The sequence below is a fragment of the Podarcis vaucheri genome (assembly GCF_965113315.1).
Source record: "Podarcis vaucheri genome assembly, chromosome: Z".
In the NCBI taxonomy this organism is placed as follows: domain Eukaryota; kingdom Metazoa; phylum Chordata; class Lepidosauria; order Squamata; family Lacertidae; genus Podarcis; species Podarcis vaucheri.
This window is the reverse complement of record NC_138758.1, coordinates 23,915,256-24,366,020: the sequence shown is the minus strand read 5'-3', so window position 1 is coordinate 24,366,020 and position 450,765 is coordinate 23,915,256. Positions and strand designations below refer to the sequence as shown.

Here is a 450,765-nt window from a genome sequence, read left to right as displayed (position 1 = left end):
GATGATTATCACTACCCGAAGGAGTCTCAAAGCAGCTAACATTCTCCTTTCCCTTCCTCCCCCACAACAAACACTCTGTGGGGTGAGTGGGGATGAGAGACTTCAGAGAAGTGTGACTGGCCCAAGGTCACCCAGCAGCTGCATGTGGAGGAGCGGGGACGCGAACCCGGTTCACCTGATTATGAGACTAGTGCTCTTAACAACTACACCACACTGGCCATGGAGGACCAAGGACCACAACAGACCTTGGAGGGTCAAGCACCATGACTTATATAAAATATGCAGTGAAAATGAAATGCTTTGCAATTTTATAAGGGTTGCAACCGCTCTTAACCACTACACCACACTGGCTCTCTGACAGGATGTGAATCACTGACAGGATGTGATTAGAGATGTTTTATTGTTTTATTGTTGTATTAGATGCTTACTATTGTATTAGATGTTGTATTAGATGTTTAGAAGAGTTGTTAAGATAAATTGGAAAAACACACAGAAAGAAATGAATGTGTGTAACTGAAAAATGCAAAAATGAAATTTAAAAAAAAAACAAAAAAATGCACATTACATTCTAGTAAGTACAGTCACATGTTGACACCAACTCTATCCCAGGCCTTGCCAAGGTACCATTATTTTGGCTTTTAAGAGCTGATAGCCTTCTTCCAAACCCAGTAAACTTGTCTAGCTTGATTGGTTACTTGCTACCTAAGAATTCTTTGAATTCACAGCTGAGTTGTTGGTGCAAGGTGGTGATGCTGAATTTGATTTCTTGCATGGTACAGCAATTTTAAAATACAATGCTAAAACCAAAATAATAGGGTGGCACCTGAAAATATATATCACACGTGTCAAAGGCCAGAATAAAGAAGTGCATCTTCAGCATATTATAGAAGCTAATACAATGAGAAGTATAAGCACAATTTTGCTGAGAATTATGCACATCTGTGCTCAGATAAGAAAATTCTACCTTTGCCCTACTTGAGCCTTCCACAACCTCGTGCCCTATGGATATTGTTCAACTACACTTCTCACCATCAGGGATGCTGGAGCTGATGGAGCCTAGCAACATTAGAAGGGTCTGAAGTTGGGGACGGGGGAGCTGTCCTACTTTCTTCCTCATTCTCCTCAGCACAAACCTATATTCTTATAGAGAGACCAGGAGCTGCAAGGGCTAGAAGCAGGAACCTTTACTTTTGATTGTGGCTGCTTCCATGTGGTCTACTGTAACAGAGGTCACCAACCTTTTTGGGCGGGTGGGCACATTAGAGATTTTAAAGAAGTGCTGTAGGTGCCAGACACAAAGTGGCTGACATGGGGCATGACATAATGGCTTCTAAGTAGGAGAGGCTGAACAAACAAGAACAGAGCTGGAAGGTTGTGTATGGGGTTTTCTGAGGGGATATTTGCTAAGACGAGCACAATAGGAGGTACTGGCAGGGACATTTGCGTCTGTGGGTGCATGTTGGTTAACACTATTGCAACTTCCACAAGTAAACAAGTCCTGGACATTGTCATTTTGCAACAACTAGCTTTTAAGCACCACTATGTTCTGATACACGGGTGACACTGTGAGTTAAACCACAGAGCCTAGGACTTGCTGATCAGAAGGTTGGCGATTCGAATCACAGCAACAGGGTGAGCTCCTGTTGCTCAGTCCCTGCTCCCGCCAACCTAGAAGTTCAAAAGCATGTCAAAGTGCAAGTAGATAAATAGGTAGCACTCTGGCAGGAAGGTAAACGGCGTTTCTGTGTGCTGCTCTGGTTCGCCAGAAACAGCTTAGTCATGCTGGCCACATGACTCGGAAGCTGTACGCCGGCTCCCTCGGCCTATAGAGCGAGATGAGCGCCACAACCCCAGAGTCGGTCACGACTGGACCTAATGGTCAGGGGTCCCTTTACCCTTTACCTTTATGTTCTGATACAGTTTTGTTTGATTTCCAAATCATTGCAACCAATATGGTCATTAATAAGAAGGTTGTAGCTGCAGAAATGTAGAAAAATGGTGATAAGCAAGAACACAGTAGCAAAACTGAGGAGGCTGAACAACACATTTTTCCACATCTGATGAAGATGGCTCAGCATGACGGGGCCCAACATGTTGTAATACAGATACAGCAACACGGTACAGATATAGGTGCATGGTGGTGTTTAACATCAAAGTCCTAACAGACCAATGGGCTTAGCTTAGAACAGGGATAAAAATATGCTTTATTCCTTTTCATCATCTCTTGATCAAGCTGAACTGTGTAGAATTTTGGTGAAAACTCACAACTGGAAATGAGCAAGATTGGAATCAAGCATGTAACAGTAAATACACAGTTTGAAAGCTGCCTGGCACTATTTGAAGAGACCAATGCCCTATCAGAAAAAGACACTGACTGCACTGAAAGGGATTTAGTAGGAATATGCACAATGCACAATAGTGAACTTTTTTTAGAAAGGTGAACATGTCACTTGCTGATCTGTCACCAACCTCCAGCTCCATCTCAGTGATAGGACACATCCAAAAAGCATGTCTTGCTATCAGATATTTACTCATATTCTTGGATTATGACTGCACAATTTTCAATATGCCAGACTGCAGCTGGAAGGATACTTTGCCTCCATTTAATTGCCTTATCCTTTTCTAAGAATGATGACACTTTTCACACTTGCATAACCTGTGCAGATGCAAAATATGCCACCCAGGAAGTGTAAATACAATCCATTCTTGGTGATTTGATGTACTTTATCCAAGTGTGAAAGATCTGACTCTATATAGTTCAAATGTTGTTTCTGATTTCAGTGGTTTTAGAGAAGTATTCATTTGCTTCATTTCAGTCTGAGAATTCCGCATCCCTGTTTTAGTGAGTCAAAGCCTCCCCTCCTTTTTTTTTAAAGGACAGTGTTTCTAATGATTTGATTACTGGCATGGGGGGGAAAGGCAGATCTAATCCAAACCATGGAAATGATAAGAGTACATCACACTATAAAGTGAAGTAGCCAGCCTGTCAGTCAAAATTCCCAAGAGCCCCAGAACATTCTAAAATGCAGCATGGGACTAAGGCTTTATGCAATAATGAATGGCGAGGGCATCAGTAATAACTGCCTCAGGAGTCAAGGAGTTGTGACCAATAATGAGAGAGGCAGAGATTATGCAAGTCTGTTGGGATTCAGATATTGTGCAGATAAATACTTAGACAGATAAACAGAATACTTCTGGATCTCCATAAATGCATGATTTAAAATAAAAATAAAAAAACAACATTCCTGTTTTCCCCTAGCAGCATTATAAGGTATGTGTTCAAACTCCCATAGAACCCTATGGTTGCCATGAACAAAACTGCCAGGCAGGACATGTATTTAAATGGTCACTGGATTATGTATTCCCATCACAGTCCTTCTGGGATAAAGGAAATATTGTAACCACCACAATAAGAAAAGGCATTTATAGAGCAAGTCTCTGGCCAATTTTAATAAATGAACATAAAGTGGTAGGGTATAACTGAAGTTCCTGAAATTCTGCATCCAAGTATCATCAGGTAAGGTGAGTTTATTATTTCATATGCAAAGGAGAGAGAGAGAGAGAGAGAGAGAGAGAGAGAGAGAGAGAGAGAAGTGACCTGAAATTTTCTACCTTATTCGCAGTCAGCAATATTTGGGGTACCATTTTGTTGAATATTCTTGAATGAAAAGAGAAATATTCCAACATTTGATTTGGGGGCCGGAATGCAGTTAAGCAGTGATACATTTTCTAACCCCCAACCAACCAAGCAACCTAAAAGTTTTTCATTTCTCATTTTACTGCTGCTGCAAAAAAAAATAAAAAATTGGAACACCTGTGATGGCAGCCTGCCTGCCATTTTGCATGTAGCCACCCGCTAACTATACCCTAGACTTTGGGGGCATTGTGAAGTGCAGGGAGAGAACCCAATGGCAGAGAATATCCTGAGAACATTTAGCAAAACATTCTTTCTCTTGGAGAGAGCAAAGAGGTTGTTCTCATGTATTATCTTTTAAGAAATTTCTTCTGAGAAACTTTGGCTCAACAATATTTGTAGGTGAGCAAGGGGGGAGGAGATGGCAGTTGTGGTTGTTGCACTGGGGCAAATGATGCTCTGCCCCACCAATCTGTTTCTGTCATCAACCAATTCCTGTCTCCCTCCTTCTCTATTTACAACCAATCAGGAGGTGGCTCTTCCTGCTTTTGGCTGTGGCACCAGCTACCACTGAGAGGGAAAGAGTTTATGGTTCTGCCTTTTTCAGGAGCTTTTGCCACACATCTTTTCTGTGCATATCCTGTATGCACACTCCCTCCTCTGGGCCTCCTGTTAAAATGCACATGCACACACACACACACCGTAAGCAAAGCTCAAATGTCTCATGGTGTCTGCACATGCAATTCTATCTTGTCACAGATTGCTATTCAGTCAGGTCGACTGTGGCAATCACTCAAACAACATGGGACAATAGTGTCTGGATAAAGGATACAGTTTTATTAGCAGTATCTAGGAATGCTGTAAGTTGAGCATGTCTCTGCTATTAGGTTTGCAACCTAAACGACATGACACAAAGGGAAAAGGATAAGGAAGAAGGAAGGGGGGAAGCAAACTTGATCCCTGGTTCATAGCTACACCATTCTTATAAGTGTTTATTTCTGACAGAGAAGGGAGAATCTGTTATACTCAGTTTGTGCTTGCAGGCTTCCCATAGGGAAGTTGCTGGACTAGATCGGCCATTGGCCTGATCCAGCAGGGCATCTTTTCTGTTCTTCAGCTCCCTACACCTGCTGCTTCTTTGGTTGTTGGAAGGAAGAGTGTATGTGGTGTAAGAACGTAAGAAGGCATTGTTTCCCATTCTAGCCCTGTGTTTCCATTCTGCAACAGTTCATCTTCCACTAAAAGCTATGTTATTCATCTCATTGCCCCTTGTGACAAAATTATGTAACTGATGCAACTTAATTCATTGCATAAACTACAGTCATTATGTTATGTCATCCTGTTCATTTCAGTGCAAAGGAAACTCATTGAAATTAGGCAAGTGGGGGGAAGAATGTGATCAATTACATATAATTTGCAGCAACAACACTGAATACCAATTGTATTTGCTGGAACGGTTTCTGATCTAGACCTGGGATTAATAAGTGAACATGAGAGATTATCACTCCTGTTTCTGTTTTTATTGGAATTCTCCAACATTCCTAGTATGGTGGCAAAGAAGCTCAGCAACATGAAAGTGGAAGTGGTGACAGTACATCTAATGTCTACTTACTAATTCATAGAATTGCAATGCAGGAATATGCAGCTGTCCCATACAGAGATTGAATTTGAAACCTTGGTGTTATTAGCACCATACTCTAACCAACAGAGCTATCCAGCTTTCCCATTCTGCATTGGAAAACAAGCACAGACATAAGTTAGTATACTTTCCAGAGAAGGGGCTGTTAGGGCTTTTTAAAATTCATGTCTGCTGTGTAAACCTGTAGTATTTTGCCCTAAGTTCCACCTTTAGCAGAGGTAAGAGGTCAATAGTGCATATTAAAAGCAAGTCCTATTAAGTTCAATGTCCTTACTCCAAGCTAAATATGCATAGGATTTCAGCTTTAATTCTTTATTGAACACCGTAGGCTATTAAGACTGCAACCCTATCCACCCTTCTCTGAGAGAAAGTCCACTGAAATCAGTGCAACTTAATACATTTGTATGCATACCATGAAAAAGCTCAAATGAGCACAGTTGAGATTTCCAAGTATAGTTTAGCTCATAAGATTCTTGTTCTAGCCAAAGGCCATGACAAACTTATATTAAGCAATAGTATTAATAAAATACAACAAACTCCAATCCAGCTTGATTTCTGGTTAAAACTCCAAATCACCATAACAATTTATATTCATTTTATCTAACTACCTTTTCCTGATTTTTTGGGGAGGGAGGAGGTGGCAGCACATAGGTCACTCTGTGTGTTATGAAGCTGTTATTGTCACTAAAAAGAAACGAAGTCATTTCTACCAAGGTGTGGCTGCTCACGTGTGTGAACAAAGGATTCAAAAAGTGATATCTTGGGTCCCTATATAAGGGGCAGGCTGACAGATAATGGGTCTTCAACCTGAGGTTGACCACAAATACAAAGACAGGTACAGTCATACCTTGGGTTACAGACGCTTCAGACGTTTTTAGGGGCTACGGACTGCCGAAACCCAAAAGTACTGGAACGGGTTACTTCTGGGTTCCGGCGGGTTACTTCGTGTTTTGCGCAGAAGTGCCAAATCACAACCTGCACGTGCACAGACATGCTGCTGCGGGTTGTAAATGCTGTGGGTTGCAAACTTGCATCCAACACGGATCACGTTCGCAACCCGAGCATCCACTGTACAGGGTTTTTTGTAGCAGCCATTGAAGAGTGCAGTGGACATCACTTAGAAATGCAGCTCAATAAATAATAATAATTTATTATTCGGACCCCGCCCATCTGTCTGGGCTTCCCCAGCCACTCTGGGTGGCTTCCAACAAAGTTTAAAAATACATTAAAATGTCACACATTAAAAACTTCCCTGAATAGGGCTGCCTTCAGATGTCTTCTAAATGTCAGATAGCTGTTTATCTCTTTGACATCTGATGGGAGGGCGTTCCACAGGGCGGGCGCCACTACCGAAAAGGCCCTCTGAGAGTTTGGTCGGTTAACTAGCTCTAAAATGATCTGTTCTCAAGAGTGGATACCAAGGGGAAAATATGGTGTTTCTAATTATTTGCAGGTTCCTTCTGGATTCTATCTAGAAGAGCCTGAGTTGACACATATTCAAGGTTAAGCAGAGCTCAGTTTTGGAAAACAATAATAGTAAAAAACATCTTGACAAGCTGCTTTCCAGCGTTGGTTATCACCCAGTTCCATATAGCACAGCTCAGGAAAGCACTCAATAGGCATAGTAGTAATTTTTAAAATACACTTAAATGGAGCACAGTTTGTTCTTGCCTTAATTGTTGGATACCTGGATTCTGTACAAAGAAGCATTGCTGAAATTCCTGGTGGCAGAGAGAATAGCTTCCAAAGAAAATATTCTGCAGTTTCCAAAACTTTAAAGGAGTTCAAATCAGAGCTCCAGATTTCAATGCAATAGAGCATTTGAGTAAGCATTTTGCTATCAAATATATTTAGGGCAGGTTCAATCAGCTGACCTGCCTTATTGTAACAGAACTTTATCAATGCTTCTCTTGCTATACCTAGGACTGTGTTTTCCAAAAATCATAATCTTCAGTGTTTCCACATGCACTGAACATCTCCAAGAGATTTTTGAGGCCCAATCAGAAAAGAGAGAGGAGCACCTGCATATATAAAATTTCAGATCTTTTTGTTCCAAATTACTGGAGAGGGGGAGTTTGCATTGGCTAAATATGGCACCAAATTATTGATATAAAAGTTAAAAAGAGTGGGAGACAGACTGCAACCTTGCTTCACTCCTCACGACATTTTAAAAGCATCAGTCATTACCACCATTTAAACCTACTCTGATCCTCATTTCTGTATAGCTGTATAGTTCTTGAATCAATAGCAGAAATCTGCAATCGATGTTGCCAATGTGAAATTTCTCCCACAGTCTGTTTCAATTAATAGAGCCGAATGCAGCAGGAAGATCAATAAAAGCTACATAAAGATTATTCTTAATATTCTTAGTATATTTCTTCAAATTTTGGTTCAAAGTAAAACATTGATCAATGATACTGTATCCTCCTCTGAATTCCACTTATTGTTAACTTTGCAACCTGTTTAATATTTTTTTTAAGGAGATACCATTTGAGGAGATGTTGAACAAGCTAAATGACCTATAGTTTTGTGGATCATTCCTATTCACTTTCTTATAAATCAGGAAAATGATACTCATTTTCCATTAGGAGAGCATTTTGCCTGTGTTGTTTATGGTGGTAAATAAGCCATCCAGGATACCCTGCCCCCCATTCTATGTGTTCCTTGCAGAGCTCAGATGGAAGTATATATTCTCAAGGATCTTTATTTGATTTCAACCTGGAAATAAGGGCCTTTATCTCATTATTGGACACTGGCTGCTATCCAGGTAGCTTTGAAAAATCCTTACACACTGCTTGTATGTGTAATTGCCCAGACTGACCACCAAATATATTGGAGAAATAACCCAATCAGAGGCAAGTATTAAGGCAAGAGATTCCTTCCTGACTTCCATTCCAACCAGTAAATCATTGCAGCATATCCTGTTTCAGTTATATTTTGCAAAACATTCTCAAAGTTGGTTTAACTTCATTTCTCCATATCTCCCCCCCTCTCCCTCCCCCCCCCCAATGTTTTCCATGATGGGAAGATTGTAGAACAGTTTCCTTTGGATTACGCTTGGTTGGTAATTACTGTGACTAGCTGTAGACTCTACGCTAATTCAAAGACTAAGCTGCATGACTTTTTATACTTTAAATTAAAAACCTTGCCTAATTAGGGATCTCATTAAGAAACATATCGGGAGAGATTCAGGTAATGTGTTTGCTCAACAGTTGCTTGAACAGTTCTCCAGTTTAATTTCAGCAAGATTGATAGTTGTGTTTATTTCTTGTGAAAGAAATTGGATTATATAACTTGAACTTCCAATCTCTCTGGTAAATAGCATGAGCATTATATCTGAATAACAAACTAAAGAAATCCAAGGAACTGAATTTCTAAAAGATATGGCCAAGTGAAACTCCTTTATCCATTAGCATTGTGCCTGCTCTCCATAGTTAATTGGCTTAGTTAAAACATGCTGTTTAAAAAATCCAGCTAGTTCATGAGCTGGAGCTAAAAGACAGGAAGAGCATGACTTAAAATCAAAACTTCTTCAGAAATGCTGAGTTGAATGCAATGCTTCCAATCCCCAACTCCAACAGTTATACTAGAAGGATACCATACCATGGCCAATGTTACAATGACACCAAACAATCAAAGAGAATATCGTCACATTCTCCCTGCCTCTCCCAACACAAGATGTCATTCAGGGTGACCAAGGTGGTTTCTGTGGCAAATCCACACCTGACTCCTGACTGAAACAGATGAAGAAAATCAGTTTTATTCAAGAGTGTTTGGATATTTTCAGCCACCACCTGCCTGAAGACCTTACCTAGAAAGGGGATATTTGCTATCCGTCTAGGCTTGTCAAGATATTCTGGGTTCAAGGTAAGTTCTTTCAGTAGTCTTAATACTGCCTCAACCTCTTACAAAGTAGCATTCATCACTTCCCTGGACCAACCAGCTATCTCCTCCCTACCAGCCTTTATGAGCCAACAGGGGCACAGCTACCATGCAGAGGTGGCTGTACAAACCTGGCCAAACATCTTTGAGTTGCATCAACTGATACCTATGCAATAAAGCCGGGCAAGACTGCACTCCAGACACCTTAGTTAATTAATCTGGTTCAATAACAGAATCCAAGTTGTAATGGAAGTAAACCATTTATCCTCAAAATGCCTAGCAGACGTCACACAACATTTACTGAAACATTTACAGAAAGTTGAGTCCAGTTCCAATCATGCTGAAACTTGCAAATGCCAAACATATTTGAGAACAACATCTTACTCTGTCCATGGAATACCGGGTTTGCACCCCTATCCATCTTACCTGTTAGCCCATCTATTTAAAAAATGATGATCATAGAATTGGAACTAACTTGAACTGTGCATAGTATTCACAATGTAACTACATTAGATTTATAAAATGGCATTGCAATAACTCACTTTTATTGAATTTAACCATAGGTCATTACAAAGTCATTATGATAACTCACAGAGTTATTGATATCTCATCCCTAATAGAATCTAACACTGAATTTACTGTTTACTGTTTATTCTCATGAGTTGATGTTTTCAGTTTTCACTGAGCTGTCCACAGGGCCAGCCCAACTATGAAACCGCTGAGTGGGGCTATCTGGAGGTTCGGAGTACATTGTCAGCAATATGGTGATGACAAACGGCTCAACTTCTCCTTTACATCTGTGTGTGTTGCAATGGATGTTATAGGCCATTATTTTGTTAGTGGGCGTTTCCATAGACTAGATGGATGGGAGGTTGCCTGCTCTTGATGAGACTACACTCTCTCTGAAGGAGTGGGTATGCAGCATGGGGGTCCTTTGCTGTCGCTTGAGGCTCAGGTGGCCTTGGTGACACAGTGCCTTCCATCTGCTTTGGCTGGTGGCCCAGCTGTGTCCCTATCTGGACAGGAATGGCCTAGTCTCTGTTGTCTATGCTCTGGTAACCTCTAGGTTAGGTCACTGCAATGTATTATAAGTAGTATTGCCTCTGAGGATAATTCAGATACTTCAGCTCATGCCAAATTCAGCAGCCACGTTACTCACCGGGGCAAGATTGTTTGAGCATATTACACCAATCCTGGTCTGATAGCACTGGCTGCCAATTACAGTAGTTCCCATACCTAACTCAAAGTGCTGGTTTTGACCTATAAAGCCTTAAATGTCTCAGGACTGCAATACCTCAATAACTGCCTCTCCCTTTATGAACCAACCCGGACCCTGCTATCATTATTTGAGGTCCTTCTTTGCATGCCTTCTCTATGAGAGGTCTGGGGGGGGGGAGGGCTGCAAGCATTTTCTGCGGTACTTCTCCATTTGTGGAATGCTTTCCCCAGAGAGGCTCACCTGGCACCCTCATTACATATCTTTTGACGCCCAACAAAAAACATGTTTCCTTTCCCAGGCCTTTGACTATTTAAACAATCTGCAACCTTTAAAACTGTGGGGGGTATTGTTTTTGTTTGTTACTACATCATGCGTGTTTGTGCTTTTATATTGTAAACCAACCATCCTCCGATGAAGGGCGGCATAGAAATTTAATAAATAAATAATGAAACAAAAATATTAGGCACAGTGAAGCAACTTCCTAAGGGCAAAGAAGCAGGGAGCAGTAACAAGGTTTTTGAGCTATATGCTGCCACTCTAGTTGGCTTCTGTATGTGGAATTGAGGTGGACTGGCATAATCTTAGGACCCTCGTACCTACGGGACCGCCTCTCCCGGTATGCTCCACGGAGAGCCTCAAGGTCCATAAATAGCAACACCCTAGAGGTCCCGGGCCCTAAGGAAGTTAGATTGGCTTCAACCAGAGCCAGGGCCTTTTCAACTCTGGCTCCGGCCTGGTGGAACGCTCTGCCTCATGAAACCAGGGCCCTGCAGGATCTGATTTCTTTCCGCAGGGCCTGTAAGACAGAGTTGTTCTGCCTGGCCTTTGGCTTGGAGCCAATTTGATTCCCTGCCCCTCTTTCTTTTTTCTTTTACCTTTCTCCTCCTGTGATGAGGCTGCATTTTAATATTTTAATGTTTCAATATTTTAATGTAGTATTTTAATTTTGTTTTTAAGTTGTATTCATTCAACTTGTTTTTATTATTGCTTGTTAGCCGCCCTGAGCCCGGGTATAAATAAAGATGATGATGATGATGATTATTATTATTATTATCTTCTTACTCTCTCTTTGTTTCCGGCAGCAAAATGTCTTGGGCAAGCTCTGGCTGATCATCACAAACCTGAGATCTCTTTCACAGCCAACTTACATACCTTCAGGGAGGAGCTGTAGCTCAATGGTAGAACATATGCCTTGCAGGCGGAAAGTTCTCAATTCAATCCCCGGTATCTACTGGTAGGGCTGGGAATATTCCATCTGACACCTGGGAGAGCACAGTAAACCAGTGTAGGCAAAGCTAAGCTAGATGGACCAATGGTTTGACACAGTATGAGGCAGCTTCCTGATAATAAAAGAAAAGGTGGGACTTGTTGCTCAGTAGCAGAGCATCTACTTCACCAGCAGAAAATCTCAGGTTCAATCCCTGTCATCTCCCGGAATTCTTACTCCTGTCTGAAATCCTAGAGATCTGCAGTCAGTCAGCAGGGACAAAACTGAGCAAGATGAAGGAATGGTCCAACTCAGCATAGGCAGCTTCCCTATATAAGCTGGGATGAGCCTACTTTACACTTACTGTTACTGAAACTCATGTGATCCACTGCTAAAGAAGCTTTAAAAAGCCCCCTGCCCATGGGTGGGGGGAGAGAAACCTGAAACCATCTTCCTTGCAAAATCTTAATGATATTTTCAGAGTTTTTCTTGGCACATTTCATAATCCGAGATGTCATTGTCCTGGATAATTTAGGTTTTTGTTTTCTTTTTCTTTTTCGTTACCTTCACTAGTTCCCTATTCATCCTTTGGAAAGGGATTTTGTAAAAAACAACCCAAAAAACTTTTTTGAATTTTTGAAGCCTATTATATGTATTGGATTGCCCTTATCTAAATGTTGGTTGGCACTTCCAAAGAATTTTCAAAGGTTAATGAAGCAAGAGTTTCCTCTGCTTTGCTGAAGGTATGGTGATGGTGGAGGAGTCCCCCACAGGCAGTCTTTATATTTAATTATTCTGATCTCAATAAAGCTTTCCAATATACCTGAGGTGGCAGTTAGGCTGGCAGATCTGAAATTTCCTGAATTTCCCCCTCTGGGTCCCTTTTAAAAAACTTATTTTTACATTGACTTCCTTTCTGTTCTCTGATTAGAAGACGGGTGCAGGTGTTAGAAGCCTATGCATTTTTATTTGAAAGAGCAACAGTTTCACATTTGAGTTGTTTAAGAATTTTTGTGTGAACGTTAAGATAAGCATAATAAAAATATACATTCTGTTTCATTACATATAAAAAAATTTCTACAACATTACTAGTCTACTAAAATTTTATAGGCTACAAGCAGGAAGTAGGGCTGCATCCAATAACAGTTTTCTGCACTGTCTCATAACCAAAGAAAGGAATAAGAGGAAAGAACAAAGAAAGAAAGAGACAAGCGATTGAGAGGGAAAGGAAAACCTCTCTCTTGCAAACCAAGTATCTTGATGAAACACCATTACATCCCTGATTACATCTCCCTCTCCCCCACCACTGATGAAGGTCTTGAATAAGAAGAAACACAATACCCCAGGCAGAACAATAAAGTTGTCCACTGGAAAGCACATGCTCCTCAAAGAAGAAAACTCTCCAAAAATCAAGAATCACAATAAAGGAAGAAACAAGAATCAAGTAACTGAACAAAGGCCCTAATTCACAAACTAAGTGTGCTTGTCACTTATCAAAGTGCTTTGCACATTTCCCCATTGCATGCATTTGCACTTCACTGACAAAGGCACACTGCAGAGTGGCAATTCATATGCCAATTGCTTGCCAATATGTCACTGTATTTTCCCTGAAGGCAACAGAGTTTGCAGGGTTTTTTTTAAAAAAAAAAGTTGCAAGACACATAATTTTACACTCCCCACCCCACCCTCAGTCTCCTTCTTGCCTATGTACCAAGCAAATTGGAGTCAGGTTCCCAGAATCCCTTTCACACATAGGCTGGCTAAATGCACGGTGGACTGCAGTAGAGGTTGGTCCGTTAGGATGAATGGGAGACTGCACCACCAACCTTAAGTCTGCCCTCCTCAACCATCCCCCATCTGCCTGCTTTCTTACACTCAACCAGTCCAGGGGAGCGGGTGCACAGGCTTTCAACTTCCTCCCCCTAAGTCTGAGTGTTGCTCTTGTAGGACTCAGCAGTAGGAAAATAAAATTAGCTGACAATGCCTGCCATTAACTCTGGCTCCACCTACTGTTTGCTTACCTGCCTTCCACCTAACCAGTCCCAATGAGCACCACCCACAAGTGGTGGACTGTGCCTCCTGTCCCAGCCAACACCTGCACATTCAGCACGGATGTCTGATACAGAGAGGCCTTGTACTCACAACTGTATGTTTATAGGCTTCCATGCAATCAGGAACCTAACATGACTCCCTGCTCATAGGGGCCTGAACACAAAGTCTCTCCTTTTCAGACATATTTGCTGAGTGTGGCAGATATCTGGAGCAGTGTTGTGGGCTGCTCCAATACTAGATCCCCTAGAGAAAGCAGCATGGCAAGAAGCTGATCAAGGGTTGTGGTAAAGACCACAGACAGCTCTGAGTGAGCAACTTACCACAGCAAAAGATGATGAAGAAGAAGAGTTTGGATTTGATATCCTGCTTTATCACTACCCTAAGGAGTCTCAAAGTGGCTAACATTCTCCTTTCCCTTCCTCCCCCACAACAAACACTCTGTGAGGTGAGTGGGGCTGAGAGACTTCAAAGAAGTGTGACTGGCCCAAGGTCACCCAGCAGCTGCATGTGGAGGAACAGGGAATTGAACCCGGTTCCCCAGATTACGAGACTACCACTCTTAACCACTACACCACACTGGCTCTGGTGTGGTAGAAAAGTGATGCCTCTTAAGCTTCTGACTCCACACTACTCGTCTAGGCTCCACCCATTGCAGAGATATTCAAAGCCATAAAGAGCTAACCCATGAGTCAAGCACTCATCCATTCCATAACATCCCTTCTGGTGCATTCCCTGTGCCCAGTAGTGGTCCGTGGAGTGGCGGAGACAGGGCACCACAGTTCTCTCACCTTCCAAACACAGTGTGTCATTGTTGCTTTCTAGAAAGATCAGGGAAGGGCAAGCCATGGGGAGCTCAGTGCTGCGTAGGCACACGATGGCAAGAGCAGCAGATTAGCTCCACCATGCCATACTGTATAATGCCGAGCTCCCTCCATCTCAACCTGGGCCCTGTACCCCTGGCGTCTGGTAAGCACCAACAACAGACTGTATTTGGAAGTTGGAAGAGCAACGGCACCCTGCCTCTGCCATCCTGCTGGGTGCTACTACTTGTGTGATTGTACCAGTGGCATGTGGTTGGAGGCATGTGGTTTCCCAGGTTCAAGAGAAGGTCTAATTAAGGGTCTGAGCTCTGGCCTTACTTACAGGCCATTGTGGTCCAGGAGGTTCCAGCCTCATGTAGTATCCTATTCTCCAGCATTGGGCTCCAAGCCGTGAACTTGATCTGTCTGGTGCTTCTGCAGCCTCCGACTCTGTGTCTGGGTTGAATTGAAGGGTTGAATCCAGGCAGGCAGGACTGGTGGTTCATGTGACATTGCAGCAGAGGCCAGATAGTACGGATCCCACTCCATCCATGTGTTTAGACCAAAATGTGGAGGAGAATCTATGAACAAGGCTCTGCTTCGTAGAAAAGATGTCAAAACAAGCTGCAAATTCACTCAGATTAAAATCCTAAACCAAGCCACTGTTTGGTGGGGCTTAACAGAGTGATGAGACCAATGTAATATCCACAAAGAGAACTGGCAGGTTACTGCACCAGCCTGGAACCTGCATGGCGATTGGACCCGAATGAGGTCCAGTGCTCCCACATGACAACAGATCACAGGTCAGGTCAGCTCCCTCTCTTTCCCTGGAATGCCTCTTTTTAGGGTTTTTCACTGACCAGTGGCGTAGCATGGGGGGTGCAGGGGGGGGCCGGCCACACCGGGCGCAACATCCACGGGTTAGGGGGCGCAAATTACTTGCCTTGCCCCGGGTGCTGACAACCCACGCTACGCCACTGTCACTGACTACTACCCATCAGTGATAATTCCTCCTTCCCTACATTCGGATGGCCAAGCTCCACGCCACAGGGTTGGAGACCAATGGGGTTGGAGGCAGGGATGCCTCTGCTTAATTCGCCACTGAGCACAAAGGGGATTTGGATGCTTATGTTAATTATTAAGAAGCAAACAAATGACCCTTATCAACACCATTTCCTGCTAATGATTTTTAAAACATCTCCAGAATGTCAGTCGCCAACACCCCTTTTAAACAATTGCCTAGTAACTCCAAAGGAAATTTTGCCACTGACTTCAATCTAGTTAATTTTTTAAAATCTTTTGAGTGATTCAATGCCAGATCTTTGAGTCTCATTAAAAATTGTGGCTGCCACTTTTCTCAGAAGATGAAAGACTTTGTGGCAAAAGGAAAAACAATTGATGATGTACAGAGGGAAAGATTTTGAAATACGTTGAAAGAGGGGGAAGTATAAAATAACTCAACCCCCCCAATAATGGAACATTTATTTGTTTTTAATGTCTCTAATCTAAATCATGCAGAGTCAATATAAACAGAAACAGATAGTATTTTAAAATGTGCACACATTTTATTTCATCTACAATGTGCTATGAGTCAACACAACAAACTATAGTCAAACATTTTAGGACACTCTGCTTATAGCTTCTGATGCTGAGATGTTTACAGAAATGTAAAATGAGCATTAAATATTGTTCATGGTGGAGGTGGGAGGCAGGATAAACTGGAAGATTTGCCAGTTCTTTAGTTTACTGAAGCACTGCAAAGCCACCTTTGCTTCCTGTTTTCAAAGTGATTTTTTCCAAACTTTATTTTTAAATTACAATTGTGAGAAAACATTTTCAGCCTGAAGGCCACATTCGTGTATTGACAACAGGGGGGAGGGGGGCCCATGCCAGTGTTGGGCAATGCCAGAGACAAAACTGGGTGGAAGAAACAAGAAAAATTTACCTTTGTACTGTAGACTAGATTCTTCACACACCCACAGACCCCTCTCTATCCTCCATCTAGGGGAGCAAGAGGCATCAGAATAAATGACACATTTCAGCCAAGCATAAACACACAAGGAATGTGCATAGTACAGCCAGGAGGTGGTCTGCCCTGGGGAGGTGCTGGGAAACAGAGAGACAAGGAGGGTCATCTTTGCTCCCCCATCCCTTCCATAGACTTACTTGGACACTCAAGGAACACATAAAGGCATGTGCACTGGCCCTTCCTCAACACCCTCACTGAACATTCACTGCCTCAACTTTCTGAAGAATACACTTAGTTGTCCACTTCATACTTTCACCATCCAACTCAGAGAGACCTGGAAATGGAACAATGGTGGAGCACCAGAGATGGTGGTGCTTGGCAGCTCTCTCTTCTGTGCACTGGAGGCTGGTCCACTGCAGTGAATGGGGAGCAGCCCCATCAGCTTCTCTCTGCTTTCAGCCAGTCCCCACCTGCCTGCCTTCTTACTTGTTGTTGTTTAGTCGTTTAGTCATGTCCAACTCTTCGTGACCCCCTGGACCAGAGCATGCCAGGCACTTCTGTCTTCCACTGCCTCCCGCAGTTTGGTCAAACTCATGCTGGTAGCTTCAAGAACACTGTCCAACCATCTCGTCCTCTGTCGTCCCCTTCTCCTTGTGCCCTCCATCTTTCCCAACATCAGGGTCTTTTCCAGGGAGTCTTCTCTTCTCATGAGATGGCCAAGTATTGGAGCCTCAGCTTCACAATCTGTCCTTCCAGTGAGCACTCAGAGCTGATTTCCTTAAGAATGGATAGGTTTGATCTTCTTGCAGTCCATGGGACTCTCAAGAGTTTCCTCCAGCACCATAATTCAAAAGCATTAATTCTTCGGCAATCAGCCTTCTTTATGGTCCAACTCTCACTTCCATACATCACTGCTGGGAAAACCATAGCTTTTACTATATGGACCTTTGTTGGCAAGGTGATGTCTCTAATTTTTAAGATGCTGTCTGCCTTCTTACTTGCATCCGGTCAATTGGGTCGCGTTGGCTGTAAGCTTCCTCCACCATAGTCTCAGTCTTGCCTTGTAGAACTCAGCAAGGAGGAGCAGGTGGAGGAGGACCAGCTCTGCCTGTCAGTGTCTGTGGTTGTGCCTGTCGTTACCTCTGACTCCACTTCTTGCTGGCCTCTTGCCTTTCAGCCCATCAATCCCAATGGACACAAGCCACCTTTTCCTCTTCTATGATTGTTTGCATGTGAATAATCAGAGTACAGTGGTACTTTGGTTTACGAACTTAATCCGTTCCGGAAGTCTGTTCTTAAACCAAAGCATTCTTAAACCAAGGCATGCTTTCCCATAGCAGCGGAGGACTCAATTTACAAATGGAACACACTCAATAGGAAGCGAAACATGTTCTTATTCCAAGGCAAAGTTCACAAACCAAAACACCTACTTCCGGCTTTGCAGCGTTCTTAATCCAAGTTGTCCATAAACTAAGCTGTTCTTAAACCAAGCTACCACTGTACTCAAATAAGGGTATTGAGGTACCCTTACCAGAGAACTATGACTAGATGCATGCATCCTTGCTAGTAGATCCAGATTTGTGTGAAATGTGTGCAATATAAGTGATGTTCACTTACTACATTCAATAGGTGTACAATCTGTGCACACAAATAACTGAGTATATACTGTCATAAAGTTATTCACATGTTGACTAGATTATCCTTGGGGTCCCTTCCAACTCTATGATTATGTGTTCAACAAAGGCATAATTTATGTGCACGATAGCTGAGCAGTACAAACCAATAAGTGTACACCCCTTCACATAAACACATGAAGAGATGGCTTGCACTTTAGGAAAGGTCTGTAGGTTAGCTCAGTAGTATAGCATCTGCTTTGCATGCAGAAGGTCACATGTTCAATCTCTTACATCTTCAGCTAGAAGAGACTCCATATAAAACATGGATGCCTACTGCCAGTTGTTGCAGACAGTACTGAGCGAGCTGGACCAATGGTCCAACTCAGCAGAAGGCAACTTTCCTGTGTTTACTGTAACATGTGAACAAGCCTATAATGTTTTCTGTGCGTGACAAGCTTAGTTAACTATACATTTCTTGCTTTTCCCATTGGGGGAAAAAATCCTCTTTTCCTGTAAATAAATAAATAAAAACACACAGAAACACTGGAGAATGGCAGTGTAATAAAGCTTAATTTCAATAACAAGGTTCAGCAACTCATTAGCTGTATCCCTTTCAATCCTCTAACAATAGAAAGAGGATAGTTATTACATGCATTCAGCCTCTAACAAGAAATAGAATAATGTGCGTCCTTTTCAGAAGCAAGACTTTTTGCAAATAATTTTAAATACAGTACTACGGTAATTTGGAAAACATCAGCTGATTGTGGATTATAGAATTTTATTTTAATCAGAATTGTCCTGTGTGTATGGATATTTTGTGTAGAGGACACTTAAAGTGTTTGTGTGTGTCGAAGGTAACATTTGGGATTGGGATTTTTTTCCAAGTGGTGAACTGTTTCTCTGTGAGCATTAATTGGTGTCTTCATTAAGGAGACTTCTGGTGCAGCGCTGGCTCTGTGTGGATCACCCTGGCTTTGAGGTGTTTGTTGTTTTGTTTTGTTTTGTTTTGTTTTGTTTTGTCAAATAGGTGTCTAAACTTTATGAAAAAAAATATATTTAGAAATAAAGTAATCTTGCGCTAGCAATAGTACCAGGTTGAAGAAGGATGTTTCAGTAGTTAAAGGCCCAGGTAGAGAAATATCATAGTGTTATTATGCTAATGCAGAAAATGACCAGGCAGGCCTGGAAAAGACAGGAGAATTTATGTGGGGCGGGGGGCACTGGATTCCCAATCCATGTTTCACTCTGCTTCTTTAAAACAAAATTATTTAAGTGTGACTAGTTGCAGTATACTGTGCATTTATGCAGATCTTCAAATGCATTCCTGATGGCAAGCAATGTGGTGGACATATGGAGCATACTTTCAAATGCACATTACAATCTATCATTGGATTTGTGTCTGCTTAATACCCACAATTCTTGATCTAGCAAATGCATGCTGTGCTGCATTGGGGTCACCATCCAGGCACAAGCAGAAGGTGCCAGGCTAGCTTGGGTTAACCGCAAAGTGTGCAGAAGTAACAACAACAACAACACCACCAACAAAACACTTAAGGGGAAAAGCCCTAAGAGTGGGAAACACTCAAACAGCCTAGTAAGAACTGGATATTCTCAGTGTGCACAGGATGCTGGTTAAAAGTTGGAGTGTTTGGAAGCAAGGGACAGCATATGCAATGGAGTACCTTGGAAAGGGTCATGGCCAATGGCTAGTAAATCTGTTCTACAGAAATGTGTCAATAATGTCCTGTAGTAGCAGGTTCCATAAATCAGTAATGCCCTGTATGAATAAGTCTTCTTCCTTCTCCATCCTGAGCCTGCTGAAACTATGTCAACCTGCGACTATCTCTGGGGAATGTAGCAAGTACACAAAAGTAGAGTCCACAGCAACACACTTCCTCTTCTATTTTTTGAGTGAGCATATTGAGGATTAGGCTGCCAGAGACAATTATAAAATTAATTAAGTCCTCACTACCCAACCACATAAAGGAAATGCAGCACCCCAGCAGGATTTCATCTTCTATGTTTGGTGCACTTAATTCATTTCCCCAGAGGCTCTTACAGTTTAAGGTGGTGTTATGCATCCTACAGTAATTGCTTGTATACAAAGTGCTGTGGATATATATCTATATATATATATAGTGTGTGTGTGTATGTGTGTGTGTGGGTGGGTGGGTGTGTGTAAAAACAAATTAGATATATGTCAGAAACCTATAAATAATGAATTAAATATTGGTGTGCTCATAAATATTGCAGAAAAGAGCAATAGATTGCAAGAGAACACTTCCCTTATGAGTTTTTACCCGAACCACAAGGGCGTCTTGATGCTGAGGAGACTGAATTATACATTTCTGGGTATACAATTAGTCCAACCGTCAAATTTTTAAAATTTATCTTTGGAATACAGCGTTCCAAAATTGAATGAGGAATAGCCCTTGAAAGTGTGGCATTAGTATTGCTCCTATTTATTTATTAACTTTCTTATACAGTTTCTTTCTCTTGCTCTCTCCCCCCCCCCAAAAAAAAAAAATATGTTTAATTGCTTTGTAACTTGCACTAGCAGCTCTGCCAAGGAGGGTTTATGCAATACTCAAATGCCAATGCTTTAGCTTCCGTGCATCCTCTACAAGAAGGGTAGCCAATATGGTGCCTGCCTCTGATACTGGCTGACAAAAAAATGACCTTAAACAAAGCTTATTTTCAAATGCAAGAGATTTCTACAACCAGAGAGCAGCCACAGAAAAGGCCCTGTCATATACCTCAACCAATCTTGTATCAGCCTGTGTTGGGACATAGAAAAGTCTTGTCCACCAGATCTTAGGGTGTGGGCCAGATAGTAAAGAAGAAAGTTGTCTCTCTGGCAGCCAAGCCATTTAGGGCTTCCTGGGCCTAATCAGCACATTGAGTATGTTCTCGTCTTAATGCTTCCAGGTGCCATAAGAAAGCTGCAGAGATAGTGCAGGATAGTGCGCACCCCAGAAATGATCTCTTTCAGCTTCTGCCTTCTGGAAGAAGGTACAGGGTTATAAAGACTAGGACTAGCCGCCTGAGAAACAGTTTCTATCCAAATGCGATTTTGGTTTTAAACGCAGTGTAAGGTAGTCTCTAAGGGACGCGGGTGGCACTGTGGGTTAAACCACAGAGCCTAGGACTTGCTGATCAGAAGGTTGGTGGTTCGAATCCCCCACGATGGGGTGAGCTCCCATTGCTTGGTCCCTGCTCCTGCCAACCTAGCAGTTCGAAAGCACATCAAAGTGCAAGTAGATAAATAGGTACTGCTCTGGCGGGAAGGTAAACGGCGTTTCTGTGTGCTGCTCTGGTTCGCTAGAAGCGGCTTAGTCATGCTGGCCACATGACCCAGAAGCTGTACGCCGGCTCCCTCGGCCAATAAAGTGAGATGAGCGTCGCAACACCAGAGTCGGTCACGACTGGACCTAATGGTCAGGGCTCCCTTTACCTTTTTATATATGGATGAAGGGAAAGGGAAACTCTTCCACCAGTTCTCTCCTTACTTCTCTCACGGAATGGCTTAACAGTTAGTTTGCAGCTTTCCTAGGGACCCTGGTTCAATGAAATTGTAGACAAAGACATCATGAGGTAACTCCTCCCACTGTGCTTTGTTTCAGATGAGGAGATCTTGGCAGCCAGGGAGCCTACAGAGAAATGTTCACTGGAAAACCTCAATATTCTTTCTAAGCCTTTGATTCAATCATTCAAAACAAAAAACTAACCTCCACCACCTCCCCTTGCCCCCAAGCTAAGCTGGGGAGGAGTAAGATCAAGACACTGCTGCTACTTTCATGTCTTTGAGCCTGTATGAACACCCTTGCTCCTCATAATAACCTAGATGTGTTCAGCATCCTAAAATGCTTTGGTTTGGGCTATCTGTTACATGCTCGAACTACACTCTGTGCCTTGTAGATGTTTTCTTTGTTTCTAGGATTTTCCTTATTTTTTTATATAGGGTCCTTATGCTATCTGGATCTTAGGTACCTTCATTCCCTCAACTGACAAGAATCTCCACTATGTGACACAGGAAATCCATAACTGGGTATTGTTACATTACCCCCCCCCCATTCCTTCAAAGCAGCAAATTGAGATCAATTTAAATGAGGATTAGCACCCACCCATCCCTCTCTCAGACACACACGTGGTTGGCCAGGTCAAGCATTGGGTGAGGGTCCCAGTATATCAAAAGGGCCTCCACAACCCTTGCCATGCTGCCACCCTTACAGGGGCCATGGAAACATCTCAACTCTCAGTAGGCGGCTTTCCCACTTCTGAAAGGAAGCAAAGTTCAACTCCTGCTACCCAAACTGCCCTGCTCTGGTCTGCAGTTGCATAAAACCACTGGGACTATAGATCTGTAAAATGGTATCCATCTATTGTTCTACCATGACCTGTTGTCCTACCAGAACCTATCTGTTCTTCCATGGCAGCTGGTAATGCAGAACCATGGTGCCTTTGATTCCAGAGACAGCATAGAGCATTCATGACTCAAAGCAATAGGTAGCTTTTGTCCTGTGTGAAACTTGGTGCCATTATCTCTAAGCAAAGGACAGGGAGGATCCAGCTTAATCCAGAAGGCCAGGGGTGGAGACTACAAGGGATCTTGGTCAGGGCCCCCAATACCAAACCTGAGCTCCCAAACTAGAAACATATAGCGTTGTTATGAAAGAAGTGGACTACTATTTTTTTAAAGAATCAGAATTCTGAATGTGGTTTGTTTGGAGATTATGGGGCTAACTTGTTAAACCCTGCTGTTCCGTGAATCAAAGCAGGAGAAAGAAAAAGTACAGTGGTACCTCGGGTTAAATACTTAATTTGTTCCAGAGGTCCGTACTTAACCTGAAACTGTTCTTAACCTGAAGCACCACTTTAGCTAATGGGGCCTCCTGCTGCTGCTGCCGCGCCACCGGAGCACGATTTCTGTTCTTATCCTGAAGCAAAGTTCTTAACCTGAAGCAATATTTCTGGGTTAGCGGAGTCTGTAACCTGAAGTGTATGTAACCTGAAGCGTATGTAACCCGAGGTACCACTGTATTGAGAAAGGTGCAGGTGGAGAACCAGATGAAAGAAAGGCAGATCAGGATGGATCTCATGAAAGTATGATATGCTCGTCTGGAGAATGACGAAAGGAGGGCTGCAAATCTAACATATGTCTGTATCTTAGGGGGTGTCTAGTTAGGAAAAGCTAGCTGCAGTTAAACCAGGTTGCTTTTCCATACTTCTGCTCTTTGAGCAATTGCTTTCTGTGCATGTAACTAAAAGAACAATCTTTTAAAGCCTTTTAGTAAACCTCTAATCTTAATTCACAAAACTCTATTAATTAAAACCATACTATGTCTAAGAGCCAGTTTCCACACTACCTTTAATCATCTAGAGAGAACCTAATGGAAGTTTAAGGCTGTTTGGTGAAAGGCAGAAAATAAAACCTTTCACCTGGTGGCAGCTAACTAGAAGGGAAGGCGAACAAGAGAGGGACATCCTGTGTAGTCCAAGTCTTCCTTCCCCTTGTGTTCCAGGACCCAAGACAGTTATCAGTGGCGGACTTTGGGCTCTCAGATTTAAATGGAGCCTTGTGTGACACTAAAATTTGGTGCCTCCTGCCTCTCATGTTCTGCTCTACAGCATTGTTGTGCTGCCCCCTGCAGCATGCTGCCTGGTGCCTCCAAACCGGTCACACTACCCAAATATTGCCTCTGCAGTTAACCTGTCCCCAGGAAAATGAAAAGTGCCTTGTCAAGTTGCTTCCAGTGAATGTACCTTTAAGATTCCTTCTTCCCTAGAACTGAAGGGTGGTGACTGAAATGGCTCAGAAAAGGGCTTTGGTGTTGAATTAAAACTGAACAAGTCGCAAACTCCTATTGAGACATTCCTTGTACAAGACGATCTGAAGTGCCATATCACATCTTGCAGGGCTTGAGCATTCAGTGACTGCGTGCTCTCTCCCCCCCCCTTTTTTTTAGCTGTGACCTCTTTGATGGCTGAGGGCAAATGTGATATGTTCCTCTGCCTACTTCTATTTATTGCTTTGAGAAGAGGAGCTATAGCTCAGTGGCAGCGAGAGAGTACATGCCTTGCATGCAGAGGGTCATAGGTTCCACCCCTCACAATACCCAGCTATACAATTCTCCCAGAGTTGCGGAGGGTTTTATTATTATTATTATTATTTGGATGAGAGGTGTGTTGGTATTCAGAATGGAATCCACTTGGCCAAGTGGATTAACTTAGTATAAGCAATTTCATACATATCTCTGTGCTGTTCTTTACTTATTTCCTTTCAGGCAGACAAGCATCATTTATGTACCACAGCTTCAACAGATTAATATACCCAGGACAGCTAATACAGCAGTACGAAACAAAAGGTCCAGTTTAAAATAAGGGGCTGATATCCAGTGTTACTCATAAGGCACATCCAGACTGTCAGTATTTTGTGGGAGGGGTTCAAACACATACTTGGAAATTAAGATTAAAAAATTCCTTCCAGTAGCACCTTAAAGACCAACTAAGTTAGTTCTTGGTATGAGCTTTCGTGTGCATGCACACTTCTTCAGATGTAATTGGAAATTAAGGTTAGCACAATTAGAGTGGATCTGAGTGCCCTGTCACCCTAGCAAAGCAAATCCGTTTAAAATAAATAAACTGACTTCTTGCAGTTAGGAATGAAATGAAGAAATGCATTGAAATGTGTGGAGTAAACAAATGTTTAATAGGAAGGTGTGTAAACACACTACCACTAATTAAGGACGAAGGTTTGTTGCCATATAACCGTCCCATAAAGAATGAATGCTCAATTAAAACTGGTAACATGTAAGCTTTGTGCAAGCAAATCTGGAGGAATTCTCAAAAAATAAGTTGCCTGAACTCATATGCAAAGTAGACTGACTGAAATCAATGGATCTACTCATGAGCAAGACTAGCATTGGATAAAGCCCATTATTAAAATTGATAAAGCATACAAACTAACGCAAGAAATGAAAAAAGATGTAAAAGCGGGACAGCCAATTTAAATAGATGGTGAAAGTGCTTTAAGTTAAACAAAGAACACCTACATTAGACCTTTTTTAATAATAAAAAAGGCCTCGAAAATGTGTGGAGGGAGAGTGGGGCAGGTCCTGTGGCACAAATCATCACACTGGTGGGATATGCTACTAAGCTGTCCTTTGGACCCTGTCTGTGATCTTCAGGCAAGGCCTTTGTGGGAGGGCATTCCCAGGGTGAAGAGTCACTACAGAACAAGTTCTCTCTGTCCCCATTCATCTCTCATCCCATTTCAGACAGCAGGGGTGCCCAGGGAAAGGCCTCAGATGACTGCCTCAGCGGTCAGGCATATTGATTTGGGAAAAGGGGGGTCCAACAAAAGGCATACCCATAGTAAGGATGGAGGAGGGATTTGATTCCATTTGCCTTTTAATGCAAACTTCCCCAATTCATATCTTTTGAAACAGTATGCAAACCAAAAACATAGCCATCCTTCAAAATTTGTACAGCTCTGAATTTTGCAATGCCTTTCTTCAGCCAAGTAATGTGTACAAAAATGTATAAACTAGGGTAAAATGTGCACAAAATGCATCTATTAGTGAAAATAACACACATGAGCATTATATATTAGGGAAAACTGCTTTCCTAAAATGTATAGATTTTTGAGAAGTGCATACAAAAATGTGTTGTATTAGAAGTTCATATTAAAATCCTGGTGAATTTTCACGATGACTTAAAAAGGATGATTAATGAGGAAATGTGGGGAACTGAACTTAGAAATGGAAAAATGAGAAACTGAAGGAAACCAAAATTGGCAGACTTATCCATCTTTAGTCGTATTCAATATGTTGGGAGACAGGACAGGCAGAAGGGAGACATTTTCTGCATTCTCACTAATGACCTGCTAATTGCCTCAGATGAACTGAAATAGGGAGATGTGCTTTCCTACAGATGAGGAATTTTGTGGCCTTGACTGCACCAAAACTTGACGGAGCACAGGTATTTAACAACCTGCTATAACTTGCCTTTCCTCATATAAATTGCCTGGACATTGCGTTCATCACCTGAGACCCTTCTTCCTGTGCCTCCTCCAGGTGTGGTCTGGAGGGTGGCAATATGAAAATGGGACTTTTCTGTAGTCCTCAAATCTAAACGATGCCAAGGGCGCAAAAGAGCTGATTATAAAGGAAAGAGTTTTCTCTCTGTGTTATTCTGTAGAACAGATTCTATTTAATGTTCTGTTTCCTAGAAGCTAATGCCGCTGAGAGGCATTGTTTGACATAGCAAAACCACAGAGAATGTTTAAGCACTGCAGAGAGCAAAAGGTTCTTTGCTGATCGAGTGTTCTAGATTTGAAATGCTTTTTCACTTCCTAGCAGAGAAGTACACTCCACTATCATTGTTTGTGTGATCCTATACATAGAGAAGACTCCCTGGAAAAGACCCTGATGTTGGGGAATATGGAGGGGACAAGGAGAAGGGGACGACAGAGGACGAGATGGTTGGACAGTGTTCTCGAAGCTACCAGCATGAGTTTGACCAAACTGCGGGAGGCAGTGGAAGACAGGAGTGCCTGGCGTGCTCTGGTCCATGGGGTCACGAAGAGTCGGACACGACTAAGCGACTAAACAACAACAACATACATAGTGGTGGCTGGTGCCCATTAGGAAGGTAGAGAGGCCAACAGTAAAGCCAATGGCAAGCTGAGCCAACTAATTCTAGTTTTGCTCCCACTCTCCTTCCTGTTGACTGAGGGGCAACACTGAGATGAAGGAGGAGGAGGAAGCTGTCAGCCCGGAGCACTCCCTGGAATGGATATAAGAGGGTAGGCAGGTGGGGCTGACTGAAGGCAGGCCACCATTGGTAGGGTAGAAACCCATTTGCCCTAAGAGACCAGCCTCCACTGCTTGTACATATCTACTTAGAATGCAGGTGGCGCTGTGGTCTAAACCATGGAGCCTCTTGGGCTTGACAACCAGAAGGTTGGCAGTTCGAATCCCTGCGATAGAGTGAGCTCCTGTTGCTCTGTTCCAGCTCCTGCCAACCTAGTAATTCAAAAGCATGCCCAGGCAAGTAGATAAATAGGTACCGCTGCGGCAGGAAGGTAAATGGCATTTCCATGCGCTCTGGTTTCCGTTGTGGTGTTCCGTTGCACCAGAAGCAGTTTAGTCATGCTGGCCACATGACCCACAAAGCTGTCTGTGGACAAACGCTGGCTGCCTTGGCCTGAAAGTGAGATGAGTGCCGCAACCCCATAGTCACCTTTGACTGGACTTAACCGTCCAGGGGTCCTTTACCTTTACTTAGAAGTAAGCTCTACTGAGTTCGGTGGGACAACACAAATGCAGCTGGTCACACATAATTGTCAACACAAATTGTGAAATGTGAAAGTTTTTTTAAAAAGATATGTCTGAAAGTTGACATCCTCTAGATCAGGGATGGGGGAAGAGAGTGCCCACCAGATGTTGATTGGCTGCACCTCCCATTGCTCAGCTTCATAGAAGATGGAGCAAACTTGTTTTCTCCTGCTCCAGAAGGTAGGACTCTAACCATTGGACTCAAGTCACAAGAAAGGAGATTCCGACTAAACATTAGGAAGACGTTTCTGACAGCAAGAGTTGTTCAACAGTAGAATGGATTCCCTCAGAAGGCTGTGGACTATCCCTCCTTGGAGGCTTTTGTGCAGAGGTTAGATGGCCATTTGTCATGGGTGCTTTAGTTGAGATTCTTCCATTGTAGGAGGTTGCACTAGATGACCCTTGGGATCCCTGCCAATTCTACAATTATATAATCCCTGACCATTGGCCATGCTGGCTGGGGCTGAATGCCTTAGAATTCAACAACAGATGGAGGGCCATTGGTTCCTTCCAGTGGATATATACCTACCTATCTGGGAGTAAGTCCCATTGAACTCAATAGGACTTACTTCTGAGTATGAATTTGTAAGGTTGCAATTATTTATTTATTTATTTCTGTCCCATCCTTCATCACTCAAGGTTACGTAAAATACAACAAAATACCTGCACTACAAATAGGCAATGTTAATGTTGCTGCTAGTTTCTTTATTGTGTTGTGTGTATTTTCGGCTAATTAACTTCAAACTGTTTTAATATGGATTTTGCTGTTGCTTTGGATTATCAACTGCCTTGAAGGCCTTGTAGGTCAAAAGACAGGGTATAAATGCTTAAAGTCTGACATTTCTCTCTCTCTCTCTCTCTCTCTCACACACACACACACAGAGAGAGAGAGAGAGAGAGAGAGAGAGAGGCATATAGGTAGGGGGAAATCTGTCAATTTTAGTTTCTCTCAGTTGCACATTTTTTTCTATTCTTAAATTCAGTTCCCCACATTTTTACATTTATTTTTACATTTTTTAAGTCCTTCTAAAAATCACCAGCATTTTAGTGTGCTTTTCTCGTAATATATGCATATTTTTGTGTGCCATGTTCCATAATGCACACATTTTTTGCTGAACAATTTCCCCTAATATATACATTTGTTTGTACACTATTTATTTATTACATTCATATCCCACCTATATCTTCCAAGGATCTTAGGGTGGTGTACACAGTTCTTCTCCCCCAAATTTCATCCTCACAACAACCCTGTGAGGTAGATTAGGCTAAGAGATGGTGTCTGGCCCAAGGTCACTCAGTGAACTTCATAGCTCAGTGAGGATTCAAACCCCGGTCTCCCAGGTCTTAGTCCAATGCTCTAACCATTATGCAACACTATACATATTGCAATACGTACTTTACTCTATTATGTGCATTTTTGTACACATTACTTGTCTGGAGAACTGTGCTGCAAAATATGGAGGTGCAAATTTCAAAGAATGGCTGTATTTCATATTGTGTGTGCTTTTGAAAGCATATATTAACTAGGTTTGCCTTTAAATGCAAATTGAATTGAATTTCCCATCCTATCCCTCCCTATAAGCCATAGGTTCTTTAGTTACATCAACCTTTTGTTGTTTTTTTTAAAAAGCCCCCACATTCTATGCTGTTAGTGTGTGTGTGTGAGAGAGAGAGAGTGTGTATGTGTGTGCATGCATCTTCCTATATACATAACAATGTAAGGCTGTTGTCACGCAGCACCCATGGGAGAATTTGCAGTGCCGCATCACAGTCTTGGATTTGTAAAAAATCAAAGCCGTTTCAAGGAGCAAAAGAGAAGGCATGTTTTGAAATTGTGGTTTTAAACAACAGCAGAAGTTTGAATAAACCAGGGAAAGAGGGATTCAGAGGAACTGTGATGATATGAGGGGCTTGAAGGAGCTGTGAGCAGATGAAAGGGTTGGGTGGGGTGTAAAGGGAGGTGGCAGAGGTTGGTACAGAATGGTGGCAGCATGGCAGGGTTGGCGAGCAACACCAAGTAGGGAGCTCCTGGTATATATTTAGATTGATTTATTTTAACACATTTGTATCCCATCCACAGACTCAGCAGATAATGTAATCTATCTAAGCTAGTTTGTAATATTCCATCAAGATTTATTAGGACCTAGAAACAGAATTCACAGTAAAACCATACAGATTATTGTTGGCTTCATTCCCAGTGGATCTCACTGTGTTCAAAGGGACAAAGCCAGTGGGCAGGAATTTGGGACACTCTTGAGCCATGCTTTTCATTCCAGACACTGCGAATATCCAAGTCTGATTTAATCCTCAGCCCAGTTGCAGCCCTGACTGTGCAATCCTACACTATGCATGTCTACTCAGAAGCAACGCTTTTTGAACCCAACACTACTTTCTCTCAGGTATCTGTGTATAAGAACTTACAACACAGTTCATAGTTAATCATCTATGCAAACTTAAATCTTTCTTTTTCTTGACCACAATTTCCCATTGAGATTTGACCCTACCTTGCAAAAGGATCATGTGCCAGGCCAGAACTCTTTTCAAGTCTCACAAAACCTACAACACTGGCAAATACCACTCCAGCTGATGACACAGGAATGTAAGAACATATGACAACAATGCTGTTGCTGGGGGAAAGTAGCAGAATGGCACTATACCACTGCAGTGACTAACAGTCGAAGGAGGACTCTTGTATTGCTGCCTGATTCCTTCTGTGAAAAACAAAAACAGCTTCATCATACACTATACAACACTCCTATCTTTTTGTTTTTGTTTTTAGAGACAAGCATATAAGTCTACACAAACCAAAACGCATGCATTTTGCAACTACAGTAAATCGTGCTGGCCACGTTTTATCATAACCATTACTTCCTCCAGTTAGGTTTTTGAAAAATGCTCAGTTTTTCAGAGGACTAGGAAGAATAGGATGAGGAGGAGATGTAGGTAAAACACAAGTTTGGGAGTCAGTGCCACCTACTAAAGTATATTATATTATCTACTACATATTTTGGAAATTCTCTGTTCTCTGTGCATGAATCTATTGCTAGCATACTTTGCCGCTTGGGTGAATTAGTTTGGAATAATCACTTAATGTTTCTGGAGTTCAAAGGCTTTATTCATGCAGGAACTATTTACAGGTTATGTGGTGATGAAAGAGAGAATAGCAGGCATCTTGTCTCAAGAGGTGGGAGAGAACATGAAAATGGCTCAGCTTTTAGGGGCGGAGTTAACTTAGACAAAGCAAAGACTACACACAAGTGCTGACTAGATTGCTAGACAAATAGTGCCCTCATGTGGTTTAAAGTAATGCACGCATAAACTAGAAATTGAGAAGATGGAAATGTATTCGTTTTTCTCTCACAGGTATCATAACCAAATTTTGCAAGATGATTCCTGTGATAAAGAAGCAGATTTTCATCTTTTGTTTTATTATACTTGGTTGCCATTTTGAATCAAGATGGTGGAGTGAAACTTTGAAAACAGCACTGTTCATTTGGACATCCCTTAATATAATGTAGCCAAATTTTGAATGATTGATCCTGAGATCAAGAAGCAGGTTTTTATTTATGTTTGGATACAGCTGGACATATTGAACCAAGATGGTGGATAAAATCTTTTAAAACTAAACTGATTTTAACCACTAATTTCAAAACTGCTGATTTTTGTTGTTCTTTCTTAGGCTGCTAGTATGATTATAATTTCAGGTGTTGCTGCATCCCTTCCTCTTTGGCACATGCTAGATAGAGGGCAGAACGACAATAAAAATATTAGGGGAACCAGATTTTCCAGACTTTTGTTAAAACTGAGATGAGGGGTTGGAAGGCAAAGGAAGGAAGAAACACTAAAAAACTTTGATTTTTGGAATGACAGATATTGAATGTCTCCTTGTATACTCATTTGCTAATAAAACACACCCATGAATGACCTAATGATAATGTTCTTTATAAATAAAATGATTGTTCAATTGGAACAATGATGCAGGCTTAAGAAATCTAAAAGGAAAGCAACAAATGATAAAAGGAGAAAGTGAAATAAGATTTTGTTGTGAAAGGCCTAACCAAGTTTACTTCCATACTTCCACCTATTCCTCATACTGAGTTGGCTGGAACCAGATAAATGTGATTCCTAGCAGCTGCAGGTGAACCCTAATGTGAACTCCTCCTGGTATACTCATCCTTAGATCTTTGGCTCCAGTGGCGATTGGTGCCCTTGGCTGATGGGATGCAAGGCAGAAGGCCAATTGTAGGTGGAGCTAGAACCAGTGACAGCTGGAGCCCTAATGGACCAGCCTCCAGAGTTTGCCAGCTTCCCATTTTTCCGCTCATTTGCTCACAAAAGATTTCTGCAAGTGTAGGAAAGGGGCCAAGGGCATTGTTGCCTTGCACCCCACCCATAGGTCTCTCCATTTATTCCTTCTTCCTCCGCCCCATTTCCAATGGTTGATCTAATCCCCAGTTAAATGGATCGGGTAAGGACGCAGTGGGAAGGTCGCTTTTCTGCATGAGGGGCACCTGGAGAGTCAGATTCAGCAGCCTGGACCCAGTGCATGGTCCGGGTTGTGGCTCTGATACGGCAGCCGTATCTCCCCAAGCCAATTGAATGCGAGGCTCAGATTTCCTCGCTCATCCTTCTCTTCCTGCGGTCGTTCTCAAGGATCCTCGGGGTCTGCCGCCGGCAGTCTTCACCTGTTGCTTTTCTCCCCAATAATCTGCGTGTTTCGCTGCACCCTCTTAGCTGACACCGCCCGTCTCCTCCCCTCCCTTCTCCTCCCTAGCGCCCCCCCGCCGCCGCCGCCGCGGAGCGTCGCTTGCCTCTTTCTTCCCGGATTCCCAGCTTAGCGGCATTTCTCCCCCTTTGCGCATTCTGTGGCCCCCACCCACCCATCTCCCAGTCTTTCGCAACCCATGAATATGGGTGTTTTCTGGGGAGAAGCAAGGAGACGGTGAAGACGGATCTGAGCAATGTGTGTGTGACAGAGAGAGTCTGGAAAATATTCCCACTTCCACCTCCCTTTTCGCCGCTTCTCATCGAATCCCCTTTCTCCCATTTTGCGCTCTGTTCCCCATCCGAAGTAAGGATCGTCTCTGGGGAAAGCCTCCCCTTCACTTCCCGGTTAGAATTGGGCTCCTCTGCCCACTTCCCTAAATCCCTCCCTCCCGCCTTCTTTCTCTGCTTTCCTCCCAGTGCACCTGCACAAGAGTCTGGCAGCAGGTGAAGGCAGAGGCTTCGGCATCGGCAGCGCGCATGTCCTTCCTCCTCTCCCGGGCATGCTCATTAGCAGCAGAGGAGGCAAACCGCTCAGAAGGGATCGGGTTCTCTGCTGCCAGTCTGCCCGGCGCAGAGCGGCTGGGTGTGCAAAGGCGAGAGAGCGAGAGCAGTGACAAGGCAGCAGACGCGGCTGGGGAAGCTTCGCGTTTCCGAAGCAGCCTGTCTGCCTTTGCGGACAAGCCGGGGTCTCCTCTCTCTGCTTTTGGCGCTGAGTCGCCCCTGCGAGGAGGACTGGGAAGGGGAGGAGGGATGATGATGCGGGCAATCAGCAGCAGCTGCATCCTCGGCTATGTGGATTTATATTCGCCTTCAGCGTAGCTGCCGCGCCGGGGAGAGGCACGACGAGGGCAGCAGCGTCGGCAGCCGGGCGCGATGGCTGGCCACCGGAGCCGCGCGGGGTGGAGGCGGCGCTGCTGCAGGAGCAGCAGCAGCAACTGAAACTTCCACTGGGCAAGCAGGTAAGTTTGGCTCGAGGGGGAGGAGGAGGAAGAAAAAGAAGAGGAGGAGGAGGGTTGGCTGGCTGGCTGGCTGGCTGGCTTGCGCGATGGAAGAGCTTGTGCGCGCGCCCTTGGAGATGCGATGGTCCCTTTCCCTCTCCTCTACCTCGACTCCGCTCTAACTGGACTTGACATGTCCGTGCGTGTGTGTCTGTGTGTGCGCGCGTGGGTCTGATGTTGCAGGAGGAGAACAACGGGAAGTCACAATCAATAAGGCTGCAATCCTGAGCTCACTTACTAGGTAGTATAACATGCTCAATTGGACGCGGTGGGGCTTGCTTTCGGCATGAATTATGCGCAGGATATGCTGTGTGTAAGTCAGCCGAGATCTCTTAAGGACACTCCGACACTTCTGCTGCTGGGATCGCGACACGCACGCGCGCACCCCATGCACACAACCGTAGCGCAAACCCGCAGGAACCTTGCACACATCTTCCAACCACCCTTGAATTGTAGGTGGAATCCCCGCTTGAAATGAATAACCGAATGTTGTACACCAGGTGGTGTAGATTGGATTCACAGTCCCTTTACTCGGACCTGGCACATGTGGATTGATGGGTGCTGTGGGTCAAGTCAAGGTGCAACAGTGTGTATTGGGGTGGTGGTGGTGGGGGAGAGTGATAATAATCCATCAAATAGTCCATGTAAGAGAATCTCACATTCATGAACATATGCTTAGTGTGATGTGCTGCATTTTTTTTAGACCCATGTGTCCAGCTTTATGTGCAGGAACAGCAACTTTTGCCTGTCGACTGGTGTGCAACTTTGGTATTGTCTGTGTTCTAACATTTGCACTTCACATTGTGGGTTTTTTTATGTGCTGCAGATTCTAAATGTGTCCAATTGCACACATATACACTGGAAAGATACGGTAATAGACTGAAGTGTATTTGATTGTCATGTTTATAATTAATTGTGCACTGTAAATTGCAGTGTGTGAGAGACGTACAGCTCTTTAAACAGATCGGTAGGCTATATACTGTATATACAACCAGAAATTATGTAGTATGTGTTTTAGCTATCTCCTAACATTTATTTTGCCTATAGGGGGTCCCCTTTGCTCACAGTTGTTGTATTATTGTCCTTTTATTACTGTAACTGTAGGTGCTATGTGTGTTCCTTTTAATTAATGTGTTTTTCTCTGGGATCTCACGTCAGAAAGATATTCCCTCTCAGGCCCAGATAGGAGTTCAGCTTTTTCATGTTATACGAGTATAATGATATTCAGCACTTGCATTTCTCTATCATCTCCCCCCTCCCAAAAAAAAAATCAATTTAAATTCTCTGTATTGCTTACAACAACCTTGTGAGGCAGTTCTTTGCTTTCATCTCCTTGTCGTGGATGAAGTGATGGGATGGTGGATTGCCTAATGAGTTCATGGGTGGAGATTTGAACTCTGGGCTTCTGGCTTTGCACTCTCATAACTGCTACACAGTGTTGGCTCTAAAGCAGACATACTGGCTTTATTTGTCTTTATTAAAAGTGTGTCACAACACAACCAAGAGCTTTTAACATCTTTAAAGTCAGCAGAAATTCAATTATTTACTGACTGGAAATTCTAACTTAGCTAATGGGAAGGAATTTGTGGATGTGCTTTACGGATGTGCTTTACTAACAGTTAAGTGAAGACAGTCTTTAAGGGGGAAAAGAGTGTTGCTTCAAGGTGTGGCAATGTATTTCTCTCCAAGTTCCAGGGTCTTTGTGAAATCCAGGTTAGGGTGAATGAGAAGGCAGCTCCTAGTGACCTCTCCTTGCCTTCATTTTCTCCTTCACCTTTCCCCAGCTGCTTTCCAGTCTTCCTGGTGATATGCTTAGCAGTTTCCTCACTCCTGGCACCTCTGGTCATTTTCACTTAACACTTGCAATCCATCAATCAACGCAGGTGCTCTCATACACTCTTAGTTTCCTGCAATTGCTTCTGCTGGGCATTGGGAAAAAAACCGTTGGGTTCATTATTTGGAAATGAATGATGATAGTAGCCGTTGTGTGTGTAGGAGGGAGAGCTTGCAGTTGTATTTTGTCTACGGTGGAGTGGAGCTCAAGAAAGCTTCAGCAGCTCTAATCAGCACCAGTAGAAGCATGTGGTTTTGATGGTGGAGTCTTTTTAATCAGACTTTCCCTTCCCCACCCCCAGAGGAAGGGGGCTTACTTCTGGGCAGATCAATATAGGACTGCACTAAATGATCATTTTATATCCTATGGTTGCAGTTTACAAATACTCAGAAATCTATCTTGGTTGTATGGAGCCCTTCTCTGCAGCTTAATTGTTGAGATGGATGACCTGTAGTGTAAATTTGTTAAGTCTTCAAGGTGCCATGAGACTCTTTGTTATAGTGTCAAAAATAAATCCAGCTGCCGACATTGCCCTGAAGACACATCAAATATGCCTGTTTTGACTCTGGGTGCATTTGCGGAAACAACGGCAAGTGTGCTTATGTGTTTGCATTTCTCTGTCTATTAATTACTTGAACTAAACAACACAGCACAGAATTGATTTCATATGTGCACCCACATCCCTAGCTGTGGCAAACAGAACAGCGTAGGAATATGAAGTACTGAGGAATATTAACAGTGAGCAAGCTAGCTACTGAATGAGGAGGAAAAGTAAATATTTTTTATTATTAGAATTTATTTTTCCATCTTTCTCCCACATGCTGTGCATCCTTTCTGAGATGCAATTCTATGCTCTGATTGTTTTCGAGTGAAGGGAAAGTATCTTGCCAGGTGAACTATGTGATGTTTTATATGCCCATCTTCTAAATACAATATACTAAATTAAAGGAGTGTCTTCAGCTTTGTAGACTAAGGTCCCATATATATATTAAGATGTACAGGATGTGTTTATAAAGCACATGACAGAAGCATTAAACAGTAGGTTTCTCCTACATGTGCTTATGATACATGGATTTAAAAACATATTTGATGGTCTTGCTCCTTCCCCTGATAGATATTAAACTGTAACTGGTAGCAGAAGTTTTGGGTTGCCCTCAAGTAATTTTTATACCTATTGAAATTAATGTACCTAAGTTAACCACATTCATTAATTTAAATGGGTTTACTCTGAGTAGGACTAGCATTGCATACAACCCTTTGCAGTCCTCTCCCCACTTTCCTGAGAGTAAGCTTCACTTAATACAGTGGGACTTATTTCTGGGTAGACCTGCATAGGATTGTGCAGTTAATGACTTGCACTACATTAAGAAGGTTGCAGTCCTCACTTCACTTACCTGGGAGTAAGCTTCATTGAGTTCAGTAGGAATGAACTCTGAGTACACACTCTTAGGATTATGCAGCATGTCCCATTGTTCAGTGGAGTTACTCTCGGAAAAATGGGAAGAGGATTCCAGCCTTTTTATTTCATACCTGCCTGCAATGTATTAAAATTGGTAAGCATAGAAAAAACCAGTAGCCTTGAACTTCATAGTAATACTTTTAGCAGTGTTTATGGCATTATTTTGTACTGCTTAGAGCAATCAGTGTAATGAGTGTAAAACTCAGGATTCCACACTCCACAGGACACTTACCTGGAAATTTTAAAAGTAGCATTAATTTTCATTGGGACAGGGAGCAAAATTCCAGCCCTTGCCCACATTCTTTGATGAGTTGTCTCAATGCACTGGATAATAAGGTTAAAAGCAAACAAACACTACCTGAACATTTCTAGGGAAATTCTCTCCCAAAGACACACAAATCTTCACAAGCGTAAAGATTTTCCAGCATCATCCATTGCCAGTATGCAGCCTGTTTGCTTTTATATCACATTATTAATTTCTTTCCCCCACCCATTCTGCACAGATACTTTGCTTCCTCCAAACCCACCTGCAATTATCATTCTCTTGCAATCCAGCTAGTAATTAGTAGAATAGATGGCTTAGATATGCAGATGATAAAAGATATTGTGTTCTTGTGTTGAGGCAGTGTTTGGTATAATAGTGATACAGTTAGCTGTGAAGCGGTACTATAAAGCCTTCTAGCACATCCGAAGGGGGGGAATCTTTTTTGGAAATGGATTTTAATTGAGGGGAAATGACTTGACTGTCCCTCTGAAGTGGAAAATGAGGACAAAATGTTTTGAGGGTTGATGATATCCCCCCACCCCCGGTTGTTGTTGCCAGCAAGGAGGTGCATAATGAAGATGAATTTCCGTCTTGTAATACATCTGCAATCTGGTTTCAGGGTTAGTGCTGTAGAAGGATTCTCTGCTCATGCTTCATACTTCTTCCTGCCTGCCTGCTCCTGTGCATGCCTGTAAAATGTTACTGGTGCATTCTTGCAAAGATCCTGTTTGTCGCCACCTTTCTGTGGTCTGTCATTTTACTACAGGGGTCGGGAGCATTTTTTCAGCCTGAGGATTGCATTTTTTCATGGGCAAGCTTACTTGGGTGGGGCGGAGCTCATGCAAATGATGGGTGGGGCCAGAGGCAAAAATGGGTGGGGCAGTTGTCACAACTCTTACCTTTTGTGCAAAAGTAAGAGGTCTTTTTAAAATCTGCTTTTATTTATTGCATTTATATCCCTGATTCTTCTTCAAGAAGCTGAAGGTAGCATACATGGTTCTCCCCAATATCCTTTAATCCTTACAACAACCCTGTGAGGCAAGTTAAGCCAACAGGCAGTGACTGGCCCAACGACACTCAGTGAGCTTCATGGTTAAGTCAGGATTTGAACCCTGGTCTCCCAAGTCCTAGTCTGATGCTCTAACCACTACACCACATTCACTCTTTTACATCCACACACCCACACCCCTCCATCCAGGTAAATATGACCACAGTTCATGGGATACTTCCTAGCCAGGAAAAAGAAGTTTGTAGAGTATTTCCTGGAAGAGGTGTTGTGGCCTCAGGAGAGTTCCAGGGGCCAGTTAGAAAGGTCTCGAGGGCCACATTAATCTCTCTGGGTCTCAGGTTCCCAACCCCTGCTTTAGACAGGAGTGTCAGAGGGCCAGATAGATGTGATGTTATTTATTTCTTTAGTCTTTGTGTGCTGTTGTGTGTGATTGTTAAACAAATATGAAAGGGGAGAGTAGAAGCATATTGGGAGCATGGCATGGCAATGTGTAACCTTTCCCCCACCCCACCCCACCCCATGGTCCTGGTCTGTATCATCACCACCCCCTGCCTGTTACTAGAATAGGATGAAAGCTCCCACTTCTGCCAATGAGAGCATTTCTCTGATTGCAAAGAGCAGACATAGAGGGTTTGGATCAGAATTAGGTACAGGCAAAGAGCTGCCTCAACTCAAATTGTCACTGTTCCAATCTGGTGTCTTTTCCCAACCTGCAATCTGTTGTTGTTGTTGTTGTTGTTGTTGTGTTTGTTTGATTAAAAAAATAAATAATAAAACATGCAGGGACTAAAGGCATGAATAATATTTTGTCTAATTTGGTCCTTATTCTGCAATCTTCCTTGCCATTTAGTCTCTGGGAATATGTGGGGATCAGTGGAATGGTTTGAGATGTTTTCCATTTGTTTCAGTGTTGTGCATAGTAGTCTTGCTTACAGTGTTTTTCACCATTGCACTGCTTTTCATTGACCTGTGTTCTGCACTGTGTGGGTTTAATGAACATGAGATGGAAGTCCTTCATTCAAATTTGAGGTCATCCATGCACTCATCATGGACGCGGATGGCGCCGTGGGTTAAACCACAGAGCCTAGGGCTTGCCGATCATAAGGTTGGCGGTTCAAATCCCCACGACGGGGTGAACTCCCGTTGTGTGCTCCCTGCTCCTGCCAACCTAGCAGTTCAAAAGCACATCAGAGTGCAAGTAGATAAATAGGTACCACTCCAGCAGGAAGGTAAACGGCGTTTCCATGCGCTGCTCTGGTTCGCCAGAAGCTAGTTAGTCATGCTGGCCACATGACCCGGAAGCTGTACGCTGGCTCCCTCAGCCAATAAAGCGAGATGAGCGGCGCAACCCCAGAGTCGGCCATGACTGGACCTAATGGTCGGGGATCCCTTTACCTTTACCTATGCACTCATCACAGAATTTAAGGCAAACCATGTATTTGTAAAGGAACTTTGGTCTACCATGAAATCTTGCTTGTAGAGTATATCAGGAAAGAGTACCTTGTGAGGTAGGTTAGTACATAAGAACAGCCTGCTGGATCAGGTCCAGGCCCATCTAGTCCAGCATCCTGTTTTCACAGTGGTCCACCAGATACCTGCAGAATCCAAGCACAAGAGCACTATTCCCTCCTGTATATTCCAGCAACTTATATTCAGAAGTTTTACTGCCTCCAATCACAGAAACAGAGCAGAGCCAACATGACTAGCAGCCATCCACAGCCTTCTCTACCATGAATTTGTCTAGTCTGCTATTATAGCCATCTAAGTTGGTGGCTATTACTTCATCCTGTGGAAGTGAGATCCATTCACAATGTGAATAAATCTTGGGCTGAGATAACAGCTGCTCCAAGGTCATCCCTTGGTGGAATGGGGATTTAAACCTCATTTGTGAATATATAAGTTGGAAGCCACATTGGGAGGGTTTGATGCTGAAAGGCAGCATACAAACATTTGAACTCAAACCTGGTCTGAAACTTGAAGCAATGCAGCACACTAGGTGTCACCTATGTGAATCTGAGCAGGTAAGGAAGACCCTGCTGATATATTAGGTGATGTTATTAGAATGTTTGGTGTTTATTAGAATGCCAGAGAGAACTGGGTTCAACATCTACTCAGGCTGTGGAGTTCACTAGGTTATCTAACAACATATACTCCCATTTCCAGCTTCCTGCACTTCAGTTAAAGCCCATGGGGAAATTTCATGAAGTAACTCCTCCCATTGAGCTTTTTCAGATCAGGAAGTGTGGGCAAATGGGGAGACTGCTGAGTGCTAGAGAAATGATCATTGGGAAGGAAAACACCCAACCCAGTGAACGCAACCCATCTACCTCACCATCACCCCATCTGCACTATAATGCAGTATTATACTACTTTGATATTCATGGCTACCCTCAAAGAACTCTGGGAACTGTAGTTAGTTAAGGGTGCTGAGAGTTGTTAGGAGATACCCTATTCCCCTTGCAGAGCTACCATTCCCAGAATTCTCTGAGAAGAATTGTAGCTCTTTGAGGGGAAAAGAGGTCTCTGTAACAACCCTCAGCATCCTTAACCAACTAGAACCCCCAGGATTCATTGAGGGAAGCAATGACTGTTTAAAGTGAGTTTTAAATGCATGGTGCAGATTTGGCCAAGTGATAAGGTCGCTCAGGCTTGCACAATAATTATAAAGCACCCTGCGGTGGAAAAAACAGAAGCTTCTTTTGTGGGGAAAGAAACCTTTTGATAAACTGTAGGGCATTTTTCACACAGCATTAGTCTGAAGCGGCAGGTGCATGTCTCTCTCTCTCTCTCTCTCTCTCTCTCTCTCTCCAAAATGTGGGTTGTGGAATTTACCTCTAAACGGCTAGGCAAAACTAGAACTAGCTAGAATTCAGCATACATGTAGACCAGTTCAGGCATTTGTGAGGAAAGGAGACTGTGTTCGGGTTGCTTTCAGACAACCTGTTCATTGAGTAAGTTTGCACGAAGTTTGCTAGGAAGTTAGATGGAAATGGCTATTAAGTGTTCGCTCCAATCTGTTTGCTGGGAGGTTATCTGATGTTGCATAGAGTGGTTGTAGTTTCACATCATTTTCCATATTGCTAAGTTTCATGGGGAGGGGGCAGATTTATTGTGCAAGAGCGTCAAAGCAACTTTGTGAAACTTTCACTTGTGAGTATGTGATTGAATTTCTGCTGAAAATGGTGAAAACCTGGATGTGTTCTTTCTACTTGCACCCCTTTCTGTTTGTTCAATGATAACTTTCTGCAGCAGGTAAGACCTTTGTACACTTAGAAGCTCCTGTTGAGAAAATCCTGGAAAATCAAGGTTCCAGGGTTCCACTGTGATTCCAAGAGCAGTCACAAAATCATTCAGTTTGTTTCAATGTATCTCTGTTGTGCCCTTCAGCCAAAAGCAGTTCCTGGGGCAGTTTACAAGAACAGAATACAATAAAAATTGGTGCCATAAAAAGAAACAAGAAAATGAAATTGTAGTGAAAAGCAGGAGAAGGGGGAGTTTAAGCCCCAGAATTTAAAAAGCCTGAACAGTATGATAACATCAACAACATCGTCAACAACTACAGTACCTGCTAGCCCTGAAAAGATAGCAAAGAAGGTGGAGGGAGTTCCATAAATGAAACACCACCACTAAAAAGACACTCTGCCCTGTTTCCACCCACCTGATTAGCCTCTGCATAGAAAGCTATTCATAGGTTGCAATGCTGGACTGTGAAGATGGTGTGTTACCTACTCAGGTGTAGGATTATGAGAGTAGGATAATTCAGTAGCACTCGGAGCATGTATGCAGAAAACTTCAGTATTTTTATTGTCTGTGCACATGCATGCCCATACAGACCACGCTACATAGAAAATACTTCCAGGAAGCTGCCTTAGAATTTTTAGCAGTGCCAGGCAGCAGCAGCAGAAAACTGGGGAGCAACAATGGGGGAAGGCTGTGGGGAAACGCTGTTGCTCAATGGTGGAGCCACCTTCCTTGCTTACAGAAGGTCCCAGGTCAAATCCCTGGCATCTTCAAGTATGGTTGGGAGAGACTCCTGACTGAAATCCTGGAGAGCTGCTGCCAGCTGCTGCCAGTCAATGCAAATTATACTGAACTAGAGGGAATAGTCAGACTGTTGATCCATGTTCCCTGTGTTCCTGCTTTGGGCTTCTTGTAAGTGTCTGGTTGGCCACCGCGGGAAGCAAGATTTGATTCAATAGTCTTTGGTCTGGTCCAGCATGGCTGCTCTTGTGTTCCTACAGACACTCCAAGTGTCCCTATTTTCCAGAGACATCCCTGATTTAGAGAAGCCATCTTGGTTTCTGATTTGATCCCAGAATGTCCCATTTTTCCTTAGGATGTCCCTATTTTCATTGGAGAAATGTTGGAGGGTATGGAGTTATCTGACCCCCGAGCCACCTAGAGTGTCTGGAGCAACCCAGTAAGATGTGTGGGGTATAAATAGCATTATTATGGAATGGAAGATCCCTATTTTCATCAGAGAAATGTTGCAGGGTATGTTCCTATGTTCTTCAGTTGAGCTCTTATTGGTTTAAGCAGGAGTGGTAAGCACCTGCTTAAAAGCTTCCCACTGAAATCAATGAGGCTTCCATGTGCTTTACTCTTTGTGGATTCTATCTAACATAGGTGGTGGGGAGAGGGGAGATATTTGTTTCAGACTCTCTAATTAGAACATATTTCTCATGGAAGCATTTCAGTGTTAAAGCAGATCAAGCAGTGCTGAGTGATTTGTATGCTTGCTCTCCTCCAATTTAAATAGTGAATTACAAAATGTCAACCTTTCTAATGCTTCTTTGCAAACAGTACATACACCGCAGGGTTGTTTGTCTATAAATTTTCATAAAGTATCTTTTGAATAATACATTTTTGAAACTGTTAACCTTATCATCAAAGTCTGAGGAGGAGGAAGAAAATATGTCAGGCCCAAGGTCCTCATCCCGCAAGATTGATCCTTGCATGGAAGCTGGCTGTTGTGTGCAGTTTTGTTTTCTGGTTTAAAGCCTACATAAAGGGAATCCATGTCTGGTGAGCAGTTGCCTCTTGAACTAATAACCAGTGCAGTTAATTTGCACTATCAAAAGATTATTGGCTTTGTTAGGTGACCTGATTCTCATGCTCACCAGCATTTGTGTGCGGTACCAGAGTAAGCTCAAGATGCCTGCTTATATTACCTATTTCCAGGGGGTCCTATAAACTGTGCCATCTTTGGGCAGCTGGCTACCCCAGAAGGATGACCCCAAAGGACACCTTCTCCATTTGTTCTCTGAGAGTTGTGAATATAAAAATGATGGTCACGCCCTTGCCCCACCTCTGAAGGGCAAATGTCCTTTGGGTTACCCTTCTGGGGTAGCAGAAGCAGAGTTGCCCTTCAGAGGTGGGACAAGGGCGTGACCATCATTTTTATATTCACAACTATCATAGTAGGGTTTTTAGATGGTTTATACACTCTAGTAAGGGTAGGGGCTAGAGGAAGCTAGTAGCTGAGTATTAACTGGCCCTCTGTAAGGAGCCTTTTATACAGCTGCCCAAGACACTAGTTATTCTAACAGCATTAAGTGGATCATGGCATTATTGGATCTTGTGTGCCCATGTTGTGTAGTGCTTAGTGTCAACTGTGCTTGTCTCATGTACCCACTCAGCCATAAAGGTCATTGGGTCAGTTTCTTACTCTCATCTTCAGCTACCTTGCAGGATTTGTGGGGAGGAGAACCATGCACTCTGGTTTTTGTTCCTTATGGGTAAAGGCAGACCATAAATGTGCTAAATAACTTGTTTTGTAATTTAATTGTAAGCTACTTTGGCTCCTGGCTGGAATCTTGGATATAAATATAATATTAGTTGAGATAATATTACTCCTTCTTTAAAGTAGGCTGTAGCCAACAAAGTCCTACTCTGTAAAGTTAATGGACCTAAGTTGGTCTTGTCCCTTCAGTGGGTCTACTCTGAGTTGGATACAGCACAGAATGCTTAAATTCAATAGTTAAAATTAAAAACCCAAGTGGGACCTTGGACAATAGATTGTCACAGCATAATCACATGCTCCTGCTCAGAATGTTAGTCATACACTTTTCCAGGCTACCCCATTCCATTTCCTATCTACCTCAATTCTTTCCCAGTTTCTTCCTGTCCAAACAGGCACTTGGCATTCTACAACTACTGAGCATGCATGGTCCTCAACAAGTTGCTTTGAGTCATTCCTCCTTATGGTTCTACCCCCCCAATATATATGTATGTATATATGTGTGTGTGTGTCTGTGTGTATACACATTCATACTTGTGCAGTATTGTGTTTCTTCCAAGCCTGCTAATACCTCCTTCTTGTGTATGAATGGTGGCGTTTTCACTTCGGAAGGACTGGCACTTGGAGAACTGAGTTTGCTATTAGTATATGTGAAATTCTATTTCAGGCATACGTTCCCTTTCTTCCTCTGCCTGTTTAAGTAAACAGACTTTAGGTCGGGGTGTCAGAAACCTCCCGACGCATTGATTTTAGACTAGAACCTTACCAAAAATACAAAAATGAAGGTGCAAAGCCATCTTTGTCTCTGTCTACTGCTGTCTTACTCCTTGTTTCCATGTGAACGGTGAGTGGAATGTGGCAAACTGGATAGAAATTTCAAATTAGGGATGACTTAAAAATCTTTTTTACCCTATTTCTTTCTTGTCAGGCCCCTGTTACCATGGGAACTGGTTCAGAAAGGCAGCGGGTAGTCAGCGGTTGAGTGAGAAGTGTTACCCGCCACACTTGGATTCTAGCTGCCTGTTGAGCAAGATTTCAAGCTTACCGAAAAGCACAGCCTATAAGATAAAAAAGGGGAAAAAAGATGGTCTTTTTAAAGGCAGAGAGGACCCCTCTAGTTGGGCTACCCACATTCCATGCCAAAGAAAATCTGAATCCTTCGCTGAGAAGTGTGTGAATTAAGCAAATCTTCATGTTCTCTATATCCTTGCAACAATTTCAGTCCACTAATCTTGAACTGGGCAGGACTTAGGATGCCTTGTGTCATCTGAAAGGGGTTGGTGTTGTTTTATTTATTTATTAAAGTATACGCCACTTTTCCTTGATAATCTCAGGTTGGATTACAACAATTTCTGTGTAAAACAATACAATACAATACAATACAATACAATACAACACAATACAACCAGGATGTGGGTGTGTGCAAATTAAAAGCCTTGCAATAGTGGCAAATGCTATAGAAGCTCACTCTGATCCTTTATTGGGGACCTCTTCTCAAACACTCGCAAAATCCCGACTGAGTTGCCCCACCCTATTACCCGTGCAAAAGGCTGGTTTGGGTGCTTTCTGAGAATTCACAGGGCATTGACTACATATATTCAAGCCTACCTCTGTATCTTAAGCACTAAAAATAAATCTTTATAGAAAGAAGCTTGCCAGGTTGCTCATTTTCCTGTGTCCAAACATAATGCCAAATGGTTACACTCCTGAATAGCCACAAGCTTTGGACTTCGACGCTCCTTCCTCCCTTCCCTCCACACATGTTGGGAGTAGATGAATAATAGGTGAAACCTATGCCCTTGCCAAGCTCGGTCCTAATTGCAAATATTTTTTTGCAGCTAACCAGGAACCAAAGCTTCTAATCCTTTCCCCCTTTATTTAAGTACCCTTCACCATATGGTCCCATGGCTTCACCTTCAAAAACATAGTGAAAGAGATAAGTCTTTACCTTTCTCCTCAAAGAGTGTAATGCGAAGGTGAGACTCAACCTTGTGGGAAAAGAATGTCTGAACACTACTGGTAAGTTTCTATGGACTGCTAAACTCAGAAAGCAGTCCCATGGGGCTGAGGGGAGTTGTAGCCCAAATCCTGTAAAAGAGACCAGATTTGGAGAAGGCTGATTTAGAGACTACTGAAGGTTTATGACAGTTAAGCCTTATAATATGATGATAATTTCTTCTTCTCTTATTAAGAAATTTCCATAGCATTCTTCTCTCTTGTTTTCTCTTCATGACTGTCCTGATTTCTCTCTGAATGGCATCTGTTTTAATTTGTATGTGGTATGTAATATAGCAATAGGTGCAGAGTAGATAATAATATTTATTATTATTAAATAAGAATAACCTGGCACCTGCAAGGGTGAAACTTATTTTTTAATCATTTCTTATGAAAAGTTTTCAACATAAAATTCAATAAAAATCCCACTAACCTAGAAAAGAAAAAAGAGAAAGAAGGAAAAATAAGGAAATGAAGGAAATAAGGAAGAAGAGAAAGAAAACAACAAAAATGAGATTGCAAATCCCTCTGTCGAAATTATATATTAACCGTTATTCCACACATAGAAGAGTAAATCCTCCCAGCTCTCACCTGAGAACTGCCCCCTCTTCACCCAGCCTCCCACCCTGGAAAATCAAGGCTGAAGTGTCTGTTAAGCTATGCCTGCTGTGTGCCCCATCTGCAAATGTTAAAATTGCAGCACTTTCACTCCATATTGCAATGTGTTTTGTGTTTTGTGAAGTTCATAGAAGCAATGAAATCTTGAGTGCACCCATTGGCTGAGAATGGTGTAATGCCTTAGAATGTCCCATGAATATTCTTTAGTGATAGAGAATTAAAGAAGGCTACATGGAATGTTCAAGGACATTCTCTCCTCTGAGTGAAGTGATAGAGCAGTTGAGTTGGAACTGAAAACAGCACCATGCTAGGAGAATCTGTGCTGGCAAGATAGGATTGCTGAGAGAGAGAAAAGAACCCAGGAGCTGAGCTAAAAAGCTCAGGGTGGTAAACCTTCCTCAAACAGCCAAGTGGGGTAGGTTGGTGATGAGCCCAAGTGAGCATTTGTGTCTCCCCAGTCTAAAACTGCCACAACAGGAAAAAGAAGGTGCTGGGATCAGTGGCAGACTGAGATACAGTGGTGCCTCGCAAGACGAAATTAATCCGTTCCGCGAGTCTCTTCGTCTAGCGGTTTTTTCGTCTTGCGAAGCAACCCTATTAGCGGATTAGCGCTATTAGCGGTTTAGCGGCTATTAAAGGCTTAGCGGCTTAGCGGCTAAAAGGCTATTAGCGGCTTAGCGGCTTAGAAAAAGGGGGGGGAGTGAAAAAAATCACAAGACTCGCAAGACTTTTTCGTTTTGTGAAGCAAGCCCATAGGGAAATTCATCTTGCGAAGCGCATCAAAAAACGGAAAACCCTTTCGTCTAGCGGGTTTTTCGTCTTGTGAGGCATTCGTATTGCGGGGCACCACTGTACAGGAGTCAGAGCAAATAGAAGCCTAAGGAAATGAGAGGTAAATATGATGGATAGATTATGCCAACTGATGGGTCCTGATTTTTATTTACACAACTCAAGGCATAATGTAGCATACAGTCAGAGGCCCTGGTGGCCTCAACTGGGATCCGAGTGCTGTGGGAGGAAAGTCCCAGGACCTTGCACAATTTACATGTTCACTGAGAACCCAATTCATTGTGCAAAATTGGACATGTTTGGAAGCACAGGACGAAGGACTGCACAGGTAAGGCTGGGGACTAACCTACAAAGCCAGAGATCTCCTTTTTCTCTGAAGACTACAGTTTCTTCATGACTGGCAGAGAGGTAAGTGGTGCAGCTTTTTTTTTTTAATTGTTGCATCTCTATGCTCAGGGGGAAAGCTGTGACCAAACTCATGCCTCTAATGCAATGATATTTTTAAAGCATCAGATTCTGCTATATGAGGTCCTGCTCAGGTAAGATTGTGTCCTCCCTAGCTTTTCCCTTGGACCACGGATAGCAGTTTGATATTCAGAAATTAAAGGGGGAAAGCTCTTCTTAAATGGAAAAATGCTATACGCTTAGTTTGTTAAAATTATACACACCCAGGGAGCTCAACAGTGACAGGCATAGTAGTCCCCACCCCACCCCACCCCACCCCACATATACCTTTTCTTCACAACTCTAACCTAAATAGACTAGGTTAAGAGTTAGTGACAAGCCTCAGGTTATCCAGTGAATTTGATGGCTGAGTTTGGACTTGATTCAGTTTGCATTTAAGTAGGAACCTACCTCAATAGAGGGAAACCTTTGGCCCTACAAATGTTGCTGAGCTACAGCTCCCAACATATCTGGCCATTGGCCATATTTGCTAGGGCAGATGGGAGTTGTAATTCAGCAATATCTAGACAGCCAAAGGTTCCCCACGTACCCAATTAACACTTTTGAAACAACATGTCGTCTTCTTTGGCGATCACTCGTCGCCGAGTAAGATTGTCTTCCATAAGCATAGTTATAACAGTGAGTCCGTAAGTGACTGTGGAGGCCAATTCTGGATCCACACGTCCTTCCACAGTGGGGACACCAGTTTCTGGGCGGGAGTTGATCAGGGTGAGGGTTTACCAAGCATGCCTTACTCTTAGCACCTTTCTCCCTTTCGTCCTGAGTTGGAGCATCTTCAAAGTCCATGACACCTTTGGTAAAGGCTCATTCCAGTTGTTTTGTTGAAACAATATGTAACCTAAACATAGCCACCCTTCAAAATTTGCACTTCTCCAAATTCTGCAATGCAGTCCTTTTTTAAGCTTTCTGCATTGCACTCTTCCCGCTGTGGTTTCCAGCAACTGGTATTCAGAAGCATTGCTGCCTCTGACCATGGAGGGAGAGCATAGCCTCCATCATGGCTAGTAGCCATTGACTGACTTATCTTCCATGAATGTGTCTATTTCTCTTTAAAAAGTCATCTAAGTTGAGAGCCATCATTGAAATCCCTCCTTAAAGCTTTTTAAGCAGAGAGTTGGGTGGCCATCTGTCATGGATGCATTAGCTGAGATTCCAGCATTGCAGGGGGTTGGAATAGATGATCCTCAGGGTCCCTTCCAACTCTACAATTCTAAGATTCTTCAGCCTAATATAAAAACACACATGTTAGGGCAAAGTATGCATAAAAATGAACATATTAAGTGAAAATAACATACAGAAGGCATTATGATAGGAAAATCAATTTGTAAGGATGTGTAACATGGGTAAAATGGCATACAGACATGTCTATATTAGGAAAATTTTACACTAAAATGGCCTGATCAAGCAGAGCTGCATACAAATTCTTAGGCATTAATGTCTCCCTTCAGTATTTCACAGGTGAACTGGGGATGCAATTGTACCACTCCTATCCTTGTACCAAGTATTTTTTTGGGAACTCCTGACACTCATTTTGTGGTAAGCTCACTGCCACCCACTCTGTGTACTTGTATTCATTTGCTCTGCGACAGCCTAGCCAGTCCTCCACTGATCTGAAAACCAACTGTGTTTCTGTTTGTTTGTTTGTTTGTTTGTTTGTTTGTTTGTTCCTTGTTGGTTTGGTTAGAGATATATCAGAAACGGCAAAACTACCCTACTGTGTTACTGACAGTTCAAAACAGCAGCTGTAGTGTGTGGACTTGACCAGATACAACTCACCCCAGTAAAGATAAGCAGAAACTTAAGGTCCAGTGGCCTGGGTGAATCATAGTGCCATGCAATTACAACTTAGTCATAAACATTACAGGAAATATTGTGCATAGCACATAATACACTCATCGCCCAACATCTGGTGAATGTCACGCTGGCTGTCCCTTCCCTTCCTTGTCACAACAGTAGGAGCAAAAGAGCGCATTGATCTACCAAGGACCAGTGAGCAGAAGGAGGAAAGATGTGGTGAACATGCAGGCAGTCAACACCTGGCCTGTCCCATTCAGTCACCCATTGAATGGCATGAGAGACCTACATAGTCTGGCACCGGGCTTGGTTTCGCCTTCCTGACAATTGGTGGCAATTGCTAATGAAATTAGAGTAGGTCCTTGCAGTTGAGGCAAGCTTCTAATTTCACAAGTGAAGCAATATCAACAACAACTTGCAAAAAGAAAAGGTAGGTAAAGCTTTCTTTCTGGCATTTGCAGCTTGAACTGTGGCTTAGAATTTAGGGGAAGATGTTTCCTCCCTCTCTCCTAATGTGGGTGGGGTAGGAGTCATCCAGTGATGTGACTGGCAAGACATTTGGGAAAGTCAATAAGAACACACTTTTTATTCTATGTACTTGGTTTGAAATGATTCACAAGCTGCTTTGTATTGTACATATTTGTGTGTTGATTGCTTTTATATATATGACTATGTATAAACTTCTTAAAGAGTTATATTAAGTAGTGTATAAATAAAATTGTAGATTATACACCATGAAAATACACAAAACAATTTAAGAAGCAAACAATACATACAAATATCAGTGCTGATAAAATCAGTAAAACTTTGAAACAAATATAAGTAACTAAATTATATGTCTGTGCGGAAAGTATTTTGTAAAAAGTAATAAATAAATGCAATTAATAATTCACTTTACGCAATGCATAATTAATTTGCTGCCACAAGATACAGTTGGGGGCCACTAGCATGTATAGCTTTAAAAGATTATTAGATAACTTCATGGGGGGATAAGGCTAGCAGTAGCTACTAGGCGTGATAGCTAAATGTTTCCAACAGGATCAGAGGCAGTTAATTATGGTGTGGAGAAGCCTGTCTCATGAGACTCATGGTCAATCCAGCCAGATGGATATTGGAAGATACGGGAAAGAAAAAATGATGTAGTACATTCCACAGTGCATAGCTGGCATTCATTCCCACAGGATGCTGCAATGGCCATGAACCTGAATGACTATAAAAGGGGGCTGGACAAATTCTCATGGAGAATAAGGCTGTTGATAGCTACTAGCCAGGATGCATAGGCTTAGATGGCTGTGGTTTGTCTCTGAATTCCAGTTGCTGAGGAACACAAGTCCTGCTTAGGGGATTCCCATGAGCATCTGGGAACTTGAGGTGGAGCATGACCCAATGTTCTCCCTCCACTGTCAGAGGCCATTTGCTTCTGAAAACCTGCTTGTGAGCTTTCCATAGGTTGACCATGGTGTGAAAAGGCTCTTCCCGAATAGTGCCCTGTGCATACTGATCTAAACATAGTGGAACGTACTGATTTAAAATGCATAGAGTTTCACTGTAAGATTTCATTAATCAGATAACCCCAGTGCGAACATTTTCACACTATTATTGACAATGGTGAAAGCCTTGTATTCTGACAAACACCTCAGAATATGATTGTGAATGTGTGTGTGTGTGTATGTATGTGTGTGTGGGGGGGGTGATTTAGTGATAGATGGCTTCTCTTCCTCAAGGGAAAAAAAACAATTTTGCCCCGCTTCTACCATTTTTCTTTTCAGCATATAATATCAATAACTAAAATGTCAGAAAGTTTCTGGTGCTCATTATTTCTTTCCATCTGTGGCCAACAGACAAATTCCTTTTATTAATGTATGCCCTGCTACCTTATTCTGTTTGGGTTTGGATAGCTCCTTGTTTTGCTTTGTTTTTGGTATTAAAAATACACCTTATTACAAAACAACATAAAATATGTGGTTTGGTGGTAACCTGTCTGTTTTGTAAGGTAAGAGGACAAAAACTCCTATGCATAGGGTTTGCTGGTCCAAATGACATTGAAATATAACTCTCATCTGCCCCTGCCAGCATAACCAATGATGGTGGAATGGGATGGTAGAAGATGTCCAGGAAAAACCTCTGGATCAGAGTGTCCCAAACTTGAGTCTCTACCTGTTTTTGGACTACAATTCACATCATCCCTGACCACTGGTTCCCATTAGCTAGGGATGATGGGAGTTGTAGTCCCAGGTGGAGACCCAAGTTTGGGAAACTCTGATCTGGAGGGTCACGGGTTATCCCCCCTCCTTTATTTTAATAATGTATTTACCATTTGCTACAATTGTTTTAAAGCTGTGTTCAATAGGGGTACAGCATAATAGTTGTTAAAATTAACCATAAAACAGGGTGGGGGTGTCACAAAATGCCTGTTGAATTAAGAGCAAGCTTTACCAAGTTCTGGAACACTTGGAACATACTATGTCGGCTACAACTCCCATCATCCCTCACCATTGACCATGTGGTCTGAGTTTGATGGGAGTTGGAGTCCAACAACAACTGGAAGGTGCCACATTGACTAGCCCTCTGCTCAATGGGGGATGGGGCATGTCTGATCTCAGCCAAAAGGGAGTTCCACTGAATTGAACCCACAACACTGAGCACACAATTCCTAGTCGATATAAGCCACATGTCTGGGCCAAGGGAAACTCCTCCAAAGACCTTGTGATCAGGCAGGAGTATAAGGCATCAGGTGGCCCTATAAAGTATCCTGGACACAACTTGTTGAGTGTCTTGCAAATTAATACAAGAATTTGGCCTGGCGCTGGAGTTAGATCAGTACTTGGGATGGGTAAGAAAGCAGAGGGGTACCATTTCTTCTTAAGCAGACCTTAAACCTTCCCACTTCTTTTCAAAGGACAGCAGCCCCACTCCCTTATCCCTTATTTAGACTGCTTGAGAGCAGAAGGAAGTGGAAAGTTCCTTCCCTCATGCATGCTAAGGGTAGATCTTTAAGTTGCAAGAGTGTCAGGACACAGCCCCCTAACCCCAAAGGGGTACACTGGCACTCTCACCCTTAGGCCAGAAATGTTTGAATTTAAAATGGCAGGCAGCTGGACTCTTGACTGCCAGTGCAGGTGCGTATTTCCACATGCATCTCCACCTATTGCTGTGGTACCTATGGGGCATATTTGCTGTCATTTGTAGTCTCCCTGGGCTCTGTTGGGACCCAGACCTATGCCCCATGGTTGGACATCATTGCACCACTATGGTGTTCTCAAATTATTCAGGCAGTGCTGCAAGTGTGCCCCTCTTTTCAGTTGCTGAAGGATGTGCTCCTTTTGTTGAAAGAATCCTGTTATGTTTAACTCTTCGGGGTGGGAAGCAATTTTGCGAATTATTTTATAGTGATTGGTTTCCATTTCAGTGAGATAAAGTGTCTCTTAAGTAGCAAACAGAAGGAAGGAATAGCCTTTTAATATGTCTTATATTTGACTTGACATATATATGAGAGCACCTGACTTAGCGAATTGAATTTTGGAACTACAGAGCAGATATAAGTTGTACTGAAGAGCTCTTACCAGTTTCTGTCAGGCTTTTCTGGAGTGCTAGCCGTGAGAAATTGCAGTCTGTATGTTGATGTTAACCTCTCCCCTGCAAAGCGCTACGAGATATTCGGGCAATCGCTGGAACATGAGAAACTAATCACATTTTTGTTCACACTCCCTCTTCCCCTCTCGAGTGCAGCATCCCATTTTGTTTACTGTTTACACAAACCATAACTTGCCATGATGTTCAAATCGAAACATCATGGTTAGCATGTGAATTGGAAACACCACTTCAAACCATATTTTCTGATTCTGTTCTGGAGGGCAGGTGTTAACCATAGTGGTCCAACCTGAGCACAGCATCAAATTATGGTTGGTACTAAGCACAGATGGGGTGGGAAGCTGAGATGGAATAGAGAATGCTTGAGTCCAGTGCTGAATTTGCAATCCTCCTGTGCTTTGGTTGATTGCCTGAACTGAATGTTTACTTGCTACCTCATTTGAAAAAGTGCAATGTTGAAACAGTCTTCAGCTAAAAAGAAGTCAAAACAGTTGTCACACACACATTTGGTTTTCTGTTTGGTTGTTTCTTTAGAAAAAAATAAAAATACTGAGGCATTTCAAATTTATGTTTTGTTTTTAGAAGAGTTTGGATTTGATATCCTGCCTTTCACTGCCCTTCAGGAGTCTCAAAGCGGCTAACGTTCTCCTTTCCCTTCCTCCCCCACAACAAACACTCTGTGAGGTGAGTTGGGCTGAGAGACTTCAAAGAAGTGTGACTGGCCCAAGGTCAGCCAGCAGCTGCATGTGGAGGAGTGGGGACGCGAACCCGGTTCACCACTGCTCTTAACCACTACAGCACGCTGGCTCTTTATTAACTTCATTCTGTTTTATAAATACCGTTAGCTGTTCTGGATTCTTTGAGAGAGAGCAGGGTACAAGAGGAGGAGGATGCAATTTTCACACAAAAAACAACAACAAGGAAAAATGTAACCAACAGGTTTTCCAAGTCATTGCTGGCTTTTCCTAATACTCTTACCATTGAAAGTAGCAGACTAAAAAGAGGTAGACAAATCTGTCTTTATATAAGTGTTTGGGTGTGGAAAATGTGCCTGTACATATTTTTGCTGCCTTTGGTGGAACAGCAAATCATGTTCCACTCCAAGTCAAAGTAAATACTACCCTAGCATTTTGGTACCCAAAGCAGCAGATTCCCCAAATGCGCCTCCTTGAGCCCACTGTAAAAATACAGTAAGGAAATTAAGTAAGAAAAAACTTGCTGTCCTTCTGTGACACTCTGAATCTACTGCCTGAGGTATCAGTCTACTGAAAAGGCTGTCTCTGAGAAAGTGAGACCTCTGAAGAAAGTCAATTTGCGACACTCTCTCATCCATTACTGTTTTATTATTATGTATTGCTACTTTTGAACAAAATTCAACTTCTGGTGAAAGATGGTGTTAAGATGTGTTTGTTTGCTACTCCACAGTTACTTGCAGCTAACAGTGTTTTGGCTTAAAGTGCCCTTTGAGCAAGACCTTTTCTGGGTACTACTGTGAAAAGTGGGAAAGTGGCTTTGCTTAGGTGTTCACTGCAAATTATGGTATAGTTAATGGCTGATATTGGCTTAACATTCATTAATTCTATTTCTCCTAGTCTTGGGTCTTTCTGTCAGGAGAAATGCATGTTTCCTGTCCTTTGTTGGCATCCTGTCTTGAGAGACAGCAGACAAGTGCACCATCAGGGGTAAAGTCAAACCATTTGAGAGTTACAGCACGTGTTGTGGCTGTAGAGACCAATACAGAAGAAACATGCTTTATTGCAGTAACAGTTGTCATTGTTATTACTACTATTATTATTATTATTATAGTAGTTCACATCATAAAAAGACAAGTTAACAACACAAAATGCATAATTAAAACAAGAGGAAAAATAAAACAATACTATCTCCCACAAACACCTTTAAAAGGATGTGGGATGTTTACCAGCCAAAGGCCTAGTTTAGGATGAGAGAGATAAGTTTCTAATAAATTGAAATTGAAATTTTCTTATTGGAAATAAATGAGTTTCCAATAAATCCAGCACATTTATCTCAGTTTCTTTCTTCTTCTCTTTGAGCCCTGCTGTACAGAACATACATTTTGGGACACAGCAAAACTTGTGGGCATTATTCCTTCTGAGGGTTAATGACTTGAAGCACTTCTTCTCCCCCCCCCCATGTGCCCCCTTTTCCCAGCCAGCTTGAAATCTTGGATAATTATATTACAATTACAATTGGATTGCATTACAGTTTTTTAATGCCGGAATATTTGTTCCTTTTCCTCTTGGAATATAGAATGAGTGTTAATGCATAAGTAATGGAATGTTGACATGTTACAGTGACAAGCCAGTTGATTAAAAGCTGCAGTATAAGAATAGCTAGCTTCAGCCCCAGTCAAGGGAAGCAGCAGGAGGCCACCTTGTGTAGGTTCACTAGCTAGATGACTTTTGTTTTTTTGGGGGAAAACACCAATCTTTTTAATACCAGATAATAAGTTCACACACTTTGCTTAAGATTGCTCTGTGGGCCACTGACACTTACTCTCAGGTAACTAGTGCAGAGAATTGCAGCTTGAGTGCAGGAACTTGGAGGCCCTTATTCAAATCTCAGCCCACCCACTGAGTTGAGCATCAGCAGACCATTATATGTGGGTCTGCAACGTAGGGGTGATACTAAAAAATACAGGTTTCGCAAGAATGCCGAGGATTACAGAAATGTATGTGAGGATTATGGGTATAATTGTTGTGAATTAGTGCTTTGCTTTCCTCTGGTTTTTCAGTGTTTCTTCCATTTTTCTGCCTCATTCTCAAGGCACTTTAGATTATTGTTCAGTGACATGTTTTGAGCTTACAATTCCAAGGTGGCCAAGGGTGGCTTACAAAAATCAATACTAAGATTATCCCTGTCCTCAGTCTAAAAAGGCATGGCATATGAGGAAAAGGGTGGGGGTGGGGAAGCAAAGCTTAAACACAATTTATTAGAAGACAACAGTCCTTGTTGTATATGTATATATGTTCAGGTGTTCACCTGGAGGCACAAGGATTAAACCATGCAAATCCCCACATGCAACTTCCTCCAAGTATGTGGACTCTTCAGCGCTTGATATGGGGCTTAATATGGTAGCTTGATTTGGTTGCTGAGTTTCCAGAATACACAGAAAAAAACCCAAAGCTGCTTTGCTTGTGCAGTATGAAGAAAGATTGCAGCGTTTGGGACTTTTTAGTTTAGAGAAAATGTGAGATAGGAGTTTATAAAATTATGAGTGGCAAGGAAAAAGTGCACAGGGAACAGTTTTTCTCCTTTCAAAACACCAGACCTGGAAGAATTATGGACAGATAAACGAAACAACTTCTTCATGCAGCACATAGTTGAATTATGACACTCGCTCTCGCAGAAATCATAAAACCATAGAATTGTAGAGTTGGAAGGGACCCAAGGCTCATCTAGTCCAACCCCCTGCAATGCAGGAATCTCAGCTAATGTATCCATGACAGATGGCCATCCAACTCTCTGCTTAAAAAGCTTTAAGGAGACATTTCAGTGGTGGGTCCCAACTTGGAAGACTTTAAAAGAGAAATAGACACATTCATGGAGGATGTCCGCCAATGGCTACTAGCCATGATGGAGGTTATGCTCTCCCTCCATGCTCAGAGGCAGCAATGCTGGAACCACAGGGGGAAGAGTGCTCTTGTTCTCAGGTTCTGCTTTTGGGCTTCCCATAGTCATCTGCTTGGCCACTGTGAAAATAGGATGAGGAACTAGATGGGCCATTGGCCTGATCCAGCAGTCTCTTCTTATGTTCCTTTGTTAGATAGCAAGAGTTGTGACGGCCACTGATTTGCCAATGCAAGGATTTATTCTACTGACTTGCTCTGCATGATCCCAGTGAAGTTATGCCTGTGCCAGCAGTAGTGGGTTCACTCACAGCTGTTGTGCTGGGGACAGTCAAGAAGCATATGAGCAGGGTCACAACATCCATAGGCAACCATCCTTTCCGTATGCTTCGCAGTGTGACAAGCTGTAATGTGTAGCTTCCCCCCACCTCTCTCCCTGGAAAGACACAGTTAAACATTTGCTTCTCATTAGCTAACAGTCCAGCTGAGCAAAACAAATTCTCTTGTCGTTTTAGTAGCTGATTGGGGCAAACATGCCAGTGGTGTTAACTTGAGCATTTTATAGGTGAGAACTCCAGCAAATGTTTGATTCGGGCTTTTTGTTGTTTTCTAGATTTAAGAAGGCAAAGACCATGAACAACTAAGTGGAGCACTGCAGGATAGATGGACTGCAGGCAGGGATAGGATGATTTCCCTCATTTTCACACTTAAGTTTAGTTCTTCGCATTTATGCAGCAGTTTTCAATTAAACAAGAAGCACATTTGTGAAAATTCATCAGTGTTTTTGCAAATTCTTCCTAATACAGTAGACCCTCCAAATAAGAACTTAGTTCCGGGGGTCTGTACATACTTCAAAAAGTCCACATCTAGAGGCGCTGCTTCTGTGCACACATGCAGCACGATAAAGTGCTTCTGTGCATGCATGCGGTGTGCAGAGCACTTCAGCGCATGCGCAAAGCAAAACCCGGAAGTATACACTTCCAGGGTTGTCGTGTTCATAACCTGAAAGTTATGTTACCCGAAGGTAATGTAACCTGAGGGTCCACTGTACATGGATTTGTACACAATTTTGCCTAATATACACATTTTTGCAAAACAATTTCTCCTAAGATTCATTTCCCCCTAATTTAATATATTTTTAATATATTTTTTCACTAATATGCATATTTACACATTTTTACATTAGTATATACATTTTTGTACATAATGCTTAGCTCGAAAAGTGTGAATTTCAAAAGATGGCTGTATTTTGGTTCTCATATTGTTTCAAAAGTGCAAATTACATAGGTTTGCTTTTAAATGCAAACCAAATCCAATTTCTCCCCATCCCTAATTACGACCATTGTTCTTTGAAGGTGTGATAACTCACTTCTTGAGGCTCACCATATTGAAAGCTTTAATTAGAAATTATTGAGTGTTGGCTGTTTAATGGAATATATCAGGCTTCCCTACCCTAGCTTTCACTCATAGGTGGTGGGGTCTACTTCTGGGAGCAGGGTAACATTTTATTTCCTCATTCCTCATTATAAAATTGCAAAGCATTTCAATTTTCATTGCATATATTATAGGTCATGGTGCTTGATCCTCCATGGTCTGTTGTGGTCCTTGGTCCTCCATGGACAGTGTGGTGTAGTGGTTAAGAGCGCTAGACTTGTAATCTGGGGATTCGCATCTCCGCTCCTCCACATGCAGCTGCTGGGTGACCTTGGGCGAGTCGCATTTCTTTGAAGTCTCTCATCCCCACTCACCTCACAGAGTGTTTGTTGTGGGGGAGGAAGGGAAAGGAGAATGTTAGCCGCTTTGAGACTTCTTAGGGTAGTGATAAAGTAGGATATCAAATCCAAACTCCTCCTCTTCCTCTTCTTCTTTTCTTCTTCTTCTTGTAGGGCTGCCTCTGAAGGCAGTTCAATTGCACCCTGTGTTTTGTGTTCTCATTTTGTATTTTTATGTTGTAAAATGCTCTGTCATCTTTGGATGACAAATTTAGGCGGTGGACCCTTCACCTGTTGCTGTTGAAGATTTGACTTTGTAGTAGGAGATTCAGGGTTGTTTTATAGGATACTGCTTCCCACAGACTGATGGATAGACCCACCTTAACCCTGTGGAACAGCAGGTGTGGTGAGGGACATGGGTACATTTCCTGTGGGTGTTAAAAAAATAGGCTTGTCTCAACCCTTTATGCTAAATGTCTAGTTCTCTATTTGTGTTATTTCCTATCTCCACTTCTTCAAAGCTGGGATTTTCTTAGTTTCAGCACTGATGAACTGAGGAATTAAGAGACCATTACAAGGTCACAAACAGACCTCACAGGCAAGATCCAGGGGAAGGAAGTACAAACCCAAATCACTTCTAAGTTAGAAGCTTTTGCTCTGTGCACATTTATAAAGGTTATTTCCATAAAAAATGTGACCTCCATTTAAGGGTGGCTTCAATTTCTCTCTCTCTCCTCCCCTCTTTCCGAGAAGCTGAAACTAGGAAGTACTATTACTGCTTTGTCTGCAGTTTAAAGCAGAAGGTGTTCTTCTAATCATTATCCTGGAAGCTGAGATCCCATTCTACAGCTTGAGCTGAAACACACAGCTGGTTAATTAATGGGAAACCCAAACTCTTTCAGCTCCCCATTAAATACCACCTTTATGAAAAGACAAGTCTCCCCGCTCCCCATCCTCACTGCTGAAAATGTAGCTGGCTGTTTTAATCATTTCTTGCTGCTCCTTCATTCTCCGTAGCAGATGAGGCGTCTGCGACGAGGGGGAGAAAACCTGGTAATGAGCAGAATGTATAAAATAAAACACTGGTACGGCTTTGTAGGCAGACTGGCTAAGTACAGTTGCAACAAAATAGCTTGTTCAAATGGATTGATCTTTCGCATTGTCTACTGGAAGGATTGTGCTGCCGCTTGTCATCACAAGTGTAAATGATCTCATCTGCACAGTTAGTTTCACAGTGTCACTTTATAGTGTGTGTGGCTGGAGGGATGAGACGAAAAGTGAATGCGGTTTCCACACACACCCTCCCTTGTTCTCATGCTGCCAAAGTCAGATCCATATTTTTCTGCAGGGGGGTGTCTTGCCCCCTGCCATCAGCAAACATCAGTGGCTTAGTGGTTTTAATTTTCTCTCTCTTGTGCACCTCTTGCGGTCTAATAGACTGGTTAACACTATTTGATTAGCTTCCTACAAAGATTAGGTTCAAGGTTTTTGTATTAGTTTATGAGACCCTGAGCTTTGAGTCAGGCAGCACACAGTGTGTGGGATGGGCTAGATCAATTCTCATTGATGCACTAGTCTTCTCCTTGCAGGGAGCTGATTGCCTAGGGGAGCTTTCCACAATGGCATCTGGCACTGAAGTGGTTTAGTCTGTTATGCTGCCTCATTTTCTTTCAATAAGTGGGTCAGACCCCAAGATCTGAAATCTTGATCTGGACTCACTGTGTGGTCTCGAGGAAGCTGTATGTTCTCATCCTTAGCTTCCCCTCCCCCAAAGAAAGCAGTAAATGGGGTGTTGTGTATTCTTTGGAAGTAAACATTATGAAGATTGTGGAGCACTGTAAATTTTAGTGTTGTAGAAACGTTAAGCTGTAGCATCTCCAAGGATCGGGTCATTATTAAAATAATTACTCAAAGTGTTCTTGTCTGTTGAGAGCTCGTGTGTTTGATGGGGCATGGATAGTATGAACAAGCACTAAAATTATCTTGTGCCAATAAATAAGGAGATTTTAGAAAACATTTTAAGTACCTTAACGTGTTCAAAATTTCCCACACATGGCTCACAATATTCTGAAATAAATAAATTACAAGAGCTTTGAACATTTTTTAAAACTCTGTAAAAGAAAAATAATGGAGTTGTCTTCTTTGGCAATCACTCGTGGGTTTGAATTTACACAACATCTTAACAAGCTCATCAAAAAAATCTAGGAGAGAGAGGAGATCCCAACAGACTTTAGGGATGCCAAAATTATCAACCCTTTTTAAAAAGGTGATAGAACGGACTGCAGAAACTATTGACACATCTCTTTATTAGCTGTGGCCGGCAAAACTCTTGCAAGGATCTTAGCAAACTGTCTCCTAACTATATCCGAAGTTACCGTTCCTGAATCCCAAAATGGAGTTGTAGAGGAAGTGCTAAAATTTAAGATCAGCATTGAATTATACCCTTAAGATTTAATTATGTTAACAGATTTTAATATTCAATTATTAAATTGTTGTAACTCACCCTGGGAACATGGTGAAGGGTTGGTAAGAACTCCTCCTCCTCCTCTTCCTTTCTATCATCATTGCCTTAGGGAGACCCAATAATTTTTATCCAACTCCTAAAGCATTTGGGAAATTATTATTCTTAGCTTTTATTCAAAGATCCCAGGGCAGTTCATCCCAGAACAATAAAAAATGATAATACAATGTACATAAGAAAACAAACCAATAACCTCCACTCCCACAAGAACATTTAAAAATCCATTGAATGTTAGTCAGCCAAACACCTGGTTGAAAAGAAACTTTTTCACCTGGTGCATAAAGATATGTAATGAAGGCATCTCTGGAGAAAGCATTCCACAAATGGGGAGCAGCTGCAGAAAAGGCCCATTCTCATGTTGCCACCCTCCAGACCTCTCATGCAGGAAGAACACAAAGAAGGGCCTCAGATGACGAGTGCAGGGTCCAGGTTAGTTCCTATGGGGAGAAGCAGTCCTTGAAGTATTGTGGTTATGAGCTATTTAAGACTTTATAGGTCAAAAACAGCACTTTGAATTCGTCCTGGAAACTAATGGGCAGCCAGTGCAGCCAGGCCAGGATTGGTGTTGTACGATCATACCATCTTGCCGCAGTGAGCAACTTGACCGCTGAATTCTTCACCAGTTGAAGTTTCCGAATGGTCTTACAGAGGCAGTCCTACATATAACATGTCCCAGTAATCTAACCTAGAGGTTACCAGAGCATAGACAACAGAAGTCAGGCTATCCCTGTCCAGAAAGGGGCGCAGCTGACCACCAACTGAAGCTGATGGGAGGGAGGGTTTCTTGAGCAGTGGCACATCCACTGCCATGCATGCAGATGTGAAGGAGAAGTAGAGCTGTGTGTTACCAGTGTATTGCTGACAATGTACTCCAAAAACCCCACTCCGGACAACCCAACTTAGCAGTAGATGTTAAATAGCTGCATGAAATTGAAACCAGAGGAATTCCACACTGAAGGCTCCCCACGTCTCACCATCCCAATAGGACTGGAACCACCACAAAGTGGGTATTTAGGTAGTCCTACAATGAAGGGGCAACTTATGAAAATACCTTGTTCCTTACAGCCACTATTTCAACTTCACTGGTCCAAAATAGTAGGAATATAGGAAGCTGCCTTATACAGAGTCAGACCATCTACCTCAGCATATTCTAAACAGTCAATTTCCTGGATTTTAGGCTGGGGCATCTCCCAGTTCTAACTGGAGATGCCAGGGATTGAACCTGGGACCTTTAGCTTGCAAGGCAGATGCTCTACCACAGAGCTGTGGCCCACTATACTACTCCATTGTATCCATGGAGAACTTACAACCTATATGGAAGCATCAAATTTTGTTCTCTTAGCAAATCTGTTGAGGTAGGATATGCCAGGGAAATTGAGACTTTTTAAGGTCACTCAGCAAGCCCTGTGATTAGTCAGTGAGTCTCCCACCCCTGTACCAAAGTGACCCTTCATGGGCCAGTAAATGAAAAGAAAGGAACAGGTTGATCAGCATGTGTGATCATTTTATTTTTTTATATAAAAAAATGTATTTTGGCTCATTAGTGACTAAAAGGCATTCTTAGCACCACTTCAAAAAGTAGCTTTAGAGATTTGATGTCCTAGAATCCTTTCCTAGTTGGTTTGGATAGCTCTCAGGCAGATTGATTTCTGATTTTATGACACAGAAGACCACAAGAGCAGCTCTCACCTTCATCTAATAGTCTTATTTGGCTCTGCTAAAATCACTGGAAATTGCTTCTAAGTAAGACACTTAAGGTCAGTGTGCTAGATGATTTAAAGGATGCTTTGGATAATGCAGTAAATTATTGGTCTCCCAAAGGTATTTGTGGTAGGGCCAAGCTGAAAAAGTGCACGAGGCTTTCCTATGAGGAAAAAAAATAATAATTCTGTGGCAAAAAGGTGCATTTGACTATTTCTCAGTATTTGTTCCCAAAGGTGTGTGGTCCTCAAAGTGAGGGCAATTGTGTGCACATATGATTCTGAATGCTAAGAATGGAAAATGCAAATTTGTTGATCTGTGAAATATTGCCCTCTCTCACAATTGTTGCATCATATTGCCCATGTTCAGTTGTTGTGTAGCCAATCAGATTACCTATGCAGTCTTGGTAAGTCACCATGTTCATTATTGTCTGGGATCGCTATCCACTAAGATGACTGTCAGGTTTTGTTTTACTTTTCGAACGGTGGTGCAGCAAGTCAGAAAATGAAACCCAGTGATCAAGGTAAGTCAGGTAGGTTATACTTTCACCACAAAACTAAAATTATTGGACTTCTGAGCCCCATTCAGATCTTCTTTGTGCTGGGGATGGATGGATCACTCACTCCATTCACGATTTTGCACATGTACATTCCTAGATTCTGTCTTGTTTCTGCATTCATTTGTGCGGGTATCTTAATAAAAAGTATCAGTGAAAACTCTAAAATAAAGTGTGTATTATATGCATACATATTTTCTCAATATCAGTGTTTAAATACGTATGCGTTTTATGGCACATTTTGGTATGCCTTTTAAGGCAAGAACTGTATGGCAAATCACACAGTATTGTGAAATCCAAGGAGAAATATGCTACAAGATGCGGATCAGGAGGTGAATTCCTCAAGCTTACCTGGGTAATGCATTAAAATGCATGGAGGCAAAGCAAGTGGAATTGTGCTTATGACTCTGCCTCCTCATTTGCATTCAGTGTGATGTCTGCAAAGGGACTCATAGATTCATACAGGTGCAGATAATCCATATGATCAGCTTTCTTATGTAATCGGGGTCCAGCTTGCATGAAGCAACTGTACATGTATAGCTGTATTTGTTTGTTTGTTTGTTTGACTATCCTTTATCTGAAGATTTCAGGGTGATTCACAACATAAAAATACAAAACAAGAACACCAAATACATAATAAAAATAATTCCAAATAAAACCAAAAGCTCTCCCTTCCATAAACACATTCAAAAGTCCATAGAATAGCCTGGTTATAGAGAAACATTTTTGCCTGGTGCCTAAAGATATGTAATAAATGTACCAGCCAAGCCTCCCTAGGGAGAGCATTCCACAAGCGGGGGGGGGGGCACAGTAGAAAAGGCCCATTCTTGTGTTGCTGCCCTCCCAACCTCTCATGGAGGGTGCTCATGAAGAAGGGCCTTAGATGATCATCGAAGGTCTAGGTCTGAGATTCTGGCACAGCAGCTAAGCCAAGGTTTGTCTTAACCACAATCCCAGGTTTGGATGATGTGTTGTTCTCCTCCATAACCATGAGTTGTAGCCAAAGATTGTTCTTGGCTACAGATCATGGCTAAGGAGAAGAGCTTAACCACAACCCCAGGTTTGGATGATGTGCTAAGAGAAACCTTGGCTTAGCTGCTGTGCCAAAATAAAAAGACTGGGGAGGAGCCAAGGCCATTGCAATCTCCATCCTCGGAACGAGAACATTTCTTACTAAGCCATTGTTTGGCTTAGCATTGTGTGCGAAGATGGCTGCTATTGATTTACACAGATGATGATGGTGTAAGAGAGCTTCATGTGTTTGTATAGGATTCTTAATATTAAACAAGATGCTGCAAACTTAGTTGCTAGGTTTGTCCTCCATTTGCCTGTCAAAATTGAAAATATATTGCATAATGACTAGGATGTAAGTGCTTCCATTTTCAATAGACTTGCATGGCACTTAAATAGATAACAACCCATTAGTAGGTAGATTTGTTGTGTATTAAGCTACCTAGACATCTAGTTATGAGGGGCAGATACATACATGCATGCATACATATATAATTTCATTTGTATGTCACCTTTCCACCATTCAAACCATGCTCAAGGCAAAATAAAAAAATACATAAATACAACATAACAAAAGTAGTCATAAACAATAAATCAACGTTAAAAATATACGACCAAACTGAACAATTTTCACATAAATCACGGCAGGATTTAATACAAAGTTACAAAACAACAACAACAACAAGACCCCAAGCCAAAGGGTCTGTTGAGCAGCCTCACCTTTTGTAGCTGGAGTCAGTCAAGGCCCCACCCTCCCAGGCCAGGTGGAAAAAGGCCTGCAGGACAGGGAGCAGGTGTTCTGAAACTCACAGCCAAGATGGGAGGTGATTCTTGGTGCTGAAATATTAAATAAGAAAACAACCACATTACTTTGAGGTGTATTAAGTAATAAAAGCCCCCAACATTTTATGCAGCCCTCTTTACCATATTTGTTTTTCTTGCCTGCAATGTGTATCAAAATTTAAATTCACAGTTAATTGGATTTCTTTTGCTTTTAGTGCATGCAACACGTTAGATTATCTTTATCAATATGCAGGAGGCATACAGCTTTGTGAATTGCAACTTCAGAGGCATCAGTTCTGTTTTTATGAGCCTAATTTTTTTATTCTTTTGTATGCCATGCTGAAAACATCTCCCCATGTGCTAAAACATAAGCTCATGATACTATTTATCTGCTTCCCTTCCAGAAGGATTCACTCAGCAGGTGCTGCAGGATACACTCTTGTATCGTTCAGAACAGAACATCTGCTACCTCACCTTATTTGTTTTTGTTTTTTAAAAACCACAGGGCATTAATCCACTTTCGTACTCTGAGCCATCTAAGTCTATGCCATAGGCTTCCAATGTGGAGCCCATGGAAAACACATGTGCCTACAGAGGCATTTCTTAATGCCCACAGCAGTGGTGGAGCTTCATGCTCCGACACCGGGAGGTGGAGAGCAGGCGGGGTGGGGCTGGTGCACATCCTGGGGGAGTGGCACGCCGCCTGCAGGGGTGTGATGCCCAATGTGGGCGGGGAGGCAGCCGCGATGGCACCCCACAGGATTGCATTGCTGGGGGGCGGTGCACTCCCCCCTCCCCTCCCCTCCTCACACCACCTCCACCAGTGGCCCACAGGGTCCCTCCCATCTCCCCACTGAAATTCAGCTTGAAAGAAGCCTTTTTTAACCAAAAGATGACTTTCTTCAAGCCTGATCACTGCATGGGGGCAATTTCAGGCAGGTCTGGGGAAGGGAGAGTTGTGGCATATGTGTGGTGCCCCAAACAATTGTTCTGGTTTGCAAATCTGCAGCCCCTGTTTTTCTACTTCCTTCCATTATGTTGATTTCAGTCTTTTTTCTTAGGTCTTGACCTCCTCTGGTAAGCAAGTATTTTTACACACCTTTGACACCTCAGGCCTACCTCTAGGTTTGAGGGAGTCCAGGGCAAGGTGCCTTTTGTGTGCCTCTGTGTGTTTATGTGACCCTGTCACTGGTGTTCCCCTGCCTGTAAGCTTGGCAGACAGCATGTGATGCATGTGGCAAATAGCCCAGCAACAACAATAAGAGATCTGCAGTAGTGCTGTTGGAAGTATTTGATGCCCCTGATACATGTATGTCTCAGGAAGCACTGATGATGTTTGGTTAAAAAGTCGCCTGCCACCTTAGGGTTGCAGTTGGCATACCAGCCTAACTAGAGAGACCAGACCTTGCCTCAGTAATCTTTGCATTGGCACATCCAGCACAAACTACTTTGGTGTGCTTTATGTGGGGCTGCCTTCAAGGCAGTTCAGAAACTTCAACGGGTTCAGGACATTGCTATCTGGTTTCTTGAGGGCTCTGGGTATTCAGAGCATGTGACATCAGTTCTGCCATATTTGTTGCCACTGCATTTCTGGGGTCAGATCAGAATGCTGCCACCCAGCGTGGGGCAGGTACAAGTGTAGCAACAGCCACACAAAACATTGAGGAGTTTTAAGCGAGTCCCTGATTGTTTCTTTTGCTAGCAGGTCTTCCTGTCATTACTGATCAGAGGAGGCTCACTTTTTCCATTTGAAGGAAGAATTTTGGACCCAAGGCACTTCCTTCAAAGTGACTCCCTGTAACCATTGAGCAAAAGTAAGTTTTTGTGAGCCCCTTTGAAGGTGTACTCCAAGGTTGCACCTGCCCTATGCATTTAAAGCAGTATCATGTTATTTTAAACAGTTATGACTCCCCCCCCCACTAGGAAACCTGGATACTGCAGTTTGCTAAGAATACTGCTAGTTTTTAGGACGCCCCTCTTTGTGGGGACACACAGCTACAATATTCAGAGTGGTTTAACAGTCAATCCCTCTTCCCAATGAACTCCAGGAATTGTATCACTGTCAGGGGAATAGGGGCCTCATAACAACTTTCAGCACCCTTAGCAAACTATAGTTTCCTGGGTTGTTTTGGGAGGATCAATGTTTAATGTGATATAATACTGTGATATAATACTGTTTTAAAGTTATAGTGCAGATGGAGCCTAAGTACTGCTGTTGCAATGAAGGAGCATCTTCAAAGGTTGCTGTAACCATGGATCAGCTGATCCGTGCTTACAGCAACCTGCTTCGATCTTTGACAGATGTCAATTATATGGCATCATTTTATTGACAGGTGGACGACAAATTGGCCAGTGATGTAGTGGAATCAAGGCTCAGATCCATTGATTGGATCCAGTTCCCCACTCGTGCCTTACCCAAGGTTGCCAGCTTTGCTCCACTTATCAAATTCCCATTAAAAGGAGAAATAGAGAAGAAGCAACCAAAAGACCCAGCAGCCCTGCTTTGTGTGCCTGACCAAGAAATACAGCAAAGCTTCTCTACATCTTCCTTTCCACCCCTACTAAAGAGCAGTCATCAAAGCAGCACTGCAAACGCTGTGCAGGGGCTCTGATCACGGTGCTACAGACACTGCTTATAAATTTTACGTTCTCCTTCATCTTTTGAAGCTAAACGCTCTTTAAGTTCAGGAGAGTGAAGAACAGTCCCCTTCAGCATTTCTCCTTAGGAAAAATAAGCATGAAGCTGTCCTCCAGTTCTGGCTTTCATGGCTTGGCAGTGGAGCTGTCCAGCAGCACCAGCAGTCAGAGGGCCCAATGCTGGGAAGAAGGGGAGCTGTCCAGACAATTTTTAGGAGCAGTTTGTGAATCTATTTGCATCAATTACTGAGGGTTTAATTAAGTCTGGCTGCCCAGTGTTGTCTGGTATTATACCTTAGTTTGGGGTTGCTGCTATCATTGAGGACACAGTGCTGATAGTGTGTATGGGGCATAGTAAGTCTGCTGGTTCCCTAGTTGGAGTATTGTTTTAAAACACTGTATTTGGTATCTTTCTTTGCTTATTTTTTCTTCTCAATTTCGTGGCCTGAACATTTGACCTACCTGGGCAGAACATAGATGGCTTTCAAGGGAGAAATAAGCACATTCATGGAGGATGGGGCCATAAATGTTCACTAGTCATATGACTATGTACTACTTCCACTGAATGAGTCTGTATACTTCTGTATACTGGTTGTCAAGAACTGCAAATGGGCATTAGGTTGACCTTTGGTTTCATCCAGCAGGGCTCTTATGCTGCTATGTTAGAAAGGCTATGAAGCAGACTTTAGTCCTCTAATACACAAAATGCCCAACCCAGTTCCATACCTGTGGATTACTCATTGCTTCAAGATGACAGAATAGGCCAACCAAGAATAAAATTCACGTTTGGTCTTGGAAATTTCCTCTTTAGTAGAACATGGAGAAAATCTTCCCCAGTTCCCCGCCTGTGTTATGATGCAGCCCATAATTGAATGATAGTTCAGCAGTGGGTCAAAGATGTGTGGCCTCTTTCTGACTTCTTAAATGCTTATAAGCTTTATTCTGGAGTTGAATACACCGTGCCCAAGTTTAGACTTAGGTATTCTAGCTCTCTGGGTGAATTCAGACATGGGGAATATTGTGTTAGCTTTCCTGATTATGATGCCAGTTCTTCTGCACCATTTTCTAATACGCCTTTCACACTGCAGTACCTGTTGTGTTATGGACTTGTGCCTTATTGACCAATAATACTGGCATGTCATGCTAAATTATGTCATGTCAGGCCAGTGGGTGTGATGTGACACATCAGCAAACAACACTGGACAGCATCATTAGTCCCTCACTCTTTCTGCATATACCTAATTCATCCACCCATGAAAAGAGCCGGATAGGACTGTATGCTGGTAACCCCCCCCCCAAAAAAAGTAACAACACATCACATTATTCCTTTGATTTTCCATAGGAAAGGGGGTTGCAAATTGTTTCTGTCTCTCACTCTCTCCCTCACTACAGAAGTAGTGAGTAGGGAGGGCTGGAGAAGGTTGTAGAGAACGGCTTACCCCTTTGCTCTGTCTTCTGAGAGTGGAAGAAGAAGAAGAGGTGGACACACCAGACACCATCTGATAGCATTATTGTAAGCTAGATCAGATGCATATTAGATACACTACCACTTTATCAATCAACTCTGTAACCATGAAGTGCTGCTCTTTGGGTGTCTGTTTCTTTCCCCCACCCCATCTTCTATTAAAAAAAACCCCAAACAGGATTAGCTAGGATAGCATTAATACTGAAATGCAAATCCACAGCAAATCAACAGCCTTATATATTTACTAGGAAATTATTCATATGGCGCTATGACAACACTATAATAGTCACCATTATACTTCATCGCCACTTAAAAATTTGTAGCATGGAACTGAAAATTGGAACACACTGAATAGTTTGTTTCCTTTGGAAATACTATTAAGGTCTCATATCTATCGCTCATGCTGCCTTAATTTTCATCTGTGCCCTTATTGCTAGCCTAATCACCTTAACTCTCTGTTTCTTCATATAAATGACTACCTGTACTATACTGTACTGTACCCCTCTTTAGACTGCTGGATGTCTATGCATAGCACATTAGGCTCTCTGTTAAGTTATAACTTGCTTTTGTTTTAATGTGGAGTTACATTTATTGATTTATTTTTATTTACAGCATTTATTGCCTGCACTTTAACCAAGAAGGCTCTCAGAACAGTTTACAGAAATCGGAGGCCCTGTCCGCAGGCTCACAATATGAAAAGACACAAGAAAAAGGAATGGGGAGGGAGGGAGGGAGGGAACGTAAGCTCAAGCACAAGTTATTCAAATTGCAGCAGATGCTAGTAACTGTTTTGACAGTGTCCAGGCAAGTAGGACAGGGCAGCTCCTGCCACTCATACAGCTGACTTGATGGCAGTTCGGATTAACACAGGATGGGGCTTGATGGCATCACCTTTTCCCCTTGCTGATGTCAGTGGTGGTTCCAGTGAGTTCTGGCTGGAAAAAAAGCCCTAGTTAAACATATCTGGGAATCATGACTCTATGATGGGAATAGCTACTCTTAGTACCTTGAATGAACTCCAGCTCTCAGGATTCTTTGGAGGGAAGCCATGACTGCATGAAGCAGTATGATACTGCTTTAAATGAATATTGCAAATAGTGCCTTAAATTCACATTTCTGCAGCAATTTGATTTCCTCAAATATTTTTAATTTTTTGTGCAAATTTGACCCAATAAACACATTTTTCTGCAGTTTAGTGTATGCAGTTTTCCAAGCAGTGTTTCTTAATACAATACATTTTAATGTTATTCTTTACCAATATATTCATTTTATGCATGCTTCCTCCCTATGTATGCATTTTTGTGAAAAATAAAATAAAACCAGTTAAGTGTGAATTTTGAAGTGTGGCTGTGTTTCAGTTTGAATATTGTTTCAGGAAGTGCAAATTTGATAGACTCAGCTTTAAGTGCAAACTGAATCAAATTTCTTCCCCATCCAAGTTTCAGCCATTTTGAGCTACAAATTATCTGTCACGGTTTTTCCCCCTTGAAGTTCACACCCACACTCAAACACACTTCTGCATACCATTGGGATCTTCCAAGCATACAGAGACATCCCTCTTCTGGGGTGTAGTTGCTTTGTTTATGTAACTTGTCATTTTTCTGCAAATTTGGGGAATAAGAAGGAATGGTTGGCTCCTCTAAAGCTCAAGGTAGCTAAGTGAAATGTGAAGCATGTGCCACTTGGAGGAAGCTGTTCCTCTAGTGGTGTTAGGTAAAGGTAAAGGGATACCTGACAGTTAAGTCCAGTTGCGAATGACTCGGGTTGTGGCGCTCATCTCACTTTAGTGGCCGAGGGAGCCTGTGTTTGTCCGCTCCGCAGACAGTTTTTCCAGGTCATGTGGCCAGCATGACTAAGCCGCTTCTGGCGAAACCAGAGCAGCACACAGAAGCACTGTTTACCTTCCCACCAGAGCAGTACCTATTTGTCTACTTGCACTTTTTGGTGTGCTTTCAAACTGCTAGGTTGGCAGGAGCTGGGACTGAGCAATGGCAGCTCACCCCGTCACAGGAATTCAAACCAGCAACCTTTTGACTGGCAAGCCCAAGGCCCAGTGGTTTCGACCACAGTGCTACCTGCATCCCTCTTGTGGTGTTACTTCCACTAAAATGCTGATCTATTAAGGGTGTGTGTATGGCATTTCCCTTTCAAAATCCATTCCCCAAGACCCTTTTATTATCAGTCCACAGAAGGTGCTGCAAAAAATGTTGCAGGGTATTTTCGCTACCTAATCACTGTGTTTCTGTTCAGGCCATACCTTCCTCCAATAGGCAATGTCACTTCCCCTTACCAATTTTGATAGTTTCTTTAGCAATTGACATTCAACTGTGATTTCTGAGACACTCGATCCTTGTTTGTTTTTTTCTTGGTGGGGAGGTTTGTCCCTCATGTTTTTATTTGTTGTACTTCTGCAAACCTCAGGACTGCTCTGGACATGCTAAAACTTCCCTTTTGCTTCTCAATGGCCCTACATTTTCTTGTGTTTCAGTCAGCACTGACCACCTGCATTTGCCATTAGATGGAATGATAAAAAGAGGTTAACATTTTGTTTTAAAAGCACTGTGCAAAAGATTCAGAATTCAGTGCCACAAGCAAGCTTATGCTGAGCTCATTTCCAAGCTGTTGTCCATGTGCTGACCGTATCTTGGTTCTTTATATGCATGAACATAACTTTAACCTTGGTCGAGGTGCAGTGCTCATCCATTTTGGAACATGAGCCTTTCATAGTTCTGTATGTTTGTCTGCTTTAATTTTTCATATCTCTGAGATCAATCTGTACCCCCATCCCACATATTAAGTTTCCACTTAGCATATCTCATGATAGGACACCAGTAAAACTTTGTAGAGCAACTTTAATGCTGGAATTGGATTTGACAGCAAGATCGATAATTAGCATGGTCAGCTCAGCAGTAATTCTGAATAAGCCATGCATTTATCCAATAGTCCTTGTAAATCTTCATTGATCAATGACGCACTTAAATGTTATTGAAGGGATTAAGATGACATCACTGAACTCTTTTGCAAATGGGTGATTCATTGCTATACAAAGTGTTGCAAGAAGTGTTTCCTGACTGACTCTTAATTAGTACCAGTTATATAAACAACATGTTTAATTTAAACAAGCCTACTTTGCAATTTGTGTCACCTACTGGCTGCTGCTGCTGCTGCTGCTGCTGTCTTCCACCCAGTTCTACTGAGTTATTCCTCCTATCCACATTTCTAACTATCCTGCTTAGTTTCATCCATTTTGATACATCAAATGTTGTTTGCGATAATTCTAGCCCAAACTGGACATTGTGGGTGGTATTCAATTTTACTCAGACCAGATCTGCTGAAGATAATCAGTAAGTTAAGTCCATTCATTTCATTAGGTGTTATGAGTAATACTTAGTTGAATACAGTGGTACCTCAGGTTACATACCTTCAGGTTACAGACTCCGCTAACCCAGAAATAGTACCTCGGGTTAAGAACTTTGCTTCAGGATGAGAACAGAAATCGTGCCGCAGCGGCGCAGCAGCAGCAGGAGGCCCCATTAGCTAAAGTGGTGCTTCAGGTTAAGAACAGTTTCAGGTTAAGAACAGATCTCCAGAACGAATTAAGTACATAACCAGAGGTACCACTGTACTACCCATTAAGTCCGCACCTGCACTATGCATTTAAAGCAGTATCATATCAGTATCATTCTTTTCCCAGAGAATCCTTTTGACTGTATTTGCTAAAGGTGGTGAGAGTTGTTAGGAGATCCCTATTTCCCCTCAGAGAGTGACAATTCCACTTCCTGGGGAACTCTGGGAATTACAAATACAGTGGAAATTGTAGCTCACTCCCCTTACAACTCTCCTGCAGTTCCCAGGATTATTTGGGTGATGCTATGATTGTTTCAGGTGGTAGGACAGGATAGTTTTTTAAATGTATAGTGCAGATGGGTCCTACAACTCTAATATCGAGTCACTTGTTTTCAGGTAAATTCCTCTGAAAGTAGTGAAATTTGCTGCCAGGTAAATGATCCTAGATGCAGTGCAATCACTGTGTTTCTTTCTAACCTCCTCACTGGGTATTCACCAGTATTCCCGCCCCCCAGAAAAATAGGTGCCGGTACTCACCATGAAGTTGTTACAGTAAGTGCCACACTTTTTAACAACAACAAAAGAGGTGTTGGTAATGCGTACCCTTGAGTACCCCCTGAAAAGAAGGCATTGGTTTTAACAAGGATAAAAATGGAAAGGGAGAAAACCATTGGCACACCCTTTTGGTTGGAAGCCACCCAGAGTGGCTGGGGAAACCCAGCCTGATGGGCAAGGTATAAATAATAAATTATGATGATGATGATGATGATGATGAATTATTAAGTGCAATGGAAAAGTGGCTGAATATAGGTGTGAGAAAGAAATATTGTAATTATTTATTCAGAGGGTTTTGTTTGTAAACCGAGAGATTAATGCCGTTGTGTTTACTAAGTTTTTGACCTGTGCTGGAAGGGTGGTGCTTTTTGGTCCCCCTGCCCATCTTTTCCAGAACAAACAATAAAAGCAGATTAAAGCTTAGTCCTTCTCACCGGTGACATAATTTTTAACTGTTGGAACGGAATGTTCATGGGGACTTTCTAGACTAGGAAGCTGGGTTGTTGTTGTTTGTTTGGAATGGGGTATAGTATGGTTGGTATTGAGAAGAGACCTAGAATAGGCCATGTAGACATGCACAAAGAAGGAACGTGTAACAGACATCCTTTTTACTAAACTGGCAGTAATATTTGCTATATTTATTTATTCCATTTCTATCCCACCTTTTTCCCAAGGAGAATGAGATGGTGTACATTGTTCTCTTCCCCCCTCATTTAATCCCCACAAGAACCCTGTGAGTTGGGTTAGGCTGACAGGCAGTGACAGGCCCAAGGTTACCCAATGAACTTCAGGGTCACGTGGGGATTTGAACCCTGGTCTCCCAGGCCCTTGGCCTACAACACACTGCTACCTTCCACATCTTACCAAAAAAATCCTAGTCACTTGAGCATTTGGTTTGTCCTTATGCCTGAAGAGACTTTTCCCCCCTTCTGTTTAGGTGCCACAACTGAATGCAAAAGTGAATTCATGCATTTGCTTTGTTCTACTTGTTAAGCAAGGCAGAGCAAGATCTACTGATCACTCAGAGGGTCAAACACTCCTTTGACCTTCAATTAATTCCTCTGTGTGCAACTTGAAGCAAATTAAGGAAGTGTTGGAGAATTGATGAATGGCTGTTTGTTGTCATGACCTGAGTTGGGAGTTCATGAAGGCTGAAATCTTCTGCACTCTTGGGAGTGAGTCCATGGAAATCAATGGGACTTTGGAATGAAAATAGAAATCAGCCTCAGCCATACCTTTATGAATTGATTCATGATGCCTTTTACACCTTTTTTTAATCAACACAATTTAATTGTTGATTTTATGCTATTCAGCGCCATATTTGTTTCTAAATTTCAGCAGTATAGATATGTTTTGTACATTTTGTTTTGGCAAGACAATTAGTGTAATTAATGTTTGGAAAACATAATAAAGTATTTATTTATTTTTAAATGGGGGATTTTATAGAATACATAAGGCAAATGTAGACATTTCAGGATGTTTTTATCCACTTACCTGGGAGTGAACCTGATTACATTCTGCAGACTGGCCAATTAGTCTGTGGGGGGAGGGGAGGGTCTCTTTGGCCCTGAATATGGCCACCGAATAACCATAACAAGGTATTCACATTAGCCTAGACATTAACACCTTTGCACAGGCCATTTCTACCCAGGGTTAGTGGGTGGTACATTCCACACTAGACTTCAAAAAGGGTGAACTGTATGAGGTCGTCCTCTTAAGTACTTAAAGGGTGGGCCTGGTCAGCTCCTTCCTCTGCATCCTGACTGACCCAGACAGCAGGCCCCCTCCCTGTCAGGCAACTATGGGGAGATATGGGAGGCGCCAAGCATTTCTCTGCAGCTGTGTGGGACAGTGATGATCCCAAGACACCAGTGCCATGCAGCAAACATTTCCTGCCTCCTGTATGTTTTTTAGCTCTGGTTCTGTCTGTGTTTATATTTCTCTTTGTGTGTATAGATATACAAACCTTCCAAGTATTTTTCCAGGGAGAGTTCTGGATTTACAGAAGCCGTCCCAGTTTCTGATTTGATCACGGAATGTCCTGCTTTTCCTTAAGGTAAAGATAAAGGGACCCCTGACCATTAGGTACAGTCATGACCGACTCTGGGGTTGCGGCGCTCATCTCGCTTTATTGACTGAGGGAGCCGGTGTACAGCTTCCGGGTCATGTGGCTAGCATGACTAAGCCGCTTCTGGCAAACCAGCGCAGCGCACGGAAACGCCGTTTACCTTCCTGCCGGAGCGGTACCTATTGATCTACTTGCACTTTGACGTGCTTTCGAACTGCTAGATTGGCAGGAGCAGGGATCAAGCAATGGGAGCTCACCCCGTTGTGGGGATTTGAATTGCCAACCTTCTGATCAGCAAGTCCTAGGATCTGTGGTTTAACCCACAGCACCACCCGCGTCCCTTAGGACATCTCTATTTTCATCGGAGAAAAGTTGGACGGTATGGAATTATCCAATCCATACCCTCCAAGGCAGTCCTGTACGGGGAAGCTTTTTGATGTTTAATTATGCTTTTATAAATGTTGGAAGCTACCCAGAGTGGCTGGGGCAACCCAGTCAGATGGGCAGTGTAAAAATAGTAAAATGATGCTGCTGATGATGGAAAAGGACGTCCCTATTTTCATTGGATAAATATTGGAGGGTATGGATGTATACACGTACAGTGGTGCCTCGCAAGACGAAATTAATCCGTTCCGCGAGTCTCTTCGTCTTGCGGTTTTTTCGTCTTGCGAAGCATGGCTATTAGCGGCTTAGCGGCTATTAACGGCTTAGTGGCTTAAGAAAAAGGAAACAAACTCGCAAGAACTCGCAAGATGTTTCGTCTTGCGAAGCAAGCCCATAGGGAAATTCGTCTTGCGGAATGACTCAAAAAACGGAAAACTCTTTCGTCTTGCGCGTTTTTCGTCTTGCGAGGTACCACTGTATAAAAGAGACAAAGAAACTCAGGACCAAGGGCCAAAAGGGCAAGTAAGGAATGTCACTCCCAAGCTGAAAACCTTTCCCTACCTTGGGTAAGAGAAAAGTTTAGATGTATGCCAATTCATGCATGCATGTGAAAGTAGAAAGAGTGCATTCATTGCAGATTTGTGCAGACATCTGTAATTGTGTGTTTTGCACAATAGACATAAGGTGGTAACCTATACAATGCCACATATCATGACTGTTGTAGGTGCTTGCTGTGTATACTAGCTCATCTCTCCCACCCCCAATTTACTTTCATTCCCTGCTGCTGCTTGCCGATACTAATGACAGCCATTTTTCTTTTGGGAAGCAGGCTCCACCAGGGAAGCTTCAATCTGCCAAACAGACATGTGCTGTAATACTTGCTGTTAGTTAAATGACTGGTTAAAATAGGAATTTAGGACTGCAGAATAGATTTTCATCAAGCAGAAGGCAATGTCCTTGAGTTTTTGATATGACCTGAGCTGCAGAAGGAGGAAATTTTACTGTGCGTTGCAGTGAATGTCTACTTAGGTGTACATCCCATTTGAGTTTCATAGTGTGCACAAGGTGTTTAGGACTGCAGTCACCAGTTATATTTTTAAGTTGTAAACTCTATGATCAAAACTGATGAATGACTTAATGCATTTGGGGTTTTTTACCACTTGATTGCAAGAGAACCGCTAAACTTTTTACAAACATATAAAATGGAACATTAAATTGGTTAAAAACAAGTATTTAAAAATATTGAAAATCAACAATAACTAAAAGGAAAACAAAACATAGGTAATTTCTACATTTCAGGCTAGGCTTGCCTAAACAGAAATGTTTTAAGCAGGCGCCAAAAGGAGAGCAGTGAAGGCATTTCCTGGGATCATTGGGCAGATAGTTCCAAACTGTAGGTGCTACTACACAAAAGACTTATTTCTTTTAAGTAGCAAACTAATATTATTCAACATCTGCAGTAAAACCAGTTTCGCAAATGATAGCGCAATATTGCAGTCGATTGAGACAATTTACAGTCTGAATAGGATGGGTCCTAAACAGGTGTGAGTAAAAGGCAAAGATAAACATAATATAATGTGTGAAGGGGAAATGAAATTGAGTGCCCTCGAAGACGGCATGACTGGCAGCTCAACAGGAGCATTCCACACTGCAACATTTTCTTGCAATTACCAGTAACATTGCACATTCATTGTTTGCATTGAATATCATTTGTTTATTCAGTTCCAGAAGGACCTGCAACTGTATTTCTCAAACTGTGGGCTGGCACCCACTGGTGGGCCCTTTCAGGAGGGCCACAGTCTGCCCAGGGCTTCCTCAGCTGGCCAACCCACCCCTTACCTGCCCCATAGCCTTTTGGATTGAACATGCCACCCCCCCCCCCAGCTAGTCCTTCCATACAGACCCAGAGGTTTTGGCGGGGGGAGGAGGTTTGTCTCCTATGAGCATAAAGGGCAAGAGCAGGTGCTGAAGAAAATTAGAAAGTGAGACAGAAGGTGTATTAGAAATAATAAATAAATAGTATTTAAAACAAACTGGGAATAGAAAGGAAGTGGATGTGAGAGGAAAGTTGTTATAGGAGGAATAAGTGTATGTAAAAGGGCAAGGGAGGAGGGAAGAGGAGAGAGTGAAAGGAAAATGGGAGAAGAAAGTACATTAAATTATTTTTAAAGGGGGGGGGAGGATTTTTTGGACTGGGAAGGGGAAAATGTAAAAGAAAAAGCTTTCTTCACTTAAGATTCTCTGCATCCACAAACTCTGCGTAAAATGGAGAGGCAGAGTCACAATATTGCCAGAGTAGATACATCTACTTAGCTTGAGGAAAGCTGAGCTATGGAACTCCCTGCTGCAAGGAAAATACTGTGTCAAAGAATTCAGCAAATTCCAAAGATGGATTAGATGTTTCACTAAAGCGATGTCAGTAACTTCCATCTGATCATTATACCAAACCCTTCCTCCATCTGCCACCATCACATGGGCTTCTGCAATGTTAAACTGCCTTTAAGTTGTCCCTGGGGGCCAGAAGCTTGAGAATGGCTTACACTGGAAAGGTCTCTGCTCCACTCCCCCAGTTTATAATCCATTTTCCTGACATGTTTCTCTCCTTCATCCCACAATGCTGTCTTCATGCTGAGTTGCAACTGCTGTGGTGAACTAATGGTAATAATAATAATAAGCCGGAGGGTGACTGATCCAAATAGAGGGAGGTAATTCTTATTAGTATTTGGTGCGCTATTCCACTGATTTATTCTGATTCTTCATGGAAATCTAAAGAGGATTCGGAAAGTGAGGGTGCTCATATGTCTTTCTGCTGGGCTTGTGTGCTTTTGGTGCAGTGGATTATGATGTTGTGGAAGTACTCAAGCTGAAATTTAGTGTCTGTAGTATTAATAGGAAATGATAATGGAAGTGTGGGGTGGGAAAATGTGCATATATATAGATATAGATATATATGAGAGAATTCTGGGTCAGTGGCTGTTCATAAGCCTGTGTTGATTCCTCTAGTTGGAAGCAAATCTATGCTAGCAAATTGTTAGAATTAAGGAGATTAAAGTTGTGTGTTATGTGGTCATGCCTGCAGCTTTGCTGTGGATCTAAACTACTGCTAAATTGCAGTAGCTCTACAAGAATAGATTAATGCCCCCTGGTGAAGCATACTCATCTGCTCTGCTAAAATGCTTGTGTTGAACAGGATGCTTTTGGCTATCACAGAACCTTGTTTTGCTTCCTCCCATCCTACTCACAATCTCTCCTGTAAGTTAGTGCCAGCTAAGCCAATCTCCTTTGGACTCTCTTCCACTGTATAAAATCAAATTCACTGGTGCTTTCTTTAGCCTTGCCTTTAAGAATAACAAAGATCTCTGGGTTGTATCAAAAAAAGTCTTACCATTGATTCACCCAGATGATAATCACCAAACTAATCACATTCCTGAAATGCGTTGGAGAAACTGGAAACTGACTACTTTTCAAGACACTTTTCTGCTTATCGTCACATCCACACCATGAATACAAAGCACTCTTACACCACTTTAATGTCATGGAGAATCTTAGGTGCTGTAGGTCTGTGAGGTCGGCACCCTGAGCAGACTACACTTCCCACAGTTCTTTGGGGGAAGCCATGACGTGAAGTGATATAAGAACTTTTGGGGGGCTCCCATCATTCCTGGCTGTGCTTGCTTGGGTTAATAGGATTTGGAGTCCAACAACATCTGCAGAGCATCCACTTGGCGAAGATTGCTGTGGTGCCTTTGCTCATTCTAGTTTATTAGAGCAATCAGTCAATTATTATATAGTCACAGACCCTCTAAACCCATCGGGACAGGGCTGGCTCCTAAGTGTAGCCACAGAGACTTTTAACAAAGCTTGTCGTAAGGCCCTATCTTCCAAAATGGCATCATTGCTAGACCCAGCTAAACGTTCCAGCATAGGAAGCTGCAAGCATACAGGCACCCTGCTATTGAAGAATCCCCCCACCAGAGGGCAGTGTCTATGCTTTTTAACTGTATGGACAGAGGGAACCAAGCTCACATTTGTGACTTGTACAGTTGCTTCAGGCGGGGTGGGGTTGGGGAGTAAGGGCTCTTCCACACTTCGGCTTCTCCTGTGCCTAGAATGCCCAGCTCCAAACAGTTTCCCACTTAATCCATACTTTCGAGGCTAGGGTTCAAGCAGTTTCCCACTTGCCCGGCATTGGGGGTGGTGGTGGGGAATCAGTGATCTGTGGGAAACCGGAATTGCCATTTGCTCCGATTAAATGCTAAAGAGCTGTTTTCGCTGGGGGAAGGCAGTGGGACAAAAGGATAAGTGCTTAGCTGAGAGAAAGGAAGGAATTTGTGTCATCTTCTGACATGGACACTAGAGAGGGGGAAGACATTTCTCCCTTTAACTCTTTACAGATTGCACACTTGTGCTTATATGACTTCTAGAGGATTCTAAACTCCTCTGTAGTGGAACAAGACCTTACAAGCTTAATTGTGCAGAGTTACAGGAATATTTCCTGACATCCTGTTGGTAAGGGTGACCCCCCCCCCCCAGTTTCAGTTTTTCTCAGTTTCTCATTTCTCCCAAGTTCTGTTCAGTTCTCCATATTTCCCAATACTTTGTTTTGCTTTTTTTTTTAAAAAAAAGACCCCATAAAAATTCACCAGCATTTTAGGGCGAATTTCTCCCAATATGTGTCCCATTTTGTCTAATTAATTTCACATTATTTCCACAAACATATGCATTGTAATATACACTTTACCTTAGTTTATGCATTGTTATTATTTTTACACATTTCTTTGTGGAAGAACTATATTGCAAAATTTTGCAGAATATCTGTGTCCAATCCCAAACTATTGGGAAACTAGGTTCTTATTTTGGGGCCCGGGGGACAGAAAGACAGCACATGACTCCAAACTCTTGCCATCTCATTGAAAAGCTATAAAGTTGTGCTATTATTGTTGTTTTTGTTTTTAATGGAGGGGAAATAAATGCACGTTCACATTGTATTGTCAGAATCCTCATGGAAGCAGTTTTGCTTTTTGCACCACTTTGCTTATAACAGTTGAGCTGCATCTGATGAATGTTAGAGAGTATATTGCTCAAAACATATGTCCCATAGATTTCAATGTGGGATTGGCTGCCAACATAGATAAAGTCTGCTTTGACAGATGCGTTAACAGTCTGAAATCTGAGAGAACATCAGAATCAAACTTGCTGAATTGAATTAGGAATGTGTGGCTTTTAACATACTCTAGCCACTCTCATTTAAACACAAACCATCTGCTGTTTACAGATGTACCACTTCCAGTGGTAATATTCTGAGGATTCTCTCTCTTTTATTTATTTATTTATTTATATATATATATACCCTTTATTTTTCAGTTTCTGAGAATACTTACAGCACACAATCCCCATATAACGCCCCCCCACCAAGACCTGCCATTCCAAAAAGTGGGTGCTCATCCAGAGATGCCAATACTGCAGCTCATATATTGCTATTTTGCTATCTTTATGAAGCTTTGAGTAAAGAATTAATCTCCCCGTTATCATTATCATTCATCCAGGGAGTTTGGCTTATTATTACGCAACCTTTCTGCTTTTGGACCAAATTAAGCTGGGGGCAGCAAAAATACTACAACATTTCTGGTGGCTGTCATTTACAACATTACTGAGTTTTAATTTATATCATCAAAAAAAAATATTAAATGCATTTTGGCAATTTTTATTCGCTTGGTTGTGTGTACACTGTACTTGGTACACAAATACCAATGACCGGTGGCTGAGACAACTACATACCTTCGTCATCATCACCAAGCATGCTCAGTGGGCTATTTAGAGGCTGGTAGGACATGCTGGCAGAGCAGATTTGGTAGGTGGGAGGTGTGTGGTTAATTCCCCCCCCCCCGTGTGCAGCTTCTCCTGACACACACACACACACACACACACACACACACACCACAATTTCTCCCAGCTGAATACATTAATAGTTCTGAAGTCTAGCAAGGGAAATATGTGATAGCTATTGGGGCTTTTGTAGTGGAGAATTAGCAGAGATGTGAGAGGCTGAACACCTCTCTCTCTCTTTTTACACACTGATTGTGCCCAGCTTTGTTTCTTAGCCCCATGAATTCCTGCTTTAATCTAGTTCCCCTCTCAGGAATCTGTATATCAAACAAATCAAGCTGAGAAATAATGGCTTGCCTAAGATCTCTTAGTGAGTTTGTGGCCGAGGCAAAATTAGGATCGGGATTTTATTCTATTTTTTTGTTGGCTTGCACACTGTGTTTTAAACTGTCTGGGATACAGCAACTGTAGGAGAGATACTATGATAATTGCTCAGTTTCGGACTCTACCTTCCAACAATTGCAGGCAGCATGGCCAGTGGTCCACCAACGTATGGCTGCTGCTGGTGGTGGACACAACATCCTCATCTCTGCTTTTGGTTATATAAATTTCTCTAACACATTGATGGCTGTTATTGTATGCCTCTTAGTTTGACTCCATGCTATGCTCTACCTTAATCTACCGCTGACTTTAAAGTGATGGGCTGTCGGCTCCCTCAAGACCACTGCTTGCCTCATTAACACCACTGGAACAAATTATCACTTCACAGCCCAGAAATTTTGTGTAGCAGTTGAGGTGATTGATGTAACAAGGCTGAGAAATAATGATGAAATGCACGTTCCAGTAGAGGGGATATTCAAAGGCAATTAAGTGTGACACTGAAGGAGGCTGGCATGAATGAAATATATAATATATATATTTTCAAATAAAGTATAATCTACCTTACTTTTTATTACTCTTAATTAACGTTTGTGTGCAGTAATAATCTTTGGTAACTAAGAGGGAAATCGGTTAAGTGAAAAGCAGTTAACTGTGGAGGAAAGTGGAAACAGGAACACAATAAACTCCTTTATAGCAAGTCAGCTCATCGGTCCATCTAGCGTAGAATCATCCATACCAGACGGACAACTTGGTCCCCTCCAGCCATTTTGAACTAAAATTTTCACTAGTCCCAGCCTATACGGCCAAGGTATCAGGATTGGGGTGTGTGTGCTGGTTTATGCTGACCAGCAAGGACTTTCCAGAGCTTCAGGAGATGTTAGTGATTGAACCTGGGACTTTCTGCATGGAAAGCTCTACCACTTAAGTATGGCCAACCTTTATAACCAGGTTCAGACTATTGGTCCACCTAGCTCAGTATTGCCTACACTGACTTTCAGTGGCTCAACAGGGTTTAAGCAGTCGACTGTCCCAGCCCTACCCTGGAGATAGAATGGATTGAACCTGGGACCTCTTTTGCATGTAGTGAATGCTCCTTAGCATGGAGCTGTGGTCCTTCTCTGACACTGCTTTATTGGGCTGTACTTAATGCAAGTGTGGATAGACTTTGGCTCTCCAGATATGACTACAGCTCTCATATATGCTGGTCTATGACCGTAATAAAGTGGTGTGGTGTTGCTACAACTCCCATCAGCCCCAGCAAGCATGACCAATGGCCCGGGATGATGGGAGTTGTGGTTCAATAACATCTGGTAAAAGAGAGGTTCCCCACATCTGATTTAGAGCAACACTTGATGTCCAGGCTTATGTTATAGGATGAAAACTATGGCAAGCTTGGAGTTTGACCAGGTTGGTCATTTATTTGAGAGGCATGCTATTGCCTTGCAACCCTGTCTAATCCCTGCATCTAGCAGAGGAGACTCGGCTGGGGACTGCAAGTACAAGAGCAAACCAGTTGGCTAGGACATGGCACCAAACCTTCAGCTAGGTAGTCCTCTATTTTATCCCCCATCCCCACGTATATGAAGCTGGCATCAAATCTGCATACACTTCAGTGCCTACGAAAAACTTTATCTTATTTATGCAAACCTTTCCTGATTAAGGCTTACCTGTATCTCTACCTCTTCACATATGGAGCTATATCCCATGCTAGTCCTATGCAGTGTAGCCCTATTGAAATGAATGGGCATGAATAACTTAGGCTAATTAATTTTAGTGGGTCTACTTGGAGTAGGACTTGGATACTGCTTATTGTTTCTGGTGTTATGCACCTATATATGTTCTGATTAGTGATCTGTACTTTAAACTTACTCTGTGTTATTTGTGCTTTTATGTATTCATTTTTATTGTACACTGCTATAAGTATGCCAGTTTGAAGTAGCATATAAATAATTTAAATGTCTTCAGGGTTTTCTGTCAAGAGTTACAGCTCATGCCATATGTGTCTGATGTTGCAACCGTTCTCTTGCAAAGCCCACATTTTCTTAAAATGAGACTGGGATTAGACAAGAAGATGTTTAATCACTCTGCAGCACATTGTGCCACATTATGCTCCATAACGGAAAGGGATGAGGGTCAGAGATGGAGCACATGCATTGAATGTGATGAAGGCCCCAATCCTTGGCATCTTCAGGTAGGGATGGGAAAAGCACCACCATGAAACACTGGACAGCTGCTGCCAGTAAGTGTAGCCCAGGAGGGGAAATCTTTTTCAGCCCCAAGGGCCATTTTCCTTCATGAGCAACCTTCAGGAGAGGGGGCCTTGCCCCTGTTCAACAAGGCCAAGGCCCAAAGTAGGCAGAGCAAGAGTTACAAACCCATCTCAATCCTCAACCAAAAAGCAAGAGGTATTACCAGAATTCAAGGACACATGCCATCTAAGCAAAACAACAACAACCAAGAAGGGTGTGAAACAGGGCAAATAGGGAGAGTCCTAAGCCTAGATTGAGTGGAATGTAGGAATGTGATCAGCTCCAAAGCCTGAAGTTAGAATCATAGAATTGTAGAGTTGGAAGGGACCCTCAGGGTCATCTGGTCCAACCCCCTGCAATGCAGGAATCTCAACTAGATCCTAAATGACAGGTGGCCATCCAACCTCTGCTTAAAAACCTCCAAGGAAGGAGAGTCCGCCACCTTCCAAGGGAGTCTGTTCCACTGTCGAAATGCTCTTACTGTCAGAAAATTCTTCCTGATGTTTAATTGGAAACTCTTTTCTTGTAACTCAGAACTATTGGCTCAGCTCCTACCCTCCAGGGCAGAAGAAAACAAGTTTGCTCCATCTTCCATGTGACAGCCCTTTTGGTATTTGAAGATGACTGTCGTATATATGGTTTCTCTCCTTTGTCAGTCTGTGAATGTTCTGTAAGGTCTCCATTTTTTTATACTACATACATTGAAATAGTTTCTCCCTTAGGTGTGTCCTTTGTTGTATTCTAAGTTCAAATGGCTTGTCTTCTATTGAGGTCGTTTATGTGAAATAAGGTTGGAATCCTGACTTGAAATACTTCCCACACTCCATACATATAGATGGTTCCCCCCATACCCCGTGTAAGCTGGATGATGATTTTTAATGTTTCCATTATGAAGGAAGCACTTTCCATACTCCATACATTTAAATGGTTTACCCCTTGTGTGAGTTTGTTGATGCATTCTAAGTCTTCTACTATGCCTAAAGCGCATTCCGCGTTCCATGCATTTAAATTGTTTCTTTGTTATTCCAGATGAAAGTGCAGATGGCTCTCTGCAATTCTGACCTTCGTATCCATCATCTGCTCTATTCCATTTTCTCCTTCCTCTGTGTTCTGTAACATCTTCCTGACACATCCCAGACAACTGAACACAGAATCCTGTTTCATTTCCTTCCTGAGGCTGATCTTGACAGATCTCTCTGAGGGCCATGGGAGGGAATGCTCAGAGGTTGTGGAGAGGAATGCAGGAGACAGCCTGACCAAATCTACTGTCCATCTTTCTCCTTCCATCCTCATAAGGTTTGCAGGATTAGCCTCTTTCATCCTTCCTGAGGACCTTTTAAAGTTTTAAACTATTTTGCTGATCTCAGAAGTTAAAACAAGCTGCAGGGTCTCACATTAAAAACAACTCCCTTTCCTTCTGTCTTTTCTCCCTGCCTTCCTTTCCTCTTCCTACCCAGAATTTCTGCATTGATCCTTCCACCATCCCATCTACGCCTGGGCTTCTCACCCCTTGTGTACACATTTTTGAGGCAGAAGGTCCGGTTCAACCTCCAACCCCACCCACCCCATTCCTTCATTCATATGTGGATATAACATGAAAAATGAGCCAATAAAAGTATAGTGGATTTTGCATATGAAATTGGGGAATTGACTGCACGATATGAACCCAAGCAACACTACACTGTCTTAACTGAAACTAGTCTTGTGAAGAACTATCTTTAATTAAAATATAATTCGTGTGGAATCTTTTTTCTTAACTGCCCCCCCCAATATTGCTAGCTGTAATTTAAGTTTAACTTAGAATGAAATAACTTTTTACCAAAAACACACCCTCGCCAGAATTGCACATAACTTTATATAGGATTAATTATTAAAATATACTGTGTTTAGAATAACCATGGAGCTCATCTTATATATCAGCTTTATTGCTTATTACATGTCTCAAGACTGTATGAGGTACATGTAACTGTTATTAAACTGAGAATTTGACTCCCAGTTATTGAGAGTGCTTAATTTAGGGAAGCTGCCCTTTCTTTCATAGCATTGTGATTGGTAGATGACAATTTCTATTGAGTTATAGCAAACTAAGTTCTACTTCAGAGCAGACCCATTGAAATTGATAAACCTAAATTAATCATGCCCATTAACTTCAGTGGGTGTACTCTGAATATGACGAGCAATGGATACAACCCATAATCCACAGTCCCTGCAAGGCAGGGCCCCATTTGAAGTGGATTTTAAAAAATTGAATGATGTATTTTAAAATCATTTTTCACTTAGATTGTATTTATTTTAAACTGCAAATATCCAGGAACTGCAAATATCCACGATTTGGTTATGAACTAATCTGATTGTAATGCAAGTACCTACAAAAGATATTCATTAAGATATTCTATTATTACTATAAATCAAGTTATCTAAAAGCCTATACAAACTGTCCTCTGATTCATAGCAATAATAGGGAAGGAAGAATCATGAACACAGAGTGTGCTCCTGGGTTTTTCCTTTACTGATCTGTGTTGACCTTTCTCTCTCCTGATGGTGTGTGACATCAGGCACAGTAAAAATGGGCTTCAGAGGAAGGATATTTTCAGCCATTCCTTCCACATTCAATCACCTGATGCCACATGGCCTCAGGTACTTGTCAAAATGGCCCCACAGAGGATTTGGTCACACCAGATCCACTTCCCCACTTCTGAACTACAGTGTAAATAATACTCTGAGTCACTGTCAGGGCCTGACTCCTGCCTTATGTTCCTGCTGGTCCAGTAGGAATACAAAGGAGGAATCAAGCCCTCATGAGGTTGCAGCAAGGGAGAGGAAGAGGTGCTGAAACCACAGCATTCACTTAGTGGCTATTGATGTTCTGGCCAGGTCCCACTGATTTTTGAAGAGGTTATGCCCCAGCTAGAGCATAGTGAGTCTCGAAGCATATGCTCTGGGGGCTTTCGAGCCCTGCTCCCCCCAGTCTGCTGCCAGGACACATACTCCCATTTGCCTCCCCTTGATCTGGACCTGCCCTAATGCGTTGCATGTTTGCTTCTTTATTATGTTTATTTATCTTGCAAAATACTTCAACTCTGATTAAAAATTAGTCTTCTGCATCTGTATTGAAATTCCCCTCCAACAACAACCATGGAACATAAAAGGCAGGTCACAAGGCCATGATATTTTGCTGGAACTGCATAACCCAACATGTACAGTTTGCTGACATTACTTCTTGAGTTGGAGGCAATATGCCTTTGAATTCAGAGAGTTCTGTTGTGCTCAAGTTCTGCTTGCAGGCTTCCAATAGATGTCTGAATGGTCACTGTGAGAACAGGATGCTTGACTAGATGGGCCTTTGGTCTGACCCAGCAGGACTCCTTCTAGGCTCTTCATGGTCATAACATCCCTGTGAGGTCTTGAGATGAGAAAATGTGATGGGCCGGAATTCAACCAATGAGCGTAACTGCTTGAGGTGGGATTTGAGTTCAGGACTCCACCATTTAATTCAACACTCCATGGATTTGTTGGCTGTGCAGAGATAAAGGAATAGTTCAATATTTGCCTCAAGATTCTGAGCTTCATGTATGTGATCCAATGACTTTGTGGATATAATCCAAAGTTCCTGAATCATAGAATTGTAGAGTTGAAAGGGCCCCTGAGAGGCATCTTGTCCAACTCCTCCAATGCAGGAATCTCAACTAAAGCATCCATGACAGATGGTCATCCAACCTCTGCTCAGTAACCTCCAGTGAAGGAGAGTCTACCACCTTCTACTGTCCAAACAGCTCTTATTGTCAGAAAGTTCTTCCTGATGTTTAGTCAGAATCTCCTTTCTTGTAACTTGAATCTACTGGTTCAAGTCTGGAGCAGAAGAAAACAAGCTTGTTCCATCTTCCATGTGACAGTCCTTTAGATATTTGAAAATGACTATCATATCTCCTGTCATCCAGGCTAATCCTATCCAACTCCCTCAAGGAAACAATGATAAACTCTCCCATCTACTACTGTTTTGTGAGCATTCTTTTAATATACAGTTTATGAGGGTGAGAGACTGCGTGATTAACTGTAGTCTGAAACACAAGTTCTGGCCTCTTTTAATTTTGGTAGAACCTAAGCCATCTGTTGTTTTTGAAGCACAGAGATTTAGTAATCAACTACAACAGTAAGAAGGAACTTATCTGGAGAGGTTATTAATTAAGAAACTTGGATGGGGTTCAGCATCTTCTAGCCTTAAGGTCAAGCCACCCAAACAAGTCTGTTGGACAATTAGTTTCAAAGTCGGGCTTAATCTACTCAGATGCTTGGTTCTTTGCACTGAACTTTTATTCTAGCATACATTAAGGAATTTATATAACGGCTCTGTTATTGGCTGTTGCTTTTTGCCTTTTTAATAAGGCGCCAGTAAATGAAATCTACTTAGGGAAAACAAAAATGCAGAAATTATTTATATTTTTTCAAACTTCACATTTCCCCCAAGCCTGCTGATCTCTCCCTCTTGTGTGCAGGTGTTGCTGCTTTGGCAGTGGTACCCGCAACCTGAAAACAGAGGGAATAATGCATGTTGACAGCTGCAGCAGATCCCATGCTGTAAGCTGGATCCCCTGAGGTGTACTTCAGAGCAATCTGTCCTAAAATATTGAAAGATGAAAGCTCCAGTACTTTGCACATTCTACTCCCAAGTAAACCCCAGTGGACGTAGTGGGGCATTCTTCTGGGTAAACATCTGTAGGATCAGGCAGCAGGTTTCCTCTGTATAATTCTATGGAAGTCAATAAGCATTCAAAACATTCTGAGGGCGGAATAGAGTTCAAGCATTTTGGAACTCTTGGAGTTCACTCAATCCAAAAGTTAAATAACCCCACTTTGCAATATTTGCTATTGTGATCTTATCCACTACTGGAACGCACTCTGCCAAGTCAATTAAAATGTGAACCACGAAGGTTGAGGTGCTCTTGGCATCTCTCTCTCTCTCTCTCTCTCTCTCTCTCTCTCTCTCTGTCTGTCTCTCTCGCAATTAGTGGGACTTGCCATTCTTAGGCATAATATGTGGCAAAGTGCAGATGAGCTTCACTAAAATCTTGCTGGAGGCTGAGCTAAGCAGAGCTGCACAGAGCAAAATTCTGGTGTGAGGAATGACCTCTTAGAAGTTTTTCCTGTGTGGCTTCTATGCCAAATTGTTATATCCATTGTCATACTCAGAGTAAACCTGTTGAAATTAAAGCACATTTAACATTTGTCTGTTAATTTCAGTGGACTACTCTGAGTTTATTTCATTATGAATCACTTCCCATGAAGCACCCCAAAGCTATTTACAATATAATAACATATATAAAACTGTTGCATGGATAAAAACAGCTGAAACAATTGTACATATAAAAACAATCTTTAAAAAAACACACCAAAATTTACAATTTAAGACAGCTGGTGGAAGAAGGAATGTAATTTATTGGTAGAATATTTGCTTTGTTCGCAGAAGGTCCCCTCTTCAACATTCAGCTTATCCAGGTGGGGAGCTGCTGCCAGTTAATTAGACAATAACTAAACAGACGAACAATCTGCCAGTATACTGCAATTTCCAATCCTTACTGGCAAAGCAGTGTTTGAAATCCGGGACAGTAGCTGCTAGTCCATGCACACATTACTGAACTAGATGGACCAAGGCATCTGGGTAAAATATAAATTTCCCAAGGTACAGTGGTACCTTGAGTTAAGAGCTTAATTCGTTCCGGAGGTCTGTTCTTAAACTGGAACTGTTCTTAACCTGAAGCACCACTTTAGCTAATGGGGCCTCCCACTGCTGCTGCGCCGCCGCAGTGTGATTTCTGTTCTCATCCTGAAGCAAGGTTCTTAACCTGAAACACTATTTCTGGGTTAGCGGAGTCTGTGACCTGAAGCGTCTCTAACCTGAAGCATCTGTAACCCGAGGTACCACTGTATATGGGTAATAGTCAGATCTAGCATAAGCCTTGAAAAGTCCATAGAGATGAAAGAGTAAGTTGGGAGAGAGTGTCACTCTTCCAACTTCCTATTTTAGCTCAATGTGTTTTTCAAGGGAAAAATGGGAACCACCACCCTAATGGGCTGGGTGGGTGGGGGGCACTCAGAGGCTTCACAGGCACATGGGATTATCTCTAGAGCACTACCATTACCAATACCATATCTGCAACTTGCACTGTGTAATCTGAAAGGCCTTCCTTGCTAGTAGTTAGCAACCCATGTCAGAGTGGAGCAATGGCTCAAATTTAATCTCTGGTAGACTGCCTGTTTTTCACCTGGTTCTGTCAGAGTGCAGAACAAATATGCAGTGTATTTTTAAAACTGAATAATTTCAGCCAAAAAAGCAAGAGCCTACCACCACTACTGCTTCTATCAGTGACTGTTAGCTGTTAGCTTCTTTGCTCCTGAAGCTGAATGTCGGAATATTCAGGACAGATAAAATCAAATACTTGTTCACGTGGCACATAATTAAACTCTGGAACTCACTCCCACTGGAGTCAGTTATGGGCACCAACCTGGATGGCTTTAAAAGAGGATTAGACAAATGTATGGAGGAAGAGACCTACTGTTGCCTACTAGCCACAATGGCTATATTCTACCTCCACTGTCAGAGGCAGTATCCTTCATAATGCCTCCTGCTGGAAGCTTCACGAGGAGAGAGTTTCCTACAGGTATCTCGTTGGCCACTGTGAGAACAGGATGCTAGACTAGATGGGCCATTGGCCTGATCCAGCAAGCTCTTCTTATGTTCCCTTGTCCTGATAGTTCATGTGTGGCATAATAGCTGTCGTATCTAAAAGTGCAGAAAAAGAGATGGTCCTAATGCTGAACATGTTTTGTGTCAGGTATAATTTTCTTTACCTACAAGATGGCAGGAAGCATTGGCCTTATTCTGGTTTGGCTTCAATCAACATTACATAACCAGTTATCTCTAATTATATGTGATTTTAGTAATTTTAAAAGTCCATCTCTTTTTGGAAGCATTATCAAAACCAGTAACTGGAGAAAGCATTTTAGCACATTCACAGATTGCCCCACAAAATTTTCAAATCCCAGCCCACTCCCCAAAGAAACCACACATCCTGTTGTACTGTGAATAAGGTGGTGAATAAATAGGAGATTTTGGCTCAGCTCTAGTTTGGAAATTATAAGCTCTCTCAGTTTTTTTGGATTCTGTTTTTTCACAGTTGAGCAATGCTAGCATCACTGAACAATGGAAGTAATTTATAGGGTGTCCAAAGTGGGTGGGTTTTTATATATTTATTTATTTTCTCAACTGTGAAATATCTGAGAGCTGAAACTTGCAAATTCACGCTGGCTGTAATGCAAACAAGGAGGCTTATGCTATAAAACCAAATATAGCAATGCATCTGCAATGAGGAGAGAGGTATTGGGGGGGGGGGAGGAAAGTAATTTGCAAGCTAATTTATGAGCTTGAAAACAAATTTCATCATGCTCCAAGGATAACAAATACCTGTTTCGCCCCTGCATGTAATTACTGAAGCCTAGCCACGTGGAAATGGAGCAGAATGCGTTTCTGCGTTCTGTATTGTTAACCTATCATTATTTGTTTCCATAAATATTGTTATAAGGTCCTACTATTTCAGCAACCCCATTAATGGGCCTTTTTTCTTCTTCTTTTAATGGCAGCAGTGACTCATATCATTAAAGTTCCTCACCATTCCTCCCAGTGTTACGAGGGTGTTCCTGGGTTCAATGAGAATCAGAATTGATAGTTTATTCAGAACTCTGGTCATATTTAATACCAGAATTCATTAACCTTTCCAGAGAGGGGGATGTATTTCTGAGATGATATAGTGATAAGGTTGCTTTGTCAGCTTGAGTTTTGCAGACACAATGAGTTGCTTCCTAAAAGGAGTATATGGTACTTGGAGCATATGTGCACTGGATCAAGCTATGCTCAGCCCCCCCCCCCCCGTTCTACTGCACAAGCAAGTGCCAATTCTCCAAAATCCATAAGCATCCCCTCGCCATAATTTTTTCTTTCAAAAGAAGAATGTAAATTAGGAGGGAGGGAATGAAGGGAAAAATATGAGAGAGGAGAGGAATTATTATTATCTTTTTAAGGTGATGAAAGAAGTGTCATAAGAATTCACAAGTTATGGTTCTGCAGAGAAGCCTACCATCCCACTGGAATTGCATGCTTCCACATTCTCTAGTGAGGGCAGAATGGAAACGTTTTGTTCAAGGTTTTACTATTAACAGTGCTTTTTTTCTTTTAAAAAATGTTTATTGGTACTCTCATTTTGACTCAAGAAAATGACCATTTTATAGTTCAAATCAGGGAAAATAAATACAGTAAATGCAATAAAACTGACCAATCACCGTGCTATATTCCAACTGCTACTTCACACATTAAACGCTCGCTTTCGTCTGAGACTCAGGAAACACCGTGATAGGAAATGAGGCTGCTATTGGGGGTAGCAATGGAACTGACAATTCACCGTGCTAGAGAATAAACTCTCTCTCTCTCTCTCTGTCTCTCTCTCTATATGTTTCTTCTCCCGTTAGATTCACAAAAAGTTTAGGGGTATGCATACCCCAGAAAAAAAGCACTGACTATAGAAAGATGTTAATGGTTTGGGATCTGTTTACTTGCCCCAGGCATGCCTATTTGACTGCTTTGATCTGTGGAACATGTACCTTTACAAATGCCAGATAATTTTCATTCTGCATTTGTGAAGGAGTCTGTCTCTTGTTGGGCTCTGGAACTCCCTGCCTATTGACATTAGGCAGGCACTCTCACCATACAATTTTAAACATGAATAAAAACTTAAAATAAAAATCAGTAAGCCTATCCATATATATGGTTTAGTTACCTACATTTGTTTGAAGAATTTTACTGATTTTTCCTCGCTGAGTTTTAATGATCATTATTTTTTAATGGTTTTTAAAAAGAGTTTTGTCGTGTTTATCTACAATTTTATCATGTACACCACTGAGAGAGCTTTTTTATTAAGTGGTTTATAAATCTTTCTAATCTGATTCCATTTTCTGATTAAATATGGTTTGTTGTGTCAATCAGACCCAACAAGTTTTGGTTAATCTTAACTAAACAAACTGTATGTCAAACCATGGTTTATGAACTGACTTGCTGCAACTAACTGTAGATAAGATGGATCACAATTCAGAGTTTGGACAGCATGGCGACACAGTTTAATGAAAAATAGATCCAAAAGCTTTTAGTCTCCTTCTTGCAGCTGCATAGGGGTTTATGAGAAGGAGTTTGAGGGAGGCACTTGCTTCTGCATGAATATGCATAGGATTGCACTATGAAGTCTGTGATAGTGCAGAAGTCTTTCTGATTGTCTATGATCAGCCTTGGTCACTTCTGTCCAGGAATTATCCTTTTATGCCATCCAGGTAGACTGGATTGTTTCATCCTTTCCAGAGAAGCAAGAAAGGAATTGAAAAACTTTAAGAGATGGAGACTTTTTCTTCTGAATTATTCTGTGGCAGTTGTTAGGGATTTTGTGTTTGGAAAATCTCACCTCCCCCCCCCCTTGCACAAATGCAGTAATCACATAAACTGTTTTTGTGTGTGTTTCTGTTGAAAGCTAATGTCTTTGCAAAAGCAACCTGACCCTCAACCATGAAATTGATGATGGGATGTTGCTGAATTCATTAAACCCTGTGACACTGTGTCACAGGATAGCCACCTTTGCTGGAAATTGGCCATTAAGTGGTCTTCTTCTTCCTCCTTGCTCCCTCCCTCCCTCCCTCCCCCCTCTCTTGCACCCAAAGTAGCATAAGTATTTTTTAAAAGAATAAAGTAGCATGGGTTTGGGGGGGGGGCTTCCTTGTCCTTTAAAATGTCCACCAGCAAATGAACGAATAAATGAATGTCTCCTAACAAATTTCAGCACCCTGTAACAAACTATAGTTTCCAAGATTCTTCAGGGCGAAGCCATGACTGCTTACAGTGCTATGATACTGCTTTAAATGTTTAGTGCAGATGAGTGCCCAGTAACCTGACTTGACTCTGACTGGCAGTGGATGTCCAATATTTCAGACAGAGTGAAGACTTTCCCATCACTTGCTTCCTCACCTGCTTGAGATGCTGAGGACTGAACCTAGAGCTTTCTTCATGCAAATAATGTGCCAGCCTTTGAAAACCTGATGCTTTCCAGATGTTTTTGACTACAGCTCCCATATGCTTTACCACTAAGCTATAGCCCCTCCAGGAATATATAGCAGTATGAACTATGTTAATGTGTGTTAATTGTTATTCTCCTTCCCATTTTCTTAACACTGGTAACAGTGGACTTAAAAACTGATGGAACTGAAAGCTGTTATTTTCTTTGTTTCTAAGCTGCCCTGAATGGCTGTAGGAGCAATGCAAAAATGTTTTAAATTAAATAACCCTGGCTTCCCCATCTTTTCAAGCACAGCATTGTGCTTCTTGAGCTGAAATAGGTAAAGTGTTACTATCTTGATTTTAAAGTTCTTGTTTTGTATAAATGAATGCCAATTATTAAACTCCATTCATGCCCATTATTTTCTATAATGCCTTCCTTTTTCACTTTCCTTAAAAAATCCATTAACTTTCTGCTCTGAAGGAATCTGAAAAGGAAATATTACATATTATTAAACAATAAGTAAAAGTGTTAAATAATGGATTTCATTGTCAGCTTTGATAGGACAGAGGTGAATATTAAAGCCCACTGTTCTGCTGGGTTGATCAGGGTTATAATCCCTCATTGTCACCCCATTTTGTTATTGTACTTTTCCTGCAAACATGCTTTTAAGAGTGAATTAATTTTTAGAAATTCCTGTACCATCTGTTGTCCAATGAAAGTGGCTCCCAGGGGCTCTTCCGGTTCAAAGAAACTTAGGCTGCACACAGATCATACATCTAAATCACTTGGCTTCCCCCAAAGAATCCTGGGAACAGTAGTTTACCCCTCACAGAGCTGCAATTCCTAGCACCTTTAATAAACCACATTTCCCAGGATTCTTTGGGGGAAACCATGTTCTGTAATTGTGTGGTGTGTACATAGCCTCATACTCCATGAGTGGAAGGATAAAGCGTGTTCTCCCTCATGGAGAGCATGTGTTGTGGTAGGGGCTGACAAGACACCTCACTGTTGCTGGGCAAAAGAGTTTGGCCATCTTTAAGCAGGGGCGGGCTGTTACTGGGGAGATTTATATGTTGCCATTTATTGATTGACAGCCCTGTTTATTAAATACACTGCACGCAGTGACGAGCTTCCTCTTTTGCTGCGTGCTTCGGTTCACCTGCCCTCCCTCCCTAATATTAGGCTGTTTGCTTGACCTTGCTATGCCTGTCATGGGGTCGTCTGCTTTGGGGCAGGGGCCTGGTAGGAATTTTTGCTGATTGGCTGGTGCCATTTGGTTTTTGCCTACTGCGTAGCAAATCGTCACAACTTGTAAGGTTGCAGTTAGGCATTGGTTTGGGAATTGGTTGGTGGAGGGGTATGGATTTGGCTGTGCCTGCCCCTCCAAAATGCTGCTGCTGCTGCTGAAGGGTTTTACCGTTAAAGGAACCCAGGGGCTCCCCCATGCTTTTGTCTGAACCCCCTGGCAAGGGGCTAGGGCCACGCAAGCCCCTGGGAGCATGCTGGGGAGAGGTGAGGCATGGTTCCCAGTCCCGTTTCTCTCCCCAGGTGACTTACCCTTTCTGACTTCGCGGGGGGTACGAATGTCAGAGCTGTCCCCGTGCGGGGTCAGTTAGTCACAACCAATGCCTAAGCAACCACTCACATTGCTGTATTTTTAATAAAGTTGTGGCCAAAATTATGCCAAAAACCTTAAACAAAAATCAAGTGTCATTGTGTTCTTATTTGGGGTGTCTTGGGGACCTCGACTCGCAAATGCCCACCATCTATTACTCATTGGTCTGAAGACCTTCCCACCATTTGCATATTTGAGCATAAATACAGAACAACAATGTCATCTGAATACCTATTTGGACATAGGAGTATCAATGTAATATTCACATAAGTGTTTAAATTGAGTTTGTTAGATTATTCTCCGCTTTTCTTTGTGGGTTTGGTGGGTTATTCTTAATGGGAACTCAGAGTATGTGTGTTTGGTCTTTTCCCCTCTCTTTTTCTTGCAGTATATTTGCAATTAAAAGAAAAAGATCTAAGAGAGAGAGAGAGAGATCCCTGTTCCAATTTCTCATCCTCTTCTGATATCCCTCTTGCATTCTGCACAAAGCTCCCCATACCCATTCTTTTAGCCTAGGGTTCTCTCCAGCTATACCCAAGGATCAATGTGTAGCTTCTAGCAACTGTACTTCAGGCAGCTGTCCAAGAAAACCAAAGCCATCAGCCAGCATTCTGTTACTTCAGGCAATGTGTGTAGGAAAGACAAATTCAGGCCAAAATATCCCACGTATCGCCAGCATCATGGTGCTTTTGATTTTTCTACCTCAATTTTTCAACCCCATTTCTCATTTAAGTCCTGACTGAACAGCTTGGTTCTTAGGACTATTGTTTTTTGTTTTTGTTTTTTTTTTTTACTGTTTATAAACAAATGGCATATCATTAATTTAAAGCATTTATCTTCATAGGCCTGGCTCTCTGCAGGTGACCTTATGATTTACCAACAGTAAACTGCAATTGCAATACTCGTAGAACAAATAAAAGGAATTGTGTGCCATATTTCCCAGTTCATATTGATCTCAAGGCCGTCAGCAGATTGATTTTTACAACAGTGACAGGATAAAACAAGTGTCAGGGGAAGGGAAGGCTGGACCTTACATTGCCATTAAAGAAAAGAACACCCACCCTTATTATTGTCCTTGGGTCGTCATCCCAGTTTTCTAATTTGAAAAGGCTGGACTGCAATTGATCTGCCCTTACTTCAGCATAGAAACTAATGATCTATCATCATTCCCCACTAAAAGGAAGCTGCTGGAGACATTTAGAGATCTATTCATTGCCCCCCAAGCAGTGATAAGGGACACTTTATTTATTTGGTGGAGATAACTTCCATTTCATAGGTTCACAATGACTGGTTGCTGATAGCAAATCAGGCAAGCTTGGCAGGTTCAAAGCGTTTGCCTTTGTTTACTAAAAAAAAAAAGGTAAAACAAACATGCCAAATTATATTACTTTCCAGGGCAGCAAGAAACCTGTGGCCCTCCAGATGTGGCCAACCATGCTGGCTGTGTTTGATGCAGAGGGCTATAGATTCCTCCCATCCCTGCTCAAGGGCATCAGAAAAAAACTCCAGTGCAAATTACCATAAGAACGTAAGAAGGGGCTGTTGAATCAGGGCAACAGCCCATGTAGCCCAGCATCCTGTTCTCCCTGTGGGCAGCCAGATGCCTGTGGGAAACCTCCAAGCAGAACATGTGCACAACAGCTCTCTGCACACCTGCAGTTCCTACCACTTGGTATTCAGAGTCATATGGCTTCCAACTCTGAAGGGGGAAAACAGCCATTGTCGCTAGCAGCCATTGACAGACTTATCTTCCATGAATTTGTCTAATCCTCTTTTAAAGCCATTCAAGCTGCTGGCCATCACTGCTTCCTGTGGAGCCAGTTTCATCGTTTAACTATATGCTGTGGGAAGAAATACTTTCTTTCATCTATCCACAATCTTACAACAACCATGATTTGCATAGGAATAAATTCTGATTAATATCCCCCCCCAAAAAAAAACCCCACACACCCTGCCTACACATTTAGTGGGTGGAAGGGTGCGCTGATGCCAGGATGCTGGCTTAGTGGGGATATTTGGGCAGAGGGAGATCTCTGCCTAATCTGCCTCTACCACCCAAAGGGTGTTAGGGGTTTGCACTGATCTGTTTAAGACTTGTCATTTTGTATTCTATTATCATTTGACCTTGGCTCAAATACAGACCTACATAATAATAATGAAAAAAAGTATTTACTTCTACAAGTGGTCATGATTACCACCAACTTGGATAACTTTAAAGGGGAATTAGACCAATTCACAGAGGATAAGCCTATGTTCTACTTCCACTGTTGGAGGCAATATGCCTCTGAATAGCAGTTGCTGGGGATCAAAAGTTAGGAGAGTGCTGCAGCACTCAGGTCTTATTTGCTGACTTCCTGTGGGCATCTGGTTGTCCATTGTAAGAATAGGATGCTGGACTAGGTGGGCTATTAGCCTGGTTCAGCAGCTTTTTCTTACGCTCTTTCTCTGCACTTATCCAAAATATATCCTACCTCTGGCAAAAGATTTGTAAATCTTAGAGCTTATCCATACTTTTTGTCCCGCTGCTTTCCCCTATCAAAAACCACTCTTTAGAGCTCAGTTGGAGCAAACAGCAATTCAGATTTTCTCCTGATTGATGTTTGCTCCAATTTAGTAGTAAAGAGGGGGTTTTCCTTGGGAAAGCATGGATCAAGTGGGAAACTGCTCAGACACGTGCTTCCTTGGCACAGGACAAGTAGAAGTGTGGATGAGCTCTTAGTTGAATAATGGGCATTTGTTTATTTCTTATTATCCATAGGCTGCCTTGGAGGGTTGTTTAGTCGTTTAGTCGTGTCCGACTCTTCGTGACCCCATGGACCAGAGCACGCCAGGCACTTCTGTCCTCCACTGCCTCCTGCAGTTTGATCAAACTCATGCTGGTAGCTTCAAGAACACCATCCAACCATCTCATCCTCTGTTGTCCCCTTCTCCTTGTGCCCTCCATCTTTCCCAGCATCAGGGTCTTTTCCAAGGAGTCTTCTCTTCTCATGAGGTGGCCAAAGTATTGGAGCCTCACCTTCACGATCTGTCCTTCCAGTGAGCACTCAGGGCTGATTTCCTTAAGAATGGATCGGTTTGATCTTCTTGCAGTCCATGGGACTCTCAAGAGTCTCCTCCAGCACCATAATTCAAAAGCATCAATTCTTCGGCGATCAGCCTTCTTTATGGTCCAGCTCTCACTTCCATACATCACTACAGGGAAAACCATGGCTTTTACTATACGGACCTTTGTTGGCAAGGTGATGTCTCTACTTTTTAAGATGCTGTCTAGGTTTGTCATTGCTTTTCTCCCAAGAAGCAGGTGTCTTTTAATTTCGTGACTGCTGTCACCATCTGCAGTGATCATGCAGCCCAAGAAAGTAAAATCTATTACTGCCTCCATTTCTTCCCCTTCTATTTGCCAGGAGGTGATGGGACCAGTGGCCATGATCTTCGTTTTTTTGATGTTGAGCTTCAGACCATATTTTGCGCTCTCCTCTTTCACCCTCAGTAAAAGGTTCTTTAATTCCTCCTCACTTTCTGCCATCAAGGTTGTGTCATCTGCATATCTGAGGTTGTTGATATTTCTTACGACAATCTTAATTCTGGCTTCGGATTCATCCAGCCCAGCCTTTCGCATGATGAATTCTGCATATAAGTTAAATAAGCGGGGAGACAATATACAGCCTTGTCGTACTCCTTTCCCAATTTTGAACCAATCAGTTGTTCCATATCCAGTTCTAACTGTAGCTTCTTGTCCCACATAGAGATTTCGCAGGAGACAGATGAGGTGATCAGGCACTCCCATTTCTTTAAGAACTTGCCATAGTTTGCTGTGGTCGACACAGTCAAAGGCTTTTGCATAGTCAATGAAGCAGAAGTAATGTCTTTCTGGAACATTCTAGCTTTCTCCATAATCCAGCGCATGTTTGCAATTTGGTCTCTGGTTCCTCTGCCTCTTCTAAATCCAGCTTGCACTTCTGGGAGTTCTCGGTCCACATACTGCTTGAACCTTCCTTGTACAATTTTAAGCATAACCTTGCTAGCGTGTGAAATGAGTGCAATTGTGCGGTAGTTGGAGCATTCTTTGGCACTTCCCTTCTTTGGAATTGGGATGTAGACTGATCTTCTCCAATCCTCTGGCCACTGCTGAGTTTTCCAAACTTGCTGGCATATTGAGTGTAGCACCTTAACAGCATCATCTTTTAAAATTTTAAATAATTCAGCTGGAATACCATCACTTCCACTGGCCATGTTATTTGCAGTGCTTTCTAAGGCCCATTTGACTTCACTCTCCAGGATGTCTGGCTCAAGGTCAGCAACCACACTACCTGGGGTGTACGAGACATCCATATCTTTCTGGTAAAATTCCTCTGTGTATTCTTGCCACCTCTTCTTGATGTCTTCTGCTTCTGTTAGGTCCTTACCACTTTTGTCCTTTATTATGGTAATCTTTGTACGAAATGTTCCTTTCATATTTCCGATTTTTTTGAACAGATCCATGCTTCTTCCCATTCTGTTGTTTTCCTCTATTTCTTTGCATTGCTCGTTTAAGAAGGCCTTCTTGTCTCTCCTTCCTATTCTTTGGAAATCTGCATTCAATTTCCTGTATCTTTCACTATCTACCTCGCATTTTGCTTGCCTTCTCTCCCCTGCTATTTGTAAGGCCTTGTTGGACAGCCACTTTGCTTTCTTGCATTTCCTTTTCATTGGGATGGTTTTAGTTGCTGTCTCCTGTATAATGTTGTGAGCCTCCATCCATAGTTCTTCAGGCACTCTGTCCAGCAAATCTAAATCCTTAAACCTGTTCCTCACTTCCACTGTGTATTCATAAGGGATTTGGTTTAGATTGTATCTTACCAGCCCAGTGGTTTTTCCTACTTTCTTCAGTTTAAGCTTGAATTTTGCTATAAGAAGCTGATGATCTGAGCCACAGTCAGCTCCAGGTCTTGTTTTTGCTGACTGTATAGAGCTTCTCCATCTTTGACTGCAGAGAATATAATCAATCTGATTTCGATGTTGCCCATCTGGTGATGTCCATGTGTAGAGCCGTCTCTTGTGTTGTTGGAAAAGCGTGTTTGTGATGACCAGCTTGTTCTCTTGACGGAACTCTATTAGCCTTTGCCCTGCTTTGTTTGGATCTCCAAGGCCAAACTTGCCAGTTGTTCCTTTTATCTCTTGATTCCCTACTTTAGCATTCCAATCCCCTATAATGAGAAGAACATCCTTCTTTGGTGTCACTTCTATAAGGTCTTGTAAGTCTTCATAGAATTGGTCAATTTCAGTTTCTTCAGCACCAGTACTTGGTGCATAAACTTGGATTACTGTGATGTTAAAAGGTCTGCCTTGGATTCGTATCGAGATCATTCTATCAATTTTGAGATTGCATCCCAGTACAGCTTTCGCCACTCTTTTGTTGACTATGAGGGCCACTCCATTTCTTTTACGGGTTTCTTGCCCACAGTAGTAGATATGATAGTCATCCGAACTGAATTCGCCCATTCCCATCCATTTTAGTTCACTGATGCCCAGGATGTCAATATTTATTCTTGCCATCTCATTTTTGACCACATCCAACTTACCAAGGTTCATGGTTCTTACATTCCAGGTTCCTATGCAATATTTTTCTTTACAGCATTGGACTTTCCTTTCGCTTCCATGCATATCCACAACTGAGCGTCCTTTCGGCTTTGGCCCAGCCGCTTCATCAGCTCTGGATCTACTTGTACTTGTCCTCCGCTCTTCCCCAGTAGCATGTTGGACACCTTCCGACCTGAGGGGCTCATCTTCCAGCGTCATAACTTTTATATGCCTGTTGTCTTTGTCCATGGAGTTTTCTTGGCAGGGATACTGGAGTGGCTTGCCGGTTCCTCCTCCAGGTGAATCACGTTTGGTCAAAACTCTCCACTATGACCTGTTCATCTTGGGTGCCCTGCTCGGCATAGTTCATAGCTTCTCTGAGTTATTCAAGTCCCTTCGCCATGGCAAGGCAGTGATCCATGAAGGGGCCTAGGAGGGTTAACCCTCCCCATTTGGCTCTCAACACTTTCATATTACATATGTAATGCATATTATCAAACAATAAAATATAAATCTATAAAGCACAAAAATGGGGTGGCCAGCCTGTGATCCTCTGGATATTGTTGGACTCCAATAATCAAGGATGGTGGGAGTTGTCTGCATATTGTAGCACCAGCAGTCTGAGCAATATCACCAGGAATAGGAGGCATAAAGAATTCAAGCAGGAGCAGTCAAATGAAGAGCACTAAACTATCAATTAAGCCAGTCTTCTGGGCCCTTTTAAAAATCATCAGCACAGGGGCAATATCTACCTAGGGAGGCAGTTCCATAAACATGGATTTAAGGAATGCTTAATGCATCTACATTGTAATTTAGGACATAAATCTTAATGAATATTTACATCTGTCTTAAATTGCAGGGGATTTTTAAATGGTGATTCTTTGGTAAGTGTACAGTTTGCTATTGTCTCTCATTGCATAGCACATCTTTACTATCTCTCCCTCTTTCTCCTCCACCCCTTTGCCAAAATCAATTTACTAGCATGGTCAAGGAGATCTGTGTATCCTGTCCGCCAGCCCTATGTGGGTGATTTGTCAGACTTTAAACACAGGATATTATTTGCTCCCTCCCTTTTGACCTTGTATTTCTGATGAGAAGCAGAAAAGGTAATGTGCAATTTCTTTGTAGAAATGAGACCTGGTACATGACAGCACCTGCTGGGTAGTAGAGCCAAGGTGGCCTTTTCCCAGTGAGTAGTGCTCAAGTTCTGAACAGGAATTCCTAGAGTGTTGCCCTATTCACTTGTTCACAAATGAGCATACTGGGGATAGGGAGGGAGAGGGAGAGAGATTCGGAACCACCTCCAGATGTCCTATCTATTGTACAGTCATGATCATTTGTGCTCATGATTTCATTAGGCGAGTCACAGATTATCACACTTTTAATACACTTTACACTTGCAAAAGTTATGGGGTTGTCGTCGCAGAATGGTTCTCCCTTGTCTAAACCAGGTGCAGCACTGTTCCTTATTCCAACAATGGTTACACTTCTTCACTTCCACTCAGTGCATATCCAATAACTTCCCACAGATCTCCTATAAATTTTTATACCTCAAAAGTTCTGATTTGTTTTTGTCCTGTTTTTGTTGAGCTATAGCCCCTTCAAATAGCAATGATGTGATAGCGTTGCAGAACAGACTAAAGCAGAATAAATCTACCACATATGCATTATTCCTTTGCCAAGATAATGTTGCAGTCTGGAAGGACCCACATGCACCAACCTCTTTCTCCAATGTCTTTGGGCATGATGGGTTCACCCTTGGAACCCCTGACTTTCCCACATTCCACAGGAAGGTCTGAAGGGGGCTTCTGGAGATGTCTAGCTTAGAAACCCTTTACCTGTTTCAGTCCTGAAAGTTTGGCGGTGGATCAAGGGCTCAAGGCATGAACACCCCACCTCTCGTGCCCCGTCTGAGGACCCGAAAGGGGCTTTTGTTTATATGTACTGTATGTATTTGATCAAGTTCTCAGTTTTGCATTTGCAAACATTTAATCTTTAATCTAGTGCAAAAAATATTGAAACTTCGTAATAATACAAATAGAACAAACAAAATAATTATATTGTATTACAAGCCATATAAAATATCACATCCAGATGAAAAAAGGAAGGAAAGAAAAACAAAGAAAGATCATATGAGAGAAAAAAGAACTAAAAGGACCAAAGGATATTCTCTCCGCCCTCCAAAAGAACACAAAAACATGAACAAGTCTTATATATCCACTTCACACATTGAAAAATGCATGCACAATAGACAAGAAATGAAAATCAATAACAAAGAACAGTGAATGCTGGTGATAATCAAATGCACATTCTCGTAAGGAGGAATAAATTTGAATTGCGTGACCAGGCGGTGACCGCCCCAGCCCCCAGGGAACACCAGAAATGACTCATGACGTGTTACAGAATTAAAATTTGGCCACAACTTTTTTAAACTCTCAAATGTAGGAAGACCTTGGCTTAGGCCTTGGGCGTGTATACCTCCCAGCCCCCCAGCAGAGGGAACTGGGGCTCATTAGGATAAATGGGATATGGGGGTGCTCTGTGAGACGTATGTGTACACAAGCAGCTTACCCCATATCCCCGCACGCAGGATAGTTCACTGACAACCTTTCAGTGTATGGCCAGTGGCACCCATATTACAACCCCTTTAAGGGGGGACCCTGGAATCGCTGCCACAGGGGAGGGGATGAGTCACCAATTCATGCCCCCGCCCCCCAATTTTAGGGAAGACTAAAGGATTCCTCCCAAGGCTTTAAACTGCCAAAGTTGTGACAAATTGCTATGGGGAAGACAAAACCTGCCAATGCAGGAAAATTTCTTCCTGGCTCTTCAACAGCAACCAGTCAAAAGACTGTGGCAGCATCCACTAAACAGGAAGAAAAAGGTTAACCCGTAAACAAGAAACATTAAACAAAGGGAGGGTTGGGTGGGTGAAGCTCCTGAGTGACTGCCTGGCTGCTGCCTGCTCCTCCCCCTATTTATGCGACTGGCCCCACCTCCCAGCATAGTAACTTGACTACTGAGGCTGGGCGTGAGCCTTCAAAGAACAGCACAGAGAGGCAGACCCAGCCCACACAAACTGGTAAGTTCCCTGAGGTCCAAAGCCCCTCGCTCGATCCCACAAAGTACACCCACAGTGTAAAGTGTGAATGCTCGTTATCAAAAAAATATCCAGGATAACAAACCTCCCCCCAAAAGGAAATGAATAGAAATTGTCAATCTATCATTTGAGGTGAAGGAAAACAAATCTTCCTCTTCCTTCAGACCATTATTGATCAACTTTATACTGTATTCCTTTATCGTTGTGACCTGTGACCCTGGAATTTCTTTCCATTGAAGGGTGGCGTATATTTTTTTGCGAATTAATACAGGCAACCCACCCATTTACGTGTGTTCAATATGTGTGTGACTGTGCATACACGCACTGCATTGAACCAGGAAGTGACCTGAAAACATCACAAAATGGGTGGGACAGGATGGGACACAGTGCCTCAGAATTTAACCCCAATGCAAATGGGGTAAAGTAAAGGTAAAGGTACCCCTGCCCGAACGGGCCAGTCTTGACAGACTCTGGGGTTTGTGCGCCCATCTCACATCTATTGGCCGGGGGCCAGCGCTGTCCAAAGACACTTCCGGGTCACGTGGCCAGCGTGACAACACTGCTCTGGTGAGCCAGAGCCGCACACGGAACGCCGTTTACCTTCCCGCTGGTAAGCGGTACCTATTTATCTACTTGCCCCCGGGGGTGCTTTCGAACTGCTAGGTGGGCAGGCGCTGGGACCGAGGAGCGGGAGCGCACCCCGCCGCGGGGATTCGAACCGCCGACCTTTCGATCGGCAAGCCCTAGGCGCTGAGGCTTTAGCCCACAGCGCCACCCACGTCCCTGCAAATGGGGTAGTTGCCTGTAAATCATTCAGGATTATTATTTCTGGCTTGACTGAGCTCTCAAGTGCATAAATATGGGCACATCTGGAATATTTAACTTGATATTTTAAAGCTCTGGAAAGTCCAAAACTTCAATAATGGAAGTTTAAGAGCCATGAATTTTTATGTCAGAGCTTATCAGTCCTGAACTGAATTTCAGATTCTATCCTGCAGCTCTGCAAGGAGAAAGTTAATGATGGCTGCTTCCTTTAGATTTCCTTTGAATACCTTATGCACAGACTTTTATTTTATTTTAGCAAACTGCATCAGATTGGCAGTTGATTAATCGATTAGATATGTTTTGCCCTGTTCTATTGACATAGTTCTTCATTCCCCCCCCCCCAATGCTTATCTGATGTGCTGTGGCACAACAAACGAAAAACGCCAGCCTCCCTAGAGAATCCCACATGTTGATAGGAAAGAAAGTGATCCTTTCCAGTTCTTTATTACCTAATAAGATACATTTTAGGCTCCTCTGCTGGATATAAGTAAAGTGACAGTATCTTTATTACCAATTAAACTTTCAGTGCTCACGCAGTCTGGCATAGGAGTGCACAAGCAGCCATTGGCTTAAATCCTGCTGTGATTGCTAGAAAGTGAGGGCCTCATAGCTATGGAATGGAATATTAACAAAAGATGCTACAGTTCAGAGAGTACAAAAACAAGGAAAGGGGGGGGGGATGAAGAAACCTTCCCCATTGGTGAGGTTTAGAACCTGGAAAGCCAATATAGTCAGTCTGATGGCTTAATATATTTCTGTGGTGAATATACAGAGTGAGTAGGAAAAATGCAACACATTTGCAATACGGAAAGACGGTGGTCAAAAAGCTGCAAATTTAGCTAAACACGTTGTCCAAAAAGGATCATTTGGTGATGCTTGTCTTGGTCCCATGAGGGTTAACTGTCAGGAACCCCAGATATGACTGAAGTCGTAGCACTCCTGACACTCCGTGCTGCTGGACCATCTATGCAGGGGTGGCTGACCAGTTGCCTTCCAGATATTGTTGCATTAAAATCCCCATCAGGCCAACCCAGCATAACAATAAGCAATAGAAGTTGCAATCTAAAAATACCTGGTGGTCCGCAGGTTCCTTGCCTCTGTGTTAATGCCTAGTGGAACCTATAATCTGGAGGCAAAATGCAGTAGCCTCTCTAGCAGTACAGACTTCTTAAACTTGTCGGTCAGTTTGTGTTGTGGGCTGGTCCAAAAAATCTTCCTGCCCAAAGAGGCACCCCCAAGTTTTGGATCTGCATGTGCACTTTAAATGGTTGTCATCACCAAAGGTCCAGTTGGAAAAGCTAGCCTTAAAAATAAGTCTGCAGCAGTTAGTAGGTCACAAAAAGATTTACCAGCCAGCTTGAACCCCTCCCTACACTACTTAAAAAAACAACAACAACCACACACACACACGAGACACTTTCTCTCTTTCTACAGCTATTGTGGGGTTACAGGATCATCTTTAAAAATGAAACATGAAATTGGGGAAAGACACCTGTCATTTTCTTTTAACTTTAACAGGAGTATTTGTCCTGACCCCCCCCCCCCACTTTCCAAAGGATGAAAAAGACCATGGACAAAAATTAAAATTATGCTCAATTTAACAAATGTGGGAGTGTTGCCTAATTTATATTCTAAAGATGTAATACAAATTTCTTTGCTCATAAAGGGGATAAATCAAAATATGACAGGTCTTTATTTTATCTACTTTTATTCTCCAGAGAACTCAAGGTAGCATACATGATTCATCCACTCCTCATTTAATCCCCAGAACTACCCTGTAAAGTAGGTCAGGCGGGGAGGCAGTGACTGGCCAAAGGTCATCCAGTGACCTTCATGGCTGAGTTCGGATTTGAACACCCAGGTTCTTGCCCAACACTCTAGCCATTACAATATACACCCTCACACACACCTAATTATATGCAAAGTTCAGATGAAGTGGGCTTGTTTGTCATGCCCCAGGTCTGTACACCAAGTACAAAGAGGGTACACCAAGTACAATAGATTCCCTCTGGCCTTCATGTTAACATGCTTTACAATGCTGAGATGAGGAGATCCCTCTGTGGAATCTAGCTTCTATATGTGGATCATGAACAGTGAGATTGGGCTGTAAATCTAATTTCAAAAAAAAGAAAGAAAAGAGTTTCATGCCACATATGAAAAGAAACTTTATTTTATCCCTTCCAGCACCCTAAAGAAATGACAGTTCCCAGAATTCCTTAATGGGAAAGCCATGACTGTTAAAATAGTGCTTTAATTGCAGTGTGGATGTGGCAAGAGTTGTCCTTTGGATTTAATCTGAATTTTGAGAAAACTGTAGTACCCAAATGCATTGAAAAGTATGCACCTTAGGATAAAATAGTTATGGAAATGAGTACACTGAGATACAATATGTAATTTATATATGCATTTTGTGATAAAATATGTATTAGTGAAAATTCATATTTAAATAAACACCTAAAAACTTCACAGATTACTGTGAAAATGGACACATGAATGAGCCCATGTGAGACAGACACCAGAAATAAACTGATGTATCATCCTTTCTTTAGAGTACAGATGATGATTCTTGGAGGTGTGACATCTGCCAGGATAACAGCTCTTGTTTGTTCGCTTTTTAATTATTATTATCTCGTTTTTTGAAGGGGAGAAATGTATAAAGCGTCTTGTTGCTAGACAGCTCTTTATTGGCTGTGCATTTGAAGTGGCTCAGGAGAACTGTTTTATCAAAGAGCTGACAGTCATTTACACCCAATAAATTAAGCTTGATAAATGGATCTACCTGTTTCTGTCCAGAGCCCAAAATAAACTTGGGGATTTGCTTAATGGACTTGTTGTTTGTTGGGCTGTTTCTGCCAATGAACACTGTGTTCATCAATGAGCTGCAGTTGTTTTTCTAGTTATTATGCCAACATATTGAAAGACATGCTGCAAATTACATACAGATTCTTGTGACAGAGAGCCTATCTTGTTTAGAAAAACGGAAAGAGGAGTCAGGAAAGTAGGAGTTTGAGCAGGGAATGAGCAAGGTGGGGTGCTTAAACCTTTTGCTATCTTCTTCAAATAACCCTGCTGAGTTGTTTTGCCCTTCCCAATGTTAGAACACAGGGAACAATATATTATTCTGGCGTGGGCATGTTGGGGTGGAGAGGGGGCAAAGTCCTGTTGCAGGTTTGGACCTCATTCCACGCATGCAGCAACTTAGTGGAATCCCATCCTTAGTCAACCTCCTTCTTCTGAAGGTGCACTCAACAGAAATGAGCAGCTTTTCCTCAGTTTTCTTCTTCTAAGATTGGGTTGCTATGATGGAGCAGTGTGGAGAAGCTACAATCTCCACAAATCTAATAAATTCAGTAAGGGTATCTGTATTTCTACTGTTGCAGTGACAACTAACAGGCTTGAGAGACTAACCAAATAGTTATGGTGTCTTCATGGACTAGAGTGCATTTCACTGCAGGCATGAGGAGCAGGACTGTAGTCCAGGGATATTGAAACTACAGTGGTGCCTCGCAAGACGAAATTAATTCGTTCCACAAGTTTTTTCTTCTTGCGAGTTTTTCGTCTTGCGAAGCACGGTTTCCCATAGGAATGCATTGAAAATCAATCAATGCATTCCTATGGAGACCGTCTGGGGACAGAGGGGAAGCGGCGCGCGCCTTCCCCTCTGTCCCCGGACCTGTTTAAAGCAAGGGAAGGGGCAGCGGGGAGAATCGCTTCTCCCCGTTGCCGCCCCTTGGTTCAAAAGGGGTCCGGGGAGAGAGGGGAAGGCGTGCGCACCTTCCCCTCTGTCCCCCGAGATTGCGGGGCTGGCAACGGGGAGAAGCGATCTTCTCCCCGCCGCCCCTTGCTTCAAAAGAGGTCCGGGGACAGCAGGGAAGACGCGCTGCGCTTCCCCGCTATCCCCGGAGCTTGCGGGGCAAGCTTCGTTTTGCGAAGCAAGCCCATAGGGAAATGCGTCTTGCGAAGTGGCTAAGAAAATGAAAAACTCCTTCGTCTAGCGAGTTTTTCATCTTCCGAGGCGTTCGTCTTGCGGGGCACCACTGTATGGTTCTTTCACAAGAGTAAGATTATAGGAACCTGTCATGCCACTGGCCCATCTATGTTGGTATGTCTATGTTGTCTACACTGAATGGAGTCTTTCCCACTCCTACCTAGAGATGGAAAGGATTGAAGTTGGTACTACCTTCATTCAAAGCATAGGCATTACCACTGAGCTATGGGCAATGATCTTGCAATGATCCAAACCAAGAATGTGGTCACAGAAAGGCGAGAGTGATTGAAAAGCAGATCGAAGCAGATGCTGGAGCAGCTGTTGCTGCAACAAAGGCTCTTGATCCCCCATCAAACCTCCTGTTATACCTAACTGGATTAATTAGGCCTAGCTTATTTTTCAAAAAGAAGTGCATGGAAACTTTGCAACATGAAGAGCTCTTCAGTCGTGCAGGATGACTCAGCAGGTTTCATACCTCACGGGTTTCAAAATTAACTAGGCAGCTCATGTAACAGCTTAAGTTCAGAAATCTCATCCAGTTTCAGGCTTGGTAATTAAAATTTCCCCAAAAAATAAAACATTCAAGCTTCCATTGTTCTGAATTTGAAGCTTCACCACAAATAGCACATGTATCAGAGGGGAGAAGTAGAAATTTGGGCATGCAATCTCCTATTTCTCTCACTCTGTTGCCCAAATTTGATTATGCTGTCTTCCGCATTCCCCTTCAATAATGTGGTGAACCTGCCACTCCTTGGCAATGACGGCTGCTTGTGCAGAGGATACACTTTTGCTCTTTCTCCTCTTCGCGGAGGGGAGATTTGCACAAAGGGTATCTCTGCATTGTGCTCAGTATGTTATTGTGCATTGTGGCAATGATGTTGTAATGTAATATTGTATTTTAATTTTGCAATCCACCCCATTACTTCAGGGTGAAGGGCGAGTAATTAACAACAGCAGCTATAGGTGTCAGTGGCGTAGCGTGGGTTGTCAGCACCCGGGGCAAGGCAAGTAATTTGCGCACCCTAACCCTAACCCCCAGATGTTGCGCCCGGTGCGGCTGCCCCCCCCTGCACCCCCGCTACGCCACTGATAGGTGTTCATCTGCTTATGTTAGAATAGGCTGCTTTCGCCACTCATGTATCAACTGCAGCAAAGACGAGAAGTATGGCGGGCACAGAGAGAGAGGCAGAGAGAAAGAATCAAAATCAGAAGGAAAACCTTTTCCCATGATCTGTACTGCTGGGGAAATGTTAACATTCATTGGAACTGACCTGCCAAAACAGCTAAAAATAATAATTATTGAAGATATTTATAAACAGATATTTTATTATATGCATTTTGAAGCAGCATACATAAAATAATCTATAGGGAATGAGACAATAAAGCGAAGTCACCCATGGAGGTTCATGGTCATGTGGAGAGTTGAACTTTAATCTCCTAGATCTTAGTCTAATGATCTAACTACTACACCACACCAGCTCTCTCTTGTTCTTTTAATGTTTAATCTACAATTTGTTTTCAGAGTAGCTTTAATTTTATTTTAGTTTTATTATTTTTTTAAAGTTAACTTTTTAAAAGGTAGCTTTTAAGAGTTTGTTTTAAGTTTGTTTAAAGCCGAAGTTTTAATTAAGACTTCGGCTAAGACTTGAGTCTGCTGTTTAACAACCCTTGCAACACAGTAATGTGTGTTTGCAAAGGATGACATTGACATGACACTGGAAAATAATGATCGCTGTGGCCATTACACTGAAATCATTGTTTTGGGTGTTCATGAAAGTAAACCTTTCATCTGGTGGTTTGCCTGAAGTGGAACTTCAATGCACGGATCATTCATTAGTGGTATTTTAAAATGCAGATTGGTGTTCTGAGTTTTGTTAACTTAAAATGCTGTCGAGAGTTAATGAGAATAAAGGATGCCCCAGGGTCTTAAACAGAATCCCTTTTCTAGCACCATTTTGGGCAATTCATACACAGAATTATAGGGTGCTACCTTTTACCAACTCAGACCATTGGTTCATTTAGCACCTTATTGCCTGCAATGATTGACAGTGGTTCTCTAGGTTTTCAGACAGGTCTTTCCCAGCTCTACCTGGAGGCGATGAGGGTTGAAACTAGGACCTTCTGCATTCAGTGCACGCATCCTACCATCGACCTATAGCCCTTCCCTGAAATGGCTTTATCCATTGTGCAAATGGCTGTGTCTAGTATTTTGCCTCATGGCTGAGACCTGGATTTAGCTTTTCTGATGAAAAATATGCCAGAGCTGAAGTTTGACAAAGTCATCTTGCTACCTTCAGTGCTGCAGAGAGCAAGTAGTACATGTATGAGGTGGAAAATGCTCTGTGGTCAAGTCACTGGTTTTGGGACTGGATGAGTTTCTCCTTTGTCCAGAAGCTCCACAACACATGGTGGAGTGTGAGAGTTGGCACCAGAGTGGCTTTTAAGTCAAAATTCTCAGTTGAAAATTCCATACATTAGGATTGCATTATCTCCTGCAACGTATGTATGGGATAACTTATAACCCATACAGGGTGGGGGGTGGGGATGTGCAGACCAATGTGCGCACAAAATGAACAAATGCACATTATGTATTTGAAATCCTTCGCCTACATTAGCAGTCATCTCTTTTTACTGCCATGATGTGAAGGCAAATGATTATCTTTCTGGATATGAAGATCTTGGAGGACCTGAACATCTGAAATCTTGACCTTTTGTAACTCTGTGAAGGGAATAGGGTTTGCATAACAACTCTCAGGATCTTTAACAAATAACAATTCCCAGGGTTATTTGGCGGAAACTATGACTGTTTAAATGTAGATGGCAGATGGAATCAAACTGAAAAGAGACCTGTAGTAGTAGTTGTTATTATTATTATTACTCATTCTTTGCTTACTTACTTACTTATTTAATAAAATTTATGGACCATCCTTCATCTGAGGATCACAGGGCAGTTTACAAAATAAAAACACAAATATGCTTAATGTAGTAGCAAAAACAAACAAAAACACACAGAGACAGTTTAAAAGGCCATCAATTGCTTAATTACTCAAAGGGCCAGGAGAAGAGGAATGTGTTTGCCTGGTGCCTAAAGATATGTAACAAAGCCGCCAGGAACGCCTCCCTGGAGCGAGCATTCCACAAATGGGGAGCCACCGCAGAATAGGCCTGTTGTTGTGTTGCTGCCCCTTGGACCTCCTCTCACAGAGAAGGCACATGAAGAAGGGCCTCACATGGTCATTGCAGGGTCCCGGTCGATTCCTATGGGGAGAGGCAGTCCAGAGCTGTTTAAGGATTTATAGGTCAAAACCAGCACTTTGAATTGGCTCCTGAAACCAATTGGCAGCTGGTGCAGTTGGCCCAGGATAGGCATTATATGCTCAAATTGTCTTTTCTAAGTGAGTAGCCTGGCCGCTGAATTTGGCAGCAGCTGAAGTTTCTGAACATTCTTCATAGGCAGCCCCTATGTATAATGCATTGCAGTAATCTAACCTAAGTTAACCAACAGTTTGACCAAGCTGCGGGAGGCAGTGGAAGACAGGAGTGCCTGGCATGCTCGGGTCCATGGGGTCAGGAAGAGTCGGTCACGACTAAATGACTAAACAACAACAACTTAGGTTACCGAAGCATAGACTACAGAAGAAGAGAGGCTATGCCTATCCAGATAAGGGTGCAGCTGGGCCACCAGCATATCCTCCAACATTTTTCCGATGAAAATATGTTGTTGTTACTTATTTCCTTGGCACGGGGTCACATAACTCCATACCCTCCAAAATTTCTCCAGTGGAAATAGGGACATCCTAAGGAAAAGCGGGAGATTCCAGGATAAAATCAGAAACTGGGACTGTCCCTTGAAAATAGGGACACTTGGAGAGTCTGCAACAGCCAAAGCTGATAGAAGGCACTCTGTGCCGCTGAGGCCAGCTGAGCCTTGAGTGACAGCAGTGCATTCAGAAGGGTCTATTCTAAGCATCGGAATCCAACCCTATGAAACTGAAATTAATAAACTGCTCTGTAGTGCCCCATAAAGGAAAGCTTCTCTCTTAAACATAAGCTGCATCCACACAGCAGTTTATTCTGTTTTCCCCATTTTTCTGTGGCTGTTAATTTCCATATTGTATCCGAGACTTTCATGTAACATATGAAGTGGAATATAGTGGACATTCAGTTCTCATTTCCATGTTAATTGGCTCCAGAAATAATCTCTTTGAAACCCTATTAACCCAAAAAACCATAGGAATAAAGTGATGAAATTTGGGGCCGTATCCCAGCATACAGTTATTTCTTGCCATTTTCATGGGTGAATCATGGAGGACCAGGCGCGCACATGTGCAAGAAGGATAGAGGAGCGGCGTTGTTGTCCAGTGATGTTCACTATTGTTCCACACCATGGCCACAGGCATGAATAAAATTTAGTATAACATAGCTGTTCTGTCAATCAAAAAGCCTCAGTTCCACAGTACAACAGATACTGCTGTATAAAGAGAATGTTAGAAAATGGGACAGAAGTGTTAGGATTATAACCAGGAAAACTAACACAATTTCCCCTGTATCTGAATGCTCCCATAGTTTCTTCAGTCCCTTTTCACCACTGTTCAGCTGTGTTACAGAAACCTACTCCCTCCAATTACATGGGCGAACCTGTCAAAAGATTAATCAGTTATCCATGAGAAGGTATCATGCAGCCTGGCATATCCTATGCATGTGTTTCCTGATGGGTGATATCCAGCATAGCCAGGAACAATATTTGATGCTACTACTTGATATCATTTTATGCTAGATCATTTTCAGTTTCTGTCTTTCAGTTGCAGTTTTTTTTCCCTATCGGATCAGAATGCACAGTTGGTATTTCCCTTTGAATCGCTGGCAGGAAAAGTCCAAAGGGAAGATGAATGCAGTCTGGTGACTAACTAAAAGGAGAGATTTGCGTTTGAAACCCTTTCTCATTGTACTATGCAGTCTCTGAAGATGCATAGCTGTCCTTCATAAATGAAATGCAGTGCAGAAAAACATAGGTTTGCACATCAATCCTCAACTGCACCTACTTCTATGGCATTGGCAGATGCTACTGATTTCCATGTTTTGATAAAATATCTCTAAGCTGCCCTTGATTTGAAAGTCTCACAAATACAGTGGTACCTCAGGTTAAGAACTTAATTCATTTCAGAGGTCCGTTCTTAACCTGAAACTGTTCTTAACCTGAAGCACCACTCTAGCTAATGGGGCCTCCTGCTGCCGCTGCACCGCCGCTGCACAATTTCTGTTCTCATCCTGAAGCAAAGTTCTTAACCCGAGGTACTATTTCTGGGTCAGCAGAGTCTGTAACCTGAAGCGTCTGTAACCTGAAGCATCTGTAACCTGAGGTACCACTGTACACTAATAAACACATACAAAAATTACAATACTATAAAAACAACATTTTCAAAAAATTCAGTAAATGAATTAGTAATTAGCAACATGATTTAGAGTAACAGAAACAAGAAGGAATAAATTTAAAAAATCAAAAAATTGTCCTTCGAGACCAACTAAATTTCTTCTGGGTATAAGCTTTCGTGTGCATGCACACTTCTTCAGATACATGAAAGCTTATACCCAGAACAAACCTTGTTGGTCTCTAAGATGCTACTAGACAATTTATTTATTTATTTCGACTACCAACACGGCTACCTACCTGAATCTAGAAACAAGAAGGAAATGGGTAATTAGGAAAACCTAAAAGCCTTAAGCAAGAGGGCTTCTTTGGCCTGGCATTTAAAAGCCAATAAGGAGGGAGGCAGACAAACTTCCCCAGGGAGGGAAATCCATAGGTTTGGTACCACCATGGAGAAGTCCCTGCTGTGGGTTGCCACACATCCTGTTTCAGATGATATTAGCATGTAAAGCAGATGCTCAGAGGAACTTATATTTGCATGGGTTTGTAAGGGAACAGTTGGAGCTTCAGATGATATTACTATTACTGTTATTATTATTATACAACTTTTTCACTATTTGTTTGTTTGTTAGCTTGTTAGCTTCTTAATACAAAAGAAAGCAGTCTCAAAGGATTAAATTACACAGGATAGTCCTCTGTCTGAAGGGACATCAGGTCCAGATCTGGTTCAGTACTGAGCTGGATAGACTAGTAGTATATGGCTGAGGATAATGCAGTTTCCTGTGCCCCTGTGCAGGATTTAAAAGCTTGTGTGGGGACTCCATGGATTTAAAAAAAGGCTCCTCACTGCCGACTTTTGCTTTCCATGAGTTTGAAAGTTGAAGGAGCAGAGCCAGAGCTAGCATATCCATCCCTGCTGCCCTCTCCACCAACCCCACATGTTTACTTTCCCATTATGGAATGCCTGAAGAGGGCTTCACTCCCTTACCATACTGAAGGAATGGCCACCATTCTTAAGCTTTCAAGCCACACACTGTCTCCACAATGGGCAGACTCATTTCAGTGGTTAGACCCATTGTCCTATAAATCTCTGTGCTGTAGAGTTGTCCCAGGTGCTATTCGTGTAACCAAAGTGCCTTGACGTGTTTTCTGTGAATAGAGTTGGCTTTTGCAAGAGAAAACCTTCCCTCCAGATACATTTTCTTTAGGAGCCCCAGCTAAATCAATTTAAATTGCCCCACCCCCAAAAGAAATTCTAGGTCTTTCCTTGCTTTGCTGAAAAACTGGCTTCCTTTGTGGTTACAGATGTAATTTTTCCATTGCTGGATGGTGATGATGTTAGGTGGTCAAAAGGTAAGGATCTTCTTTGTATTATAAGGCAGTCAGAGAGGAAAAACATAGGCATCCAAAATGCTTTGTTGGAAGATCGCCTGAGGTTGCACAGGATTATCCTACATATTAGAAAACCTTTGCACCAAATTCATGTGTTAGTTTGGATTGGTTTTACTCACATATTCTTAAGTGCAAACAACATTTAGCTATGCTTGATGGGATTTAATTTTCTACTCCTAGTTGTAATGTGGTTCCACTGCAATATAAACTCTGGTGTAACAGCGTCAGCAGTTTATGGTACCCCCATGACCATGCTTGCCTGTCATTTATCAGGGTTTGATGGCAAAGCATCCACACTGCTTGTTCGTTCTGTTAATCGTATGTTTGCACTGAAGCAGAACTGATGAGGCAAAATGCTTTTACTAATATTTAGTCTAGGATGGTGTTAACCAAGAAGAAACTTTCCTATACAGAATACATTATCAGTACTGGACTACACATGGCTCTAATCAAATAACCTGTTTTAAAGCAATCTTCAGGGCCAGTTCTACCATTAGGCAGAGTGGGGCGATTGCCTCAGCCAGAATATGCTGTGAGGTAGTGGTGCCCCTCAGTTCTCCCCCTGAGCTTCTCTAGTCCAGGGACCAAATGCAGCTGTCAAATCCTCTTTCTCTTACCCTTGGGACTCCCCCCCCATGTCACCCCCCCTTTAGCCTCCTTTATAATTTCATTCTTGCTTTATAATTGTAACAACTTTATTTGTTTTTATAACTGTATATTGCATCATCGTTATGGTGAAGAGTGGGTAAAAAACAACAACTTATAAACTGTTGTGCTCCTCAGTAATACAATATACAACTGTAAAAACATATAAAACAATTACAGTTATAAAACTAGGTCTCAGTCCCAGGAAGTAAAAACTTTTTAGCAAAATGCTTCCCCCAACAAGCAGGGTTCAAGGCATAGCATAGTCTCAACAAATGTCAAGCATGGAGAATCATTCTAGGTCCAAAAAACAATGCAGAAGCAAGGTCAATAGCACAGAGTGTTCAGACAAGGTACAGCACAGCAATTGGGATGAAGGAGCCAAAGACCTGTGCTGTTTCCAGCAACTATAAGGCTCTCGTGGGAGACCTTGTTCACCTTGGTGTCCTAGAACATACCCTAACCCCAACTGCTGGTGGTAATTGAGTTCCAGATACTGCTTACTCATGAGCCACACACCAGCTCTGGATTCATACACATGTTATGTTTTTGCTTTTTTTCACCTTGGCCTTTTTGGTGTGGGGATTCTCAAGGACTGAGGTGGCTCCTCCTCTGACAAGGTAAAAAGGTAAAGGAATCCTGGACAGTTAAGTCCAGTCAAAGGCGACTATGGGGTTGCAGCGCTCATCTCGTTTTCAGGCCAAGGGAGCTGGCGTTTGTCCACAGACAGCTTTCTGGGTCATGCGGCCAGCATGACTAAACCACTTCTGGAAACACCATGACAGAACACCATGACAGAAACCAGAGCGCATGGAAACGCCGTTTACCTTCCCGCTGCAGCAGTACCTATTTATCTACTTGCACTGGTGTGCTTTCGAACTGCTACATTGGCAGGAGCTGGGACAGAGCAACAGGAGCTCACTCCGTCGTGGGGATTCAAACCGCTGACCTTCTGATCAGCAAGCCCAATAGGCTCAGTGGTTTAGACCACAGCACCACTCACATCCCTTCAGGTACCACTGCAGCGGGAAGGTAAACAGTGTTTCCATGCACTCTAGCACTCGTTAGTGTTCTGTGCACCAGAGTATTTTAGTCATGCTGGTCACATGACCCAGAAAGCTTTCAGGCTCCTTCAGCCTGAAAGCAGAGATGAGCACCGCAGCCCCTAGTTAAATCTGACTGGACCATGTTTAATTATACTGCCCTTCAAACATCCATACATCCAGGGGTCCTTTACCTTTCTACCTTTACCTCCTCTGACAGCACCAAGGGTTCTTCAGCAGGTCCTTGACCTATGGAGTGTCTGGTTCATCCTCTGATGACTCAGCACTGGGCACCAGGCAAGAACTAGGCAGGATGTACATAAATACAACAGGTAGACTGACATAAGTTAAAGATGCTGATGAATCTATTCTTCCTATATAAAAATTGTGAGCTTATTAAGTGTGGATTCATAAGTAGTAGTCAAAATAACAACATCCAAGCACTTGGAAGTATCAGCAGGCTCAGAAAAACAAACAAAACCCTGTAATGCAGGAATCTCAACTAAAGCATCCAAGACAGATGGCCATCCAACCTCTGCTTAAAAACCTCCAAGGAAGGAGAGTCCACCACCTTCTGAGGGTGTTACCATCAACAACTCCTACCATCAAAAAGTTATTATTGGTGTTTAGTCAAACTCTCCTTTCTTGTAACTTGAAGCCGTTGGTTTGGGTATTACCCTCCTAGGCAGAAGAAAACAAGCTTCCTCCATCTTCCATGTATATTTGAAAATGGCTATCATATCTCCTTCCAGTCTCCTTTTCTCCAGGCTAAAAATACCCAGCTCCTTCATCTGTTCCTCATAAGGCTTGGTTTCCAGACCCGTTGGTTGTCCTCCTGTCTTTCCTTAGCCCCCACTTGCTTGCCTCTTTACAGGGGATGGCAATCTCTGTCAGCTTCCTCCTTCTTAGTCATGGTGTTGCTCAGCAGGGAAGAAGATAGAGTTGCTTTTGCCTCTCATTCATTCTGGTCCCATCTACTGTTGGTCTCCCCACCTCCCATCCTACCAGGCCCAACAAGCACCAGCCACCAATGGCTCCCACTTGTGTTACCTAATGCACTCCCTAAAAAGGGAAAGTAATACATGAAGGTCAGGCAGAAAGTCCTTCATTTGCTACGTCGATTCTTTTAACACACTGAAATGAGCATAATCTTGGAGAAAAAAGAATGTTGAAATGTTCTTTTTCTTGCTGCAGATGTTTAATTATACTGCCTGTCAAACATTCATACGCACCCGCTGCAGGCATTGAAGGGTGGGGAGGTTTATTGTGAGGAGGAAAATCTTAATATTTTAACTAACCCTTGAAAAGCTGCTTGGAGGTCCTTGCTAATTCCTTTCATAGATATGCTCCTTTCCTGCAAAATTATAAGTTTAGTGTCTTGCAAAGGAATATTAATAGAAATGTTTTATGTCATTTTGTGCGTTTATGGATTAAGCTTGCCGAGCAATGGTGAAACTCTGCAGTTGTCCAGGGCATGAGAATTTAATCAGGTTAAGCTGTTTCTGCCTATTTAACTTGGGAAATGTGGGAAATGGGGAGCATGATGCATGCAGTAAGCCTTGCAATATCGCTGCCCCTGATTCATTACTCCTCTCTATTCCTCTGTAGTTTTTAGAGTCTTATGGTTCGGGGGGGGGGTTGATGTTGGCAGACCTTCAGGTATTGCCACAGCTTTTTACGTGGAGAATTCAGACACACAGGAAGCTAATTTATACAGAGTTGTACTGTTGGTCTGTTCTGCTCAGTGTAGTCCACTCCAACTAAAAGCTGCTTGCTAGGCTTCCAGACTTTCCCAGTTTCTGGAGATGCTGGGGACTGAACCTTGCACCCTCTACGTGGAAAGCATGTGCTCAGACACTGAGCTGTGGTTCATCCTTTTTAACTGGGGTGGAGAATTTGTGGTTTTCTAGACCCCATTCAACTCCAACTCCCATCAGCCCCAGGCAGCATTCCCAAAGATTAGAGATGATGGGAGCTGAAGTCCAAAAAAAAAGCTGATAGGGCACCCACCCCCTATTCCTCCTTGAAACATGTAGACTGTTAGTGACTGTTAAAGGGAGAGAGGGGTAGGGGGTTGAAGTATATTTTCTTTTTCTGTCAATTATTTTGCCCTGACTGGCCACTGGAATTCTTCTTGAAAACTTGCAGACTCCCTCTGTTATTCTTATAGGTATGAGGAGTGGGGGTTATAGCTCTCCCTACCTTTTGGAAATTGTGTTTCCATTTCAGCTATACCCAGTCACACCCAGCAGCAAAACCAGGGGACTGTAGCTGTCTAATTCCCAGCTACTGAATCACAGCACTGCACCTCTAAGAAGTGATTAATTAAAATCCACCATCTTCAGTCCTAAATGGCTCATGGCGCATTTGGAGATGCAAGTTTATAATCTTGCTTTTGGCAGGCTTCTATCCTTTCTGTTATTCAGAGCCATTGTTCCATAAAATTAAGATTTCAGGTTAATGTTCATACATACACTTACAGCAATTTATCCTCAGTTTTTCTTAAGGTTTCTAGAGAGACGTTACTAGCACATGCTTAGTGCAAGATGTACCTTGCCTTTTGTAGAGCCCTGACATTCATTGGGAAAGGTGAGTGGTTTAAAACCATTGGTTCCTCTGTGAGATAGGCAAGCATTATTATTATTATTCTCATTTCATGGGTTGGAAAATCATGGCCAGAGAAGTTCAGCAATTCTTTTTTTCCCTTCCCTTCCTTCACCCTCAAGGTGGAGCTGGAAGTAGCTCAGTTTGTTGTTTTCCTGTGCTCAAGGTTGCATTTTCCTGTATGGTCTGCCCAGGTCTACAGGAGGGACCCTCTGGACTCTTCTACTATCTACTTGAAGTCTGGCTGCCAAGGCTCAACAGAGGGCCTTTTCCATTATGGTGCGCATCTTGTTATTTTATTTATTTATTCAGTTTATATCCTGCCCTTCTCCTCAATGGAGCCCTATGGCAACGAGACAAGCACCAATTACACTGGGCAACAATTTTTTACTTTTTGAATGTTGTCTAGATTTCTACAACTGATTTAGGGTATTTTTGCACTGCTGAATCAGGAAATGGCATCCGTTTCTCTCCATCAAGTCAGGTTTACTGTAAACTGAATGGTGGGCATTGATAAAGGTAAGTACATGTAAATTGCATGTTGCTTCACCATTTTTCAAACTTCAGGGCTTGAACTTCTGTTTCTTGGAACTCCTGGAATGCTCAGTGGCAGGGAGGTCTCTCTTCAGAGTCCAACAGTAGTCAGCCATCATGAATGCGTCCCAGCGACCCTGATACCTGGTCTCCATCTCTTTCATGTCCTGATGGAATCTCTCCCCTTGCTCATCACTCATTGAACCCAGTTTCTCAGGAAACCAGTCCATATGTGAAAATAGGTAGTGCATCTTGACGCTCATGTTGCAGCCCAGGTTTCCGAAAGCAGTCAGCATGTGGTTGACAAGTTCTACGTAGTTTTTGGCTTTATTATTGCCAAGAAAGTTCTTCACTACCAGAACAAATGCCTTCCACGCTTCCAGTTCCACTTCATTCATTGAGTTTCCGAACTCTGGATCTCTGATGAGCTGACGGATCTGAGGACCGTCAAAGATGCCAGTTTTCAACTTCTCCATGGTCAATCCTGGAAAAGCCTGCCACAAGTAAGTGAAGCAGTCACCATCCTTGTCCAGAGCCTTGGTGAACTGCTTGATTAAGCTGAGCTTGATGTGCAGCGGTGGGAAGAGTATTCTGTCTCTGTCCACCAGAGGGTCGTTGATGACGTTGCTTTCTTTGCAAGGCACCAATTCCTCCCGCACAGGCCAGTCTTTCTTCGTGTAATGCTGAGCACGGTCCCTACTATCCCACATGCACAGAAAACATGGGTACTTGGTGAAGCCAGACTGTTGTCCCAACAAAAAGTTCACCATCTTCAGTTCAACACAAATAAACCACTTATGCTGATCATAACCAATTTTCTCCAGCACATACTTCACTGCTTCATAGTTCTCCTTCAGTGTACTCGAGTGAGCCAGGGGTATAGAGGCAAACTGGTTGCCGTTGTGTAGCAGAACACATTTCAGTGATCGCTTGCTGCTGTCAATGAACAGTCTCCAATCTTTGGGTTCATGCTGTGGCACTCAAAGCTTGAGCAGAAGTTGCACAATATCTGCACAGTACACCAAGTCCTTCTCTTCTGAGAAAAAACGGAGGTACTATTGATGCCTGTTGCGGAAGAAGCTGATGCGAGCACTGTCAGAAAGGAGGTTTTTTCCCTTCAATCTGGATGCCAACAGTTCGGCAGAGTCCTTTGACAAGCTGAGGTCGCGAACTAGATCATTCAACTCCTTTTGGGAAAATGGATGTGGAGCATCATCTTCAAGAACCACTTCTTCTTCTTCTTCATGTCCTTCAACATGGGAGGCATCTTCGTCACTAATGTCAGGAAGTTCTCCAAAGATAGGCACTGGAATTTCATCACAATGAGCTACAGGACGACATGCTGATTGACGATCAGGATACTTCGTGGGGCAGCTGCCCCATTAACTTAGTTATGATCCCCCAACATTATGCTTTGCTGCACCAATTTATGGAAGATTTTGAGGTTTTATGACTTCAAACTGACCCCTTTTCGACATGATCACCCAGAACTATCGGACCTGAATACTTCTTGTCATTAAAATAATCATTTCCAATCAAAACAATTATTCGACATGGCATTTTACCCCCACCAACTTCTTCTAAAATGCTCCACACAAGCATACATGTGAACAAAAACGTAAAAAAAATGACATGTGGCCATAGCTCAAAAACTTGACCTGATTGAGCAAAACCAATGTGATTTTTGGATTCAGTGCATCAGATTTGTCCTAAATCAACTGAAAAAACGCAGACAACAAATTTGTTGTTGACCAGTGTTATAGAAGGGCTTTCGCAAGTAGCTACATTGTAATCCTACCCATGTCTACTGAGATGTTAGTCGTATTGAATTCAATGGGTCTTACTCTTGTGTAAATGGGATTAGGATTGCAGCTTTAAAATACCTGTCTGTTTCTCCTGGAATTTCCTAACTGTTTCTATTGAGATTTTCTTTTGGTCTTTGGTTGTGGCTGTTGTGGTTACTAATGTTATATGACTCTCCTAATACTAATACTAGATGCTGTTTTAACTATTTTGTTGTTGATGATGATGGTGATGATTTTAATTGCATTCTGTTTGTTGTGAATAGAAATGGGGTGGGGGACATGATTAAGTTTGCATCTAAAGGTGCAAATGCAATGCATTATTAGTTGAATATCATTTATGAGGATGAAATTAATTATAGAAAAGTGAAAGCCACACCACAGTCAATACAGAGTTCCACAACTGAAAAGTAAATACTGTAACACATCTTTTTTTCTGCCTGCCTTGCCATATGCTACCATATGGATCAAAAAGGGTAGCACTTCATCAGACTAATTTATTTCGTGTGAATCATTTTCATTCTGTTCATTTTGCTTTCTAGAGACTTTGTTCTGGAGGGGCAGGGGAGAATGAACAATATTTTAAATGACCCAGCAGCTAAAATTAAACACGATCTTGCTTAATTTTAGATGATTGTTTTATATTAAAATAGGTACATTTATTTCAAAATAAAGAAGTCTCACCTTCTTTCAAGAGGAAACTTCTGCAGATACGGGTGTGTTATCCGTCCGTTGCTTTGTGAACCCAAACACCCTCCTTGGACACTATGTTAGATCTATATTACATCCCCAAGTGTTAGATTTTGTCTTTTGTATAAGTGGTGTAGTCAAAGGATTCCTAGCATGTCTTTTTAGCTATAGATCTCCTCCCCTTATTGTGCATTCATTAATGTACCTCATGACAGGAATACATTATTCTTTAGAAAAGAGCAGGAGAGCTTTAAGGGTTGTCTTTTCAGTTAGTAGAAATTGAAATATTGTGGGTTTAGTTCAGAAAGTTGTATCTCTTATTTTAAAGTAGGTGACCTACTTCAACCACATATTGTATTTTACTTCCTCCATTCCTAGGCTCCCAAATTAGGAACATATAGGTGCTTGTGAAGGTGTATTGCCTGAGTATTGTCAGTTTTTCTTCTGTGAAATGGTTACTTCGTAGTCCTCGTGGCGGTTTCCAAATGTGACCTTGGGCCCAAAACAGTTTGGGACCCCTGCTCTAAGGTGCAACATATCTTATGTTTCATTTCAGAAGTTTGAGGAGTGGGTGGGTGTGCAGCTCAGTAGTTTTTCTATGTGTGTGTTCTAGAAGAAAAGTAATCTGGAACCAACAGAAGTACAGCCATTTGTCACTGTACAGAAGTTTATGTCGGAGAGTTCCCTGTTCATAAATGCACTGGAAGTGAGAATGTGTTCAGTTCAGGTCCACTCCTCCCCTCTGAGAAAAGAAACACGTGCATTTGATTTTCCATGTGTGTCATGTAGGAATTAAATGGTACATCACAAATAAAAAAGCAACTGGTGCATTTCGCTTTGACTTCCCACAAGGTTCAAGATTAGAATTCAATTGCTTCATCAATATATCTTCAGACATGCTAATAACTCCTATTTGTAAGGAGCTGCTGGTTCCTATACTATGGATTTCTCCTGAGGCACAGTTTCGACGGTAGAAGAGCTTATTAGGTCAATTTACAATGGAACCTTACCTCTGAAGAATGTTTGGCTGGAGCTGATAAACTCTATAGATATTTGAAGCTATTTTTTTCTTTCAAGGGCTGCATTCTTTTGGGGGGGGTGGTTGATCTGTTGGGTGCCACATTTTGGTGGTGGGCAGGACCACCCTTTCCCTTCCTGAAAGTAAGTAGAATAATTGATGGCTGCCTAAGCCATATAAATCAGTATCCACATATTCATAGATGGCACCATATACTGGTACAAATTTCTAGAATAACTTCTAGACTCTTATTGTGTGGGCAGAGTTTTTGTTTGCTTGTTTGTTTGTTTGCATCTATGATAGTAATGACCCACTGTTTTCTAAATGTTGGACTGACATTTATAGGGAGAACTCTGATAGATGTAAAAGTGATATTGTAATGACCTTATCTCAAACTTTCTTTGTCAAATATCTGGGATGGCTATGGGTGTAATTCAGACTTGAAATGCCTAATAACATTATAGCATGGGTGCTGATCTTGACAGGACAGTGGTGGAAAACATTGCAATGATCTTGCAACCAAAATTAACACTTTGGTACAATAATATGTGCCCAGTAGCAATTTCAGAGAAGATTACCCACAATTTAAATGTCTCGGGTAGGTCAGAAGACCCAGAATGTGTGTTTTGCTATATGGCGACTTTATTTCTTACACTTTTGGAATTGGTGTACAAAATTCACTACTGGCAGTGATGAGAGGAAGCTAGTTTTCTTGATGAACACTTCCTCTGAATATCCTATGTATGATGTGAAACTTAGTTTTATATTCCACTACTGTAATTATTATATATATATATTTTAAAAAGTTTATTTATATTTTAAAAAATAGTGAGATAAAATGCTTGTATCAACCCACTCAGTATAATTCAGTGGTTCCATCTCAAGGTTTATTCTGACTACAATTTCTTACAACTTGTTGTTTAATTCCTTGCAACAATTAACTGGCTAAAACCTTTCAAAACAAGGGATCATTAGGAGAATGTTTATGCTCCCTTTGAGAACATTTTAAGTTTCCCTTAACTAAATCTGCTAGACAAATCAATTGCTGTTGTGTGTGTGTGGGGGGGATTGAACAACTACCATGCTTGAATGAAGAGAGTTACATTGAACATTTTTTTCTCTTCCAGGACTGTTTCGGTAAGGAGCCTCAATACATTGTTTTTACGATTTTGGCCTACTTAATCAGAGATGGAGCAAATGGATTGTAAACCCTACCAGCCACTGTCGAAAGCTAAGCATGAAATGGATCTAGCTTACACAAGCTCATCTGATGAAAGTGAGGATGGAAGAAAGGCAAGACAGTCTTATGAGTCCAGAGAAACGCTTAATGAATATGGCCAAGAACTCAGAATGAATTACAACAGCCACAGCAGAAAAAGAAAAGCTGTTGATGAACCCACTCAAGGTATTTTTTAAAAAATCAGTTTTTATTAAAAGGAATACTCTTAATAACTTTTTAATCATATGGTAATCAGCCACTTAAATTGCTTGCTATCCCTACATCATATGGAATCTTTTTCCTGTGTATTCTTCTGTTCCATATCTTTTTTGTGGAGGAAGAGCTGGATAGCTGTGAGCTATCATTACAGCAATTGCCAGCAACTTCTGACTTATACAATTTTGCTTATGGTTTTGCTTATGGTTGGGCTATGCCTTTCTTAGGACCAACCAACATGTCACAAAAAGAAAAGCTTGTTACACAAAGCAGAGCCGTAGTGGAGGTGATGGGGGAATTAAAAAAAAATAATAATAATTGGATGTTGTAGCTGTAAGACAGTGGTGCTTGGTGCACGTTTTCCCAGGGGAAAGTGGCAGGACAAGTGGAAGTGTGGGTGAGCCCTTGGTTTGGTGTGTTGTGTTAGGTAGAGGGTCAAACAAGAACACAGAGTTCTTGGTATTGTCCATTAATGAGTCTTGTCCTGCTGGCCTTAGAATGAAGGACAGATTGACTTTTCAGGGGTCCAAGAATCCTTCTGTGTCAGCAGAGCAGCACTGGGCAAACTGTTGTCCTCAAAATGTTGTTGGATTCCAGCTCCCATCAGCCCTAACCAGCATTACCACTGGAGCCCAACAACTTCCAGAGTGCCACAGGTTCCTCACTCTTGCTGTAGAGAGTGGTGCTTTATCCACCAATTGCAACCTGCCCTTAATTGCCAGATTTTGTGGCAGCTGCTGAGAAGATGAAAGACTTGAGACAAAGTGGAAGTCTGGAAATGAGCTGCTAACAAACTACTTCTTTACATCTGTTAATAACGTTAAAACATTTTGCATTTGATAGGTGGATTTGCTACACATGCCAAGCCAACTCTAAAATTGTAAACTTTCATTGATATAAACATTTCTATACCACATGACAGTCATTTCAAAGCAGGGCGCAAAAGGGTGTACCGAATACAAGATTGTGGAAGACCATTCTTTAATGCCTACTGAAATTTTAAGAAGTCTTTACCAAGTGTTGCTGGGGTGGGCCTGGGGAAGTGGTCTGATCTCAGTAAGGAGAGTGTTCCATAGAATTGGGTCTTCGATACTGAGCACACAGTTGCAGGAAACTAACAAAAAACACATGAATGAAACTTCTGCAACCAGATTGGAATGCCAAAACATCTATGAGCATGTAACTCTTGGTGCATGGTCTTGAAAAAAAGGGTGTGGGGTTGCTATATCTATCCATCTCACTTTTTTAGTCTGCTTTCAGGTGGGAGGGGTGGGAAGGATATAGGGACTCATCTTACTTCATGAAGCTGGGAAGTGAGGAGAGTGCTGTTGTCCTTCTTGTGGGAATTCCATGGGTATCTCTGGTTGGTAACAGAGGAGTGGACCAGATGGGCCACTGGCCTGATCCAGCAGGCATTTCTTTTGATCTGAAGAAGTGGAGCTACAGAAGTGAGAAGCTCTCTGTATTTATTGCTCCTCAAATGTCACATCCAGGGAAAGGTATGAGGAGAAAACTTGAAAGCAGGACACATAAAAAGATAAGCCTCCTCTACTCCATCTGTTCCCTTCTCACCACCGAATCAAAGTATGTGTTTGCCAATACAAAAGACTTTGTATGCATGTACGGTAGATATATAGATACAGATACATAGATACACACACATAAATCTGCAGTTCTCCAAGCATTTAATATTTGTATGCTTGTGGTATGTTTTTCTTCACTAAAACAAATTGCTTCAGGAATGTTGTCTTTTTCTTGGAAAAGATTTTTTCATCTATTGTTTCCAAAAAGGAACTTTTTGAAACACTCTCCTTTAGGGAGGATTGTTGTTGTTGTTTTCTTTTGCTTGGCTCACTTTTACCTTCCTTGCTTGTCAGAAGCCTAAAAAATAAAATAAAAAATCAACGCCAAATACAGAATCGATCTATGGGGAGGACGTTATTTAAGTTAACATTCTGCATGAGTGTTGCAGAAAATCAAATGCTGGAGCATTCATTTCATGATAGATTGTAGCTCTGAAGGAAGTTGTACTAGAGAGCTATCAGTGTCGAACAAGCCAGAATTGAGTGGGAAAAGATAGAAAAGGAGAGAGAATTGTAAATATTTGGGTAAGAATGTACCAAGGTGTAAGCTGTAATCCTTACCCCAGTTACTTGGGAGTAAGCCCATGGCAGGACTTAGTTCTGAGTAGATATGGTTAGGATTAACCAGATATGGTTAAGTCCAGAAAGCACAGTGAGCAAATGAAGTCTTGTAACCCTTCTTAGAAGGCTGCAGGCCATTTTATGTTGCATTAAGCTTTTCAGAAGTCTGAATAAACATCTGCAGAGATTCAGTCCTGAATTTCTCCAGCCTATCTTGGTTCCAAGGATCAGAAAATAAATATATTTGTATATGAACTGAATCTCCCAAAGTCTGTTCTGTGCTATTGGGAAAAACAAAATATTTAAGATAAGAAGCTATGTTTTAAAGTGAGGGGTATTTGGCAAAGCAAAGCTTACCTAACACAGACAGATTTGAAAGGAGAGTGATTCCTTAAAAAAAGAAAAAGAAAAAGTGTGTGTATCCATTTGCCTCGGAGGCTGAATTTTCATGCCTATTTTTGCCTTGGTATTTTTTGCCACGGTGTGCATGTCTGATTTTCTCAATTGCTTCTGAATGCATCCCAATATTTTTGAAATATTTTCACAGTTTTAACACTAATGAAAGCTAAAGTCCTGCAGGGTGTGCTGAATGGAAATCTGAGGTGACATTATGTTCAGAAGTATCATATTCATTCCATGAATATGAAAGGTAAAAGCTAAGCTTCAGGGTCTGTTAGCCTGGGGCCTGGCAGTCTACTTGACAGGCTGCAACTGAGAGTCATATGAGCCACAGAGCAAAAATATGTGGACATGTATGGGCTGAAGATCAGGCACTGAATCCTATAAACAAGAACCAGAGGCAGAGATATCATCAAAACAAGCTAGGTTGGGCAGATGAGAACCAAAGACAGGGACATAGACTAAGAAAGGCTAGAGGCCAGATGCAAGATAGCCTGTGCTGTACCTCCATCTGAAAAGTATTTCACTGGATCATGGTGGGTGCAAAAGGGAGCATGTGTACCAGGTGGCTGGTTAGGGGGTGGCAAAACAGCATCCTGTGTAGGTGAGAGAAAAGAAAGAAGTGTCACTGCCATAGCACACACTTACTGACTACATTCCAGCCAGGTCCCACTTATTAGAAGAGGTGGGTGAATAGCCACCCACCTATTCTAATAAGATGAATCTGGCTGGAACACGTAAGGAGTCACCAAGCCTGTGCCTTGGCTGCTGTGCACCTCTCTTTTCTCTTTGGGCCAGCAGGAATGTAAAGGAGCCAGGCCTTGATGACCACATGTTGTGGCTGGCTACAGCCCACACATACCTTACAGGAAGAGGTGAGTGACTATAGAAAGGCTGGTCTGCTTGGCCACCCCAGGAAGAGGAAGGTGAGGAGGTGCAAAAGAGGCCCCACTGCCACCACAAGCGAGCAGGAAAGAAGGAGCACAGCAGGCAGGTGAACTGGCAAGGTAAGTGCCAGCCTGGAACAGGGGTCTCGTGAGAGTTGCTAGGACCAGCATTTATGTAAATTGTCCCTTGTTTTTCAATGCCCCTCCCAAAGGGAAGCAGGGTGGGCTCCCCTTCGCTCCTTGGTCAGCCCTTCCTTGTGTTGCTACTGTGGCCACCACTGAGACAAGTCAACCTGCACATGCTTCCTTCTCTCAACCGTGGTGGTGATAGGAGGCAGCAGTGCAGCTTTTGCCCTCTACAGGAAAATGTGTAGATCCAGCACTGGTCCTCATTGAAGAACACATTTTGGGGCAAGAATTATATAGACACTCATAATCCTCTATTGTGGTTCCTCTTGTCTTGTGGCCTTGGGCTGAAATAAAGAGCTGTAGTTCTAGATCTGCTCACCTACTTGAGTCGCACTCTCCTGCAGCCAGAGATCTGGGCAATAATTCCCCAGTCTGAGAACTATGCAGGGGGAAAGGTGCCTGGGCCCTGACTCCCTGGTTCAAGACTTACAGAATCATTCAGGATGAAAGACTTGCATGTTGGACCTTTGGCTATCAATGCCCAGATGAATCTGTCATGATTTTTCAGTTTCTGTTGAGCCTTTGTCTTTGTTGAGAAGATACTCCCTTGAGAAGAAAGAAGATGCTGTTTCTAACACACATCTCTTTATATTATTTGGTTGTGAAAGGGTCTCAGTATTAATAGGTACCATCTCCTGCCCTCTCCCTAGCTTCAATCATGTACACAGAATACATGTATTGAACTAGGGGAACGTATTCATTTCAAGATGTGATGTCTCCAACCCTCCAACTGAAACCTTGCTTTCAGGTGCACAATCAGATAAAAAAACAAGACCTCTTGGTTCTAGAAGTGGATAGAGAAGATGTGGCAGGATGGCTCAAATCATTGCAAGGCCCCCTAATCTAATGCACACACAGTTTGAGGGTGAAACTAGTATAGACTGAATTATATCTAATGACACTTTCCAATTGGATGCTGTAGTGGATTTCATTTTTGTAAGCTGGTTGTGTTGGAGGGGAGCAAAGAAGAAATGGGACTTGGTAAAACTGTAAGCAAATTACAAATTTAGTTGGCACTTTCTTTTACTGGTTTAATTATTTCCCTGTAACTTTACAGATCTGGGTTATGAAAGAAAGGAAGGTTAAAATGGAATTGCAAACCTTTATTTTCAAGATCATAATATAGAACCTAATCAAGTAAAACAGAGAGACTTGCTTGTGATCTTGTTTTCCCAATGAAACTCTAATTTGACTAATTTATGAACTGATACATTGATCTAGCATTAATGAATGAATTAGTAGCTGAATAAATTGGGGTAGACTATAGTATATAATGAATTCTGATAGCATTATCAATTAATTATATACTAGTAGCATGCTATCTTGATGAAATTAATTTTATAATCTGTCTTTTTGTATTAAAGGATTAATGAATGGGTGAATTATTGAGTTACTGGACTTATTAATTGACATATTATAACAAAAGAATAACACATTAGTGTGCATTTAATGAATTACTAAATTGAACAGTGATTAAGTGGCAATATGTTAAAACAACTTGGGCCATGCAATTCAGTAATCAAGCTAATGAATTACAATGTTTGGGGGAGTAACTGTAATTAAAAAGGAGGTCAATTTGTTCAGAGAGAGGGAGAGCATAGATACAGGGCCAACATATGAGAGTGGAAATGCGTATACTTCACTAGGGTTGTGGAGAGCCCAACTCAACTAATTTTCTAGATCCATTTCAGTCAGGGTTTAGGCCCAGTTCTAGCATAGGAATTGCACTGGGGTGGAGAAAATGTGTCCCTGTTAATTCTTCTAGAACCCTCAGCCGCTTTAGAAACCATTGACCATGGTATCCTTTTGGAGTGTCTATCCAAGTTAGGGGTGAGTGGCACCACTTTGTGGTGGTTCCAGTCTTACTTGGATGGTTGTTTCAAAAGGGTGGTGCTTGTGAGTGTTATTCAGTTCCATGGAGTCTTCAATGTGGAGTTCCTCAGGGTTCAATTTTATCCCCTGTGTTGTTTAACATCTACATGAAACCACTGAGTGGGGTCATCGGGAATTTTGGAGTATGTTGTCAGCAATATGCTGATGACACACAGCTCTACTTCTCCTTTACATCTGCAGGGGAGGTAATGGATGTGCTGGACTGTTGTCTTGCCTTGGTAATGGACGGGATGAGAACCAACACACTGAAGCTCAATGCAGATAAGATTGAGGCACTGATAGTGGAGGGTTCCCTAGACTGGATGGTTGGAAGGTTGCCTGCTCTTGATAGTAGGTACCTAGCTTGGGGATACTACTGGATCCTTTGCTGTTGCGTTGCTGTCGCTTGAGACTCAGGTGGCCTCAGTGGCGTAGAGTGCCTTCCATTGCCTTCAGCTGTTGGCCTGGCTGCACTCTGGACAATAATAGTCTAGCTTCTTTGTCTGTGTTCTAGTAACCTCTAGCTTAGATCACTGCAACATGTTATATGTAGGGTTCCCTCTGAAGGCAGGTTAGAAACTTCAGCTGGTGCCAAATTCAGCAGTCAGGTTGTTCACTGAGGCAAGATTGTTTGAGCATATTATACCAATCCTGGTCTGACAGCACTGGCTGCTAATTAGTTTCCGAGCCCAATTCAAAGTGCTGGTTTTGACCTATAAAGCCTTAAATGGCTCAGGACCACAATACCTCAAGAACTGCCTCTCTCTATGTTAACCTATCCAGACCCTGTAATCACCATTGTAGCCCTTTTTCATACGCCTCCTCTATGAGAAGTCTGGAGGATGGCAATGGGCTTTTTCTTCTGTGGTTCCTCATTTGTGGAATGCTCTCCCCTGGGAGGCTTACCTGGCACCTTCATTATATACATCTTTAGGTGCCAGGTGAGAATGTTCCTCTTCTGCCAAGCTGATTAACATCCTACATCCTTTTAAACATGTTTGTGGAAGAGGGCTAATTTGTTTTGTTCTTGTTTTTATTATGTGTTTTATGTTTTTATCTTTTTATGCTGCCCAGAAGAAGGGCAGTATACAAATTTAAGAAATAATCAGATACTTAACAAAACCCCAGGATGCAATCTCACTGCCACCATAAAAAGCATTGAGGCTACATGTAGATCATGATTGAGGGTGGTTATACAGATGTGTTTTCCTGCATATGGATATTTATATGGGTTTCTAGATTTTCTGATGTTTCATAAAGCCAACCAGAAGCAATGGCAGAGCATAATAAAACAGTACGTTCACTGTTCAAACTGCTGTTTATTTGCCATTGCTTATATGAGAAGCACCGTGCTGAGCTAGATCAGCCTTTGCTCTAGGGATGGAGGAGAAAATGGTTTTAAGTGGATGTATACAGAGAATTTCACAGTTCCAACCTGATTGAGCTTTTCCCACATTGTATCTTGTATCGAGCCACCACTTACATCTGAGCTGCTTGTGTAATGTTGTGGGGTTGTTGGTTTTTTTTTAAAGGCTGACTAATTATTTGCAAAAATATGTATCTTGTACATATAAAAGAATCATACTCCATGCTGTTCTGTGATTCTGCAGCATCATTCATTAAGTATACAGTGGTGCCCCGCAAGACGAATGCCTCGCAAGACGGAAAACTCGCTAGACGAAAGAGTTTTCTGTTTTGGAGGTGCTTCGTAAAACGAATCTCCTATGGGCTTGCTTCGCAAGACGAAAATGTCTTGCGAGTTCCTGCGGGGTTCCCCCCCCTTTTCTAAGCTGCTAAGCCACTTATCAGCTGATCCAATAAGCTGGTAAGCCGCTAAAAAGCGCTAATAGCGCTAATCCTCTAATCCGCCAATGGGCTTGCTTCGCAAGACGAAAAAACTGCTAGACAAAGAGAATCACGGAATGGATTCTTTTCGTCTTGCGAGGCACCACTGTACTAATACATAAGCATTTTTATAGGACTGTTTGTACCATCTGCTTATGTGCTGGTCACTTTAGGAAACGTCATCACCATGATGAACGGAAACAAAAAGAGAGCAGCACATCTTCCTTGAGCCAAAATTAAGCCTTAGCAAAACTAAGAGAGAGAGAAACAGCTTTTGAAGTGCCTTTCTGCAGCCCCCCCCCCAAGTGCACAAGTTTGTTATGTTAGACAAAATAGGACTTCGGTCATGCAAAACTGCACACAATGACCGCTCCCCGCTTAAAACAGGGGGGGCCCTTTGCGTGGACGCGCGCAGCCCTAGATCTGGAGCGGCCCCATTGGCATAGGCTTGGCTTTGCCTTCCCTCAGGTGGGATACCTGGAGGTCTCCGCCTACCTCAGTCAGTTGTCCAATCCCACCTGGGGGAAGCGTTGCCAAGGAGACCAGGCCAGGTAGGGGAGGGATTACCTGCCCACACAATAGAGGGAGGATCTTATCTGGGAATCCTCACTTGGCTCCAGAGCTTCTCCCACCCTACCCACCCTCAGTTAATGTCTTCTTTTGCAGGTTAACTTTTCTTCATAGGTTTTGCAGGTTAACATATCTTCACAGGTATGCGGGCGCTGCTACATTAAGGTCGCTGTTAAAGGGCCAGAAAGGAATTTCCCTGCATTGGCAGGTTTCGCCTTTCCCGTAGCAAAATGTCACAACTTTGGCGGTATCAGGCCTTGGGCAGAATCCTTTAGTCCATCTTCCTCTTTGCGGCGGCGATACCAGGGTTCCCCGTTAAAGGGGTTTCTGAAGGGAGGCTTTGACCGTACGCTGAAAGGTCATCATTGCTCTCCCCTGCGGCGGCGGTGTAACGGGGGCGTCTATCTCTGCTTGAACATATGTTCTCCAGAGCCGGCCCATCCCCCCCCCCACTGGATAACCCTGAAGCTCCCTAGGTCGCCGGCTGGGGACTGGGGAGGGAGAACGCCCAATGCCTGAGCCAAGGTCTACCCACATTTGAAATTTAATAAAGTTGTGGCCAATTTAATCCCATAGCACATTGTCTTGAGTCATTATTCCACATGACGGGGGGGACCGCTCGGGATCTGGGGACTCCGCCTGTCCACGCAATGTAATGCACATAATATGCAAGATTTGACCATAATTTTTAGTGGACTTCAGGAGAGAGTAAAATCTCACTTCTTTTTGAGATAAAGGAGCAAGACTGACTCTACAATTGTATGATTCTGTGAATGAAATGAGGGGGGGAAATGCAGATAAACTCAATATTGATATTTCACATGCCTGCTTTGCTCCTATGTAGTCAGGTTCTTCTTACATTTTTCCTAATAGTCTGTGCAGGCTCACAGATGGGACCCATGAGCTCGTTTCACTACCCTGGTTTGTAGGCAGTGCCTGACAAACTGTGGCTTGACAAACCACCATATCTCCCTCAGAGTGCTTGAGGAGAAGATGCAAGTATACATATGGCTTGTTCTTAGTCTCAAAAAAAATCCCATGACTGAGGTTATGGTGTCTGAATTGCACCTGTCACTTCTCTGATAATTATTTCGGAGTATGTGAGTTGAAGAACTACCAAGCATGGGGGTTTGCAGATGTAGCAAGAGGGGGAACGTCACTAGAATTAGTGAAAAATGGTCGCTGGGTTGAGTGAAACACTCTAATCAGCATCATATTTTGGCCAGCTCATTGTGTAGGTGACTTATTTTTCTGTCGGGGGGGGGGAGGACTTATTATAATTGCATTGTATATGTAATAAGGCAAAGCTTTTTGTGTGTGTGTGTTTATTTGTGAGAACTCCAGCAGCTTACAGGGCACATTATACTTTGGTTGTATTTACTGTGGTAAGACACCTGTTGCAGTTTCCCTTTCAGTTCCCCCACCCATTCATTTATAGCCTAATCAAACTGTTCAGCATTTGAGGGTAAGAAACTACCACCAGTACTTATGCCATGGACCCTAGACAAGTGGACAGAATCAATAAACTAAATGCATAATAATTTTGATATTATTGTAATCCTTATTGTAATTCAGTTATATTTGGGAAGGCCTGAAAAGCATTAATAAGAAGGTCCTTTATTTCAAAAAGAAGAGGGGGGAAAGGTTATGGGTCAATGTAGGAACAGAACAAGGGAATGAGTCTAGAAAATAGAAGATATGTCCCGCGAGGATGCCATTTAGATGACTGGAGATCACCAGAATAAATTGCATCTGAAAGATACAGACCACGCAGTGGGGGGGATCATGGGATCATTAGTTTTTATGGAGAGAGCGGGAAAGAGAGAGCCCTCACTGGTGAATAATAAAGACTTTTAAAAGCACCAGGAGAAATGGAACAAATATTCATGAATTTTATGGAGAGAATATAAACGAGGAATTCAGGAATAAGTAGATTTTCACAGTTTCTGACTAATCTTGATATACCCAAAATAACCCAACATAATGAACTGGACATTCCAATAAAGTGCAATGAAATACAGCTACATATGACTTCAGTGCAAAGTATTTTTCTGCCTCACTCTCTTTTTCATTTTAAAATTTAACTCTTTTGGTATAGGGAGACTTATAAATCTTTGACAGAAGTAAAAATAATTTTAATCTGTAAAGTGGAAGATGATTCAGCATAATTTGACTCCTGTAAACCCTCTATTGCTACTAAACAATGATCATAAACTATCAACAGAAATTATATGTGGGGACATAGAGAAATATTTTCATAGAGCTAGCAGGCTTTATCTACAAAAGAAAAGTTTATTATAAGAGTTGAAGTGCAATTAACAAGTTCAGTTGTACAGTACAGGTGACTCTCAACCCGTGATGGCATTAAGTTCCAGGAATAGCACATAGAGCCAAAACCATGTATCATCAAAACACATTGGGTTCAATGCCAAAGTCTTTTTCCCCGGACAGAAAATTCCCTCTTTCCACCCCACTTTTAATATATTTTTTCCAAGCATGTAAAGCTGAATGTGCACAACTTAAATGCACATATGTTGTGAGTTACCTGTAGTTGTTACTTGTTTGTTTTCAGATGCCTCTATGGCATTTGATATTATAGAATGGCCTTTTTTGCTTAATGTTTCATAGACTTTTAGATTTATTCCTATGGAACCTGGATTGGCTTCATTGTCAATATTTCCCGGATACAATGCAAAATGGGTTACATAAAGATCTAATCATGTTCTTAATAGCAGCTGTATTTGTGGAAGTTGCTCAGCATTAGAGGTACCACAAACATCTTACTCTGTGGGTTGGTGAAGTAGAATCTAGGGATTAGCTACGCCAGAGAAATAGAGCACAACAGACTGCCTAGAGGAGTTCATCTTTCTCCATTATTTGTACCCCTTTGTCATTTACATTAATAAACAAGGTGGTTTTTACGTCCTCTGATTTTTCAAAGACCCTTGCGGTTAGATGTGATTCCTAAGCATTTCTGGTCACTGGTTTGATAACAACATAACCTATGTCTGCTTTATTTTACCATTATTTTACTTTTATTAGACATTCTGTCTGCCTTGTGAGAGTTTACAATATTGGATATCAGTACAGTGGTACCTCGGGTTAAGTACTTAATTCGTTCCGGAGGTCCGTTCTTAACCTGAAGCACCACTTTAGCTAATAGAGCCTCCTGCTGCCGCCGCACTGCCAGAGCATGATTTCTGTTCTCATCCTGAAGCAAACCTGAAGCACTATTTCTGGGTTGGCGGAGTCTGTAACCTGAAGCGTATGTAACCTGAAGTGTATGTAACCTGAGGTATCACTGTACTGAAAAAAAGTAATAGCCCCAAATCTCACACCAGGAAGCCAGTGTAATGATCAGAACCTTACCCTGCCCAAAGCCAAACACCTGAACTGCCGTAATCAATAATGTTGTGGCCTTGTTTTTACCCACTTGGATTCTCATGTCGGCTTATTTCTCTGCTTTGGCCTCTGCCTCTCATTGTTCCTGGGTCTGCAGTATAAAGCTGTAGACTGGACTGAAAAAGAGCTACAAAACTTTTTAACGTGGGGATAAAAACAGGTAACTGATCTGACTCAGTTGTATAAACATAATTACAGCCTTTTGGTGGAAGGAGTCAAAAAAGATTTTGTTAAATGCAATAATTTAAAGCTTTCATTATTTTTCAAGAATCTCTGCAATTAGCATGTCATCCTACCTAGATGTTCTGTTTTATTTGTTGTACTTAGTTTGCCAGAATGAGGGAAAAAACCCTGAGAACCTGACAAAGGATAATTAAGAGTTTTATATTTGCAGAAAAGGACTGAGAGTTAGCTTTTGCACACCTTAAAAGAAATTTGGAGGGGTAGGAGGATTGTCAGCATTGAATTCATGGATGCATTGTACGTGAGCTGAATCACTCAAGATAATCAGATGGCTTTGTTTAACTCTTAGTACATCTTAGAGCAGGTTGTCATCCAAAGCTTTCCCAACAGTTGACAGGAAAGAGAGAAGCGTGTTGACAGTGAGAAAACCTATACTTTGGGGCATCTTTGAGAAATACAGCATAGTTGTTACAGTACAAGTTTTGTCAAGTAGGCTACATCTTCATGGAGTGCACAAAGTTTGATATACCCTCTTTGGTATACACGGAGATAGATAGAAAGACAAACATTAGGGCAAAAAGGACATTGTAAAATTCAAGAGACAGTCCGTGATACCTGTAGCAGTAGAGGGAAACCCTAGTAAGTTCTAATTCAACAACACTGGAGTTTCATATTGGGCTTCTTTTTTTGATGAAATAAACATGAGTTTATTTGTTTAGGCCTGAGCAGCACAGACAGCTGGGGTGGCGGATGGAGATTAGAGAAGAGCCTGGGATTCTTCTCTAGATCATTTTTGTTCCAAGACAGAAAATAATCTCCCACTTATCACTCATGAGCTTCCAAAATTTGTATTTAAGTCTGACTAGAGGTAACCATTGGCGTCATATCTAGTTTTCCATTTGCATCCTGCAAAAACCCCCTCCATGTTATCCTTTTTTTCTCTTGTAATGTCTCCTCTATTTATGTGAGTATGGAGGAGAATACTCACTGTGTGTACTCTGACCTACACCCAGGAAGCAAAAACAGACAAGGTAATTTGTAGAACTTTTACTCAGGAACAACAGACAACACACATACAGTAAACACCCAGGCATGGGCTATGCAAAAAGTTTAACCCAGCCTTCTCCAAGCTTGTGCCCTCCAGATGTTTGGACTACAGTTTCTATTGCACATGGCTAAAAAATTAATGAATGTTAGAAAAATGTTGGAATGAAGTTATATGGCTTTAGTAGAAATGTTATAAGGAATTAAGTATAAATAGATTAATAGAGCTTTAAAGGGAAAAATATGGTTAGAAGGTGTTAAGACAATTATAGGATAGAAAACAGAGGAAGATGGAAAGGAACTGCTGAAACAATTAACAGAAGTGGAATACAAAAAGGGAGGTGTGAGGAGGTCGAGGAAATAAGGGAAAGAAAGATAAGATGTTGAAATTGGATTGTGTTTTAAATGGTTTTTGTTTTGTTTGTTTCTTTTTTGTATTGTATTGTATGTTTTTTCTTTTTTGGTGCTTTGTAGTGTTGTGTTTAATTTGTTGGAAAACTAATAAATATTATTTTTTAAAAAAATCTATTGCACATGGCTAAGCTTGTAGAGGCTGTAGTACAAAACTACTAGAGGGCACAAGGTTGGCAAAGTGTGCTCCAACCAGTTCTAATTTAGAAAAAAAAAAACCACAGCAAAGGAAGGAGGAGAGCTGTTATTGCAGCCCTCCTCTTAAAGAGACAAGTCATACATGCTACATGGACCTCTGTGTGTGCTTTTGCAGTAATTTCTGAACAATCCTCTACTGTTTGTGGTAACTAGACCTGAGAGAAACCCATGCCAGTTCCTAATTTGTGAGCAGTTCCTTTAAATCTCCTCTTCTCTGTTGTTTGTATAGCTTTTGTTTACCTGAGGGAGTATAATGCCAATACTGTGTCAGTCTTGCAAGGAAAAACAAACAAACAAAAATGAATTCCCAGCAGCCCGAAGCTATATGGTTATTGGCAGGCATGGCCTATTGTAATCCATGGTTTTGGCAAATATAGAAAATTAGCTCTTGGCAAGTCTGGCTTTTGCAATTGTTTATTGGCAGGACAAACTGAGTTTGTTGTTCTGTTTTTTAAGGAAACATACTAAATTTGTTTCCTGTGGAATAGGTTGTTCATTCGGCATCTTGTTTTAAAGTCTTCTACTTTTATGTTACATGCCTTTAAGTGTGTGTGTGTGTGTGTGTGTGTGTGTGTGCATGCGTGCTTGATTTTCTGATGTGTTCTATTTTTCTAAAGTTTTTTTTATTTCATTTTTTAAAAGAAAAAAATAGTGAATGAGCAGTAGTTTGTTGTTGTTTTTTGTTTTGTTTTGTTTTTAAAAAAACAGGTTAAAAACTGCAGATATGGGTCACTGATCCAGAAATGCTGCTCTTGATGCTAATGACAGCTTTGTAGTGGACTATGTAATTTTTATTGGCACTCAAGTATGAGGGAGAGAGCATAAAGCCCACTCTGCACAAGCTGTGAACTCAGTCCAGGTTGGCCCCTCTGTGCAACTGTTATTTAACACACATACACAAATATACATTTACAAAGCGGGTAGATTTCTCCTCTGTTGCATTGTCCTACTTAGCTGTTGGCAGTCCCTGGGAGCTTGTGACCAAGAATTGTAAACAGGAGTGTTTGTGAGGGATTGGTGGAAGAGACTGAAGAGAGTGAGTTTGTGTCTTTTGGATTAAGGTTGGTTGCTAGTCTAATGTGTTTGGAGGTTTGCTTGTGGGTGTGGCCGTGTGCATCAGTTAGAGAAGCCAAAAATGGTTGTTGCCTGTAGAGACCTGGATTGATTGTGGCACATAGCCCTCTCAGATCAACTTATGCAGAGAAGGAGGGTCGTGAGGGGTGTGTCAAAAAGAGATAGGTTTGAGGTTTGGTTTCTATTCTTCCCTTTAATAAACAAGGGGCAGCATAATCTATGCCCCCCAGTCTATATGGAATGGCCATATTAGGGCTCATTGAAAATGAGGTAATGTATAAAACACAGGATCCTTGTGATAAGATAAATCTCTAAAGGGACAAGAGTAGAGTGCTCATAAAATTACATTAGTGGATACTTTCCTTGCTTCTTTACTGTGCTTTGCTATGGATAAGCTTGTGACTGAAATGACTTTTGCGCCATGTGAAAGTTCAAGTACAGTGGTACCTCGGGTTACATACACTTCAGGTTACATACGCTTCAGGTTACAGACTCCACTAGCCCAGAAATAGTACCTCGGGTTAAGAACTTTGCTTCAGGATGAGAACAGAAATCGTGCTCCAGCAGCAGGAGGTCCCATTAGCTAAAGTGGTGCTTCAGGTTAAGAACAGTTTCAGGTTAAGAATAGACCTCCGGAACGAATTAAGTACTTAACCTGAGGTACCACTGTATAATGTGGAAGTTAACAGTTAAGGAAGTGTCATGAAAATGGAGTAAACTGGCAAGTGAATGAAGCCTTGCCTTGCCTTGCCTTGAAGACCAAGTTTCACATATGAAACTAGATCTATATTACCTCTCTGGGACTTATTCCTGTTTTTTAGGATTTGAGTGTCCAGATTAAAATGTTCAGCAATACAGAGTTCCTTCTGGGTCAATTCATATTGTAGTTTAAAAACAAGTTGAAAGGAATGCTTTCTGACAGGACATGTCTTTGACTCTGTGCCATGGCCATATTTATTAATTCTTAGAAAGGGAGGCATATAGGAATAGATTATGGTTAGACAAATGCTTATGGTTTCTCTAAGGGTAGTAAATTATCTTGGAGCCTGGAGTAGAAGCCAGCTATATATTAAGTCTTTGCAGAATTTTAATCTTTTCAGGTGGGAGTGGGATTCTTTGGTGGAAGAAATGGATGTTGAACTTGCATAGAAGAAAAAATATGACATTTTTAATTTTCAGGTTACAAGAACCTTGTAATCTTGCATTTTTCTCACCCCTTTCCACTTTGACATCCTTTAAAGAATAACATTAGATTTCAAGTTGGATTGAGTCAGTGTTGAAAGTTTAATAAATACCCTTGAGGCTGAGCTGAGTCTAAATGTCCATAATGAACTTTCAAATATTACTTGAAGAAATCACCCTCTGAAAAGTGTTGTTCCAAGGTCAGAACTTGAAGTGGTTACTTAAGCCAGTTCTGTATCTCTGTGTAGGGGTGAAGGACAAAGGCAAATGTAACTAATTCACACTTCTCAAATTAAGATGTGAACTCAAACACAGTCATCCTTTGAAATCCGCACTGTATTTTGTAATCCAGTTCTCCAGCCATGTAATGTGTACAAAATGGAAGGTTCTAGTGGCAATAGCCTTTTTTTCATTCACTCTTATCAGTCTGATCTAAACAGCTTTGCATTCCAGGGGGAAAATAGCTAAAGGCAATACGTACTGAGGTGAAGAAAAATCAACAGGAACGGCAATACAGTGGTACCTCAGGTTACATACGCTTCAGGTTACAGACTCTGCTAACCCAGAAATAGTGCTTCAGGTTAAGAATTTTGCTTCAGGATGAGAACAGAAATCGGGCTCCGGCGGCACAGCGGCAGCAGGAGGCCCCATTAGCTAAAGTGGTGCTTCAGGTTAAGAACAGTTTCAGGTTAAGTACGGACCTCCGGAACAAATTAAGTACTTAACCCGAGGTACCACTGTATATAGTTCTACTTAACAATGCAGCACCGTTGTCTAATAGGAACAGAAAAATGTATACTTTGTCTCTTTACTCCATCTAAATAATGTGGGCAGAGGATTCATCATACTAATATTAGGGCTGGGCGATATCTGGGTTTCAGCATTGTGATTTGCATGTTTAGACCTTTTAACCTCCCCCTTAAATATAATCAGACAGGACACAAATTTTGGTTTGGTTTTTGGCAGAATTTAGGCCACAACTTTATTGATTAGAGAAAGTGAGTGGTTGCATAGGCTCTGGTTCGACTAGCTCCCTGTCATGCAGGTGGCACTGACCCAGGACACCAGCATAGGTCAGCCAAGAGTGAACACCTGGATAAGCGGAAAGCCATGAACAGGCTATCTCTGCCACCCAAATGTCCCCTGGACTCAGGCACGGGCACAACCCTTCTCAGGGTTGACCAAACCACTGAGTCCCTGGATTCCTTTAACGGAATACCCTTCTCATAGGGATGGCAAGAGCGTTCTCCCATCCCTATCACCTGAACCAGAGCCTATTCGCAACCTTGCAAGTTGTGACGATTTGCTATGCGGTAGGCGAAACCCAAATGGTAACAGCCAATCAGCTAAGTGGGGGAAATTCCTGCCGTGCCCCTGTCCCAATGACAGATGACACACAGCGGCATAGCAAGGTCAAGCGCACAGCCTAAAAGTAGGGAGAGGTGGGCGGGTGTTCCGATGCACTGGCCCAAAGAGGAAGCTCAGGGTCACGTGCATGGGCATATATAAGTCCCTCGATCTGTTTGGCTAGCATCCCATTGGCCTGATTAAATCCAGCATTGAGGTGGATTTTGTTGTGGCTATCCAATCGTACCCACCCACAACACAGGGTTTGGTTGTCAGGTTGCACCGCAACACATGCCCTCTTTGAGGGAAGACACAATATATCACCAGTCATTGTGATCACATGTTACTATAACATGATGTCTGAAATAAGGATAGAGCTATGTGGCACTGGCTGGTTTTGCAGTTTTCCCCATGATTTCCCCCTGTGATTTTTTATAGCACACACATACACACACATCATGATTCACAGTATATTGCCAGGTCAAAAACTATGAAATTGAGATGGAAACAAGAGCAGGGTTTTGACTCACTTATAGAGAAACACCCACTATGGACAATATGATTTGATATTAAAATTGGAGTACGGATGAATATGCAGTTGTAGATGCTTAAAATAAGACTCCATGGAGGGCATGGGGGAAGTCTTGAGATTCAGAGAACTGCCTCATATAGACATGTTTTTACTAGTTTGTGCTTATTTGTACTTTATATTTGTAAAACCAATAAAAATGATTCTTAAAAAATATTATGAAATCAATAACATGATATGAACTTCAAACCGATTTTAGACGATATATCGACCAGCCCTAAAAAACACCATGATTTGCGACATATTGCCAGGTCAAAAATTATGAAACTGATATCACGATTTGGACTTCAAACTGCTTTTGTGTGATAATCAATATATAATGATATATCACTCAACCCTAGCTAAGATACCATGAAATTATCAGTTATTTTTTGCAGCCTAATTTTCGAAAGTATGTATTGCTTTGTATCTTTTCCAGTATGGAGAACACAGCAAGAGAGACCTGAATGCAAACTTGAGTTTCTTTAGCCAAGTTTCCTTAGTTTCTTGTACAATATATGGCATCGGATTTTAGGGCAGGTAAAGGCATGGCTGCAAAGAAATATCCGGAAGCCTGAAAACATGTCTTCGGCATTTTTTTCGTTGTATTTAGGTAAAGGTAAAGGGACCCCTGACCATGAGGTCCAGTCGTGACCGACTCTGGGGTTGTGGTGCTAATCTTGCTTTATTGGCCAAGGGAGCCGGCATACAGCTTCCAGGTCATGTGGCCAGCATGACTAAGCCGCTTCTGGCGAACCAGAGCAGTGCATGGAAACGCCGTTTACCTTCCCACCAGAGTGGTACCTATTTATCTACTTGCACTTTGGCATGCTTTCGAACTGCTAGGTTGGCAGGAGCAGGGACCAAGCAACGGGAGCTCACCCCATCGCGGGGATTCGAACCGCCCACCTTCTGATTGGCAAGTCCTAGGCTCTGTGCTTTAACCCACAGCGCCACCCGCGTCCCTTCGTTGTATTTAGCCCCTTTTAAATATAAACCAAATACAAGCCCTGCTGGGATTGATTCAGCTCAGGAGCTCCCTATCTGAGCTCTGGAGGATAGCTGATTCCTGCGAAGAGCAGGACTTTGGAGTAGACTGTAGCCGATACAAGCAAGGGTTGAAGTCACTGCTGATTGGCAGTGATTTCAAGTCACAGTGCAAATGAAGGGGGGGGAGGTCATCTGACATCATGGTGACTTCAGGTGATTGACAGGTGGAAGATCTCACCAGCCAGATCCTGTTCCCTACCTCTGTAGGAGAATGAAACAAGCAAGCCTGCTCACCTTTTGTTTCTTACAGATTCTGCCTCCTTCACTATCTTGCTGCTCTTTCCCCCTCCTTTCTCTCCTCTTCCTCCTCCCTCCTTTCTGCTAAAGCCCTGAGGGGGCAAATATCTGAAAAACAAACTGAGAAGGGTCTGCAGCCATACAGATGCAACAGATGGTAACCACTTGAACTGGCACTGTCAGTATATGTGGCAGGCGAGCATTCTCCTCGCTTCGGCAGGCAGAAACGTTCCAGAAAATCTTCATCCATTTTATTTTTTTTTAAGCATCTCCAGCACAGGAGGCTTAATCTTATAAAAGTTGAAGGCCAACCTGACAAGCCTTACGAGGCCATCCTGGTTTAAAATTCTTTCAGCAACCTTCACCCTGTTCCAAATGAGTCTCTCCAATAATCCTAATCTTATGAGCCGATGGGCTAGGAGCCAAGCTGTACATTTTGGTTTAGAAAGCTATCTCTGAGTATGTCAATGATCTCAGAAAATCTATAACATGCCATTACTTAACCAAAAAGTGCACAGACATTTTGACACGTCTAAGTGCTTTGGGAAGAGATGTCAAGAGCTGGAGGTAGGAGCCTGGAGTTATGTAAAGGGAGAGTGGCAAAGAGCTAACTTAGTACACAATGCCCAGGCTGTAGAAGGAAGAAAAGTAGTGTGTATGTGGGGGGGGGGAGATATCATTGTAGGCTTCCATACTTCTCTTTGTGTGTTTGTGTGTTCTGTCAGTAGTCTAAAGACGAAACAGCATTAGGTGCTCTTATGAAACCTGTAATAAAAAAAACCAAATGTTTGTTTTTCCCTCTGTAAATGTCCCTCTTACTTGAGTAAGATGTTAAGATATTACTTGTAATAGTAAGTAAGATGTTACTTGTGATATATGCTGCATTTTCTGTTGTTACTGTTGGTTTCTGAGGGAAGAGAAATAGAATGTCAAGGTGAGATTTTAAGTGGTTAGAGAAAGAGAGAGAGAGAGACTAAGCCTTCCATCCTAATTTATGGGCGTTAGCCCTAATTCAATATTTAATTCAATATATTTAAAAGCCTTTATGCACAGCTTAATTTAAAACACACACACACAAACCCTCCAAGCAGTGTGCAACATAAAACAATGTGAAACAGTAGTATAAAAGCATATAAAACCAGGAATTCATTTCATACACATAAAACAGGATCCAATCTTATGAGTCAGGAAAAGCCTGAGCCGAAAGGCAGTACATTTACAAGACTTCTGAAGCAACTGACAGTTGCTGCTTCATGTATGGCAGAGGGAATGGCATTCTATAGTATGAGGCAATTGTGGGAAATGCCCATTTTGGGCTTACCACCCTGTAATAATTTGTAGACTGAGAAATTTCCCCAGATGTTGTAAGCGATCTTGCACATCTGAATGTGGGCAGGTGGTCTTTCAGACAGGATTTACTTCTGAGTAGACATGGCTAGGAACAGAGTGGCCCAGGCATTAGGTGGGGATGAGGCTTCCATCTCAGGTGGTGGAAGCCTCTGAGGTAGCACCCCCATGCGTGTCCCACCTGTCCTGCCACCTCCAGCAGTGGTAGAGAAGTGGCGACAGCATTGGCGCCCATTTTGGCCAATAACTCACCAAGATCTCACCTGAAATGGGCACTAATGCCGGCCCCACTTCCCTGCCAGTGCAGGAGCCAATGGTAGGTGGTGAAACGGGGTGTGCCGCCCCTGCCTAGTAATGCAAAACCATGATTCTTTACAGAGTTAAATTCTAGTTTAGGGTCGCCATATTTTGAAGAGCAAAAAAAAGAGGACACATTTGCCAACTTCTGCTTTTAACTACGAATCACTATGACGAATCTCATTTTACATGCCCATTGGAAATGATGACATGTCCTGGAAAAATAGGTTATATGGCAACCCTAAGAAGTCCTTGGCTGAAGTGTAAAACGCCACATAAAGTTATTGGATATGTGAACAGTTGGGCCCTCATCAACTATGTGACCCACTTGGGGGGGGGGACTCAGAAAGGTTTAAAGAGAATCTAACCCAATCTTCTGCTCAGTGTAAGAGGAACACATATCTCAGACAAAGTACAATTCGCATCCAGGCACATTCACACCCATAGGATTGTTTCATGATGGAACCTTCATGTCATGACCAGTCCAGTGTTTCCTGTGGGCTTAATCCGATTAAATAGTGTTCAGTTTCACACAGTACAGGAAGCTATAGCCAACGGCTGTACACATTTGCACTTTACATGCTTAGATATCTACCTAAAATATCTTACTAGTAAGTAAGGTAAAGGGGTAAAGGGACCCCTGATCATTAGGTCCAGTCACGGATGACTCTGGGGTTGTGGTGCTTATCTTGCTTTACTGGCCGAGGGAGCCGGCGTACAGCTTCCGGGTCATGTGGCCGGCATGACTAAGCCGCTTCTGGTGAAACAGAGCAGTGCATGGAAACGCCATTTACCTTCCTGCCGGAGCAGTACCTATTTATCTACTTGCACTTTGACGTGCTTTCAAACTGCTAGGTTGGCAGGAGCAGGGACCGAGCAACGGGAGCTCACCCTGTCGCGGGGATTCGAACCGCCACCTTCTGATCGGCAAGCCCTAGGCTCTGTGATTTAGACCACAGCACTAAATCATGCAGTGTAAGAAGTGGCCCACAGATCACCTGATAGAAGAAATATTTAAGAGTGTATGCTTATTCTTCAGCTCCCTGAGCATTGACTCCCCCCCAGCTGCAAGTATGTAATGTTGAAAGGAAAATAAGAACAGTAATAATAATAAAAAAAACAATCTTCACCCCTTGCTAAACTTCTAAATCAATTCATGCTGCTATGAACCTTTGCAACTGAGAAAATTTCCTAGTCAAGCTCAGCCTGTGATGGTGTTCCTGAGCCACTCTATAAAATGAATCTCTGTGTTCCCCATTCACTCCTATGCAGAATTTAAAAGCAGCTATAATGTTGCCCCCTTTCGAGACATGCGGGTAAACATTTCAGGTATGTGAGCTCTTCCACAGTGAATTAAGCCTGAATATTTGTGGATGGGGGGGGGACTTTTATGGGGGAAGTATAAAGGATGCACTTCCCTCCACAATCTATATTAGGGAAATACATTTTTACAGGCAAACCAAAGCTCAAAAATCCACTTTGGTGTCAAGGGAGAGGGGGGAGCGGCAGGTTTGTCTCCTGCTATTTCTTACCTTAAAATAATTTAGACAAGTATAGGTATCCTTGTTCTTCACTTTTTAAAGTGTTATCAGCTTCACTCTGGCTGATTAGCTTGGCAAGTGCTAATTGATGTGAAAATGCGATGAACTGAACTTGAGACTGGGAAAATGAGAAATTGAGTGAAATCAAAATAGGTAAACTTGTCTGTTCTTAGCAGTCAGTTCTATCTGTTTGGATTTCATTTTAAGGTAGCTTGAGGCACTTTCTCTCTTTTTGTACAAAGCAATGAATAATAAAATAATAAGGGGCTCTCATGATATTGAAGTTCGAGTCTCCTTCCTCAGCAGATTATGACATGATTTGGAGGAAGACTCCAGAGAGTACTTGTCCTCAGAGCCAGCCTGTCTTGAGCAAGTCACCAATAAATCACACGGTGTCAGTGTTAACTCTTTATTGAAGGAAACAAGGCTGACTCACTAGGCCAGGCCTAGTGGAGCACAGCAACTTATCCAGTAGATCTTTCTCCAATTAGGCAGTTGTGGGGACTGAAGGTCCTCACTTTCCAACAGTTCCCTAAGTCTCCTCCCTTGGATCCTCCCCAAGCAATTTAAGGCTCTGTCTTTGCTCCTCCCTCCTCACACCTCTTCTAGTTGTATGAGACTGGGAGGGGGAGCTGGTCATGACAGGAAAGGGAGACCCCCATTGCTTCTTCAGTAGCCTACCTCATCTCTGCCTTCTGGACACCTCCTCTTCTGCCTCTGATTCTGGACTGTGCTCTGCCACAGCTTCTTCCTGCTCACTTTACCTCTTCAGCTTCTGACACTTCCTCCCTGCAGTCTGCTCCCTCTTCTCCCTCTGACCACTGACTGTCATCCTACCACCAATCTCCTGGCTTTGAGTCTTCTTCCCTTTGGGGGCTTCCCCAGCTGGTGCCTCCCACCATTCCTCTGCATCCAGCCAGTCCATGACATTGCCACAGTAGTCCCTGCTGAAACAGAAGTTCTGGCACAGGAAAAGGTCATTTTGCTAGTACCTCTACAGCTTGGTGAGGCCACATCGCTACTCTCAACCTCTTATGACACCAGTCTAGAAGGTCCAGCAGAGCTACCATTTTTTTTCCTGTTTGCGGATCATTTGGTGTTGAACAGTGCTATTTTTCTAGGAAGAGAGGTGCGGAACTCATTTTTTTGTTCTCTTAGAATAAGGTTACCAGTTGTCTCCATCTATTTAGTAGGAAGTTGAAAAGTGTCCCCGGATTCAGTGAAAAAAATCTGGTAACCTTATTTTAGAATGGCAATGGCGCCTACCTGAGAGGTGCCGGAACTGAGTTCCAGTGAGTTCTGGCTGAAAAAAAGCCCTGGTGTTGAAACAGGCAAGGCCCCTTCAACTAAAGATACTCCTCTCACTCAGGAAAAAGCTAACCATTCAGACTGACCTGCAGCTCTGATTAAGACTCGTCTGCTTTACCTCTTGCAACATTCAAAACTTGCTTTATCTGATGCTCCATGTTGAGTTGTCCATTCTGAATCCTTATCTTGCCTTGTGCCATGGAACTTGTCTTACTGTGTGACTTGTTCTAGCTTGCCTTGCTTGACCCCACTTTACTTCATCTTATTATGTCTGTGGGAACCTGAACTCTTCTCATGAACTTCCTACTTTCTACTGGGTCAAAACAGGCCCAGTGAATGTCCTGGGAGAACCTGATACTGCAGCCTCAACCTCAAGCTGCATAGGTGTAATGCGGTAGGGACTCACATCACACAACTGTTTCATTTGGATGTTTTGCAATACTTTCTTTTTTCCACACTATATTGATAGGGATTGAGGACCAATGCTGAGGGCATTGAAAGAACAGAGGTTAAGCTGTTTCTCAAGGCCTTTGTGAACACTGTGTATGGGTTAATTTTCAACAGTTGATTATGGCCCTTCTATATTTGTTTAAAAATATTAAAGTCAGAGAAGAAATCAGTATTGGTAGAAACATGCTAAGTTACAATTATAATTCATATACAAAATAGACTGATTAATATACAAAGCTTTCAGCTTTCTTAGCATTTGAATTGTTTGTGAACATTCTATGCTATCTCATTCACTTGATCGATCAGTGTGGAAGTCTTCACAAATACAACACAATGCAATATGCATTGTTAGATTTGAGCATGGTGTATTCAAAACCATCTGTTCCTAAGATTTTAATAAATAATGATACAATACAGTAATTGGAACAAATGGTGGAGATATTCCACATTCTGTGTGCTTCAATAGAGGCAACATATAGTTAGATCATTGCAGATAATAGTCACATTTTTTAGCGCACCTGAATGAGGCAGTTTGTTGAACTGCTGTAAGAGTTTTACTAGGAAGATCTTAGACTACTGACTCTTCCAGATGGAGAACCTCAAATAACAAGATATGCTTCCTCTTTTTATAGAATTCCTAGTAATGCAAATTCTGTAAATTGTAATGATCAGTCATTTACTGGTATGTTAATTTCTTAATGCATTCAATTTATCCTCAGCAGGTTTTTCTCTAATTATAAGGTTGAGAAGCCTGATTGTATTTTCACAGATGAATTGTAGAAAATTACATTACATGGCTTCTTTCAGTAATGCCCAAGATATAGATAAATATAAGCAAACAACTACTGATAAGAAGTCAGTCTCATTTTGATAGCACCCATTTTGATAAACAAAAAAATGTTTCTGCTTTCCCATATCTTTTGGAAGTCTTTTTAGAGAAAGGAAAGGCATTTCCAGAGAGCACTATGTTGAACCATTAGTTCTTTAAGATCAACCACCACAATTTATTTGATAATTTGTTGTTAACACACCACAACATCAGATGTGATAGGGGGATATATTCTTATGGATATGTTGATTATTTAGAATTATTAAGAATTGTTATACTTTTCATTCATTTGTTACATTGTGAGTAATTTTGTGCACAATCTTGTGGTGAAAGTGGTACACAAATATTCATTTAGGTCACCCAACCTTCACTATAAGGTTCCAAGGAAGGTTACAACAATAGAATATAATGGTTTTTTTAAAAAAATAAAACACATAAAAGCATCCCAAATGGAACAGATTATTATTATTAGATATATTTATATCCTTCCCTTTTTCACAAGTTGGGATTCAAGGCAACTTACAATATCATCATCATCACATATTTATTTATACTCCACCTTTTACACTGATACAGCATCTAAAAAGAACATTATAAAATAGAAAGCAATGAAACCAAGTGAGTTAAAAACAATAATTAAAATAGAGCTGAACACATTTAGAACCAGCATTAAAGTACAGCAGCCCTATAATAAGCATTATGACAACCTTTAGAAGACATCTGAAGGCAGCCCTGTATGGGGAAGTTTTTAATGTTTGATGTTTTAGTATGTTTCTGTATATGTTGGAAGCTGCCAAGAGTGTCTGGGGCGACCCAGTCAGATGGGTGGGGAAATCATCGTCATTGCATCATCATTAATGCCTTAGTTTCAAAGGCGTGTTGGGACAGGAAGGTCTTAGCCTGCTGGCAGAAAGATAACAAGGAGGGAGCCAGTCTGACCTCTTTTGGGAGGGAATTGTGTCACCATCAACCGTGCTTCTGATGTTGATGGGAAGGTGCTCACCTGAAGATCTTAGCACCCAGGCAGGTACACATTTAGCAAAAGAGATGTGCCCCACAAAACAATAAAGTGTTGATTAATGTGGCATCATTCTGTTAGGTATAGGACATAGCTTAGTGGTAGAGCATCTGCTTTGCAGCCAGAAGATCCCAGGTTCAGTCCCTGGTATCTCCAGGTGGGGCCAGGAGTGAACCCTGCCTGAAATCCTGGACAGCTGCTGCCAGACAGTGTAGACAATACTGAGCTACATGGACCATCAGTCTAACACGGTAAAAAGCAGCTTCCTATATCCCTATATAGGTAGGACCAACATGTACATATTCAGTGAGGTCATGCTTTCAGGTTTGTTGTGTTTTTCCCCACCCTAAGGGATGGGGGAGGTGAGGTTGCTTGCTGATCAAAGTGAATGCTGAAGAGTTCTTTAAACATTTAAAGTGAATTAGAGGCAACGTATGTAAGGCTTTTTCCCCTTCAAAGACTAACATTTTGTTAACAGATCTGATTAGCGAGATCCCTTTTAAAAAATTTAGTTCCTTGTGATATTTCCAGAAAGGCAACCTTGTAATCTATTTTGTATAAAATCCTAACATTTAGCAGAACAGCAGTGACTGCTGGTTTATTTATGACCATTCAGAGCTTTTTTGCTTGCTTAGGAGTGTATCAAAATTTCCTTTTACCAAGTCTGAGGCCCTATCCAGACTATACATTTAAAGTTATATTGTACCACTTTAAACAGCTATGGCTTCCCCCAAAGAATCCTGAAATCTATAGTTGGTTAAGGGTGCTGTGAGTTGCTGGGAGACTCCCTAATCCCCTCCCAGAGCCACGATTCCCAGAGTTCCCTGAGAAAGAAGGATTGGTTGTTAAACACCTCTGGAAATCCAAAATTAGAATTAGATTCTCAACAGCAAAAGCTAAACCCATCATGCAGTAAGGAACACTGGTAAGGAACCAGTGTTCTTTAAGACATTATTGGACTCCAACTCTTACAAGCCCTCACCAGCATGGCCAATGGGAGTCCAAAAAAAGATTTTGAGAGATACAGGTCTCTGATTCCTGGTATAGACAGTAGTCATAGATCTGTCAGCTGTACTGGCTCCCAGTTGTTTTCCAGGATCAATTACAGGTGCTTACTTTGATGTTTGAAGCACCAAACAGCCTAGCACCAGAACTCTGGGAATTGCAGCTCTGTGAAGGGAATAGTAGCTTCCTAACAAAATACATTTGCTAGGATTCTTTTGAAGAAGACATGCCTGTTTAAGGGATATGATGCTGCTTTAAATGTATAGTGTCATTGGGGTCAGACCAGTGTTGTCTTCTCTGGAGTGTCTGGCCTTCTGTGATTGAAAGTAGTCATTTTCCCCATCACCTACTGATACCTGATCATTTTAAACTGAAGAGTCAAGAAACTGGGAGCAAAGGAAACTGCCTTGTGCTAGATCAGACTATTCGTCCTTGCAGTTCACTTGTTTATTGGCCCTCTGGGGTCTCAGGCCTTTCCAGTCATTTGCTTCAAAATCCATTTTTCACTAGAGATGCTAGGAATTTTCCCAGGCCTTTAAAACTTTTTTTTTTAAAAAAAGACTTTTAGATTGGTTTGGGAGTTTGAGATTATTTTTATTATCTACTGCTCAGTTTCCCCCTATTTTTATGTCCTTTTATTTTAAACAATATGTAAATATGGTTCCTAATGAACATCCTAGTGTGGGTGCCATTTATCCACACTGGTTTGCCAGTATGTGCATCGCCATTCACATTCCACAGCAACTTGAGCACTCTTCAAGGCTTACTCATGTGTTCAAAGCGGGTGCAGGAAAATGCTTTCCCTCCCCCACCCTAAATATCACATCACCATTCTAACGCCCCCAAATGATTTCATATTGAGCACAGTTGTCTTAAAGGGATTGGGGCACCCAATTCCATGTTGTTCCCAGTTGTCTGTTGTTTCTAGTTATGCTCTACAAATGTCTACATATGAAATATGGGTGGTACCCTTGTCCTGTCAGTGCAAGGATTTATGCTTGTGCAATGGGACTTTCACCCTCTCCTCTCCCCCCAACTATGCATGTCCTGCACCCTCCCCAGTTCCAGTTTTGGGGGGTTTCAGGGGATTTAAAGAGGGCACAGAGAGAGGAGAGGGAGGAAAGACCCATTCTGCACATTGAAATTTTTGCATTGTTGGGACGGCTACACTGGATGCAAGCCTATGTACTTCCATCCCATTTGCCAGGCAGGTGATACTGTTTGTGCCTTCAACTAAACATGGTGGTCTTAAGCAAGTAGCTCTCACATTTTCAGCACTTCTGTACTGCACTTAGGTACATTACACTTTGGTACATTGAATTCTTAGTCTTCAGCCTTGTAGTTTATTAATGTTTTTCAGAGCTTTTATGGATTAGAAGAAATCTCTGTTAATCTCTTGTGCCACATCAATTGTGGTGATGGGAAAACAGATTTGTTTAGACTTCTTGATTGAATGGAGTAATATTGCTAACAAACAAATATGCATATCTCAATATAATTTTATGGCAGCTTCAGAGGAATTTCAGGGCATAAAATGTCTTTCATTTTTAATGCACAATAAATTTTTGAACAGGAAAGAAGAAGAGTAAATAATACAGTTCCTTTACGCAAATACTACATTATCTAGATAAATAGAAGCTATAAAAGAAAAAAAAGAGAAACAGTAAATGCAGTGGCACTGATAAATGCAGATCAATCACAATATGGGGGGGGGTGGAGAGAAAGAGATAACAGTTCAATATAAATATAATCTTTCCAGTTGGGGCAGTTGCTTTGTACGTTTGCTGAAATTCATATAATAATCACAATGTTTTGTATTTTCTTACTGTGTTTCACAAACTTTTATTGCAAATTTGTTAGCTAAGATTGCGAGGAATCTTTTATTCACAGAGGCAAATCAAGTAAACGGTGTCTCCTTTTTTTTAATAGACCAAGCTGTAGTTTTATATATATCTCGTAAAGAAGAGAATTGATGTTTGGTCAAAGCTACCAAAAGCACATAATTGCAGGAATTGTTTGAAGTAAGTTGGTGAGATACAAATGAAAACTTGTATCCACAAATCAGTGTCATCTTTCCTTAAAAGCAGGGATGGGCAACCTTTTCCCCCCTCCGCGGGGGTGGTAATCTGTTGGGAGCTGCTAACCAGGTGTTGATGGGACTGAAACTAGTGATGGGTGGTGCCAAGTATGGAAAAGACCATAGCTCAGTGGTGGGGAATGTGCTTTGCATGCAGAAGGTCCCATACTCAATCCCTGAGTTCTGCAGGTGGGACTGGGAGGGTCTCCTGCCTGAAACCCTGGAGAGCTGCTGCCAGTTGGTGCAGACAATACTGAAGTAGATGGACCAATGATCTGACTTAAGGCATTTTCCTTTGTTCCAAAAGGACTTCTCTCTATAACTCCATTTTCCCAACTTCCTTCCTGTCTTCCTCTTCTTGCCCAGAGAACTGCTGGGCAAGGAACAGCTCGTTCTTGCCAGAGATCTGAACTGATGGCTTGCAAAACACTTTTGAAAATAGGGTGATGCTCTGATGGCCACATGAAATTAGACCAAGGGCTGAATGTGACCTGTGGAAAAGAATGAGGCTGAAATTCTGAGCTTCTTGTGACTTTGTATAAATATATAATAGCTGGGCTGCTGGATCAGACCAATTAGCCTCAACCCCGACACCATGTTTCCTACAGAAGCCAATCAGATGCCTGTGGGAAGCTCACAAAACGAGGACACCTGTCTTTCCTGCAGTGCTTGTTCCCAGCAACAGGCATTTTGGTGGCATACTGCTTTTCCAATTAAAGGTTCCACTTAGCTATGATAGCTGGTTGCTATTAATAGTTCTTTTCCATTAATTTGTCATCTCCCCCTTTAAAGCAGTAGAAGCCATTGGCTATCACCTTGTTTCATAGCAGTGGCTTCCACAGCTCAGTTATGCATTGTGAGAAAGTACCGTGCTTCGTTTTGCCTCTCCCAAATCCACTGCAAATGATTGTATTGTGCCTCACAAAAGCGGCGGCTGAAGTTGCAATGGTGTCAGCCTCCAGTGATGCTCAAGAAAGGGCTTTAGCTCATTGGCAGAATATCTGCTTTGCGTGCAGAAGGTCCCAGGTTCGGTCCCCCAGAATCTCCAGGTAGCAGTAGCAGAGACAATTCTGATAGAAATCCTGGAAATCTGTTATCCATTAAGGTAGACAGTACTGGGCTAGATGAACCAATGGTTCTATATGGTGTAAGGCAGCTTCCTAGGTTCTTAATGTAAGTGGAGCCTCGCTGGATCAGGCTGAAGGGGCACCTAATTCATCATCCTTTCCCCCTACAGTGGCCAGCAAAGTGTCTCATTTTAGTGCAAGACACAAAGGCAAGATTCCCTGTTCCACAGTTACTCTCCAGCAGCTCTTATTCAGAGGCATATTGCCTCTGGTTCCATAAAACAATTCTCTACATACCTATAACACTTCTAGAGATGGATCAATTTGTCATATATATTTGAGTTCAGTTCTCCATATTTCCATATTAGTTTGCAATAAAGTCCTCACAAAAATCCAGCATTTCAGCATAGATTTCTCCCAATATTCACATTTTTGTATGCAATCTTGCAAATACAAACATTTTTGCAAAACACTTTTCTGTAACCTTTGGGTTACGCATGCGGCAAACCCGGAAGTATATTTCTGGGTTTCGCCGCGCGTGCATGCACAGAAGTGCTCTACACACCGCATACATGCATGTGGCGCGGTAGCCGCTTCTGTGGCCACACACATGCGCAGAAGTTCTCTACCGTGCCATGCGCAGAACAGGCGCCTCCAGTTGCGAATTCCTCAGGATCCGACCAGACCTCTGGAATGGATCCCGTTTGCAGCTGGAGGTACCACTATTTTTATACGCATTACCTGGCTGGAAAACAGCATTGCAAAATTTGGAGAAATGTCAAAGTGCGGCTGTGTTTGCATTCTGTTCCGGAAAGTGCAAATTAAGTAATTTCACCTTTAAATCCAGACTTAATAGAATTTCTTCCCCCAACCCTAGATGCTGCAACAGGTTCGGCAACCCTTGAGTCAGTTCAATATCCCATAAAAGGTTGAAGCATTAAGAACCCATATTAAGAGTTTTCACATTTTCATTCTTCCTGAGCTGATGATTGTGTGGACTTTCCCCATCAAAGCGTTTAAGGGCCTTTTTGCTTCAGTTTAATGTGCACTTGTTCGTTCTTATTAAAGGTCACTTTTGGAATGGGCTTTGAACCTTTATGTGCTCTCCTAGCTCTCAGCATACTTCTTTCCATGCCGGGCCCCATTTCCTGATCACTCTTTAATTACATTTGAAATCCCTTCGATGCCGTTATCTCCACACTGTCTCAATTAGTTCACCTCCAACTGTGTCAAATTTTTATGAGGTGGGACAAAATACTGCTAGTTATAACGAACTCTGGGTGTGTTTTTTTAGCTTATCTCCTCGCAGCAGGGCAAGGAAGAGTTTACAGGACTGGTGTAGTCTAATTTGTTAGTGAGCTCTCTTGCCCTTTTTGGTCTGATTTATTTTTTTGAGAGTGCAGCTTGCTGTCTCTGCTGCTAAAGGGAAGGAAGCTTCCCCCACTTTTCCTTGCTTGATGGCTGCAGGCTTCATTGATCAGCAATCACTACTGCAGAGTGGGGTGGGGGAGGGGGACTTTTAAACGTTTGCAAGCCCTGGTCAGGCATGGGGTTCTAATAACAAAGCGTTAAGAAAATAATAATGATGAACAAGCCTCTTTTCTGTACAGCAACCTAAGAGTCAGAGAGTTCCGGACAAGGTCTACCCATGGTAGTGATGCAGAACCTTTTCAGCCCTGAGGGAAGCCTTCCAGGGGCTGCATGCCAGTAGTGGGCAGAGCCTGAAGCAAAAGTGGGTGGAGCAATTGATGCAAATTTTACCTTTAAACAGTAGGTTAGCAGAGCAGACTGTAATGCTAAACCTCCAGCTGCTTGGAAAAAAGCAAAAGACTCTCTCTGTTCCTGGGGTTTTCTGTCCCCCAGCGCAGGCATGTCATACAGCGTGAGAGATATGTTTCTTTCTTTCACCTACGAATTGCTGCCCGTGAACCATCCCACAGTGATTCACTATGTCAAGTCCAATACAAAGGTACCTCTGGATGCGAATGGGATCCGTTCCGGAGCCCCATTCACATCCAGAAGCGAACGCAACCCGTGTCTGCGTGTCCGCATGTGCGCGGGTCGCGATTTGCCACTTCTGTGCATGCGCAAGACATCATTTTGACCATCTGCGCATGCGCGAGCGGCGAAACCCGGAAGTAACGCTCTCTGTTCCTTCTGGGTCGCCACAGCGCGCAACCCGAAAATACTTCTCCTGAAGCTATTTCAACCCGAGGTATAACTGTACAGACACAGACTGGGTCTAAACACCTTAAGTTAAAGGTGTTCGCAAACGAAGGTCTTTTATAGGATCCAAGAAGATAAGAGAGACAGGGCCTGACTGATGTGCAATGGGAAGGGGGTTGCAAAGGATAGGTGCCTGGTTCCTACATATCATACTGAATAGACCTCCTGCAGGACACAGTGACTGGTTGGGTATATAAGGGGTGAGGTTATTTTTTAAGGTTTCGTGGCCAAAGCTGTGTAGGACTTTGTGCACCACGGCCAGAACCTTTGATTCAGGCCACATCTATGTGGCAGTTCATTCCATTCTTACAACTTTCCCTTTACAGTTAATTTCAACATTCTGTCTGAGCTTGATATACCGTATTTTTCACCCTATAGGGTGCACCAGCCCATAGGGCGCACCTAGTTTTTTTGGGGGGGAAATAAAGGGGGGAATTATTTCTCCCCCAGGCGCGGGGCTGGGGCGGGAGAAGCCTGAGCTTCCCACGACCCCAGCCCCCAGAACAGGCTGCTATTCGCAAGCCTAGGGAGCCCTGCGGGAACTCCCATGGGCTCCCCAGGCTTGCGGATATCTGCCTGAAGCCCGGGGTGCGCTGCTTCAGTGCGCCCCGGGCTCCGGGCAGCAGGCTGCTATTCGCAACCCCTCTCGCTCTCCAGGCTTCAGCGAAAGCCTGCATTCGCCCCATAGGACGCACACACATTTCCCCTTCATTTTTGGAGGGGGAAAAGTGCATCCTATAGGGTGAAAAATACGGTAACTATGGTGGAATATAGTGCAAGTTCAGCATTCTTTTTCAGATAATTTGAAAACTTTTTTTTTCCCTCCTGGAAGCAAGTAACATGAAAATGAGTACTAAGTTTGCACTATGTTCCACTATAGTTCCAGAAGTGCCTTTTACAGCGTGGGAAAGCTCAAATGTGAGGTGGAACTTAAGGGTTACAAAAAAAAAATTTGTGAAAACAGAATAAACTGCCGTGTGAATGAACGCAACCTTAGCTTGGTGGCTAACTGGTGGCCAGTGAAACCAGTGTTGGGGTTTTGTTGGAATATTCTGGGATTAGGCGTGGAGGACCATCATCTTGTGATGAGCCGATGCCCTGTCTGGTGGGCATCTCCTCCATCAATTAAGGGTTTCTGGGTACTGGAGTGACTTGGCTTATCCACGCTGGTCATTGGCTTTCCTCTCCGTGAAGAGATACAAAGACTTTCTGTTCATGCTGGACCTTTCAATGGGCCACAAATTGTTTTGTTTTGTTTCCCCCCCTCCCTGTGAGTCTTTGCTTCTTCCCTTGTTACATCCTACCTCTGATTCCTCTAATTTCCCTGAGCATTTTCTTTATTTGATTGTGTTTATTACAAATAAGAGAAAGATGGAACAGGCACCACAGAGAGGCTGAATTAAATATTCCTTAATAAGCCACAGTCTAATTGTCCTTCAGAAATGAACTCATGTTGGTAAAAACCCTGCAGTGAAAGCTTCACCGAAAGTGTCATCGTGAACACATTCGGGTTGAATTCAGATTTTAAGATGTTTCAATCTCTCTTTCTCCCGCCCCCCCCCCCTGCAATATTGGAATAGCATATTTTCTTCCTTTTCTTCTGTGAAGGACGTTTTAATGTCACGAGCCCTTCCCATACTTGAACTTTCTGATGAAAGATCCCTTAAAACCAGACTGAGGGGGAAACTTTGAGTGACAAACCTTGTTCTTGGCTGCCTAATCAGAGGTAGCAGATGTGTCTAGATGTCTTTCATATCATTCCATTGATGTTAAATTTGCAACAAGATGTAATTTGATGTGAATGGAAAAACAGAATGCTATAGTGCTTTCGTGCGTGCATGTGTATGTTTTGTTTTGTTGCTTGCATTTAAATCCAAGGAAGGGGCATGTTAGAGCAAATTTTCACAGAAGCTCAGACGATTCACAACTAGCGGACCTGTAGTGGTTAGAGTGTTAGAGTGGGACCTAGGAGATCTGGGTTCAAATCAATGCTCAGCTATGAAGATGGACAATCTTGGGCTAGTCACAGTTCCCCAGCCTCACAGTTACCTACCTCACAGAGTTGTTTTGAGGATGAAATGTGGAGGGAGCAAACCACTTTGAGATCCTTGGAAGGAAGGTGGGATATAAATATTAAAAATACAGGAACTTGATTGTTGAGCTGATCCCTGCAGAAAGCAGCCTTGCCAGCCTTTGATTGGATAGGGTTGCCGTATTTTTGAAGAGCAAAAAAGAGGACACATTTGCAGCAGCTCATGTGCCGCCGTCACCACCACATTCACCTTCACACTCTTGCACATGCACACTCAGCACACTCAGTTACACACACAGACGCCATGCAAACACACTGCTGGCTCCACCCTGCACTGAGAGAAAAAGAGGAAGGAAGGGAGGGAGAGATGGGGGGGTGGGAGACATACAATGTGGTATACAAGGGTCTGCCATACCATAGTTTGTCCTCCCAAGAACCCTGTGGCATAGCTACCAAGCCAAGCTCAGGACAACTTTGGTCCAGGATACCTAGTAAACTGCTCTTCCCAAGCTTGTCTAGGTACATGTAAAAACTTCCACCCATGTGGCTCATCCAGATGATGCCCTATTTACACACCACAAAAACAGCAGCGGGATGCTTTGAGAAGGCTGTTATTATTTCACAGTACATAAACATTAGCTATGTGGATGGAGGTCTTTATATGTAGCCAAACTATTTATTGCCATCCTACTTGCACTCCCCAAGGTCTTCCCCTTAGAAATGCTTCTCCTTGCCCATTGGAATATCAAAGGGAGGAACCAGCTAACCTGCCTCTATTATCTTTCAGTCCTTTTGCAAACACTACCCAACAACTGCCACTTAAAAAGAGAGAGGGAGAGAGAGGTGGCTGGCTGGCTGGCTGGCAAGCTTCGAAAGGGGTCAACGGTGTAGAAAGCCCTCGAACCAAGTTACCGTATTTTTCGCTCTATAACACGCACCCGACCATAACACGCACATAGTTTTTATAGGAGGAAAATCCGTAGGCATGCCACCCGTAGGCATTCCCTCCATAACACGCACAGACATTTCCCCTTACTTTTCAGGAGGAAAAAAGTGAGTGTTATGGTGCAAAAAATACGGTACGTGAAAGGGCAGCAGGAGTTGGGGAGCGGCAAGGAGGCTCTCCGGCCTGCACTCCTTTTCTTAGGCAAGGCTGTCAGGTGTGGAAGCTTGAAAGGAGAACATACAGGGGGAATGGGGAGTTAGAGGAGCCTGTAGGTCGGTGTGATGATAGTGCAGATGATGGGGAGCTTGGCCTCGTGGCAGCACGGCAAACCTGGAGGCTGCTGCTAGGACAGGGGCTGCTGCGAGCAGGCCATGTCCAACATGAAGATCGCCAGCAGCATCCAAGGTAGCAGCACTCAGGAGCAGCAACTTGGAGGTGGGGCTGCCCTCTGCCTCACCACTTGGGAAGTCCCCACCACTGCTGCAGCCCTCACAGCAGTGGCAGTGGCAGTGGCAGAGCAGGTGGGAGCAGGGCTGGCATGCATCCTGCGGGCATGGTGCGCCGTCTGCAGGGGCGAGGCACCCAGCGTGGGCGGAGGGCAGCCACGATAGCACCCTGGGGGTCGCACTGCCAGGGGCAGTGCGCTTCCCCCCCACTCCTCCTCCTCCGCCAGTGGGCAGCAGCATCGGGGCATAGCAGAGCCACCGCTGATGCTGCTTTTGCCAGTGCCTTCTCCTCCGGAGAAATTCAGCCTGCGCTTTCCTCACCATGTGGGCAGCTTTGCAGCCAGTTTGAGGACACTGGGGGGGGATGTCTGACTGCACTCATTTCTCCCTTGGAACCAAAGGGGAAAAACCCAGACATTTTTGCAGATTCTAAAAATCCCCCTGGACAGAAATTTTACCCCTGAAAAAGAGGACATATCCATGAAAATCCAGATGTATGGTGACCCTAATTGAGCATAGGTCTGTGGCGAAGCTCCTTGTACTCTGGTATCCAAACAGCACCCAACAACCAACTGGCTGCCAGGTACTTTGGAAGTTCTGTGTAAGGGACTTCTGAGACTCCATCATCCCTGGTATGTAGCAAATTCTGAAGAACAACACATACCAACACCACCCAGAAAAATCCCACCCACCCAATATCAGAAATCAGACCCTATGATTTTGTTGCTCAGATCTGCAGACTGCATTTCTTCATCGCTAGTTGTGGAATGTTTCTTTTGCAAAGTTTCCTCCAACACTCTTCAACACTCTACTCTCACCCCCTTCCCTTGTTAAACATGCTACCTTTTCTTCTTTTAAATGGCAAAAACTCCATTATGTGCGGAGTTAAATGTTAGAATAAATTAAATGCCCAGGAGTATAGAAATGCAAAACAGAGGGTTTGCTGCTGCAAAATCAGATAGTAAAAGGGGGGAAAAGAAGTATCGTTTCTGTAGGCAACTCATTTCACCATTCATTAATTGGGCACCACATTTTAGATTCAGAAAGGACTGAATACAGTATTTTGCAATTTGCTTTCCTACAACACACACACACACACACACACACACACACACACACACACACTTTTATCTCAGTGTGGTTATATATATTTTCTCCACACTGGAGCAGACTCAGTTCGGTGTTTTCTGTCTTTGTCCGAGCTCTTTATTGTTTTTAATGTCTGTGCTGATTTTGAAATTTTAAAGTCCTGGATGAGGTTGTACTCCTAGCAGGTCCATACCTTGAGGGGGGGTCCCAGATTCAGCACTATCTCTAGAGGCTCTTGGTGACTAGGAGTGCCCCTTCCTAGCTGCAGTTGGTTTGCCAGCTATGGCCACTTTCGGACATAAATTATTGTAATGCACTCTGCCTGTGGATGCCTTTAGACCACATATAACCCCTGTTTTAGAACAGCTGCATTAGTGACCAATTCATTTATTTCATTTCATAAAATTTATATGCCACTAGATAAATTTATATGCCTGGCGTGCTCTGGTCCATGGGGTCACGAAGAGTCGGACACGACTAACAACAAGAAGAATGTAAAAAAAAAAAAAACCTCAAAGCAGTTTACAAAACAATAACACCAAGAAAAATTCAATCCAAAATAAATGTTAAAATGTTAAAAAAACTAAAGCAGATTAAGATTCACATCAATTTTCCAAGCATCTGGGTTGATTTGTAAACACACCAGTGTTTAGAGCCCTAAATGGCATAAGCCTCAAAGACTGGCTCCTTCCCTACAGACTCTCTTGATCTTAATCACAGTATTAGACTGTCTGCTTGGACTTGTCTGCCATGGATGGTGTGTGTGTGTGTTCTGAAGTCTCAGAAGTTAAAACAAGCCCCTTTCCTGGTCTCAACTGCCACATGCAATATTTCGCTCTGACGCCAAGCAAACGTTCAATAGAAGTAGCCATGGTAGCGATAAGTTTTGCCACAGGATTCCGCTCTGTACTTGCTTCCCTGTACTCTAAATCAGGCCCATTCCCCACTTCCATTTGAAGTGTCAAAAAGAGGTGGGGGAAATGTCTCCCTTGCGCCTGCTCCATTCGTCCTGTGGCAGCTATTGCAGAAGCAGCTTGAAGCAGCAATTACATAGACTAAAACACAAATTAGATCTGCCACTCCATAGACAAGTTCTCCCCTAGGGCCTTAAGATTAATACGGGTGGGTGGGTGGAAGACGCAAAGGAAGCAAAATACTAAACAAAATAAATGTGGTTTCCCTTCCCTGTCTTTGAGGTTGCTTGAGCTTGACTTCGATGTGTTGCCCCAAGGCATGAATTCTAAAGGTGGGGCCACATGGCTGGAAGCCCTGCGCTCATCTCCAGGGATGTAGCTGTGGAATTTGAGAGCAAATATTTCTAGCTGCCATCAGCCAATTGTTGGGATTAAAGGAGACCTTCTTGTTGCTCTGCGGTGGTGCTTTTTTGTGGGGCTGGGTGTGTGTGTGCGTCTTCGTTGGTTAGTTTTGCTTCATATTAGAGGATTTCATCCAACTCAGCCCCAAATTTATTCATTTAGTAATCAGGAAAGTTGTTGATTAAGGGGGAGCTTTTAAATCCTACCGCTCTAGTTACTACAATCTAGGAGCACTACTGCTTTTTTCTCCCTTCAGGGCCACGGATTGGGAGCCAGTCTGGTGTAGTGGTTAGACCATTGGGCTAGGAACTGGGAGACCAGGGTTCCAATCCCTACAAAAATAGCAATAAAACCCATGAGGGTCACTGAGAAATCAGAAAGGAGGTGTTGGCATGCTCAGTGGATATGAAATGCTGAGCATCTGTTGGAAAAGAAAAGAAAAAAGATTGAGAACTTGGGGACAGGAAGTGGAATGGTTTGTTAGAAGAGAGCGAGGATGGGCACCTGGACCTTTGGAGAGGAGCACTACTATGAGGAAGCAGTGGCAGCTGGTGCTCACTAAGACTAGTAGGGCTGAAGGCAGAGAGGTCAGCCATAGGTGGAGCCGGAGCCAATGGCAAGCAGAGCCAAATAATTCCAGCTTTGTCCCCATCCTCCTCCCTGCTAAGGCAACACTAAGATGAAGGACGAGGAAGATAACAGGTAGTTCGGCCTGCTGGGTTGGCTGGTTGTAAGTAAGGCTGGTGGACAGGTGGGAGCTTCACCTGGTGGACCAGCCTCCATTGCTAGAATTGGGTAGTCATTGCTCCATTTTGTTGTCAAGGGAAGTCTCTCTCTCTCTCTCTCTCTCTCTCTCTCTCTCTCTCTCTCTCTTTCTCTCTCTCTCTCAGAATCACACACACACACACACACACACACTTAATTGGTTACTACATTCCCCTGGGGGTAGGGAACTTCCTTCCATCTAAACGCCACATTCCCTTGTGGGCAGTCTTCCAGGGGCCACCTGTGAGTAGTAGATAGGGATGAGGAAAAGATTCAATTCAGTTAGCATTTAAAGCCGAATCTATGAAACTCACACTTTCTGAAACAGTATGAGAACCGATACACAGTCACCCTTCAAAATTCACACATCTCCAGATTTTGTGATGCAGTTCTCTATTAAAAGAATGTTTATGAAGGTAAACAAAGAGATAAACAACTATATGACTTTCCAAAGACATCTGAAGGCAGCTTTTAATGTCTGACATTTCATTGTGTTTTTATATTTTGTCGGAAGCTGCCTATAGTGGCTGGGGCAGCTGAGTCAGATGGGTGGGGTATCATCATCATCATCATCATCAATAAAAATGCATATGTTAGAGGAAGGTGCTCATACAGGGGACTTGCTTTACAATAATGTTCATAGTAACCAAAGCTGAAAGAAACAAAATTGCAATTTGCATTAAAATGCTAATGAGTTTTTATGATGAATAATAATAATAATAATAGTACAGTCGAACCTTGGTAGTCGAATGCCTTAGTTGTCAAACAAATCAGTTCCTGGAACGTCGCAAACCCAGAAGTGAGTGTTCTGGTTTGCAAACGTTTTTTGGAAGCTGAACGTCTGACGTGGCTTCCGTGGCTTCTGCAGCCAATTGGAAGCCGTGCCTTGGTTTTTGAACCATTTCGGGAGTCGGACTCCCGGAACGGATTAAATTTGAGAACCAAGTTACGACTCTAATAATAATAATAATAATAATAATAATAATAATAATAATGATAATGATATTCACAAGCTGATGTGGAAACATTGAGAACTGAATTTAAAATAGGAAAAATGAGAAATTGAGAAGACTGGAATTGATATATGCTACCAACCGTTGTTCGGTCCCTGCTCCTGCCCACCTAGCAGTTCGAAAGCACATCAAGTGCAAGTAGATAAATAGGTACCGCTCCAGTGGGAAGGTAAACGGTGTTTCCGTGTGCTGCTCTGGTTCGCCAGAAGCGGCTGAGTCATTCTGGCCACATGACCCAGAAGCTGTTTGCGGACAAACGCCGACTCCCTCGGTCAGTAAAACGAGATGAGCGCTGCAACCCCAGAGTTGTCCGCAAATGGACCTAACGATCAGGAGTACCTTCACCTTTACCAACCCTAAATTGTAGGTAGGGCCAGATTAAAAAAATAAATAAATAGGTGGCACAATAGATGCTACTCTTACCATTGTATAGTAGACCTTACAGCCACTGAAAATCCAGATGTTTCTTCACACTTGCACAGTCTCCAACTGCCCCCAAAATGCCAAGAGCATCGTGAAAACCTTTAAGCTGCCATGGCTTTTCATTGTGTCAGAGTTCCAAATTCTGTGAGTGGGGAAATGGAGCAGCAAAGGGTGGAGACAGGGAAGGAGGAGGCCCCACCTCTCATGGTGGCATAGCAGGACTCATGGGAAGAGGTGGTGCACCATCTGTTGCTGCTGCACTCCTCAGCTCTGCCAGATAGTACCTTTTAATGCACCCAACTATGGTACTGGTGGTGGTAGGAGTGGCCTAAGGGGCCCCCGCTTGTGTGGTCATAACCGCTGACCATAAAGACTACATTGTTGGCATGGAAGTGTTCCCCGTAAACATTCAGCACATGTGGCTCCTCTGATGCCCAAGGTGGGCTGATGGATTTTTAACCAGATAAGGCTCCCACGTATAACCAAGATGTTTGCTGGTATGGTATTGTTACATACTGCTCTTGGTAACTGCCATTGGGGCTGCTCAACCTGGTATTCCATTGGCAGTGTGCATATATAAGGGGCGTAGAGGGCACACTGATGTAGAATAGAACGTCCCTATTTTCATCTGAGGAATGTTGGAGGGTACTCACATGCATATTTAGGCACGCACATACCCCTTCACCCAGACCACAAAGGAGCATTGGCACAGTTTAAAGACTCTTTCCAGCCAGACATAGACATTGTGGAGCAGAGCTGGTGAGGTGTGTGGCTGGCGAAAGACTTGGGAGAGCCTGGAGAAAGATATAGAGGCCTGTAAGGCTGCATTCATCCCTGGAGCCTGAGGTTCCCTATCCTAGCAATGCATGTTCAGATGTCCCAGCTTATGTAGCCATGCTGTTCATCTGCACGCATCTGCACTGTGGCTTTCCATCACATGAAAATGGTTCCCAACCTGCTGGCTTTATGTGTGTTTTGAAGAGAGCCTAAGAATATCATAAATCCACTTTGAGTTTTATCTCCTCCAGGGAATATGCAGTATTGTAGGTAACAAGGTTAGATGTGCAAAGCTAAAAACCACCATTTATGGCACTATAAGAGCTTCAAAGAAAATACATCCTGTGGGAATTGGAGCACTACAAAAGCATGCATATTTAAGGAAATACTCTGTGAAGGCAATGCAATGCGTTTGAAGGGAAAGGAAGTATCCTTTTTTTTCAGCTCACCCACAACAGTTTTGCTCTGTACCAGCAAAAGCCTCGTCTCCAAATATATTTACAGTGTCACATATGCCACCTGCAAAATTAAAATATCAATAGATGGCCACATTCTGCCTATTTTTGAAATGTGTTGTCAAATTAGCATTCATCAGACTTCCTGGGCTCGAGTCACCCTATAGTTCCTGCTACAACAAATAGATGTGATCCTGCCAGCAGGCTGCTGTCAACAGGAACATGCCTGGAAGTGGGTGAGCTTGAGTGAGCTGCCTGCAGCCCTTGTTCCTTGGACCCAGCTGGCAGAATATGCACAATTAGCTCTGGAGGAAGTTCTGGGGCTAGAAGATGGAAGGGACAAGGGAATGGCAGGCCATAACACTTTAAAAAAGAAAAAAAGCTGGAGCCATGGAAGATGAGTGAATCCTTTGGAAAATAGGCAAAGGCTGAATGATCTCTCTCTCTCTCTCTCTCTCTCTCTTTGTGTGTCTGTAAATGTATTATTAAATCTGTTTCTTTGGTGTGTGTTTGTTTTTGCAGAGATGGAATTTCATGATACTCCACATATCTTGTGCACTGGCTACCAGCCAGACATGCATGCTGTCTCCCAGTGTGGCTATCCGATAGAGATGGGTTCTGATGTCGATACCGAGACAGAAGGAGGAGCCTCACCAGATCAGGCCTTGAGGATGTGGATGTCCGGAATGAAATCGGAGCACAGTTCATGTTTATCGAGCCGCGCAAACTCAGCGCTATCCCTCACTGATACTGACCACGAAAGGAAGTCTGATGGGGAGAACGGTAATGAAGCAACCCATTAAAAACAGGCATAGATTTATTTCAATGTGGGTGTGGGTGTGCATGTATGAGAGAGAAAGAGGTTCAGCAATGCCAGTTTGTACTTAAACAGAACTATCAATGAGGCAGCAGTCGGGTAAACAAAATGTAGAAAATGTATACACTTGGGTATGTATGCTTTCGTGAGCATCCATGGTGGTTTTGTAAATAATAATAATAATCAAATTTTCATACACTGTGGAAATTTACTTCATTATTTATCAGATAATTTCTACTCTCGTTAAAAAGAAATCCAAAGGGCAGGCTGAGGAACAACATAGTAAGAGGCATCAACAATGTTTGTTTTAAAAAGACTGAAAGGGGGAAAACAGCGTTAAATATAAAACAATAACAACAAATTCAAACAAAGACATTGGAGAAAGGTTCCTTATTCCCGGACAGACTTTTACTTGCCTCACTCAGTACCTAAAAGCTAGGGCATCTGCCTTGCACACAGAAGGTCCAAGATTCAATCCACAGACTCTCCAGGAGGGACTTGAAAAGATTTCCTTTCTGAAATCCTGGAGAGCTGCTTCCCATCAGTGTAGACAATACTGAGCTCAATAGACCAATGATCTGACTCGCTATGCATGAGCATCCTATAATAATAAACGAATAATAATTTTAATAAAGAGTCTTTGTGGGAAGGGGGTTATTGGTTTGTTGTTGTTCTGATTATTTTGCATTTCGTGTTCTCATCTTGTAGTTTTATGTTGTTAACCGCCCTGTGATCTTCGGATGAAGGGTGGTATACAAATTTTGTATTAATAAACAAACAATATATGTATATACTGCCTGGCAGTGGCTCTCCAGGACTGTAGACTGAGAAAGGTATTTCATATCGGAAGCTACTTTTGATTCTTTGGAGATGCCTGGGACTGAACCTGGGACCTTCTGCGTGCAAAGCCGGGGGTTCATCCCTGCCCCTGCCCCCAGACGCTACTTATTCAAACAGACTAAAAGCTTGCGGAAACGTCCATCATTGGCTGATGGTGGAGCAGCTATGTTTTATTATTTATTTTATTTGAAGACGGGCATCACCAACTGGAAGGAAGGTGCCCAGGTTGACACAGATCCTTGTGATATCCTGAGCTCATTCAGGAGGAAGGATGGGATAGATATCAAATAATGTTGTTGGCATCCGTGCATCTTGGGAAACAATGGAGGAGTGTGGCTTTGGGGGTACAATCAAACTGTTGGAAGGTTGCAGCACTTGCTGTGGCTGTAAAGCAGGGATCAACAAACTTTTTCAGCAGGGGGCCGGTCCACTGTTCCTCAGACCTTGTGGGGAGCCAGACTATATTTTGAAAAATAATAATGAATGAATTCCTATGCCCCACAAATAAACCAGAGATGCATTTTAAATAAAAGCACACATTCTACTCATGTAAAAACACCAGGAAGGCCCCACAAATAACCCAGAGATGCATTTTAAATAAAAGGATATGTTCTACTCATGTAAAAACACGCTGATTCCCGGACCATCCGCGGGTCGGATTTAGAAGGCGATTGGGCTGGATCTGCCCCCACCCCCTAGGCCTTAGTTTGCCTACCCATGCTGTAGAGGCTGAAAAATAATGATAATATATCCAACTGATGATCTTCTAAATATCCTGGGCCTAAGTTATTCAGGGCTTTCATTGTAATATCAAGCACTTTTATTGAATTGTTTTATTTTCTTTGAACTGAGCTTGGGAAAATAACTGTAACGTGTTTCAGAAGTAGTCAGTTAATATGATTGTATTGGCATAATATCATTTGCATCTGTTCAGCTTACCCATTAAGATAGAGGGATAGATGGAAATCGCATAATCACACACTGATGAATAAAATATTGAAAGGGAAAACTCAACATACTAACTAACTTTGGAGTGTTGACACAAATAGCATCTGAGCACAGGAGATGGTACAGCTAAATGTAATCAGCCCTTGTGATGTCTTTGCTTTCCACAGTTCTACTTATACATTTTGACAGTTGGAGAACTCGGGTCAGATGTGAAGTCAGTAGCATAATTTTAAATCTGTCCCACAGTTGTCCTTGTATGTTTTTCGTGTCAATGTCCCACAGGCATCCCAGCTCACTAGTGCATTTTGAAGTCTATATGATTGGGAAAATCACAAATCACTCACCCTTGATACTCCTTTTATCATGGGGCAAGCACCCAACCCATCTTCAATGCTCACATCATATTCACAATACATGACAGGGCATTTTGAGTGATATCCCATGTTTTTGTGCCTGCATCATCAACATTCTTCAGACAAGATGTCTTGTCCGTTATTAGCAACTAACACCTACTCCTTGGAATTCCCTCCCCTTGAATATTAGACAGGTGTCATCTCTTATATCGTCTCAGCACCTACTGAAAACCTTCCTCTTTCAGCACGTTGAGATGTTTCCCTGTGTGCATATATACTGGAATTATTTTTATTTTATTTATGCTTGTTGTTTGCCACCCTGGGCTCCTTTGGGGGAAAGGGTGGGATATAAATTTAATAAGCAACAGCAACAAAAGAATGACCCACCCCTTTCTATGGAAGCTCATAAGAGTTGCATGTACCTCAGATCTTCAAATGCAGGTACTGGGGGGGTGGGGGTGCAAGGAACAGTTTATGTAGACATCCCAGATAATTGCAGGGTTGTAGAATAAATAACTCCTGGATGGCAGTTTATACATTCTATGACATTCCAACTCATCTTTGTGCAGTTTGCATCCTTTTGTCATATCTGCAGTTCTCTACAGAAGAAGGTTCCCCAATGGCTGCTTACTAAGACAGTCAAGGGACGTCTGATGCTGATTTGTCAAAGTCTGTGTCCAAGGTCTAAGGCTGTTGCCATGGATTGGGAGGGTGTCACAGATGGAGAAGAAATTCAGTTCAGTTTGTATTTATAGGTAAATCGAGCTAAATCACACTTCCTGAAAAGCAAACCAAAACTCAGCTATCCTTTGAAATGTCACACTTCTCTGAATTTTACTCAGCCCAGTTTTCTGTGCAAAAAAAGCAAATAACAGGGTAAAGTATGCATAATATACATATATTGGTTAATATATCTACAGATACATTATATCAGGGAAAATTCTTACAAAGATGTGTGTACTAGGAGAAATGCTGGCTAATTTTCTTGAGAATGCTTTTTTTAAAAAAAAAATCTCAAGCTGATAGAGTCAGGTACCAGCTGATATCTGCTTAAGACCTTGGACACCGACTGCATGAGTTTGCACAAGATGGAGAAACACTCCAACCTGTAATAAGGCAGCTTTCTTCTTTGTTCCTATTCCATCTCATTTCTGGAGGTGCATCATGATGCAGATATTCCCTTGTTTCAGGGCTGTAGTCTGGATTGAGGGCAATTGTCAGATAGTCCAAGACACCTGTTTAAAAATTCCTGTTTTCATTGTTAATGACAACTCATGGTACATTCTAGAATTAGAACTGAGCAAAAGTTTATTTTTTTTTTTATAAAATTTTTATTGGGTTTTCACATTTTTTATAGACAAACAAACAGAAAAACAAACAGACAAAAAAGACACAAAAACAAAAAGCATATAAATTTTCAAAAAAACCACTTATTTTCATAACCCTGGTCCCTGACCTCCCCCCACCCCCTCCCTTGCATCCCTATTCCCAAAGTTATATCAGCAAATTGTCGTTTCTCAACATCCTAACCTTCTCAATAATAGCCCTTTTAAAAAGAAAAACAGTTGTTCTAAGTTGGACCTCAGTTCCCTTCCCTCGATTTCCCATTTTGTCTTTAGTATCGGTCCTATTAATTAATTTCCATTGTCCTGAGTGTTGTTAAAATTACATCTTTCCCTCCCTCCCATCCCCGGTTTGCGTCCCTTCCCAATACAAGTCCACAATGTCAGTTCTTAGCCTGGGTCCCACACGTCCGAGGCTCTCAAGTCTATCACAGTCCCTCTCCGCCGGTCTTGTTGGTAATCCTTTATGTCAGTCATCAAATCTCGAAAGAGGTCTATCACAATCCATCCATAGTCTCTTAAGTAGAACTGCTGAAGAATTTCCACAAGGCATGGATCTTTCAAATCATAGTCAGAGTCAGAGTCAATGTGGAGGCCCCAATTATATTTCTTTATTTTAAATTCTTGCATTCCATAAGCTTCCAGGGCCTCCAATTTCATCTTTTGCATCTTTCGTAGATTTGTAGTAGATTCAATCCAATAGTCTCCTTGCTTGTATTCCACAGATGTCAGATTCTGGTCAGCATTTAGCTTTACTTTCTCTTTCTCTTGTTTTGTCTCCTTTTCTTTGATTATCATTTCAAGTTCAGCTGTGGGTTCTTTCTCCTTCCAATCCTCCTTACAATCAGCAGGACTACTTGTTTCAGTAGTCAAGGTCATCATATGTTTACTCATTTCCAAAATATGCTCTTGTAAGGTTCCCACCAGTTGAAACATCCTTTCGATTTGCTCCAGTATCTTTCCATCCACAGCCATTGTAATTCCACAGAGTTCCCCCTAGAGGGAATCTGATTACTTAACGTTGTTTTCTCCAACAGTCCTCTTTCTTATTTTTATTACTTTGTTTCCAACAATTTAAGTTCAATTGTAACACCTTTTATTCCAGAGGGGTCTTATGTAACAATTTTTTCCTGTAGACTGTCTATTTGACAGCTTTGACAGCTGTCAAATTCTGTGCTTACAGGCTTCCAAATAGGACGCTCCCGGGCCCGGGGGGGGGGGAGGGTTGTTTACAGCCAAAAAAAAAGAAACCTCCAAAACTTCACTCTCCTGCACAAAATTGCTTTTTTGCCCAATCTTGGAAGTTACAGTCCTTTTAAACTCACCCTTTACAGGGTAAACTCTCCAGCTTAGTTCGTACGTCGTTGCTTTAGTTCGTCTGCAAGGGGGGGGTGCGGACTTCCTTTTAGCACACCCCCCGATCGTCTCAGATTCAAATAGGAAAATCTTAAAGTCCGATTCCAATTTACTCACGGGTTGTTCTTTTCGGCCGAATTTCAAGGAAGGAAGTCAGCGCTCTCCGGTCATGGCTCGCGGCTTCGCTCAGCGGGGGTAGCGATGGACTCTCAGTGCCACGCCACCCCCCGTATCCCCTCCGCAGCCTTTAAAAAGGCTCTTTGCGAATCAGGGGGGCGCTTAAGGCACCCACCGAGTCTTCAGTCCGCAGGCTTCCGCGCCTGCGGTTTTAAGGGTCCCCGTGTCGCCGGCACGGCAAAGACCCGTCCCCCGCTGAGCCGATTCCCTCCGGAGCTCGGAGGGAATCCGCCATTCCCAGATCGCGCCAACCCCGGAAGTGAACTGAGCAAAAGTTTATCAGGTGATACTTTTTCTGGTGAAAGTAATATTTTTCCTCCACCCCTCTAGAAAAAAAAGTCCACTATCCTGATTTTCCCCCACTGTGTTTGTGTATATATGTATACATGTGTATGGTAGCTGCCATTTCCCCTCCATTATGCCCTGGAACAAATCTGAGTCTGGGGAATTGTGGAAGATGCAGAATGGTGGCCAAGCTGCCAACACAGATGCTAATCTTGACCTTTGCAGCACCTGCAGCAAAGCAGGAACTAAGGCAGGGAAGGGATGGGAGGGGCGGAGAGAGAGATGGAAGCTGTGCTACTGATAGTGTCAAGCCTCCAACCCCTTGGGGATAATTTCTCCTACCCCTAGAATCATTTGATGAGATGGTCCCTCCAAACACCTCTGACCACAAATAGGGTGGATCATTTTTAGGTGTCACATGCCTGCAGTTCTAGCTAAAATCTTCCACGTGAAGTAATTCCATGGTTAGAGCTGCATGGAGGAAATGAAGAAAAGAATGAGCTGACAAGAAGGAATGAACAAGGGGAAGGTCAGTAGCTCAGCAAAAGAGCATCTGCTTTGTATGCAAAAGGTGCAATATTCAATTTCTGGCATCTCCAGGTACATCTGGGATTGACCCCTGCCTGAAGCCCCTGAGGGCTGTTGTCAGTCAGTGTATGCATTGCTGAGCTAGATGGCCCAAGGAACTATGTTCCTTTGACCAAGCAGATTCCTGGCAGTGATTTGCCGGAATGTGGAGAAGTGTGTACTTATAAATTAATCCATTTCCCCCCATGTGTGGGTTACTTCCCATAAAACCACTCAAAACGGTTTCACAATAAAATAAAAAACCAACCATCAACAATAAAAGCAGGTATGTAATTTAACATATGACAACTGTAACAATTAGAAAGCAACAACCATAAACAATAAACACAATCTATTAAGTAAACATAATAGATTGTGTGTTAAGTAAACATAAGCAAACTGAATTGAAGTTCCCATATGAAAGGCTCTTTGATAAAGGGAAGTCTTCAGTAGAACCCAAATAAAGTCAGCACCAGTCTGATAAGTAACAGGAGAGAGTTTCATAGGTTAAGTACCACTGCACAAAAGGGCAAATATCTACAGTGCATGAAACAGACCACCTGATGAGATGCTGATTGCAGGAGGCCTGCTCCTGCAGAGCTCAGTAATCAGTTATGCATGCAAAGGGGTGAGAGGATCTTTTAGGTATCCTGGTCCCAAGCTGAACAGGGCTTTGTACATCAGTAAAAGCACCTCAAACTTGGTTTGGTACTTCTTTGTGTCCTGTTCTCATGCACATCACCTCTGGGAAGTTGTGAGTCTCCATTTGCTCATGCACTACTACCTCCATATGGTTGTGGCCAGGGGACTGCTGTACATGGGGAGGATTTAGCAGTGTGTGAACTGAACCATGTCATATTTGTGCACAAGTTGCCTCCAGTTGGTCCCAAGGCAGAACAAAGTCTGTGGGTTAAAAAAACAAAAAAACCCACCCTGCTAATAATGACCAGTTTCTCTGGAAATAGTTGCCCGATCCAGCTTTACTATAAATAGCTCTGTTCTAAGACATAAACAGTTCCTATATAATGTGTGAGCAAAAACCCCTTCAGCAGTGAAGCTCCAAGATGCCAATGCTAGCTGAATTATAGAAATCGGGGGTGGGGATGTGTGAGAGAGTAGCGTTGCAAGGAGGCAAGATTGAGTTAGTGCCAGCATTCAACAATAGGAAGGAAAGCATATCTGTTTTTGCAACAAATGCTTACATGGTTTTTATTCCTAAACTATTTCTTCCCTTATGCATAACACAGTTTCTAAGTGTATTTGGCAAATGTTCCAGTGTAAAGAAATGCATTTGAAACACATGCATGCCCTATTTGTTTGCTCTCCCCCACTCTCAGATGGGATTACCTTCATTTGAAGGAGAAGGTGGGGATGTGCCCAACACATCTCTGTTGCTGTTACTGCTGTTTCCCGCACCCCCTGCAATGTTGGGGGCTGAATGTCTGCAGCAGGGAGCCTGCTCTATTTGAGTATACTCCCTACACAATGCAAAACTGACCTTCTAGGATCTTTAGCTTGCTCAGAAAGAGCAGGGTTTCTCTTGCATGACATTCAGCCCCCAACATAGCAGTGGGTGGCTACAGGAACAGTAATGGAGATGTAGGGATGTGGCTGTGTCAATAGGCACATCCATGCTTTGCCCCTTGCATATTAGCAATAGTGTCTGTGAATAGGGTCTTACACACACACACACACACACAGAGAGAGAGAGAGAGAGAGAGAGAGAGAGAGAGAGAGAGAGAGATGCTAAACAACTCCAACTCCTACCTACGAGAGCCAGTGTGGTGTAGTGGTTAAGAGCGGTAGTCTCGTAATCTGGGGAACCGGGTTCACGTCTCCGCTCCTCCACATGCAACTGCTGGGTGACCTTGGGCCAGTCACACTTCTTTGAAGTCTCTCAGCCCCACTCACCCCACAGAGTGTTTGTTGTGGGGGAAGAAGGGAAAGGAGACTGTTAGCCGCTTTGAGACTCCTTAAAGGGAGTGAAAGGCGGGATATCAAATCCAAACTCTTCTTCTTCTACTACTACTTTCAGCATTCATAATATTGTGATTTTATGTTGTGAACTGCCCTGAAACCTGCAGCTATAAGGCAGTATGCTACAGCCCTATACTACTAAATTTGTTTGCACAAAACTTATGGGACTATAGCCACATCCAGACCGTACATTTAAAGTGCTATTCTAACATACTTTAAGTGTATGTTCCAGATGTGTCCATAGTCTAACCACCCCATAAGCTTTGTGTAAGCAAATCAGGATGAATGCTGAATAAACAAGTTGTTGTGAGGAGCCCTAAAGAATAGGAGAAAGTTTGTAGAGGTAGTATGACAGTGGAAGAGGATGCTTCAGGAGGTGGTGGGCTGCTTTTCACTGGAGGTGTTTAAGGAGAAGCTGGACAGCCAGCCATCTACCAACGAGGCTGCATTTTGTTAGACTAGGTGTCTCAACTCTATAATTGTATGATTCTAAGTGAGCAGTGGAGAGCAAGAATGTCACTGAAGTTTCCCTTCTTCAAGCACTTTCCTGCCTGTTTTCATCTGTTTTTCCCCTGGTCTACACAAAAGAAAGAAAGAAAGGAAACAAATGAAGTTCTGAACAAAGGAGGTTGTAGTTGTGGTTGAAGCAGTGCATGGAACTGATGAGGCAGAGAGCAGAACTGATTGTAGGAAGTAGGGAGGTATAAAAGCATTGTTTTCCATAACAGCTTATATATGTCGCCTGCAGCACTGGTTCTGTTCCACTGCAGTTTACCTTTCATCAAAAGCTGCATTATTCATTTTGTTGTCCATTGTGGCAAAATTAGGTGACTTGTTTAATTAATTATGTATATTACATAAGTTAAATTGTCATTATATTGTTTCATCCCAAGGAAATGCAGTACAAATGTGGGGCAGGGACATAATGGGGGGATCACAACGCACATGGAAGGAAAGTAAACATATTGTTTGTGGACTGAAAGCAACAACAAACACAACAGCGAATACCGATCTGGATTGATTTCTTTTCTGGATGTGGGATGAATGAGTGAACACCAGCAATTTCTGCTCCCTTTCCTATTTTCATCAGAATTGTCCAATATCCTTAGTTGGAAGATGGGAGGTAGGAGGACCAAAATGATCAGAACGACAGTATGGAATATGGAAAACTGTGAGAGCAAATAAGAGCTCATATAAACATGTTCTTTTTCTCTCCCTCACAGCATTAATTTTTGCAGCTATAGTGGACAGTTCATCTAGAGACAGTATTTTTAGTGACAGCACAGAAAGAGCAAGAGAGAGAGAGAGCAGCTGCATGAGAGATTAGAGGCGAGTCAGCATTTGGTGTTCTGTGATGCCTTGGCATTCTTCCTGAGCATGCAGAGTCTCCCTCCCTCCCCCTTGCCCCCCAAAAATTGCAGTGGCGGAGAAAACAGTGATCATCTGGAGCCTCTGGTGCACATCAGGGGGTAATTGGAGCCTTGATTCAGGAGTCTAGGCTGCCGTTGCGTGCCATGTTGCATGTCCTTAAGTTGAATTTGTATCAGCGGGGCTTCTGTTTGCATAACTAGGGCTGCAGCCTTTGCCAGCAGAGCAGCTTGGAGGAACAGCCCGACTGCTGCTGACTCTGGCTATACAGAAATATGTGGTGGACCAACAAGCTGCCTTCTTTCAGCAGGGTCACCAGTGGGAGATGGAGCCGGGGGTTGGTGGGGATGTCCTTGTTTCAAATCCTGCTTTTAGAATACATTCTGCTCCATTTCATGGACAGAATTTGGGAAGAGAAAAGATTCTCCTCCTATGGAGACGCTAACGCTGAATATCACCAATGAATTATGGAACATTTTCATCGCTGGGCTACAGCCCTTTATTTACCGTATTTTTTGCACCATAACACTCACTTTTTTTTCTCCTAAAAAGTAAGGGGAAATGTCTGTGCGTGTTATGGAGGGAATGCCTATGGGTGGCATGCCTACAGATTTTCCTCCTCTAAAAACTACGTGCGTGTTATGGTCAGGTGCGTGTTATAGAGCGAAAAATACAGTTATATATTTATTTATCTCAGGTCTTTGCAAACAGCCACGACTCTTCTGGGCATTTTGTTCTACAGCTACGAAAGCAACTCATTATAGAACAAAGTGTTGACAGTGTTAAATATTTTACAGAAGATCTCACCACAACAATGTCTTGAGTTAAAGGAAATGAAGGAATTTTTCTTTTCCATCAGCCAAACTAATCTTTGCCTTCAGCAACCCGAGTGCAAACATATTCTCTTCCCCCTTCCACACATATTTTTTCTTCCTTTTTTTAAAAGAAAGAAAGAAAGAAAGAAAGAAAGAAAGAAAGAAAGAAAGAAAGAAAGGTGTCTCTAGTTTGAGGGGGGGAAATGATGGAAAATGGGAAAGAATTTAAACCTGAATCATTATTTTTTCTGGCTCTTAAAGTTATGAAAACATAAAACTTGAAGTCAGTTTAAAAAAACAACAACACCATTACATCCTCAATATACCTAATCCAGATAACAAAGCCTAGACAGAGGTGTGATATATTGTTGCAGAAAGGAATCCAAGTACTGTTATGCACAAATTTAGTAAGAAAAGGGTGTGATGGTAGGAATTAGGATTTATGTCAAAGTACATCCTCTCTGAGAAGCACATGTTGCACCTCATGGGGTCTTCTAACAAGTTTGCAGTCTATGGCAAAATCATTTCATCACAAAATCATAGAATTGTAGAGTTGGAAGGGACCTTGAGGGTATTCTAGTTCAATCCCTAGCAATGCATGAATCCTTCCTCTAACTGTCCCTAGTTGGGCTCGAACTACCAACCTTCTGGTTAACAGCCGGAAGCACTGAGCCATTTCACCACTGGGGGCTTTAAGCCTTTATGATGTAGTGTCAGGATGAAGGATGCCTCTATACACTTGACTCATCCCCCCAAAATGTAACTGTAAATACTTAATTGTATATGAAGAGGCAGAAATAATAGGATCTATTCAATTCAGTCTCAATTTCAAACCTTTATTGGCATATAAATAGGATTTATTTTCAGGTAGTAGGAAAAATTGCTTTACGTATCTGGACAACTCATCTTAAAACAGGATGGCTTTACCTTTTTTTTTTTTTTTAAAGAGCCTTACCATTCACAGAAACTGCTTTTGTATTATTTTGTGCAATAATGCAAAACATGAGAGCTTGATAAACCTTACATAATGGAGCTAATGTAGTCCAGCATTTCTGTTTCCTACAGAAGGAAATTGTTTATCACTCCATTAAAAGGCATGCCTTCAGTCTTACAATCTAGAACAGGATGGTCCAACTTTTTATACCAAGTGGGCCGCAAAAGTACTTCAACGTGGAACCCGTGAGCTGCACACTGTTTTGTCATGCAGGGTAGGGTGGGGGGCAGGCCAAAAACTTGACACACATATCTAGCCATCATGCTGCCTTCCCAAAGCCAGCCAAGCAAGGTGTTGGGCTTTGGGAATGAGATTTGAGGCTCTGGGAGGGTCCTAGAGCTCTCCCATCTTCTTCCCAAAATTCGGCAAGTGCTATCTCGGCTTTCAGGAGTAGGAAGGAGGACTCTAGGACCCTGTCAGAACCCTTACAATGCCTCCTCAAAGCCAAGCACCTCGCTTACACAGCTTTGAGAAGGGCATCAAATATTGCTGAGGACCAAAAATAAAGGCCTCAAGGGCTGTATACAGCCCTCAGGCCACGTGTTGGACCACCCTGATCTAGAAAGGCATGGATTGGGATGGATAAGGAAATAAGCGAGTTACAAACTGTTATCATCCATTAACAGGTCTGCCATCCTTAAATTTCTCTAATCCTATTTCAAAGCCATCTAAGTCTAGACTTCCTTTTCAAAAATACCGGTAGCTACTGATTTGCACGTGGCGGTCTTCTTGGCAGCCTGCTGTATGAATAAGCGTTGGAGCTGTTGGAGAAATTTAAAAGGGGTTCCTAGGCTGGAGGTATCCCTCACAGCAACCCAAAAGACAAGGATGCAGATTCCAATTGAAAATAATAGGCCTTTATACAAATGTGGATAGGGACAGCCTCAAAAATAAGGAGGCTTCAAAGCAATGTTTCTTATGCACTTCTAAATTCCATACATGATTTCTCTTCACCAATCAAAGGATCACAGCAGTCTTATCAGTTGCAACACAATGCCACAATCCTGAACCAATCAACATAATTTAGCTCTTCAGATCAGCCCTCATCATACTATCATGTAATTACATATAATCATTTTTTCAATGTCTTTCTTATTAGACTTTTCTCCCAATATCCTCGTTCATTTGTCTACAAAGTAATTGAAGAATAATTACAAGTGCTATGCCAAGCCAACTTTCTTTTCATGCGTACAGTGGTCACATGGATTCTGTTTATTCTTTTGCGTGTTCTGGAACGAACATTTGCTTACATACAGTACCTGAAAGCAACTAGTTCAGTACTGCAAAATGTAGGCACAGGCCTTCCCAATATAGCTTTGCCATAGGGTGTAAAGAACACGGAATCATCAAAACGATACAGTTTTTGTGAAATTGTTATTTTCTCCATTGGAGCTATGCTGGTGTAAGCTGGGCTCTGCTTGCCCCTTTTTTACAACTACCCATGTAGAAAGAGGAACGATAGAAATTTAATACGCTTCCAGGGCAGAGTTGCCCAAAGTAGTGGAAAACTAGAAAAATGTGCCATTACCTGCTGGCTAACACATATTCTATTTCCCCTCAGTTTATATGTAATAATATATAATTGCTAGTTACTTATTTATATCCTGTCCTTCTCCCTGACAGAGATTCAAGGATGCTTACAGATAAAACAGATAAAACCACAGAAGAAACAATCACTTTAAAAAAATTAAGTCTTAATAGAAGAGAATAGATAGGGATAGAGCTATGAGAGAGGTGGTATATTAAAAACAGACAGACAGTCACAACACCATCTCTTTCATTAAAAGCAGTCAGTTCCCCAAAGCCTGCTAGAACAAAGTCTTCACCTGCCGACAGAAAGAAGGACAACAAGGAGGAAGGCCCTCTTTAGTATTCACGATGCAGCAAAGTATAAAAGGATCACAAATAAATAAATAAATAAATAAATAAATAAATAAATAAATACACAAGCGCCAACCATTAAAACGACCTATTACAATTCAGAATCAACCATAGTATCAGTAGTATTGAAGCTGCACTATTGAAGGCTGAGAAGGAATGTGCATCATCTTAGGACTTTTTCTTTTCTTTTTTCTTTTTTGAAGAGCAACAGGACAGGATCCTAATAAATTATCAGAGAAATGGTGTTGATAAATGACTGGAAATAATGTTCCCTACCTCACTTCACATTAGGGATGAGAAATATTTGAATCAGTGGGGTTTAGAGAGGCACTGTAAAAAACAAATAAGTATTGTTTATTAGTAATAATGAGGGAAAGGAGGGACAAATGGCAATATGAAAGAAGGGAATGTGTATTAAAGTTATAACTATGAATGATTGTCAGTGACGCTGAAGGAAGTCTAAAATGGTTATAATTTGTTGTATTTTGGATAAAATGTATAACTAGATGAAAATCAATAAAAAAATGATTAAAAAAAGAGAAATCTTTGAATCAGGGGTCACAGTTTTCTAGACCAGCCCTTGAACCTTGAACAGGAACAAGACAAATGCAACACACACACTACCCCTCTGGTGATTAGGTTTCAGGGGATATGCATTTTACATGTTGTAGACTACTTGCTGCAGGGATGACCTTCCTACAGAATGCACTCTCCTGGAAGATCCCCCTAACCCTCCAGCAAAATAATTAGGGGGCGAACCTTCCATTGGAGCCAACTTCCCTAAACCTCATTCAGCATTCAAAGGCAGCCACATCTGCATTGCACTACAGCTGTCAAATCTTCAGGTTAAAAAACCAAACACAACAGTTAGTATACATGTGGAGCCAGGACTGCTGGCCTGCTCATTAGGCGAGTTGAGGTTGTGGTCTCAGAGCAGCAGGCTCAGGGCAGCTGAGAGGGGTGGCAGGTCTTCTTAACCCACCTCCTCCACTGTGTGTACCTCTGCCTTCTCCCCTGCGCACCTTTGGCGCGGTGCTCATGGTTGAATATCATGGACACACCATAGGAAGTGAGAGACAGCATTTTCTGTCTTGCCTCTAGTAGCAAAATGTCCTGGGCCAGCTCTGGGTGCAGTGGGTGTGCTGCTGTTTATAAAGCTAGCTGGGAAGCACATTTCCTCATAGTGCTCATACTACAAACCACTGCCATGAAACGCAGCCCCCTCCCCCCTGCCCTACAACACCAGTGACTTTGTTGTAATACCAGTTGCCCAGTGCAACTAAACCAGCATAAATTGATTTTTGGGGAACCACAACATTGCTGTATATCTGCAGCAAAGAACTACTTATTTGCCCATTAATATTTTTGTATGGGTGCATGTGCTTGTTTGAGAGAGGTGTGCTGTGCTGTCTCCATACCCCACACACATTTTATTGGGGGGGGAGGAAGAAAGATAAGCTGTGCCTCCCCCATCCCCCAACTTCCATTACTTCATTCAGTGTTATGTTTATCTTCACTTCTGTTGACAATTGCATTCATTGTTTTTATTTTTCATCTCCACTTTGTTTTCTGCTTGGGGATGACAATTTCTGCAGTTCTCTTCCTTGGAAAACGTACATCCAGCTGTCTTTGGCTGGTGTGTTATCACCTCATCCTGGCTGCACGTATTTCTCCACAGGAGCTAATATGCTGCAGCAGTCGAAAATCCCTTCTGCTTTTTATAGGCTATATTTCCCCCCCTCCCTCCCAATATGTCGCCTGATTACTGCACTACAATTCTGATTTTTATTGAATCGTTTTAAGGTATAATTTATTTCAGATCTTTAGTGCCTCTCATCTATGTCTGAAGTGGCCTGCATTATTCAATCGTTCATTCTTGTTTACATCTTCCCTTTCCCATTGGTCTCTCTGCCCCCCCCCACCGTAACTTTGTGTCTTTGCATCTGTGTTAAATCTTTTACATCCAATTTCTCCCTAACACAGACATGGATTAAGGATCATCTCCAGCCTTTTAACTATCTATGCCTGATTCATATCCCCTTCTTGGATGCATAACCTAATCACGGTGTAAAAATTAACTGCAATGGCTCTGTTTAAAACTTTTTTTTAGATTTGTTGAGTGAACGTATTAAAATGACACAATGGTCAGCAAAGCAGTACAGATACATTTCTGTGAAATTCCAATTTACTGCTATCCAGTGGACAGTAAACATATCAAGATGAAACAGTAAACATATCAAGGATGAAACTGGTTTTCTAAACGATGCTGATGAACAATGATGGGCTGGGCTGTTTATAATACCAATTATCTGGGGATTTTGAATTTGTCCACCCCCTACCCCCCCCCCGCTACAATATACTCACTCTTTTGAATCTGTGTTAAGAAGCACAGTTCAAGTATAGTACATAAAGCTAAATATCCCTTAGCAATCCTTGAGGATTGATACAGGAGCTACTGCCTCATTTATGTAGTTTTTTCTTATCTGGGCAAAGGAGATTTCTTGCTTCTGTAGTCAAATAGATGCTTTCTTTGCTCTGCTCCCATGAGGATCTGTTTCAAGAACAGCCATTATGAACCCGGCATATTGCTATGATCAGATGTCAGCCTAGGGCTCAGAGTTTGTCCTAAAGGTTTGGGTCTTATTTATTCTTATTTATTTTTGAGGGTTTTAACCCACTCTATTTATGCCACTTTATAAGCTGCCTTGGGATTACTGTAAAGGTTTAAAATAGCATAAGCAAATTACATTTGTAAAAAAAAAAAACCTGCACAGCACAAAAGCCATCACTATATCCAAAAGCAGCTAACATCACAATAGCCAAAACACAATAAGCTGCCTTAAGTCAAGGCTATTTGTACATCTGTTCAGTGTTATTTGATCAGACCAGCTGTGACTCTCTAGCAGACTCTTTTGGATCACCTGCTACCTGATTATCTTTTTAAACAGAGGTGCCAAGGATAGGACATGGGTTGTTATACCATGGAGCAGGGGTGGGGAAGCTTTTACAGCCTAAGGGTCACATTCCAGAGAACAGAGGCAAGAGTGGGCGGAGCAATGAATGTGAATTTTAGTTTTCTATAGTAGGCTAGGTTTCTACATATCCGCACATCTCTCTCTGTACAGACAAGCAAGAAGCACTATTCATTTATCCGATGAAAATGGGAGTGTCCAACGCGGGTGGCGCTGTGGGTTAAACCACAGAGCCTAGGACTTGCCAATCAGAAGGTGGGCGGTTCGAATCCCCGCGATGGGGTGAGCTCCCGTTGCTTGGTCCCTGCTCCTGCCAACCTAGCAGTTCGAAAGCATGCCAAAGTGCAAGTAGATAAATAGGTACCACTCTGGGGAAGGTAAACGGCGTTTCCATGCACTGCTCTGGTTCGCCAGAAGCGGCTTAGTCATGCTGGCCACATGACCTGGAAGCTGTACACCGGCTCCCTCGGCCAATAAAGCAAGATGAGCGCCGCAACCCCAGAGTCGGCCACGACTGGACCTAATGGTCAGGGGTCCCTTTACCTTTACCTTTATTCCACGATAATATTAATTTTCTTATTTGTATCCCACCCATCTGACTGGGTTGCCCTAGCCACGCAGCTTCCAAAATATATAAAAGCATAACAAAACATTAGACATTAAAGAAACTTCCCTATTCAGGGCTACCTTCAGATGCCTTTTAAAGGTTGTATAGTTACTGATCCCCTTGGCTCAGGGGGTCACATAACTCAGTACCCTCTGGCATTTCTCAGGTGAAAATAGGGACGTCCTAAGGAAAAGTAGGACATTCCAGGATCAACTCAGAAACCAGGACAGCTTCTGTAAATCCAGGACTGCCCCTTGAAAATAGGGACACTTGGAGGGTCTGTATCAGAGTTAAAGGATAAATCCCAGCCAGGCAAAAACACTGTTAAGCATGGGGGTTGGGGAGTGTAAGGGTGTGTGTCCTGCGGGCAGTCCAAAGGGCCATTTAGAGAGGGCTGGAGGTCCATCAGACCCTACCATAGAACTACAAGCACATCCCTGCTGGATTGAGCCCAGAAACCAAGTGGTTCAACTGAAATAATATTGGACTTATATGCTCCAATCTGTGCAGGATTTGGCATTTCTGAGTTCTCTTCAGTGGTAGCCCCAAACAGGTTTTTTTTTTTATTATTATTTTTTAATTTAGTTTTTCATTCGTCCTGAATCCAGCCTTGTAGGGGCAATAATGTGGAGAATGCACTGAGGACACAGGAAGTTGTGTTGTACAGAATAAGGCCCTTGGCACATCCAATTTGGCATTGTCTCTACACTGACCCGTATTAGGGTTTCAGGCAGGGGTCTTTACCTAGAGATGTAAGGAAATTTGAACCTGGCACCTGTGGCATGCAAATCAGTCATGCTAAGTTCTTATTTGTTTAATATAAAGTATTGTTACTCATTTCGTAGGCCTAGAACAGGAGGCCCTTTTTTGATGGGCAGGGTAGCAGAAAAAAATACAGAAATGAAAGTGACCACATGAACAAGCCAAAGGATAGAGTCTTAGCTCTAATACAAAGTCTGCTGGTTGGTTTAATCCGGTCCCTGTGTCAGTTTATTTCCTGGTGTAAAATCCTTTAAAAAGTCCAACAACTTCAACCCTAAAAAACGCTCAACAATTTCAATCCTAAAGAAAGCTCAACAACTCTGGTTGGCCTGTTGGTCAGCCCTCATGGCCCTTCACTTCATCAAAACTGGCCCTCTTTGAAAAAAAGTTTGACCACCACTGCTCTAATAACTTGAGACAACACTTAAATCTGCAGTTACCAATTACTATAAGTCTTCTTGCTATTTAACTGCTATCCTTTCCCAGCCCATTAATGATTGATTGTTTTTGGCCAGGTGCAACCGATGCAACAGAAAGCAGTGCTGGATACAGGAAAGTCTCCTAAGCCAGAAATCTGATCTTTGATCTACATCCCTAAAACCTATTTTAGGATTGATTCCAGATTCCCTCCATTCTCCTCTCTGAATTGAAGTGGATCCAAATGGGCTCATTGTCAGGCACACCTCCTCACAAGTCTTCTCTTTGAAAGCTTGCGGGAGAAACAGGTTTTTCTGTTGCAGAAGGCTCCACAGGATGCCCATCGAGACCTTGGAATTCAGGACTCAAAAGCAGCTAGCTGCTTATTACTTGAAGCTTGCATCTTATACCCACCAGGAGCTTTCCCTGCCTCAATTAATTTGCATAGGGAGAAGGATTGTGGAGAGAGCTGTCGGTAATCCAGAATGCAAGCATGTGATGGAGCTGTGGTATCACAATATCTCAGAATGGATCTCATTTTAAATTTGAACATCCTCCAAATTAATGTGATTAGTTATCAATTTATTGATTACCCACCCTTCACCCTAAGGTCCCAGGGCAGGTTACAGCATTAAAAACAATTTAAAACCATTTAAACTGACCCATTCAGTCAACCTCTACCAATATTGGTGCATCCATAACTTAGTTAATAGGTAAAAACTTTTGGAGGGTTACTTGTGTTAGGCCACATTCATGCCATGCATTTAAACACAATGATATCACTTTAAACAGTTATGGTTTTCCCCAAAGAACTATGGACATTTCTTTATTAAGGGTGCTGAGAGTTGTTAGGAAACCCCTATTCCCCTCACAGAGCTACAATTACCAGAGTTCTGTGTGCAGAAGGGTTCGTTGTTAAACCAGTCTGGGAATCTTCCAGGCATTTTAAGGCTACCTTTCTTGTGACATACACTTCTATGGATCTCTAGACCATAAAAGTTTACGCTGCAATAAATATATTGTTAAAATATGCCAGGAGAGGTTGTGTTCAATTAATCAGGTGGGGAAGAAAAGCTACTATTGCTTCTTATCTGGATATTGTGTCACATAATTGCTTATGAAATGAAGAGAGTATTTGAATACTTTCTTCTGTGTTTGTATAAAGAGAAGAACTATCACTTTTTCAAACATGGGAAATTAATGTTTCCTTCTATTGTTTTGCTAAGGTGTGAGCTAATGACACCCCTCTCCCCACAATTTCTTTCCATTTCAAAGAAGGATCATCTGATGTGCTGCACATTTCTCTGAGTGTCCATTAAATTTAACCTCTTTTTGGCTTCTGCAAGTCTTTGAAGCGCATTCAGGGATTGTTTTCCTTTTTGATCTTTCTGTTTTTCTAATCTCTGTTGAATGCTGCTTTCTCAGCCTATTTCTCTGCATTTTCAAGCAGAATCCATGATTTAAAATGCTGCTTCTTATTTTCTCCATTCGTGGCGTGCCATTGCGTGCTCACACACAAAGCTTTCCATGCAGAGGAAAGTGAGAATCCCACAAATCCTCTACACACAACCCTAGTAGGAAATCATACTGCTATGAAAGTTTAGGAATATGCTATAGGAATATGCTATGTATGGTAGTCCATTTGTAAGAGTGGTTAACCCGTGGCCCTCCAGATGTTGTTGAATTACAGCTCCCATCATTTCTGACTGCTGGCTGTGTTGGCTGCAGCAGATTTGAATTGTAAGTTTGACAAGGTGTTTTTTTTTTTTGTGGAGGGGGAAATAGGCCCTATCCCTGATATATAGAAAATGGTGTACACATTACAGCAATTCTGTTAAGTTGTGGGTGAACATATCAGACGACACAGCGATTCTTCAAACAGCTCTTCTTTATTCTGAGGCCAGAACTGAACTGAACTGAAGGGCTCAGTCAGCCTGCTTACATAGAGCTCCAGTACCTTGTTACTGTAACAACTTTCTAAAACTATCCAATCACTGAACATCACTTTCGATCCTTCATTTGCATAACTATCTACAGTACCCCCCTGCTGGCCCAGGGTGAGAACTTCAGTACATAACAAATTCAAACTTCTGATCTATGCACACTTAGCAGGAACTCTGTTCAGCCATTCCAGCTTCCATGTTGAGCAAGAAGTTGGGCTTTTACCTCGAAACAACTGCAGGGAGGATCCCAAAAGTTCATACAACATTGAGAGCATAGCTAGTCATTGCAGCCTCTCTCACTACTCCCATGTTACTCTAAATGGGAGCAATAGTGTGGGGGCAAGCCCCATTGAACACATTGGGTGATACGTCTGAGTAGACATGCATGCGATTGTACTATTGATCTACTACACAAAGCTAAATGGTTTTATGACTGCAGCCAGGAAAGTAGATCTAGATCTACTAGTAGAACTACTGGGCAATCTGAAATAGATCAGCAAGGATTTCGACTCTCTAATGGAAACAGCAAAAATGACTTCCTCACAATATAAAGATATATATTGTTGAAGTGAAGAAAGTAGGTTACCAAGAGTGGCAAACTGGTGTGGATGTGAGCACTGGAGTTGTGTGTGGAACAGCTGGGAGTTACATTCAGATCTGCTAGTCACAACAAACTGCTGGGCTTGGAATTCTTTAATTCTGTATGTATGCCTTTAACATAATGACAACTGTTAGATCTAGGGGCTTTAATATATTTTAAAAATAAAATAAAAAACCAAAGTAGATCCCCCAAACCTAAAGTCTGCCCCTTGTTGCCCTGGATCCTTCATTCTTAGTACTTGTAAAAGAAGCATTAAATGGTCAAAGGTTGACAGCCATTTCTCCAATGCTTATTGATGCCATTCTGTAGAAACATAATGGACTAGCAACCTTGTGCCTGGTGGTGCTCAGAAATTATAGGAAAGCCAACCCCTCCCCCAACCCCTCCCCCCCCCCAGATAACCAGCATTTGAATCAGTGATTCAAATCAGTTCAGATTTCAAAGATTCAATCTGCCATCTTGATTCAAGGTGTCATTTAATTATGTTCAAACACAGACAAAATCCTGGTCCTTGATCTCAAGAGGTGTCATTGAAATTTGGTTACAATAGCTTAAGAGGTGTCCAAATTCATAATGAACAAACAACTTTCCAAAATATATAGTAGATTATTGACCAATTTTAGCCAGGGATTCTTTAATATTTTGACAGTTATAAATACAAGTATTAATCCAAGTTTTAAAAAATAATAATTAAAAAGCTTCCTTCAGTTGTTGGTCAATGTTGTTGCAAGAAGGAAATCACTGCTGATTGTTTCGTTTCCGTCTTTTCTTCTTAGGAGGGTGGGGGTGAGGAGTTGCCACTGCAACCTAATTGGGTTGTGATCTTCATCAATAGTTGTTTTTTTTTGGGGGGGGCACTTTATTGATAAACGATGGAGAGACAAAGAATGGATCCATTTTAGGGTAGTGTTTGTCATCTTATAACAGCATGTGTATAATATATTTCATCCAGGTGCTTGTCTCTCCAGGCATCTATTAACTCACAATGTCCTAGCTATGTTTTGAATAAAGATTCTAAGGATTTGCAGTGAATCTGTTCTATCCCATTCACCTCCTATAACTACACTCATATCTCCATCTAATAGAATTTCACCTTCAGGAAATGCAATCAACCTTTTCTATATAGATTCTTTGTTCTGTATTCACAGCATACATTCAGTCTAAAGTTATTTTCTCAGATCTCGATGCTTGTTTCAATAGATTCTATCTTCCATCTTCCTCCCACCACCCACAACTTCTTCTCTGTTACCTACAACATTAATTCATTTTATTTTTCACTTCAGATTTTGAGGGACGGTGCTGCGTGTAACCTTTCTTTACTGCATGTTTCCTGCTAAATGTTTGTTGTTACTGGTAATGCGTGTTTCCTGCAACGTATTCACATTTTCTTTATAATTTTTTCAGAAACAAACATCATTTTTATTTTATGTATACCATTAAATTTAACCTGTTGTTGCTAGTTGTACTGAAGGCTGCAGTTTTGGTCATGCAACAACCTCTGATTGAGCAACAGAACTTTCCCTTCCATTGCAGTTTCCAGTACATCTTCCTTTTATATAATTATTTTTATTGCTTAAAAAAACCAAAAACAACCACTTAGGACAGAAAACAAATGCTGGTCCTTCCTAAAGTGTTATCTCAATGGCACACTTTAGGATTGCACTTTAGTAATCATTTGAGGCACGTGCCAAGGCACAGCTCAGCACAGTGTTGGGTGCTAGTGTTGTATAGTGCTTTGAGTGTTGGACAAGGACTTTTGGGAATTGAGTTCCAATTCCACACAATCAGGAAGCTCACAGGGAGTCCTTGGGTTAGTCAGAGAATCAGAGAATCAGAGAATCATAGAGTTGGAAGAGACCACAAGGGCCATCGAGTCCAACCCCCTGCCAAGCAGGAAACACCATCAGAGCAGTCCTGACATATGGTTGTCAAGCCTCTGCTTAAAGACCTCCAAAGAAGGAGACTCCACCACACTCTTTGGCAGCAAATTCCACTGTCAAATAGCTCTTACTGTCAGGAAGTTCTTCCTAATGTTTAGGTGGAATCTTCTTTCTTGTGGTTTGGATCCATTGCTCCGTGTCCGCTTCTCTGGAGCAGCAGAAAACAACCTTTCTCCCTCCTCTATGTGACATCCTTTTATATATTTGAACATGGCTATCATATCACCCCTTAACCTCCTCTTCTCCAGGCTAAACATGCCCAGCTCCCTTAGCCGTTCCTCATAAGGCATCGTTTCCAGGCCTTTGACCATTTTGGTTGCCCTCCTCTGGACACATTCCAATCACTAGTCACTATCTCTCAGCCTAACTGGAGAGGAGGAGAACCATGTACACTACCTTGATATCCTAGGAGTAATAGCAGCAAAATCTTCAGTTATAGGGCAGGAATCAAAAAACTGATCATTAGCAGGATGTCCCACCAAAACCAGCTCCTGGGGTTCCTAAGTTGCTGCAGAGAATGGTCAATATTACAGTTGATGGGATGGAAGCAATCTGGAGAAGGCAATTTCTTGGCTATTCGGCAATTCCCACTTGTAGCCACACTTCTTCCTGTCTCCATCCATGCCTTATCAGCTATTTGCATTAAAATTTGTGAACATTAAAATTTTGTCCATTAGCTTCAAGGTGTGTCACTGGAGAGTGGAATGAGAGCAGGGCTTGACCAACATTGCAGGCTATCTAGACTAGCTTTAAGTACACCCCCAGAAAGAAAAGTAAGATGTGGGTAGGATGATCCAGTTATCCACTTTGCTCTTTAGTTCTGGAGGGCAACATTATTTTTGAATTCTGCAATCCTACCAGGAATTTAATTTTTAACAAGTTAATTGGGGGACAGCAGCAATTAAAAGAAAACAACACTAAACAATTAAAATTTCATCTCAGCTTTCTGCCTAAGGAGGCACAAAATGCCATTTACCAAACATCTTTGGGAAATACAGAGGTTTTAGCAATCTTTCCATGAAGCAGCTCACTTTTAATGCTTTGGCTTGATGCAAATTAGGAAATGAGCTGGTTCCCTGCAATGAGATTTCTTCTGGTTTTCTCCTCCCACTGCTGTGCTGGGATAAACTGTGGTTTGTCTTAGTGCAATGGCTGCCAATGTGTTGCCTTCCAGATGTTGCTGGATTTCAACTCCCATCATCCCTGACCCTTGGTCACACTGGCAGGGGCTGATGGACATTTGAGTCCAAGAAGGAAGTCACCATGTTGGCTATTCCTGGCTTATTGTGCCATCCTAACCCAAGCTCCTTATTTAACCTTCTCTAGACAAACCACAAACATCATTGTAGACCCCTTATATTAAGTCAAACCACTGGTTCCATCTACCTCAGTAATGTCTACACTGACTGGCAGCAGCTCTCCAAGGCTTCATACAAGGATCTCTCCATGCCCTGCCTGGAGATGCCAGGGGTTGAATTTGGGACCTTCTGCATACAAAGCCCATACTCTACATTTGAGTTACAACCCCACTGCTATGGCCCTCATCTACCTCTGAGCTATGCAGTATTCAGTAAATATTGCACAATCTTCAATAAAATCCCTGCGTCAAATAGTTGCCAACCTAGATGAATGTGAACAGTTTAGCAGCAGGGAGGGCAAGCTTTTAAAACACTGACATTTCATTAAAGCATCAATTGTAACACTAATAGATGGATATCCTTCAGTAGTTAGAAGTTGACAGATGGCGGCAAAGCATTTTTTTAAAGTTTGTTTTTAATGTTCCTGTCTGTATTTCATATCACACTATTGTAGTGCCTGACAAGTTAAAGATAACCAGCAGCCATAGCTTACTAAGGGTAATTTGATTAACATTTAATATTAAATGCATGCCAAATATGATGACATTTGATAAATCTACACCCTTGAGTTAATGTCTTGACTTTTATCTCTGATACCAGAGTATGCCTTATCTCTGCTAATCTGAGGATTCCTCTGGGGATTAGCTTCAAATGTGCTCTTGGGTCACCTTCACCAGAATGATAAAACCGATAACTGTTGTTGAAATTTGCAGTCATCTGGGGGGGGGGGGAGAGAGCCGAAAAGAAGCAATAGCTGTCACTTCAGAGCCTGCTATCTCACACACTCACATTATCCCTATTTATGCCCCCCCAAAACCAAATTTTCTGTGATCTGCACCCAGATATGTTTCTGTCTTGGAAAATTCCAGACAGAGAATTAATTACCTTGCATTTGTCAAATGTGCAGGTTTTCCTTGCTAGCAGAAATGTTTCACACAGAGCTCTTGTTTTCTTTTACTGCCTCTCATGGTGAAAGTACACATTATGCAAAATGCACAGCATGCAGATATAGGCCCCTCCACATGTCAATTTTATTGTGCTTTCGTGATTAGTTGTGCTCATGATGGTATTGCAGTGGTTATATGCTATCCTGCTTCCAATACTGTTGGCAACTGCAAAGAAATTCAGGGTGGATGCAGTGTTTCATTTTCAGTCAGTGCATGCCCTGTAAATTCCCACTGAAATCCTGTAACTTTTTATACCTCATTTTTTGGGAGCTGTGGGGGGGGTAGGGTTTGCCTTGCTTTTGTTGTGCTATAGTGCAAGAGTTTACCTCGAGACAGCAATAATGAAGTAACATTGGGGAAGCATCACAGAACAACTAATAAAATGTGTGGACTGCCCACTATAAACCCACTTCTAATGCACTATTATGTCAAAGACATGTTGCGGAATATGCCCACTAGAAAATGACCAGTCTGAAGGGGCCTTGCACTTTTCTTCCGTCCTTCAATTTCAGGCACAGAGGTGGTCAATTTTCACCCGAACAGCAACACACAGGGAGGTGAGGTTTAATCCTTTTCTACCCAGCTGCGATTCTGATGAAAATTGTCCCCCTGCACCCTGAATTTTATTGACTGGGCTGCTTCTAATTTGTTTGCAGGCCAAATACAAGGCAGTACGTACAGCTTCAGACTCCTAAATACTAAACATTTCTCCAACTTTCATTTACATAGGAAGAAAAAGTTCTGCCTCTAATAGAGCAAAAAACAACAACGCTGTGGCATGAGCTTTAAACATTTACTGTGGCAAACAGTACAAATGTTCAGACAAATCTATCACTATATATTTCAGTCACTCATGACAGAAACCAATAGCCGTAGCTCAGTGGTCGAACAGCTGCTTCACAGCCAGAAGATTTCAAGTTCAATCCCCGGAATCTCCAGGTAGAGTTGGGAAAGACTCTTGCCTGAAACCTCTGAGGGCTAATGCCAGTCATTGATAATAATCTAAAGGGATCAGTGATCTGACCTGATCTAAGTCTATATTCCTAATCTACCTCATTTACAAGGTTGGAGCCAATGCAATGGGATGGTGCCTTTGGAGATCCACCACTGTCAAAAGCCTCTTTCAGCTGCCACACTGACATGGTGTATTTCTGCCTTTGTCCATCTGCCTTGACAATAATTCTTTAGCTGTTCCTTTTGACGTACATTTCATCTAAAAGGGCTATCTTTACTTTCCCAATACCTTGTGGTAGGAAAGAAAAATCAAATGCTGATCTTTCTTGTCCATGTTCCAGTCTGTCATCTCTATGATCTGCCAGTGGATAAATTTAAATCACCTTAAAATCAGCACAGCAAATCAGATGCAGTCTTTGTTCACTGCAGACTGAAGAAGTGGAGCTGAAATGTGAAAGTAAAATGGCATTTTAACTGTGCTGCAGCATATTAATGTTTAACTGAGTTTACACAAGTGACTAGAATACATCATCAAGCTCCTGCTCTTTTATCTCTTTGACCTGTCTGCTGTTTGCTTTCTTGTAACTTTGGTGAGACATCTGGGGCAACCGACAACAAGGTTCAATGAGAACAAACCAGGATATCAAAACGAAGTTGTCCATGACACAATACAGCAAAGATGTTGAGCCACTCAGCATTGCAGCTTAGGGTCTTGTTTTGCATTACAATTTCACCGAGCTTGAGTTCTCTATATTGCAAGGGAGCCATGAAGCGAGATGGCTTTCCCTAGTATGCTTTCCAGCCATTTAATGATGACCTACATGCTCCCACACTTTGCGAGAAGGATTTAGTTGCATCCTGAAAAATTAGGTTTATGCAATTAAAGTTGATTAATTTTTCAGGCAACAAATTGCGCGTCGAGGTCCCCAAGACACCCCCATAGAAAAACACAATTGACACTTAATTTTTGTTTAAGGTTTTTGGCATAATTTTGGCCATAACTTTATTCAAATTACAGCAATGTAAGTGGTTGCTTAGGCATTGGTAGCATTAACTGACCCCGCACGGGGACAGCTCTGACATTTGCACCCCCCGCAAAGTCAGCAAGGGTAAGTCACCTGGGGAGAGAGACGAGACTGGGAACCATGCCTCACCTCTCCCCAGAATGCTCCCAGGGGCTCTTGCGTGGCCCAACCCCTTGCCAGGGGGTTCAGAAAAAAGCATGGGGGAGCCCCTGGGTTCCTTTAATGGAAAACCCTTGCAGCAGCAGCAACATTTTGGAGGGGCAGGCACAGCCAAATCCATACCCCTCCACCAACCAATTCCCAGACCAATGCCTAACTGCAACCTTACAAGTTGTGACGATTTGCTACGCAGTAGGCAAAAACCAAATGACACACACTAATTGACAGCCAAATGGACAAAATTCCTACCGGGCCCCTGCTCCAAAGCAGACGACCCCATGACAGGCATAGCAAGGTCAAGCAAACAGCCTAACATTAGGGAAGGGAGGGCGGGTGAACCGAAGCACGCAGCAAAAAGAGGAAGTTCGTCGCTGCGTGCATTGTATTTAACAAATAGGGCTGTCAATCAACAAATGGCAACATCTAGATTTCCCCAGTAACAGCCCGTCCCTGCTTAAAGGATGGCCAAACCATTTGCCTAGCAACAGTGAGGTGTCTCGTCAGCCCCAACCGTAACCCGTGCTCTCCATGAGGGAGAACACGCTTTGCCTGAAAAAAGAGGACTTTGCAGGTAACAGGTTATATTTATTAAAATATAACTATAGAATCTCCAATCAGAATACGTCAACCACATTAACCAAAATCAATGAGGTCCAGGCAGTGAGGTGGATTTATGGGAGCATTTCAACTTTCCAATCTCCTGAGCCAGCTGCAGCCACACACTGTGATCACGCAGCGAGGTCCAAGGAAACTCCTCACTGTGTGCTCCTTGGGTATATGAACCTAATACAGTATACGCCTGGTGCGCTCCATTCCAACATTCATCCTGATGCACCTGACAGGCCTAAACACCACTCTGGCACCGATATTAGTCTGATATTTCCCAAAATCCCACTCACCCACCTGGACCAAAGGCCACAGGAAGCCAACAGCTTCTGCTAGTTTGCCTTCACCCACAAACACACAAAAGCTCGAAAAGAGCTCTTTGCAGATCCTCCAAAAGATAGCATTACCCTCTATAGACAGATGAACACCATCATCCCTATATGACATTGGTGATGTCAAACTTAATATAACTGTATGCATACCCAAAAGAAAAGTTTTAATTGTAAGGATGATCTTCCTCTGCACCTCATCTACCGGTACCTTATTTGGGTGATTGACCCCCCCCCCACCAGACCCAGTTCTCCAAAAGCTCTGACCACACAAGCATTACTTATGGGACATGGAACTGCAACTACGTCCGAAACCAGGTGTATTTATTTGGAAGTTAGGCTCTCTGCTTTTCAGTGGGACTTACTCCTTTGTAAGTGTGTATAGGATTACACGTACAGTCGCCTTAACTGAAACAAAAGTGCACTGAATTAACAGCCTGTCTTTTTCATCCTGGATTATTTTTCATTGCTTAAGCATAAAAAAATACTTTGATTTATGCTACTTCCCTTTTTCCCTTGAAAGAGTGGAAAGGCATTGAGTAGAAGTGTCGTTTTCCTATGAGAGATGATAGTTTTGCACAGTGGATTGTTCTCCATACATAAGGAGTGGGCCCTTTGCTAATAATGTCTTTTGCATTAATACATGCCATTAGCTTGAATTATTTATGTAAGTAAGCATGACCAATAATCCCAGAATGACTCTCTAACCCTTGAAATAAGTGCTTGAAATGGCCTGTTGTGCAGAGTGTGAGCCGGCGGCAGGAATCTTAGGAGGGTTTTTTTTTACCATTAAAGCAGAGCAGGCTAACAGTCCAGCACATTTAATACCTCCAGCTGAAAATGGATTTTTTAGCATATTTTCCACTGCTTTTATCTGTTTTTTATGGAAAGAGCCCTCTGTCACTCACCAAAGCCAATCTTATTCTCACTGAGGCTGTATTTTGCATGTGCAATCCTTGGAATAGGATTTCGGACTGTGAAGAATGTGGAGAATTGGCTGTAAATGTATTGGTTCGCTGGCCTTGCACTATCATTCTAATTACTGAACCAAGGGCAGGCTGAAAATGGTTGAGCAGTAGCTTTGTGGAGCCTTCCTCCCCCAGTGTGCATTCTTATGCAGTTAATAAGTCCAAGTATTGATAAAAGTTTCTTGGGAAAGGTGGTTACTAACTCAATTGCCTCAAATGTCTCAGCAAGCAGTGTACAGTAGAGCCTTTAGCAACTTTTCAGTGGGGTGGGAGAAAGATGTGTTACGAACATGTCACTATTTCTTGGTATATAATAAGACTGGAGGGATGTCAGTTGAGTGAGTGGGTGGGTGGATGGCCCAGGTAACCAAGGTGCAGCACAGGTGAGGTGCAGAGGAACATGCAGGACACCTCTCCTGTCTTCATCCTGCTTTGCCCTCACACAGATGATGCCATTTCAGTTCCAGCAGTGTTGGAGGTCGAGGAGGAGGAGGAAGAAGGAAGTGGCAGCAGAGTATGATGGCTGCTGGGGAGCTGCCCCAGCCTGCTCCTCTGTGGCTTCCCTGGGCTGCGGACTGGCAAAGTGTGCAAAGGGGAGAATATTTCCCTCCCCCCTTGGTGTAAATGGAGCGGGCTTGGTGAACTGTGTAAAGTGAGATGAGGTGTGGTTTTGGTGAGTTGTGAGGGGAAGTGGGAACTGGGCAGGCTGTAAACAGAAGGGGACTTGTGGGGATTAGGCAATATAATAAAGGGAGGGGTTTGGGCTAGGGAGTGGGGTTAACAAGGGGAGATGGCAGGTTGGCATAGTTGACAAGTAGCGCACAAGCAGGGTCACAGCCCCTAGTTCATTAAAATGTTTAAAGCACACCAAAGATTATTTTCATTTTTCATGTGTTAAATTTGCCAAATTTGGATTCCAGAGCAAAATCTCCTGATTCAAGAATGTGTGGAAATGTGGAGAACTGAATTTAAGACTAGAAAATACGAGAAACTAAGAGCAACCAGAATTGGCATAGTCTTCCATATACCACTGAGCTATGGCCCTTTAATTCAGAACTGGCATAGGTCCAACTTTAAAGAGCCTATCCAAAGATAGTTGTGACTATCTTTGAAAGCTTAGGAGGCTTCCATTGGTTGAGGACTGGATTGTCCTCTGTGTCCTCTCTTGCTTTTTAACTCCAAAGTTACCATGTGGTTGTGTTTTTCCCTGTGGTTAATCCCTCAGCTTCTAGTGCATGGTAGTGGTATATATCATGGAAACAGGCAATAGCCCTTATAAAGTTGACATTGAAACCTTTCCTTTTCCCCCCTTTCCTTGTAATTAAACCAAACAACAATACATTGTTTGCATGGTTTAAATCACCTACTGATTCTGCTAATCTGTAAACCATAATTATTCTGCTAAAGAAAACAGTTTTAAAAATTCATGCTAACCCTTTGCATCTTTTATTATACATAGTGACTTAAACATTCTATTGTTTAGATAGCAAAGCCAAAGCCCAGGGGCAAAACATACATACTCCTGTGTTCTTTAAGCATTTAAAATGGAAACAAGAAATAGAAGCTTGTTAAGCTCACCATATTATGGGTTGTCTAGGGTTATCTAGGATAGAGGTAAGTGTACGACTTCACCATTTCCCAAACCTAAGATAATGGGTTCACTCTCCACCACAGCACACTCTCATGGCTGCAGAGTATAATATGGAACTGTGAGAATTTATGTCCTCCAGAGGATCACAACCGTTTTTCTGTTTCTGCATGGGTCTAATATGCCACCTAATGAGAAAGGGACAACCCCAGAGTTGTGTGGGAGGTGGGCTATTGGTTTGTTTTTGTTCTTATTCTTGCTTTTATTATATATTTTGTGTTCTCATGTTGTATTTTTATGTTGTGAGCCATCCTGTGATCTTCAGACAAAGAGAAGTATACTAACTAACTAACTAACTAACTAACTAACTAACTAATTATTATTTTCAGAACATTAGTTTTGTTTGTGTCCAGGTTGGTTCACCCTGCCCTAAAAATGGACAGAATTAAGGGAAACAAAGGTTACAGTGGCCCAAATGGAGAACAGATCCTAGGGGACCAGGGGGAGCTCATGCCCACATGTTGCCAACCTTTTGGAGGTATGGCATAATGCAAAAATGGCTGCCACATCTGCACAGGCAGAAGAAGAAACAATTTAACATTATATGCACCTGACCCCTGTCAATGGGAGGTGGGGTGGGGGAGACACCAACATCAGGCAGTGACATGCTCACTCACAGAGAGATGCTCTCGACACCTCTCTTCTGTCCAGAATGAGATGTGGGCATATTTCAGGGTTTCATGTAGGAGAGACTGACCCTGTGCAAAGACTAATGGAGCAAGAAGAGCAAAGCCTGTTGAGGGGATATTACTGAGGTCTTTCATTGAGACATAGCATAATTCTAATAGCCATTGATAGCCTTGTCCTTCATGAATTTGTCCAGTCCTCTTTTAAAGCCATCTAAGTTAGTGGCCATCACTGCCTCCTGTGTAAGATAATTCCATAGTTTAAGTATATCCTGTATGAAGAAATACTTTCTTTTGTCTGTCCAGTTTCATTGAATGTCTTTGAGTTCTAATGTTATATAAGAGGGAGAAAAGCAATTAGCTATCTACTTTCTCAACACCATGTATAATTTTATAGACTAGTATCATGTCCCCTCCTTAACCTTTTTTCTGACCTGAAAAGACCAGAACATGGCAATCATTGCTAATAGGGGAGGCATGCATTTTGGCTGGCCCTTTCATGAACTCATTGCCTTGGGGAGCATCACAAATTGATTGCTGACTAGCTCAATATGGGAAAATAACTCTTAACAGGAATATTTCTTTATTTAATTAATTTAATATACAGTGGTACCTCGGGTTAAGTACTTAATTCGTTCCGGAGGTCCGTTCTTAACCTGAAACTGTTCTTAACCTGAAGCACCACTTTAGCTAATGGGGCCTCCCGCTGCTGCCGCGCCGCCGGAGCACGATTTCCGTTCTCATCCTGAAGCAAAGTTCTTAACCTGAAGCACTATTTCTGGGTTAGCGGAGTCTGTAACCTGAAGCATATGTAACCTGAAGAGTATGCAACCCGAGGTACCACTGTACTTCTATGCCACTTTTCATGTTATAAATACTTTCCAAGGTTTTAAGAGAAGCAACACAATACCTCCCCCAGCACTCTCAATGCCCAGATGTTTTAAATAAGGTGCCTTCCTGCACATTGGCACCGATTCATAGTCTAAATATCTATAGCGGCTAGACAATAAAGGCCTAGTCTCCAACCCTGTTACCACCACTAGAGGGGTAAGACAGGGTTGTCTATTGGCCCCAGCATTGTTTATTTTTTACATTAACTCACTGGTGACCCACATGGCCAATGATGCTTTCCACCCCCACCCCCCAAATTAGCAGGCCGATCTCTGAATGTTCTTCTGTATGCGGATGCCGCCGCACTTCTTGCCGGATCCCCTATTGGACTGAGGAGAATGTTGCAAGCTCTACATGAATACTGTGATCAGCATGAGCTCCAACCCAACTATGCTAAGACCAAGATCATGGTCTTCTCTGCCCGACCGAGACTCCATTGATGGTCGATGAACGGGATCCCCCTAGAGCAGGTTAACTGCTTTAAATATCTGGGACAAGTAATACGGCCAAATAGGTCTTTTCTGGCTCATAGAGACTATATAACAACCAACGCATCTAAAGCAGCCATCCAGATTAGATCCCTATATGCTAAGAATCAGGCTCAATCAGTGAAGATAGCCTTGAGACTCTTTCAAATGAAAGTCCTCCCCCTTCTTTTGGTGGGCATTTCTTTAGGCTCCTGTAGGGATTTTTTGAAACTGGATTCTATCCAAACGCGATTCCTTAGAGCCATCCTTAGGATTCCCCCCTCGGTAGCGGGTGTGGTTATGAGATTAGAGGTCGGCTGGCAAGCTCTACGGTATGTGGCCTTGAAGACGAAGCTCTGGCTATGGCTCAAGCTTTGTTTTAAACCAGTGGGTATTGCCCCCTTGATATTGAGGGACGATTTCCAATCATCGTGGGAAAGGGAGGTCACTAACGAGGTTCAATCCTGCGGATTGTCTCACCTTTACCTTGAGTCTATGACGTACAATCAAGCTAGAGCTGTGATCTCCCGGAGACTGAGTGACATTGCCAGACAAGAGGACATAGCCCAGGTAAAACCAGGGATGTTCCTAGGGGACCATACCAGCCCCCTACCTTGCAGAAATTCACTATGTGGAATACCGTAGACTTCTTACAGCGGCTAGATTAAATGTCCTTGACTCTGCAATATTGTGGGGAAGGTACAGGGGAGTACCATACGCCCAGAGAACCTGTCATTGTGCCATGGGTGTGGTTGAGTCCACTGAACACATTCTTTTGACTTGCCCTTCTTATGCAGAGCTTAGACAAAATTTTATAGACCCACTCCTATGTCAATCTAGCTTCCTATCCGGAGAAAACCAGGTTTTACACTTGCTGAATAACGTCACTAGAGCTATACCTTCCTTGGTGGCCAATTTTCTTTTTTTAGCTTTTAAGTGTCGCAAGACTATAATTGACTGTATTGATATGGGGCTATCTGTTTAGCCCATTTTAGTGTTGGCTAAGTTCTAAAATCTTCCTGGAGTTTTTAACTGTGTACTGACAAATGTATTTTTTACTGACTGACGGTCGAATAAAATGATTGATTGATTGAATATCTGTAGGATGAGCTTGAATCCTGGCAATACAGAAGCACTGTGAGTAAGTGGCTCCACTGTCTGAGAAATTGGTTGGTTACTTGCCCCAGATAGGGTTGTACTTCCCTAGAAGAAGCAGGTATGCAATTTGAGGCTGCTTCTGGATCCAGTTCTTCCACTGAAGGCCCTAGTAGCCTCAGAGGGAAGATGTGCCTTTAACCAGCTGCAAGTGGTGCAACATCTTCAGTCATTCTTAAACCAGAAGAATTTGACCACAGTAGGTCAGGCACTGGTGACTTCAAGATTGGATTACTGCAATGCACTCACTGTGGGGCTTCCCTTGCACTTGATAAGAAACTGCAGTTAGTGTTGAATGCTACAGCACAGCTGCTGACAGAATCCACACATTTTCCCCACATTAAGCTGAGCACAGGGTTCATTCACATATCCAAGCCATTGAACTTGGTGACACTTTCTTCCATGTAGACAAGCATAGGGTTGCTCTGCCAGTGTGTGCTTGATACCCTTAGCAAATTATTCAAATAAACTCATTCCAGAAAGCATTCATTTGCCTACAGGGAAACTACAGTAAGAACATGTAAAGTTGATTAAAGTTTACATATTCTGTTAAGATAGATTGATTATTGAAGGGAATTGGGCTTTGTTTCCTGTACGTTTTAATTATCTTCTGCTGGGAAATCCAGTTGTTATCATCAATCATTTATACAGGACCTTCATGATTTGAAGTGCGGTATAATATTTCCTGTGCACTATTTCTGTGGCAACTAAAATTCGGGTGGATTTTGTATTCCTAAGTAGCATTCCTCCTTTATGTGGACAATTAACCTCGAGAAACTTGAGATAAAGCCAAACTTGTCCCGAGCTCCCAACATTCAGTGGGGAGGATTCAGTTTCTCAGGACATGCTGCTGATCACCTGAAAGTAACCATTCCCACCCCCACCCCCGAAAAAAAAAAGTATGTTAATGAACTAAAATGTATTAGTAAGTTTGGTTCGGTTCAATTTGTTTGGGACTCAACTGAGAGCAAGGTCTTATTCTCCCACTGGAGGTATTAAGGTTAGCATAGCAAAGTTGGGATCAGCAATTACTACTGCTGTCAATGTACAGTGGAACCTTGGTTCTTGAATGACTTAGTTGACAAACAAATCGGCTCCTGAACACAGAAATCCCGGAAGTAAGTGTTCCATTTTTCGAACGTTTTTCAGAAGCCGAACATCCATTGCAGCTGTCGGCTATTGTTTCTGGGGTGCCTGCGCCAATTGGAAGCCACACCTTGGTTTTCAAATATTTCGGAAGTTGAACAAACTTCCGGAACGGATTACATTTGAAAGCCAATGTATTACTGTATACAGCTTTTGAGGTTTGCACAGGAATATCACAGGGTACCTCTATGAACCTTTGGTTACATTGCTCCTTCCTTCCTTCCTTCCTTCCTTCCTTCCTTCCTTCCTTCCTTCCTTCCTTCCTGTCTCTCAGTGTGGCATATGTTACGTGTGTCTTAGGCTCAAAAGACCTAAAGCTGAAGAGAAAGGTTAAAGCACTTGCAAATTTAATCATGCACCAAAAGGATGGCAATTTTAAGTTACAGTGCTTCCCACATAAACACTTTCCGTGGTCGTATGTATTGTGGCTTTCAAAATAGACACTCTTCACCTACACTTTCCCTTCATTTATCAGCCCAAACTTTGCAGGTTGACGGAACACCACTTAAACTGTACCCCTCCCATCACTTCACACAAACAAATAAGCAGTTCATACAAACTCATAAACTTTAGTCACTCAACAAAATCAGTCTCCTTACCTTCTCTCCAGCACAACACACTCACACTCATTATGATGTTGCTTCCTCCCTAATAACTTGCCGTCCTGTTCATGTTAGTGGCAGACATCTTGATTTTTGGAAGATGCTTCATGTAGGAAGCATCATTCTAGCACTGAACACGTGTTGCAATGCATTTCCCCTTAATTATTGCCTTCAGTGGGAATGGGCAAACCTCTTGCTTTTCTGAATACACCACATATTTTTAAAACCAGGAAAGACAGAAGACATGTTAGCAGGGGTGCAAAATGGTCTTAAAATGGGAAAACCCATATTCAAGAGTTATTTGCTCCCAAATCCAACAATACAGGACCACGTAATCATTCAGGCTGTGCCAAGTGTTGTGAGCACCTTCCTCGATATCTTTACATACAGTGTGAACACCTGTAGCAAGGTAGTCTCTGTGCCTATGGTTGTACGCATGAAGCCTTTCCCAGAATCTGCAAACCTGAATGCATAAATAGTGACTTCAAGACACAGATCTTCCTTGCTGGATCAGAGGAAATAAAAGAGCATTTGTGTTTGCCATGATTTGTCACTCTTATTCAGCTTCAACTAACCAAGTACCCTCCAGATGTGTTGGACTACAATTCCCATCATCCCAGCCAAGACAGGAGTTGCAGTTCGAAAGCATATGGATGGCACCTGGTTGGCAAAGGTTGCTGTTCTAGTTGCCCTGATAGTGATAAAAATATATCCTGCCAAAGCCATCAGAGGACAGCCATAAAGCTGGGAGATAACAGTGCAGATTGGAGTAAAGGGAATTTACTTTAATGTACCATTTTTAAAAATGTCTTATAATTGGAGGCATTATCTGCTGTTTTGCTCTTGTCATCTTTGAATGAGGCCTGGTGCCAGCAACTGCATGAGTGCAACCGCGGATATGATTTACAATAACAGCTAGGGAAAAGTAATGGGCAACAATATTTGCCTACAAATGTTAAGAAAATCCAGGCTAAGTCACTTTTTGTAGGCAATATTATATTTATGTTTTAAGAAGAACGTGTTTCAGGGTTGTTGTTGTTGTTGCTTTAAAAGTTTCCTGACAAGTAGAATCATATAACAAAATGAGGCAGATTACTGTGCCCAGAATCAGCAGGACATTTTCTTTTTATGCTAGCTTTCAATTAAATAGTGCTGTTCCAAAGCTTTCTATCAGTCCCCCCCCCGCCCCCGCAGTGATTTCAGGAGGTATGGGGAGGGGGCCAAAAGTGGATTCAGAAAAATGTTCCCTTGTTGGTTTTGTTTGCTAAGGAAAGATTTAAAAAGCAGTGGCAAGGGCATTTCCAGTAAAGGTGGGGTATGGCAGCATTCATTTTAAATTTTTACAGAAAAATTGTAGCTGGGAATAGATACATTTGGCAGTTACCAGGGCCAGCCCATCCACAGGACAAAATTAGGTAATTGGCTCAGGTGGCACCACGATTTGCACCAGCACTGGCAGCCAACCAGGCCGCCATGTTCTTCCCAAATGCTACATTTGGAATGTCGTTACTCCATGACATATTGTTATAATTTGGGAATAGCCAAGCTAGCTTCTTGGTGAGGTGATAAGCCATTAAGGAGGACAAAGGAAGTGGCTCTGTGTGAAATGACAAATGGGTGGGGCTCCCTCCTTCAACTTGTGGATATTTAGAAAGACAAAAGGCTGGAGTTGAGAGTTGAATTATGTGGGCTAGAAAGCAGCAGAAAGCCAGAAAGCAGCAAACTGGGAACCAAGAGAAACAGAATGATGTACGATTTTTTGTTTGAATCCAAGGCTGCGACTATGAGGGGAAACAAGGCCCTCTTGGGGTGTTAATGTGGCGAACCCCTCCACTGTAGGCTCAGGTTGTTTACATGTGTAAATTAACCATCTGTCATAAAGACACCACCATCTCCGCTGCCCTCATTCCAAAGGAAACATGAACCCTAAGTAGGCACCAGGAACCGCTGGAATAGTGAGCAAAACACTGGGGTAGTGGTCAAAAATATTGTTTCAGACACATTGTGGAGGGTGTGAGGAGATGTTGTGGTACTCAGGGAACTAACCAAAGAATGCTCTTCTACTTTTGTGGGCTGGTGCTAGGGCTGCAGAAACATTCTCTATATATCGCTAAAACAAAACCCAGATAAGTTTTTTCTAGGAGGCCTCATTTAAATATTCAAAAACCAAATGTTTTTATTCCCCCAAGTACTCTCTTTTTCCTTTTGATTTCCCCATCCTCCTTCTTTATCACAGCATACAATAAGAGAATAATATTCATGGGTGGTTATTAGTCATGATTTAGCTCAGTTTGGATGTTAGAACATTTCCTCCATCTTAAATGCTTCCTCTTGAGTGATCAGAAAGCTATAACTATTCTAGCTTTATGAGGGAGAACTTCAAGGCTGAGACAGAATGAGACCATACTACAAGGGCAATGTCCAGTTTGCCCTTCCAGCATAAAGGTTCTAATGCTTTATACTCTAGCCAAGCCTTCCCTTGGCCAAGTGCTCTCTAGATGTTTTGGACTGCAATTCCCACCATCCCTGACTATTGGCTGTGTTGAATAGGGTCTCTGGTCAGGGACAGAGGGTGGCGCTTGGGGGTGAATTGTCATCGCGCCACTCCTTGGTGTGTGGAGTGCCTCAGGGTGAAATTCTCTCCACGATGCTTTTTAACATCTTTATGCGCCCCCTCACCCAGCTTGTCCGGAGTTTTGGGCTGGGTTGCCATCAGTATGCCGATGACACCCAACTCTATCTGTTGATGGTTGGCCATCCTGACTCGGCCCCAGACACACTGACCAGATGTTTGGAAGCTGTGGCTGGATGGTTACGTGGAAGCCGGTTGAAGTTAAATCCTTCGAAGACAGAGGTCCTCTGGCTGGGATGGGACGATATGGGATTGGGGGGGCAACTCCCATCTCTTGCAGGGGTGCAATTAGTGCCAGCACCGTCCGTTAAGAGTTTGGGTGTAATCTTCGATACCTCCCTCTCTATGGAGGCGCAGATTACAACTATAACAAAGGTGGCATTTTTTCATCTCCGCCAAGCTAAGCAGTTGGCCCCTTATCTCTCTCGCTCTGACCTAGCCACTGTGATCCACGCGACGGTCACCTCCAGACTGGATTATTGTAACTCGCTCTACGTGGGGCTGCCCTTGAGACTGACCCAGAAACTCCAGCGGGTGCAGAATGCCGCGGCGAGACTCCTTATGGGGTCTTCGCTGTGAGATCACATTCATCCGGTACTATACCAACTGCACTGGCTCCCAGTGGAGTACAGGATCAGGTTTAAGGTGCTGGTTTTAACCTTTAAAGCCCTATACAGCCTAGGACCCTCGTACCTACGGGACCGCCTCTCCTGGTATGCCCCACAGAGGAACCTACGGTCTGCAAATAAAAACATCCTGAAGGTCCCAGGCCTCAGAGAGGTTAGGCTGGCCTCAACTAGAGCCAGGGCTTTCTCGGCTGCGGCTCCATTCTGGTGGAACGCTCTGTCACAAGAGACTAGGGCCCTGCGGGACCTGACATCTTTCCGCAAGGCCTGCAAGACAGAGTTGTTCCACCAGGCCTTTGGTCAGGGCCCAGCCTGACTCCCTCCTCTGGCAACCTGCACAAAACTTTGCTTAACGGTTGCCATTAATTTGATTTTAATTAATTGTTATAATGAAATGTTTTAGAATGTTAGATTATTTGACTGTTTGATTATTTGATTGTTGTTAGCCACCCTGAGCCCGGCTTTGGCTGGGGAGGGCGGGATATAAATAAAATTTATTATTATTATTATTATTATTATTATTATTATTATTATTATTATTATTATTGGAGCTGGAGGCTTCTGGACTGCTCTATCCAAGGCTGCTAACCTACCAAAGTTTTGCTGGCAGTGAAATCTAGACATGTCCAGCTGGAAGTAAGGTCCATTGGGTTTAAATGCACTTAGTACCAGGTAATAGGAGTGTAGGGTAATCATCACTTCTGTTGCAAGTATAATTCTTCAAATTTTACCTATGGGGGTGTGGGGAGAGGCTGCTTGTTCGCCACAGGAAATGTGCTAGCAAAGCAACACCCTGCAGCATAGGCACCAACTATGGGACTGAAGACACCTTAGCTCCTCCACTCAATATATTGGGATGGGGCTGAGTCCCTGCAATCTTGAGGGGATGGACCCCACTGGACCTCGCTGTGGCGGGCCTCACCAGGCCTACCTATGGCTGTGATGTAAAAGGTGTTCCCGCAACCTCAATGGGCCTTGTAGTCCCGTCCTGCTGCGTGACATCACAAATGTGCGCTGGGCACCCCCAAGGTTGGGCAGAACCCAGCGCCTTTGCCCAGCAATACTGAATTCTCTGCTCACCAGCTGAAGGCTCCATCTTGCTCTCTGCTTTGGTCTGCTTTGCAAGCATGTTTTCTGTAGGGAATGTTCTGGTGAAGCAGCCACTAGCAGAATTGAACCTCACACCTTGCCCCTCATCGAACATCACCCAGTGGCATCAGCTGGGTATGGTTTGGAGAAAATGATGTCACAGTTCAATATTGGCCTGTGAGCCAGAGGTCCCCACTTCTGATTTAGAGTTTGCTAAATTTCACCAGATCTACAATTTACCTCTGCAAATTTCAGCCCACAATTATGCAGCTATTTTCTGTATGTCCAAATATTTGCCTCCCCCCCAAAAAAGAATCTTCTCAGTCCACATATGACCAATGGTATTTGGTATTTGTCATGCAGGGCTTTCTAACTGTGTCTGATAGCTGACATTTAATAGTGTTTAGTTTCTGACAGCATCTGATAGATAATATTCAATGGTATTTAGTATTTGAAAATTGACAGCTTATGACATTTCATGTTTGATGCCTGCCAAAATGTTTCATGCCATGGTAACAAATAACATTCTTGGATCACAAAAATGTCCATTGTTCCAAGACTCTTACAAGGTCTTTTGCTTGGCTCTGGGACACTTATTATCTCATTTCAGCTTTGAAATCTTGTTTTTGCTGTATTTCCTCAACCATTTGTCAGATATGGGTATAAGGTTCTACATAAAACAATACATTATAATTACGTGTATTGCTAATCTTATAAGGGGCCAAATGGAGTCCTTTGGGCCTTTTTGTCTGGCTCCAGGATTTCCTCCAGGCCACATGAAAAGTTGCCTTATAGCACTGGTCCATTTAGCTCAGTATTGGTAACCCTGAGTGGCAGCATCTCTCCAAGATGTCAGGCAGGGGTCTCTCCCACCTCTACTTGAAGATGCTGGGATCAAACCTGGGACATTCTGCATTCAAGGCAGGTGCCCTACCAGTGAGCCATGCTTTTTCTGACTTACAGATAGCATCCCTGTTCCATTGTGTGAGCATCTGCAACAAACCATTTTGAAATGCCTTTGGCTGTGTGCTTGCGCTTCTATCTGCCCTACATTAGGGCTGCCTAAGACTTTGACCCCATTTTCTGAAATATAAATTTGTTCAGTTTTCTTACTTGGTCTCGAAAAAGCCTTTCCCTGAATGTTTAAGGAGGAAAAAAACCCCAAAACTTTACTACGTATATTGTGGTTTAAATTGTGGATTTTCCACTTTTATTATTTTAGACTGAAATATTTCCAGATAAAGTTATTTCCTCTGAGGGATAAAACATACTTATATACCCCAAACAGTAAATTTCCAGAGGAAAAAAATATGATTAAGTACTGTAGCCTTCCATAAGAAATATAGCTACACCACCATGTAGGATATTCAAACCCTGTGTGATTCATGTCCCATAAAACTTTATTTGTAGTCTCAATCAGCTTCTGAATGTTGTACCAGGGGAGTGGGAGGGTGAATATTTCTGCAGCTGAAAAAGTATTTGCAAAGGCCATCTTAACTTGTTCATTTAAGGTGCACCTTAGCAAAATAATAATAATACCTGGTTAAAATAGACATCTGTAGGCATGTGATCATTATCATTAAACCTAACCAAAGCCAGGTTGATCTTCAAATAAACAATACACAGGTAGTTTCTAAATGGGTAGCTGTGGTAATCTGCTACAGCAGCTTATCTGCTGTTTCTTGGATCTGTTCTTAATATTATTTGTTTATTTAAAAGACTATCAGATTTATTATCAGTCATTCAATTTATTGCATTCAATTGGCAAAAAATAAAAAGCATACAGTACAGAAGGATCTCAGAGCAAAACTGACGTGTGTGTGTGTGCGTATTGCATGTTTTTATGTTCTTCTGTTCTTTGTATACTGTGTTCATTTTATGATGTTAGCCACCCTCAGCCCGGCTCCAGCTGGGGAGAGCGGGGTACAAATAAAAATGTACCGTATTTTTCGCACCATAGGGCGCACCGGACCATAGGGCGCACCCAGTTTTTAGGGGGGGAAATCAAGAAAAAAATCTTTTTCCCCCCCAGCCCCAAAGAGGAGCGTACAGGGTGCGCACAACCTCTCCCTGCCGGAGGGGTTGCGCGCAGCTATGGAGCAAGCCAAGTTTTGGCTTCCCCTTTAGCCCCATGCAGCGGCTCCTTGCCGGGAGACGCTGCGCAGGGCTAAAGAAGCCATAGCCCCGTGCAGCCTCTCCTTGCGGAGGGGCTGCGCGCAGCTATGGAAGAAGGCAAGGCAGCGAGCGGGATGGATCCCGCTCGCTGTTTTGCCTTCCCCTTTAGCCCCGCGCAGCGTCTCCGCAAGGAGAGGCTGCACGGGGCTATGGAAGAAGGCAAGGCAGCGAGCGGGATGGATCCCGCTGGCTGTTCTGCCTTCCCCTTTAGCCCCGCGCAGCGTCTCCGCAAGGAGGTGTCGCGCGCAGCTATGGGAGAAGGCAAGGCAGCGAGCGGGATGGATCCCGCTCACTGTTTTGCCTTCCCCTTTAGCCCCGCGCAGCGTCTCCGCAAGGAGAGGCTGCACGGGGCTATGGAAGAAGGCAAGGCAGCGAGCGGGATGGATCCCGCTGGCTGTTCTGCCTTCCCCTTTAGCCCCGCGCAGCGTCTCCGCAAGGAGAGGCTGCACGGGGCTATGGAAGAAGGCAAGGCAGCGAGCGGGATGGATCCCGCTCGCTGTTCTGCCTTCCCCTTTAGCCCCGCGCAGCGTCTCCTTGCCGGGAGACGCTGCGCAGGGCTTTCCTGGCTTTTCTGGGAGGTGGGGGAATTCCCCCACCTCCCGCAAAACCGGCAGAAGCCGCGCGCACTTTAAAAGGGCTGCACGGCTTCTCCTGGCTTTCCTGGGAGGGGGGAGAAGGGACTGATGCCGCTAGTCAGTCCCTTCTCCCTCCTGTGGAAAAGCCTGCAAGAGCGCACGGAGCTTGTGTGCGGCTCTTGGGGGCTTTTCCAGTCTGCGTCCCCCCCCCCTGCATTCGCTCCATAGGACGCACACACATTTTCCCTTGCTTTTTAGGAGGGAAAAAGTGCGTCCTATGGTGCGAAAAATACGGTATTCTTATTATTATTATTTCCCAAATTCTGTTGCCAATCAAACAGTATTGCATGACTTCCCCTTACAATAGTTGCTATAATTTCTTAGTGGTCATAATTTAGCATCTTTTCTAATATAAATGCTAGATGAAATAAAAAGGACTAAAAACAGGACCAATGCGGTACCCTAGAAATGCCTATATATTGGGAAGGCAGTACAATGTGATGCTTAGCTTCTGTATATTTATAGGAGAAATGGCTTTCTCTCTTTCCCACCCCCAACTCCCCAGTATAAGAGGACTATCCACTTGACGTGAGTAGAGACAGTAAATCACATAATCCTGTGCTACAGATACAGAACAATGCTCTGATGCTATCCTCATAGTGCAATGACACGAGACCCTCTGCTTGTACTGCATCATGCAATGGAGACCTGGCAGCCAAAGAAATTAAGAAATCTCCTGAGAGCCAGTACAGTGGTACCTCGGGTTACATACGCTTCAGGTTACATACGCTTCAGGTTACAGACTCCTCTAACCCAGAAATAGTACCTCGGGTTAAGAACTTTGCTTCAGGATGAGAACAGAAATCGTGCTCTGGCGGCGCAGCGGCAGCAGGAGGCCCCATTAGCTAAAGTGGTGCTTCAGGTTAAGAACAGTTTCAGGTTAAGAACGGACCTCTGGAACGAATTAAGTACTTAACCTGAGGTACCACTGTATGCTGTAATGACTAGAATATCAGGTTAGGACCTAGGAGACCAGGGTTCAAATTCCTACTCAATCATAAATCCATGGGCTAGTCACTGCCTCTCAGCCTAACCTACCCAGGGCCAGCCCAACCATGAGGCAAGATGAGGCAACTGCCTCAGGTGGAAGGATCCCCTGGGGCAGCAGATTCTGATGTCAATCTTTCCACCCACCCACCCTTGTTCCTGATGTATATCTTTCCTCAGCCCTTGTTCCCTGGCAGGGAGGGGAATGCCATTTTGAGATCTGCTTTAGGTGCCAAAATGTCTTACGCCAGCCTTGAATGGTAAAACCAGCTATACCAACTTGAGCTCCTTGGAGAAAAAGATGGGGTACAAAGGTAATAAATAAAATAATGAAACATTAATTTTTTTAAAAAAAAATAATACATGATTCTGCACCCAGAAAAACTGATCCTGTTCCTGTAACGTCCTGGTGGGCTTGAAACAGGAAACCTGGCCACAGGGCCTTGATGCCCTTCCCTCTGTCACCCCACCCTCCACCACTGAGCCAGCTTGTTGGTAGAGGGACTAGTTGGCTTGAGTGGATTCAGATAATAATAATAATAATAATAATAATAATACAACAACAACAACAATAATAATTTATTATTTATACCCTGCCCATCTGTCTGGGTTTCCAGAATCATAAAGCTGGAAGGGACCCTGTAGGTTATTTAGTCCAACCTCCTGCAATGCAAGAATATGTAACCATCCCATAAGGGGATTTAACCTGCTACGTTGGTGTTATCGGCAGCATGCTCTAACCAACGGAGCAATATGGAAGCTAGTTACTCTTTGTCCCAACCCTCTTACTGATTGAACAAAAAAAATCTGTTTGCATGTATTCCCTTCCAAGCGTATTCCATGTATAGCAGCTTTGTAGATTTATAATTCATATGAAAAGATTATATAATTGAAGCTTTAAAAAAGAAGTATGCACTCTGCTGTAAAAACAAGTTGTTTGTCTTTTTGCTAACGGGAGAAAAATCACTAGTGAAGACAATGTCTGTTTGTATTTATGCTGTACTGTGATAGTGATCTATTAAGTAGAAATCGTCTATAGAACAAAACAAAATACTTATGCAGTTGATATTTCCTAAGTGACTAGACTGTAGCATCAGGTGAAGAACGGGACATCTTGGAGATGTGGTTTATAGAGAGAGATGAAAGTCATTAAAATTGATTTCCTGATGAATAACACAGGGAAAGCTTTCATCTTAGAAGTTTTATCAATTTTCAATTACTTAGTTCTTTCAAGACACTTTCACGTTATATTCTGAAACAGCATGTCACATAAAAATAATTCATAAAGTATAACAGGCTCAATGGATCTTTAAAGAGACAAAAAGCCAAGATATGTGACAAGGGACAGTTGGAACTCTGGCTCTCCACTTAAGGGAAAGAAATGGATGCATCCTGACCTCATTTGCACTGCTGTGGCACTTCTCCAGCGTCTAAGGGCACCACTCGGTTGTCAGCATTTTACCAGAACTTTAGGTTTGCACAATTAAATTTTATTAAAGCACTCCATTAGTCTAGCACAACAAAACCACTTAAAAAAACCACCTGACTTTTTGCAGTTAGGAAAGTAACAGGGAAATACTTTGAAAAGTGGGGTGAATGAATATTTAATAGGAAGATGTATAAACACCACACAAGCAAATCAGGTTGGATGCTCAATAAAGACTGTGTTGTCGTAACATCCACAAAAGCTTTGTGCAACCAAATCAGGATTACTGCTCAATAAGCAGGTTGTTGCATGTGCCATAAGACTGTGTGTTTGACTGTGAAGGTTAGCTCTGCTTTAGGTGCTAGTCCAGATTAGCATACAAAGGTTATACAAATTTAAATATGCATATTGGATGTTGGATAAAGTTAATGGCAAGGCAAAGTTATGTGCATATTTTGGATTATTAAAAATAGTTTTTTTAAAAAGTAGAATACAGATTCAAAGGATTACCTTTTTAAAAAGAAATACAGAAAAAAGATAGATTTAAAGAAAGTAAAACATACTAAAAGCCTGATAATATTTTACAGTAACCCAGCTTGCTAAACTTCAATCTGAATGTCATCTTTATAGCATAATCTGAAAGAAGTAAGGATTTTGATAGGTCTCCATGGAAAGAGTGTTCTTTCGTTTCCAGACAGCTCTTCTTGTTCTTTCTGCCTGGTCTTGTTCGATAGAAGTATCACCATCTTTATAATAATGTACCACACCTCCTAAGAGGTACTGCTTCAGCTTCTAAATTTAAAAAGCAACATCACTGTTGCAGTTATCACCACACATAATTATTAACTTGAGGCAGCTCTGAATATATGGCTTTGGAAGTCTGACAAATACAAGACAAGAAGAGGCATCACTACGGTGAGAAGTCTGCAAGCCAAGTCCTGTGGGGTATATTTGGATGATCTGGGTGTGGATAAAAGGTTAGGGAAAGGCATGGGAATCAGGCATGGAGTGTCCCACCTGAGGTGAAATGAGAATTTGCACTGTACTGCCCTTACCTAGAAAGCTGAAGAGGCGCACTGGAAATCAGTGCCACTTCTCCGCCAGTGCCAGAGGTGTTGGGATGCCCACAGAGCACCACCTCCTGCTCCCACTGCCTGAGGTGGCTGCTCCTCATGGGCCCTGATGGGAACGGTCTTCAAATAGCTGGATGGCTCCCATGCAGAAAAAGGAAGCAACCTTGTTCTCTGCTGTTCTAAAGAGCAAGGCTAGAACCAATGGGCAGAAATTCCAGGGAAGCAGATTCTATTAAAAGTAAGAAGTAAGTTCAGTTGTGGTTTGACAGTGGAAGAGGCTGCCTCACTGGATGTATTTAAGTAGTAGTAGCTATCTGCCCGGGATGCTGTGAGGGACATGGACTGTTATCAGTAAATCTTGCTCATAGGTTTATTTGGGGATTATGGGGTTAACTTGTTAAACATTAGAGGTCCATACATCAAATTAGCAGCAAGTAAAATCCATTTAGAAAAGTTCAGGTTGCAGGCAGGCAATGTCTGTTACTGAAGAACAGAAAAATAAGACCATCTACCTTCCTTGCATTTGTGGACTTGCACACACCAGAGGGTATTTTAGGGAACCAGAAGATGAGCAGATGAAGGTGTGATCTCATGTACTGAGTTAGAGGGTGTAAGATATGGCAATCCCCAGGTAATGTGGGATCATTACCTTTTGGGATTGTGCCTAGAGAGGAAAAGCTTTGTGTTTAACTTACTTTTATTTTACTGTAATTTTGCTCCATTCAGAGGATTGCCTCTGTGTGCATGCAGCTATTCTCATGCTTAAACCCTTACCCTGAAAACAACTATTTTTTTGTTGTAAACCTTTAATCTAGACTGGTTGGTGAAAGGCTGGTTGGTAGAAAACCAAACACTTTTACCTGGTGGCAGTAAGAGATCTAACAGGAAGGGTGGGCAGGCAAATGGGAAAATTTGTTTTGGCCATATCTCCTTTCCCAACCTGGTGCATGGCCCAGGGTGAAGCTGGAGTGCCGTAACAGATGCTGCAGATGCATCTTGCATTGTAGAACCTGCACTAAGTTGTGGGTGGGGAGTTGGACCTAAGGACCTCTTTGGTCCCATCTGACTATATGATTGCATTTGGTCTTCAATTATCTAATTATAGATCTTCATATGAAACAAAGCATAAATATATTCCTTTGAAGTTAGCATTCCGACAAGATAAAATCATTAAACAGACATTACTATAAACTGATGTTGGCCTGTAGTTTTTGCAGTTAACGGGGGAGTTGACGCTTGATGAACAATCCAATTAAAACTGGCAACAAAAGACCTAAAATGTCAGCCAAATTGCTTTTTAATAGTCAACGCAACCATCACAATACATAAACATTAAATCCCCATAGAATCGTAAAGCTTCATGGTGAAACAATTCTAGAAATGAATAATAATTACAGCACCTTGAGAATTCTTTTTAATAGATGTGCACTCGTTAGAAATATTTTCTTGGCTGGCTTTATATGACAAAAGAATGTTTCCCTGGGAAATTCCTTTATGTATTTGTAACTGCGACAATTTTGTATGATATTGAATTAGATGCAGTGCGTAGTATTTTCAAACACGTGGTTCTTGATTGAGCTTCTTTCTCCAACTGCTCTAGAAAGAAGCTCCTCCAGACTCACAATTTTTGCATGGCGTTGGTGGGGGCCCAAGCAGTGATCTGAGGTGTTGAAAACAGGGGTATTGTAATATTATCCCTGGAAAATATTGGAGGGTATGGAGATTGCCATAACATTGGGCTTTGTTATGTTCAGCAAACATCTAAGGCTAACAAGAGAAGTAGGCATAGTTAGGCCTAGGCTATTCAGGGCAGGTCAACACAGGCAGCCTCAAATCCAGTGTAATCCAGTCAAGCAATGTCAACAAAGGTCAAGTCCAGAATTCGGTTGTGCAAACTCAAAGCAGTTAAGGCAAAGCAGGAATCAGTTCGTGGACAGCGTTTGAAAACGTTACGTAATTGCAATTAGCAGTGGCTAGGGAATGCCACAGTATTTTATTAGGCTTTTACAACAAGAATCAAATTGCATTTCACACTTGTGTAGTTGTCTTTAAAAAAAACCAAAAAAAAACCATCTTTAATAGATAATTGAAAAGACAAAACTTTCTGTAGCATTGAAAACTTCATTTTTATATTACTTTCCCTCCCATCAAATATCTGCTTATGTTTTGAAAGCCCATACTAATTAATTTAGGGTGAGATGTTGAGATGTCTCACCTCCCAATTTATCTGAGATGGAATTAATCTGAGTCCATTTGCCAGTAAAAACCAACAAAAACAGCATTTAACCTTGAGACTACTATTTTTATTTTCCCTGACATGGTTAGGAATATATGTGTGGGGAAAAGGACTCTTGTTAATTATAGCTGAGAGAAAGTAATGTGCTTAAGGGATGGGGAACCTCTAGCGCTCCAGATGATATTGGGCTACAACTCCCATCATCTCTGACTCTTGGCTGTGCTGTCTGAGGCTAATGGGAGTCCATCAATATCTGGAGGGCCGCAAGTCTCCCATCTCTGTTCTAAATCATGCCTGTATTTGGACATTGCACTAAGCCATAGATTATTGAGATGGCAACAAGCCTAGTTTCCTCTAAGTACATTTGTAAGATTCATGTATTCCTTCTTTACTCCCACAATCACATCCTTCAAGGAAGAATTTGGAAGCTTTTACTTCCATCTTTGGTGTCAACCAAACATAGTTAAGATTAACCATTTTTAGGGGTCAGCTGTAGCTTTAAAATGTGGTTAATTTTCTCACATTCAAACCAGAGGAAGAACGGGAATGGGAGGGTCTATCCTTATTTTTGTCACAGTAAACCATAGTAGATTGTAATGTCTGCCTGCATCCAGCATAATCACTGGAGATAAATCTAGCTATTTTATTTTATTTGAAAATTTGAATGTGGTGAATGCACTTACAGAGATGCACACAGTATATCCACTTTGATTCTTTTGAGGGCTTTTTATCTTTAAGACATGTTTTAATTAGAGCCTCTTCTTTTTGTCTTTTTTTTAACTATAGAGAACTATATATATTTAATGACATCTGTAAAATTTCTTACTTCACATTCTGGACGATTCACATAGATGAGCTTGGGAGTGATAGGGGAGTGAATATAATGACCCTTTTCCCATGCAGAAAATGTTTGTTGGTATTCAAGATTTTGTATGTTCTTAATTTGGGCGTCCAATCAACCTTCATGTTTTCTTAGTCAATTTCTAGTCAATGCGCCAGTGTTAATTGGGTCCTCTAATCAGAGTTGAATTAGCAATCTGGTGAGTAAGGGAGCAAAACATAACCAGAGTTTAAAACCACAGACTCAGGAGTGTAGCTGAAATGTCAATAGTGTAGCAGGGTCTCAAATAGCCGTGTTTCCTAACCCTATCTGGAGGAGCCAGGGATTCACCCTACTGTGTTGTACAGCTAAAATATGACCCTTCTTTCCAATATATCATAACCCCTATATCCAAATTAGATGGATGAGTGGTTTTAATTTAGCAAAAGAGTTTTCTTCTGAGCTGTACCCATTCCCTATTTCTCCACCTAATGCTTTTGATATGTAATTGAGATGGATGAAAATAAAACTGAACATCAAATTGGGAAGAAAAAGAGTTACTTCCTAATTGTCATATGACAATAATGTATTGCTTTAATCCTGCCATAGATTGGTCATGAAAGTTGGATGGATCTTGCTTGCATATTTTGGATTGACACCATCTCCATACATGACAATAAAACAGAATTAAAGCATGCTGCATCTATTTATGTTGCACATCAGTGATAATAAATAATTGGATTTGATGGTATTGATATTTGCCTTATAAGTCATCAATGACATTTTGGCTGTGATTCTTGCAATGACAATTAGTCACTCCCCTCAGAGAGCTACAGTTCTCAGATTAGTTTAAGAATTAACCTCTCTTCCCAGGATACTCTGGGAAATGTTGCTCTCTGTGGGGCATACAGGTATCTCAACAACTCTCAGCACCATAACAGTTCCCAGTATTATTAAAGTGGTATGGTGCTGCTTTAAATGTATAGTTCAGATGGGGTCTCGGTTTTAGTGAGGCATAGGTATTGTGCCAAAAACTTCACTGAAAGGGTATTTCTGTTTAGGGGGGAATTTAGAGAAAATAAAGTGGTGGAATCACTTAAGTCTTCTGGGAGGGAGTTCCAAGCAAGCTGACCAGCAGGCGAGAGAAGGTGGAGTAATTTCAGGGATCAGAAGAGCTTTGGATGATTAAGGATGGATGTTGGATAAGGAGAAGCACAGATCACAGGTAGTGGTGTATCAGGATGTATCAACAGAGACATAAGGGAGAAGTGGCCATAGAAGACTTTGAGGGTAAGTGCAAAGAATTTGTGCTTGATTCAGGAAGCAAATGTAGAGATTTAAGGAGCAGCATCTCTTTCCCAACCAGAGGACCACATTCCTTCTGAGCAACTTCCTGGGGCTATGCACTAACTATTCTTGCCTTGCCCCGTTGATTTAGCTTTTGGTCTCACAAAATATAAATGGAAAAGAGCTGATAAACTGAGGAAAGCCACACTTGGTGGCAAGTGGGGGACCCATGAAGCATTCTAGGAGTCTTCTTATACAGATCAGTTTGTGAACTCCCACCTTGATTTTCAGACTTGTATCTTAAATATTTTTATTTTATTTTCTTGGCTGTGAGTCTTTGAAGACTTCACAGACCTTTCCCCACCTGGCCTGGGAGTGGGGGCAATGATTGACTCCAGCTACAGAAGCTGAGGTTGTTGAAGAGGCCAGAGATCCATATTGGGTGTCCCTTATGGCAGACCCAGGTCATTGAGCCTGAGCTTCCATAGCTGCTGCCCGCCATGAACCACCATTGGCAGGATTGGCAGCAACAGCAGCTGATATGTTCTGCGCTTGTGAATATTTTAGTCTCTTGCTAATTATGCTGTTTTAAATGTGCATTTTATATTTTACTTCCTTTAGTAATGTCTTGTTTTGAAATCTTTGAGATAAGATTTAAATTTTCTGTTAGTTGCCTTGAATGTATATTTTAATATTGACTTTCTTCTGTAATGCTTTGTTCTTGCTTGCTTTGATGTTTTAATGTAGGTTGTAAACCATTTTGAGATTTTTTTCCTTAAAAATATAAAGCAGTATAGAAATGAAGTGAATAATGATAAAAAATAAAAACAACACTTCTTCTTTTGAGGTAACTGTGGATGCTTCAAGTTAAACTAATTACTGAGCTTTGCTAATATTTTGTTGTTGTTGTTGTTGTTGTTGTTTAGTCCTTTAGTCGTGTCCGACTCTTCGTGATCCCATGGCCAAATATATGTATTAATATTCACAGCTTATTTAACAGAAATCCATTCACAGTAGTTTAGCACAAGAAACTCTTACCTTGTTACTCACTTCCTTTTCAACGAATATCCTTCTCAGTCCCTTTCTCTTAGCCATTGATTCTTTTGCAGGCATGTTTGCTAGACACCACAGTTGGACTAACACAATTTCAGAACTGTTTATGACCTTATTCCATGGAACAGACTACTAGTTACTGAAAGAGTTTATAATTCAGGGGTCAGCAAACTTTTTAAGCAGGTGGCTGGTCCCCTGTCCCTCAGACCTTGTGCGGGGCCGGACTATATTTTTTTTTGGGGGGGGGGAAATGAACGAATTTATTTGCCCCACAAATAACCCAGAGATGCAGTTTAAATAAAAGGACACATTCTACTCATGAAAAAACACACTGATTCCCGGACCGTCCGCAGGCCGGATTTAGAAGGCTATTGGGCTGGATCTGGCCCTTGGGCTTTAGTTTGCCTACCCATGGTTTATATTATATGAATGTGATAGATGAATTGGATGGTTTCTCCTGTTTCGATTTTGCATGAAAGACGTTTATTTCTAAAACATTACAGTTCCTTTCATCGCTATGTTCCGAAATGCAGTTGATGAAATCACTTGGCATCTGAGCTGTAACACACTCTCAGCCTATGACTCTTTTGTCTTTATTAAAAAACACCCCCCCAAAAAAAAACCCAAATAGAAAGCCTAGGAGAAATTGCATAAGTCACTTCACTAACTTTTATATTGTCTGCATTTCATACAGATTCAAATCAGTGGATGTTCTCCATTTTGTATGCAAGCATTTCGTGAACTCATAAGTTAAAATTACATTTCCAAGACAGATTGATCGCAACATTCTCTATGACAAATGCTGTAATCCTATTAGGCATGGAAACTCTTTATTCTTCTGTTGTTGCTCAAAATAATAACCGGCTCTCTTGTTTCTCTCTCTCCCCCCTCCCCTTGATGTCTCTCCACATTTAGAAATGCCAGGAAGCCCACGAAACCAGTTCACGTTCAGACCACTGCCACCACCTCCACCACCACCCCACACATGTACCTGCAGCAGGAAGCCGCTTTCAACAGCTGACTCTTTCCAAGGAAGATCAATGACGACCCGCAGCCAACCTAGCCCAGCTGCTCCTCCCCCTCCAACCAGTACGCAGGACGCAGTGCATCTCCATAACAGTTGGGTCCTGAATAGTAATATACCACTAGAAACCAGGTAGGTACAAACCTACAATGCACATATCTATGACCTAAAAATAAAGTGTATGTGAAACTATTTATTCATTTAACAGAATTTATATGCCATTTAATCAGAAAAGAACTCTAAGCAGTTTGCAGGAAAGAATATCAAATATTTGTTACAAATGCTAAAAATGAATCAAACATTATTGAATAAAAGTAGTGGAACAGGATGCAAATGTACTAAATAAATAAAGCAAAGAAAAAGTAGCTTTATAATTGGGGGTCAGGTATTAAATGTAGGTTTTCTTATATACTGACATGTAATTTTTTGTCATCTAGTTAACCAATTTGGGTTTAATGGGAAATGCATCATGAATGAACCCACATAAGCCTTAGGCTCTTGCATCCCCTCCTGCTTTTTTGCATGCCAGAGGAAAAGCTTCAAAGCTTCCAGTGTCACTTTTTGACAAACCATAGTTTCCTATGATGCCCAAACTCTGGGAACTGAGTTAGATTGTTACTGAGAAGAATCCAGGATCAAACCATGGTTTTAGATCCTAGCTTGTTATCAAACCATAGTTTAAACCAACCACAGTTACTTAAGTTAACTTGAGTTAAAAACACAGAGAGGAGTGTTTAATCTCATCTTCTGGCAATGACAAAGAGAAGAGGGAAGGGAAATTCATGCAGTGGAAAGTCATTCTTTCCCGTAACACCTTTTCTTCCAGGAGATTAAGGCAGCATACAGAGTTGTATCTCTGTCTCTGTCCCCACCTGTTTGTCTTCCCCACCACAATCCTGTGGGGTAACTGGTCCTGGGCCAGCCAATGAACTATGAACACTACAGAGGAAAGTGGTATATTGGTGGATACCAGTTATTTGTCCATAACAGTTACAGATAGGTAGCCGTGTTGGTCTGCCATAGTCAAAATAAAAAAATTCCTTCCAGTAGCACCTTAAAGACCAACTAAGTTAGTTCTTGGTATGAGCTTTCGTGTGCATGCACACTTCTTCGGATACACTGAAACAGAAGTTGCCAGATCCTTCTATATAGTGAGAAGGTGGGGAGGAGTATTACTCAGAAGGGTGGTGGGAATGGGAGATTGGCAGATAGCTGAGAAATCTCCCATTCCCACCACCCTTCTGAGTAATACCCCTCCCCACCTTCTCACTATATAGAAGGATCTGGCAACTTCTGTTTCAGTGTTTCCGAAGAAGTGTGTATGCACACGAAAGCTCATACCAAGAACTAACTTAGTTGGTCTTTAAGGTGCTACTGGAAGGAATTTTTTTATTTTGTCCATAACAGTTACCCTAAATGACCTATCGTATTATTCCAAAGAACAGCAGTGCAGACTCTGCTTAAACAGCACTGTAGCCTGGGGCTACTTTATATATGGCATTTCTTCTTCACCACTGTAGAGAAAACTGCCTTATTTCTCAGTTTATTTCCAGCAAATGATCTGATGGCAGAAGAGGAAACACCAGTGCATTGCTCCCACCCACCCCCACCCCCCGCTTTTCTCAAAGTTACATGAAAGGGAACAAAATTCTTTTACAATCAAACCAGATGCATTTTGATGGCAGATGTATCACTGTGCTAAATCTTTCTTGTATAATAATACTGAAATCTATCTAATAGGTTTAAGCCGATTCTTTTATTTTATTTTATTTGGAACATTTGTAATCTCAAAGTAGATTTAGAGGCATTAATTCATCTCCCCCTATAATAACCAGAGATAATTCAGAATGCACATGTTGAGTGCTTATATCCTTCAAAATCTCATTCTAATTCTTAAAACCACAGCGGTTTGTAACAGCTTTCAGGACTGGACAATTCTTCCTACAAATGGTTATATTTATTCCTACTTCCTATATTTCTACCTCATGCTTCAGTTCTGAGGATTCTAACAAGAAAATCAAACCGTTGTCACAGTCATCATTATCAATAGCCCTATCTGTACATGATATGTAAATATATACTGTAGATGTATCTTGCAAGGAGCTCATGCATAGTTCTCCCCCTTTGTATTTTGTCCAGGAAAAGGCTCTCTTAGGTAGGTTAGGCTGAGGGACAGTGGTTGGACCAAGGTCATGTTCCTATTCTGAAGTGCTTACAATCTAAGCAGGACCAGCTGCAGGATTGTGGGGGTTGGGGGGTAGAGCTGGGCAAAGTGTCCTCTGATGTGTCATTTCCCCTGTTAGTGGCCTTACTTGGCTGCAATGGCCACAGGCAAAGTGAGTCTAGCCACTTTCTTAATTTCCCACCATGGCCAATACATTTTTTTGTTTTTGTGGCTTTGAAGGGAGGGGAAGTAGTTGGAAAGCTGGTAGTGTGCAGCTTGAAAAATGGGTGGAGGGATTAGATGCCTTAGCACGAGTATATTTTTATTACTCACTTGCAGGCAATGTCAGGGACAACATGCACTCAAATTACCACATAAAGGCAGAATATCTTCTTTTGAATTCCTTATGTTGGAGGTGCACCCAATTTCAAAAGGTTGAATTCAAAAGACGGTATTCTGCCTTTATGTATATTAAGACAAATGCAGTAAATATTGTATTGATTATGTTCTATGTTGTTAGGTTGTATTGGCAATTTGGTTTTGCTAACCTTTCAGACTACTACTGCAGCAGTGCAGAAATACTAAAATAAATAAGTAAGTAAGTAAGGCCTCAACAAAGTTGTTCCCCGATGGAAATAGTTTGGGGTTTGCTCGTGTTCCTTTCTTGGATGAGTGCTACTCTCACCGTTTACCTGAAGGAAGGGGAAGGAACCTGTAGGCCCTGAAGAAAGAGTTGGGGCTTGTCCTGTGATATTCTTCTAAACTGAGAAGGAACCAACAGTGAATCACCACTGTTAAGAACTTAGCAGAACTAGGGGTGAACTGCTGAGCAAGAAGGCGCTTAAGGGCAGAGGAGAACTGTAGTTTTTAGAGTCCTTTGCTGGCCAAGACAAGCAGAGAAGCCAAAGTCTGCATCTGACTCTGTACAGGGATGTTTTTAGTCAGGAACAGCCGGAGTAAAAGTGGCTATCCTGTTTTATTTGTGTGCCCCATCTAAGAATAGATGCAGAAAAATAACTGAATAATGGTGTGGGGGGACAAAGGAAAATTACAAAGCTTTTTTAGTTACACATAATTTCGCTCAGGCCCCATCTGCGCTATACATTTAAAGCAGTATCATACCACTCTTCCAGCCAAAATGGGTCTAGAATTGTAACCTCTAGTTTAAAGTAGGGTAAATTCCTAGTTTACATGCACAATCTAACAGCACCCTATTATTAAAAACTAGTGCTTTCAGAGTGGTGAAAGAGAGGCAGCAATTTGTGGGAAAGGATAGCAGAGCTAGGATAACATTAAAAAGGTTAATAGGCCCCTTTTAGAGGCAATTTCTTATTTTCACCTTAGATGAATTTATTATGTCTCCCTCTCCATCATGATAAAGCACTCACACATGTTGCCAACCCATGGCTTGTTCCCTTTTCTCTCACTAAAAATAATTATGATTCTCAGCTTTTATGGACACTTTGCTCTAATTGTTCAGGACTGATGATTTACAGGGTCATGTACTGTCATTATCTTTGACAGCCATAGCTCTATGTGCTTATTGTTTTTATAGGATCCTTAAAACTTCAACGACTCAACAGAGCATGCTTTCCTGTTCTCTGTTCATTTCAAGTTTGTTTAAGTCGCTTAAATACACACTGGTTATCTTTGTTTTGCTTTGTTTATTGAATACAGAGTATTTCTGCAGCTCAGCCAGGACTGAGAGGCGAAAGCAGGTTATATAACATGTTATAGAATAATGTACTTTCAAGTCATGATCCAGAAAGTCGCAGGAGTAGAAAAGTTTATTTAAGAAACAGCGTTGCCACTTATGCATCCCCGGAAATAGGGGACATGCACCGCTGAAAAAGAAGATAAACGAGAACACAATTTTCATTAAAAATGCCACATGCTAATTTATAAGTATATATTCAAATTTAGAAATAATTACTAACATGCAAATTCCAAAAAGGCAAGCCAATTAATTCCATTTCCAAATCACCTCAAATAAAAATGTTTTAATTAATTTTCACCACAAATCCATATCACTGTAAATCAGTTCCTGTTCAATTAACCTACACCCAAATAGTTTGTTAAAATATTTGAGGCTATAATCCTTCCTATGTGAATTTACTTGGGAATAAGCCATAGGTGCATTACAGCAGAATCCTAACCGTGTCAATTCAGAAGTCAGTCAAATTTAATTCCTAGGTAAATGAGGTTAGGATTGCAGCCTTAATTACTTAATTACTGATGTAGCATGGGAAACAACACCTGATGAATTCTTCCTTTTATGCAACAAAGGCTGCAATGTAAGGTTGCACTCCTAAACTTTTTTACAAGGGCACAATTCCTAGTGAAGATGGCAAGAGTTACTTCTGACTACAAAAGTAAACCAAAAAGTTTGAGTAGACAAATAAATGGAGTGGGATGGGGCACAAATCAGTAGGAGTTGCCTCTGAGTAAACAGGCAGCAGGTCAGGCCTATGGTGGTCAGATGAAAAGGGAACATGGCTTCTACACCTTTAAGGGTTTTATAGAACTGGAATTTCATCAGGTATAGCTTGCTATTAAAGGTACAGGAGCCCTGTCCCTTTTTCATCTTCCCATCCTAATCAGGCTACAGCCCATCCCAAGGTCAGATTTACAGCACTGTCAAGCAGCAGTCCTTTTCTTGGACTTCAACAATTTAAATGTTCTTCCATCTAAAAATATCCGTCCACACAGAAAACTAGTATCCCAGGAGAAAGAGTGCACTCTTCTACCCGACATGTGCTTTGTGCAGGGAAGGCTTTCATTTTTGTTTGCGCTGGGATTTGGGGAAGGGAAATATTCTACTTTGTCCACACCCCAGTGACAATTTTGTTTATTTTTTTATTACTAACAGACAGAGGTCTCCAATGCAAGCCTTCTAATATTGCTGCCTCTCAAAATAAACATTTCTTTCTCTCAAAGATATATTTGCTGCCTCACCTGTCTCACAACAGATGCTTGGCAGCAATTTTCAAGTCTACAAGTTTATTGTCTCCTACATTGTATTTGTGTCACGATTAAGGCTGCAGTCTTAAATGCACTTAGCAGGGAGTAAGCCCTTTGAACGGAATGGGCCTTTTTTCTGAGTAGATATACATATAATTGTTCTCTAAATGAGCAAGACTTAATGAACAGGAACTATTCAAACAATTACAGTGGTACCTCGGGTTACGAACTTAATTCGTTCTTGAGGTCCATTCGTAACCTGAAACTGTTCTTAACCTGAGACACCACTTTAGCTAATGGGACCTCCCGCTGCTGCCACGCCGCCAGCACACGATTTCTGTTCTCATCCTGAAGCAAAGTTCTTAACCTGAGGTAATATTTCTGGGTTAGTGGAGTCTGTAACCGAAGCGTCTGTAACCTGAAGCGTTTGTAACCTGAGGTACCACTGTATCTGTTGGATCAGATTCCCACCCAGCTCAGCTCAACCTGGGAGTCATCCAGGTTCATAGAAAGTAATGTTCTGCTTTTAAAACAAGGAGACTTTGAACCAAGGGTGTGGAAACCTTTTGAGCTACATTGCCTCATGAGGAATCTTCCAGGAGGACATTCTAATGGTGGGCAGGGCCAGAGGCAAGAGAATATGGTTGAAAAAATTAATGCCACTCTAAACTTAACGTAGTAGGCTACATTCCAGGCTACACAAAAGGCAGACATTTCTGTACACCTTTACACAAGCAAGAGGTACATTCCATTTCAAGGACACATTCCAGATAGGCATGTGATTCAGAGCAAGGCCTGTGATAAGCATGACCAGGAAATCAGTTGCGGCCTAGGAAGAGGCCTAAGAGCAAGATGGAGAGACTAGGAGACTCACAGAGGGAGTTTGGGCCTGAGGTCCCTCCTCCATACTTAAAACTCTTCATGACTATGGCCCTGGGCAGGAGTGCCTCAAGCTAATGGCTAGATGTTGGCTAACAGTTCAACACTATCAGTTTCAGGTAGCCAGCTGTATCACTTTGTTTCCACGCCATTTCAGATGAGCTGCCACAGGCAAAGTCGGAGAAGGAAGTTTTCTCCACATGGAGTGGAATACTTCCATTGTTTTCTGTTAAGCTAACACAACTAAAAAAACTTAAATAGTAAGGAACTATCATAAGTAAAAGACTGAATACTGAGACCCCCGAGATAATAGCTAGATACGCTGGGCCCATCCTAGCTAGGTTGGGTTCCCCCTGCCTCCCACAGGCTCCTCTAAATTCTAACACATAACAAGGCTTTCTCCATTGAGAATTATAATAAGCCCCATGTCTTTATGGAGATCCATCTGGCATAGTAGGCCAAGGGGATTCTGGATCACATCTGTCAGCTATAGTCCTTGTTATTCCTTCGTCTGCTGTTCTTGTTACTGGAATGCCTTTCACACACGTCTTCATATGATTAAGAATCATGCAATAAAATGAACTAAAATTGTAAAATGATTGTAAAATAATACGAACAACAACAACACCAACAACTCAATGTATTTTTTACAAATAAACATCCAAGGCTGAAACCTTTAAAAAACCATCCAGTTGGTAACACTTTTCAGAACAAAATGGCTTCATTTGTTTCTGAAAGTATGAATTGTGGGTGGCTGCTGTATCTCAATATGGATGATGTTCCACAAAACAGAGACAGCCACACGGACAGTCGTGCTCCAAATTGCTGTAGAGTGGATTTCTCATATTTTTGCCAGGGTGCTGCTATCCTTACCAATGGGGGATTCTCATTATTTTTTTCACATGCACAGAGTATACTTCCTTCTTTCTTAATTAACGTGCTGTACCTATAATTAGAGCAGTTAAACTATGGATTTTCCTCAGGCTTTATTGGTGAAGTGGGGATGCTAACTGCCATTAATGACTGTGACTACAGAACAGGGGACGGGGAGCATTTAATTAATATGAAGTACAAAGGTGTAATCTTGTATGTATTCAGCCACCACCACAATGTAGACACCATCTCATTGTTTCTGTGTGAGTGGAATCATGTGATTTAAGTGTCTTGGATTTGTTTGGCATTCTTCCAGTATTTATAAAATTTTGGGGGGAGGCAAATAGATTTTCTGTCTATGTGGCTTCCATTTGTGTGTTGATTTTGTGTGTGTGATATTGCTTCCATGCTTAATCATAGGGACGCAGCATTATAGTGTTGTGGTCTGCTCCCCAACAGATCACTTTTTGTGGATGTGCAGCTCCTTTTATTGTTCTGTGTCTTGAGCAGTACCTTTTTGGGCTGTTGATTTTTTAAAAAGGTTTTCTTATTTCAATAGACTGCCCTTCAGCAAAGCTATTAGGGTGACGTCCAACATGAATCAATATAATTATATAAAATTATGTACAATCACACTTAGGAAAACAGCAGAGCAGAATAGCAGCATTCAAATCCAACATACAATAAAACTTCATCAATGCAACTTTTGAGTTTTGTAGTCTGTCTTGGTGCCCAGGATTGTCTTTGATAATGCGAAAAGCACTCAAGATCATTCAAGTTCATATGAGTGAACCTGGTGCCTCCAGGTGGTGTGGACTACAACTACCATCATTCCTGACATTTGTCGATGCTTGATGGGGCTTCTGAAAGTTGTAATTCAAAATACCTGAAGCGTGTTTAGCTTGTTGAAGGATTATATGTACCCTGGTTGGTGATGGGGAACTTGCAGTCTTCCTGATATTGTTGGACTCTTAAGTCCTGGGCCAGTGGCTATGCTGACTGATGGAAGCTGGGGTCCAATGGAATTTGGAGGGCTACAGGCTCCCCACCTGTGGAGTGGAGTGGGGGGGTACATCTTACTCTCTGTAAAAAATGTGGCAACCTACACAACTGCATAAGTCAGAAGACTTGAAAAGATTTCCTGAACCGGAAGATTCAAAGACACTTATCAGACCAACGTGGCACTTGGTTAATGAGTCGTTTCTCCAATGTTCTTTTTTATCTTCTTTATTACAGTGAAACAACAACCCCGAAAAATAATAATGAAATGCTGTTTCATTTTTCAAATCCTTTTGGCTTGATATCTGTTTTTCTGGCATGCCTCTTATACATGCCATTTTCTGTCTAATTAAATAATAATTCTAACCTCACTTGTGGCACATCACATTTTGAAAAGGCACATTGAGGAATAGAAACGCATTTTGACAGCCCCTCTACTGGTTTTTCACTGCCAAATGGTGGTGGGTTTTTTTTATATATGAAAAAAGATTCAAATGTCTTGACTACAAAACAGGATGAAGTAAAAGTTATATGTATTTGTCAGTCACTTCACATAAAATTATTTCTTCAGTTATTTTTCACATATACAGGCAGGCCCCATTTACATGGGGGTTATGAGCCGAGGCACCATGTACATTGGTGAAATCACGTATAACTGAAACCCATTGGAAAAACCTGCAAACACCCTGATCCACTCCACCCCCATTCTGCCCCCGTTCCACCTTTTAGTGATGTTTCAGTGATGTCCTTATAATTTTTCCAGGTCACTTCCGGGTTTGGCTCGTTGTGTGTATACACACTGAGCTTTATGGAAGAGTGGGTATTTGAACCCTTGTCTCTAAGAACATAGTCTAACACTCTAACCGCTACACCACACTGCATTGTTGCTCATTGCAGCACACGGTCATCGTTTTAATGCTGCTAGCCAATACTATGTAAGAGTCCGTTTGTGTGTTTCTTATGCATTCATAATCCACTTTTCCTTTCTTTTTTGGGTGGGAGGTTATAAAAAGTGTCCTAACATTTTTTAGATGCGTTGGGTGATTTTAGATGTGTAATCCAGCACAAAGGCATGTCTAGAAGCAAAGCCACTACCTTCCAAGTAAACAGGGCTGTTATCAGGCTTAAACGGAATAAAAATTGAAGCACCATTTCGTTGTGCTATTAAACCACAGGCTTGTCGCTATATGCGTAGATTTCAGAATTTCCGTTTAGTGAGAAAGGCACATTCATGAGAACCAATGGGACCAGATCAGTTCTATGTTTGTTTGTTTTTTATAAAATTTTTATTGGTTTTTCACAATTTTTATAAACACAAACAATACACAATACAAACAAAAACAAACACACAAACAAACATGTATAATTTCATACCCCTTTTTCTTAAACCTTACTTCGCCGACTTTCCCATACCTCCCCTTTCTACATCCCAATTTCAAAAATTATTTCAGCAAATCCTCACACATAATTTTATCAAATTTTCCCTTTGTTCTTTTCTTTTACTTAATCTTTTACAGCTGTAGTCTCCCTTTTTTCCTAAAACCACGACATTTTAACATTCATTAATTTTACAGTGTTTCTTAAGGTACACTTTGAATTTCTTCCAATCTTCTTCCGCCGTCTCTTTCCCCTGGTCACGGATTCTGCCGGTCATTTCAGCCAGTCCCATATAGTCTATCACCTTCATCTGCCATTCTTCCAGAGTGGGTAGATCTTGAGTCTTCCAATGCTTTGCGATAAGTACTCTTGCTGCTGTGGTGGCGTACATAAAAAAAGTTCTATCTTTCTTTGACACCAGTTGGCCGACAATGCCCAAGAGAAAGGCCTCTGGTTTCTTAGGGAAAGTACATTTAAGTACCTTTTTCATTTCATTATATATCATTTCCCAGAAAGCCTTAATCTTCGGGCACGTCCACCAAATGTGATAAAAAGTACCTTCAGTTTCTTTACATTTCCAACACTTATTATCAGGCAAATGGTAGATTTTTGCTAGCTTGACTGGGGTCATGTACCACCTTTAGATCATTTTCATAATATTTTCCTTTAAGGCATTATATGCCCAGATCAGTTCTATGTTTTAGCCTGCTGTTAGAAATCAGTTGCATGAGATTTTGTTGGCAGATATCTGTGGGAAGGGCTTTAGCCCAGTGGTAGAGCCTCTGCTTTGAATGCAGAAGACCCCAGGTTCAATCCCTGAAATCTCTAGGTTGGGTTGGGAATATCCCTTGTCTGAAAGTTCTGGAAAGTTGCTGCTGGTCTACATGGACAATACTGTACTAGACAGACCAATTTTTTGATGTGGTACTTGTTCCCTAATGGAGATTTTATGCCAATTATGTTTTGTTAAAAGGTTTGCACGTGTGACAATATGTTATTTCTCTTTTCCTGGATTCTGTTGTCATCTTTGCCTGGCATGGATGAGCTCCAAGGGCTTGTCTACACTTCCACTTGTCCTGTGCCTAGAAAGCATGGATCTGAGCAATTCTTTTGCTGGACCCATGCTTTCTAGGTACAGGTCCAAGCGGTTTTCCCCTTGCCCCACTCCTTCCCAGGCAAAACCCGCTCTTGCCATTTGCTCTGATTGAGTGCTAAAGAGTGGTTTTCCTCGGGGGAAAGCATCAGGACAAGAGGAAGTGTGGATAAGCCCTATCATCTTTCATTTGCCATGGCTGGTCTAGCAAAAGAACTTAAAACACCAATATGTTTAAGAAATTTTGAGAATAGCTTACATTTTCTTTACAATAGAATATCTGCACTATAATAAACCAAGAGCTCTCTAATAGGTTGTTTCCAGTAATTAGGAGATGCAGTTTCTTAGTCATCTTAGAGTTCCTTAAAAAATAATACATATGAAATCATACAGATTTAATTTTTTAACTGCACAGTGACAATCTATATTTTAAAAGATATCCATCAAAATTAATTCTAGATCGGCATGCTTTCTCAAGTCATTTTAGTACTATTCTTTTTTGTGTTTGAACTACCATTCAGCAATGAATCAACATAATTATTGCAAGCTATTTATTGTGATAGCCTTAATAACAGATTTGAGTTTACCATTTTGTTGCCTCTTTTGTACTCTAATGGTCTCTCTGAGCTGTGCATCGCAGAAAGTAATCTGTGTTGTGCATGTCAAGCCATTCATGTTAATGTTCAACAATCCAATAGGTTTTCTGTTTAAAAGGAAAATGGGGAATTAAAACAGTTTTGCCATTTTCTATCCAGAAACTGTTAAAGCATTTTTTTATAAAAAAAGAATAATGTGAATGGGAAAAAAAGACCAACAAGAATTTATTATATCCTTTTTCCTTATTCCACATTGGGGTCCTGATCCTGATCCCACAGAAGTCAGTGGGGGATTTGCTGGCCCTCGGCTGTGGAATTGCCTTCCACCAGAAATCAGGAGGACCATGTCTCTTCCCTCGTGCCAAGTGAAATGTAAGACCCTCTTTTTGCAAAAGCATTTTGCTACTTTATACATAAAGGGCCTAGGACTTCTGCCCACAAGATAAAGGAAAGAGCATTCAAATCAGAAGGGAAAGATGTACAGTTTGATAGCAACATGTTTGGGCATAAGGTTCACCACATGGTCTCACTGACTACTTCGTGTGATTTTGTAAACAACTTTCAACTATTGTAGGGGAGGGGAAAGATGTTTGCTTTGCATTTTAAAATGGAAACTACATAATTTAAACTTCTTGAAACAACATGCAAACTAAAGCTTAATTATCCTTCAAAATACATATATTAGTAAAGATTAACCCACAAAAATGCATTATATTAGAAACAGTTGTTTGTAAAAAGTATCCTTAATTATCCTTCAAAATTTTCACTTCATCAAATTTTGTGAAGCGGTTCTCCAACCAAAAAGGATATACAGAAATGCATATAATAAGCAAATGTGTCTGTAAAAATGCATATATTAGTAAAGATTAACTTACAAAAATGCATGCTGTTAGAAACAATTGCTTATAAAAAATACACACTTAAATGCTGATGAATTTTCATGAGGACTTTAATAATAATCTGAAACTGATATGGAAATGCAACAAATTTAAGTGAACACTGGAAAAATGACAAACTGAAGTTGATACTCTCATCCATTCCTGAATAGTAGGGATGGAAATCTTAGGTAAATGAGCCACAATGCTTGAGAATTTTCTTTATCCAACCCTGAAGCCAACATAAATCTTTCCATCAACATCTATGTATCCCTTAGATATTTATTTTTACAAAGGGAGAAACCAGTAGGACTGTGTTAAGAACCCCAAACTATATTCAATATTATTCTAGGCTAGAATTCTGGATTATATGTGTCTAGTACACATAGACCGGTTTTGGAAGTCTAAGGGCTCTGAAAAACCAGCAAGGTGGTCTAGATCTAGATGTGCAATCTGAGAATATTGGACAATAATTCAGCTTACAAATACATGTTTCTCATTTACTGTTACAGAGGCCCTAAGCTATATGATGGTTCTTTCCCCTATTCCATTGAGTAATAAGAGAAAAAGGGAAGCTCCAATGTAAGATGTGATGATCTGATGAACTGCAGCCACTGCCTTGGAGCCACATTCTAAAAAATATGACTTGTCACATTAACTCAGGAACATGGAACATGTGGCCCCCAGATGTTAGACTCCCAGCTTCCATAAACCCCAGTGCTTAGCATGAGCATGTGAACTCCCATGGTTTGGCTTGGCATGTTGGACAGTGGAATGGACTCCATTGAGTGGTGATGGAGTCTTTTGGAAGTTTTTAAGGAGAGGTTGGATGGTCATCTGTGATGGATGCTTTAGCTGAGATTCCTCCAGGGGGCTAGACTAGAGGCCCACAGATTAGCTGCCATGTTCAAGAGGAACAGGAAACAAATTTGATGCAATGTCTATGTCAGGGTTTTTTTCTGGCCCTGCCATATCTTTATCTTTTCCTGGCCTTATGAACCAATTGATAAAAATATGGATAAATGAATCTTTTGCAATATTAACACCATTCACCCCTGTCCCCCAAATCTAAACACCTGAAGTTTGGTATGAACTCATGGTCTCCAACCAAACACTGATTCACCTAGATCACAGGTCACAAGTGTGGTACCTATGGATGCCATCGTCTTACACCCATGAAACCTTTCAACCTCCCACCACTACCTCATTTGGCAATGAGGTAGGTAAATACATTCTCTCTCCCCCCCCCCCCCCGAAAAATAAATTGAGCTGAAGAAGGAACCTGAAAAAGTGTCTCTCTTCCCCACTTCCTCTTTCAGCTTTCTGTGGCTTTCAATGTTTATTCTTCTGAAGTGCCTAGAGCAGGTGATACTCATAAGACTCACTTAAGACTCCAAATGCTAATGGGCCTAGAAAGGTTGCTGACCTCCAACAGATGCATCACACACTTCCCCCATTTAATATTTCCTTTATTTCCTTAATCTTCCATTCCTGGGTAAGGTGATTGAGAGAGCGGTTGCTGAACAGCTTGGTAGGTTTCTGGATGAAACATCGGCTCTGGATCCATTCCAGTCCGGCTTCCGCGCTGGTCATGGGACCGAGACGGCTCTGGTCGCCCTAACAGATGATCTTCGTAGACAGCTGGATCGAGGCGGGTCGGGGCTGCTGATTCTTCTAGATCTGTCAGCAGCTTTCGACATGGTCGATCACGAACTTCTGGACCACCGCCTCGCCGACGTGGGGATCCAGGGCACAGTCCTTCAATGGCTGCGCTCGTTTCTCTCTGGTCGGGGACAGAGGGTGGCGCTTGGGGGGGAACTGTCATCCCGCCACTCCTTGGTGTGTGGAGTGCCTCAGGGTGCGATTCTCTCCCCGATGCTTTTTAACATCTTTATGCGCCCCCTCGCCCAGCTTGTCCGGAGTTTTGGGCTGGGCTGCCATCAGTATGCTGATGACACCCAACTCTATCTGTTGATGGATGGCCATCCTGACTCGGCCCCAGACACACTGATCAGATGCTTGGAAGCTGTGGCTGGATGGTTACGTGGGAGCCGGTTGAAGTTAAATCCTTCGAAGACAGAGGTCCTCTGGCTGGGACGGGACGATATGGGATTGAGGGGGCAACTCCCATCTCTTGCGGGGGTGCAATTAGTGCCAGCACCGTCCGTCAAGAGTTTGGGTGTAATCTTCGATACCTCCCTCTCTATGGAGGCGCAGATTACAGCTATAACAAAGGCGGCATTTTTTCATCTCCGCCAAGCTAAGCAGTTGGCCCCTTACCTCTCTCGCCCTGACCTAGCCACTGTGATCCATGCGACGGTCACCTCCAGACTGGATTATTGTAACTCGCTCTACGTGGGGCTGCCCTTGAGACTGACCCAGAAACTCCAGCGGGTGCAGAATGCCGCAGCAGGACTCCTTACGGGGTCCTTGCTGCGAGATCACATTCATCCGGTGCTATACCAGCTGCACTGGCTCCCGGTGGAGTACAGGATCAGGTTTAAGGTGCTGGTTTTAACCTTCAAAGCCCTATACGGCCTAGGACCCTCGTATCTATGGGACCGCCTCTCCTGGTATGCCCCACAGAGGAACTTACGGTCCTCAAATAAAAACATCTTGAAGGTCCCAGGCCTCAGAGAGGTTAGGCTGGCCTCAACTAGAGCCAGGGCTTTTTCGGCTGCAGCTCCAACCTGGTGGAACGCTCTGTCACAAGAGACAAGGGCCCTGCAGGACTTGACATCTTTCCGCAGGGCCTGCAAGACAGAGCTGTTCCACCAGGCCTTTGGTTAGGGCACAGCCTGACTCCCTCCTTTGGCAATCTTTACAGTACTTTAGTTTATGGTTGCCATCAATTCTGATTTTAATTAATTCTTATGATGTTTTTATAATGTTGCACTATTTTAGTGTTGTTAGCCGCCCTGAGCCCGGCTTCGGTTGGGGAGGGCGGGATATAAATAAAATTTATTATTATTATTATTATTATTATTATTATTATTATTATTAATATAGGCACATCATCACCACATGTCAAATTTGGCACCACATGAAAGAAGGATAAATATATGCAGAATGAAGGATAAGATCAACCCTTCTTACTTAGAAAGTGCATTGTACTTTGTCAACATTAACTCATTTAGGCTGTCAAGTCAACCTAAAACCAGTCCGTTCACTGCCTTGTTTTTAGCCAATTACTGAGTTATTAAAATTAGTTATTTTATTAGTTAGTTATTAAAATGTGTAATGTGTTGTCCAAATCAGGAGATACACCCAAATATGCCAGGAAGCTTTGGGCACCATTGCATATTCAAATGTTTTGGTTACAGTTTTTCATTTTAATCTGCTGCTTATCAAATAGTAATATAATTTGGTTAATGCCCCAGGAGATAGCAGTACATAGTCTCTTATGATTATCTATATACATGTGTATAGCGATTTTTTTATTTTTATTGGTAGCCGAAGCAGCTGAATAAACAGACTAACTCCAGAAAGCAAATGCCTTGTGCCAAACCAGACCTTTGATCAGTCTAGCCCAGTATATACTAGGTGGGGGGAACCCTTGGCCCTCCAGATGTTTTTGAACTGCAGTTCCCATCTGCCACAGCAAGCATGGCCAATTACCAGGGATTATGGGCAGTTGTGGTTCAGCAGCATCCTGAGGGCCAGAGATTTCTCACACCTCGTCTACACTGACTGGTAATGGCTCTCTTGGATTTCAGATGGGAGTCTCACCTAGCTTTACATGGAGGTGCCAAAGATTGAACCTGGGACCTTTTGGATGCAAAGCAGGTCCTCTATCACTGAGCTATGGTTCTTACTATTGCTCCTTTAAAATTCTAAGGGAAAATTATGCTCTAGGTTGAACTTTTGCGTGTGATCCCCTGCCATTGCTATCCCCATTATCCCAAGGACACACCAATAAACATAAATAATATATAGCTGTTGCCTAGGGCTAAAAAAATACAAATTAGTTATATTATTTGTATATAAAATGTGTGTGTGTTTGTGTGTACACACATATATTTTTAATTTTGTACACTTTTTTCTCCCACTGCTCTTGACTTTTAAGTGCAGCATGACACAATTAGATTGCATATGTGAAGCTTTTCCTAGCAGAGAAATAAAGTGCTGGGAGAAGCTTCAAGTATTTCCTTCCTTGGCATGAATCCATAAATTCTGTCAACACTTTTGAGAGAGCTGTTTTTTTGTTTTTTTTTGGTGGTCTCCAACAACCCTCCACATCTCATGTACAGAGGTCTTGGGACAGAGTCTAACTTGAGGTCACATTAAGGCTCAGCTTCAGTTTTACTTGGAACCACTGAAGCCTCTTGCTGCTGCCAAGCATCTCTGAAGCTCAGCACAAATTTGAAGATGAGGGGAGCAGGGGAGCAGATTTCATTTGTGATGTTGCCCTGAGACTTCCTACTGCTTCTTAATACCTTTGGTGCACAGCACAAGGTCAGAGATAAGGTCCCATCTCTGGATTTGTTCTGGGACAACCATTCACCAGATTCTCCAAAGATACGTTTGCCATTTCCAGTTTGGTTGACTGCCTTTGTGGATTCCTCAGTCGAAGGCAGGGTTGTTGGGGAGTGGGGGGGGGGCAGCGCTAATAGTATACATATTTTATAAATGAACACTGATTGCATCAGGTTATTTTGGCATGCTCCAAAATCTAGGCAAATGAGTAGTGACAAATGGTTGTCAGTAGCAGCATGGATAGTGGGTGGTGGAGCCATAGAGGCACCCTCTGCGGCACCCACATCACAGCAAGGGATGGCAAGGTTGCGTGCGAATAGAGGTGCCGGATATGTGGTAGCACCCCTGTTGATGCATCCATATGGCCCCAGCCTTGCCCCCATCCTGTCCAAGTAAGCAGCAGTGACACCAGTGTTGGGAACATTGCTCTGTGGCTCTGCTTCACCTCATGTGGATTTGCCCACATGTTTCTAGAATTACCCACAGCAGAGTTTTATCTGGGCCAAGGAAGAATGAATTGTTTCAATCAGTGCATCTCCACATGGTTAGACATTCAAGATTCCATTATCCTGTTATCTGTACCTGTGTATGTGTGCATGTGTAGGATGTGTATGTGCATGTAATGTGTCAGAGAAATAGATGCATACACACATATATAGCAATCGTTGTGTAACTCCTTACAATATATTGTGAAATACATGCGTCTAAAATTAAATTAGTTTACCATATGTGCTGTGGTCTCTGTGTTTCATTCTAAGAGGGCTTTAAGACATTGCAAACAAGTGACCTGGCAGCCAACTGTGGAAGATGCCAAGCTAGCAGCTGGAGGAACTTTGGTGAAAAGTCCAAACCCACTCTGAGAATGTGTTCATTTACCATCCAAAGGATTAGGATCAGGCTGTAACTGTGTTGAATAGAGTTTTGCAGGAAAACACAACAAAATTTCATATGCAATTGGAACACTTAATGTTTTGCCCCTTTTCATACCTGGGAAGGCTGGGGGCATCTGCTTCATAAATGCTACTTGCCCCCAAATCTGTTATTTGTGAAAATTCATTCTCATGTTTTAAAACACATCATTGAGAAACGGTGGCATGGGCAGAATAAACAGCACTCTTTAGATTCTTATCATCAAAGGTCTTTGTGACATTTTGTCCCTTCTGTTTGTGTATATCTAGGAATCCTATGAACTCTGATACTGCCTTTTCAAAATTCCCACAATGATGAATCCTGCACAGCTTGAGATCATGCATGTGCTGTGTTGTGGTCAGATACAGTCTGGAAACGACACACTAATATTGCATGGATTCCAGCTTATGTTTATGGAAAACTGCATGCTGAGGCCAAAAGGAGGGTTTTATACTGCTATCCTAAACATATTTACCTGGGAACACAGTAGGACTTACTTCTGAGTGTGCATGTCTAGGATTGTATTGTTTACAATGGCACCTATAGATCAGTCTTCTTCAGTCTGGTGTCCTCAGATATTGTTGGGCTACAATACCCACCATCCCTGCCCATTGGTCATGCTGACTGGAGCTGATGGGAGTTGTAGTTCAACAACACATAGTAGGCACCAAGCTTGTGAAAGCTGCTCTAGTGCACATGTATTTCATGTAGGCAAAGGGTATTTAAACCACAGGGTGTGTTCTTTCTTGTGCAGACATTAATTTTGCTTTTACAACATGCTTCTCTGTCTTCTTTCCCTAGGCATTTCCTATTTAAGCATGGATCTGGCTCGTCAGCTATCTTCAGTGCCGCCAGTCAGAATTACCCTTTAACTTCCAATACTGTTTATTCGCCGCCTCCCAGGCCACTTCCTAGAAGTACTTTTTCTAGACCAGCTTTCTCTTTTAACAAACCTTACAGATGCTGCAACTGGAAGTGTACTGCCTTGAGTGCAACAGCTATTACAGTCACACTGGCTTTGCTGCTTGCATATGTCATTGGTAAGCTTTGTGTTTCATTTTGGTGCTCTTATATTTTTTCCACTTAATCTGCTTGTATGAGTATTATGCAGGGCAATTAACAGCGCAATCCTATCTGTATTTAGTCCCATTGAGTTCAGTGAGGTTTACTCACAAGTAAGTTTGTGTAAGATTACAGCTAGGGATGTAAGGCAGCATCATTTTCCATTCTGCCCAGTATTTTGTCATGTGCAGCATTGTTTGATTGCACTGCAGTTCATCTTCTCCCAAAACTTTGTCATTACTCTCACTTTCCACGGATGAGAATTTATGCATATGGTCTGAACTAGCAGTTACTAGAGTAGACCTACAGAATAAAAATGGCAGATATGGGGCAAGAGGAGGAATGGGAGTGGGGAGCAAAAAAAATAAAACAAGAAATTGGGACCAAATCAGGTGTTTTCATGGTGGTTAGAGATGGAGGAATTTATACATGAGATTTCACAATTCCAACCTGATAGAGCTTTGCCCACACGGGGCATCCTCATCCATCAAGCACCTGGTTACGTTGAAGCTTCTCGTCCACTGTTGGATAGGTATTGCTTCTTCCAATAAAACTAATTATATGCAAAATTATGCATAAAAATTGCATATAAAGGAATCAAGCTCAATGCAATGAAGTATTTCTGCAGCAAGTAGCAGCACCTTGCACCCAGACTGGTGAGGTAATTTAAGGTAATTTAGGCTATATGCAATTTTCGCTTTATATTCTGGCTTTGGACCCTAACCTCCACATAAGATGCAATTCCACTGTGCATCATGAACAATATTTTCCACCTTTCCCTGGCTGCAGGGAAGGTAGCATTGTGATGTGTGGATGGGATTGGGGAAAACAATGGAGGTCATAAAGCAGTATCAGGGTTTTCCATAATAAATGTATTGTGAATATGATCCTTGGACTTAGGAAATTTGACCGCCTGCAGTATGCAGTGTGGGAAACATGGGAAAACAGCAAGTGCAGAATGATTCATCTTTGTAGATACAGTCTATGTCTGCTTTAGCCAAACCCTGGTTTTCATTGCTGCAGTTCTCCGATTTCCTCCAAATTCACCAATTTTCCCTAGTTAAGGGAAGCATTCTTTTGTTTCTTGAGCTGATATTAAGTTCTATCAACTGGATGTTTATTTGACAACAAGAGTCAGTCTGCATTCCTCCTTTTTAAAGTTACATTCGTGCATAAGGAACTGGCTAGCAGAAATGGTCCTAACTTTGGTTGCCACTTAGCTTTAGTCCAGATTCAGGTTCCAGAGCTTAAAATCGTGATGGAGGGAAGCACTGAAGATTTGCCTGCAGTGTACCTGCAGGTGGGGCTTCTTCTTCAGGAGAGATATGGCAAGGCTTCCAATTGAAGGGACACTTCTAAATGCATTCAATCAAACAACCTTATAACCTTCAGATTTCCATGCTTGACATGTGATGGTCTGAACAGACCACATTCAACATTGTGTGCATGCCCCTGCCATCCCTACTATTCAGGCAAATGAACAGGACTTCTGCAGAAATGTAAACATCTGGAGATGGGATGCAGGTGGCGCTGTGGTCATAGAATCATAGAATCATAGAGTTGGAAGAGACCACAAGGGCCATCGAGTCCAACCCCCTGCCAAGCAGGTCTAAACCACTGAGCCTAGGGCTTGCCGATCAGAAGGTTGGTGGTTTGAATCCACATGACGGGGTGAGCTCCCGTTGCTCGGTCCCTGCTCCTGCTAGCCTAGCAGTTCTAAAGCACATCAAAGTGCAAGTAGATAAATAGGTACTGCTTCGGCAGGAAGGTAAACAGCGTTTCCATGCGCTGCTCTGGTTTCGCCAGAAGCGGCTTAGTCATGCCGCTCCCTCGGCCAGTAAAGCGAGATGAGCGCCGCAACCCCAGAGTTGTTCACGACTGGACTTAACTGTCAGGGGTCCTTTACCTTTAAACATCTGGAGGCAGAAACATAGTTTTTCCAGCAACAAATCATAGGGGTCCTTTCTGCTGTCTGTGTTTTGTTAACTTACTACATGTTAAACATAACAGCAGTGTACGTTATATATTGGAGTAAACGTAGCGTGTTTTATTGCAGTAAGTGTTACCATTATTTCAGTAATGCATAAATACACCTCCATGTTTTATAGGACAGAACTGCGTTACCTCTTTCTGCAGATGTTTAAAGCAAGAACTTTGTTTGTAGTAATCAACCAAAGTCATTTAATCCAAAATTGTGATTGTCCCCACCTCCACAGCATAATGCTGGCTGGGACTGAACATAGTCCAAAAGGTCTGGAGGGCATTGGGTTAGCAAGGGCTGCTTTAAGACAAAACAAATGAGCTTCTGCAAACTTTTCGGCTGGATCAGAAATCAACTACTGTAGGGTTCACTCATACAACAAGCCATGGTAGGTCGCAACAGAGTCTGAAAAAACAAGTTTGAATATGCAAGATTAATTAGGTTCCCATTGTTGTTGATGATGATTATATTATTGTTATTGCAGTTCTGTACTTCATCATCTTTGCTTTGTTCATAGGCTCCAAAGGAGAGTATCAAAGGGTTGGTCATTATGAATTGATCCGTAATTAATCATTTGCTCACACCTTTCGTAAATCCTCATGCTAGAATAGAGGAGAATAAATAAATGTTAACTCAACTCATAGAAATAGAATAGATGCCAGGAGAATTAAAAGGGCAGACACCTTATAGAAAGCAAAGCAGTATTTGTGGAGTGAAATGTCTTCTCTTGTACTCACACCCATGGGGATCCATTTGCCTAACCTTTACACTTCTGTCTGCGAGCATGTTTCTCCACTGTCCTAGGCAGTATATGTTTGGTCTTCTTTTCCTCTCTTGTCCTCAGAACTGATTGATAGGTGTGGGAAGAAGATGCTGTTTTGTATGCTAGATGCTACCAGGTGCTTAACAAAGCCTCTTTGCCACTCTGAAAGGGCAAGCAAAACGCCCTGTTGCTTCCTAATGGTTATCTAGTCCCTAACACTGACCAGCTCGTCCTGAAAGGTCAAACTCTCATTTGTATTTCGGATGGTGTAATCTTTCAAATTATGCCTCATGAAGCAGTGAATATTCTAATTAAATAGAATCCATGGGGCTCGCAGAATTGTTACCTTGCGGGGGGAGGTTAAGCCTTCTGTGGTCCCACCAAAAATCTCCTCCTTCAAAGTTCTCTTTGCATCAGGAGGGAAGCCTCCATTTGTATTGGTGGACACTGTTCTTCCCTCTCAGTACAAATTGCATTGGGGAGGGGGGGGGGATTTTTCTACCCCTGGAGTCCTTGTCATTTCCCTGTGGCTGATATTTTACATCAGAGTTGGACAGCCTGAGGAGCCCGATTGCTAACCCTCAGAACTTTCCTCTGCTTCAACCCTGAGCGTGTTTGGGGGCTGCAGTGTGTCCTTCAACTCTGGTAATATATCTTGTCTGCATGGAGGCATGGCCTGGAGAGAGTCCCAAGCATAGCTGTCAAGCTTCCCTTTTTTGTGGGAAATTCCCTTATTCCAGCGCCGTTTCCCGCTGCTATCCCGGATTGTTAGATATCCCGTAGACTGTCCCCGGGACAGGTGAGGCTGCCGATCCCTTATTTTCAAGGCTGCTGATCCCTTATTTTCAAATCTGAAAATTGACAGCTATGGTACCAAGGAGCAGTTGGCACTGGAAACCCGCATTTGACCCATGTGTCAGAGGTTCCCCACCACTGATGTGGTGTTTGAAATTCACCATTCACTTGCACAACATTTTCCGTTTACTAGTTAGAAGAGCTGCTGAGTGAGGGGGGAGGGGAAAGAAGCTACAAGTATGTGTAATTTCTCAGAGTCAAATATTTAAGAGTCAGTCAGGACATAGAATTGAAGAGCTGCAAAGGAACCCCAAAGATAATCTAGTTCAATCCAATCCCGTAACTGAGGCGGGATTTGCTGTGCCTAAACTAAATCTTTATCCAAGCTCTTCATGAAAAGGATCCAGGAAAAGTAATTCTCCATCTTCCCTGGGCAACCTTACTCTATTTGGCTAACTCCTCATTTGGTTAAGATGTTTTATCTGATCTCAAATTACTTTCCTGTAGTTTAAATCCCTTTCATGTGTCTGTCTTGTGGCTGAGAGAAATTTATCTCTCCTGTGGAAATCTTTTAAGCATTTTAATGCTGTGGATCTAACACAATCTTAAAAATTTGCCTTGGCTGGTAACACAAGTAGGAGTATGCCCTGCTACAGCAAAAAAGAAAAGGAGGAGAAGCCATTCTGTTAAAGCCATCACCTTATCTTAGTCAATTGATCATCTGGCTTTTGTTTGATTGATTGTATCAGTATAAATTTTCATAAGAATAAAACAATCATTCTAAACTAAAAGACAGGCTTTATTTGAGCTGGATTGACACTTAATTCTACTTAGAGTAAACCCACTGAATTAGTCATTGATTTCTACTAAGCAGTTGGCTATTGTAAGAACAGGATGCTGGACTAGGTTTCCCTTTGGTCTGATCCAGTGGGATTCCTATGTCCTTAAGTATGACTAAGTCTGGATCCAACCCATAATATTTAGATGCTGTACACCCATTTCAGAGCAAAGGTTACCTTAGAAGAAGCAGTTTTTCCATCTTGTATGGCAAGGCACCTAAAAACTTCTGTTTTCGTAAATACTTGTAATTTTAAATAATTCATTTTTTAAAACAACAACAACATGATCCACTGCTATCCAATCAACCAGTAACGCTTTAACCAATCAGAAGATTTTCAGTCAATAAATCTGATTGGTTTAATCATCCAAAACTGCAATCATAAACACACTTACTGAGATGTTACCCTAATTGATTGCAGTGGGACTCTCCCCCCCCCCCATAAACATACACAGGATTGCACTAAGCAGTTGCAATCCAGTGTACCCTTCCTTGGGGAAATGTTTTATTGAACAGAGTGGAACTTATTTCTGAGTACACCTGCATAAGGATTGTACTTTACACACCATATCCCATGCTTGGCAAAATAACCACCAGCCCTGAGTGTTTATCCTCCACATAACTGTTAAGTGGAGCTGGAAATGAATTGCAGAGCTCAAACATTCTATGGATTCTACTGTAGGACCTTTAAAATGGTGGTGCCTCATTGTCAGGATAGGGTTAGGGAATGCCAAAGATGGTGTAGGGATAGGCAAATCTGTCAATTTCATTTTCTCCCAGTTACTCATTCTTTCCAGTCCAGAGTTAAATTTTCCACATTTCCACATCAGCTTGCAATATTTTTCCATTAAGTCCTCATCAGGATCCTATTGCTGATTTCTCCTAATACACACGTTTGTAAGCAATTTAGCCCATTAAACACACATGCAATTGTGTAGGTTATTTTCACTAAAATGTGTGGTTTTTATGCAAGCGTTAGTAAATGCTAGTAACTTGGCTAGAAGTGCATCACAGAATTCAGAGAAGTGTGGATTTTAAGCGATGGCTGTTTCAGTTCTCATATTGTTTTGGGAAGTGCAGCTTAGATAGGATCACCCTTAAATGTGAACTGAATTGAATTTCTCCCTCATCCCTAGTTGTTTGGCACTTAACCTTTGCACCAGGAGTCCCTAGATACTGCTGCAGTGTGGATAGTCACTTCAAGGCTGGATCATGGGTGAGCCATGCGCTGAGAACCAGTAGCCATGGGACAAGCCAAAGAGAACCAAAGAGCAAGTCTGGAATGGAAACCAGGAGAAAGGGCCAAACAATAACCATAAAAATAATACAACCACATCAGGGTTCAGGAAGACCTTGTCGTTCAGACAAGACACAACTGAGGCAGGAAGCACTCTTATACTCCTACCCATCCATGGAGAATCCAGTGACCAGTAGGTGGAGTCTGTCCAGGGCATGAATATGCTCCACTGAGAAGCTGCCGAAACTACAAATGAAAGGCAGTTGCCTTTCATTTGTAACACCACGCAAGGGAGCTCCACACAGATCTGTCAGCTCCTAACAAATCATCACTTGGTGCTTGATCCATGACTGGTCTTAGGCCTTTGAGCCTTAAGCCCAGCACCACAGCAAATATTCCATCATCACAGCAAATAGCATAGGCTACAAGGCCATCATTGCATTTAATTTGGAGGAAAGCCCTGTGGATATATCCACAGAGTTTACTTCCTGGGAAATGTATGTGGGTAGAGGTGCAATTGACAGTTAAGTGCTGAGGCGGCTGCATTTGCTGATGTACCTGAGTACACCACAAAAGTGATCTTTATGTTGGGATACTGCAGGAATGGCACACTTGGAGAAAAGGTCAGTGCATATGTTTGCAAGGGTTTGCAATTCTGGGCTGCATCAATAGGAGTATAGCATCTAGATCAAGGGAAGTAATAGTGCCACTGTATTCTGCTCTGGTCAGACCTCACCTGGAGTACTGTGTCCAGTTCTGGGCACCACAGTTCAAGAAGGACACTGACAAACTGGAACGTGTCCAGAGGAGGGCAACCAAAATGGTCAAAGGCCTGGAAACGATGCCTTATGAGGAACGGCTAAGGGAGCTGGGCATGTTTAGCCTGGAGAAGAGGAGGTTAAGGGGTGATATGATAGCCATGTTCAAATATATAAAAGGATGTCACATAGAGGAGGGAGAAAGGTTGTTTTCTGCTGCTCCAGAGAAGCGGACACGGAGCAATGGATCCAAACTACAAGAAAGAAGATTCCACCTAAACATTAGGAAGAACTTCCTGACAGTAAGAGCTGTTCGACAGTGGAATTTGCTGCCAAGGAGTGTGGTGGAGTCTCCTACTTTGGAGGTCTTTAAGCAGAGGCTTGACAACCATATGTCAGGAGTGCTCTGATGGTGTTTCCTGCTTGGCAGGGGGTTGGACTCTTCCAACTCTATGATTCTATGATTCTATGATTGATTCCCCACCTTGATGCTCTCGTAATGTTTTGAGCTGCAACTCTCACAATCTGTGACTGCTGGCTACTACGTTGGCTGGGTTTGGAAGGAGTTGCAAAACATCTGAAGGCCATCACATTGGGGAAATCTGGTTTAGCACATACATGATCACATTTATCCAAAACATGGGGAACCTTTGGCTCACCATATGTTGCAGTGCCATTTGTGCTGGGGCTCTCCAGAGTTGTAGTTCAACAATATCTGGAAGGCCAAAGGTTTCCTACATCTGATTTATCCCAAAAGCTGAGAGCAATATATATATTTAAACAAATACATAGCTTTTCCTTTTTCAGTCTGATAACCATCCTGTGATATGGCTTACATTGGGGGATTGTTATTTGCCCACACTTGCCTAATAAGATAATTATTGGCCCAAGGTCTTCCAATGAATGTTGCTCTTCCTGTCCAACGTCAGCACCCAGTCTACCACACTGAGCTGAATAGGCTGCCAGTTTTTAATTCAATTAGTTGCATAGCAATTAGATGAAAGATCATCTTCCCAGTTCGTCTCAATAAAGGTCAATAACGGCAATATAACCTTGTAATAATGGAATATCACAAGGGACCATAGCAGCTGAGCTATGCAAGGGGAAAATGTGGTCTGCAAACTAGAGCAACTTCCTACAGCTAGTGCCCACTAATTGTATTTATGAATCTTCTCTTCACACAAAAAAGTCCTCAAGTTAATGTAGAATAAAAATACACAAATATTAATGTGCTTCTGAGATTCAGAAAGTTTGGTCAAGAAAATGCCTTTTGTGCTTATAATGGGCTAAATGACAGCTAATATATATCCTGCCATGTACTCTTTTCCAGCAGGTTATCTGAGAGACTAAGGAAAAAATCATTCTCCTCTCCTGAAAATTGCCTACCCCCAATGCATACCATGAATTTGGGGGAAATCATTTTGATGATTTATCAATGGGGAGCATTATGTATAATTATTGGAGGGGCATTAATCAGTGGTGTTTCCTTTGTTACCTCTTTTGTTTCCACTGGTGGTTGCTGTGGAACTCCTGCTAGTGCCTCCCCCGCCCCATGTCTCCTTGGGAAATTGCTACACCCTGGCCTAGCATTATTTGGAGTGGGCATTTGTAGTGGAGGGTGGCAGGGGCAAAGAGGAGCTCCGTTACAACTTGTAGTGATGGCAAATAAAATAAAAAGGGAATGAAGGAAAGGAAAATGCAAAATTGGCAACATAAGAAAAGTCTGTTAGATCTGGCCAATAACCTACCTAGTCACAGAATCAAAGAATTGCAGAATTGGAAGGGACCCCGAGGGTCATCTAGCCCAACTCCCTACAATATGAGAACCTCAACTAAAACATCCATGATAGATGATCATCCAACCTCTGTTTAAATACCTTCAGTCCACAATCTCTTGCGAGAGTCAGTTCCACTGTCGATCAGCTCCTGCTTTCAGAAAGTTCTTCCTGATATTTAGTTGGAATCTGCTTTCTTGTAACTTGAAGTCATTAGTTTAGGTCCTACTGTCAGGAGCAAGCCAGCAGTAAGTGAAGTTAATTCTTTAGTAGAGTCCCCTCCTCTGGGGTTTTCCCCAAGCAATCTAAGAGTGTGCCTGTGTGCCTGCCTTTGCTCCTCCTCCTTCATGCCTCTCCTTGTCCTGGGAGACCAGGGAGAAAAGGAGCTTGTCACAGCAGGAAAGGCAGACATCCATGGTACTTCGCAAGCCTGTCTCATTCCACCTCTCATCTTCAGTAGTCTAGTGTCCTGTTCTCAGACTTGCCAACCAGATGCCTGTGGGAATCTTGCAAGTTGGACATGGGCAGAACTCCTCCCCTTGTGGGGTTTCCAGCAACTGGTATTCAGAAGCATTAATACCTCCAACTATGGAGGCCGAGCAGAACCATCATGGCTAGTAGCAACTGATAGCTCTCTCCACCATGATAACAGGTATGCCTCCCCCCTCCCAGCCAAAAAATCGGAATAATTTTCTAATACAGTGGTACCTTGGGTTACAGACGCTTCAGGTTACAGACTCCGCTAATCCAGAAATAGTACCTCAGGTTAAGAACTTTGCTTCAGGATGAAAACAGAAATTGCGCAGCGACGGCACAGCGGCAGCGGGAGGCCCCATTAGCTAAAGTGGTGCTTCAGGTTAAGAACAGTTTCAGGTTAAGAATGGACCTCCAGAATGAATTAAGTTCTTAACCCAAGGTAAAGGGACCCCTGACCATTAGGTCCAGTTGTGACCGACTCTGGGGTTGCGACACTCATCTCGCTTTATTGGCCAGGGAGCCGGTGTCATGTGGCCAGCACGACTAAGTGCTTCTGGCGAACCAGAGCAGTGCACAGAAACGCCATTTATCTTCATGCCGGAGAAGTATCTATTTATCTACTTGCACTTTGATGTGCTTTCGAACTGCTAGTTGGCAGGAGCAGAGACCAAGCAACGGGAGCTCAGCCCGTCACGGGGATTCGAACTCCTGGTCTTCTGATCAGCAAGTCCTAAGCTCTGTGGTACCACTCCAGTGGGAAGGTAAACAGCGTTTCCGTGCGCTGCTCTGGTTCACCAGAAGCGGCTTTGTCGTGCTGGCCACATGACCCAGAACTCCAGCTCCCTCGGCCGATAAAACAAGATGAGCGCCGCAACCCCAGAGTTGGTCACGGCTGGACCTAATGGTCAGGGGTCCCTTTACCTTTAACTTTTTACCTTGGTTGAAGGCAGCAATTTGCCTTTGAATACCAGTTGCTCGGATTTTCAAGGGAAGAGAGTACTGTTGTGCTCAGGTCCTGCTTCTGGCCTTCCCAGTGTCATCTAGTTGGCCGCTGTAAGATTACAGTAGTGGACTAGGTAGTCTTTGGCCTGATGCGACAGGGCTCATCTTATGCAGGGCTGGCTCCCAGGTTTGAGGAGATCTGGGCAAAGTATCCTCTCATGCAATAACAAGCAGACTTAGTTTACAAGAATCCAGCCTTTCCGTGATATTTCCCAATTATAATTCCTAGTTTAAGGGAAATGTAATATGGTTTGCCAGGAGAACTCATTTGGACAACTTGGCCCAGGCTGTTCATCTGGAAGCTCTTCTTACCGGTTCCATCTCCTCCACTCACCTGGAAGATAAGTCACGTTGGCTTGATAAATACATACTGCACTGATTTATGTTTTATTTTTAATTCATGGATCCACTGTAGGGAGTCTCTTGTGTTTCAGCCAAGCTTCATATTTTGTTCGCTGCCAAACTTTGCAGAACACAAGTTGACAAGCTGTGCTTACACAGAAGGTAGATAAGAATAAATTCAATTTAATCATTGGCTTTGTAGCAGATGGTGGGTTAATCCAGTTTACAAAATGTAATCTGCAAAAATAAAAAAAAAATAAAAAGGCACTACTACTACTACGGAGAAAACCATAACCCATGTGCAGTTTTGCAGGTCTCTTTCCCAAATATATGACACCATTTGAAAGATAAATAATATGTTATCTACACATGCCAAGGTTTTCTTTTCATTAAACAATAAAAAAGCAGCATAATGCAGTTGCATACTTCAGTTGCTGAGCTCTCGTACGTTGTAGAGAAAGGGCCATAGCTCAGTGGTAGAGCATCTGCTTTGCCTGCAGAAGGCTCCAGGTTCAATCCTGGTGGGGCTGGGAGAGAATCCTGCTGAAATCCTGGAGACCCCTGCCAAGCGATGCTGAGCTAGTTAAATCAGTGGTCTGACTCAGTTTAAGGCAGCTTCTTATGTTTCTATGTGTCTGGCTACCTTAATCACCACATTAAGAGTAACAGCACAGCAACCCACTCAGATCTTAAGATGACAGGTAAAATTTAGGGGTTGGGTCCCCAGCTGCTCACGGACTACTGTTTCCATCATCCCTCCCCATTGGTCTTGCTAGCTAGGGGTGATGGTGGTTGTAGTCCAAAAACAGCTGGAGACCCAAGTTTGCTTTAAAGGGAAAGTAGGCTGGCCCTGTGACACCCTCTGCTGGACAAAAGCACTGCCCCAGAATCTGAACCACCCCCAGTACTGCTAATTGAAATTTATAGAGCGCAAAACTGAAGTTTGATTGGCACGTCAACCTCTAGGGAGCTTTTAGGTGCTTTGTGCACCACCTAGAGTACCCACAGAATTGTGGCTTCTACTGGCAACACACATAGGAGAACAAATGAAAGACAAACACAATGGGCAGGCAAAAACCTGGAAAGGGCCATACCAAATGTACATGTGTGAAGAGGTCACTTTCCCCACTGCTGAACAATGCCACAGGTAGAGGAGATGAAATGCTAGAAGTGTTCTCCGGGGCAAGGGGAGCTGCTGGGAAATTGAACTACGGGCTTAAAGTATTACTTTTTTAAAAAATCGCTTCCATTATAGACAAATTTAGGGGTTACTAATAAAGGCATTACCTATGCAACACTTCAATTATATGAGTAGTGGAGGCATTATGGAAGATGGAGACACCCCAAGCAGATTCTACAGCTTCATCCACAGGGTTGCATTGGCCTCTGTCATCTCCTATGAAGCTGAGAGCTCCTCTGTTAAGGGAAGAATGACTTTGCCTACTTCCTTTTCCCATTCTCATTTACGTAAAGGCCTGGTCCTTATGATGTGAAAAAACTATGTGTAGGCAATACACTCATACTTCAGGGAAGGGAAGGGTGAGTTTATTGAAGAAAATAGATATGGATGGAAACAGAGCTTTTCCAGCTAACCTGTTTCTTGAGCATTCATCCTGCTTTGCTTTCACAAAGCTTACACAGAGGTCAGATAATGTCTACTTTTTAGTGAGCATTCATCCTTATTTGTTTCCAGGGTGTTTATATGTTTTCCTATTAACAATCCATTCATCTTGCAGTTTTTAGTGCATTTCCCTATCACATTCCTAGCCACAAAACTATGTTTGTTTCTTTTTTAAAAAGGTATATTTGTTGTACTAGAGGGGCAGAGCAATTTAATCTACTTTAATTGTACAAACCTAGATGTCTGGCATGTGTTTGAATCTCCCACAAACTAGTGACACCTAAAGATAGATTTATAATTACAAAAAGCGACCATTTTAGGTGCGTAAAAATGACACACAATCACTGACACACAGGTCCTTCTTGACCTGGAAGAGGGAATAACGGAGGCAGAACAGAGAATGGGACTCATCACATCTGCTCTGCCAATGCACAAATAAAATGATTATCACCAGTACGGGTTGGTTCGGGTGCAAAACCAAACATTGCCATTCACCATCCAAATTTCATCCATGCCTTGGGGGGTGAGTTTGAAAAAATAATCCATAAAAATGAAGCAGTGTCTGATAATGTATTCATTCATTCATTTAAAATATTTACTATCTTACCCTTTGGTTTAATCCGCTTCCACGTTGCCCATTCCACTTCAATACATTTCATTGATGGAGGCAGGGACTTAACTTCAAAGGAATTGCTAAGAAGAATGAGAGATTATTAGTTAGAAGGAAAGGGCCCTGTTGTGGGGGCATAGAATTACACAAAATGGCTGCCGTGTGAGCCTGGCAAAATAAAACAGCTGCAACATCTAAAAGAGTACCTACATCAGCCACTAACATCCTCACTTATAGAGAGAAGCTGTTTGTACCACTCATCTATTCTGAACCAAATCGAGGGATGGAACTCAGTTCTGCCATCCATGAAATATAATGAGGTTTAAGAGGGCATGCTCAATGTAGGAGAGTCTAAGGCAGTTCAAACAGGAACTGAGCAGGAATATTGTGGGTTATTGAGAGGATATTTGCTGAAACCTTTGTAGGTGCAACAGGAAGTACCATGTCCTTGGTGTGAGCAGTGTTTTATCTAGATGGGCCAGTGATCTGATACTTTGTAGTGGGGGTGGTGGGTGGGGGTCTTCCAGATGTTACTGAACTATGTCTCCCATCATCCTCAGCTGACATGGCCAATAGCTAGGGCTGATGGGAGCTGTATTCCAGCAACATCTGGAGGGCCAAAGGTTTCGCCCTCCTGCTTTATAAGGCATCTTCCTATCTTCCAGTAGCTAAGCCTGTGCCAGATGCTAGCATTGTATCAGTGCCTTCCTCTGCAGTCTCAGATAATGGCTTTTAATAAAGCAATAAAGTTTGGGTAGCATCTTTGCCATAAATTTACCTATGGATTGACTTTAGTTTCTGAGACAATTTAGTTTATTTTCCACTTGGCACTGAGAATGTTGCTAGTACAGTGGTGCCCCGCAAGACGAATGCCTCGCAAGACGGAAAACCTGCTAGACGAAAGGGTTTTCCGTTTTTGAGCTGCTTCGCAAGACGATTTTCCCCATGGGCTTGCTTTGCAAGACGAAAACGTCTTGTGAGTGTTCCGATTTTTTTCCGCTCCCCCCCTTTTTCTAAGCCGCTAAGCCGCTAATAGCCTTTTAGCCGCTAATCCGCTAAGCCTTTAATAGCCGCTAAGCCTTTAATAGCCGCTAAACCGCTAATAGCGCTAATCCGCTAAGCCGCTAATAGGGTTGCTTCGCAAGACAAAAAAACCGCTAGATGAAGAGACTTGCGGAACGGATTAATTTCATCTTGCGAGGCACCACTGTATTAGCTTAGGAAGCCATATGCACTGTGAGGTCATCCATTGCTCTCAAGAATGGGGTGCCTTTAAAACAACATTCTTCCTCAGGGTGTGCTGAATTTTTCAGCTTCCAAAATCCAAAAAATGAGGGGAATTTAAAAGATACTTTGGTTAAATTAGTATAATTTAGTTCTGCTTGGTAAGTAAAATGTGCATTTTACTTAAATTTTGCAAATAAATAATTAAAATGATTGCCAAGTATTTGTAGTTGTTGTTGTTATTACTATTATTATTAAGCATTACCTGACATTTTCAGAAGGTGAAATTAAAATTATTTGGTTTTCTGAGAACAGTTTATATGCTTCTTCATCAGACGTAGACTTGCCATGTTAAATGTTGCCCAGTCACAAAAATAATAGCAGATTTAAATTTCTCATGTCGAAAAACCTCAGGCAAGTAGGTTGTGTCATTTTAGTTTCACCCCCTAAAATGACACAACCTATTGCCTGAGGTGGTTGCCTCACTCTGGCTAATAGGAGGGCCACCTCTGAAGAAGAGGGAGCCCTCGGCCGCACAGAGGTTTAAATTGGGTAAGCCACGCCCCTGGTCGACCGGATTTGTTGGCTGCGGGGCCTGACATGGGCGTGACATGGCCAGCACTCCCAGTGACGCAGGTGGCATCACTATGCCCCGCCCCCCACTGCACACGGGGAGAGAACATGACCTGCATCCAACCCCGCCCCCCTGGGAAGGGGAGTGGCCTACTATTTTAGATGTGGAACGTGCAACAAAAAGGTGTCATGGAAGTTCCTATTCAGTGTTCTAAACATCTGCAGCCCTATTCCAGGATTCTCCATTCCATTCCCTCTCAGCTTATTGCAGCAAACAAACCTATCAGTCTGCCTGTACTGTAAAATGAAATAGTTTGCAGAACAAGTCGTCTCCTGGGTTAGCTTGCCATGGCAACATTCATTCTTTTGATGTTTTTCATTTGCTGGCTTCAACCAGCTAGTCATATTTCTTCTTCAAGGACAAATCAGAGAAGCATAGACTGTGATTCTGTGTCAGTAATGGAACTAAATAAATTCATCATAATGAACAACTTTGCATCTGGCTGGACTTGAGGATCATTCTGGATGATCTACTTCTTTCTTTAAAAACGTTTAGGGGTACTCTCATTTTCCTACTCATATTAAAATACTGCCCCTCGATGAGGCCAAACTTAGATTCACAAAATGTTTAAGCGTCCCCCCCAGGAAAAAAAACACACTGCCAGAATTGCAATTCTTGAAGCCAGTAGATTTCAGTGACTGCTTCCTCTCAGAGCCTCTTGGACTCAAGAACTGTTAATTTTGGTGAGATTTCTTGTGGGAATTACACAAACACACTCCTCTCCATCTCACATTTTCCAGACATATTGACATGGAGAAGCAGCAGCAGCATTCAGCTTGGAACTAGGCAGCCTTTGGATAAATGGGTTTGTTGTGTGCCAGTATACCCAGAATCATCTGAAATTAATAGCCTTAGGAAAACAGCTTTCAGGGTTTTGTATTCTGCAAAAAAGAAGCCAAAATAATACCTTTACCCAAGGTGTATATGAAGAAGTGTGCATGCACACGAAAGCTCATACCAATAACAAGCTTAGTTGGTCTCTAAGGTGCTACTGGAAGGAATTTTTGTTTGTTTGTTTGTTTCGACCTTTACCCAAAGATAAGGGATAAATTCCATCAGTTTGCATTTAAAGGTAAACCTACCTATTTCACATTCTGAAAGTGTAAGAGACCTGAAACACAGCCATCCTTTGAAATTCAAACATTTCTGAGTTGTGCAATTTTCCAACCAAGTAGCGTGTACCAAAATGTTATTTTATTTGTGAAAATAACATACAAATAACCTACATTGTTTTAGGGATAAATTGATTTGCAAAAATGTGTATTGGGCAAAATTTAATACAAACACGTGCATATTAGGAGAAATTTGCACTGAAATAGCGATGAATTCTCATGAGGACTTATTTATTGTTTTAATAAATGCCAAACTGACATGGAAATGGAGAACCGCAGGCTGGAAAACTTAATGGTCAGGGGTCCCTTTACCTTTACCTATCTGCATGCATTTTTTAAAAGGGGGTTACATTTCCCACTCTAATTCTGAACATTTTAATCAGTTTAATGCAGGATGAAAGCGCAGATTCTGCTTCTTCTGTTTAAACCAGGGCTGGGATTTGAAGCTCAGAAGCTTTAGAAAAGAAAGCACTGCTTAATCCTTTTCTTGGCTCTTACCAGCCCCGATTCCAAAACTATGTTTTAGATGTTGGCAGGAGAGTTCCTTGTACAAGGGAGTGGTAGTGAGGAGAGAAGCAGTGGGTGATGGGAGAGTTAAGCATCCTTCTTCCACTCCCTCCCCAAACCATTTTACTGCATACTGTGCCCTTCTAGCTTCAATTTGCATAGGCGAAACAGCCACCAGGTTTGAAAAGGTTGCAGTAGAGTGTGTAATTTCACCCACACATTCAGCATTACAACTTTCCATGCAATATATATAACTTACAAAGCCTTTGTCCCTTGAATTGCAAGCATTTTTGTTAATTGCCGAGGAAATTCATCATCTAGTATTGGCTGATCTCCAAAAGAAAAGTGCGGAAACTAATTAAACATTTAGTTTAAGGTGAAATTAGCATACTTAGAATTCCAATTTATTCCAAACACAATAATTGACTTCTGCAGAAGCTTCCCACTATCTTTTTTCTTCATGTAATAAAGGTGGGCATAAATTAATTGTGCGTCTTTTTTCTTCTTCTCCTCTCACCCTCTCCTTTAACAGCAGTACATTTATTTGGCCTAACTTGGCAGCTACAGCCTGTTGGAGGGCACCTTTATGAAAATGGAGTCAGTAAAGGAAGCAAAGGCACAGAGTTCCTGGACACAACCTACTCACCCATCGGAGGGAAAGGTTCTGATAAAACAGAAAGAAAAGGTACATCCCTTTCTCTTTCAAATGCTTAAGTCAGAGGTCACAAACATGACGACATTGAAGTCTTCCCCTTGTCCCCACGAAGCCTCTGCATCTTCTCCCTTTACTGCCCCCCCCCGGTCATGAGGCGGTGAGGATGGTTACGTCTTTCTCCCTTGAATTCATAGAGCTGAAGGAGGAAATTGCAAAAGTGATACTTTCCAATTTTCCATTTCAGCTCTATGAGCTTTTAAAAGCTCAGATTAATTATACTGTATCCCGCTTTTACCCAGATTCCTTGGAAAAGCTACTTGCATGTCTGCTCGCTTTGTTGCTTTCTGTCTTTTGGGCAGGGTGGCAGAGGAACTGATTGGGGAAAAGGAGAGAGAAGGAACCAGGGGAAATGGCACTCACAACATGAAAAATTCAAATATGCCCATTGGCCTAAAGAGTTTGTTGACTCCTTATTTAAGCTGTTGACACTGCTTTTCCTGTTCTACATGATACTATTACCGAACTGAGGCAGTCACCTATACAGTTGTTCTAGACTGTGCTTAGCAATAAAAGTTGCTCTGCTAGGCATCCATTTTGACATTGACTCTTCTAGGAAATAACTTGACAGCTTGTGTTCCATCATAGCACAGAAAGGGTATCAGAGGGGAATAAGCATAATTATTTTTTGCTGTTTTGCTTAATTAACCCAAACTCTGTTACTGGAGAGGTATCATAGTTGTGGAACTCTAACTCTGTTTATGGAAAGCACAGTGGTTGCCAAATTCTCTTCCTGGGGACTTAGAGAATTTGATCGGTCTTTCAAAAGAGCTTGGTGGTACTTGTATCTTGCACCAAGTCTTGAGCATCATTTATCATTATGTGCTAGTTTACACATTTAGCTGAATAGAGCAGAGAAGCTTTTTTTCTGACTGGTGATGGTGGAAAGGGAATTGACATGTTTGAATGGTCCCCCATCATGGGAGGAATAAGTACTCATTAATGAGAAATTATGATGGCAATCAAATTTTGCACATTGACAGAGGCTGGTTCCTTTAAGGTGGCATTTCTGAACACTCTGGCATGTGGTTATGTTAGTATTTTAATAGGTTGCACTATGATTAAAAAATCGAGACATCCTATTGATGGCTGGTGCTTAGCAGGGAAGCATAATGAGATTGATTGTTTCAGGAATCAGTGATGATCTGCACACAGGCACTTCACTGGGAGGATAATTGCTGCTTTGCTGCTCAGATTTTCAATTTCTTGAAGCCATGAGCAATCAGTGATTAGGAGTCTGTCTTTGCTGTCAGTATGCTCAAAAATGATGTAAAAAGCAGGATAAAGCATTTATAGTAGGAATACATTTTAAAACTTTATTTTATATAAGGTGCATTGAAGTGAACAGGAAAATGTCAAGAGAATAATAAGCATTGCTGTTTGGGAAAGCTCATCACTTGACAAGAGAAGCTTCTTGAAATACCAGACACAGAACCCAATTTTATGCAAGCATGGAAGACCACCTGCTCTGCATACAGAAGGTCCCAGGTTTAATCCTTAGTATGTTGTGGCGCCTTCCAGATGTTGTTGGACTACAGCTCACATCAGGCCTAACCAGCACAGCCAATGGCCAGCAATGATGGGAACTGTAGTCAAGCAATGTGTGGAGGGTACCACATTGGCTAGTGTAGACCATGCTGAGCTAGATAGTTAAATAATCTGACACAATATAAGGCAACAGTATAAGTTTACTTTGAAGTAAATCTGACTGAGTTCATTGAGGCTTACTCCCAAGTCAGTGTAGTTATGGTTTTAGACTATGGCTGCAATCCTATGAGCATCTATTTGACAATATGTCTAATTTAACTCAGTGGGACTTCCGTCTAAATAAACTTGCATAAGATTGGGATCCATGTCTGATAAACCTACTAACCACGCTGTTCCATCTCCCACAGTAATACCCATGGCAAAAAAAAACCCCACAACCAACTAATTAATGCTAAGCATTAAACCAGGGGCTTGAGAAGCTTATTGTGTGTAAACATCCTGAATTCTATCCATTGTGATAAAAAAAGAGCTTCCCACTCTTTTGCCTTTGGGAAGTTAAAGCTAAATTATTCAAGGTGTTGTGTTGCCTTCCAAAATCCATCCATTTACAGCAGGACTGGGAAACCTGTAGACCTCAGATGGTTGCTGGACTCCACCCCTACAACACCTGACCATTGCCCAAGCTAGGTGGTGTTGATAGAAGTTGGAGTCTGGTGACATATGGAATGCCACGGGTTCCTCAGCTCTCCTAGATAGGCATCCTCTGGATGCTGTAAAATATAAAAATCTCTGGTTATCAAATGAGAGAATGAATGTGAGCTGTGAATAACAGCTTGAGGCTGAAATTTGAGTAGCTCTGAGATAGCAGGTAAAGGTAAATGACCCCTGGACAGTTAATTCCAGTCAAACTTGACTATGGGGTGTGACACTCATCTCCACTTTCAGGCTGAGGGAGCTGGCGTTTGTCCACAGACAGCTTTCCAGGTCATGTGGCCAGCATGACTAAACTGCTTCTGGTGCAACAAAACACAATGACAAAAGGGGTCATTGTATCACAAAAGGGGTGATATGATAGCCATGTTCAAATATATAAAAGGATGTCATATGGAGTAGGGAGAAAGGTTGTTTTCTGCTGCTTCAGAGAAGCGGACACGGAGCAATGGATCCAAACTACAAGAAAGAAGATTCCACCTAAACATTAGGAAGAACTTCCTGACAGTAAGAGCTGTTCGACAGTGGAATTTGCTGCCAAGGAGTGTGGTGGAGTCTCCTTCTTTGGAGGTCTTTAAGCAGAGGCTTGACAACCATATGTCAGGAGTGCTCTGATGGTGTTTCCTGCTTGGCAGGGGGTTGGACTCGATGGCCCTTGTGGTCTCTTCCAACTCTATGATTCTATGCTTCTAAAAGCCAGAGCACACAGAAACCCTGTTTACCTTCCCACCACAGCAGTACCTGTTTATCTTCTTGCACTAGTATGCTTTCGAACTGCTAGCTTGGCAGGAGCTAGGACAGAGCAACAGGAGCTCACCCCATCATGGGGATTCGAACCACTGACTTTCCGATCAGCAAGCCCAAGAAGCTTCGTGGTTTAGACCACAACAGCACCAACTCCTTTTCTGAGATAGCAGAATGGGTGGCCAGTTCTTTACTTAGTTTTTCCTCTTTCTGGGCCTCAGCAATGTAAATCAATAAAGAAGAACAGAGCAGGGGGACGGCTTGCTTTGAAATGAGTTGGAACTTTCTGAGCTTTGGTGGGGGGAGCTTGACCTGAGGAAGGAGAAGTAGGTAGCATGTGGTAAAGAGCACCCATCAGCCCAACCAGTAGCAACTGATGTGCAGAGTGTCTTTATGCTGCGGTTCATGGGGGCTTCTTTGAACTCAAGCAGGGCTAGCCCTACTATAGGGCAGTGTGTGTAAAATGGTAAAGAGGATAAAGCGACTTTTGATTACATACTGTAAACCAGCTCATAGATTTATGCATTTTACTTTACAATTATAGAGTAGAAAGGCTTGCCGCAAGTGGGTGAATGATGGACAGTTCTGCTAAGAAGGAACCATTTCCATAACAGCATCATGTCATGCCTGAATAATATCACCTGATACTACAATATATTGTTTCATCTCCCATCAGAACAGCAGATCTTTAAACTTTCATTTTAGAAAGTAAGGTAGTTACAATCTCATTTAAAGGCTGTCAACACTGACCAACATTTCCATTACTGTTAAACACATTGTTTTGTCCTTGACCTTAGAGTTATTGTACTAAAACAATGCAATTGACTCTTTATACTTATAATGGCAATAGCATAAGAAAATATGTTTTTGCATTTTGCTTAACGTTATGGATAATGGCTTGTAAAAAGTTTGCTTCAAGTCAGTATCTCCCTTTGAGTAATGTCTTTTAGATTATGATTCTGTAAGTAGGGACTGTCCTGTTTAAACTGATTTTATCCCAGCCATTCTGCAAGCCTTCTTGGCTGAGCACTGGGTTACAAATGCTCTAAAATAAACAAACCAAGGAAATAAATAAATCTGAAAGGTCTTTAAAGCTGAAGAATGATGAATGCTACTGCTTTTCTTATGGTTTAATCGCAGTCCAAAGTCTATTAGGTTGCAAGTCTGTAGGCAGCCCATAGACATTACTTAATTATAGTGTTATGAGTTTGTGGGTGCCAGAACACTATAATCCTTGGATTCAGCATGTGTTAGAATTTAATTAAGGCTTGGTGTGCTAAAATGAGTGCTAGTCTTAAAATAAAAGCCAGGCTAGTTTTCTGATGAGGTATTAACCTGGGGTGATAAGCTATTAAGAAAACAAAGGCAATGGGCTATTAAGAAAGCAATGATCAAAGGAGGATCAGTACTAGATGGCAAATGGGTAGGGCCCCTCCCTCAACAGATAGAGCAATGTGAGTTAGAAGCTTAGAGTAGACTTAGGAGTTATGTGACAGAGAACCAAAGCAGCAGGCAGAGCACAATGTTTGGTGTCTGTTTGAATCCAAGGCTGCACCTATGGGAAAAGCAAGGTCCTATTGGGGCGTTAATTCTGCAAAGCCCTGCTTCGTATGCTCAGGTTGTATATATGTGTCAATAAACCATATATCCTAAAGACACAACACTCTCCACTTGCCACATTTCCAAAAGGAAACAAGGATTCTTGTTGAGAGCCTGGAACCCCTGGAATTTCACTGCACTCAGAGATTGGAGTGGCGTAGAATTTCTGTACCACTCAAGATATAAAAATAACAGAGCAGTGTATATTTAAAGGCTTGGACATTTTAATGATAAATGATGATGGTGGAATAATTTAACCACAACTTGTTTGGAGCTGTTCACAAATTGACGCTAATTTAAGCCAGATATTTATCCATCTCTTTCAGGCACTTGACAGGCTCAGCTGCTTAGGAATACAGTGGTACCTCGCAAGACGAATGCCTCGCAAGACGAAAAACGGGCAAGACGAAAGAGTTTTCCGGTTTTTGAGTCGTTCCGCAAGACGAATTTCCCTATGGGCTTGCTTCGCAAGACGAAACGTCTTGCGAGTTCTTGCGAGTTTGTTTCCTTTTTCTTAAAGCTGCTAAGCCGTTAATATCCGCTAAGCCGTTAATATCCGCTAAGCCGTTAATAGCCGCTAAGCCGCTAATAGCCGTGCTTCACAAGACGAAAAAACCGCAAGACGAAGAGACTCGCGGAACGGATTAATTTCGTCTTGCGAGGCACCACTGTATGAGTTATTTTAGATTTGATGAAAAAATGAGGTTGGGAGCAACAGAACATACTCTTGACTTCTCTGTTAGATCCACACTGTCCACTTTGTTAGGTTTGCTTGGCCGTCCGCAGACAAATGTTGAAAGCATGATAGGAAAAGCAGTTGGAGAGGACTTGGGATTCTGGTCCTCTTCTCCCCAGCATACACTGAATGCCTCTGAGAAATTCTTAAAGGGATGGGCATAGTTGAGCACGTTCCTCAAACTTTTTTGGAGTTGAGCATGTTCCTCAAACTGTTCTTCTCATTCTTTTTAAATGACAGCAAACTCTTTCTTCTTCTTCTTTGTTTCTGGAGAAATAGTGTTTCAGAAAGGACAGGCAATAGACACGGGGGAAATTGAAATTGGAGTTCAAGTGATTCAAGCCATTCTTCCAGGCCTCTTCTGGCGTTTCCAGATTATGATCCATCACCCAATGTACCTGAAATTTAATGTTTCTCTGGCAAAGGACTCACTTTTTGGGATATATGGGAGACGCAATATTCCCCCTACTCACACACAGGTATTTACTTACTTACTTACTTACTTACTTACTTACTTTAAAAGTTAGCTATTTCAGAAATATATGGTGTTCACTATTAAGTTGACTGCTGTTAACTTTCCTTCTTAACCTCCCTTGACAAATACATTCCTTTATCAATTTAGGCAAAGAGAAGAAAGTTCTCAGTTTTTTGTTATTTTTGTACAAAGCACAAAAGGTCACCAAGCATATAGATGATTTCCCACAATGTTTGTTTGTTTGTTTTTTATGTCAGCAACCTGATTTGCCAACCCTTGCAAGAAACAAGGTTCAGAGGTGACAAAGGAACTCTGTTTGTTGGCAGGCAGGAGTGATAGAAATGAAAACATTCAACAGAAGCAAAATCAGTGGCAGTAAAACCAATGGTAGCAGCAGCAGTGGGGTAAATTTGCGGGGAGCGAGCTGTAAAGACCTATGAGGGCTGCATGTAGTGCACCAGCTGCACAGCACTGAAATACAGACATCCTGCACTTCAGGGTGTTGGACTAGATTACTCTCATGGTCCCTTCCAACTCTACAGTTCTATGATTCTACATTTAGGAACATGGAATATTCTCCCCAGAGGTGTACTGCCATAAGTACATGCTCTAACCACTGCACAGCCACATTTTGATAGCTAGAGGAAGTCCTTCCAGAAAGAACAATATTTGGCTTTGCCTCTTATTGCAACATTTACTCAGTTTTCCAGTTGCTCATAGAAAAAAATTACCTCCTCATGCATGAACTGTCCAGTCTACTGAGCGTGTTCTTTCATCCTTAATGGGGTCATGGACCCCACTTTGCAAACTCTGTTCCATGCATAATGGCATTATTTGTACATAATAATAGGACTGTGGGACTGAAAGGAAACTGGGCACTGCATACTACCACTCTGGTCCCACACAGTCCTTCCATGTTGCAGAAGAACAGGAACTTGCAGAAAAATTCTTTCCAAAGGTTTTAATGTTGAGATTGGTGTGATACTTATACAGATTGCTGTAACAAATAAAAACAATAACCCCCAGTTTAAGAGGCCATAGATAGGCTAATTAAACAAAGGCCTGGGAAAAGAGGAAAGTTTTTGCCTGCACCTAAATATATGTAATGAGGGTGCCAGGCGAGCCTCCCTGGGGAGAGCACTCACAAACTGGGAGCCACCGCAAAAAAAAGCCTGTTCTTGTGTTCCGACCCTCCAAACTTCTTGTGGAGGAGGCACACAAAGAACAACCTCAGCTGGTGAGTGCAGGGTCCAAGATGGTTTACATCAGGAGAGGCGGTCTACTGAGAAAGGGGAAAATACTCTCCTTACATACTTTTTGACAGCATGCATAATTTTATAAACCTTTTAATATGTCCTTCCACTTATTTGCCTTTTTCTTGGAATCTTTGCTTGGCCATGGTGTGTTATGTATGGGGGGGGAGAGAAGGGGGAATTATCAGCATGGCACTGTCTACTCTTCAAGATCTCAGGTAAGAATCTTACCATGGTGGTTGTTTGAGATTGGTGATGCCTGGAATTGAACCTGGGACCTTCTGCATAGAAAGCATGGGCTCTGTTGCTGAGCTGTAGCTGCCCCCTAAAGATGGGAATGTGTTACTTTACTCAGATCTCTGTGTTTGATGGCAAGCTGAGAAGCTCACCCGAAAGAGTGTTGTTTGTTTGCTAAGTGCAATTACCTACAGTTTGAGCACAAACCTGACAGCCAGTTAAAGCACTTGTTCAGGTTCTTGTAATTACATCCATGCTTTGATTCCAGTTAGATCATTGGTGTCGCATTTACAGAGAACACTAAAATAGCTTTTTAATTACCTAGTGAACACTCCCCCAGTCTGTTGCCCACAAAATACTTTGGACCTCAACTCTCATCAGCCATTTCCAGCATGCCCAGTGGTCAGGAATGATGGGAGCTGTAGTCTAACCATACCTGGAAGCCGTGTTTTTTCCCCCAGGGGACACTCAAGGGTACACAGTACCCACACCTCTTTTGTTGGTTGTTAAAAAGTGTAACATTTACTGTAACTACTTCATGGTGAGTACCAGCACCTATTTTTCTAGGAAAAAAGCACTGTCTGGAAGGCACCTGGTTGTGGGGAAACTGATCGGGGGCGGTGGGGACATATTGGTTTTGGAACCAAATTCAGAATGAAAAACTATGTTGGTTTTAGAAACAACTTTGAAGGGTCAAAAGCAGTTAAAACACACACACAACCATGCATATAAAGACAGGATTCTATCTAATCATGTTTTTTATTGTTGCTGTTTCAGTTTGATTTTGTGAAACTGATGGATGGGAAACAGTTAATTAAGCCAGAATCAAGACATTCGGAGGAGTCTCAGCATGCTCCTAGGAATCTGATCTTAATGTCCTTGCAAGAAACTGGTTTCATAGAATATATGGACCAGGGAACTTGGCACTTGGCATTTTACAATGATGGCAAGAAAATGGAGCAAGTGCAAGTGTTGACAACGGCAATTGGTAAGACCACTTGGTTTTGTCTTCCTCCTCTTTCTAATGAAGGATTTCATAGATTATTGAGCCATTTCTTGTATCGGACATATATGATGATAATTATTAAATAGGTTCCTGGATTCTAGGAAGCATGGGCTGTTTGGGGGTGGGTCACTTCTGAAGCATAAACAATACAAGCTGAACTAAATGTTTACAATATTGCACCAGAGTGGTGTGTTTGGTGATCTTGAATGCATTTGCTTTTCCAGGTCAAATTCCATCACTGATTGCCCCAAAATGAGGTGGGGTTTTTTTTTGGGGGGGAGCTAAATCTTACAGAAGTAGGATGTTTATCTGAAATATACAAATGACAGACATTGGAATGCTCAATGAAATGTACTATAAAACTCTTATTTTAAACAAAACCATGAAATGAAGAAGAGACAGGTTTGAAGTGCAATGGGGGTTACTCAATAAATACTTAGAATCTTCAGATGCTTTACACAGTAGGGAATTTAATATGAATTCTCAGTATAAAAACTTCACATTGTATTGCAAAATGAAATACCTATTGTTCTAAACTGTCAAGGCCAAACCTAATACATAATAAGTTGTTTGAACAGATGTTTTATTTCAGGTTGTGTATGAATACAGTGAATGTAATTGGTTCCCCACTCATCTGAAGGTTGAGTAATACCACTTGAATGGTTGTGCTGCATGGTTGCCTCTCATTTCAGAAGTGGTTTGTTCACTTTGTTGTTATGCTTTTCTTTTCTCTTTGTATGAACAGAAGTCATGGATGACTGCTCCACTAACTGCAATGGGAATGGAGAATGCATTTCTGGGCACTGCCACTGTTTTCCAGGATTCCTTGGTCCAGATTGTGCAAGAGGTAGGGATTTCTCATTTATATATTTGAAGTAGAAGAAAAGACAAATAAATAAATATCAATTTTCTCAGCAATGAAGCAGCTCGGGCTTAGGTGCTGGAGGCTCCACTTCTTCCTGACTCTCAGTCAAGCCTAGATCTATGCAGGTGTTTCTATGCATTTTGCCCTCCTCCCATGTCGCGTCACATGCAACTAGCTGGACTCATTTGCAGCAGCTCTGTACTTCCTGCCTGATATGCTGTTTCCTCTGTTCCTGTAGCTCTAGGGCGTGGGTAGGCAAACTAAGGCCCAGGGGCCGGATCCGGCCCAATCGCCTTCTAAATTCGGCCCGTGGACAGTCTGTGAATCAGTGTGTTTTTACATGAGTGGAATGCGTCATTTTATTTAAAATGCATCTCTGGGCGATTTGTGGGTTCATTCCCCCCCAAAAAATATAGTCCAGCCCCCCACAAGGTCTGAGGGACAGTGGACCAGCCCCCTGCTGAAAAAGTTTGCTGACCCCTGCTTTAGGGGATATGGGGGCAGAAATCCTTCATAATATACCCTTCATGATTTTGAAGCAAATAGCGGACACTTCAACTTCCACTCATCAGCATCAGATGTTTATCAAACATACATTGAGACAGTAGTGACTGCATACCAAAAATGGTGGGCTGATCTTTCACATGTGAAGGGTACCTCCAAATAATAAATATAAGGAGCACTCCCCAAAGCCAAGCTAAGTATCTGATACAGACGCATCATGACCAGACTGTTAACAGAGAGAAAAATTATTCCAGTTTATGGAATAACAGAAATGAGAACAAAATGAAAAGATTAGATAGGAAATAGAAGGTGAAAAGCTGAAGCAGGTATACTAAATGGATAGTAAATTTGAGAGCAAAAACAGATGATAAAAGGTTTGAGGGGGCCTTCAACAAGATGGGCTCTCAGCTCCAAATAGTGTTGCTCCAGAAGATTGAGGGCAATTTTCAGTGGCAGGTGGCTCTCAGACCTATCAGCCTGCCATAGGAGTAAGGAGCAGGGCCACCAACTAAGGTGAGCCCTCTTGGGGCTCCTGCTGCTGATCAAGAATACCAAGCGTTGGCACCACAAAGTGTGGGGTGGGGGGGAGAATCATAGGCTAATAGAATTGTAGAATTGGAAGGGGTTCATCTAGTCTAAACCCCTTGCAGTGCAGGAATCTCAACACGCAGTTCCTCATCCAATTTAATTTGAAACCATACTGGACCCTGCTTAGCTTTGTAAATGTGCCACCACTTTTATTGCGGCACCAAATCCTATATAGATCATTAACACTCAAATATGTTTCTCCTCTACAGACTCCTGCCCAGTGTTATGTAGTGGAAATGGAGAATACGAAAAGGGCCACTGCTTGTGTCGCAATGGGTGGAAAGGCCCTGAATGTGACGTTCCAGAAGAGCAGTGCATTGACCCCACTTGCTTTGGCCATGGAAAGTGTATCATGGGAATCTGCATTTGTGACCCAGGATATAAAGGAGAGATATGTGAAGAAGGTTTGTCCCTCTTTCTCTTACTGGCTTTCTTTTCAATGGAGCTGTAGCTGAGAGGTAGACTACACATGCTTGGCATGCAGAAGGTCCCAGGTTCAATCCCAAGCATGTCTAAGTGGGGTTGTGAGTACCCTCATCTGGAATCCTGGAAAGCCACTGCCAGCCATTGCAAGCGATACTGTGTAGTCCATTGGTCCAACTAAGCAAAAGGCAGTGCCAACAGTTTAAAGCTAAGAACACATCACTCTGCAAATCCAATGCCCACAAAAAATCCTGTTTCCTCTACCACCTCCACCAATAATACTTTATCTTTCAGAGGAATGGCAGAACCTTATTTGTAATGTCAAAGCCTATTTCTTTGTTACAGAGAGATTACAGTAGTGGTACTGACATAGATCAATTGGACATGTCTTAACAACAGAAGCTTGGAGAAGGATATTAGAAATGGCTGATAAATTCTCTTTATGCCTTAACCCTAAAGGAAGCTCAATATAAACTGATGTGCAGATGGTATATGGCCCCTCAAAAGCTGAATGGAATCTACAAAGTAAACTCAGTTGTTGGAAGTGTGAATTGATAGATACTGATTTTGTGCATACGGCAGTCATGTCCTTAAGTTGGTAGATACCAGGATGTGCACAATCACAAGATTTGTTGTGTATCTAACATTTGGAAGCAGCCTGATAAGTTTCAGATCTGCTGTGTGTCATTCTAGTTCAATTTATTATTTGGTTCCAAATTTGATCTGTTAAATCTGAAGCTCTTTTTTTGCCTCTATTGATCACAATAGGGAATCTGTTTTGAAAAGCTATAACTCCCCCCCTTTTTTTTCACACAAGTGGGTTAAATTATCATGAAAAGTTGCCCTTCTAGAGTGGATAACACCTGCTGAATTTCAGGAAGATGGATTCAGCGATTCTCCCACAAGGGCAAACTGAGGTTAGGAAAGTTAAAATCATATCCGCTCCACTGTTTTCTTTTTCTGGGAAATCAATTTAAAAACTGGGAAATGGCAGAGGCACCCAGAGTAAGAAAGCTGCCAAAGTTGAAACAAAAAGTCTAGGGGCATGTTCTGCTATTGAACTATGATCCAGGGCCATCTTTGCCATTCGGCATAGTGGCGTGGTGAGCCAGGGTGCCAAGCTGTGGAGGGCACCAGGCGCTGCATTTCATTAGTGGAGCCGACGCCAGCGGGCAGGCCCAGGCGCGGCCACACCAATCGGCAGCCCCAGCAGGCGGGCCCAGGCACACACAAAGGGAACGTGGAAGAGGGAGCTTGTGAGGATGGGGACGCCCAGGAGCTGCCTCCCTTCTCAGAAATAAAAATAAAACAATGGGGCACCGCCAAGGAGGTAATCACATTTTAATGGTAGGTCTTTATTTAGGGAGCCTGTCTCAGGCGTGCCTGCCTGAGAGTGAGCCTCCCTGGAGGGCTTCCTTCAAGTAAGACACACAGAGGATCCGCCTCTTCTCCACCAAACACCCACCCCCTGCCCAAGCATCACCTTTCTACACCAGCTCAAAGTCTGTCAAAGGCGATATTCTGTTTTTTTACTGGGAATATTTGGGGTGGCTATGCTGGATGGCTGGTTTTTAGAAAGAATAAAAATCATGAATAATATGAATGCATAGAACCGACTGTCTCTTGGAGAGGAAGAGGCGGGGGAGAGAACAGAGTTTGTGATCCTAGCTGATCACCTTTGGATCTGGAGAATCTTTCAGCCTTCTCTCCCCCACCCCACCTTCCCGCTAGAAGAGAGATCTAGGAGAGAAAGAAGCAGAAGAGATAAATTTCTTCAAACTGAGGTTTGAATGGGACATTTAAAGCAGAAGAACGCTCTTTTGCAGAGGTGAATTTGATAATGCGGTGAGTGAAAAAAAGAGCGTTCTTCTGCTTTACATGTCCTGTTCAAACTTCAGTTTGCAGAAATGAATTTATCTCTTCTGCTTCTTTCTCTCCTAGAACTCTCCGCTAGCGTTTATTTATATGGAAAATAATGGTCAACAAACCAACTAAACTAAACTTTAGAAAGGTCAACAACTCTGGGGTCCCCCCCCTTAAAAAAGGTTGACAACTCTGGGAAACGGGGGGGGGGATCTTTGCACCATGGCATCGGATATGTTTAAGGCGGCCCTGCTATGATCTTTCCCTAATCACCTACACCTTGCCTCACTTCCTTCCCCATAGGAATGCTCCTGACCCTGACTACACATTAGCTTCTTATCCTTCTAGGCTCAAAATGCTTTTCTGGGCCTTGACCTCTACCAGAGCTGACCCCTGGCCCTCCAAATTGACACTGTATGGCCCTGACACATAATTATGACCATTGTTCCAGAGGTCTGTGCACCACAGAAACAAGAATTCTCAATGGATAGGAAATGAAAGCAGATGAGCAGCTCCTAACTGCATTTGGAAGCTCACATCATAATTTGGGATCTGATCTATAGCTGCCGCAGGTCTGTTGTGGCACCAACCTGAAGACCCAACTAGATCAATAGGACTAGCAGCACAAGTAGTAGAGGTGCCGGGAGCCCCAAGTAACATTTCCTGTGGGGCATGGCTCTCTCTATGCTTAAAGCCTCAAGCTTCCCAATGGCTGCTCTGCAATCTTGGCAGTACATACAAGAGCTGACTGATAAACAGTGCATTGGTAGACTCTAGGCCAGAAAATGATCCCTTTAAGTCTCTCCACTCTTCAGGAAGGGAGAAAAGCATTGGGAAAGGGTAAACTAACCTTAAGGTAAAAGGCACCAGTTACGTTTTGTGGTGTCAGTTGTTTGGAACTATCGTTGATGCTGGAATTCCACTCTAACCCCGCTTGCTAACTTGCTACTTGACTAAGTTGTCTGCAGGCATCCGTTGTGCTGTTTGGACTTCTGCTCATAGTCAAGACAGCACAATAAGCATGGGTTGATGTAAAGTGTGAATTGACCCTTCACCTAATAAAGCTAATCTCATTAAGAGAAATAAAATGTGAAATCTGCCCTAAAACACACCTTTTGTTTATACATGTCAGAAGCAAGGAGCCTCAGACCCAGGGGCCAAATGTGGTCCTCTAAGATTCTCTATCTAGCCCTTCGGAATCTTTCCACAACACACCCTTTGCCTAGTCACATTCCTTCGCCCCTGGCCTCATCCCTCACTGGCCCTGTTTTGCACTCCTTCTTGAGTTTTTGCCTGGCTGGAATGTGTCCTTAAACTCTGATAATGCCTCTTGGTTCACTGTATAGAGGCTAGGAGGGGTATGTGTGAGTATGCAGAAGCTTTACTGCTTTCCAGGGGTAAATTTACCTCTGTTGCTCCACCCACCTTTTCCTCTGACCCCACCTACCACTGTCGTGTGGCCCCTGGAAGGTTTCCCAGTAGGAAATGTGGCCCTCAGTTTAAAAAAATGTTTACACTGATTTATGTTCTTAACAGTTTTCTGCTTTCGGTGTTGAATGCTGTTATCTCCTTCCTTTACTCCTCAGAGGACTGTTTAGATCCTATGTGTTCTGGCCATGGAGTCTGTGTTCAAGGGGAATGTCATTGTTCCATGGGTTGGGGAGGAGTCAGCTGTGAAACATCACTCCCTATCTGCCAAGAACAGTGTTCAGGCCATGGCAGTTTTCTTTTGGATACTGGAGTATGCAACTGTGACCCAAAGTGGACAGGTTCTGACTGCTCAACAGGTAGGTAGAGAAAATATTCTTCTAATGATTTGAATTGGTTTCTGAAAAGAATAAAGGCTTGGTGTGTGGAGGGGGTGTGTGTCAAATTTTGTCTCCACTAAAGTTTGGGGTGCCGCAGGATACGGTATGAACTAAAACTCAATGTGCTTTGTGAGAAAAGACTTAACCGTAGCTTCAAGCTAGAGGAAGCAAATATTTCCAGAAGAAAACAGAAGACAAGAGAAGGTGCAGAGCATGATAGAATGAGGATAATGTAGATGGTTTCCCAAGCAATCCAGAGCTGCTTTTTATCCTCACAACTAGGGATGGGGCAGTATTTCCAAATTCAATTTTCAAATGCTCTTTGGAATACCACACTCCCTTTGAAAAAGAGGAACTTCTTCTTTTTCAAAAAATCACCTGGTGCTTTGATCAGTTACAGACACTGGCTGTTGGACATTCTGCAGAAGATGTGTTTGCTATGAAAGTGGCAGAGTGTTACCATTTTAACTTATGAAATGGCTGTCACCATTGCATGCCACAACTTTCATAATATTAATCCCTGAGAGTCCTCCATCTTACAGAGCATCTGCTAGCTTGAAGAGTGTTCCCTTCCCCTAGAATAGGAATTAAGAATGGGAAATAATTATAATATTGACTGCTTTTAATTAGAAAAGACTCTTCTCTGCTGCTTTTGATTTCATTAAGGAAGTCATGAGAGTAAAACCTAAAACTAATTACCTATATGCAAGCAAACTGCATTTTAAAAAAGTTTTTGAAGCCCATTTCCTTGCTGATTTGAGTTGTACTTTTGCCTGTAAACTTTTGCACCTCTCTAATCAACTTGTCTGCACTTTATATTGATTTCTAAAGCGGGGGGTGGTCTGTGATTACTATGCTGGATTATAGGCTTTATTCAATGCCCTTTTTTTTTGAGAACTTGATGTTGTTGTTCCACAATGGCAACATTGACTGAACAGTGTAATAGCAAACTGAGTGTTCCAAAACCAAGTAATGCATCTTACCTTTCACCCTGAAATGCAGCATTATTTTTACTCAAGCAATACAAAGAAAATATGTGGCCAAACTTACAGTGGTTTATCCACTGAGGGTTTTCCCCTTTCTAAAAAATCAAAGGCACAGTTCTTCTTCTCTCTGCATGTGGAGAGCAGCATGCAAAAGTATGCACTTCAGGGCTGGCCCACCCATGACGCAAAGTGAGGGAACTGCCTTGGGCAGTGGGATTTACAGGGGCAGTAGATCTGGCCTACAAGGATTGCATTGCCTGCTGCAATGGCAGCATGTTACTGGGAGGTTGGATCTGCTACCTCCTCAGCAGCCCACCTGCACCCCATTGTCACCTCCACAGTAGCCTCTTGGTGAATAGGAGACACTGCTGGTCCCCTTCCACCAGAAGGAAATGGTGGGGACTGCCCGGTGGGATATCCTGCACTCAATCACCCATTGTGATTCAGAGCAGGCAACTTTCACCCCCATGATGACCTTTGACTCCCAGTTCAACCATCAGATAAGGTTGATTTGATCCCCCTCCCCTTGTTCCCGATGTAGATCTTCACTCACTCCTTCTTCCCTGGTGGCAAAATGCCATTTTGTGGTTCACCTCAGCTGCCAAAATGTCTTGGACTAGTCCTATGGCACTCTAAATTGTCCCATCTCCCCCATCTAGGGTATTCATATGTTGGCACATAGCAAGGTTGGATGAGGCCATCCACAAGTGAACCACCTCCTACAACATTAGGGTTGCCATATTTAAAAGAACAAAAAAGAGGACACATTTGCCAACTTCTACGCGACGGGGTGAGCGCCTGTTGCTCAGTCCCTGCTCCTGCCCACCTAGCAGTTTGAAAGCACGTCAAAGTGCAAGTAGATAAATAGGTACCACTCTGGCGGGAAGGTAAACGGCATGTCCCTGCGCTGCTCTGGTTCGCGAGAAGCGGCTTAGTTATGCTGGCCACATGACCCGGAAGCTGTACGCCGGCTCCCTCGGCCAATAAAGCGAGATGAGTGCTGCAACCCCAGAGTCAGTCACGGCTGGACCTAATGGTCAAGGGTCCCTTTACCTTTCACTTTTAACTATGGATTGCTATAACAACTCTCATTTTACATACCCATAAAAAAGAGGACATGTCCTGGAAAAAGTGTACATATGGCAACCCTGTCTACATCAGTGTAGCCCCTCCTGTGCAGGTGAAACATTGGCTAGTTTAGCTGGCAACTGGGGCAGGTAGCAACAGTGTTCTGATCAATACCACGTAGCTGAGAGGCAGCATTTTTGTTTTCCACAATTGTGCACTGTGATGGCACTGCAAGGGCCTGCACCATGAGAGTTAAACTTCACCATTGCCACCAAATGGATCTCTTCAGCCCCACCCTAGCAATCATCCAGTCCTTTAACCTCCAGAACATTTTTTTAAAAGACAGTCTCAACAAACTTTCTAAACCAAATGAAGTGATAAGGCAGTTAGGCACAGTGTAGGAATAAGGTCTAAGACATATTTAAATCCAAACAAACTCAACTTTTTGCTTGAGATGTTTTAGGGTAACAAGTAGCCATATGGGAGACAGCTAGTGGTTTCCTGTGGGACAAGCAGGAAAGTCTGTTATTTAAATCACCCTGAAAATGCAATTAATTTGGAAATATATTTTATTGAGATATTATTATGCCTAGATTGGTGTGATTTCCCCAGGCTACATCATTTAAGCACACTGGGAGAATTAACTCTCTCTCCCATTCCCATATTTATCTAGATTAGATTTCCAAGTATACCCTCAGAATATCTGACCAGTAATTTAAGGCCTGCCTCTACAGATTGTCTGTCTGTATGCAGATCAGGCTGGGTTGAAGATATCATTTACTATATTCTGTATTGTCCTCTATTAACACCCCTAGGGGTGGATTCCTTTCCTCTTTTCAGAATATTCTAGAAGTACAGTCAGACAATTTTAAAATTAAAGAGCTGCTGGCCAATGAAACTTGTTACCCACATACATGGTAGCTTTGAGAAAGTTGTTGACGCTTTTTGACACAAAACCTTGTTGACTGCCAAGGGGACTGTTAACTTTAAATGACACAGGGAACTTTACATGTTAAGTTTTGATCATTTTCATTTCTGAAAAAATATTTTAACTTTTTATTTTATTTTTATTTATTAAATTTGTCAGCCGCATGCACAGGGTAACCCAAAGTGATTTACAAACAAACAGGCAGTAACCCTACATAGATGCATTAACACCAGGAAGAAAGAGAAATACATTAAAAAATCCCACCCACTTCTAAAAGGCCTCAGATAATTGAAGGCCAAAGGCCTAGTTACGAACGTTTTTGTCTGGTGCCTGAAGGTGTATAATGATGGTGCCAGGCAAGCCTCCTGGATGAATTATTCTGTTTATCTAGCCTTTGTTCAGTAATTGGCATTGGCTAGAAAAATTGCTAATGACTGATGTTTGGAGAAGATTGGGCTTTATAAATTGCCGATCTTCATTCAAAATAATCTGTTCGAAAGATACAAAAAAATTATGAAGATACTGTTTAAAAATGTAGAGTTGTGGCCCACGATTTTGTATTTGAACGTGAACATTTATAAAAGGCCTCTGTAGATAATTTTATGATTTTCTTCATACATAAAATGAAGATCTGTAACTTAATGCATATTCTGGTTGATGTATCCTCCTTCAGTGTGGGAATTATATCCATCAGAATGGTGAAGTGTTTAGCTTTGGCTTTAGTTTTATATATTGTAAATGTAGAAACTTAGTTAATGTGTCGAGGTACCCAAGCCTCCCCCAAATAAATCACAATTCACACAGAATTTTTGTTTAAGGTTTTTGGCATAATTTTGGTCACAACTTTATTAAAATACATAAATGTGAGTGGTTGCTTAGGCATTGGTTACGACAATCTGTCCCTGCACAGGGACAGAACTGACTTCCGGATTCCAGCGGAAGCCAGTAAAGGAAAACAATATGGGGGGGAAATGGAGCTGGACACCAGACCTTCACCTCTCCCCGCATTCCCCCAGCGTAGCCCAAGCCCCACACCAGGGATTTGGACGAAAGCATGGCGAGCCCCTGGATTCCTTTAACGGAATTTCCTTGCAGCAGCAGCATTGGAGGGGCAGGCACTGCCAACCACATCCCCTCCACCAACCAAAAATTAACCAATGCCTAACCGCAACCTTACAAGTTGTGACGATTTGCTACGCAGCAGGCAAAAACCAAATGGCACCAGCCAATCAGCCAAACGGACAAAATTCCTACCAGGCCCCTGCCCCAAAAGCAGACAACCCCATGACAGGCATAGCAAAAGCCCTAAATTAGGGAGGGTAGGCGGGTGATCCGGTGCACGCAGCAAAAGAGAACGCTCGATGCTGCGTGCTCAGTATATAAAACGCTTGGTCCATCCCACAAATTGGCAACATCAAAATTTCCCCAGTAACCCAAACAGCCCAATCACTGCCAGTGGCCATCTAAAGGATCCTGCCCAGCAACAGAGGGGTGGCCTGTCAGACCCCACTGCAACACGTGCTCTCCATGAAGGAGAACACGCTTAATGAGAAAAATGCTTCTTAGGTCTTTTGGTGACTTAAGTATTTAAAATAATAATCCAAAGTGAATTTCAAGGCTCCTTAAATTAATGTATGGATGATCAACTTATTTATCTTTTTTTGGGGGGGGGGGAATACCGAACCAAAAATTATTCAAAGTCAGTTTTTGTCCTATTGATATGGAATTTATTGTCTTCCACAATTCAGAATGTTTGTGAAATAATTCTGGAACAGCATGACTTAAATGTGTACTTCTTGTACAAGCATGTTGGAACAGAAATCAACTTTGAGAAGATTCTCTCTCTTCCCTCCCCCCCCCCCCCCCCGTTCTTTGAAAATATAATTTATAATGAATTTTTAAAGATATAAAATGAAGTAAATTTCCCTAAGGATACAGCACAGATATATTGTGAAAAGACAAGAGTACAATTATTATTCAGCAAGAGATAGGATCATTATTCTTTGAAAAAGACCCAGTGTCATGGTCAGGCAAATGCTAGGGTCCCAGAGGCTGCCCCACTGCTGACTCTAGCATCCCTGTAACTTTTTAACTTTTACATTTCTTTAAATAGGATGTGGGGCTGATAGGAGAAGTGCCTCTGCACTACATTATATCAGCACAGCAAGGGAGATGGCAGAACATACAAACTGAGCATCACAGTTCCCAGGCCAGCCCACATATGAGGCAAGGTGAGGTGGCTGCCTCAGGTGGCAGTGTTAGAGACTTTAGAATACAGACCAGAATGGAAAAATCCAGGCAGCAATATTTTAATTACAAAAGTTTTATTGACTTTGGTTTATTTGTCAGACAAGCAAAGCAAAGGGGTGCATTCAGCTGCCAAAATGAGAGAAAATGCCCCCGAACACCAGGGGCAAACAGTTTTTATCCCCTTAGGCAAAACAATGGTTCAACCCTTGACCCAGCCCTCAAACATTCCCCTTTATGCATATTCATTGAAGCTCAACCAATTAAATAATTGATGTTGGTCTTTCGGTTCCAAACTGCATTATACACTAGGTGGCGCTGCGAGTTTAAAATCTTTCTGACCCCTTTTACTGGTTCCAGTAAATGCTCCTTGACCCCCTCCTCTTTTGTGGTTTTAACAGGTTGCTCGGCTTAGAACCTTGTGGTGGGCTAGACCAGTGTTTCCCAACCTTGGGCTTCCAGCTGTTTTTGAACTACAATTCCCATCATCCCTGACCACTGGTCTTGCTAGCTAGGGATGATGGGAGTTGTAGTCCAAAAACAGCTGGAGGCCCAAGGTTGGGAAACACTGGGCTAGACATCCTGGGCAAACGAACAGTTTCTCAGAACAGCTCCAAAATCCCCTGACCGCATCCTCTTGCAAACTCGCTGTGTTGCAAAAATATTGTTTTTGCAAGCAGGGGAGAGAGAAATGTCTTTTTTAGCTTTCAGCTTATAAAATGGCTCCACCCTGGCTCTCCAAAGTGGACCCAGGTGGACCCCTGGTCCTCACTCCTTCAGCAGGAGCCACCAGGACAGCAGATCCTGATGTCAATCTTTCTTCCCTTCTTGTTCGTGATGTAGCTATTTCCTCACCCCTTTTCCCCTAGTGGTGGGGGAGGAACCATTTTGGAGTCCACCTCAGGTGCCAAAATGCATTGGGCAGCCTCCCTAACAACCATAGAAATCTACTTCTTAATAAAGGTGTTTTTTCCCAGGCAACAAAATATAAGTGCCAAATCTCAAAAATGTTGATGTTACAACAACAGTGTGCCATGCTGATAGAGTCACAAATATCTTTATTTAGAATTTACTGAGAATGTCAATTCTTGTCTGTATACCTGCTTTTCGTTTGTATAGTCCAGACCCCTAAGGGTGGTGGTTTGTGCTATGACACACTTCTGTTGTTTAATTACAGTTTGTTACATTAATACATTTTCTACAGAGATAAATAGAGAGTAATAAGGAAAGAAGTATTGCTATTTATAACACCTAAAAACAGAAAGAAGCCTGGTATAAAATTACATAGCTATCAGCACCTTTTATATCATGCCTTCATTTATATATTTATTATAGTTGTGTCGTCTGTGCTTAAAAAAAATTGCTTATGATAACGGGTTTTGTTCAAACATTTAAAAAATAATATTGTTTGTACATGAAATTGCTATTTTGCCCGTGCAACTATTATTCAGTTAATAAACAATCATCTGTTGCTGTCAAGGCGGGGAATTTTCTTCTACCAGCCCTCAAAACTGACATTTTAAATCAAAACAGACTTCATTATTTTAGATTGCACTTACAGAAGTGTCCTGAAAATTGTCTGTCAGGTTAAGTGCAGTGTAACCTTTTTTAAAAAAAGAAGTATTGGAAATGAACTTGAATTGCACAAAGAAGCTTTCTTAGACATATTTTATTTACATAGTGTGTTTATAGCATTTAAGGAGTTTGAGTTTTAATCAATAGATGAGCTGTGCCCACTGACCCATCAACTAAAGCTTCAGTTGAATCACCATGTTCAGTTTGATCAATTAAATTGAAATAAATATGTGAATTACCAAAACTTCAATAGCACCTTTCTGTCAGTATCACTGACAGTTTAATCAACAAAAGGTACCACTTCTAGAAGCAAAGGCTATCTTTAATATAGCCTGTCTTATTCACTGTTAAGTGAAACACAAAGACCAAAATAGTCTCAAGAAATAAACAAGTTTGCCCTTTACTCAGAGCCCTAATCAATTCAAATTGCCTCTATTAATTAATCAATTTAAAGCTTTAAGGAATTAATCTATCATTCAGTCAATTAAATATTCCTGTCATGCTAATGACACAGGCAGAAATTGTATATAGTGACCCATTAGACTTTCCAGAGGCAAAATAATTTCAGTTCCAGGATCACTGACTAGACCTGTAGCATTAAGGGAGCTAAAAAACTGATGATTCTCTGCAGACCTAGGCTATTTCCCCGCCCCCTTTTATATTGCCTTTTATCTTTCAAATTGCAACCGTGATCTCCATTCTAAATTAAGTCTCTTTTTGCAGGAAACATAGCTTGAGAAAGGCCAGTCTTGGGCATTTTAAAAGCTTGAAGCCACTCCTTTCATTATTTCAGGTTCATCGTTTCTTGCCACTCTTGGGAGATTAGGACTGGTGCAAAAAGATGTGGCATTTCACACCCCCTCTATGTTCCTGTCTTAGTTTCATTATCTTTCTTGGGCTCATGACTTTGAGACTGGGGTGCATCTTGAGAACTAAATAACTCTCTCTATCCATATCTGTCTATTTCAGCTATACTTGCTCTGAAGCCCCAAAATATAGTGTGCAAATATAAAATGTTTCTCACAGGCTTTCACAGTCAATAATTCATGAGGCATCAGTCCTTTGAGGCAAGGCAATAACTTTCCTGTTTGTGCCATCTTCTCACGGTCATCCATGTAGAAATCAATGTGTGAATGGTGGGCCAGAGTCATGCCTGCTGCTGGTCCTGCCCTTGACTTCCATGTACTCAAGGTCCCTACGTTGGAATAAGCCCATGGTTCCCTGGTTCTGCATAAGAAGAGCTGCTGCCAGTCAGTGTAGACAGTGATCTGACTCAGCATATGGCAGCTTCATGTAATCCTATAACCTATGGAGTAACACTACAGCAGTCATATAAATTGCAGCCTAGGACAGAAACAATGAATTTCTTGTAATTTCATTGTAATATTATTTGCATACAAAACCCCTATGCAGGCATTGTCCAAATTCAGAAATACAGCACAGTCATTGTGAAGAAGCAATATGAGCTTGCTAGCTGCATCCTCATCGCTCTCCATGATTTCAAGAGCAACATTCTGAAGCAGTGGGATTCTGTACTCATAGAAGCTTCTTATATGATGCAGAACCTTGGGAAATCAGGTTCTACATTGTGTGGGAATCCTCCATTGAGTAGAAGCAATCTTCACATTTCAGTCACAACAATAATAATAATAATAATAATAATAATAATAATAATAATAATAATAATAATAATTTATTTGTACCCCGCCCATCTGGCTGGGTTTCCCCAGCCACTCTGGGCAGCTTCCATAGAAACCAAAAAAACACTAAAATATCATACATTAAAAATCACCCTTCAACTCAAAGCTTGCTTACTCACACCAAATCTCCCTCCTCCTCCTTCGTATTATTGCAATTTATTATTACCTGCTCTTCACTGTAAGGTTCTAGGGTGGATTACAACCATTAAAACACAACATTAGATAGTTTAAGACAACTTAGAATAACCAAAAATAAGATGAGTCCTAAAAATATACACCAGAAGTGTCAACAGCCAGGGTGAAGAGTTACATCTTCAGCATTTGTCGAAAAAGATTGCTGGACTAGATACGTCTTTGGCCTGATGCTGCAGCAAGACATGTCTTCTGTTTTATGTCAGATTATCTTCCTCATACCATGCCATGTTATATCTGCATATCTAAGATTATTTTAGGCATACTTTTAAAATAGTTTTTCTTTATTTTATCTGTATTTTATTGAGCATCGTATATCCCACTTGAGACAGGTGCTTTCCTCTATATTTTCCTCCAAATAAATAAATTTTAAAATATCAGTCTAAAATTATTCTCAGAGATCTTGATCTTCTGGCCACTGCAGAACTACTTCTGAAGGCTTTGTAGTGTGAGACCCACCTGCACTGCACATTTAAATAAGTATCATACCACATTAAACAGCCATGACATCCCCCAAAGATTCCTGGGAACTGTAGTTTGTTAAGTGTGCTGAGAGTTGTTAGGAGCCCCCTGTGCCCCTCACAAAACTCCAGTTCTCAGAGCAGCTCAATGGTCAACCCCTCTTCCCGCAGAACTCTGAAAATTTTAACTGTGTGAGAGGAATAGGGGTCTCCTTACAACTCTCAATTACCATTTACTAACTACACTTCCCATAATTATTTGGGACTCTTAAAATTGTATGATGTTGCTTTAAATGTATATTGCAGATGGGGGCTCAGTTCAGCCATAATTTGAATTTAAGGCTGCCTTTTAATCTACAAAATATGGCATACGTAATTTCTGAGACCTTTGATAACTCAGTCTTCTAATTTGTTTAATAAATTTATGGAATATGATTAGATCCAACATCCAAGAAATTAATTGAGCGAAAATTACTTGGATCTTCTCACCTCCTTTTTTATATAGGGGAAATAATGCAAATTATCCACATATAATAGTGGTATGTCAGAGACTTCTTCCAGTGAGAAGTGATAGGGGGGGTGTGATGAGGTCGATGGTAGCTATTTTTATATTTGTCCCTGATGCAGCTGCTCAACAACAACAGGGAAATCAAAGTTACGGGCTGTCAAGGGTTTCTGTTTTCCCTCTGGCCCTTGGTTAGAGACAACAGTTGTATTGCTCCTTCTGTCTTGGTGTACTGCTCTCTGGATCCTCAGTGAGTCTTTGCCACAGGAAATACTATGCAACAGAGTCAGTAAGATAGATTTTATATTGTAAATTGCCCTGTGATCCTTGGAGGAAGGGTGGTATAGAATTTTAATAAATAATACTTATAATAGTGTGGTCTTATGCGTGCCTGCTGAAAAGTATGTTCCATAGAGTTCAACCAGGCTTACTCTCAAACAAGTGCATAGGATTTAATACATTGATTTATGTTCTGTTAATCAATTAAACTACCTTTAGGACCATCTCTCACCATATGAACCCAACTGGACCCTGCCATCGTAAATGGAGGCCCATTTTCATATGTTCCCACCGTGGGTGGGCATGAGGGTGGCAACATGAGAACAGGCTTTTTCAGTGGTGGCTCCCTGCTTGTGGAATGCCCTCCGCAGGGAGACTCGCCTGGCACCATCGTTATATATCTTGAGATGCCAGGCAAAAATAGTACTTTTTGGTTAGCCCTTGGGCATTTTTGCATGGGTGGCATGTTTTAATTTGCATGGGTGGCATGTTTAAATAGAATTGTCTTTTAGATTTTTTTATGCTGGTGTGTGTGTGTGTGTGTGTGTGTGTGTGTGTGTTTGCTTAAAATATTGTAAATTGCTTTGGGTTGGCAAAAAAAGCAAATAATAAAATTTAATTATTATTGAAGTAATTCGTTTTATCTGTCCTGCATCTTTCAACATTCAGCTTCATTTGATGCCCATTACTTCTAGTGATATGAAAGTGGGAGGAAAAACCTTTCTGTTTCCCAACCATGCATAATTTTATAAAATTCTGTAATTTAACCTTTTACTTGCCTTTTTTTCTAATCTAGAAAGTCCCATGCATTGCAGCCATTCTTCATGGGGGAGTCACTCCACCCCCCTCATCATCTTGGTTGCCCTTTTATGAACCTTTTCCAACTCTACAATATTCTTTTTGAGTTGAGGTGACCAAAACTGCACACAGTATTCCAAATGCAGTCACACCTTAGATTTGTATAACAGCATTATGATAGCAGTTTTATTTTCAGTTCCTCACCCCCCTAATGATCACTGAAATAGAATTTGCCTTTTTCGCAACTACCACACATCTTCATTGAACTATCTACTATGGCCACAAGGTCTCATTCTTGGCCCATCACCTCTAGTGCAGACCTCCTAAGTGTATATGTGAGGTTAAGATATAATTTTTGTCTCAACATGCATCAATTACATTTGTTTACATTGAACTGCATTTCCCATTTTAGCACCCATTCACTCAGTTTGGAAACATCCTTTCTGGAGCTCTTCACAACCCATTTTATTTTAACGTCCATGAACAATTTAGCATCCCCAACAGTCTTGGCCACCTCACTACTCATTCCTAATGAGATCGTTTGTAAAGAAGTTAAAAAAACACACCCACCAATACTACTACTACGACTACTACTAATAATAATAATAACTAAAAAACCAAAACCTAGGTAGATGCAAGAAAAAAAGAGACTTCTTTTCATCTCTGGAGCACAGTCAAATGCTAGGACCATAAGAACAATAATTCACATCATGGAAGATAATGATGTTTGCACTCCCTGGTATGACAATCGGAACAGCCAGTTTCCTGATAACCAAATTGCCTTGTACTCATCCTACAGATTCAAGAATGTGGAAGCCCATATTGTCATGCATTTCTTTTCTGAGTGACGGAATAAAGAGGATTTGGCCGGTAGCTTTAGTTTTGAGTTATTATTTTCTAGGCTCAGACCTATTTAGGGATTCCGAAGAGAAATCCAGAGTTGCACTGGGACCCAGGGATCTTTACAAGCTCACCTTCGCAACCCTTCTGAAAATAACCTCCTAGTGGATTCAAAACTGTCAGGCAATAAAGCTTTTATCCTTTGGATTTATTATTGCTTCAAAGTAATCCCTCCCGAACCTTCCCTATGTGCTTCCCAGGTCCAATGAGCTGGGTGCTATTTCAGAAGTGTGGTCCAAAGGATTGTGGAATTATGTATGGTATATTGTGCAATTGTGTATGTGTGTATGTTTGAGAATCTCTTTCTGAATTTAATGAGCCCTGTTCTCCTAACTGGCTTGGGAATTTCAGTGGCAATTGCTGTCAGGTGAGGAACAGGAGGAGGACGACACTCCTTGCAGGGTGAGGCCTGAGAGGGAGGGTAAGGCTGGAGGAAGGGGATATATCTCACTGGCTCCCGGTTGTGCCCCATCCATATTGCAGGGGGATTCATTAGCAGTGGGAAGGAGGGTTTCAACCTGCCAGGGGAGACGGCATAGCAAAAGGTAGAGCCAGAGGGGCCAGCCTCCATCCTGTCACCAAGGAATGAGCACCACCTACACTACTGGGAACTGACCCATACTACATTCCTTTTTGTAGTAATGTCTGCTTCCAAGCACACCTGTCTCAAATGGTGTGTCTCACAAGTGAGCATGACATGCCTATTTTGACAGCAGGTGGAAGAGGCATGTCCATTTGTCAAGACATCTTTGTAGCTTTTGTCTGGTCTAAGACCCCTGGTTGTTGTTCTCTAGTTGACCCTTTGGTGTTCTGAACCTGTAGCCTGACCATTGCAGGCCTTAAATAAAACTTTATTGCTCCCCTGTAAGAGCACCTGTGGTTCATGAACCAAGACACCCACCCCATTGAACAAACCTGGCCTTGCGTTCAGGAAAATGCGAACGTGAACATTAATCTTTCATTGTTATTACTTTCTTAAATTAACTGGGTCTGCTAATTTCTGTTTTCAAAGAACTCTGCGTACTGGATTGTGGCAGCCATGGTATTTGTGCAAGAGGAACCTGCCAGTGTGAAGAAGGCTGGGTAGGCCCAACATGCGAGGAGCGCACATGTACTTCTCACTGCACTGAACATGGGCAGTGCAAAGATGGAAAGTGTGAATGCAGCCCTGGATGGGAAGGGGACCATTGCACTATTGGTGAGTTGGGTGCGTACCATTGAGGTTTTTTCTACAATCAAGCAGTATAAATTAAATAGGTTAATTATGTGTGTGCTTAAACTGCCTCACTTTGTATGACACACTATGTTGGGCTGCGGGAAATTGTGCTGTGCACACTGACTTTGGAAATCTCTCCTCTTAGATGCATGGACAGCAATGCTGTTGTTGGTCTTCTGTCACCAAGTCAACTCCTAGTCAACTCCCTGGCTTTTTGATGACTTGCTCAGCCTACTCTTGGGTGTTAAGGTTGCCTTTGTTCGTACTGCTTGCTTTTTTATTTGTAAATTGTATCTGGTTTCCATCTATATTTTTATTGCTGGAAACTGCTTTTGGACTTTTGGTACACACACACACACATTCCAGTTCAGGATGGGATTAAACAGACAACTGGATAATTCAGAATAACATTTGACAGGTAGCAGTAAGACAACACACATCCCTGCAAACATGATACCTTTAGCTCATACTGGTTTTAGTTTATTTTTTATTCTTATATTTATGTCTGTATGCATGCATTTCAAGGTGGTGTACAGTTGTATCATAAAATATTCCACGAACATATACAAAACCAATCAAAATAAAGTTCAGTAGCTTATACTGAATGTACACAATGATAGATTGTGTTCTGCATGCTGATAGTGTCACTAGTCCAAACATTTTTGAACTGGTGAAAGAAAATGTCTGAAAATTGTGACATTGGAAGCAAATGAAAGACCAGATGAAGATGACTACTGAGCCATGACTGAATAGAGCCTTGTTAAGCTACAAGTAGGTCTAGGTTGTGCCTGGCGGAAAGAGGATGAAACATCATAGCCAGGAGCAATAAAAGCAACTTATTTGTTGAAATTAAACATTGGAAGAGTTTTTCTGCTCCACGGAAGAGACCAGGAAAGATAATTGCAGAGCTGTAGCCTAGTCCAGTTGCTAGTAATCCACCTGACAGGGAGATGGTGTTAGGAAGAGGCAAAAGTCCCTCAAGCAATGTCCTACTAAATCAATTCCTCTTGGAAATACATGTTATTTACCTCTCCCACCCCTTATATATTCCCCTTGAGGAGGGAAACTCCCTTGCAGATCCAGCCAGCCAGCTCTGCAGTGACTCCAGCAGCTGATTATAGATGAAATGCTACCTGAAGATAGAGTGAGCTACTTTTCCCTTTTAGGAGAGGGCCAGAATACAAGGTATGGTAGTATTTCCTTCCCCAGTACAAGCCAGGGGGAGGTGCCCAAATTAAACATTACTAGAACTCAGCTCTAACACCAGGTCAACAATGGGAGAATTTGGGTGAGGAGCCTGTGGAATCTCTTTCCTTGAAAGTCAGTAAGTCAAACTTGTTAGGTGTCTGGAAGAAGTTTAGACTGAGCTGCATTGTGCAGAAGAGGGTTTTGGCCAGGTGAAGCTTATTATGGGAAGTAGGCCAGGTGCCCTTTTTCATACTAGGCAGCCCAGTTTCCCCAGCACTGTCTGAGCTGTTGTACTCTTGCATTGTTTGTCCAGAAGTGTAAATTGTGTGGTGGGTGGTAGACTTCCTTTTTCATAACAAATCAGCAAGCTCACAGGTCATCACTGCTGTGCACCGTGAATTGAGTCATCAAATGCCCCTGGGAAAGAAAAGGAAACATCTCTCTCAGTGGGTTCATGGGGCATCCATACTGCCCTGGCCCCCTACAACTTCCCTGAAGGGAGCAGAACAGGACATCATTATAAACCACTTTCCAAGGACATTTCAGGAATCAATATATGACTTGTGGCAGTGACAACTCTAACTTGCTGTCCTACCAATTAATGAAGTAAAGCCACCTCATCTCCTAGTAAGAACCCTGACCCAGATTGAATTAGAATTAATTTTCTACAGTTGCCTAGTTTAGGTCAGTCATTTTGCCTTTTCTATAGATTTTTAGGGTTTTGAGTTTATGACATATTGTTGAGTTTTATGATGCATGAAGAATTTTAAGCATTGGTAGCTGCCACAGAAGATGGAATTGGGATTCTAGATGACCTTAACAGATTGGAGATCTGGGCCAAAACTATAACAAAATGAATTTTGATAGGGACAAATGCAAGGTAGGAATGCACTTCGGCAGGCAGAACCAACCGCACAAATATAAGATTGGGGGGGCACCTAGCTTGCCAGTAGTACAAGTGAAAAAGTTAATGTAAGTCAACAGCATGATGCAGGCAGCAAAAAAACCACAAAAAAACCCAAAAACTAATACTATTTAGGCTGCATAAACAGAAGTATAGTGTGCAGATTAAGGGCAGTAATAGTACCACTCTATTCTGCCTTGGTCAGACCACACCTGGAATACTGTGTCCAGTTCTGGGCACCACAATTTAAGAAGGATATTGACAAGTGGGGATGTGTGCCGATGAGATCAACCAAGATGATCAAGAGTCTGGAAACCAAGCCTTATGAGGAATGGTTGAGGGAATTTCCAGACTCTATGGTGGTCTTTAAGCAGAGGCTTGACAGCCATATGTCAGGAGTGCTCTGATGGTGTTTCCTGCTTGGCAGGGGGTTGGACTCGATGGCCCTTGTGTTCTATTCCAACTCTATGATTCTATGAATTGGGTATGTTTAGAAAAGATATGATAGACAGAGAGGAGATATGATAGACATCTTCAAATATCTAAAAAGCTGTCACATGGAAGAAGGATCAAGCTTGTTTTCTCCTGCTTCAGAGAGTAGGACCAGAACCAGTGGCTTCAAGTTACAAGAAAGGACATTCTGACTAAACATTAGGAAGAACCTTTTGATGGTAAGAAGAGAGAAGTAGACTCCCTTGGAAGGTGGCGGATTCTCCATCATTGGAAGTTTTAAGTCAAGGTTGGATGGCCATAGGCCGTGGATGCTTTAGTTGAGATTCCTGCATTGCAGAAGGACTAGATGCCTCTTGGAGTCCTTTCCAACTACAATTCTATGATTCTATGCCTTGAATATATTCCTTGGAAGGAAATATGCATATTATTTATTTAATTCATTCGGAGGGGTGATGACCAGTGAATGGGGTGTAATTCATTTAAGTGGTATTGATTTTGATCTGGGTGAGAAATCAGAAGTGGACCTGATGATTCCAAATGCGCCCACTAACCGAAAAAACGTTGGAGACTCCATTGCTAAGTGGCCACCCTAATTAATAGGGCTGGAAAAGTCATCTACTGGAATTTTCTCTTCTACAAAACTACCAAAAGCACAAGAGCACTATTCTATTTTGTTTCTGCTCGCCCTAATTGAGTTCCTTTTCACGGATTCTGTGTGAAATAATACTGACATAACCATTAGAAAACATACATCCCATTTCAGTTTCATTTAATAGAAGCTCTGTGAGACCAAAACCATCAGACAGTTTAAATAATTCCTATATTCTGTCCCTTCACTTTACAGGATTTAAATATTGTGCTAGTTATTAAAGACGTCCCTTTCTTTCCTTCCCCTCTACCCCAAGGCTAATTTCTAATGATATTCCTAATAAGAATCTAGAACTCACAGCTCTGTTCAGAAGTCATTGCTCAGCTGTGGAAATGTAACTGTTCAATTTTAATGAAAAATGATACATTTTCTCCAAAACATTTAATAGTGTAGCCTTGGCAAAATGTCATCTAGATGTTCCCAAAGTTGTTGTTGTTGTTTTAAATCCATAAAGGTTTTAATTGCATGCAGGAGACTTGGGTGTCTGCATTTATAGAAACAGGTTGGCCAGATACCAGCTCTTTTTAAATACACTGGATCCTTCTTAATTCACTTGCATATTTTCTGTTTGATTACTGAATTTCCTTTGAACACCAGCAAAAACCAAAACCCTAAACGTGTCTTTCTTGTGCTCTTGGTTAAATTTTAAATAAAAATCCAGTTATAATTAATCCAGGCATCTGGTTGGCAACAGCAGGATGCTGGACTAAAAGGACTTCTTTCTGGTTTGAGCTCTTTTTATGTTCGCATGCAGGGGTGCCAACTTGAATAAAATATTGGGATGGGTGGGTAGGTAAGCCCCACCCCACATAAACTGATCATAAGATGTGGCACATGCACACTATTTAAATGGCAATGCCCATCAGTTTTGCGGCAGACCAGCTGCCTCAAATATTTTATGGGGGGGGGGGCAAAGGGACCTCAGCCCCTAGGAGTTGGATCCTGTGTTCACATGCATTGATTAAATAATTTATTTCTTCATTCATTTATGCAGTGTACAGACTGTGTAACAGAAAAATCTCTAAGCACTTTGCAGAAAACTATATCTCTAGCACTTTGCAGAGAACTATAAAAACACAAAGCTAAAATTTAAAGAAATGCAAAAAAAATTTGCAAAGTGCAGCAAAATATTAAATCAAAGCACTGAGCAGTTGCTGGAGGTGGGGGGACTTTTCAACAACCAGAGAAAGCCCGACTGATGAGGGAGAGAAGGATCTCACTTCTCTGAATTGAATGCATAACAGAGATAAAGAGATGCCTGTAGGAATTGCATGCCAGTAGATGTGGAAACTTCATGGAGCGAGCAAGGAGGCATGATCTTGCTCCACCTTCATGCGCCCAGTCATTTCATGAGTAGAATGTGGGGACATTGTGTTGGGGGCATTGAGAGGCTACCTTATACCAGGCGTAGCTAATTACATGTAAACTTATAAGTGTATGTTACATGCACAATATGTATAAAAGAGGCAAACCCAATGCTGTACTATATTTCCACGGCACAATTTTAGAAACGAATTAAAACATACATATCATTATACAATTATATACATGTTTGCGTGTATATGTTTGAAATGCTAGCTTAGGAAACTTGGAATGTATAAGCATATAGCATGCATGTAATATCATTTGTACAATTTGCATCTACTGTGTCTTTGATGCTTCCAAACATCCACACAAAAAAACTAACTAACTGACATTCATACTTAAGGGGTTGGAGGCATCAACCGTATTTAACTCCAGCATGTCACCAAGGCCATGCTGCAGCTCAGTACTGATTCCAAGTAGATGGGACAGCACACATAGCGGCCAGCCGCTATGCCACATATATAGTTGGATCAAAGCCATCAGATTTTGCTATTCAGCTCATTAGAACAGTCCGTGTTGCAAAAGACGATGAAACACTCCTGGATAGATAACAATAACTATTAAAAATAACTGCAGTGTATTTATTTCACACAATGTTACCGCTGGAAACCTTTCTTTTAATGGTCATTGAGATAACAAGATGAGATTAATGATATCTTCCGTTCACAAAGGTAGCAAAACGACCTATTTTCAGTAAAGTGGAGGCACTTCATCTTAATCAACAGATGGCAAATTAATACTGAAAGCTTTATGTATTTTCATTTAGGTACACAAATGCTGGTTCTGTTTTCTTCTATGTTATGCTTGTGACTTGTTGGAGGGAAGCTGTTAAGGAGCGAGCTTGGGGGGGGGGGAGAAAATGCAAACCATTTGGGGGAAACATATGTTTGTAGTCCGCCTCCTTCTTTTGCCTGGGCCTCCCTGTGACTCAAGTCTGCAAAGCCTGAGGTATAGCTCTGTTGAAGGGGCAAGGTTTAGGATAGTTAAAAGCATGTGATTCAAAAAATGTCAATGGCTCCATTCCCCACTCATTTCTTTTTATTTATAAGCTTACTTTCCCCCCTTCACCATATAAGGTCCCAGGGTGACTTACAGCAAAGGAGTATAAAGTTATAAAACATAAAACTGCTAACAATAATAAAAACAAGTCAATCATTCCAAATGGAACGCAGCAGTATAGATCCAATAAAAGGTGGGTACCACAAAACAAAAGATCTTAATTGACAAAGGCCAGGATAAAGAAGTAAATTCAGTTTACGGCAAGTGCTGTACAATGAAGGTGAAACAGGCACCTCAGTGGAGAAGGACTTACACAGCTTAAGGGCTGCATCTATGGATGTTGGTGACTTCTAACAAAACAGAAAAGGAGGCAGAAATTGCTGCAGTTCACATGTTTGTCTGTGGTCAGGAACAGAAATCAGTTAAGTGAATGCAATTTGCATTTGTTCATATCATTGTTTTACAGTGTGTTGTGAATGTCTTTTTTCCACATTGCTTTGACGTTTACACTGAAATGAATGTAAGTTACATAAATAGTTAAATAGTGCAAGACAAATGACAGTATTTGTTGGAAAGTGAACCGTAGCAGAAAAGAAACAGTGTTGATGGTGACAAGCGAACATTGGAATGGAAATCACTGTCTTCTTGCATCCCCAGCTGTCAGAGAGAAAGTTATCTCTTGAAGGACATTCCCACACACTTATGTGGGTGACCTAAGTACCAAGAAAGCCCCTTCTGCAGATCTTAGTATTCAAGAAGCTTGGTAGGGATGAAGACAGCCTTTTTGATATTTGCCTTCCCCACACCCAGTCCATTGCTAGTCTCTAATTTCATAGTTTCATAGTCTTCTGGCAGGAGTCTTGTGGTGCACCTATTGATTCTTATTTGACAGAGTTCTTCTTTAGCCAGTTGTTTGAATTTCTACAGCTACAGATAATTCTGTCTGCCTTGCTAAGGGATGTTAGGAGTGCAGCATGAATGCTGAGAACTTGGTGTGCCCCCGCCCGCCCCCAGACACAGCTGCTGGCTTAGAGCTTATTGCCAATACTCAGGCTCACCAATCAATAGAACATAATTAAGCAGCTTCAGAATGCTGCAGGCAAGCTCTGTTGAACACATCTGCTGGCTGAAACTCAAGCTGTGATGAGCATGTCATAGAAAGAGAGTGAATCCAAACCATTTATGGGTATTAAGGCTGCAGTCTTAAAACACGCTCACACCTTATTGTACATAGTGGGACTTACTTCAGTGTAAACACACAAAGGACTGGACTGCAAGGTTGCAGTTCTTTTGGCATACTTAAAAGCAGGGACAGAGAAGCTTTTTCAGCCTAAGGGCTGCATATGTGCTGGGATAACTCAGCAGAGCAGGAGACTCCTAATCTGAGGGACGTGGTTTTGAACCCAACATTGAGCAAAATATTCATACATTGCATGCGTTCGGACAGTGCTTTTTTCAGGAGGTACTCAGGGGTATGCAGTACCAGTACCTTGTTGTTGTTGTTAAAAAGTGTGGCACTTACTGTAACAACTTTATGGTGAGTACCAGCACCTATTTTTCTAGGAAAAAAGCATTGGGTTGGGACTTGATGACTTTTGTAGTCCCTTCCAACTCTACAGTTCTATGATTCCTTTCTGCCAATGGTGGGTAGAGCCAGAGACAAAAGAGGCAGAGCAACAAATGCAAATTTTAGTTTTGTACAGTATGCTAGTTTCTGAACATCCCCTCCTCTTTTCTACCCAGACAAGCAAAAGGCATTATCAGGGTTCACTGACATATTAATAAGGCAACATGCTATAGGAGTCTGTGCAGCATGACGTGTGTGTGTGTGGAGAGAGAGAGAGAGTGCAGCTGTGGCTGGGGAGGGTGTGTGGTGTGGAGAGAGCCCTGCAGGCCAAACAGAGACCTGGTTGGCCACATTTACCCCCTGGGCCTGAGGTTTCTCCACCCCACTTAAAAAATAGAGAATTCCAAAAGAATGTTACAAAAGACAAGGGTTACAAACCATCTGAAATGCAAGTAGAATATGATGTTTCAATTTGTTAGTTTGTGCAATCAATAAACTAAGGAGATTATAGGTATAGATATAAATATAAAAAGATACCTGAGAAGGTTAAGCCAATCATGAGTGAACTGGGGTTCTTAAGTGTACTAAACCACAGGGTTATATTTAATTCACTGAACCAAGTTTGAATTTTGATAAGCTGTTAAATAAAAGCAGTTATTATCTGCAGGTTTTTTTTTAATATAATGGATCGGTCTATTCCAGTCTGTGTTAATTTCACAAATGTTTATTCATTAGTCCTTTCAGTCTTATTTCCATATTAATCTGCATGTTTTGTTTTTTAAATCTGTATGAAAATTCGTACATGAATTTGTATTTAAATACTTTAATATATGTATTTCATAAGAAAATACATATTTATATAATATTTTTGCTCAGTGTATACATTTCTAAATGTTTTATCCTATAATTCTGAGAGCTGTATTGCAAAGTCAGAGAAGTGCGAAATCCAAAGATTATGTTCCTTTCCATGCATTAGTCCAGGAGGTGAGAATCAAGTTAGTTTGCCTAAAAATGTAAACCAGACAAAACTGTTCTTCATCCCTACATGTGGTCCAGGGTGTGATCCATAAACTGATCAGAGCACACTTATTTGGGAGCAAGCTTCATTTAGTATAGTGGGACTCACTATGGGATAAACCTGCATAGAATCAGGCTGCATGTTATAAGGGATACAGGAGAAATTTGAAGCAGTTCACATTTAAACCTACCTAACTCACATTTTTCAAAACAGTATAAGATTTGAAACACAACTATCCTTTGAAATGTGGACTTCTCCAAATTTTACAGGGCAGTTATCCAACCAGGCAATATGTACAAAAATGTATATAAAAAGTGTTGTATATCGTGAAAATAACATACAAAATGTGTTGTAATAGGGGAAACTTGCTTGTGAAAAAATGTATATACTAGACTGAAAGGAGAAATTTGCTCCATAATGCAGATGAATTTTCAAGAGGACCATATACATAAATATGTATGTATATATATATCTCTAGCCAGAAACTGATGAGGAAATGTGAAGAACTGAACTTAAGATTGGGAAAATGAGAAACTGGGAGAATCTGTCCAAAATAGAGATTCACCCACCCTTACTAAGTGCTTGTTTCAAGCTTCTATTCAAGAAGCTCTAAAACAACTTTTCCTTCAGCTGATAACTCATCTCTGTTGACCATTTGCACAAACAGTATTCAGCTATGACAGAATGGTTGTATAGCAAGGAGAGTGGTAATATATCACATTGGTAATAAAATTGATTGACTCATAATAATTATCATGGACAATGATAATACATAAAGTTTTGTTTAATTGTTATCTTCCTAGATGGTTGCCCAGGTCTGTGTTATGGAAATGGAAGGTGCACACTTGATCAGAATGGATGGCACTGTGTCTGCCAGGTGGGCTGGAGTGGAATGGGATGCAATGTTGTCATGGAAATGATGTGTGGAGACAGCATCGATAATGATGGAGGTACGGGCATGCTTTATGACCCCCATGTTTTGTACAATTAGATCCTATGTATTGCCTTTTTGAGGGATGCAGGTGGCGCTGTGGGTTAAACCACAGAGCCTAGGACTTGCCGATCAGAAGGTTGGCGGTTCAAATCCCCGCGATGGGGTGAGTTCCCATTGCTCAGTCCCTGCTCCTGCCCACCTAGCAGTTCGAAAGCATGTCAAAATGCAAGTGGATAAATAGGTACTGCTCCGGCGGGAAGGTAAACGGCATTTCCGTGTGCTGCTCTGGTTCGCCAGAAGCGGCTTAGTCATGCTGGCTACATGACCTGGAAGCTGTACGCTGGCTCCCTCGGCCAATAAAGCGAGATGAGCGCTGCAACCCCAGCATCGGTCATGACTGGACCTAATGGTCAGAGGTCCCTTTACCTTTACCTTTTATTGCCTTTTTGCTGTCTTACTTCCCACCCCGCTGAGGGCTATCTGTAATCAAAAGTAACTTACCATTTAAGTTTTTAGTACTGATCCTGTTCTGACTGGCAAGCTTGTTGCTTGCTCGTTTTTAAACTAATTTCACTCTTTTAATTTTCTGTTATTTGTGAGCCTATTTGGGGCTAAAAGGAACTATATCACATGAATATTTAAACTGGCAAATAAACAAAGTGAAGGACCACACCGCAGAGTGCACAATTCAGACACGATTCTCTGAAGTGGGATAATAATGTGTCCTCCCAACCATTTCTTCCCACCTCCAAACTCTTCATCTTCAAATATGCACATAACATTAAAGGCACCTCTCTCAATCTGAAACAGTGCAACAGATGCACAGCTGTGGAGTGCTGATTTGAGCTTGTGGCGTACATCTGTGCCATGCTGGCAGGACTTAATGATAGCAGCCGTGTTCAGCTGATGCCCGCCGTGGCAAAAATTTCTGAGTTTTCTGAGAAATTGCCACATTTCACTACTTTCATTTTATTCCTGTTTGCCTCTCCCACTTTGCTCCTTTGGCACAGCAGCCACAAGTTTCCTGACTGGGAGTGGCCTAAAATATCTGGAGGGCACCAGGCTAGCAAAAGATGATCTAAGATGATATTTCAAATCTGCTGAAAAGGTTCACACACACACACACACACACACGCTTTTGTATGTCCAGCTATTGTTCAAAAAGCAGCAGGGATGGTTCCATATAAGCTGCCTGGAAAGCCTATGCTGAAATCTCTGAGTGTGACATTCTCACATTAGAGCCTCAGGCTCCAGAATAATGGCACTACCTAAAACCAGAACCAGCAAGACTGCAGATTGCAAGCAGTCTGGGTGAGGATCACATCACTTCTAAGCTTTCTGTAGAGCATAGAGCATGCTGTGGCTCTACAGAGATGTGTCCAAGCCTCCAAGCAAATATTCACGCTGATTACCAGATAATTCTTACTTAGGCTGTGCAGCTGGTATTGAGTAAAAGCGGAAGTGTTCCAAATTTGATCCAGGCCCCAATCTTGCCATCCTACAACCTGCAGTTACAGCCCTCCTTTGACCCCATCCTTCTAAGCCCCCCCCCCTTTGAAAAGAGCAACAGACAATGGTAGTTTTTATTGGTGTTTTTGCATACAAAATAAGCTCTCCAAAACCAAGGCCTCAAAAAACAATCCCAGCAGCAGAAGTTGAAACAATTTTAATGTTGTTATGTATTGCTTTTATATCCTGCCTTTCCTTCTGGAGGAGCCCTGAATGGCAAACATATCTGTACTATAAAATATTATAGGAAGCATCCTAAAAACAGTGTCTGTTAATGTCAGTGGGTTGGACTAACAAAGGGTACAATCCTAGCAAGTATGTAGCTTGTGGACGCATCTATGCTGTCTAACAAAGTGCCCTCTGTAACTAGGAGTGCCTTCATTTTGTACACCAGCTGTAGCCATATCGATCAGGAGGATCTGACTACTAGAGTCCTAGCATTGGTAACCTTGAGACTAGATTACTGCAATGTGAGGCTGCCCTTGGCCCTGAAACTCCAGCTGGTGCAGATGATGTGACACCTCTGCTAAAATGTCTCCATTGGCTGCTCATCTGCTACCAGGCCAGGTTGAACTCTCTTATGTTAACATACAAAGCCCTGAACCACTTGGATCTTGGATCTTTACAGACTGCCTGAGCCCTTATATCCTAGCTGAGATAATCCGGAGAAGCAATGTTAGTTGCCCTTCATGCCACAGAGGCCCAACTTACCTCAACCAAAAGTTAGGCATTTAGTGTTGCCCATCTCCATGCTGGGGAACATTCTTTAAGCAGAAATACATCAGACATCTTCACTTTTGACTTTTAAGTGTCTCTTCAATATTTTTTTATGCCAACAGGCCCACATAGCAGTTTTGAATAACTTTTGTTTAACCATTTTAAAACAATTGTTTTGCAAGGTTTTTTAATGTTGTTTTGTATTTTATTGTTTTATCATATGTTGCTGTAAACTGTCCTGATATTTTATAAGATGGCAGCAGGGCTTTTTTTTCAGCTGGAACTCAATTCCAGCACCTCTCAGGTGGGTGCATTGCCATTATAAGAGAACAAGGGAGGTGTTCGTGGTGAGTTCAGGCACCTCTTTTATTAGAAAAATAGCACTGTGTTGTATATTAGTTGTTTATTGTATATACAACACAGAACGCTGTTGGCGGTGTGGTCTAAACCACTGAGCCACTTCGGCTTGCCAATCGGAAGATTGGTGGTTCGAATCCATGCAACGGGGTGAACTCCCATTGCTCTGTCCCAGCTTCTGCCAACTAAGTGGTTTGAAAGCATACCAGTGCAAGTAGATTAATAGGTACTGCTGCGGCAGGAAGGTAAACAACATTTTTGTGTGCTCTGACACTCGTCACGGTGTCCCATTGCGCCAGAAGCGGTTTAGTCATGCTGGCCACATGACCCGGAAAGCTATCTGTGGACAAGCGCCGGCTCCCTTGGCCTGAAAAGCAAGATGAGCACTGCACCCGACAGTCGCCTTTGTCCGGACTTAACCGTCCAGGGGTCCTTTACCTTTACAACACAGAGCAAAAAATATATAGGAACTTGCTGTCATTCCATCCCAAATACTCTAGCCAAACTTGAACCTAGCTTTCCTACTTTTATTTTCCTTCCTTCCTTCTCCATTGTTTTTTTTCCTTACTGATGTAGATAAAACTAACTCAGCTTATCATTCTTTCACATATAGATTATTGCACAGTATTATTTTCTGATCTTCCTATCTCACATTGTAAGCTGCTTATCTCTGTCCTTAATTCTTCTGCTTACTGATCTTGCACAGCAGTCCAACATGTATCTCCTTTTTTCTTCTCTCTTCCTCATTTCATATTGAATAGGAGGTGCCGCACCTTGTTTTCCTTACCTCGCTACTCTGCTTTCAATTTATTTACCTTCTTGCATTGTATTACTAGGTGGCAACAGCCCCAGCCCCCAGGGATATGGAATTAAAATTAGGCCAAACTTTATTAAACTTCCGAATGTAGGAAGACCTTGGCTTAGGCCTTGGGCATGTATACCTCCCAGTCCCTCAGCCGGGGGGAACTGGGGCTCATCAGCGTAAATGGGATATGGGGGTGCTTTGTGAGACATAAGTGTAGCAGGCAGCCAAACCCATATCCCTGCACGCAGGGTAGTTCATTGATGACCTTTCAGTGTATGGCCAGTGACACCCATATATATAACCCCTTTTAAGAGGGGACCTTGGAATTGTCACCACTTCATGCCACCCCCCATTATAGGGAGGAAAAGACTACAGGATTCCACCCAAGGCCATAACCGCCAAAGTTGTGATGAATTGCTATGGGGAAGACAAAACCTGGCAATGCAGGAAAATTTCTTCCCATTCCTTCAACAGTAACCAGTCAAAGACTGTAGCAGCGCCCTCTAAACAGGAAGAAAAAGTTAATCTGCTAACAAGAAACATTAAACAAAGGGAGGGGAGGGAGGGTGAACCTCCAGAGCCGACTGCCTGGCTATTGTTGGCTCCACCCCTATTTATAAATGTGACTGGGCCCACCTCCAAGCAAAAAACTTGATTACTGAGGCTGGGTGTGAATCTCCAAAAATTAACACTGAGAGGCAAGCCAGCCCCTATTTGCCAGTAAGCTCCCTGGGAACCGTAGCACCACACGTGATCCTTCAAAGGGCACCCACAATGTAAAGTGTGAGTGCTTATTCTCCCTTCTTCTGTTGGCTATTGCACCACCAACTTCATTCTAAACTCTCCCCTCAGCTGTCCCCCACCTGCCTAGCTCTTTACTTACTACCAGTCCAGGGGCTGTTATCTCCAACTATGGGCCACCTAGCCTTTTATCACCCCCCCCATTGGAGATTCACCCTTCCCCTTCTTGCACAGGTACTTCATTGTGTGGAGAAAAAGTAGGGCATAGATGGATGGATGGTAAGCAAGGAATGCTGAAATTGTCGCACGCATGCGCGCACACACACACATATATAATATCCATGGTGTTTCTATTGTTAAGTCTCTTTGAGATGTTTCCTAGGAAGAGATCGTAAATGCAGGTAAATAAATAAATAATGCATTCTTCCCAGCCGTTGATCCTTTGGCTGCTGTATTGCAACATTTTTTCCTGTATTATCCATTTCAGATGGTTTGACAGACTGTATAGACCCTGACTGCTGCCAGCAAAGCAATTGCTATTCAAGCCCGCTCTGTCAAGGGTCCCCTGATCCCCTTGACCTCATTCAGCAGAGCCAGCCTCCTTTCTCTCAGCATCCTCCAAGGCTTTTTTATGATAGAATCAAGTTTCTTATTGGCAAGGAAAGCACTCATGTAATCCGAGGAGATGTCTCATTTGAGAGCAGGTAAGTGTTTTGTGTGTTTTCTTTACTACTGAAAGCTGCTTTCCAAATTGAAGGTACTCAACCACTACACAGGTAGGAATGGTTGGTGTGTGTGTGGAATTAAATGTTCTTTTATAACTTCTTTGGGGAATATTGCCTGGTCTTCTCCACACTTAAAATAAAGCCATAAACAGATATTTTAGATTTGCTGCATAGGTCTTTTACACATACATACTGTTTTCAGTTTTCAGTCATGAAATAGCGTTGACATGCAAAAATGTCCAATAACTTAATAAAAAATAGTTTACATTTGTTTACATTTAAAACAACAGGAAGAATGCTGCAGACCTTTTAAAGCTTTTTTGGGAAGCTCTGACCAAGAAGGATACTTCCTTTTGAAAGATAAATGGCCCCATGTAGAATCATCTCAGGAGCTCATGGTCACATTCTATGATATTTCTGTATTTTTGGTTGAATTCTGATGCTATTTTATGTTGCTTTGATTGATGTATATCTTGTACTTTTATTGTATGTTTCTTTTGAGTTCATATGTGTTAATCTTGTTCACTGCTTTGGTGACCTTTGGGCTAAAAAGTTGTATATAAATGAAACGTACCATGCCATAAGGACTGATGTGCCTACATAGGAAAAGTAGATAGAGGGAGTAACCTCCCAGGTTTCCTCAACTGTCCTTTCTGACCTAACCTGTGGTGACCTTTCCTCAGGTGCTAGACTGATAGGCTTTTTGACCTCATTACCTGCTTCCTGCTTCTTCATCCTCACCTTAGGAGAGGATACGTCTTTTCTGTCCTGCTTACTGAGGTACAAGAGCAAGCATGGCTCAAGGCAACGTCACCTTAGCTAGGATATTTCTTAGCCAGCATATACTTTCCAGAATGAATGTAGCTTTCTTATTTTCCTAAACTCAGAGTCTCATGGTGATTCTATCCAAGTTAAGTGTGCCCTTCAGTAGGAATGCACAGTATTAAGTTCAACTTCTGGTTAGCATTTTAACTCCAAATGCCAGCACAGTCAGCATGAGGCCTCTGGGGTACAGAAGGGACAGTTCCTTAGGGTGAATCTGGTTCAAGAGGTGCTGCCTCTTGGGGGCCTGTTTTGGTTGTCTGGTCAAAGGGGCTGCTGGCAGACTGGCTCAGGCCTGGTAGCAAGGCCTAGGTTCAGTCCTTCCATGGCTTGCACCACTGGTCTTCCTGAACCAGCTGGCCACTCCTTCTCTGTCAGGGAATAGTGTGATGTAATTCCTCATCCAGCCAGGAAATTCTCATCAGTTCTTATTCAAACAGGGAATTATCATCAATGTGCCTTAGATTCAGTTTGCTGAAAAATAATGGTGGTTGTGTGAGTGAATGATATACCTTTGAGTCTATAATACATATGTGTGTTTCGGTGTGACTATAGAGAAGTAGTTTAATGCTCTGAAGGCAAGGTTACTGATATTTTCCTCCGAAAAGGGAGTAACATTTGAAATATGCAGCTCATAAGGTTTTATACGGCAGCCCACCCCAGGCAACTATAATTTATGTACTGGTGTCGACAGCCACAGATCATCCATAATACCTAACAGTTTCTCATGTACCTTGGCCTGTAAATTAGATTTCTTGGTTCTTAAACATTGTTGTACTGAAGGAGAAAATATAGCTAGTTGTGCTGATGTACTAGAGAGGGAGAAATCCCAAAATAAGGATAGGATAATATCTTTATTAGATCAGTGCCTGGATTGGCAGCCACCTGAGGACTCCACACACACCACTCTAAGATCCATCATGAAAGATAAGCAGGATATGAATGTAATTAAATAAAAAAATATTAGGTTAGACCATGCTAGGTGCAAAACAGATTTGAGGTTGCACCAAAGGTTAATAGGAAGAAGGGGGGAAAACAACCATTCTACCTTTGAAAACAAAAAAGGCAACATTTGGATTCATTTCCTATGTGCTGCAATTAACACGATATGGATCTGAATTGTTCTTTGTGCTGAATGTCAAAATTGGATGCCAAACATGCTTTTAAAGGAAGCTGGGAGGCTTGTATGATGTGGAAACAATAAGAGGCAGGTATTAAAATGCCCCTGTGAAGGAATGGGGCTTTCAACATTTTGTGTTTGTGTTTTTGTATGCAAGTAATGGGTTATAGAATGGTTTTGCTCTAAAGGATCTCATGCATAAGAAGGTTAAAAAAACAACTCACACAAATGTTAAAAGTTCAAGGGAATGTTTTGCTCAGAATGCTGTTCACAGGAGGGTCAAAAGTTTAAGAGGATATTGTCAGGGAACTGACATCGGAGGAAAGGGAAGTGGTAGGGCTCCCAGAGACTGGGAGAGAGTCAACAGCCAAAGCAGGGACCAGCAGGGGGAGCGCGGGGTCTCTGGAGGAGGATCTCAGTAATGCTGAGAGAGACGCAGCAGCCCAGGCAGGAAGCAGCAGGGGAGAGAAAGGGGTGAGAGACACTTCGAGCGAAAATAGCGGGGAGGTGTCAGAAGCAACTGCAGGGAGACCTATGCTTCGCCGGAAGCTGTCACGTCGTGAGTCCAGGAGACGCGTTTCCGTTAAGGAACTTCTTTGCTGGAAGCGCTTCCGCAGACAGCCACTGTCGGACTCTACAAGTGACTAGAGCAGACATGTCTGAGGAGCTCTGTCACACACAGAGGTTTGTGGGGTCGCACAAACTCTGAAGGGGCACTATTTTAAGCACAAGCAGCTAATCATCCCCTGATAGCAGTCCGACAGTCTCTGTACGCTGCCTGTGCAGGAGAAGGCATCATGAGCGACCCAGCAGGAGCCGGAGCCGCAGGGGGTGGAGCTGGTCCAAGCTTGGAAGACAGATGCCGAGCATTGGAGGTCCAACTTGCGCTGCAGACGGCGAGGCTCGAGGAGAGGAGGGCTCAAGATGCAGACAAGAAGGGGAGAACCACTCAGTTCCCCAGAAAGGTACCAGGATTAGTGCAGAAGTTTGGGGGGGACCCCAAGGATTACCATGCCTTTAGGACTGAAATGCAATATGCCCTGAATGTGCAGTTTGATGAGTTCCCTGATGAGGAATCCCGAGTTGCTTTCGTAATTGGGCATCTTGAGAAGGGGGCGCGAGATTGGGTTCGACCCCTGATGGCAACGCACAACGATATCCTGAAGGACACTATGAAATTCTTTCGTGCAATGGATATCATGTTCTCCAGCGATATTGAGGAGGGGGTAGTGCGCAGACAGCTAATGGCTTGCAAGCAGGGAAGCAGATCTGTCCGTGAGTACTGGACTGAATTTACCATGCTGATTCACAGATTGGGGTGGGATTTATCGGCAGCACCCATTCAGATGCTATTTGAAGAAGGTCTTTCTTCAGCTGTGAAAGACGAGCTGGCCAGGAGCCCCAGGGCGGTGTCTATGGATCAGCTGACCAAATCTGCGCTGACCATTGGAGCGCGCCAGGAGGCAAGAGCCTTGGAGAGGCGGGAAGGGAGAGGGGAACGTTGGAAGGAGTTACGCATTCCAGACATTCCTGAGCCAGCTTTCCCGCCGGCAGAGCCGATGGAAATCGGAACAGCCCGCGCGCGCGCAGTTTCAAAGCCCAGTGAGGGGGCGAAGAAGGAGGGAAAGGGACCCCGGAAATGCTATCTCTGCCAACAGCCAGGCCACTTTGCCAGAGTCTGCCCCCAGAGGAAGGAATGGCAAGGGATGGTGGGAACTGTTGAGGGGGAAGAGCAGGGAGAAACGGAGCAGGTAAAAGCCAACGCCTGGTTGCCAGCAGGGCACTGCAGCCAGGCCAAAGAGCAGTGAAAGTGCCCCTTCCCCAAGTGCCAGTGCCAGAAGCTCCTCGACCTGCTCTAGTGATTGAAGTGTCGCTAGAGTTGCAAAATGGACACCCCCTAAAAATAAAGGCGCTGTTGGACTCAGGCAGCTCCTGCAATTTCATGAGCAAGGAGTTTGCTGCTGAACACCAGATACAGACTATCCCCTTAAGCAACCCCCTGCAGGTGACCACGATCGATGGCAGAGAACTGTTGGGAGGAGGCGTCAGCTTGCAGACCATCCCAATGATAATGAGGGTGGCAAGGCACACAGAACTGATAGCGTTTAATGTGGCCACCTTGGGAGGCGCTCCCATTATTTTGGGAATGAGCTGGCTAGCCCTACATAATCCGCTGGTGGGCTGGCATCAAAGAGTGGTTTCCTTCGGTTCCGCACATTGCTTAGAACACTGCAGGGGGGAAAAGGGGTCAGCAGGGGCCCAAGCCACCCTAGCAGGGACGGAAGTGATGGAGAAGGGGAAGGTGCCATCACAGTATGCTGATCTCAGCGACGTGTTCAGCGAGAAGGAAGCTGACCAACTACCCCCGCATAGGCCCTTTGATTGCCAGATCAATTTACTCCCTGGAGCACAGCTTCCTGTAGGCAGGTTGTATGCCATGTCAGACAGGGAGATGCAGGAGTTGCGAGCGTTCATTGACAAGAACCTGAAGAGAGGCTTCATCAGAGAGTCCAAGGCAGCGGGGGGTAGCCCAGTGTTTTTTGTGGATAAAAAAAACACGGACAAGCCGAGGCTGGTATGTGACTTTCGGGCCCTAAATGCAGTGACAGAGCCGGTGGCTTTTCCTATGCCCAGGATTGATGATATTTTGACCAGGGTGCGAAAAGGAAAGATTTTTACAAAGCTGGACCTAAGGGGGGCGTACAACCTGATACGTATAAGGAAAGGGGATGAATGGAAGACCACCATGTTCACCCCTTTGGGGGCATTTGAATATCTCGTTATGCCTTTTGGATTACAAGCAGGCTCCGCGTGTTTTCAAGCCTTTATGAACCATGTACTGGGGCCTTTGCTCTACAAGAATTGCGTGGCCTTCTTAGATGACGTGTTGGTGTATTCGGAGAATGAGGAGCAACATGTGAGAGACGTCAGAGAAGTGTTGAGCAGGCTGCAAGCCAACAGACTGTGGGTGAAACTGGAGAAGTGTCAGTTTCATACCAAGGAGGTGGAATTCCTGGGGTACCGCTTGTCAGACAAGGGGTTGGCCATGGATCCCGGCAAGGTTCAAGCGGTGCTGGAATGGAAAACACCCAAGACTAAGAAGGATGTGCAGAGGTTCCTAGGGTTTGGAAACTTTTATCGTAAGTTCATCCGAAACTTCGCTCACCTGACGGCGCCCATCACGGACTGTCTCAGCAGCAAAAAGAAGTTTGTTTGGACGGGGGAGGCGGAGCGAGCGTTTGAGGAACTGAAAAAGGCCTTCGCCTCTGACGAACAACTTCTACATGTGGATTTACAAAAAAAGCTGAGGGTCGAAACAGACGCTTCTGACAGAGCCATAGGGGCGGTGCTTCTTCTGCAGCCGGGGAAGGAGGGGTCCGAGTGGCGACCGTGTGCCTTCTTTTCGCGAAAGCTGAACAAATCTGAGAGAAACTACACGGTGTACGACCGGGAACTTCTTGCGATTTATGAGGCCTTCCGGAGATGGAGGCACCTACTAATTGGTGCACAACAGAAGGTGCAAGTGCGCACGGACCATAAGAATCTAGAGTATTGGAGAACTGCGCGAGTGCTCAACCAACGGCAGTTGAGATGGGCCCAGGAGTTCTCCAAATTTAACTTTGAGATTTGTTACGTACCAGGCCCGGAGAACGTTAGGGCGGACGCTCTCTCACGCAAACCTGAATATTTGGAGGGAGAGGGTGCACCCGAAGAGACCCATGTCATTCCCGAGGACCGCTGGGTGTGTGGGGCGGCATTGGTGGGGCTAAGGGAACTGATAGAGGGAACGGTGCAGGATGAATATGCCCAGGACAAACTCAGGAGTCTCAGGAGGGAGGGAGACAAACCCGGGGGTTTTGAGGAGAGAAACGGGGCGTTGTACTACAAGGGAGCGTTATACGTACCTGAAGGAGAATTGAGGGAAAAGGTACTCAAGCAACTGCACGATAGCCCCACAGCAGGGCATTTTGGGCAACACAAAACCATGTGGCTGGTTACCAGGGAATTCTGGTGGCCCAAGGTCAGGGAAGATGTGAGGGAGTATGTGAGAGGGTGTGACCGATGTCAACGAGCCAAGGGGGAGAGGCGGGCACCGGCAGGTTTATTAGAACCACTACCCACGCCGGAAAGACCATGGGAGGCAGTGGCAATAGATTTTATGACTGATCTGCCCAGGTCCAAAGGGAAGACAGCCATTATGGTTGTGGTAGACCTGTTAACCAAGATGGCCCACTTTATAGCCTGCTCACATGCGGTCACAGCAGAAGAAACCGCTAAATTGTTTGTGGAAAATGTGTTTAGATTGCATGGTGCCCCCTTGAGGGTGGTTTCGGACCGAGGGAAACAATTTACTTCCAGGTTCTGGAGGAAGCTCATGAGCTTATTGCATGTAGAGGTGAATTTTTCCACTGCCCGCCATCCAGAAACCAACGGGCAGGCGGAAAGAGCTAATGGTGTCCTCCAGCAATATTTGAGGTGTTATGTGAATGACAGAGAGAATGATTGGGTGGAGAAGCTGGCGTTGGCAGAATTTGCCTATAACAATGCGGAGAACGTGTCCACGGGAATGAGCCCTTTTTTGGCCAATCACGGGTGTCATCCCCGAGCCTTCCCAGGGGGGGAGGGGGAGAACTGGAGCGTTCCAGCCGCAGAACAGTTCGTTGAAGAAATGGAAGCGATCCATCGCCAGCTCCAACTTAATTTAAACAGGGCGAAGGAGGAATATAAGAGGCAGGCAGACAAAACCAGAAGGGAAGGAGAAAGCATTAGGGTGGGGGACCAGGTGTGGTTGTCCACCCAAGGGTTACCATTTAAAGGAGGTTGTAAGAAGTTAAGACCCAAAAGGCTGGGCCCATTTGAAGTCACGCAACAGGTCAACCCAGTGGCTTTCAGACTCCGGTTACCGAACCACATGAAGTTGCACCCAGTGTTCCACAGATCATTGCTGTCACCGTATATAGGGGACAGAGAGGGGAGGGTCAATAGGGGACCAGCTATGGAGGAAAAAGAACACAGCTACCATGTAGCGGAGATTCTCGATTCCAGGTGGAGGGGAGAGCAAGTAGAGTATTTGGTAATGTGGGAAGGGGAGCCGGAGTCGGAAAACACCTGGGTCAGGGCAGAGGATGTAGATGACGAGGTTTTGATTGAAACTTTTCATCAGAGATTCCCTCGGAAACCCCAGCCAGTGGCGAGGTTCCGGAGGGAATACTTCGCCACCACCGACGAAGAAGAAGAGTTGGAGGGGTTCGCTGATTCCGAGGTGGAGGAGGATTCAGCGAGTCGGAACGAAGACCGATGGAGGGAAATGTTCGAGACGTCGGAAGATGAAGAGGATTCTTTTAGGGGTTTCAGCTCCTCACCGCCCAGAGGAGAGAGTAGGGGCGGGGGAGAGGGGGGCCCTGGAGGGGAGGTGGATGTCAGGGAACTGACATCGGAGGAAAGGGAAGTGGTAGGGCTCCCAGAGACTGGGAGAGAGTCAACAGCCAAAGCAGGGACCAGCAGGGGGAGCGCGGGGTCTCTGGAGGAGGATCTCAGTAATGCTGAGAGAGACGCAGCAGCCCAGGCAGGAAGCAGCAGGGGAGAGAAAGGGGTGAGAGACACTTCGAGCGAAAATAGCGGGGAGGTGTCAGAAGCAACTGCAGGGAGACCTATGCTTCGCCGGAAGCTGTCACGTCGTGAGTCCAGGAGACGCGTTTCCGTTAAGGAACTTCTTTGCTGGAAGCGCTTCCGCAGACAGCCACTGTCGGACTCTACAAGTGACTAGAGCAGACATGTCTGAGGAGCTCTGTCACACACAGAGGTTTGTGGGGTCGCACAAACTCTGAAGGGGCACTATTTTAAGCACAAGCAGCTAATCATCCCCTGATAGATATGTTTTGCGCAGGAGATTCAAAAGTTGTTCCTAAGAACATGGCAATTCAAGGGAAGTAGAAACTTAACTAAGATACTACTCATCTACTGATTAATTAAAGTGCTGGAAGTTAGCTAAACATCAAGTACTTTGTTGTGAAGAGCTGGAGTTTAAGAGCTGCAAGAGAATAAGAGGGATAAACAGTTTTTAAGACTGTGTGAACACTGGAAAGTGTTGGCATTTCCAGTTAGATGCTGCAGGAGGAAGAAACCAAGAGAAGACCACAAAGGGATCCACAAGCTGAACTGTGGGGTGAAAACTGTTAAGTATTGGCTTGATTCAGGAAACATTCTAGAATAGGAATAGCTGGATGCTTTTATCTGTTAAACTCTAATGGATAACTACGCAAACTTTCGCCCCGAAATTTTTTTCCTCAACCTACTTAACTTTTCATTTTGCTAAATTCTTAAGTAAAATCATAATATGGTCTGAAACATTATTATTCACCCTGTGTCTGAATGCTGTACCACTTTATCTAATACTGGAAGAAAAGAAGAGACTGAGAGGAGATATGATAGCCATCTTCAAATATCTAAAGGGCTGTCACATGGAAGAAGGAGCAAGCTTGTTTTCTCCTGCTCTGGAGGGTAGGGCCCAAAGCAATAGATTAAAGTTACAATAAAGGAGATTCCAACTAAACACCACAAAGTATTTTCAGTAAGAATTGTCTGACAGTGGAACAGACTTCCTCGGAAGGTGGTGGACTCTATTTCATGGGAGACTAGTTGAGATTCCTGCATTGCAGGGGGGTTGGACTAGATGCCCCTTGGAGTCCTTTTTAACTTTACAATTCTATGATTCTAAATTCAGAAGCACTGTTTGGTATGAGCAGCCAGAGACGGGGGAAATATATCTACAGAGTGACAGCAGTGAGGTTTTTAAAAAAGGGGGAGTTGGTTTGGCTGATTTGTTTGAGAGGAATAAAAAGAGAAGCAAGGCAGAGACTTTCATAATTGATAGGCAATGGCTTGACTGTTTTGGGAACTGTACTGGACTGTGATTTCAGGGCTGACCCTAGGATTCCATCCCTGAATCTTCTTCAGAGACAGGAACCTGTCTGTACAGATTGAACCTTTCTCTTTGCATTGGACCTGAACCTGTATTTGATCATTGACTCCTCTCTAGTGTTGCCGTTGGGAGTGTTCTCAGTAGCATTTTCTGCTTACACTACACTGCTTTCTGTGTGCACTATTGGGACTTACCTCAATGTAAGCCAGGTTTCAGGACAGTTTGTGTACCCATGTTTACAAACCTATGGTTATTCACACGCGTAGTGAACTCTTTCAGTTCTAGGAATTATCTCTTTCAGTTAAACCAAGTTGACTGAACTAATTCAAAAATCTCTAAACTAAACCTGAAAGTAGTTTTCATAATTAAAGACAAATTAAGTTCATTTTTGGGGGCAGAACTTTGAATGATTCCTAGTTCATCTTCAAGTTCACTCCCTTTCTCTCTTAGCTTTATTTTTTAAAAAAAGTAAGTCAAGCGGATATTTCTAAAGTTAGAAAACAAAAAGTGGAAGCAGCATTATAAGTTTCAGGCTCTACTGTTGCTAAGCACTTTTAGCACTTAATCAGGAACAGCAGGAAGCACAATGTTGATGGAGTGTCTCCATCAAAAGAAGGAGGAGCAAAGGTATGAGGAGGAGATGCTGCAGTTGAAACAACCACCACCACCCAAGGTCACAACAAAGGATTTCATCGCATTCACCCCTGGAGAGGATCCCTATGTGACTCCTCTTACCTTTGCATGAACATTTCCTGTGACACTTGGCAAAAATCAATATCAATACTAAGCATTGGTGCAATGTATCAAGTATTCAGAGCATATCACATACATTATCTCAGTAATCCTTGATACAACCCTGTAAAGGTGACTATTGTTTTATCTCTGTATTGCAAACACTGAGATAGGGGAGTTGACATGGCTTAGTTCATGGCAGAGAGAAAATTTTGACTGGTGCTTACTAGATTTCACTAATAGTCACAATATAACACCAGTGTTCAGATTGCCCTTCAGTCACTTACCTTTCATGATGGATCCCTTAGCACTTCTAAATGAGCCAAATATATCGACCTACTTAAAGCGTGAAAAGACTTGACAGTCTGATGTTCATACTGTGGCCATGGATTGAAGGTGTGCATATTAAAATAGTTTACCCGTTTTTAGCCACATATTGCTAGCAATTTGCTTGATTTGCCTTCATGCATGTGACTAAAATTATTCTAGGCCTTGAGTTAATTGCCCTCCCGAGGCTGCTTAGACCAGGGTTGTCAGTAGGAAGGAAATGAATAAACCTTACTAGACCTTTTTTTCTTAATACATTTCACTGCAACATTTGATGCAATAAGTTATACATTTCTTTGAGTAAAATTGCCATTTGTTAGTTTGTCTATCAGACATATACTTCAGCAGTTAATGCCTCTTCTGTTGGTCAGAAAGGACTTGTAATGTTATATGTAAGACAATGTACAAGCAATTGAAAATGCAAGACATACTGCTAGAGAAAGAAATCATTGAGCCTAAGGCTATCCATAACTACTAGTCATGATGGCTATGTTCTACCACCACTATCAGAGGCGGTATGCCTGTGAATATGAGTTACTATAAAGAATAAGTGGAGAGGCTGCGGTAGTACTCAGGTCCTGCTTGTGGGCTACACATAGGCATCTGGGTGGGTACTAGAGCAACAGGATGCTGGACTAGATAGGTCATTGGCTAGATTCAGCAGGCTCTTATTGTTGTTGCTGTTGGCATCTGTCTGCCTTGGGAGACAATGGAAGGTGCACTTTGAGGGGTGAAGTCAAACATTTGGAGAGTTGCAGCACCTGCTACAGCTGTAGAGACCCATACGAGAGAGACATAGTTTGTTGCAGCTGGGGCAGATGAAGGCATCTGGTTTTGTGATGCAGATGCATCATGGTGTTTGTTCTCTCTGCGCTCTATCCAGTGGCCACCCCTCCTTTGTTCACTCTTGTTGATGAATGACCTGTCTGTCTCCAGGCACTACAGTCTTCTGCAAGGGATTCCCACATGGCAGGGTTGATGTTTCTAGCCTTCATGTCTCACTTGCAGTCATCTTTGTAACAGATATCATCTGCCAAGGGGCCTGGTGCCTGAAGGCAGCTCCCCTGTAGAACATGTCCCTGTGAATCCAGCTGTTTTGTGGACATGCCTAAACCAGTGCAGATGTCACTGAGACAGGAGTGTGAATGTGGTAGGACTGTGGTATTAGGTGAGCACATCTTTATTTGAGACTCTGCCCTGTCATGTGATGCCCCAAATCTTCCTGACAACAGCACATGTGGAAGGTGTTGAGGCATCGCTCCTGGTGGTTGTAAGTCACTTCCATAAAGCAGCATGCTCAACACGCAAGGCTGGAAGACCTTCATCTTAGGATCAGTTGTTAGCATTACATTCTCCTATACCATTTTGGGAGAGGGAGAGGCAAGACATTGCCATGACTGCCTTGCCAATATGCTTATCCAGTTCAGTGTCAATGGAAAGGTTGCTGGTTATGGTGGATTCCTCTGCAAAATCCATGCAAGGGACCCTATTTTGTTAGGGGATTGCAATGCAAGCCCCTTCCTGAATCAGGTTGGAGTTTGTATGGAATCCTGCAAAACTGGGGAGGATTAAACCTTGCTCATCAGCTGGTGAGTGGGGGGTTAAATTATCCTTACTTTTACTGTGTGCACTGTTCCTCCTCCTGCCTCTCCTTAGCTCACACTGGCAATGCCATTTCAGCCTCAGTGGCCAAGGGAAATGGTGGACAATGATAGAGCAAGATGGTTGCTGTGGACCCACCTAGGCCTTTCATAACAATTCCTCCACAGCTCGCCTGGACCACCCACTTCTGTCTCAATATATGCTTTTGTCTCTTATCTCCCTCTTCCGCTTCCCTTTCCCTCAGAGTCCATCACTGCTGTGATGGTGAAGCAGTTCTCAGAAGTTTATCATAACGCTGTACTTCACTGTACATCCTGTGCAACTATCATTGGATGTCTCAGTATTTCCTTTATTTATGTTCATTTCACCCTGTCTTAATGCAGACGTGCTTGTGTTGTTCGAGGCCAGGTGGTAGCGATAGATGGAACCCCCCTGGTTGGTGTGAATGTGAGTTTCCAAAACCACAATGATTATGGATACACCATCAGCCGACAGGATGGAAGGTGAGATAGTTTATACTGTGTCTTCTGATATTATTTTACTTCATTTTTGAGAAGCATTTGGTTAATTCAGTTGTTGAAAATAACTTGGCTGTCAACTAATTAAATAATTAAGTCTGGAGACTCGTCTGTCTTTTAAACTGATAAGTTACTTGATTTTATTTTAATGCAGATCAGCAAAATATACAAATTTTGGTAAATATTTTTAGTTCATTTTTCAGTCGATAAAAGAAAAGTAAAGCAGCTATAACAAAAGATCAGAAATAGAGAAAATTAATACAAAACAAAATAAATATATAGACATGCATGGTAAATGCAGTCTGTGGGTTGAGTAGAAAGGTGAAATTGGTACGTATTTGAATAAGGCACATTGGTAGTTTTTGTATAATTCCAAATTACCGAGTCTTGTGATGGTAGTTTTCTTGAGAATATTGATGTTGCTCTATAAGTAATAAAAAATCCCAAGGTTCTAGTCCTTATCTAAATTTCAAATTACATGTAATTTTCTCCAGTACAAAATATACCATTCTGAGACATACTACATGCACTATAACAAACATAAATGAACAAAAGTCCTCATTAGAAAATAAAATATACCTTCAATGCTTTATTTTTGCTATTGTTTTATAGGTGATTGTATGGCTATTGTTGTATTCATTGTACCACTTTTACTTTTTTCTGATTTTACATCATGCTTTGGACTTTTACATTTTTGTAAGTCACTTGGAGATTTCTGACGTGGCAAGCAACTAATAAATTGAAATAACAGTAATTGTAATGCGCCACCCCAATATCTGAACGACAAGAGATTCTAGGAGTTTCAGACACTTGCTCAGTGTTCGGCTTTGTTGCAATGAGAGACAGTGGAGCCTGTTGTATCTTTGGGATATGTGGTTTATTGACAGCAGTATGCAACCTGAACCTAAGGTGGAGGGGCTCAAGGCATTAAAAACCCAACAGATATTGCTTTTCCATTAGTGACAGCTTTGGATCCAGCACAGATCAAGCAAGTCCAGCTTCTCAACTTGTTTTTCCGATGAGTTCACGCACCACTACCTTGGCTGTTGTCCTTCTAACTACCAGACAGGCAGGAAGGAGAAAGGCCCACCCATTTGCCACATGGCACACAGCAACTTCTTTGGTTATGCTACTCATGGTCCTTAAATGGCCTGCTAAGGCTATTGTCTTAAAATCACCTAGACAGGCTATAGTCAGTCTATAAAAATGAATGTATTGCCAGTAATGTTGTTTTTGTTTCAGTCAATTCTGGTGATCAACAAGACAAATTGTTTCAATGTATGGCAAAAATATATTTCTAAATATATCTAACAGGGGCGGGGAAGAATGAGAATAAAATATAAAATATTGAAAGATGTAAAAGACAGAGGAGGTTTCTCCTTGCTGGGTATGAGTTTATATTATGAAGCATTTTGCCCTTGACAATATTTTTTGTTGGCACGCCTATTTGTGGTATGAAAAGGTGAAAGTACATAAAGGATTTACAAATCACATAATTAGGGAATTTTTTTATAGAGAATGGAATAAATATAAAAGTTGGTTGGAGACAAAAATACCACTTTGATTCTCACCTTTGGAAGCCATAGCGGTAATGAAAAAGAATATGATAGAAGGTTGGACAACTTATAGAAATTTATTACAACAAGGGGGAGGAGAGTATAAAGAATTTAAGGATTTATCAGGAAAGCTAACAACATGGATACAATATCATCATTTGAATGAAGTATTTAAGAAATATAGGATACAAGAGTTTGGGGAACAAATATCACAATTGGAGAGAGATCTGTTGTAATGTTAAAGTGCTGTCTGAAATCTATAAGATATTATTGGCATGGGAGACAAAGGATGAGCAAGTAAAATCTTCAATGATACACTGGGCAGTAGATATTGGTTATATTGCTTGTGGAATACAGATATAAAATTTACAGCATGCTATAGTTTAAGAGAAAACTACTGTTATATAGATGGTATCAAACACTGACTAAATTGTCAAAAATGTATAAAACAAAATCAAATAAGTGTTGAAAATACAAAGAGAAAGAAGGTATTTTTTATCATATGTGGTGGTCTTGTAGTAAGATTAAAGCTTTCTGAGAAATGATTATAATGAATTGAAAAAGATGTTTAAAATAACATTTGTAAAAACACACACACACCCAAAAGCTTTACTTTTGGGAATTATAGGGGAAGAACTACCTAAACAGTATAGAAATGTATTCATGTATGCGACAACAGCAGCAAGAATGTTATTTGCCCAGAAATGGAAAGAAGGAGAAGTCCCAATGAAAGAATATGGATACAAAACTTGTGGAATACAGAGGTACCTCGATTTTCGAATGTAATCTGTTCCAGAAGTCCGTTCAAGTTCTGAAACGTTCGAAAACTTAAAGTGAAGCCTCAAAGTAGAAGCCTTAATATAGAAAACTCAAAATGGAAGCTGTGTTACCTATTCGACTTCTGAGGCGCATTCGAAAACTGAGGCATTTACTTCCAAGTTTTCAGTATTTGAGTTCTGAAACGTTCGACTACAGAGGGATTCAAAAACCGAGGTACCACTGTTTGCAGAAATGGAGAAACTTACCAGAAAAAATAAGAAATCAAGATGACAAACTTTTTATAACAGAATGGAAATGGTTTATTGAATATTTACAAACAAACTGTAAACAGATAAGGACATTGGCAAGATCATTGTGATAACCTACAGTTTCATAAGAGCATATATTTAAAGTAGATGAATAAAAGAATAAGTTAAGTTAAGTTAGAATATGCAAGAAATGTAAAAAAATAAATTTAAGGAACCACAGAAAGAGAAGGAAGTCAGTCAAGTTTTGAAATGTTAGAATGATTGTAAATCTATTGAAATGTGTTTAACTGGAAATCATAAATAAATAAATAAATAAATGAAATGAAATGAAATCACCTAGACAGAGGAACTGGTTAGCGAGCTGATTGTCATACCTTCTACCCCCACAGATACAGAAACCCAAGAATCAGAAGGGACTCAGGGCATTATTCAGACTGACATACACGAACACCACAAACTCACTTAATAATAATTAATTTCCCCTTCCCTAATGCAATAGCACATCTGTGCAAAAATCAGTTGTTGCTTTTTTAAAAAGTGCACCCTTAACACACAGTTCGTGGATTGACATTTTGATGTACTGATTAAAATAGGCCTTATGGATTAATCAACTGAACCAGTTAAAGCTTGCAAATGCAGAAAAAGCTTATGTTCACAATTTCATGGTATGATTTCCTTTTACTGCAACAGCAGCATAAATACTTTAAAACTGTGAGTAAATAATCTATTGCAGTGTCAAGCCTTGTAAGTAATGGAGCTGATATCCATTCCATATTTTTTGTGATTTTAAAATGCCAGGGTAGCAAGTCACCTAATTATTATTTCTGATTTACCTATCTCTTGACAGAGCTGTAGCATGCAAATGTGCTCTCTCTAGTTTTGTTTCTTTCTTTCTGTGTAACATTTGGGAAATGTGATGGAATATGCATAATTAAGCCTGACTTCCTATCACAGTTTGTTACCATCAAAGGTTTCCATAAGAGATGCATCCAGTAATAGAGTGAAGTAACTATTTACACTGCCTTACGTTACATGACTATCGATGTTAAAGTCATATGATAATAAGAAACTGTATCATTTCCTCTGTCTAATACCATTTTATGCCCCATACCTCTTCTGGGATACAGAGAGCTCTTTTCTATCACAGTCTATCAGCTCAACACACAGTGATAATAAATATGTGAAAACTATTCATGGTATGTGATTCAGGCAGGTCAGTGGATAACCATTCCAAGTAACTTCTGCAACCAGTGTCCAGCAAACCATCTTGCACAGGTACTCAGCCATTGATGCAGCCAGGTCAACATAGTAACTCCCAAAGCTGGTTGGCTTAGGATGTGAGTAAGCAACTGACTGTTTACCTGCTTCTTTACATTGTAGGATATCAGTACTCAAACAGCCATGTTGGCAAAGAGTGAAGGTGTAAGTGGCAGGTCAGCTGTTTCATCATTCATTCATTCATTTTCCCTCCCATCTAACTGGGTTGCCCCAGCCACTCTGGGCAGCTTCCAACATAACAAAAATGTTGCACACACACTCAGTCTCCACGTGGATTCTAGGCACTTACCCAGCATTCATGTTTCCTTTGAAGTGAAGTTCAGCAGAGACTGTGGTGTCTTTATGATATATGGTTTATTTATACATATATACAACATGAGCCTACAACAGAGGGGCACGCAGCATTAACACCCCAAGATGGCCTTGTTTTCCCCATAGCTGCAGCCTTGGATTCAAACTGAAATCAAATATCTCTCTGGCTCTCTCTAGCTTACCTGTCTGCAGGTTTGCTTCATCTAGCTTCTAGTTCACATCACTCAGCTCTCTAGCCTCCGTCCTTCTAACTGCCCGCATGTTGATGGAGGGTTCCCCACCCATCTGCCATCTTGCACAGAGCCCCTTCCTTTGTTCCACTTTATGGCCCATCACCCAGGCTGTCACCTCATCAGGAAGCTAGCCTGGCTGTTCTAAGAATTTGAAGGGGGCCCAGGCATTCAGCCTACCTCCCACAAAAGGCTTAATATAGTGGATGCTCGGGTTGCGAACGTGATCCGTGCAGGAGGCACGTTCGCAACCTGCAGCATTTGCAACCTGGGACCCGCGTATCTGCGCACGCACGGGTCGCGATTTGGTCTTCTGCGCATGCGCAAAGCGCAATTTAGCACTTATGCGCAAGTGCCAAAACTCGGAAGTAACTGTTCCGGTACTTCCGGGTTCAGCGCAGTGCGCAACCCAAAATCACGCAGCCCGAAGCATCTGTAACTTGAGGTATGACTGTAACAATAGTAAGGGTTTGAACAACAGACACATTGCAATACTGTTTTGACTCTTCAGGTTTTTTTCACATTGCATTTGTGCTTCTTTGTTAATGAATTTTAATTTGTTTTTATTTCTTGTAAGCTGCACTAAGAGCTTCTGTATAATGTGGTTTTTTAATGTAGTATAATAAAATAACTAAATGCATACATACACTTAGGCATTTTTGGCAGTGGTATGAGAGCAGCAGCTGTATCACTTGATGGTTCAAAATTTAAAAAGATTGGTAATATTAATATGCCCACTTGCCCTATGAAGAGTGGTTAACACAGAAAGTGCTTAACCCAAATGTTGGAAAGATGGATTTTCAAAAGGGTATTGTTGAAGCTATATTGGACTAGAATCAGATTTTTTAAATGGGCTTCTTTTGTCTTTTCAGTTTTGACCTAGTGGCTGTTGGGGGCATCTCAGTCACCTTGGTCTTTGAGAGATCTCCTTTTCTTTCTGTGAAAAGGACACTTTGGTTGTCATGGAATCGGTTTATTGTGATAGACAAAGTAGTCATGCAAAGAGCAGAAGTGGACCCACCATCCTGTGACATCAGTAACTTCGTGAGCCCCAATCCCATTGTCCTCCCTTTTCCTCTCACATCATTCGGAGGATCATGTCCAGAAAGGGGGACAATTATACCAGAACTACAGGTAAGAGCAAATGCCAATGGTGTAATATCATTGCTTGAAAGACAATAAATAGTTGGTTATCTATTAGGATGGGGACCCCTGTTTGTGTTAAAGTGTGGATAATTTAATTGCCCTTTAGCTAAGTGTTAGATTTGATTTGCTAAAATGAAGAACTGATTATTTTGCTTTTTTGTGTAAGTCAGTGGTTCCCAACCTTTTTAGTTCTGAGAAACTGACCTAAATGGCAGTCGCAGAATAACATAACCCTAAATTAAATTAAAATATGTCATTATTATTTCCCTGTTGCTGATGAGTAAGTGTGGATTATGCCAGCCCAGCATAACCCAGTGTTGTTATACCCATTTTCCTGAGGGTGGAAAAACCAGAGTAGTGTATGACAACCCTTGAGTGTGTAGTCCAGTCTTGCTATCCTGTGTATTGGATTTTTAGGGAAATGATGAGGGTTAAGGAGAGAAGCTTGTGGAGCGATTATTGCAGCAGTGCAATTAATTAAGGAGTGAAGGGAGTACGGAAAGAATTGATGGTTTCATTTGTGAATGGAAGGATAGGAACTGCAGATCCACACATTGGGAAACAACAGAAAGATAGACCATGATTTCAAGTTTCTTAGAGTTTTCTCTGATGTGATTTTCTGTGACGTTAACACACCCAACTGTTTTTCAGGTGGTCCAGGAGGAAATCCCCATCCCTTCCAGCTTTACAAAGCTCAGCTACCTGAGCAGCCGAACTTCAGGATACAAAACCTTGCTACGCATTGTGATGACACATTCTACCATCCCTCCCGGAATGACAAAAGTGCATCTTACTGTTGCAATTGAAGGGCGGCTGGCTCAGAAATGGTTCCCTGCTGTCACCAACTTGGTCTATACCTTTGCTTGGAATAAGACAGATATCTACGGCCAAAAAGTCTCTGGCTTGGCAGAAGCAATGGGTATGCCTTTTAACAACAACAACAGTTAATTAACTATTGATTTATTGCATGGGCATCAGTCATTTTATTTATTATGCATGAATTCCAAGAAGCCTTTTAAATGATCATCTTTCCATGGCTGCATCCGCAACGGAAATGTTCTTTAAGGTTTTATGTTTTAGATATTATTATTATTAACCTTAAAATGCATTCCTCTAAGGAGCTCAAGGCAGTGTATATGGTTCTTTTGCCCACCCATTTTATCCTCACAACAATCCTGTGTGGTAGGGTTAGGCTGAGAGATATTGACTGGCTTATAGACATCCAATGTGCTTCAAGTCTCAGCAGTAGTCATTTAAAAATGTTGCTACTTAATCCAAATCAAATGGTGTGTGTCTGTTTTCCTGTTCCTGTGAGCAGATGCACAATTAAAGATGGATATTTTCTGGTAGTGTCAGTAACACACCTTCTAAAAGCAAATTCAGGTGGTTTGTGAGTGCCTTGAATATTGGAGCCAAAATACCGCCACTGAAAATGAGAGAGGGAGGTCTTGGCATTATTGCGGGAACCCTGAAGTTTGCAGAAGTACAAACATAGTAGTTGAAAATAACTAACAAGGCAAGCTGACCCCTCCAAACAACCTTGTAAGGACTGAGCATGTTCAAGTGCCAGGCCATGTGGAACGTCAAGGGAATGGCTGTAACTCATTCATAGTGTGTCTGCTTTGCATCTCCCAGGTACAATCCTTGGCATCTCCACCTAGGCCTGGGAATATCCCCTCTCTGATACTACATGGAACAAAACCTATGTTCCCAATGTCATTCTGAAAATAAAATGAAAAGTTCAGTGGGTGGGCGGAGCAAAATGCAGGTTACACAATCCTCAGGGAGAATATGGTTGTCTGGCAGGAACCATGGACAGGGGACCTCTGGTCTGCAAGGCTTAATTATGACTGTAATAATTAGATTGTTCCATCCAAACTACACCCACATGCCTTACACATATGATGTCTAGTGATAGGAGGGAAAGGTGGTGCTTGGATGAAAGGGCTTTGCAGGCACCACTGATCAGTGCTGCCCGCAAGACCCTTGCATAAGGCTTCTCAAGAGTAGATAATCAGCGGATGAAAAGTAGTTGGGAAGTGCTAAGGACAGAACTTTGTGAGCACTGACGATCAGTTGGTCATTGGTGCTTCACAGAGTGTTTTGCTTGCATGATTTGATGTCAAACCAGCAAGTCACCTGTTCTCAATTGTGACATTAGGAAATTGACTGGTAGGCACTGGTAGTCTCAAATTGAGACTGCAAGGTGGGAGGTGGAATCAGAGGATTGTAGAGTTGGGAGGAACTTTCACTGCCACATCCATTCCCTGACGCTTGTGCTAGATACACCTCAACATTTTGTTGCAGGTCTCACTTGTTTTCTCTAATAGCAAACTCAAGAGCTTTAAGCACCTAGCCATCGGGAAAGAAAACAGAGCCACCCAAAACAAGCAGTGGTTTCTGCATCCTTGAGGACCTCCTAATTTATGCAGAGATTTATAGGTTTGTAATTTTGTTTTAAAAGTCTTTAAAATGGCCTGGCAGAAATCTTTGAGCTTCCAGCCTTACAAAATGCTAACAGTAGTTGAGCTTAGAGAAAATAGGGCCTAATGGGATGTGATGATGTCATGAAAGCCTATTAGAACTGGCTACATGGTGCCCATCAGTGAGCACAAAGGAAGCACAAATTACTCTCACTCTTAAGCATTGACACAGTTGTAATTTTGCCAAAATGTGCACTGGTGTGCACATTACATGATTCCCATTGAGAACGATATAATGTGCATAGAATATATCTATTTGGATGCACATTGTGAATCACATCCTGGCCAACGCTTCCTGTTTTCCTGCACTGCAGGTATGTCTGTTTGTGCCCTTTGGGAAACCTTTGGAAAGGGGGGGGGGAGCTTGGTTCCGTTTGTTTTCTGGTTTATGAGGAAAAATCTCTGGCTGCCTAAACATAAAGGGAAGACAAGACACCAGGGAGGATGGAAGCCCTGTACTTCACTATTCTATCTTAATTCCTGCCAAGAGGAGTCGTTCCTCATCCTGTCCTGGCTTGAGTGACCATCCCCTCTTGCTTTAGAGCAGGGATGTGGAACCTCATGCCCTCCTTGCCTTTGGCCCTTCTTGCCTTTCGTTCTGGCCCTTGGAATTCTTCCCAAACTGCACACCCTGCTGACCCTGTTTCACACGCTGTGTGGTTTTGTCTGGCTGGGATGTGTTCTTGGGGTCCAACAAGGCCTCTTGCTTGACTGAACAGAGGATAGAGAGGGGTGTGTTGAACAGGCAAGTGGAAAGCAACCTATTGTACAATGGCAAAGTTTGCATTCCTTGTACAATACTAGTGCCTGGATGGAGACTAGAGAGGAGCAAGAATGAGTAAACATTACATCAGTTGCCCCACACTTTTTGTCTCTGGCTCTAACCACCACTGTCATGTGGCCACCAGAAAGTTGCCCAGAAGGGAATGTCAATAAATTAAGCCTTTAGTGCCAAGGGCCTAGTCCTGCGGAACACCCTGCCAGTGGAGATTCAGCAGGCACCTTCTGTGCCAACTTATAAATGCCTTCTGAAAACTTTTCTGTTCTGTTAGGCAATAAAGAGTACACCCCACATAGTAGTAGTTTACTGATGCTTTTTAATTTCTTTTTACTTTCAACTTGTTTTAAAGTCTTTATTATTTTGTTGTTTGATTTTATGTTTTTTATATTGTTGTAAACTGCTGTGATATATCTTTATGGTACAGTGGTATATAGTACAGTGGTACCTCGGGTTAAGAACTTAATTCGTTCTGGAGGCCTGTTCTTAACCTGAAACTGTTCTTAACCTGAAGCACCACTTTAGCTAATGGGGCCTCCTGCTGCTGCTGCACGATTTCTGTTCTCATCCTGAAGCAAAGTTCTTAACCCGAGGGTTAGCGGAGTCTGTAACCTGAAGCGTATGTTACCAGAGGTACCACTGTACATATTTTTATAAATAAATACAATGTGGCCCTTGGGCTGAAAAATATTATCCACCGTGCGACATATTTAAAGTTCTTACCCTGATAAGGTTCAATCTGGTACCATCATTTATTTTGGAAAGTAGATTTGAGCATCTTCCATTTGATGACTGTCATGTATGTGTGTGGTATGGTAAAATTTGTGTACATTTTCTTACCTTTTCTTTAAAGTACCTCATTCATATATTTGTCAGGCATATTTGTTTCCCAAAAGTATCATGAGTTTGCAAGGTATTGTTTTTGTTTGTTATTATGGTACAGATTTTTGTGCTTCGATGTTGCAAACTGCCCTGTGATCTTCGGATGAAGGACAGTATAAAAATTTAATAAATAATAACAATAACAATTCCTGCTTCATGACAAAAAGTCAGGTTCCATCATATACCCTTCTGCCTTTCACAGCACTTCTGAAAAAGTCCAGGGTATTATCTTCCCTACCCCCTTAATTGACACCTCATCATACTTAATCATTCTCTTTTTTATTATTCAAAGAAAGATTCATCATTAAGTTCCAGTAAAACTGATGAGTTGTGTGCAATAATTATACCATGATGCCAATATAATAGCAAATGGCATTGGAGCAGATTGAAATAGCAAATTTCATACAAAACACTCAAGTGCAATGGAGAAACCTTGACATCTTTTTTGTGTGCCTTCCAGCAAGATATATTCTTTCAAAGTGATGGATTAGAGAGAGCAAGGTGAGAGGGCAGAGGGGATAGTGGCTCCCTGAAATAAATGAAACAAGAGGTCTGCTTGCCCCAGGTATGATGGAGTGAGCCTGTGCATCCATTCCTATGCCCAACAGACAGCAGTTGTGACAGTGCTGCCCGTGGAAGCAACATTTTTGCAGCACTGATGAATCACTGGAGGGACAGCAGGGTGAGCATCTGTGCTCAGACCAGGCATACCCTCCTGCCATCTCTCAGAGCAGTGTCACAAGAACATTGTCCCTAGGAAACAGCACTCTGCTGTGACAATTTCAGGGCTGATAGGAATCAATGTGGGGGGGGGAGCCAAGCTCAGTGGCATACAGCACCTGTTTGGCATGCAAAAAGACCCAGATTTTATCACTGGCATATCTAGTTAAAAAGATTTCTGTTTTTCATTTTGTTTTCTTCCAGATTTCTGTTTAAGACCCTGGAAAGCCACTGCTTTCATTGATTATTGCAATGTACACTATGTGGTGCTGCCCTTGAAGACGACCCAGAAACCTTAATTGGTCCAAAACGCAGCTGCTACCAGATTTCTGGCTGGAGTTTCTTTTAGATCTCGTATAACCCCTGTTTTAAAACAGCTGCAGCAATTTCCAGTTCTTTCCCAAGCCTGCTGTCTCAAGTGGTTTCTGTGATTTAATTATTGATAAAGTACAGGTGAAATAAGAAATACCTGTTTTAAAAGCAAGTATATCTAAAATAATTTTAGTGGCATAGGTATAACCCGGTGTCTACAGGGGGAGACAATCTTTCATTAAAAAGAAATGAAACGAGCCTTGCTGCAGCATCAGACAAAATACTTGTCTGGTCCAGTGTCCTCTTCCCCTCAGTGTCCAGACGCTTATGGGAAACCCACAAAAAGGGCACGGGGGCAATAGCCCTTTCCTCCAGTTGCTCCCCAGCAACCATTTTCAGAGGCAAGCCTCAGAGTCGGCTATTAGCATAATTTCTAACATTTAATATCGCCCAAAAGGCATTATGCAGAAATGCAAAATTCAAGTACCTGAAAACTTCCCATACAGACTCTCTCAGGTGCTAAGATCAGTGGAGGGGGATCTCTTGATTGCTCCATCATCCTCAGAAGCTTGTGGGGGCTGGTCTGGGAGAGGGAACTTTCACTCTGTTAGCTCCTAAATTGTGGCACTCACCAAAGGTGTGTTTGGTACCTTATATCACCTTTGGTGAATGCTGACGATGCACCTTTTTACCCTGGCTTTTGACACTTGGGTTGTATATTTTTCAAACCCACCTTAATTTTGGTGGTTGTTTTACACTGTTTTTGATATTTTGTTTTAGAGTTGTAATCCACCCTGAGACCTTAGGGCAAAGAGTAGGTTAATAATAGTAATAATAGGAAGAAGAAGAAGAAGAAGAAGAAGAAGAAGAAGAAGAAGAAGAAGAAGAAGAGAAGAAGACTGACCCATTAAGGCATTTTCTCATCTTTCATAAATCTAGTTGATTTCAGCATTTTTATTCCTTCCTAGATATGCAATACAATTTTTCTTTTCTGTTTCACCATCTCACGAGTTATAGCTTTCACGTACATGCCCCTGAAAGAAGCAGAGTGCTTATTTGCAACCTGAGTGGTTCCCTCCAGGAGCAGAGAGCAATTATGTCCTTTAGTTTTCAGGAATGTGTTCTTCCTTGCACATGTGCTCCTGAATCTCTGCAGGTGCCACATTAACAGCAGATACGCAGTGGTAGTCTTGGGATCTGCGATTATTTCGGCTCCAGCAGCAGCAATTTACTCTGCATTTCTTCATGATAATGGCATAGGAAAGAATTCTGGCAAGCCGAAAGCGACTTTCTGTTACTAAGACAAGTTTTGTGGTTTCTGTTGCTCCTATTCACTGATGAGATTTTCAGAAGAGTTGCCTGCTCCCCCCCCCCCGTAAGGTAGAGTGGATTTTCCCATTGCTTCCTAAGGATGTTATAAATACTGATGCCATTGTATTAGCTGCTAACTACCACAGCCTCGATTTTCCTGGTCATTAAGAAATAGTCACACACGAGATATGCTTATTAAGCTTTTTTAAGCGCAGTGTATGTAAAACAAACTGCTTGTGCTGATTATATTGGGGGTGTTATTGGGTGGTAGGGGGTGTTATTGGGTTGCTGTTTTTATTTTGCGGTTTTATATTTTGATTTTATTCTGTGAACTGCCCTGAGACCTCCACGTATAGGGTGCTATATAAATTCTAATAATAATAATAATAATAATAATAATAATAATAATAATATATGCATAATATATGCTTTCCCCCACTGCACCTTTGCTGTTGATACATATTTGCTGATGTACTTCTAGAAAACCTGGATATAATTTATAGCAGTGGTCTTTAGAATTCTGCTGTTTGTCTTCAGAAAAATCTATACAGTGGTACCTCGGTTTTCAAGCATCTCAGAAGCCGAACGTTTTGGTTTTCGAACGCCAAAAACCCAGAAGTAAATGCTTCCATTTTTGAATGCACCTCAGAAGTCAAATGGCTTCAATTGCATGTTTTCCCATTTTCTCCATTGAACTTGCAGCCAGCCCTTTGTGTCTCGGTTTTCAAACGCCTTAGAAGTTGAACGGTCTTCCGGAACAGATTGCGTTTGAGAACTGAGGTACCACTGTATTTCACTGGTGGGTGGGCATGACCCATGGGGATGGAAGTTCACTATTGGCTGTAGATTTTGAAGGGTGCTTGATCAAGACACACACACCCATCCCAGAGCCCCTTCCCTCTGTCAGTCTACCTCAGGAATGAATTACCTCAGGTCCTTCAGACCTGTCTGTCTGGTCCTTGGGACTGTCTCCAGACCACACACCCCTCAGTGACATCTTCCTGGAAAGTTTTTTGCCTGCCTGGAAGATATCCTTGACCTCTATTTAATTCCTCTTGCTTATTTGGATGGAGGAGAGGAGTGAGTGAATATGTGTAGAAACTACCCTATTGTACAATTAATGTTTGTTGCCCCATTAGCTTTTGCCTCTGTCCCCACCCACTGCTGGCATGTGCCCCTGGAAGTGAGTGTGGCCTATAGGCCAGAAAATATTCCCCATCCTCAGTCTGCCTCCATATTCCCATTAGTGCTCAACTGTATGTGCACATTACTGTATATTATGCTCAAGAACCACAGCATAAATGTTACCACAACTGAACCTGAATCACATGCCTGTCGTTTTCTAATTTAAGTTGTGCATAAATGTACTTATAGAAAAGTCAACTGATCTAATTTTTTTGTACAGTATATGCATAATATTTGTACATCTGCTCCCCCTCCTCTACCACATCATTGCTACCGCCTACTTATGCCTGCTAGGCAGAGAGCCTATCAGCAAGCAGGCGATGGTGGCATCAGCTGCTCCTTCTCCTCCTCACCACCACCATGGCATGAGCCAGAGTGAGAGGTGGATGAACAAGCAGGGTGCAATGTGAAGAGGAGCAGGGTCAAGGGGACCTTCTTAGCAGGTGCATTGCAGTTGCCCACCCATGGCGACCTTTGATTAAGATTTTGGGATTGCTTTGAGGGAGGGATAAGAGGGAGTTGCTCCATTGTGGAGAACAGAAGTTGGTGGCTGTTGCCCAGAGCAGACAATGAGCGGACAATCCGTTCTAGTTTTGTTTTGCTCAGTTCTACAAGGGCTGCAATGAGACACAGGCCACCATCACACAAATTCTTAGTTACAGATAGGTAGCCGTGTTGGTCTGTCATAGTCAAAATAAAAAAATTCCTTCCAGTAGCACCTTAAAGACCAACTAAGTTAGTTCTTGGTATGAGCTTTTGTGTGCATGCACACTTCTTCAGATACACAAATTCTTAGGCTACCCTCTGCAAGTGGAATAGTGACTTTCCTAATAACAGTCAGCAACCTTAATGAACGACAACTCCCAGAATGCTTTGAAGGAAGCCATCGATGTCTAAGGTGCTATCACAGCACTTTAAATGTATAGTGTGAATGTGACCTAAGGAAAAGGAAGCTGACAGGTGTTAATAGGACTGCCTGGTTCATGGCTATTGCTTTTAGTTCACTGTCAACAGCAGTATAAACCTGTGCTTGTACTTTGTCTCAGTGTCAGTCTCTTATCCTCCATTCCTTCTGCATCCAGGCATTCTGAAACAGAAGGAAGGGTGACCATTGCTTATATTTTTGAAGATTGGAGGTGCCAAAAGGCCTCTAGTTGTCACAATTTCATTAATTAGTAAATCTAGTCCAGGTAATCATGTACCATGTCATCAAGACCCTCCTAAGGTCCTGTTTTTTACAAATAGCAGATGAGATGGAACTCTCCAGTATCTGGACTGCACTGCTTTCAACTGTAGGCCGGGGGGGGCATGTTTATATATGTATGTATGTATTTTTATTTTTTTAATTTCCAAAATGCTTCGGAGAAAAAGAATCTCCACACAGTATAGAGATTCAGTTATATATCAAAAATTATATAATAATAATAATAATAATAATAATAATAATAATAATAATAATTTATTATTTGTACCCCGCCCATCTGGCTGGGTTTCCCCAGCCACTCTGGGCGGCTTCCACAGAAACCAAAAAACACTAAAATATCATACATTAAAAGCTTCCCTGAATAGGGCCGCCTTAAGATGTCTTCTGAATGTCAGGTAGTTGTCCATCACCTTGACATCCAATGGGCTTTAAAGGTCAACACCAGCACTTTGAATTGTGCTCGGAAACGTACTGGGAGCCAATGTAGGTCTTTCAAGACCGGTGTTATGTGGTCTCGGCGGCCGCCCCCAGTCACCAGTCTAGCTGCCGCATTCTGGATTAGCTGTAGTTTCCGAGTCACCTTCAAAGGTAGCCCCACGTAGAGCGCATTGCAGTAGTCCAAGCGGGAGATAACCAGAGCATGCACCACTCTGGCCAGACAGTCCGCGGGCAGGTAGGGTCTCAGCCTGCGTACCAGGTGGAGTTGGTAGACAGCTGCCCTGGATACAGAATTGACCTGCGCCTCCATGGACAGCTGTGAGTCCAAAATGACTCCCAGGCTACGCACCTGGTCCTTCAGGGGCACAGTTACCCTATTCAGGACCAGGGAGTCCTCCACACCAGCCCGCCCCCTGTCCCCCAAAAACAGTACTTCTGTCTTGTCAGGATTCAACTTCAATCCATTAGCCGCCATCCATCCTCCAACCGCCTCCAGGCACTCACACAGGACCTTCACCGCCTTCACTGGTTCCGATTTGAAAGAAAGGTAGAGCTGGGTATCATCTGCATATTGATGGACACCCAGTCCATATTGACAAAAATACAAAAAAGCAATTGGATACATAAATACATGAAACCATAATCAAAAGCAAAAGCAAAGATAAAACCAATAGCTCATTTAAAACAAATGTAATTATATAATGTGTCTGAATGGGGCTGCTGAAACAGAAAAGTTTAAGTAGGCAGATAAAACAATATAGTGAAGGTGCCAGCGTAATGTCAATAGGTAAGCAGTTCCAGAGCACAGGTAATGCCACAGTAAAGGAATGACTTGCAAAGGCAGGATGAACATTGTGTGGCACTTGTAAAAGTACATGTTCCACAGATCAGAGTGACTGAATGTTCATGTATGGGATGGGGCAATTCCATGCAGTAATATGGTTCCAAGCCAGCCAAGGCTTTGTATAACTGAATTCTCTACATAAAAAATAAATAAACCCTTGCACATGGAAAAGTAGATGGCAGGAAAAGGCCCTGTTCAGCTAGTAATCCAAATGCAAGACTGGTTGTTGGTGACATGGGAACATCCTGCTGTCTGAAGTGCAGCAGTCCCCACCAGCAGGCTTGGTCCAGATTTGGGGGTGGGGACAGGGGTGGTTGGCAAAATGCGTTTTGATGGAACCCCTGCTGAATGAGTGGGACTCCTTTGTCTTGCCTTGTGGTAGCATCAGGTGGCAGTAGTCCGAGTTAGCTCCAGGGGACTGCCTTGGAAGCTGCCATTTCACCATTCAGCTTCCAACATAGCCTCGCTCTGTGACATTATTGGAAATTAAAATAGCAGCTCCAAGACAATGGGAATGATGGGAATTGTAGGCCAACAACATCTGGAGGGCCACAGGTGCCCCATCCCTTAAACAGCGCAGGATTAACTACTGGTGATTTAATCTAACAATTACCATGGAAAATGGGAAGAAAACCAGTCTCATAATGTATTGTTCTTTATCTCTTTTCAGTGTCAGTGGGTTATGAGTATGAAACTTGTCCAAATCTGATTCTGTGGGAGAAAAGGACTGTAACGCTGCAAGGATTTGAGTTGGATGCTTCAAATCTTGGAGGCTGGTCCTTGGACAAACACCACATTTTGAATACACAAAGTGGTAAGTCAGTTGGCTATGAATTAAGCAGCATGGAATGGTTATTCCACCTCCCCTCCCTGCAAAATAGAAAATTACTAATGGTAATAACATTCCTAACTTCAGAGGGTATTATGTCTGGTTAGAAAAGTCTGCTGAATCCTTCTTTGGTTTTCCAGCTCTCCAGCAGAATCATAGATGTTATAGAGTTGGAAGGGAACCAACTTTTCCAACCCTTTGCATAATAGATGCTATTTAGTTCAGGCATTGACTACTGCATCACTGATAGATGGCCATCCAGACTCTGATTAAATACCTCCAGCAAAGGAGAGCACACCACTTCCTCCTGATATAGAGGGTTGCACTGTTGGACTGTTCTTAACATTCTTGTGTTCTTCTGGATACAGTTAAGGCTCTCACCGTCCTTCTAATATGCAGTACAACTAGGTAACATGTGGAATACCAACAGAGTAGCCCTATTTATCTGAATGTCTCATTGCTGGAAGTGACTAGAAGTTTGCTGAGCCAGAATGGAATGTTTCTGTAAGCAGCTATTCCAAGGTCACAGCAGATGAAGTGAGGAAGACATTTATGGGATAATAGAATATGTGCATCTACTATGGTCATAAATTGTTCCAAATAAAGCATCACTTTAATTACAGGGGTAATTAAGGAGGGGATTTTCCCTATTTCCTTGCAACATCACCCATCCCTACCTGCCTCTACTGATTTTATAGACTACGGGGGAGCCATGCTTGAGATTCAGAATTGTCAGGAGATAAGGCTAGTGGATTTTATTAAGGGACTTCTCCTCACCTTCCTCCAATAATCTGAGCACTAGTAGGATGAAGCAAAGCGTGTACTTAATTAGGTGAAAGGTCAAAAAATAATGTACCACTTGATCTCAGCTAAATTCTCAAGAGCAGGTTCTCATCAGTTTGAGCCACTGAATATGAACACACACACACACATATATGGTGAGTGTTCAACCTTTTAAAAAAATAATCAAATCTGCAGTTCAGGCCACAATGTGACGTGTGGGGAATTGAAAGGCATGCAGATTTGAGTGACTTTTCATTCATGAACTTCTTCAAAAGTTTGAAGCTATTAATTATACTAGAGAATTTGTTCTGCTGGGATGCATTTGCTAGGGCAAGATGGTAAGAAATGTCATTCTGCACTGCAATGATGATAATAATAGCATCAGAAATACTATAACAGGGACACAAGCCTTTCCCTCCACCCCTATTCAAACACAGTTCTCTCAGCTTCTTAGCTGCATCTTCCTGGCAGTTATGATCCCAAAAATCCTTTCCCAACATTCCCTATGATGATTATCATTCATTTATTAATGCATCCCTGTCCACACACATGCAAACCACTTTTAACTAAAATCAAATATAATTCTGCTGATTCTTTTTTTAAAAAAATTATTAAAAGTTTAAGAATTAAAGAAAAAAGTAAAAAAGAAAGAGAGAAGATCGACAATACAAATCAATACATTACAATACATATAAAAAAGCAAAAGACACAATACATCAAAACAAAAACAAAAGCAAAAAAAGTTAAAAACACATCCAATATTTCCATATCTTTATCTTTCATTAACTTGTTTCATCGACCTCCTCACACCTCCCTTTTTGTGTTCTAGTTATTAATTATTTCAGCAAATCCTTTCCATCTTTCACTGTTTTCTGTCATTTAATTATCTTAATTTATTTTAGCCTTATCTTACCATTAAAACCCTAAAACTTATTTATACTTAACTCCTTATAACATTTCTACTAAAGCCATATAATTTCATTCCAACATTTTTCTAACACTCATTAATTTTGCAACATTTCTCTAAATAATTTTTTTAAAAAAACTTTTTTTCCAATCTTCTTCCACCGTTTCTTCACCCTGGTCCCGGATTCTGTCAGTCCTTTCTATCAATACCATATGGTCCATCAACCTGGTGACCTTCTGTCCGAGGCTCTTAACTCTCTTCCATGTCCCTTCTGCAGATCTTCTTCATATTTATACATACACTTTACTTTATCTTCTGCTGATCTTGTTCTTAATTTCCTTCCTTTGTCACTGAGGAGTAGATCTCGGGAAAACTTCAACCTAACAATGTCTTTATTCCTTCTTGACGGGTCAGCCCATTCTCCATGGTCGGAGCTAAAGTCCAATAGATATTTCAGAGCGCCACTCTCCCCCTGACCCAAATCCAGATCCCAAAGGCGAGAGCATCCCTGCATAGGAGGATCTATCCAACTTTCCTTCTCCAATCCAAGCAGAGCTCCATCCCACCAAATCTGACTTTCTCTAGATTCGATCATAAAGGGCAACAGCTTATGATCATCAAATTGCCTCTGTGAGGCCGGGGCTCTCTCCACTTGAATTACTTGAGGTTCAACAACAACTTTCTCCTTCGTCTTCTCCACAGCTTGCCATGTCAAAACAGATTCCTGGGTCAATTCCTGGGTAATTTCTGTATAAATATTCCCTTTTTGTCCCAACTCAGTCATTTTTTGTCCCAAATTGTCAATTTTATTAATCCACACATCCATCTTCTCATGAAGCTGTTCCAATAAAGCACTTGTCTTGCAAAATGCAATCACTAAGGCTTCTTCTGTCAACATTATTGTCCAAGGTCAGACTCTGATTCTCACGCTCTTTGATCTCTGCAGCTGGTAAATTCCCCAGCTCCACTCCTGCAACAGTTTCAAAAGCTCCCTCTAGGGGAAACAATTTCTATTTGTATCCATCAAACGCAGATCCAGCTACAGAATTAGTTTTGATTTTCAGTTACTTTTTTTACTCATTTTTAAGTGCAAAAGGAAACAATGGAAACAATATATTTCTCTTATTTAACTATCTGTCAACATACGTTTTATTCACAGCCAATGAACTTTCCCAAAACGTCAATCTTACTGGCAGTCTGTTCCCAGGTTCGAAACGGTGGTGATTTATCTTTCTTCACTCTCTCTCCTGCAGGCTTAAACGATCTAGAATTTCCCCCCGCTTCTCCTGCTTCCAAGGGGGGTTTAGTAATTTTAACCGATGGAGATTTAATCCTTTAAAAAAGACTTTCCAGGCTTTAGCTTGCGACTTCTTTGCTTCAATCTATTTACAAAAGAGGAAGGCGGACTTCCTGTTTGAAACCTTCCCATTTCAATGCCAAATTAAGAAGTTTAGAGATCCAATTTTCCGTTCTACTCACGGGTAGTTGTTTAGAATCCAATTGTCCACAGGAAAAAGTCAGCGCTCTCCGGCAACAGCAATGCGGCTTCACTCCGTGAAAGAAGCAGTCGATTCGAAGCACCGCGCCGCTCACCCCATGTCGCTCCGGATCCCCGAAACCAGGTTTCCCCGGGAGTAGGGGAGGCGCAAAAGGTGCCAGCCGAATCCCACGTCCACAAGCTTCTCCCGCCTGTGGTTTTTAATGGGTCTCCGCCTCTCCGTGGCGGTCCAGACCCTGATTTCCACAGAGCGGATTCCTCCTGATCAGAGGAAATCCGCCATTGCCGGAGGCGCTAACCCGGAAGTCCTAAATTCTGCTGATTCTCATGTGCAAGCGTTGGGTGGGTTCAGCTAGGTTTATTGAATTTATGTATCTTTTCCTGCTTTAAAAAAAAAAAATCCAAGTAATATACAGCCAAATAAAAAATGCAGCTACATAAACATGTTAAAAACAGACTTAACAGTGCAATCATATTACTGATTCTGCCCAATTCTGGGGAAAGCAAAAACATTTTTGCCCAGTGCAAAAACGATGACAGAGTTGGTGCCAAGCAGGCCTCCTTGGGAACAACAATCCACAAGCAGGAGGCTGCTACAGGGAAGACCTGTTCTCTCATCACCATCCTCTGGACCTGTCTTGAAGGTTGCACTCAAAGAAGGACCCTGAATGAGAAGCCCAGGGTCTCAGCACCAGGGTCTGACCCACAAAAGGTTTTTTAAAAGTCAAAACCAGCACTTTGAATCATGCCGAGAAATGAATCAGGCCAGAATCAGTGGTCTGTACTCACTCCTCAGAGTGAATTAACAATCTATCAGCTGCATTCTATACTAGCTGTAGTTTCTGAATCATCTTCAAACTCAGCCCAACGTAAATTGAATTGTAGCAGTTGGACTTGGAGGTAACCTAAGCATGCACAACTGAAGACAGGCTATCCCTATCCTGTTGAGCTACCAGCCAAAGCTGGTATAAGGCACTCTATGCCACTTAAAATACTTACATATAGTGGATGGAAAGGGAAACGAAGTAGGATAAACAGACCCTGAGCTGAATTGAGTAGCCTGTGAAACACCTCAGGCAGAGGCAGACTGCTTTCCCAAGCACAGATTTGAGATCTGAAGTGAATCTTGTGGTTGGTATGCATCTATAATAGCTGTTGTTATCTGCTTGTTACAAGAAGCATTTGTATATATTTTTTAATTAAAAAATCCATCTAGGCCAGAATACAAATTCTACAAGACAAGTGAATTAGTAAGTTGGTTGTGTATTTATATTCACGACTTGGGGGGGGGGGCCTCAAGGCAGCTTGCAGACCGTAGGTAGGAAATCACGGTTAGAAGTAGATCACAATTTATTGGCCGAATGCAAGGACAAAAATAGTTGTGCAAAGTCATCAGATAATAGTTGAAGAACTGTGAGTAGCTAGTGAATCAGAAAATCTTACCATTCCAATAATCACATAGCTAACTTTTCTGTTAAGTGTTCTGGCCAGGCTAGCATATCTGTCAATATATTACAGGAAGGCTCCTCGCATCCCTATTCTTGGAGCAAGTTTGTAAAAGCTTAAATTTGGGGTGAGAAGTAAAATGAATACCCTCACGCAACAATGTGGATTTTCTGTGATGTTCTGTGTGCCCAACTCGGGCTAAGTCTCAGATCAAAAAGCAGCTTTTCAGCTAAGAAATTCAACGTGATCTGGCTGCAGAGGTTCAAAATTCTCCCTTTTGGTGGGCATGATAAAAGAGTTAATACCATTTTAAGGATAATCTAGTGGATCTAAGGGTTTTTCTGTGCAAAGCATTGTCCAGGCAGGGCTTTAATAGCAAACTACCCAAGACAGAGAAGATCAGATCTCCCAAAACATCTATTTTTAGCAGAAAGCCGCTGGTTGGGGGCCACCAATATTTGATTGAAGCAGCAGTGCTGGGAGACAAGATGTTTAAACCTTTTCCCCAGCACTGTTTTCAGAATGTAAATCTCCTATTATCCCCGCTGGGGAGAAAAATACATGTTACTTTTATTGTCCCTGTATTTGGTTCCCTAGCAGGGCTAATATCAGCTTCAGGGTTGGGGGAGTGGGATTTTGATTGGGTGAACTAAATAGGGAGGGAGAGGTTCAAGGTTAAACACCACCCTTTCCTAGTCCTGCTGTTCTGACTAAAATCAGCTGCTTAATCCCCTTCCATTGTAAAATAGAAAAATTGAGCTTCTGTGATACATTTGTCTTGTCTCATAGATCACATTCTGGGTTGCTGTCCTGGTCAATTAAGGTCCCTGGTTCATACGTAATGGGGGATCCTGATAATACTAGCCAGGGTCTCAACGGTGAAGTCAGCATGTGGCAGGAGTGGGGAGAGGAGGAGCTAGAGGAGGAGCAAGCATTCACGTCAGTGGAGGCTGGTCCATTATTATGAAAGATGCACTGCTGCACCTACCTCAGTCTGCTTTCTAGGGGCAACACATCCTATTTCACCACTTGAGGTGAAACAGGAAGTGCCACCCTGCCCCGACTCAGGCTTCAGCTACTGTTGGGCTTCTTGCCTTCTACCTTACCAGTCTAAGTGAGCACTAGCTACCCTGGATTCACAGCTTCAGAAAGAAGTTTGTAATGATTGCCTGAATGGACTATTATCTCCAAGGCAGACACCAGACATTTTGCTGCCTGAAATGGATCAGCAAAATAATAACCATGGCCTGCAAAACTTATTTTGGCACCTGAGGCAGAAAATTTCACAAGCACCTCAACCCCCTTCCTGTCAGTAAAACTGCAAGAATAGTAAATTAAATAAATAACACTTTGTTGCCATATCGTGGCACCCACACTCAACTGCCTGAGACAAACACCTTGCCCTTTCCCAATGATAGGGCTGGCCCCAGTTTTATTCATGGAAAGAGTTTAGTAGCTGAGTCCTTTAGAAATGGGAGGTCTCAGTGATTTTTCTATTAAAAAAAAAGTTTAAGGATACTCTCATTTTGACTCAAGAAAATCACCATTTTACAGTTCGAACTGGGGAAAATAAACACAGTAAATGGACAAAAGTACAAAGATTCACAAAATGTATAGGGGTATGCGTACCCCTGCGTCCCTCCAGAAAAATGCACTGGAAAGCCTACTTTTTGAGCTGGTATTCAGATTTCACAGATAAGGTGGCAAGGGCTGGGACTTTTTCAACTATGATTTTTAATATAATGAGATTTTGTTGCATTTTCTGATGGTGTTGGATCACATGCGCACCTGCCCACCTCTTCATTACCTGCCTGAGACCTTTGAGATGGGTTAGGCTATGAATCTTAATGGAACAAGTACAATCCTTTCTAATTTGTCATTTTTTGAATTTACAGATACAGAAAAACGCTGGCTTCATCCTAGGGAACCTGTTTAGTGAAAGCATTGACTATTATTTGAGCACGTCAAAAATAACTATTTTGATTTGTGCGTTAAAGTACAAAGGTCTCTGGGGTCCTAATTATATATTGTTACTTGTGGGAGAAAGATGAAGGATTGCTTTTACATATTTAGCCATAGACAGAGGCCAACTGCTCCTGTCATTTCAGTGGATTTTAACTGCCAAGGAAGAAGGTGTTTGTGTGCATTAAGAATCCTGGCACATTGCCAATTTTCTCTTCCAAATGCACCCAAAAATCCAAAGAGAAATAAAGCAAGTTTGTCCCTTGTTGTTCATAAAATATTGCTTCTTTCTTTCTTTCTTTCTTTCTTTCTTTCTTTCTTTCTTTCTTGAAATCTCTGGATTCAAGTTTAAGAACTACAGCTAGTTATCTTCTAGAGAAATCTGGGGGAGGTTTTTGTGTCTTGTTTTTCATTTATTTTCATATATATTTATAAACTTGATAAAACAGTGTCCAGAATGTGGAATTGAGCATCCTATAGAACTCTGGTGTGCTTTACAAAGAATTTTAGAAGCTTTTCTCACCATTTTCATTTAAGGCTCTTCATTTATTTGTAGTATCCTCCTTGTTCTCAAATCTCCCATGGATCAGAGCAGTCAATTTATGAGTACTCTCAGAGACCCCAAACCTCATATTTCCTTCAAAGATGTCCTGGCGAGCCCTTGGTTTCTAATATAGGAGGGTTAAGACATCATGGGTTTGCAGGAAAAATTTCCTTCTCCATTTCCTCCTCCTTCAAGACCTGTTCCTGTAAGGAGTTTACTTTCCTAGCTTGCTTCTGGTTGGTGTTCTTAGAGATGTTAGCCAAAATGAGGGTGTATTATTATTATTCTGCCCTTCACCCTAATGTCCTAGGGTGGGTAACAGTATAAAACACAACATTAAAAACGGATTAAAACAAAATCATAAAAAGAAGGTCGGCCCTTAAAAATATACACTTCAAGTGTCAAAAGCCAGAGTACAGAAGTGTGTCTTCAGCATTCTCTGGAAGCTGTGTAATGAAGGTGCAAGACACACCTCTGGGGGCTGCCACTGCCCCCCTTCCCCCAAAAAAGCTCTAAGGGACGAGGAAGTACCAAGAGGGTCCCCTCCACCAGTCTCAGCACCCAGGAGGTTCTATAGGGAAGGAGGCAGTCTTTTCAATATTCGAACACCCTCTCTTTAACTGCAAAAAAGGTTCCCCAGACCAATAGATAATAAAATGGTCCTTGTCCTCAGAATTTGAAAGAAAAAACACAGAATGAAAGGGGATGGGGGGGGAGAACGAAGAAAGGAAACTTTGGCACTGGCTGTTCGTTACAAAAATCATTTCTTAGTTTTAAAAAATCTGGCAGGGAGAGTGGAAGCAGGCTCCTTAGAGCTGCCGCTTCTCTGGTTGACTGATGAGGCTAGATTGGTCTCTTCCTTGGAATGTTGTTATTCTACGAGGGACACATTGCTCATCCTTGAAAAAACAAAATTAATACACTCCTTCTGAAATCCATCACAGTATCTTTTCACATTATTTATCAAGCTCAACATGCACTAAAATAAGCGGGTTTTTTCTTATCCTTTTGATTCAGGGCCACTTGTACCTTCTAGAGACCTTTAGAACATTTTTCAGAAGTAGTATCTAAGGGTGAAAATAAACATATATGTGGCCTTACATTGTTTAATTACATCATGGTGCAGTTCTTAAGAAGGCATGATGCATGTTGATGTAAAGGTTATAATGAGATGGCGAAATGTGAAGCCCAGCTATTCAAAGTTTAAAGAATTTGGAGCAACAAGATCACTAGGATCTTCCATGATTTTGCATGTGTCTCATTTTAGAAATATTTACCAGTGAAAGCTATTTTAACAAAGTTTATAGCTAGGATCATATTAATACACTGCAAATAAAAAGCTTACATTGTGTTCAATGTGAACAGAACTGGACAAAATACTGTGTGCAATGGCATGTACTTATTATGTGCTTGTGTTTTTAAACCAGGTATTGTCCACAAAGGAAATGGAGAGAACATATTCATCTCCCAGCAGCCCCCAGTAATCTCAACTGTCATGGGCAATGGGCACCAGAGGAGTGTTTCCTGTGCCAACTGCAATGGTCCATCTCACAGCAGTAAACTCTTTGCACCTGTCGCCTTGGCCTCTGGTACTGATGGCAGCATATACATTGGAGACTTCAATTTTGTTCGGAGGCTCCTTCCTTCAGGAAACTCTATTAGCATCCTTGAACTAAGGTAGGAAACTTCGGAGTGCTTAAAAAGAATTAATTCATATTGGAAAGCAAAGATATAGAGAATCCCCCACCCCAAATGTGCTACACTAATATCAATCATTGGCAGACAGTGTGGTGGGCAGAGGTGCATAGCTGACCTAGCTGGTGAGTTGCTGCCGCTTACGGGGGTAGAATGAGGTTGTGGGGAGGGTGGTGTGGTACAGGTGAAATGGGTTGACTGCTGATGCATTTGCACCACACTGACCTCTCCACAGCCTCTCCCCCTCCAAGTAAGCGGCAGCAACTCACCAGCTAGGAGGTCAGGTAAGTGCCTCCGACCCACCACACTGTCCACTACTGATAGTAATATGTACAATATCTCCTTCATGGGTGCCACTAAGGAATACTGTTAGATGTTAGCATCTCCCGCATTTATGAGACGGTGACATTGCTTAGTGTGCATGCTGTGTATGTAGGTAGCACTGAGCACTTCCCCTTTCCCTACATGCCCTGAAAGTGCTGAAGCCTTTTTGTTTGAATGTTCAATATTAACACTTCAAAAAGCCTCATGGAGAAATAAAACATAAGTGGATGATAAAATGGAAATAACGTAGGAAGGTATGAGAATGTATTTTGGTGTGTGTGGGTGTGGGTGTGGGTGTGTGTGTTCCCTTACAGGGAGTGGTTGGGTTCTAATTTCTCAACAGAGAGGAATTTCAAGGGAAATGGCATGGGTCACTTTAGAAAAGTAGGGTGGGTAGGAGGGACAGATAACGGTAAATGTACATTTTGCAAAGAAATAAAAAGGGACTTTATACATATATGGTGGAAGCCCAGAGGTGGGTTGTTTTTTTTGGAATTCAGTAATATCAATCACAAATGAAATAAATGATTTGTGACTGTTTAAACAGTGTGAATCATTGATCAATGTGGATAATTCAGAGACGCCAAGAAATCATAGTATTCAAATGCTGCATAATTTAACACTAGTGAGAATCATGCTCTCAAAAACATGGAAAAGTAGCCAGAAGGCAAGGAAGAGAGAATGCGTTGCAAGCTTATAGGAACAGATGGCAAATTGTGAAATTGACAATAATGTTTTAAAAATATAGAAATTACAAAGAAAAGAGTGGGAAGCTGGAGACCAGTAATGCAATATATTAAAAGATAACTTGGGAATGAAGAAATGGGGATAGGCTGTCATGTAATGTTAGCACAGCTTTCTCTTACAATGCAAATGTATCTGTTGGCAGAGTCAGTATACTTCTCAACACCAGGTCTTTGAAACCACAGGAGGGAGAGTGCTGTGGTCCTGCTTGCAGGCTTCCCAAAGGCGTCTCGTTGGCCCCTGTGAAAACAGAATGCTGGGCTAGATGGGCCATTGGCCTGATCCAGCAGGCTCTTCTTATGTTCTTATAGTAATTTTTGTTACATTCAGGAACTTAATGGATGTGTGTAAAATGACTGTGATAAATAAATTGTATATTTAAAGAAAGGAAGGGACGCGGGTGGCGCTGTGGGTTAAACCACAGAGCCTAGGACTTGCCAATCAGAAGGTCGGCGGTTCAAATCCCCGTGACAGGGTGAGCTCCCGTTGCTCAGTCCCTGCTCCTGCCAACCTAGCAGTTCGAAAGCACGTCAAAGTGCAAGTAGATAAATAGGTACCACTCTGGTGGGAAGGTAAACGGCGTTTCCATGCGCTGCTCTGGTTCTCCAGAAGCGGCTTAGTCATGCTGGCCACATGACCCGGAAGCTGTACGCCGGCTCCCTCGGCCAGTAAAGCGAGAAGAGCGCCGCAACCCCAGAGTCGGTCACGACTGGACCTAATGGTCACGGGTCCCTTTACCTTTACCTTTTATTGCCTTTTTGCTGTCTTACTTCCCACCCCGCCAAGGGCTATCTGTAATCAAAAGTAACTTACCATTTAAGTTTTTAGTACTGATCCTGTTTTAACTAGCAAGCTTGTTGCTTGCTCGTTTTTAAACTAATTTCACTCCTTATATTTATATTTAAAGAAAAGAAAAAGGCACATGGAATGCCCATAGTCCATTCCTTCCACATTTTACATTTCTGAATAGCTCCAAAAAGGCTATTGCAGCCCAACCTTAGATGCCACAAACTCAAGCCGTCAGTTCTTTCTCAGTTCAAACTTCAAAACTCCTTTTCCACCCACCGCAGACCCTACCTTGTAGGTAAAATGCCCATTCAGGAGGGGGGGGAAACTTTGAATCATTAGCTCCCACTCAGGAAACATTACCCTATAATCCCTGACTATTAGAGAGCAATCAGTTTAGCAAAGTATAGTTGCCCAACTGCTGTAATAATGCATTCTAATTTATCTGCCGAGAAAACATAATAGGATAGTTCAAGAAACCGTGTTGAGAATTGGACCCAAGTCCCTGAATTAGCAATCATCATCATCATCATCCATCAAAAACTATACTAAAGGATGCCCCAGACTATACCATAGGCAAACGCTTGCACCTGTGTTAGAATTGTAATGTTACCATGTTGCATCAGATATGGGCTTGTCCGCACTTTGCTTTTCCTTCACCTAGAAGCAGAGCAAACATCAGTCTGTGGAAAACTCAATTTATGTTCTGGTTCAGTGGTAAGGGTCAGGTTTTCCTGGAGGAAAGCAATGGGGAAGCAGAAGTGTGAACATGCCCTAAGTTTTAAAATAATTCCCAGAAGCTACTAACATGAGCTTGACCAAACTGCGGGAGGCAGTGGAAGACAGGAGTGCCTGGCGTGCTCTGGTCCATGGGGTCATGAAGAGTCGGACATGACTAAATGACTAAACAACAACAACCTCCCTTGGGGCCACATGCCTGTGATGGGCAGGGCCAGAAGCAAAACTGGGTGGAACAACAAATGTAAATTTTACCTTTTGTATAGTAGTCTGGTTTTAAAACAAACATTCACAAGCCCTTCTCTGCTATCCAGAAGAAGGCATTATTCGAATTCCAGGACATGCTGCAGCCAGATGAAAACACTCAGGCTTTGAAGCAGGACTAGTGAGGAAAGAGGATGTGATCTGGAGCCAGTTTTGAGGAGCAGAGGACCACATTTGGCCCCTCAGCCCTGAGACCCACCCCCCACCCCAAATCTACACCCTCATAAAACAGCATCCTTTACTTCCTCCCCTCCATCTCCCACTGCCCAAACACATATTGTCTCATCATGTCATGTATGTCATATGGCTTCTATGGTCTGTATGGTAGTTAGCATACAACTTGATCTAAATAAACATTAATCAGCACCTTTTGCTACTTACTAACAATTTGTTTACTTTTCTAATCCACACTAATAATTTCTGTTTTATTTTCTTTTTTGTGTGGTACCCGCACGAATATGCCGTTGAAGGAACAGAGACACAAGACACAGGTAAGAAAACTGGGGAGGAGCGATAGGGTCTTTGATAGGAATTTGGTTTCCAGATCCTGAATTAACACAAAGCTCTTTGTATATGGTTAGCTTTGTACAGAATATTTATAGAAACGTTAAAATTTTAGTATCCGGGCATTCCCCTTCATAATGGTTCCAGTTCAGGGGTTTATCTGGCCAAAAGATAGGATATAAATAAATGCATGAAAAATACAGCTTTTAATGGGGCACCCCTGATACACAAGACTTTACCCGGACACTTTCTCCACGAGTGATCTACACTATAATAATGCCTTAATCTTACAGGAGAAGTGGAGAAGCCTTTCAGGCTGACAGCCACATTTTCTTGAGGGTAGACTTGTGGAAACCACATGCCAGTAGTGGTCAGAGCTGGAGGCAAGAAGTATGCAGGGCAATGGATATGATTATCACACAACAGCCAGTTTTCTATACACACCCACACATTGCTCTATCCCGACAAGCAAGAGGCATTACTCCAATTCAAGAACACATTCCAGCCAGGCATTAGCACTCAATAAGGCTTTGGGCTTGGCCCATGAGAGATGTGGCCTGGGGTAAGGCCATAACATGCGGGGTCCTGAGGAAGGACACTGCCTGTTAATAATAGCTAAATGTGCATTATGTGTTATCTACATGGACAATAGCTGGACAAATGATCCTTGTGTTGAATTTTTGACATGGTCCTGAGCTCTTCCTTTCTTAAGTGATCCAGACATCAGGAGTACTTGAGGCAACTTTATCAAAGAAAGGGGGAGGTGTTTATATTCCTGTATACATTTTATGCAGCACGTGGTAGGAAATAGAGGAACATGCATGTATAGGCTACTAGCAGAAGCACTGCCTTGGACCAAAGATTGGGTGGGACCAGTGGTGCAACGCAGGTTGCGGGAGGCAGCCTGGCCCAGCTCTGTGGGGCATCAAAGGCAGGCTTCTCCTGAGCATGAGAAAGGAACCTCTTCTTAAGGAAGCTCAACATTCCAGTGTTTGGAAACTGGCCAGACACTTTTTATTTCAGAAGGCAATTGGGCAGGAATGGCATTTTCAATTGTTGTACCAGTTTGGCTGCAGATAAATTTCAACACATAAGTATCTACCTGCCTGTGTGTAGGGGCTGCATGCCATTATGGCACCTGTGCAACTGGGTGCCTCAGTTGCATGGATCCCCTCCCCCCCCCCCCAATACCAGCAGCTGCTTGCAAATTGAATTTTTTCAACATGTGGTTGTTGCAGGAAGAAGATGCAAAAGTGGAGGTAACGCTAAAAACATGGCCCCACTCTACTGCCATCACAGATATAAACTACATATGAAAAAATGTGAAAAGGTCTCTATATAGTTCACCATGTGAAGATACGTTCTCAAAACTTCTCAGCCTTGAAAGTTTGTGGTATGGAAAGAAAATCTGTTTCACCGCAGTCCTATGACTACTCAGAAGTAAGCTCCACTGAGTTCAATGAAACTTGCTCCCAAGTGTGTTTAGGACAGCAGTCACACTTGCTTGGGGGTAAGCTCCATCAAGTGTGACTTACTTCTGCCAACCTAGCAGTTCAAAAGCATACAAGCGTGGGTAGATAAATAGGTACCGCTGTGGCAGGAAGGTAAACAGCGTTTCCATGCACTCTGACACTTGTCACAGTGTCCCATTATGCCAGAAGTGATTTAGTCATGCTGGCCACATGACCCGGAAAGCTGTCTGTGGACAGACACCAGGTCCCTCAGCCTGAAGCAAGATGAGCTCCGCAGCCAATAGTCTAGTTGTCCTTTACCTTTTACATGTACCTACTTCTGGGTAGAAAAGGGACGCGGGTGGCGCTGTGGGCTAAAGCCTCAGCGCCTAGGGCTTGCCGATCGAAAGGTCGGCGGTTCGAATCCCCGCGGCGGGGTGCGCTCCCGCTGCTCGGTCCCAGCGCCTGCCAACCTAGCAGTTCGAAAGCACCCCCGGGGGCAAGTAGATAAATAGGTACCGCTTACCAGCGGGAAGGTAAACGGCGTTCCGTGTGCGGCTCTGACTCGCCAGAGCAGCGTTGTCACGCTGGCCACGTGACCCGGAAGTGTCTCCGGACAGCGCTGGCCCCCGGCCTCTAGATGTGAGATGGGCGCACAAACCCCAGAGTCTGTCAAGACTGGCCCGTTCGGGCAGGGGTACCTTTACCTTTACCTTTTACTTCTGGGTAGACATGCATAGGATTGTAGGAAGGTGCCCACAGGATCGTGGCTACCCCTCTAATTTGTTGGTAAGATTACAGCTTTGTTTTTGAAAAAGATAATAATCTAAAGGGTTACTATTGCCTTATTTTTGTTTGTGGTTTAAGTGCGTATTTTTAATTGAACCTCATTCTAGGGGCTTAAGTAAATGATGAGGCAAGGTAGAAATTTACTAAATAAGTAAATACTCTTTTGTATCAAATTATCTTTGTTATCTTTTGCAACCAAGGCTTAACATTAAACTGTCCTGCATGCATACAATTTGCTATAATAATATTTTCCATTTGCTTTTTGTTTTTCAAAAGTGCATTAAGCCTTAAATTGAAAGGGGGAGGGTACATTTTTCCCCATATGCTATTTGTTAACAAAATGTTTAATTCTCTTCTGCAACAGAATTTCCAAAGTGTGGTCATTATTTTTAAAAATTGCTTCTGTCCATAGTTAAGTTGCTTGTCAAATTGCTGCCCCCAAAAGTGATGCTGTGTATTGATTATAAGCAATAATTACCGTACTTATTTGCCAAACTGCATTGCATGTTCAGACCCAGAAACTTCCCCCCTAAATAAATTCACACTTGACTCAAATTTTGGTTTTGGTTTTTGGCAGAATTTAGGCCACAACTTTATTGATTACAGAAAGTGAGTGGTTGCATAGGCTCTGGTTCGACTAGTTCCCTGCCATGCAGGTAGTGCTGACCCAGGGTTCCAGCACAGGTCAGCCAAGGATGAACGCCTGGATAAGCGGAAAGCTGGGAACAGGCTATCTCTGCCACCCAGATGTCCCCCTGGACTCAGGCACGGGCCCAGTCCCCTCTCAGGGGTTGACCAAACCATTGAGTCCCTGGATTCCTTTAACGGAATACCCTTCACATAGGGATGGCGAGAGTGTTTTCCCATCCCTATCACCTGAACCAGAGACTATCCGCAACCTTACAAGTTGTGACAATTTGCTACGCAGTAGGCGAAACCCAAATGGCAACAGCCAATCAGCCAAGTGGGGAAAATTCCTGCCGTGCCCCTGTCCCAATGACAGACGACAGACAATGGCATAGCAAGATCACGCGCAACAGCCTAAAAGTAGGGAGAGGTGGGCGGGTGTTCCGAATGCACGCACCAAAAGAGGAAGCTCTGGGTCACGTGCATGGGCATAAATAGGTCCCTCGAACCATTTAGACTGCGTCCCATTGGTCAGATTACACCCAGCTACGAGGGACCTACCAATCAGATGTTGTGGCTGACCAATCGTACCCACCCACAACACAGGGTGTCGGTTTCCAGGTCTCACCGCAATACATGCCCTCTTTAAGGATGGACTCGATTTGTCACAACTGGCTTAAATAAAGAGGTAATTATGAGGGAACGCTATTTAAAAATGCTATGTACATAGTGTTTCTGTAGCTTCTGAATTCATACCTAAATTAGAAGGATATATATGTATTTTGGAGTCTGGTAAATTCTGCCCTCACTCCTGACCCATCCAGGTAAGCTGCAGCAACACCTGTCTCAGGTGTGGCAGCTCTTTGACTAGGGATAGAAGAAGGCATCAGTCTCTGTTCTACCCCAAGTACATCACATGCAGTGCTATTTCTGTTCCGCTGCAGTTAGGCTTTGGGCAAAAACTACATTATTCGTCTTAGCTGTCCATTGTGTCAGAAATGTATGTACAGTGGTGCCTTGCAAGACGAAATTAATCCGTTCCACGAGTCTCTTCGTCTAGCGGTTTTTTCATCTTGCGAAGCAACCCTATTAGCGGCTTAGCGGATTAGCGCTATTAGCGGTTTAGCAGCTATTAAAGGCTTAGCGGCTAAAAGGCTATTAGCGGCTTAGCGGCTTAGAAAAAGGGGGGAAGGGGGAAAAATTGCAAGACTTGCAATACTTTTTCGTTTTGCGAAGCAAGCCCATAGGGAAATTCGTCTTGCGAAGCGCATCGAAAAACGGAAAACCCTTTCGTCTAGCGGGTTTTTCGTCTTGCAAGGCATTCGTCTTGCGGGGCACCACTGTAATTAATTATATTATTATGCTTTATTATGTTATTTCTGTTCTGGATATGGGATGAATAAGCGAACATCGGTAATTCCCACTGAAAGTCTATGACATCCCTATATTTGACACTGCCCCACCACACAGGCTGCTATTGGGAGGAGTGTACAATTTTTGGACAACCAATGCAGCCATACCTGGCTGTCTTAATTGGCTTTCTGATATGATTAATCTGATGGACTCAAGCTAGTAACTTCTAAGGTCATTAGTGATGCTGGAAGCAGGGGCTACAAGTGCATGGAATCTAAATGAGTGTATTTCAATGAATTAGTTTTAGAAGTTTCCTCCCTCCCCCCAAAAAAAATTTAATGTCACGTAGAGGGCACACAATTCTCCATTAAAAAGACCTAATACTGCTTGGCTACCACCCTAATGAGAGGAGCTAATTCATCTACCAACAAGAGCTACCTATTTTTGCATGATTTAGAGTGGAATCCTGTGACTTCTCTTGATCCCTCATTTTATTTCTGCCCCTTTTCCTTCAGAATCACTCTCTTATTGCATTGCTCAGTTTTGTCTTCTTGGTCAAGTAATGTGACCAATGTCTGCCCTGAACCAAACTAACTTGTAGTCAGCAACTATAAGGAAACTGTGTTGGCGATGGATGATAATAGATACATTGCAGCAGCCATCTCTAATTAACAAATTCTTAATTCCACATGCTTCTTCTAATAATTCTTCATTATGGAAGTTCAATATTCTACCTGACCCTCTATCAGAACTCCCTTGACAGCAGTATAAACTTACATATTGGCAAAAATACGGGTGATATCATTGAAGAAGTTAAGCATCAATGTAAGCTCGTAAAAGTTATCACTCTTAATTTTCCTTTTTGGCTCTAGAATTAATCAGTAATATAGACAGGTATTACATAGATTTGACAAAGGTATTGAACTGGAGTTGCCCACTTGGCTGAGAGACATAAAAACTGACATACAACAGCAAATTGCCAAAGGTTTCACACTGTGGCAATTGCCACACCAGGCTTCATTTTATTAAAAGGAATTTAATTGCTTTCATTGCTCTCTGGAATGAAAGCTGAAAAGCATAACAATAGAACTGTTGTGATATATAATTGGGGGTGTAAGAGAATTCCATCAGAAATGGAAATGGGAGTGGAAGATGCCATAGTTTACATATTCAAGGTCAGAAATGGAATTCTGACCTCAGTTCCACAATACATTTCCAGAATTCTCATGTTTGAAGTCAGAAATGGAAATAATATGAACATACACCATCATTCAATGTTGTTGTTTTTAGTCTGACAATGTTACATAAATAATTGAGCCATTTAATTTTCTGCATTTGTAATTTTTCCCTTTCATTGAAATGCAATGAGGTTCATTTCAGCCATAGAGGATAGCAAGAATAACACAGGTTTTAGCAAAGCTGAATTGCAGCAGAACAGAAACAGGTTGGGATGGAAGTCACTGACTCCTTATACCCTTATGCTGAATGTTGGTGATTAGAAGCATAAAATTAAAGACTAGATCAGGTATGGGGGACCTCAAGCCCGAGGGTCAAAGGTTGCTCTTATGGCCTGTCTCTGTATCATGCCTTTGCTCAAGGCAGAAACTTTTACTGACCCAGCTCCTTGTCTTCGTCCTTTAGTGCTTTTGAGTCACTGAACTATGATTATGCCTCTTGCTTGCCTCAATGGAGGAAGAAACATGAGGGGGTGGATGACCTCTGACTTTTGTGTTGCTGGAATATAGTCTATCGTGCAAAGGTGGTGAGAATGGAGCTAGCAATAGAGATGGCAGTGTTAACCAGATTAATGTTTAACCAGAGGTGTATACTCAGTGTGATCTCCTTTACTGTGCTGATTTCATATGGCTGGTTACTTTAAGTCTTTTTAAAAACATGAGCAGTTTACTTGCCAGCTCCTGTGTAATATTGTTGTCTCATTATTGAGAAAATGTGTGTAGCGCAGAATTGCATCGGAGAGCTCATATCTGTAATGTATTTTGCCAACATATATTGGTGAAAGTCACCACCTATCAACTTCCACCTGCATCTGAGTGTTGGGTCCACATCTGGATTGTGGTGATTATAGATACAAGTAATTGAAATGCTCACCCCAGTCAACAACACAAAACATGGATATTGTATTTGTACAGGTGTAACTTTTTTCGGGAGAACAAATCCTTGAATTATGGAGAAATTTAAAATGCAGATTGGAGAACAGCAATAGTAGATTGTGGGATGAGGTGGTGGTGCTCACCTGACCTCTGGTAGGTTGTGTTGCTGCTGTTACCAGGTGGTAAAGGGGGAGAGACAAGGTGTTGCCAAAGTTAGTGTGATGCAAATGCACCTCTGGAAGCACCAAATGGACTCTGCCTGTGCATTTCCACCATGCTAACCTCACCAGTTCCTTGCCCCTTTCCTTCTGCCACCCAGTAAGCAGTAGCAACATGACCAATTGGAGGTCTGTTTAGTACCCCCACCCCATTATACCATTCAATGATAGAGACCATATTCCACCAAGTTTTGAGTTCTTACAAATGAAATCCCATTCAGACAAGATGAGATGAAGCAAATTATATATTAACAAAATCTATAACAAAGATAAGGAACCTGTGGACCTCCAGATGTTATTGGAAAGCTCCAGTCACCCCCAGCCAGCATGACTGGTGGTCAGGGATGATGGGATTTGGAGTCCAGCAACATGTGGAGGGCCAAGGGTGGTAACCCCAATGTACAAGACATGACTAAAGTGTGAATGTGAGTGTAACAAGTAGCAAATTAAGTGGTGAACTGGGCACAAAACCTATAGGTAAACACTTATATTGATTATTTCATAAATGTGGCAACATGAGTCCTCTTCAGATGTTAAGAAGTTGTTAAGTTGTAAGCTGACATTGCCACATTGAGTATCAAGGGCTGAATGGAACTTGTAAGCATGTTTGCCTGAGATGAACTAATCGCCCTTAAATCATGAACCACTGATGGGATCACTTGGAAGGCACTACGTTAGCAAAATTTGTATTATACTTGATATTTAAGTCCTTTGCAACACCTTCACTTGAGTGGCCTCGGTGTAACAGAAGCATGCTTGCACATGGCTGCATGGAAAGGATTACAGTCTGCTGACACTGGGATTTAGCAGGAACACATAAATATGTTATCTATATAATTGACGTCGTTCTTAGTTGGGAATACTGTTGCAAAAGAACTTGTTCCAGCTGTTCTTGTTGGAAGCTCTTGCTGAGAAGAGAAAAAGCCAAGAAGCTTTCCTTAGGTCATGCACTAATCAAATATTTTTTTGAGGAAAAACAGCTGGAACTGGACGATTCCACTCCCCCAAGCTATTCAAAGACTTGAGAGCAATCCTGCTATCTTCTTGAGATAATATATAAAGCTGCTAATCAGCAGAAAGCATCATTCAAGCACCATGCTTGAGTACATGCTTCTTATTTGTTATTTGTTAATGATTGTTCTTTGAGTTGATTGCTTATTTCTCACACTCTCATTCCCCTGCAATTGAAAACTTTTGAATCAAGCCGATCCAGCTTTATCTGAACCACCACAAATCACTGTCATTATGCTTGCTTGCTTGCTTGTGTGCCCATCCACAAGGAGGAAGCCCAGTGATTACATCAGCCAGCCTAAAGGACCCTAACATTGCATGGCAGTACATAACCCCAAATAAACTTCATAAAGTGGTTAATGGTCATAATTCTACTTGTTGCAAGTGCATTAAAGAAACAGGGGGCCATTCCCAATAGCAGCTGATAACTGGATAAACAAAGAAATGTATTAGTAGAAGTCCCAGATTAAGTCTGAAACTTGGCGCTCTAAAAAATATATATTATTTTTTATTTTGCATATAATAAAAACATAAACAGGAGTAAGAAGCTGCAATGGTTCCTATTCAAAATACAGTGGTGCCTCGCAAGACGAAATTAATTAGTTCCGCGAGTTTTTTCGTCTAGCGAATTTTTCGTCTTGCGAAGCACGGTGTCGGAAATTTTTTGGAAAAGCTTCAAAAATCGCCAAAAACCTCAAAAAAGGCTACCACACCGCATTCTATGAGTTGCTGCTCGAAGTCAAGTCGCAACTGTATTAACGGTGTTAAGAAAAAGGAAACAAACTTGCAAAAAACGCAAGACGCTTTCGTCTAGCGAGTTTTTTGTCTTGCGAGGCATTCGTCTTGTGGGGCACCACTGTATTGGAGAAGATATAATAGTGTGTCCCTTAAAGTCAGGAGTAGAGAACTTCAGAACAAAGGGCCAAATGTGGGCTTCTAGACCCCTCTGTATGACTCTTGGGACTCTGTTCAGGCACCACGCACCTCACCAGGCCATATCTCCTACTGCTTCTGCTCTGTGCCCTCATTGAGTGCTTTGTTCTGACTGGAATATGTCATTGAACTGTGATAATAATGCCTCTTGCTTGTGGGGGTGGAGATTTCAGAAATATGGGTGGGTGTCAAAAACCTTTGACTTTTGGATGGGTAAAATATAGCCTACCAGCCAATAATTTGATGGTTTCCCTTATCATAATGCATCAAGCAGCCCTGGAAAACATTTATATTAAAGGGTGAGATATAAATTCATAAGAAGGATGTGGTTTTATTTCATTATTGGTGCAACAACTGTGGAGTTCCCTCAGCAAGAAAGTTCACCTGGTCAAGATATTTTTTCCTTCTCCCAGGCATTCTTTGAAATATACTCGGAGTCCTGTGGTGATTTCATGCTCTTTATTGCAGCTTGTAAAACAGTGATTTGAATTGGCCCCCAAACCTCAGGCTTTTATATACATTATTTACACAATGAGTCCCGTCTGATTGGCTGATTCTGCTTCCCTCTTGGAGCCTGATTGGTCTTTTCCTGCAGGCCAACCAGTTGTTGCATTCTAGGATCCTATTTGCCTATTGTTCTAGAATCCAAGCTTAGTACATAATATTTTTATTTATTAATTTAGATTTGCCAGAAAGGAAAATATATTTTGAAGACTGTTACTGAGGTATCAGAAATTCTTCTGAAGTTGTGGTGAATTTTTAGAAAGTGGGTTGGGTTGTTTTTTTATTATTATTATTATTATTATTATTATTATTATTATTATTATTATTATTTTCCAGCTGGCAATACATTGAGTTTGAGATCATTGAGAATGTCTTGAAGAATAACCATATCTTGGTGCAGGGATGGGCAATCTGTAGCCTTCCAGATGTTGCTGAACTGCAGCATGCATCATCCCTCACCACTGGTCATAGTTTGTAGGACTGATGGGATATGAAGTCCAGCAATGTCAGTTATATACAGAGAAGTACCACATGCTTTCTATGCTTCCTGCAGGAATCCTTCCATGCCAGTTGCCATACAGTGCCCTACAGTGTAGCAACTTTTCACTTCCATATAATATGTGGGTTTTATTTTGAATTGCAGCCCTTGATATGAAAATGATGACTTAAAGGGCGGGGAGAGATGATTCGGTGTGAAAAGACATCCCAGAAGGTGAAGAGTTTGTTCTTACAGTAACTAATTATTGTTTTGTGTTTCTCCTTCCTTTTCTCAATAGCACAAGTCCAGCTCACAAGTACTACCTAGCCATGGACCCAGTATCAGAATCCCTTTACTTGTCAGATACAAATACCAGAAGAGTTTACAAGGTGAAATCTCTCAGTGAAACCAAGGATTTGACCAAAAACTATGAGGTAGTGGCAGGAAAAGGTGACCAGTGCCTTCCGTTTGACCAAAGTCACTGTGGAGATGGAGGACGGGCTTCCGAAGCATCACTTCACAGCCCCCGAGGTAGGAGAATGACAGAAGCTGAAAGAGTTGTCCTTGACTGCAGCATTTAAAACAGGGTTATTGTTGGGCTCTACCTCCCATAAGCCCCAGCCAACTTGTAGGTTCCTCATCCCTGAGAAACTTCCTTTCGTTATGTGAAGCTCATGGATGAAATGAGCCCTCAACAGCTGAGTGCAAGAAGTTACTTTAAACTCCCCCGCCCCCATATTTCAGCACCTTCAATGCAAAGAATAATATATTTCATGTGTTTCAACTTGTCTGTTACAACCATTGCCAAGTTAGACCATTGAGTTTTGTTTTGCTCTGTGCACATTCCCTCAAAAGATAGTGAGACTTCTGAGTGTGCAGCAAGGATGGAAAATTATAATTTATTATTATTACTTATGAAATTTGTATTCTGCCCTATAACTGCAGGTCTCGGGGTGGTTCACAACATAAAATCACAATATAAAAAGACGAAACACATAATAAAAAGAAAAACAGGAAAAACTCAATAATCCCCTCCCCAATAATCCCGAACACATTTTAAAAGGGCAGTGGATGTCAATCAGCCTAAGGCCTGGTTTTTGCTTGGCGCCTAAAGGTGTATAATGATGGAGCCGCTACAGAAAAGTATTGTTCTCATGTTGCCACCTTCCAGTCCTCTCATGGAAGAGCCACATGAAGAAGGGCCTCAGAAGTTGATATCAGGGTAGGTTCATATGGGGAGAAGTGGTTCTTGAAGAATTCCTCCCCCAGTTTCCATTTCCTATGACCATTGGTTGTGCTGGCTAGGAGTTAGAGAAGTTAGAGTCCAGCAACATCTGGAGGGCCACAGATTTGTCCCACATTTATTTCAACTATTCTCCATCAATTAATGAGAAAAGAAATGGCATTTGAAAATAATCAAAAGGAATGCAATTTTTTCAGTGAAATTTCTGTGGATGGCATGCTAGGAGCACTGGCGGAGGAAGGGGGTGCAGTAGGTGCAGCTCGCCCTGGGTGTCATCCTGAGGGGAGGGGTGAGATCACCGCCCTGCCCCCCGGGACACTCGCCCTGCCCCCATGGGCAGCTAGCTCCGCCTCTGGCTGGGAGGTTGTTGTGCTTAATCTTGTTTTTGATAAGGTGTTTTGGGAAGTGTTTGTAAATGTTTCTACAAATAATCTCATCAATGGCCTGCACTCTGCAGTCTTCCCAGGTGCCTGTGATTCAATTCTGTACCCATATGCTTGATGCATCAAAGACATACTGGATTTTTTTATGAGTAAAACCTAGCCAATCATTTTAACAGGCATTATTTAACACCTTTGTGTTCAATTGCATAGGATGGTGGAGCTCATTAGTGCACAGTGTGGGTAATTTGGAATAGAAAGTGCCCAGCAACTCATGGGAAGGTGCTTAAAACCTTGCAAGACTGAGGTCTAATGTATTTGCTTCTGGCTTATTAGCCTTCTAGTGTACAGCAAATGCCTAATTAATAGCTGTGAGGGAAGGTTTGGTCCCACCATCCAGCTCTGAAGTAATAAAGGAAAACTGTACATCAGTAGAAATTTGAAATTAACTGAGAGGCAGTATAATGTCCATGACACATAAGAACCCTCATTTGAAAACCAGCTAGTAAGAGATTGCAATTATAGTCACTTTAATACATTTCTAATGATGGAAAATAAGTGTGAAATAAGCACAAATAAGTGTTAATATTCAGGCCAGCAATTAATGCAGGAAATCAACTCTAAAGGAAGGTAAAATATATGGATGTAGATACTTTTTTTCAAGAAAATAAGAATCAATGTATCACTGCTGACTGAAATTGATTATATCTAATTAAAATACAATTATCTGCTCCGACTTATTTACTTGCTTGGTGGAAGTTTCTAACATGGAGGTTTCAGAATTGCCTGTGCAATTTCCAAAAACAATACTGTCATCATCTAAGTTACCTTGTAACCCTGAGCAACAGTTCAGATAGTTATAATGATTTTCCCCAAGTAGCCTTGGACATTTGCAATATTTCAGTAATGGAAAAATAAATATGTGGGCCTATTTACTATTTGAATGGGATACGGTTCAAAAAATTCTCCATGAAACAGTGACAACCAATAACCTTTGCTCATCTATGTAGACTGTGTAATAAAATCCTTTACTAAAAACAAAACCCATAAGAAAAGGTCTTGATAAAATCCAGACTACATGGAGTTGTTCACAAAGGAATAGGTGGGATTACTGCCCTGTTCTCAACAGAGAGATACACACCCTTGTAGGGACCAGGTGCATTACTGAGCTGTCCTGCTATGTTCCTGCTCTACACAACAAGCCACTTCATCTAACACTGTCAATGCCTGCTAATGGAGGACAGATACCTTGCCACTGTCATCCATGCTTCGTAGATGATTTTAATGCAGGGTGCATGGGGCTGTCTTTGAAAATAATCTGGTAGATTCCACTAGTGCAGAACGAGACAGCCTCCCTCCTTTTAACAGCAGTAGTCCAACATTAGCGTATATCATCCAATTCGTAGTTGTTGCACTGGCTGCCAGTTCATTTTGGGACAGAATTCCTCAAAACTATATAGAATGTTGTTATCGATTGGTTTCCCCACCCAGGTGACCCATGAACGCATTGGCAAAGGTTAACATTTACAAAAGTATTTAGAGGATCAAGCCAGACATCATAATTGCATATTGTTTGTGAACCTTGTAATTTCAGTTTCTCACTAAGCATATGTATTTCCACCAAACAGGTTTTAAATGGCATATTTTCATGTTCTGCCTAGGTAATTCAAGTGCATGCAAAGTCATATTAGTTCTGTTTGGTCATATGCTTCTTGTGTTCTTAGAGCAATAGTAACTTTTTATTTTTTAAAAAAGTAAGAGATTGCACACCTTTAAACTCTAAATAAGTTACCTCTTATTTTAATTCTGTACCATGGCGGCCTATAAATAAGTAATTGCATAAAATTGCTTTAGTAATTCCTCAATGGTAGCTTTAATTGAAAGAGTCAAAGATATTTAGAATGGGTGACATGCAAATTGTTAGAAATTGTTATGTGTTAGAACCATAAAATTAACCAATTGGATCCACTTTTTTGCTATTTAAAAGTTTTCTGAGAAACTGCAAATTCTTTCTGAATACAATTGGCATCTTTTCTTTTTATCAGACGTCTCTGGGAGTTTATGAAGTTTTCTTGGGGAATTTTTATTTTTTTTTGCAAGTTGAATTAGAAATGTAAAATAACTAAAGTTATTTCAAGCAAAATAGCTAAAGTTAATTCAGCTACAGTTGAATCAGAAATGTCATATTACTAAAATAGTGCAAAAGAACCCCCTCCTTCTGAAAGGGAACTTTCCAAGAGGGAAAAGACATCAGGAAAAAATGAATGCAAATTCTCTAGCTACAGATTATGCCCATCAACTGCATATGTATGAATTCTTCCATTTACATATCTGTTTTCAAGATGTGTTGGAGGTTTATGGCTTCCTTATTGCATGATTGACAGTTCTATAGATAGTCTTTGCAGAGGTAAGCTCAGTGAGGCTTACTCCCACATAAGTGTGTACAGGATTACAAACCTAAGCTAGTTTCTCTCATACAGAAAATGTGATGTCTTTGTCTAAGAGGCACATAGATGCCCCCTGAGGCTTTTTCTATATGTGATAAGGGACAGGATCTTCCACTAAAAACTGGTGTGATGTAGTGGTTAGTGCTGGGAATCCCCACTCAGCTGTGAAGTTTATTGGGTACCTTTGTGCCAATCACTCTTTCTCAGCCTAACCTACCACACAGGATTGTTGTGAAGACAGAATGTGGAGAACCATGTGTGCCACCTTGGGAAAAAGGAGGGTTATAAAGGCAATAATAAATAAATACCAGTTGTTGGGGTCAAACAACAGGGCAGTATGATTCAAGAAGGCTTGGAGTGCTAACGGAGTTGTTGCTTTTTTCTCTAAGAAGATCCCAGGTTCAGATCTGGGCACAGCTATAACATTGTGATTTGTTTATTTATTCCATATAATTTATATACTCCTATTTTCCTCCCAGAACTACAATTCCCCCAATGATTTAAGAATAAATCCCTCTTCACATTCTAAGAAGAATGTGTTCAAAAAGAAAGAGAAGACTGAGAACAGCTCTTGCTCCATCTATGTTCTTCATAACTTATCAGACCATTTGTCCATCTGGCTTAGCCTTGTCTGCTCCAAGGGGTAGCAAATGTGGTGCTCTTCATATATACCCATAGTTGGACTACAACTCCCATGACTCTTGGTCATTAACCATACTGGTTGGACTGATAAGAATTGTGGTACAAAATAAATAAATCTAGAGGGCACCATTTTGGGTACCCCTAGTTTATGATCACTGATTGCAGCTCTCTGGGGTTTCAGACAGGAGTCTCTCCCAGCCCTGCCTGGAAATGGCAAGGATTAGAACCAAACTAGATGTAACATTGATGGGGTTTTAAGTGATTTGAGATTTTTGTTTTTAATTCAAATAGCTGCCATGGAAAAGAGGAGGCAGGATTAAGACTGTGACATGCCAGGATATGGGTTAATCCTTTCTCTTCTTCCACCATGGCCCTAATGATGCTAACACCTGGAAATTCATTCATTTATTTATGATTACGCTTATATTTCACCTTTCCCCCAATGAGGTCAAGGAAGCATACATGGTTTGCCTCCCCCCCCTGCCCGCCTTTATCTTCACAACAACCTGGAGAGGCAGGTTAGGCTAAGAGATAGTGATGCAGAAAACTCACCCTCTGAGCTTCCTGTCTGAATGGTGATTTGAACCCAAGAGTCTAACTGTTTTAGTTCCGGGTGGGCTTACTCACAATTACCATCTTGCCTCGTTTAACCCTCATAATAGGGGAGGAGCAATATTGATTACCATGTCAATGGTATAAATTGTAACAGTTCCACTAGTGCGTGAGAACACAAAAAGGGGGGGGGGGAGACAACACTGTAGATAGCTTTAGGCTGCAATCTATAAAACAATTGAACAGTTGGGTCTGTTCTATTGACTCGAATGGTGCAATGTTAGCTTTAGGCAACCGTGCTACATTAAGTAGCTTATAGATTGTAGGCACATTTCTAAACCTTAAAATACCACCAGACATAACACCAATATGTGCTTTCCTTCCACATTTTCCTTATGTTAATATGAAGCTGACAGCAAGTAAACCATTAGATTCTTACATACGGCAGATGCGAAGAGTTTGCAAGCTTGGGTAGAGAGGGAGGTGGGGAAGACACCATAGCACAACCTTCACCAACCCTAGAGGGAAGGGCTGTAGCTCAGTCATAGAGCATCTGTTATACATGCAGCAGGTCCCTATATTAAATTCCTGGCATCTCGAGGTAGAACTGGAAATGTCCTCTGTCTGAAACCCTGCTGAGCGATTGCCAACCAGTGTAGACAACACATTGAACTATATAGGCTAACTCAATATAAAACAGCTTATTACTTTTCCTCCGGATGTTTTGAGCAGTGGAAGGGGGTTGAAGTTCAAAAGCATTTGGAGGGCACCAGATTGGCAAAAGCAACATAGCATCTGAAGTGGACAGACTTCTTCCTCTACCCCAAACCCAAAAAATCACTACACCAATATGTTTAGAGAAACATTCTCCATCTGTAGGTGTTTACTTTTGTTTAAGAGTTCAGTATTTCAAAAATATGTTTAATCGCTTGTTTCCTTCTCATGGATCCATTAATTTCTTCTTTTTAAATCACTTGACTGTAATTGCTTATTCCAAGCTACTTTGAGGCCCTCTGGTTGAGAACGAGTCCCAGATCTGCTAAGCAAATGAGTAAAGCTAGTTTAAACTTTTGTTTATAACCCATCACATGCAGGCGTTAACTGAGTCTGTAGAGATAACATAGAGAGCTGCCATATGCTGGATCAAACCATTAGTTCATCTGGTTCTGGACTATCTACTGTGACAGGCAGTGCTGTTTTTCTAGACAAAGAGGTGCTGGAACTCACCATGAACACCCCCCTCATTCTCTTATAATGGCAATGGCACCCACCTAAGAGGTGATGGGTCTGAGTTCCAGTGAGTTCCATCTGGAAAAAAGCCCTGGTGAGAGGCACTGGATAGCCATGGTTTCTGGCAAGAGCCTTTCCCTCTTCTACCTGGAGATGCTAAGGATTGAACCTGAGACCACCTGCATGTCATGAAGCTGCCAATGTCAACATACACTATGTAGCCAAATCCAAGCACAATCAACAGACAGAACTTGAAAACATAACTAAGGGTGGGGAAACTACAGGGGAACCCCCAAAGTAGGTCAATGATGACTTGAGCATGCTTAGTGCCAATGAAATGCTGACTGACTGCCAGAGGGCAGGAAACTAATGGGGGTGTGGAACACAGTATCCTGAATTACTACAGACTGAATGACTGCAATGCCCTCTGTGTGGGCATTGGTCCAGAAGTTGCAGCTAGTGCAAAAGGTAGCAGCTTTATTGCTCACTGGGGCAGAATATTGTCATCATGTTATGCTGCTGCTGAAAGAATTACACTGCCTACCAGTTAGCTACCAGGCTAAGTTCAAGGTACTGTTACTGGTGTAAAAAGCCCTATTTGGCTTGGGACCAGGATTCCTAAAAGATCATCTAAACCATGGGTTGGCAAGGCCCGGGGGCCAGATCTGGCCCAATCGCCTTCTAAATCCGGCCCGCAGACGGTTTTGGAATCAGCATGTTTTTATATGAGTAGAATGTGTGTTTTTATTTAAAATGCATCTCTGGGTTATTTGTGGGGCATAGGAATTCATTCATTCACACACACACACCCCAAAAAAAGTCTGAGGGACAGTGGACTGGCTCCCTACTGAAAAAGTTTGCTGACCCCTGAACCTTTCTGTCCTCGGCTGATTACCGAGCTTTGCAGAAGAGGACCTCCTGCAGATATCATCTCTTCAGGAGGTCTGTTCCATACAGTGCAGGCATCAGGCTTCCAGGGCTCAGCCACACATATTTTGATTGTAGTATGTACTGATTAATTTCCCTGGGTCCAATACCTTGTTTAGTTGTTCTGCAACTGTGCCTTGTGAAGATCAGATCTTACCCACTGAATTGGATCTTGTCAGATATGCGGATTTTACTTAACTGAGCTTCAATTCTGTGGATAAGATTGGGTTTTTGCAAGGCACAACTGCGGAACAAGATTGTTTATATTGTTAAATCACTTTGGGGTGTTTCATGGGAAGTGAAATCGATCCATCAATTAGTAAATGGGCTTGACTGTCTGGCCAGAGTATGAACAGAAATCCTCCACACTGGCAACATTTTGCTGCAGATCTCACTTGTTTTTACTACCTTTGGGCATTGAGTACTTCTAATATTCAAGAAAAAGGATTTTGAACAAAGAATACTATCTAATAGAGCAATAATTTTAAGTTCATCCTTTTCATATACTTTTGGCTATATAAAAATGGCCAGTGTAGATCTTCATATTGAGTTAATCTTACCTTACCTAAGCTCCGACAAGCCTTTATGGCTATCTCCTTTCAGACTATGCTATTGGCATGATTGATTGCCAATATCCTCAGACTCAGTATAATGCCTTTGTGGAACTGCTGAGATAGGTTACATATTGCGTGTTTTTTTTTGTACTTGGAACCCCACTTTAAGTTTCTGGATATCTTTTTATTGTGGTTATACTCCAAAAGGTATAAGCTAAGAGATACTGTTATCTATTGTTAGATAGTGCCTTTTGTGGTCCGTGTTTGTGTGACTTATAAGTTGTCTCCTTTTGCACGGTTGCAAAGAGCCATGCAAAGGTGCTTTCAAGGATAGCTATAAATTGTCATGGCGATACCCTGATTTCATTATAATTTTATTAATCATTCGATTTTTATTGCTTGTTTTTCTTGCCCCTTGTTCCATTGTTTAACCTTTATCTTTGATTCTGCCTTTCATTTACAGTTTTATATACAATTTTATAGTATTTTCAGTATAGTTAAACAATCAATCTGTGAGTGCTTAGAAAAAGATGCTGTGATTACTAATTTTGGACCACAATAAAGGGGTGTGTGTGTGTGTTTACTAAGACCCAGCATGGGTTTCTTAAAGACAAGTCATGCCAGAGGAGTGTAAAGAACACCACAAACAAAGATTAAAGTAGAGCATGCACAGAGTGATTCAGAATAAAACATCAACTCAAAATACAATACAATACAAAGATATAAGGCAAATCTAGAGTTCTGTTCATACACCTATCAATTGTCATCTTAGATGGGCAATAATGGATTCTATCGTATGGTGCTATCAACTTCTTTGTCTGTGAGAAAGTTGCTTAGTAGTTACATGTCTCCCTATCTTGCTGTCATAGTCTTTTTTAAAAACCATCATGCCATAAACAGAATATCATAAACATAATGTCATTTGTGCCTTTATGTGTTTTAAAGTTCCTCTGCCCTCTTTAAACACTTCTGATGTCTGATTCAATATCCTTTCATTGTCTATTTTAATGGAGTTTGGAGAAAATGATTGCCAGATCTTTTATAGATTTCCAGCCCATGAGAAGTTTATTGATCCATTCACCATCCCCATAATGCCACTCCCCATTTCTCAATAAAATGTCAATCCATCAGTTGTTGCTTGTTATACTCCACATTTGCTTGAATCACTCCCATGGGCACTACTATCTTTTCTCCTATGTACATTTTTGTGTGTGATGACTTCCTTTGTTTTGATATATGAAAAAAAATCTTTGTACTCTATGCATGAGATGACAGACAAAGCAGGGCCAGTGCACAGTTCATTTCTGCTACTGTCCATCAAGGAAACAAACATTGGGATTTATCTTTCTATGGTATAATATCTATGTCAGGAACAGGGAACCCATGGTACTCCAGATGTTGTTGAACTTCAATTCCTATGAATCCTAGCTAGCATGGCCAATGGTGAGAGATTATGTGAGTTGGAGTTCAACAGGTCCTCCATTCCAGATCTTTGCCAAGGTTTGGACCTTTCTGATTTCTTACAGGCTAACACCACCTTGAATATACTACTTTTTATTGCACCCTCTGAAACATCAATCTTTAAACCAGCTCTCAGGAAGGCAGGAATCCTTTTTCACATCCTGAGTGGCTTATCATTCTTCTGCAGAACTTGTGTGCATTATTGTTTCTTTTCTAGCCTTCCTTTGGCCTTCCACTACATCCCTTGCTGCAGTCTCAATTGTCATTCCAATTTTTTGTATTATGGAAGGGGGGCTTCCTTCAGTTTTGAAGCATCTTCCATATACTTTTCACTGTGAAGTCCACATCCACATTTTTTTTGTCTGCTTGTGCATTGTTAACCCAATCTGTGCAATGCAATCCCGTACATGTTTGCTCAGAACTTATATGAAAGTGTGCAGAGCAAATATGGGGAACCAATGGCTGTCTAGATGGTGCTGGACTTCAACTCCCATCTGCCCTAGCGAACATGGTTGGTGGCAAGGGATGATAGGAGCTGTAGTCTCACAATATCTGGAGGGCCACAAGTTCCCCCATTTCCAGAATATAGCTTAAAGTCACATTCCAAAAGCTGTGTGTGTGTGTGTGTGTGTGTGTGTGTGCATGTATTTTATTCTATAAAAAACATTGCAGTCACAGAAGAAATGTGCTTTCAAGGTGGACCTGTTTGTAGAACCTGAATCCTTTTTCTGTAACTACAGGCTTTGGGAGTAGGTTTCAGCATCACAGGAACTAAATAAAATTTAGAATATAGAGGTTATAAGGAACTATAATTATAATTATGCTTCTACATGTGAAGAGACATTGCTGCACGCAGAAGGTTCTATGTTCAGTCACTGACAACACCAGGTAGAGCTGGGGAAAACCTCTTAGCAGAAATCCTGGAAAGCTGCTATGGGTCAGTATATACAGCACTGAATGAGATGGAGTAATGGTCTGACTCAGTATGTCAGTTTCCTTTGCTCCTCTGTTCCTACCCATCTGTCTAAGGTAGTTTGATGTTTGCTGGCTTAATCTTTCTGCCCTGTCTTCCACATACTGCTCACCACCACTGTATCTTTTTTCTCACTACTGCATATACAAATAATAAATGTGTTTTTACAGTTCTTAAAATAGTTTGTAGCTGTATTTGTAAGCTAGTTCAAGTTGTAAGAGAGGCAAGATAGAAATATTTAAGTAGATAGGTAGATTGATATATGAACTATTGTTTATTATCATCATCTGGCAAATTCAGTTTAAATCCAACTACTGATTTTCAGGCTGGAGTTTGTGTTTTCATAAACCTCATTGCTTTGAGCTATCCCCCCCCCCCCCGTTTCTTCATTCTTTATGGGAGTAAAGCATGTTCACAAAAGCGCAGAATAATCACTGTGCTTTCAGAGGGGTTTTTTCCAGATGGTTTCATGAATTTGAACACACATAAAAAGACAAATAAAATGGAGGGATATTATCAAATCAAACCAGAAAAAGTCAATAGAATGAAACAAAGCCAGCATTTATAGCAGTACTGGGGAAACCTATGCTCTCCAGGTGTTTTTTGTTGAACCACAACTCCCATAATCCCTGGCCATTGGCCATATTGGCTGGGGCTAATGAGAGTCCAACAGCAGCTGGAGAGCCACTGGCTCCCTGACCACTGATTTATAGTTCTGGTCCCTGGTAGTTTTCCTGCTTAATCTCCTTTCCTCTTCCCCAATAGGTATTACTGTAGATAAGCACGGCTTCATCTACTTTGTTGATGGCACCATGATTCGGAAGATTGATGGAAATGATGTGATCACAACATTAATAGGCTCAAATGGTCTCACGTCAACCCAGCCACTGAGCTGTGATGCTGGAATGGACATCACTCAGGTAGACACTAATCGTTTTTATATGTTGCAGCTGTTCCACATGGAAACAAATTTCCTTTGGTCTGCTGAAATTACCTGTGTTAAGGACAGCATTTGAATAAGCATGGTGGTTTTAATCAACTTTCTCTAGGTTGTGCAGCAGCAGCCTGTAAAACTTACTTTGAGATCATCAGTATAATGGAATTGTGGGCTCATCCGGCCTTCTGCCTGTCTTGCCGCTTTCCCCTGAGAAAACTCAATCTTTACTGCTGAATCGCAGCAAACATCAATTGGGTTTTCCATGGATTGACATATGTTCCAATTCAGTGCTAAAGAGTTTGTTTCCCCAAGGATAGCAGTGGGGCAAATGGAAAACTACTTAGACCCATGCTTTCTAGGCACGGGGCAAGCGGGGCAAGTGTGGACAAAACCTAAGCTGAGCAAATAAGGTTTTGCTTTTGTATGTGTCTGCAATTGTTTATGTTTTTATTTACTTATGGCTCATAGAATACAATGCTGTTAAAAATGCTGTATTTGCAAAAATCTGTTTCAAGATTGCCTCTAGTGTGACACTTCTATCCGCTGTCTCAGAACATCTGGCATGCACACACAGAGATAATATTCTTAATGAAGGATACTGCCTTGCTATTAGATGGAGGGAAATAACTCTTAAATCTCAAGAGTTGTAGACCTTTGGAGCTGTTCATTTCCTCTTGGGCTTTGAGAGATCCAAAATGCATCCACCTCCCCCCCCCCCCCCCGGTTTATGTTTAAAAACCAAATAAACTCAAGCGCACTAAACAGCCTCTTAATAAATGAAACTTTATAGAAACATTACAGAAAGCATAATGGTCAGTCAGCTGTTGCCATTGAATAAAAGGAATGGCTAGAGCCGTGCTATTGCATGGTAGCTATGAAGTATTTAAACTAGCAGAGTTAATGAGACCCTCGTGTGGCATTAAAATGGCCTTTTTATTTTAAGACAAATAGTCAGCTCAGGTTTGCAGCCCAGCTAACTGTGCCGAAAAGCCAAACTAAATGTTACAGCGGCAGCCCACACTTTGGAACGCAGTTTACGCCCAGCAGCTATAAATCAGCAGGGAAGGGAGCGGGGTCCAAGCAGAGAAAGAAGAGGTAGGAGTATAGGGAACTACCTTAAAGCAAGTCAAGCCATTATTTATTAATTATATCAATTCGCAATTAATTCCAGATGGCTGCAGCTGCAACACTAAAAGCCCAGTTTTTAAGACAAATTAAGCACATCAATAGGGTAAGCAGTTATTTCAGGAGTGCCACATATAAGGAGTGCAGTTGCTGGGCTGAGGTGGTCCTTTAGGTAATCTGGTCCCAGCTTGCTATGGGCTTTAAATGCTAAAAATAAGACACTGAACAGCACCCAGGAGCATCATGGCAGGCAGTGCAGCCCCCTCGACTTAGTCCATCTAGTACCTTTACCTTATATTTTTAGCATGGTTACACCGAGGATGGGGTACCTCCAACCACTGGGCCAAAATAGGCCCACCAGGAGTCTTAATTGGGCCCACAAGACTTCTTTCCTCAGCCAAAACAATCTGCCTACACCGCTTTTGTAGGCCAAATTAGGATTCCTAGTGGGCTTAATTTGTGTGTGGCAGTAAAGCTACAGCTGCAAAGGAACAATCAGAAGCCTTAGAACACACTCCCAGTTATTGTTGTGCAAGCGAGACTTACATTTGGCACCTTTTATATTTGGCACCAGATGCAAGTCCCCCTGGTATTGGTTCCACTCAGGAGCTCCTGAGCTGAGCTGCTGAGTAGCTGGTCTCTGTTGAAAGCAATGCTTTCGTTTAAATTCAGCGCTGACTGTAAGCCCATCTTTTGGCAAGGGTATTTGCAGTCATGGTTTGAATACAACACTTAATGCTTGCTCCTGAACCGGGTTCGCGTCTCCGCTCCTCCACATGCAGCTGCTGGGTGACCTTGGGCCAGTCACACTTCTTTGAAGTCTCTCAGCCCCACTCACCTCACAGAGTGTTTGTTGTGGGGGAGGAAGGGAAAGGAGATTGTTAGCCGCTTTGAGACTCGTGAAGGGGAGTGAAAGGCGGGATATCAAATCCAAACTCCTCTTCTTCTTCTTCTTCTTCTTCCTTTGACGTTGAATCACTGACATCATAAGCATCTTGAAATGTTAAAATGTTCCATCTCATTTGACATCCGTTCCATGTGAAATTGACACTGGCTGAATTTAGACCAGTTCACAATGGCGTAGTGCCAGATTTTGAAGTGCAGGGAGCTCATCAGGATAGACCCTGGAGATTATGATGATTAAGATTTCTTACCCGCATTTCATCCCAGGGAGAGGTACAACAATTAAAAAATGAGATATTAAAATGAGATAAAACGAATTACAATCTGAAGGAATGGCTAGACAAAATATGGGGCATGAAAACAACTGTTAGAGGGGCAGGGGCCTTCAGTCTCAGCAACTGATCCATGGGACAAGGGTCCCTGTACTTATTAGGCCTGACACACTGCCAAGCTTGTGCAGATCCTGTTCTTGCTTTTTTTTAAAAAAAGAGTTAACTCCAATATGCACAATGTGATTCACTGTTGGCTTGCTCCTGTCAATATAGCTCAAGCGCTGTTATTTCCAGCGATGACCCAGATGGTCTTATAAAGTGGGCATTTGCAAATTCCAACACACACCAATTCAGCAACTACCAACAAGTGAAAGAAGGGTACATGGGCCATACTAGTTACTGTAATGACTTCCTTTATTGTGTGTGAAACATATGTTGATGCTTTGTGCTTCTTTGGCAGACATAACAAAGGTTCCGGGGTGGGGGATCCTTTTCTGACAGACCCCACCTCCATAGTGCAGTTTCCAAGCCATTCACTGCCCTGGTTGCTTCTAGTGGGTCAATGTCCTTCTTGAAATGTGGTGCCCAGTATTGGACAAAGTGCTTCCACAGTGGCCTGACTGGCACAGAACAGAATTGAATTGTTGCTTCATATGGTCTGGTAACAGGGCCTTTTTTCAGCCAGAACTTGAAAAGTAGAACTGCTTGGAGATGAAGTTTCTGATAATGTAGCTTAAGAATGTGTTCACTTTTTAAATAGTCACAGCACACTACTGATTCGTGTTCAGCTTTCTATCCTCTGGGACACCTATATCCTTTTCCACATGAACTGCATTTTTAATGGAGACTTTTGCCTTAGCATTAGTCCAACAGGTGCTAGTTGTTGTCATAACTTTTCAAACTTACTGAAGCAACTTTAATTGCTATGGAATGCATGCAATCAGACTCACATTTTGCTTGTGTATGATTTAAAAATATCTGACATGCTGATGTACGAGAAGAAAAGTTTAATCAGTGTTAATTTGCAATCCAGTCAAATTATTCTGTCACCCAGTGGGAAGCTCTGATCAAAGAGGTGTGTGGCCTAGGCTACAGGTTGTTTGGAAATGGTAACATTCAACAGATTTTTGTTCTTTTATAGCTTGGATGGGGAACCTGTGGCTCTCCCAGGGTTGCTGGACAACAACGCCGTCATCCCTGATCGCTGGTCACGCTGGCTTGGGCAGATGGGAGATGTGAGTCTAGCAACATCTGGAGGACCACAGCTTTCCCATCTGTGATTTATTGTTCTGATCTCTGTTAGTTTCCCCAAGAGAGCCAGGCTCTTACCTGCCTGTCAAATAAATTGATTCATTTCTGCACTAAATAATGAGCTGCTGATAAACTGTTAGCCTTGCTCCATCTTTAATGTTCATGTTATAATGTTTAGTGTGTACCCTTCAACTAAGAGCATTGGTTTTAAACAAATTGTCAGAAGAATATTTTTCATTTCCATGTGCTTCCCCAGCTGGGTCCCACCTCCCTCTTCCCTTCCACAAAGCCCTGGCAATTTCAAATGCTCCTTAAGCTCTTACATTTGACTTGCAAACAATTATTGCAGTTTTCTTTATCTAGTGCTGTTACAAAACAATCAGTTTTAGGACAAGGAAATTTATTTATTTATAACTAAAATTGTCTTTTTTCAGAGAGCAGGCTCGAGCCGCCATAAAGTCTAATAGCTTTACTATGGCATTGGTTTCCATGATAGAGAATGATTAAAAAAACAGGATTAATTTTTTTTTAATCACAGCAACAATTTTGCCCACCCACCATCCCAAAATCTATTGACATTTTTTTCCTCCTGGAAGGAAAATTATTTAACACATGACATTTGTGTCAATAAAGAATAAAACTTAGTAGAGGATTTATCCTGATGGAACAGTGAAGCAGATCTTATCACCCAATCCTTTAGGTATCCCTAGCTGTGACACAGTGTGTAATCAATTGCGAAAGATAAACCTGTATCCTCTGTGTCTCAAGCAACAAGCACAGTGAGCTCAGCCTCCTAAGTTGCAATTCCTTGCTGTCCTTCCACCAGCAGGTGAAGAATTTTGTATTCTAGCAGGCTTTTTTTAAAGTAGAGGAACCTTAATAGTGTTTTGTGTTTTTAAAAACTATCTTCATTTTAATAGATATGTTTTTATATTGCACTAATTCCATAGATAGTTTGATTATTATTTTTATATGGCTTTAGCTAGGTGTGTTTTAGCTGTAATTTTTGTGTGCTGCCTTAGGTCCCGGTTCTGGGGAAAAGGTGGAATAGAAATAAACTAAAATTTCCGTTTCTTGAATAAGTTTGCAAGCAGATGAGAGCCACCTAAAGGTGAGCCAATGCCACTACCTGCCTGACAGGTCAAATGTTATTTGGATTCCACACAGATAAACCATTCCCAGTAATGCCCCTTTCCCATTTTCCTTCTGCCCAACCAGTATATTTGGGTACATTTACATTAACACTAAGGTGGGGGTTCATTGATAGAGGTGCCCCTACATTAGGGAAGCCTTGAGTGTGTTCAGAGCATGTTGTACATAGGTTATATGCATATTTTGACAGCTGGGTGGGGCCACCTAGCTGTCAGTCAACTGATCTCACTATGGTGTCAAGTGGCCCAGCAAGCTATGCTTTGAGTGCCAAGCCCCACTTTTGGTAGATATCAGCTGCACTACTAATTGTTGCTTGCATCAAGCCCCTACAAAGGAAGATGCGCATGGACATTTTTCCTTTGCAGGAGTGGCTCAAGTGTTGCCAGCTTGAATTCAGGTCAGCATTGCAAAGTATCTAGTCTACAAGGTCTTGTTATAATTACTGATATTTTGCCATGCAGTGCAACAGAAGAAATCACCAAAATCAAGAGACGTTGTGTGTGTTTTTTACTCAAAGGAAGAAGCAGGAATGCATTTGGAAGTACCGTATTTTTCGCCCTATAGGACGCACCGCCCCATAAGGCGCACCTAGTTTTTTTGGGGGGAAATAAAGGGGAAAAAATTATTTCCCCCCCAGGCGCGGGGCTGGGGCGGGGGAAGCCCGAGCTTCCCCCGACCCCAGCCCCCAAACAGGCAGCTCTCTGCAAGCCGCGGGAGCCCAGCGCTGGCTCCCGCTGCTTGCTGAGAGGTCCGTGAAGCCTGGACGCGCTGAGCTCGGCTCACGCAGGCTTCAGCATGCAGGCAACTCTCCGCAAGCAGCGGGAGCACTCCCACTGCTTGCGGAAAGGTCCGTGAAGCCTGGACGCACTGAGCTTGGCGCACACAGGCTTCAGCATGCAGGCAACTCTCCGCAAGCAGCGGGAGCACTCCCGCTGCTTGCGGAGAGGTCCGCGAAGCCTGGAGAGCAGAGGGGTCAGTGCGCACCGACCCCTCTCGCTCTCCAGGCATCAGCAAAAGCCTGCATTCGCCCCATAGGACGCACACGCATTTCCCCTTCATTTTTGGAGGGGGAAAAGTGCGTCCTATAGGGTGAAAAATACGGTACATTCCCAATTCTTCTTCATTTTAGCCAAGGCTTGAAGATTCCTGTACCTGATATTAAATATGAATTCAGGTGCAGAAAAAGTATGTGTGTTTTGCCCCAAACTGCCTGGCAGGCTAGCCTCTGGAGTTCCCAGAAGGTTGAGGTTTCCTACTTCTTCATTAAATGTTGTTAGGAAAAGGATGACTTTTTTCAGCCAGAACTTGTCGGAACTCAGTTCCAGCATCTCTCGGGTGGACCATTCTAAGAGAACAAGGGAAGCATTTGTGGTGAGTTGCGGCACCTCTTTTTCTATAAAAATGGCATTGGGGAGGACAGTACACGAGGCTGTTATTTTTAGTGACAACCAAACATCTGGAGTAATGTTTCCTTCCAGACTTCACTGTGGCAATGGAAACGAGCCATAGCTCTACACTAAAGTGGATGCTCTGTATACAAAAAATAAAATAAAATAATAAAAAAATCCCAGGTTCAATCCCAGGCTTCTCTAGGCAGGGTTTCAGAAAGGCTCCTGCCTTCAACCGTGGAGTGCTACTGTAAGTCACTGTTGTCAGTACAGATGTAGAGCAATTGTTCTGACCTGGTATATGACAGTTCCCAATGCTCCGTTGAATTTGCAGTCTTAGTTCTTTGCCCCAACCTGAAAGCTTACTTGCCAGCACAGCTTTTATTATCAGACCATTAGTGTAATAATCAACAGAAATCATTTTCATGGTTGTCTAAATAAAGGGTCACCGTTGTAAGAGAGCAGGAAATAAAGCTGGAACACGGTTCCTAAAATGGGAACATGCTACACCAGTTGCTGATCGATTCCTCTAAAGCCATTTTCAACAAACAAACACATGCTACTGTTGTTCAAGCCTTCCAATTGCTTTATGGTAAGCCAAGGGGAGGTTTTAAGCTCTCCATATGCTGCCAGAACAAAACTTACAGTGCTACAAACTTTCAAAAGGCTGTTTTGTTAAGGGGGAAACTCAGTGCTCCCATCCTTAATTATTTCTACATCTAAAAACATTCCTTGCTTCTATATATGGGTCTGAATTATGGATGCTTATGATTGATTGATTGATTGATTGATTGATTTCGGTACCACTTAATATATTTAAAAAATATTGTGAAGTGTTGTGCAGAAAACGGAAGCAGCAGACAACTTAAACAAAATATTACAAAAAATACACAGTTACATATAAAAAATGTTGCATTGACACAGTGTTACTAGTATATATAAATAAATATCCATTCATTTTCCTTCTGACACATCCCCCCTTTCAGCCTCTGAGTTCTCATCCAGAATTCAAACACACTCTCAGTTCACACACAAAAGTCTCACAACAAGAAGAATTCCTGCAAACAGCAGACATCACCCTAGTCTGCCACTCCTGACTTGCTTTTTATCATAATTTATTGTATTTAAAGTGTGTAAAATATGTAGGTGAAAGCTACCTGAGGACATTTGTTATTAGCTTTTGTGTTGCCAGGCTTATGAACCTCCTAGGAAGAAATAGTTGTTCCCACTTATTGCTATATTAGTAGAAGAAACTGACCTAGGTAAACTCACTACTTAAACTCTTCAGGTAATTAAAAACTGTGATTTTGTTTTTCACTCGTGTTGATCTGTCTCATGTAGTACTTTACTGAAAATCCACCCACTCACCCCAGGTGGTTGTTGTTTTACAATTCTGCATTAATTAATGATAAAAGATACTGTATTTGAATCTTACTAAAGAGACAGAGAGATGTGTGAAATTATTGTGGGTGGAGTGCAGAGTTTATGCCATGGTTATTTACTTTTGAGGTAGCTGTGGATATTTGTGAGTGTCCTTTCTTGATTCTACAAATTATTTCACCGGTGGGTCTGCAGTCTTTAGAATTCCTGCATTCCCACACTTCAACTAAAAGCCGGGGGAGACATCGTGAGGTGACCTCTCCCATGGAGCTATCTTCAGAGCAGGAAGCGTGGATAGCTGGGAAGGCTGCAGAATGCTGAAGAAATATTAGCCAGAATGAAAAATGGAAATATCACCTTTGACCACCTCTCAACAGGAGGGTGAGCTCAAAAGCCCACACCCACTGAAATTCTAAAGAACTTCTCAAGTGATGTGAGGATGAGACAGATAAATGGAAGCCTTTTTATAGAGTTAAAAGGGGGGGGAGCTTTAAAAAATTGGAGGACAGATTTCAGCACAGCAGTAGTCTCACAGATTTAAGCACCAAGGAGACATCAGGAATCTTGTTCAAACAATTTGCATAATAGTAATTGATATCATGTGCTTCTGCCTGCCTTCGCCTACCTGATTTGCCTGGAGAGTCTTAATGGTAGTATGAGCACTTTTATGATGCCATATTCATTTCTTTATAATATTCTTCCATTGCTTTTTTTAAAAAAATGAGTTAATCCTATGGAAAAGAAAGTTTACTTTGGGGAAGAAGTACTTAGCTTAGTTGACATTTTGCCTGGAAAAAATATTGACTGTGCATCAGCCAGTTTCCGCCCTTCCTCTTATCTCCAGTTGATCTTATGGAATAAATTATCATAATGCGTGCTGCAATAGATCCTTGTTTGTTGTTAATGTGATGCCAAGAAAATGCATTGTGTTTGTTGCCTCCTGACATTATAATTAAACATAGATTTGGCCTTTTTTATTTTGTTTTGCTTCTATCTCTAAATTTAGAGTAAGGATTATTGTTTCTTCATTGAGCAGATAACCAAGGGATGGGGAATTTGAGGCCTTCTGTGTGTTGTTGGACTCCAACTCCCATCAGCCCCAGCTAGCATAGCCAATGATGATGGCAGTTGGAATCCAGCAACATAGGAAGGGCCACTGGTGCCACATCCATGAGTTAACCATATATTTTTCATTGGTTATATGAACATCATGAATAAAATTAGCCCTGAGTTGCTGAATGTATACTGAACATTTTTTTGCATATGTTAATGTCTTCTATTAGAGGCAGAACATATTTCATCCATTTGACCTTGTCCATTCAGACTGTATGCCATAGGAACACAGGGAGCTGCCTTACACCAAGTCACACTATTGAACTACTTAGCTCAGCATTGCCTTCATTAACTGGCAACAGCTCTCCAGGGGTTCCAGGCAAGAATATTCCCCTGCCCTATCAAGAAAAGCCACAGATCAAACCTGGAACCTTTTGCTCTCAAAACACCAAGCTTCTCACTTATCAACAGTTTTGAAAAGCCTGGGATTTTGTGATGTACTAGCCCTGCATAGTTTCCTTAAAATATGTATAGTGTGTGTGGGGAAATGAAACAGGTGTCTTTAAGGACTAGAATCTGTTTCCAGCTGGCTCGCCCCATTCATCTTCCTCTCAAAATATCACCACCACCTGCCAGAATGGTGAGCTCAGCCACATTCATCTTAATGCCAGATAGAAATATTTTTAAAGAAAATCCCCTGGATGAAAAGGACAAATTTAATCACTTAATGAGTACTCTAAATTTTGTTGTGCACCCATTGTAACCAAGCAGGTTAAGGCATAATAATCTCATTAACCTCACTTTGTTAAAACATCAATTATCTAAGTACAGTATAGCAGGTTCTTCAAATGTCTCTGTGTAGGAAAGATGGCAGCAGTTGCAGCCCAGTGTGGCTGTGGGTGGGTCAAGGGGTGGGGCAAAGATTTCCCGTGCAACCAGCTGGAGGCAACATCAGCCTTGGCTGGCCATGGGGAACATCAGGACTGCAAAATTTGAACTGGCCAGTCACGGCCAAGCTAGGGGACTGTAGTGTGTGGCAGACCTAACAAGCCTGGCTTCACTCAGGTCAGCTTAGCAATTGTCAACAGATGCCCCACTCATTCACCCTGCATGTTTTGGCCCCGCCCAAAAGAAAGTGGGCAGTGCATGTAAAAGGTAAAAAAAAAAAAAAAGAGGAAAGGTAAAGGACCCCTGGACGGTTAAGTCCTGTCAAAGGCAACTATGGGGTTGTGGCACTCATCTCGCTTTCAGGCTAAGGGAGCCAGCATTTGATCACAGGTAGCTTTCTTTATCATGTGGCCAGCATGACTAAACCGCTTCTGGCACAATGGAATACTGTGACGGAAACCAGAGCGCACGTGTACCTTCCCGCCACAGTGGTACATATTTATCTACTTGCACTCATATGCTTTCAAACTGCCAGATTGGCAGGAGCTGGGACAGAGCAATGGGAGCTCACCCCATTGCACAGATTCAAACTGCCAACCTTCCGATCGGCAAGCCCAAGAGGCTCAGTGGTTTAGGCCACAGCACCACCTGCGTCCCTTTACCTTAGTGCATGTACACGACCTTGCTGTAGGGTTTGTCACCGTATTTGGAACCGTGGAGGAATTTGCCTGCAGACAAATTGGACCAGCTTGGAGGTTCTGCCTACCTCACAGTTACTGTCACAAGTTGCCAGAGGAAAATTCTATTAGGTTGGTTCCTTAGTCTAAACAGAGAGAGAGTGGGAAGATGCCTGACCCCTCTATTCACAATCAAAATATCAAGGTAAAGAAGTCCAAGGGGGAAGATTCTGTCCAAATGCCCAGAGAGGGGGCTCATTACTACCCAAATGTCACCCTGGAGGGATCACCCATATTTGATGTGTTTCATATGGGACCAGCAACACTTGTCTTATGTCAGAATATATTCTTTTCCAAAAAAAATTATTCTTGTGGAAATAATAATATATTACACTGCTGGTGCCTCTTGACCAGAATTTTCAGCTTGCCCACACTGCTTATGACAACTTGAACAGCGGCAAGCATGTTATGGAAAAATTGTGACTGATGTTGCCTGACAGGATTTGTTTTTGCTTATTTGCATGAGTTGCTTGAAGGATAATAATTTGCCCACCTTAATAGGGGATGCTGTGGAACTAACATGCTTGAATGTCAGAGGAAAATAAATTCTGTTTGCTATCAGTGTTTTCATACGAACACAATGGGAAAATGTATCCATGTTGCACTAATGGTGTTCTTTTTGCACTCAAATAATTATTCCCCCTCAAAAAAAGCCTTAATTACAGCAGGAAAATAATGACCCTTAAGCACTTTGATTCATTTCTGTAGCCACCCTGTTTGCTGTCACAGATCACACAACAGGCATGAGTAAGAAGCTGCTAAATTGCTTGATGGTGCTCTATATATTTAAAGCAGTATCATACGTCTTTAAACAGTCATGACTTCCCCCAAAGAATCCTGGGAACTCTAGTTTGTTAAGGATGCTTAGAGTTATTAAAGGTAAAGGGACCCCTGACCATTAGGTCCAGTCGTGGACGACTCTGGGGTTGCGGCGCTCATCTCGCTTTATTGGCCGAGGGAGCCAGTGTACAGCTTCTGGGTCATGTGGCCAGGATGACTAAGCCGCTTCTGGCGAACGAGAGCAGCGCACAGAAACGCCGCTTACCTTCCCGCTGGAGTGGTACCTATTTATCTACTTGCACTTTGACGTGCTTTCGAACTGCTAGGTTGGCAGGAGCAGGAACCGAGCAACGGGAGCTCACCCAGTCACAGGGATTCAAACCGCCGACCTTCTGATCGGCAAGTCCTAGGCTCTGTGGTTTAACCCACAGCACCACCCGCGTCCTTAGAGTTATTAGGAAGCCCCATATTCCTCTCACAAAGCTACAGCTTTTTCACAGTGCTTTAAGAGTTGATCCCCCTTCCCAAGGAACTCTGGGAATTGTAACTCTGTGAGAGGAATAGGGATCTCTTAACACCTCCCAGGGCCCTTAACAAACTACAGTTCCTAGGGCTTTTTGAGGTATGATACTTCTTTAAATGCAGACAAGTGCAGACAAGGCCTAGGGCTGAGGAGCCCAAGGTTCAAATCCCCACTTAATGATGAAGTAAAAATGATCCATGTGGATTAGGGAAAAGAAAAATAGAAAAGGGAGCTCTTCCTGTCTCCTAAGATCTGCACACTTTCAGGAAAGGTGCTGTTGGTATAGGGGGAAGAAAGATGTAAGGAAGCATCCAGAGAAAGACAGACAGAAGCCTCCCCCCCCCCAAAAAAAAGCCACAATTCTACTTCTTTGTGTGTTTCCCTAACATAAAACCTTCCTCATTTCAAATCTCCAACCACACTGCTTGGTTTTCTCTGATATCTATGCTGAATCACATTACTCCTCATTAAAAATTAGGCCTTTATTAATTATGACTTACATAACAATTCTGAGCCTTCTTTGTTCCTTTTCCTTTAATTTTCATTATTGAATCCTTCTGCTTCCCTTATCAAAACTAGGTCAAAAATTATAGCCAAGCCAGGAAGAGCCACCTTGAAACCATTTGGTTTTTGGCTTAGATAGGTTGCAAATTAACTTTCCTCCTTTCTTGGTTTCTCTAATGCTGCAAAGTAAAATCCTACAATGGGGAAAATATATTATTTAAAGAAAACATTATATTCTAATTTCACAAACATACTTTTGGGACATTCAAAAAAATGGGCCACCCAGCCCCCTCTCTCTTGAAGTCAAAGCTCTCTACAGTGGGACCATGCAATGTCAACCTTTCAGCAACAAACTCACAAGGGAATAAAAAGGGAGGGATAGAGAGAAGTGTTGTATTTTAACTTAAAACAGCCAAAAAAATTCAGTGGTGCCTCGCAAGACGAAATTAATCCATTCCATGAGTCTCTTCGTCTTGCGGTTTTTTCGTCTTGCGAAGCACGGCTATTAGCGGCTTAGCGGCTATTAGCGGCTTAGCGGCTTAGCAGCTATTAACGGCTTAGCGGCTTTAAGAAAAAGGAAACAAACTCGCAATAACTCGCAAGACGTTTCGTCTTGCGAAGCAAGCCCATAGGGAAATTCGTCTTGCAGAACGACTCAAAAACCGGAAAACTCTTTCGTCTAGCGAGTTTTTCATCTTGCGAGGCATTCGTCTTGCGGGGCACCACTGTATCCGGACCTACTTGCTTAACTCTGAAATTATACATTGATTAAAAGTGGTGTCCTTTCACTCTAAGAGATTCATGTTCACATTTGAGTTTAACGCAAAGGCACACACTTGAGTACTGGACATCAGGGAAAGACATCATTCTGCTCAACCTTGAAGTGCCCAGTTCATATTTTAGATCCCTCCCCCCCCCACACACTTTCACTCAGTCTTTCCTAGTTTATAATTGGAACACTTTTCCATGAACAGCTGCTCCTCATTTTAATCAAAGAGAAACATAGGTAGCTCTGAACTCTGATCAGGGAACACGTATATTCAGAAGTTACCCAAAGATATCAATGGACCAAGATAATAAGCTTTCATTCCCAATTAACCAAAACTTCTGTGTTGTTCCAGCGCAGGCTTCAGTGGGTCATGGGGATAAATTCTCTTTTTCCTGCTTTTAATGAGAAGAGGAAGTAACCAGATTTCTCTTGCCTAGAGGGTTCCTTTGGTCCTGCTGTCAGAGAGCTGTCAACCATCCAGATGCCCATTTTCATGGGCCCATTGGGGCCCATTGTGGTGTTTATATCAAAGTTTGGGAGGAAGAATAATCTCTGTAATCATAATGACCACCCTGGGTTCCTGAAATCAAAGTTTGGCTCATGCAATAAGCAGATCTGCTCCTTTTGTACAGTACCTCAGATCCCAGAAAATAAGTCCAGAAAAGGCATAACTAAGAGTAATGTGTTCTGTCTTCATTTATTTCAAAATATGGCAAATTAGCAGAGTTAGCCCACGACATTTTTCTTCCTGAGGCAAAGGATGAGATGGCTCCAACCAGGCTGGCAAGTGAATCTTACTTTAGTACCGGCAATGGGATAGCATCCTCTTCCACACCTGAGAGTATTCAGCTCACTTAGGTGGGACAGGGCATGCACAGCTTTGTCCTTCATCACTTTACCATCACTCCCTGTCCCTCAGCAACTGCTGCCTGAGGCAACTGCCTCACTCATCCTAATGAGAGGGCTGGCTTTGTAAAACATCCTGCTGTGTTGAGGGCTCTCCAGCTTACACTGCTTAGTGGTACCTTGGCCTTCATCCCCAAAGTCTAGGCCTGGGCATTGGACAAATTTGAGTCAAGATCAAGGGGTCAAAAGAGTGTCAAGTGGAAGAGAGTTTATTTATGTTATTATTACATCTTTTCCCCATCTTTTGTCCAGATGGCATACAATTTTTCCTCTCGGTAATTTCCATGGCTGAGTGGGAATTTGAACCTGGGTCTCCCACATCCTAGTCCAGCTTTCTAACCAGAACGCCATACTGACTGTCCACAACTTTGGCTTGTGCTTCACTGACCTGATTTCACCCACAGGCACACAAGCATCCTTCTTGGCCAAAAGTGGAAACCATGGAGAAACTACTTCTTTGACTCTTGCTGTATTCCTTCTTTTTTGCAGGTCCGCTTGGAATGGCCAACAGACCTTGCTGTCAACCCACTTGACAATTCATTATATGTTCTGGACAATAACATTGTGCTGCAAATTTCTCAAAATCAGCAAGTGCGCATTATTGCAGGCCGACCTATTCACTGCCAGGTGCCAGGCATAGATCACGTTTTGGTCAGCAAAGTGGCAATCCATTCAACACTTGAGTCGGCAAGAGCCATAGGCGTATCTCACAGCGGAGTGCTGTACATTGCCGAGACTGATGAAAGGAAGATCAACCGCATCCAACAGGTTACAACTAATGGTGAAATCTCCATCATAGCTGGAGCTCCATCGGATTGTGACTGTAAGATTGACCCCAATTGTGACTGTTTCTCTGGTACGTATTAAACGAGGGTGCAGAATCTTTTGGTACAATGGCTGCTTTCCCTTCTGGGCAGCCTTCCAAGAGACACATCAGTGGTAGATGGAGCCAGAGGCAAAAGTTGATAGAGCAGGGAATGTAAATGTTATCTTTGTACAATACGCTAGATTCTACATACTAACTCCTCTCTGTCCTCCATCCAGGCAAACATGAAGCATTATCATAGTTCAGTGACATAGTTCTGTATATAAATGCAATAAATTAATAATAATAATAATAATAATAATAATAATAATAATAATAATAATAATAATAGTCCAGCCAGACAAAAATACTCAGGTCCTCAACTTCATGACCCAATTGCTTGATGTCATTGGGACATCAGGTGATTGCAGGTAGGCAGTCCTCCCACATGTCAGATGTCGCCCACAAGGCTAGATCCTGATATGGATGTGGCCCACAGAACCAAAAAGGTCACCATCCTTGACATAGAGACTTATTTGAAGTAAGAAGTGGTATATAAATTACCTAATTCTATAATACAGAGTCAGGCCCGTGGTCTATCTAGCTCATTGTTGTCTACACCGTCTGTGGAAGTGGACCTACATTTCACGTTTTTAAAATAATAATAATAATAATTTATTATTTTAAAAAAACTTGTTTTTTAAAAAACAAACCTATGGGTCTTTCCTATTGCAACCTGGAGATGCTGGGGATTGAACCTGGGACCTCTGCATGCAGAGCTTATGCTCTGCCACTGAGCTGAAGACTTTTAGTTTGATGTAACAGTTCGTCCCTCTGATCTCCACAAAGAAAACAGTGCCCTCAAAAGCTTTGAAATCTGAATTTCTGAAGCAGAGGAAATCCCAAAGAATTCATAAAAGTGTGTAAAAATTTCAAGCCATCATGTCTGTGCATTTTACATTTCCACATTTTCCCTTCAATCTTCATTCTGGCATCCACTGTTCACAGTTTGAATATTCAGATGGTTGGATACCATGATCCTATGGTACTGTGAGAACAGATTCATGCAGTAGTAGTGCAGTCATCATCTCTGCTGTGCAATGCAATATTTCTTGCACAGGGCACTGTTGACGTGTCTCAAAACAGGTTTCAGGTCAGTATGAGCCACATTATCATATCCATAGGATTGGATTGAGCTGTGTGCAAAATGAAACAATTAGCCAGCTTGGATATTACCCTCACGCTGAAACGAATATGCCTCCCGTATGTCAGTCTAATGTTCATGCTCCCAAAACATCATTAGGAAATGGGGATGAAGAAAGGGCAGTTGATTCATTTTATGGTGGTTTAGTCAACTATTCCAGGGGTTCCCAAACTAAGGCCCACGGGCCAGGTGAGGCCCAAGGGACTCATTTATCCGGCCTGCGGCAACGCCCGCTGTCGCTGTCTGCACAGCTGCCCACTTCCAGATCAGAGCAGCACCGGAAATAGCTTGTGCGCCTGCACAAGCGTTATTTACCCATGCGCAAGTGTTATTTCCGGTACACATCTGGGTCGAAGGAGGCCCGTGCACATTCACACAAGCTATTTCCGGTGCTCCTCCAACCTGGAAGTGCACCAGAAATAGCGTACGGGCACGGGCTTCTGCTGCCCTCCGGCCCACTGTGCGATCGGCGCTGGAGACACCAACCCAAGGTGTGGTAAGTTTGCTTACCCCTGAACTAATCCAATAGCAGCAGGAGAGAGAGGATGTAGTTTAGAATGGGGAGCTGCAAACCATCGTGTGTCCGAAGGAGGGAAAAGAGAGTAATAAAGGGCATGTAAACAAATTTCTGTGGGAAATGGTTTAATTATCTGGATGTGTTTAGCCTAAAGAAGACTAAGAGAAGACATCATAGTTCCATTCAATTATGTTGTTGTTGTTGTTGTTGTTGTTGTTGTTGTTGTTGTTAGTTTTATTTATTTATTTGATTTGTGTACCACTTTTATCTTCCAAGGATCTCAGTGTGGTGTACATAGTTCTCCTCCTCCCCATTTCATTCTCATAACAGGTTAGGCTAAGAAATGATGACTAGCCCAAGATCACCCAGTAAACTTCATGGCTGAGTGGGGATTGTGAACCTCCTGCTCTCCCAGGTTCTAGTCTAACACTAACCATTATGCCACACTGGCCCACTAATTACCGTATTTTTCCATGTGTAAGACTAGGTTTTTCTCCTAATAAATTATGTCAAAGATTAGGGGGCGTCTTATACATGGATAGTGCCAAGGCCATTTTCTTAAATCTGAGTCCCCCAAAATAGGGGGCGTCTGATACATGGGGAAATCTTATTGACGGTAAAATACAGTAATCGCTTCCCATTAGGCATCCCAAAGCATTTACAATATAACATATATAGAACAGTTGCATATCTAGAAACAGTTACTTTAAAACGCTTTTATAGAATCAAATGGTGATAGAGAAGGTGCCACACTAAATACCATGTAGAATGCACCTCGTGATAGTACAGGTATTTGCAGAATGCTCTCTCCTGCAGAACACAGTGATTACTTGTCTATGTAGCTGGTCAGATGATTTTATAGGTAGTCTAGTCCCACCAAAACCAGAGCCTTGAGCTTAGCCCAGTAGCTAATCGACAGCTAAAGGTAAAGGGACCCCTGACCATTCGGTCCAGTCGAGACCGACTCTGGGGTTGCGGCGCTCATCTCGCTTTATTGGCCGAGGGAGCCGGTGTACAGCTTCCGGGTCATGTGGCCAGCATGACTAAGCCGCTTCTGGCGAACCAGAGCAGTGCACGGAAACGGTGTTTACCTTCCCACTGGAGTGGTACCTATTTATCTACTTGCACTTTGACGTGCTTTCAAACTGCTAGGTTGGCAGGAGCAGGGACCGAGCAACGGGAGCTCACCCCATCGCGGGTATTCAAACCGCCGACCTTCTGATTGGCAAGTCCTAGGCTCTGTGGTTTAACCCACAGCACCACTCGTGTCCCCAATTGACAGCTAGTGCTATCTAAAAACCTGTCATATAGAAGATAAAAGAACTGGAAGCAGGAGCAATAGGCAACAGGGTAGACAAAAGAGATGTGTATTAATCCAACACATTTCAGATCCTACTGGTACCGTATTTTTCGCCCTATAAGACGCACTTTTTCCCCTCCAAAAATGAAGGGGAAATGTGTGTGCGTCTTATGGGGTGAATGCAGGCTTTCACTGAAGCCTGGAGAGCGAGGGGGGTCGGTACGCACCTACCCCTCTCGCTCTCCAGGCTTCAGGAAGCTATCCGCTAGCTGTGGGAGACCCAGCTCTCCCAGGGCTAGCGGAGAGCTTGCCTGCACCCAGAAGCTTTGGGCTCGCTGATCTCCACACGCCCCAAACTTTTGGATTATCGCAGCGGTCCGCTAGCTGTGGGAGAGCCGCGTGGCTCTCCCACGGCTAATGGAGTCCTTGCCGGCACCCAGAAACTTGGGGCGCGCTGAGCTCCGCATGCCCCAAGCTTCGGGATTAGCGCAGCGCTCCACTAGCCCTGGGAGAGCCGCGCAGCTCTCCCAGGGCTAGTGGAGACCTTGCCGGCACCCAGAAACTTGGGGCGCGCTGAGCTCCGCATGCCCCAAGCTTCGGGATTAGCACAGCGCTCCGCTAACCCTTGGAGAGCCGCGCGGCTCTCCCACGGCTAGCGGAGACCTTGCCGGCACCCAGAAACTTGGGGCGCGCTGAGCTCCGCACGCCCCAAGCTTTGGGATTAGCGCAGCGCTCCGCTAGCCCTGGGAGAGCCGCGCGGCTCTCCCATGGCTGGCAGACTGCTTGCCGGCACCCAGAAGCTTGGGGCGCGCTGAGCTCCGTACGCCCCAAGCTTCGGGATTAGCGCAGCGCACCTGGGGGGGGAATAAAAAATTTCCCCCTTTATTTCCCCCCAAAAAACTAGGTGCATCCTATGGGCCGGTGCGTCTTATGGGGCGAAAAATACGGTAATTCTTAAGAGAAATTCAGAGATATGAAGATTCAGTAATTAGTTGTGCTGCTTCTTTCCTACATGTTGAATTAATAAACAGGGAGTTCCATTATTGTAGCATTATTTATAACATAAATTAAACTTGTTCTCCATAATTAGAACCAAGGGGTAGAGAGTTTGGGGAAGCAGATTTTGGGTAAATGTGAGGAAAGGGCTCCTATCAGTACAAACTGTTTGACAGTGAAACTGTCTACCTTGGAAGGTAATAGGTTCTCCCTTGCCAGAGATATTTAACCAGAAGCTGGATAAATGTCTGCTAAGGATACTGTAGTTTCATCCTGCTTTTCAGTTCATGCATGTAAGGTGGTGTAGATTACGTGACCTACAACGTCCCTTGCAGTTCTTTGTTTCTGTGATTTTACTCATTTTTCAGGACTGCAAATCACCTGCAAAAGGACCATGACAAATCCCTTGTCATCTACAAAATGATGTGTCTGCTAATGGAAGTGGTAATGAAATTAGGACTGTGAGATTAACGTCACAAGAAATCCTGAGTCCTGTGTTGATGGTCATGCTGGATAGAAATGTACAGAGAGGGATTAGGATCATGCTTTTTGGCATTACATCAAAGGATGAGGGGGAAATTGATTCAATTCACATTTATATGTGAATTATACCTAATTCACATTTTATAAAACAATGTGTGAACTGAAACACAGCCACCCTTTGAAATTTACACTTCTCTGAATTTTGCAGATCTCCAGCCAAGTAATGTTTGGATAAAATGCATATACTAGGGCAAAGTATGCATAACTAATACATATATTGATGAGAATAACATATAAAATGCATGAAGAAAAACTGCTTTGCCAAAAATGTGTATTTTAGTCAAAGCCACATATTAAATGTGCATATTAACACTAAAATGCTGACAGATTACCTGAGGAATTAATTAAATAAATAAATTGCAAGCTGATAGGGAAATGTGCTCACTTTTAAGATTGGAAAGATAAGGAACTGTGAGAAAATTAAATTGACAGATATGCATATCCCTGTTTGATCTCTCTGCATTGATTGTTACTTCTGCACTTAACATGCATAGACTCTAACACTGGTAAGGATCTGAATGCACAATCTGTCCTGCAAAAATGGAAGGGCACCCATTCAAAATCAGTGCAAGTATGATTCCTATCCCCACATACACACACAATGGATGTATGGATCCATCTACTCCCATACTGTGCCAGTTTTACATGCATGTAAACACAAGTCTATTCCACCCCTTATTCCCTGGGTTCTTTTTTTAAAAAAAAAACCTTGAAAAATTCACTTACCAAACCCCTCCACTAAAATATAGATTCCTGAATATTTTTATATACATTCCCCCATAAAATACACATTATTTGTACACATATTTTGGAACCAAAAGTGCATTGCAAAATTCAGAGAAGTGCACAGTGCAAATGTTTACATATTAATGCAGGAAGTGTAAATCTGGTTTATCTGCTTTAAAATTCAGGTCAAACAAAATTCTCCTCCATCCTTGTTCCACGTGCAAATTTCTACCTTTTTAGGGTTTCTGCACAAGTGTCCAGTCTTCATTCTACCTGGGTCCCCAATTGGTTTTTTCTCTTCCATTTCCTTATTCCAAATGATGAAGTACATAAGCATTCATGTAACAGAAGCTGTTCATCCTTGAGCATCACCTGGTGAATGGCAAATGATGTATCTCATATCAAAATGAGGAAGATTAACTAGCATAAGATATTGGGTGCCTAATCTTGCCTAGCATCACCATAATTTGTAGTGTGTATGTTTTACAAGGTCTGCCTGGAGATGGGGTGGGATGCATAGTGATTCAGAACAACTTTCACATGCTTTTTGTTAAGCATGCAGATGCTGTTGTAAGAGAATCAAATTGCTAAATGATGCCACAGGAGGCTGATGGGTAGGACAAAGAAAAAAAGAGTTGACAACATGCGTGTTTGGAGACATATATAAGCAGTGGTGTAGCGTGGGGGTTCAGGGGGCGGGCCGCACCGGGCGCAACATCTGGGGGTTAGGGTTAGGGGGCGCAAATCCACGGGTTAGGGGGCGCAAATTACTTGCCTTGCCCCGGGTGCTGACAATCCACGCTACGCCACTGTATATAAGACACCTGTACCCTGAGGAAGCATGATGACACAGGGCTCCCCTTTTCTTTTCTGATTATCCTCTTCTGGACCTTTTATTTTATTTATTTTATTTAAAACATTTCTGCACTGCCCTTCATGACTGATTACACATTACAGGACAGTTCATAACACTGCAAACAAGTTTCTAAGAAATGTAACTGATTAAAATGAAGGGGGGCAAAACAGCAACAACAGCAACAACAGTGCACTAGCTCATTTCCTCTAAATGCTTAGCATTAACAGTCAGCAAATGCCTGGGTGAACAAACAGATCTTTAGCAAGCATTAAAAGCTTCTCAGACTCAGTGCTTTTCTTATTACAGGGGAGGAGGGGTGATTCCATAAAACTGGGTGCCACAACAGAAAGGTTGTCACAGAATGGATTTCAGCTGGTTGCAGCTAGCCAGGAGGGCCTCAGCTGAAGATCTCAACATGCATGTGTATGGGATCTTTGCTCTTGCTAATCGGTAGTAATGGATGTTTCGACTTGAGAGTACTGCAAACACTGAAATAAAACTTCTACTTCCTACTTGAAATAAAAGGTTCTTCTCTGATGCTAGCAGAAGGTAGCAGGTGTGGGCAACAACCACATTATTAGGTTCAAACCTTGATTTGGTGCTTTGGAAAGAACTCTCAATTTGAAATGCTTTGTAGGCTGGCCAATTTGACTTGACTTCCTTCTGAGTCCGCTTTGTTAATCTGCAGACTTGGTGGCCCCTGCATGTTGGATAAAGTCCACAAAGTTTCAGTCAGATAGGTCCAGTATTTTTGTGTGTGCTGGACACCTGTAAATATTTTCTCCTTTTTTTTTGTTTTAATGACATATCTCTGGCTTATTTATTTTGGGGCAGAATAAGATGCCATTTTCAGGCTAGCTTTCCCCTCCTTTCATGGGTGGGGGTGTAAAATGAATACTGCCAAATTTCAGAAGAATAAATGAAGTATTTTCCCAAGAGTATCGTGAACAGTTTTGGAGTATGCAAATAAGGAATATTCTAGTCTCCCTTTATAGTTTGCGGGCAATTGGTCTGCAGGTTGAAGAAACCTTCACCTCTAACAACCTCCAAGGCAAATTCCTTCAGCTCAGGATTCAGGATGTGGCTGAACCCAGTTCATACCCCTAGAAGACAGGCTATCATAAACAGATAAAATAGCCTATGAACTCATGGGAAGATAGGTCTGCCTGAAGACATAGACTTTCATCTTCCATGAGCTTCCTCAGTGGTTCAGAACCTAGGGCAAGCCATTCTTGACACAGAAGTTACTGCACCTTTATAATCTTGATGGCATTGGAAAGTTCTGGGTCTTTTCTTTCATTACATTCCTGCATTGATGGAAGAAACTGCCTTGGAGGCAGCTGCTAAATGGCCAAGCAAGTCTTAAATGTTCATCAGTGACAAAATAATTCAGTTCTGGTACAGCAAACCTAAACACAATGGGTCGGATCTAAACTTAATAGACCAATTGAAATCAATGGGACTTCAGTTAGCGATGACTAATTTAAGTCCCTTTGATTTCAGTGAGCCTGCTATAAGCTCTGATAAGTCTGTATCTATCTCCATGAGCTCGTATTTAAAACCATTTTACATATACTCTACTGGACTTTATGAAATGCAACAAACTCAGTTTTTTAGCTTATGACTGTATTCCCATTGCTTACTTCACGAATGGATTTTGATTCAAGAAGGCGTGAATTTTGCAGAGGAGAGCATATTTGTCTGTGACCTTCTTTGTGCCCTGGGAACTTGAAATGTAGTAGCTCTGCCCAGCCAACAGCACTGTGGATTTACAACTATTAGGGTAACTGAAGCATCTATATCTCCTGTGTCCGTTCTTCAGCAGTGCCAATTAAGAATTGTACTTGCTTTAGATAATGGGAAACAAATCTGTTGGAGGAAAATATTGGTTTACAGTTTTAAAAATATTAAGTCGGGAGAGTTCTTATTTTTGTTTGGTTAATCATATCAGGTGCAGATTTAATAAAGTTGCTCCCTGTTGTTTTGCAGGTGATGGTGGGTTCGCTAAAGACGCAAAATTGAAAGCTCCCTCTTCCCTGGCTGTATCTCCTGACGGCACCTTGTATGTAGCTGACCTTGGCAACATCCGTATCCGTGCAGTCAGTCGGAATAAGGCTCATCTCAATGACATGAATATTTATGAGGTTGCATCCCCAGCAGACCAGGAACTGTATCAGTTCACCAGCAATGGGACTCACTTGCACACACTCAATCTGATTACAAGGGACTTCATGTACAATTTCACATACAACGGGGAAGGCGATCTTGGCACCATTACCAACAGCAATGGGAATTCAGTTCATATTCGCAGAGATGCCAGTGGTTTGCCTCTCTGGCTGGTGATGCCTGGAGGTCAAGTATACTGGCTGACCATAAGTAGCAATGGGATTCTCAAAAGAGTTTATGCCCAGGGCTACAATCTAGCTCTCATGACTTATCCTGGCACCACAGGTCTTCTAGCCACCAAAAGCAATGAGTATGGATGGACAACAGTTTATGAGTAAGTGACCTTCAAATATTTTTAATGCCTCATCTGCACAATACATTTAAAGCCATATCATGCCACTGTAAACAGTCATGGAATCATAGAAGTGTAAAGTTGGAGGGGACCCTGAATCTAACCCCCTGTGATGATGCCTCCCCCTAAAAACAGAATCCTGGGAGCTTTAATTCATGAAGGGTGCTGAGAGTTGTTAGGGTACTATCACAGAGCTACAATTCCCAGAGATCCCTGGGAAGAAGGATTGACTGTTTAGCTACATTGGGAAGTATAGCTCTGTGTGGGGAATAGGTATAACAACTCTCACGACTTTATGAAACTTCGCAAAAGCTCTTTTTGAGAGACTTATTTTTTAAATTAAATTTGTATACCACCCTTCTTCCAAAGATCACAGGGTGGTACATAACATAAAAATTCAAAATGAAAACACAAAATACATAATAAAACAAAAGCAAAGCAAGCCAATAACCCTCCTCCATTGGGTGCAGTCCTAAATGTTTCACAGTGTTGAGAATTTGCAGGGTTGGGATTGGGGGAAGTTACCTAATTTTGTTTGCCTGGGTACGCTAGCATAGAACTGTGCATCTAAGAACCATTAACTGAGGTTGCGATCCTGCCCTTTTTCATCTGACAAAAAACAAAGTCCCACTGAGCTCAGCAGATCTTATTTCTGACTAGACATGCCAAGGATACTGTTATCAGATCATGTGGATACCTTTTGTGAATAACATAAGAAAAGCCCTGCTGGATTAGTCCAGTGGCTCAGCTTTTCCAGCTTCCTGTTTTCATGGTCACCAACCAGGTGCCCCAGGAAAAACCTTAAGCAGGACATGAGCACCAGAGCGCTCTTCCCACTTGTGATTTCCAACAATTGGTGTTTAGAAGCATCCCGCCTGCAAGTGTGGTGGTATCCTTCTTAACATTTTAATGCAATTTAAAATCAAATAAAAAGATAGTTAAAAGATTTAAAAAACAATTTTAAACCATCTAAAAACATTTAAAGCCAACCAGTTACTAATTTCAAGGCAGGGTAAAAGAGAAATGTATTTACATTTCTCCTGAAAGTCAATAATGAGGGAGACAGATGCCACCTTTTGAGTAGTAGGGTGATGGGGAAAACTTTGGACTGCCACTGCCCTTGAGACTACTGGATGAATAGTCTGCTCTGGCATTATTTATTTGCCTATTTCCTTTGGTTTTTGAATTGCACCCTAGCAAACATCTCCAAGTGATCAAATAATAATAAAAGAAAAACATATATACAACAAGTTCATTTTTTTTTTAAAAAAAGACAGATTTGAAACCCAATACAGCTACAGACTGGTATAGAAATATTCACTTAAAATACTTGTTGAAAAAGGAAATTCTTCAATATGCATTAAAAAGGCTTATTGAGACAGTGTTTGCCTGATATATAATGGGGGGGGGATGTTCCAAAGAGTAGGTGCTGCCACACTAAAGACCTGGTTCCTACATCATAAGGAGCAGACCTCCTGGTGAGATGGTATGTGCAGGATGCCTTGTCCTGAAGAGTACAGTGATCCACTAGGTATATAGAGGATGAGATTATTGTTTATGTTCATTAAAGTTGCAGAAGTCCTCTGGAGGGGCTGGGGGAGAGGCAAGCAACCTTTTGACTCCCTGGCTTGCTCTTCCACATGCTTGCAAATCTCCCTTTTCTGTCCTGTCCATTTCTGCAATTGCTCACAGCCTGTCCTGTTCTAAGCTTCCAATGAGAAGTAGGATTGAGCTGAAGCAGCAAAATCAATGGGAGATGTCAGGTTGGTTTCATCTGGTCAATTTATGGTCTGTGGTCCACAGCTTTTTACTGTTATTCCCAATGTGTAAGGTGACCAGATGCATTAGAGGACAAACATTCTTCCTTATGCTTTTTTCTTCCTTTCTTTTTTTAGAGTTATACAGGAGCCAATATTTGAGCAGACGCAGCTGTGGTAACTCCTGAAGTACTGCTCATTTATTTTGGATTTATTACATTTGTATATTGCCCTCCCTTCAAGGAGCACCAGGATGCCTCTGTACCTGGTTCGTCCCCGCCCCCCTCAACACACATGCCATTTTAACCTGCCCTCTGTTATCTCTTGACAATGTGTGGCACAGTGGACCAAAATCTGGGAGGCCAGGGTTCAAATCCCCACTCAGCCACAGAGCTCACTGGGTGACCTCAGGCTAGTCACCCTCAGCCTAGTCCAGTGTTTCCCAAACGTTTTTGGGCAACGGCACACCTGTTTACCGGAAAAAAATCTCGCGGCACACCACCATTAAAGCCCCGCCCCGTGACGTCAGCGCGCAGCGTCACGCCGGGAGGGACGCACAAAAGTGAACGTTTTTTTCCTTCCCCTTGCCAGGGTGGGAGGAGGCAGCAGAGCGAGGGACTGAGGGACGGCGGCAGCTGAGGCGGCGGCGGCTGTTGTGGTGGTGGCGGCGATAGCGGGCGGAGGAGGAGCCGTCGCCGGGAGTTGCTGCTGCTGCTGTTGCTGCTGCTGCCCGGACATGCCGGCCTCCTCCTCCTCCGCTGTTGCGCGCGCTGCCCCGCCGCTCGGCACCACCACCGCGGAGCCGCCCCCGGCTCGACGCGGATCCTCGCCGCCGCCGCCTCTCGCCGCCCGACTCGCCCGCCTCTCTCCCACGGCACACCAGCCGGTGTCTCACGGCACACTAGTGTGCCGCGGAACACCGGTTGGGAAACACTGGCCTAGTCTACATCACAGGGATGTTGTAAAGATTAAATGAGGTGGGGGATGAAGTGCACACACCACCTTGATCTCCTGGAAATAAGGGCTGGATATGAATGTAAATAAATAAATAAAATGGGGCCCTATTGAAAACTTATAAGATGTACTGAGTAGAAAAGAGCAGAGTACCCTAACAGTCTGCCATATTCAAGGTTATCAGAGGTTGGCAGCATTACAGACTTGCTAAGGTCTACACCCCAGCAGTGGCTGTTAGCTGCCAACACCTCTCTCCCTGCTCCCAGTACAGCTCTTCCTCCTGCTGCTCTTCCTCTCTCTTGAGATGTGCTCAGCTGCCCTCACCAAGAAAAGCAAGGAGAAGAGTCAGCAGCCTCCACTTGCCTTTCCTTCGGCTCAGAGGGAGAGGGAGTGCAAGAGGGCAATGGTGCAAGGAGGTGGGCCCATTCAGGACCAGGACTGGGCACCTGCTGTAAGTCTATGACCTAGCAAGGATCCTACCTCTGGCCATGAAACCGCCAGTTGCAATGCCCTCTCTCCCTGTGCAGCAGCGCAGACTGGCCTAGAAGGAATTGTCTCTGGAGGCAGTGGTGCTTCTGAATACTGGTTGCAGGAATCCTTAGGGAGTGGCAGGAGTGCTCTTGTGCCCAGGTAATGCTTGCAGGCTTCCTACAGGCATCTGGTTGACCACCATAAGAACAGGATGCTGGACTAGATGGGCCATTGGCCTGATCCAATAGGTTCTTCTTATGTTCTTATGCTTGTTGCAGGGGACTTGGTGGCCAAGATGGGAGCCTGCCTATAACATCTTGCTCAGGAGCCCTGCAAAACCGAAAACCAGCTCTGGGCTTACTTAGAGAGACTGGTCCATTGAAACTAGGCTTGGAAGCAGCATTCTATTGTAGACAGTAGATTTAGACTGCGGTGCATGCTTGATTGCTCTGTGTGTGTGTGTTGCCTGTTACAGTTTTTCTGGTTTGCAAATACAGTGGTACCTCGGGTTAAGTACTTAATTCATTCCGGAGGTCCGTTCTTAACCTGAAACTGTTCTTAACCTGAAGCACCACTTTAGCTAATGGGGCATATGTAACCCGAGGTGCCACTGTAATATGCCCAAAAGAGTTGGTGAAGCAGGGGATGATCAAGGTCAAATCAAAGGGGGAAAGACAACAGGAGCCAACATAAATGGTTAACCTTGGGTTACATACGCTTCAGGTTACATACGCTTCAGGTTACAGACTCCACTAACCCAGAAATATTACCTCGGGTTAAGAACTTTGCTTCAGGATGAGAACAGAAATTGTGCTCCGGCGGCGTGGCAGCAGCAGGAGGCCCCATTAGCTAAAAGTGGTGCTTCAGGTTAAGAACAGTTTCAGGTTAAGTACGGATCTCCAGAATGAATTAAGTACTTAACCCGATGTACCACTGTATCTTCCAGCCCTTCCCCATGATGAAATGTACCGGTAGGAATATAGGTGTGTCTTCCTTCCAGTCAGGATACAAAAGGACAAAAGGTTACAGCATTTCCTGGGTGTAATCTCATATGCCAGGCAGCATCTAAGAGTCTGGAAATAAATCAGGCAGAATTGCATGGTTTCCAGCCCTCCAGCCTAGCCAGACTACCCCAACTGAATATCAGCTACTGGCACATAAGACTGATACCTAGGAAAGACTGCAAGCCTTCACCTTTGGCAACTTGGCACTAACCACGGCCATCATACACCCTGACTGAACAGGGAAAAACCAGCACAGCTTGTGCTCAGCAGCTGGATTTTCTGCTAGGAGGCACAAAGGAGCTGCCATCATTTCCCACTGACCTGCTGTGCTTCATTCCCTCTGTACAACCTTGGCTGGGAGAAATAATCCATGCAGATGGCAGCCCCTGGGGCCAGGTGCAGTTGTGTACACAGCTCTTGATGCACGCCTGGAAGTTTTCATCCCTGGAGGTGGTGAGGACTGGACCAAAAGGGAATTCCCAATGCCTTTTGAACATTTGCAGATCTTCAAGATAATGAAATTCTAAAGTAGATGTTATTTGGTAGTTCAACTTTGTTTTTTATTTTTCATGGGTGCAGAGTGACCTCTTGTGGTACATCTGCATCATGTTACATTTTGCACTAAACCTTGCAAAAAATTCTGAGTAGACTGAGGATCGTAGCAAAAAATAATAATAATATTTACTTAATATTAGTGAGTAGCCTTGTCCAATTAATTTGCACGGTAATTGTTCATTTTATTATTATTGCATTATTTATATGCCGTCTTTTCAACAAGTTGCCCAAGATGATGTATATAAAACAAAGGATAAGGAAATACAAAAGCCATATTTGAACATCTGCATCAGTATTTTAAAACCATTAAATCTGGATACTGTTTTTGTCATCTTTGTTTTTTTAAAAATGAGTATACTATTTTATCTAAACTGTTAAAAGATTTTATTATTTTTATTTTTATAAAGAGATATATAAACCTTGCTAAATAAATAAAAATGGAATAGCAGCCCATCAGGAAATAAACCAACTTAAAGTATTAGACTTGCAATCCTGATACACACAATTACTCATAATAATGTCCATTGAACTCAGTGGGTCTTCCTTCTGAGTAGGCACGCATAGGATTGAGCTGTTAGTGAACTAAAAGTCTTCTCTAAATCACGGTGGGCAGCAAGGCACAAAGGTGGAACTTCTACAACATCAGGGTATCTGCAGAGAACCCTTGTTCCAACAGACCAGCTATCCAAAAGGGGAATGTCCTAGGTCATATCCATCCCTGGTCACCTGGGAGGATTTAACACTTATCCAGAAAGCCAAACTGCCCAAGAATTCTTGGCCCACTCAGCTATCCACTCCCCCCACAATGGCAAATTTGAAATGCATATGAAACACTTCCAACAAGGAAGTCTGTCTTCCCCTCCCCCAAAAAAACTTTTCCTTCCCTAGAAGGATGCCTAAAAAGGACATAGCAGTCCTAGAACTCCTTCTCACACTTTCCTTGTGTGCCCCCCCCCCCCGCAGAGTTTTCACTTTTTCTTCTGAGTTGATTCCATGTTGTACACAAAGTCCTCCTTCTATGAATTCCATCTCCTTCTTCAACATCATAATTCCCACTCCTGGTCACTCACCTGTCTGATGGGATTTCTTAATTCCACGTCAGTGAGTAATTCATCTAGAGCATCTAGGAGTTAATCCCAATATTATCTCTGTTCAACAGAGACAAAAACAGCAGATAATCTCTGCCATTAGTCACCACTTAATTACATCTTTCAGGAGCTCCTGAGAGATGCGGCCGACCTGCAATGGCTCCTCCTCCAGAAGTCTGTGCAGTACATTTTATATTTATATTTATCTTTCTTTAATTCTTTCTCTTCCCAGGTATGATTCTGATGGACATTTAACCAATGCAACATTTCCAACGGGTGAGGTCAGCAGCTTCCATAGTGACGTAGAAAAACTGATGAGAGTTGAAATCGACACTTCAAACAGGGAGAATGTGATCACAGCTACAAATTTTTCAGCTACCTCAACTATCTACACATTAAAACAAGGTACATTTAGTTCCCCATCACCACACTTGCGTGAACTCTGGCAGTTTCTGCTTGCTGAATGCATTTAGGAAAACTCTGCTCATTAGTTTATTGTGGCCTGATATTCTAGTTCCTACTAGATCAAGTTATCTTCAACCTTTTCAGACCCAAGACCCACTTTTAACCCAAACATGCATTTGCGAACCCATTTCTTAATCTTTTACCATGTGTTTGCATGGGGGTCATGCTTCTGTTGTGATCCTCCTTGGATCAGTCCACGATCTGCTAGTGGGTCCTGACCTACCAGTTGAAGACCAGGCTACTAGATTATTGTAACAAGTTAGTAAAAAAGAAACTGATCAAACATGTTCAAAATGGCGGAACAGCATTTATACATCTCATTGATCTTAGTGAGATGTCAGCACACAGCTTGTCACTATTCTTGGCTTCTTTACCCCACAAGGTTGGAAGGTGACCAGTGTAACATCAAATGAATGAATGAATGAAATTACAGACCCATCAGCCTACCATATGTCCCAGTTAAATTATGATAAAGTGTGGCATCTTCATCTTCAGCACCCTAGGATCAACTTGCAGTACTACTGAATGCCACATCTTGGGACACTTGCGGTAGCGCTATCGTTACACTTCCTTTCATTGCAAATCTGCCCTTCAGATGTGCTAGTTTACAACTCCCTTCATCCCTAGCCATTAGCTATACTAGATGGGGATGATGGGAGTCCAACAACCTCTGGAGGGCCACAGCTTCCCCATGCCACCCATAACTTAATTGCTAGCATCTGCCCAAACTTTAGATACTGGAATATTCAAGAATTGGGGTGGCATTTCCAAGTTGACTCTCCCTCCATCACCCTCTTCCTTTCTATTAAAGAACAAAGCCAAGCTTTATTTCACAGCAACTTCATGCTGCAGAGGTGAAGGAACTATTGAAATGGTCTGCCCTAAGATACTTATGGAGTCAGAAGGATTCCTGGATGCTCTGGGGAATTTCCCAGCTGCTATGGCTGGTGCTCCTGTCAAGGCTCCTGTCACAGTGTGGAATGTTTAAATGACTAGAGCCATTGACACAATGCTCCTGGGTGCCTTCATTGTAGCTGTGGAGCACGTAGGTCACTGTGTTACTCTAGTGACCCGCATGTGATGAAACAGGACAGTCAACAGCTAGAGTGCAGGTGGCATAAATCTTAGTCAGAACCTGAGGAAACATATGTGACGTAGCATTGCCATGTGAAGGAAGCCTACTGCTCTGCCGCCATTGTGTCCACAAGTAGCCATTTAGCAGAGTTCTTCTGAGTAGTGAATGGGCTTTTGCCATCTGACCAAAAAAGATTCCTTACCCCTGCTGTGGCTTTTTAGTCACCATGACCACTTGCAGGGACAATGGGGATTGTAGTTCAGCAGTAGCTGGAAGGCTGCAGGTTCTCCAGCCTTGCTTTAGCCAGTGATAACAAATCAGACTGGGTTTTCCATGCCCTAAATCTCAAGGGGACATTCTGTATGCCTAGGAGTTCAGTTCTTGATGTGCAGGAAGGCTGCCATCAGAGAGGGAAGTCCATGTGTAGAGAACCTGCTTTGCATATAAATTGGACCTGTGTTCAATTTCATGTGGACATGAAAATCTTGTTTTTATTTTTGAGGGCATGAAAAGTTGTGGACATTTTCTTACGCTAAAAAAGGGGGGCAATGTGGTATAGTAGTTACAGCAGAAGCTAGGGTTTTGATTTTTTTTTCAACCCAGGGGCCACGTTTCCAGAGGCCACATGCCCTCTGGGGCTGGTGGCACAAGTGGCTAAGGCAATGAATGTGAATTTTTACATTTGTTTCATGGACTGGTTTCTACACACACTTGCACACCTCTCTCTGTCCTCCATCTAGGGACATTGTCAGTATTCAAAGACACATTCCAGACAGACAAAAACAGAGAGAGTGTGAAGCAATACCAGTGAGGAGTGTGGCCTGGGGAGAAAGGATGTGGTAGGGGAGAATCCAAAGGGCTGGGGGGGGGCACCTTTGGCTCTCAGGCGCTCAGTTCTCAATCTCTGAGTTTGAGTGTCAGATAAGGACCTGGAGGACCAGGGTTCCCCTTCTCCTCAGCCATGAAGCTCACTGTGTGGCCTTTGTCCCCTTCACAGTCTCTCAGCCAACCTACTTCATGTAGCTTGGTTGTTGTTAGGCCCAAATACCATGTGGGGTTTTAAGGGTTTGGCCTCCGTTTGTTGTTTTTTTAGGCCAAAATGGAGAGAGGGAGAATCACTCTGAGTTCCTTTGAGGAAAGGTGGAATATAATATTATACACCTTTAGGTGCCAGGCAAAAATGTTCCTTTTTAACCAGGCCTTCAGTTGATTTGATTGACATTCTGTGTCTTTTTAAAATGTGGGGTTTTGGGGGGTGGGGTGGGGTGTTATTGGCTTGTTTTTATTTCGATTATATATTTCGTGGTTTTATACTTTGATTTTGTTCTGTGAACTGCCCTAAGACCTCGGGGTATAGGGCAATATATAAACTCAATAAATAATAATAACAATAATGCCACAATACATACATACATACATACATACATACATACATACATACATACATTTTGCAATATCTATTTCATAGCACATGCAGGCATTTCATTTTAACTCAGATTATTTTCATCTTTCTTACAATGCTCTCAGTTGTTACAACATTAGTACAATTTCCACAGCTGCATTTTAGCTGTTTAATTATACAATCACCAGTTTTGACTTTAGCTGCATATTAAATTCGCCCAGGCAACAGGTTTTTCAGTAGCAGCCCAAAGGTAGTAAATAATTAAGAACACCAAAGGCTAACTTAAGGTTTCTTAAGTTGAAAGGTCTCTGAAAGCAAAATACCTTTAATCAAGATGAAGGGTGTTGCTAATATGTAAATTTACTAAGGTCTGGGTGTAGTAACAATAAGCTGTATGCCTTAAGCGTCTGGGAGGTCGCCGTCCCCCCCCCCCAATTACAAAGTCTTACAGATGTTGGCAATGCCTACTGCTATCTGACTATGCATAAATATAATCTTTGCACACATAGCAGTTGCTTCATGAAGCTGAAAAAACTGAACTCTTTCCCCTTCCTTGTTTTGTTGCTGACAGACAATATTCAGAATATATATCGGGTCAGTCCAGATGGGTCACTGAGAGTCACTTTTGCCAGCGGAATGGAGATCACTTTGAACACAGAACCTCACATCCTAGCTGGCGTTGTCAATCCTACTTTAGGAAAATGCAATATCTCTTTACCCGGAGAGCATAACTCCAACCTTATTGAGTGGAGACAAAGGAAGGAACAGACCAAAGGCAATATCTCTGCATTTGAGAGAAGGTTACGGGTAAGGTTTTCATCTCATGTGTCAAATGAAGCATTCTTTGGGAAGGCAATCACATCTGAGAATCACGTTAAGCTGCTGTTATTGTAAATATGCCTGTGCTCTCCTGTCTGCGCTGTCTGACTATTTGTTTTTGTGTCCAATACATGGTGTTGGTGCTGATCTTTCAAGCCCTAAACAGTTTGAGACAGTCTGAAGGATTCCCTGTATTTATATGAACGTGTTAGTGCAGCTGGGGTTAGTGCAGTCTGTCACTATTTTGTGGGAGGGATTGAAATATATATGGTTCATTTAAGGCCAATATGCAATATAAATTCAAAGCAGTGTCATCACACCACATTAAAATATCATGGCTTCCCCTTAGGCTCCAGAGACACGTTGTTAGTTAAGAAAGCTAAGAGTTATTAGGAGATCCCTATTCCTCTCAGTGAGTTGGGGGGCATGTTTCTCATCCCATTAACAAACATGCAATACAACTGTCCTGGGTCCCCAAGCCACATTATATGGTTTCTTCCAACCTATTGACACACCACATGCAGTTTCATGACCTTTCCCTGACCGTTTGTATGTGAAAGAGTGATGTCGTATTGTAAAACCCCAATCTGCTAACATGCGCTGAGGTAATAAGCATGCCCCATTAGAAAATTATATGCATCGAGAGATATTTTTTGCCCCAGGGTAAGTGTTTTTGTTTGTTTGTTTGTTTGTTTGTTTCCAGAAGGAAAATGACAAGTGGCAGCTGACTGAAATTTGTAGACATGGTACAGGTGGCAGTGTGAAAATTTCCTAGGAGGACTATCATGTAGGTCTACTTATGTGTAAATTACAGAAGTAAAAGTGGACCTGGGGGAAGTGGACTGAAATTAAGACCCATGTCCCTTCCCTGGATTACACCCTCCTCGCAGACCACACCCCTCACTGTTCAGGATCCATGACTGTTTTCGCTGGCTGGAATGTTTTCTTGAACTGTGATACTGGGAGGACTGTGTGTAGAAACCTCTGCCCACTGGCGGAGAAAGGGGGTGTGGTGGGTGCAGTCTGCCCCGGTTGTCATCCCAGAGGGGGGTGGCATCGCCGCCCTGCCCCCCTGGGATGCTCCTCCTGCCCCCGGGTGCACAGCATGTGCGCTTCTCTGGGTGCCAGAGCAGCTAGCTCTGCCTCTGTGTAGAGGAAGGTAGCCTACTTTACAGAGGTACATCCATTGTGCTACCCACTTTTGTGTCCAGCTTCACTTACTAATGGCATATGGCCCTTGGAAGACTGACATCAAGGGAATGCGGCCCTCAGACTGAAAAGGGTTCCTCAGCTCTGACATAACAGTATGCCCAGGAATAAGGGCAGGGGAGAATGGAAATAATTCACTGGAAATAAAGGGAAGGAGTGGGAAGTGTCATTTTTTGAAACCATTTTTGGAACTAGATAAGAATTAGGGGACATAAAAAGCTTGCCTCTCATCTGAGCTTCCCTTTTATGACAGACCCCCCAAGTTCTTTTCCAAGCCCATCTCCGATTAATTGTGTTGGCATCTCCTGTTCTGTGTTTACACAGAACTGCTGCCATCACACCCAGTTTGCCTTTATGGCTTGTATTTTAACCAGAGTATTAACAGTTCCCTATGGCAGGTGGTCAATATTTTTCTGTTTAATTAACGGACTTAAGTTTAAGACCCAAAGACATCAATAATGTGCAGGAAAAATGCTTTAGGAAATCTGTTTTCCATTTGACAGAATTACTCCTTTGGGAAGCCTTGATGAGTATAGTGAATAGTTAGCATTCAAGCTAATGGTCTAATGACAACGATCCACGTACATAGTGATTATGATAGATCTGTCAAATCCGAAGGGAGGAGGAAAGCATGGGATGTTCCAGTCCTTCCCCCTTCCCAGTCTCACTCATTTATTCTTCCCAACTCCTCACCTTATTATTTATTAAATTTATATACCACTCTTCATCTGAAGATTACAGGGTGGTTTGCAACATTAACAATCCTCTTTGCAAATCTAGGCCTTCTTTTTCATTCCCCAAATTGAACACAGCTTCCATGCTCTGAAGAGGAGGCAAGGAACATTGCTTCTCCACTACCAGAAACTGTGTTTGGAATGTTGGTGAGAGAGAAGACATGGCATCACAGTCTTTCTCCTTCCACCTTCCAACTAAATCTAGGGACTCAGCTATACAGCTGCAAATAAAACATTTTAAATGTGTTGTAAACTGTAATATACAAATGTGACACTAAATGGCAACAGTGAGCCATGCCAAATTCAATGTATTTTTCAAAACCTTTTTTTAAAAAAGCATTTTCACAGCGTTTTTTACATGTGTGTAGATTCCACCTAGGTTCATGTTTAAGGCATCTCAGAGTTATCTGATTGGCAACTATGAGGAACAGACTATTGGACTAGATAGAACTTTGGTCCAATCCAGCAGGATTCCATTTTTTCTTACAGCAAGGGGAAAGAGTGATTATGAAAAATGTACCAGCGAATAGATGCGTGTGTGTACACATACTTATCTTAGTGCTTGGAATAAACAAGTTTAGTTTAATGAATTTAACTGAATTAGTTCAGTATCTCTGAATTATATCTAAACATAATTCCCATAATTGCTGAGTAAAGTAAACATGGATTAAAATTGTGTTGGTGTAGAAATTTGCTCGATTTCTAGTTTAAATTCATGTGTTTTTTCCTCTTTAGACTTTGGCCTTCTAAGCTTAAAGATCATAATTTTTGGGTAAAATAGACTACACAATTCACATTCCAGTTTTGAGTGTGTTTTTGTGTTACCTTAGTCTTCTTAAGTACAATGGTACCTCGGTTTTCAAACGTAATCCGGTCTGGAAGCCCATTCAAGTTCCGAAACGTTCGAAAACCGAAAACTCAAAACAGAAGCCTCAAAACGGAAAACTCAGTATGGAAGCCATGTTTCCTGTTCAACTTCCAAGGCGCGTTTGAAAACTGAAGGATTTACTTCTGGGTTTACAGCATTCAAGTTCCGAAACATTCATCAACAGAGACGTTCAAAAACCAAGGCACCTCTGTATTTTTTATACTTCAGCACAGCAGCTTGTAATATTCTTCTTGGCAGGGAGTTGGACTCGATGGCCCTTGTGGTCTATTCCAACTCTATGATTCTATGATTCTGAGGGCTGAAAAATATTGCCAAGAATCATTTGGATGAACTTGAGTTAGAGCTGTGAACTGAGCACAAACCAAATTAGTTAATTTTATAAAGGAGGAGTGTGAACTAGAATTACCATATTTTTCCATCTATAAGATGTCCTATGTAAAGATTCCCCCTATTTTGGGGGACTCAGATTTAAGAAAATGGAGGAGATGGCCCTGTGTATAAGATGCCCCCTAATTTTTGATATTATTTTTAAAGAGGAAAAACCTAGTCTTATACACGGAAAAATACGGTACTTCCCTTTTGGACATATTGAACTAGAACTTTTAAAAATGCACTTTCCAAGCTCTGATTTCACCACCACTGACCTTTATTGGGAGTCCTGAAACGCTCTGGTTCCCTTGAGCTTACTGTGAGTGAATGATACCAGTATTTTCAGCACATTAGAATTGGCACTTGAGAGAATGAACTTACTGTTAGCATATAGGATACTGCGTTTGTCATAGTCCAGTCATGATTAGAAAGGGGATCTTTCCTGGAGCAGTGCGAGACATTTTGCCGCCTGAAGCCTGCCACCACCAGGCATGTGCAACAACCTCCCCCATATCTTCTCTCTCCTCTGCAGGCACTCCTTAAGGCCCTCTGGAGACATCTCAGCCATGCTTCACTCTGAGGGACACAGAGTCTATTCTCAGAGCAAGGCACTATAGGCAAGTTGGACCTGAAGAGCTGTTGTACTGCTGCCATTTTTTGCAGTGGAAAATACCATTTAAATTACTGCTCTCTGGGGCTACTTCACCAACAGTACTTTGCTCTGAAAAGGACACTTCCTTAGAATGAGGCACAGGTTACTTGAAATACCCTGCAAGAGTCTCAACTCTACTTTCCTGGAGCAGCAAAATGGCAGTGATACACACAGAATCATAGGTGGTGGTGAATGAGGAAAATGATGGGAGGCCACCCACTGCTTGCTATCCATCCCTTCACAGAATGAACCAGTTTCAGTTCACATTTCAGTTCATTGGCAGACATCTGAAGGGTCTACTCATCCCAATCCACTGCCTGAGGATAGACACTCACCTTGACTAATGGTACTTTTAAAGACACAAAATGAGTGCAATCCAGAGGTACATGAGCCTGTCTCCCACTGTTATCAGATGGTCTTTTAACTAGATTAACAGGTTGTTAACTCGCACTGGTTTTCCTACCCACATCCTGGGACTTTTAAGCAAGCTTAAATGTATTCTCTGTGCCCATAACTTTTTAACTTTGCCATTACTATGCAAACTGTGATTTCAGGTGGAACAATTTCCTTCCTGTTTTTAGTTATAAAGGGCTCTTCCTTCACCTCTCTTAGCTGAATTTTTAGACCAAGAAGACTTTCAGTGTGGAGAACCTGAGGTCTGGAGGCCAAATGCAGCCCTTTTCATCTCTCTCTCCCCATCCCTTGGCATACTCATGGTTCCTGGTTCCTGCTCCAATAGCATATGCCTGGCTGGAATATGTCCTTGAACTCTAGTATTGCTTCTTGCTTCCTTGGAGAGAGGATAGACCGGTGGGGGGGGTGACTGTGTGTAAAAATTAGCCTATTATTCATAAGTGAAATTCACATCCATGAACGTTTGCCTCTGGCTCTGTCAATTGCTGCCATGTGGCCCCTGGAAGGCTGCCCAGAAGGGATTGTGGCCCTTTGCCTGAAAAAGGTTCCCAAGCCCTGCTTTATCTCCTCTCCTGGAGGGACAAATACCAGCTTTGGTAGGGCAGATTTGGATTGTGTTGTGATCCTCCCATCTCTGTTCCTCCCATCACAGACATTCCCTTCTGAATTTTTCAGCTCACACTTTCCCTTCACATCATTCAGTGAGCTTCTGTCATTAATCCCTCTTGCGCAGCTGCCTGTGAATGCAGAGCTATCCATCAAACTGGTCCCAGCATGCTGAAACATGAAATTTGGTAGGAACAAGCAATTTTAGCTGCTTTCAGAGGTCCCACGTGGTAGGTAGTAATTTCAGGTTTGCTAACTGCAAGGTTGGTGATAGGGATGGTGCATCCTATCCTGTGCCTGGTGGAATGTCATTCTGACACCACTCATACTGTGGTCTTAACTTGCAGGTAGGAGATGCCATATGTAGGATTAGCCAAATGTTGTGCCCTCCATTTGTTGTTGTTAGACTACAGCTTCAATCATCCCTGACTATTGGCTATGCTGGCTGGGGCTGGTGGGAGTTGGAGTCCATAATAGCTGCATGTTGACTACCCTTTGCATATTGCAAGAACTCGTAGGACTATTGTGGCAGAACAGCTTTCTTCAAAGGCAAGTTGAGGATCAGCAAGAGCAAAATGCATGCAGTACAGTGATCTGTAAAGAAAAGCATATTGTTGCAAGTGTTAAGAGTAGCTCTGACTGGAGTTGTAGTCCACTGCAACTGCACTTATGTTTCCTGATTACACATGCGGTTTCTCATCTAGCTACGGATTCCAGATACCGTATTTGTTTATTCCATTTGTTGCATTTATTTTGCCCCCCAGTATTTGTTCAGACAGTTGCCTATTGTGTTCTCTGCGTGCACAGCAAGCTGTTGAAGAAAGGGACAGGGGAAATTTCCTTAGCAGTGAGAGCAGACCCCTTTGTGTATGCTCAGAAGTGCCCACCTACTTAATACTGCGTGCGGAGGAAACAAGCTGCAGTAGCATAGTGGAGAGAGGAAACTGCTCTGGACAGGCATGGAGGAACTCTTCATCATATATTCTAGGATTTAGTACTGTTACGGAAAACAATCATTCACGGCTCATCCACGCGATTGGCCCCATGTTTTCTAGGCACAGGTCTGCACTTTAAAGTGGGGTTTCTTTATGTTTTTGCCCTGGTGCTTTCTTTGTGAAATTCTGATCTTTAATGCTGAATTGGAACAAACAACAATTTGGGTTTTCAGTGAATTGCCATTTTGCCATTTGCTCCATATCAGTGGTAAAGAGTGGGGAAAGCGCTAAGAAACAGTGCTTTAAGACATGGAACTGTGCCTAGAAACACACCACAAAAGGAAGTCTGCATGTGCCCTCAGTTGAGCACCAGTAGGTCTTAGCAAAAAAAAACCCCAAAACCTGAATCCTGGGTAAGACAGGAAAGAATGGTCCATTTGCCCATGGCAAAGAAATGGATTGTGGTGGGGATGCTTGTTTACAAAAAGAATTTGCTAGGCTGAGTCCTGGTTGGCCTTGGAGGAAATTCCTAGGTAGTAGAGAGGGGCAAGGAGGAACTGGGGTGGATCTTGTATGTGTGGGGAGGGGAACTGATGGTGTTCTCTGCATAGGGAGTAAGTGATGTGTGTGTATTAGAAAAGAGAGCATTTCTGTTTTTGACCTATAAAGCTTTAATAGCTCAAGTCTCCAATACCTCAAGGACCAACTTCCCCTGTATGAACCTACCTGGAACCTGAGATCAGCATCTAAGGCTCTTTGCATACACCCCACACTAGGAGAAGTTTGGAAGATTGCAACAAGAGAACAAGCCTCCTCTTGTGCAGTGACCCATGCTTTCTGTGGGCTACCCTTCCAGCACTGGGCAAATATATATTTATTCTCCCAGGCAATTTGGACAGTGCTAAAGGTCTGGCTTTTGATCATTTATTTTTTAGTGTTCACCTTTATGCAGGTGGGGTGGTTATTTAATGTTGGGTTGGGGCACCTGTGGCCCTCCATATATTGGTAGGCTGCAGCTTTCATTGGCTTTAGCCATGCTGGCTGGGGCTGATGGGATTTGTAGTCCAACAACATCTGGAGCATTTCAGCAGGTTCCCCACTGCTGTTTTATATGGTTGGATGATTTTTGTAGATTTGGGTATATGTTTTTAATGGATTGTGAATGTATATTTTGTATGGTATTGTCCCTGTAAATTGCTTTGGTACATCTTCTGGCAGTGTGAACCAATGCATAAATAAAATATATTGAAAGTGGTGTGACTCATGCTCAGGATCAGACCATTCTTTCACTGCAAAGGTGTAGAAGTGAACAGTTGGCAGTAATCCTGTGAGGAGGAAGCACATGCCTCAAGGCTTCATATTTACCTACACACCAGACCCCTGGTGAGCTTTGGCATATAACAGCCTTGAGAAAACTTATATCATCCTGAATCAGAATGAAAATGAGAGTGTATCGCCGTGTCAGGTTCTAAGAAACCAAAGTTATGTTACAGTGGACTTCAGTGGCCTGCTTCATGAAAGGAAGGGTGCGGCCAGAGATGGGAGGGATGAGGCTACTGGGAATTATTAAATAATCAGGCTTGTTACCATGAGACTGAAACCAGAAGTATCTGTTTGCCAATCTGCCAGTGAATTGAAATATTCATTTGAGGCCCTTACCCGAGTTTCTTCTGTAAGAATGAGGCAAGATTCCTGAAAGAAGATCTGCCCCTGAATAGACCTGAATGATCACTTAGATCAACTGGGAAAATTTTACTCATTGTGCTGCACCCTATAGAACAGGCATTCCCAAACTTGGCCCTCCAGATGTTTTGGGACTACAACTCCCATCATCCCTAGCTAACAGGACCAGTGGTCAGAGGTGATGGAAATTGTAGTCCCAAAACATCTGGAGGGCTGAGTGTGGGGGTGCCTGCTATAGAATATAATAGAGCAGAAACAAACACACAATTCTGCTATTGTCCCCAAACTGTGAAATGCTCTTTCCTCTGCCACCAGTTACTCCAGATATATTGTAAAGACATACCTTTTAGCACAGGATTCAAGATTTGCCCCTATTTTATTGGCTTCAGTTCCCAGAATTCCTCTATTTCTTTTTATCTGCTTTTCTATTACCATTTTACTAGTTTTGTGTTTTATTTTTGTTTTAATGATATTGTTTATTGTTTTAATGCTCTACACCACTTAATGTCCTTTCAAATATGTGTGTGTGTTGATAGTGAAGAGGGGCTTTTTGGTGGCAGCCCAGCTTTGATACACCCTCCTGGAGGAAGTAAGACTGGTGCTACTATTATATTGCTTTTGGTTCTGGAATAACACGTTTTTCTTTGCCCAGAGATTTCAAATTGATTGTAATATCTTAAGTAGTTAGATAATTCATTTATCATATTTTATTATGTTGGTTTAACTATTTGTTTTATCTATAGATAGATAGATAGATAGATAGATAGATAGATAAAGTTATATTTGATCTTGAAGTCTGCCTTCTTGGAGTCCTTATTTTGAATGAAGGCATGGTTTTAAAAAATGCAAAATAAATAAAATGCATATCTTCATCTACAGAATTGCTTCAGTTGAATTTGTGATGCTGTTCTTGCTTTATAAATTAGGCCCACAACAGAAACCTGCTCTCAATTGATTTTGACCACATCACAAGAACAGGGAAGATCTATGATGACCATCGGAAGTTCACTCTTCGGATTCTCTACGACCAGGCAGGCCGCCCAATCCTTTGGTCTCCCCTCAACAAATACAATGAAGTCAACATCACTTACTCACATTCTGGATTAGTGACCTTTATCCAAAGAGGGACATGGACCGAAAAGATGGAGTACGATCCAGGTGGGAAGATCATTTCCAGAACATGGGCAGATGGAAAAATATGGAGCTACACATACCTAGAAAAGGTGATTCATTTTTGTAAATGGTTTGTGAAGATTGCAGTGTAAATTTGATTATCCACATTTAGAAACTCAGAGAAGCCCCCACTGGGGAGAAAATAATTGGATTTAATTAGATTATTGTTAATAATAATTACTTGCAAAAATGGCTTCTGGACTGTTTAAAGCAGTGTCTCCCAAACTTGGGTCTCCAGCTGATTTCAAACTACAGTTCCCATCATCCCATACCACTGGTCTTGCTAGCTAGGGATGATGGGAATTGTAGTCCAAAAACATCTGGAGTCCCAAGTTTGGGAAACAGTGCTTTAAAGTGTAAAACCAAATATAAATATATATACACACATGTTAAAATACACCCAAAACAATCTCATCAAAACAATAAATACATCCATAAATAAAAATGCACGATAAAACAAGCCCATTAAAACAGCAAAACAATTAAAACAGCAATTAAAACTATCAGATCAGGAGGTCTAAACAGGTGTGCCTTCAATATCCAGCAGAATGTCTGTACAAATATAGAGCCTCTCATATTTCAGCAGAGAGAGCATTGAACACTGATGCAACCCAGAGATGGGGAATCTGGTGTCTTCCAGATGTTGTTGGACTCCAACTCCCAGCCAGCATTGCCAAAGCTCAAAGATGATGGAGGTTGTAGTCCAGCAACACCTGGAGGGCCACAGCTTCCCCATCCTTATTCTAGACTAAATAATTTTTATTTTAGATGAAGGATCTAAATTAGCAATAATTGAGGAATTCAATTTCTATGAAATCCAGTGGGAATTGATCTTTCAGACTTATAGAGCTGCTCACGACATTAAATATCTTTGAGATTTCACATTTCTCCAGTTCTTGCAAAACAGTTGTCAACTGATAAATCTTATCCAAACACAGTAATGCGTGTGTTTTAGAGTAAGATACTTTAGAAATGCATACACACTGAGCTAAAACAATGCATTACAGTGCATGCAATTTTTCAGGGGAAATTTTTAATCTAAAAATTAGCAAATTGGTGCATAGATTGGATGGGATGGGATGGACCTTTGAATGAACACATGTGAGACTAGCATGTACCGTATTTTTCGCCCTATAGGACGCACCGGCCCATAGGACGCACCTAGTTTTCAGGGGGGGAAATCAAGGGGGAAAATATGATTTCCCCCTGTAGCTCTGAAAGCAGTGGACAGGCTGCACGCAGCCTGTGCGCTACTCCAAGACCTTCTCCCTGCTTTTGCGGGAGGTGGCGGAATTTCCCCACCTCCTGCAAAAGCCCATAGGAGCCCCGCGTGACTCCTGCGGGCTTTTCGACCAGGAGGGGACTGAAACGGCCAGTCAGTCCCTTCTCCCTCCTCGGGGAAAAGCCCCCAAGAGTGGCGCGCTCTTTAAAGGGTGCGTGGCTCCTGCGGGCTTTTCTAGGAGGTGGGGGAATTTCCCCCCCCCCTCGTAGAAATGCCAGCAGAAGCCGCGGAGCCCCTTTTAAGAGCGCAAGGCTTTTGCGGGAGGTGGGGGAATTCCCGCATCTCCCGCAAAAGCCCAAAGGAGGGTTGGAGAGTAGCGGGAAGGCGTTGCGCGCCTTCCCACTGCCCCCCATCCTCTGGGGCTGGCGATGGGGGAAGCGCTGCTTTCCCCCACCGCCAGCCTCAAAGAGCAGACTCTCCTGGCTTCAGCGGAAGCAACGCGAAGCCTCCGGAGTGCAGGCTTCAGAGGCTTCGCGTTGCTATCGCTGAAGCCAAGGAGTCTGCATTCGCCCCATAAGACGCACACACATTTCCCCTTCATTTTTGGAGGGGGGAAAGTGCGTCTTATAGGGTGAAAAATACGGTAACTGTCCATCACTAGCCCAAACTGAGGGGTCCAAACAGAATATGTGGGATCTCATTGGCTCTTACACAACTCAAACATCCTCATCATCCTCATTATTAGACATAAGAACATAAGAAGGCCCTGCTGGATCAGGCCAATGGCCCATCTAGTCCAGCGTCCTGTTCTCACAGTGTGTTGTCAGAGTATACAGTGGTGCCCCGCAAGACGAATGCCTCGCAAGACGGAAAACCCGCAAGACGAAAGGGTTTTCTGTTTTGGAGGCGCTTCGCAAGATGAATTTCCCTATGGGCTTGCTTCGCAAGACGAAAGCCCATAGGGAAATGCTGGCGGTCGGGAGCAAAGACTTTCGCCCACAGCTGGCCTTCAGAAGAGGACCTCTTCTGAAGGCCGGCAGGGGGGCAAAAGTCTTTGCTCCCCCCGCCTTCCCCCCCCCCCGCCTGCCCCGGGCGATCTTAAAATGCTGGCGGGCGGGAGCGAAGCGTTCGCTGCCGACCCCCAGCATTTTAAAATCTCCCCGCGTCCCGGGGAGGTTTTAAAATGCTGGGGGTCGGGAGCGCTTGCTCCCGACCCCCAGCATTTTAAAACGCTGTTCCGAAGGGGGGGCGGGGACACCTGCCCCAGCCGCCCCACTTCGGAAAGCTGTTCCGAAGGGGGCGGGGGGCGGGGACACCCGCCCCAGCCGCCCCACTTCGGAAAGCTGTTCCGAAGTGGGGAGGGGGGGCGGGGACAGCTGCCCCAGCCGCCCCACTTCGGAAAGCTGTTCCGAAGTGGGGCGGGGGGCGGGGACAGCTGCCCCAGCCGCCCCACTTCGGAAAGCTGTTCCGAAGTGGGGCGGGGGGCGGGGTCACCTGCCCCATCCGCCCCACTTCGGAAAGCTGTTCCGAAGTGGGGAGGGGGGCGGGGACAGCTGCCCCAGCCGCCCCACTTCGGAAAGCTGTTCCGAAGTGGGGAGGGGGGTGGGGACAGCTGCCCCAGCCGCCCCACTTCGGAAAGCTGTTCCGAAGTGGGGAGGGGGGGCGGGGACAGCTGCCCCAGCCGCCCCAATTCGGAAAGCTGTTCCGAAGTGGGGCGGGGGGCGGGGACAGCTGCCCCAGCCGCCCCACTTCGGAAAGCTGTTCCGAAGTGGGGCGGGGGGCGGGGTCACCTGCCCCAGCCGCCCCACTTCGGAAAGCTGTTCCAAAGTGGGGAGGGGGGCGGGGACAGCTGCCCCAGCCGCCCCACTTCAGAAAGCTGTTCCGAAGTGGGGAGGGGGGCGGGGACAGCTGCCCCAGCCGCCCCACTTCGGAAAGCTGTTCCGAAGTGGGGAGGGGGGTGGGGACAGCTGCCCCAGCCGCCCCACTTCGGAAAGCTGTTCCGAAGGGGGCGGGGGGCGGGGACACCCGCCCCAGCCGCCCCACTTCGGAAAGCTGTTCCGAAGTGGGGAGGGGGCGGGGACAGCTGCCCCAGCCGCCCCACTTCGGAAAGCTGTTCCGAAGTGGGGCGGGGGGGCGGGGTCACCTGCCCCAGCCGCCCCACTTCGGAAAGCTGTTCCGAAGTGGGGAGGGGGGTGGGGACACCTGCCACAGCCGCCCCACTTCGGAAAGCTGTTCCGAAGTGGGGAGGGGGGGCGGGGACAGCTGCCCCAGCCGCCCCACTTCGGAAAGCTGTTCCGAAGTGGGGCGGGGGGGCGGGGTCACCTGCCCCAGCCGCCCCACTTCGGAAAGCTGTTCCGAAGTGGGGAGGGGGGGCGGGGACAGCTGCCCCAGCCGCCCCACTTCGGAAAGCTGTTCCGAAGTGGGGAGGGGGGCGGGGACAGCTGCCCCAGCCGCCCCACTTCGGAAAGCTGTTCCGAAGTGGGGAGGGGGGCGGGGACACCTGCCGCAGCCGCCCCACTTCGGAAAGCTGTTCCGAAGTGGGGCGGGGGGCGGGGACACCTTCTGAAGGCGGGCAGGGGGCAAAAGTCTTTGTCCCCCCTGCCTGCCTTCCCAGGGGCTTTTAAATCGCCCCGGACAGCGGAGAAGTCCTCCGCTGTCGAGGCGATTTTAAAATGCCGCCCGCCAGCATTTTAAGATCGCCCCGGACAGCGGAGAAGTCCTCCGCTGTCCCAGGGTTTTTTAAAATGCTGGGGGTGGGAAGAAAAGCCCTTGTCCCCCCCCACCCCCCCCAGCCTTCAGAAGAGGTCCGGGGACAGACTGTCCCCGGACCTGGTCTGAAGGCGGTTTCCCTAGGAACGCATTAATTGATTTTCAATGCATTCCTATGGGAAACCGTGCATCGCAAGACGAAAAAACCGCAAGACGAAGAGACTTGCGGAACGAATTAATTTCGTCTTGCGAGGCACCACTGTATTATGGCTAGCAACCCTCTCCTCCATGAATTTGTCTTAATTCTCTTTCAAATCAAAGCTCTCTACAATAGTGGTCATCATTGCCTCCTCTGGGAACAAGGAATTACTATTACTTACATTTGTTTGTTTGTTTCTTTGTTTACATTTCCTCGAAGGAGCGCAAGGTGGCATATGTGGTTGTCTTCCTCTTTCTATTTTATCCTCACAACCAGAGAGGTACAGTAGGCTGAGAGCCAGCGACTAGCTCAAGGTCACCCGGTGAGCTTTGCAGCTAAGTGAGGACAAGAACCAGAGTCCTCTGTGTGTTATTCCAACACACTAACCACTATCCCATACTGTCTTGGAGAGGGGTTGTAACACAGTGGTGGAGCATGAGCTTTTGCGGGCAGAAGGTCCCAGATTCATTCCCTGAGATCTCCAATTAAAAGGATTGGGTAACAAAGGATGGAAAAGACTCTTCTCTCTCAGAAAGCCTCTATCCATTATAGAGTAGGCATTGCTGGGCATTACTGGGCCAGAGGGAGAAACAGTCTGCCCAGGTAAAAGGCAGCTTTCTATGTTCCTTTCTATATTAACGTGGAGCTCTCAGGTTTAGAGATGGTTTGAACTTGGGAATACAAGTGAAATGGAGATGTTTCCTGCTAAGGTCAGGATCCCCCTCCTTTTGCAGAAACCACTAATGAGCAGAAAGGCCTAAATGTCTGCTAACAGCTAATGACACAGAGCCACTGAAAGAGTTGCCTATTGGATTTAAATGGGCCTTGGGTGACATAGTTATGAGTGATGCAAAGATGAAATGTGGCATTTCATCTCCGTATCTGTGTTATCCAAGTCATCTCTACAGCATGCACTTTAAACTCGGGGGGTGGGGGGTTACATTCCACATTCCAAGTGTTAATGCTCAGTTTTACAATTCTTAAGGTGGCTTTGTGAGCATTAACTTTTCAATATGACAAGCTGCCTCTTAAGGGGCGGGGGGGGGCGGGGGACATGCTTGTTAACACATCCCAGAAGATTGACATGGTGAGATTTCAACAAAAAAATACATTTCTGCAAAAGGAAAAGCAGGGGTGTGTGAATTTTCAGCAACCCCATACCACCTCTAGCACCAAAAAAAGGCTCCCCAACCCATGGAGACAGTGCTTTTTTCTGGAGGTATTCAAGGGTACACAGTACCAGCACTCCCCCCCCCCAAAAAAATGTTGAAATTGTGGTGCTTACTGTAACAAGATCATGGTGAGTACCAGCACTTTTTTTCTTTAAAAAGGGGGGGGGAGCACTGCATGGACCCAACTTTCACAGGCACAAGAGGCTTCAGAAGAAAGGGAGCGTCAGCAAAATATATCCTCCCCACTTCCATTTATGTATCTTCCTTGCTGGAGTGGTACTGTATTCTACAAAGGAAAGCATCACAATACACCTGCTGGCAAGATGACACTTTATGTATCTGATGAAGTAGGCTGTAGTCCAGGAACGTGTATGCTATAATAAATTAGCCTTTAAGATGCTACAAACCCCTTAGTTCTTTTCGCAATACACATCATCTTCATTTTTAGGCTTTTTCAATGCATTGGGGGTTGGATCTAAAGAGCCAAAGAGCAGAAAGAAAATAGCTGCTGGCATTTTTCTGCAAGAGTTTGTGAAGCGGTTTAACAGGTAGCTCAGTCATTTTCGCACTTCCCTTGTGCAAGGGAAGGGGGATCCTTTTTTAGTACAACTTGTTGCCCTTGGTGCTCTAGCACAAAGCGAGAATTTTCTGCATACAAAAGGGTGGTTTTGGATCCACCCCAATGTTCTTCTGAGCTCATGAGTGTTGCTTCATCGTGTTCTCCCCCTCCCAACCCAATGGTTTAATCACAGTGTTGGAGAAAGCTTGTACTCACTTTACACATGAAGTAAGCGAATAATGAAATTTATGAGACAAACAACTGGCATGGCTACTAGCTTGCTAAAAAGCGGAAAAGAGAGGGGGATTTTTGGTCACCTTCCCAGAGCAATATGCACAGGTATACCACCAAATACTGCTGTGCAAATGACCTGTCAATTTCCATATCCAGAATTTTAAAAATACACACATTAATACAGGTGTCAAACATTTTGTGTGGGGGTTTTGTTCCTGCCTGCCCCCTCACGTGTTGGCGGAGCATATATAAGCCTACTCCGCCCTGTGACGTATCTGTTCTTCCTTCTTCCGGGTCCCAAAGGACCCGCATGTTGGCAATCACACATCAGCTGGAAACATCTAAAATTTCTCTGCCTGTACATGAAAGCAAATAGCTGTAGCAACCAAAAACAAAATTACAAATAGCATCAAGCAGTGATGCAATAAAGATTTACTTAGATAACTTATTTCAGGCTGTACAATCTGTTTTTAAGGGCAAGGGAGGTAGAATCCTTATAAAATTAATCATGGATCAAAAAGTGTTTGGCTTATTGGCCATCCATTATTTGTGGCCACTACCAATGACCTCCCCTCACTTGGGTCCTCTGGCATACAAAGAGGGCTGCAGGGGACAGGACAATGCAGTGACATGTAGAAAGTACAAAATAAGAGCCTTTCTTGTGCTACTCAGAGGGTATTCCTGCTACTACTCACTTATTAAAAACTGCTTATTATAAAACTGGTTGGTGCCCGGGGTCCTGTTCACTAAGGGGTAGAGGCACTTACCTAATGGTAAGCTGGTGTGTGAATTTGTGGATCCCTAAGCCTAATACACATTTCACATATGAACTCCTCATATTTACACAATTCCTATGATAATAAACCAAATCTTGTTTAAAAGGTTCTTAACAATCTTCCTTCCTGAAACAGATTTTTTTAAAAGCATTCACTGTAAAAAATATTTCCAAATGTCTGCTTTGCATTTAATAATTATCAAACGAACAAAAAAAACAACATATGTGAACATATCCTTCTCTTAAACATGGATTTTCAGAACCCCTTTTAAAATGTGTAAGCACCTGAGTAGATTCTGTATTCCCTTTCCTGGTAAAAATAAGTCTTGATAAAGAGATCCCACCACATCCAAAACTACCTATAGGCTCAGTTCGGACATCACATCTAAATGTGGATAAAGTAAAACTATGGTTTGGTGTGATTTCCAAAACTGAGAGCCATGGTTTGTGACTGGCTGGAAAAGACAGAATTAGAAACAATGGTTTGGCATAGGTAAATACCATGGTTTGTGCTGACTATGATATGAGACGATGTCTGAATTAACTAACTGTAGTTAATGGTCACCTCTACCTCCAGAGACTGCTGCACAACAGAGACGGGAGTAAACTTATGAAGCTGAGTGCTGAGAGGATGAAAAAAGAAGGCAGACAAGCAGCCCTAAACCAGGGTCTGCCTGTGGTATGTTTGAAAACTCAAACCATGGTTTGGGTTCCAAACTATAGTTGGTACAAACTATGGTTTGGGATGGTGTCTGACTTGAGCCAACTTGTATTCTATCTGTATTCTGTCTCAGTACGTTTGCGTGCATTTTGTTGAGCTGAAAAGACAGTCCTGAGAGAAGTCCCATTAAGTTTTCTAACAATTGTTCATATATTTGTGTGTGTTTCAGGAATGTGGACAGGAAGGCTCAATTCAGTCATCCCAACTCCCTCCAGTGCCTGGAAGGGACTTAACAGGGACAAGCTAATTATTATAATGAGAGATCTATGATCTCCTGAAATCTCCCCACCACCACTGACGCCCTATAAACATCCACATGAGGTTTGGATGAGCCAAAAGAAGAGGGTTAAGTCTAGGCACACAGACTGGAGCTGCTATTAGTTGTAGAGTGGTAAGCATACAGGTACTATAAAGGGATCCACATATTTCCTCTCCTCAGCTAATAGCAGCTCCAGGGAGGAGTGTAATCTGCACTGGAAAATCTACACCGGGCAAACACTGCCTAAACCTCCAGTGCCATCACCCTTATCTACTACTCCTTTCTTGTTTGAAGAGAATTACAATATGTCAGGACATCTCATCAGAGGCCTCTCAATTACAGGCACACCCACCCACATGCTTACAGTACGTGTGTTCTACACACGTGCAACCATGTGTATATATACGCGACTCTGGGAAATAAATAAATAGAATCATACCAGGAAATGGCAGGAAAGAACTGGAGAGTTCTTGTGGCTCGCGAGGAGATCCTCCCCAGAGCCCAAAGAGGATGTCAATGATGGCTGAGGAAGCCCCAAAGAGACCTGAGGCACAACGGGGCTTCATTTAGGCTGCTCAACCTCCCTGCCCAACAACTGACGTGTAGGGTGGCGCAGCAGCAACACCTTGCCTTCAGCCAGCCCTAGAGCTTCAACTCTAGATATTTTGGTCTGGATTGGAGAGAGCACCACTTCAAGCAATCATCGCTCCATTCCAAATAATTCTGGAAGTTATATTTTGTTAAGGGTGCTGTGAGTTATTAGGAGACTCCAGTTCCTTTCACAGTCTTACAATTCCCAGAGCAGTTTAAAAGCCAATCCTTCATGGGGAATATAGGAATTGTAGCTCTGGGAGGGCAATAGGGGCCCCCTAAGAATTATCAGCATCTTTAACAAACTACAGCTCCCAGAAATCTTTGTGGGAAGCCATGGCTGTTTAGAGTGGCACCGTCCTGTTTTAAATGTATGCTTTAAATGTATGCTGTGAATGTTGCCTTTTGCTGGCACTGTTTGTTTCATAACTTTCTACAAGGGCTAGAGACTTACTTTAAACAAAAGGGATGGGAAGGCACCAGGGAAGGCCTTCACAGGCCCCAGGTTGGGAACCAATGTCATCTTTTGTTGCTTGTTTGGTCTGTGCAGCAAAAGGAGCAAACATGTAAACATTTGTGAGCCGAAAACGGGCCTATAGTTTAGTCTGTCTCTGGGAGCAGCTTCAGACATTTCAGAGAGACGGGATACAACACCATTGATACACACCACCATCTGCCTCAATGTCTGAAAAGCAAGCTCCATGGATAGTGTTAGCAAAAGCTTTCCCCACATGCACCGCTTGAACATTCCTGATGCACCCAATTCATTGACAGATACTGCAGCAGTGGTGTACTAAGACTCACTTTGAAGCCTCTTAAACCAGCCAGTTTTACTTGGAAAGGGAATGAATTAGGAATGCTCAGTGTCTTACAGGATCAAGAAGCCACTAGAGCTTGTTCAAATGAAATGAAGGGGAGGATCAATACCTATTTTGCTGCTCTGTGCTCATGATACAAACTCACCTTTTGATGACTTTCTGAAACCTGAGTGGTTTTATGTTGCTTTCATTGGTACACGTAACTAGTCATGGGATTCCTTAATTAGATTTTAAAAAAAGTTATAACTCGTTTGCAAGTAGGGTTAGATGAAAAATTCGATTCCGTTCACATTTAACAGTGAATCTCCCTAATTCACACTTCTCCACATTCACAAGCCAAAGCACAACCAGCCTTCAAAGTTCATACTTCTCTGAATTTTGCAATGCACCTTCTACAGCCGAGTAATGCATACAAAAATGCATAGACTGTGGTAAATATATATATTTGTGAAAATGACATACAAAAATACATTATATTGGGAGAAATAGCCCTTCAAAAAGGTGTGTATTAGGAGATACTTGCACTAAAATGCTGACAAATTTTCATTACGAGTGTGTGTGTGTGTGTGTGTGTGTGTGTGTGAGAGAGAGAGAGAGAGAGAGAGAGAGAGAGAGAATTTTTTTGGAGAACTGAGCCCAATATCAGAAAAATGGGAAACTGAGAGTGACCAAAATCAACAGATTTGCCACCATTGCTTGCAAGTCATTGTGCTTGTTGTTTCTTTGTTTTTTCTTTCAGTCTGTGATGCTTCTCCTGCATAGTCAGCGTCGTTACATCTTTGAGTATGACCAGTCAGACTACCTACTATCTGTCACCATGCCAAGTATGGTACGCCACAGCTTTCAGACAATGCTGTCTGTTGGATACTTCCGCAATCTCTATTCCCCACCAGACAGCAGTGCATCTTTCATCCAGGACTTCACCAGAGACGGACGACTTCTGCAGACCCTCTACCCGGGTACAGGGCGCAGGGTTCTTTACAAATACACCAAGCAGTCCAGACTGTCAGAGATTCTTTATGACACCACACAAGTCTCCTTTACTTATGAAGAGTCATCAGGCGTTATTAAAACAATACACTTGATGCATGATGGATTTATTTGCACCATCAGATACAGGCAAACAGGTAGGCTGAAACTGCATATTATTATTTGGGCTGTGCTTGTGTCATATATTTGTGGTATATATTAGTCATTTCACTGCACAGTTAAAAACGCAATACCATAAGGTTTTTTTAAAAAATAATAATATTACGATGACCTTTAGCCCATCTAGTATGGGAGCATGGCATAATGGCTGCCACAACTGAAAGAGAAGGAAAAAAATGGGACCACAAAATGGTAGCAACCACTCCATCATGGGGGAAAGGAACCTACAGCAGTCACCACCATGTTTAGTGATAGAGAGAAGCTGCTTTTGCCTCTGTTAATAGATTGGAGGGTGGATATCCAGCCCTGCATTCCAGTGGAATGTGGGTATATTAAGAGGGAGGGGGTTGTTCATTGTAGACAAGGCCAAGCCAGCATAAATAAGAACTGAGCAGAAAGAGCTGGCCTCTCACCAGTGGTAAGATTTTTGACAGGATATTGACTGAGGTACTTTTACAGGTGCCATAGGAGGTACTGGCAACCACACTGGGGCTTGTGGACATCGTATTGATGACCCCAGTATAGCTAGTCCTTCAGGGAGTCTTGTTTTATCATTACATCATTATTACTATTATTTACTTTTGTGCTGTTTCCCTTCTCCTTAACCAATTGCCCAATGTTTTATATGTAGGTCCACTTATTGGCCGCCAGATATTCAGATTTAGCGAAGAAGGCCTTGTGAACGCCAGATTTGACTACAGCTACAACAACTTTAGGGTAACCAGCATGCAGGCCATGATAAATGAAACCCCTCTCCCTATTGATCTGTATCGCTACGTTGATGTGTCTGGTAAAACTGAACAATTCGGAAAGTTCAGCGTAATCAATTACGACTTAAACCAAGTTATAACTACCACTGCTATGAAGCATACCAAATTTTTTAGTGCCAATGGCCAAGTGATTGAAGTGCAATACGAAATCCTTAAATCCATTGCCTACTGGATGACCGTTCAGTATGACAACATGGGCCGCATGGTGATTTGCGACATCCGAGTTGGAGTCGATGCAAACATAACAAGATACTCTTATGAATATGATGCTGATAGCCAACTTCAAACTGTGTCTGTGAATGACAAAACCCAGTGGCGTTACAGCTATGACCTCAATGGAAATATCAATTTACTTAGCCACGGAAACAGCGCTCGGCTTACTCCTCTGAGGTACGATCTCAGAGATCGTATCACAAGGCTGGGGGACATTCAGTACAAAATGGACGAGGATGGTTTCCTCAAACAAAGAGGAAATGACATCTTTGAGTACACCTCTAATGGCTTTCTGAACAGAGCCTACAACAGGGTTTCTGGGTGGACAATCCAGTATTGCTACGATGGGCTGGGGCGAAGGGTGGCCAGCAAATCAAGTTCAGGACAACACCTCCAATTCTTCTATGCGGACCTTTCCAATCCAGTAAGAGTTACTCACTTATACAATCACAGCAGTTCAGAAATAACTTCTTTGTATTACGACCTTCAGGGTCACCTAATAGCCATGGAATTAAGCAGTGGAGAAGAATATTACGTTGCCTGTGACAACACTGGCACACCTTTAGCTATCTTCAGCAGTCGAGGTCAAGTGATAAAAGAAATTCTTTACACCCCTTATGGAGAGATCTATCAGGACACAAATTCAGATTTTGAGCTCATTATAGGTTTCCATGGAGGTTTGTATGATTCACTCACTAAACTGGTGCACTTGGGGCAAAGAGATTATGACGTCATCGCTGGGCGCTGGACAACACCAAACCACCATATCTGGGAAGAACTGAAGAACAACCCCAAGCCATTTAATCTGTATGCATTTGAAAATAATTATCCAGCTGGCAGAATCCAAGATGTGGCTAAATACACAACAGGTAAAGCATTTATTTAATTGGGTTGTGGGGGAGAGTAGTTTCTGGTTCAAATTTTAATGACAGGAGTGCGTAACCTAAGGCCCAGGAGCTAAAGAGGATCCTCCAAACCTCTCTGTATGGCCTTTGGAACTCTCTGCAGAACACGCAAACCACTGAGCCTGTTTCATGCACAGAAGTTCAAGGTGTTACCGTATTTTTCGCCCCATAGGACACACTTTTCCCCTCCAAAAATGAAGGGGAAATGTGTGTGCGTCCTATGGGGCGAATGCAGGCTTTCGTTGAAGCCTGGAGAGTGAGAGGGGTCAGTGCGCACCGACCCCTCTCACTCTCCGGGCTTTGGGCAGCTCTCTGGAAGCCTGGGGAGACTGGCGGGAAGTCGCACCGGTCTCCCCAGGCTTCCGGAGAGCTACCTGCATCCTGAAGCGCGCCCTGGGCTTCGGGCAGATATCCACAAGCCTGGGGAGACCGGCGCAACTTTCCGCCGGGCTCCCTAGGCTTGTGGATAGCAGCCTGTTCTGGATGCTGGGGTCAGGGGAAGCTCGGGCCTGGGGGGGAAATAATTTTTTCCCCTTTATTTCCCCCCCAAAAAAACTAGGTGCACCCTATGGGGCGAAAAATACGGTACTTTTAGTATATGACAACTTGGGACCACTTTACCTACAAGATCACTTTACCCCACATGTATCCACTCAACCACCTGGATTGGTGGAATTGGCACTGCTGCAAGTGCCACTTAATGCTCATTCCGCATTTGTAAGAACTCAGTTGTTTCGTGCGGCGCCACCTGTACTTTGGAACTCACTGCCTCTTGGGACCAAGCAGGCACCTCTACTTTACTCTTTTCAGCACCTGCTAAAAACATTCTTGCTAGCCTGTCCAGATGCTTCGAAAGTTGAGGTCATTTTATAAGCTGCTTTAGTTTTAGGTTTGTTTGTTTTTCCTTTTGCATGTTTTAAAGTAGGGCTGTAATTTAATTTATTATTATTATTTTTTGCTGTCTTTTTTTGTAAACGGCTTCTTACAATCAAACGGTTTTCTTTAAATTTTATGAAATAATAAATAATGAAAGTATTTTTGCCTGACTGGAATATGTCCTTGAACTCTTACAAAGTCTCTAGTCCGCCAGGATATAGCTAGGAAAGGGGTGTGAGAGAAAGAGTGTGTGAAAACTACCTTAGTGTAAAAAGGTAAAGGGACCCCTGACCATTAGGTCCAGTTGTGGCCGACTCTGGGGTTGTGGTGCTCATCTCGCTTTCTGGGCCGAGGGAGCCAGCGTACAGCTTCCGGGTCATGTGGCCAGCATGACTAACCTGCTTTCTGGCGAACCAGAGCAGCGCACGGAAACGCCATTTACCTTCCCACCGGAGCGGTACCTATTTATCTACTTGCACTTTTACGTGCTTTCGAACTGCTAGGTTGGCAGGAGCAGGGACTGAGCAACGGGAGCTCACTCCGTCGCGGGGATTCAAACTGCCGACCTTCTGATTGGCAAGCCCTAGGCTCTGTGGTTTAACCCACAGCGCCACCCGATGTAAATTTTACCTCCGCCCACTTTTGCCTCTGGCCCTGTCCAGGCCTGACATGTGGTCCCTGGAATGGAACACTTCCCTCAGGCTAGAAAAGGCTCCCCCAATGCTTTTATGACAGTGGATCTTGTGAATATGTTCAGACAATTTCTGTAAACAGTTTCATTGGATCTCTGATTAATTTTGAAACAAAATGAATTAAGAAATCAGTCAATTTAATTTGTATAGCCAGAGGCCTTTAACAATGAACAGCAGGGGGCAAGAGCAAGGCTTTCCTCTGAAATCACACAGCACAAACTATAAAAGATTACAGCACAAAAAATTACTGCATAAAAGTTTTAAAACTAGAAATGATAACATAGCTGGAATGGAGCTTCTTATACCACCTTTCCTTCCAGGGTTTTTTTTAATTAAACTTTTAATTGAATTTTTGTTACATGCAAAAACATGTAGACACCGGAAAGGAAGGTAAGGGGGGAGCAGAAAAATGAAAAAAGCAATGCAGCGTTGCAGAATGAAATATCAACAGCAAACCAGTATACCAAACTAAAGTCATATTTCACTGAATATCCCAGGTATTTAAGGCAGTATGCAGGCATGTTATTCCCCATTTTATTGCCTACCTGGGGGAGGGCCAGGGGTTCCCAAACTGTGGTCCACAATCTTCATTCAGGTGGTTTGTGTATCAGGATGGGAAATGGCAAATCCAGTGCATTAAATACTCATATTGATCATATTGCTTCTTTTCTTTCTTAAATCAGGTTTTACTGTATTGCAATTTGAATTTTATGGAATTGCAGTTGCTACAGCAGGCAGAAAAATCAATCCAGTTCATACAATTCGTATTTTCCATCCAGAATGGAAACCAATCCCGTTTATACAATTCATATTTTCCAGCTCCTAGGGGCCATGGGGGCTTTAGCCCCCCACAGTAAACATTTGAGGGGGCTGGGCCCCCACAATATTAATGGACATTCATTTTCAAATGGTGCCTATGCACTGCGTCATATAATTGATTATGCAGGGTGGTGCTTACCTGGACTCCACAAATTTTTTTTTTAAGTTTCACCCTTGTTTGCTGCTGTTGTTTTCAATCTGCAAGTGATACGTAATCGATTACATTCCTGGCCCCCATTTTCATTGAAATGAATGGTGTGGAATAACAGAATTATTATGTAATAAATTACATAAAATTCCAGAACAGCAGACAGGGAGATGAGATAAGGTAGTTTTGGTCAGGGCTGGGCAGTGCAATGGAAACAGAATTGCTTCCACCAAATGCAAGTTGCCGCCTACATTTTTTATCCTGTACCTGTCACTCCACTTCTCCCATGATACAGCTCTATGTGACCTAACATGAAAGTTACATGAAAATGTAACACATCTTTCAACAGCCACTTTTCAAGAATTAAATGAAAGCAACTTCAGGAGCAGGTGATTTGATGTGGAGAATCAGCAGTGGAAGAGTGTGCCTGACCATTCCTTGCCACCAATTTTCCCACTTCAGATTGCTGCTAACAAGCTGCTTCCCTCCCTCTCCCCCGAGCTTCCAGATACATGCTTATCCTTGCAAGCCATGTATGTAGAAAAGGGTTAAGCACCTCTTCTCCACTGTTATTTTTTCATTCAAAATTACTCTTTTTTGGGTTGCTCATTTATAAAAAATATTTATAGACTGCTATTTCATAAAAATAAAGCAAAACAATTTGAAATAAAAATGCATAAAACCATACAGTAAAAACATATAGAAATGTTAAAAACAGACATCAATTAACCATTGTGGAAATATACATATGCCTGAATAGACGTAGTGGAATGGAAAAGTTTTCAGCAGGCGTTTAAAACACATATGACCTTATATTTGTACACGGCCACAAGTTGGAATATAATTCCAGATATCACTCAGCTATGGGAAATGCAACACTTCTGAATATTCCACCCTGTCACCTTGTCTACAGCACCTTTTGATTCATATCTGAGCAGCCAAAGAAGGAAGAGGCTTGAAATATTATTCTTTAAGACTTTAATCTTTTTTTTCTATAGTTGTAGGGTTTCAAAAAGTGAAAATCCGGACACAAAAGTGGTTGAACTTTTTTGTAGCCAAATTGTTTAGCAAAGTTGCAAAAATCTCAACTTAGCTTTTTTAAAGGAAATTCACCCAAATCTACACTGCCAACATGGGTTGCCATACATCCAGTTTTTCCCAGACATGTAAGGCGCTGTTTATGAGGGCCAAATCCCGACTGTGTCCAGGAAATTCCAGACGTATGGCAGCCCTATTTGTTTTTTCTATGATTGTCATACAGTACTTTTTGACTTCAGCATGTTAATCGTATTCTGTTTGGTTTTATTTGTAGACATTGGAAGTTGGCTTGAGTTGTTTGGGTTTCAGCTTCACAATGTACTCCCGGGATTCCCAAAGCCAGAAGTGGATGCTATGGAGACAACATATGAACTTGTACAGCTTCAAACAAAGACCCAAGAGTGGGACCCTGGAAAGGTTAGCAAAAAGACACATTCCTGCATTATGTGAATTCTAGGGGGGAAACAGGAAACATTTTTATTTTCCTTTTTCCTCACCCCACCCTTGGTGTTTATGTTGGAGGGCAGGGGTGCAGGCTCCCCATGGTCCAAGATGCCCCAGGCACCATCAGGGGCAAAACATTTTCCTCCCTTAAACTCCACAATCTCATACAGTGGTACCTCTGGTTACATAATTAATTCGTTCCGGAGGTCCGTTCTTAACCTGAAACTGTTCTTAACCTGAAGCACCACTTTAGCTAATGGGGCCTGCCGCTGCTGCCACGCCACCGGGGCACGATTTCTGTTCTCATCCTGAAGCAAAGTTCTTAACCCGAGGTACTATTTCTGGGTTAGCGGAGTCTGTAACCTGAAGCGTATGTAACCCGAGGTACCACTGTAGTAACTTTATTATGTCACTTACTCTAAAACAGATATATCCTAGTTCTGTAACCTATGGGATCACTTTATTCTCCATACAGAGGGAAGAGAAGACAAGGACCTCTGCTGACAGCCTTTTTTATTAAGCATCCATCCTGATTTGTTTGCACAAAATAATATGGATGTTATTTGATTTCCACTGTTTTTTGAGCATTCATTCTGATTTGAGCTCTAGAAGGCTCTGGAATGCTCTCATCAGATTGGGGGGGGGGGGGGCTTGGATTGTCTTGTGAAATCTTGCAGCAGAATCTCAAAGCCAGCATGCTGAGAGGGCCTTCCCCTTCCCCTCCAACCCCCCCAAGCAAGGTGGAGAGCTTAAAAGCTCTTTTCATGATGGGTAACCCAGTGTGAAAAGAACTTTCGAGCTTTCTGCCTTGCTTGGGGCACAAGGCATGGTGCTCAGCACGCCAGCTCTGGAAAACTGATCTTGCTGGAACTCTGCTGCCTCACAAGATCTCGTGAGAACCGTTCAGAGCTGGCGCACTGAGCGGGTCTTGCCTGGCAAGCAAGGTAGAGAGCCAGACAAAAACTTTATAACCAGGCTTTTGACCTTTAACTCCCTGTGGCCTTTTAGAAATTGGTGGGTATTTTTTTTCATGCATTTCTTCTTTTTCCCTCTTGTTTTCAATGTTGCTTTGTGAGCGGGGTGGGTGGGTGCCTGTTTGGTTATTCGGTTGTAAGTTGCTTTGGGTTTCCCTGGGCAAGATAAAGCAGCTAACAAATGCAAATAACAACAACAACAACAAAGCTATTCTCATGCCAGGTGCCTCCTAAGTGGATCTGGCACAAAGAGCACCTTGCTTGGCATTTGACTTACCCAATTCCAACCAGCCCATCTTCAACCACATATAGTTGAAAATGTGCAAGTCAATGGCACGTAAGGTATTGCTGCACAGATCTGTAAATGTCCACATGCAAATCATGATCTTGTAAGACAACTACTAGAGCAGGGGTCAGCAAACTTTTTCAGCAGGGGGCTGGTCCACTGTCCCTCAGACCTTGTGGGGGGCTGGACTATATATTGGGGGGAGATGAACAAATTCCTATGCCCCACAAATAACCCAAAGATGCATTTTAAATAAAAGCAAACATTTTACTCATGTAAAAAAACCAGGCAGGTCCCACAAAAAACCCAGAGATGCTTTTTATATAAAAGGACACAGTCTACTCATGTAAAAACACGCTGATTCCCAGACTGTCCGCAGGCCTGTTTTAGAAGGCGATTGGGCCCCCGGTCCTTAGTTTGCCTACCCATGCACTAGAGGGTACCTGAGAGGCAAAGAGAAGTAGAATCAGAGCTCATCCAGATTTTGTTTTGTGCTGCATTGCTAGGCACAAGTCCCCACTTTAAAGTGTGATGTCTGAGCACTTTTTTGTTTTGCCCTGTGGCATTTTCCCTGCAAAAACACACTATTTACCTCTGAATCTGAGCAAACACTGATCAGCGGAAAACCTGAATTGTGGTTTGTTCTGGTTCAGTGTTAAAGAGTGGGTTTCTCAAGGAAAGCACTGGGGTAAACAGAAACCACATGAACACAGCATTTTAAACCACAAAGCTGTGCCTAGAAAGTGCAGGGCAAATGATGTGGATGAGTCCTCAGCTGCCTCTGTTCTTACAGTGCAGCTTCAAACCCTGATTTATTCCATTATGATATTTTCTCATGAAGTGCATACCCTGAAGTATTGCTGGAATTCTGCAACACTTCCTGGAAGTGTGGCAGCAGGGGCAGGGAGGATTGTGAAGGACCCACAACTTTAGCCATGTGCACCAGTACAGTGGTACCTCAGGTTACATACACTTCAGGTTACAGACTCCACTAACCCAGAAATATTACCTCGGGTTAAGAACTTTGCTTCAGGATGAGAACAGAAATTGCACAGCAGCGGCGCAGCAGCAGCAGGAGGCCCCATTAGCTAAAGTGGTGCTTCAGGTTAGGAACAGACCTCCAGAACAAATTAAGTTCTTAACCCGAGGTACCACTGTAAAGGTAAAGGGACCCCTGACTGTTAGGTTCAGTCGTGACTTTGGGGTTGCAGCGCTCATCTCGCTTTACTGGCTGAGGGAGCTTCCGGGTCATGTGGCCAGCATGACTAAGCCGCTTCTGGCGAACCAGAGCAGTGCACGGAAACGCCGTTTACCTTCCCGCCGGAGCAGTACTTATTTATCTACTTGCACTTTGATGTGCTTTTGAACTGCTAGGTTGGCAGGAGCAGGGACCGAGCAATGGAAGCTCACCCCGTCGCGGGGATTCAAACCGCTGAACTTCTGATCGGCAAGCCCTAGGCTCTGTGGTTTAAACCACAGCGCCACCCGCATCCCATCATGTGCAATGTGTACCTTGCACATTAACCTTTAACCATTAGATAACTATAGTTTAAAGTGAAGTGTGAACCAGGTTACGTTGTTACAATAGAAACATATTGTATGTTTCTCTAACAACTCCAAAAACCTTACCTTCATATGCCATGCATCTTCTCTTTTCCAGACTATACTTGGCATTCAGTGTGAACTACAGAAGCAGCTCAGAAACTTCATTTCCTTGGACCAGCTTCCCATGACCCCCAAATACAGCAATGGAAGATGTGTGGAGAAAGCAAAGCTGCCCAGATTTGCTGCAGTTCCCTCGGTTTTTGGGAAAGGTATCAAATTTGCCATCAAGGATGGTGTGGTAACAGCTGATGTGATTGGGGTGGCGAATGAAGACAGCCGCCGTATCGCTGCCATCCTCAACAATGCTCACTATCTTGAGGACCTGCACTTTACAATAGATGGGCGAGACACTCACTACTTCATCAAGCTTGGGTCTCTGGAAGAAGACCTTGCAGTGATAGGCAACACCGGGGGACGTCGGATTTTGGAGAACGGTGTCAACGTCACAGTATCACAAATGACTTCCATCATCAATGGCAGGACTAGACGGTTTGCTGATATCCAGCTCCAGCACGGCTCTCTGTGCTTTAATGTTCGGTACGGGACTACTGTGGAAGAAGAGAAGAACCATGTCTTGGAGGTTGCCAGGCAGAGAGCTGTGGCTCAAGCTTGGACTAAGGAACAAAGGCGACTCCAAGATGGTGAAGAAGGTATTCGGGCTTGGACAGAGGGGGAGAAACAGCAGCTTTTAAGCACAGGGAAAGTACAGGGCTATGATGGATATTTTGTTTTGTCTGTGGAGCAGTATCTAGAACTTTCTGACAGTGCCAACAATATTCACTTTATGAGACAGAGTGAAATAGGCAGGAGGTAACAAACAAACAAAAGACATCGATCTCTGCCTTTGCATCACCAAAGACTGCCTGTTTTTAAAAAAAACATTAAAGTAAAGGTTTATTGTATTGGTTTTTCTAGATCAGAACTCTGTGTATATATAAATATAGAGGGGGAAAACATATCCAACTGCCTTTAAATGTGACAGAAGATGGTATTTTAATATCGTTTGTTTAAAACTCTTTGGGAGATGGCAATGATTGTTAGTTCTAGGGTGGCTGCCTTCAACATTTGGAAGCGGCGTTCTTGGTGTTGAATTTCATTTGGAAATGGTTCACATGGGCAAAATATTGAGTGTGTTCTATCTTTCCCTCTTCAGGACACAGTTTTGTTAATTTTAATAACTTGCATACAATATGTTTGTGGTCTGGCCAACACCCTTTGTTCCTTGGTCTAACTAACAACTCATCCACCAAGCAGTCTTCACAAGCTATGCTTTTAAGCGGCCTTCAGGCATAACTCCAGGGTATAAGAAACACCCCAAAATACTTTGAGCAAAGTAGAAAAACGGCCCTCTATACTTCACACCTCATAGGTAGGGTGTTGTCACGCCATGACCTTCTTAATAAATTGCAGATAAACCATTGTTAGTCATTGCCTTATAGGACAAATTGTTTCACTCTGTGGGCAGTTAAAAAGTGGCAAGCCAGATTTCAGGAATCTCAGCAGTGATAACAGTCATGTTCACAGACCTGAGAGAAGATGCCCTTTTGCTTGCCAACTCAGAGGATACTAAATGGTGAAGCACGGATAGAGATGCCACTTCATCTAACATTCCTATTGCAAATTTGCCAGCTTTGAAGTAGGAGCCAAAAGAAGAATGTGTGTGGCCACCCTGAGCTCACTCTCTCACATACAGAGCACACACACACACACACACACACACACGTGCAGACTCTCTCTCTCTCCTCCCCCTCCCCCAGCAATTCATCTTGAATATAAAGCATTTTATCTTTCCTCAAGATAAATTGCCAGGTGAGGAAGGTGATCTTCATGGAGATTGCAGCTGGAGAGGAGGATATTTTGTTCTCCTGCAGCATCCTAGTAGCTATATTTTCCATGAAGATCCTGGTCCTCCATGCATCAATTGGACTTGAAAAGTCTACCACAGACACCAGTTCTCAAGCAGTGTGGGAGAGGTGCATTTAGCAAGGGAGATGCCATTCATAGCATCCGTTCTCACTTGCAATTCCCTGGGCCACAATTAGGCTAGAAAAAATGCTTCCTGTTCGCTCCGATAGGAGGCTTTTTCCAGCTAAAAATTGTGCTGAGGGTGGGGAGGAAAGGATCCTTCCAGCTGAATGGAGAAGTCCCTTGAGTGACATCCAGCCTGCTGGTGGCTGGTTTATCACCCTGTACCTTATGTTTTTGTGTCTTTCACAAGTTTAGATTTAGGCCATGCATTATAAGGACATTTGGTCTACAATCCTAACCACACATACCTGGTGGGAGCAAGCGCCACTGAATTCAGCGGAGTTTACTTCTGGGTAGACATGCTTAGGATTGCAGGCTTGGCCATTAGCAATTCCCATCAGCATCAATGGTAGAAAGTAGTGATTTTCAATTTAAGTGAGAAGTTTCATCAAAGTGAATACATCCACCCTGACACTCTTCTGAAATAAAAGAATGAAGGACAGTCTTAGTGTAGACTTCAGGGCCTCTTCATATGACAAATGGGAATGCTGAAAGATGGGAAAGCCTGACTGTGGAGAGTCTGGCACATCATGATGAAGTGACCATGCACTTGCTCCCTCAGATGTACAGTCCAACTCAGCCAGTTTTTTGAGTTCACCAATATTTGCCCATTTTTTCTTGCAACTTCTCATTCATTTTATTTCTTTAATTCTTTATGATGGCATTTAGAATCCACTTTCACTGCCACCCAAAGCAGTTTAGAAAACATAAGGTAACCACAAAGAAGTAAAATACACAGTTAATATCAAAAGCAAAAAAATCAGCAATAAACCGCAGGAATGTCAACTTGGTCATACAAATGGGCCCAGATGAGTGGATGTATTTTTTTTAGCAAGGAAAGCAGATGCTTAATAATTTGTCCTCACTAAGCAAGTACTAATCATAATGCCTGTTCATGAGAGTTAATATCCTAATATTCATTGCTCCTATATTCCCAAGCTAGTTCATATTGGGTATAGGTGACAACTAGCTGTTAGGGATGGGCTTGATTATGAACATCAGGTATAAATCCACCAAATAACATTGACATTTGAGTTCTCCCTACATGTTGCTTGTCAGTGGTCCAGATTCTGGATGTTCTTCATCTTTGACCACTGGAGGTAGGATCTGGGAGGGAGGGAGGGAGGGAAAGAGGGAGGGGGAGGGTGCCTCAGAGGAAAATTCACTCTCCTTTAGGTTCTTTTATGGTATAAAATACTGTACACCATTGGATCCAGTTAATGAAATCAGACAAAATAATTAGTATTGTACCTTGTTCTTGTATTGCTAGCTCTGACCTGGGGGTCATTCCCCATGAAATTGTGGAGAATTTTAGTACCTCCACACACCAGGCTAAAATGGACAAGCACTTTTTAATCACAGAAATAATTTCTGGGCTTTATGTAAGAAGTGCACTCATGGTGATATATTTTAGCACTGATCTAAGATGTCAACACTAGCAATGTTTTAAGCAGTTCTATCATTTGAGGCTCGTGAATTGATGTACCTTTTAAAACAAAATGCTTTAAAATACCCAGAAGGGAAGAAAATGTTTTGAAACTCTTCTTAAATAGTTATTAGCTTGAAATTGTGCATTTCTAGTATGTAATACGTATGACGTTAGTGTGTGCCTTGAGTTCCATATAGATATATTTGTATTATATGCAGGAAATGCACTTTATATTACCAACCATGGATGGGTTTTAATGCTGCCTTGAATGTTGTCATTTTTGTTATTATGCCAAAAGCTCATAAAATGAAATGGAATACTTTTTTTCCCCTCTTTGGCGTTTACCAATGAATGAACAGAATTTCCTAGGTGTGTTTATAGGTATTGTTTGATATAAAATGTGGATTAGAAAAATAATAATTAAATAATCATGCCACCAGAGGATGGTGGTATATAGAAATGTTTTTATCATGTTTGCTTCTGAAATTCAGGAAAAAAAACCTGTTATTTTTCCACTTTGAGGTCAAGGACGCAGCCCTCCAAGCTCAGCTTCTGTGCAAATCCTGTACATAGGAATGAATGGTGATTGTGCAGAACATCTGAATAGATTTCACTTTAAAGCAACATGTTTTGGGTGCTTCCAGACTGTAGCTTTTTTGAAATCTTAAGAAGGATGTAGTTGTATAGAATGCAGACCAGCAGTGGTGAACCTCAGGCTCAAGTGGCCAAATGCAGACCTCCAAGCATCTCTCTTATAGCCCTTGAACCCTTATAACCCCAGGTTATCATCCTCACCAGCCTTACATCACACCCTCCTTGAGTGTTTTTGCATGGCTGGGATGTATCCTTGAAAACTGATAATGTCTCTTGCTCACCTGGATGGAGAGGAGTGTGCAGAAACTACTGCCCTACAAAGATACAAATTTGTATTAATTGCCCTGTCCATTTATTATTATTATTATTTTTGCCTCCGGCCTAACGCACCATTAACATATGGTCCCTGAAAGGTTGCTCAGAATTAAGTGAGGTCCTTACACTGAAAAAGGTCCCCATCCCTGGCCTAGATAATGCATAGTCTAAAATGGGGTTTCCCAAACTTAGGTCTTATGTTGATTTTGGAGTACAATTCCCATCATCTCTGACCACTGGTCCTATTAGCTAGGGGTGATGGGAGTTGTACTCCAAAAACAGATGGAGACCCAAGTTTGGGAAACCCTGATCCAAAGAATCATTCTGGCTTAAGGCTCATCCACACTTACGTTTAGTCTGCACTTTCTAGGCTTTCCAGCTCTGTGTCTGAGCAGTTTTTTGTTTTGCTTTTTGTCCCACTGCTTCCCCCCAGAAAACCCTCACTTTACTGCTGGATCGGAGCAAATGGCAATCTGTGGAAAACCCCATTGCCTTTTGCTGTAAAACATGGGTTTTCCATGGGAAAGTGGTGGGACAAAAAAGAAAACCTGCTCAGACACAGACCTGGAAAGCCTGTACCTGTGCCTAAAAATGTGGCACAAAAGGAAATGTAGATGAGTTACTGACATTTTGCCATTCTGCAAGTGGTGAGCAGCCTTTGTAAAGAAAGTACAATTGCCAGAAAGCACATACAAGCCATTTCTGGGAGAAATGGGTTGAGGATATACATAGAATAAAATGTACAGAATGTGTTGCTTCTCCTGACTTACATTCTACTTTAAACCACATTCTCCTTACAAACACATTCTGTTATTATGCCATCTCGCATAACCTTGCTAAAAGCAGACCAACTGGCCCTTTTAAGCATGCTTCAGTGAAGGCAAGTTGGATATCAGACAGGTATTCAGTCACTTGGCCAATTTTATCTCCCTACTCCCACCCCTCATATTTTTTTTTAAAAAAAATAGTAGGGGGGAAATTCACAAATGACTTTCTAATGAGCAATTAAATAAATAGTCTACAATGGGATGTGCTAGGAGATTTTGTGTTCATGCAGTGGTGGCAAAGCCTCTGACTACTATTGGCTGAACTATTGTGATGCCTTGGAATATTAGCAAACATTCAATCTACTGAAGGGAGTTCTCAGGTATGAAATATTCACATTCCTCCAGTTTTGTCTGTCCTCACATCATCTTAAGGACTGGAAGAGCATAGTGGGCAGAACAAAAGAGAGTGAGATGAGAACTAGTTGAAGAAACACCATCTCAGAAATAGGAATCTTGAAGAGAAGAATGGCTGCAGAGAAGGGGAGGGAATACACTGAAATAGGGACTGGGGTGTGAAACAGAAGACAGGGAAAACAAAGAGGGCAGAAGATACTGGAAAGGGGTGACAGTTGTGGGAAAACTACAAAGGGCCTCAGGGCAACAGAATGTATAGGAAGTGGGGCAGAGAGTTGGAAATGCTGTAGGGACATCATAACATAATGCCTGACATCATAACAAAAGGAAGTGAAATAAAAGTAGGGGGAGGCAACTCACACTGAAAAGCAGCGGCAGCTTCCAGGCAGTCACTGTTTTGCAGGTGGCATTCAACCAGCAAATTCAGGTTGCACAGTTAAAGTAGATTTAGCACTCAGGCACAAGAAACCTGCTCCCTACAAAATCATCATCATCATCATCATCTTTATCTTTCTGAGGGGGAGCAGTTGAAATGTGTGTGATGACGTTTGCTTGATGCAACATCATATAACCTCACAAGCGCTCAGTAAACAGCAGACATTGCATAACCTCCTTGCAAACTTAGTGCAAACGAGGATGAACAGATCATCTTGAACTGACCCCAGTATGTGGCTGCAGAGGCAGGTACTTGGAGAGCAAGAGCTTATCAATGCACTCCTGTAGTTGTAGCTGAGACTTAATTGTTTTAAGGGAAAGCTGTAGTTCAGTGGTAGAGCGTCTGCTTTGTATGCAGAAGCTCCCATTCCAATCTGAAACCCTGGAGAGGGCAGCTAGGGTGTCACTGAAGTGGAACACTAGCTCTCAGGTAGTAGTCGGCAAGAGAATGAGACAGAGGTCTTGTCCACACTTCCACTTGTCCTGTGCTTTCTAGACATGGGCCTGGGAGAGTTTTCTGCAGACTGATATTTGCTCCAATTCAGCACTAAAGAGCATTTTTCCCCTGGGGAAAGCAGAGGGGCAAATGGGAGACATGTCTGATCCATGCCTAGAAAACATGGAACAAGTGGATGTACGGATGAGCCCTGAATGAGGAGTGGGCCCCTGAGACCCCCAGTGTGTAAAGTGTGGCAAATCAGCAATGGAATGAAGTCTAAAGTTTAATTAGAGAAGATGATGGCAGCCATGTGCACTTATGAATGGTCATTTATAAAGTATAATGGGGTTACTATAGAACAGGGAAATGTGAGCGCAGAATGCTAGATCCTTTCCACTCCCTTACCTCACCTTAATCTACTTTTTTAATTTGCAAAGTATTAATTAACCATATAAACAAATAATTTAAAAACATAACACCATATATGACTATTAAGATGATGAGATGAGAAAGCTCACTCCCAAATGCAGAGTGAACCTGAAATCACACCAGCCCTAGGGGTGGGATGTAAAGCTCATACTGGGTTGAAAGAGCAGAAGGTTAATATGGGCTAGAAGCCAGGAAGGGCAGAGAAACAAGAGTACTCAGTGATGGTTCATGGTCCTTCAGGGTAGCTAAAGGACATGAGAGCGCAGGCAGAGGGGGAAGTGGGTGGAATTAGAGCCTTGAGGAAACAATGGTCAGTGGAGGAGACATGAGATTGGAAGCAGCAAAGATTAGTTGGGAACGGTTCAACTAGCAACCAAATTCATACGTTGTCGTTGTCCCTTTTTCTGGTAAGATGCCTGTGCTTTTAAAAGTTTGCATAGAAATATAAAACTGCTGTGATAAAGGAGTTGGGGTGGGTGGAGAAATCTTCTATTACATTGCAGCCTGTTGGCTCCCAGATCTGGTTGATGCCTTCAGCAGAATGAGGATGGGATGAGGCGGTAGAGTCTGGAGGTTGTAGACTAGATCAGTGTTCTTCAATCTCGGGTCCACACAACTTTTAGGACTACAGTTCTCAGCATCCTTGACCATTGGCCAAGCTGGCCAATGATCTGGATTTAAGACAACTGGCATGCCATTCTTAGTACGTAGATGAGGAGTAGAGAGAGCCTGCAGCCCTCCAGGTGTTGCCTGCCAGCCAAAGCCAGCAGCATGCCCAATGATAAGGGATGATGGAGCCTAGCAAAAGCTGAAGGGCCACAGGTTAGTTACCTTTGTGCTGCTGCAGGGCGAGTGTCCTCTAGGTGTGTGTTCAGTGTTCCACAGGCTTGCAGGAGGCAAGTCAAGAAAACTCAAGGCTGAGCTATGCCCTAGTAGATTGAGCTGAGCATGAATCATCTTCCTCTCTGCACACCCATGTCAGCGGCAGCCCTGCCCTTTGAGACACACAGGGGTCATCTCAACATCACAAGAGTCTAGCAATGTAAGGAAGAACCCTGGTGATCTAGCTGAAACCCTTGACTTGCCTCCTCTTCATGCTATTGTATTTCATCTGGAACACGGTCCTCTGGATATTTCTAAAACATTCCACCAAAGCAATGTCACTACCAGCAGAACTAAATTCTGTCTTTTAATGACAGTGAAAACTAGTACAGTAAATGTGTCACCATTCAGCAAATTAGAACACTTTGGTCAGTCTGCAAAGTTATATGCAAACACAAAACATTGGTAATACAATCTAAAGAACATACATCCTTGTGTTCATCTCCTGTTGATGGTTCCAACCTTACTAGAAAGTGCAGTGTGTTTCCCATCATATCATGTTAAGATATGATTGAAACCTAGGGCTTTGGTGAGCAAGGCTGTTTTTTGTTTAAAGAGAAAGAATATTATCATGCCGGCAGTAATCTGCTGCCGTTCAAATGAAAGAGGGCAACATTTGAAAAGGGTAGGTTTTTTTGAAAAAATGTATCCCACTTTCCCCATCAATTATGCTCAAGGTATAATGTTGGCTGCTGTATGAAGGAAGATTGTAATGGAGAAATAGCAAAATCACCAGAAGCAGAGAGAAACAAAAGAGCTGGAGCCAATTTTTAGCACACAATGACAAAATGTGTTAGCTTTCACGTGTTCTGTGGTCCGCAGTCCTACTCATTGCCCTTCCAAATGCTGGCTTATAGAGACCTTAACAGAAACTGGGTGTCCTCAAGTTCAATTTTGTTGTGGGATTTTCTTGGCCTTTGCCATTTTACATTATCTGTCCAAGAGAATGTGTTTGCCAGTTACAATCTTTTCTTAGATTTAGTGGTGAACTTTAGCCTCTTAATAAACATTAGTATATCTGTAGGTCTTTGACAATATTTCACATGTATGATGATGAACCATGACAGAACATTGAAACTTTCATAAACAAGGTGTCTATAAACAAGAAGAGAAGCCTAGCATACAGTGTTTTGTCAATTACTAGTCTTTTTCCTTTGTTTTTGCTTTCTCATGAATTGTAATGATGTTTACAATGTATGCCAAGATTTTCCATTCCTATCTAACAACAACACTTCTAAACTTACTGAAATTGTAGTATAACGGCTTGAACTTTGTTGCTAGGGAACAATAGATTTCCTTTTTTTGTATTCCTGCTCTGAACACTGGCTGGATAACTGTACAGGTTTTATGTTCAATGGCTGCAGTGAAATGGTTTGTTGCATTTTGCTCTGGTTTTCAGACCAGAAGCATGTATTTTCTACAAGACCATTACAACAACCCTGCTGTAAATAGTAAAAGTTACTATATAATGTGTTGACATTTGAAAGACAAAGTACTTTGAATATTTCATTTTTAAGACATAAAATTGCAAACAATTAACCAGAATGACTTTTCTTGTTCTTGACTGGCCAAATGATTTACATCACAGTCCTGTGTCTATCTGCTTATAGGTTAGCAGAAGTTGTCTTTGTTGACCCTCATAGAGGTTCCTCTCTATTTCTCCTTATGCTGCAAACCCATGGTCCCTCAAAGGGCATCCCAGAGGCAAGCAGAACATACTGGATACTCCTTTGGGGTGTGGAGTGTGTGTGTGTGTGTGTGTGTGTGAGAGAGAGAGAGAGAGAGAGAGAGAGAGAGAGAGAGAGAGAACCAGCCCAATACATTTTGCCACCTGAAGTGAACCACAAAATGGCACCTCTGCCATGGAAGAAGGGGTGAGTTAAGATCTACATCAGGAACAAGGGGGGAATAAAGATCAACACTAGGAACAAGAGGGGGAATCAAACCAACCTCACCCGACACATGACTTGGGAATCAAAGGCTGTTGCTGGGGGTGGAGGAATGGGCTCGCTCTGAATCACCTGGGCACGTGCAGAGACCAGGAGACCCCAAAGAGAAGCCCCTGCCATTTCCTCCCTAGAGGTAGGAGAAGACCAACAGCACCTCCTATTTGCCACTGTAGAGGCAGCATGGGGTGGGGCTGCTGACCTCTGCAGCTGTCACTACCACTGTCAGGATGCTGTCAGTGGCTTCCGGCTGGTTGCCCAGGAAAGTATAAAGACAGGGGAAAGTTTCTTACCATCCTTTTTTATTTCAATCTTTACAGAGAGAGGTTATAGAACCCAGCCTCCTGGATAATGACGTCGTCCCGAGTGAATCTCTACCCCTCGTCTCTCCCACTTTCTCATTCGTCACTTCTGTGGGTGCAGCTACATGCCCCCTGTTTTTGAGCTCTTTGCTCTCCTACTTTTAAGACTTGCCGGGTTCTGGGAGATGGAGGATCTGGAAGGCTTTCTAATGACAATGTGTCAGCTGAGTTTTGTTCTGGCCCTCCCATGATTTCCTGGATTTCCCCCTCATTCCGCCGGGACCACATAACACCGGTTCTGAGAGATCTGCATTGGCTCCCAGTATGTTTCCGAGCACAATTCAAAGTTTTGGTGCTGACCTTTAAAGCCCTAAACGGCCTCGGTCCTGTACACCTGAAGGAGCGTCTCCACTCCCATCGTTCAGCCTGGACACTGAGATCCAGCGCCGAGGGCCTTCTGGCGGTTACCTCATTGCGAGAAGTGAGGCTACAGGGAACCAGGCAGAGGGCCTTCTCAGTAGTGGCGCCCACCCTGTGGAACGCCCTCCCATCAGATGTCAAAGAGATAAATAATTACCTGACATTCAGAAGACATCTTAAGGCAGCCCTGTTCAAGGAAGTTTTTAATATGTAACGCTGTACTGTTTTTAACACTGATTGGGAGCCGCCCAGAGTGGCTGGGGAAACTCAGCCAGATGGGCGGGGTATAAATAATAAATTATTATTATTATTATTATTATTATTATTATTATTATTATTATTATTATCTGCCTCTGAGCTGCTACCTCCCTCAAACCCCTGTTGTAAAGATATACTGTCTTCCTCTTCCTCCTCGCTGGAAGGGTCAGGATGGGGAGGCAATCTCCACCATTCCTCCTCTGCCCAGTCCCTGACAACAACCATGGTGGTGGCAACAGTGGGCAATTGATTCCTTGGAGGCCAGATCTGGTGGTCACTTTGCTTTGCCTCATAGGTGGGCCAGCCCTGGTGGGGTAGATCAAGCCTAAGGATGGGGGAGGAATTTGATTCAGTGTGCATTTAAAGCTGAATCTTGCAAATTCACACATTCTGAAACAATATGCTAACCAAAACATGTGTACTATTCAAAATCTACACTTATCCAAAATTTGCTATGCCAGCCAACCAAACAATGCTTACAAAAATGCCTATATTAGAGGAAAGTGTTCATAGAAATAAACATATTAGTGCACATAGCCTGCAAGAATGGATTATATATGGGGAATTGGTTTGCAAAAATGTGTTTATTAGGAGATATGCACACAAAAATGCTGAAGTGTTTTCATGAGGATTTAAAAAAAATAAAATGCAGAAACTGCCACAGAAATATGGAGGACTGAATTCAGTATTGACAAATCCTTGCAACCCAATCTGCAAATGACTGGGGGTGGAGACACACATTGTGCAGAGGGTTTTACAGGACACTGTTTTTTCTCTGTCCTCTTGGGGCTTTGCTATTGCATGCACTTGCCTTTCTGCAGTTGTGAGCTGTTGCAAGTGCTGCACTGCTGCTGCTGCTGCTGCTGCTGCTGCTGCTTTAGCTCTGCAAATGTCTACAGTATGAGTCAGGGGTCTCTTAGCTGGGTTTAAGGCAGATAGAGAGACCTGCAGCTTCCCATACTACCCCTGTAATTTTATCCCTATGCTGACATCTCTCTCTTTGATGTTCCGACAGCTATGTCTTGGGTTGGATCCTGCTTACAACTTACTGCTTCTCCTCACACACTTTCTCTGAACCTTGGGTCAAGAGGTCATTTTGGATTTATCTTCTGACAACCAAGGGGCGAGCATGGCTTCTTTGTTTTCCCAACTAGATAGCTAGAACTACAGAAGTTATTTCCTATCAAGAATGTACTTCCTTTAATAAACATAAGTTTTCTTACCTGAAAATGAAAATCAGTGTCTCTTAGAAACCTAACCTTCTCCCAGTTTGAATTTACTCCACAAACACACAAGATCTGTTACGTGAGAGTCACACAAGTCTCCAAACGTACACGTTTGTGCAAGCTTCTTTAAATCCTGGAGGTGCACCCATTGTCTCTCGAGACACATGGATACCAACAGGGATCAATGTGTTTCCTTTCCATCTGAGCTCTGGTGAATAATTTGTCTCTCATAAGTCACATTCTCTTCTGGAGTGCAGCAAGCCTCAAATTTGCTGGCAACAGTTGATACCTTTTGCTTAATAGCCTCAACAGTGAAGTGAATGGATATGAAAACCTCCCATGTCTTTTCTCTAGGCATCCCTAGGCAGAAATCAGGCATTTTGGAGCATGTCATGCTTTGTATGTGAACCTCAAGCAACACTGTATACTTTTAACCCATGCTTCCACTTTCTCCAGTTGTTGACAGTGTTGCCCTGAAGCACCAGATTCCCCAGAGACTATATTTGTGCCATAACCACTGTGCAGGGATGTCAGTGGCACTGCGTAATATTCTTAAATGGGTCCCATGTCGATCTACCACTCACACAGTCCTATGTATGTGTCTTAACCATGCCTCACAAAAGCTGCCAGGAGAATGGTTGCTCTCTTAAATAGGTTATAAACAGGGCAACCTCTCATACTAGCTTGCACAAAACTGAACTGGCAGAAGGCTGCAACACACAAAACATAAATCTCAAACATGCATGCTGGCATTCTGTCATGATATCCAGTAATATTTCCTTCTCCCATTTTCCTTTCACACTCATCTTGAAACCTACCCCTACTCTACCTGACTTCCTTGCCTGCCCCCCAAATTACCACACTCTTGTTTTAGTGGTCTGCTTGCTACAACCCCAACATTACAACTGCACTGGGATGCTTCAGACATGATAAGCAGACTGGGCCACTTTACACCTTTTTGAAATAAATTGGTACCAATAACTCAGTTAATCTCAATGAAATAGAGGCAATTTCCTGGCTAGTCACAAAAAAAAGTATTCCCAGCTCCTTTGACCTCTCACTTAACTCCTATACTTGGAAGAAACCACTCTTCTGGTGCCTGTGAGCACATTTGGGAATCTGAAGAAACTGCTGCAAAATGGATGATCTGACTGTGCTAGTCACAAAACACGGCCATAGGTGGTACACCCACCCACCCAATCAATTCATGTTTAATTTCTATTGTTGGTGGTGGTGTTTTGCAACTTTGACCTGTTACAGGACCTTAGCATAGCATACACTGAGTTCCAGAAAGCAATCAGTTGCAGGCAGGATGGACGAAGCAGGAACAAAACGCTGCTACTAGTAACTTGGTTACTTGGATGTGTTTATTATTTACAGCAGACTCTACAAGTTACCATATGACTCTACAAGTTACTATATACAAGAACAGAAACACGGATCTTAACTAGTTCTCTCTTATCAAACTCCAAACGACTCTCAGAACACCACACTAACCAACACACACTCTAGTCGGTAAGAGTCATTATGCCTGTGTGAGACTTCAACCAATGGTAAAGCTGTATCCAGGGTCCCATATCTCCAGGCAGATAATGCCTCTCTGCTCAGTCATCTTTGGCTTTTGGCCAACTCTTAATTGACTCTGTGTGAAGCTGCACGGAATAGCACGTAGTCAAAAAACCCAACAGTTGTTTTTCCCATCAAGAGGTAAGTGGACTAACCAAAGCAGTAAAGGTCTAGCAGGAAGTTACTAGGCCTAACCACACATCAGCGGAGCCACATAACAAGTTTAGGACAAGGCAGTTATACATGGACAAGAACTGCCAACCTGGAAAATGCCCTGGCGTTACTCAGGAGGGATGCACTAGTGTCAGTGCCTTTACATTAATCTTGTAGCATACATCTCGCAGGGTTACAATGCCATTATCTCTGTAGATGCCACACCTCTCCCACACAGGGTCAAGGTCAACAAGTAAATAATAATAATAAATTATACAATATATTAAACAATACAAATCATTTTGACAGCGTTAAACTACACAGGAGAGAGAATAATATGTAACACGGAAATAAAACAGTAGCATACACATCCAAAAGGGGTGGGGAAGAGAACCCACCATTCCGTCTGCCTCCCCACCCAAAAAAAAAAACCCTTTCTGCAGAGGTTTGCTCCCCTTATGTTTTTTTTTAATAATATATTGCTCAATAATCAAATTCCTAATACATGGCAATTGTTAAAAATAATATGCCAGAGAAAAGTGCTGAGTCTGTTTATTCTTATAAGCCTTCTGTATCAGAACACTACATTATTTGTCAGCATACTAATATTCTAAGCAATAAAGCTCCACAATGTGTTAATTTGGACAAAACAGGATTCATTAAGTACAGGCACATTGCTGAGCCAGTTTGTAAAACGCTTAGCCTGGTACACTGTGCTAGGATATATGCAATTCCATTATTGATCCTCTCATTGGATGCATCCAAAGATTTGATAAACTTGCAAGTAAATTCTTGGTGGAAATTATACAATATCAAAATATTGAAGGTGAGATTTTGGAGGAGGGGTTTTCAAACAATTATATGCAAATAGCAAAACTAGGGCTAGGGTCAATAATAAACAGTATGGTTTTTCCAACATGGAGATGGGCACAAAATGATGTAGCCCTACCACCTCTTCTATGTGTGTTTTCTATTGAGCTATTTAGCTAACATATTTGGAAAATAAAGTTCTCTAAGAATTTAAACAACCTTTAAAATTTTAACTTTAATTTGCCATTGTGAAAAGTTAAGGCTGAGTTTGAAAAAATTAAATTTGTCCTGTTTGGGAAGAATAGCTGTTATTAAATTTCATGCTACTCCCCCCCCCCCATTTTTTTATTTTAAATTTTACGAATTACCTGTAGACATTCTCAAAGACAAATTAAGCAGAATTTATTTAGCCTATTTATGCACCAAGGGAAAAATCTAGACTAAACACTAAGCATTTGGTGTGTGTGTGGTTTTTTTAAAGGAAATGAAGGTGGCTTGTGTATTCCAAACGTTGTATTATATTATGAAGCATTCTAAACTAGGCAGATTATTTCTATAATCAACTTTAGTATAACTACACTAAATGGAAAGACAGGAAACAGGGACAGTTTCCTGTCTTTCTATTTAGTGTAGTTATACTGTACAGTAGTTGATTATAGAGTTTGAGCATTTTCCTTTGTAACCACTAGAGTGCAGCACTTGGCTAAGATAAACAATCCTTTTTAAAAAGAACTTATTGACTATTTGGTTAAACAGAGCAAAGCTTTAGGCTATAGATAATTCTCCCTTTGCGCCAATAATTTATCATACACTTCTTTACCTCTCAGACAAGCATAATTAGCTTATATATATATATATTGTATTAAAGATCTGCATGAAGGATTGCAACTAAATACTGGTCAGCTACAATAAGTTCAGCATTAATGGTATACTAACCACCAAAACCTTCACTTTGGAGCTCCCCACTCACCACATTAAAGCTGAATTTCAAGGCCACTGCTAAACATGTAGACTGATTGGGCATGTTAGGAAGTTGGAGGTGGGAGTGATATGAGTTTGGGGAAAGATTAGTAACCAATTAGTTCCTTTGAAGCCCTGTTGGGAACTTGAAAGAGAGGAGCTGAGTTGCAATTATCTGCATGCAGGTGGGAAGGAACCGAAAGGGACAACAAGGGGGAGTGGGCAAGATAGGACCTTGGGAAACCTTTTAGGAGAGATGTTGTGATAGCTGGACAGATGTGCCTTGTTTTGTGCTGGACCTAAAGCTGTGGCTAATGGAGGAGCAATGCACTGTGAGCCCCTCTATCCTATGCTCAGGATGCATATATGTTGAAATACAACATTATATGTTACAGACACAACAGTGTCTGTTCACCTTCCATCCAAGAGAACAGTAAGCACACAAACCCTGGAGTCTCTCAGCACCTGGAGGTTGGGGTGACATGTCACAATACAAAAGTCATATCAAAGGTTTTACATCAGACTGTTATGCAAAAAGCATGCACAGATAATTTGTCAGACCTGAAATAATCATGGGGAAATTCTTAGGTTATAATAATTGGGAAGATGTATGGAAACAAATTGGCATTGGCAAAAAATAAGGAGAATACTACTGGCAACGCCCCATATACAAATGTTCATTATTCTTGTGACTGGGTATACATGTGACAAGCCCAGAAGGGACAATACACCTATACTTCACCAACTCTTTAGACATGTAAAAAACGATGCTTTACAGGCTTGGCTAGGCCTTCGATTTAACCAAGGAATTGGTTTGACCACTTCAACAGTTCCATCAAGTATAGACTCCAATTTAGCAGATACAGTGGTACCTCAGGTTACATACACTTCAGGTTACAGACTCCGCTAATCCAGAAATATTATCTCAGGTTAAGAATTTTGCTTCAGGATGAGAACAGAAATCGCGCTGCGGTGACGCAGCGGCAGCGGGAGGCCCCATTAGCTAAAGTGGTGCTTCAGGTTAAGAACAGTTTCAGGTTAAGAAGGGACCTCCAGAACGAATTAAGTTCTTAACCCGAGGTACCACTGTAGTAGACTATAGGCTTGGAGAGGACCCAACAACATAAATGCAATTTGTCTCAAATTATACCGCTGAAAAAGAGGATGTGTCCTGGAAAAAGAGGACACATGGCAATCTTAATTGTTGGTACTTTACTTCAAGAAAATTCAGTTTCATGTTTCAGTGACTGCATGTTGTAGGTGTCGAAGCGATAAATATATGCACATGTGGTGGGCATGAGATACGATTAAAACTTTGGGGTGTTTTTTTATTTATTTAATGGAATGCAGTATAATACAAAATCTGAGGCCAGGGACCATCTGGACTGTCTCTTATGGCAGACCCGGGTCATCCAGCCTGAGCTTCCACCATGAACCACTGGCAGCAAGACTGGCAGCAACAGCAGCTGATCTGTTCTATGCTTATGATAATATTTTATCCCCTTGCTAATTATGTTGTTTTAAATGTGCATTTTACATCTGACTTCCTTTAGTACTACCTTCTTTCGAAATATCTGCATTAGTTTCCTGTTAATTACATTGCTTTGAATGTATACTTGTCAAAGCTGAGTTCAGATGCAGGTCAACACACAAGATGCAGAGTCTGTCATTGTAGTTAATTCTTTATTCAAGAAAATGGCATACAATTGGCAGGTCTTGCCCCGTAGAGCAGTTGCCAGGACTGACGGTCCCCTTCTTCTACCTCCACTACAGCTTCTTCCCTGCCAGATGTATCCCAAGCTTGTTGCAGTAGGAGAGGCAAACTCCTGGCATTCTTCTGCAGCTCTTGCCTGCCCCCCCGCCCCCACCCCCTGCTTTAGCCTCAGAGTCTGAACTGCTCCCATCATCTGCTCTTCCTGCTCATTCAACTCTGTTGCCCCTTCAGCATTCAACCCTTCCTCCCAGGCCTCTCCCTCTGACCTCCTCTAGGTATCCCTCCACCAGTCCCCTGGCTCTGAGCCTTCCTTCTCTGGGAGTTCCCTTGGGGGTTCCCCAGCCTCCCACCACTCCTCCTCATCCAGCCAGTCAATACTTGACATTTTTTATTAAAAGACTTTCCATAAGTAACAAAAGTACATTCAGGGTCTCTGTTTCCAAGTTTGAGACATATTTTTTTTTGTTATAGGTGGGGGGGGGGAGGAAACAGAGAAAGAGAAAAATCGGAGGGGTGGTGGAAGGGGGTAAGTGAGAGAGACATGAAACTTTCGTTCTTTACGTAGCATCAGGTGAGAGAAGCTTTTATTTGTCAGCATGAATCTGGCTTGTTTTATTTGATTTCTTTGCAGGCTGTAAATCGCCTTGAGATTTTCTTTCTAGCAAACATAAATTGGTAGAGAATTGAAATGATGGGGATAATAATAAAAATTAAAACAACAACACGGGACGGAAGAGAACCTCCGTGCTATGTTTATAATCCTTCCCCCCACGCAAATAACTGTGGAAGTCCTGTTTTTTTTCTTTTTCTTTCTCTCTCTCTCTATATATATATAAAATTTTCTGTTTTACACTTTAAAATACTCATTTAAACATCCTTAAAATATCAGTGACTTCCCCCCCTTCTCTTTTCACGGTTCATTTTAAATATCATAAATCCCTGCATATTTTACAAAAACTAAACCATTCTGTATCCCATGGAGATGCAAAGAAGTGCTGATTCTTTCTACCCTTTTCCTATCTCTGTGGTTACCGCCGCGCCGTCGGCCTCTTAAACCCCGCCCTCCCGTGATGTCATACCCGATGATCTCACGACGCCACCCTCGGTCTCTTCCAGCCGGCCTGTATCTCTTCTTTCCCCCTCCTCCCCCTCCCTGCAGCTCAGGATGAGCTCATCCCTCTCTCGTCCCTCGGAGGGGGGGCGGGCGGCCGCGGAGCGGAAGTGACGCCATCAGGTGTCGCTCCGCTGTTGCCGTGTCTTCTTTCTGGTCGGCGCAGCCCGGTTCTTTCCCCTGCCCTTACCTCGCTCCTTCTCCCTGGCACCTGGCTCCTGTCCCGACCTTCCAGCCTTACACCCATCCATCCCGCTCTTCTTCCTCCTCCTCCTCCCCCAGTCCCAGCCCTGCTCCGCTGGCCATGACGGCGCCCGGAGGAGCCGGCGGCGAGTTCGGCAACCCGCTGCGCAAGTTCAAGTTGGTTTTCCTGGGCGAGCAGAGCGGTGAGCGCGGGGCCCCGGGGGTTTAGGGCGGGCAGGTGGTGAGGAGAGTATCTCTGAGGGAAGACCCTATGGCGATGACCCTCGGGCAGAATTTCCCTCCCCTCCTCGACATGCCGAACCCTCAAGTGCAAAGCAGGTGCCGCCGCTGTTTTGCTGTCCATGGTGCTTCGCAGAGTTACATAAGCAACAACATATGAGGTCCCACTCAGCATTTTAGATAAGAAGATCTCCTGCTTTGGGCTTTGGGTGGGCAGTAGTTGGTGAGGCTATTTGTATGTGCCTAATGTGGTTTGTCAGAAACCCTGTCAGGAAGCCATAAGCAAGCCCCACCCCCACCCCGTCTTTCTGCTGTCCCCACTCCCCAAATACCGCTTTGACATTCCAGAATTTGGGTAAGAGGAGGAAACAAAAGTTTGTGACTGTATGATTCTGATACATCCTGATATTTTATATGGTGCCTTGTCGAATTGTAGGAGAAAAAGCTGCCAGGATCCCTCCTCAAGTAAAGAGCTGTGTAAGATGACAAATGCATGCATGCTCCTTAAAATACAAAACCTTTGGGTGGGAGAAATGAAGATGGCTAAGGCATCATTAGTGTAATTGAACAACTACATCTCCATCAGTGTACATAGTGTCTCTAGAGTTGCATAAACAGATGGGAGCAAGTGATGCTTTGTTATGATAAATGTCCTTTGCTGTGATTCCTTCATTCATCCAAGACTTTGGAGAGGTATTGGAAGGATGAGAGAAGTGTGGCACCACAAACCTGAAATGATACCTACCATCACCACCACTCAGGTTGCCCAGATGAAAGTATTATAAGATGTTCTGTGAAAAAGAGAGAGAGAGAGATTTTACTCAAGCTCCCACTGCTCATTTCCATGGGATCCTAGGAATTTTGATTGGGAAGCTTTAAAATGTGTTGATCATATGGAATAGGAGTAAGTCTCATTGAGCATGATGCTACTGAATTAATGTGCATAGAAAAAGCAAAAGAAACTCAAAGTGAGGTAGTTTCTAGGACATGCCAATACTCCTCCACACCTTATACCTTTTTACCATATATTTTTGAAGCTAAGATTGCTACCAATATTTTGGTCTGCTTGGTAGAAGACTTTATAATTCCCAATCCTTTTTAATGTTAAGAGCATCAGCCCTGAGGATAAAAATAATTTTTAAAATTATTATCATTGAAGTGACATATCACAGCTGAATTTGTCAGCATATCTATGGTAACATTTATTGTGTGAAATGGCTTTTGCTGTTCAGTTGTACAGTGTCTTGTTGGCACTTGGGCATACTAATGGCTGATAAAGTTGAGCTTATAAAATGGTGAGCTCATCACTTTCTACCTTCTCAACTGATCCAGTGAATTGATCCATCCTGTTCCAGAGGACAGCTTCTAGGACACTTACGTGTGAATAATAAAGTCAAGTTCAAAGCACTTTTTCTAAGAGCATGGCTGGAAGTGTTGCACATAAATTTCTTTCCAGTACTCTGAATTACAATGTTGGCTAATGCCCAACATCCTATGTATTGAAGCGTGATATGGGAGCTAACAAAGTCATCAATGGTGAAATAAATATAGAACCTCCTAGAAACACCCCTATCTTAATGGTTTGTCTTAATGTGACAAAATTATTTGTGTTATGCCAGTTCTGTCCACTGATGGAATTTGTAATTATTCTGAAACACTGAATATATAGTCAGCGACATTTGTGGCTGTTATCATGTATATGCTGTAGTAAGGTGGAGAAAAATGAAAATTATAGGAATATGTTGCTTTTATCACAACAAACATAGTTGTGCTTGCATTAGTTAAAACTGGTTCAGCTATTTTAAAGTCTTTATAAGGTTTGTTGGAAGAAATGGCGTTTAAGCCCTATGATGTAGAATTGAGGTTGGTTTGCAGGTCTCGTAATACGTGCTTGTGTATGTATGTCACCAGCCTTCTGTTGCATGCTAAGACTTGTACTATTAAATTAAGGTTTTGGATGGGAAATATGGACCCACACCTTTGTAGTATTACAGAACAATCTCGGTTTTCAATGGTTTAGGATTCAGGTTGACATTAATGTTCTAGAACTCTTATTTATTTATTTGCAAAATTTATATCCCATCAAAAGGGCTCTCAAAACTTATTTTTATAAGCTGCTGGTGACCTCTGTACTCAGCCTCACAGTCTTTAAAAAAATGACATACAAGGAAGAAGATATTGGAGAGAGGAAGGAAAAACAAGACCAAGCATAGTTCTTAGTTACAAGCTATGACAGCGACAGTTTGGACTGTTTTGCCCTTGACGAAGATCACCTTGACGAAGGCACTCTTCTCATTCTCACCCATTCTCGAGCAGATCCAGAAGGAGAGCAGGTGACAGTGTCCAGCCCAGGGGGACAAGGCCACACATTTCATCCCTCAGACAGATCATACTTATTTGATTCACATTGTGATGGATCACTATGCTTATTGTTTGCTTTCTGTATATATGTCCCACAGTGCCCAGTACACAAAGGGGCTTCTTGTGTAAATAAAATAATATGTCTGCACAACAACTTCTAAAAGCAGCAGACCCAAAAATCTCATGCTACTTTATGTAGGTTAGCTGGATTTCTAAAAGGAAGGAATAGTATAATGTGCCATGATATTCTGGAGATCTTGACTCTGTGTGTGGGCAGGTGTTTTGAGTGCCGCTCCTACACTTCATATATAAAGAGCCATTTCTCTTCTCCCCTCTTCTATAGTTGGAAAAACATCCCTGATCACCAGATTTATGTATGACAGTTTTGACAACACGTACCAGGTAAGTGGGAGCATAGTCAAGCTTCCTGCATAAGAACATTTAAAATGCACTGTTTTCATGGAGAGGTTTAGAAACTAGTGAAATTCAAGAGGTCTGGAATCTGGATATTGGTTGGACACATCTATATGCTGCCGGTAGATAAAAGAAAATGTTATTGAATAGGCTGAAGGAACATTTACAGTTTTAAAATTGAAAACAACATAAACATAAAGCAACATAAACCAAATTTTATAAATAATAAGGTAAAGGTACCCCTGCCCGTACGGGCCAGTCGTGTCCGACTGACTCTAGGGTTGTGCGGCCATCTCCCTTAAGAGGCCGGGGGCCAGCGCTGTCTGGAGACACTTCTGGGTCACGTGTAATATATACACCTAAAAGCAGATTTAAGCCAAATAAAAACATATTGAACAGCCTAGGACCATTGTTTCTACTATATATATTGCAAATAACTTTCTCTTGCTGCCAGACTTAGCAACAGCTCTTACTGATGTGCAGACTTAGCAACAGCTCTTACTGATGTATGTCTACACACCTTGTAATAAGAAGCTTACCACTAGGTTTTATCCAGAGACAAAGTTGAACTGGCTAAAAGAAGTGATGGTTTTCGCTTTTGGAACCTTAAAAGGTCTAAGACCAGGTTATTTGTATGCCTGCCTGCACCCTCATGAGCCTGCATTGCCCTGAGATTGGCCTTGGAGACCCTGCTCTCAAACCCAACACTATTAACGTCAGATTGTTACCAGCCATAGGGCTTTTTATTACTGGCCCCACATCTTTGGAACTCCCTGGAACAGTGTAATGCCCTATCATTTCAGCTTTCTGATAGGCATCTGGTTGGCCATCTAGTATGCTGTGCCAGATGGGCTACTGGCACAATCCAGCGGGCTACTATGTTCTTATGACTTTAAAGCAGATTTGTTCCACTCGGCTTTTTATTGATGATGGTTTTATGCTGCCTTTGACTTGAGTTGCTGCTATAGTTAATGGTTGAAACCTAATTGTGTCCATCCAGAAGCTGAATGGACTTCAGCATGTGCAAGTCCTTTCGGTCTCCCCCCTGTAGCCCCTCTGGCTGGCATCCAGATTTAGAGGGATTCAAGGAGCTACTGGGTGGTGGAGAAGAAGGGTAAATCGGCTTGTGCAATATTGGATATTGCCATATAGATTTTGCGTCTCAGCTGAATTGAAACATACAGATGCAATCCCAAAGCAAGTCTTAATTCATTTTCCATAAGGCACCATGATGTTCAGAGACTACTGTCTCAGCGAGGTAAATGCATTTCATAACCTGTAATCAGGGTGATATATTAAATAATTGGGCCTCCCAACCCACTTAAAAAGCTTTGTGCACTATGGAAATCATTCTCTACAGCAATACCCCCCTTGTGCTTCAACCTCCAAAATTATTTAATTTATCTGAGTTTCCCCCTCCCAGATGAACAGGGTCACAAGAGAAGAGTCCAATAGGACCAAAACTTGTTAGATTGCATTTTCTTGTTATTAAGCAACTCCAGAATTCATTTTGCACAGGAATCATTCATCCAATGTGTTCAGTATTGAGGTTACCACAGATCTGTCTTTGTATATGATTCAAGAACTTGATTTTTTGTGGACTTCCAGCAACTCTTAAGTAGATGTCTGTTGTCGTTCAAAGTTACTGAGAGTTTTCTTATTTTTCCAGGCAACTATTGGAATTGATTTCCTCTCAAAGACTATGTATTTAGAAGATCGCACGGTGAGTGGGATTGTCTGTGTGCATAACCTGGAAAAAGTATGTGATCGCTGTCCTGGCTTGTGCTGTATTTGACAGCTTTCACCTTCTAAGAGTGGCCCTAAATCCCCTGGCAGCCCCTTCCAATCATGGTCTCTGGCAAAGGAGGGTAAGCCAGCTGTGGCTCTTTATTTGTGACAAACTGTACCATGCAGGAGGAAAAGCGATTTCCCCAGAGTCACGACTTTTTGTGTCTTATTGAATATGGGAGTCTTTAGTAGGCTCAGATTGCATTCATCCATAACCTGCAAGCATTTCTCTCCCTGAATCACAAGGTTAGAATTGTGCTTTTTTTAAAAGGGGGGAATGAAAGAGGAGGCCCTTTGAAATCCACATCACTGGGTAGATTGTGTACAAAATTGCAAAGGCGGATTAGTTTTGACAGAGAAAATGTGGTGCTTTTGCCTTTCAGTCCCATGGAACCAACTTTTATTGTGGCTATGGAATTTTAATCATTGGCTGCAACATCCTTGGTTCTGATATAGGAGGGAGGCCAGTCTGGCAGCTAGAGGCTCTTTTGGCAAAATTATTTCTCATGCAATTTAAAAATGTGCAAAATGCCTTATAGTCATTTTGTTATACTTGCAATAGTCCTGTAGAGGAAATTTAGTCTCTGAGAGAGAAGCAGCCTAATGGGTACAAAACCCAAATGAGGAATTGAACCTGGATTTCTTACAGCCTAACTGAAATAAGGGTAGCATGTTGGCTCTATTTTATGACAGCAAACTGTTGAATTATCTGGCATCTCAGCCTGAACTGGCTGTGCCTCTAGTGCTACCTTGCTTCTGTCTCCTGGAGTTAAAGTAAGAATTTTCTTAGGTCATTTTCAGAGTAATAGTGTTTATATGTTGGTGCAGGGGTTTCCAAACTGGTCTATGGACCGCTAGTGGTCTACAAGCTTCATTCGAGTGGTCTGTGGCAAGTCTCCGGATTTGTGGTTGGAGATGCAAGTCAGCACATCCATCATATTAAATATTCATAATTTTTCTAAAATTCCATTGCTTCTTTTATATTTCATATTGTATTTTATTGTATTACAATTTGGATAAGAAAAATAAATAACAATACAGTTAGAAATTATATGGCATCTTGCACAGCAATTGCTACAACAGGCAGAATAAGAATTCAGTGTTCTGCCAAGACCCATGACAATTTCAAATGGTCTGTGAGAAAATAAAGTTTGGGAACCATTGTGTTAGGGTATGGCTATAAGCAGAAACTTAACCTTTGGTTCAAGCTAATTCTTTGTCTCAGACGGAATCCTGTCCAGCCAAACTGTGCTGTTGCTGACAATTCCTTTAACGTTTATTACTACGCTGCTTAGAAATGATGGGCACATTGACTCCACCCTCTGGTTCCTGTGACACCACATTTGGGTAAAATGCCCTTTAACCTCTTTCTTCCTAGTGTGGACAGCAACTGTGGCTTTGGCATGACTCCTCCCTGTTATTATTCAACTCACTTGATGCACAGACAAAGTACACCTATGGAGTAGTTGAAGGGCACACTGAGAACTCTGTTGAAGCCTTCATGCTCTGTGTGTGTCTGTTAATGAGCCCTTGACCTGTATCTTTGTTGTGGGGCTTCATAAGGGGGTATGCAATTAGGCTGAGTGTCAGAAGAAATCCCATTGGGGCAGCTTGGGCCTCCACTTCTTGTACCTGCTGTATTCTTTTGCTTCCACTGTGGGTAAAAGCTGGCTGTTTTAACACATTTAAAGGGATCTATTCAGAAGCTACGATCGCAAGGTACCCTTGGGCAAGCCCTTCTTTTTATTTTGCACTGAATTTTTTTTTCATTTTACCATTTCCCCTGCCCCTTTTGTTGCTTGCATTTTTCCTCAAAGAGTTTGCATTCTTTTTTTTAAATTTCCACATAATTTTTTTGTTTTTATTTTGTGTTCCACATTCCTGCTCTTTCTTCCCTTCCCCCCTTCCCCCACATTTTCTGTTTTCCCAGATCAGGCTGCAGCTGTGGGACACAGCCGGTCAGGAAAGATTCCGCAGCCTCATTCCCAGCTACATCCGGGACTCTGCTGCGGCTGTCATTGTCTTTGATCTGACAAGTAGGTATTGTGGCTTAGGCTCTGCAAAGGCACTGTACACAGTGGAGAAGAGAGCTTTGGTTCTGTCCTTCTCAGTAAGGTAGCAGACAGGACTAAAACCACCCAAAAGCCTGTAAGGGATCATCTGATAGAATCCATTGTTACTAGCAAAGGCCCAACACTTTTTTTTGTTTAACTGTTCCTTAGTATGTAAATTATAATTGGGCAAATATTTATATTCAGCTGATATAAATTTTGTAGCCCTACAGAATATGATACCGAAAATGAAAATTCCTGTTACAAATAACAATAAAGCTATACCGTTTTTAATAAAACAGGTTAAGTGCCTATCCCCTTAGAAAGGCAATAAATAAATAAATTTTAAAATCCCAAAATTGGCACCTGGCAATTTAGTATGTTTCCACTATCTAGCAATTATTATTGTTTTTTATTATTTACCCATTCTTCACCAACAATTTCAGGGCAGGTTTACTACAGTCAGCATTAAAAACAGCTACCAGAAATCACAGCCACAGGGAAATGGTGTGTCCCAAAACTACCTATCTCATGTGTCAGAGGCCAGGGCAAGGAGGTGCGTCGTTAGTGGATGATGAAAGTTGTATATTGAAGGTGCCAGATGCACTTCTGAGGAGAGGGAATTCCACATCCTAGGACCTGCCACAGAGAATGCCCTCTCCCACACCACCACCGCCACCTCCGACTTCTGAGGCCAATGGAACTGATCTTAATACCTTAGAGGGCCTATAGGGAAGGAGACAGTCTGTTAGATATTTGGGGTCTTAAGTTTTTTAGGGTTTTAAACGCTAATGTGGACACCTTACTTGCACTCAGAAATGAATGGGTGATCAATGCAGCTGTTTTAAAAATTGATTATGTGAGTTCTAAAGGCAACCCCAGCCTGTAATCTAGCTGCTACATTTTGGACCAGCTGAAGTTTCTGAGGCATCTTTAAGGGCTGCTCTACATAGAGTGCATTGCAATAACCCAGCCTGGAATCTGTTGGAGCATGGAGTACTGTGGCCGTCATCTCTATCTACAGTTTACTTGAGCCTCTTAAGGGGCAATGTTAGGCCCAGTTTTGCTATCTCATATACTATAGCCCAGTCTTCCCTAACCCAATGTCCTTCTGGTGATTTTGGTTTCATTTCCCATCAGCCCAAGCCAGCATGGCAATTGACACGGGATGTTGGGAATTGTAGTTCAGCAACACCTGGAGGGCCAGAGGTTCCCCATACATGTTCTGTGCCCTTGGCCAGTAGTGCATTCCATCAAGTCACGTGTTGTATAAGGAGTATGTACTTCTGTTTGCCACAGTTTGTATGAAAGCAACTAATCCATACCAGAGCCAGTGTGGTGTAGTGGTTAAGAGCGGTAGTCACGTAATCTGGGGAACTGGGTTTGCGTCTCTGCTCCTCCACATGCAGCTGCTGGGTGACCTTGGGCCAGTCACACTTCTCTGAAGTCTCTCAGCCCCACTCACCTCAGCTTAGGAAGTTTATTAATCAATTATTTATTTCATAAAATTTATACACTGCTTAATTGTTTGTTTGTTTGTTAAAAAGATTCAAAGCAGTTTACAAAAAGACTTGGAGAATTGTTTGTGGTCCTTTAATCCTCTGCCACTGATAATTCCCTCCTGGAGTTTTTGAGCCATTTTTCTGCATTTACTTATTGGTTTTTTATTTTACTGTAGCATCTGTGTGCTCCATTCATCAGAAAACAATTGTATTCTGACAGTACAGTTAAAACTACAACCATAAAGGCACAGATATGTAAGATGGCTGGTAAAAGCTTTACATTAGGAACGATGGTTTCACCTTAAATAGCCACAGAACTAGTGCATATGCGGTGAGCATGTGTACTAAACAGGACCTGAGTTTGAAGAGAGTTAATACCAGTGAAAATCATTTGGAAAAAAGCCTTGAGATTTAGGAGGCCAAGTGTAGAAGCAGGACTACCTTCTTAGCCCCTACCCCCAAAGGGGTGGTGGAAAGGATTTTGCAATGCAGTACATTTCAACACTCCTCCATGACCAACTGCACATGTGCATGGAGATGATTGTGCCCAGCCAGTTTCCCAGTGGGCCTGGAAACCTGTCACTGAAGGGGAAGTCGACTCCACATCAGCACTCCCTGTGCAGTCTGTCAAAATGGGTGTGGGGCAGGAGAGAATACATAACATTTCTGCACTTTCAGCTCAACCGCAGCTCTGTGACAGCATACAGAGCTGCAGTTTCTGTGTGTTCCAGCTCCCCTGTGGTGTCTTGTTTGCTTTGCATTGATGTGGACAGTGACAGGAAAGGCAAAAAGATGACCATCCTTGGGAATAACTGCTAATGGGCTGAGTTGGTTGGGAAAGTGAACTTTCACTGTATGAAAGCTTTTTCTTTTTTCTTTTTAAAAAGGGGGGGCAATATTTGTATAGACCTCCAAAAGGAAGATTTTGAAGGATTCTCCATTGGAAGAGAATGCAATAAAAAGGTGTCTCCCTATTTTCTTTCACCTTAGTGAAGCTATAGAACCTGAAATCATGTTCACTTAAAGACATGTTGGCTTCCTTGAAAATGCAAAACCTTTTCACCAAGTGCTCCTTGGGACATAGGGTGGGAAGCCAACAGTAGATGGGAGGCAGGTGAGGATTGACTTGAGACCACACTGAGGCTAGTGGGACAGTGCCCCATTCACCACAGCAGACCAAACTCCATTGCACACCTGTAGGGAGATTCTTGGTTTGCGCCCATGTTCTCTGTGTTGTGTGGGAGCTCACTAAACATCTTCCTGTGCAGTGGGTTAGCAGCAGCTGTGACCATATGTGTCAGGGCCACATAGTGGCTTCCTGACTCAGTGGCCCTGCTGATTGCTGACACTTTCCCTCTCTTCAATACAACTGCATTGAGATATATGTGAAGGAAGGAGGAGAGCTATGGGTGGAGACTCCCTGTGCCGCAGACTTTGTCCCTCAGCCTAGGGCAGTGGGCAAAGGAGCCCCCCCAACAGTAGTTCATCTGCACCCTTTCTCTCCTGCTCCTCCTTGCTCTTGCTTTGTCTGTCCTTGTATTGCTACGACCACCTTAGTCTGGTGTAAACATTGCAATGATTTGCTTCATGGAGTTAGTGTAAATGTTTAGGAACTTGCTTTGGTTGATGCTTGTATATTTATGCAATAAAATGCTTCAGTTAGTATGGGGAAAGTGGGATTATTTAAATAAATATATAAAATCAAGTGGCTCCTCTTGTCTCTGGTACAGTGACAACCTTTCTCCTTGAATCAGTTCCATGCAATCCATCAGAACTGTCAATGTGGGTGCAGTACCATAAACTCCATTTGTAGACTCACCTGGGTGCTTTTTTCATTCCTTGGTCTTCATAACCAGTCACAATTAATGTTGAGGATGGTGCTGGAAGGGGTAATCTTAGTCATGATATCTCTTTGGATGCAATCCAAAGCTGAAATTTATTCTCTTTGCCCCAATAGCTAGTTCCAGTTTCTGCTTTACATAGCTCCCAAGAGGAAGGGCTGGTATGTTATGTGTTGTTGTTACTGTTTTAAATAAATATTTTGTTAATTAAATGTGTATCCTGACTTTCCTCCATGAACCTTTAAGAGACATTGCCTGTCCTGAAGGCATCTCCCATCTCCATTGGGCTCCTCAGGGAATTGTGCTATGCTGATAGTTGTGAGATTCTTGGTATGACTGGCAATGCTTCCATTTAATTTAGCTCTGTTGCTATTTGCCTCCCTTAGGAAGTGTCTTCCTTTTCTTGCTGGTGTTGTAAGGAACCAGATGACTGCACTGTGCAGTTTGTACCTTACCCCATTCACACACTTAATGGAAAGTTGAACCCAGAATTGAGAATGTCAGTTTCTCCAAATGTAGCTATGCTGTAGTTCTCAGCAGAACTACAGATCTTGCAGAACTTGCCCAGATGTATTGGTCTTCATAGAGTAAGATATATAGGAAGTCTCACTCGCATACCCTGTTCACTAGTATTTAGAGGTCATAAGAGTCTACTGAACTGGAAGAAATGAGTCCACTTTGTGCCTCTGGTATTGTTAGCTGTCTCGGTTGGTAGAATCATTTGATGAGTATTTGTCCTATTTGCAGAAGCAGGAGTTAGGTCTTGGGTAGTCTGCTGTGTTTTCCTTCCATCTTAAGCACTGCATTTTCTACTGGGTTGTCTGTGCATTTGGAGATCTATTGCAATTCTATAAAATTCATTTTCTTAACTGCCTTTTCTCTAAAGGACAATTTCTTCCTCTTCTGTCTTTTTTCCCTCTGTCCCCGCCCTGGGCTGGTACCAGCAGGTCCGACTTCAGCTTTGGGACACAGCAGGCCAGGAGCGGTTCCGTAGCCTCATTCCCAGCTACATCCGTGACTCAACTATTGCAGTGGTAGTCTATGACATTACAAGTGAGTGAGAGATTGGTTTCACGGTGTATGGAAGCAGTCCTCTCAGAGAGGGGTCAGAGCACAGAACCCCGAGTCATGGCTGCCCAAAGATAAAGCAACTGGGCTTGTTGTATGTCATGCTGGTCCATGGGGTATGCAAGTACCTTACTTTTGCAGAAGAGCCTTTAAAGCTTTTGTGCTTTTTAAAGTTTTTAATTAAGCCTTCCCCCCACACCCACAGATCTGAATTCCTTCCAGCAAACCTCCAAATGGATTGATGATGTGCGAACAGAAAGAGGAAGCGATGTCATCATTATGCTGGTGGGGAATAAAACTGACCTTGCAGACAAGAGGTAATTTGGGGAGTTGGGAGTCAGGTTCCTTTGTTTTCGTATATGCTTGAAAGCTTCCTAGCTGGCTTTTGGAAGGAACAAGCAAAGGAAAATCTCTCCTTTTTGGGGGGGTGAAGAAACGGGATTAAATGCATCCAAAAAAAGCATGCAAGGCTGGTAGAATTGTGGCTTTAATTGAGATGGCACCAACATCTTGCTTCTTTAGATATTTTAAATTGTAACCATCCTCTGGAAGCAACACATCTTCCTTGAGAGAGATTTGTTTTGAGGCTTCTTATCATTGACCAATAAATACAGTGGCATTCTGCTAAGCCTTTAGAAGCTGCTTTGCCAACCCCACGCCTCTGTGACTTCTTTATGAGAAATTTGGGTGCCGCCTTGACCAGCTAGGGACCTAGTACACATAGGACAAAAAAACTCATAACTTCCTCTGGAGCAAAAATCTGAATGGCTTTAGCACAACCTGGAAATAAGGCAGCAGGTAAAATTACAGTTCTTCCTTTGATCATTGATCTAAGTGGGGTTAGTTCTTGAAAACAAAGGCACAGTTACATGGCAGAAATAATTTGTAACATACCACTAAATACAATGCAACTCATAATTCAATCAGTTAATTGAGGGCTCCTTTTTGGGGGGAAGGTGTGGGATATAGATTTAATAACTAAGATAAATATTTAACATAGGACATCTTTCCTGCCAGTACTTCCTATACGGCGCCTAATCAGATGTATAAATCTGAGTTTTCCAAACTCATCATTCGCAGCTTTTCAGTTGCAGATCTTGACTAGCATCAGCTGAGTCCCCAGCTATGGACAGCTAGCAAACACAGGTAACTCACAACTTACGCGCATTAAACTTGTGCACATTCAGCTTTATGTGCTTGGCAAATATATATCCATATTTATACACATATATAAAAGGGGGTGGGCAGCAGGGAGGAAAAGCTTTGGCAATCCCACCTGCCATTGCACTCACCTTGAGAGAGATTTCAGAGGTGCAGGGAGAGAGAGTTCTGACTGTACAGTACTCGATTTTGGCTTTATGTGCTGTCCCTGGAATGTAACCCCATAAGTTGAGAGTCGCCTGTATTGCAACACCTATTAGGATAGACAAAATGGTCAGGGAGCTTTTACACCTCCACCATTTTCCTAGGAATGTCTCCTGTCTAGTTTAATTTCCACTGCTATCATCTCTGCACATTCATGCAGTATATGTTGAGCTCCATAGATTTAAGAAAGCAGTTTTTAAAGTACTGTCCATGTCCCCTTGAATTAACCATTTATAGGATCTGTGCTGCTTAGTTGCAAGCAATTATAATTCATTTGACAATTACACTTGTTCAAACAGATGTTACTACAGCCATTTTAGCATGCAAAATGCTCTATTAATATAAAGGGAAAGCAACTTATTCCTACGATAATGTGAATTATAAATAAATTCTTGGGGGGGGACATTCACAACTGCATTTTCTTTGTTCAGCTTTTTCCTACATCTGTAAGTATTTTCTGTATTAAAGGTAAAGGATAAATTGGGCAGATAAAAAGCAAGCTGCAGCCTTGTTTGCTCCCTCCTCCCACTTAGCATTCAACTTTGTTTTTAATTTCCCCTTTAATGAAACACAAATGTTTTTTCCAGTGTCTAAACCACCAAGCAATGGTTAGTCCAAACCAGAATTTGAAACCCACTTTAAACCATGATTTTCTATTTGGAAGGGAAATACAAACAATAGTTCCCCCATTTAGACATCCTTACAAACCATGGTTTATGTTACACAAGACATTGAAATTGTAGCTTTAAAGGGAGGGAAGTATAAGGCTAGTTTTGGATCCCCCACGGGCATCAAAACACCAATTCCACTCTGTTTTGGATTGTGTGAAATGAGCTTAAGAGACTATAATAATCAAAGAAAGTCTTAGGTGAAAATGAAGACCTCTCTCATGCAACCCATGCAGACATGCAACCTGTCCTTATTGTTTTATTTTGTGGGGGCTGTGTGCTTCTTCCTTGCTGGCTTTTCTGTTGCTGGCCAATCTTTTGAAGCTTCATTTGTTTTTGTTAGTTTGTTTATTGCTACCAATTCCCTTTTTAGTTTTTGCTTCCTTTTGGATTTTTCTCCCCCTTTCCTGTGACATTTTTTTCATTTCTGTAGAAGAGGGCGTGCAAGAGGCCTAAGAACTGAGTAGGATGTATATTGAAACCAGGGATAAAGCAGGATTTTATATAAAACCAGGTATGTACAGGGTGTTAGAGATTATTAATTCCCACGCAGCAGTGGCATAGCTTTCTATGTGACATGTGACCCACCTAACCAAACTAAGCCAACTAACCATGTTTGTGGCTTTCCTGTTTTGACTTACATTTTGTGTTTTGTAATCATATGCAGGTAGAGCAAAAAATGGGTTTAGCCAGCCCACCATGCATAGCTATGGGGCTGTACTTGGTTTGGTGAGATGTAGAAATGCCTCCAAAAAGGTTTCTATTACTTTTTCCCTCTAAGGTTCTATAAATGCAACAGGCATTAAAGCTCTCCGATTCTAGCATTGCTTGTTTTCCTGCTTTTGCTTGTTGTGATTTGTGAGCACCCAGTTTCTAACTTTTCATGGTCGCTCAAAAGCTTGAGTTGATGAAGGTGGCAGTTCAGAGATTCAGGAGTCCTCTTGTAGTGTTGATAAGACAGGGAGAGATCCTTGACAACTGAATCTCCCCTCAAATGCCTTACCTTTCTTTCTCTCTTGTCTGCATTATTATTTCCAGGCAAATTACTACAGAAGAAGGCGAACAGAGAGCCAAAGAACTGAGTGTGATGTTCATTGAGACCAGCGCAAAGACTGGCTATAATGTGAAACAGGTAACTTGGTGCTGTTCCCGGGAAGGAGTGCTGCCATTTTTAGCACCAAAATTCATATTGGGATTTTGGGATTTCTCTTGCTTGAGGGAATTTAGATCTCTCCCCACCAATTCTGAGTGTGCCCTGCTTGGTGGTGATGTATTGGAATGGATTAACTTCTCCTTCCCTTTGATTCCATAGCTTCCTTGATCAAAATATTTTTTAAAGACCAGTGTGCTGCTTCCATCCTGACTTCACTGCTTTTCATACTAATTATTGCAGTATTCACATTTCTCTATCCCTTAAGCTTGTCCCAGTGCTCCCCCTAATGCATTTTTTTAGTTACCACATTTTCTTGCACCTTCTCTTTGTGTTGCCTTCCAGCTCTTCCGCCGTGTGGCTGCTGCCTTACCTGGGATGGACAGCACTCCAGAGAAAAGCAAAGATGACAGTATCCTTGCTCAGCTTCTCAGTAGCTTCATCCCATACTGCAGTCTTTCAGTATAGGCCTGGGGAAGCCTAAGACAGTTTCTTTTTAGGGCGGCTCTTTGCAAAGCATTGACAAGAGCTTATTTTATTGTGTGGCAGTGGTGCAGGAGTGGAGAACCCCAGCCCCAGGGGCCAAAAGTGGCTCTCTGGGGCCCCTCTCTGACCCCTAGACCACACCCATCACTGCTCCACTTTGCCCACCAAGTTTCTCCACCCCCAGCTTGAAATCTAATGCTGCCCTCTTGCTTGTCTTCCTAGAGAATGGAGGGAGGGGATGTGAGGATATATGGAAACTAGTTA

The 450,765-nt window shown here is 42.5% G+C and overlaps 2 protein-coding genes across 19 annotated transcripts in view; both read left to right on the top strand.

Moving 5' to 3' along the window:
- The first annotated feature begins 32,587 nt into the window (after nt 1-32,587).
- TENM1 (teneurin transmembrane protein 1) lies at nt 32,588-424,933 on the top strand. Of its 14 annotated transcripts, none has more exons than XM_082208509.1 (33): nt 32,588-33,082; nt 125,082-125,359; nt 166,941-167,201; nt 219,217-219,457; nt 230,550-230,639; nt 237,329-237,567; nt 253,798-253,950; nt 259,529-259,734; nt 261,998-262,208; nt 262,972-263,073; nt 264,393-264,587; nt 268,056-268,256; nt 280,929-281,123; nt 290,079-290,225; nt 294,826-295,042; nt 306,972-307,091; nt 312,383-312,644; nt 313,308-313,575; nt 323,484-323,627; nt 332,210-332,459; nt 335,804-335,824; nt 345,611-345,843; nt 356,487-356,641; nt 370,779-371,145; nt 379,226-379,736; nt 385,816-385,988; nt 389,097-389,332; nt 397,762-398,058; nt 405,456-405,557; nt 408,007-408,394; nt 409,048-410,268; nt 414,152-414,294; nt 417,242-424,933. In XM_082208509.1, the coding sequence occupies exons 2-33, from the start codon at nt 125,143-125,145 to the stop codon at nt 417,998-418,000; spliced, it is 8,325 nt and encodes a 2,774-aa protein (XP_082064635.1). In that variant the 5' UTR covers nt 32,588-33,082; nt 125,082-125,142; the 3' UTR covers nt 418,001-424,933. The 14 variants fall into 14 exon arrangements, with proteins under 14 accessions (XP_082064635.1, XP_082064636.1, XP_082064637.1 ...); XM_082208510.1 differs by having other exon boundaries at nt 230,547-230,639; nt 259,535-259,734; XM_082208511.1 differs by having other exon boundaries at nt 230,547-230,639; nt 280,929-281,114.
- Nucleotides 424,934-435,387: 10,454 nt separating this feature from the next.
- The window catches only part of LOC309524124 (ras-related protein Rab-6B-like), a 19,663-nt gene continuing 4,285 nt past the window's right edge, over nt 435,388-450,765 (top strand). Inside the window, exons 1-8 of one of the 5 annotated variants that reach the window (XM_082208527.1) lie at nt 435,390-435,770; nt 438,512-438,570; nt 440,252-440,305; nt 445,881-445,925; nt 446,712-446,817; nt 447,038-447,149; nt 449,904-449,997; nt 450,361-450,427. In XM_082208527.1, coding sequence (XP_082064653.1) covers nt 435,689-435,770; nt 438,512-438,570; nt 440,252-440,305; nt 445,881-445,925; nt 446,712-446,817; nt 447,038-447,149; nt 449,904-449,997; nt 450,361-450,427 — 619 coding nt within the window. In that variant the 5' untranslated portion in view covers nt 435,390-435,688. Of the gene's footprint in view, nt 435,771-438,511; nt 438,571-440,251; nt 440,306-442,300; nt 442,407-445,880; nt 445,926-446,708; nt 446,818-447,037; nt 447,150-449,903; nt 449,998-450,360; nt 450,428-450,765 lie in introns of all 5 variants that reach the window. The other 4 variants (XM_082208526.1, XM_082208530.1, XM_082208528.1 and 1 more) reach the window with 4 other exon arrangements.

Bases quoted from the DNA above. Each gene is read 5' to 3' on its own strand.
- TENM1 (XM_082208500.1), top strand. From the start codon at position 125,143: ATGGAGCAAATGGATTGTAAACCCTACCAGCCACTGTCGAAAGCTAAG. The intron at 167,202-219,216 runs GTAATGAAGCAA...CTCCACATTTAG, and splicing joins GAAGTCTGATGGGGAGAACG to AAATGCCAGGAAGCCCACGA. The intron at 230,640-237,328 runs GTAAGACCCTCT...TTCTTTCCCTAG, and splicing joins TCCCTCGTGCCAAGTGAAAT to GCATTTCCTATTTAAGCATG.